The sequence below is a fragment of the Platichthys flesus genome, chromosome 17 (assembly GCF_949316205.1).
Source record: "Platichthys flesus chromosome 17, fPlaFle2.1, whole genome shotgun sequence".
Lineage (NCBI taxonomy): Eukaryota > Metazoa > Chordata > Actinopteri > Pleuronectiformes > Pleuronectidae > Platichthys > Platichthys flesus.
The window spans coordinates 13,338,321-13,905,841 of NC_084961.1; the positions used below are offsets into that span (position 1 = coordinate 13,338,321).

Consider the following 567,521-nt stretch of genomic DNA (forward strand, 5'->3'; position numbering starts at 1 on the left):
GATTGTAAACGATTCGCCCGCGTCCAGGATATTTGTCACGTCGAGGAGTTTTCCAGTGTCAGCGCCTTGTAGATATTGTTTAGAGAGGAAACGGATCTGTTAGGGCTCCGTCACACAGGGTAACAAAACTATTCCAACACGGGTTAGTTTGGGAAGAAATGCTAATAGAGTTGTGTGTTATAAGAACCACCGCCTACCCTCCAAAGCAGCACATAAAATCTTCTAGTTAATGTGAGCCACATGATGGTACAGTATGTTTTCTGCATGCTTGTGCGCCTGATATATACAATTCCATATGGGAATAATGCCTTTGAGTCTCGAAAATGCTGGAAACCTATATGATCAATGTCAGGTTGCTGAGCAGTCCGTCGGGGATTCGGCTGCCGTTGCAGTGATGCTAATCCGCACAGCAACAGAGTGGGGATCAGAACACACAATCAGAGAAGGAAGATAAAGAGGGAGGACGATCAATGAGCATGAATTAATTTGGGACTCTTCTCAGGCGTGCCAAAGTTCTCCAAACGTGGGGATTCATCTATCGTGCAGGGCGCGTTGCCGATGTAGTAGTTGTAGTCGAGTATTGTCACACTTTTAGAGCAGCATGGTAGTGTAATACAAACCACATTGTCTTCCTCTGTGTCACAGACTTATGCACACTGATGCCGGCGGTTTAGTATTATCACACGCGACCCCATGGCTGTGAGGGAGTAGCCTTGAAGAGTGAGCAGAAGAAGAGCACAATAGGAGAACTCATTTGAAGGGGACTCAGGAGCCCAAGAGCACATTAAGCTTGGCCGACGGCGTGAATGAAAGATCATGTCTCAGTCATCACGGTGTGTGCTGGTGCTGGGGGGGGGGGCACGTTCACTCACACTTGAATGTGGAAGTGGAATCGCCCCCCGCCGCCGCATGTGTGTTTGTGTGCGGGAGAAAGATCGAGTCAGTGGCTGAATAAAAAAAAGTGTATGAAAGGATGAAAGTTTAATCCAGGATGGAAAAAATAAGAGCGTAACTATTCCACACCGTCCCCCGACTGAGATTTCCTGGGTGCGTTTTCCATCCTTCATTCAATGGATTTCACAGCTTGCAACTTTACAAGACAAACTGTTTTCCTGCAGTTTTACTCCCTAGTTTTAACAGAATATTGATTCCTCAGGACAGAAGCATTATGTATTCAGCCCTGGAATCAAAACACACCTGCCGGAGTGTTTTCACTGTATCTTGCCTCCTTAACTTTTTACCTGGACAGCAACAAAAAGTTGTGCGGTCGAGACAGCTTTCCTAAGTTGAGGCGATATCGCACAGCAGACGAAATAGTGTATGCATCGCAGTGTCTCAGATCACGATCCCGCCTGTTTCGCCAGACAATCCCCTGTGTGAGCGTCTGCATCCTCGGCAACCCTCGGTCAGGGGGACACGGCCTCTATTTCCACAGAGGGCACTAACCTCCTCTTTTTTCAATTCTGCTCTCCGTCTCCGACCATACAGTCACAGATTTCAGCCCATTTCCTCAAGGTCGGACAGGAGGAACACCTGTAAGATTCACCCTTTGAAAGAAATAGGATTTTTACTTCTGTCCCCTTCTGTCCACCCCTATTTAGCCAAGGTCAAGGACATTTTTTCCAGGTACTCCCTTTTTCCCAGTTACTCCCCTTTTCCTATTGTTTCTGAAATGTCAGAGCGGGGGTCTCTGAATAAAACATCAACTGTGTCTCACCGCTGCTGAGCAAACTCTATAAAGGGAAATTCTCGTGACACGTCCGCTTGGAAAGTGTCTGACCCTCTCGGTGACTTTTGAAACATACTCAATCACAGTAAGGGTTTCAGCCCAGGGCAACAATGCAGCTGTAACATGCATTTTACAGCTCACACTGCTCTTTTCAGCTGCTCGGCACACTTTGAACTGTGACTCCTTCCTGAAAAATTGGGTGTACCTGACTCAACCGGACTAAAGACGTTAGCTCTGCCTACAAAGAAGTTAGCAGGAGAAAAGCAGGGGACTTTCTTAAGCTTTCATTTATCTGTTCCTTTTTTCATGCATTTAGGTTATTGACCTCAGAAAAATTTGAATATAAATGACAACGATTTACAAAAACAACAACTAAGAAACAGCCATATCAAACCCCAGAGAAATAAATTCAAATAAGGATGCTCAGAAAGAAAGAAAAACATTTCCACCCCCTCTTTTTTGCTTCCAGAATAATTGTTTTGGTTGCTGCATTTTTCAAGATATCTCGTATAGATAAAAAAAAATTTGACGGTCATATGGTGGAAGTTATGTCACCATAGCATCACTATGAAGTCTGAAAAATACGTCTTATAGTGTGATAACCTTTGCAACCAACCACGATTGGTGAAACAATATGGTTTACATTTGATGAACCAATCAACTGTCACTACAGTCATGATGATGTCATTATGAAATGCCATTATAACAATATAAAAATGTAAGCAATTCCTGATTGGGGTATTTAAAGCATTGAGCTTTAAATACCCCAATCGCCCCTCAGACACTTCTATGCTTGTTTGTCATTGGATGGTTCCAGTCAGTAATATCCTGTATGCCCACTAACAATATTAATAAATCAAAACATAAACAACCACTGCAGACATTCACAGCTTCATTGAGTTTGCCCCTCCTATGTCTAGACTGATGGGTACGGGAAATACTTTTTAGGGCAATCCACAAAATGTGGATACATTACCAGGGAAAAGGGAAAAAAAACTGTCCTGGTGACAGAGCACAGATGCATTCTGTGGGTCTCCAGTAAAATAAATAAGTCATCTAATAGGAAAAGCTATATATCAATAATGCAGAGTATTGAAAGATTACTTTTTACTGTGAATGCACATTGCATCTGAGTAAAAGTTAATGTGCTGTCAGAGGTAGAACTTTGCTGTTAGCCGCCAAAGGAGTAGGCACCTCTACAGTATTCCAATGTTCACTGATCGATTAGGCCGAGTTCACTGCCATTACATGTTTTTCCATCCGTCCCTCCCTCAACAGCTGCTGCTTAAACCAAAATTAGGTCTTAAAAGGCATCGGGCCACATGACGTGGAACGAGCTTAAACAATCATTTCCATTGGCAGAGTCTATTGAGCTTTAATCAAGATTTCTACTTTGTTCCGTCTTCTCTCACGGTTGCCTGGCCTGCAGATTTTACAGGTCGAGGAACCATTCAGAAAGCTTTAATTAGCTTTCTCAAGCTAATGAGTTCTCAGGCGTCATACAAATTGCTCTGTTAAACCCTGACTTTGAGCCAGTTCTCGCCAGCTTGGATTGTTTGGGTGTGAGCTCGACAGAATTTAAGGACTTTTAATCATGTTCAAATTCATTACCCCTCAAATGAGTAATGTTTCATTCTGCTCCTTTTGCACCTGACTCGCGGTTTATACCGGCCACGTTGCCCAGTGACAGACACCGCCGGCCTGTTTGGTGCAACTTCCATCATCATTACACTGGATGGATCCATCGCCGGCACATATTGAGGGAGGAAGTTGTAATAACAAGTCGAGGCTGATGGACTGAGCGCAGGAGAAGGAGGCGACACAGAGGAAAGGTTATTTCTGACTTGGGAGGTAAATTCAAGCAGCGGGTGCCTTTCGTGGAGACAGTGGGGCAGCGAGGAATCTCAGACGAAAGTATGAGCTTTGGTTTAAAGATGAAAAATGGCACCATCACCCCATTCCCTGCTCCACAGATCCAATTCAGCTTGGCCTAAATAAGGATGGGTATTGCCTAATCCGATAACTTGCCAGACCTGAAGTGTCTTCTCAAAACCAGTTTCCTGGTGGAACTGAATTTCAATCGTGTGAGGCGGTAAATGAGGAGATTTATGTGGCCGCGCGTGGGAAAAGGGAAAAATGGTCCGTGTGACAAGGCGGCAGCAGCAGCAGTCACTTTGTCCTTTTCACATTTACAAAGACGGCATTAGGGCTTTGGTCCTTTTCACACGGGGACGGACTCAAGTTGCTGGTGTCCAACTCTGCCGTAGGAGTCATTCTCATCATCATTGTCAACTTAAGACTCAATGTCATTGTACTTTATAAATATATTCATGTGAAATTGTACACCAAGATTATTGTACTACCCTTAAGCTTATGCCTGTTATGCATTTTTTGGGATTTTAATGTCTGGGTCATATCAAGCTTTTGAGGAGGTTAAAGAAGAGGAGACAGAAAGCATAACGTCCAGTTGTTATTTACCTCTCTCCATCTCTTTCTCCCTATTTCTCCACCCCCCCCCACCAGCCTCTGATGTGAGAGTGATAGAGCTTGGAGCACAGCCACTCGCTGTCAGGTCCCGGCTAATGGAATCAACATGGTTGACGGATAAACCCGGCGAAAATAAGTTGTCAGAGCTGCGGGTCCTTCATCAACCCCGCTGCCATATGTGGCACTGCCTTGACCCCTCCCGACGCAACATCAGGGGGGGGTTTTATCTTCGGCGCGCTGGAATTACATTTCAACTTTTTTATTTATTAATGTATACTTTTTGTTCTTGGTGACATAAAGAATTGGGTTATGGTTGCACTCAGGGTCAGAGAGATGTTCTATGGGACGGGTTTACGTGACATTTCTCCACTTGAGACTTGAGTTTAATTATAGATCCACACCTCCAGATTTGTTGGGAATTAAAAGTTTGGCGATTGAACTCATTTGCTTTCTTGCCACGAGTTAGAGGATACGTTTGTACGATAAAACTAGCCACAGCCAACAGTTATTACCCTTAGCATAGCGTAATGACTGAAAACAAGAGGAAAGAGCTAGCCTAAGTATGTCTAACATTGAGAATATCCACCTATTGCCTACCTTAATGTCTTACTAGTCTCTGTGTTATACTGTGTTTACTGACAATTAGTTTCCCTATTAATCAATAAATCTTGGGTCGATTTCATAAAAAAAAGTTAAGGATAAGGGGACGTCTTTAAATGTATCGTACTCTTTAATAAATTATTCGGAAATGTGGAAAACAGAAAAAACAGCAAATCATCCAAACTGTTGCCTTTTATTTTTTTGCGTCCATACACTGATCGATTAACAAACATTAAACATTTTTTACAGGTCTAGTGGTTTTACAGCAGCTTTTAGCTGGATTATTTCTTGGCCTAATTAAATAAGATTTATAAGATATAATATGTTGACGAGTGAATATTAAAAGTAGCTGCAGGCAGGTGGATTTAATTTACTCGAATTTGCTGTTTCCCCCTATTTCAAATCTATTTCCAAAAGAAGGGAATTAAGCTTCTTCTCTTCAAACTCTCTGTAAGAAAGCGAATACCTGAATTTCCCAAATGCTGAACTTTTCCTTAAACATTAGGACGCGCTGAGCCAAAAAGTTTCTAAATCCCAACTTTAAATACACAGTCTGACTTCAGAGAAAAAGATAGGGGATGTGTTTAAAAATAGAAAGAGAAGAAGCTGAGAGATTTAAGCCAATTCACACAAGGGCAAATTTACACGGAAAAAAAAAAAACACAGGTAAGATAAGCCGAGTCGGGCCGAGGTAAACCCGATTTCAAACATCAGAGCAAATACCGAGAGCATAAACAAAGACCTTGTGTTTGCCCGGTTTAATAATTCTCTAATAAGTCTTCAGTGTAGGATTCGTGTCTTTCACCGGGCAGCGCAACATTCTTCAGACCCCACCACGGCCAGAAGAGAAAGAGGGACGAGGAGATAATGAAGACATGTGAAGAGGAGCTTCTGAGATACAGAGACATGGCGACTTGCTGTGTCCTCTCTCCATAGAATGAAGCAAATGTAAAGACAACGCATCTCCCACAGCTGTCCCCTGGAGACGGTGTATGTTTCTTTTTTTTATGTAGCGGCTCAGACAAGAAAAAGTCCTTCTGGATAGATTTAAAATAAAGATCTCTCCCCCCCCTACATTTACAACACGATATGTTAGACTTTTTCCTCTCATGACGCAACCCTCACCCTGTAGCCAGAATCTATGAAGGCAGTTGTGCTCAGTGCCAGCCCGCTGCTCCGCTCTCTCACTCAGAATCGATGGATCTGGGCTAATCTGTCCAGCTCCAGCCTCCCTCCTCCAGCGTTCACTTTGAGGAAGGTCTACCAGTTTTATAAACAAGCGCCGATTTGATGAGCAAGAGATGCATGCGAATTGGGTAAAAAAGGAACTAGGTCAAGGATTTCACACATGCACCGCATCCCCGAGCGGCTGGCGTCACTCCCTCGGAGCTCCACCAGGAGCCACTGCAGATCCACCCGTGTGTAATAAAGACGGACAGACGGAAATTAGTGTGTGGGGGGGTAAAAGAGCTCCATGTATTAGATCAGCCACCCCACTGGCTTTGTATACCAACAGCTGTGCTCTATAACCCACTTGACAAGATTAAAAGTCCAAACATATAAACAAATAGACAATCTGCATCCTGGCTTGGAGAGGCTCAGTCATGGAGCCCCCCCCCCCTCACTCCGTCTTTCCTCCCCCCTCCCTCCCTCAGTCCTCTTCTCCTGCACCTTGTGAAATGCAGATGAGACGGCGAAGAGTGTTGGCACATAATTTAGGGCTGCTTATGCGATCACAAAATGTGACCCACTTCAACGTTGCACTGACTAAAAGACGCAAGATTCTAATAATATTTCAGGAGAACACTTCATGAATCCTCAATAGTAACCCGGGCAGGCAGACAGATACAATCCCTAAACCTCCCCGCGCTCGGCTTGTGCAGTTGTTTTCAGACAGAAAGAGGAAAAAAGGATGTTAGATGCAGAGAAATGGCTAATGACAGATCCAGCTGCTCAGCAGTACATCTCTTACTACACAGCCGATCCTCCTCGTCCTCTCGCTCGCTCGCTGGCGCTTTGTGTTTCTGTTTGGCTTGTTCTGACATGTTAATGGGACAGCTGATGGACTGGCAGCCTGATCCAGCTCGAGGGGCAGGGGTTGCCGGGTTTGTTTTAGTCTGACAGCGAGAGGGAAGGTCAGCCCGCTCATAGCTCACCTGCCTTCTCCCTCTCTTTTCTCTCTGTCTGCCTTTCTGCTCCCTTCCATCCCTCCAACCTGATTTCTGCCTTTGTCTCGTGTGCTTCCATCTCCCATATTGTGTTTTCAGGCTCATAAGTCTCAGCTCGTTCCCTCTCTCTTGTTTCGAGCCACTCTGGAACGTCCCCCCCCCCCCGATGATTGACCGACGGCTGCGAGGGAAATTGGTACAACAAATTAGTTGAACTTTGATGCAATACTGAAAGTTATACCCTGCAACAAAAGTAAGAGAAGCTCAAATAGCAGCTTCTGCAAGGGAGAGGAAAAAGCTGTAGGCAAGAAAAGCATTATGAAACTCACAGGACTAATCTCTAGAAGAGTTTCTACAGCCTGCAGACTGCCAGGAGGAAAAATGTTTTGAAAGTAAGTACACTGAAAGAAAATACAAACCAAACACAGAGAGAAGCAGACACACTGAATTTGCACCTGTACTGCTGAGTTTAAGTTGCTCTCCTGGAACTGGTTAAACCCTTAAAAATCCCAAATTGTTCCTCAGAATGACATATTTAGAAGTCAGAAGTCTTCATCAATAAAAAAAAGAATCTCTTCATGGCCTTTAACATGGTTTGGATGCAGTGCTGCACCTTAGCCTCATTAAGTAAATGCAGATCTATGAATACGCAAATTAGCCCAAGCCTGCCACCCGCCCACCCACCGAGCTGCTCGCCTGCAGCTCCCACCCCACACATCAAACACTGTGATTCTAGCTTCTGCATGCTATGGATCAGTGAGAATATAGCAGTAATTGAGGCACACATGTACGAATGTCAGATTTTATATAAAGATGGACGACATAACAGCTCCAATAAAGTGTGGCCAGACTCTCTCCATCGCCCCCCCAACGGCTGGCTGCAGTAGTACACCTACAATCATTTTTTTCTCCAAGTTGATTTCCCTTGTGTCACTTTAGGCAACTAACACTGATGTATGTTCAAGTGTATAAAAGTGTATAGTGTATAAAAAAGTGAACATGAAAACATGATGATGATGATGATGATGATTAACACCCGAGGCAAATATATTCTACAGTGTAACAATATGGAAAGCTGCATAGAAGTTGCAAGGTAGAAAAACTGGGATGGGATTTTTGTATATAATAAAAAACACCACGTGGACATGTTAACAAGGTTATACACTTGATTTTCATATATAATATATTACATTATCCTATTCAAACACATATATATAGTTGTGTGTACCACAAGCACACACGACATTAGGCCGCTGCAGACTGGGGATGATGGAGGTGGATAACTTAGTGAGTTTATTGTTTTGATTGGTAAGACACATTTTTAGCCCTGCAGTGATGTTAGAGTTCTTCTCTTCTTTTTAGATTTTGGAAAAAAGATGGATAATAAATTATATTACACTTCATGGAATTTGAAGAATTAAGAGACACTAAGATGGTTCAAAAGATGGGTAATAATTTGACAATCTTAGCATGATAATATTATTATTATTATTATTATTCATAGCTCTAAATGATGTGTCGGGGACTGAAAAAAAATCACGATCTAGATTATTCAATTGTAGTTTCATCAGGTGAGTTGGGCCTTAGTGGGGATATGTACTCTATGGGTGGCCTTTTAGTTTATCATAAGGTATTAAAAACTATTAAATGGTTTAAGAACAAAATTACTTATGTTGACCTGTCAGCAGTCTCCTTTTGGTCTTTGATTTACCAAGAAGCAGAAACCTTATGAAACATCATAGAAATATTATTATACATTAAATGACATTACACATAGGACATGGTTAATATCAGTCAGTTTTATGACTTGATTAGAAGTGATACGTCTTTCATGCTGATTGGTTCATTTACAAATTCGGGAGCATTTGTTTGGGTTTTTGTCACAGTTGTCAATCAAATGTGCACTCGGATATGACTGCAGCTGTTTTTTAAGAAGTAGAAATCATTAACTAATGATTAAGTTATTGGTTCAGACATGTATGTGTGTGTGTGTGTGTGTGTGTGTGGCCTAAAATAGTGAGTATTTTAGATAACCAGCAATAAAAGTCAGATTGTTATCCTGGGAATCACAAGATATTGCGTTTTCTGAACATTTTAAACAGGTCCATAAAAATGCAAAGAAGGGAAAGTGTTGCCGTAATGTAGCCATCAACCAGACCTGTAACGCAGCCAGTAAACTCCAAACAGATGAAGTTCAATCACATGAAAGAGGCAGAAAAAGTGAATTATAACAATAAACAGGTATAAGGAAGGAAGAGAGCAAAGGAAGGAGGTATGATGATAACAAAAAAGAGCACTGGAAAGAGAAAAAAGGAGACAAAGGAAATATAACTTAATTTCCTGAATTATCCATCTCCATTTATTTACTCTCCATCCTTCCCTTGAAAGCTACAGGGCCTTTCACACCCTTAATCAACCTCTCGCTCCCAAGCAGGGCCTGAAGCCATCTTCACTCGCCTACGTAATTGACTCCTCGTGTTCGAGAGCCAATAAAAGTTTATGACTATTAAAACATAACATCAAGGAACGCTGTCTTTTTACCAAACTATTACTGGGGGGAAGGCACGTTGTGAACCAATAATAAATTGCTTACTCTGGGGAGGCCTTATTACCAATTGTTGGTGGAATTAGCTGATTAGCGGTTGGATTTGACAGCCCTCAAAGGCTGTCAGTTGACAGAGGAGAGGATAGGGCATCCATTGGTGCTTGGAGCTGCCAACATAATTGGTCTTTAATTTTTGAAGTATGCGGCGCACACAGTGTGATGGCGGGCGGAGAAGTGACAGAGCTCTTGCATGAATCCCAAGGCTCCCGGTTGATTAGAAAAAAAAAAGCTAAAGGATAATTAACTGCTTGCTTAAGCCCCGACGACATGACTTACATATTAGATTCTTGGGAGAATCGTGCAATAAGTGAGATGTATGGTATTCAAGTTGACATTCCCGCACGTTTCTCAACCCTCAAGGACGTTCTACATTCTACAAAGTCGCATCCAGGTTGCACCTTGAGGTCAGGACATATAGAAACAGGCAAAGGGCGCTTTCTCCTCCTCTGTATAATTTAGTGTATTTTTAGGGTTTCGCTTGAAATTGGTATGGGAGACAGGGGTGTTGTTCAGTGATCCATCCTTCGGTGCCAACCTTGGTGGCCGCGGTGACAAATTTAGACATAGAGGGTTCTCCTCCACCAAATTAGATCAAGCCAATGGGCCATGAAAAACCTCTCTCCGTGTCCCTGAGAAGAAGGAAGCCAGAGCACTAAAGAAATTAACTTCCCGAGTAAGAAACTCGAGCAAGACGTCTGCAATCAACTATGTTGTAACAGTTTATAAACCTGTCAGGTTAAGAATGTGGAGCTACGTAAACATGAATAACTGATATCACATACATTATCCTGGGAGGTGATTTTATGTTAATATTCAAGTTAAATGTGTAGGAGCTCATTTCTGACCCTAACCCACATACTCGTACAGACAAAACTTATCAGATCTGTGTCCCGGACCACTTCCTCATTCACTCACTAACTTCTGTCTGTCTTTGACTCTATAGCGAGCTACAAGGTATTTAGCGCTTATTAATTATCATCAATTTTAGTATTATGGGATTTTTTGAGGGCAAGTATATACAGTATATAGCACATACATGTCATGCTCAGAGTCAGGACACTCAGTTAGAATAAAAGTGGGTAAATAAAGTACAGTTAATAAGGGGTGATTTGCCTAACCGGTGTTTTTTATTCTATTCATTTCTTTTTTCTTACGGCTGTTTTGCAAATGATGTTCGAGCAATAAATGAATATTTAATTATGTGGGTGCAGTGCATTGCATGGCGCAACGGGCGATGCAATGCACTACATATTACTATTCTATGGTGCTTATTATGTGTGCCGCCTAGTGGCTGGCACCTCTAGGCAACGCTTTGCAGGGCGTATAGTAAAATGCGCCTGCAAAGGGCGTATATTAATATGTAATGCTTTGCATGGCGCGTTGCATTTTCCAGATAGGACTTATAGTTTTTGAGTAACAAGTTTTTGTTTGGAGTAGAATTATGAAATGAGAAGTACGTTTCTAAACTGCTCTTACGGCCTCATTTTTTGGCTCTTAACAATAATATAGATATGTACTTGTTTGTCCAAGCCTTGTAATTCTTACAGTGTTTTCATTTCACGGGTAGGAGTTATAGATTTTGTATTAGAGCATTTTGTTCGGGACGTTCTCCTGAGGTCTGATGTCTTCCTCTCATTCCCGCACACCTGGCGTAATCAGGGACTCACACACGCAGAGGGAGGGGGGACAGTCAGATCTATTTATGGAATACTTCACGGGTGTTGATCAACACTGTAGGTGCTGCAGTCAGTAGAGCAGAGGGACAGTGACCAAGAGGTGGCCAGTTGAAGTCCCAGTGTGGGCGGGGCCTAAATTGTTTTTTTTATTTTCTTTCTCTTTCAGGGGGGAACTGTTGTACTGCAATGTGATTGGCTCTTGATCAGATTCCTGTATTAGTGTGTATGAAGTGATAGTGTTTTAGCAATCGCCCCAAAATCCTGTCACATGATCAGAGCCCTGACCTGATCAAGTCAGGACTATTACTGCATACACATTATAAGTGATAGCGCCACCTAGTGGTTCGTCTGAAAATGAAGTTTGTGCAATCAGTCCCAATTTTAACAACCTTCATTAGATTCCAGACCTGAACAGATATATAAGTGCGTATGCAGAGATAGTGATAGCGCCACCTAGTGGTTGGTGTGAAAATTAAGTTTTAGCAATCACCCCCAAAATCCTGTCACATGATCAGAGCCCTGTCCTGAAGAGGTCAATGAGTGTGTATGCAGTGTTAGCGATGGTGCCACCTACTGATCAAGTCTCTCTCTCTCTCTTAAACCACTCTCCAGCTCTCTCTCTCAATCTCTCTCTCTGGGTCTTACTATCTCTCTCTTAAAGCAGCCAGTCTGTCTCACGCTCTCTTTTTTATACTAGCCATTCTCTCTCTCTGGGTCTCTCCTTCTCTGGGTCTGTCTATCGCTCTCTATCGCTCTCTTATAGCAGCCAGTCTCTCTCTGTCTCTCTCTCTCCCTCTCCCTCTCTCTCTCTCAAATTGAGACAGTCTGTCTCTCTTCCCCAAAAAACTAAAAGTCTCTTTTCGACCCGGATGCAGAAGGCACCCATTTCGAAATTTCTCGGCAGGAGGAAATTTCTAGTTATATATTTTTATTTGCTCACATTTAATTGCTAAGAAATAATTTGCGTGCATGATTTACATTGAGTAGCTTTATTAAGTTTTCAATGTGAATATGTCACCTTTGGCTCTTGGAAATTGTGATGAATATGTTTCTCTATTAACTGAAATTTCATGCACCAATATTTCTGCCAATAGATCCCTTTCAACTATTTATTACACACTGAACGTAATAGGTTTGTCTCTTCAGCATGTAATTTGCTGTCTCATCCTCTGGCACCAGTTTGATATTACAGTGCATTTTAAGTTATATCTACTGATTGTTCCGTGACTGTAATGCCTGTGGAGACACACTTGGAATAACAGATGTATTATATATATTGAATATGTATGATGCACTTCAACTTGGACTGAAAACTCAGATGACTGTCAATTCTCTATCAGATATTTTGGTCATGCTAAGGAGACATGGTGATGTAAGGTAAGAAATACATGCCGGAAAGAGTGACTCAAGGAAGGAAGGGCCTCTAACAGGAGAGGAGACAGCAGACAGAAAATAATCGTAGGGTAGGAGACATTACTTTAACTTTTTAGGATTAAGATAAAAAAAGAAGTTGTTGCATTACTGAACCAGGGAATGGGAGGTCCCACTTACTGCTGCTCCGCTCTGGCAGATTTCAGTTGGCAGGAAGAAAGTGGTGAGTCATTCTTTTTCTAAATTCAGGGAGGGAGTGAGCCCGGGAATTAGTTTTGACAGAGGGATCGGGATCTGACTGAAGCTGCCTTTTTATCAGTTAGTTAAACGGGGTCAAAGCCGATCATTTTCAAAGCAGCTAATTTGGAGCAGTGGCAGCTCTGATTGAGAACGACTCAAATCCCATTTTCATCACTTGGTGTCATGAATGGAGCTGCATGCAGAATTAAGGTCGAGAGCAATACTTTGTATGTGAGGCAGCTGAATGTTAACATTAGTAACATGTTAAATTATATTAAATGTTGAAACTGTTTAACATTGGGGAGTTGGAAGCCATTACGTTTTTTAGTACCGATAAACATTTTAGTTGAAGTAATATTCATAGCTGCGAGTACAGTCAATAGCCTGAAATGACTGAAATAGCAAATACCCTGTCTTAGCTATGGATAAAGTGGACAATAGGATCTGCAGCCTGTGTAGTCCTCTGATATATCATCAGACAGGCATGACAGGTATTGGTCCCTGTGACAACACTGTCTTATCATTTTCACAGCCTACGCTTCAAAGCACCGGGAGAAGATCTTTCAGATTTTCATTTTTGCCTCAAAATGTACTGTGAGAATCAAACATTCTGTCAATAGTGGAAATATGAAAAGAAGAAATGTATAATTTCAAACACATGAGATGGTCTCTGTCTGAAACACTGGTTTTGCTGAATGGTAAAAAGACTTTTAGAAGATGGGAGATTAGGATTTGTGGTTTTTGCATTAGCTCAGTGTCTTTTAAAGGTTATGGTATTTTAAAGATGCAAATATATGTTAATATAAAAGATTGGTAAGTATTGGTGAGTTCATGGGCTTGCAACATCCTCGCAGTTTTTCTTCTGCTTCACAACATGTGGTCACCTAATTGGTGCATTTAAGCATCGCAGGATGAAAGTGTTCCCGATGATCAAGGCTCATCTGCCTAGAAAACCAGTTTTTATGATGGTAACATTTTGCCCTGAGGCAGGGTTAAATACTTCAAAAGGGGGTTTCTGGTTTTCGAAGTTTGCTAAATATTGTATGCTTCTTTGGAGAAAAATATTGCGGATGCAGAGTTCAGGGAAAAGTCAGTTGAGAACAGATAGAGAGAGGTAATAAGGACCTGGAACAGGATAGGAACAAGTTTGGACTTTTGCAGCCCTGGTGGCCATAAACCAGCAGAGGGGGCCTACCTGTGGGAGCCAAAGCCCTAAGGGCCATGTCTCTTCTTAACAGCAGTCGCAGTCGCGTTCAATTACCGTTAACTTCCAATCAATAAGATGACCTACAACACATGAGTGGAACTTGGCTGCCTTCGCTGATGCCTCCATTTTGGCGAAAAAGAAAATCCTCTTCCACTATAGATTTTTCCCTCGTCCTTAGGCTGTTCAATTGCATCGATAACTCCCAACAACAATACCAACAGAAGGAAATAATGCGAAGGAGCTCCTCTGTGAGTTCAGTCCTGCTGCTCTGTTGACGATGTGCCAGGCAGGCTGTAATTTTAGTTTTTTTGTTGTTCTCTCCTGTCCCTTTCACTGCCTTCCTGCAATTCTGTAGCCGTCAGAGCCTGGCAGCATGGCAGTTATTCTGCACTCCCCTCACTGCGTATCACAAGATGGAATCACTGCCTAAAGGTTGGCAGCCAGTGAGACATGGCCTGTATTCTAATGAGAGCACAGAGAGTGTGTGTGTGTGTGTGGGGGGGGGGTGATGGTGGCTATCTATACCCAAGCAGAGTTGGTGCCAAGCCCCCATGCCAATGTGAGGAGCTGTTTGTTGGGAGCAGTGGGAGGTCTCAGCGTAATCGCTTCAATTTGTATTCAGCAGACAGTTAAGTCACAGGAAATCCATTTTTAAGTTGGGTTGATGTAAAACGTTGGCGCACCTATTTTGATTCAAACAACCCGCTGCGAGAGTGTGAGGTGTGCTCGTTGTAAAATCTAGAGGTTATGCAGAAGAGCAGGATTAATAAAATCGAACACATAATCGAGTGCTGTAGAGGTCAGATATCACAATGGAGGGGGCTTCCCTGCCGTGCATTATGAGCATGCCTTGTTACTAATACCTCTATCCCTCGCCTCGGTGAAGTTAAAAGGAAACTCTATAACCGGCCCACTTTCATTCATCATCAATAATATCTCCTCTTTGGCCCTTCAGAGACGATTTTGCAATTGTTACGTCTCTAAAGTCAAAGGCTGTGCGGTGCAGAGCACGGACAAAAGGTTTGTTGGAGCAGTGCAGCTCGGAGGAGATGAGTGGTGAGGATATGGCTTGCTGCAAAGACAGAGGCAACGTAAGGTCTAACATGCAAAACAGGATCTGTCCGTCAGCTCACAGGTCGGAACTAAAGCTTGTTCCCCAGACAGGAACATCAGAGGCACGGGGAACTTCCAGGCACATTTGATGATGCAAGTCATGTGGAGAGACACTGGCAAATGCTGTTAACACTTACAACAATGAAACTGTTTCTGCCTGCCAAGCTATGGACTAGACAGATAGCTATTGATCAGGCTGTCTGTATTGTATCGTAGTTGATCGCACCACCAGCACTGGACTGGGCCCCCGTGTAATGAAGCAGCAAGCAAGCATGATAATCGTTTGGTAGAGATTCAGTCTCAGTAAGGTTATAACTAAGTGTTCTGTCGACACAGGACTTTATCGACGATGATGAGCTTTGTGTGGGAACAAATAGAATGCATGTTTCGTTGAAATTAGATCACTGAAAACTGAACAGGACAACATGTACTGTACAACATGCAAGTGTACTGGTTTTTAAAACATGATTTGTAATCAGGCTGCTGCTCTCACACATGCTAGTGGTGGGCGTGTCCCCTCCGTGTAGGGGTCTGTTTGGATTGGCCACATTTTGAATCAGGCTTATTGATCCTCAGGCCTCTTTAAAGTGAGACTGTCCTCAGTTTTTCTACAGATCTGCACTTTCTTTTTTATAAAATTTCTGCTGGTCGCATTTTACACATTCGAATCTGTTCCAACATCTCGGATTTTTGAAATCCTCCTGTTGTCTTTGCATGGAATCTGGAAGGAAGTAAGAATTGAACCACTGCTCCCCAACATATCACACCAGACCGTGGGGTACACCCGGAAGCATGTATCCTTCTAATCCGTAAAAGCCTTGTTAAACGCCAATAAGCAGTGGAGGACTACTGGGAGTCTACTTTTCACAGACAACCCAGACTACAATCAATGGTAGAAAACAGATTGAGGATTAGGTTGCAGGAATATCTGTCTATAGACATATATATATGTCACGTATCATTCCCAAAACAAATCACATTTGTTAAGAACATGGCTCTAGGATAGCGACCACCTTTTAAGGTAATCTGGTTTCATATGAACAAGGTTTTCCACTAGTGCATACAATGTCCAGCTGGATGAGAATAGCTGCCAGCTGGTGACGAGGGAGGGGGTTGGAGGGATGGGGGGGGGGGGGGGGGGGGGGGTCTCCTGAACCTGCTGCTTAAGGTAAGATAAATGTGTCCATCATAACATAATTTTGAGGCTTCATTCCTTTTTATTTAAAGTACAGATCGTAGTCAAATATAAACCATTTAGATTTACTTGCATTCTAGCTTTCAATTAACATTACACCACTCGTAAACTTTAATTTTATTGTAAATATTTACAGGAGTCGCTGTCAGGGCGGGCCCTAGCACATTTGGCGCTCTAGGCAAGCTTCACTCCTGGCGCCCCCCCCCACAAGAAAACTTATTACAAAATAATTTCTTTCTTCGTCGAAGTTGCTTGGACACACACACTCTAACCATAAGCCTCAATGTGCTAGCATGTTCTGACAACACCAAGGAGGTTCGTCCCTCAATTTTTGCCTCATTTTACCCTAATGTTAGATTAATTTTTTTTAAATTCATCTAATTAAAGTATATCTGTAGAATACAGCATGAATGCAGCAGCAGTAAAGACACAGAGCATTCAGTTCCACATCCAGACTGCATCTTATTCAAATTAAACACAATTTCAAGTACAAGCATTTCTTTGAGTGTAACTGCATTTTTAAGTGCATATAACATACATTCAATTATTATGGTGTCTCTTTCCTCCAAACATCTTAATATACATCATCACTCATAAAGAAATATAAACATTTACAATATAGACCTATTGAACATTAGCTTATAACTGGTCTTTATAAGGCACAATAACAATACATGAATTACAGAGTCTGTGTGTGTCGGAGCTGAACTACACACTGTAAAGTAAACAATATACTATCGCGACCCGCCTGCAAGACGACGTGCAGGTAAATTAAACACCTATACAGGCGAATGTAGCCCCGCCCACCTAGTGCGCGAGTGTCTCTCCTCACTGCCCAGCGGAGTTTTTAAGTTTTACCAGTCAACACGTCTCAATGACGCCCGTGGTGATCAAGCGAGGCTATAGGAGCTAACGTAGGAGACTCTCACCCACTACTACCCTGTAGAATACAGGATGGAAGCAGCAGCAGGAACGACACGGAGCATTCAGTTCCTCATCCAGACTGCATCTGACAGTACGGGGTGCAACTGGTCCCGTGCCAAACGTTCCACCTGAGTGCTGCTGTCATTTACTGATTTCTCTAATGAAACTACTTAAATTACTGTCAGAGTAATTAAATACAATATTTTTGGCCATACCACATAGAGAAGGGGGCGCCAAAAACTCTGCCTTTTTTATTTTATTTTATTTTTTGCTCTGCGCAGTTTTTGGCGCCCCCCTCTGAATGGCGCCCTAGGCAACCGCCTATGTCGCCTGTAGGAAAGACCGGCCCTGGTCGCTGTCTTCACTGATGTTTTATTTTTAGGACGGTATTCCTTCAGTGGTCATTGTTCGGGAGAGGCGGCGAGCTGTTAGCCAAGCTGCCGCTAACATTAGCACGAGCAGAATCCTACACCGAGGATTCCTCCACTCCAAAACAACTAAGAACGTTTCTTCTTCAGTGATTCTCGGACACTCTCGGGCAGATATAGAGCATCTGCTCGAAGGGGCTGTTAAATCAGCCCTTGTCCCTGAAGATTTAAGACCCAGATGTCTGATGGATAAGCTCCTTCAAGGTTATGAGGTCATAAAAAGTGATGGTTACTTGACTTAAAACACTAAGACGTTAGTTGGCTGGAAATATTTTATGTATGGCAATCAGGACAACAGCCGGGACTTATGGGCTTCTCTGATGCGGAGGTACTGTACTCAGTGTTGACAAAATTAAAACTGATCGGAATGATCCAGGAGCTGCGATAAATACCCCTTTGTGCACGAGAAATGCACTTTACACTGACAAAGTGTGGCTCATTTTCCAAGTCTCCAAGCCATCAGGAGTCAAATGAGACGTGAACGCTTTCTTAATGCAAACATTGCGGCGGTCCCACCTGCTCCAAGTCAGTGAAATATCCAAATGAAATGAAGGTATGTTATCAAGAGTAGGCAGTGATGCGGGGACGGTTCCTCCTGCCTCATGTCAGAGGTGATGAAATGAAACAACGGACATCAGCCGAGGGAATAGATGTGGGCAAGCTTGCATGGGACACACAGTGGAATTATGTGGCTGGCTGGCAGTGGCAAAGAAATGGAGACGTGTCTGTGAGCCCAACGATTGATCGGTATCCCCGGACTCAGTTGAACACAACCCTTCATTTATATGATAAACAGCCGAGTTAAGATCCTAGCACTTGTCTCTTGCTATCCTTCCATCCCCTTTAGTGCTTAGCTGTTGCATTATATGGAACCCCTCTATCGTGTATATCCCTCTTCCCCACAAAACGACTTGCAATCAGCACATTCAACATCTATAAGGGGCCAGTTTTGGGGTTCAGCATCTTCCCCAAGGACAGTTGTGCATGGGCTGAGATTCGAGCTGCTTTACTTTTGGTTGGAGGACAACGGCTCTACCCCCTCAGCCGCAGCCACCCCACACTCTTTCTCCTGGTTGATGCGTCTCCCTGTATCAAATAAGAGTCAGTTGGAAAGAGGAGAGGAACCATATTCAAAACATACCATCTAATTGGCGTCATGTAGCTCCAGCAGACACTTCAGCCTTGGGTTTCTCTGAGTTTTACTCATGTTAACATAAGCCATGGCCTGTGGGAACGCGAAAAGTGTATAACATTTTTGTGCAGATTGTTCGTATGAATTGTGTGTGTGTATGTGTGTATGTGTGTGTGGGGGGGAGTAATTAACGCGCTATGTAAATGACTATGTCTGGCTGCCGCACACAGTCTATAACCCACACAAGCACACAGAGCACCTCAGGCCATGTCCCGTCGTGTGTAATGTGACCATTGCAGCCCCCTGCACAGTCATGAATAAGATTATATTAAGTGGCATGGAGTCATTTACACAGAATGACTACACTAGACCGCTGTGAAGGTGAAACCGCTGACGCCATGCCAATTGCTATTGTGCGGCCAAAATATTTCTGAAGAACATCCACGTTCAAGTGTGGATGTACGACTGTGCTAGGGGTTTTTGTCTATTGGATGTGGTGAAAATAATTCAAATATATTCTATATTCCCTGCCCACTGCAAGCACATTTTTCTCTTGGTTTCTTTTCTGTGAACTTTAATGGGCTGGTGTATGTCTGCAACAAATTACAGACATTCTTGCACAGCTTTCAAAAGTGCGGAAATGTGTTCCGATCCTCTCACCCAGCACAGCTAATGAATCATGACAGAGAGACAGAGAGAGAGCAGAGAGAGAGAGAGAGAGAGAGAGAGAGAGAGAGAGAGAGAGAGCGAGAGGACAAGGTGGAACAGACAAGCTGAGAGAAAAAGTCACATGAAGCACGGTGAGTTCAAGCATTGTTTTGAGTCAGTGCAAGATGGAAAGGATATAGAGGCACAGAGGTGAACAAAAATGAGGACAAAGTCACAAATGTGCACACATCAATGTTGTAGGAGTTCCTAAACTGAAGTGTTGAAGAGTACATTGTGTATGCACTAAGGGGGAGGGGGAAAAAGACTGAAAAAGTTTTGTTGTAACACACTATGAGCAAAAGTGACAGGTAACATTTTGAAAATACAAAAAAAAACTCCATTTGGTGTGCCGACTATACCCCCTGCCACCTGCAGCACATCCCCCCGCCACCCCGCCCACGTGGCCCCGAGGCCCCCAGCCCTTGTGATTTACAAATGCACAGTTGCTTGATGTAGGCTGTTGAAATAATGAGGAGCCTTCTTCCTGCACGGCACCTTTGATATGTTAAAGCAGTCAAACTCACCAACTGGCAGCAGCATCTGAGCCGAATATGCTTTACCTCCTGGAAACTAAAAGGGAAAGTGACATCAACAGCGGCGGGGGGGATAGAGAGAGAGAGAAGGGGAAAGAAGGAGAGGATATCTTTCTTACCCACATGAATGGGGCACTAAAATCCCACTGTACCATTACTTTCTCATTCGGACCCCTCACGGATGATTGACAGCCCCACTAGCATGGAATTAGATAGATTTTAATAGCTGAACAACTCCCAAAGGGCAGCTGGGCAGAGGAACTCCCTCTGGTTGAGTGATTGGAGAGGTTAAGTCGAGATCGGGCTTGCTGACTCACCCAGTAGACCAATACTTGAGGACAAATCACGGACCTCTCTGCTCCTGTGAAACAGCGAGACAAAGCCTGACCCCTGCCTGAGCATTTCGATATTTCAACATGCGACAAAGGCAGCACACCTCTACCCAAGTTATAATTTACGATGTCTAATCTTGGATCTGACCACATGTGCTTTTCTTAAGAGGAGAAATGAAGCCAGAGGTGCTGCTGCAAGGGGGATGTAATGAGAATATTATCTCATGCTCTTAGCCAAGCAACGTGTTGCCTTTGGCTTAGTAAATTTAAGTTTTCAGACATAAATCTTGAAATCTTAAAACAAATTGTACAAAGTATAGAATGTCAGATGCAAACGTTTTGCCTTTCTACATCTGGAAAAGAACCTCCTGCAGCCGGACCCCAACTGGTGGTGGGAGATTATTACGTTATTTGTTGATAACTGGTGGTTGCAGAAGGATAATTCTCCCAAAAAGGCCTCACATGATTGTTATTTGCATGTCCTTGTTCATGTCTAAAATAATAAACACCATTATAGTTAAAGCATTCTTTCTGCAGCCGAAATCCACATCCACTGTCTTCCACCTCATCATTTTTGGTTGAGTGTGGTGAAAAATGTTGATAATGGCAGAGGGCTGTGGGTTTTATGGATTTATTTTTGTTCAAAACGTGATGACAGACATATTGGATCTTTTGTATTTTCAATACACAACACAATTTCAGTAAAACTATCGTTTATTATGATTTCCAGACTTACATTACCTTTTAGCTTGGGTTGTATAGATATTAGAAATATTACGTATATGACAATACTCCAAAAATGACATAGCATAAGCTTAAATACCAACGGAACATTGGAGAGCCATTTCCATTACAGAGTTCATAGGGTTTATAAGTATTATGTGATCAATGCAGATAGAATTTTTTATAATACAGGCATAAGTTGACTTTAAACAGTCCTCCATATCATGCAAGGACAGTGGCCTCTTTTCTAGAGCATTTACACAGCAGAGACACCATCGGCAGAGACACCATCGTTTACACAATTAAACTGGTAATAAGACGTTCTGAAGCAAATTTAATTCATAAAAGAAAAATGTGATGAAAGTCACAAACTGATGAATAAATGTGCCTGTGTATAAAGAGAGATTTCAACAAGCAATTTGGAAAAACATCTTCGCAATTGCTGCACTCATTAACATACTTAGGTTCTATATATATATTTTAGGAAATCTAAGGATGATGATTGCTCATTAGTGCAGTAAGTGCCGAGGGCTTGTTTATGCTGCACTCCCCATATTCAGCTTTAACACCAGGGTTCTTCATGTTTTGCTGCGGTGCCAATCATATCTGATTACTGTTATCCTCTGTGAGGCTTAGGTTCAATTAGATGCATTTAAATCGTGCCTCAAATATATGTTGCACAGCGCATTGACTAAATACGAGAAGTACTGTGTTTTTACCGAACATTTTCATACTTTAATACCAAATCTATATATAAATCAATGGAACAGAGGGGGGGACTATGCTGAGAGTTCTGTAACACGGTGGAGAGACTCTGGAGAGAGCGGTTGCAATGTTGAACAGTGCTGTGTGAAAACAAAAAGTTTCTGCCTCCATCTGGGGATCCCAGCAGGTGCAGTCTCTCAGTGGGCTGGAAACATTTAAGCTTTGTGGGAGAAGAATTAACTCAATAGCTACAGTATATACTCAAAAAAGATAAAATAAAAGTATAGCTTTGTCAACTCGCTCTTAACTTGTCATCCAAGTTAACGCTGGTTGTGTAAAGGTGTCATTTTTAACTTTATACAATAACATTTTGAGCATTGATATATTTTTTAACAGATACATTTGAACACAAATAAGCTTTTCAAAATCATTGTGAATCATCCAACCCTCCCACCACAAATGTCACAGAGCTCACACTTTGACTCTGTCATGCAAACATTTAAAAGAAACAAAGTTACACTTTTAATTTCTAAGCGAGGTATTGACAACGTAGCCTTGGAGAAACAATGGAGTACACATTCACTCTCACCCTCTCTTTATTTCCCTGCTCCGTCATTCTGTCTCGCTTTGTTTCTTTCTCCCTTTTTTCACCTTTGTTTTCTAATGCTTCGGCCAGGGGAACTGATGAGGAGAGGGAACAAATGATACGGGGGACAGCCGCCCATCTCTTGGCTGATACAGTATCGATCCGCGGCTCCCATCAGGGTGAAAAGTAAAGGCCTCCCTATGTGGATTCATTCAGTCCATACACACCAATCAGAAAAAAAACACACACGTCCACGTAAATCTGCTCGGGGATGAGCTGGCACTCTGACAAACGCACAATGCTCGCCTACTTCCTGTTCAATTATTTTTGGTGTACGTGTGACACATTCAGATGACTCCTCTCTGCTGTGATACCGGTTAATAGGGCAGATTATCCAGAATCAACATTATAGATGTAAACATCATCAATTCCACTTGTTGTACTTTCTGACCAGTCAAAACAATATCTCTGATTCTGTTTCGACTAAAACCCAAATATTTTTACTTAACATTTTGAATATTAAGATTCAAACTACTTTTGCCATTCACGTATAAAGGGTTTCTCATTATAGATATTAACAATTCAGTTGAATTATTACCGGCTTTAATTCAAGTCTCAGATATCTACAATTCAATTCTGACTAGTCATACTTCAAGGTCATGATGTCTGCAGCACCATTCTGACTGCTTCAAATTGAATTTGAAGGTATCTTGAACTGAGGCAAATTAAGGTAGCTCGAGCTTGAATTAGAAGCAGTCAGAATTCCACAGTAGACACCTGAAACTCATAAATGAGCAGATATCTCTTATACATGTAGAAAGACCATTATACAAGAAGAGAAGTATATTGTTTTTCGAACAAAATGCTGGAAAGATTCAAATGTAGCTTTATTTATTTTGAATCAAAATAATAGATTATAGAGCTTCTAGTAATAGAGCCAGTTTTAAGATACAGTATATGTTAGGTAAAAGATGACAAGAGGTGTGGGAGCGCTGTGGGCAAATTTGACAGTAGATAAATTAGACTGAATATGTGGCTATATCACAAAAAAACTCTATAAACATCCTCATCAGCAGCAGAGACAGATTACAGAGGTCGGTCTGTGAGGCAAACAATTGGTTTGTGTGTCTTTGTGTGTGTGATGTCTGCCATCTGAATCTATCCCAAAGATGAAAAAGACGAGGAGTGATGAGTTATTTCCAGCTCATTAAGTTGGCTGGTGTGTTTGTTTGTCTGCGGAGCGCAAGTGTGCGAGTCCCCAGCCCCGGTGGCTTGCTCCTCGCACGGTACAGTGGTTCTGTCAGCATACTGTGTTGTAACCAGCCTGTTGTGACACTTTAATTATGTCTACACGTTCTCATGCTTTCAGTCACTGCACCGACAGCATTGATTTTAAATGACATAATTCTGAAAGCAGGCAATTGCCCCAGTTCTAAACTCGGCCGATTAAATTTGACTCCGGCTGGTGTTGCACGTCGGCAGTAACGGGTGATGACGGCTGTTTTGTTTTTCCTGAGCGATTCAGTAACTCTGCAGGGTTTTCTCTTCTGACAATACTACACTTTTTCCCCTCTCGGTGACATTATACCTAAAGTGGGTCCAAATGTCAACCTGGTATTCTCCTACGAGCCGTGCTGCTCCCTGCATGTTCTTTCCCTGTCGCCGGTTGTTGTCCAAGTTCCGACAGCAGCAGTGTAAAGGTGCATTCTGCTGCTATCCAGGCCATCGCTGTTGGTGGTTTGTTCATTGATACACTGCTAGTGTGCAGTCACTGAGAAATGGTCCGGGTGCACAGGAAGAGAAATTAGCTGTTACAGATGATTTTATGGTTTAGAAAAACTTCACTGCCATTTTTCTTTTCTGTGAATGAAAGTGACTGGATAATTTATTTTATTACTCATAGGACAAATAGGGCGGCTGTGACTGAGGGGGAGAGTGGTCGTCCTCCAACCTGAAGGTCGGCAGTTCCATTCCCAGTCAGACCAATGTGTCCTTTGACAAGATGCTGAACCCTGAATGCCCCCCCCCCCATAGAATAACAAAGTGCTGCGAATAGATGCACTGTATGAATGTGTGTGTGAATGTAAAACTGAACTGTAAAGCGCTTATCAAGATTAGAAAAGCACTATACAAATACAAAGACATTTACCACTTAACCAAGTATAAGAGGTAAATGTGTTGTGTAATTTCTATGTGTTCACTTACCTCCGATTGCACATAGCTCTTCCTCCAATTTAAAAAGGGATTCTCAGAACTACATTACCGTAATTTGTCTCTCTCTGCTTCTCCCCTCTTAATGGTCATCTCTCCGTCCTGTTTTTTTTCTCTCGCAGTGGCTCCCTCCTATCTCGTCTCCATGCTCTGTTTCCCCCCGCTTCATATCCGTCCACTTCATGACAACTTAGTTGGGGAAAAAAAACGAACCACTCTCCTGCAGGGTCAAGCATCAGATTGGTGAGGTTTGTATTACTCAGTGGATAGCTGTACGAGAAACGACATTTTAGTGGCGACTTCGAGTGGACATATTGTAACAGAGAGTGGTGAAAGGCAGAGCGCTGTATGTTTTACAAACCACACAGCTCATTTCCTTATTGTTCAGTCCGAGCCACTGATCTATTCTGAAACTTGTTGTTAGACTGCTTCACGTTGGTAAAGTTGCACTTCAGGACATGCACATGCACCTTTCAGACATTGTTTAAACGCCTTCAAATAATTAATAGATCTTGATAAAAAAAAATAATCAGGCACATTCAGGGGAACTGATTTATGAGTGTGGGCTATTGGGTGAGGCTTGGCTGAATTTCAGGGTACTGCTGCACTCCACTGCCATTCTAACTGTAATAAGTAACTAAAATTAGATTTCCTTAGACTTTGACTTACGAGTAATTAATACGATTATTTACCAATTAAATGTTGAATTGAATTAAAGTCAAAATTAAAGGGAAACGATACATAACCCTCTTCTGACCCAAATACAATTCTGACTTCTAAAGTCTTGAATAACTGCACCCATGATGAAAAGCTAGACCAATAAATATGTTAAGCCAACACATTTCTATGTACAGAAAATATGGTACAGGGACGCCACACAGTGTTTGAGGTTCAGTTACAAAGCACCCACAACCTGCCAGATGTGGGTCTCGGGGGCCGGAAAACGTGTGATAATTGTAACCCTCAAGGTAAAGGCTGACACGGGGAATCATATAAGAGAGACTCTATGCAGCACGGTGAACCTGCGTTATAGCCGAACTATCCCATAAACACTTGGGGGGGAATATCTGAAAATAACCTATTTGGTCGTTTAGATATGAAGCATTTGAAGACAGGCAAGTCACTGGTGTGTGTGTGTGTGTGTGTGTGTGTGTGTGTGTGTGTGTGAGTATGATTCACATCGACAAAAAAAGGCATGTCAGTAAACGTAGCAGTGGATTGTGTCATTACTTTGGGTCCCACCATCCATTCATCTGTCAGCCTCCAGCTCCCATGTAAGATTCTCTCTCTCTGCCCCGGGTTCAGGTGGAATAATGGTGGAAAGGAGCACACATTCTGGTCATTCCATTACATACCCTGTACATGATTCTCCATGAATCGCAAACATAAATGCACAAACACAGACACAAAGACTCACACAAACACACACACACAATCTCACTCTCTCTCTCCTCTTCTTGTTGTAATGGAACTCTGTAAATAGGGCCATTCCGAGTTGAGCAAGCTTCAGGATGAATTACACTGTATAGGTTCCACAAGTCAAGGGAGCGGTGTAATGAATTTTTCCTCTTTTCATTTTTTTTGTCGTCCCTCTACAGTGTTATATATTCTGCCAACCAATGCATGAAGTGTATGAAGCGGCTGAGGTGTGGGAACAGAGGATTAGATAAAAAACAAAAAAGGAGGTCTATTGCTCCGAAGGCTAATAAACTCAGTGTTTCTGTTGGGCAGAGGAGAGATAACTTTGTCCTTGGTTTGCTCATAACCTCATCAGAATCGCTCAATGAATCACCGAGCGCCATAACTCAAGGCAGGGGCAGTTGGGATACAGTTAAAAAATACCCTCGGTGGTGGGGAGAGGTGGGGGTGCATCTCGGTAGAAATTGAGTTGCACATAAAACACAAGCATTAGTTCCTTTTGCATATAGTTGCTTCAGATCAATTAATGACGTATATACACTGTCCCAATTCAATGAGAAGAATGCGTGGAGAACAGATGAAAAGTTGAGCCATAGTTGCACCAATCTCTATGTGGGAGAGATTATTCTTTTCAAATTCAAGCTTGTATTCCCCCCCACAAATGTATTTCTATGAATATTAGAACCCAACAGAGTTAGGGACTGGAGCATAATATCAGCTGATGTGAGCAGGTATCGGTGTATATTTTTGGGGAGATGATACTTATTTACAGAATAAATAGCTTTTATTTTTTATGTGAAAATTCTTTTGTTGTGCTTGTGTTTTTTATTTTTCAATTTAGTCATAGTCTTTAATATTAACCTTAAAATTGTTGATTAATTTCTTTAATAACGACATCTTGGGAACTTTGTTATGTATAATGATCTGGGAATATCGGTACCAGGATTATTGCTATTGGCCCTAAAAGCCAACATCAGTCGGGCTGTAAATAATTACGCCAAATTTTAATAATGAAAAAAGAATAAGAAAGACAGGACAAAAACATATTTTTTTAACTTGAATTAGTGTTCAAACACACGCTGTACAAATATGAGGTGTGAAGAATTGCAGCTTTATCACACATGGCTTAAACATATATAGCAGAGCTGACAGTTTACAATTGAACCTCTGTCTTCTGTCATTCCTCAGTCCAATTAAAGGCCTGACTGTGTTTGTCTGAAAATGATCTGTGAGTCCTGTGTTTGGCGCACACACAAAACACACACAGAGACACAGGTAATGTTCCTTGTGAAGACTTTCCAGCTTAACTTGTCTCAGACAAACTCAGTAGGGGCTGAGCTCTAGTTGTGGAAGAGAACTGTGCGGCAAACAGACTTACATTGTGAATTAACAGGATTAAGTGTTTTAAGAGGCTTGTCAGGTAAACCTGGACCTGCCTGCCTAAAGACTGAGTCTGACTCTGAGCTTCTTTCAGACACTTTGAAGTCCTAAACTATCTCATCCATGACTGGCATATCAGAGAGCCAGCACATCACAGTTACACAGGTACAGCGCTGTGATTTGGCATGCACCAGTATCAGCACAGTGCAGCGGGCAGGAGTGAAGGTGTACACCAGCGTGCCTCAGATGAAACACATGTAAACTTGAGGTTTAGATACTCCCAGGATGTTTGACATATTGCCAGCTTTCAGGCGTGCAAAGCCAGAGCCAAAGAATATATTTAAGTATTTCAGTTATTAATTTCTTCCTCGTTTGTAGTTACTACAAGACTTAAAAGACAGAAAAAAATTCTACATCTGTGGCATACATAGTTTTGATAACCGGCTTCTGAGACATGAATTACATCACTGATATAAAGATGAAGATGAAACAACGTTATTCCAGTGAAGGAAATTAGACACATCGTGAAAATGTAGCTCCTGCTCTCAAAGAAAACATAAAAAACATTCACACCTTCATATTCTGACAGAAGGCTCATAGATTAGTTTTTCTTGTGTACAGAAAAAGATGTCTGCCTTGCATCCTTTACATTGGCATGGCTGTTTAGCAATACATCCACTAGATGTCAGCGCAGAGTGGATGGTTCCTGAAAACATGAAGGAGGTTAGGATAAAGTCAAGATAGATGCAAAAGCAGGAGTTTCTCCCCGTATGGGTCAAAGAAACCCATTCTTCAAAACGTTCCGCCATTGTTAAAATGTCGTCCTCCTGACCTTTAGTTCTCTCGCTTGAGCTCTACTGCCCCCTATATTTTTACGGTGGTACTGCTCCATTTTGTCAGTTTTTTGTCTGTTAGCTTCAAAAGGTGTTTGCAAATACAGACAAAATGAATGCATGAAGGCTCCCTCTGCATATTTATATAGTGTGTCCCTGTCTTGATTTTTAATAAATACCCTCTATTACCTACAAATCACACTTACACCAGTAACCAAAAATATGGACTGGTAAATATAGAATAAGGTAATCGAGAAAATCACTCTACTATGTCTGCCTTTGACTTTTAGACAAATGAACCCTGGGAGGTAAGAGACTGAGAGGTGGATTTTGGAGGCAAATGGAATCAACTGCTGCTAAATTAAATGTAAACTTCAGGGGTCCCATGGTCCATTATTCAGAGAACTGAACCTACTCTGCAGAGCTCTATAATGCTGAGTCATACCAAAATAGCTTACACGTCCCAGGGTGGTGATGTGTACACAAACGTTGTCTAACACCCTAATTAAAATGACTATTCCCTCTTGTGTCCTGCAATAAACCCAGTTAAGGACATGCGAATACCAGCGAGACCAAATCGCTTCGCTGAACAAACCTTATATCCAGACAGCATCACTTGGTGCTTTGCGGATCAGTTTGACCTGATCTGTCAAATTCTGTCCGACCATTACTCAGCAATCCAATTATTGCAAAGTCAACATAGTATTTTTATATGTGAAATTTAGGACTAATTAAAAAACATCAAGTTGGCCAGCCTTGTGAAGTCATAGTCGAAGTTTCAAGACAAATCTATGATTAACATATTTGACAAAAGCTAATAGAAAGGATAGTTTACAACAGTGGTTCTCAACCTTTTTTCAGTGACGTACCCCCTTCGAAGAAAAAATTCTGCCGAGTACCCCCTAACCAGCGCAAAGCATTTTTGGTTGAAAGAAAGATGTAATGTGATTTATTAAGCCTTGTAACTAGACACATTCAAATTTAAAACTCCATCAATGTCCATAACATTGCTCATTTGTAGTGGTCTCTCTTGAACTATTACGAAATAAAAAGATATAAAATAACTAAAGACTTTTATTATTATCTCAATATAAATAAAGATTTGTGCACCTCAAAATAATTATCAACTTAAAGTGACCTCTTTTGGGATCATAATAAAGATATGTTCTCAAACTGAACTCATGAACTTAATTATAGCTAAACACTTCTTCCCAAAAAATAAATCATTAACTTAGTTTTAAATAAAAGATTAGCTCAAAACATATTTTTTTAATATTCATCATCTTAAAATATCTTCTTTAAGGATCGAAAAGAATACTGACAGGTAGCTTGTTTCCGTTTGCTTTGGGGAGGCTTTTTGCATTGTGTCTTGAGATGACCTGAATTCAGAAAGTTTCCTCTTAAAAAACTCAGGTGGCTTACCGACATGACTTTCATGTTTTGTCTGGAGATACCGCTGAAGATGTGGTGGCTTAATGCCACTGCTGGCTAATCTCTCCCCACAGAAAAAACATAAAGTGTAAATAACCCAATCTATGTTATTGTTAATATTATTGAAGTGTCTTTCTGTTATTTTATTGTGACATATTTGCTCGCTTTAGGGTCATACAATTTCATTTCTGCTTTTGTATTACATGCTTTTATTTTGAAAGGGTACCGGTAGAGACGCGGACTTATTGTAATGAATCATTAACTTCACAACGGAAATCTTTTCCATTTTAGCGCCCCTCCTAGGAGGCACTAGCTCTCACGGTGTTGTTTAGGGAAGGCTCTCTGCTCTGGTTTCGCCTTCTTTGGTACTTGTCCCTCCGTGTTTCAGCAGCATTGCTGCTGCACTTCAACTCGACTCCACTGTTGAAGTTTTCAAGGCAGGTGATGACAGGTGATGACAGGTGGCGTGTGCCAGGTTGGGTCAAACCATCGTTATGGGGGAGACTCTGTTTTTTTAGGATAATTAAATTGAAAAGCCTACTGAATATAAAATTTAGTTCATGAACTTACACTTGTATTTTATTGAATATTTGTTAAATAACAATTTTTCAAGGATTTTTGAATGGATGCTAATTTTAAATATATTTAAAAAAAATCTCAAGTACCCCCTGGAGTACCTTCAAGTACCCCCAGGGGTACGCGTACCCCCATTTGAGAATCACTGGTTTACAACATAATGCCTTAAAAAAATTAACCAAATCTAGTTACAGGACCGAGAAAGATAGACTTTAGGGCTGAACTCAATCCAAAGTATTGTGAATCTTAATCAAATTAAGTTTTTGATTACAGCCATCTTGGTGACAGTATTAAGTATTAAAGCAAGTGAGATTGCCTCAGTTTCCCTCAAATATTTTTAACAATGACACATTTGCTCCAACTTCACTTCAGATAAGAAAATGTCAAGGTACCCAAATATGAAGGTATCCAAAAAGCAAAACCTCTTTAACCTCAGTCATGCTCATGCAAATACTGTGTGTGCATACAATTATGGTTTCATGCTGGTTTTCCCCCCATGATTCCATACTGTGGAGGTTTGATTTATAAGTTTAGTTGCAGAACAATTAGACGGAAGAAATAGACGCTTAAAAGATATTTTAATATATTTTACCCTTCCTGTTAGTGCACGTTTCTCAGTTTTAGATTCGGGATAAATAAGGGGCCATGTTAGTTAATGGATAGAACACATCCCACTTAGTTTTACTTCATGCTGAAATCATAATCGTGGGTCATACAGAGCAAAGATTGCTCACTGAATTACCACAGTTCCTCATTTTGAAGGACCTCCACACTGAACAGTTAGTTTTACATCCTGCGGAAATGGCTGCAGCCAGAGCGGGGAAGTCAGCAGGCCACGTTTTGCCATAATTGTCGGAAAAGACTGTTCACTGAATTGCCACAGTCCCTCATTTTGAAGGATTTCCACATTGAACACTGCAGCCGAAAATATCTTAAATGCTACTGTAAGCTTTGGAACAAGAAGTTAAAGTCTGCGGCAGACTTTGGTAGTTTCTATGGAAGCACATTATGCAAGGCTTAAGTATGACTAAAACTAGCCCTGCAAAATTCCTCTTAACTGATTTTGAATTCCGATCACCACTTTGCTTGCAACTGCACGCTATCACCGTCCCTTCCTCCCTTGCATGTTTGAAACTGAGCTGCTAATGAAAATGTTCAAACCTGGATGTGCACAGGTTATTTCCAACAAAAAAGTTTGAAATCCGTCACTCTGCCCAGCGACAAAGTAAACACACTTTTGCTGCTTCAACATAAAAGCCCTTCAGTAAGCGTTAATGGTTACTGACGTGGCATTAGAGCGGATTACAGCATGGGAGAGGGGGAGCAGGCCAATCAAAGAGCGATGGAGCTGAGGGCAACAAGGAAGCAGGAGCCACAAAACTACTTGAAGTTGAACATAGAGGGTCATTTAAAATACCATCTCTTTAAAAAGCCACATATGTTGAGTCAATTTACCGTGCTGCTAAAACTGCTTTGATGAGAGCAGGGACCATCCGAGTCTAGAACAGAAATAGGTTTGCTAAAGTGTGACAAGCTGCGCTGGTGGAAAACTGCAGTCCAATCCAAACAGGAACCCTGGCCCCTGGCGCCTCGCTGTCACTCCATCTCTAAATTGAAATCTAAATGTTCTGGTACAACGGCTATTTAAATGTAAAGGAAGTGAGCTGTTGGATCTGTGAAATGTTTCAACTTGAACAATAATAAATGTATGTGGTTCCAAATGACAGTGGGGTCATGTGTCAGAACTAAAGATGAAAATAACAATATAAATTTCTAATTGAAAGACATTTGGCAACTCTTGGTAAGGGTCAACTGTGAAACTGTCAGAAAAATTCAATTTGCATACTTTTTGCATAAGGTCCTGCCTTCTGCATGATCTTCTCAGGAGAATCCACACCTAAAGTAAATGGAATTCACATTCACATTCTCCTGTTGAGTGATACATGTATGAAAGGGAAACTATGCACCATGTTCAAAGAGTCAGGCCTTAGTTCTCATGAGAAACCGTCTGTACAGTATGAGGTCTATTAGAGTAAACCAGCTTTCTACCAGCAAAGCTGTGTGATCTTCTCTTGTGGTTTGACAGAAACTCAGCACAGAATCGCAAATGGGGGAAAACTGAGTTGTGGACTGAATCTGAAACCAGCATCAGTGAAGCTGCGGGAGATCGTCCTTCCGGCAGTCGAAGGAAAAAGGCTCCTGTATCGAACACACAGGCCGAAGCAAAGCAGCGTTTTCTCCTCCCGGTGACTTGATGCTGATTTACCCTTTAAAGGTTCAGTATGTAAAATTAGGGACACCTAGTGGTAAAGTTGCACGTTGCAGCTGAATACCTCTCACCTCACCCTCCCCATCCAGATATGAACGAGAACCTTTGGTACCTTCAGTTGTCATAAAAACTCAAAAAGATGTTTAATTTGTCCAGTCAGGACTACTGTAAAAATCATGGTGGCCTCTGTAGAGAGGACCCATTCCTCACTTACATAAACAGTATTTAAATATAAAGAGCCCATTCTATGGTTGAGAAAACAACAACTCGTAAAAGTTAGATGAAACACACTAGTGAAAACATCACTTGGATTCTATCATGTTCAATTATCTACCTCAATTATCTCATTATCTCCTCACCCCTGTGCCGTCGGAGGGGTGGGTGAAGTGTTTGAGTCCACAAAACACAGCTGGAGTGTCAGGTGTAAACAGTGTAGCAGCTATAACAACTATGCAGAGAACCTCAGAAAGAGAAGTTTATAGTCTCGGTTTCCTGCACTTCCCAAATTTAATTTAGATGCAATAAGTGAGCTAAATGAAAAACTATCATCACCAGGAGCAAAGAGTTCCAAGGTGGAGCTGCAGTCACGCTACAGGGCACAAAAGCAAAAAAAAAAAAAAAACTGCGGGAAAGGAAAGTTGCAGCTCAGCCACTGAGATTGTCTGAAGATTAAATTTGAATCAAAGAACATTATGAAATAATGATTTTTCCTCTAAATCTTCTTTAAAATCATTAAAGCCGCTCAAGCGCACGCAGATCCATCTACATAGTGAGAAGAATGATCAAGAATTTCAGCGAACAGGTAGAGCTGCTGCTTTCTGCTGCAGTTTCTACAAGCCACGCATTTTGCTATTAGGATTCAGAATAACGTCAAGAAAACAGAAACTAATATTACCTGCTTTTATATACAGAACTCGAACCGGACTGATTTTGGGCTGATGCTGATACTGATTTCATGGAGTAAAAAATTGCTGGTACATTGGCAATGATTCCAAAGATGTGAGACTTAATATTTTAAAGTTTAACAATACACTTTATCGTGATTTACTACAAATACAACTAAAACAAATGTATTGAACTTGAATTAAGACAAATTTTGTCAGTCTGTGAAAGGCTCATATCTGCAGATTTGTATCAGTCAGGCTCTAGAGCTGGACCAGCCGATGCTGTTGCCAGAGTTTTTATTGATTCACTGCCCAAGACGTCTCCTTGGGCTCCGTTACAAGGTAGAAGTTAAGTTGTCCGTAACACTTCAAATTGGCAGAGGTGTGGAATCATGCCGCCAGGCGTCTTTGACTTTCACCCTGAATTTCTTAACAACCCTTCAAAACTAGAGTCACACTGAATGTTCGGCCGATGATAGGATTTGTTGATCCAGTAAAGGTGGTCACCTCGCCCAGGCTTTTGGACCCTTATGCCTCTATTTCAAACAGCCTTCTGATCTTTGTAATTCGTATGGCCTGAGGAGTGGGTGAGATTTGAAACTAATCAACACAATGTGATTTCCCTCGGACCTGCTGTTTCAAAGGCACTGATCCTTTTGGAGCAGAAAACAAAATCAACTGAACAAAGAAAAAAAGGAAAAACGGTGTTCTTCAGAGTGTTGCCCCGGGCTTGACCTCGTGAAAACAGAGAGCGGGAGCTGAGTAAATGTGACAGACAGGGACAAAGAGCATATCAAATCACTTAGAACAAGGGAGTATTATTATTGGTATAGTCAGAAGTTACTAAGTCCGCTTCTCCAAAGACGAGTTATAGGCACACCCATTTACCTCTGAAGTAAAGCAGCTCCATGCTAGAAGAGAATTATCGGATGTCCTGACCTCAAATACAACTCAAACGACGGCTTTATTATGCCAGGCTCCCGACTGGGCAATCAAAGAGAATGAGAGTGCTTTTTATTTTCAAATGGTCAGACTTATTGCCGGCCTGTGATTTTATGTACTTCTGCAGCACAGTGTGATCATTTACAATTTTAAACACCTAAAAGTAGTTTATTCCCACATCCTATCTAACGATGTAGTGAGCCCTCTCTGCAGGCTGGATCTTGTCTAATTTCTGTTCAGCTGTATCACATGATCTCAAACTGCTCATCCGAGGTATGTAATCATGTTAAAGCTATAAAACCTGAAATTAGCCGTCTCAGCTGCGAGTGGAAAAACTAGTTTCACCCACGTTTCTATTCCAGTCTGATCAGTCGGCAAAGCTCTCATATTGCAGCCGCCTGGAGACCAGGTGTCAACAAAGGGCTCCTCTTAAAAGAAGGGATGATATACCTCTTGAGTGTATAGTATGTCCCTCTGTTCTTTGTATTGTGTCACTGTGGCAGGACTGCTTTACTTCTCTCTGTGTTTTGATGTCAGCTGATGACAGAATAACTGCCTTGTGAAAGATAGCTTTTATACGCCTCTCTGTGCCCCAGGGGGAGTCTCAATCGGCAGCATCACCGCGGCTCGGTCAGCCATCAAGAGCCGCGGATGACACTTCAGACACCCAAACTGAATTTCCCAGTATATACACCGAGATGACATTATTGATTACTTCGGATTTTATAACGTGTGTCACAGTTGAAGCGTGGTTTTTATGAGCCAGAGTCCGCGGCTGAATACAACGCGGTGAAGCAGACATTCAAAGACGTAACAGCCTGGTGAGACACTTATATTGCAATTCTTTTCCTTTTTTTGTAGTGATAAGCAAATACACTTTTACAAGATTAACCGTTTAGCTTCCATGCTGTATTGGATCTCACTTCATATTATAAATCTGTATTTCCCCCTGTGGTGGATCGCTAAGATCAAATTTGTCCCACCAGTTTCATAATGTCCCCCCCCCCACCCTCCCAGCAAATACTGCCACTGAAGATACAAATTCTGCGGGAAGCAGCAGATCTGGTTTGAGTTATACAGAGTGTAAAATAGATAAACGGGCGCTTAAGCTAACAGCAGTAAGTCAAACAGTATATTAATAATTACAACCGGATGGTTAATAAATAACTGTATTGGTATATTTCAAAAATATGCATTTTCTTTTTTTTAACTCCTTTTCAATAATTAAATAATTTCAACAACGCAAAGGGGAACAACTACCGCCCAACAAACAAACACACACCCGGGCTGGACAGCTGGGTTGTATCCTTGGGTTCGAGGTAGAACGGGAGGAAGACAAGCTAAAGGAAGAATACCTCTTGCCACCTTAAGGACAACATTATTAGTCACTGGGAGACAGGGGGGGGGGGGGGGGGGGGGTCATGCACTGCTGAGTGTTATTTTTCTCCCTCCTATCAGCGGCCTCATCTCTCTGTATCTCACTTCTAACCTGTCTCGCTCACTCTTCTCTGGGAACTCGTTATCTCCTAGCAGAGAGGTCTTTGGTCTAACATAGGCCACGGAAAGGATCACTGCTTCTAGGAGAGTGTGTGTGTGTGTGTGTGTGTGTGTGTGTGTGTGTGTGTGTGTGTCATATAAGTGTTTGAAAAGGAGAGGTGTGATGCCATAATAAAAGCATTAGTGGAGAAGTAAGGGTAGAAGGACTCCGATAGGATGAAATACAATGTCAAGAGAGCCAGAGCTGAACTGGAGGACTTTCTTTTTGAAACTCAAACTCCTTGCTGTTATATGTTATATCCTCCTTCGCTTTCCTCGCCATGTCCTTCTCTTTATTCGATCTTATCCATACTTCTCTTCTCCTTCCTAACTGCCCTTCTCTGGTTCTCTGACAAGCCTTCCTTCAGTCGATCATATTCTGCGTTTTTCTCATCTCCCGGTTCTGTCCGCACTGAACCGCAGCAGGAAAGCTAAATACACCAAGTGCCAGAGAAAGAACAAACAAGCAGGACATTATATTCCCATTAAAATCTTGGCTGCACTCATTGTTATTGACATGGCAGAGATCCTTGCTCCTGGAGGGCAAACAGGAGAACTTGTGCATGAATATGCGCATGCACACATTTTTCAGCACAGTGTTGGTTTCAGGTCTGCTCTGTTCCCGAATAACACACCCACCTACCTAGAAGGTCTGGCTTTGCTGGGCTCACTTGACAGGCCCCACAATCCCCTTGCGTTCCGATGAAAGTATATCAAAGCTCTGGTGCTCCCTTCGGATCACAGGGAGCCCGGCTGTGATACAGAGGCAGCTGTGTGTACATGTGCACACTGAGACAGTGCGATGTAAGTAAATACACCCAGCAGGCGCCAACACAAAATTGCTGCAAGGACAAAACAAACAAAAAAAATAAACACACACACACACACAGCCTAATTGCACATAAAGTACTTACAAGCACAAACACACAGCGCCTTCACAGCCAGCAGAATTCACCATGAAATGGAATGAGGGGCTGCTGTTCCACTCGATGGTCTCGCAGTGCGCGCAGGTGGCTTGTGTGCGCAAGTGGATGCGGAGTGTACTCGCATATTTGCATGTGGGGGGGGCCTTGCTTGGCGTGACAACAAAAACACAGAGTGATGGGAAAATAGATCATCATCCTCATTCGGCGGGGACGACGCTGGGCAAAAGAGATTGTGCTCTTCTAATAGGTGAGTTGAACCGCACCATTAAACGATAGATACTGTATCACTGTTCAATCTGGCCACGTAAAATAATTCAACTCTGGGTAAAACACACGAACCTCTGCAGAACACACACACACACATACCAACTGGTAAAAAGGGACTGTGACGCTCCCCTCACAGTCCCTTGAACCCGTCTCGTAGCAGCTGGGCCCCTAAACTACATTCAATCTGCTCTAAAGCATTATGGCTTAATTTAACAATAGCCAAACCAAACCACACGATGCCAATTTTGTTCTGACGCCTTTTTATTGTAAAAAGGGTCGTCTGCTGCCTGTGTCCCATTGTCACTTTTATAATCACAATCAACAGAGAATCAACATCTGTTGGTTGTAATGGAAGTCTCCATATTGTCCCTGTGAAGTTTGAAACACCGATGCTTTTAGAAGCTCAAGGATTAGTTATGTTCAACTAACTGGGCAAGTGGAGGGTTTGCTGTTGATAGTAACAATAATGCAGTTATTTTTCTTAATAATTAACGATCTGATGTGTCTTTGTCTTTATTTTAAGGTAGCTGTACAGGGGTGTAGGAGAATAATGGTAAACATGATTCTGAAAAACACTATTGATGTACAATTAATAATTAAATGAAAAGATGTGTGGCAGACAGTGGTTGTTTTTTTGTTGTTGTATGTTTAAACCCCTGAATTCTAAATCACAGCTATCAATGCTATCATTATCATTAGCAGAGCTAGGTGACAGCTTCACACATTTTCCAACTACTGGTTGAATCTACTCCCAGGGTGGACAGAGCATAGAGACGGCACTAAGAGATCCTTGATATATATTCAGTGAAAAGTTGAAGTTGTAAGAAATACATTATTTCAGAATACTTCATAGTGTTCGGTCCCACTTTTGCTCAATGACAGAATGCAGTGATCTGTCATGGACTCCACACGTTTGGGTAAAACTTGAGTTGACAACATGGCTTCTTGTCATGTCACAGTACGCCCATCAATCTCAGTTTTCAAGTGTCCGATAACGATCCAAAGGGTTGAAGGCAGGCGACTTCAGGAGGACAGTCAGGTCTCCTTGGTTTTCGAGTAGGTCTTGCAAAGCTTTTAGGTGCTTGTGGTCACTGCCCTGGTGTCGTGTGAATCTTTCTCCACAATGATGTAAAGCAGAGGGTGCAGTGTGTCTCTGACGAACGGAGTGGTACTTCTCTCTGGTCGCCGTGGAGTTGAGTCTGCGCAGGTGCCCATCCCCAGACTTTCTGTCAGGTTGATACACTGTCATTTCTTCTCTCTCCTGCTCAGCTCCTTACATGCACCCCTCTGTTACTGTCATGAATCTCTTTTCAACTTGGATTCCTCAGTAAATACGAACAATTTAAAAAGGCATCTACTAGGAAGTGCTGGTATTTCTTAACCCAGACTTGTGGTTGGCCTGGATTCCCATTCTGAGAAGTGGTTTAGAAACTGCGACTTGTCCAACAAGACCACTTTTGGTGGTTTTGCTGATTGGAGTTTAGGGTTCTTAATTTTCTATCTCTCAGATGACAAAGATTGATGTTTTGACTCAGGTCACTTTCGGTCTACCTTGATTTGCTTTGGAGTGTTTCATTGGACACTTTCACTTAGTTTTTCTAATGACCATAAGCATAAGCATTGATGTGCCTGAAACTTGAGCTGGTCAATGACCCAAACTTGCGGCTCTTAAATGTTTGTTTTTCATTTTACTTGACATGGCTTCTGGATGTAGCTTCAGCTCAATGCTTGTGGATCCTCAAACTAAAAAATATTCGAGATCTTCGATATGTCCTAAGAGCGCTGGACCCCACTGCACATGTAGGTTAATTAGGATTTTTTTAATTACTTTCTATTTATCTGTCAATAAACATGTTTATGATGTAGGCAAATATGAACGTATATCCTCAAATTGCACAGAAAGTGGTGCTATGTTGTTTCAGGAACTGTGATAAATGAAAGCAGATCTCACTCTTCTAATTGTATAAAAAAATAACTCTATGTAGATTTGTTTGTTGTACTGAAAGTGATTAAGAGATAATCGAAATATATAGAATCGTTAACATGACATATAGGATCGCTAGATTCCTGCCGATATGCACCCCTGTAGCTGTATGACGTGAATATGTGTGTCTGGCTGAACCTGATAGCATAAAATATTGACCGGCGGAGTCCCACACCAAGGCACCAGGGGAGGGTCCGGCCGGGCGGCGAGGGCTGACAGGCTTTCAGAGTGAAAAACACGTATATCGCAGCCGTTTCCCTGTCTCATTTAGACGGTCCTCAAAGGCCCCATCAGGGCTCCTTTTTATCTCTCTCTTATCGCACCATACAGGCTTTCAGACTCATTTGTGACAGCGATGCCACACACTCTCCTTCACTTTGCTCGTTTGTCTACACAGTCTATGTCTGCAGGGAGAAGTTGCAAGTCTACAGCTGTTTTTTTTTACTTTGAAACTACAAAATGGTAGTTGTATAAAAGAGGTCATAGGATTTTTCTTGCTACATACAGGATGAAGCTTTAAACACTGGCTTCTACTTTGAATAACTATCCTAAATTCCATTCATCAGGCCGTACTGTTGTCAGGAAAACCATTGAAAACAAAAATTTCGTTCGTCCGGACAACATTTGAAAAATGGTATTTAGGGTTTCGGTCGGTCACGTTGGCTAGTCTGCTATTTTTTTCACAGCTGTAATCGTGGAAAACAAGCAATCACCATGTGTGTCAGGTAGGGCTGAACGATTAATTGCATTTGCGATTTAATCGCAATCGATTTGATAAAACGCAATTTTCTAATCGCAGCGTGCGCGATTAAAACGTGCGAAAGAGAGTAGGGCAGTGGGCTGCTGTCCTCACCCGCAGCAAGAGTGCCGCGGGACCACAAAACTCCTCTGATCCAGAAGATAGCGAAGCAAGCCTGCATCGCCTACAGGGTTCTAAAGTCTTCGGCCGCCGTGGCGGACTCACAGAGCAAGCTCATGCCGCTGCTGACCGCGTTGCGGGCGGCGGACTTGAAAATCGCTACCCGGAAAAGGAAGCTATTCTCCGGGGCGGCAGGGCTCCAGAGCCCCCCGGTCACCTACATGCACATCTGCGAGACGGTGGTGTTCAGCATGGGGGGGTTCCTGTTGAGGCCCTGCGCCTCCATACCGCTGCACGACCACCCGGACATGAACAGGGATCTACGGAGCTGCTGATCCGCACGCTGCCCTTCCAGCACATCCAGCTGGCCCGCCGCATCCGCGGACACAGAGCTTAAACTGCTGCTGCTCCACTGACTATAACAACGCCGCATTCCTACAAATTAAATTCAATGTCGAAGTAATCCAAGTATTCAGAATACGTTACTCAAATTGGTTGGGCCTGTATTCTGTAACGGAATACGTTTTCAAAGTATCCTTCCCAACACTGGAAATGTTACTGACTTGGGAGCAGTAAGACACCTATAATTAAAAAAAAAATCTCAAGATGGTAAATTTTGCACACAGGTTATAAAAGGTGCATGCCTTGTGTTTATACTTACAATGACTTTGATTAAATAAATTAAATGCACACTGATTTGTTGTTCTTGTTTCAGTAATGAGCAGTTAAATACAAATGTTGGAAAGAATATTGTACAGTAAATGTATCTAATATTGTGGATAAAATAAAAAAATTGCATATTAAATCGCAATCGCAATATTTGTGAAAAAAAATCGCAATTAGATTGTTTTCCCAAATCGTTCAGCCCTAGTGTCAGGGACTGGACAACACGGGTCGGCTCGGGTTGAGCTAGGACAAAAACACATAAGGTCGGCTTGGTTCAAAGCTCGTTCTCTATTCGACACAGGTGAGCCAAGTCAATCCCACCTAACATCAGAGAGTTACATGATGAGAAAGGATTTAAAATAGAATCCTGAATTGGCTTTCTTCCTCAAAAACTGATTTGTCTTCTGGTCATTGTATTTGTGAATTACAAGATAATGACCTCACCGCTCTGCCTCCAAGCCAGACCGACATTTTTCACAGAATACAGTGACACTACAGCTTTTGTCCACAAAATCTTTTAAGAACTTTTAAAGCTTTAAACTGTGCTGTATGAGTTTAAATTAAAGCATGCAAGTGTTTTGTTGAGGTGAAACAAAAATTAGCACTGGACTGCTTCACGCTATCCGGATGAAACTTATTTGCAGGATTAAGCATCGTCCTCTCTCACACTCTATTTTTTCCCTGTGCTCCGCCTCTAACTCTTCCTCTAAATTCTGTCTTGACTTTTCTAATCAGGCCGTAGTCAGTCTCCGGAGAGTGTGGGGTATTTTATCACGCAACCACCACACGGGTTTCTCGGACGCAACAAGAAGAATGGGAGATAAAATGCATAATACATTCACGTGGCCATGTCGCTCCTTAAATCAATGACTTTTTACACTTTCTTCTTTATCTCTTAATGGCACTTGAAAACATCAAAAAACACACTTGATCTTAAATACACTGGAGCATAAAACACAGGGACAAGAGAGCGCCAAGAAAGTGAGAGAGCTTTATATCCCTGCACTCGACCTCTGTGCCTCCCATACTTTGACAAGACTTCAAAGCAGAGAAAGTGCCCATCTGCCTGGGTGTATCAGCGGCTTCTGGCCTCGTAGGTCCCCACAGAGAGATAACCATGCGTGGCTCTAAACACCCCCAGACAGACCCTTATCCCTCCGGCTTAATGTCCTTGCGGCTCACGGTAATGCAGAGAGATGGATGGCTCCGACCTATCCCTCCACGCCAGGGTCCCCGGCTGTGAGATTGCATGCCTGATACTATCCTCCATCTCTCCGTCTGTGACAACCAAACTCCGGCTCGCCCCCCCGACCCTCCGACCCGCACCCCCGCGCCAGCCCTCTCAGATCGATGCGGCTCACTGATGTGCCGTCCGTCAAATCCATGGGCTAAGCAATACACCACCTACCTACGAGGAGTGATGTGTGCGAGACAGTGCATGAAATGGAGGCAACAAACACACACACACACACACACATACACACACAGATGCACACACCTATATGTGCCCACCAGTTCCTGAAATGGATCACTCAATCTGGTGCCAAACGATGAGCATTTTTCCTGGCGGCTGTGCCATCTTTCTCCCCGGCGCTCCATCCCCCAGCTCTCCCTCTACTCACATTCTTGACATGTCGTGATCAAATGGGTGCTTTTAGAGTTCAGCAGTTGACCCGGACTCCGAGAGGCCGCCCTTCCATCACGCCCCCCCCCCCCCCCCCCCCACACTGCTCGTATCTGCCGACTTGCATTCTTTTATCGCTTCATCCCTCCATCACCCCTCCATCACCTTACATCCTTTTCTCCATCAACAAACCCGAACATTTCTCCTTCTCCAGGGACGGATAGTTTCCATATCATTCACCTTAATGTGAACAACCCCCCCTCACCCCCCACCACCACCACCACACCCTTCCCAAACCCAACCTCCCATGGTCCACAAGGTACGATAACCGACTGGCTGGGAGGGTAATGGTGAAATGGGAGCGTGGCCACAAGCATGAAATGAAAACATGGGAGATCCACAAAAATAAATCCATCTTGAACAGATGCCAAGTGGGAGCTGAGCGCCGACATTCCGCCACAGAATCCTCGATGTTGCAATTTCACAGAGCGAATTGGAAGTTACTATATTTTACGTGTGTGTTAATTTTAGTGATGAAACACTTCCATGCGACACACCGGCAATGGTAAAATGTAAACTCTAATGTACTGTTACAAAGTGAAACCTAATCATCCCCATTACCCCCTGGTGGCTGGCTGTAATACAGGTCATAATCTAAATAGTCAAAACACCCCGACACTCTTATTCTCATAGGGTTTCTGTTATTTTAACTAATTCTTATCTCGCCAATATTTGTTCAAGTGTTCATTTGTATATTTTATTTGATAAGTGACTGACAGCTGAGAATGTCTCATGATTGGTGGAGCTCGCATATCTGGGTCATATAGATTATTTAAACACCCACATTATAATGACAAAATAAAAAAATGTATAGAGTTTTGTTTCTAATTACACAACCTCTCCTTATACATACATGCACACACAGGCATGAATAACTTTTTTAACTTCCCCCTTATCACCAGTACTTTGTCAATCCAAAAAGAAAAACCACCACTGAAATTAATTTATATGTGCAAATTGTGGTTAAAGTTCACTCTTCCTCTGAATACAAATTCAAACCAAACGCATGCCATTAGTGATGGAAGTGGATGAAGTGCGTCAAAAACCGAGGCCATTTTTTCCTTTTGTTCCACAGATCATCCGCAGCAGTCGCACTGTGGAGTAACAGTATTGTAACTTCACTCTTTCGCCATAATTTTGCCTTTAGAGTTTGTTTGTGGACAACTAAAACTAACAGGAAGGCTGTTCTATTCATGCTGCGTACATTTACAATAAACAGCGTTTTACAAGATCCTGCCATTTATGACATGACACACGCGCAGCACCCCTCGTTTAAAGTCGACGCTGCATATGGCAGGGGAGCAGGCTGTGGTTATACAGGCCTCCAGTCGACTGTGGGTGTCCAAACTTATGTGCGAGGGGAACCGGTGCAGCGGTGTAGATGGAGGGGGGGCAGTGTGGGCAATAAAAGAGATATTTACTGTAAATCTTTGGCAGCTAGGGGAGCGATAAACATCACCAAACACAATCAGCTGCTGCTTTAGTGCTGCCTACGCGTCTGTTCTCCTCCTGAGGAGAAAGAGAGACAAGGAAGCAGAGGAGACTCGCTGCGTAGATTGTAGATTCATCGTAGATTGGATTTTACTAAATTGGTCAAATCTATTTCCGATAAACACAGATGTTAACTCCGGATGCTGAGGGCTCATTAACTTCAATTAGATTTGAACAAGAAGCCAATAATTTGATCAGATTATCATAATCCAATATTACGGATTTTTTTAGATTACTATAATTTCACTGAGTTGTCACAGACTATGAATATAATCATCTTTTTTTCCAGTAATCCGCTGACTAGCCAAACACATAGTTATCATGATAAAGACCAGACTACATTTCACATAAAACAACTAATTAATTTGATCTAAAAAGATAGATAGCTGAATTATCATTCCAGTCATGTTTTTTGTTAAGAACTGAAGCCCTCCTCTAATTCCAGTTTCTCAAAGTATGGTCTCTGCTGGTTCTCTTTGTCATATGTCATTGTAAACTGTTATCTTTGGAGCTTTAAAAATAAGCTAGACATCTGGAGAATATACTTTGGATATTATGATGGTGAAATAAACATTTTAAACAACCAAATTAAAATCAATAAATCAAAGAAATAAATGCCAGATTAGATGATAATGAAAATTTAGTTGCAGGCCTTACTCAAATGTTAAACACAACCAATAGAGCAAAATAGAGACATCTACCCGAGCCAAAAGTATAGCTCTTTGCTAGTGCGGGTCTTTTTATTATTTCATTTTCTGCTACAATTGTACTTCTCGAAAGCACTCTGTGAAATGTGCTGTACGAAATACACTTTACTTACTTTTAAAGTTAAAATTTACTTTAGACATTGTACTTATATTAGTTCAAATCAAATTGGAAGAATCAGAACACATGACAGCTATATTTATACGTGGCTGTATTGATTTACGTGATGCTAAGTACAAATCTAAGGTAGAAAATGAACTGCTGCTGTAGAAGTTTACATTGACGTCCAAGCAAATCAACACACTTGTTACCGGAACTTCCTCTGTCTTAATAGAAATAGCCATCTCTTCATCAGCCCTCACTAAGTTACCAAATAAAGCCTCATTAAACAGCACAACTAATCAAATCACAATTTGTCTCTGAGGGCTTAACAAGAGTGAGACAAAACTACTCCAAAAAAACTATTAACAGGGTTAAAAAAATGTAGAAACCTCAGAGCATGTGAGGGATCAGTCTCCCAGGAGGCAAAAAAAGTGCAATAGATGCCGCGTGTAAACTGATCATACAATATTTATAACACTGATTACAAGAAAGCGTTTTAAGCACAACAGGAAGCTGTGTCAATATTTAAAGTGTGTATACATAAGAAGATGTCTAATAGAGATGAAGGGAGCAGCAACGACATTTATAATGGAGGAGTCACTGTGAGTCTTGTTGTAATCATAGTCCATGACCAGCCGCCACCACGATCATGATCCACCATTACGATCGCTTCTCAACTATCAGTCAATTTTATTTATTATTTATTGTCCATTCTATCACATGCAAAGGACATAGACAGGATTGGAATGCTGTTTCTCTCTGATCTCCGGTGTAAACACATAAGTTAACAGAACATATATCTACGCACCATAATAAGTACTTTGTCAAGTTGTAACAATGTTCTGTTTTATTATTTGTAATTTGTCTATGCATTTCATTTCATCTGTGCTGAATTAAAATAAAAAAAAATTCTTAAATATAAATAATAAAGGGTACTGCAGGCAATACAAAACTCAGGATCCCTAACCAGACAGTTATATAACATCACAAGCACCTCGGCCACTTCAGCAGCAGGAAACTAGGCCCGGGAATGAGAAAGCAACAGAGCAGCGAGGGCTGAGTTTAGCTCACTTACCAGTATTTGAAGAGGTCCATCACATTTAATCATGGTACGATGTTGAATAGCATCATTGTGTTCTGCTCATTTCCAAGCAGCGCTGAGGTCCTCCTCCTCCACAGGTGTCCACTCTCTCCTCAGGGCCTCCTCCAGTTTCCTGTGAAGCCTTTCGCAAAATGAACAGATTCCATGATGAAGCACAGCAGCTGATATTACCCCAGATACTCTCTAAAATACTTCTTTTGAAAGATATCATTGCTTTATCCCCATGTGGTGCAGCAGCTTCCATTGTTGTCAGAGTTTGCCACGAGGTCTGGAGTCAGTGCACTACCGCCTTTCACCACACCTGAGTGGCGCTGTTTCCCCATTTTTTTTAAAACAAGTAAAACCACTGAACTGACAAATACATTAAATGTTTAAAATTATTAAATTAAAAAACGACCCAAGCAATTAGTAGTTTGTGCTGATAGTGAGTTTCATGTTGTTGTTTTTCTAAAGCACTAAAGCATTTTCTTTATTATTTAACATTTACTGAAGCTTGAGTTTGTCCCTTAATTTGTATCACCATATACCTGATTGTGGTGTCACCATTTTCAAGACATGTAAAAAACCCTAAACTGAAACCCTTCACACACAATACATGTTAAATAATTAAGAAAGGGCTTTTGTCTGTTAGCTTGGTGAAGAAATAACAAAAATAAAATATAACTTGTATGTTATATTGCAGTAGTTGTTGATAAATTATTACTCAAACATGTTAAAGTCAGGTTCTGAGTCTGTTATTGTTGTCTTGTGTATCTAACTCTGTGGGACATGATCATAAGCTAATATAATTTCTACCCCATAGTAGTCACTTTATTTTGTACTACTGGAGGTATGTGCCATGCAGGCTTATTAATGGTAAAACACCTAATTTACTGCAAACTGTGAGGATTGATGCCTTCTCACAGCGAGTATGCCACGACGTTTGCTTGACAAAACTTTAAAACCAATCAAACCAAATATAATTTCATTAAAACTCAAAAGAAATCAACAATTTGCAAAATTCTAAAAACTAATTATCACACCTAGGGTGGGGAGAGGGAGTTTTTTTGACCCAGGATGATTTTAACCATTTTAGACAGATTAGACACTAGACTAGGTATGTGATGAGCAGAAAACCCTAAATAGGAACAGCTACTGTATGGACCTGTGAAGGATGCATTGCGGAGGTCATGGCAGGCGGCGCTGGTTAGAGGGCAGAGACTGTAAGACTGATGAGAGCGTGCCATCTGTGCGGCTCTCGCAATTTCTCACCCCACTGATGAACGGCACCTCAACTCTACTCCTTCTCCCTTCTAGATTCGCACCTTCTCTTTGTCTACTGTCAACATGGCCTCCATTCATCTGCAACCAGCCATACGTCACACTCCATCTTGTTTCTCTGCAAGTTGCCTGCACGTGTAATTTCCCTGAACACTTGCGTGAACGTCACTTGATACTGAGGAAAATATCTTGAAGAAAATGAGTACTTGTAGGGTCTTCTAATTGACTAGGAGGGCACTAGCAACAAGTGGGCTACAATATGGAGGAGCTGCAGAAATCGCTTTTCAATTTTGCAGCACATAGAGAGAAAGTGGACACGAGGTGAGGGAGAGAGTGACCTCAGCACAGAATCAGTGGCGCACAATCACTGATAAACATCCCTTAAGGCAAAGAAGAGGTCAGCACCCAGGGATGGGCGCTGAGATTTTATCAGGAGAGCAAACCCGTCTTGGACAGAGCTGAGAATTCCCTGCACGGACGTCCATTTACCAGAAGCAGTGGAACGGTTAGAGAAATGTGGAAATGGGCTCAGGCAGACAGAGTGAGAGAGTAGAAGAGAGAGAGAAATGGTAGAAATCAAATGAAGGACATAGAGATTTCACACTTGTGTGTGAGTGCAGGCAGTCTTATGAGCCACCGGCTCTTAGAAAGAGGAATAACAGCTCGCAGAGGAGACTCCAAGATCCTCGACTGACCTAAACAATCCTCCACCAACATTTTGGGAGCGTGCACTGAAAATCTTTAAACCCTTTCCTTTCAGCTACCAGTGCCCTGTTCCTACCTGTGTTTAAATGAGAGCTGGAAAGTAGAGTATGAGCAGAAGGCATAGACTGTATATAAAGATGGACGACACATCTCATCCTTGTTCCACTGAACAAAAACAAAGCTTAATCATCAGTGACACAGATGCTGCTGTTGTCGTCATTTGGAGTCAGAGTCAATGCAGTAGTGATGGTGAGTTAGGGTTTATGACTGATACTGAAGGCAACCACCAGGGGTTAATCAAGATGCTTAGGCTTCACTTGTGGGGAGCTGTCATGCTGTCCATCTTTATATGCAATCTATGAGCTAAACCATAGGCTGAACACTTTATATAAGCTTCCTCGCTAATGAAACTAATTGTTGGGACTATGGCGACTATTTAGAAAACATGTCGGGACCACAGGAACCATGATTCATCAGCATGAGCTGCTTGTGCTTCTTACTCTGTTTCTGATTCTAGGAGGGGGGGGGGGGCATTGTTTACAGTGAGGACAACATTAAATAGGTTGAAAAAAGCTCTGCAATTTTGCCATCTTAACTTTAGCAGAAGAAATCATCCTATTAAGCCACAAGAGCGGTGTGACTAAAACACAACATTAACATTTTCAGCTACAAACAAACTCTCAAAAAAGCCAACAGGAGCTGCAGATACAAGCAAAAGCCTAATCCTCTGTAGGTTCATAAAAACTTCTTCACACTATCACATTTTTTTCACGTTGTCTTTTCAATCAGACAATTCACATTTGAAATGTTTATTGCTGCAGCTGAGGAGAAGAGTTTGGTGCACAGGCCCTGACTTCATCACTTCCCCAGATATTGAAAAAACAAAGGGAGACATGGGAAATCTTTGCAGCTAATATAATATTGTTTATTATAGAGGATTGTGGAGAATGAGGCTCGTCACATGATTAGAGCAGTGCAGCTCGAGCAGACCCGATTGTTGCTCTATTTCATCCATTGTCAATTTCGGGTTGATGACCTATTCCACAGTCAGCCACTAGGGGGGGGGAAATAAGTGTCTTTCTGGCTTTTGGAGAACTGTCATGTCTCCATCTTTACCCAGCCTAGAGTCTATAGTAGAGAGCTGTGAGTTGATGGTCTCTCTAAATGTGCTTACTTGAGATATAATTACTCACTAATGTGCCTTTGATTACTCAAAGATGCTCTGCAAAGCAAACAATTACAATTAAAAATAAAACAACAACATGTGGATAAACAGAGATCGGAAAGCTTCTCTTTTTAACGACAGCTCCTCAGGCAACAAAGCATATATGGATAGAAAGGAATAATAGTTTTGGGGCCACCCTGTTGATTTTGTGTGTGCGTGTATGTGTCAGTGTGTGTGTGTGTTTTTGGCATCAGAGTATGTTATGTTGGATCTCTGCCTGTGTGAACTTACAAAGCCTGAAGCACCCAAATATTGCCAGGCACTGTCAGCGGTGGTCATAGTGTCACATACATATGTTGCATGGGGAAGTTCAAATGAATGAAATGTGGTGTCGCAGAACAAATACAGTCTCTTTTCCTGCGACCCCTTTCTTACGTCTGCATTGTGAGGATCACGAAAGACATCGAAATAGAATATCTGTACTTGCTTCTCCTCTGCGCCGCACTAAAAAGACATGAAGCCCAGTCTCTAAACAAGACGTGTCGGTCTCTGAAGTACAGATCAGGAGTACAGCATCCAAGTGTGGCTGCTGATCACTGGATGCCTTCATGTAATGTGAGGTGTTCCTTTGCAGCCCCCCCCCCGCTGAGAAAATAAAACACTGTGCCATCGTTACAGGAGTTTTAGGGATGAAATAGTGTCCATTCACTCATCAAAACTGTTGAAATTTCTCACCCGGGCAAACGTTCCTCAATAAATCGCCCGACTCAAACAGGACATATAAAATTGTAACTTTTTTCAGAATGTTTTCAAGTGATCATAAATCCATCTGCGAACAGCTTTAAAATAATCCAGAGCTGTGGCCAGCGGCTGCGAGGCAGACATGATTCAGCGACCCCGCAAGCCGGCCTCCCCGCGCGTACATCTTCAAGGTTACCGCTGAGCCATTTGTTGCACGTTAGATAATTGACTCTTAGATGAGGGATAACCATGATTTATGGACACAGGGAATACATATTTCCTCCATATTTCAGCGGTGATTTATGGCCGCAAAGAGCCTCAGTGACGGCCATCTTATCTGATTGTACGTCATGCAAAGTAGTCGATCAAGTTATGTGCCATCAGTCACACCTCGTCCGGGGCTAAGATGACAGGAGGTGAGAGGCTGGGGCTTCTCTCTTCTGGATTTCTTTGGGCTACGTAAAGCTCTTTCGGGTAAGTGATTATATGCATAGCTGGGTAAACCATGGCCAACCTAAATTACACCCACTTCGACATGCTGGCCAGGTGGTGGGATTTATTCCCTTCACGACGGCTCGACCTACGGTATTGGAGTGAGATTCGTCTCACGCAGGGACGGCCCGCAAACATATTTGACCTATTTGCATGTGGCTTATTTTATTTTCCTGCTCTATAATGTGGCTTATTGGCAATTTGACATCTTCAAATTCGGTTCCTACGTGGTTCTCTTTATCATTAGTCATCAGGCAGAGGGGCTATTTCCCAGTGCTTACATCATTTCTTTTTGAGTGGCCAATTCATTCCCCGCCGCAGTAGGCTGAATATTGAGCCCTCTCCGTCTGACAAAACTCAATATTTAATCTGGTCATAAGTAACTGACGAGGAGAAAAACCTTAACTCCCTCTTGACCTTTTGAATGCAGAACCTTAATACCTGCTCAGACACCATATGCATGTGTGTGTGTGTGTGTGTCTCGGGCCAGTGTGTCTATGTGGAAACGTCGTGCCATCAATTATTAATTCTCCATATCTAATTCAGGATCCTGTCCTCTCATAGTCAGGGGAGTGCTCTCCTTGTGTTGGAAAAGAAATGGAACTGCAGGTATAATAGATGCCCCTGTCCTCGTGGAAGTGATTCCGCCCAGATTCCTGTCATCTCACATTTCGAAGTGGATATTGCACAGCCATGTTTAAAGGTCCCATATTGTAGAAAGTGATATTTGTATTTCTTTAAAATATTTTGCATCAAGTCTAAGTGCTATTTAGATCTGTTAAGTATCAAATGCTCAATCCAGAGAGAAATGCACTCAACCCATATTCAGAAATCAAGGTTGTCACAAAGGTTCAATCCATACAACATCATTCTGGAAAGAGCAATGCATTTACAAGACAAATACTAATAATATGAATTTATTTATAAGTTCAGAAATATATATGGAGCTGATAAAATTCCAGCCAATCAATAAACATGAATTGTATCTTCCTGATTTACAGTCCACCTCCTCCCGTGATAAGATTTAATAGCACCACCTCTGGCTGTACCTCCGTCCAATTATTTGTCATGTGAACCTTTGTGTTGCCTCTGGCTTCCCCTGCCTCTGTCCGTGCCCTCACACACTGGTTTATGTGTGCACTTCCCAGATGCAGCACTCCACAGCTCACGATTCCACAATATCTCCAAAGCAGACAAATCCATAATGGATGTCCTTGCTCCAACCCACATTCTCGCTGAAGTTCCTATGGCAAACAGCTCCCGTCTCGTTGGGTTCAAATCATTAGAATACATCTTTTAGGTTGCATTTAAATAGCAGGTCCATCTGCTCTAGGGGTGACTTCAGTGTGTGGTGAGTGATTAGAGGATTCACAGTGGGGGAGCTCACAGTGCTTACTATTCCCTTTACCATGACGGGATGTATAAAAGAAGAGCAATGTGATGAAAGCGGAGCCAGGGCTTTCCTTTTCTTCTGAGCAAATGGTGGTGGATAGATTACCCGATGTCCACATGAGGATCGTATGTTTCAGTTTGGGTTAACATCATGTTGCGTGGCTCTTGTCCAGTTCTTATACTTCCATGTGTTGGAATTCAGACCTGCCCTGAAAGGAAGGGAGCAATGAAGTGACATGAATGTGTTACATTAGCCTGGCAAGCTGACAGTCAGTAAGGGATGAAGTAGGATTACACAGAACCTGCCAAAGGGAAGCAACGCTCCCTAAGGATTTGGGGAATTCTTCTCCATTGTGGGAACATTTTACCCCCAATATTGCCTGTTCATTAATTTCACTGGATCTATTGATTTGACCTGTGTAGTTGAGATGGAAAAGAAGATGGAATGATGAGTTGATACTGATTGATGCTAGGAGGGTTTAGTATTATGCAATGCTACCGTGCCGTTTGCACACATCTTGCTATCCAATAGAGGAAAGGGAAATTGGCTCTTATTAGCCACTTGTTTTTCGTGCAGGTGGACTGCCACACTTTATTCTGTGCTTGTCTCGGATATGCACAGTAAGATATTGTATTCTAAGCTACTGCATCCTTTATGTTTATTTACAGAAACTGTAATTGTGTGTTCAAGGCAGGCACGTTTCTCTATTTGAAGACATTCTAATTGGAAAAGAGTATCATGCGAGGTCAGGTCAAATCTGCATCTCAACCAACGGTGGTCAGAGTTTCAGGTGTATTCTATTGGTAACCACTGATAGAGCCACAGGCTGCAAGACACACAAGGCTATATTTTTTCAAATATGCATTATCAGTACTCCCATAGACCTGTCAACAGACTGTGATGCCTTCAATTCCGTTTTGAAAAGATAGGGTGAAATACAATGAGTTAGACCATAACATCAATGTCAGTGTAATATGTGTATATATGTTTATTTAGCCCATTTTCTTAAAAGTCAAACCAATTATTTAAAGGAACAAGCAAAGGTCACATTCATGGATTATAAGAATAGGTTAATAAAATTCTCCCCAAAGTTGAGGTATGTTTTTCCTAAACTTAACTTATGATCCTCAAACTTTTTTTAATACTTTATATACAATTTTCAGATCCAAAACAAAGTGTTGACAAGACATAATAAAAATTCACAAACAAAAACAAACATAGGGTAAAAACACAATATAAAAATCAATAGTCACAAAAAAAAAGCTGCCAGCATCTTTGTTTTCTTAATCTTTTTTCAGCTGTAACCTCATATAAAAAAAATAATAATATATATTTATAAATAGAAGAGGTTTGAGTGACTGCAGCCACCACCATGTAAATTAGCCATTGTCCATGAAATAAAAGCTCAACAGAAGGTAAAAGTTCATTCCAGGTCACAATGCCCAAACTCCTGATCTCACCTTTTTGCTCTTCCTCTCTGGCACCTCATTGACAGGCTTCATATAAATGTTTTACTCTCTAAAGTAAATACTGCAGGGAGGAACGTCTCTGCTTGACAGTATCCACTCATTTTTTTTTATCTTGGCATATAACCTGTGTATACTGGATATATCAACATAAACAAGCAGAGACATGAGCAGTATAAACCTCATGCATACTGTATATATTTAGACCCACAAGGACCAACTTGAAGACGTGTGCTGAACAATCGTATGCTTACAAAATCCCATGTGCATCCTCTTGCTCACTCTGATTGACAGTATTCCAGTCCAAACCCCGGTAGTTATCATTTACTGGTTCATGCGTCGACGTTGTCAAGGTCCAGTGTTGCTGAAACAGGAAATGAGAGCTTATAAACCCCTCGACCAAAGTATTGGACAAGTTGGCACGTTGTCCTAATGGTAGCACTACATGAGAGGTTAGGGGAATTTCAAAGTTGTTGTTGATCTTCCAAAGGGGAACGTGAAGTGTGCAGCAAATGTATCAAATAAGTGATTACAACCAACTGTTACACCAATGTGATAAGAACAAAAATTAAATGACAAAAAAACATCTTTAGGAAGAAAGATTCAATGCAAACTTTGACTATCTAGATTGGTTCATGTCCTATCCACTAATATGGAGGAGGGTGTCATGTCTGCAGCCAGCCACCAGGTGGCGATCAAGACCCTTTGGCTTTACTGATGACAAAGGTCACAAATCAGCACAGCAAAGCTCCCATGTGTCTGTGTGTGTGTGTGTTTTTCTTATGTCGACTCCAAAAGCATTTACGGAAATGACACACTCAACTCAGGGCAGCAGTCATGACTTCGGGCGCCCAAACAAAAGAAGTCCTCGGCCATTTGACACGTTACACTGTTGACTGCACCGCCGCCTCACTCTCACTCGGCCTCCCATGACCATTATGAGGGGAGACTTGAAAACATCCATCTCGTTGTGTTCCGCTGGTGCTTTGTTCCCAAAGAGGACTTTTCAGTAAAATCACTTGTTAGTATATTCAGCCTGAATTGATTATATTACAACTGCTATATTAAATCTTACATCCATCATTGTTGCACTAGAATGTCTAAACAGCCTGTCGACTTGTTGGTAAAGTTCTTCAGGATCTGAAAGCTTAGTGCCATGTTGTGAGTGCCCTTGCGTTTATTTTTTAATAATTCATAATGTAGCTGTGGTAATTATCCCTGTTGAAAGGCTTATTTTCACCTGTATTATTACTTATTTTATCCATTGATGACATTTATAAAAAATAAAATCTGTGGACATGATATGCTTGTGGGAAGTTGTGTGCTTGGCTCAGTAATGTGTGTGGGAACAAGACTAACATGACTCATAACATGGCCAAGAATAGCAATGTGTTCAATTTCAGTGTTTATATTATCTTACAATACCATGTGGGTGCTGTGCTGAGGAAGAGCTGGGATATTTGACATTGTCCACGTGTCCATCTCCTGTGACTTTGTCTTCACAGTGATGAATGCAGATAAAAGTGCAGCCGCTCGGCCCAATGAAGAATAGAAAATAATATTTGAGGCCCCCAGGCAGCCTTCCATTGAATCCATCCTTTCTTTTGTTGTGACTGCAGCTTTTGTTTTCGTATAAATCATAGGTCAGTGAGTGTTTATTTTATCAGTATATAAGATAAGAATACAGAGGCAGGCCAAATGGTCAAGAAATCTAATACCTGGCCGGGATATTATTTTGTCTTATTTTTTGGAAACTAATACTGACTGGATATGAAACTGGCAAATATGATTTGAGAGCCATCTGCTGAAAACACACTTTTCAAATGTACCAGGCTTACATAAGGGATTTGCATCAGCCATGAAAATGCCATAGAGACACAGGGCACAGTAAATGCTCTTTGACCTGCTCCGCGTTTATGCCCGCTCAGCTCTCGTCTAACCATTATCATCCACATAACTGCAAGCAGCAAAAAAAGTATAAAGGTGAAAAAAGTCAGCCAACATTGTTAAAAAAATATATATTGGTATACTGCAAGTGTTTTTACATTATTGCTATAAGTGACATTAATTGCTTATGGTCATTTGCAGAGACACAAAGTTATTAAGGGTCGAGGGCAGGGAAGTCTACAGTGACTCAAGGATTGAAAGTTAGTTGTCGATTATCCAAATAATCCCGAAGTGTGAGGGGTCACAGAAACTTGCAATAGCGAGATAGAGAAACATGGATAGAGCGAGAGATTGAGCCGACAAGGAAGCGTCACTGAATGGATGTTGTTTGCTTTTCATTGCTGTGACAACAAAAACACACAAAATTTCCAACTCATCTCCAGCTCTTGCCCTTCTCAGCAATCATTACATCCATAATTGTTGTTTTTTTGGTGCAACAAAGAAAACATGCTGTTGGTCCTCCATTTTTGTTTTTCTTCCGAAGTCACATTTTATTATGCGATTGTTCCACTAGTGTGTAGCAACCCATAGACAAAGGGACGTGGGATTGCAGGTGGTGACAATGTGCAAGCACACACACACACACACTAACACAAAGCCTCCTAAACCTCATCAGTCAGTGAGATGCTACACAGACATGTTTACTGTCTGAGTGTTGTTTCTTTGAGACCTCGGTCTGAATGGATGCTCCACAAATGAGTTTCCTGATTGCAAATTGTGTCTCATGATCTAACATGTTTTCCTTCACAAGCTCACGCTTCCGGTAATAAACATAATAATCTAATTATGACAGAATAAACAGTGCTGCCATCATAACAGCTGTTTAAGTGACAAGCATAATAACTTCAAGTGCTTCATTCAGCTGCTGCTACGAATAAATGTTCCATTTTCTTTCATTACAAGGCAATTATCCAAAGATAGACTTACTAATCGGTACTTAAGTCACACTTAATTGTACCAAGTAGCATACATATCAATAGTGCTAATGTGTTTATATAAATCTTTTTTACTTTTGTCTCAGCTCTGTGTGTGTGTGTGTCCACGTGACCTTTCTCACTAATTCTATTTATTGATTTAGTAGTGAGTCTGAGAGCCACGTCCTGCACTGTAGCCCCGGACCACCCTGCCAGAAGCAACGCTACAGTGGAACTTAACTGTCGGTTCTATAGCAGGCGCCTGGTGCTTTCAACATTTTGCAGTTTACTGTGTTTGAGGCAGGAAAACGTTGCACTTTATCAAACTTTTGTCCTCCAGGATCTAGCTTCCAGACAGCTGGCTCTGTTAAAGCGATCTAAGATGGACACAGAAAAGTCTGGAATTGTGTAGATTTAGGGGGGGCAAGAAAGTCAGATGAATTGAAAAAAATATGGGGAATGTTTCCTTAGGTTAGATCAACTATTAAATGAACCTCCCTCTTCTCCAGAAATAGTAAAATACTGAATATGTGAGGTAAAATTGATCCCTCTCTCCTTTAAATACGTACCTCGCAAAAAAAAAAAGAAAATGCAGTGAGCTCCCTGAGTTTTGTTAAGCCTACCCGTGACCCACTTCTGTGTTCAGCCTGCTTTGAATATTTGGCAACACTGGACTCTATATATATATATATATATATAAAGTTGGTGACACATACTTTGAAACGTTTTTTCATTCAGCTGGCAGGAATTTGATGTCACACGAAAAAAAAAGCTTTTATCTTGTCACGGCAGAATTCTGCATGTGTCGATCATGCTTACCCGGGAAAGAGAATGAAGTGCAATCATATGAGAGAAAGACATTTACTGTGATACATGAACTGCAGGGTACCTGGAGCCGGTTGTTCTCTCAGTTCAGAAACTAAACCTCCACAGCTTCACAGGTTTGTTTCGTGAATGTCATTACTTTACTTCCAGACTCCTAGTGTCTTTAAAGCATTGAGAAGAACCCAGTTCCTCAAGCATAACCTTGTTTCCATCATTCCTCATTGCTTCTTGACGGCTCCTCATTCTTCCTGTCAGCCGTGTGCCACTGCCTCACCGGAGGCTTTCAGTAGAGGCAAGGCTTACTCAGGGTGATGAGACTGTTTTTCATACTGTGCCTACCTGTAAACAAAATGAAACATTTATGAGAGTTTTATGCGAGGCATCAGAAGGAGCCCTGTCTGTGGCTGGATGAGGGATATAATTTGCCTCTCCAACCTCCACCTGCTCTTGGCACTGGGCTAAAAGCAATGATGCCTTGTTAGCCCCCAGCGAGAAGTCAGCAGGCCTCCATGGCTGACAACACACCTCCTCTCTAATACCAACTACTGCGGGGCACATTCTTGAGTTGTGATCAAAGGAGACCCTATCTGCATCTCTTTCTTTTTTAAATACGATTCCTCCGTCTATGGCCACATTGATCTTATTTGATCATCCCATCTTTCCATTTATCTTTCCAACCGAGAAGGTTATGGCCAACACTCAAAAGGTATTTATCTCACAATGCCCGACGTGTTGGAAACAAAACACTAATGTTCGAGTGAAATGACCTGTCCAGCGGTCGTAAACCACATAATTTAGGTATTTAACTCTAACTAACTGATATCGCCTCAGTCAAAGAGGATGAGGACACGTTGAGCTCTTTTGGCACAGATCCTTCGAGTCCAACCAGCTCCTATCCACCCCCTCCTCTGTCGGGCCAAAGTTGATACAGAGCCATCAATTCCATTAAGCACTGGCCTGATACACAAAACTAAAGCTCCTCTTTAGAACAGGTCTCTGAACCCGATAAGAGTTGGCCAGGAAATAGACTGAGTTGTAATTCATGATATGTCACCGTCTCAAAGTTTCCCTGCCCACCTTCTCCCAATAGATAACTCCAAACAGTTCTGCTTTGTGACTTAATTACAGAATGTGGTAAGTCAGAGATAAAGTCATCTTTTACAGGAGGGGATTTAGTTTGTCCTAGACTGAAGCACAAAAATAGAAGGTCTGAGCAAATACCAAACGTCCCTATTGATTTCTGCAAACTGCCGCAATAAAAGAATACACGTGATTGTCAAGGTTTTTCCTCCACTGATTATATAAAGCATTTGTCTCACAGTGGCACACTGAGCCGATTCTCTGTCTTAAATACTGCTGTTAAATGAAGAGCATCGCGTCTAATACATTCGAGAAAGTCTGTATGTTCAGTTGCAGATGCCTTCCTGAAAGTACACCAGTGTTTGTATCGCAGCAAGTGTAGAACAGTGTGCAATGCTGGGAATGATTATGTTTCAGAAATCTGAATTTCTAAAATGACAAGAATATTCCCCATCTCAGTGTAAATTAGATCAAGTGTCTTCAGTCTTTCAAGTGCCGTTGAGCACTAGCACAACAATCAGGTAGAAAGTTAACCATGCTCATATATTGAAGCGCAATAGGTTGCTAACACTTGCTAATCAGCAGTTAATATAAATATACACAGAAATACAGTTGAGGCTTGTAGCAACACGCTTCAGCTTCCTTTCAGTGGTCTAGTAGTTGTGTTCAAGGTCACCTGACCCGCAGAAGTCCTGCTCTGCTCCTCTGTGGGTATTGAGGTCAGAGCAGGAAGGAGGTGGTGCGCCCAGGAGGCCAGGATACGGCTGAAGTACAGCATTCTGATGAGCACTGGATGGGCTGGGCATTAAATCAGTTCGATACTGTGTTACTGTAACGCCCGAAGAAACAAGAGCAAGAATGGCTCGGAAAGGGGGGGAATCTCCGTACAGCAGAACGATGGAGATCTGTAAGCAGGGGGCATTGATCACCTGGCTCGTTTTAACCCCTATATATACAGTCTATGGTTTTAACTACCACCACATGCTGCATCCAATGCTGTGTGAATCTCCACCCAATCATTTGTCATCGGTCAATGCGTCAGTGCATGTAGGAAATGTCACCATCCATTCTGTCTTAAATTGGCTTTTTTAGGGAAGTGCCAGAATATTTGTTCAGTGTGAATTATGTAAATGTAGGGCCCCATGTTATAGTCCACATTCCTGTAGAGGCTGGGCTATTTATTTTACAGATCTTTTACATACACAAAAAACTATAATACCATACAAGAGGAAAGGGAGAAACTGAAAAGGGCATAATCCAAAATCCTCATTTTACATTGGTTGATAAAGGAATAAAATCCACCCGGGTCAACTTTAGCTTGGAGTAACGCTGCTAAATCAAGAAAGTTATCTTACTAGAGCCGAGCAGAGAAAATAAAAGTCCTAACTACCCCAAATTACTCAGAATAACAGTTCTTCCTACTTTAAACTTAAACAAAATCGTAACTTTGCGATATCTTTGGATTTCCTGTTCACTTATCCTCTGAAGTGTTTTCTAAGCAGTCACAAACCTGCAATGAATGCAAGGGGAGTTTTATTTTTCATGCATATACACCATCGTGATATCCACTCGGTTCTTGAATATATTCGTCTGAAAGAAAAGGAATCTTTACAAGTAGCTGGTGGGAGGGGGGAAATGCAGTAACACCAGCAAATACAATGAACACTGCAAATAAATAAATGTCCTTTTTTGTTAAGGGAGTGCCGCAGTCCAAAGAAGTGATTATTCTCTACTTGAATACTCAGCGAGTCAAGAACCTTAGAGGGGAAATGCTTGTGTTTATGTGTTGTTATGTTTCAAGGTTTTCTGTCAGTAGATGCACTCCGAGGAGAGAGTGAGGGAGAGAGAGAGAGAGAGAGAGAGAGAGAGAGAGAGAGAGAGAGAGAGAGCGAGAGAGAGAGAGAGAGAGACAGAGAGACAGAGTGAGAGAGAGAGCAGGTTGGAGCTGGATGTGGAACACAGTGTTCCCAGCACACGGTACAGAAGCGCATTTGGTATTCTCGCTGTTGGAGCTTGTGTACAGATTGGTCTGTTGAATAGACAAAATGTGCTACTGCAGAATTTGAATTTAAAACGCTGTTCAGCTCTTAAAACCTATCCCACAACATAGAGCCATTGCCTCATTTATTTAATCTGAAATGCAAAAGGAGGAACCCCAGTTAGTTGTATGTTATTATTTCTGCAACATGATATTTATGCATGCGTTTTCCAGGAAAGCTCAGATGTTGCTGTGTTTTGCAAAGTAAAAACACAAAAACCAAGAGTCTGCTTCCAGTGGCTCATTATATAAGTAATTATGCCAGTAAACAGATTCACACCTGGCAAAGACACTGTGTGTCCATGTTCCCCAAATGTTGTCCCCCACCAGCTTCATCTTGCATTTGGAGTTGTGGGTCAGACACATTTTCCCAGGCCCCCGTTTGCAGATGGTGATTAAATCTTTAATTGTCAAGGGGAGGTGGGACTGTGGAGAAGTGCGAGGAAAAACTGGCAAACAGATTTTTAATTATGGCCCACTAAATTAAGATGCCCAGATTCGGTCCCCTACCTCGGGCTGATCTATTCCTCCTCTCCCTCTCCCTCACTCTAATGCCCCGTGGCTCTGATTGTATTACTCATTCAGAGAGATCATCAGTCATTTCCAGTCACCGTACAACATGGCCACATGTCATAATGGGCCAGGAACGACAGAGGGAGGGAGGAGGGGACAGCGAGAGAGAGACAGAGTGAGGGAGACTGGAAATGGCCACGAAAGAGCGAATATTAAATTCATACCCGAGGATTCCTCCTCTGTTTTATCCTGCAAATAATCCTGGTTAGGCGAGGAGAGCCTTCAAGGAATTACCGCAGCTGTGTTTAGCTGAAAAATTACATTACAAACAAGACCATGTAAAGTAGACTTGGGAGATTTGTTAAAACAATTGTAATTAAATGTTGAGCAAACATGCAGGTCTATGGCTCATTTATCACTAATGAAAGAAAAAAATAGTCCTTCTAATTCTCTGAACAATGTGCTATACTTGTTGAAACGTCTATGGCCGCAAAAGTAAGAACTCTGAGTTTGTGCCTCAATTTCCTGAGCAGGTATAGTCATTTTTCCTGTGTCCAAATCAGCCACTGCCATCTTGTGCTGCTGACATCATTTGGAGGCCGGAATTTGCTGAAACAATAGCCACTCCCACTCGTCAATCATGAGCGTTTTCAGTGGCAGACTCCTGTCATTGTCATGCTCATCGGAAAGGCTGAGGAGGTCCTTTGTCCCCATAGCCATTCGGCTTCATAACGCCACACAGAGGGAGAGTGGGGGGGAGAGATCTTCCCGGCATGAAATGACAATATTCGTGGTACCTATTGCACTTCTGTCCGTCCTGGGAGAGGGATCCCTCACATGTGGCTCTCTCTGAGGTTTCTACGTATTTTTACCTGTTAAAGGGTTTTTTCGTAGTTTTTCCTTACTCTTGTTGAGGGTTAAGGACAGAGGGTGTCACGCCCTGTCACGCCCTGTTAGAAGAATTGTAACCTCTGAATATGGGCTATACAGGTACACATTTGATTGGAAATTTGAGTGATTGATTGATTGATTGATATTCCTATATATTTATATATATATATATTTCTGCTGTTTTTATAATATAGATACAGTTTATATTTTGTTGTACTATCCACTCCAGCACAAAATCACTTTAAATACTGGACATTTGCTCCCCGTGCGCCGTACATGGCTGCTCACTGCTTTGTGTTGGATGGGTTAAAAGCAGAGGTTAAATTTCCCTACCTGCATGAGTGTGCCTGTGCATGTCTGTGCATGTGTTTGGGACTAATAAATGCATCTTAATCTTAATCTCTTCTTGTTGTAAATCGAAATTTATTTAACAGAGTATGTTCACATTGCCCTATTTTACATTATGTGAATGAAGTTGCATTCCTCATAAAAACGGCATTTGTGAACCTGGATGGCATCGTTATTGCTTAATCTATTTACAATAAACAGAACACTTGTTAACTCATGTTATGACTGGACCATGAAAAGTGGCGACAGCCACCAAGATGTGCAGACAAACAAAATCCACCATTCTGCTCTCAGCTGACAGAGAGGCGGAGAAATACGAGGGGAGTGAAATGTTGTTTTAAACAGACAGCGTGAAGACGGGCCGCCGCAGAGTTTGGGGCCATCAGAGTGGTCATTAAGCGGACTGTAATGGGCCATGATAGAGGCTCTTCTGCTCTGGCGCCGGGTCAGCGGACCTGCGGATCGCACCGCCATTATCGGCCGACGGATCGCACCATTATGCCCTTGATGGAGAGGAACTCTGGATGTGGCTGGAAGAGACAGAAAATGGTCTCGGTGCTATGTCTGCAAATCAAGCAGGTGCAGGGGAGAGAGGGCACGTCCATGTGCACGTGCAGAAACACACTTTTCCATGAATCATGTAGACATCCTCGTTATGGGGTTTTATATCTTCACATTTAAGTGAAATGTGAGGATCACACACCAAATAGAACTTAGTTAGAAAAGTTATTTTTCTTTATTGAAGTGTTGGCATCTGGCTCCGGCCCATCCTCTACAGTCCACCTTTGTGTGTGAATGCACTTCCCTTTCTTTCCTCCTCCTTATGATTATCATTCATATGGCAACACTAAAGGTCACGGACATCTGCATGCAGCCGGGAAAAAGTTGAACGTGAGAGATCGCGGGAGGGGAACGAAACAAAGATGGTGAGTGAGAGGATGACAGAACTGCATTCACCGCTACACAAGCTAATCACAGTAAATGTCAGCCCAGCCACTCACTTCTGCCATCCCTTCCTTATTTATTTCATATCCTGCCACACATTTGTCTGTCCGGATGACTTCCTGACAAAATGAAATGCCTCTTTTTTTCCATTCGTCTGCATGACTAATGAGGCAGCCTTCTTAAGAAGCCGAGGAATAAAAAAGAATAATAAAAAAAAAATCGGTGCAACAAGATTGACTCGGGGAAAGAAAATAAACCGTCAACCCTGAGCTGCGGCCGTCTTGTACTCCGGCGTGCTCCATCTGCTCATTATTTCGTGGCCCTAACCAGCATGTGTTAGGTTTTCTATTGAAATACCGTGTCCTAGGAAGGAGCATACACAGGTTTTCATGTTTTTTAAGAAATCAGATGAATACAGAGCACTTTCTTCAGTGACATTCAGACACAGATATTGTCTGTAGGCACAGCTTGAAAAAAAAAAAAGAACTCCATCCAAAAACTTCAACAAATCCCGCCCACCGAGTCCCTTGAACTTATCTCGTGTCCAAGTTTTTGATGGCCGACCATGTAGCCAGCAGACATTGCGGCACTCATTAATCTTAGAGTGACTTTCCTGGTGGGAGTTGGGGAATTGTAGCCTGTTATGTACATCTCACTGAGTGCTCAGTCCCGCTGCCAGCACTGGTCCGAGGCGGTGAAGAGGAGCAGGAGGAGGAGGCCGGTCTCGGTAGAGAGGAGGGATGTGGGCGGTGTCAACAACCCAAAGCGGCTGTAGAACCAAACTCGTGCAGCGCGGCGGACAGCCAGACAAACAGCGCTGAGAGTCACACTCGCTCGGCTGGTTTCCCGGACTCATTGGAAATAAATGAAGGGTAAGGGGGGGATGAGGATTTAATTTGAAAAGGTGGTTGATTTCAAAGTTGGAGATTACTAATTTCATCCACCCCTCCCTTGTGCAATCTGCTTCATCTGTTCTCCTTTTTGTCTCTGATTGGGTTTTCATAACGTGCACGTAAAATGTTGGATCTGTCGGCCAACCAATCAGAGCAGGCGGTGTGCGGCCGTGCTGCTAATCGTGGTCGTTTGGCCAACTCTTCAGCTGGAAGCCAACAGGAATGAAATTTCTGTGGCAAATTCTCAAAGCCATGAAAAAACACCTGCAACTTCATAGACAAGACAAGATAAAGATACAAAAAATATCCAGGGGCTACCATACTATGCAATAAACAGGGATCGTGAAAATGTATTTATTGAAAATATTTTCTGTATCCTTTGTAACCTGCAGCCAATATTTCAGGCTTGCCATTAATCTACATACAAAATGTCATTGAAAAAAGGTATATAACACTCGATATTATCAATCTGAACTCTGCATCTAATAATTAAATAAACTTGAAATTATTTTTTATAAACTGGCTGTATAGAAACCATAATTTGTCAGCGTTCGGTCCCAGTGATTGATTTGTGCTTCACCAGCAGAGACGTAGAGAGGTGAAACAGTCTTTCTCCGGCACAGTCCCACCATGCCCTTGTGCCGTGACCTTTAAGTCCCCTCCATCGATTACCTACCTGGTTTTTGAATTAATTCGCACTGACTGCTAAAAAAAAATAAAAAAATAAACAGGCTTCCACATACGAACACACTTTGCTGCGTTCACGTACTGTACGCATGCACAGCGATACACATTCTAAACACGAAATGATTAATGATCAGGCCTGGGTGAGCTCACTCCGCTCACGTGGACCCTTGTAAGGATGCAATGTCTGCAGAAAGAAAACGCTTGTGGGTTCTGCTTGCTGTGGAGTTACACATGGTAGAATAACCTGACTTTAACATTTTTTGACATCAGTGGGCAACAAATTACAGTTAAAAGATAATCTGACCGAACAAATCTTGGACTTAAGCACGTCCTAAATTTTGTATGTATTTGCAAAAATAATGCATTACCCAGAAAACACGTTCGGCTTATGCATGAGCTAGCAACATGTTCCACATGATCACAAATATTTTACTCAGCTAAAGTAGGAGTCTAAATATTGAGCAACTGAGCAAATGACTGTAGTATAGGAACCTCTTGTTATGAAGAATCCTCTTTGACAGCCACTCATGTTGTGAAATCACATGACCAGACGTCCTATGCGACGGAGTAACTTTGTCCAATTGGCTCTGGCTATTCTGCCTTCCTCACCTGTGTGTGACGGTTGGGTAACATCTTGCCGTAATCCAGTTGGGCAGCATGTGACGCTGGTGAGAGGTGAAGGTCGAGCCTCGCGGCAGCCATGACTTATAGAGGAGGGGTGAAAAAAAAGAAAGGACAGACACAGAAAGACACAACACATACACAGCAACTAGTCATTGTTTGGAGTGGGGTCACTGTTGAGTTTGATATGAGGGAAGAATTATTGTTGAATTAAGTTGAGGATTTTTTTTTGTTATTTTGGCCAAATTCAGGTAAGGGCATAGCAACATCAACCCCACAAAACTATATGATAAGAAATGCAAAATATATACTGTATGTATGTATTGGAGGGCACATAAATATTTTCTCATAAAAAACAATAAAAGGTAATATATTATGTAAATAAGTTCATCAGGGGGCTAATCCCCCATCTTGCTCTGAATGAAGGTGAAATAGAATCAATTCTTAAAATAAACAAAGATCTAACAATCAGCTTTTGGTGTCGGCCATTATCAGAGGCAAATTTATAAGGATGGGGCTGGCAGTAGCAGCAATGCAGCACCAACGCTGGTGGTATAGACACACACACACACACACACACACACACACACACACACACACACTCTCTTGCAGGCCGCAGAAGTTCACAGAGTTATCGGTCATGCACAGATGAGGTAGCCAGTGTGCTCCAGACGTAACACTCTCCAGAATGCAAACTTGGCTTCCATAGCTCCACCTCGCTTCATCATCTCTGTGAGGGCAAGTAGACTTCTTACATTTCAAACGTCTTGAGAGTGTATTGAATGTGAATCTACTCTCCACTCTATTCAGATCTTAAGTACCGCACCATAGATCGTATCCAGTACATGCAAGGAGCTAAGTTTAAAGACACAATGATCTGAGGTCAGCTATGACAAACCGAAAGTATATTTCAAGTCTCCACTTAAAGAGGAACTATCTTTTTGAATAACATCAATATTCAGCTCCATCATAGGTTGTCTAACAGTTATTAAACCGTTTTTCTCACAAGCAAAATATAGCCAGCTAATTAACTTCCCTGCTGGTGCGTTGCTTTGACCCCTGGCAGTGAGCGCGGCGTGTGTACTGTGCGCCATATTGCTCATGTAGCGCAATATGAACAGCGGCATTAAGAGTTAAGACCACTTACTGTAAAAGGCAAAACACAGATGTAGAGAAATCCACGGCCCATGGTCCGTAAGGGAACCCTCGGAGAGTCTCATCGAGGAAGCTATTAACTGAGCTTTGATGCTTGTCACCCTGCATTTGATCAATGACTGGATTTTAAAGCCTCTTTTAAAATGTCACATATACTAAATATCACATTATTCACCAGCTCGAGTCCAGGCCTTTACGGTTTTTCATGCCGTCTAGAGCGATGGCCCATTCCCCCTCTTGTGGAAAAATCTGCAGGCAAATGTCACCTGAATGGTAGTTTGTGTATTGAACATCCCAGACTTTAGTGCCTGTTTTAAATGTCCATTGCACACGCTGTATAAAAAGGGGTAAATATTACCTTTTGTCTTGAGGGTTTTATCTTGTCAACTATCAGTGGAGCCCATATGTTGTGTGTTGCAGTTTGAATATTTGAAAGATCATATAGTTGTCATACACAAACGTGTGCAGGGCTCTTACAAAACCACAAAAACACAACATGAACCCTTATTTGGTGCTGTTGTTTTATCCTCCTTATCCTGAAACTAGCACTTGGCTTGACACTAGAGGGCTCACATGCATTGCCATACAGCGGTGCTCCTCTTTGTTCAACCACTGGGGAGGTTGTTAGAAATCTCCCGCTCTCTCCCACAGATAACTGTCCAATGTATTATCGACCATGCTTTATTGTAGCAAAACATTCCCATTTTATAGCAGAGGACAAACAAAGATACTGAGTAGGTGGAGTATAACATAACATCTGATTTCATAAGCAGGATTGCGTCGCATCTCATGGCACCGGAGTGCAATTTGAGGACAGAGCCAAATCAGACGGAAGATTTTGTTGTATTTAAATTTTTGTCAGAAATTTTGAAGAATTTCAAAGGGTGGGGATGGAACTGGAGGAGAAATCTTAGCGGTGCAGATTTGTTTGTGTGTGCAGAAGTTGTAAAGTTTGTGGTTCCGTGTGCATGCTCCATCTCACCGGCGAGCAAATCCTGCGTGGCGGTGCCGACGCATGCACGGAGCCCGCGCTGGCTGAGCAGCTGGTCTCCCCTGTGGGAATCATTAGCAGTGAAGCTCATCCTTTTGTCACACACTCCAGTGTGTGTCCCTCACCTCTCAACCAAACCTCGGGGCCCGTCATGTACCCCCCCCCCCCGCCCCCCCACCACACTCACTATCCTCCGCACACCTGCCAGTACTTCCTTCTTCTTCTTCTTCTTCTTCTTCTTCTTCTTCTTCTTCTTCTTCTTCTTCTTCTTCTTGTTCTTCTTGTTCTTCTTCTTGTTCTTCTTCTTCTTCATCTTCCCTCCGACTTCAAGGCTCCACCGGCTGGTTGCTCCCATAGAAACTGAGCTAGATAAATAGAAAAAGAAGGGGAGAGAGAGAGAGCGAGTGAGACAGAGAGAGGGTGAATGAGCAAGATAAAGACAGGCCAGGGTAGAAAACAGGAACACAGCGTGAGGGAGAAGAGAGGCGGTGGGGAGAGAACAAGGTCTGTCAGGCTCTCCGCAACCTATTATCAGATTCCTGGAGGATGCTCCTATCCCCCCCTCCCCAAAGATACCTCTGCATGTACCGGCAGAGACGAAAGGAGAGTTCGCTCATGCTTTCTTCCTCTGCGCCGGTTTTTTCGCATGTTATTTTCTTAAAATCCCTCGCCTCCCCCCCGTGCGCCTGTCCTACTGGACCGCCTGCCTGTTCTCGCTGCCTCTCCGCAGCCGTGCCACAGGGAGAGCCAGTCATATGAAAGCCTCTCCTGCCCTAATCTCAGCGTGGCAGAGAGGCCGGAGCTGGCTTTGCGTCAGACCATTTGCCCCCCCCCCCTCCAAAATGAAAAAAATATCTGCTCATACTTACTGCTGACAGATTTCCAACACACACTCCACCACCAGCTCCAATGCTTGTCTCCTTTCTGGCTCGGGCTTGCGACCCTGCTCATCCAAGCGTGTACTCATTAAAATGTAATTCAAATTGTTTTTCTGGCCTCCCTTATGCATTAATGTAATAGATATTTAAAAATTGCATTGGGGCACAAAGAGGTGGGACTGAAGGGAGGATAGGGAGTACGCAGCTGGTCGGACTGTCGCTGAGGGAATCAGTCCCCTGCGTCATCGATATCAAGATGGAAAGCGACCTGCAATTAATCGTAGGGGGATTGATAAATGCCTCTTTTTCCTGTCAGGCCGCTGACTTAGAAATACCACTGCCATGGCCCGGAATTGAGGGAAATGAACTGGATTCCTAGTCGTGCCTGTCTCACTTGGGATGGTTTAGGATTCCTCCCATGAGGGCCGAGGCCATCCCTCACCGGATCCAGGCGGAGGCAAGAGCAGATTGGGAATGAACTCCCTTTATGGATTTTCGCTCCGAATAAAGTGGCTCATTGCCTCCGAATGGCCGTGACCCCGGCACAGTTAACCTGGCGATTTGTCATTTTCAAGGACGTCCACTGGGAGTTTGAGGAAATTGGCCAACTTGTCGCCATCCTTCACTGCCTGATCAGTAACGGAGTCGAAGATGATGGACACGATGGAGCATAACCTAAGCGTTATCCCTCTCTTTTTTCCTTTGTCCTATGCCTTGTTCTCTCCTCATTTTGTTTAGACATATTTACACACGACCCCAGCGTTGTCTGAAGTCTGCAGCCACAGCTTCTGCTTAAGAATCACTGCGTGTGTTCCTTTTCCAGCCCGTTAATCACAACTGCGGCTACTGCATGTGGGAGCAAAGTGACGTGGACCCTCCCTACTGGATAAATGAAAATACCATTGATTTCCTATGGAGGCACGGTGCCAGTGCACAGGGTGAATCAGGTGTTAATGAATATCAATGTTAATCTAATGAAGGAGCAGAAGAAAAGACGAGAGGAGAGGCAGGCTTACAATAGGCTGTATAGACAAACCTTTAAAAGTTACTTGAGAAGGTTAAATAATTTAAGACTTTTTATGTGCCTTGCCTTAAAATAAATGTATCAATATAAGGAAATGTCTTATATGGTATTTATATATTGTTAGATACTGTTTAATACAAAAGTTATGTATCTGCAATGGTATTTCTGTTAATAAATGTGTTGTATTGTCATTTGAGGGGTTGGTATAACATCAGTAACTGGATATAAACATAGTGTGGAAAAATAAGTTAGAGACTTATAGAAAATTGTGTGTTACATAAAAAACACACAAAATTCCCAGTAGCCATTTGTTGACAGAATAACAGTTCTTTAAAACTTTTCTATTCAAGGATGGTAGAATTGATCTACATTTGTGTTTGGTATTTGTGTATCTGTATTTGTGGTACTGAGTATTTTACTTTGTTAAGTCAAAATACTGAAAATCCAGGTTCTGTTTTCTCACTTAGATTGTGTACTGTCAACAAAAGCCGTTAAATATAAAAAGAGTAAGTGAGAAAGTAGGAATAAAAGGAGCCATTTCAGCATCTTTGACTTTAAAGCAACCTAATGATGCTTGTTTTTAGTCATTTCTGTGTTCTCATCAGGACCAAGATGTTTAGTAAAAGCAAGGGTTGTGAGAATGATGTCTCAGAGTGTAGACAAGGCATAGATGTCTACATTGACAGACTGTTAGCCGTGCTGTTAGCCACGTTCCCAGTGATAAAAATGCTGGCTCTTTCAACTCCTTCTCGTTTTCTCTACTGTCAGGGAGTTGAGCACCACATCTCTGCTGCTTGAGATGCTCCTGTCGGGACTGCAGAGGTAGTCCGAGTTGGAGGAGCCCAGTGTGACAAGAGAGGCCAACCGGACTGGATATATTTTACATCCAGAGAAAAAATTTCGGAACATGATTGTTATAACTTACTTTGCAGGGCATCAGAAACGACTGTGTTGCTTTGTCAGCTGCAGCCGCTGTAGAGTTTATGTTGTTTACACATCTCTGTGTTTTCTGCTGCTTTATTCTACAAGAGGTGGCAGCTATTTGATTTATGAAGGGTATTATTGCCACATAAAGTCTGTAGACAGCCACTGTGGTGCCCTGGTGTTACTATTATTTTGACCACCTCATTTGTATCAATGAAGGTTTAGGCCAAATAAGCATCTTTGTATCACACACAATACAGCAATACTGTATCGAGCTCAACTACACACCACACACACAAACAGACACACACTCACACAAACACACACATCCTCTACAATGTTGATTCAACTCTCTTAAATAAGTTTAATAAAAGCTGAACATAACCTTAATGAAGCAGGATTAACTGCAGGACTGTTACATTTGTCTACGTGTTCTTCATAAAATCTACTGAGCACATATTTATAATCATCAGTTGAATGCAATGGCTGCAAAATACCTGACTGGAATTTATTTGTCGGTTGGTACAGTACAAACCTGGGAGACCCAGCTTTAAAATACCAATTCATAAATAGATGTTGTTTAACTCATGAGTTGTATCATTATTGTCACAATATATTAGTTTTCCTCCCTTTCCCTTGTAATTCTTGTTAATGTAATTCTCAGTAAGTTTCATAGATTTTTATATTACTTGAGTAATTTTACTTCTCAAATTGGTTCTACACTGCCAGACGAGTCTAATTCCGGTTGTTGACTTCCGGATGGAGGGTCATGTAATAGAACCAATTATCATGACCGAGAAAAGACCCAATCAGCAAATGGTTGTAAGTGTCTATGCCATAGTTTCCAAACATCTCGGATTCCGCTCGTCAAGACTAAAATGCTGCCCCGGAGTTTTCCAGTTTGACTGTTATGGCTCCAACCCCTTGCAACCCTAAAAAGATAATCAATATAGATAATGGAGAAACAAGTTTTTTTTTAATAGTTTTTACTGATTTGAGTATAATTCCCCAGTCTTCTGTCAATCCCTGTATAGATATAATAGGTTTTTATTTCACTGTATTTTTTGTCTTTGTAATTCAACTTCCAAAGTCCTAATAATCACGTCAGCAACTTTTCCTTTACCCAGATACACAGGAGCTTTTTTTTTTACTTTATCACAGCCATTCCTGTTGGCCATTATTCCCCTCCAGTGGAGCGATTATCGGGCAGCAGGGTGAAGCCTGTCGTCTCAAACACACACCGGGTCAAAGCAGACTGTCCTCCCCTTGCTCTACTACCATTGTTAATTCTCTCCTATTTTACACCATTGATCTCCTGCCTCCCAGCCCAAACATCCAGGTCTTTGTGGAGCTGTTAAGCTGCTCCACCACTGGACTTTCTGGCCCCTTGTTGTGAACAGACTAACGATTCCCAACTCCTCATGAACTGCCAACTCGGTAGAAAAGAAATGAAGAAAAGGTGGGGGGGCTTGGTGCGACGAATGGCTCGATGTTAATGAATAACACTGATTTACAGATAAGGCACAGTTATGTATTTATCTGGTTCACTTTTTCTGTTATATAATAAGCATATTGCAGAGTGGAATCGATATCCCCCTCTGTGGCTTTTTCTATTGTGCGGGAACAAAGTCTAATCTACTTTCAAATAACTTCTTGCCTTGCACAGAACCCCAAACAAAAACACACACTGACAAATGACAATGTTTGTGAAGCAACACATTTTACAGAAGTGTAAATGTGTCACTTCTAATCTGAGAGCAAAATTTGCTTCCTGTGCCGAGGCAACAAAACATTTCTCCAGAGGTGTACTTGTCATCAAAAACACCACAGGGTTTGGCAAGCATGAATGGTACCAGCTCTGCTCGTCATACTTTTTATCCTTGACTTTTCACTCCGTCAAACACTAGATGTTCCTATTTTCAGCGTCAAACACAAAGCTTCAAGCTGATTGTATTCCATGCTTGTTGTATCCCATTTTTATTTAAATCACCCCGACGAATGACACAAGCTAACGAATATGTGAATAAAAATCAAACACTGGTGAACAAATGTCCCCTTTAACAGACAATAAAGGAGATAAGTGAGTCTTTGAGGAAGTCAGTAGCCCTGGAGAGTCATCCATCCTCCCCGCAGCACGTCCCTTCCCTACCTGCGTATTCAAGTCAGCGCTGCAGCGGCGACGGGGAAATCAGAGCAGCCCAGACATCGTTCTGCTTGGCGACGTCCTTCAGCTGCCTCCTGGGGGACGGCCAGGCACTTCCAGGTCGTCTGCCCTGGGATCCCCTCCTCCTCACTCGCATCCACAGCGCAGTGAAAGGGGAGGCGGCGGGGAGCCGTGCTTACTGCCTCATCTGGCCTCTCTCGGTCCGGATGTGCTAAGGGGTGCTCAGCGGTGATTATGGGTGGGCCGATCACATCATAGTCTGGGATGAGACTGCATAATAAGCCACTGTGTTAGTGGAAAAATTGACCAGGAGTGTAAACGGTGTATTACCTTACTGGCCTTATGTAGAAGGAAGTTCCTGCATCATTATGGAATACGTTACTTAGTATTTACTGTAAATTCATTAAGACAAAACTGTTGATGAGATAGAAAGTGTGCAATTTTCGTGCATATTCACAAAACATTAGCTCCACTACTTCAGCTTTTCATGTGAAATGCTAACAGCAGATTGCTAACACGTCAACACCAAAGGTCTGTTAATAAAGATGGAGGATATCACATCTTCCCCACACTGTAACCAAAACATCGACCCCTGGTGGCTGTCTACGATGTCAGTCATAATGTCATAAAGCCGACTTCCTCCATTTTAGTGGATGGGACATAATGAAAAACGCGTTTCTGTCACTTCTAGGTTATTCTTATCATATAAGTTTGGTTCTGGTTATTTTATGCTTTAAAACCTGTTGAAACATTATGATTGTTTACTGAAGCTGTCTTGCTATAGGTTGAGAGCAGGTATTGGCCAGACATTGAAACTTTATTTTAAAACCTTGGTCTGCACTTTGAAAATTGTGTCTCAGAATGTGATGGATGTAAAACGTGAAACATAGCAGAACTTGTGTCTGGGATATTTTGTGGTAACTTTTACACAGTTGGCAGAATCGGAGATGAATTGTTTATCTTTAGTTACAGTCTATGATTAACACTGCCTAATTCTACCACTCTAATGTTTAGCTGCTTTGCCACCTTTACCGTTTCATTTCAAGTCAGCATGCCAACATTTACTGATTTCAACATCAGCTGGAGTAAAAGTAAGAGATAACCAAAGTCACCCGAATGAACTATGAATGAATGCCTGTACACAAATTTACGATAATCATCCAATAGTTTATAAGAAACAATTCACTAATTCTATAAAGCCTGTCACCAAGTCAGTTGGATTCACCCTCTGGGGACCATACAAATCAATGGTAAGTGTTTCTTTAATCCATGAAATCACGGTATGACATTGTCTCAACAAATGAAATCATTCCATCACCGCCATATTAATTGACAATAACTTATACCCATCTTCCCCATTACGCATGCTGAAGGGTCTTTGGGCAAGATACTAAACCCCAAATTGCTCCTGACGGCTGAGCCGGCAGTGTATGAAGGATGTGTGATAGAGAAAGTGCTGCAAATAGATGCACTGGACGTGTGTGTGAACGGCAAAACTGCACTGTAAAGCACTTTGAGTGGTCATCAAGACTGGAACAGCGCTATATAAATACAGACCGTTTACCATTGGCCTGTCAGGATAGAAGATGTGTGCAGTTTATAATAGAGATCTATCTAACGAAACAGAATTAACCTCGTAAGCATCAAAGCCTCCACTGACATCTAACGTAATAAAATACACACACACACGCACAAACACACATCTCTGCTTCTAATAGAAGGATGCTGGTCAGAGTGAGGAGGGCAGACTCAGCGCTTCACAGATCCGAATTCCTTAAAGATTTTACTTTGACTCATAACCGATGGTAATTAGGTTGGAATTAATGTTTCTAAAAAGTCAGTTTAGACATCAGCCCAGATCGTGCGAGAGAAGAGAGACAAGAGACGAGAGGCCCGGCCTGGCAGCATTGATTAATGCTTCGGGTTTAACAAGTGAATCTGTTATCTTGAAAGGCTTCACAGGATTGTTGCTTCATGGAGATGAGGGTAGAGTAAAACTGCTGTTGCATCCTTATATATCAGCCGCAAATCCTTCACGCTGCCGAGGGACATTTATCAGCATCTCATTTATGAGGGAGCGTGACATTTTCTATGCTTTACCTTGGCTTCCTGATTTTTATCATTCAATAACACCGAGAGCACACGCACTGTATATATCACATCCAGAGCCATTTGTGCTGCAAATCTAAGTCTGCTGTGAACCGTTAAGCTGAAAAAAACATGAGACAGTTTGTTGTATGAAATATAAAATAAAACTGACTAACCCAAAATGTCTCTGAGGGCAACAATTCTATTCTGAACTATTCTAGACATCTCCCACAGCCCCTTTACCCAGATCCCTGTCCACATGCCTGCACTAGCCTAAGCCAAATTATCCGAGGTGTGTAACATAAGCCTCTGAAGAGTGCCTCATGTTTCATAAAGAGATAAAGGACACTAAAAATACCCATTGTGTGTGAAGATATTGTCGCGCATTAGGAGACGTAGCTACAGCCACTAAAGCCCACAGTCCTCTAATTCCGACCTAAGACGTGAAATTAAAAGGAAGCGGGATCCGGCAGACTAAACCAAAGATATGCTCCCTAGTGGCATCAGACAGACGGTTCAGACGGTGGTTAAAACAACTCCATATGGATGCATTATTAACCGTAATTTCCTGAAATGAAAGTGGTAACATGTTTCAGGTGGAATCTGAGGAGCCAGGACTCATATCTCTGTCACATTGTTTGCATTTGATCTGGTTAGTTTTAGTTTCACATTGCAATGTAAGGAGCAGCCTAAAGACCTCAACCTACTTGACTTTGAGTGATTTGTAGACGGGCGTGCATCTGTTAGCGGATTGTATTTGGTAACTTTTTACATTAAAATGTATGAACCAGTTCACATGGTGCCACTGAAATATCATAATGGTATTAATACCAGCAAAATGAGCCGCCAGAGGGGAAGTCGTTTCCACTTTTTTCTTCTTCTATTGCTGTCTCAACAATTCTGCAATTTGTTCATCTTTTGATCAGAACTATGGTTCATTTGATTTGGACAGAGACCACTGCTTTTGATCAGACTAGATTTCAGTTTGTTGTTTCAGACCACAGTCCAAGAGACCATTCACATCTGTTCTAACACTAAGCTGAAAAATGTGTGTCTGTACCAAACAAGGTGTAAGGACCATTTCCTTCAGGAAACTTAACATCGACATTGACCACTGCATTTTTTTCTCTCCTTCTACCCACAAACATTCAGACAATATCTTCCCCGAAGATTGAGCTCTTTTTAACGTTGATCCTTGACATGTCAGCTGTTAGACTCTCTATCACCTCTCATTACTCACAAAATCATCTCTCCAGAAAGTCTATCCAGGCAGAGGTACATTACAGCCAAATATAACTTTAACGTTTTGCACTGTTCCGAGTGGGATCATGTCTTACAGCTACAGAAGGAAAAATATGTCAACAAGTTTCCCGCTGTCTTGACGCATCTTAGATTCTGTTGCTAAACCGGAGTTGATCCTCGCAGGGAGGCCTGCCTGCCCCTCTGCACACACAAGGCTGCGGCACAGCGTGGTAAGCTCGTTTGCCTTTCTGTTTTTATCCATGCATGCAGAGTATCAGGAATACAGCTGAGAGCACACACACACATACAAACTAATTGAGGTGCCTGTTGTCGTACCGACTCTTGGGCCAGCAGCTATTGTATGCGCATAACCTTAACTTCCATATAGCTTGTTAGAGAGAATGTGTGAGTGAACGGGAGGCGGGCTGGGGAATGTTTTGGATTTGAGCGAGTAGTGCTTCTCTCTCTACCCATTTAATTCCCCTCACAATATCCAGCGCTCCTTCTGGTACTGGAAGAGATAAAAGAAAAATCTTTTAAACGTTTAGACGGACAGATTGAACGAGACAAGGGAAGGAGAACTTAAGGAAGACAACATCCTGGCTTTACTTGTATTTTACCAGATGAATCAAGGGCAGGGCGGCAAATCCAACCCAACATTAAAACTCTTAAAGTTCTCAAAAGTGACTTGATCATCAGATTAATCAGCAGTGAAGACTTTCATGACAAAGTTGGACAAAAAATGTTTTTCTAGCATCACTGTGGATATTGAATATATTAATATTTATTTCTGCTTTCCATTCTTCATCCTCTTCCTCAACTGTGTTCTCTTTCTCTCTTCATACTGTTATTGAAATTGATTTATGAATCAACACGGTTACGAAGCATCCAGGACATTTCCACATCCTTGTAATTATCTTTTCCATTTTTTGGGTATTTTATACACCCACCGATGCGAATAAAAAAAAAAGATAAGCAACATAAAGCCAGATAGTGAATCCCCCTGTCTGGTTCCCTTTTGTATTCATAGACATCTTGATAAGAATCCATTGACCTTTGACCTTTACTTGTGCTAGAGTGATTTTGCACATTGTTTTCTTTTCTAATTTGCTGCCTTTCCAATTATTATTTCTGCATCGGTTGTTATCAAAAGCCAATCTTTGTTTAAGCAATGGTTAATTATATTTAAAGCATGCCTCATGTCCTCAGCTAAGTAGCTAATGTATCCAAAACTGAACTGGTCTATATTTATTATAGTTGGCATCACTTCCTTTAACCTCTCCACTCTAGTATTTGATTAGTGAAATATGATCAATATGTATAATGATCTCTCAGTACAGTCCTTAGGTTCTGTTGGGTGGTTAGAGACTCCATCTAAGATTGTTATTATTAATTCCCTAAATATTAGTCAAATCAATTTCTTAAGTTCCATAATTTGTCTTGTGATATCACTTCTATGAGGGAGATATTCTTACGTGAAGATTTTTTCTTTTTAGTTTAAGTTTCCTAGAGAGTTTCCATTTTGCGTTATCTCCATAGTTCTGAGCTTTTCTTTTTGTCGCTGTGTGATAAAAGCAGTATTAATATTAAGTTTGCAGTTCATCCTGCAGGAGTTTAATTTATACTTCAAGCTCCTTTTATAAACTGTTCTTTGCCAATTCATAGGCTAATGATTTCACTACTCAGTCGAGCTTCTTCTCTTCATAAGGTGATCTCATTTATTTCCCCCTGTATCGTTTAGTTCAAAGCTGTGTTTTTTCTTTTCCTTTAAACTTCAATTCCTGTAAGGGGGAATTATTCATTCTCCATATGTTTCTTTTGCTCGAATTTAGCTTTGCCTTTGGGGTAACAGATGCATGATCACACACTGTCCTCGTTCCCATAATACACAGGCTAATAAATGAACACAAAGCAGTAATCCGATCTGCTGAAAGTGGAGAGTCTACTAGAGATATATGTATAATCGTTGGTTTGTGGATGCGGTGCTCTCCATACATCTGTTAGTGCTGTCTCCGGACATATTCTCCAGAGTACTGCTGCAGCCTTACAAGCTCCAGCAGCTGAGTCCACATTTGGACCCGAGGTCAAGTCCCTACCAATAATAATAATTCCTTTCCCCTTGTGTCCTATATTAGGCCCTTCATCTAGGGTGCAGAAAACATTCATCACATATAATTCCAATGTCTCTATGTTCCTCACCTCTAACATAACCCATCCTTTTTCATCCTGTATATGATTTTCTCTTTTCAGAAGGGAATATGAGCTCCCCCCCTTCTCGCTGATCTGTATACAGATGAAAGTACTTGTTCATTAACTTTGGGTTTTGGGTTGTTTTCCTATCAAATTGCTTTCTTGGATAAACACCATATCTGTGTTTTCTTTCATCCCCTTTTTCCCCCCTCCTAGTTCTGTTAATTTTAGACACAATATAGTATGTCTGAAGGTTTTCTTGTGCACAGGAGACACAAGCTACTACAAGGCAAACTAACAAAGTACAAGGTTTACTTCAGGCAAAGGTTGGCTGCAGCAATACCGCTGGATGTGACTGGGAGATCTGGTGAAGACTGGGCATAAAATCTGGAGTTTGAGTGCTGCCAATGGGTAACTGGTGGTTTGATGATGTGGAACAAGTGCGTAGGAGAGTCTGGTGGGAGCATAAACTGATACCATGCCAAGCACACTAACACAGGTCAGGACAGCTACTCTTGTCAGGACACTGCATGTACTTCCAATCATTGTGGAAAGGCAAACCACTCCCTAACCATGACCAATACCTTCCTAACCTTAACATAACCAAATAATTCAGATCTTACCACAAAAATTATGTTTGAGCTCAACTAGTCCCGATAAGGTAATTTCTATGCTAACAGGTCATAAAAGAGGTAACAAAAACACACGCAAACAAATACTACCTTAAAGTTTCGTCCATCAATTCTTCATCGTATGGTAAAGTGTAGTGAATAAAGCATTGAGCAACATGCATCCCCTCTTCCTGTTCACTCACAGCTTCCTTTATTATTACAATGTAGCTTGAGATTTAATTAAGCTTGTCGCTTTGACTTTAGAAATTCCAGCGTTCTGGAAAAGCAAAGGGCAACAGAATTGTCTCCTAATTTCGTTTTCTCTCCCCCCCCCCCCCCCCCCCCCCCCCCCCCCCTCTCTCTCAATCCCGGAGATAGAGACAGAGAGGGAGAGAGAAGCCAAAGTCGATTAGAGCGTTATCAGTCCCCGAACAGAGATGGTGAATTGGCAGAATATCTCCTAACTGCCAAAGTTAAAAAAACAGAGGCAGATTGTGAGCAGACGCACAAAGTAAATTTGTACACACAGATACAGGGAACCAAGAGTTTTTAAAACAAATCTGCGATTCGGAAGGCGTTTGTCATATTTATACTTTTAGTGACTTAAAATGCCATTTACGTGTGTCGACGAGAGGAACAGTTGCGGTGAAAGTAAGTTTGTTTACAATTCCTCAATATTCTCTAGATCCAATCAACGGGTGTCTAGACCAGTGGGGTTTTCTGCACTGTGCAAGGCCTCGCCCCCTCTCAACCTTGATGAGATCCCCAGGGTCTGCACACCAAATAGACTCTCATTTGATATTACATCACTTTCTTCTTATTGTGAAAGGTCGTAAATATTTGTTAATTTTTCAACTGAAGTCTCTCCTGAGGAACATGAAAATTAACAAATGCTCCCTTCCCTCTCTTGGGGGGTTATTAGTGCCACTTGTTCCTGTCATTCTTCCTCCTTTCTGGCCTCCGGATGCCTCCTCTGGGCCACCGCAGATTTTAGATCATCCCATCTTAGTTGAACACTTTCAGTATCGCTGGAGCGATGGAGCCGATATTTTCCTCCCTGAGTTGGTCCCTAATCGGCTTACACAGACCTCGCCTCATCCGTTTCACCTTGGCCATAAACTCATCGTTGAAACGTATTCTCTTCCCTGTTCACCGTACCTCTTTCTTATATCCGCGTAGCCTGTGGAGTTTTTTCTCTTTGTGTCATTGTTCATTAAGGCAGCTATAATTAGTCCTGCTTGATCCATGCTGTCCCTGAAGATGCGGCGGTGCCTGAGTGATAATAATCCCCTCTGATAAATACCGCAGCGAACAATGGAACAAAACAGCAAACCTGAAACATGGAGAAATCCAAGGAAGTTAACAAAACAGATGGAGAAGAGTGAGGGGCAAAGACTACACAGAAAGCAGACAAGGATAACTGAACTCATGCTGAGATAATGGAGGGAAACAAGACTAAGAGAGGAAGTAAAACTCGTGAGAGACAAGCAATAAAGCTTGAAAGTCAAACAGGAAACAATCTACTCCGAGTGCAAACAAATATATATATACCACAAGTTAAGATTTAGTTCAACACAAAGTTTCACAAATCTGAATCAAAAGTCTGCAGAGACATCAAAAGTCTTTCACCAGGTCCGACAGTCCTCTTTGCAAGTATTTTACAATAACGTTTACGACACACTTTGACTTCTTATCGCACTGTTTTATGTTTGCTTTCCACTTCCTCCTTCACATTTTTCCTTTCTCTTATTTCCTTGTTCTCTTCTACAATTATTTTCTCCCTCACTTCTTTTTCTTCCCGTTTTGTCTTTGTCCACTTTGACATTTCATCTTATTCTTCCTTCTCTTTCACCCGCATTTTATGTGCTTCTATTTCTCCATTCCACTTCCACATCTTCGTCTTCATTTCCACTTTATCTACGTCGCCATGTTTTGCCTCCACTTTCTTAACCTCCTTCGTTTCTTTGCTTTCAAATTCCATTTCCTTTCCTATAAAATCAGTTCTTTTTTACGCTACTACTTCCATTCAGCTCCTTTTTTCCACTTCTTCACAAACACAAGATACATTTCAGGCCGGGTGAAACACTTCTTACGCTCTGCTAGTGGTTGCCGCCTGGTAACAAATTATAAAGTTCTGGTTGGCACAAACAAAGCCTAGACTTCTGTTTGACAGGAAACAGATTATAACAGCCGGCGCAGCCTCTTGAACTATTTCCAACTCCTTCCGATCTTCTCCAGACCTTCGTCGTTTGTATTTCTATCAAACCAAAGTAGGTTTGGAGCCATCACCTCACGCTAACTGGGAAATGGATGGAAACGCATTACTGCCTGCTCGGCCTGCCCCTCCTGTCCAGCGTTTCATCTCTCAGTGTGATTAAATGGGAGACATTTACACCTGATTTGTCAATTCATCAAAACTCGTACCTTGTGGGATACAAGGGCTGTATTAATCACATTTTGGGCAAATGCATGTTGGTTTGCATAGAACTCAAACAGGCGCGCATTGCAGATTGGTCTTCTGTTGCAGGCGCCTCGGCAGAGACTCGTCGCATTAATTTATTGCCCCAGTCAAAAGGCGTGAAGTGAGGAAAAATGAGAGGGGAGTGACGGAGAGATTCTATGTGTCTATTGCAGATGACAAGTTACACGGTGAATACAGATGATTTTACCTCGAATATCAACAAGAGATCTATGAAAGTGTTTTTGCGATGCGAAATCAATTTGAGATACAATAAATTAGGTTGGAGATATGAAACCTGCTGATTTGTGACGTCTCCTCACAGCCCCGCCCACTTTAAAGAGATTGGCTAAGAGGGAATGGTGATCAGCTCAAGAAAAGCAGCACCGTGTTTGTTAGGAATGCTGTTTAAGGCTTGCAAGGGAAGAGGAGGTGGGCGGCTGCTGGCCATCGTGTTTTCCCCTCCTTTGTCATCTAATTTGTCTCATAATCACAAGGTCTTATAACAGTCGTTAGAAGGTAAATCCCCTTGGTTCAACCTGCCACAGAAAAGCACTGGCATTCAGAACTTGATAAATGGACACTCAACACTGGTTATTATGATGAATGGGAATTCACAGTGGTAACCGTGCCAGGTATGGAAGAAGAAAAAAAAAAAAAGAGTTAAAGAAATTCCCCTCAAAACTGCTGCCAATGGCAAATTGGAAACTGATGCCTACAGGGTAAGTCGACAGTCACAGTATTGGCTTTTATTGGATTGTTGCACTTGTTTGAAGTAAAGTCAGGGTGAACGGAGGCACTTTGAAAGAAAAAAACAAGATCCATTTAAAAAAAAAAAAAAAAGTTTGAGGAAGAAGTTTAAAACCTCTGAGGTCAGTCGGTGGGAAAGAAGAGTGAATAAACAGATCATACATTACCATGGTGAACGCAGGTTGGTGAGGGTCCACAGTTGTTTTACCGATGAGGCCAACCACAGCATCACAGCAACCGGATTATCATTAGAGAGGCACACCAGAGAGAGAGGAGGAGGAGGAGAGAGAGGTGTGAATCAGCAAACTACATTCTGATCAATGGGGTGTATCAAGCAGCCGAGGGAGAGGATGAGATAGAGGGAGCGGAGAGCGGTAGAGGCAGGAAAGAGGTACAGCATGGGCCGATTTAATCACAGCCATCGTGGCTGGATAAGAAGAGAGGAGCGGGAGAATATAAATAGTGAGCGAGAGACTAATGGAACTCATTTTTGGAGAGCATTTAACCTATTTCAGAGAGAATCCAGGGTAATCAATTACAAGCTCTTTTAGCCTCGGCCTCAACTTTAATTACTCTTCAAATGTGATTATTCTCTGACACGCTACCTTCGTCCTAGAAATAGATATAACATTAGCGACATTAAACTGTTGGCTCTTCTAGGCGACAGCTCACTGGAGAACCAGACACAGAAGAACTTTACCAGCATGACTGTGGATTCCTTTGGATATGAATGCATGCACGCAGGACTGCACTTTATTATTTCAACTGCCATGTGTAGGCTTTTTGTACATGTCAGCTATAAAGAACTAAGCTGCCATATCTGTTGTGTTTCTTTTCTTTTTATTCATGAATACTGACTCAAAAGACTACCAGGAACTTTGAAGAGGTATAGGTTCCATCAGGGACAGCAGCTGTAAGGATCTCCAGAGGAATCTTTCACAAAGTTAGTCCAACGTCAAGGCTCTCATTGGTTAACTGTACCTGGTTTCAATGAGCCTGACATCAGCAATCCTAGATACGGGGTATAAACATCCATGCATAAAAACTTTTTGCGTTTGAATAATTATTCTTTTGCTTTTTCATTGATTAGCTCATGGACAGTTTGGACAGACTTTGGTGATATGCAATTAGGACACAACTCAATCTGACAACCAAGAAATGAGAAATGAAACAAACTCATCTGCATTTAAATAAGAGTTGCTACGTGAAAGGATATTTTTGATGAATTATTATTTTAATAATATTTTTGGAAATTAACCAACGACTACTAGAAGATAAAAAATAATATCCATATTAGCATGTAGCTAAAAACTATCTGCAGTCAATTGAAGACAATTTCGAATCAAAGCATCGGTATTGTTGTCACTTCTGTGAAGCTTCAAAAGGCTTCTGAGAATCAAATTCAATTCCCTCAACTTCCCTCAACTGCACTGTGTTTTTTCAAGTTAGTAGATGCCAGCATGCGTCCAAACTAAACATGATAAAGACAATGGTACATTCCAACATCAGCATGTCACTCTTACGTTTTTTAGCCGTTTTAACAGGGTGGTGCTCTGTGACCTGATTGACACTGTGCAACTTACCAAAGCATTTCACTGATCTGAGCACCATGTCAGTAAAAACAGACCAAACACAAGAATAACAGTCGACAACACTAACCTGTGGGAGCTGTCACTGCCCAAAAATCCTCTTTCCTCAGCCACAGTGTCAGCAGTTGGTTAAAACCTTGGCCTACAGGTGTTCAGTCAATATGTGCTCAGAGTCCCTGGGACACAGAGGAGGTCTGTTAGAGTCACAGTGCCAGTCGAGCAGTATGCCTGTTTGTTTGACAGTGAAGCCAACACTAATCCACTGAATCACTCTCCAAGTGGATAGGGATAGAAATGGCTGGAGGGAGCCATTCAGAAAATAACTCTGCAACTCTGCACTCACATTTAGTTCCAGTGAGACTTAGTGTGATGAAGCTGTTAACCCAACATACACACCATCACACACACACACAAACACAGTCAGATACATTAAATGTCTGATGGATGAATAAGATCTATATATATTTATATATATCTGTCACAGTGGACAGTAGTTGACCGCCAATACGATTGCACACCGACAAAAAAATCAAGCAATGTTACTGTAATTGGGTGAGAAGGGAAAAAGCTGAATGGTACGCAGGAATCTTCTCGAGTACCAATTAGGAAATTGAAGAAAGGAGGGAAAAAAGGATTTGAGTGATGGGAACGTGTCTATTTCACGTGCCAATTCAAAAGGTTTCCCGAACATGTATTTCTAATATTTGTATACACAGTTGGTAACCCTGCATTTTTCCTTTTAACAGCTCATGTCAATCCACGTGTTTTTAGTCTGCGGGTATGATTTTATTCCAGCCCTATTTCAAATGCACCACACCGTAAAATTCTGCCATCAGATGCAGTAACAAGTAACAATGCAGCTAAAACAACAGAGTAGCCCAGGCAATAGGCTTTTATGGCACGACATTATCAATTAATGCAGCTTTGCAGATAGTTAAGCGCATTAGTCACTGTGTAAATATTACAGTGATTAACTTATGTTGAATTTCTATGAGAGATATCAAGTGGCCCCGCCTCTCCTCTCTGGTGGCGTGGCACAGGGCTCTGTTGGCAGAGTGCCAAGGGTTGGGGTTGTTGAGGTCTACCTCCCTCTCCTAAAATGTCCTAGATGTCACTCCTCAACGGACAGACTTCCTCCAAAAAGGTCTAGGATTGGTCCAATGCCCTCCTGTGGTACTGCGTGTGGCTCAAAGCAAGATGTTTCAAAAAGTGAATAGATAAGCAAATAAGTAAAGGCAGGCTCGCAGCTGTGGGGCCTGCTGGGGGGGTCATCACCGTAGAGATGTATGTTAGTTAGTATAACGATTATTATTATATTATACGGTATATAATAATAATAATTTTTTGTTGTTTTTTGAAATTATTTTTTTAGTAGTGATTACAACAGTATTATATCATATTTGTTGTGTTATTACATTTATAATGATTGTATATTTATTAAAACTAAAGCATTAACACCACATCTTTTCCTCTCTATCTGCTACACCCTCCCTATGCCTCAGACAATAACTTGTCCAAGACCACTCATGATGTCTGCACTCATTCAGACATCATGAGTCCATTGTTTTCTGTATATATAATCTCATTCTATACGTATTTCTGCATCTTATCTATCTTGTGCGTCACTCTTTTGGAAATCAAGTCTAAATCAGTTCTTTAATATCAACAACTTAACATAAGATAAGGCTTTTAAAATAAATAATAATACACTATACTTTAATTTTATATGTTTTAACGTGTCGTTGCAAATTAAGATGTCGAACATTTTGCCAGCAGCAAGGTGATGAATTTGGCGGACTTACCAGGGCAGCTCCTCATTGGTGGTTTAATACTGAGATCAACGACATAAACTTTTCACAGGAAAAGCTCTAAAACCCATTACAAATCTATCGTTTGCTTCATCAATCAACAACAGTGGAAGTTAGCGGCTGGCTGTTGAACACATTCGAACATTTCACAGCTTAAAAGACAGATGGTTTCCTCAGAAATTGTTGGACTGAAAAACTAACCGGAGCTGTGCTCAGCATGACACAAACATGACTGGACAAACTCAATTACATCTCTGTATCTGCTGGACGGGCACGCAACTTTGAATATTCAGCTTGATATGCTAGTGCTGTGCGCATAATTTCTACTTCTAACAAAGTGGTAAAAATTGTCAATATACGGGTTAGGGCAGAACTGATGGAAGTTTTCTCGATGAAACATAGCCACATCAGGGTGATTGAGTTATAGCTACGGGGGGGCAGGTTGGAGAATTGGTTCTTGGTTTAAATCCTGATTTTGGCCAGAGCCTTTCTGTCTTGAGTTTGTATGTCTAGCTGTTTATGCGTGTTATGCAAATTGGGGTTAAGTCAATTGAAGACACTAAATCGACCATGAGAGTGAATGGTTGTTTGTCTCTATATGTTGGCCCTGTGATAGACTGGCGACCTGTGCAGGATGTACCTCACCTCTCACCTGAAGTCGGCTATTTGCTCCAGTCCCCCTTAAAGGATAGGTGGATGAGTAACAGCTACTTTCAGCAGGTCGCGATAAACCCTCTAGAGCTGGTCATACACACATTTCTTGGGGAAATTGTGTTTACAAATGGTTTCCATCTATGAGCACAAGTCGTAGAACCCTGCATGGTTCTCTAGAGCCTTTCCATTTTTCAATGAGTGTGGCATGACCTTTTCTTTACCCTCTTTTTTTCAGTATGCCATCCCTCCAGCTTTGGGTTGGCTCTCTAACACTCCTCCTAAATCTGATTCGAGTGAACAACCGTAGCTGCCGACTAGCAGCTCTTCATTCGCATCCCAGTGGATGAGCACTCTGTGAGTCAGAGATGGCTCGACAGATGGATTATATCCCTGTTGTCAGTGCCTTGCTGCCGGCCATGAGGCGGAAGTGTTGATAAAGGCATGTCAAAACAGTTGTGGAGTGCTCAGACTATGAAGTCCACACTAGGGGGCCGAGATGATGTCGTCCACTGCGCTGTTTCGAGCATGACTTGGAGTATTGAGAGGAAAGAGGGGAGGAAAATCACACACATTTTCTGCAGGGAATGTTTCTTAATTGTGATTCTAAGAAAGCATAACGATGGCACTTTCTGCGGTGCCTTCGAAAAACATGCTGACTCACTGTTCCTTGGCGACCTTGCATCCAGTTTGAGTGTGTTTGCATGTGTGTGGGGGATGGTAATAAAGAAAGGTGGGGGCGACTATAGACGACGCGCAGCTTAAGTTTAATTGCTTGTGGTGGCAGTCAAAGTCAATATGCTGGTCAATGGCCCATGCATTCCGCAGGTTCATTTCCCCATAATTACTCTACAAGCGCCTGGCCAATGCATAAGTCTGTCATCATTAAAATAATAAGAATGGGTTGTGCACCGAGGAGTGCAGGAGGAATGGAGGAGCAAATACTACAATGAGTCAGTACGAGGGGAGGAGAGGTCCTGGCATGGCCGAGGCACAGCATTAAGTGGAGGACAGATCTGTGGTCTCTCCTATACATACATAATCCCACTCTCATACATGTTTATACAGGACATGCATGAGGAAACGTGGCCAGTGCGATATTTAAGCACACTTTTTTAAGTGAGCTATTGAAATGTAAATCAAATAAAAATGCTAAACAGAGGCAAGAAAGACATCACTAAGAAAATAGTTTGAATTGTAGAGAGGTTTTTACCACGACTGCCGGTTAATTCCAAGTGGCTGCATATTAAGTAAAAGAAAATGCATGCAGCAAAAACTTAAATGCACCAACTAACATCCAAGGCAATAATCACGAATGTAACTTAACATCTGACGGCGCCTACTGAATGACGAAGTCACGATGGACGTCTACGTGAACAACAATTCAGGGCACAGGCATCTGTGCCTCGGGCAAAGCAAACTTCTTTTTGGTGCAATTGCCGAAATTTGATCAGATCGGCCTTCTCCATTCGGCCGTCCTAATTGAATTCATATTTTTGGATCAAAAAATACCTGGATGGAAATCCAGTTATTGACAGAAACGTAATAAGCTTCACCAAAGCAGCAGCTCGGCTCATCATACTCCCCCCCCCAAACCTGCTGGACTGCAGCGTTACACAGAATTAATATTAGATGTGTGTGTGTTTGTGTGCTTGCAAGGTTGTGTGCATCCTCTGCGGCGCCGCCATGTGTTCTAGCATTGCTGAGTGTAATCCTCGGCCTTTACCAGCTGCCCACAGCTCCTTCAAAAATGTCTTCCTCAAATTAAAAAAAACAGGTGGACACAGTTTGATTAGCTTGTTAAAACACACCTGCTACAAACACACACACACACAAACACACAAACTTATTGGAGCCTCTGGGGCTCAGCTAATTATTGTGGAAGGAAATATTAGTTGCATTAAAGCTTTTCACATGTAAAAACAAACTGCAGTGATCAGCACCCTGATGCTCCTCTGTGAGGAAGATACTAAAAATACACAATATACAGTGGACTCTTCCAGCGCACAGTCATTGCCTCTTTCTTAGACAAATTATTGGTGCTCATCTTATCCAAAATGGCTTTTCTTTGGAAATATGACGGCCATATAACCCCACCGCAGTTCGGTTTTATCGCTCCTGTTTCCCGTTACAAGAGAAATTTGCTTCCAGAATACAAGCTGTCATTGCGTTAGTGTGGTTCCGCTGAGAATTAAAGGGGACCAGATAAAACACATTACACTGTCGGTAACAAAACTTTAAAAAAACCAACAAACTCCTCACAGGTTTTGTCTCAAAGCAATACAACTGATTTAAAAGTTGCTGTGAAAACAGTATTGCCGTTCTCTGCAAAACAACATGCATCAATGTAATATCACAAATTGGACTCAGAATCTCAGACTTTATTTTTTTCCTGGACATGTTTTATTGCTGTTGTTGTCGTGGGGGGAAGAGCCTCTCTATGATAAGCACTGCGCACGGCTTATTTGCCGTTGAATAAGCCGTTAGACTTTTATTTTTGTTACGCTCAATATCCTTTTATGAATTGAGGCCGTTTTTGTGTATTTATTGGACTGTGAAATTTAACTTACTCATTCGCTCCCATTTAACTTTATTTCATGGGCCTCCTCACATAGTGGCTGCCTTTAATGCTGTCCTAAACTGGTACTTAATAAACTATGCATTTAGAAACTGCACGCTGTTGCGTTCTAATGCGTCGTAATCGGAACTGCAGACGCTGATTCCTCAGAATTGTTGGCATTACAATGCATTAATTAAGCTTATAGACAGCCTCATTATCGGGCAAGTATCTCATCGGTTTATGGTTGTGCTGTGATGTTCCCACTGTCTGCTTTTAAAAAGGCACCGGAGACATCCTCTGCAAAAGCACTTAGTGGTATGCCAGCAGGTTAACAGCTTTTTGAAAGCCCATTGAGTCGTTGTGACGTCTGAACGTCCTCACACATGAAGCGTTACATCCCTGTTACAGCCTTTACTAAAGTGACCGGCATGTAAATGTTTCTCAGTGTATGTGTTTGTGTGTGTATAGGGGGCAGCTGAGTTTACAAGGTATTACGGAATGATTCTCCAGCATCACCAATGGGACAAGGGCAATCGAACTCTAGCACTTCATGTTTTAAAAGCAAATTTATGCATCAAACGTACCTCTGGTAGATAATAAGCCACCATAATAGATTTTTTTATGAAAATGCATTACGTTGGGGGTGAACTAGTGCACGTGCACCCTCTTCCCTTACCCTCATCTCACCCTTCAACAAATCCCCCTCTCCAGCAGCCACATGCCGGGTCCATAAAACTTATTCATATGAATATTTAATGCACAACTCATGTAATGCAAATCTACTTTGTTTTATTTTTCTCCCTGTCCCGTCCGTTCTTGTGCAAAGACCCGAGACTCACTGGCGAGGAAGCAAAGGCTTCCCTCACGTGCCGCCATTACCTCAAAGACCTGACTTCAGTGTCCCAGTGCAGACCAGACAAGGAGGCTGATTTCATGCATGGTTTAGCGTTCTCTGAATGGGTCTGGTGCTAATGGAGACCACATGTATTAATTATCATCTAAATGCTTTTTTTGGACGTGGGAAAAGGGACAAAGACAGTTGTAGTGTTTTCAGGAGCAACAGCTGCTCCAATACAGAAATGCATAATAGATTCAAGTGGTATGTGGGCCTTTATAAAGGAAAAGGGGAATGATCAACTTTTGATTGTTCGCGTCTGATGGCCAATACGGAAGAATCAGTATTTTGACAACATAAGCATTTTTTGCTTAAGCGGCCAAGAAAACTTGCAGCACTGCAGCTTAAACACAAGCAAATAGATTTAGATATGTAGATGCTGTGGATCCGATCTGTATTATTGTTTGTTTATTTAAAACGTAACTTTGTAATATATCAGAACCTGAGGTTTCACATGAAGAACACGTGGCAAAAAAATTGTCAAGAAAAGATGCAAATAAGATCATACAAATCAATTATCCAGTGTTGGAGTAAATTTGTCATACTGTCACTGAAAAAAATCAATGACTCTGACCAATCAATATGTGCTATTTAATAAAGGGGGTGTCTTTTTTCAAACCTTTTTTCTAACCATCGTCCACATACATCATTTCATTTTCCGGAACTGGGAATTTGCAGACTGCGAGCAGGTGAATGCAAATGACGGAGAGCTTGCATTTATATGCTGGTCATCTGTAACGGGCTTTGAAGCAGCAGATGGGCAGAAAGGTGGCCCCAGGTCGGCCCAGGCCCCCAACCCTCCCCTCTCCTTCTGTGCCAGTGTTGCGTTGCCAGGTTAAGAGTGCCAGAGTGCTAGCCCCTCTCTCCCGGGTGTTGAGGACTTGGCGAAGCAATCTGTGAAGCATTGGTAGCAGAGGTCAGCGTGTGCGGTTAGCGCCCAGCGGCAAGTCAGCGCTGTATCCAATCCTCTGCCTGTTTTGGCAGAAGAAATAGAAATGTGAAGGGGGAGGGGGGGGGGGGAGACGGGAGTGGCTAGAGACTGCAAGAGAGAAAGATACAATTTCTTTTTGAATGAATTAAAGAGATGCAACTCAAGAAAACCTGTTGAGGTGTATAAAGGGATAGTTCACCGAAAAATATAAATTCACTCAGTATCTACTCACCCCTATGCCGGTGGAGGGGTGGGTGAAGTGGTTGAGTCCACAAAACGTTTGGAGTCTCAGAGGTGAACAAATTCAAGAAAATTGAAGTAAATGGTGACCAATTCTTCAATCGTAAAAAAAGAACAACAGAAAAAGAAACAAAGTGCATCAGACTGCTCCTGTGGTCTCATCCAAGTGTCTGTAAGTGCTTTGTGGACTTATCCAAGTGTCTGTAAGTGCTTTGTGGAATCAAACACTTCAACCAAACCTCCATCAGCAAATTGGTGAGAAGATAACGAGCGATTTTTTGGTCAAAACGAGAATGCATGGACGCCAACACTCCCAGTTCAGCCTGGAAGACAAAACATTTATAAAATGACGATGGTGACATTTCTGTGATCATGCAACAAATCAATATGTTTCATAAATGCATTGATAAATTCATTGGAGGAAATCATCTCATCGACATCTCTCTCCTTTTCCTCTCTTTTTCCCATGACCACTAACTGACCTTGCAGGTCTTCAGTGAGCAATTACTGCTGGAGACATAATGTGAACGCCACTTGAGGCTTAAGTGCTGGTCAACGCTTTATAGGCACATTTACCTGAATATTAGTATGCATGATTCTGAAATCCTCTACCTCCACTATATCCACCACTCGTGGAAGAAAAAATCTGCAGGTTTCCTGGTATGCTGTATAATATCTGCAAGACAGTGTGTGTTTGTGTGTGTCGGGTGCGTGCGTGTTTGACATAAGGCGGTGGGGAGATGGTTGATATGTCAAGAGGCAGCACCATGTCTGAAATTGGATCTATGCTAGCTAGCTATTCACTTCACAACACTATGCAGCAATGCAATAAATGACATTTGAAAAACACACAAATCGTCCCTCGGCTCCCTCTGACCATTATGCTGAGCGCTGTTTGCAGCTTTACCAGATCTGTTTAGGTGCCGGCGGAGATTTAGCAACAACGTTTTTGAAGCGTTCTTCATCTGCCCTGACTTTACTGCAAAAAAAAAGAAAAGAAAAAGAGAAATCATATAAAAAACATTTATGCTCCATTCCAATTATTCGTAAAGCGAGTAAAAAAAAAAAGAAGAAGAAAGAATGCTTTTTGAAGTATTTGAAGTCATTAGTGTAATGATTTAATTATTTATGAGTGCCTAGGCATAACTTAGGATGGGAAAAGCTTTCAAGATATTATTGAAATGAAGTGCAAATGGTTTTTTCCTCCCCTTGCATGTTAGGCCTGGAAAATAGGTTTTCTGTCAGCGTTTTTTTTTTCCCCCCCCTCTAAGATGGGGACAGAATCTTAGCTTTGTGTACATCCTCCATTGTCCTATTCTTTGCCTTTTTCAATTTTGAGTTCTCGTCCCTGTCAAACCGAAAGCCTGTCAGCACATTTCCCTGCCACTTCAACTTACCCCTGCAGCTTATGTCTGTCTGCACATGCCACGTCTACGCAGTCGAGATTAAAGCAACACGGGACAAATTCAATAAACAGAGCAGGTTGGACAGATGTGAACCTCAGCACAGTGTCAGCAGAGGGGGGATTACATATATTGAAATGCAAAGAGAAGCAGCGATTATGTCCTCTTGATTCCCACTGTCTCAGAGGGAGCCTTATCACATGGACAAACACTTGTTGCCTCGTGCTCTTCTCTGATATCGTTCAGTTTTGCCCGGTTGCCAGGTACCTTTATTCACGGGACTATGGCGCATTTCCAGTGTTTTCCTTGGTGTTTTGCCCGTTCTCGAATGAGCGCGGGGCATAATCCTCAGCGTGTTCTGCTCTGGGCTCAATCATCTGGAATGACAGAATAAGAGAGGAGGCATAGCAAAGTGCCCTGCAGGGAAGAACACTTACAGTCGTGTAAACGCGTCTTCAACTTTTTTTTATCTACCAAGAGTTTAAATACATTTTACCTTCTTTTGTGTAATAGCGGCACAGCTTACTCCATAACGTGCATTGATTGCCTCAACATCCTCTATAAGTCATCACAGAGTGGCTGCTCATCGAGAATCCAGCAGGTGATGGAGCGATGGGGAGGTGCAGCTTGATTTGTGTGGAGGTCAACAGCGTGCACGGCGGATATGACAAACGGCTTAATTTCAACATTTCCCTCTCCTTGCTGTTGGAGCTCCTGATGGGAAAATGGGATCTTGAATATATTTGCATTTAAGTTAGACAAAAAAAAAGCACTTGCTGTAACACAGTTGTCCTGCAGCTTACACACACACACACACACACACACAGACACGTATGATGGTATTTTGCACATGTACTTATTACTTACCTACAGTTTTAAAAAGGGGAAATAAATACAGTGTAAAAATCCAAACCAGAAAAGACTGCCTATACAAACTTTAGTACAAAAACACTTATAGTCAGTGTTAGAGAACGTATTCATAACATTGTTATGCAGAAGACATTATAAAAAATTATAAAATTATATTGCACTGTGATGCATGATAGAAAATATATAGCAAGCTAATCAGTTGCGCAAGCTAATGTCATGGTATCATATGTAAGAGCAAACAAAGATAAAGTTAGATATATTCTTTATGAATAATCTATCTATCTCTCTCTCTCTCTTCTCTCTGTCTCTCCCTCCATCCATCCATCCATCTATATATCTATCAATCTATCTATCTATCTATCGATCTATCTATCTATCTATCTATCTATCTATCTATCTATCTATCTATCTATCTATCTATCTATCTATCTAAGTAAACATACACTCACACACAATATGTATATTAGTAACTGAACACTTCTGGGAATGGCCATGTACTGGGCAAATACTCTTGATTATAAGGGAGTGGAAAAGGTCAGGCCATTTGTCACCGGCATACCTGGTCATTACGGCAGCACCAGTGGAAGCTGTGACAAATGAACCTTTCTCACTTTAATGGACTTGGCATTCTGGTACTCTGAACGCACCCGGGAATAACCGAGCCACATTCAGTCACCGCAGCGCGCCGGATCACTGCTGACCTCTTCAGCCAAGAACCGAATGGAGTTAACAAACACCTGCTCCGAAGACAGGGTATGTGTCGGAGGAGGAGGACGTCGGTGGAAAAGGATGAATGGGAGAGCGAGCGATGTGATGTTATGCAACCTTCTAAGATACATTTTGTGAAAGTAGAGCATGGGAAGATCCTTTACTCCCATCTTCTGTTTCTGTGTGACTCCTTTTCTTGATTTACATTTTTTTGCCATTCGTACTCTGAGTACTGCTGTGTGGGCCTCTGGGAATAAGCATTGCAGATCCGCAGATCCCACCCTCACCTAGAAATATTTGAAAATAAAATTAGGCTACTGTTATTTTGTCTACTACTTAAGCTGTTTGCACAATGGGAGTATTATCAATGAGGGGAGAGAGCAAAGCGGCTCCTCCAGGGACCTTGCATTTTGCCATTGACAGCACACTTTGCTCTCTGGCCGGGCCCCAAACACAAGAGCGAGCCCCCAGTGGCAGTAATTACTGCACCACTCAACCGAAATGACAAATGAACAAATGTCACAATACCGCGGCCTGCTCGCTCCCTCAAACACACACACAAACACATTAAAATCCAGGAACCGTCTTTCCCTCTCTCATCCACACACTCAAATAATGAAAGTTTTACTGCGGGGGGACAATCAAACAGAGCAGGTGAAGGCTGTGACAGGTGTACACACCTCCTCTGAGGAGACAAACTAAGATATGGCATGAAAAGGAGAGGGCGGGACGGGGGAGCCTGCTGGATAGCCTGTCAGAAAGCAGGCAGCTATGTCTGTAGCATGGTCGTACGCCGAACGCTAATTACATTGATGAATGGCGTTGGCTGCGCGTCCCGCTACTAGCGATTTACGGCCTCTGTGACCCTAACGACCACCATGCATGAAGGACAAAGCATGCAGGGTGCAGATAATAAGAGGGAGAGGAGGAAGAGAGAAGCTCTTTCTCTGAAAAAAAGATTTGATGCTTGTTGACATTAGAGTCTGTATGATCACCACTTCATTGTGCCCATAGCGCTAATTGAATCTGCACCCCCCTGTGCATCGAACCCTCTTTACAGCTGTTAGGACCACCCTCATGACCTTTGTCTCGTCCAACCTCATGAAACATGACACATGGAACACACTTGCACAGCCTCATTTCCTGTGTGTGTGTGTGTGTGTGTGTGTGTGTGTGTGTCACATAGGCAGAATGAAGAAAGAGAGAATATAGAGAATACTGAAGATAAGCAAACGAATAACTGTGTGCGTGCTCGCGTATTTTTGGTGCGGCAGAGCAAGAGAGCAGGGCTGCCCCCCGTGATTGATTCTCCCTCTGTTTCCCATTGTACGCATCATCAAAGGGAGACGTGGGGATGTTGAATACAATTAGGAAGGCTCAGCCCTGACACTACTGTAATAAAACAGACCTGGGAGAAGGAATGAGGACGTCAACTCTGGCTGCTGCATCTGCACTTTCATCTATTGCCCTTTTCCCATCCTTTTCTGTTGATGCGATGGATGTGTGAACCAAGTGGGCTGGCTGACGGGTCGAACTTTTTGGGCCAGAGTCTTCTTGCATCGTGTCTATGCAACACCAGTGAAACACGGACGGTTGGAAATCCAATATCCCAAATGATTTGCTGGTTTCAAAGCTCTGTATGTAATGTGAGGCATGTGTGGAGTTTGCCTCGAAAGACCTGCCAGAGGTTTTCAGGTTGTTTTCTTTCTTTTAAACTGTGTTCAAGCTATAACAACTTTAATTATGTTAATATGAATCTATTAAATTATATTATATTAATTAATTATCGACGAACTATTCTTATTATTGAGAAGGTATTAAATATGCAATAATTCTGACAAATGACAAATGGCAGTGTAAACAATATACAAATTGACCGATTGATTGCAGAATGTCCAAGAAACCATATTCAGCAGCTGAGAAAACATACAGTTAATTTAACCAAGGCTGCATTACTTATAAGGCCCGAGCACCAAACAGAGTGGGAGACAGAGAGACATTGAGGCCCTATTGAAATTGTAAGGACTATTATTAGGGCCCGAGCACCTCCTGTGAGAGGCCCTATTTTATTTCGAAGGATTTGTATTTAACTTTTAGGGCTTTTTCATAAAATGTTCCCAGTGTAATTGGCAATTGATAGCGTTGACAATAATCAATATCACAAGATCACGTTCAAAACCAATGTGTGTATTCAAATAAAAACCTCAAATTATATTTATAGTAAAGACTTAAAATACCAGAGTGGAGCCTATGAAGACAACCAGCATATGCATTTTTTTTATAATTAAAGAGTATTTATTGAAAGATGATAATAAAGATACAAGTGCAACACAGAAACAATAAACAAGTCTGCAACCAGAGTACGACACCAAGGTAATAAAAATTATTTTTGTCTAAAGCTAAAATAATTTTTAGTTCAAGGCTACTGGAGTCAGGTGTTGACCAGTCGTCCTGTGATGAGCGTGGTTTGAGTTTTAGCAGGAGAGAATGAACCACACTGGGAACACATCGTTTTCTAGAAGTCCCCTATTACCTCGACTTAATAACCTGAACTGAACATTAAAAATGAACTACAGCTGTCCACAGTCTGTGATGACCAGCTTCTTTGTGGGCACGCCTCCCTTCGTGCCCAGCTCCCCCATCTGCTGCACCACGTCCATGCCGTCCCGCACCCAACCAAAAACCACATGTTTGTAGTCCAGGTGTTCGGCTTTCTTCAGCGTGATGAAGAACTGGGAGTTGTTGGTGTCGCGCCCATAGTTGGCCATTGACACGATTCCTGGGCCAGTATGCCGAACGTCGAAGTTCTCATCCTCAAACTTGCTGCCATAGATGGACTTGCCTCCTGTGCCGTCCCCTTTTGTGATGTCACCACCCTAAGAGACCAATGGGGTTCTTGTTAATGATGTACACGAAAGCAACTTCACAGATTCACTCCAAACTTGGTGGAAAGATGCAACAATGGACCCCATTTAATTGGAGTAAATTCAGATTAAAAGGCAGATCCAGGAATTTTTGTGATATTGGGCATTTTCGTTATTATCTCAGGGAATATATCTTGGATTAAGGTGTGAAAAAAATGTAGGTGGCGAAGATCAATGATTGTGTATGATTTTGTGCAGGCAATGAAAACTCCCATGCATGATTTTCACAGCACAACAAATTGAAAAGTAGGAAACGTCTCAAATCAGCATTATTTCACAAGCATCTAAAAGTTTAAGCATATTTGACAGAAACAGGTCCGAGGGTTAAACAATTATTTAAGAAATGTCAACCGTGATATCCAGGGCTGCAGGAAGAGTGCACTTATGGCCTTGGCCGAGGTGTAGGTGCCATTTCAGTAACTTAGTTAGTAAAATAATCACATAATTTTAACACAAGCATCAGCTATATTTACATCACATTCCATGATATAGGCGTAAGGCTGCTTCATGTGCTGGATGACCCAGGAGTTTTCTAACAAAAAGAAAAGAAAACCAGGGTGTTTCAGAATAAATTATTGTGACGCAAAGCCTGGGGAGTAATGACAGAAACACAAATGGAAAAATAATAGTTTTACAAGAACTATTGAACTACAATCAGATGAAACACTGATTTATTTTACCGTGTGTAAATTTGATATTCAAACCAAACTTTATGATGACAGTGCACATGAGATTTGAGGCATTGGCGAAAACAGATGAATGATCACAATACTGTTTGAAAAGATTTACACTGACAGACTCAGCTACTGTTGAGCTATAAGATCCGTAGTCCGGTCTATCATTACAGATGAGTCGCGTCAACACCAGTGAGCAAACACCACTCAGTGAGAGGAGAGCGTAGGTTTGTTAGCTCTAACCACATCATGCTCATCAAGAAATGCAGCTCTGCACAAGTTCAGTCATCTCCTCACCTGCATGAAGTCCGGTATGACCCTGTGGAAGACGGAGTTCCGCAGTCCGAAGCCTTTCGCCCCGGTACAGAGAACCTTGAAGTTCTCTGCCGTCTTGGGCACAATATGGGAGAAAAGCTCTATGGTGATGGTGCCCAGTGTTTGGTTGTTGGCTGACACTTTGAGGAACATCTGCGGGTTACTGTCTCTGGAGTGCTCTTGAATTCTAGACATATGTGGTGACAAGACAGACGAGTCATCGCCGGGACTCTGGCCTAGTCGGTTCTGACACTAGGCCAGAGCCCCGGCCTAGTGTCATTCTTTTTGAATGATTGAGCTATCTTAGCGGTTCTGAAAGTTGCCGACAGCTGCTCGACTTCACCAAAGCCATCTGGAAAAATGAGTATGTCATGATTACAGCTGAAAATGTATGTCGGCACAAAACAATTTAAAGAAACAGGCATTTTTGGCTAATTTCTACCATCAGAAACTTTTTGTAAGATCTGCATCTGTACAAAACCTATTGAATCTAGCTAATATACACCAGGCTGAAGAAAAGATTAGTGTCATAACTGCAGAAGCTGACATCATATCCGCAGCATGTGTACCTGAGTAGTCGGTAGCGGTCTATTTCAGCGAGTTAGCTGAGGCGGGTATAGGTTTGAGCTCCATTGCCTCCGTGATGTAGTGGTTTAAACAAACCCTCAGCATTCTCTCTCACCGCATCAGGATTCGGTAGAAATGTTTGGACGGATGGAAGAGGATTTTGAGGTCACCTTCTCCGCGCTCTTTCCACTGACTGAGGTCCCGGTCAAATCGGTCCAGCTTGGCACGCTCCTTAAACAGAATTTCCATGTCCTCCTCTCCAGACTTTGTCTCTACCTGAGAGACACAGTTACATTGTGAGCTGGGGTCTTCATTGAGCAAAAAAAAATGGAACAAATGTTGAAGCTCAGCATTTTAAACTACCTTTGGTACAGACAATATTGTTCCAAAATGAATGTCCATATTTTTTGACGAGTTCTTTGGTGCTGAGGGCACTGCATTCCCTAACACTGTCGCTGCAGTTTTTGCCCACGAGAAGCTGGAGTCTGTGAGAAAGACAAAACATTAAGTATGTAGTGATATTATCTCGTTGTGGCAATACCTTGGTAGATACATTTTAAAAATATGCAAAGTAGAAGCCAACCTGTAGATCCAAATGCAAAACCTTCAGTTTTTTTGGTAAATTCAGCAAATGAGAATTTGATGCCAACGCTGGAGAGGTCTGTGGTGGTAGTAAAAAGTTAACATTAATCAATCTCAAGTATCAAAAGTAAAAGTACGTAAAAAACAGCTACTGTGATCTTTATTCTGAGGTTATTATAAACAGATGAATGTGTAAGTAGCATTTAAACTGTTCTTTCTGAACACTTTTCAGAATAAACCAGAATAGAAACTATTGGGGAACTCATCGACATCTGAGTTTAAGAGAACAAAGAAGATTAATTATCCTATAAAAGTCGCTTGGTCTGAACGTGGCACAAGCCGGCTGCTACTTATATTTACACCAAACATGTAAGATTATCAAAGGTAGTTAGTTATATATGTTGGGAAAAGTGCTCTGTACCTTGACCAGTTGTAGAAGTCGCAGGAGCTTTTGCCTCAGTGTTGGACTCCGGCTCTGAGGTCTTCTTTGTTGTAGGGTCAATGGGAACGCTGTTGCTGCTGATTGTGTTGCTGGGAGCTTGACTACAAGTCTCCACTGGTTGCTCCGGGGTCAGCTCCTGTGGCGGAGACGTGTTGCCTGCAGGGTCTGAGCTGCTGGATGACGGAGCTGGGGTCTCCTCTTCTGGGGAAACTGCAGAGCTGCTGGGGGCTTCTGCTCCTGTGTTTAACTGGGCATCCTGGTAGGAGGGACAGGGATAACAAATCAGATTGATCAATTATTCAGTCATTAATTCATTATTAGATTGGACTAGTTACATACAGTATATTTATATGTATGTGTGTATAAGTATATGTAGATACTCTGTATAAAAAGGAATCTGATCATGCTGAAAGAAACTTGTTTCCTACTGTATTCAAATGAACTTGGTATTAACATGAACATGGCGTCAGTGTAACAAGTAGTCAATATGCTAGGTAATAACAAAGATGTCCAGCGACAACACAAAGTCATAGGTTTACTTTTCTGGCAGACAATGTTCCCAACTAGCTGCATCCAGGGTCCAGAGGAGCTAGGCATGCCTAGCCTTGTTTTCAACTTTCTTTAAGTTCTCTGTTTTAGGCTAATTTTTGCAAAAAAATAGTCAACACTTCCGAAATTCCTGAGCTTAACTTCCCATGGTAGGTTTCCAGAAAATTTCCAGAAAATGCTCCACCCCTTTGCAACACTAATCAGGATCGATACAGGTTCTAAAACAGTAGTTCTTTCAAACACAAAGTGAGAGCTTAATATGTGTGATAAAGGAGGGTCAGTGTTTGATTAACAGCTAACCTCTGTGCGGAGCAGAAACGTCACCACAACGAACTTTGATCAACAAACATGGAGACAAAAGAAGTTAAAGATTTGACTAGAGTCTATTTGAGTTTACGCAACGCAGCTGTGGATCCATAATAAACCTTAACTCCAGCATAGAGAGGCTGAGTGAATGTGGACTGGAATCTGTGGAGGAGAGTCATGGTGGGAGGGCCTGAGTGTACATGCTGTTGTAATAAACGATATATCTGTTTCCATCACGATATAACACCCAAGATTTATCATTGATTCCAAATACACATTCAAGTGAGTCTCCTGCTCTGCTGATATTCTTGCATGTGACTGCTACATTAACTCCTCCTCCCACATCCACCCCCACCTCCCAGTAACAACGTCCTCTCAGAGACTCTCCACTCAGGACCTGAGGCCAACCAGTGAAACTGTCTGGGTGATTCGAATAAGAATGGTCTTCTCTCATATATGTTACTTTTCTGTTAATGTTAGATAATAACAGATGTTTGCTTACTGTGTTTGGATCCAGTGTAATTTCCTGTGAATATTTGAAGAAGTCAGCTCTGGTCTCTGGCTCTGGTTGTGGCTGTAGAACATTCATTTGAGACACAATCTGTAAGATCTCAGCCCCTGTCTCACTCAGAATGTCCTGCAGTCGACCTCTGACCTGTGACACAGCTGCTGTCACGTCCTCAAAGTTCCTCAGAGGACAGATCCTGATGCTGGGTGAGTGTGTGGATTCACTGAGTGACAGTGAGGGGCAGTTGTGTAGAAACTGGTTGTGATCATCTGTGTCTGAGAGCTGCTTCAGTTCATGGTCTTTCCTCTTCAGCTCAGTGATCTCCTGCTCCAGTTTCTCCTGAAGCTCTCTGACTCGACTCACTTCAGTTTCCTGCTGGGATCTGATCTGCTGCTTCACATCAGAGCTTCTTCTCTCCAGCAGACGGGTCAGCTCTGTGAAGATCTCCTCACTGTCCTCCACTGCTTTATCAGCAGAGCTATTGACGGACTCCTCCTCCTGTTGAAGCAGCTTCACTTCTTTCTCTCTGTCTTGAACTCCCTGCTGGATTGTTTGTCTCCTCCGCCCGAGCTCTCCTGCCTCTCAGTCCTTTCTGCTGCAGTTGACACTGTGTCGTGGCCTTTATGTTCATCCACAGAGCAGAGGTAACAGATGCACTGCTGATCAGTGCGGCAGAATATCTTCATCACCTCGTCGTGACGAGAGAAGATGTTCTCCTGGAGCCTCTTCGAGGGCTCCACCAGCTTGTGCTTCTTCAATGGAGCTGACTGAAGATGAGGCTGGAGGTGTTTTTCACAATAAGAGGCTAAACAAACCAAACAGGACTTGAGAGCTTTCAGTCTTCTCCCAGTGCAGACACCACAGGTCACAGCTTCAGGTCCAGCATAGCAGTGATCAGCAGGAGCAGCTTGTAGTCCAGTCTTCTTCAGCTCCTCCAGTGATTCATCTATCATGGTGTTTTTCCCCAGGACAGGCCTCTGTGTGAAGGTCTGTCTACACTGAGGGCAGCTGTAGCTTCCGCTGTCCTCCTATTTGTCCCAGGGGATGTTAATACATCTCATACAGTAGCTGTGTCCACAGACAGTAGTCACCGGATCCTTCAATCGATCCAGACAGATTGAACAGGAGAATCTTTCTCTGTTCAGTTGATTTTCCTGCTGTGCCATTTCAGCTGGTGCCAGTGACGGTAGAATAGTTTCACTTTCTCTGAACAGAAACAGATCTCTGCTCCTCCCCCTCTCGTTCACTCCCTGCAGTGACTCATCTCCCACAGTTCACAGCTTGTTGCTCACTGGTTCTTAAGCCTGAAACATGCTTCTGCGTTTTCACGGGCCCGTAAGCGCAAGAGCCCTTCCGGGTCCCTTACGTGCTTATGTATCCCTCCTTACGTGCTGACGGGTGTCGACCCCCTTTTCTAAAATTTACGGCAAAGCTCCGCAAGCTCCCTCAGCCCGCAAGGCTGTGATTGGTCTGCTCTACATCCCTTCTGGAGCTGCATTTCCGGTTTCATGCCCCATAAAACCGGCAGAAATCACGGAAGATTTAGAAGAACGAATATGGACCATATAGAAGAGCACTTGGCAGAAGATATCCGATAGTATGATCACTTGTATAACCTGTCACTGACTGGCGGATTTGTCCGCCAGAAAAAGGCTACGAGGAGCCGCAGTGGCTATGTAAATAAACAATCGACGAAGAAGAAAGAAGGCGTCTCTAAGGTCGTCTCGACAAAAAGCATTACTCCGCCTAGTGTTCTGGCGCGGAATTGCTTTGTAAGACGCGCAACGGTTGGGGAAGCATGAATGAAAACGAGTCTTGCGCCACAGCGGCGTGAAAAGACGCAGACGCAGTCGCAGAAGCATGTTTCAGGCTTTACACTCACATTCTTGTGAAGGGAGGAGACACAGACATATCCTGACTGGGAGGAGCTGGTTATGTTTGAGGAAGAAGTTGTTGGTTTTTCAGGTGTGATGGTAATTCCTCTTGAGATTTGAAAATAATGAAATTGTCAGATTTGAGCTTCTTTTTTGGTCTTTATGATAATAAGCTCTGCAGAGTTTATGGAACAAGCACGGGTGCAAAAAAATAGAACAACTGGCCGCAAGTTCACAAAAGCCAGAACTTATACAAAGAGGCATTCATAAGACATAATATGAAAAAAAAAGAAGAAATGAAAGACATGAGATCATCCTCTGTTTTATCTGCTGTGTCCATCCGTCCGCGGTACCAGTTGGAAGAAAAACATCACAGAATAAGGGTTCCATCCTGTTAGGTAGACAGTATCACAGCAGTGAGGCACCTAGTCAGGGGATTTCCACTACCTTAGACACTGGTCAGGGGAATTTTCCTCCACACAGGATTTATTGCATTTCACAGCGGCCTGTTCTCACCCAGTGTTTAGAGGAGATTCAGTGAGAGGCAGGAGTGTCCATCTTTCCATCCCTCTCTTGCTCACATTCTCTCTTTCTGTCATTGCCTCTCCCTCTCTTTCTCTCTCTCTCTCTCTTTGTCTCTCTCCCTCTCTTTCTTTCTCTCTATACATCTCTCTCTCTCTCTATCCATCAAGTTTTTCAGTACATTTTCTTATTTTGACATTTTAGTTTTGGACATATCTCATGCATTACAATGGATGAGACAGGATTTGTGAGCTAAGCCTCTAGGTGACAAAAGATGCTTTGGCTTCACTTTTGGGGAGCAGATATGTTTGTATACAACCATGGCTACACACAGTGCAACACTTTCAATGTTGGGGCTGCAGAAACCTTAAGTGTTGCCCTGAAATAAGTTAAAAACACACTTTTACCCTCTACACCGACAGGATGAGGTTCAACCCGGAGATGAGACTTGACGGATACATTCTATCCATCTGCATAGGAGCTGGCTGGATGAGTTTTTGTTCTAGTTGCATTATTTAGGGCCACATTCCCTGGGCTGTACAAAACACCCAAAGATATATAGGCAACACCCACTTAGAGCACGAAAAGAGGCTGCAAATGTGGCGGATATCTGAGATGCTGATGCTACTGGGAGTGAAAATCATCCATAGAACCCTTAGCAAAAGTTCTCCTCAATACACAGGAGCACAGGCACATTAGACACAGTCTGAGATTCCACCAAAATAACAGATCCAGATGCTGTCTCTTCCCTTTTCAGAAGAAAATACTGCAGCGGAAAAAGAAACTGTATCTTCATTCACTGACCAAGCATGAGAAAGTTATTACTCCAAAATCTCAGAGATGTCTTTGCCCTGTCTCTAAACTGCTCATTTGGTCGTTGTTAAAGCATTAAAGATTAATCATCACAAGACAGCCAGGCCACATTAGCAAAGGGTAGGACATATCACATAACTATAATTAATGCATTGAATTATTAGCACAAATAGCCACAATCAAATCCTGAGCAACAGATTTGAACACATTTAAGTTTTCAGAAAACTATCATTGGCTTGAGAGGTGGCTTATACTGCAAAGGACTGGACTTTGTGCAGGCCGAGCACAGAGCCGGTTACATTATGAGTGTAATAGACAGAAGGAAATATGCATGATCATATGGGACTCAGCTTGTGACATGTGCAGCTGCTCTGTAGTTTCTTAGAAGCCCTTTTTTCAAAGCTCTATTGTTACCATCAAATATGTTCAAGCTGCTCTGCTGTAACAAGATAAATGATGACTTGTATCGTGATGAAGAGAACTAATGCAATTGCTATGTAGACAGTCAAACATGTTCAAGGTTCTCAAACTGCAAAAAAAAGTTAATAGGAAAAACATTTCTTTAAGATTGTACTAAAATCTACAGCTTAAGTTAACTGAATGGGAAACATTATCAGTGTTTGTATCCTTTAATATTTGATTGCAACACATTCAGTTTGACATGTCATGCAGTTCAGCTGCACGTTCCTCCATGCTTCTCCTCGAGGGGAGGTCTGTTGCCAGGCAACGGCCCAGAGTGTATGATTAAAACTTTGATTTCCAATCTATCACCTGAGAGACTGATGTGGCTCCTTCCCTCTGATGCTCTGCAGAGCAGCTGGGATGGCCTCATGCACAGCCGCTCCACACAAGCCAAATGAATCTGTGAAATGAAACATTTGATTCACATGGTGTCAGGCCACTTCATCTTAAACCAACCTGGCATCCAGCTACACCTTCAGAATGCCATTCTGGACTGCGGGCCAAGCTTGTGGCCAACGGACGGCTTTCAAATTCGCATTTATTTATTTTTTGAGGGAATTTGTTTCCTGCTGCTGCACCAGGTCCTTAAAGAACCTGCAGGAGACCGAATTTCGTCAGTGTGGGCTTTTGTCCATCTTGCCTCGACTGCAGATAAAAGTAAGGTTGTTAGTGTGCGAGACAGATAAAAGGATGTACAAAAACCTCATTCATGTCTGCTTGGTAGAATAACGACGGCCACACAGATGGAGGCGTTACACCCAGATTTCATCATGATGACTGATTCTAATCTGTCTGAGATGCTCTCAAGTTCTGGGTGGCAATTTGAAAACTGAATGGAGGAGGAGGAAATAGAGCTTGGGTGTGTGTGTGAGGGTATGTGTGTGTGAGAGACGGGAAGAGAGGGAGCCTTTCTAGGTTCCCAAATGATGAACAGTGTCAAGGCACCTTAACAGTTTGGCTCCAGGCATGTGTAGTGATACATGAATGACATATTTATCCCTGGCAAGGCACTTCTGTGGTATTGTTTGTGTGTGTGTGTGTGTGTGTGTGTGTGTGTTTGTGAGTGTGTGTGCAATTTATAGGTGTCCAATATCTATGTGTGTGCTAGCAATGTGAGATTCCACTGAATGCTCCCTCTGGCATCTGTGGCATCCCAATAGGTCTGAAATCTAATGTACAGGCCAAAGATGATTAGATGGTGGCACGGATGCCATGGCAGGGGTGGGGCGAAAAACTGAGATGAGATGTGGAGCTAAGAGGAGAAAAAAGACATGAGGGGTGGGGGGGGGTAGAGGAAGTCGTGAGGTTGAATGAAAGGAAGAAATATGAAAGATATTTTGTAGCTTCAGGCGATAGGAGGAAAAAAAATATAGAGGCCTGAGATCAGAATGAGGGAGGAGACACGAGGGGGCTCGACAATGGCCACCACATTTAAAGCGAAGATGGTGAGAAAAAGGAAAGTGGAGAAGAGATGTTCCCGCATGATGACAAAAACAAGCATCTGTCAGCTTGACAGGTGAACCACGGCTAAAAAGAAGCATTTTATGACCTCAAGTTCTTTACCCCGAGGTTGAATATAATGTACGTTGCTGTCTTGACCAGCACGTGGCAGCTCATGAACCAGCAAGCAGCTCAATCAAAGCAAAGTAATAACAAATATTGTTTTACCACAGTTTTCCCATTATAGCTGGCCTCTATGTGCCACGTTTTTAGCATAGTTCATCCAACTGGAGCTGCCACCCTGAAATTTTCTGGCATGCCTCACCCAGCACAGCTATAACATGAGCCGACATGGAAGTGTTTGGACAGCAGTGTACAGGAAACCTTCACACCCAGACCATAATCTCACTTTTGAACTCTCACACCTCTAAAAACAACAAAAGATCAATGCTGAGAAGTACTTTCCGACATCGGTAAGATACAATCATTATGGAGGAGGTTATTGTGGCGGAATCCTTAATTTTACCCCAGTTTGAAACCATTTTACAATACAAAACAAACTTGAACAACAGGAAATGCACTGAATGGAAATAAATCAAATATTACAGAAAACGCTGCTAGACTGTTCTCAAAATGTCACTCAAGATAACTACATGAAGCTACAGTGGCACTCTAAAATGAGATCCAGCAGTCTCCTTATGAAATCACATTCAAATTAACAAAAACTTGATTTTACATTTAAAGTTGATAAAATAAGAAAAGAAAAGATAAGTCCCACAATGGGGAAATCTGTAATATTACAGCAGCGAGAGTGTGCACACTCATAAACAAAGTCGCAGTCATAAAGAGTCCCGAAACATGCCAGATTTTTTCATTAAAATCCATGACTTATTCTCACAATTTTGAAGAAAGTAAAATCAATCTGCTTTCTGATCCAAATCTGCACAAAGACGTTCCTCCCTGTGTCATACTGCATCCTTCCTTCAAGTTTCATGGACAGCAGTCAATACGTCTTTGTGTAATCCTGTAATAACAACCACAATGAAAACATTGCATAACCTCCTCGCATGAAGGGGCGGAGGTTATAAAACTTTCATATTCCTTTTTTTTGCCTTGCAGTTACATCCCTTGTCAATAGGGGGTGCTGTAGTCCCTTAAGCATCCAGTTCTTTCTGCATCCTGGGAAAAAAACTGAAATTAAGCGAGAAAACTACAAACCGCATTGCAAGGATCAATATTTGTTCACTACAGAACAGATTAGTGAAGATAATATCAGCTACTTCAGGGAATTGACCTCTCAATATAAAGTATTCCCCTTTTTCATGCTCTACAGATATGACCTGGTTGCTCCCAACCTGCCAGACATATCCTATATATGGTCTTTAAAGATCTGAAAACATCAAAAGGTTCAAATGATTTCTTCAGTCACAAGAAAGTAACAAGGGGAAAACATATAAAAAGGCAGTACAAGTTTGTTGGTGAATTGTTCTATGCTGCTGTATCCTGACGTCTGGATGAACGGTCCATTTGATTTTTCCCAGGCAAAAATCCTGGTATAAACTATGAATCTCTCTGTTGGATGCCTTTCTACAGAAGAAGTGATGCACAGAACAGTCGGAGACAGAAGACAACACATAGGCCTCCGGGCAAGTCTGTGGTTTCCTCTCAGAAACTCTCTCTCCTCCAGAGAGCGGGACGGGGAAACGCTCTGCACCACAGGAAGCCGGAAGGCGGGAGGAGATAAGCGAAGAGAGGTGGTGGAAAAAAGCTGCGATCACATTTTTGATGATATGTTTTGACTGCTGTCCTCTGTGTGGGCCCTGTTCATGGGGTTATATGTGTAACAACACTCAGAAACAGCCTGCAGGCAAAGGTGAAAAGAAAACACATTCCCACATGTGACCTGTTGTTTTGTCACCCTCATTGGATTGAGAGTTGATATGTACGTCTTTTTTACACAAGGTATGAATGAACCAACTTCTTATCTGTGTTGTCGGCTGCATTCATAGAATCGATTGCATCCCGGCGGCACAGCTGGACTGCCCCCATTTAAAGGCTCATCCAAATACAACCTTCCACCCCCCTTACCAGCGGCCGGTTGGATCCATCCCGGTCCAGCATATCCCATGATTCATTGCATTTCAGTGACAAATTGTTTTTCACAGAGGTAATGGCGGCAAAAAGTGAGGTGAGAACGTCGGGAGGATTTATTTTTAAATCTGAGTACTCAACCGAGCAGCTAACGGTGCACATCAACCAAAGAACCCTTTTTTGTTTGTAGCTTGTTGCTAGGCGACAGCTGTACCGGCGGGACAAGCTGGTAACGCAATTAGAAGAGCAGGCTGTCTCATTTGGGGTTCGGCCGACGAGGCATACGCTGCCGTTGGAGGATGCAGGAGACATCGGCTGCGTAGAGCGGGGCCTCTGCTGAATTGAGACAAAGCTCTTGTGTTCACATTTCCGAGATGGTGCGTGTTGTCACTATAGAAACCCGAGCAGCCGCCCTCACAAAGCAGGATTACTGTGTTATCGGTGTGATTCTGCAGTATAAGACCCACAACTTTTTCAAATCAGAACAACAGGCTGAAGTAAAATAATTCTTGAACTCCCACTGCTTTGGAAGACAGAGTTGTGTCATATTTTCGTCCTTTGAAAGAAAACCTGGAAAATGATGAATCGTTGGTTAGGCCAGTGCGGGCTGTTCAAAAAGGAATCAAGACATTCTGCCTTGTCAGATGGATGAAGGATTTGATCTTGACTGACAGTATCTGACCGACAAGGTTTTTCTCACTTAGCAGCTACACATCGAGCTGTGCGACACACACGTCCGCTATTCTAACCAGATATATCAGTTTTGCTCGTTGGACATGGCCCTATTTTCAGTGAGCTGAGCTGGTCAGTTTGGACCTGAGTGATACTCACATTTTTTCAATCACAAGATTTTATGTCTGCATAACAAAATTATACACTTTTTGAGTGAATATCACTAATGAAATCAGGCTGTTGTAGCCAAAAACCTCCAGCAATCCAAAGCACAACATCTGAACATTGTCCGCGCATCATTCTATTAAGCTTGGCAAAGTGTTAACAAATTAAAACTAAGGGGAGGAGAAGAAGAGTAGGTGGTGGTATGCACCCCAGATTGCTGTACAGTGACACAGAGACTATTGATAAGCAGTTTTTACTGATTTATGGACTAAAACAAAACTTATCGTGACAAAACATCAGCGGTAAGACGTACAGTAACGTACGTATGCCGCTCTTGGTTGTGAACTTTGTTTTCTATCTTTTTTTAAACTGTGGAGTCTGTGACTTCATGGTCGGTATGCGATATAGTTGGTTTAGGTGAAAATTGTTGTAGGCATTTATAGGATGTATAGCATTAACAATTTATAACAAGTCGTGTATGTCACATGACATGATGGATGACTTTTGTTTGATTATAAATTTAGACCTTTGATTGTAGTTATTTTCGTTTTTATCATGATACAATGAGAAAGCTGCAGCATTTATTCAGTGTGACGCTTTAGTTTTTACACAAACCTGTTTTCCCCGTATTGTAGACATAAAGTTGACGGCTCTCCTGTCGGGCTGCTGACGGCATTGACAGGCAATGTCAACTTGCCGGAACACTAGCACTTTCATCTTTAGCTGCATAGGCTCCTACCATGATCACGCAGTTCTCAGCAGGCAGGCAGATCTCAGCAGATCCCTGACACTGGAGCTGAGAGGATCAGCCAATGGGAATGACTTGCACCCCGTCATGAGGTAATACCAAAAATAACTCCTCAGAGGAGGAGCAAATGGGGAAATTCCAACACTTTGCCAGCCAACCAGCGGTCTCCCTCACTCACTTACCGACATTTGCATTTTAAGAGTTGATTAGCACTGTTGTGTGGCAGCCAAAGCACATTATTCACAGCAGTACGAGGACTCCATTCGGATTCCAGCTGTAATATATTTCCCCTTCGTCCGCAGGGCACTCTGATCGCCGAGGTCAGAGGTTGAGCATGTGGGTGGTCATAAATATACATCTGCGTGCCTCATCTTTACATCTGGGGCCTTTAGTGAAAATGTGTTTCACGTAAGAGCAGCTTCAAGACTTTGATACATCAGATAAACTCCCTCTCACTGTAGCTGGCAGTAAAGTTAGCAGCCATGTTATCACCCTCTGAGAAATTACACTATGATTTTGTGCACCTGGAAATGTTCCTCCTCAAGCTTTGTAGTCATCTTTAGCTTAGTAGGCTGCAGTCATTGACAACTAACTTTAGCTACAATCACAGAAGGGTGTCATGTGGCCAGACTACAATACAATGAAAGCCTTGGAAAGGACAGTAGTTGCTCCTTGTGTTTCTTAGGTGCAGTGAGGTATATAGCGAGACTGATGCTTTGCAACAATTTAACATGGATAATAAAATACTGCTAGATAAACTTTATACCACTATAATTAAAATGGGACTTTTACAAGTGTATTCACTCTATAACGTAGACTTTAGACACTGATGAACGACATGACAGCTCAAAAGCTGAAGCCAGAACCTCTTGATCCCCCCCCTGGTCGCTGTTTGGAGTAAACCCCACCTCCTCCACAGACTAAAGATGGTTTCCCTTGTTTCACACTGATGTTTCCTCAAGTGTTTACCTCAAATAAGTTATTTGAGGTGAAACCTCATGATTGACATTCAGAAAGTGAAATCATTGCTGCTCTGAGGTGAATGTAATGAAACACTGAATGATTCGTAACCGACATGATATCCGTTATTGCTGTCAACATTTCCAGGGTAACATCAAGCTCCAAAGAATTACAGATGTCGGTATCAGACAGAAGGAATGTGGGAAGAGTTTTTCTTCTTCTTGACACCACAAGTAAAACATGTTTTTTTCTCAAAATGCTGTTTTACAGACTTGTGGCTTCTACAGAAACAAACAACATTCTTTCATAATCTTGTACCTGGGACCGTCAAAGTATTTTCGGCTGCTCATGGCTCATCGTCATCCGCTTATCCGGGGTCGGGTCGCGGGGGGAGCAGCTCAAGCAGGGGGCCCCAGACTTCCCTTTCCTGGGCCACATTGACCAGCTCTGACGGGGGGGATCCCGAGGCGTTCCCAGACCAGTGTTGAGATATAATCTCTCCACCTAGTCCTGGGTCTTCCCCGAGGTCTCCTCCCCACTGGATGTGCCTGAAAAACCTCCCAAGGGAGGCGCCCAGTGGGCATCCTTACCAGATGCCCGAACCACCTCAGCTGACTCCTTTCTAAGTAAAGGAGCAGCAGCTCTAATCCGAGTTCCTCACGGATGACTGAGCTTCTCACCCTATCCCTAAGAGAGACGCCAGCCACCCTTCTGAAAAACTCATCCCGGTCGCTTGTACCCGCGATCGCGTCCTTTTGGTCATCACCCAGCCCTCATGACCACAGGTGAGGATAGGAACGAAGATCGACCGGTAGATCAAGAGCTTTGCCTTGCGGCTCAGCTCTCTTTTCGTTACAACGGTGCGGTAAAGTGAACGCAATACCGCCCCCGCTGCTCCGATTCTCCGGCCAATCTTAAGCTCCATAGTACCCTCACTCGCGAACAAGACCCCGAGGTACTTGAACTCCTTCACTTGGGCTAAGGACTCATTTCCTACCCGGAGTAAGCAATCCATCGGTTTCCTGCTAAGAGTCATGGCCTCAGATTTAGCGGTGCTGATCCTCATCCCAGCCGCTTCACACTCGGCCGCCAGCCGATCCAGTGAGTGCTGAAGGTCACAAGCCGATGATCCAATGAGGACCACATCATCCGCAAAACGTAGTGACGAGATCCTCAGACCACCGAACTGCAACCCCTCCCCACCACGACTACGCCTCGATATCCTGTCCATGTATATCACAAACAGGATTGGTGACAAGGCGCAGCCCTGGCGGAGACCAGCACCCACTGAGAACGAAACTGACTGGCTGCCGAGGACCCGAACACAGCTCTCGCTTTGGGAGTACAGAGATTGGATGGCCCTGAGGAGAGACCCCCTTACCCCATACTCCCGCAGCACCTCCCACAGTTTCTCCAGGGGGACCCGGTCATACGCCTTCTACCAGATCCACAAAACACAAGTGGACCAGATGGGCATACTCCCAGGCCCCCTCCAGGATCCTTGCGAGAGTGAAGAGCTGGTCCGTAGTTTCCACGTCCGGGGCGAAAACCGCATTGTTCCTCTTCAATCTGAGGTTCGACGATCGGCCGAACCCTCCTTTCCAGCACCTTGGAGTAGACTTTACCAGGGAGGCTGAGAAGTGTGATAACCCGGTAATTGGTACACACTCTCTGGTCCCCCTTTTTGAACAGGGGAACCACCACCCCAGTTTGCCACTCCTTTGGCACTGTACCCGACTCCCACGCGATGTTGAATAGGCGTGTCAACCATGACAGCCCCTCAACACCCAGAGCCTTTAGCATTTCTGGCTGGATCTCATCAATCCCTGGGGCTTTGCCACTGCGGAGATGTTTGACTACCTCAGTGACCTCCACCAGGGAAATTGACGACGAAACACCATCAACCTCGAGCTCTGCCTCCAACATAGAGGGCGTGTTATTCAGATTCAGGAGTTCCTCAAAGTGTTCCTTCCAACGTCCGACGACCTCCTCAGTTGAGGTCAACAGAGTTCCATCCTTACTGTACACAGCTTGGATGGTTCCCCTTTTCCCCCTCCTGAGGTGCCGGATAGTCTTCCAGAAACACTTTGGTTCCGACCGAAAGTCCTTCTCCATGGCCTCTCCGAACTTCTCCCACACCCGCTGCTTAGCCTCCGACACGGCAGCAGCTGCAGCCCTTCGGGCCTGTCGGTACCCTGCAACCGAGTCCGGAGTCCTCCAGGATATCATATCCCGGAAGGCCTCCTTCTTCAATCGGACGGCTTCCCTGACCACCGGTGTCCACCACGGTGTCCGAGGGTTACCGCCCCTTGAGGAGCCTAAGACCCTGAGGCCACAGCTAGCCACCGCAGCTTCAGCAATGGAGGCTTTGAACACCGCCCACTCTGGCTCAATGCCCCCAACCTCCACAGGAATGCCAGAAAAACTCTGCCGGAGGTGTGAGTTGAAGATACCTAGGACGGGGGCCTCCTCCAGACGTTCCCAGTTCACCCGCACTACTCGTTTGGGCTTACCAGGTCTATCCGGAAATTTCCCCCATTCCCTGATCCAACTCACAAACAGATGGTGGTCGGTTGACAGTTCCGCCCCTCTCTTTACCCGAGTGTCCAAAACATGCGGCCTCAGATCAGATGACACAATCACAAAATCGATCATTGATCTTCGGCCTAGGGTACTCTGGTACCAGGTACACTTATGAGCACCCTTATGTTCGAACATGGTGTTTGTTATGGATGATCCATGACTAGCACAGAAGTCCAATGACAAACGACCGCTCGGGTTTAGATCTCCAGGTGTCTCCATCGTTGCCCACGTGGGCGTTGAAGTCACCCAGCAGAACTACGGAGTCCCCTACTGGAGCCCCATACAGGACTCCATTCAGGGTCTCCAAGAAGGCTGAGTACTCTGAGCTGCTGTTTGGTGCATACGCACAAACAACCGTCAGAGTTTTCCCCCCTACAACCCTTAGGCGCAGGGAGGCAACCCTCTCATCTACCGGGGTAAACTCCAACACCGCGGCGCTCAGCCGGGGATTTATGAGTATCCCCACACCTGCCCGGCGCCTCACGCCCTCGGCAACTCAGGAGAAGAATAGAGTCCAACCCTTATCCAGGAGTACGGTACCAGAGCTGAGACTGTGCGTGGAGGTAAGCCCCACCAGATCTAACTGATAGCGCTCCACCTCCCTCACAAGCTCCGGTTCCTTTCCCCACAGCGAGGTGACGTTCCACGTCCCCAGAGCCAGCTTCTGCCGCCCGGGACTGGTCCGTCGAGACCCCTGACCTTCGCTGCCACCCATGTGGCTGCGCACCCGACCCCAACGGGTCTTCCCACAGGTGGTGGGCCCATGGGATGAAGAGAGGGGGGGTGCCACGTAGTTTGTTCGGCTGATATTCAATAATTATGTTCAGAAAATGGATTGGACTTTTACTTCTGGGACAAAACTGTTGAGCTCTAGATCATAGGTCATCTTTTCCTATTCCCTCGAAGTTTTGTAGATAAAAAAATAAGCCATTATAAGGTAAGAGCAGCCTCACACTGGTCACAAAATAGCCGACACAAAACAACAAAGCTGGTGTTTGCTGCTGTGAGAGCGCAGCAAGCCTGGTGCAGAGAGAAAGAATGATGGAGGGGTTTTACGAACCTGTCTAGAAGGATCACTGAGGTTCGGATTTCACACTTGGTCAATCCCTGCATGCGGGGAAAAATCCCTGTGTCTTTAGGCCTTTGCTCAACATTTGTGCAACCACAGCTAGGCTGTTGAAAAATATTTACTAAGCAAGTGGTGGAAAAGTGTTGATCCATGTGCAGAAAGGCCGTCTCTCCTGCCCACCCCTTCTGCAGACCTGTTGCTTAATAACATTTAGGAATAATAATGATGAAATGTGCCTTTACTTTTGAGCACGACTCGGGCAGAGTGATGGGTTGTTCACTCACACTTGTTCAAGATTTGAGTGGATGTGCTGCTACTGCTTCATCCACTCCATGGCTGACCGCTGGCAGAGTATGATTGAAGTGGAATGACTGATAGTTTGATTTTACAAATACCTGAGGAGCTGAACAAAGCACCGTGGCCAGCGGACGTGGCACCCTGTGGGATTGGTGTTTATGTGGCTGGGCCCCCACAGAAGCAGCTGGCTCTGAGCTTTTTCATTATGGAGAGTGTAGTTGATTGCATTTTCTCCTGCACTCTCTGTAGTGTCTAAATGGAGCCACTATGCACTCATCGCCTCACCACCATCTCAAGAAGCCGCTAACGGTCTCTATAAGTTCAGTCAATTTTGGGCAAGATATCCCAGAAAATAAAGTTTTTCAAAATTTGGAACAATACGAGACCATCAACTATCTCTTTGACCAAACATGTTATTGCAAAATGCCTGAGTGATCTTCACAAAGGACTCAATTTGTCAGCTCCATTTATATACCTGTGCCGGAGCAGCAATGAAAGATACATAATCACAGTTTAAAGGCAGTGGGGAAATAAAGTGTGTGAAGCGGGATTGATGTGGCTATGTGGAAATAGTGAAAGGACATTAAACTGTCTGTTGAAGTTGCAATTCTCAACAGAGAACCAGCTAATCAAATGAATCACACTTGATGTTTCAGCCCCTTTTGATATCTTTAGATAACTAATTAAAAGTTAGTCGGAAAAAGTGCAGTTGAATAAGTATTTGTGTTGTCGTAGCTACCTAAAATGACATAAAACATTTAAGAGAAGATATGATGTGTACTTTGAATTGATATTTTGTTCCATGTCCCATCCGCTAACGTAGAGAAGGTGGACTATATGTTGGGAAATACTGCAGCCGGCCACCAGATTGCGCTTTGGGGGCACTTTGGGGCACCTTAATGTCATCCATCATTATATAGTCTCTGGCTTAGGCCTGATATCCTAGTCCTGGTGGAGATGTATGTATTTGTGAGCTCACTGTGTACACTGCTGATAAAAAAATGCATCAACGAAAATGAAGGACACATGCAGAACAAAAAGTTAATATTCAATAATATTACTTTAGAAGCCTCTGTATCTGCAAAAACAAATAATGCAGAGAATAAACAAAATCAATACCAATGCAGACTGACTGAGCTCAAAGAATGTATTTTTGATAACATACATTTATTCAGTCAATAATTACTTTAGCAACCAACTGCGAGGAATAAAAGTCATGGACAGAAAAAATTCAATCAATATTGTTCATGATTTGCTGAAGATATAGCAACTAAGGCCAATGAGAGGCTGCATGGGGTAAAATGGCTTTTATAAAACAGAAGCGAACATGTTATTGTGAATGCAAACTGCTTTTGTTTTGCCACCTTTTAAAACGCCCCCTGCTGCTCCTCCTTCATAACAATAACCAAAAATAGGTCGTAGCTACAGGGATTCCTGGCAAAATACACTGAATCAGCTGAATTAAATTAGAATAACCCCCTAATCTCCCTAAATAAGTATATATTTTATGGATTCCTCATTCATAATTTATCTTCTCTCCGACTCCAAAGCAGGGGGGTATAAGTCCCGTGCAATCCTCGATTAACAATGGGACTCATCTGATCTGGTTATTGACCCCACGCAAAGCTGATTACTTTCTCCACACACCTTTCCATTTCTGCTAAGTCATGCATTGCGTCAGATGATCAAGGTCACAGGATAAAACACTGACGAGGAACTATAGGATTTCAAGAGGCCGGGAGGACGAGTGTCGATGAGCTCAGGAAGAGAAACTTGCTGAAAATAAGTAAGTAGAAAGGTGACAGAAAGGGCAGGATGCTCTGCTGAATTTGGGACGTCTGGTAATTGGTACAATGTTAGTTCAGATTTTTTGCTTAAAAAATGTAAAAACTTTTCACAGTCAGTATTTTAAGCGGCTTGCAGAAGGAGCAGGAAGTTAAAAGGTCTTTCATGTATAAGTAGTGGACATGCACTCTAGTCTTTTTCCACTTCCTTTCCGATTTTCTTCATGTTCTTTTGAGATCTCGTATCCTATCATCAACCCATGCAGAGGTGTTGACAGGTGATTTTAATCTTGTTATAATGGGGGTTATGATATCCAGTGTGGTGTGACGTGTCAAAAAGTTAGATGACAATTCTGAGGCACTATGTTAATTTAAATTGCTCAAGCTTTAAGTAGTTTGGATTTTTTTAAGGGCAATGTGGAACAGGGACTCCAAATTAACACAGAGATGATCAGAGACAAATACCTCTTCTAAGGTGAAGGAATTAATGGTCATATCGAGGGTAAAGACTAGATCTAATGTGTGACCACGGTTATGAGTTGGACTGGTCACATGTTTAACTAAATTGAAAGACTCAGTATCGTTTAAGAATTCAGGCTTAATCCGGGGGCACCAGTGAACGCAGCATGTTAATGTTATGTGACACACAATGTTTAAATTCCTCTAGACTTCAATAAACGTCTTCATTTTTTCTTTTCTCCTTCATCTCCCCCTACAGGTGTCTCTTGGAACTTGACTGACGATTGCCAAGCCAAGTAAAGATTTTAAAAAACATTAAAAAAAAATGTTATGGCAAGCAGAGTGTCCTGTGTGTCTGGTAAACTCAAGAAAACTGAACTTTACATCTCCCATGTGACAAAGAAAGTCATGGAAATGCAGAATTGTTCTATAAACGTAATAACCTACACTATTCTTAGTCAAGGATACACATAGGCAGACACAAGTTGTCTACCCTCACAAAGTAACATTTTTACAAAACTGCCATAAATATCGGACACCTAAGATCACCGCTACTGAAATGACGGGGCAGAGTTTCTCTGTCACTATGGCAACGTAGCTGTCGAAACTGTCTTGTTAGCGCTGCTATTTTCCAATCCGGCGGTGAAGTGGGGCATGGCGGTTTGAAGTGGGGCCTCCGTGTGGAGTGCTTATTACCTGACTGAACAGACCCTCGCCATGTCAGGTATTTCAAAGGGAGCAGAGCCTTCTGGGTCGGGGGCATCGTGTGTCATCAATAAACCCATTCTAGTTTTGTGAGATGGCGGACAAATCCATATGAGCATGGACATTAAGTCTGCAGCTCTAGGTGTTGGCATCCTACTGGATAGTTAAGCCTAGAGCATGCATTACTTAATCATGTTGTGTCGTAATAACTTGCCACTGGAGTAATAAGCAAAAGAGATGAAGATGGTGCCTCTGTCTGGGCATCTGAACTAGATATGAGAGGCCCTAGGCACAGACACTTCAACGGTGGTCACCAAAGATCACTTCTTAATGCCAAACGTAAGTTCAGGTCTACAACCATGACATCTTCCCTCCAAAAAATGACACCTTGGTGGTTTTATTATAATGTTTATACATTTTTGTAATTTCTTTTGTAGGCTTAACACGAGCATTAATATACACATAATGCACATATATTTAGCTTCTCAGTTTAACAATATGTTCTGCAGAGGAGCTGCTACATGCAGCCCAATCTTTTTACATAGGCTTTACCTTGAATATAGCCATAAATATGATAATTTCCTTGTATAAAAGTAGTCCTGTGTACTCAAATAAATACCAGTACTATACCATATGAAGTTGTGCATCTTCTGCTCCTGCAAAAATATATATAAAAAAAAAAAAAAATTGTTTGTGACATAAATTCAACAGTTAAACATTAAAACTCAGATGAAAGATAATTTTCTTCTTTTACTCTGCAGTGAAACACAATGTTTATCCAGCTGTCACACAAACGTATGTATTACCAACACTGCCCTAATCCCTTTCAAAGTAAAAGCACACTGCTGATCTGCGGAGCAACCTCAGCCAGTGAGTCCACAGAGTTACAGCGATCGACGTGTTGGCGACCACAGCACTACAATGCACCATTGGTTGGTCCTTAATCTATAACCTGATCTTGGGTACTACTTAGAGAGAAGGGAGTATGTGCAGAATTAGACAGGATGGTCAAAAATTCCTCAACACCATCTTTTGTAGTGGCAAGAATATTAACAAAGACCAGTCTTCTTCTTAACTGAGCAACATACGCTGGGGTGGTTGTAACCAGACTGCATGCTCCGCCATTCATACTGATTCATATTATCCCATTTGCTGTAGTGGCGAGAGAATCGACCGTGAACGGTCTTCTTCTTATCAGAGGGATATACACTGGGGTAGTGGTTGTAACTAGCATGCCAGGTATATATGTCTCCATAGGCATTTGGAGCTATTTTCCATTCACAATCCCACTTGTGGTCAGGACCTTTACCGTTACCCATCTGCGTCTTAACCCCTGACCCATCAGGTCCTCTGATCTGGGTGGTGGTGCAGGGAGGTAGGTTGGTGAGGCGGGGCGGCCCCTAAACATGAGATGGACGATTTTGCTGGATGGGATAGGTGGTTCTGAAAGGCGGCTTATTCAGTGAGCCACTCACTGTATGATTGTCAGATGTAGGGATTTTTTTTCTGACATACCTCCATCATTTGAAAACATGACCTGACACTGCAATAAAATTAAACTATTCATCAGCCAGGTTTATCATGCATGTGAGATTATTAACATGCATGACATATTTAAATTAAATGATGTGCCTATACAAATCTTCTGCACCCCTCAACAAATAAACAATATCATACAGAGGATACTACTGTGGCAGTATCCTCTGGCAATGTGGTGCATGCTGATGAATTTATGCTCCAACACCTGTTGGGGTGTGAGCCGCATACTGGCCTCGAGCTGAAGCATGCCCTTCAGCCTGTTCACAAACATCCGTCTATCATTGCAGTTGACATCTTTGAATGAACCACTGAAGTCCCCCATCTAAAACATAAATTAAGGTAAGGGTTGTTTTTTTATTTACCTCATGTGTGAGTGAGCTCATGTGGAATGATCTAAAACAAGACAAACATGCAGGAGGTCATCCAGAGAAGTCAAAATAAACTTCCTGTTCTCCTTCGGCTCGACCCCTTTGACATTTAGTACTCTCCTGTTGTCTGTTAAGATAGTTTTCTTGTTAGCAGTAACATTCTGAGTCCATCAAACTTGGACAAAAACAGAGAAGGAATCCAATCTTTTAAAGCAAAGCAGAAATGTGAAAAATAGCCCATCGGGTGTTTTAAGTAGTTACTTAGAGTTTCCAGAAAGTGTCCTTGAAATCTCACAAGAAAAACACATTCATTTTAAATCCTTGGTCGAGCATGGTGTCAGGGGGCTGACCCCCAGTCTCCACTATTCACTTCATCTGAAAATACAACTAGGCTTAAAAATATGTCTCGGTGAAAGGCCACTGATTTATTTATATATCATGAACACATCCATGATTGCAAGATAATACAATTTCAAAAAGACAGGAATCCAAATGTTTAAAAGTCATTATTACAACCAATAAGTTCAACTTGACATGTATAATACAGTTGGAGTAAATAATGCCACATGTTACCTCTCACAGAAACATCAATCCAAACCCCTCTTGAATAGAGGTGTGAAATCTCTGAAGAACTGAAGTCCAAGTGATATATTGAGGGTTCAGTGTTGAGAAAGCAGTGGCATTTAGGCCAGTAACAGATAACTTAAGTTTTTGGCCACTTGGAGGCAGCGGAAACAAGCTGGTAACACAACTAAGACACATCAACTGGCCCTGACCGGCACCATTCACCAAATTAATTAATCAAAATGTTACAGAGCAACATTATCAGTCACATAAAGACATTGCTGAATCCATTTTAGCTCTGGTTTTTGTTTCAACCAACTCCCTGTGGAAACCTCTGGTACCTGAGCTGAAAGTTTTGATCTCGGTGTTTGACAGTACACAGTGATGGTATTCCAGCATTTTGACTGAAAACAGTGAGTCTTAGATTTGATGTTATGGGAGCAGTGAGAGAAAACCACACCAAGAAGGACACAAGATCAAAGACCTAAAGCTGAACCATGCTAAAAAGTTCTGTTTGCCCAGTTCACATGGTCATTTATTACATTTCCGGAATATGGTGATTGTTGCAAAGGAAAGTCTGTGACATCATATCACATTCAGGGTTAAATGAAAGTAAAAACAAATCTTCATCTAACTAAGCTTCTTCAATTCAAAGGTTCTTCACTGACATTAATTACACTCATAATTACACAAATGGGGAAAATGAATGAATTTGACAGTCACACAAGGGGAGAGCGCTGGCTCCAAGTTGAATAAATGGGAAAATTAAAGACTGAGAGTGACACAAGAGGATTGAAAAGAGATAAAGAGTTGATCTAAGTCTTCTTCCACACCCACATCTCGGGTATCTCTATCTAATTATGCCACTCAGCGATGACACTTCCAAATTCTTTATTGTCCTATTGTTATCTCGCTGTTGACTGCTATCATGGTGCTCGGATTTTCGTTTTACTCATTCATTGTTGTGGATAATGAGAAGGTTTCTCTACTTCTAAGTTATCTGCCTTTTTTTCTCTGCTCTCTTTATCAATTAAATCAGTGTATCATTTGTTGTAAAGAAGAGCAGAGGATATTATTGTTAATGGTTGCTATTTCGCCCACAAAAGGTTGCAACTTCAGCTGGCTCATATGTGTTTTATATTGATACATTTTATTAAATAAATACAAAAATCTCATATTGGAATCCTTCCTTCCTTCAAACTCATGTTAACCACATAAATCCCGGATTTCTCTACGATATTTATTTCTATTTGCTGCAGGTTAGAATTCCCACGGTGTATCAGCTGCAGTAAGCAAGCCAGCCCCCCTCGGCCAAATTCAAATGTCCTCTCATCAGTCAATCCCTTCATCCTTGGTCCAATGTCTTCTGGGACAGCACAGGGTGGATTGCCTGATATTAGCCAAGGCACAGGCCGGCACACTGGGGGGTGGATGTGTGATGTCTTTAGGCTTTGATGTCTCCTCGAAAATCCCAGCTTGACACAGTGAAACAAGTGGCAGCGGGAAAATTGAGTGGACTGACCGACGACAAGCAAATAAATAATTAAAGAAAGAAACCAAATAGGCCAACACATTGTGATAAGGTTTATTAATTGTCTAGTTTAGTGTTTTTGTGGCCATTTACAGTGTGGAATGGACTCACTGTGCAAAACCAGTTTCAACAAGAAGATACCTTCACATCTGATTGAACACTATCAGCCCACTAAAGCTGCAAAGACTCAATCTTTAATTTCTCCAAACCACACACACAGGCTCTGAGAGGAATTCAAGTAAACAGCTCATATGTTTTAAATTGAGTCGGGGACCTGCTGAGTCCCTAACGATCTTTGCAATGAGTAGCGGAGTCTTGCTTTTCAGTGCAGCGCCACTAGTCCGCCCCCCATCCCCCCCACCCCCCCCCCCCCCCCCCGATTAAAAAGTGCAACAAAAAAGAACACGTCTGCCGGACACCTGGGTAATTGTTAGCTGTCATCTCCAGCAACACGGCGGAGTGTAGAGCTGTCAGTGTGATGTGTGATGAAAGCGACGCAGCTAATTGTCGCCACGTTAGCAATCAAAGAAACTCTGAGGACCTATGAAAACATTTTCCTCCATTTATCTCCCATTCTTCTCCCTCAGATCTTCTCCCATTGCTGTTAAAAGGCCTGAGGGAAGTGTTTGTGTGGCACGGTAAAATCAGATGTTGATGATTTGATGACTGGCGTTCTAATGACTGCGTTCTGTATGTCAGTCAGAATGAAGTCGGGCTGAATTAGCATGTTATCTCATCGGCTCATGGGAGCGATGTCACAGGAGGCGCCCGCTGATCAGAGGACTGAAATTCACAGACGCGACGATGCACATAAAGAGAATTATCAGTGAGACGCAACTTTACAGGAAACCCAAGAGTGGATCCCCACCACAGCACTCCAGTCGATTTTTCGAATGAACTCACATGAGGATAAACCATTACGCAGTGCATTTGAGCAGAATCAGATTGTAACCCGATGAGGAGGCAATCATGGAAATGAAATCAACAGCTTTTTGTGATTCGCACTGCTCCCCCATAGCAAAACTGCTTTAGCCAAGATTAGTCAAATCTGCAGTAAGACATAGCAATACCCCATGTCAACCAATGGGGGCCCTATTTTTGTTTTGTGCTGCTTGGCACATGTTCACCATTTACCAAATGGGCCACAATAGATTCACATCCAGATTACACCTTCCATAGAGCACCACAAGTTTGGCAAAAAATTAAGAAACCTTTGATTGGGATATTTGGGCATCATTTGCTCTTTAACAAGTGGGTAACTTTAGACTTACCTCCATTTTGTTCAGTTAATCATTCATATTGATATGGGATACATAAACTGAGGTCATGTATTGTTTTTATAAATCCGGTTGGATTAATAATTGTGGGAATGCAGCACATGCAGTACATACACAGTGCGTACACAGTATACACACTATATACCAGAGGTGTGGACTCGAGTCACATGACTTGGACTCGAGTCAGACTCGAGTCATGAATTTGATGACTTTAGACTCGACTTGACAAAATGTAAAGAGACTTGCAACTCGACTTGGACTTCAAAATCAATGACTTGTGACTTCACTCAGACTTGAGCCGTTTGACTTGATAAGACTTGCTCCTTTCCCCAAAACACAAAGATTAAAAAGTATGTTATTAAGGAGCGCTATGTATCTGTCATCGTGTTTGTGTGCGTCTGTGTGTGCAGCGCTGCCGCTCCCAAAACGCGCACTATGCGCTGTGCGTCGGGCACCAAGTCCTGAGGGGGCACCAAAAAAAAAGCAACTGAAAAATGATCATAGTTATAATAATTATGTAGCCGAGCGTTTGGTTGTATCATAAGTCCGGCTTCAGCCGACAAAGGACACGAGAGCAGGTCATGCGCTCGGGACAGCACACCCGTTTATTCTCCGTTCATTTTACAACTTCACTCATCACAGCACCCACTTCGTTTAAAACCCCCTTTCAAAATAAGAGTCACTACCAACAACCCACTTAAAACCGGAAATACAAATCAACCCTCAACAATAACGTCATTAAATAAATTAGCTTACAATTATAATGCCGATATTATTTCAGTATAGAAATATTAGGTACCTTTTAGCCATGTGTATCACAAAAAAGGCAGAACAAGAGATATATTAAATTGCTCAAAAAAAGTTAAAGAAGATTGACTATTCTTGTTTGTACTTATTGATGATTATTTAATGTAATCATAGAGGAGTTATGCTTAGGGCACAAAAATGGCTCGCAGCGGCACTGGGTGGAATCATACTACGTCCACATCGTGCACAAATGACTGACAGACTTTTGGCCAATTTGGTCTTTTGCAAATGCAATTCAGCATAGGGCCCTGACATATAAAAAGCACAACCCTGTTCATTGTTATGTTCAAGTATTTGTTATGTTTCTCACATGTACACACACACACAGACAATATGAGGTAAGATAAATGAGATGAGATAAACACAGGACAGGACAGAAATGTTCATGTTCATGTATTTGTTATGTTTCTCACATGTACACACACACACAGACAATATGAGGTGAGATAAATGAGATGAGATAAACACAGGACAGGACAGAAACTGCTGTGGAACTAGTTAAAATGCAAAATACAATGTTAGCACTTTTGTACAAATAATTACAGTTGCACTTGTTTTTTCAAATGTGTTCATTCTGTAGGAGTGGTTTAAAATGTAGAATATTCTTGCAAAATATGAGTTAAATGTTAAAAATGACTGGTTAATAGTGGAATAGGGAAGTGCAATGTTGGCACAATTTTTTTCTGTAATTTCAATTGCACTTGTTTTAATAAATAAATAAATACAGATTTTAAAAGCATACATGATCTGTGTAAATATATAATTACTCAGTGATCAAAAGGACTCGAAAAGACTCGAAACTCAAACTGCAGGACTTGGACTTGACTTGAGACTTGTCAGTCTTGACTTTGGACTTGACTCGGGACTTGCCTGTCTTGACTTGGGACTTGACTCGGGACTTGAGGGCAAAGACTTGAGACTTACTTGGGACTTGCAAAAAAATGACTTGGTCCCACCTCTGCTATATACACTCACTCATTTGAACCACCAATTTAGAATTGAAATATCTTGCATGACATTAACTTCTCCACTGTGTTATGGCCCTGGGTGTGTATATGTGATACTGTTCTGTTCCTCCTCCTTGAGTGTGAGCAGTCTTCTTGGAGTGTGTGTGTGTGTGCCTGATTGATAGCAGATTGGACCTGCTGATTGGCGTGAGCCGCCTGATGGCTGCTCCAGGATTGGCCAGAGTGAAGAGAGGAGCCCACTTGAAGCACTGACTGACTGCAGTCTTCCTTTCCACCAATTCACCCACATCCAACTGGGACCAGTGTCTGGCTGAAGTATTGTTTTGTTGCTTAATATAGAATAATCCACCGTTAGTTTGTTGTAAATGTATGAAAGTAGAAAACTGTGTGTGGTAGACCTGTAGGAGGGAGAATCCATTTTCTTTTACACTTTTTTCTCCTGTGTTTCCTGGTTTAGGAGTTAGGTAAGCTTTTTTCTTTTTGTTAACATTTTTGGTTTGTAGGTAGGGAGATAGATTGTTTTTGTTTGGCGTAACAACTGATATGAACAACATGTTGTCAATCAAAAGAAGGTTTAGTGCAAGAATGACATTTACATGAAGGTAAAGACAACCTTTCATTATGTGGTGCACCAAGTGTTTCACGTATAAAGCTGTTTTAAGACCTTCTTAAAGTGTTGTCTGATTTGTTTGCATCTGATTTGTTTTCCTATTGATTCTGTGCAAGTGCCTGACAACAGGTGCAAATGGTCAATCTTGGAGCCCTGTCACTCAAATCTTCAAACAGGATGTACACTGAGAGGCCACAGCCTATGATCTCAACCTGGAGGACAATATCAACAGATGTCTTTTATCTTCTATGATTTACACCAAATGAACAACACTTGACTTCAATGAAAAATCACCACTTCATTGGCACTTGTAGGGGTTTGGAAATATATAATACATAGCCTGATTTATGGAACATTTAATTTCTTTCTATTTTCTAAAAACAAAAATAGTTGCATTCACATTCAAGCTACTGTACTAACTAGTCAAATTGGGCATCAGTAAAAAGCCATCTTGAAAATAAGAATTACGCTACAATGGTATTGACCCTTAAAAAACTGAGAATGTTAGCATTGTCCTCCTCATTGGAAGAAAGTTCCCAGTTTGAGATTGGGATATTGCCTTTTCTCCCTGTGTACTTCTCCCTGGCTTCCTCCCACAGTCCAAAGACATGCAGATGGGGTTCGGGTAACTGGAGACTCTAAATTGTCTGTTGGTGTGAATGTGAAAGTGAATGGTTGTTTGTCTCTGATGTTAGCTGAAACAGTGAAGAAACAAACAAACTGTGAATCAATAAATACGATTGAAAGTAGGTTTTATATTTTATTCCAAAACCTTCAAAATAAGTTTCAAGTTCAAGAAAGTAGAATAAGCTTAGACACAATGCAAAGCATCATATACAGACGGATAAAATACATTTTATATATTGCAGACAAGCCATGGTGGGTCTTACATATGTACAGTATGTATGTAAACTTTTATTTACAAACTTTTTTACATATACAAAAAGCCTTGTTTCTATTTTTCTTTGTATATATTTATATATATATATTTATATATATATATCGTTTTTCCATATACTCCCCACTAGCATTTGTACTACAATAATGAAAAAGAAAAACATTTACATATATGTCGATCCATTTTTTTTCTTTTTATATTACAAATGTATTTTCATAAAAATATATCTCTGTACAAAAAAGGTTTTAATTTCGTTAACATATTCTCTTTTTCTCAGAGACACTCCCTCGGTAGTGGCTCGCTGTAGTAACACACAGTCTGCTCACGTCCACGTTTGTCCAATTTCTTTACACGTATCCCTTTTGGTGTACAGCAAGAGAATGACACTCCATTACTGCCCGTTACTGTTTCATCGGTTTGTTGAGGCGTTTAAGGGCCATGTTGATCTTGCGTGGGCGCATTGGTCTCTCATGCCTTCCAGCCTCGCGTGGTGGAGACCTCCCGGACTGGCATGAAATAATATCATGAGAAAGAAAAAAAAAAAAAAGACGAAAAACTCGGGATCTTGCGATATCGTCGTTACCACGACAAACACACAGGAATGTAAAAGTCTCTGGTAATAAAAAACAGTGCTCTGTAAATATTTTTGCTATATTTTACACTATAGATAAATTGGACATTCTGTTTTTTATTTCCGAGGATGACACATACTGCCATTATTTTTTTTTCTCCATTACTGCACACAAACAGGGGAGCAGTTGACAGATATTGAACACGGTATAGATAGATAAATTCCGATGCACTCAGTGAAATGAAATACATTCAGTGGGTTTTTTCCAGCAATAACTCCGGCGACAAATCATACCAATCCTTTCCATTTATAGAACTAAATTCCTCTAAGCCCAGCAGCCTTTGAAAACACCCCCCCCGCCCCTCCTCGTGGTTAAGTCCACTAGACACACTGAAATGGGCAGAATAGTGATGGCAAATTACATTGAATGGGGCTGAAAAACACTGAGAAGCTCGGCTGTGATGCTGCCGTCGATAAGCAGGGACAATGACAAAAGAAAAAGGACGATTGTAATTGACAGTTGATGCGGAACATGTCAAACAGCGTGACTGATGTATTTCTCTGGTTTTCGGTAAGTCCAGCCTATGCAGAGAAATGAGAGCTGCAGCTGTAGAAAGAACCTGGAATATTTTGGACTCGCCCCCCCCCCGCCCCGACCGTGAGGAAATTCAGTGAACTCGATGGAAACTCCCAAAAAAGACCATAGCCGTGATGTGTTCCATTATAAAAGAAAGAGATGGCGAGCAGGAGAGAACTCCCGAGCTGCGTCGGGCTGATAACGGAACTGAACTTAGGATGAGCGGAGTTTCGCTCTTAAAATATGCAAAGAGAACCAGGAAGTAGCCAGGGCGGCATGCTATCAAGAAACACCGTCCCCCAGCTCTTACAGCGCGGCCCCATCCAGAACTCACTGATCTCCTTTTACACAGAACTGGACTTTCGCTGAGAACTTTCTGGATTAACCCAGATAGGTTCAAAATCGGCCCATTAGGTGAAAACCATCCACTGCAAAATCACCAGCAGGGATTTTTGAAAATAACTCTGTCCCTATTAAAATCATGCCTCACTATAGGAACTGAATCAATTCTTAATCTTGATTCTGTTATTTTGCCTAATTGTAATCTGGTTGATTTAGATGATTTTCTTTGGTTAAAACTTGTTTTTTTTGTTTTACAAACGTGACAAAATCACACGGTAAAACATGTATCAAATCAAATACATGAATCCCTGCCCCCCAAAAACATATTACTAATAAGCACGCTGCACGTGACGGAAAAGCTAAATAAGAAAAGGGGTGGGACAAAAAGGAATCGTTACTCTAAAATGAAGCTAATTTTTAGGACCGAAAACACGGGAGCAAAGAGCGCCAAGTTTCTTCAAGTCGATGAACAGTGTGTCAGAGTCTGGCTGCCAGAGCACGGAAAAGAACACAACTCTCCAATGTTCATATCAAATTGATGAATTCTTCAAAAAACTAACAAAAAGGAGCCACTGGTGCTGGTTCACTATATCATGGGGTTATACCAAGGCACTATAATGAATGTAAAGTGCTTATTGGAGACTGGAGGAGCTACAAGAACAAGAAGGTTTATGAATCCGACTTTTTAAAAACAATTTCTGTATTCTCTCAGCCTGAGCCCTTGTTTATAAAGAACAATCAGTTGCGTGAATTATGTTTTTTCCAATCCAGTGTTTCATCGGACAGAATCACTATTATCTAGGGAAGAGGCCACCATTGCATTTGTTTAATAATATTTAACGCAGTTTGTTGAAAAGTGTTGCATAACGTGTGTTGAACATTAACAGAGAAAGATCATCCAATAGTGGCCTAAGCTGACAGGGACTGGAATTTAAAGATTAATATTCATTCTGGATAAGCATGTGGAGCAATTTCAGATTTTAAAAAAAAAGAAAAAACAGGGCAACAGGCGCTTAAGCACTGAGAACCGAGCACCGGTGCCTTCAAGACGAATGAGTGCAACTGTTCCTCTCTCCTCCGTGAAATCTCCAGGGTAATTCAATCGTTTCCTTTCCCATCAATTCACGACCGGAGCGGGCAAGTGGCAATATTCTATCTGTAGTGTCGAGATAAGCGAGAGCTTTAAAAGTAATAAAAATGTAAAAGCAATTACCGACCCACGGCGGAACTGGTTGAAGGAACAATAGAGTGATTTGTTTCATTTGTTGAAATCATTTGAGAGAAATCCTGTACTGTGGGTGATTGTGAGGACTTAATTTTAAAAAAAAAGAACAGGTGCTCTGGAAGTTGATTTTGACTGGGAAAGACATTATATATCTATATATATATAGATATATGTATATATGCATACACATATATGGCAAATAGTACATGGTAAATGGAGCTGTCTGGGAAGTAGACCGCTATTTTGGGAGGCAGACATTGGGTAATTGAGGTGCTGTCCCGTCAGTGGTAATGGAAAGATGAATTCTGTTTTTCGATATGGGGTTCGACAATGAAGCACAGTTGAATTAAAGGAAATTGCATGTAATGTCTCAATTTGCTGCAGTGAAATTCGAGCACTATTCACCCCACTCAGCATCCACAGGATACACAGGTATGGGAAAGCGGTAAATAGCTGGGAGCAGCGTGTCTGAATCCAGTGGGCTTCCATCCTTCACACACACATACTCCCACACACACCTACACGCACACACACACATTATAAGGGTGTCATTCAACCAGCCACGGTAGAGTCCTGCCATTTTATTGGAATACAAGTGTGATCCCGCTCCCTCCTGTGTGGCTCTTTCAAAACACTATTTTCTTTACATCACTTCCCATTAGCCATTGATTTAAGGAGTGTTAGCATTAGAGGCGTATATATCATATAATCATTTCCAGCTAAATGCATGGGGGGTAATCAGTGTTGCAGCGGCCTCCCTGCTGCCACAGCTCTGTGGAAGCCCTCTGCATCATGTTCATGATGAGCACAGACAAAACAAAGACACATCACTCTTTTTTTCAAAGAGCTTGAGCTGTCAGGAGTTAACTCGGGAGAAAAAAAAAGAAGATCTGAATGTAATCCACGGGGAAAACATCACTGATTCCTTCATTCTTCACACTCAGACGCCTCCAGGAAAACAGGAGTAGGAAGATGACCGGCCGTCTGATCTTTTGTTTTCCCGAGGCCAAGTTGAGGCAGCTCGCTCGCTGCGTCTTGATCTCAGAGACACACAAGCGTGTACCGTGAAGCCGGAGGAACATGTGAAGGGCTGGATCCGGGAGTAAAAGGAAACGTCAACTCGACATCAGACATGGAAGTCTTACTTTTGGAAATGAAGCCAAAAAACAAAAGTCAGGTACGATGTGGTCCCAAGCCATGTGTTTATCCATTGAATTTCCTGCTGGGACCCAGCTGATGTCTTTTTCTCTCCTCAGAGCGACAGTGGGCCATTTTACCAGATGCCTGTGAAGCAAATCTGTCAACATACCTCTTGATGAACAATCACCACACACCGAGAGGAGGAGGAGGATGCCTGTTGAAGCAAAAGGCTGAAGGAGCCTTCAGGTTTTGATCTCTTGCAGAATCTTTACACTGTCCTTAGATTGGCTTTTCATTGACTGGTGTTCAGAGTATCCAGGTGGACATGATGGTGAAGCCACTAAAGCCACATCTTTGCATTTCTTAAAGTAAAGTGACAAATACAGGACGGGGAAAAGAGGAGAGGTTTTATCAGATGATCTGACTTGTCTGGTTGAATCTTTGGGGCAGCAGACAGGAAATATTTTGGGACAGACTGCAGCCACAAGTGTAGAAATACACACACACACACACACACACACTCTCTTCCTCTCATATACACATAAAATCTCCCTACAAATTCTCACTAAGTGCTTTTGTCAGCAGCCCTGGCTACCTTTTAACCCCCGCTCTGGACACAGCTGCCTCAGCAAACCGAATTTCATCCTTGCTTCCAAAAATAAAGAAAAAGGATGAGTCAGGCTTGAGAAGTAATGACAGAACGTGGTGCATCCTCAACATGGCATTTGAAACTCACTGAATTTTTTATTCATCCTCAGCCAGAGACCTGGAGCCTCCTTGGAAACCTCTCAAGAACCTCTGGGAGCAGACAGTTGTGTGTGTGTGTGTGAGGGGGGTTGGGGCAGGGTTCCCAAGTACTGATCACAGAAAGCAAACAGCGCATAAAATAAGAAAGCAAAAAGAAAGCCAATGGAAAACAGAGATGTATGAATCAAAACAGTCCGGACTGTCTCTTTCTGACTTGCACGGGCCAACGACCGCCTCACAGTTCACTTGCACAGAGATCTCTGTTAGCTACTGGTCAATTTCTTGAGTTAAAGTTGAACATTTAAATTCCCTTTGGGTTTAGGCGGAGGGCGGTGAGAAAAGTCGTCACAGCTTTGCTTCCAGCAGGGCCTCATGGCGGCTCGCAGTTTCAGGTGGAAGTGTTTTCCTTACAATACGGAAAAACGATCGAGGAAACCATGTCAAAGTTTCACAAAAAAAAAGAAGCATTTTGCTCTCGGCATTTGTTACAGTTGCTGTTGGCTTCACATGGTTTTTTCCTTTTTTTTTGTCTTCTTCCTACTTTCTGCGAGTCAGAGCCATCGCCACCAGAGATGGTTCTTGAATGAATTTAAGCGGATAAAGTAATCTTTGTCTTGCCCTCTGCTTGTGGAACGATGGATGTCTGTCCTCTGTTGACAGGCGGGCGAAGATGTGGTGCACCTCCCCTCCCCTAGGTGAATCAAGGATGAATGAAAAGATCTGACACAGGACGCGGGTGTAGGAGAAGACATGGTCACAGGGGAGGATGAAGGAAAAGAGTAATGTACGTGGAAAATAGACAAAAGGGGGGGAAAAATGATAAGCAAAACAGAAGTAAGCGAGACGATGAAGATGGAAGAAATCACACAGAGGGAAGATAAAAGCATTAATGTGATATTCTCAACCGTGTTAAAATAAATTATACATAATCCATCTTTTCCAATACAGTATAAACAAACTAAACAAGTCCTTTTTACAAGAGATATGGATCAAAGGGAACTGCAGCTCGAGAAATCCAATCAGATTTCGTTTCCTTATCTGCAGAAGATCGTTGAGGGATTGCATAAAAGTTTTAGTTCGTTTCTGACTAAACTAAACTAACTTCACCTACTGCCATGGATTTAAAGACGCCTGATTTTCTAAGTTGTCCCTTTCCCTAGAGATGAGTGATTTTTACCTCTGGAGGAAGCGGTTGCTATACAGCGGTGCACACTGTGCTGACTGTGAACTCTGTCTCACTGGCCAAGATGTCGGTGGGTTGGATGTTGCGGTCGTACATGGGGTTCTCGAACGTAGCTCGTCCATTAGTGTTCTCATGGCCCACGTAACCGTTGAAGGGGACTTTGGGTCTTCTTCTACAATGAAATCAATCGATAGAATCCACAGATGAGTTGTGTTCACGTCAGCGTAGGACAACAAAGCTGCTATATGTACAGTGGAGATACAAAACGTGTCACAATATGATGTAACACAACTGCAAGCGGTTTTAACCAGAGACTTTAAACAAAGATGGACATGTCTCTCTTTTTCCTCCCTTTGTAAAGAAATGTAGGGAAAATATCTTTGGAAATGTACATAAGCAACTATTGTATAAAAAAATGTATAAAAATAATATGTTTGACAAGATGCCATAAGTAACTACAAGTCAAGGTTACAAAGTCTATTTAAGTCATATGTTAAATATGATAGTTATGTACAATGTTTAAAGGTGACATCTCAGCTGTCAATCATGACGATGAACTGGTCATAATTTCAGCAATGATGAACTAAAACCGGAAAAAATCATAATGTGATAAGAACTACGCAAAACGACAGAAACCATTTAAAAAAAAAAAACTTTTTAGATTTGTCCATGTCCCATATGCTAACACGGAGGGGTCAGAGTTGATGAACCATTCTGTTGCCAACCACCAGGGGGTGACAGAGATGATTTTGAGTACCCATCTTTACATACAGTCTTTTGTTCACACAAGGGAAGCATTGACTGACTCACTCATTCATATTTCAATCTATTGTCCTAACTTCAACCAACTACTTTTATCTGCCTGTATAGGAGTCACAGATAATTATTTCTTCATTGAGATCAATATGTGCCTTATGCTAAACATCCATATCAGGTGAATGTATTTTGAAGGGCAAATGCGACGCTGTGATGCTTACCTGTGTTTGTAGAGGTACAGAGCAAAGCCTGCAATGATCATAGCTATAAAAGGCACTAGGATGGCTGCCGCCACTGAACTGCTGTTGGAGGCAAAGTTGTAGCCTGGGATTTCTCTGCTGGGATCTAAACTCTCTGCAAAAAAAAGAGATAAGACATCAAGTCTTTACTTCAGGAGAAAATGACTGCAGATATAGTACAGTATAAATACCCTATAAATAACACAGAAAAAGTGCAGAGAACTTGGCCTGATAACAGTGCAAGACAAATAGTAAAGTAAAAACTCCACTCGTTAAAGAGTTTTACCAATGTGTTTAAACATTTACTTCCCTGCTTTATTTTAATTTCCCTCCTGTCGAATTCCATTATCCGAACAATGACTCCTAATTACTGGCATCCAGAGCTAACAGCCATTAACTCATTTCAGATTCACTCTCCAATTCATGGAGGTATGCCTCGGCAGCAGCAGCAGCAGCAGCGACGGCGGAGGAGTGACAGTCCACCTGTTTGCCACAGAGTGCCAAAAAATGCTCCGATAAAGCAGGAGTGACAAACAAGACGGAATTCAATTAGTGTTTTTTTTTTTGCGGCGTTTGCCAATCACCCCCCCGCCGGATGAGCTCCAGCACACGGCACAGATGCACAAACACACTCACGGCTCGCGGTCGCACCAGCGCAGAGTTAAACCAAAACACAAAAAACATCGGCAAATTGAGGAGGGTGGTTTCCAAGACGCTCAGCCCTCCTACCACACTCATATCAGTTACCCTGGCACCGGTCCCGGTCCTGTGTTTTAATAAAGAGCTGTTGGCTCAATCAGTGTAAAGTGTGTGTGTGAGGGGGGGGTTCTGCACCTGCTGTTCAAGTACCTTTCTCATTACACTAGATTTTTACATCCACTTTCACGCAGCCTTCTTGCTGTATAAACCCATTAATCGATGTTTGCAGCGCATACCTTCATGCTCTATTCCAAGTTCCTGCTCGGATCGGATCTGTATTTGCAGTGACCAGTGTTAATTTTGGCAGCTATTGTTGATTTAGTCTTAGTCTTAGTCTTTTGATGAAAATGCATTTTAGTTTTAGTCACATTTAGTCATTTTTATCCTTCTTAGTTTTAGTCTAGTTTTAGTCGACTAAAACAAATTCCATTTTAGTCTAGTTTTAGTAACATTTAATAGCCACATTAAACTCCTTTTCTATAAAAACATATAGCTGCAGCCTAATAGCTCAAAAATATATATTTAATTTTAAATGTGAAAACAAAAAGGGAGAGCAGGTCAGACTGGATTCCATAGTCAAGAAGTTTCCATAGTCAAGAAGCAGTGAGTCACTGAGAGGCTTCTTCACATGCACTAGATCTGATCTCTGATCTTTTGTCCCTGAGCGAGTGCGCGGGGCGGGGGGCAGAGCTACGGACCGGTGCGCTGTCTGGGAGGACACACACACAGACACAGAGACTCACTCGCCCGCTCCTGATACTTCATGACGGCCTGATACGATGATGTTAAAACAATTATTGTGACTTAGTCAATCACCAACATTTTCGTCTCATCTCGTCTCGTCAACGAAAGTTAAAAACAGATTTAGTCATAGTTTTCGTCAACGAAATTAACACTGGCAGTGACGCTACCGCAACCGCAGCTTTGCCTTTTAAAAGCTGGTTTCGAAATCTGCCTCCATCACTCGCATCAGCAGAAGGAAGACAGCGCAATCAGGATTATCCATTTAACTTATTAGCTTGATTTGATAATTTGCTATAAATGTACCATACGAGTGAGGGAATCTGAACATGGAGGCTCTCAGCAGCATTTTAAGTACAACTTTAGACACCCGAATGAGACCCATAGTTCTCCATGTGTAAAGTCCACTGTGCCACAGGGACAGGCTGTGGAGACTGCTTGAAAAAAAATATACTTCTTAATGAAGCAAAACTGATGTGCTTGACAAACACATGAGCACGTGTTTCATTTTATGTATATCAAATTTCTCTGCACTGTAAAGTTGGATGAAGGCCAACTTGGGGTGGGTTTTCTCAAAAAAGTCTGAAACTGCTTGTGAGGTGGAAAAGTCGTGATGCCTAGTCAGTGGTGGATGAAGCATTATTCTTAATCAGGGGCCAGAAGTAATTTGCATGAATGTGTCACATCAAAAATACACGTTTCATCTCTTCATACATAGGCTACCATTGACCCATTTAGCTGGAGTGTAACAGTGGGTGGCAACAGTAAACCTGTGTTGTGACCTGGCAACAATCATTTAAGAATTGGTGCAAACATCCCATCTTATTGTTATTTTATGGTTATGCTTTATTTACATCCCATTTATGCAGCAAAGAAAAAGTGCATCAACACGTGCAGATATAATCTTAAACATGCGATATCTCTCCTCCATGTGTGCCTTGGTAAGTAACCTTGGGGAAAACAGGGCACACAGGAGCCCTAGCAGTGTGGATCCATTGAGTCAGGATGTAAAGATTTGCTGTTCACATACTGTAGCAATAAGAAGAGTAATCACAGCGAGGTGGATGACGTGGGTGGGATTTCAAAGTCATGAGCATAAAGCAGAATGTACGGACAGCTGCAGCTTAGCATAGTTCAACTTGCAGAAGGAAGCAGAGAAAGGACAAGAGCGGTTATTTACTTTGTCACAGCAGCGGGATGTGTGGTCACTTGATATGAAAAGCAGCACAAAGAGCTGTGCCGTGCGTGTGGGTGTCGTTTTGTGATTATTAATCCTGTTTGTGAGCTGTGTTTGCCTCTTTTACGCTGGATTCACATCCTCCAGACTTCTTCTCGCATTTGCAAGAGTAAATGAAACACAAATCCAACACCGAAAATCACATTCTGTGAAAGCATTTGCTGCTCTGCTCAAGGACTCAAGGACAAACAAAAGCACTGGCACAGTTACACCTAATTTGTTATTCGGGCTCTTTCTCTGCACACCAAAACTCTTTAAGGTAGGTTTACCTCACAGAGAAAAGAAATAGAAAATGGCTTTCGGGAAGATTTTACCTTTTTAAACCACCACTGTGTCAAAAAAAACTGGAAACTTGTGTAGTAAATTATTCTTTCAGTGGAGGGAGTATTCAGTAAAAGCAAATGTCAAAATTGTAAGCCCTTACTTAAGTTAAATTATAAAGTGTTATCAATACAATGGATTGTGGCCTTTTACTGCTATAGATGTCTCTGTCGATGTTAGAGGTAGAGCTCATCTTATTTACTGTTGGAAGGTTTAATATATAAGATGATAATGAGTCGGCATTACAAATCTCGGAAAGTGAACATGAGCTCAGACACACAGCATTGTCCAGCTCAAACAAAAGTTCTGTTAAAATGTTCACATAAAGAAACAACTCATTCTTCTCATCAACACATCTGGAGATACATTGTTTACACTGTCCTCTGTAAAGTATCTTCAGTTTTCCTAAACATATAGTGAAACGCACAATACTTATAATACCCTCAATACCCTCTTAGCTGTAGTGGAGTAGAAGCAGAGAGGTGTATAATTACCAATATAAGTACAGTGTTCAAGTAAATTAAGTTACTGTCCACCACTGGCGCAGCTGTGTGTGTTGTCTAGTTCATGCACTAAAAAGCCGAAACATGGCTCCGAATTGACTGAGGTTGGAGAGAGTTTCCTTTCTAGTGGAGGTGGAGTTTAAATGGAGAGTTCACTCACCCAACCTCTGGAGACCAAACTGGCCAAAGCTTTTGCCTCTGACAAATCCCTGGTACACAAAGGAGTTGGATGAGGGGATGTAGGACACCTGGGGAGAGAGAGAGAAATGGAAGACAGACGCGTCATGTGTCACTTCCAGGCTTTACAAAGCAGCGTATCATCCGAGTGTCAGAAGCCCGGCGCATGCAGAAAATGAAATATCATGTCAAAGGAGCTGAGAGGTGCTCTTATGGCTGACATTTAATACAACACCTTTTTCTGCTCAAGAGCACAAACATCAACACGCTCGCACTGACTGCACACACACACACACACACACACACACACACACACTACAAAAGAGGAATGCTCCACTTCGCACAAGAAGGGCATCCACGTAGAACACAAGCATAAAAAAAAAAAACACACACTCTCACACACACACAGTTGCATGTTCACACACACACACTGTGACCTGCTTTCTTAATTATATCTGGAGTGTGTGCTCACTGGAGGTGCTGGAGGTTAGGGCATAATACGGGGGAGAGGAATGGAGTGGAGGGCGGAGGGGGTGTGTGTGTGGGGGGGGGTCTGTCGAGTACTGATTACCAGGCAATGATTTAAGTGACATTTTAATTAAAGAGAAAACTCTTGGTGGGCCCTCCATCTCCCCAGAGTGACAAGGTGTATGTGTGCTTGTGCATATTTCACAAAATATTCACGTGTTTTTGTGTGTGTGTGTGTGTCTGTGTGTGTGATGTGACATCGCTGCAGCTACAAAAGAGAGATGCTGCATTGAGCCCGACCATGAACTTGCACTTACATGTCCGTCCAGGGCCCAGTTGTCTATTTTGAACTTGTTGACGAAGATCTCCACAGGGCCTCGGATCTGGTGGATCTGTAGCAGCAGCTGAGCCTCCTCCTTCTTGTATGTACCTGCAACATGCAAAATACATGACAGTGGTTAAGGAGCAACAGTCACAATGCCCGGGGATCAGTGGTGGTCCCACGTAACCCAATTAAAAACTTAAGGCCAAGGTACTTTTTGAAGAAGAACGTTGTGGAATGCTCTCCCCATTGATTTTGTGTCTGCAGTATCTATTGAAGCCTTTCAAAAACAACAGGAAACCCATTTATTCACACTGGCTTTTACTCACCGTGTACATTGTAGTGATTGATTCCATTTGAATTCAAATAACTACTCATTTCTCTTTAAATCTTTCATATCTGATCATATATTGATATATTTATCATATTAAAATAAATATAATATATTTTCAATTCTCAATGTGACTCTTTAATTTCTTTTTAAATGATTATTCTTGTATAGTCTTATGTTTATGCTTTTAAGATTTGTCGTGATGCCTTTATAATTTTATCTAAAGCACTTTGAAATGACTTGTTGAAATGTACCGTACAAATGAATGAGCGTCGACTTTGAATCCACTGTTTTTCACAGTTTTTGAATTGCTCATTTATTGTGCATCACTCCTTGCTGGCGTTATTCAATTCATGTGAAGCACGTTCTCGCTTGAACTTGGAGAGTTGTATGTGATGTAGCGACAGTTGGATGGAAAAGGTTGCGAAAATAACATAATGTACTGACTTTAATACAATTTTATACTTTGTTTATATTCATTGACAAGACTCAAAATACAACATATGTTAATTAGATTTATCTTTGACTATCAATCTATACTTTTTTTTCCTGGTCATGTCCCTACATCACTTGCTAAAATTTCTAATTATCTATCCTTACTGATCTGTTGGTCATGGTCACTGGAGAGGTAAACTCCAGGACGTCTCCTTCACAGATCCTGAACACTTTCTATGTGTTCCGTGTACATGGGAGGAAAGAAACAAGTCTATAGCACCTAATGATTTATGTCTCAAGTGTTGTGTGTGTATGTGTGTGTGTGAGAGAGCTACTCTATGTAAACGGCCATTTCCTCTCACATGCATGCTGAGAGCAAACACTGACCTAGCACAGTATTAAAGTGCTTCAACTGTCTCTTATTGTCTAGTTTTAACATTCATCATGCAGTAGAACTCTTTCCAACGCCTCCATAAGGAACTCGACGTATACAATTTTGTCAGAGATAGAACATCCAAGTCTGGGAAGTGGTTTACTGACTCTTTACTGACTTACAAGACAGGTCAATAACTGTCATCATTAACTGTCAGTTGACGAAACTCCACAGATAACAAGTTCTCTGAAAGTGAAGCAGATTGATGCCTACATATAAAGGGAGACTATGAAATTAACCTGAAGCAGTTCTATCTTGAAATCACTAATCAGTGAGTCAGGATCTGTAAAACCAAGAACAATTTTTCAAACAAAACTGTGCGTCTGCTGGGTAGAGGAGCATATTAAAGTGTTGGTTATGTACAGGCAGGGTCTACAGAAAACAAAAACATCTGCATTAAACTTTAACGGTGACCTCACCTAAACCTAAAGTCAACATCAGGATAAGCCAGAGTCATTTTTGAAAAAAGGGATGTGGACGGATGGAAGTTCCTCTCACTTCTTCTCAAGCTTTCAACCCATTGTCATCCTACAAACATTACTGTGTCTGGAGTAGAAACTTTTGTTAACAATTACAAATCAAAAGACTATAAACATCACAACGTCATGAATTGAGTGCACCAATGACTATTTACGGAAAGATAGTGTATATAGAACTGACTAAAATCAAGCTACAGTGCCAATATTCATGGTAATTTGGCAACAGTTCACCCAGCCACCCTGGCTGATGTGCTTTTAATGGGTTTTGGAAACTGGGACCAGTGTTTTGTTAAAATTAGGTGTGAACATTCAAACGTTGAATGTTAAACTGTACAATAAAGTAACGTGACTTTTTTTTATATGTGCACACTCGACAACAATCTATAAGCCTGAATCAGCAACATTACTTTCAGACGAGAGTGTGGCACTCAGTTTGTAGCCCGTAGAAAGTAAGTTTAAATACACCATAATGAAGATTGATAGCACCCAGGTACAGCGGAGTGAAGTGTCCAAGCCGTTACCGATGCAAATACTGTCTTAATGATCACAGCTGCAAAATGATTATGCCACGGGGGGGGGGGGGGAATAAAAAGTCTGCTGCTCTGTAACAGCGGCAATGATCAGCTCCATGCAGGGAGCACATTCACATTCTTTGTCCTCTCTTGAATGTGTCTGACAGAAGTTGGATAAAAGGCGATACAAGGGGGGGGCTCTCATGTGAGAAAGATGTCTAATACAAACAGAAAAGAGTCAAGCAGAGTGTGTGAATGTGTGAGAGGTGTTTTTTGAAGGGGTTGACTGTAACTTTGTGAAAAACCCACCTGCCAGTTTGAGTTCCACTCCGCTGTGGTCGATGAGTGTCCCGTTGACGCGGTTGCTAAAGGGCTCGAAGGCAGTTATGCTGAGCATGGCCGGCTGCTTCTTTCCAAGGTACTCGTAGGATCCCCTCCACAGAGAGTTCTTCGCAAATACCCCACCAGGGACTTAAAGAAGGGGGGGGCAAAGTGCAAGCATTTACATAAATTCTTAGATATATTCTAAAGACTATTTTCATTTCTCAAAATGACCCATGGCCATTGATCAAAAACGGACTTCCACTAAACTGTGAACCAGGGAGGGAGGTCTATTTAGCTGATTTGAATATATATTTAATATCAGAGAAGGTATTAATCAGTGACACAAAAAAAGCACTACATATAACAGAGATAATTTACAATCATTATATTCTGTAATAGAGATTAATACCAATTCAAGTTTAGTGATATTCAATTCTTATTGAAAAGAAAATTGCCATTAGAGCAAACATTTTAAAATGAAAAAGTACTCGTCTCACCTGGTAATTTAGAGGGTGGCTCCTGTACTGTCCCCACTGGGCTCTTACCACTTGGACGGTTATCAGCTGCAGGGGATAATAACACAACATTAACCACAGAGAATACTTCAACTATTTATCCTTTTAACAGGTGCAGTGTGTTTGAACTTTTGAAACACAACGGCAGCGGAAGGACTCAACCACCTAAAGAACTTTCCGTCTACCTCCACACCAAATAACCACTGTGATACCCTGAGTGAGGCGTACCTGGGACAGGTCATGCCCAGGTGTCCCTGCAGGACCACAGCTAAGTTGGAGACACAGTTTTGTAGCTTCAAGGGGAAGTGCTTTAATAATGCCTTACAAGTCACAGGGGGGGCCGCGGGTCTACATCGCTGAGTAAACGGTAACACCCACACGGACATACGGTGCTAAGAGGGCTTTACACACTACTGCACCAAGGACGGGGGACACTGATGGTAGTTTGAGCACAAACATCACCTTGAAAGAAAGTATACAGACACAAATGCACACACTCCTCCAGCCTTCCGCTTTATTAGCTGCCAGTCTGTTGAGCTGCCCTTCCATCACTGCACCCACAGGTGCTGTTAATGTCCCACGAGTGCTAAGGCCAGTTCTCTTTCTTGCCTTTCACTTAATGGCATAGACATCACCCAATACATTTCTCTTTAAGCCATTAGCATTCGTCTACCCGAGATAATTGTGTGTCGATGACTCCATTTTTTCCCTATATGTATTTAGGCCAATGCTTATGGGTGTCTTAATGGCAGGCTATTTGTCTGCTGGACCTTGTTAACACCGCTTCGCCATTTATAAGAGGTACTTCTGCTAACCTAATCAATGGGAGGCATTGGTCTAATCAGGTTTTGCCCCCTTGTTAATGTTTCAAGTCTTATATGTGTGTGTAGCTCTGAGTGTGCGTGTGTCTGTGTGTATGTGTCTTTGTGTCCATGCTGTGTGATTGTGTGATGGATGGGCCATTCTACCCTGGCATGTGTCTCAGAATAAGCAAGTGTTAACAGAGCTATTCATCAACATTAGCTGAACCCCCAATTTCCCAACCTGAGGCAGCACTGAATTGGGCACTAGTCAAGATCCCAGTGGTTTCATTAAAAGCAGCTAATAGAAACAGTTCTTTATAAACAAGAGGTGAAATGTTTTCGATTTTTAATAAATCCATGTGCTTCCCTGGGACACTTGGTGTGCACACTCCACCAGTCTCCACCATCACGTCATTTCCTTTTATTGTCTGTGCATTTAAGTCAAATCTCCTGGATTTTCTCCTGACTGTTATCTCAGACTTTCTGACAATTGGCATAAATTGGCTCCATGGCATAATTCCAACCTATATGTTAGTATTCACACTACTAATGTTAATAATATTCTTGAAATGACCAGCAGCGAATGCACAGAAACTGCATGTTTACACATATTTACATTCCAAGTATCAAATATTATCCCCCTGCTCCCCTGTAGATGGAACAGAACCACGTCTGTACCTGCACAAAGAGGTTGTTTCCCTGTCCAGCTCCCATCAGACCTGCAGGTCCTGTGCTCTGATCCTCCGGCCAAGTAAAAACCCGGCTGACATGTATAGATGAGCGTGTAGCCAAGAGATGGCAGTTCAATGGCCCTCACATCAGCCTGGGCCGGCAGCTCTGGTTGGCTGCAGTGGTGGGCTGAGAGAGAACGAGGGGGAGAAACGGATTAAAGAGACCAAAGAAGAAGAGAGCGAGATCTTAGAGAAACAGGTTAAAGTTTGGATGAGGAGATGAGCCGGGGAGAGGGATCAGAGGCGTACAAAACAAAAGGGAAAAAATGCAGTGGAGGAGACAAAGTGAAAAAGCGCTCCTAGTTGAAGATGTGGGGTCACGAACAAGTCATGGGATACGTAGGTGTCAGACTTTGAGTAATGCAAACTTCGGCTGAAGGCTTTGTCTCTGTCTCTGCTTTATGCACTGTATAGTCATTTTTGCAATAGGAGCATATTCCATTCTTACCAATGCACTCTGGTTGAAAACCACTCCAGGTGAGGTTGGGCAGACATGTGCGGGAAATGGAGCCCTGCAGTAAGTAGCCCTTCCTGCAGCTGAAGAACACAGTGCTGCTGATCTGTAAGAGGAAACACAGGAGGATGTGGACAATGGACAAATCTAGTGCAAGCTGATTCTGCGCACACACATCAGCTTAATGATAACGCCATTATCACATTGATTCAAAGGAAACATATAACCCCGACTTTTGGACCCGTGGTAATATTATATTGTATTGTTATATAATAATTTTTTTTAGCTGTAAATTAAATCATAGTATTGCTGGTTCTAAAAATAACATTTACTACCACATTAAGAAAAACATATATCTAGATTTATTGGTTGAACATGGCTCATGAAGCCACATAAAAAAAAAATTATGATTACTTAAAGTCAACCATTCCAGGTTTGTCTCCATGACATTTACGTTGTATATATAATGAGACAGTTTAACGCCCTCTGATGAAAGGAGAATTCAATCTATTGAGAAGTCAATTATTTTAACCCACAGTCAACATGGGCAAATGTAAAGTACAGTGATAAAAGAAAATACCACATATTCACACCTGGTAGCCTTGACTGTTGTTTTGATTTCCAAAGAGAGGAGCGCTAGGGTCTCCACAGGTTGTGTGCGTGGGATCTGAAACAGACACACACACACACATACTTCTTAAATAACTGCATCAACTACCAAAGCAAGTCCCATTTATTACACATTTCATCGGCGATATATATCACCCTGGAATTTTCACAGGTCTTGTGTGAAACACTGAGATTACAGGCCATAAATTACCAAGCACACACCCGGACAAACACAAACACACACACACACACACACACACACACACACACACACACAGGACCTATACAAGTGGACATATATATATATAAACACACATTCACATTCACATTTACAAGTCCTACAAAGTATTTTATTGGTGATCTGAACCAACGCTGAGTCCCTGCTCCGAGAGGCTTCTAACACAATGACAAGCTCTCAGGCCTTATCAGTACACACACCCACATAATCGTGACATAATTTCCCCCACAACAACAAATGCATTATATCCACCACCTCAAAGTTAACAGTAAATTCTCACTGGGTCTTATTTCCTTTGCAGCCTACATTGCGTTGGGAGGACGATCAAGGAAGCTTGAAATTCGTAATCGTGACAATAAAGCTGAACATATACACCAGGCTCATTATATGCAAGTTACCAAGGCCTGGGGGTCCGGATGAAATGTAACGTTTCTTATTTCTCAAGGGGTCTCACTCAGCCTTAGTGCGGTCCTCTTTGGGTCGAGAGCCCAAACAAGGAAATGTAAAGCTAATAAGAGGTTGTGCATAATTGATTAAATCTCGAACCCTTCCCACGTGTCGGGAGCTATAGTTTTCCATCAGTGTCTAAACAAATTTCTGATAAATGATGCATTCAGGCTGAGAACTTATCAGTGACCCCAGGGCTATAATAAATCAATGTTTAAACTAACTGTTATCGGGTCAAAGGTTTGCATATGTGCATATTTTACACCTTCCTCACTTTAACCCCTGAATACCACAATGGACCTAAGGGCTGAAATGGTGCCTTATATTTGATGTGCTTTGGTGATTTTGTCGACGCAGGGAGATTTCCTTCAGTGCTTCGACGGAAAGTGCTTCAAAAATTATATTACTCTTTAATATTATGTTACAGAGGGCCAAGATGGAAGTATGGAATTTAATACGGGTGCCAGTTTCACAACAGTGTGTTACAAGCACTTCTTCTATAGAATTCACAAATGGTAGCAGAGTAACGTTTAGTTTGGCAACTAGGACCTTGCAGATGAATCTGTGAGCTCTACGGAGTCTTTGCCCGCTCATGCAAATCATCAGTGAAACATGTTTAAATGCACAGGAGAGGGATTGGTCTCATATTGCAAATGGACTTTTGCGTGTTCCAGGGAAGTTTGGTGAAACTGGGCTCTCGTGAAACACCCCATCATGTCGACTTGGAAAAAAAAGATTTAGCTGAATCGGCATTCGTTCTAAAAGCAGTGTTCTGAGCTGTTTTAATTAATTAGACTGATAAATCATTAAATCTTGTTTGCTGGGGTTTAATGGTTTCTGCATGCGTTATTTACTTGATTGCAAAACGCTGGGGAGAACATAAGGAGTCAGAATTTAAGTAAGCTAATGGGTGGTGGTACTAATGGTGTTGTACACATACAAAACTTGTTCTGCTTATAGAGGCCATAAGCAATGGTGTCAGCAGCTGCCGTTATCCGTTTTGTATCTAATTGCTTTGGTTATTACAAAAAAGCATTCTTTCAAATTCAGTATCAGTACCATGAATGGAGGCACAGGCGAAGAGCTTACCTATGCAAGAGGGTTGTGTGCCACTCCATGTGCCGTCATACTGGCAGTATCTCCTGGTAGAGCCCACCAGGACAAGAGGCGGGTAGCAGGAGAAGGAGACAGAGGAGAGGTAGGTGAATCCTCGGTCCTCTCTCCTCCCCTGGGCTGGCATCCCTGGGTCTCCACAGAACACAGCTGCAAAGACACAGGAGAGAGAAACATACGTGAATCGAACATCATGCATCCATACTGCAGGCCTACATATTGTACCAAGCAATGACACTTACGGAAGCACTGAGGCTTCTCCCCGCTCCAGTTGCCGGTGCCCTGGCATGTTAACACGGTGGGCAGGGACAGCTGGTAACCCTGGTTGCAGGCGTAGCTGATGCTGGAGCCCCAGATGAAATCTGTACCCACCACCTGTCCGTTGGGGATGGTGGGGGGTGCACCGCAGACGATCGCTACAAAGAGACGCATTGCAGGAAAATGAAGTCATATGATTTTAACAACACTTTAAATAGAAAATAAAGCAAATTTGTTTATATATATATATATATATATAATTTATAAAGAATTACTTCACAACCAAGAACTCAGATTTCCCTTGCTTGCACCCCAGCCCATAGGGACAACCCACTTGTAAATCAGAAAACAAAAGGTTCACATATTGGCAAGTATCCTCTTATCAGAAAAATAAACCAAGGGGAAATAAAGAAATAAGAAAAAGGTAGCAAAACTAAAGAGAAATCGATTATCGACCACTGCAGCGCTGCAAATGTACAGTGCATTCATATTATTATATTAGGGTGTCATGGATTCCAATCCTTGTAAGTATAAGTGTAATGGAAAATTACTATTGTAACAATAACAATATCAGTACCATCCATTTGCAGATAAAACTCCACACATGTTTACCTTTGCATTGTGGTTTCGTGCCGTTCCAGGTGCGATCCTTGGTGCAGATGAGAGTGGAGGCCCTGTCGGCGTCCATGGTGAAACCAGGAGAGCACTGGAAACTGACCGTTTGGTTGAACGTGAAGTCGTTCCCCACTCTCACCCCGTTGGCTGGCACTCCGGGATCCCCGCAGTTGATAACTGCATAAATACAAAAATTAAAACAAATAACAGCAAGTGAGAATACATTCAATCGGCTAATACAATTGACTTGGAAAAGTTGAGCAGTTTGAAACCTTGTCATGTCTTGGCCACATTACCTGATGCTATAATTTTATTTCTACATTTCCCTCTGCTCGGTAAAGCAGGAAATCAATAGCAAACACACACTTAAGGCAAAGACAAACAAGTAAACACACTATTTTAAACGAAAACAGCACATTGAGCTTTAAAGTTAATGAACTGTTATATGTGCTTGACCCAAGCAGTTCACCTCACCAGCAAAACTTAATCTAAAAAGCAATGTAGTTGATGGGTCTTCACAGGCAATTAGCACCTCATTTATGACCCAACCACTTTGGGATGATACATTTCTACCCTATATGAGTTTAAAAATATTACTTAGTTTGCAGCTGACAGACTTGTTAATCACCACCACTCATGTGGTTAGGGTTAGGGTTACTTGTTTTATCTAAAAGCAGTGTCCTTGAGTGCTTTGATAGTCCACAGTTGAGAGCTTTAAGGCTGCATCGAGACAAAATCTTGTGATGGTTATCCCCCTGCAGCCCCCCCCCCCCCCCCCACTGGCTCCGCAATGTACCACATTTATCCTTGGTTATACTATTATACCCTGCAGGGAAAACAGTGTGACTGAGCAAAAGAAGGGAGAATTCCACTGAGTGACTCAGCAGCGTCGCCGCTCGGCTCTGCTGTAAGTCGTAAAGGAGAATCCGGGACAAACTTGCGCTGAGTTTCCTTGGGACAAACATAAAGGCATTATCACTGTAAATGCCTATGACCAGCATTTCAGAAAAGATTCCCAGGAGGTTGAGGAAACTGGGTCTATTGGAAGTATGATGTCTCCCCTTGACCGAGCAAGTACTTGTCCGTCCCACTGGGCTGGTAAGCTGCCATGTCTATCTACCCTGGAATAACACCTACAGGGCTGAGATGCACCGAGATGATAATATTATCATAGATTGTCAATGCCAAACAGTCCATCCCCTGCCCCTGATGGTGGAGATGCTAAATCAAACTTTTTAATTAACCATCCTCACAGTTTTTAGGGCTACATGTAGAAGTTTGAAAATGTATTAACTCTGGTATGGATAGACCTGCCGTCCACACTAAGTTTAGATCCGCTAGATCTGCAAAGTCTGGAAACACTGATGGTCCCATTTTCACTTTGTGTTTAAATTCGGACAGGAAGACCAGAATGTTTGGATACAATTGACGTAGACACAACTTCTTGCTGATTGTTTTTTTTGGTCAAGCATAGCCTTCACTGACTCGTAAGGCTCATATCACATGATCCTCTCCCGAAGGAAAGCAGCCGGCATCAGCCTCGGCCAACAGTGTAGACGCAACATGGATAATCAATTACAAGCGTCGCTGACCCTGTTAAATTCTGTATTTTACAATAATACAGCTGTTTACATGTGTAGGAGACAAGCCATTATTCAAGCAATCTCATTTAAAGCCTTGGACTTCATGCAACCATGTGGTCAAGTCATATCCATTTACAGGTGTGTTAGTATATGGAGGAGGATTTAAACTGATATGGAGCCAAAACATTTGAAAATATAAATGTAGTAGTATGGATGTAGCCCAAGTTACAGCTCAAATGGAGAGGAAACTCTATCCACGTCTGAATCCCTTTTTTAGCCTATAATTTGTTCCAGATTAGTAGAAATCATTGAACTAAATGTGCTCCTATTCACATGTCCCCGAAGGTGTTCCGCTGAAGTGTGTCAACACATATCCTTTCGCTCCCCATGGAGTCAGTGAGTTCCGAAATCCTTAATGGCGCCGCTCAGGGTTTTGATCCTCTCCATTGACGAGAAAAAGGTTCTCTATGTGACCTCTATTTGCTCGGGTCTCTTGGCTCCGCATAGCAAGCTGTGTGTCTTTTGTGAAACATGATGGCAAAGCGCTGTCAGTCAGGCCTGTGCCATTTGAGGGGATCATTCCGTGAACCAGTGTCCACTGATCCAGGGAAACCACATGAGTCATTCATTGTTATAAAAGTACCAGCTGTTACAAGTGATTAACATGCCCCAGGATAATCATTGTCCCCTTGCATTTCTGGTCCAACATTACATATCTTGCATAATATTATCTACTTAACTTGCATGTCCCTTCTCTCTAATCCTGGATATGTATTCTGATGGTGCTGCTATGACCAACCAAAGGGTTGCACTACACATGAAGATCAGATGCGATCAGATAGAAAACCTAGATGTGTATGAGCCAAGGAAACAGGAAAGCATCCTAAAACTGAGCATGAAGACCTATTTATATGTGCAAAAAAGACAAAAACTATGTCAAGATGCAGTTTTCTGTGAGAGCTGTTTATTACCTGAGCACTCAGGCATGTTCCCAGTCCAGGTGCCGTTCACGGTGCAGTGTCGGGAGAGCAGGCCGGTAGAGTAATACCCGTCCCTGCAAGCGTAAGTGATGGATCTGGAAAACACCAGGCCGTCGTGGATCAGGATCTGGGCGTTACGTGGAGTTCCCGGGTTTCCGCAGGAGATCACTGAAAAACGAAAAAAGACAGCAACAGAAAATGATGAGCAAATATTTATTTACAGAGTATTTTGCCTTTACTTTCCAAAAGAGATATGCCCATTTCAAAGGATGTAACTGTTACCTTTACATACTCTCATGTGTCTTTTACGTTGGCATGGTTGATTAGCAAAATATCCACTAGAGGAAAGTACAAAAGTCAAAAAGTAGCATCATGTTTCAACTCGCATCGTTTTAAGCAATTGTTGACATTTCTTCCTTGTGTGCTTTGGTCCTCTCTGTTGAACTATTAGCTACACAGCATAATGAGCCTCAAAGGGAAAGTTCATGATAGTAATGAGGGAATTTTCATTTCTGAATGAACTATCCCTTTAATGACCAGTACTGTGCTATATGTGTGTGTTGGAACTGTTCTCATTCATTTATTGTATCCATTCACTTATCTCTATGTTAAACGTTTCTTTCTGACAACCTCAATCCCTAAACCATCAAATTACATTTTTGCACCTAACACTGATATACTCAATTAAGCTGGTTAAACTCATGAATAACTTCTAATCGGAGAACCCTAAATGCATTAAACCACCAAAAGAAATCCTGTATTGTTCTTCTGAGTATATTTGACGAATCACAAAGGTTTAGTTTACTAAAAGGGCACTTTATCCCATGTTAAAAAGAATTTTGTATTGCTCTTAATATGCAATTTGGTATGACTTCCTCAAGCTAAGGGAAATATGAGTTGATATTGTACTATGTAACTTATATACTCAATGTCTCTACGTTCCTTCCGTGCCACCCTCTTCCCCATATCCCCCTGTGTGCCTACTTCACAAGTAACTCCACTTTGATGGACACATCCTCTGCTCAGAGAACATCCCAAAGTGTCTGTCCGTCCGCCAGTGATGGTTCTGTTCATTACAGTCTCCAGCTTGCCCTGGGCCCTCAGAGACCCTTGGGCATCGCCCCGCCGTAATGACCAGATGTGGCCTGGCCCCTTGAAGTCTGTGCCAACCGAGAACAGGTGGGCAACCTTGGCTGGAAGGCAGAGCGCATGCCACAGAGGGAAGGAGACAGAGCGAGGCCGGGGGACAGAGATGATGCAGGAGTGAGAGGAAGGAGTTCTATGCGTGTGCGTGCAGGGGGTACGATGGGAGCACGAGTGAAAACAGAGTGGGAGACGGGATGGAGCTTCTAGAAATAACACTGTATAAAATGAGGGACAGAAAAGGGGCCATGCGGTCAGGAGAAGATATAATATAATATCACTGGTAGATATAACTGGATGTGGGAAGTTTATTTCTTGTTTTTATCATTTTAGTGATTGCTAGGTGAGGAGTAAAACCCTGCTGTTCATGCAGTATAGCCTGACATTAAGTGAAAGGAAAATGGAATAAGAAATGTGACTCTGTGAGGAAAAAAAATAGATCCTAAAAACGTGACAGCTGCAGAAATACTGTAAAATAAAAACCCATGCATACTGACAGCAAATTAAATGATTATAATGTAAATCTATGCATAAAAACCCAATGCAGTGGGAGTGGTTAAACTTCTGAGCACTGTTATGCACCAGGAATTAATGACACACTTTTATGGTTTTCACAACTTATAATGATAATGTTATTCATTTTTATCTACATGCTGTTTTTTTCTAATCCCACAAAGTATCGTTGAACATTGTTAAAAACAACTAAAATGTATTGTGTTATTATTATAATTATTATTCATTTTACCTCTGCTAACCGAATACTAAGTGTGACATGGGGAAAGACATGCAGCAAATGGCTGGAACCAAACCAGCGGCCGCTGCAGGAAGAGACAAGCATACTCTTTTTGCCACGTTGATATATTGTAAATTGCAGAATTTCTCTGGTGTTAGCATCAGTGCATTGAAGCTTCATTTAATCTAGAGTAACTGTTAGCGTAGCTCACTACACATGCCAAGTAGCTTAACCAGATAAAAGAGGCACTTGTTTCCTCCAGCTCCAGACCGACCCAGGCCAGATGGGTTGTGTATCTTCTCCATAGTCTTGTGGCTCTGCTGCAGGACGTCCCGAATACTTCTAATGCACCCAGGGGGAAATCCTCCTCGAGGAAAATGAGCATCTGTTTTCCTACTAGCGCTTCCTTGGTATCCAGGACTCTCACTCTGTACCTAAAGGGTTTGCCTCCACAAGTGACAGATGAGACTTTGAAGCTGCACCTTAGAGATCAGATCCCTTTCCACCACAATTAGTGGATACTGCACCAATCAGCCTATTGATTTGGTCTCACCTCAAATGCTCCCAACATTTACACAACCCTGTCTGTGCAAATCACAGTGAATGCACTTAACTTACAACCAAGTTTGCACAAAAGGCTCTCACTTACATTATGTAAGGACCAAATAGCCAGGAACCATTACTCTCATTGCCACTTATTCCAAAAGCTACTACTGCAAAACATGATAGTTGAGAGACACCTCCAGCATCTCTGGCTGAGCGGACAAGGCCAAAATCCATAATTACTCTCCTTCCAAGCACTGCTGTAAATGCTGAGCGGTCATCCTGCTGTATAAAGAATGGCAACGACTTTTCTTTTTTTTCAACCCCCTCTCCACTCCTTACCATGACACTCAGGTTGGGTTCCCAGCCAGGTTCCATTGGCCAGACAGGTTCTCTCCGGGGAACCCTTCAGCATGTAGCCGGGCTCACAGCTGAAGCGCACGGCACTCCCCACCGTGAACTCTTCTCCCAGACGGATACCATGCACGGGAACACCTGGATCTCCACACAGCCCGCTGGACTCTCCTGAAACAGCACGAAGAACACGTGTTCATGAATGGGACAAATGCAGCAAGAAAAAAGGCGCATTCTTTTTGCCGGTATGAGAACAGCACAGGCACTCCTGAATGAGGGATGTTTACATATTAAACACAATGATAGAAGAGTAACCCAGACCCCCTCCGAAACAACTGCCTCCCAAAGTTATACCCCTCTACCTCGGTAAGGAGTGATTAGCTCAGCAAATACATCAAGTTTCATTATGCCTATTTGTTCTACCAGCAGAAAATAGGCAATATGATTCATCGACCCAACACATTTTGTGCTTTGGTACATAATTCCTTGTCCTGTATTGAAAAATTCAGAGTCTGTTTAGTGTGGCTGTGCACCGCTCTTACCAAGAAGCTGGTCAACATCACTTTAAGAGCGCTTAGCTGAGGAAAGTCGGGCAAATCTTTATAAAGATGTTGTGTTTATTGCCCGTTGAAAGAACACTAGCAATCCCCTGGATATATATGAGTGTCATGAATTGTGACATTAAACTGTCAGCATGCTGGTTTATTGTCACACGGCTCGTGGGACTGTGCGCACACTCCGGTTGGTGTGTCCCTGTCACATCTTCGTGAATGTGGTCGTATTTGTGCACTGGCGTGTCTGGACGACCCCAGGGCCTTTTGCATGGGGATAAGATATACTCGGAACCTTGAAGTGAATCGCTCTACGGGGAGAGGAAGTATGTGGACTGATGACTGCGATGTTATAGTGCTTCATAACCCAGCGGAGGTGTGCTCATCCCTGCTCCTCAGTCAAATAAGAAGAGATTAAAGCAGTTTTATGGGGGGGCACTGTTTTTGCCCTTGAGGTCTTTGGAGCAGACAGGCAGCTCCGTCTTTGGTCCACCTACTTTGCTCATTACCGGCTAACAGCTGCCACACAAACAGTTTATTCTCTTGGCCTGGCCTTACAAGATCTTTGGTGTGACCGGGAGGCGAGATTACAACTGACTTGAGTAAGTGTTAAAGGCAGACGGGGAGAGAGGATGACAAGCGGGGCTTTGCAGGACACCGCTCCAAATATTAACAACCCAAAGCTGTTTGTTCACAAAATAGGAGTTTGTTTACGGGTTATGTTCCCCTTTATTGATCCAAACCCTCAGTCAGTCAATCTGGGTGTAGTTTTCCATACCAGAGCAGTGTGGCGGCGAGCCGCTCCACTGGCCGTCCAGCTGGCACATTCGCGTTGTGTTGCCGATGATGGTGCGTTGGCCGATGCAGCTGTATCGGATGACTGAGCCGACTGTCCGACGGTCGCCGGAGATCTGGGCGTAAGGTGGCATGCTGGGGCGGTCACACAGCACCACTGTCCAATCAGAGAAGAGAGCCGGGAGGAAGTGAAGGTGAGGATGTGAAAAAGTTATGAAAAAACAAAGATTGTTTAAAGCATGCTGCTTTGTTTAAGCACAATTATACTGTATTAATGTTACATTGGATTTGTCGAAGTATTTTACAAAAACATTATTTTTAGACCTCATTACTGAATCAAACTTAGACAGAAAATGTTACAAATGGAAAACAATATTTCCTACTCTAATAGAATTTAACCCAGCAGGAGAGGTAGATTCATTCGATCCATCAATTAGTGACTTAAGGCTGATTCATGCTTCTGCGTCACAGAAACGCCGTAGGTTCACACGCAGCCTAAGCACGGAGCTTCAGAAGTTGAGGTACTCACACAGGCACTTGGGAAGGGAGCGGTCCCACGTTCCGTCCCCCTGACAGGAGATGGAGCTGGTACCCAGCAGGTAGTAGCCTGGGTTGCAGCGGTACGACACCGTGGTCTGGAAGCTGTAGCGATGCGGCCCGCTGGACAGTAACTGCCTGACGCTGTTCTCTACGTTGCCCGGCTCGGTGCAGTTCACAACTGAAGATAGGGGTGCAGGGTAATTGAAAAGAAAGAGAGAAAAAAAGGCTTGTGTCAGCGTTTTATGTTCAATTTAATGAATTATATGCATTTTCTTTTTGGGTTGAAGACTTGTTGTTCTGACCATTTTTTAAGCTTTGATGTAATGTAAATGTCTCACACACATATTCGAACATATCCAATTTATAAGCAGTTTTTCTCTTGCATTTACTCTTGTGTGTCCGTTAATTTCCTGATCTACTACTTCCACCTATTCAGCATCCATCCATCCACCCCAAATGAAGTAGGAGGCAGAGACTCCGGAAATAAACATTTGCTTCATTAGAGCCGGTCTCCTGCTGGCCGCAGTGGAGCAGAGATGGTGATGGATGGAGAGCTCAGAGGAGAAAAGGCACCATGTCAGTTTAGCACCAGATGGGGAGAGTTAGGGAAGATGAGGATGAGGGATGCGGGTGTGCGTTACAGAGTTAGAGGGGAAGAGACCCTGATGGTGCAGAATATATTCAAATTCATGACAGAATGTCAGGCGCTGGCTGCTACCGGCGCCAATCCGTCTCGAGACGCACAACCAAAAGCCTTACATTGGCTCCATTAAGTCAGAGCGCAATGAATTACAGTTACTGCTCAGTCTTTTTCTATATTGTGAAGAGCAACAAATAAATGGGCACGACGATGCCAAAACTGTAATGGCTTCTAAAACCGTGTCTGAGAGTGCCCACGCAGCCATTTTGCCCCAGTTTGCCTCGCCAGTCTTGCCCCCCCCCCCTCCCTTCTCGAGTGTGCCTTTGCCAATGCCAAAAGGAACCCATTGTATGCTAATGTGTCTAAAAGCTCTCTCGTTCAATGCTCCCAAGCAGGCCAGCACAGCTAAATCACCCCCCCAAATACCTATTATAATGTATTCCTTCCAGTAGAGAGCTGACCTGTGGTGCCATCATTTACAACTCACTGCATAATAACACTATAAAAGCGCATTTGAAGTCGTGGAGCCGCTTCGGCACGAGACTTTCCGAGCTCGGAGTTTCGCTTTGAATAAATGTGCTCGGGCGGCGCGGGCTCAAAAGGGATCCAACAGTCGTCTGAAACAACTGACCTTCTGGTAAAAAAAAAGATGTTGTGCGCCGCCCAGTGGGCAGCGAGAGAGGAAACGAGGGGATGAAAGGGAAAAGAGAAACAACAGTGAGAGGCGAAGAAGGTGCTGAGGGTAATTCATCTCTGCTCCGCTCAGAAGTGGGGACCCCGGTCGCCCTCTCCTCCTCTTGGTCTCCTGCCAAGTAACGGCCCTGTAAGCTGTGTATCTGAGGGTGTAGTTTTCCCTGTCCTGTGTCTCTTACCTTTTATCACTGGAAGACAAACCGACACACTCAAGTCCAAACAGGGTGTTGCTGTGGCTCTGGGACTCAAATTGCTAGTGATTAGAGAGGGATATGGGCCTGGACCCTGGCTGGTGGTACTCTCCTGCTTCCCTGCATTATTGATGGAGCCTACCGACTCTTGTAGTTAACATTTAGACGGCAGAAATCATTACCTTTCTCTGATTGACTCCTGCCCTGCCCTGCCCTCACCTCTCTTCCTGCCACCTGTATCAAACCACTCCTCGCTGTCCCTCTCAGAGAGGAGCCGACGGTTGAGCTTAGCTGAGGCGAAGGTGAGATGGATGAGGCAGGCGCCGTCAGAGTGCTTTGAGTGTTCTACTCTGGGGGAGCAGGAACGTGGCAGACAGGAGCGCACGATTCACCAAATATGTCTTGCATGCTGTAATTAAGGTGATAAATCTGATTGAGGATAAGACTTCTAAGCTACTTATGTCTCCACATCAACCGCGAGGATAATGTGGCATCAAAAAAGATTCCAACACCAACCCACACAGAGAGAGCACATCGAGTCTCAAACGAGAATTCATCCAAGAGTCAGCATCTGCATGGAAACGACGCCAATGCTAATACGAGGTTACTACTGGAGCGTGGAGGTTTAAGGGATATGTCTGGGAGAAAATCTCCCTGCTTATGCATGCAGCCGCCACTGAGGAAGGATTCCTGGGAGACTCGTGACCTCCTCATCCTCATGTCTGGAAAGAAAAAAAAGCCAAATCCTTTCTCTCCTCATTTAAAACAAAAATGATAAGTCAACCCTTCACTGGCTCTGCCACCGCCTTGTCACATTCGGGCCCGTCCTCGTGAGCGGCCCCCATTCTGTGCCTGTCATGAAGCTTTCAGTTGGTGGGGACAGCTGTGGATTTGTTGCTTGTCGCAAAATAACACTGCCGAATTAAAATGCCCTTGCTCTGCGTGTTCAAAGCGGAGCAGGGTACTTCTTATTCTGAGCAAAAGACAAGAATGCGAGTCTCCCAAGAATCCTGTGATTGTTTTTTGGCGCTGCTGCGTGGTTATTAATCAAGTGTGTTTCCTTGACAGACAGGTGAGCCTCAGAGGCAAAGAGGAAATAGCATCACATGTAAATATTATCTGGAACCTCCAAGGACAGCGAGGTTGAGACAGTGGTAATTAAAAAAAATCCACGTTTTTTTTTTCCATTTCAATTTCCCTCCTAATATGCTTCTTTCAAAACTCTTTCTCCCTCTGGGCGTCCGTGCGCTTCATCTCCGCGCTGCCCGTGATTGGGGTCGTTCATGGTCAAAGAAGGTTTGACCTTGTACGACACAATGGGTAATTTAATACCTGCCCAAAAATAAATGGGAGAGAATACAAAAAGGGAGCCGTACTCCCACAGGCAAGTCTATGGAAATGAGGCTTATTTAAGTCCCACACATCATGGCACTGAGAAGCAACAACTTAAGAGTTGCTCTGTTCTGTCTATATGTAGCTGACATAGCTGCAGTGTGATCCCAGGTGTCACGATCTATCATCTCCTGCCTCGCTCCACTCTATCCCAGTTGCCTGACTGTTGAATCCACCTCCTCACCCACAAACACCTGTTCCCTCATCTTCCCAGTCATATCCAGCGGCTTCTAACCAGATTGTCTGCTTACTTCCCGGCGTGTTTTCCCATGTTCCCCCCCGCCTGCATGTTCCTGTACCTGCCTGCCTGAGAGTCTGTCCATTTGTCTTTGAGTCTAGTCTACTTCAAGTAAAGTTCAGTCACTGAACCTGCCGACCAGAGTCCTCCTTGTTTGTGCTGCTGCCCTCAGCTGTGACAGAAGGAAGTTGTGGACCGAGCAGACCTTTATGTTTTCTGCAGAGGAACTTAATGAAGTGACTCGCCCATATGCGTGGTCTTCAACTCTTCTGCCAATAAGCCTCCGGCATATAGCGGGAAAAATGCAGTCCTGGCATTGGCACAGAATCGTGTGTTGTCTAAAGTCTTGGATGATGAAGAGTCCTTGCCGTTGCAGATTTTGTGGCCTCGGCAACCGCAGTGCTCGCTTCCTCCTGTTCCGGTACATCAACTCTGCCTGCATCCCAGTTGGCTGAAGAGTTATCTGATAAATGGATGTCTCTCTCGCTCTCCCTCCCACACAACCACACAACTTTGTTTTCTGAATTTGCTTCTTCGTTAATATAAAAAGGGCAAAGCAGCACTCCCCTCTGAGCATGGTGGAAATCCAACAATAAACTACAATGGCTTGATATTGACCCACTGGTAAACAGCATCTTTCATCTGTCCTGGCTTCTGTTAATCTGTAGCCACTAGGGTGCTCCAGAAATAAAATGTGCATAGACTGCTGTACTTGACACTTACTTTTACACCTGGGTAGGGTGTTACTCCACTGCCCGTTGCCCTGGCAGGCAGATTTTACCGCCCCCTGCAGAACATATCCAGTGTTGCAGACAAAGCGCACGGCGTCATTCAAGTTGAATTGGTTTCCTTGGGTCATGCCGAAGGTAGGGTTGCCAGGATGCCCGCATGTAATGGCTGAAAAATCCAAAGGAGAGATGAGAAAAATCACGTTAGTGCATTTGCCGAGCAGTTTGAGGGATTTAGAAGTTTAACGTTAAACACCTGGATAAACAACGCCCGGATTAGGTTAGTAACCATCACGGAAATGCTTAAACAATTAGTGCAGACACTGAAATTGATAGGTGATCCAAACCTGACAGGCATCAGGCTCCACTGTGGCTGAGCATGTCATTATCTTCACCCCTGTGATTTGATTAATTGTGATTAATATGATTTTTAGTCATATTAACGTCTTGTGAAATGAACGTTATCATAGAGGAAAACTGTATTATTTGAAATAATGACCAAATCTTTGAAAAAGTCATGGTAAAACACACTGGCTTCTATAGTTTAATTTATGCAGGAGCTTCGGAAAATAAAATCTTCAATAACCTGAAATTAAGTAGTGATCAGTGCCAGATGGTTCAAGTCTAATTACACTAAAGTGGTCGGCCACGGCGATCTTAAAGTAGCCCGATTAAAGCGTCCCTTGGTAATATCTGTACAAAACTGTGATGTGCAAAGCTATTTAAGTGGAAAAGTCATCCAGTTGTAAACTTTTTAAAACTAAACCAGTGCTCCAAATGGAAAAGATTGTCTGATTCCCATCTCTGTGAGTGCACTATACCACCCTGAGCTTTAGCGATAAGCTAGCTACCAGAGCATCATGGCTGGGCACTTACGGACGCAGACAGGAGTGCGTCCTGACCAGCGGTGATCCTGTTCACAGATTCGCACCGACACCCCGATGAGACGAAATCCTGGATTGCACTGGTACACAACGCTGCCTCGATAGTTGTAGTTCTCTCCATTGATCTGCCCGTTCACTATGGGCTCTGGGGAGCCACAATGCCCAGCTGTGGTCGAAGGAAGAAGGAAACAGTCAAGGTCGGACGAAGGCGTTTAAACATTTTGGGGCAGTCTACAACTTGAGATTAAAATTTTATTTTTCAGAGCTGTAGATCTTACCGAGACATTGGACCTGGGTTCCACTCCAAAGCCCGTTTGACATGCACTCTCGTACCCGGGAGCCCACCAAGGTATAACCTGTGTTGCAGGAGAAGATTGCTGTGGCTCCATACACCGTCAGTGTTCCGATCTTGTTGCCGTTTGGTGGAGTCCCAAGATCCCCGCAGGAGATGACTGAAATGGGAAAACATTATAATATGAATATTGCACAAATCCCATGTGGTCAAAATAAAATCTAAAATAATAATTTGTCTTGTCTGGGAAATTATTTTGTTTTGATTTCATTCATTCCATTTGGTTAGAAGATTCATGCCTGTTTAGTTATGTTTTCCCAATTTCACAGTGGAAATAAAAATAGTTGGATGCAATTAAATTTCGAGGCTGGTAAATTAATTTCTTGGCCTAGGTTTTTCTATCTTTTTGAGCAAACAAGGGAATTAATTCAAACAGCGTCAGGAAAATGAGCCGACATGATTTGCAGTTTTTCACTTACTGCCACAGACTGGACGTGGATCCGGGTAGTTCCAGGTGCTGTTGGCTTGGCAGCGAATTACCCTTTGACCCCTGTAGTAATATCCTGGGTCACATATGAGCATCATAATGGCGTCGTATTGGTTTTGAGTTCCATAGATCAGTCGCCATCTCCCATGCTCCACAGAGGAGTGGCCGATGTCGGGGCAAGTCACGGCTGAGGGTCAATGGTCAAACCAAGATTATTAATTAAAATCTACCTGATTTAATGCTTGGAACATTATGGTAGCAGTGAATATCTGGCTAGCTTGTCACAAACACACAATATTTTATTAATTTATTACTGGATAAGAGTGAAAAACTAGTTTCCATCTTAAACCTGATGGGAATATTTGGAAATGAGGACTAGTTATGATATTGTTATTGATACATAACCCAACAAACTGGTGGAAACACTCACGTATGCATCTGGGCGGGGCCTCAATGGGGCTCCACCTCCCAAATTCCTGACAGATCACTGAGGTGGTGACTGGCCCGGCGAGCAGGAACCCTGGGTTACACTGGTAGGTGGCTGTGGCCCCGAGAGAGAAGTCCTGGCCAACGATGCTGCCATTGACCGGAGGCACTGGCATTCCACAGGACATGACTGGAAGGAAAGAGAAACAACAATCAGGAAGGGACGGCGAGGAATGCCGTTAGTAGAACGAGAACACAGGTAAGTATATTCTAATAGCCATTATTTTATGCAGAGTGCCCGGCTCACAACAGGCTCCCAGTGCAAACAAGAGCCCAGGGCCAGCCTTGATGTGCGGTAAACATTAGCTTGTGCCATCTGCACTATAGTAAACAATGGAGTCCAGCGAGACCACGTGCAATTCATGTAGCGATTACACCTGCTGTGGATTTGACCAGACAATGAATGGCTGCGCTGCCACTCCAAGTTTTCACTCTCAGCTGATACTGTTGAGGAGGCTGGCTGGAAACTAAACTCTGGAAGCAGAGATTTTGTGTGTTTGGAATCAAAGCGTGAATAGATGTGTTTTTTTTTACCATAAGTTTGACTTCATATGAATCATGTTTACTTTCATAGAAATATACTTTCAAACCCTGAATCAATATTGTTGATGCTTGCGCAGCAGCGAGGAAATAGCCGTGACCCATAAGACTGAAATAAACAGTTCAGCTCAGGTAAATCACGCATCATTAATGTGACGCACTGTTGTCTTCAAACATTTTTGAGGAATTGGTGACGTGAGCTTCCTTACAGCACGCCTCAGGCTGAAGGACTGTTGATGAAGGCACACTCTCAGCTCTCTTGAATCCCGAGGAAATGGATTGCTGACACTTTATTTTTGCAATTAAATCAAATCAGAAACTTAATTAACTCTTCTACCAGTTGCTTTGCATTAGAAATATGAAGTTAAAGGAAGGAAAATACGTAATTGAGTTGATTATTCGCAACTGCCGACCTCTCAGCCCTTCTCATGACCTGCTGCTACCTACCTTGGCACAGCGGCACTGGAGCGTTCCACTGGTAAATCCCCTGTGGGGTGCGGGTGCACGTGGCACTGCTCTGGCCAATAAGCCGGAAGCCCTGGTCACAGGTGAAACGCAGTGTGCTGCCCAGCTTTGTGCCTGTCAGGCTGTGCATCGTGCCATTCAGGGGGTTGCTTGGAGGGCTGCAGTAGGCCGCTGTGGAAAAACAAATACAACAAATAGGTAGAGATATAAATAAACATATAATAATGGAATGCAACAGGCATAAAAACCAAGTAATGATGCAATATGTTGCTGAGGAGGTGAAGGATTAATGTGCCTTCAGTAGCACAGATTCCAACATCTCCTCTGCATCTGTCTTCTACGCCTAATGGGAGAGGAGGATATGTATCAATACAAGCCATACGAAACAATCTCTTTAAGGAACAAACTGCAGACGAGAGACAAGATAAATTGATTAAAGCAAAGCAATGCTCTGCAAAGCGAAACAGGAGTTTGTCAGCAGCTAGCGGAGGAGGATCATAAAAGTGATGGATACATAATAACGGCAGCAAAGTATCTGTTTTTGTTTGTTGGCTAAATTGGTGGCCGCAATAATCGTTCATCATCCGAAATGGCGGCAGCAACAGGTCCGTGGTTTGCAGAAAAAATGGAGAACGCTGGGGCTTAAATTGCTTTTCTGCACATCTGAACGATAACACAGCGTTACTACACACATTGTGAAAACATTTCAAAAAATATGTGGTTGTAAAGTATGCAGCATTGTTGGATGGGAAGTGGACCATGGGCACAAAAGATAACACGTTATCATTTACACTGAATTATTACGACCACATTACATTTCTATAAAAATGCAAATTCCGACTCCCACTGCTTATATCTACTCACGAGAAATCCCTCACTTTCAAGTAAGCGGGAATTTGAGCATCACGCAGACGATCAGATAAAACTCCCTCACACTTAAGTCATAACTGAGCGTTGACAATGGTCAGATATGCATTCTGTGTGGATGGGATGATGCCGCCTCACCGAGATCGCTCTGGCGAGTCAGGGAATTTGAGTCTTTTCTAGAGAGCTCACAGACGACTTAGTGGCACAGAAAGATTTGACATTGAGGTTCGCTAAGAAGCAGGTGACACACAGCAGGTGTACTTTTTGTGAAGTGCTGCATTCGAGTGTGTAAAGGTTGTCATCACTGCAATCATCAAGGGATGAATGTCCTCCTTGAAGCCTACACGAGTCAGGAATAGAACAAACCTGATGTTTAAATCAAATGATACTGAATTCGCTCCTCCTGTCAGTCACTGTGAATGGCGGCTCCCGGGGCAGCCTCGAGTTCAGCTCTTCACTTCTTTCTGAGTTTTAACTCAAATTGCGTCCCCTCGCTCTTTCCTTCTACCTGATGCCTGTCTCAGTGCAATCGGCCCTGCAGGCCCGAGGAACCAGATCACATGAGCAGGTGACTGCACTGGAATGGATAATAGAGAGGAAGAAAGGGGGGGAGAGTGGTGGATGAAGAGAAAGGATGAGACATAACCATCGAGAGATAATGGTCAGGAAAATAGCGGCAGATTGTTAAAAGTGAGAGAGACAAAAAGCAGAGGATGGAGAGAATGACAAGAAAACTGAGACGGGAGGTTGTGGTCGGAGATGGAAGAGTGGCCCGTGGAGAGAAAAGATGGATTGATGAAGATCACAGCTGAATACATTGAATCTGCCGGCGCCATCTGTTCCCTCCCCGCCCCCCCGTCGAAAGGCAACTCCACACTGACCACGTCAACTTCTCAGCCGTCACTTTGTCCGTCTGTCACACCGCCCGCCACGGAAAAATATTCATCACGGTTTGAAAAAAAGCAAGACAAAAAAAGGGCAAGGGAAACGACAAAACATCCTTTTGGTGAGAAACAGAGCGCCCCACGGAGAGGAGGAGGAGAGAGAGAGACGATTAGTCAATCTGGCTGAGCGGTGTTGATGCAGCACGGGGGGGGGGGGCTTTTAAATGTTTACACAGTCATAATTCATGGCGAGTTATGCAGGTGTCGCCTACCAACAGATCTTTCACGAGGAGCGGGACGAAACTGAAAAATAATAAGAAACGCCGCTCCGCTAATTCCCCAGGCCGGTGCTGCAGATGCTCGCCACCCCCGCTGGGTTGTCATGGTGATGGTTCATATTTCGAGCTGGTTCAGCTGCAGACGGAAACTCAAGGGTTCGACTTGTTGACTCAGTAAAGTATGAGACTGAACGTACAACATCGTCAAATTGAAACAAAGCCATATATTAGTTCTTCAAAGGTGAATCAACACTAAAGGTAGTGACGTTACTCTTTGCAAAAAGGAAATCCCACCTGAGTAGCGTATCCGGAAGCCTTTGTGACTGGTGGTGTGATCGAAGGACCAGTGCAGGTAGACCTTGTTACTGGAGCTGGTGATGCTGAGCGGACTGGAGTAGTTGCCGCTGAGGGTGATGAGGAGGTTGCTCTGCCGGGACGGGCCTGCAGAAATAATATGGAGAGAAAAAATTGAAAAATCCAACTGACAGAGTTTCATGAGTTTGTGCAAAAGAAAAAAAGGAACCAGTGTTTTGAAAATTATATTATATTCTATAACTACTACTTTTATTGGTTTGTTATGTTATTTAGCATGTATTTTTTACTTTTTTTATTTGTAAAGCACTTTGTAAATTTGAGAAGAACACATAAATAAACAACAACACAACAGCACATAAAAATGCTTTCTCCATTGTCCAGATTTAATAAAAAAAAAACACTTGATTATGACGTGAATCCAATTTTCGGACTTGGACAGTGGACTAGTGGCAGAAAGTGCGACTATGGGAAAAATCTGACGCTGGTCTCTGGTTCGAATCCACGGAGTGACAACAAGAGCAACATTCCTGGACAACACCTGGATCTGTTCCATATGTCAAAGTGCCTACCCCACCCCACTGTCTAGGTGCCACTGCGCAAGGCACCTTACTCCCCTAACACCTGCTCCCCGGGGCGCCGTGCATGGCTGCCCACTGCTCTGTGTGTCCTCCTGTGTACACCAGATGGGTCATTGCAGAAAACAAATTTCCCCCCTTGCATGTCGTGCATGTGTGCATGTGTGTGGGACTAATAAAGTGTATCTGTATCTCAAGGGTTACAGTGCAATCCTTCTTCTTCCTCTTCTTCTTCGATTTAAGGGAGATTTTGGCCTCGTAATTGGCTCGGCAGCCCCAAGGTTAGCATACACCGCTCCCCTTCCTCTCGGCACAAGATAAAAAGCACTAATCAGCAACAGCAGTGTATACGACCGCCATTTTCTTGGAGCAGCCTGGCAGAGTTGCTGACTGCGCCTCTAATCACATGCAAATGTACAAGACAGAGGGAGATGTTCCGTCGCCATGAAAGGGAGCTTGTGTGTGATTCTCCGTTAGCGGACGCCTTGTTAGCGATGGTAAATTCAGCTGTCGGGATCATTTTAGCACATAATTGTGTATATCTGTGTATAAGTGAGTCTTTGAACAGGGGATTATGGGGGAATGCCGCAGGGAGAGGAGGTCAATAGACTACTGACATCAGCAATGTCCCAAAAAATAAACGGATCAGGGTGCCAATTAAAATGTAGGGAAAGTTAAAAAGCCAAATTAAAGATGACCCCGCTCAGCTAAACTGCACAAGACTGCACATGACCAGTACATGCACACGTGGACTTCAGCCACTCACCGTCGAAGATCTCGAGCTCGTCAAACTGCCGGCTGGTCTGGAAGTGTTCTATGGTGAAGGTGATGTTGTAGCCTGGTTCCACTTTGACCACCCAGGAGCAGGACTCGAAGTGGGGGAACCCGTTGCCCGGGGACTGGCTCATGATGACTCCCGTGGAAGCTGTGAGCACCTCGTTCATGGGACACGTCACTGGTGAGAGAAACAAAAATAGAGTGAATAAAGTAAATTATAGCCCGTCTACTCCTGACATTATCTGACATTGGATGAGAGCTGATTTATATATGTCTGTATAACCAAATATATATGCAGCTTTTTTTTAAAGTGGGACATTTGTCCAGGGGAAAAGGGTTATATTGAGACAAACAACTATGCAAGTTCAGTTTCACACCTATTTGTGTAATACAGGCAATTTAGATTCTCCAGTTAATTTAAGCTGTGAGTCTCAGAACTATGGGAGGAAGATGAAAAACAAAAACAGAAAGGTTTGAACCAATAGACTTCTTGCTGTGAGCTGACAGTGCTCCTGCCAACCACTGCACCACTGTGCCACACCAAGTTAAAAATAATAATAATATAAATAACAATTTGAATTTCGGCAATAACGACTTGTTTGTATTTCTTTGCTGATAACTTCTAATGGCTGTTTCGTCTCTTTAGCGAATTGAATCTACCTTGAAACACAAATTGGATTGCTTTCATCCATACTGTTGTTGGAGGGCGACTCAATGAGACTAAAATCATAACTAAGCTAATTGTCATTCTGGTCCTGATGCTGGTCCAGGAAAGATAGATCCATGCTATGTCAGTCCAGAACAAAAAGATAATGTAACATCTATGTTACTGAATCGCCACAGGAAACGAGGGGACACAGTTACATCCTTTAAATCCTTTAAGGTTTCATAGTTGTTTCAGTTTACACACACTGCTGTGAAGCCAGTGTCTAAACCTTCCTGAGGGTTTTGCATTCAGAGCGAGAAGCGAGCTCCGACACGCGAGGAGACCGAGCCTGCTCGACCAAACAACACAAGCTTACTGTTGTTTGTGTTGCTCACTTAACGGGCAATGAGCACTGAAGAGACAGACCGTGAATAACGGTTTCCAGAGCAGCGAGAGATTCACATTTGTTCTTCCTATTCGATCACACAGTTAAATCAACACCTCTGAATTAAACATTTTACTGACCAGTAACTGTGACTGTCAGGAGGGTAGGATGGAATGCAGGACACAGTAGGAGGCAACAAATATGATTGAACGAGGAACGTTCTCCTGCCGAGCCGGAGAGATCCCGCCTCTTTTATATGTAGGCAAGGCATAAATCCCACAGCCCCTGATTTCGACATTTTGACATACGCAGAAAACCAGGAGAACCGAACTCCATCAAGGCTGAAGACATGATTGAAATAATCAATATCCACAAACTGTTCCTGTCTTCTATACAAAGTTTGTGGATATAGATTTGTTTTAAATCAATATATACATCTATTAAGTTAAAACAGCTGTATCCATATATAATACACACTCATCTATAATAGCTGTATATCTACATACTAGCACATAAAAAGACGGACGGATGAACTTTAACCTAAAGAGCACAGCCATGGAAATCTGAGTGGAGAGCTGCTTAAAGCTGCTCACTATGCCACCAGTGTATTTATATGACTATCGAAGTGCTGGAATTAATTGTCAGCCTACATAATGTTAACACGAATACTATTCAGTTTCCTTCTCGCAGTGGGACAGGAACTCATGCCTAGGTCTAAAACAGTGTGTGAATGGGGGTGGGGGTCCGGCTCTACAGGTCGATTCTATTGGATCGAGCGGCCACTTCAAAGTGACCAGATGCTCTCTGCATGCTCGTACATTATATTATGTGTGTGTGTTTGTGTGTTTGTCAACCAAAGGGTGGCAGACAAATTTCTAATGCAAGCAAATGTCCTTGTTGTGTGCTGCAATTTGAACAGCCGAGCCTGTTCTGCCTCAGGGCACGGGGAGCTCTTGGTACTTGCAGCTCCTACAGTGGAGAAATATTGAGTCGCATTCTGGCAGTGGCTCCTTTGTGGGACAAATGTGTGAGTGCACGTGGGTGTATTTTGTGCGTTCATGGATAAGATTGTGTGTTTGCGTTAGCAGACAGTGTGTAATACCTTCTTTCAGTGGGTTCATAGGGGGAAGACGTTATTGAATCCGCAGGAAAAAAGATTATGGCAGACAGCCTGGGTTAAACAGCCTTTGGTAAATAATTAGCATTTGTTTTACCTCGCCTGCTGCATCAAGGGGTGTGCGGGGGTTTGCTGCCTCGGGAAACCTCAGATGATGTCAGGTGAGATGTCACCGACAGTAAGGCATGTTAAAATTACTTCAAAAATATGTTCCTGTCAGCGCTGAACCAAACGTTACCACAAAAGGACAAAACAACCGCTTAATAACTACAAAGCAGTCATATTGTGTTTTCTATAAAAGCTAACAAACTACTGTGCTGACTCTAAACATACAAAATGGGAATTCGATTAAATTAAATCTATAGTAGGATTAACATCTTAGAACCTGTTTTTCCAACATGAACTCTGGAAAATGTTCCAAAAACCTGGCCCAGGCTTTTTCCGGTGTTTCCTGATTCAGACATTCACATCCTCACATTCACCCCCACTGGGAAATTTCAGGAAAACCTGAGAGAATTTCTGAAAGCAGGTAGAGATTCCAATTTCAGCAGCATGAACAACAGCACAGTATACAACATCCTCGCGTCGCATAGGATGTTTCTTACATCGAGCTTTGGAATAAAAGTGACAGTAATCTCCTTCGATCTGAGACTTACGGAAGACATTCAGCCAGTTTGCGAAATCACTCACAACCTCGGGCACCTCGGCGGATGTGAGGCAAAAGGTCTAAATCCATCACTGATAGTGAAACAGATTTTACCTGGAAGCAGCAAATGAAATCTAAGAGTGAAGTTCATTAAACGATCAATTCTCGGAGGACGAGATGCGTGTTGTCGATGACCTTTCACGGAGCTCCGGCGTGTCTTCAAAACTGCCTTCAGCTTGTCTCGGGGCCGATTATAAGAGACAGGCGGTAGGGCTCTTATCCATAGGCGAGCTACTTATTAAACTAATCCACTTTGAAAGGAAGCGTCGGTGTGTTTGGCTGTAAACAAAAGGGTACGAGGGGACGAATCCGACATCTGGAAAAAAGGCGCCTTGCAGCACACAAGGTGAGATGAGCAGTGATAGGGCTCAAAATGAAATTTCACTTCAAAAGGAAGAGGGGCGGAATAAACGGGGGCCGGAGGAACGGCAATCTGTGAGACGTCCTCTGTGTTTGGATAGAAATTTGTTGGTGATATGCAACAGCTTCCCGGTGGAAAACAAATGCATTGGAAGGCTTCCATGCAAACGAGCAGAGGCGCACGCACACGTCTGCAGCCATTCACATTTGTGCTCCCCAGCATACAAGTGTGCACGTGTGCCTGTACACATCCACAGGCTGTCCAGGGTGTTGCAGTATTGTCAATTTTACTGTGTGTTTAATTAGCATGAGCAAAGGAGCAATAACGAGCTGATTGCAGGGGGCGGGCCACGTCTAAAGCCTTAGCTCGGATAAGGAACTAACCACTCTAAGAAGTCAGGGATGACAATGGAGATTAAAAAAAAGGGGGCAGCTCTAATCCATTCTGTCGGACGTAAGGAAGAGGTGGGGGCAACAAAAAAAAAGAAAAACATGCAGAGAACAAATAAAAGAGAGCTAGTTGGAGAGGCGAGGGAGAAGAAGGAACCGAGTGGGGAAACGCATGTGATGGGTGATTATGCAGGTTTTAACCAGAAATCTGTCTGGGGGATAGACTCGGGGAACTTGGATCATCAGGACTCATTGTGTTTTATTAATGAATTCATGCAACACTTTCTACCGATGCCGCTGCTTTGTGCGCATGTGTGATGCCGGAGCTCCCAGCCAGTCCCAGCAGGCAGCAGATGTAGTTAAGGGCCCTGGGTCCAATACAATCGTGTTTAATCAAATGCTCTATATGAATCAACCGGTGGCTCCGATGGCAGGAAACACCACTGAGGCTAAATCCATTTGCCATTGTGACTTAATGAAATAGAGAAAACACGAGCTTATGTGTCTGTGTGCGAGTTTGTGTGTGGTGGTGGCTTTTATGTCTCTGCCTGCAGGTCGGTTTCTAGAGAAAAGTGGGGAAAGACGGAGACTGAGACAGATTTGGGTATTGATTGACACCCGTGCGTGCAAGTGTGCGAGAATACACCGCGCCTTGTTCCGAAGCGAGAGAGGGACCGGATGAAAGAGAATAAATATGTTACGTAAGAGCAGGAACCCGATGCGAGCGGGGAGGGAAGAAGCGGCGTGGGGAGCGAGGGAGGGAGCGAGGGAGGGAAGGGAGGGGAATGCAGAGGATGAGAGGCGGATGCTGGGGCTGAGGGTTGGGGAGGGGGCGGAGAGCGAACACTGCAGAGCCCAGCTCCGGTGCTGCCCTCTGGAAGGGGAGCGCAATGACAAACCGCCTCCGTGCAACCCACACACAAGGTTAACCGTCGTTTATGTCTAGACTGTATATGCATGGTTGTGCCACTGCGTGTGTGTGTGTGTGTGTGTAGGGGAGGGGGGGTTGTGCAATGGTTGTGCTTGTCAGAGCAAGAAGTGGCGATTTGATCGGTGCAGCTGCAGCCGCCATGTCCCCTGCATTTCAATGAGCTGTACACATCTTCATTCCACCCCCCCTGAAACCCCACCTAAGTCTCTTCCCGTCTCTTTTAACTCCTGTCCTGCTCTCTCTTACTCGCCATCCTTCTGGTCAATTAGCAGCCTCTCTTTCTGTCTCTCTCTCTCTCCATCAAGAATCCTTTATCTTTGACCCTCCTCTCTCTCCCTCTCCTCTGTCCGTTTACACTCTGTACCTTGACTTTCCTCTCCCTCACAACTTCCCCCAGCTTCTGTTGAGTGGAGTCTCCTCTCCACGAGGGTGCTCTGTGTCCCAGTGCGAGGAAGAGTGACAGGTTTGCTGGTAGGAGTTTTTTTCCGCTTGAGCTAGAACAGTTTGTGCCCAGTCTCCCAGCACAAGGGGAACCATTAACAGGGAAGATGAGCACTGGGCATTGGTGTAGATTTGCAAAGTGAATGAAGAAAGGGGAAATAACTAGTAAAAATACTTTATTACTGTACTTAAATATATATTTTTCACAAATTTCTGTGTTTTCTACTCCTTACATTTCAGAACAGTTAATGATGATGAAGCAGGGCAACAAAACATTTCCCATCCCTGTACTTATTAAAATGGTCATAATATATATATATTTTTTTGCATTATTTGAAGTAAGAGTCTCAAGTAAATAGATCTCTATAACTAAACTATATTAATGTGACATGAGTTTCAGTTTGCACGGATACAGTCAGTCAGATTTGACTTCAGTTCATTTAGTAGCCTGTACTTTTATACTTTTACTCCAGTAAAGAAGTTGAGTCATCTTTAACATGAGTATCTGAACTTCGACCTAAGTAAAGAATGTGTTCACTTTTTGCCACCTATGCAGAAAAAGCATTCGACTGTCAGTCGCTACCATTACAATGCATATTTCTAAAAATGCAAACAAATTCTCAGTGGAAACTTTCACTTGCTCATGTTCAGGTGCAAATATCTGCAGTTAAAGTCGAAGCAGTCAAAAGGCAAACATTTGCACACACACACACAGTTTTTTTTCTTCCTGACTTGAATTATGACACTGCCAGGCGCCGCTCTGCCTCTCACTGGGTGGCCCGGGTACTTTGTTCCACATGTTCATTATTGGCCTATTCATAGATCCTCTTCCCCTCTCATTGCCCTCCTTCTTTCGCCTAACTCCTTTTTATCTCTGCTCTTTTTTCATCTCACGCTGGGAGCATTTGCATATTTTTCCTATCTAGCACTCAGAATTATCAAACTTTGCCAACTCCTCCTCATCTGCCGCGAAAACCCACAAACAGAGTGAGGCACATAAAATGACGACGGCAAAGCGAAATGGAGGAGGAGAAAGGCGGGGGGGACGGGGGGGCGAGAAGCAGAAGGCATTTCGGAAACTTTGGAGCAGAAAGCAACGTAGAGACCCCTTTATGCACCCACTTTCTTGCCCAGAGGAGAATCATTGCACACAACATTCAGTGTTATGATGATGTGTTGGGAACACTGCACTCATTAAGTCCCCTGGGACGATGATATCTCGGCATGCGGAGAGCACCGCGGCAGCCACCCTCGGCCTCGTGGGAATGAAGTATCATCCACGGAGATAGGAAGTGCTACCAAACTGATTTGTGGCAGCTGCTTCATGACTACAGGCGGAAAAAAGTCCCCACGGGAGGCAGATCTAAAAAAGAAAAAAAGACTGCGACTCGAGTCTGTGATTAGATCAAAAATGATAGTGGCTACTTACAACCCTGCTGGAAATAAACCGATGAAAGGGATGTGTCACCTGGGCTGTGATGTATATGTGAAACATCATGACTTATTGATACCCTCTGATAAGATGATCTCAAGAGGCTTTTTCTGCAAACAAAAGGCATTTATCCACTTGGATGTGTCATAATGTGGCGCTTAGAGAAGAAAGTGTTACTGTTTTTTCAAGATCTAACTGTGCGACTCAATGTAGGAATCTTTTGTTGTATTTTTCATCCATCCATCCAACCAGGGGCCAATCCTAGCTGAGTGAAAGGTGCAGTACACCCTTGACAGGCTGCCAGCCCATTATTGGGTCATGCAAATGACATTTTACATACTGTTTTCATACTGGTGCAAATTCATCCCCACTGGAAATATTCTGCAACATGACATGACACAGATCCACACTATTACTGTGTCAGTTAGATTCTGCAGCACTATGATGTTGGGTTTAAAGGGGCGCCACTGGAGTTGGAAAGAAGACCAGGTCTCAACCAGGCCAAGAGGTTCAAAACCCAATTAACCCAGCAAACACAGCAAAAATAGTTTTCTCAATGTTTTAGTGTGTTTATGATCCAAAACTATCTGAAGTAATTCAAATTACATGATGTCTAAAGGTGAATAATGTTTACCATGTTGTATGAGCTAAAATCCACTTTTAAGTGAAGCCCAAGTGAATCAATAGTCACCTGAAGGCTGCTGAGGTCATGAAACCCGCCTCCTCCATATTGGTGGACGGCACATAGACTCAATTATAAACATAGACTGACTCATGCACACATATCAGCCGGATGTTGCAAATGCACAAGATGGCCGCGGTCATGTCTGGGATATTTGGGCTTCAGGATGTGGAGACGTGTCATCCATCTTTATATTCAGTCTATGGTGTGAACAGGGTCTCTTAGATACGTTGATCTCATCTTTTCAAGCCTCATCAGCTTCACTTACCATCACACGAGGGCGGAGGCCCCTCAAACTCCAAGTAGGTCCCCAACCGGCAGGTCAGGATGCTGTTTCCGTTTAACTGGTAGCCTGGAATACATCTGTAGCGCACTATGTCACCTGAAGGGGGAGATGGAGGAGAATGAGGTGCGTCAATGACAAGTCAGATGCGGTGGCAACAAGCCAACATTTCTTGAGAACTAATCATGATTCATTGTGTGTCGGTGAAAGAGAAAGTTAACGGTGGAGAAAAGTACCACAATAAATCCCCAGCGGGAGTCCAATAGATGAATCAGTATGTGTCATTGCCTTTGTGTCTCCGAATGATAATGAGTCAAGGATGCATGCAAATAAACAGATAAGGAAAATGAATCTCCATTGTCTTCTACAGGTGAGAATGAAAGCACTTGTCCCTGTAGCATTCTGATTATTTTGCCAGAACCATTCATTTATATACAGCTGCCTCGAGTCCGTGGGTGACGCAACCTTGGGTGTGCATTCAAACCCACTGACTTATGGGATGTGTAGTCGAGTTCGGAGCTGGAAGGAGAGGTGACAGCCGGATTAACTATTCAGAACTATGCAATTCCACAAGTCAGGATGGGACCGGCGTCTCTTACAACAAATTCAACTGAGCCTTGACAGCAGCGATTGCGTGTGTGTGTCTGTGTGTTGCGTGTAAACGGGTCTTTTTGTGACGGCATTCCCACCTACCAATTTTAAACTCTTTGCTGGCCATCAGGATCTCCGCGTTAGGGATGATAGGGGGAGGCAGGCAGTACTGCAGTCTGTACGCTTTAATGAGAGAATCAAAGACACGAGGCGAGTCAAACAAAGAATATCTATGAGATCTCTTGTAGAAACAGGGATCAACCAAGATCATTTACGTACCTTGATAGCCGATGCGGAATAGTCCCCCCTTCTCTGTGTTACTCCGGAAACGTATCAGCACCTGATTGGACGTGCTGCTGGGCGGGTCATTGGGCTCGCCGTCCGTAAACACCCCCAGTTTCCTGGCTGTCTCCTGTGGTCCATCCCTTGAGGAGGAAAAGTCACCGGTTAACTATAGCTTCAAAAAATAACGATACTCTGGAGACGCAGCGATGATAACCACAGGCGCTTTCTGTCAACCGCCTCCGCTTAAGTGCTCGCTGGGTCTCTAACCATATAGCACCTCGAGAACACATGACGCTTGTGAGAAAAACACAACATAACCACGTGCCAAACCGTTGTCAAGCAGCTTCCAGCGGCGGAGTATAACCGGGCTGCGTTCACTTCATCAAACCCAACCCAATTACATCGGGCTGCTTGGCTTGATTATGTTGAAATAAGGTAAAGAAATTACAGATAAGCTTGGAATGACAGATCTGGATTGTGCCGTTCCTGCTAACTGCTGTCTGAGGAGAGTGTCTCTGAAAGCTGCGGCCCAGGCTTGGCAGTCCCCTGGCGTGGGCACGGCCGATTAAGCCAGCTCCCGGATTCCTGCCACAACCATTCAGCTTAAAAACCATCTGTCTTTGGCTGTCAGACTGGGTATGGGCGATTACAAGCAGCTCTGGAAACGGCTGGCTAGGGAACGCTGGCTGACAGCGCTGTGGCCAAGCCGCCATTACGGGGCCCATTTCCTTGGCTCAGTAGTTCAGTGGATAGATACAAAGCGGTGGTAACTGGAAACTGGGGAACATCATAGTCGCCCATCTTGGCTCTGCGGGAGTTTGCTGAGAAATATCGACACAGTGGGGGGCCGTTTATAGAAGAGCAGCAATCGATAGAAAGTGGAGATTTTGGATCGGTTGGCATGTTGACTCAGGGACTTAAACTCTCCACGGACCAACAATCTTTCCAGTGATTTCTATAAGCAGCCCAATCTGCGAAACATAGATGTCACCCCGTGCCATGTGCACTCTTCATCCAAGTCAAGTTGCCAGGCTGGCTGGCACTCAGATCTCCGGTCTCACTGAGAGCTGGGACCTTTGGAGCGACTCCCTGTGAGAAGGGATCAACTGGGATTGGCAGCCATCATGCAAGCAAAATCTTGTCTTTGCTCGCGCATATGGGCGGCTCAGGCGTGCATTATTGAGCTGATGAGAGGAAGCTTGACTCCTCTATTCTCAGTTAGGCAAAAAAAACGATATGCACACCTCCCACACACATGTAAACATTTCTGTCAGATAAAAAACAACTATGTTGGCCTCTGCTCTCTCCCACACATGTATTCCATTCAAAGGAGATGGGGGGGGAGCTAACTGGACTCTGACTCTTTTCAAACTATTGAAGAGAGGCTGACATGCTGAAACTAGCTGCAGGTTTAAAAGGAATGAAAAGAATGAGTGGGCGACAAGGACATCAATGATGAGGCATTACGAGGGTGATAAGAAAAATGTATTCCAAAAAAATGAATGAACATGGGAATATTTCAAAGAGAAGTAAGAACATGAAGTACAAAGTTCAACATTTTGTCGAGATTTTGCCTGAAGAACAAGGTTTGACTGTTTTTAGGAAACTGGCCAAAGAAAAGCATGCACAGTAATGATGAGCTGCATATTAATGTCTGCTGTATACACCTGAAATGCGAATTCATAATGATGCCATCATGACGTCATTTATACCATGCAATGACAAACACCTACAATGTGAACCTATATCAATTTTTGAAGCTTTTTCAGCATCGGTAATGCAATAGGATGCAGGGATACCATGAAAAATGCATTTTAGAACTTTGCTCAATGTCATTTTCAGACTTCTTCATGACATAAGTTATGTTATGATATGGAATAATTTTTCTGAGAAATGTCAACTTCAATTTGTCTCTGTAACCTTCATCAGCAGCCACATTTAAGGAGAAATGAGTTTCACAGACAAGTGAAATGGAGGTACAAAATAACCACAGCATTTGATCAAATTAATTTCTGCATCTCCAGCCGTCTACAAACCCGTGGAATGGTATTTACTCACCAGACAGTGAGGAAGTCATGTGGCCCGTGAACCTGCAGCAGGGTGAAGTTGAGTTTGATGCCAAAGCCAGAAGACACGGTGATCAGCCACGAGCAGTCGGCTGAACTCGGATACTCCTCTGGGTACCCCGGGGAGAAGATGGTCCCGTTGTCAGACGTGATGTTCAGACCGCAGGGCACTGAGGGAGGGAGGGAGGCAGCGTAAATAAATCAGTAGGCCAGGAATACAGCAGGAACGTGATACACAACTCAGCTCCCATTGGAGGACAAGGGGGATTTTTTTATTCTCTCTTCGTCCACTTCCCCTTCTCGGTGTCCCATTCCCCCTCTTCTTCACTCTTCCTCTAGTGCCCAGGCGCTTGTCTGAGCGTAAGATTAGCCAGTAAAGCTTGTTAGGAATTGGGGACTTGGATAGAGTGTTTTGCTAAGATAAGGCCTCAACCCTTTCCCATTGGGGGGAGAGAGAGTGCAGAGAGTCGGGGGGTTAGTGTGCACTGGGCTTTTGAGTTGTTTGGGTGTGTCTGTGTGTGTGTGTTTGCATGCGTGTTATGCCTATGAAGAGTGGATATGAATGGGTAACAGGACAGGTAACAACTGCATGTCTATGTCAAATTTGACAACACTGGAACCTAACAAGCCCAGACAGTCCTGATATCCTGAGGTGCAAAAGACAGTCCTGCAATCCCACGCAAACACAATAAAACATGCACACACACAGACATACACACACGCACCAGCCTCAAATCTGCACAAATAGAAATCGCAACTGTACTTCTAACAGATTCCTGAAGAACTCAGGAGGTTCTCACCAACTCAACGATTTACCAAGGCTAACACTCCCGCTGGTGCCCTGAGAGAAAGCTCACATTCACAGCAGTGAGGCAGGGAAAATCAGCAAGGAGTGGTAAGTAATCGCGGGACTGCAGGCATCTCAAGCAGACCAGACGGGGCATTCAGCTTGACGGCATTCCCTTAAAACGCCCATGGGTAAGAGATCATCGACGAGAGAGTCAGCGTGTTTCATCCCCATGTTTCTCACTAGGTCAAATGCATGTTCATGTAATACAGTTGCCTGTTGTAGCCCCGGCACTTAATTTGATGTGGTATTTGGGACATGACCCTTCCCTCGTACATGGAGGAGGTGTTGCTCATGAGTGCTATGGTTTTACAGTGATAGACAATTATGGTTTAGAAAAAGCAGGGAATATGACATATTTTTCTGTGAAACCTTGGGACAACATGCGAATGGCCCTTGTCACATCAGAACTTTTGCTTTTGAAAAATTAATTGGGTTTTTAGTCCCCACTGATACATATGCAAATAAAATGTATCACCAAATTCCTGCATCTGTGCAAACAGTCATACAAGTTATATGATTGTGTAGAAGAGATTCACTCCATTTAGACCCAGGTATCTGCTTTGACTTCATCACTTGGCCAGTTTACTTAACTCAGGTTACCTTCTCCTGGTTAGCTAACAAATAGGCACATACATGACCAGTAAGTGTTAATGAATTTCCACACAAATGAAGTACACACAAATGAAGAGAGAGCAGAGCATGCAGGGATGCAAATACACAAACATAGTGGTTAGGATGTTTTCATTAAATACTGAATTAACGCTGGAAATTACATCAGCACAGCAGGGAGGGGCGGATTGGAATTGCATAGATGATAATAGAAATAAACTGCATATTAAAACTACAGATAACATACTGCAATGTGATTCATATTATATTGTCTTATATTATTTGCATATGTAAAAAGATATTTGCCCCTTGTGCACACGTAAAAACGCATAAAATCACACATATAGTGGCAGTAATACAGACAGGAAAATATTAGTGGGAGAATAAACTACCTCCTGTTGCCTCTGTCATGCTGCCTTCTCACTCTGCTGCCCCCCCCCCCTCTCACTCCCACTTATCTCCATTCTTGCCCATTCAAAGTTCCAGTGTCACAGCGTCACCTCCCTCTGTAATTTCGCCCTCCTTATTGAATAATCGACAGCCGGAGCGTGAGAATGTGGGTCAAGGACGAGGCAAAGAAGAAAGCGCACCCATTACTTTTCTTCCCAAATTGGGCCCTATTTTCTCCATCTTTTATTTGTCTCCACTCCTCTTTTGCAGAGTATCGATTTTCATTGTGGAGTTCCTCGCTTCATTAATGGGGGATGATAATTCACTTTAATTGCATTATTCATAATAGATAATCATTATCTCCGTGGCCGGAGTTTGCACTAATGGCGTAATAGCTCAATACGTCCTAAACAGGAAGTTACTACGTTATTAGTTCAGTTCGGCAATAATGAGGCTGTTTAGTTTGTATTCAGTGGTTAGTTTATTTAAATGATTTAGCACGGCTTCTTTACGACAAACCTCAGATCTCTTACCTTCGCAGCGAGGGAAAGGGTGATCCCAGTTTCTGGTGGTGCCATGCTCGCAGGTGAGGATGGAATGTCCCATTAGTTGATACCCAGGCAGACACTCAAAGGAGATAGACTGGCCCACATTGAAGCCGGCGCCCACCACCACCCCGTAGCGGAAAGGCTCCGGATCGAGACACTCCTGTAGCTCATACGCTGAGGGAGAGAGAGGAGCAATCAGATCAGTTATTTGAAATCACACAGCGATTTCCAATTAAGGCTATAGACAGTTGTATTACCCTCGCCAAGGAGGTTATGTTTTCACCCCTGTCTGTTGTTGTCAGTAGGATGACGCAGAAACCACTGAACTGATTACCATGAAACTTGGTGGAAGATTAGACGAAATACAATAAATTTGAATTAGTCATATAGCCCACACACACTCACACACACACACAGACACATACACACAAACAATGTTTCAGTGGAGATCCTTCGCCTCCTTTCACTTCCAACCAGCACCAGCGAGTAGGGGAATAAAACATTTGCTTTCTGCAGTGAAGCAAATCGCAGCATCGCTTCAAGTAGAGTTCAACTTGGGTGAACTTTGCATTCACTTGTGACTAATCAGGCTCTAACACACAAACAGATATGTAAACGTTAACATATTCATATTAATGTTGTGTTTTTTTCTATTGAGCATTTAAAAAAAATTCCACATTGCATTGACAATTAAAAAATAGTAAAATTTCCATATAGAAGATTGTAAGATATTTTGTGCCCACACAGAACAAACAAAGCAAAATGTCCCTGCACGAGCAAATCCCACAACCATCACTGATATTCCTCAACAGGTAAATGTTCTGCTTCTAGAGAACAGCAGCTGGACCTCCTCTATTTCTACTCTTCGTCTTTAATTCCCCTTCCCCATCTGTCTGTTGTTCTTCCTCCCTCTGCTCTGCCTCCCACTCACTCGTTTCGGCCCCTCCTCTTCCTCCACAGACAGGATTTTTCAGAGATAAAAAAAAGTTTTGACATGTGCTGGAGGATTGTGCTGCAATGATCACAGGCAGAGTGGGTCAATAATTCGTATATGTTTTTCTTCCTCTATAGATACAAAGGCAGAGCAGGCAGCAAGCCTTAGAGAGCGAGGATATAAATGTGACAACATAAATTGATTTCCCTTTGTCGGAGGTAAATCGTGCAAAAGTGGGAGTCTTATATAATGCAAATGTGGCGCCATATTTATATGCTAATATACACATTATATAATTGCACAATGCTGCCTTTCGATTTGTTGGCCCGTTTGTTGAATCGCAAAACACAAACTTTGTGCGCCTGTTGCATTCATGGACGAGGGCAATTTCCTCCACGCAGCAACGCTGATATGCACTGACGCCTTTTATTGGCACATAGTGAAGAAATCTTTCAGGGGATCAACAGTTTTATATACAGAGATTTATAGATCTGGGGAATTCACTGGCTGTGTGGGCTGATTACTTTGACATAGTCAATTCCGCAGGCTAATTCAGTAGTGTTATGGCTTTACATGACTACACCTCCCAGCGCAGTGTCATTAATAATACATAAGTGAACATGAAGGGGGAAAAAGTTAAAACTGCCAGGGATTATATATCATTATGCTTTTATCAAGTCATAAATCATCACTTTGACATTAGCGTGAATATATGATTTTAAGGGAAATAGCTCTGACCCTTACAGTTACATTCAATGAACCACATTTCATTAAAGAGCATTTAAAGGAGTCAAAAAGCTCAAATTGCACAGAAGAAATTACTAGTTTGAATATGCTTTGCAAAAGAAAATTGCTAATAAAACTGATACTGCCTCAGCTCTGCAATTAACAAAATTCAGTCTTGGTGATTATGATCATTATTATAAATATATAATTTTTTCGTCACAGACGATCCACAGGCGGATCATAATTTCCTGTTTCCATCTCCCCAATCTTTTAAAGGAGCTTCGGGGACGCTGAGTCATGTTGGGATTCTTACCCTGGTACTCGAACCTGAATCCCGGTTTGTTTTGCGAGTGGTCGCTGTGGTAATACACGGAGGTCTCGTGGGAGGTGGTGAGGAGGGAGGCGGGGATGTCCTGGCCGCTGAATCTGCCGATCACAGCGCTCGTATCGAGGGGCCCGTTGCGTATCTCAAGGAAATCGTGGTTGGCCTCGGTGGAGAAGTTGAGGAACTGAAGGTGGGCTCCTGGGAAAGAAAGGAAATTAAATTCATGCTTTCCTTGAAATATTACTTAGGTAACTTCATATTAGGTACATGAATTTTGCTGTATAGTTTTTTTACAACTACAAATGTCACAATTCAGGCTACAAGTAGTGTAATTAAATGTTCCTCTGTGTGTGACAAGCTCCTCCCGTGATTCTCACCGAATCCAACCGGCAGGTAGATTCTCCAGGTGCAGTCGCTGTTGCTAGGGTAGTTGCCAGGGAAACCAGGACTGAGAATCATGCCCTCCATCTCCTCGTGGATTCCGCCACATTGCGCTGGCGGAGGGGGCAAAGAAAAACATTTCATCAGCTTCTGCTGACAGTCATTCTCTAATGAGAAGCGTAGTCTCATGTCAGATGGTTCAGTCTTAGATGAAGTAAGTGTCAAATTTAAACACTAAAGTCTGAGAATAGAAAATATTGAAATAAATAAAACCACATCATATATTTTGTTTAGGTTGGGTTGCACTGCTTGAAAGTAAGGTGAGACTCCAGTAAATTCATTTTTATTGTAATAGTAAAAACCTTTTATTTAAAAAGGTAGTTAAAGAACATTGAAGCTCTTGCTCCTCTACTTGATCTATTAAGGCACAATACTGCATCTTGTGCCTTTCAGTTTGCATCACTGATGGATGAATTCAATTTTGACTTTTGGAGATACCAAGAGGCGATGGGATCAAGTAGGGTGGAAGGAGCGAGAGATCCTGACACCAAAATTTAAAAAAGATGAAAGGATGCTGAATTAGCTGACGTGAGGAAATGAGAAAGTCGGGGATGCTGCAAGAACCCAAATAAAAGGCAAACTCGGGAAGAAAGACTGAGAAACAAATGGGACAAACAGTTGCTGTAAGTCAGGGAGAAACCCACATAGAGGAGAGCAGAAGTGATGCACCATTGTCTCTTCTGTGAGAAATAAACGGGGGGGTTAAATGTTACCCTGTAGCAGCAGGAAAAAAAAAGAGCCTGAGGTAATCAGGAAACTGCTGATGCTTGTGAACGCGATGAATCCTCCCTCGACTCCAACCAATCACAGCCTGAGACTAACTAGGCAGCACTAGGTTGTTCCAATAAGCGGAACCCGTTTGTCAAGGTGCTCGCACGGGAAGGAGGAGAATGCTGAGGGAACCTAACGCGGCTACATTTGGCACACTGACACAAGTATAAAGACTGCGTATAAAGATGGACGACAGGATCTGTTCCGCAAAGTGAAGCTGATGTGTTTCATCACAACCTGGTGGCTGGCTGCAGTATTGGTCATAAATCCTCCTCCACGTTAGTTGGTGGGCCATGGACCAAATTATTAAGTCAAAATTCACATTTAGTTTTTATCATATCGAAATACTTACTATATTTATACATACTATATTTATGTTATGCTATAATAATCTGGTGAAACATGTGATTGGTCGGGTGTGTGCATTGGCAGGACCTTAATACTGTGGCTGAATGCTATTATGCAGATTCTGGCACAGCATTTTGAAGATGGCAGCCTTTGGGTCCAGAGATATTATATATGTCCGTTTTCATATACAGCCAGTGGTGTGAGCTATGAATCAGTAATTGGAAGTTAAAACATATCTTTGTCATATGTACTTTTCCAATGATGCTTTGGACATGAATGTCAAAAGTGCCAGTCTGTGCACTGGGACCTTGGCCTGTGATGCTCTGTATGATGACTGAAATGAAAAGCTTGTGTGCTCAGCAAGGTTAAGGATCCCAAAGGGAAAATGGCAGAAAAGAGAGAGGTGACGGGAAGAAGGAAGAGAGTATTTTCTTTACCGATGCAGAGGGGAGGAGGGTAGTTCCATCGCCTCACGGTTCCAGGCATACAGGTGATGTGCGAGTTCCCCTGGAATGAACATCCGCACACAAACACATGAGACAAAGAGTGCAACAAAGAACAGGCGGATTAATTAATTTGTTCTACCCACTCCCGCTCATCTGTTGCTCTCATTATTTGAACCTGATGGCTGCCTCCACAGGAATAAATACGTAGACCAAATGACTGCATCCATCTGAAGTGACGGAGAACAACAGAGAGGCTGCATCGCAGGCATATAAAGATGATCATTCAGAGGGAGGGAGAGATTACAGAGGGGTTCAATGGTTTCTGTTGCTCTGCCAAAAATAAGCAACAACAACAGGCATTCAAGGAAAGCTCTGGAGTTGACTTTCGACACAGTGAAGATTAAAAAAAGGACATTTTGTTTTTAAATACTCTAATAGAAAATATAAGTCTAACGCAGATGACCTTTAAAGTCATAAGGAGAGGCAAGTATGGGCAACGAGTTGAGACGAGGTAACACCCTGTGTTGAACTATTCTAATGTTCTATTTCTGATCGAATGCTGCTGCTGATAATGACCTCAGATACTGAGAAGGATGATGGTTTAATTTCCTCCTTATCTCATCTACCTATATCCTTGGAAAGACAGGTGTCAGATGTGGCAATTTATTCCTGTAGAATTTCTAGTGCCTGAGTGTGAAAAAGAGAAACCTTCATGAAAAAAAATGACTTTCTACACTCAAGAGTAGGCTTCAAACTTCCCTTTCGACAAAGCTTATAAATAGAGCCGGCTCAGGTCTAAGACCAGCTCTTAGTTATGCTGCTATAAGCCTAAATTGGCGGGGGGGCATGATACGTGGAGCTTCTTCTTCCTTCTCTCGCTCTTCATCACATTAATCATTCATCGGATATTTGGATAAACAATGCCTGCCCACATATACCACAATTACTGGCCATAGCTTTATCATTGCACATGTCTTTGCCACTCTGCCTTCCATTTAACCCCCTACCTTTATCTTTATCATTATCATAACATTCATTAAATTGTATTATCTCATTAAACATTGATAAACCTCTCCATTAATGTTTGACACTGTCTTTCCTCATGAATGTTTTAAACAGTGTTTTCCCGTTAAGTCTCTATATTTTGACTGCCCACCATATTCTAATTTGTCCCGCCACAGTTTCATTTTCAAACAAAACATGTTTTACACTTTTTGCAGCGTGGTGGCTCACGCTCCCGTAAACTACCGTATGCTCACGCTATGGTTCGTAATGCTTTAACCATCCACGCAGACAGTCAGACCTCATTGTTTTAGCTGCAGTTGTGGCATCAATGTGTTATTTTTCTCTCATGTGAGAACTTATCTTTCGCTCTTTAGTCTCTGTGCCTGTCACTCAGAATCTGAAACCATTGCACCCACATTACCAGTATAGATTTAATTCATTCATTCAGTTTTTGAGTCCTCATGTGAGACTCTCTTAAGTTTCTGCATTTGCTAAAAAAGTGTTTAACCTTATTGAGTGTGATTTTTGTTTTATACACATATGCAATACAAATAAAATGTGATTTAGGATTTGCTATGCACATTGAAAAGGCCACCTGAGATGGCTCAAAGTCAAATCATTGATGGAGATCAGGATTATAGGTTTTCTTTCCATTATCACAAATTTGACATGTGAGTTAAACCGAAATTTGAAATTAACCCCTCAAACCATATTTAATAAATAGGCTTCGAGCCTTATCTCCATCGTAATGTATTAAAACATGTCATCATAGCCTTTGGACAAATATCTGTACAAATTAGAAAAAGCAAAGAAAAACTGGCGAGTGCCACAAACCAAACCTGGTACTTCTGCACAAGGACATGCAGTGAGGGCTGATGGGAACACACAGTCCCGACAAGCTTTGTAATGCAGAGCAGAGAGGGGCCGAGAAAGTTTTTGTAAAGTGCTGCATCCAATGTGCTCCACAGATGTCACCATGGTGACAGTGGAGGCACTGGAGGACGTGCGGGATACAGTCAAACTTGGGATGCCGAGGCGAATTCCGAGTTCCTAACAAACCGGCTCCACGTCCCAGAAATTACAACCAACATATGGCAGCTACCTGTCTAGTTACCACATCCTGTCTTGGGAGGAATTTAGGAGGAACACTGTCACGCATCGTTACATCCAGGTAGGATGACAGACACGAATCTCGACACATCATCCCTTAATCTGTAAAACCGCACTTGACAATTTTCGCAAAAAAGAACACTGAGCTCAGCACATGCTCATCTCCTGTCTGGGGCCTATTAGAGCTGAGGTCAGGGTACTGCAAATGTTATTGCAAACATGTTTAAACTGATTTCATCACATTTACATAATCAGAGCGTAAAGTTCACTGAGGATTAACAATGAAAGGATAACTTCCAAATAAACTTCTCAGTAAGAAGATTTGAGTTATCTGCTAACGTGCACCGGTCCATCCAGTTCACCTGAGTTTCTTTGACATTTTGCTTTATTCGCTGCCGTAAAAAGACATGATCGCTGCTCGAGGAGATAACTGACACGTAGGAAATATGACAGGAGCCGCGGCGACAAAGGCCAGAGAGAGATAAACATCGCTGTGGTTTTTATGGTCACTTATGACTGAACCGTATCTGCAGGTGGCAGATGTTACCTGTAGAGTGTATCCAGGTTCACACTGGAAAGACACCACGTTGTTCATTTGGAGACGCTCCCCGACTTTGATGCTGTTCATAGGCACCACAGGCTCTGGGCAGTTGGTCAGGGACACAGCTGAGGGAGATAAAGAATACATGAAATAAATAGTAACAGACTTAATATATGACAAAGCACACTGCAAAATGTGGAGAGGGACACAAATCAGAATCGTCCTTCCCCTTCTCCCATCTTCAGGCTGTTCATGTTTTTTTATCAGGTGGTTAGGAACCGCTTTTTCACTTACTTTTGTATTCCAGCCTGAATCCGGCCGCAGACACACTGATATCAGAGAAAAAGTGCAGGTAGAGTTGGTTGGAGGTGCTGTTGAGAAGCGCTGGAACCGTGGTGCCTTGGGGAGAAGATTAATAGTTGAGTTTAGCGATAATATGCCACTGCATCATCCGGCCACAACTAAGTGTATAAACTAGAGGCAAATCGCTGAAAAGCTGGTTCTTTTAGCATTTACCGATATAAATGAGTGTGTGTGTGTGTGTGTGTGTGTGTCTTTGTGTGCTTGTGTGTGTGCATACAGAAAAGATGTATTCATGAATGACTGTGTATAGGTGCATTAGGATATTTGGGGGAGCAGATGCCAAACGGAAAATGGCATGACCTTCTCGGCTTGAACACAATTCAATTCCATTGTGTGGGTTTGTATTCAGCTGATAATAGCAGGCAACAAATATTCATCCCAAAAAAAACTGAAAAGAAAACACAATCCCACGGTAACAATCACATTATACAGATATGACCTGAAATTGGTCGTTAACTCAATCTTGTCATTTCTCTTTCATGCGTTTTCTTCGGGGGTTTGTCTCACATTTACTTCTGGTCTGTTTCCAAGACTAAACAAGAAAGCCGAATACCCTGTTGCCCTGTTAAGAATGGGACTAAGTCAGATACTGTGAACAAGATTCTCTTTTTTGCAGTTGGGGCATTGAAATCATTTGTACATGTGTATTGTGTTTTGATGATGGTGTTGAGATCAATAAGTACAATATGCCTGTAATTCAGGGGACAAATGTTTGAGGGAGGAAATCAGAAACTAAAAGAGACTTTTAATGTTGCTGCCACAATGACTTATGGGACAGCATTTTCTCCTTTCCTTTCGTAAAGGATGGTCCAAACTTTCCCTTTGCTAAAGGAGATAAGTTAGGGAGCACCGAAGCTCCTGTCCTTATCATTCAGAGAACCAGGAACAGCTGTTATCACTGCTGGAATATTTCCGGGTCATTTCACTCAGTTAGGAACCTTCCAAAGCAAAAATGACCAATTCGATTGCACCCCTAGTCTGATGGTGTAGTGACGCAGCATGGGATCATGGGAGTGACTTCACGGATGAGGCAACGTATTAAAATTGTATTAACATTAAACAGCAGGTGGCGTTATCCTGAATAATTGTGATTCAGCTATCACAAGGTAAAAAACATCAGACTGACTAAGAGTGTGTTTTTCAAATATAGTTTTTCCCTGTTTTTGATACAGACAAAGCCTGAAGAAAGCAAATATAAGGCAATTAAAAGGCGATCAAACTGAAACAAATGACAAATGTGGTATTTTTCTGAGCTTGAACATTGTTTGAAACATTTTGGATAATGTAAGAACATAAGTCAAGGTACAGTCAACTTTTATGAAGAACCATATCTTTAAACGCTCTGAATCTCATTCAGTACCGCCACGAGTGAGGCTCCCATTTTTTCACACCAGTTAACAAAATGCAGCGTGAGCTCCACGTCCTCGATGCTGCTCGGTGACAGCTGATTGGACTATGAAGTTGCTTTTTGGCAGGGAAGCGCTTTTTCTAAATCTGTTTCATGTCTAAGATTAAACACATGCAGGGAAATAAAACTCACACGAGCAGGCGCACAAACGCGGCAGTACCTGAGAAGCTGCCAAGCATGGTGTCAGTGTTGTCTCCTCCGTCAAACACCTCCAGTGAGTCCCAGTTCTGCTCGGTGACAAAGCTGATTACCTGGATCTGAGGACAGGGAGACACAGGGGGAACGAGGGGACGTAGGAGGAACACAATTAGTGACAAGTTGAGGCAGGGAAAGAAATGACAGAAAACATCAGAACTGGTAGAAGGATGGGATTTAGTGACACGGAGGAAAAAAATAAATTCAAGAGCGTGTATTTGTAGGAAAAACGAAAATTAGACTGAACGGTGGAAAATCAGTGAGTGGGAGAAGACGGTACTTGAAAAAAGGGGCCTTGTCTCGAAGCTAACAAAACTAACTCCTTGTTCAAATGATACAAAATCCCCATCACGACAAAAGATATTTATGCTTTCAAAACAACATCCCAAAGTCAACAATCTACAGCTGTCTTCTATAGATAGTAAAGTAAGTCATTTTGCATCATATGTCTTGCTTTCTTCGCTTTCATGAATGCACCCTGAAAAAGGCTGTGTTCATGTGTTGGGCACTGGGATTTGCAAATGAAGGAGCTTGGTCGAAAAATGTCCACAACAGTCATGTGGGGGTTGGCGCCCGGGTGAAGCATGTGGGAGGCAGGACATGAAATAGAAATTCCAATTTTGAGGCCACGTGTTTTTTTTCTTCATGGTATATGCACCGGCTTTGGCCTTTATCTCTAAAAGCTCATTGGCTTTCCAAGTTCTCATCTGCGTCAGAGCAGACACCTCTTGATCCTCTTCAGTGAATGTGTGAAAGCAGCTAACACTGTTAGAACAAGACTCGGGCTGGATGGAAACTTGTTTTTTGCTGTGTGACAAATTAAAGTGAAGGTGTGAAAGGAGGCTTCAATGTGTCATCTACTACATCTCCGTCCTCTGTATTTAGCTGCAGTTCATCAATTCTGGCATTGTATGCGTCCTCCTTCGTTCTTTCACTCTCTCCGAGCCCCCCCGTTCCGTTCCCTCTCACCAGCTAATCCATTCCTCCGCCCCTCTCCTCTACCTCTGACGGTAATAGATCTGATACGAGCCAATTAAAGGGGCGGTCGGGGGCCCTGGCGCATCCCGGGGAGACGAGGCAGATCACAGATTGATCTTTCATTAAGGGGGCCATGGCAAATGTGCCGGCGAGGCACCTCGCTCCTCTAAGTTCTCTTCTGGATCTGGACACTCTGATCTAATGTGTCTCCCCGCTCGTTGGTAGGAACAGCGCGGGAGACATAGAGCAAGCGAGGATGAAGGTGTGAGACGGATGAGGAGGAGGAGGAATAGTGGGGACGAGGAGGATTCATCCGCAAAGAGTATTGACAAAACTAAAAAAGCAGCAATCCCTCAACAAACACCTCGTATTTAAGGAACACATGCAGGGAATGTGTGTACCTGTGTGTGTAGTCACAAATCACCTCCAAGCCTTGACCTCCGTCTGGTGTACTACAATGTTTGAATTTACATCAAATCTCAGTTCTTATTGTTCTGCTGTTTCACCTCCTAGCTGTTGCGTTGTGTGTTGCGCAGGATGCTAAACACACCTACGGGCCACCTCGCATATTTGACCTGCAAGGACAGGCGGCTGAGGTGAGGGAGCTTATAGCTGAGGGACGCCACTGAGGTCATTAGCCACAGAGGCTGAAGCATAAGTCTAAAACCTTTTTTCCGTCAGGCAGATCCACAGGGACCCCGACCGGGCTCCTGGTGCAGCTCCATCACACACGCATCAAAGGATAGGAAAATGCAAACTGAATTAAGTTGCAGGTTCGAAAAGTAGAGTAATTCAAGAGGCAATTATGTACAAATTTATTTCAGGTTGGGCAATCGTAACTCTCTGGTATAGCTATCTGCCGAATTAAATTTGAGCCTCTGTAAAGTCTATAGGCCATCATTTAGCAGCTCCCCTGTACCCGGAGAACTGTAAATGCTGTATAATGTTGGCAGCTCCGTTAATTAGACCTGGGTAAGCTGAAAACAGAGCATCACACAGGAGCCTTTATCCAAGACCATGCAGAGCTGTAGTGGAGACGGGTTAAGGTAAATAATATTTGTTAATTTATTGAAGTGTCTGACCAGACGTTTTTTCAACCCATATCTATTAGAACTGGACCCAAACGCAGACATATGCCCGAAAATGGATTTAGGCAATCAAGACAGAGCAGAACCAAACAGACAACATACACAGGGACAACTGAAGACGGGTGAAACACATCGGGACAGGGACAGATGATAACAAGGGCAGGAAACAGGACACAAGACGTTTTTAAATAAAAGAGGTAAGCAGAACTTAAAAGTCCAAATGAACAAAACACATTCTACACACAAGGAGATTCTTAGATGCCTTGGAAAATTGGGCTTGGGGTTTGGATTTGTTAGAGGATTTAAACAATTAACACATTATCATTAACGCCGATGAATCACGTCTGTGAAATCAAAACAAGTGGATTAACACATTTCTGCACTACCAGATTATTGCAAAGTCATAAACCAGGGGGCACATTGAGGTCATGTAGAAAAAAGAAGAAGAAAAAACTCTGCGGAGCGAACCTGGATTCCTGATCCTTCGGGAACGGTGATCTTCCACACACAGTTCAGGCTGTTGAGGTACGGCTCAGGAAAACCAGGAGATAAGATCGTCCCAGTTCGGTGGGTTAGATTTCCTCCACACGGAACTGCAGGGGAAAAAACAGGAGAGAAGATGTGAGTCATGTGCACAGCGGCACAAAATTATCTCAGCTGCAGACTGCATGTACAAATACACAAATAGTGTAAAAGCACAGATCAGTTTGCACAAGGAATTGAACATTATTTAATCTCCAATCTTCAATCTTCAAACCTAGAGCAGACGTGACTGTGCGAGTACGATCTAAAAATAGAACAGACAAATGTAATGCTCCTTACCTGGAACAAAAACTAAAGCAAACTCAAATCATTAAATCCCGACCAGGATAGAAAAACACTTCCTGACTTGACACACCACGTCCGATCCACCTGTCCGTGCTACAAACGTGCAAATCACGCAGACATCTTCCCAGCTTGTTCTGCGCATTTACACATCTGGTGACCATGTAGGAGCATATGCCACAGCTGCGTGTCGAGTGTGTTCGGGAAAGTGTGTGTCTCTGTATGTAAATGTGGATCTTGCCATATGTATGTGTGTGTGTGTGTGTGTGTGTGTGTGTGTGTGTGTGTGTGTGCGTGCGTGCTTGTGTGTGTGTGTGTGTGTGTGTGTGTGCGTGTGACCCTCAGCAGTGCCTGCTACCTATGTGCCGCCTGGCTGAATCTGGTTGTGCGAGCGACAGGCGACGGCTGGCAGCTCACATCTGTCTCGGAATGAGATTTTCATACTCAACGAATCCGTTTGGAGAGACGGAGAGATGAGACATTGCAAGAATCAAAGTAAATATAACACAGCCTTGGGATTGTGTCCACGTGTGTGTGTTTGTGTGTTTGAGTATTCATGTCTTACCTATGCAGCTGGGTATGGAGCTGTTCCACTGCGCCAGGGCATTGGGAACAGTTAAACATTCGATGGCGCCCGATCCCTCCAGCATGTAACCTGGACTACACTCAAAGCGGATGGCGGCGCCGGCAGCGAAGTTGTTACCCATGCGGCGGCCATTCCGAGGCTCAGGGACTGAGCTGCACTGGGTGGCACTGGTCCGTGGCACAGCTTCAGGAGAAACGCAGAGATAGACAGGTTGATTTGAGGTGACAGCTTTTTGATCTCGGGTACCGTTTTTCTTTAATATAAATAGCTGTTTTTAAAAAGTTCTTTCTTAACAGTTAATTCTGCATAGGGTTTTCTATGAAAAGCATTCATTTATCACCGTATAAACACGAAACATGATATTCAGCTTCTCTTTGCCTTCTGCTTCAGCTTACTTACAATAAAATGCAAAAAACAAATGAATTAATTATTCATTGCCGTTGGAAATCCGCAACAAATGCCATCTCTGGTACAGGTCATTGTTTAAGGAAAATAACAATTCAAAAGAAAAGACCCTGAGGAGAATAAATGAACCAGGGAGTTCAAGCACAACCATATCAAAGGACTACCATTCTTACAGTGTTAATTCTCCAGCAAACATACACAACCATTACAGCTGAACAAGTGGATGAAGGCGAGTACGGAGAGGAGCTGGGGCTGTTAGAACAAAGGATCTCCAAAGAAACCAGGCAGCATAGGGTTTGTCTGTTTGTGTGTGTGCTTGTGTGTGTTAGACACTTACCCTGGTACACCAAGTGAAATCCTCTGGAGGTGGACTGGCCTTTGGCGGTGAAGCGGATCAGGATTTGATTGGAGGTTGCTAATGGCAAAGACTCGCCTGAGAAGGAGACAAAGTTATTTTTTTTTAACAAATTGTTGCCTTTAGTTTGTATTCGTGTGGACACAAATAAACGTGTTTATATAGATCATCATTGATGCTGTAAACTAACAGTTATTCTCCTGATCGGTCAAGTATGACGACATTTAATAATGATAATATCTCTATATAAAGCACTTCTCAAAACAAAGTTAACCCTAACCAGATATAAAAACAAAGAGGTCAAATAAAACATTTAAATAAATTGAAACACAGACATAGAAAAATAATTAAAAGAACAACTACACTTCGAGTGGGACAGAAATAAGGTAAAATGTACATGTGAAGGTCACTGATCATTTAGTGCCTCTGTGTACAGCATGGAAATTAAAAAATGCCACAGAGGAAATCTGCGTGTGATTGAGTGGCTTTTCAATTCGGCATGCTTACACAGCATGAAACATGAACACATCAAAATATTCAAACGCATGATGGATATTTGGATTAGTCTCATATATTCAGTCATACAGGACCATGTGCTTATCTTCTAACAATTTCCCCTAGCGACATTCTTACTGAAAGTGGAACCTGACCACAGTCAATCTGTAAAAAGTCCCGTTCCCGTTCCTGCTTTCCTCAGCTCTGCAATAGATTTGCTGTTAATTTATTTTCTATTTTCAAAGCTTGACTATTTTAAGTCTCTCCCTCAACCGCCCTAATAACCAATCATTACCGGAGAACCCGCTGTTGCTTTTAAAAATGGTGCGGCGGCGCTTCCGAGTGTTGCGGAGCCGCCTGCAGAGATAACGCCTCCTCTCCATTTGCGTGACACACACAGAATCAAATTCAAGGTTGGACGTGTGACACCTGCTGTGTAAGGCTCTCAGCAATCAAGCCTCTGATACACAGAGCGGAGCCGTAATAACACACCGTACAGGCGGGATTGAGGTCACCTGACCGGAGCTCTGCGGCCGTCAATCTGTCAAAATTACAGAGCGAGCGCGATCGAGTTTTGTTGCCGTAGCGTTTCAGCCGATAGACAGTCAACCACTCGGGAGCGAACGCTGCTTTGAACGGGATCCGAGGACTTATTAGCGCAGACGTGTCTTTCGTTAGCGTTTGTTCGATCTATGCTTGTGACGTTTGTTTTTCAGACTGAAATGTAAAGCATTCTGGGAGGTTTTTTGCTGCAAGACGCTAAATTTATGACAACTTACCGGGACGTTTCGTGGTTCAGTGCTTTTCATGACTGCTTTTTAGTTTACTACAGCACTATTCCTTAAAGGACATCCCTGACCATAGATAAAATACAGAATGGTGCTCGGGGCCTTCGCCAAGGCCCAACATTCCTCTTAGGAAACCACATTTAAAGTCACTGCATTCAAATCTATACTTGGATCTGGACCAAATTGCACACATCCATTAATATCAGTGCCTTAAACATGTCTGATTTCAATATAAATCCATGATTTATCCTCTGAGAGACCAATACAAAATTTGCAGAATTCGCTGTTGAAGGGGAAAAAAATATTTCCTAAATTAACTGGGTTCTTCCTGGACCCCCATGGTCACATCCTTCCACCAAGTTTCATGGAAATCTCCAAAACTGTTTTGATTACAAACAAATAAACAAACAAACCCTAAAACCACCCAAGGAACATATGAACGGGGGTGAAACCTGAGGCAAATACACATTCTCAGAAAGAGAATATGTTGTTACTGGGTCATTGTATCCAGCCAAACAGTGGTGTTAGTCTGTTGGGCCATTTTCTGTTGTTTTTTTATTGGGACTTGTGGAGTTTTTGTGTAACCCTGCAGCTCATGAATATGTGCATTTGTTAACAGTAGTGTCCTGAGATAGCAGCGACATCACGTGACGCGTCATCGCCAGATTGTGCAGAGTTCTGCTGTCGGAGCCCCGAGGCATGCTGGGTAGCTCATAAGAGGAAGTCCTTGCTGCATGCTGCCGTGGTGATAGTGTTTCATAATTTGCTCTGTAGCAGGTACAGTCGTCGACAGCGTGTAACTTCTCAACCCCTCTGACCACTCTCCAGCCCTGAACCACTTTGCTCTTAAATGATCCGGAGTATGAAAGGCTCACGAGGACGGATCGGAGAATTCGTCGTCGGAGTTCAGCTGCAGTTTTACACTGATTCACGTATGGCAGTCACGGGGAGCCGTGTGAGGTATTAACACTCAAGCTGTTAAACCACAGTTTTTAGACTTAAAAAAAAAGAAGCCCAGCAGGGATTTCAGGAAGTGAGTTTAACATTTTATGAATATACATGTTTTTTTGCATTTATTCAGCAGCATGCTCATGCTGAGACAAAAGTACAAAAAATCCAAATTAGCAAAAAAGTGTTCAAACATAAATATTGTCGAATGAAAGATGGAATCCGCGGTTACTTTAGATGGCGGAGTGAAAATTGCTGTGTTTCTTTTTAAACCACTTCAAAAATTTGCATTTAGATAAGTCTCCCTTGATTTCTTGATTCAGCCCCCCTCCCCCCCCCCCAAACACACACACACTACTTTTCTTTTCTAATTCCCACCTTTTATCGTGCATTTATTCTGCTCTTCCTTTTCCTTCTCACCATTTTCTGTTTGTCTTCGATAACTCACACTCATTTCCTTTTCTCCTCGACAGACACGGACGTACAGGAAACATACCGTTCAGTGGGATATGCTTTTCAAGGTCAGCGTTAACAACAAACCACATTACTGTGATTTAATGTGTCGAAGGGGCAGTATCCAGTTGGCCAGTGAAATGCTCATTACCTGGCGAAATGTTTAGCACATGTAATCACGGCTTGTGCAATATATTCAGACTGAGTGGGTGTTTTTCTTTATCAGCTCAGAGACGTGTGTAAATTGATTTGTGAGTTTCACTGCAATCTGCAGAGTAGGGGCAGGTGCCTCATCTATGCTAGTTACACCTATATGCACGTCTTCAGCCACTGTGTCTCTGTGGGCCGAGCGTGTCTCTCTCCCCATCGCCAACGTGCGCCCGCTCCACGCTGCCATGCCTGGTTAGGGAGCTCTGTGAACCTGCTGCCAGGATTCCACAGTTAACATGGCATCCTGTTTATTGATCTGTAAACTGGGTTTTTCTCAGGCTGCCCTGGACAAAAACCAAAGTAATCATTTTGCTTTTATCGAGCCTCGGGGCTGGGGCGGGCCGAGATGAAGAGCCGGCCCAAAAACTTGCACGCTCTTTAAACACTGGACCCCCCCCCCCCTTGCGCCACGTCTTTTGTGGCCCAAATCGGCGCAGTTGTGGCATTTATCACATCCATGCATCCGCGGTTTCACGACACAATTGGAACTGGACGTATTTGCTCTCCCTCACTCTCTCACTTTTTAACCTTGCTACTGCTACCCTTTTTACCCTCCTCCATCGCCTTACATTACTGCGCCATCGAGTTCTTTGCTCTGTCTGCATCGGTGCTGTAACCCGTCTGTACATCTATTCAGAGATGTTTGCCAGAGGGGAAGGGGGGGGGGGGGGGGATTTCTGAAGTTTGGATGTTGAAGTTTAACTTAAGGATTAAGGGAAAAAAATATCAGGATAAGACCCAGATAAAGTGTGAAATAAGATCAGAGAACATTTGGTGTTTGGACTAGGGCAGCGGTCGGCAACCTGCGGCTCTTCAGCCCCTCTGCAGTGGCTCCCTGTACAGTGCATGTTGCGCATATTTTTCACGAACGGTGAACTTAACGAATCAGTTCTTTCATATGATGAACGTGAGTGAACGTCACGTTTACGTTCATTTTTTAAATAATCATCGTATCAGGCCATCATGAAATACCAGGAGCGGGTGAATGTGTGTGTGTGTGTGTGTGTGTGTGTGTGTGTGTGCGCGCTCCTAGATAGACGACACACACACACAGAGCCTGGGCTCCGCCACCCGCCCTGAGCCCCGCTCACTCGCTCAGAGAGACACATTGAGAGTGACTGACCGGCTGCTTCTCAACAGTGGAAACAGTGAAAACAACGATATTTTAACTTCTATATATTTAGTTTCTATATATTTAGTTTATCTTCTATATATTGTATAACTATATATATATATATAACTTTATAACCTGTGTTATCAAATATGTTGTGCGGCTCCAGACAGATTTAATTTGAGGTAAGAGGGGGCGAAATGGCTCTTTCTATGGTAAAGGTTGCCTACCCCTGGACTAGGGGATACGTCAAGAGGGCATTTCAGGATTTGGTTGAGGTCAAACCATCGGGTTGGAAAAGAGATTAGTCAATGGATGGTGTTCCTGGGTCTTTATAGACACTCCTCATCAGTAGTGTGCCCTCGGGATGAGCAAGGGAAGCATGGCTTGGCCCGTTAATGCTAAAAAAAGTAAATAAGAAAATTAGGTTAGCAAAGTAGATCCATAATTCTTCTTCAAAACAGCGTTCTGTTTGTTGTCGCCTTTTGGCCGTCATCTCGTACTTAACTCCCCTCTTGTGGCCACAGAAAGCTATTGTTTCTGGAAGCTACGCTATCTACTCTCGTCTCGATGACTCATCTTTACTTGGTGAAGAGAAGCACTTTCTCTATCACACACACACACACTCACACAGTTCGGTTCAACTTATCCAAAGAAATCTCAACACAGAGAATCAGGGAGACTGGGATCGAACCACGGACGCAGAAACACAGTCTTGTTGCTGGAGAGTGTCAGCGTAATTTCATTTTTCATAATTTAAAGATTATTAGGTATATTTCCACTATAATGCACATTTGTTGTGTTCAATTGCACTTTAGCTCAACTTCTTTGGCTCTGATTTCCTCTTTGTAAAAGTCAGTGAACACATTTCCCACTGCTTTCCATGAATATGTCACTGGGAAACTGGGATTTTTCATCAAAACTAAACAATAACGGAGTTTTAACTGTGAATAATTCCTCACCAAAGGGTATAAATGATTTTATTCTTGTCGTTAATTTTAGGTATTGCAACCATTTTTTTTTTTTTGGGGCTTATTATTGTGCTGAAGAAGATTTATGCATCCGTTTTAGTGGTCCAGTGATGGATAAACAGCTGGAAGCAGACAACAGTCGAGAAAATGTTATTAATCTGGCACCGAAAACGTCAAGTTTGTGTAATTGACCGTTTTAATAACTGTGGTGATGTCACTGCCTCTTGATGAGAGGGAGGCAATCTGTGTGGGTGCATTTTGTCATGGGTGTGTAGCCCCGGGGTCGACTTGTGTGTGTTCAGGTGTACATCAATGCAAATCCTCTGGGGCCTGACTGCCGGGGTGTTGTCCCTGTGACTCTGTAACTTGTTGCCACTGCTGAATTGTTTTCTTACAGCTCACTGGAGGAGCTGCCTGGGTCAGCAATTTGCCTCAGAGTTTAACTGGTTCCTTACGAGGAGAATAAACAACATTTAATTCAGTCTCCTGCGGGCAAAATAACGGTTTAGAGGGGGATCCAATCCTCAAGATCAGTTGCTGATTTGCTGGTAATGAATATGAAGTAAAAAGGATTTACGAGTGTGTGATTATTAATGTGTATTTGTGGGTTTTTGGTTTTAGTACCTGTGTGCGCCCCAGACAGGGAGCTGAGGACACGGGAGTGCTGCGTCGCCCCGTCATAAACCTCCACGATGTCATTCAGAGCTGTCTGGAAGAAGGCGAACTGGCTGAAGACCACTGGAACAGACAGATAAGAGAAGGGAGGGAAAATAATTAAAATCACAGAGCGCGTCATGCTCCTGTCGAAATCTGAAATGTTTCCCAGAGAAAGATGTACTCTGAAGCGTCCACATTCAAAAGATTATATTATCGTCTCTCTTCAAGTGAATGTGGATAATGCCAGCAGTTGTGACAACACGACCAAATAGTGATATTACACAGGGAGATCAGCGGCTCTGTGTGGGTTCGATGGCTTGTCAGTAAGTGAAAGGCTCCGGCTATGACAGCCAATCCTGTTCTACAATGTGCAGCCGGAGCTCCACTATGGCGCTCTCATTCCTCTTAACCAACTCTCTCAGCGGCTGAAGCCTGGAAATATTCAGCCCTTTCACATCCCATCTATGTTCGGCTTAGTGGAGGTGGATATTTCAGGTTAAAGAGCTGGAGGAAGAGGGTTGAGGGAGGGGAGGAGGAGGGAAGAGGAGGGAAGCGAGGAGGGAGGACGATCGCTCTCCATTTACCGACCCTGACCTCTGTATTTAGAGGGAGCTTATCAGCTTAATGACAAGCAGCAGCAACAGGAGATTTTATTGGCTCTGCGTAACAATAGCGTGTTGCCTTGGGCCTGTGGGTCATTTTCCAGGAATATGCAATTGTGGAATTTAATTACTCCTATTACATCGCTCGCTCCGACTTCATCGAGTTGAAGTTTGTTGCCCAAAGGATCCAAGGACACAAATATGGGCGACCATCCATTGATAGAATGGCCGTTGTGAACGCTACATTCAAAAGACTGGGGTGAAGTGTGGCTCACTCGCCGGCTGCTGGTGCTGTTTGGTGTAATTTTACAATAATGGGATGAGAGCTTTACCTCAGAGGGCCCTTGTTCAGATAAATGAATACTAGAGAGCCAGAGGGAGAAGAGAGAAAGACAGGTTCACAGAAAAAAGACAAAGTAAAGCAAAGGGCTTGGTTTCCGCAAGTTTCAACAAGTTAAAGTTAAGATTTCCAAGACCTTTTTAAGACATAATTAATACAATTTAAAAACTATAAAAAGAATGACAGATATGAAGGTATATCAGAGTCCCAGAAGTACTCGGACTCCCCAATAACTTGGAAGGTGTTAAAACTAATTCTGGGTGAGCTGGACCCTTTCTCCTCCTTGTCATTATATCTCCATCTTTATAAAAATCAAGTGATGTGTATTGCTTTTATTATCTGTGTCCTATTGTCCTTATTATTTTATTCTGATTGTTCATCTGGTCCATAGTGTTAGTTGTTAAGCACTTTGTAACTTGTATTGAAAATAAACCGATATCCTGACATATCTTCACACATTTTCTCTATTTATTATGTTGTGTTGTGTCCTTATGAGGTAAAGACAGAACCCATTCTGTGAAAGACCGATAGTTTGAATACATACATTCTCCGAAGTTAAGGAGGACTACAGAGTCCGATCTGCTTGAGCCCTTAACACTCATACCAATGTATATGCAGTTTTTGAAACTAATGACATATATATACATTTTTACTTTTGCCTCTCATTGCTGTCCTGTCTCTTGTCTTAGCTAATGCTCTGTCGTATTGTTGTTGTTTGTGTGTGTTACTCTATAAACCCGTTAAGTAATTTGCGAATGCAATTATTTTAACGCCAATTGTTTAATGAGTTTTCAGTACAACTCAATAACAAAACAGCCAAAACCTAATTTTAAAGCGCGACCGTGTAAACATAATCAAGACCTACATTGGTGACTTTAACAGCAACTACATGAATATCAACATATTCAAGACTTCCTTAGGCCTTAAATTCAGGTAACAAAATCTCAAACATTTTTAGATTGTTAAGGTGCAAATTGTGGTGAAGGGAAGTGAAAAATTTATCTTTTTGCGTATTCGAGCTGTGTCCAGCTTCTAGGTTGTTTTTTCCTCTCTGCATAATTTACCGCTTCCAAAGTATCAAATCCCGTATTACAAGCAATCTGTGACCTTTCGGATGGAAATGCCAAAAAGTAGCAAAACTCCAGGCGCTGTCTTTCTGATGCCAATTATTTGTTGGTGAATGTGTGTGTGTGTCTCTCTCAGACGGACATATTGGATGCCAGGTGTGTAAGACAATGATTTAATAGGTCCACTACAGTAATGTGAAGGTGACTGTATGGCAATGAGACAGAGGGATGTGGGAAATATGTACCACTGTGCGATGTCACCACGTAAAAGAATGTGCAATAAAAAGCACTAAAATAGCAATTTAAGAGGATGGTGTGGGTGGGAGTTTTTCGCAGACTTGTTTTCTCCCACACATCTGTCACTGAGATTATTCATTTGTAGCCCACAAACAGCACCTTTATCGTTTCTATCATTATATTGAGAGGTGGAAATGTAGAGAAGTTAGCGAGGCACTTGAGCCGAATAAGGGTATTTAGTGCACTGTAATAGTTGGATCTTAATTAAAGACACATAATTACCTATACGTATAAACTCAAAGCCACAAACAAGCATGCACAATTAAAAAAACCTGCAAAGAAAAGGTGGAAAATCCGGTAACACAACGCTCTCCCCCGGCTTACCGTAATCCTTGGGCACGACCACAGAGTACAGGCAGGTCCGTGAGTTGCTGTAGTTGCCAGGGTAACCGGGAGACAGGACCACTCCCTCCAAACCTGAGTACTGTCCTCCGCACGGAGCTGGGGGAGACACACAGAGACGAGACATGAAGGGACGGGGCAAACACAGAAGGAGGGTTCTGAAGGCCAACAGTGTGAGATTCCATTTTCTTCCCCACGCCTCTTGTTTTCCACCTCCTCTGTTCCATCACTCCGAAATTACTTTTCCTGTCTGATTGGGCTTCGGGTGGAAGATGTCCCTGGTGTTTGCCACGGTGAAATTGCAATGTTTTCCAAGTGTCCCTCTGGGTTAGGCTGTATGGGGTCAGGCCCGATTCTCCTCTACTGCTTAAAGCCTCCTCAAAATGGTCTGTGCCAAACTTTCACATGTGCATGTTTTTTTATGTGTAAATGCATTTATCACTTCACCCTGTCAGAGGCAGATTGGGTCTTTTACCGGCGTGTGTGTTAATGTCGTTCAGGGAATGTCAGGGAAGGGCCAGGGATGACACAGGTTTTCCAGTGAGTGTGCGGAGCAGATATGCAAAATAAACAGAGCTGTCTATCCAACTGCGGATTAAATTAAAGCTGCAGCTTCGCACCTACTAACACGAGCAAAACCCCCAGATGCCTCCACACGTACCTGTAGGACATAGATCTGTGAGGAAACATGTGATACATCTATAGGCCCCCCCTGCTGTGTGGTGTGTACTCCCGCACCACTGTCTGTGTTTACCGATGCAGATGGGCTTGGGCTTGTTCCAGCTCGGCTTGCCGTCTCCTCCCATGATGCAAGTGAGGGTCGGGTCTCCCTCCAGCGTGTAGCCGCTGTCGCAGTGGTAGGTGACGGTGGAGCCCAGCTTGAGGTCGGCACCCGCCCGCGTGCCGTTGCGCACCACGCCGGGCTCGAAACACGACTCCCTGGGGTTCTCTGTGGAGAGGAGCAATGGGGCGGAAAATTCAGCGACAGAAAGGGAAACACAAGTTAATATGCAATGAGCTGTGTTTTTTGCATAAAGCTTGAATAGAAATATGTCTCAGGTTCCTCGCAATCTCTGTTTTCTCACTTCCATCCTCTCCTTTCCTTTTCCCCCCTTTCTTGACTCTGTCGCTCTCTTCTCACAGTAAATATATCACACTGACTGCCACTTTCCCCTCTAATCCTTGAGGCTGTCCCCTCGTCTGTGGCCGCTGGAGGTGCGTATGGCAGCAGAGACAGACAGGCAGCTGATTGAGAGTGGCACTGCTCCGGCCCAAGGTCTGCTGACTGCACACAACTGCTCCTCGCACAACACTTCACTGTGCAGTCAGCTGGAGAGGACAATGCACATACGCAAGCTTTCTCTCTCTCTCTCTCTCTCTGTAACCCCCCCCCCCCCCCCCATGCACACACACACTGTATCAAACCATATATCAATCACCCCTCTTGCGGTCGTAAGAAAGATGTCTCGCTCAATCCACCATCACCATGTTCTTAGGTGGGAAATGTGCATCTATTTGGCCCACTTCACACTTTCACAGCTAAAATAATCATAGGGAAAACGCCCAGAGCAATTGAATTCAATCTCAAACGCGGCCTCACAGCTAACTTCAACATTTGATGATTGAATACACATACACACACACACACACACACACACACACACACACACACACACACACACACACACACACACACACACACACACACACACACACACACACACACACACACACACACACTGGTTGAAGAAAGGTGAGTGTAATGTTGTCTTTTGTTTTCTTTTTATCTGGAAGAGAACATTTTAAAAGCCTAAACTATCTCAACATAAACTAGTCAAAAGCAAATACATTGAAAGGGATTTTTCTCTTATATGTTTCTTCATTCCGCCGTTTAGAAAAGGATTTAGTTTGTACCATCAACCACAAGCTCATGCTTTTATTTTGTGTCGCTACGCTTGCAACGATCAAATGTCCTTGGTGCTCTTACAGCAACGCACACACTCCCTGCTAAATCTTCTGTTTGCATAGTGATTATATCCCCGGCTTTGCCTTCTGAAAGTCCTAATCATTTATTCATGATGAACACGATGAAGCTTGACGCCTATAGCTTCTTAAGCTGAGTGCCGGAGACCCGCTGACCAGACAGGATGCTGCCCTTCATGGCTGAGCAACGTGCTGAGGCCGGCCATGTGGCCGCTCTGTCTGTCTGTCATCCAGGGAAAATGCTCCAGACAGGTTGGGCCCTTTCATCGGCCGATTTAAAACTGACCCTCTCCCAGCAGCCGCCCACCATTTCACCAGCGCACCTGGCTCGGGAAAGCGAAGCGAAATGGATGTAGCGGGTATTAGCTCGGAACTGAGCCTGGGCACAAGCTAGTTATGAGAAGGTTGGTTGCCACGATGACAATGGGTCATTTACCTAGAATGGCAATCAGAAGAGCACATATCTCTGCCAAGGTCCAAAAGTCTCCTTATTAAACCCTATATAAATCAATATTTATTAATTATTTCCGAGAAATCAATTAAAAAGTAAAAAATAACTTTGAATCTCGCAGGAGAAGTTGAAAAGGAGTAAGAAGGATTGAAAATACAAATCCTGGATCTGCCCCCTGATCCAGATCCACACAAAATATGAGTTTTTTCCTAATGCATATTCAACATTCTTCTACTAAGTTTCATATAAATCGGTTTTGGTAGATTTTGCGTAATCCTGCTAGCTTACAAACAAATGCTGATGAATACAAAACCTCCCTGATGGAGGTTGATAGAAAATACATCTCTTCAGCTCTGCGTGGTGAAATCTTTCCTCTGCAAATCTTCCACCTTTTTCTTCCATTTAATTTCTCATTTGCTCAGTGAGAGAAAGGGGGGTGGAAGACAGATGAGGAAGGAAATGGTGCATAGGAAGTAACTCTTTCATTTTGCCACAAGACAAGACAACCATTTTGCTCACGAGCAGACAACCAAACCGCGGAGGTAACAAGCCTTGCCCTGCGACATTTGCGAGAGAAAACAGACAAGAGACACAAACTCTTTGGGGAAAAAAAATCCTCAAAAGAGTTCTGCTGGTGTCAAGCCGCGGCACCGCTGAAGCTATTGGATTAGTAAGAGATCCCAGTGTGTGGGCGTCGATGTCTCTGCCGGGGCGTTAAAATGTGGCTCAGGCATGGAACCCTGGTTCCCTGCATGTTGCCCATTGAAGCCAGCCGCACAGAAACACAAACACATAACGACTGCTTAGTTAAGAGGCTGACGGCGCCTCGGGCAGATTGTGTGATGCGATTTTTCAGCGACGGGACGACCAAACGCCGGCTGTGCCAACTCGTCAACTCGCCGCTTCCCCCCTGACCAAACGCAAACCAAAACCCGCAGCCAAACCATGTTGTCTGTCTGAAGCCGAGGAGGTGACTTATGTATTATTTGGTTATGCTTCATTAGTGTGGAGAATTGAAAGCGGGGAGAGGCGAGGGCTTTTTTCTGAGCCACACACTGGGTCCATCTGCTCAACCAGCTTGGCCATACAGAATCACACACTGCAGCAAATAGTGCTGGGAGTGAGTTAAGGGGTAGACTCTGTAACGCGGGCCCCAACAAAAGACTGTGTGTTAATGAATCAGAGGGGCTGTAGCGCAGGAACAGGTAGCTTTTTGAAAAAAAAAATCTTTCAAATGGCTCGTGTAGATGAAAACCCGTCTGGACACCGGCCAAGAAAGAAAGAGCCTCGGGGTTGATCCGGAATTGGTTAAACGTCTGATACCTTAAACAGCTCTAATTGAGGCCGGGAGATTTAACAGTGTTCGCTCAAGCAGATCCCCTAACGAAGACCCTCCCGACTATTTTAGAGGGTTTTGCCTTGCTGTATATTTGTCAGGGAAAAGGCTTCTAACATACAGGCGCCGAGGCCTGAGCGGCTGGAACACATAAACGCAGATGTCTCATGTCGTAAGCTTGCATGTATCAAACCCCCCCCCAAAGAACATGCTGCGGTCAGCTAAGCTCAGACACGAGACAACAGAACGCTGTTTGCTCTAATTCATAGAAGAAGCCCTTCTGCGCCGCTGCGAAGCACTAATCAAAGCGCTTAGGCACACACGCTGGCAGCTTTTCATTTTCATAATTCTCTGCGTTAGTCGGCCACCAGAGGAGGGGCGGATCAATAGTGACGCCCGGGCAGGCCGTGGCACAAATGGCAGGGGGCGGCAGTCGGGACGCCGCGGTGCAGACACCCCCGTTCTTTTCTCTGAAGCAAATTTCACAACACTAATCTCGCTCGCCTTGGACCAGACACAGACAAAGTTGAAAAGGAAACAATCTGCAAGGTCGATAGGCAGCAGAGGGTAAATCCATGCTCAGGGAATAAAACCTCACACTCTTTTTAAAATTCACAATGGACAAAAAACGAGTGATTCAAAATGTAACACATGCACACGGACACACAAAATCCTATTTAGTTTTCTCCAATTTAAAGTACTCCCAGCCCCCCCAAAACGTAGCGGTACAAGCAAAAATAACCCACCTGTGTACTGCAGCACAAATCCATTGCTGCTTAAGGAGGCGTCGCTGCGGAAAGCCAAGAAGAGCGTGTTGGAGCTGCTCTCGATGCGCTCAGGAACATCCGTGCCATAGAAGCTACCCAGTAACGGGCTGAGGGAGTCCGGCCCGTCATAGATATGCAGGAAGTCGTAACTGGGCTCCAAGCTGAACCTAGAAACAGGCATCACATAGCATAATGTAAGAGAGTAGTAATAACCTTAAGTGTTTGGATTTGCAGGTCGGCAGCAATGATCCAAATGCTTTGGATCTTACTGGTTGAAGCTCAGAGCGATGACATAGTCCTCTGTGACGGTCACTGTCCAGTCGCACTCCCTCCCGTGTGGGTAAGGTTCAGGGTAGTCTGGAGACAGGATCAGCCCGCTTGGTCCGGTCAGATTTCCACCACACGGGGCTGTAGAATAAAAGCTGGTCATAATTCCTCGACTTAAATCCAACATCAAATTTGAAACCTTTTGAATATTAAAACCAAAAACGTATTTGACAAAAAATGTTGATTTAAAAGTTCTGATTTGCCTCAGTCTGCCTTGTTCAATTAATTCTTTACATGCATAATTTATCCTTTAATTGGATAGACCCAGGGATAAAGAACCAGGAAATGTTGTCATCATGTCGTCCCTCTTTATACACAGTCTAAAGTTAAAGTGCACAGGCAGCGGGGCTACATCTACAAATAATCTGATTGACAACCAACTGCTGATGAAAAACAACGTGAGAAGAAGAAACAATGAAACAACAGGAACAGCTGCGTTTGTGTTGGAAAACAGACTCAAACGAACGGCTGGAAATACAAAGTTTGCAAATACATGAGAGTAATTAACCCACATGATGATCTCCCGCCGCATGTCGTGTGGGGTCCCCGCAGGAAGTTGTAGCGACAGATGCTTAATTGAGACGGAGCCGATGCCTGTTGTCGACGGTTCCGCAAGTTCTCACACGCGGGTGTCAGAGAACTGAACTGCCCGAGCACCGGCACGAAAAAAGAAATGATGAAACTAATTCTGTTGAGCTCTAATTAAACAAGGCAGATAATTAAAAGGCCTCCGCTGCCACGGATAAATACGCTACCTTGTTTTCCGACAACAAGTGAGATTGCATATATCTATAAATAATATATAGGAGACTGACAAAGCGTCTGTCTGAGTGGTCTGTGTTATTAAGGAAACTGGATAATCAGATCTCTGTCTGCTGCAGTGATTGCGGGGAAACGTCGGGGGAACACAGCAATCGGGTTTGCCACTTTAGATTCACTTAAGGAGTCTGTTAAGTAATCGTGTTAGGAAATTAGCATTGTCTTTGGCAAAAGTCAGACCGGCGAGAGAGGTTAGATAGTTTTTGCTTCAATACTTTATATGAAAACTTTTACTTTTATACTTTTATACGGTTCGCGTACGTTCTCATACGTAATGAGTGAGCGCTATGCATCTTGTTATCTTGAAAGATTTATCTCTCTTCAGGCGTTTTGAAATATGGCAGCAGCGTATTGAGCAATTGAACTTCCCAACTTTAAAATGTCAAGACCAAAACAAAAGTCTGTGGATTAAACGAAACCGTGGAAAAGTCTGTGTGTGTGTGTGTGTGTGTGTGTGTGTGTGTGCAGCAGCAGACATCTGACAACATCCAGTTCTGATCACAGTCGAGAGGCATCACAAGCCCTGACTGGTGACTGCATGCTGTGGCGGTGCGAGTACCTGTGCATGTGGGAGGGTCCGGCTGCCAGAAGTAGCGGCCGTTAATCTCCGTGCATGTGATCCTGTTGGCCCCCTGCAGGATGTAGCCAGGATCACACTGGAACGCCACGTGGTCCCCGGGCTCCCTGCTGTCCCCGCTGCGGGTGCCGTTGGTGGGCATGCCCGGGTCATTGCAGGAGGTGGCGGTGGAGACTGAAGGAGGAAGACGGAGCCCAGTCAGCGGAAAGACATGGAAGTGATGCTCAGCCACAAGAAGATGAAGGCATATCGTTATCATAGTTCACAATATACACAATATGTTCACAATAGTTCACCCGGCGAGTGTTGACTTCTCTCTCTTCCCTACACGACGTTCCCTTTGCCTCCCTCCCTCCCATCCTCCCTCCCCCTCACCAGAGAACTGCAGAGCGAAGCCCTGCTTGCTGGTGAAGAAGTCGGTGGTGAACTGCAGGCTGACGGTGTTGAAGGTGCTGTGAGCGTCGGGCGGCAGCATCGAACCGCTCAGCTCCCTCAGCAGGACCCCTCCGTCCTGGGGCCCGTCCCAGATCCGGAGCACGTCGTGGACCTCCTCCGTGTGGAAGACCAGGAAGTGTAGACTGTTGGAAAGAGACAGGAGAGACGATTCAGACGCCATGACAGCTGTGGGACAACACTCCCTCTGAGTTTACACTTTAACCCGATCACGGCTGTCCCCTCACAATTTAGCCTTTATAGGGAGCAACCTCTGGCAAACAAAAGCTGTTTATTTCCCCGTAGAGAAAATAACAGTTGGCTCTGAATACCCCCTCCTATTAGCTTGTTAAAGTTGTTCAAACAAATCTTAGATCATTTTAATGGCAGCTAATTGTAACCAATACATAACAGGGTTTCCATGAACAGTTTTTATTGAAGAGGAAGATCTAGGCTCCATTTGTTCTGTCACATAAACGTTCGACTGGGGATTCAGACATTCTTTGCTGGGTTTAAAGACTAAAATTAGATATAACGACAACAACAAACAGAAGCAGAAGGTAAAAAAAAATTCGTAACAATAAAAAATATCCAGGCAATTTAGCAATACAATTCATGATTTCTAAAATATACACAGAAAGATAGTTCAAGCCAGGGGGGAGGAAATGAATATTACACGGAACTGCCGGGGATTTAGAAGAATCAATGCAAATAAAAGATGTGATTAAAGGAGACAATAAGAACAGAGGAAGTGCCGGGCGGAGTACAAAGGAGGGAAACAAACAGCATTTTAAGTGAATCACAGACCAGCTTTGAATGGATGCTCCGCAGTGTCAGTCAAACAGACATGTCTGCCACGGCATTTAATAGTTTCAGTCTAGACGTCAGGAAAACGATGCCGTCAAAGCAACTTCCCTTCACTTTTTGCCGAGACAGCTGTCAGCCAGCTGGTCGTCCACTGGATGGGAAATGCACTGCAGCTGTGTACATGTATGTGTGTTTGTGTGTGTGTATGTGTCCGCGTGTCAGCCTGAGTGCCGCGTGTCAGCCTGAGTGTCCGCGTGTCAGCCTGAGTGCAGTGGACTCCTAATGTATTGCTTGAAATCATATATGTGAGTTTGTTCATCGTCACTGAGGGTGACGTTGACATGGAATGATTTCTGAGCTTCTTTATTCTTTGCAAATACATATAAGACAAGATACAAAAAAAAAACAAACATGCAAGCTCATTCAAATTACATCTTTGATAGTTTTCTTCCCTCTGAAACGCAGATCAAGGCAAGTCTTGCGTGCTGTCAAACTAAAAGAATACAGTGGAATGCATTGAGATGAGTGCACGTTCAAAGTAAAGGAAGCACTTGAGTGTGTTGAGCTGTATCCGCCTGCTTCACACAGAAAGAAGGCATCAATCAGAACACGTGGGTTTTTTTTTCACGACACCAAAGACGACTGATGATTCAATGATTCTCCCGTGCATTTAGTGAGAAATCATATCAACACACAGGTATCCAAATATTATGGCTTCTGTGCTACCATGGTATGAGTAATCCTATCCACTCTAGTGAGTTTTAATGAAAATGTGATAGAATCAATTTAGCTAGTAACTCAAAACACTTTCCTGAAACTCTCCCTCTTGTGTCAATATTTGAATAAGATGCAAACAACCAGAGATGTTCTGAAGTTGCGGTTATAATATAATAGTATTATAATATACTAATACAACTATTTTAATCAAATAGACCTTAAGTTCATACTCTGAACTCTGTAAACCTCTGTATATTCTAGTATTGTGTCCGCCAGCTCCAGCTGAGCTTATATAAATCTGTCCAGTGTTAATTTAATCAAAAGTCCATTTCACATTCAATGAGTTGAATGGTAATCTCTTCCCCAGTCATCCAGAGGAAATCATGGCACTTTATGTGCTGTTAGTGTTCATCGCTCAACACACATACATACACAGAGCCTTGAGCCAGGGATGATGCAGAGAAGAAACAGCAACCTACTGATACGTCGGGTTTCAGCAGCGCGTTCCCACCATCTCTGCATAATTGGTGTCAGACTCTGATTTCCATACCGTCTGATGTGCGAGCTGCAGCCAGGGGCTACCCAACAATGTGCTGTGCATGTGGATACTGTACGTAACCTACTTGACAGGTCCTGTCGCTGCGCTCGTGAGAGAGGTGCACGGAAAAAACAAACAGATGCCGACAGGCGATCCAGCACATCCACACAAATGTGCACTGATAGGTGGAGTTAAGGGGTGTGATGCATTACACACTCGAACATGAGCATCCACGCCCTCATCCGCAAAGCGGCTGAGGGAGCAGAGACGTGCGTGCATGCAGTGCACACATTAACCTCCTTATCTCTGTGAGGCAGCGCATCACATGTTTCCAACATTCATCATACAAGCGATAGCGTAAATCATAATCCTATTCATTGTAATCGCCTCCCTGCATTCAGCTCTATTGCTTATATTCATGGCAGCAATGAAGACGCCTCGCAGTATACAGTTGTCATTGGAAGCTCAATAAAATCAGTAAAACTGCAAATGGAAAGCAACATATTACTAATAAATAGAGAATATTGGAGGAGATAGAAAACAGAGCAGGCATTATCTATTTAGATATCCTGTGTATGCTGGGCGACCCCACACTCGAATTGGAAGTCTCACAACTGATTTTTTCTCTGAGGTGCAGAGAATCAAACCCTGAAGTTTGTGGTCAATTAAAAGTTAGAGAAGAAACTAAATGTGTTTGTTTAGAGTGGTGGCAGCATTGAGAGTGGACAAAAAAATCCACTCTGTGCTTATTAATGCAAAATACAGGTAAGCTGGGCATCGTTCTAATCACACATCATTCAAATGGGTCAGGGGGCAGCACCTTTGAAAATTGGACTGGATAAAAAAATACGATTGCAGGATCTGACAAAAAATGGAATTATTGTAGTAATAACTTACCATAGAGCAGGTAATGCTGCAGTCCTACCAGTCAATAGATTTAATATATAATATTTCTTATAAGTATAACAACACGATTAAATTCCGATGATAGATGTGGAGGTGACCTCATAACGTCCGAGTTAGCTCCTGCACTTCCACCAAGCGAAGGTGATGCTCAAACCCCCCCGCCCTGTCATGTTAGTGCCTCAGGCAGTTAGATGCCTCCGGTGTGAAGCCCCCACCTCCCCACACCCCACGGATTTGCCAGCACGAATTAAACCAAAACAGCATGTCTCCTAATACACGTACAGGTGTGTACCATCCTGCAGAGAATATTAATCTGCATATGTGCAGCCGGCGGGCTCACATTTGTGTACGCATGCGGCATTGAGGGTATGAGTGAGCATAGAGGACAGGCCTGGGAATTTGCATGAACAATGTCGGAGTCGAGCTCCAATCACGTGCATGGTCGATGCAGGCACGCTGAAAGGTCTTGTGTTCTAATGCAACTTTCATGGCTGCCACGGCATCATGTTCTATTCACAGATTTGAGTGTGGAAAAGGATGATGGAAAAGGTGGGTGGAAAGAGGAAGGAGCGCACCAGGGAAAGGCAGAAGGTGAGGGAAGGAAACCAAAAAATGAGCCCAACATTCATGACCTCTCGGCCGCCCGAAGATGAGGATGATGGCAGGAGGATAAGAGGTTGATGGAGAGCAGAGGAAGCTCTGAAGCATGGGGGGATGTGTGATGAGCACTCGGATGGATGGGATGGACGTGGGCTGCATGTTGGGATAATTGGTTCCTTTTATACAACATCTTAATGGCGTATCTCTCCTTGTCACTTTGCAAGAGCGAAGGCCTTGGGAGGGAGGCAGCGGTAAGATGATAAGATTGAGAGCAGGAGGGATATGAAAAAAAAAATAAAAATTTCACATATAACTCATACAGGAGATGTTGGATGCACCCAATCCTCTGGGTGGAGATGGAGACCCCGCTGCCGTGGCTACCTCTAGATCTTGCTCGGAAGAGAGAGGGCAGCGTGTGTGTGCTAGAGTTCACAATTGTTTAAAAGCTTCACGGATTGTTGTCAAACTTCATTTCAGATTGAAAGAGGGAGAGCAGTGAACGCTTCCAGTGGGGAAAGTGGATTCAGGGCTAACTCCTGCACTTAAAGCAAACGCTTTAGGGGGTTGGGTGGGCCTTGGAAGGGGGGGACAAGCGATGAATTAAACAACAGGTCGTTTTGAATAGTGGAAGTGCTGCACGTCTCGATAAGGAAAAAGGAAATGTGGGTCTCGTGCTCGGTTAACGTTTTGCGGTATCATAGAAAGGCGTGTTTTGAAGTTTGCGGCTGAGGGCTCTCCTTTACACTTGTCCCTCTTTTAACGAGATTATACAGTTCAATCAAGTGTCAGAGGAACCGCTGCAAGGAGGCCGGGGAGGAGAGGGATGGAAGACATTACTCAGGCCTCTTTTGACTCTGCCTCAACTGTTCTGTATTCAGACAAGAGAAATAAAGAGAAATTGGGAGCAGCGAGACTCTCTGGCATGAATACAGAGCAGTGGAGCTGCGGCCACGCGTCCTGTGGGGAGCCTTCACACTAGGTGTGTGTGTGTGTGTGAGGATGATAAACAAGTTTGTATGCTGGGGTTCTTGTGGATTTTACATTACATTACATGTCATTTAGCTGACGCTTTTGTCCAAAGCGACTTACATTTTTTTTTTTTTGTACACTCGTCATTTATGAGGGGCCATTTAGGGGTTCAGTATCTTGCCAAAGACACTTATGCATGCAGATGTGAAAGAGTGGGATTCGAACCAGCAACCCTCTTGTTGCAGAACACCCGCTATATCCCAGAGGCCACGCTCTCCCCTGGATGTGTGTGTGTGTGTGTGTGTTTGGGATACGAGGGGATGAGGAAGGAGAGTGGGGTTCGCTTGCAGCCGTCTGCTCGTTCCCGTCTGATTGAGATCGCGTGTTTGAAGTCAATGTGACGCTGAGAGGCGACCTCATCAGTGTGTGCGGATGTGGCCTCTGCGGGACCGTCCCAGAGGGATCATTCATCAAGGCTGACTGAGACACACCCATACTACAGGGCCTTAAAACACACCGAGCACAGCAGACGGGGTTCCCGACGTGTGGCGGTGGGGGGGGGCTGCTTCAGTTTGACACCTGAATAAAGTTGTGCTCACGGCAGTTCTTTGGTCCGTTCAAGTGCTGAGAGGCACATGATGTAATGTTGTGTAAGCTGTGCTATCATACGGATAAAGACAGTTCCCAATTACTTTCTGGCGGCGAGAGGTGTGAAAGTGGGAAATGAATCAGAGAAAAAAAAAAAGCAGAGGTTAAGGAAATACACATTAATGCATTCGAACACACACACACACAAAATGGAATTCTCTTTGTACACATTTATGTGCATATGCATTTGAGACTGAGGGTGTATTTGAGATAGCGCATGACAAATGCACTAATGGGTGTTGAACTGAAATGGGAACGTGGTGTATGTTTCTCCATTTTTTAAATTGTATTTTAAGGCTGGGATTTTGTCATCTATTTGAACAATTCTCTCCTTATCTCCCATTGGGTTTTACAGATGGTATTCCCATTAAATTTGATGTCTTCAAAGAAAACACTTGTGCGCCTAAGAGGCAATTCCACCGACCAAGAAATGTATTAGGAACAATAACAGTACTGTATGTACTGTCTCCCTTTTTGTGCCAAACCAGCCTCAGTTCTTTGCGGCCCGGACAAAGTTGGAGACTTTCTATGTTGACATGACCGCCTCGCATCATTTCTGCAAACAATAAACCTGACAATCTCCTGTTCCACCACTATCCCATATCCTCCATTGCTTCATGCTACTGATGCCAAAACCCTGGGTACCTCATCAGAAGAGGCTAGGCATTTCCAGAGAAGGGTGACCAGAGTTGCCGCAGCCTTCCTGTCAGCTCCAGCCAGTCTGGCCATTCTCCTCTCATCAACACCTTTTCATCTGTAGAGCTGCCACAGTGAATGATTCTGTAATTCAGAAACACTCTTACCAGCTAATCTGGCACCAGCAATCAGGCCATGGTCAAAGTCCTTTTTATCCATTCTGATAATAGATGGGAACATTACCTGAATCTCTTGACTTACTCCGTATCCCCATAATTTCATTGATTGCTGTGCTGCCACATGATTGGCTGATTGGATCATTGCCTGCAGTGGTAAAGGTGTTCCTTGAATAAACAGCTTTATTGTGAAAAAACTGTGAGTTTTTGGTTGAACATTTAAATATAAGTGATATGTGTACTGGTTTAAGTGTGGACTGGATGTGTGGGGAGATTTGAAAAAACAACAAAGCAAATCAATGAATGAGGATTTATGCAGCTCCACTGTAATGTACTCGAGGAAAAGTTCCACAGTGCACCTGATAACGATTTGTCTCTTTGCTCTGCACACACTGCCTAGGTCCTATTAGTGCCTTGTGAACAGCAATCAGTCTAAACAGCACATGCATTATAAACCCTACTTTATCATCACATTCTAAAACCCTGCAGCTCTCGAATAAGCCTCTTGCTTAATGCTAAATACCAATTTTTAGATGAATAAATATGGCTTCATTGTGCAGTGTACCGTGTGCCCTAAATCCCTCATTCGATCTCTAAAGGAGTAACTACTCAGTGTTCCATTGGTGAAATGGATCATTGCCTCCATCATCATCCCTCTTCCTTTTATCTTGTTATTATCTCTTTATGTCTGCATTCCACTCTCTCCCTCCCACCCATATGCTACTGTCAATAACTCAAACAGCAAACCAGTCCAAAGGCATTTCAGTTGTCTTCTGTCGCACGGCACGAATCCTGGTCTCCGGCAGACCAAGCGTGGTTTGATTCGTGTGCTGCCTTCATCTGCAGCATCTGATATACAAGGAATCCCCGAGCTAATGCATTGCAAATTCCCCTCAATATTGAATTTGCGTGGGTAGGATCAAAGGCATATGGAGCGTACCTTGCCGAGGAAAGCCTGGGACCCAAATGCAGAGAAGGCACTAATGAACCTAAACTAACACTCTTGGGGGACCTGGGAATGTCAGATGCTCTCGAGACAACATCCACACTCAAGTGCATCCATGCAGATTAGCCAACATAAAAGTATAACGGATCAAGGACTATGTGGTGCAGTGAACCAAAACCTGTATACAGTGCAGTCGTAAAGTATTCTTATATGCATTGGGATGTGTTGGACCTACAAAGCACCTAAGACATCCAAATACTAAAGAGGGGCTGCATTTAAAGCATCACAGAGCATGACCAGCACTTCAACCAAAAGTCTGCTACATTCTTCACAACAGTTATCAAACACTTGTGTCGGAGAATGACGTCTGTAGACACCACACGTATGTTGTGAATCCATAATGTTCAATTACAAATGTGAAATTTAATCCAATTTATAAGAGGAGAGATTACAGCCCTCCCACTTAAACCATCTATTGTGTTCTCTGCCTCTTTCACACGTTTCTGCTTCGACACATGTACTCAAGGATTTAACTGCCGTCTCTGTGAGAGCACTGCGCCCGGAACACAATCCCTTCGAGTACACTTTACACGTCAATTCTGTCCCCTGGAAACCACAGGACGGAACGTACCAAGCAAACATTTGCAATCATTAATGGATGGACTGTTACTGGTTATTTGATGTATGGATTACAAAATAGGAATACACACAAGCATGCAGAGGTTATGCAAAGAGAGCAGGCGGGCAGATCGTTTCCCCTGAAATTCATGAAAAGTCAATAGCTTAAAAGCCGGACTTGATAAAACACATTATGGGGGATCAGCTGACTGCATCATGACATGAGCCCATCTTCTGTATAGGGTGAGACCAAACACGAATCAACATCCTGTCACAGCCCATAATAACACTCAACAAACTACAATACCCCCCCAAAGTCTTCAAAGCATCCATAGATTCCACAGGATACAGTTTGGATGATGGGCCGTTGTCTGTTTTGCTGTGATGCCACTGTAAATCTGGCTCTCATGAGCAACTCAAGCACCTCTACAAGTCCAACTCGATATATATGACGATAAATAAAGACAGTGCAAGAGCACAAACTCGAGAAGATTAAATTGGCTGAAAAAAAGGTATCAAACGACACCCTGAGCCAAAAACCATTGCAGGGTCTTGCTGGCTTACATTTCATCAAGTTCATGAAAGTAAAGGCTATAACGTCCATAAGCCAGAGTTTGCTTGGGGCACTCTGACTGTCTTTGGTGGAGTCTAAAAGCTGGATGCTCTAATGTGGCATTTCCCCTCACTCAATAGTAACTCAACCACTTGCCAACCGCAGCTGACCAAAGATTGATTACACAGCAGCCTGTGAAAGTGATGAATACCACTGCAAAAGGAGGGCAAAATTGGAGGTTTATTGAAAGGTGGTAGATTGAAAGAAAGGCTTGGGGGAAAAAAAAACAAAAAACAGTGTAATCAGGAACCTAGAAAGCATGGAAAAGGAAACAGAGGAGTGTTTCTCAAACCTAATGGTGCTCCCAGGGGCGGCCTCGATACTCCACATGCAGTGCAGGTTGTGCTCATAGGGAGCTGGATAGCCCGGAGACAGGATACGACCGGAAGGCTCATCCTTGATGGTGCCCCCGCACTCCGCTGGAAAAGAGAACAGACAGAAGAGATTTACTGAGGCGAACAAGCAGAATGAGGGAGAGCAAAATGAAAGCTCATCAATGTTTCTTAAAGTCCAATTAATAAGCAGATAGGGCGAGGATGTACCAAGAAGCGGCATACCGGGAACTGCATCGTGCCACTTCCAGTAAAGCGCTTCACATCACTTTCCACTCATCGTTATTAATTACTGACATAGAAGCCATACACTCATGATGAACATGATGTGTTCTTGTTTGCATCTGGAAAGAAGGGAGCGCAGCCAACTCAATACACTTTAATATATATATATATATCGTTTCTTGGCTTCGCGAAGGCAAAATCGTCATCTCAACGATGATCTCATCTCGTTGCCTTTGAAAACTGATGGACTTCTTGACTGAACAACACAACATCCAATATATCAAGTCAGGTTTGGACATTCCGGCGCCTACAGCGTGCAGGCGCGGGACAGATGCACGGTTGCCTGTAATGGGAGCTGATATTAGTATCTACTGGGCAATGTGAAAGGCGATATATCACAAGAGCACAGAGGAGGAGTTGTCATGAATCACCAGAGGACACCGAGCACGTTTGCCGGTGTCACTGTAGTACTAGTAGTAGTCAAGAGGATGGTTGGAGTCTCATGTCACAGTTAAACAAGCTACATCTAGGACCGTAGAGGTACAATCAGCTGCCAAAATATTTTGGCACAAACCGTTCAAAGAAGGGAGGGTTCCTTTCAGCCTGAGGTGATGAAATGCCATCAGAAATGATCTGATGCTGAAAAGCAATTGTCAGGCCCCCTTCAATTATCCACCTAGCGCCCTTATCCCAAAATGTGAATGGAGAGAAATGTGAGAAAAGTTTCCTCGACAAAATCGGGTTTGAAGTGTTTTTGTTCGCACGCCGAGGCCATCTCAGCCGACAGGAGGAGAGGGAGAGTGTTGCTTTTCTTGGCCCTGAGAGGAAAATAGCTCCTTCAACAAACGGGAGACGAAACGGAGGTCTAGGAATCATACTGATGATGATGGCGATTAAGACAGCGGTGAAATCCATCTGTGTGTCGAGTGAGCTCTGTACCCAAACACACACACACCCACACAGACAGACAGACTGGCAAAAGGGAAGTATAGGAACTAACTGAATTACCATAAAACACAGGCACGGACGTAAACATTTTGACACCTTTCACTTAACAAACGCCTGTCCTCATGTCTTTGCTCTCCCTTTTGTTTTTCCTTCCCTCTTTTTCCCCGTCTCTCTCCCTCAGCACCATCATTATACATCTAAACGGCGATAATCACCAGAGTTGGCCTCCGATCATTTTTGCTGTCAAAGCATAAACTCTTAAAACCTCACACTCACCCACGTACACACACACTCATTGCAAACAGATAAATGCTTTGTTCCAGACACTATTTTAAAGAGATTTGCTTTAACTATCTGAAAAGGAAGAAAAGGAGGACCACAATTTGTCGGTTCAAATTGGCCTCTGAATGATGTACAAAGGCCTTGAGTCTTAAGGTATTACTTTTTATAGGTTGTTATATATATATTTTTGTTAATTTTAGAGTTGTTCCATATTAAAACGGCAAATCAAGTTTTAGATTTGAAGCTCTAGCTGCTTAAGTGAAACAAGTTCTTTATACTGATGACACTTAGACCCAAGAGAATCATATGAAATATTGGTTTGACATACATTCGTGGAAATGTGAGGTAATTTAGAATAAACATTTAAAATCAGTTCTTTACACCGGACATGCAGGTTGACTTTAAGTGTAAATAAAACATAACCCTGCAAATACCTCAGTGTCCGGCCTGCTCAGGGATTCAACCTTGCAACTTCCCTCCTCTGTGACTTTCAGGCTGTGAACCCTCTCCGCTGTTTTCAACTCAAAGTCCGTCCTCCTCCCTCCCTCCCTCCCTCTCCCGGATGCCACACCATTTTTCATCTGTGTTCACTGGTCCCTGCTGCTGGAAAATAATCCCACCATTACAAATTCAAGCAGTCCCGAAAATCACTCTCTCTGCCGGGCTATCATCTGCAGAGAAAGGGGCACGGCGAGGACAAACGTGTTCGGAGATACGCAGAATGCCTGAATGTTGTTTATACCCAGACATGAAATTACCTGTCAGTCTGGGATGAAAGGGGAGCCGAGCAATATTATTCTAATCACCTTGGCTGATGTTACAGGGCAACCGTTCTGCCAGCTTTCCTTACCGAGCTCCTGACTGGTCTCTGAGAGTCTCTGTCAAATATGTCACCGAGCAGCAGAAGACGCAAAAAGATAAAAAATTGCTTTGGGTTTGCTACCATGACTCCACATGTACCGTGTTCCTGGTTTTAATCATTCTGGAAATAAAGCTCGGCAGGTTAACGGGGGATGAACTCCACAAATCAGATGGATGCACCGTTTCTTTAAGTTTTATGGATAAATGTTTGATTTAGAGTTAATTGCGGAAGACTGCTCAGCTCAGAGAGGTCAGGGTTAAGCACCTGCCCATGAGCGTGGGTGGGTTGTTCATATAAGAAATGTCAGTATAATAAAACTAAAAGGGGGGGTGGGGGGTTTTGCCTGCATGATACAATGTGAAGATGACGAGCTACGCAGCAAACAATCATTTCTGAGGAGATAGTGCACTGAATAAGGTGCTGGGAAAGCAACCAAATGAATATCCCCTAACCCTAACCCACAATCCTCACGGCTCCTTTAAACCTGCAGCGGCGTATATTCACATTGTTGCCGGAGAAGGAACTAGGTCAATTTTTCCTTCACAAAGGACAACGGGGTTTGGATAAGCGGTGATGTGGCAGACAGTAAAGCAACCGCTAACGAACTCTGTATGTAAAATTATACAACACTGCTATTTTACATAACCCTACAAGTGGATGGACTTTAACATAACACAATCCCGGGGAACGAATTTGCCTCAGGGGACGACGGCTGATAATGTTGCACTTCGGTATAGACAGTGGACTTGCAGGCCGAGCTGCCGTCTACAATTTGCCGTACACTGTTGAAGTACAACTATTTTCTTTTATCCTCAGTCAAAAGTTTGCCCTCACGAAACACAAACAGTGATTCTTTGTGCAGGTTGTTTTGGTTCAAGTCACATTTTTCCTGATCTCTAATAAAAGTTGTCTGCATGTCTGGTCAGAGAGTCCTTGTCTCGCCTCGCCTACAGATTCAGCATATTCTCATGCAGTTTAGGAAGTTACACTTTACAGAATTACATATCAATGATGTAGGTACACAGGATGGTGGAGAATAACATCATCATTACATTCCATAACATCCCATAATGCACCTGACATTAATACATTTAGACATGGACTACAACAAAAATAGTTCTGCAGCACTTTACTTGAGAATTTCCATTTTATGCTAATTCACACTTCTGCTTCCCTACATTTCTGTGACAGCTTCAGCAACTCATTAGTTTGACATAAAGGATTTTTTTAAGACAAAAGGCCCTACAGAGCTTGATGAGCTGTTACCATCAAACTACCGAAAGTATGGAAGCTCTTTGGGGACAAGCTGGCCAGCTGCCAGATTAAATTGCTCCCCACGTGTTGAGTTTATATATGTAGTTTATACATCTATAACAGATATAAACCTTTTGCATTTGGGTCATTAAATGCCTGTTTACCTTTCAAAATAACCTACCTCTACATCTAAAGGTTCGACACGGTCGCCCTGATCTCAAGAAGCCCCCCCCCCCCCCCCCCCCCCCCATCTGTAATGGACATTTGACAATGCAACACTGACATAACTAAGGAACTGTAATGCAAGGGCCAATCAGCAGCATCGAGAACAATATGAGCAAATAAGCCAACAGCAGGGTCACATTTTTCAAACATGAATCCCAGAGGATATACGTACACCTCCGTCCGGACTTTCTCTGGAGTTGGCCCCCTCCTCCAGAGAATCTTTGCTGTGTTCTCACATGGGCTCATTCGGACATTATCTGGATTTCTTTTAAGAGAATGTCTGCAGCCTCGTACTTGGACATTTGTGTTCTCCCGCCGTAGAATGGAAGGAGACTATCCAGAATTCAGTACAAGTCTGAAAGCAGCTTTAGAAGAGCATCAAACTCACCAAAGCAGACCGGGAGGGGGCTGTTCCATGCCCTCCTCTCCCCCCTCAGGCAGGTGAGCGCCTCGGGGCCTTTCAGAGTGTAGCCCGGGTCACAGCTGTAAGACACGGAGCTCCCTGCAAAATGACCTTTGTCCTCCCTCTTGTAGCCAAACTGGGGGACGCCTGGGTCCTCACACTTCACCAGCTCAAAACCTTGAGAAGAGAGTGGGACAAGTAACCAAACGAGTTTTAGGAGGCAATCGAACAAGAATGCGTTAATGGGATATTTATGTTGTAGAGGAAACCAGAAGACAACAATGTATTAGCACATTTAAGATTGGCTGTAAATATGAAATGTAAAGTAAAGTGGGTGCATTACTCACTAGTGAAGTGCAGCTCAAAGCCTTTACTGTTGTTATCTGCGTTGCTGATGAACTCCAGCCACATGGAGCTGGAGGTGGAGTTCAGGGTCGTGTCGAGCATCTCGCTGCCTGTGAACAGCCCCAGCAGACGAGCGTTGTTACTGCTGCCGTCAAAGACCTTTGAGAGAGAGAGAGAGAGAGAGAGAGAGATAGAGAGAGAGAGAGAGAGAGAGAGAGAGAGAGAGAGAGAGAGGGAGGAATTAAGATGATCATTTATGCACACATAGAAACGCTAACCAGGCTGTACACACACAAGCTGCTTCTCAATTCGGGGGCCGTATCCTTTGCACGCTGCATTTGAAGACCGATCCTAACATTCCATCCCACAGCAACGCAGGCTCCGATGGCTGGTTCCTACCTGGGTCAACCGATCCCAGGATTCACAGCGCTGCATTGCACAAACCGTTTTTCAAAGAGGTAACGGTGCCGGCAAATGACGAGACGTCCAGCGATTGAGTGTCACGCTTCAAATCAACAGAGCAGATAACGTGACGCATGTTTTGTAAAAATCAACGGGCATTAAAACGTGCCCGTCATGTTCAAATTCACTTCTGTTGCTAGGCAACAGCATTCAAGGTAAGACGAGCTTGTGACGCCTGTCATGGAAAGCATGATCATCCCAGACCGTCTTATCTCGGTTCAGCCTCCCAAGGACGCAGCCCCTGAATTGACATGCAGCTCCGGAGGGAGAGTATATCTCTCTCCCCCCCACTCACTTTGAGCATGTCATCCTCCTCCAGTCTGAAGTCCCGCGCCCGCAGCTGGATGCCTTTGCCGGGCTGCGTCTGGATGGAGTAGATGCACTCGTGATTGTTGCCATAGTAGCCGGGGTAGTTGGGTGAGAGCAGCACCCCTTGCATGCCCGTCACGGATGAGCCGCATTCCGCTAGAGAAAAGGAGAGGGAGCGTGGCAAGAGAGAGACAGAAGAAGAGAGAGGAGGAGAGAGGACGGGAAGAAGAGGAGATGGTGGTGGTGGTGGTGGTGTGGGAGAGAGCAGAGGACATGTCAATCGCTACATGTTTGAAACTCAGGGGGAACTTATTCATGCCGTCATGCAGAGGGAGACGGGGGAGGGGAGGGAGAGAGAGGGGATGTGGCTGCCGACTGCACCTGAATGTTGAGTGGCACATCATCCTAATCACACCGGCAATCTGAATATGATTAACAGGGGTGTCGGCTCTATTTGAAAATCACCTTTTTTTTCCAGAATCGAATCAGGGAGAGAGTGACAAAAAGCGAGGAGGATGGGATTCCATAGAAAACATATCAGAGAGAATTTAAATGACCACCAATGTGTGCAGAATGTGAGCTTCACGAGGTCGGCGGGGTAAGATGTGGTAAGGTCTGCTCGGGGGGCGGGGGTTGACTGTATAGAGAAGTATCAAGTTTCTGATGAGGCTGAACATAGTAGATGTATGAAAAGACAGAAATATGTCATGACTGTCTTCTTCTAAAGGTCTGGATTCATCTGAGGGGGAAAAGAAACTGAACGCTACAATCCTATAGAAAGAAAACGAGGCAGTCGAGTGAATGCTAATCATTTATTTTGCCGTTTTGTATTTCACACGAACGTAGCAACTTAAAAAAAAAAAATTTGGTGTGACTTGAAAATGTGTTTGAATTAAACTGTAAATACACGTTTCCGATGCGGCGTTGAAAGCTCGATGCCTACAAATGACTTCCTGAGTTTAAAAACTAAAAAGAAACTAAAATACCCGAATGAGGTAATTGGTAGTAGCTCAGTGCCGTTTCCCGTTTGCAATAACTGTAAGTGTCTTAATAAGCACGTCAATCATCATGATACTCTGTGCTTCACCTACCATTAGAAGCATTAGGATGAATATATATGGCTACACATCCATCGCAGCATCAACACACTGACCTAAATCTTTGCAGTTTGGCCAGTGATGTTTTTCAAAAGGCGCCCGCAACAAGCAGCGTCGATAATTAACATGTTTTCAACTGCTTAATGTCCTCCTCATTAGAGGTGCTGTTTTGTGTAATTTGGACAAAGTCAAAAGGGCTGATTCTGGGAAGCTATCCAATGATCAGACAAAAAAAAAAGTGGGCGTACGGAGGGATGGTAATGAGGAGGATTGAAAAAGGAAATGCCTCATCGTCCAAATGTTTTTATCTGCGTGTCTTAATGAGCGGGTGTTAGTGAGAGGGGCCGGTGTGGTGAAATTGTGATGGAGACTTCAGGGGGGGGGGAGTGAAAAAAGCCAAAATAAAGCATGTGACCACCTACCAACACACCTTGGCAGAGGGGAGCTCCACACCCGCCTCCTGCCCCCTAAGCACACCACCCTCGCCGGGCCCTCCAGACGGTACCCTGGGAAACAGGAGAAGATGAGGGCGTCGCCCACGCCGTACTGCAGGCCCTTCCTGGTGCTGTACGGCGGGATGCCAGGATCCTCACACGGCTCCAAGTCATACTCTGGCAGAAGGAAGAGAGTGTGAGTGCACATTGTTAGCACATTGATCATAATAAACTTTATTTGTGCAGCACAGTTACAAGGTGTTTTACAGGACGGAACAAAGGAAGAATTAAAAAAATAACTGTTTAAATGTCAGGCAATCATGAATCAAAAAAAGCCAAATGTAAGAAAGGCTGAAATGTAAGAAAAAAATTAAATAATCCAATAAAATAGGGGTTACAATAATGCCATTTAATTCAAAAATTGATTGACCAGATACAACTCAGTTTAAAGCACAAGATCCATAAATGCACATTAATAAAAACATGTTTTTTAAAGAATTTAAAAAAGGATAAGGGGTCAGCCTGTCAGATCTCCTCGGGCTCCCTGACAGAAACAAATATGGTCACCCTTTGTCCTTAGTCTAGAAATACTGGTGATTTTTCTTTGTCCCTGCTTTTATTACAGAGACGACATGCCACTTCCTATAGTGTGTAAATATGTAAATTTAACCAATTACTCCTTCTGTCGTGTTTTAAAAGGTTTCACATTTGATCTGGAGGGTAAACCATGTTTAAGTAAGTTGAATTGCATATAAAAACAATTTCAGTTATTTTTTTTAATCAGGAGATCAAATGTCATTTATTACAGTTATTACAGCACGATGTGCCTTGGGGGGGCCGTCGGAAGTAATGAAATCTTCACATCATCCAACCTTTCATCTGTTTTACTACAGGTTTTTTTTTCACTTGTCCTAAAAAGCTCAATATTTACGGGGGATAGGAAGCATTTTAAAGTGTTGATTTTCTGAATTCCCTTCGGGATTACTAAAGTATCCATCTTTCTATGTTATGTATTTTTACTTAGATGTTTATATCACGGCATCATTAGGTAAAGGACCATCTGTGCTTTATCCAAATTAATTCATGCAAAATTGATTAACTTGTCTTGATGTTAACGCTTTCATATTTCCATCTCAAGTTCACGTTATTACCAACAGACACAGATTGATGATTATTTTTCTCCTTGTCATTGGTTGCTCTCTCCTAAGCCTGCTTTGCTGTTTGTGTCAATAACCTATTGAAACAGACTCTTGTGATTAAAGGGGTCACAGAGTCTGATCTCCTCTCGATAATGTGCACTCTCAAATTGCATCTCAGTCTCTTCGTGTTCTGATCTGTCTAAACCCCCCGGCCTCATTCTCAGTCTCTTCTAAACACTTAGCGTGGCTCTGTGGCGCTGTGAAATGGCACCCCCCCGGCCTTTTGAGTCCTCGACTCCCTCTCACCAGAGAAGGTGATGTTGAATCCCTCGTAGGAGACAGAGAAGTCGGAGAGGAAGCGGATCTGGGCCGTGTAGTTTCCGAACAGGCCGGCGCTGAGGGGCGAGGGCAGCGTGGAGCCCGTCAGCCTCCACAGGGGCTGGGTGAAGCTGCCGTTCTCCGTCACCAGCAAATGGTCGTGAGGGCTCTCGAGGTGAAACGTGTGGAAGTGGAATTGGACGCCTGGAGGAGAGAGGAGGAAAGAGCCGATATCAGTGTGGAGCTACTGTTGATCTTCTTTAATATTTGTCCTTTGGAAAAGTAAATTGAACGTTGTTTGAGCATGTCTGTTAATGAAAGTATATGCGAATAAATACATTGCTGTTAAGCGGTTGCATATAAAACATTGCCTTGATTCCCCTTCTTCCTCACCAGACACATTACACCCACGCCGATTGAGCGTCTGCAAATGAGGCTGTGTAAATTCAATGCGAGCGCTCTATCAAAGGTGACGTGACCAGATAGTCGTCTCGCGGTGCCTTTGCCACAGGCCAGAAACTCAGCCCCACCAGCGCCGGGAGACAATCTTGTCCGACAAAATAAACAGGCTTCTTGGCGAGGGGAGATGACATTGTAACGGAAATTGAATTTGACTGCTGCGTGTGTTGACACGGAACTCCACCGCTAACCTTTGCCATGGGAGGTCTCGATTATCCACGTGCAGTTCAGGTTGTGCGGGTAGAAGTCTGGAAAGCCGGGCGACAGGATGGTGCCGACGTTGCCCTGGATGTAACCTCCGCACAAGGCTGGCGAGTGGAAGGAGAGAAACAAGAGAAAGGGAAGAGGGTTGGAATCAGAGCGGGAACAGAAGAAGGAGGTAAAATCCCAGGAAAAAGTTTGTCTGTGCATTTACAGTGTAGTAAAACACACTTTACTAGGGATGCCCTTCAAAAACAGCATAAAAAGGAGAGAGCGGCATCATCAATATCATGACAGAGTGGACAGAAATCAATATCGCCTTTAAACACAAAGGAATTTACAGATGAGGAAAAAGGGAATGATCAAAGGGTAAGCTCACTGCAGCAGATATAAAACATTGATGATGAAATGTGGAAGAAACTTTTAAAAGCCCAAAACAACGAGTTTTAGAAAGAGACGCTATCATCCTATATAGATTTTAATAATAAGGCGTCTACGTATATAAGGATTTCATCGTGATGCAACATAAAGCAAAGGGCTCCGAACCATTTCTCATCTTGAATCTGAAAAAAACATACAATGAATCCCATTTGTGCACACGAAGGGGATCTGGCAGGCGACTACTCATTTCTGGGTCAATATTATGGAACGTACCATCGCAGCTAGGCAGGGGGCGGCTCCACTGGAAATTGGGTTCGCACTCTAAAGGCTCGGCGTCGCTGAGCGTGTACCCGAACTCACAGCTGAAGGTCACCAAGGCGCCCACGTAGAAGTCGTTGCCGTGGCGCTGTCCGTTGACAGGTATGCCGGGATCCACGCAGTGATCCGACTGCAGCTGTAGGGCTGGAGAGGAGGGGGGGGTTAGAAAGCAGGAAGGGAATCAATACATGATCAATAAAAATATATAAGAAAAACACCATGTGCCTTCATTGTAATCAAGTTTTTATTCTGTTTTGAATGGTGAAGGTGAATGGATGTTAAAAGCAGTGGTGGGATACCTTTACTTCAGTCTTCAGGAGCTTTTCACTTTTAATCCACTACATATATCAGGAAATATCTCTTCTTTCTACTCTATGCATTTTGTTCCATGTTTTAATTTTTTTTAAATATTTTCAAAAGTAATGAATGACCAGAGGGGAATTCTTCCACTGATCCAATAAGATCACACAGGTGACATTAGACCCCACCTTCTGCGGCAGCAACAAACATAATGACTCAGTAATAAAGATGCATTAGGGAATAGGTTACACTCTAAATGTTCTTTTATTTTGAATACTTAAAGTCTATTTAAAAGAGAGTTCTTGGATACTTTTAATTCTAATCAGATAAGTTAATGTGGTACTTTTACTTGAGTACCTTTTTGTCTATTTATTTGTACGTTTACTTCAGTAAAATGCGTGTGTACTTGGTCAGTTTGCAATCCCATAGCAGCGCCAATAAATCATTAACACAAACCCTGTTTACCAACAGGAATTAACCAATGATAATGTTTCAGAGCTCCTTCCCACTCCACCATGCAGAGCTTCTAACCAAGTAGGACTCACAGTGAATTACTGGAGCTCTGCAGAGATTTTAAGAGCAAACTGTAACCAGTGGGCGCCACACTGGTGGAAATCAGGGGAGGATTTGTCTCAAGGGCTGAACTTGATGAGTGAGGATTGGTGTGTAGGTGTGTGTGTATGTGTGCCTGTGGGCATAAGGCAGTGTGTACATCTCATTTGGAACTTGGCGATGTGCGTCATATCTGAGAGAAGAATCTCCACCCATTTCCATTCTAATTAAATATGTTCTAATAAAAATGGCTTCATGTTGAAATTGAGAGCCTGCAAATTTACAGCCATGACTCAGAAGATTGACTAGTACGTTGAACAAGCATCACTGCTTCTCAGTCTCTGATTTAACTTGTGTGTCTGTGGAGGGCGGGTGAATGAGCTCTCCTTTCATGGCGTATCTCCTCTGGGTCTGAAGGTTTGACTTCACTTACTCTCATAGCGAATACGGAAGCCGATATCCGAGTGGCTCTTGTCAGTGGAGAAGAGGAGAAACACGAAGTTGGAGGTGCTGATGAGGAACTGGGGCACCTGGGTGCCTTGGTAACTGCCGATCATAGGCGACGAGGGGAATCGGCCGTCACGCACCTCCAGCACATCGTAGTTCACCTCCGTGCGGAACCTGAGGACAGATAACAGGGATTTTTATTGAGCGCGTTTGCTGCTTCTGGAAATCCACCAAATGGGAAAAATCAACTGAAATGATAAGAGTTTTTATGCACGTTCTATATTTTTGGAAAGCATCAATATTTACACGGTTGGAAAATGTGGGTTTGAGGAAAGTAGCAAAAACGATTCATGCCCCAGGACCTCAAAGTGGGTTAATCAACTTTTTGAGTAAATGGCCAAAACTAAGTGTAATTCAGGAATTGATGACATATGACAAAATACATACAAATATTTACAAATCCACCAATTTTGAAAACAACTGGATAGATCCCCAAATATTTGATGATTATATATATGAACCTGGTGTGAAATTAGCCTGAAACCTCATGAATCAAGAGAAAAGATGTTAAATATCAAAGTCAGCTCTGAAGAATTACTTAGCCTTTGTTTATTTATCTACATCAAAACTATATTGCTTGACGGAAACTTAAGCTTTTAAACAAACGTGTTAGCTTGTCAACATTGTCAAACCAGACGGTTAAAATTAAATCATTTCCAATTTGCACAAGTCTGAGCTGTGGGAAATCCTGAAGACATTTGGCACGCTTTGGTGAATGCGTCTGTGCGAGAGCGCCCACCTTGGCGTGTGCATGTGCCTCCGCTCGTGCGTCCGCTCGTGCGTCTCTGCCTTTGTCACAAGAGCCACTTCATCTTCAAAGCCATGAACACATTGCTCAGTTTCAGAAGCATGTCATCTAAATGAAGCGGTTTGTGATATTTTATTGATGTTACATAAAAATTAAAGAGCAACAAACAATTATGTTGTATTCATTTTGCATGGCGTGCGATCGCGGCGGGGACATGGATGAGACGGGCTCCCAAGGATGAGCTGGAACCAAACACTGATGCAGCGTTTGATCCAACGACTGTGTGCCGCCCTCTCTCTCTCTCTCTCTCTCTCTCTCTCTCTCTCTCTCTCTCTCTCTCTCTCTCTCTCTCTCTCTCTCTCTCTCTCTCTCTCTCTCTCTCTCTCTCTCTCTCTCTCTCTCTCTCTCTCCCTCTCTCTCCCTCTCTCTCCCTCCCTCCCTCCCTCCCTTCCTCCCTCTGTCCCTCCCTCCCTCTCTCAATCGGGACAGAGTGCCTCTCCCATCTCCTCGTTTCCCCTTGACAGACCGTCGCCATTTACATACTCGCAGGTCCTTGTTGGATTTATTTTTGTGTAGATGTAGCGGGTATCAAATGAAAAACTAATGGGCACTTACTAAATAAAACATAGTGTTTTCCAAATAGGAGATGTATGTTAATGTGCATTAGATCAAGTGCTTTTCCCGCAGCGAGGGAAGACAGATGGGAAGAGATTAAAGCGAGTCGAGATAAGTACGCGCACACGTGTTGAGGGAAGGGGAAGGTGAGAGAAATTCAAACTTGTTTCCAAGCGTGAAAATAAAAAGAAGAAGCGATGCTATCTGGGTGACTCACTTGTCGAAGATGATCTTAATGGGGTATCCCGGAGGAGCCTCGATGATCCATTCGCAGTTAAGGGCCTCCTTGTAGAGTTCTGGCCAGCCGGGTGAGAGGATGATCCCACTGGGAGCCTTCAGTTCTCCTCCGCACGGGGCTGAAGAAGAGAGAACCAAAAAAAAACAAAAAAAACAGCTGATGTATGACAAAGTCCATATATGATCCCATGCATCAGCTGGGGCTCATCCCATTTCTTTAACTGCCGGGGTCTATTTAATGTAAATTGGTGACAGCACTTCGAGGTTAACATTCCGTCGGAGACCGGGCCTGTTATTGCGCGAACGCCCTGCGCATACATAACGTGTCGGAACGACTGCAGGAAGTTCTCCCCCACCCCCCATGCTTTTGTCTTTCAAATCTGTCTTTTAACCCCTTCTCAGGAAGAAAAGAGGTGTCGCTGTCGCACCCATCAGGCGGGGAACGACAGAATATCCCTGAGCAGATACCGCTCCTGTGTCAGCTACACCTTCACGTGAGGGTTTTACTTTGTCTTTCCGCAGACGTGTAGTTTTATCTGAAGGTCTATTCGATTTCCACACCTTATTTTTGATTTCTACATTTCATCTTCGCCTTACAAGTTGGTCTAGATTTCATTGCTTTCTAGATGGTCTTCTTTTCTCTAGCTTTTTGAGTTCATGTAATAAAAAGTAGCAAACACATCGACATCACACTCATGTTTAGTATTTGTTTGGTAGAGTGGTTGTATTTTATTTAACTGTGTCAACAAAAATATTGTTTTCACTCAGGGTTGCCCAGACTCTCATACGACTGAAACTATGGCAACAGCAGTGTACATATATCAACATATACCTGTTTAATATTGGCTTCAAGATATGGAATAAAAAAATCCACTCATCTAGTTCATATTTACAATAACTCTGTTGGTAAATCGAAGGATTGTACTTCCCCTACATCAATGTGTGTCCCCAGCGTGAAACTTCACCTTTATGCCACTTAATTAAAAAAGGGTGAAGCCAATACGTTGCAGCGGTAACCCCTCCCTCACCTACCTTCACAGCGGGGGACAGCGTTGTCCCACACCACGTTGCCATCCTTGAGAATGCAGGAGACGGTTTGAGAACCGTGGGTCTTCACGAAGCCCTCCTCGCAAAGGAAGGAGATGGAGCTGCCCAGCTGAAGGCTCTCACCGAAACGCTTGCCGTTGACCGGGACACCGGGGTCTGGACACTCGTTGTGACGAAACGCTGTCGGAAACAACCCAGAGAGAATATGGGGTCAGTGTGAAGGTAGAAGCCAGAGAGAGTCTCTTTACTAATTCCAAAAGAAATTCAACTTCAACAGTGCCACTCTTTTGAAAAACGCTAGACGAACAGATCACGTGTGATTCCGCTGCCATTAATCCTTGTCACACATTACACTTTCACTGCCAAGATTCTAATTTCCATGGAGAATCTAAAATAATTACCCAAGTTTCCCAACCAAACTTTTTCCCTCCACTGTCAGCACTCGGTAATGCCGCCGCTTAACGAGAAGAAATGAGTCTCACTTAGTGAGTCACATTGATTCAACCTGCTGCAGTGATTCCAACGTGTGGGAAACCACAGCGTATGCAAATCGCCCGGCGCCAGATGACACAGCTGAATGATACGTGGAGCAGACGGACGGGGGGGGGGAATTGTTTTCAAGCGTCTGCAAAACTTTGCCTCTCGGGCTTCTTAATGAGTAGGTACGAGGGAGGAGAGGCCACGCAGTCACTATAGAAGACGCATAACCCCAGAACAAGGCATGTAAACAAATACATCACCTGCGCCACTATCTCTCTCACATAATTTCTCGCTCTTGTACACACACACACACACACACACACACACACACACACACACACACACACACACACACACACACACACACACACACACACACACACACACACACACACACACACACACACACACACACACACACACACACACACACACACACACACACACAGCGAGGTGACACGACGTGTGGGTGTTGATAAATCCCTCCTCTGCAGCCACTGGACCCAAACAGAGTGCCAGCAACACATCATCCATCACGATCATCCTATTTATTAACAGGCAAAAATTTCCCTCAATACAGTTTGGCATGTCCTTAATTAACATGAATGATGGAAGTTGTCTGCTCAGCCCTGCGACCCCCACAAACAAAAAACCTGCAGTGAGACGCCGCCAGGAACCAACCGTCATCTTTGATTAGCCGCTCTTGACATTCAGTCGCCTGCGCAGCGTTGGTTATTTATGTGTTCATCTAACTTGCTAATTATTGCATTAGCCGCCTCGTGTGGGCCGCGCCGTGGCTTTACACCGACACCTGGGCCTAGGTGATGCTGGGAAATGAGCCCGAGCCACCGACCCAGGAGCATTCTGGGTAAGCAGAAGCATGTTGTTAGTGGATTAACAAACTAAGAGCAGGAAACAGAAGCCATCTGGAGGAATGTAATTAGAATTAGATTGTATTAGTTTAAATGAATATACACATATGGATGGGTAAGTCTCCACGGCCACAATAACAATAATCATCATATTAAGGTATAACTCCCCCTCTGAGTGTTGGCTAAGATTAAACAAATGCCTTGAGAGTGGAGTGATGTGAGGCCGGGTTAAGACACCTTTCGCCGTTTTCAAATTCACCACTTACGTGTGGTCGCTGGTGGTGGGGGTGGGGAGTGTGTGTGTGTGGGGGGGGGGGGGGTACCCACCTTTGATTGGCGGTTGTTAACTTTGTTTGTTCACCGACACTATGTAAGCATTGTTTAGATAGATAGCATTATGAACTGAAACCAGTATTTGTTATGAACCGCAAAAAACAACATTAATGTATTAATCAAAGAGCAGTGGTATAATTTACTGCTCAAAAAACATCGACACAAGTGTGCTGTATCTCCTTAATACTACAACTATGGGAGATACGTACATAAATGTGAGCGGATCAGACAGTCTTGTGTGTGTACGCCGGAGCAGTGTGTAACTACAAAGATTAGTAACTGGGACATTTTGGGAATTTTGTAGACATCCCAGGATTAGTGAGATCAAATCTTTATTCCGTCAAATTAATTTGAAATGTTTTAATCTCCGTGAGACTCACCTTGTGGAAAAAAGGTTAAACAGCTTATTTATTTTTTATGACACACCAAGTAAAAACAAAAATTACATTACAAGATTTAAGTTTCAGTCCTTTGGTTCAAAGGATATTATGGTCTTGTTTTAGCAAGGTTTCATATTAACTTGAATTGATTTCTGGGGTTTTATAAGTCCATGTGCACCAGACACTTCTATGGGAACGACCATAAATACCATAACTACCTTACTAATAACTATTACTACTGATAATATGTTCCCAAGCAGGCAAATGCGAGAGTCTTCCAGTACTATAATGAGGTGGACCAAGGGTGAGAATATAGGGGCTATGAAAAACAAACTGTCTAAATAAAAATAACATTTTATTGCGTACATGAAATTGACTCACACCCTAATCTTAAAGACAAGTCATACGGAAACAAACCTCCCGACGGCACCATAACTATTTATGAATAGCTTTGTAGGGTTTATAAGGTTAGGGATGGACTGTTTGTTCGCAGATGCTTATTTTGGGAGGTGTAAAACAAATAAATTGCAAAGATTAGCCTTGTTGCACAATAGAGCACATGCGTTGAATACAATAACTCTGCTGCCAACCCCTCACAGTACAGTATATCCATGAAATGGGCTTACCAGCCACGCAGCCAGCATGTGCTGTGTATAGAGTATAAACCCCATCCGGCATTTCCTCAGAAGTCAGCACTTACCCAGAATAGAATTTAATGCGCGAGCCACAATGGACATTTCAGGTAAGGGTGCTGCATCTTTGTTGGGGTTCTATTAATAAGTCAAGTCTCTATCTAGTCAATAAAGAGCTTATTTTTGTCTTTTCTCTATATGACTATGCATGTGAGGGTAAGGACGGGTGGAAGCGTTTATGCACTCTGTGGGAAACAAGTGTAAACAAAACATCCAGTCCAGTTTGTCACAACCTTCGAGAAACTCCTTCACTGAAGTACTTACTCGTGAACGTGATGTTGAAGCCGCGGTCTGTGTAGGTGTGGTCAGTCAGGAACTCCAGACGAGCCACGTGGGCACTGGTTGTTATGGGAGGAGGGAGGACGTCACCGGAGAAGGTTCCCAGGATCGGAGACTCAGCCTGACAGGCAGGAAGAAGGGAGCTTGTTGAGATGGTACACATGATTATACAGGTTGCTTTGCCTACTGAGGACACAGTGACTGACTGACAGGCCAGTAGATGATGATGCACAGAGAGATGTTCGAAATAACTGAGGACAGCAGCTTATGACCCATCAGTACCTTTCCTCCATCCTTGATCGAGAGGAAGTCAAACTGTTTCTCCATGCTGAGATCGTTGAAGGCCAGATTGATCCGGCTCTCGGGGTTGGAGATGATCAGCCACACACAGTGCATGTTGTTTCCGTACTCCTGTGGGTAGTTGGGGGACAGCAGCACCCCGGATGGAGTGGTGAAGTTGAAGAAACAGGAAACTGTCGGAGTGATGGAGAGTTGAAGACATGATGAATGAGCATCGAGACAACATGATTTGAATATATCTACTTCATACACCACAGGCATCTAAGAGACCCGGAAGGAAGTCATATGGACACAATGTGTTATCTTGTAGAAATAGTACATCCAGGTGTACGATGACGTTAAACTCGCTAAGAGCACTTTACAAATGTAAAAAAATAAACAACTTCTGAATACCCCGATGCAGAAGCAAAGTGTTTAATGGAACCAAAAATGGTTAAAGGTTTAGGTGAAGGCAGAGTTTGGACTTCTCTGTGAATGGCCATGGTTAAAAGGGGGAAGTGATAAGTTTGGTATGTGCGACTGCAGTTGGGCCCTTCCTCTGCTTTTCGCCACCAATTTCTTCAGTCCCTCATGGCTCTACACGCATCTCTCTATCTCTCTGTATCTCTATCTGTCTATCTCTCTGTATCTCTATCTCTCTATCTCTCTCTCGCTTTTGCCTACACACTGACAAACACAGCATTGACATCGGACACACCTGTACACTTATACTTTGTAAAAACAGAAGCATTTGGTCTCCGCAAAAAAACAAGTGACAGCAATTATGTTTGGCATATAGAGCGGGGAAGTGAGATCTGATCACAAGATGTCACAGGACCGATGTCTGAACAGCACCTGAGGGGCTTTGAGGTCGTGGATTGGTCGGGTTAAACTGGTGTAAAATCCTCCTGTTGGCTTGAATCAAGGGGATACGAGTACGTATCTCTAATACCTAATGCACACAAACAACCTGGCAATGACAAAAAAACAACCCTGCCGCATTGTGTCTACGCGACTTCGACATATTGTTAAACTATAATCAAATAAACATTCTCTCCCTTTATTATGTAGCCAAACTGACTCTGGTGCCAGGAGCCACTGTCAGTCAGCTCAGTGATGTTTATCTAGATACTGCGGCTTTTTGTCCACCCCCTATTATCTCATCAATAATACAACAGAGGGTATAATCTGCATGGTCAGCTCTCTTTCACTTTTTTTTTTCCGCCATCATCCTCGCTCTCACGCTCGGTGTTTGTCTTTCATGGCTTTAATTAGCTAATAAGCCCCCCTATTGTTTCAGGATCCGCAGCCTCTGCTCTGCAAACTGTAGGGATAATCTGACCGCTTTATTATGCAGCCCCCCCCCCCCCACCCCCAGGCAATCATCCGCTTCAATTTATGCGCCGAGTGAGCAGCGTTGTCCCAGTGTGTGTGTGTGTGTCTGTGTGTGTGTGTGACTTACAAACACAGCTGGGTTTCTTCGCCGACCACTGGTTGTTCTTCTGACAGGTGATGTTCTTCTTGCCGACCAGCTCGAAGGCCGGAAGACACTCGAAGTACAGCCGGTCGCCGTGACAGAAACCCGCCCCCTCCCGTTTGCCGTACGCCGGGACGCCGGGATCCCCGCAGCTGCCCTGGTCGATCTCTGCGTGGTTAGAAAAACAGGCAGATTAGTTACCATGCAAGCCGTAATGATAATAAGCAATTTCAAGAAGGGAAACATTAGTGTGGGTTGTATAAATAAAGAGCCGTCCTTATTACCTGGTGTCATAGTCGAGATATAAATTTAAAGGTCACAACGTAATTTGCACAAACCAGCTCCCTAACCGCGCTCACTTTAACTCCTATATTAAACGAAATTGTAATGTCATGGCAAGTTATATTTAACACCATTAACATTCAGGTGGGGGCCTGTAGCACATGAGAGGAATATCTTCTCCTCTTTTGCCTAGAAATATAGATATATATCAAATAGAGGAGGAAGGGAGGGCTTCTCATCCGAAGGTTATTACTGCCTGTTGCCTCCAGCAGATATTGACAAGATGCAACTGCATAGATAAGAAGTGATCTGGAGATGCAGGATTGCACATTCGATGGAAATATATCAAAAAGGGCTATAGTCCGCTTTCAGGCAAATGTGAGTTCAGCTGTTTGACACGACATGTGTCCGTAGAGCGCTGAACCTATGTCCTAGGATGACACATCTTCTTCCATGAGTAGAGAAACAAAATAAAAGTTCTTCCCTTGCAGGAAGCATTGAAGGTCACACAAGAGGAAGAACAGAATGTGCTCGATGGGTAATCTGTGCCGAGCATGAAACGAAACACAGATTTGGGGAAATGTTGCTTCTTGTTTCCTGCAATACCAAGATGAATAACAATCTCCATTTAGAATCTGTATGTTGGCGAAGGGGACATAATTCGTTTGACCCTGATTAACATGACGTGATTAGCGTGGGCGTGGACTTTCAAATAAAGAAAAAACACCAAAATGGTCTTATTTAGCTCTTTTCTAGAAAACCTTCTAGGAATGTTACATTACAGAAGAGATAGACAGTAAATGGATATTTTTTGGGATATTATTATTCTGAGGTTTTCCGGTCTTATCGACCACTCTAAGGGATTTACAGTACAGCAGTACGTCGCATTCACCCACCCAAACCCACACCTTCATACAGCTGCGCTTTCTCGATCAAACACCGTTCATACACCGTCAGTGCAGCTGTCGGGGACACAAGATACACAAGAGGGGATCAAACACAAGAGGGGATCAAACCCTTCTGGTTAGTGGGCGACCCTCTCTGTCTCCTGAGTCGCAGCCGCCCTGTAGATCCAGTTCGGAACAGATCAATTGTTTCTTCCAACAGTTCAGCCTTCAGTTGATTTTCATCACCACCACAAAAAAACTGCTGGCTCATCTGATGAACATTAGGTCATCAGTGCAACAGTTCAATAAGATTATCAACACTATCTACTTGTTATAGGTGACTGTAGCATTAGAGCTTGTGTTTCTCTGGATCAGATGTGAGGGTTTTGAAATCGAAGTTGGGTATTGTGTAAAGAAGTCGTCTGAGAGTCTACGTGCTCACGTCCTTAACACTGAGTGAAGTTGAGTAATGTCTCCTCAGCTGTAGAGTGTCATCAGTCTGGTCCTCACCTCGGTTCCTCCGTGCTTTGCATAAGAGATACTGTTCCTGTCTGGAACCTTAGGCCGGATACATATAACTGAATGGATATTAGCAATTAACTACGAATGACTCAGTGTGCGGGGTCATTACAGGCTGACAGGAGAGACCAGCCTCTATACTTCACGGCGATAAAATCGACGGGACGTCTCAGCACGGAATATTATTTTTTATTTTTTTCCATTGGCGTACCTTTACCCCCCCACCCCGCTCATCTTTAAAAAAGTCTCCCTTATCTGCATCTCTCTATCTCTCCATCAAAGGTATCCCTCCCTTTACTGAGTGCTCTCACTTGCACTGGAAGCTGACGTACGCACTTTCAGTCAGAAACACACACACACACACGCACCTCCATGACCATCCTTCGCCCTTAACGCCGCACCCGCCCAATTTCGTTACTCCAAGATTTATGCTCGTCCCTCTCTTACACTCACTCTTCTATCTACTTTTCCGAGGAGGCAGTCTGCATGTGGGAATGCTGAGGCATCCTATCGAGGCTTCCAGATGGGGAAACACAGAGAGCGAATAAGATCATCCATCCAGGAAATGACGGCCGGGCCTAATACGATTTTAAATCGCACCAGGGGTGATGCTGGGTATAAATCCATACCCAGCCCTAATGATGATCATCATTTAGAACACATATTTAGAGCTCACTGCCGTTTGGATGTATGTCTATCCTTAGGCGGCCTCGGTCACAAGACAACTCATCGATCTTACATGTGGAAGTCACCTTTAAAGAGAGGGGCACACTCAGGGCAAGTTTTAAGCCGAGCCTGAGAGGACCATGAATGTGTAAGATCCAAAATATACCAGGTCTGGGAGGAGAAACCGGCTAAGAGCGCACACCCAATCATACAATCACTAGTTTGACGCTGCCACAGATTCACAGAAGCGTTTAGTGAAGTCCTTTGTGGACTGTGTTAATCTTGCTGTTATACACATGTTAGTGGATGTATCTGCGTCATCGCGGATGAGATGATCTCTCAGGTGAGACGCACACAGAGGCAGGACAGAGGGAACCTGCGCTAGATTGTCATGAATAAGGGAAGAGAGACGGAGCGGCACGATTTTTGCCCCTCCCCCCCCACCCCACCCCCCCCGTCGCCTTGACATTCCAGGGTAATCCGAGTGTTGTTGTGGCGCTCAAACTCGCATTACTGTCAACAACTGCGCTGCAATTGCCCGAGGCTTAGGCTCACACAGGGACTTTGATAGCCAAGTATATCTGTGTAACACACTATCGCACATAATACCTTGATGGACTTCATATACCTGCATTTTCTAATACCTAATTCTATCAGCACCGTTTGCGGGAATAGGATATATTGAGTAGTTTTTCAACATATTGTAACTTTATGGCCCAACATGCCTCATCATAAACTCTCTCTTCGTGCTGCACTCTATTGAATCTAAACCCAAAACTGCTGCTGAAGAAAAGAATGGAAGCACAGATTTCAATTTATCATTTAAGGAATGTGGCATCTTGCTCTGTTAAGAACTGAAAGTGTATTGTTGGGGTTTGTTAGCTTATTATGCTATTGTTATTGTCAAACTTAATTTTTGTGCTTTTTGCAAAAGTATGGATTAAACACCAGGATCAGCAAACCCACAACGAAACCCTCCCCTATGACGTTTGGCTCCTTGATGTTAGCGCCCCTCTTGCTGGTGCATGCATCTATACATGATACATCCCGTACATATAATTGTTTTCACATTACACACACTGACAGTGCTGGTAAAAAGCCCTACAGTGGTGCTTTAGCCCTGCACATGATTTCCATTGCGAGCATTAGAAGCTCATCTGAAAGATTGAGGCCACTGCAGAGCTTGTACAAAGATGCTGATGGGTAAATAGGAAGTATGTGTGTGCGTGTGTGTGTGTGTGTGTGTGTGTGTGTTTGTGTGTGTGTGTGAGTCCTGGCATGACGACGTTTGCAATTACACTTGATGATCAGCCCTGAAATACAAGTAATTGAGAATGCAAATTAGATTTCGGGTTTGCTCCAATCTGGGAGGTAAAGTGGTTCAAAGCGCCTCTTCCCCTTCATTAAGTAGAACTCATTGTTTTAATTACACTTCGGTGCAGCATGCTGCTCCACTTTCTCTGTTATTTTTACTGATGAAAAATAAGCATCTGTGGACAAGCAAGAAGACACACTGTGCCTCTGAGATCAAACCTCACAAACGCACGCAGAGACAAGAGAACACACGCGCACACACAGAGTCGCAGACTCCCACCGTCGCTCACTTCTGTTTGATCTCAGTTTCACACGTGCATGCCAACATATAAACAAATGTATTCACATTTGTTGAAGTGTAGACAACCACACACTCTCAGATTAGGCAACGGGGCAAATGCATCATCACTCTGCACTGACCTGCAGTGACAGCTGACTGTTTCTGAACAGTTTATTCTATGAAGTAACTGCTGCAATTTGTGCATAGTTAGTATTGAACTGTCAATTTGAGGTTTCATTTACCGACACTCGCTTCTCAGAGTCGGTCAGAATAAAAGAACAGGTCCCCTGCAGAGCTCCTTTGTGTTTGCATTGTCAAAGAGAAATCTCTAATCTCTATTCCTATGTTTTATTGAACAGCTTTGTAATCTAGCTGCCATGTGGCACACGTCAGGTAGCAGGGCTTAAGGCACCCTGCCTATCTCCTATGACACTTCTAAGGTCCTTTAAGTCGTTTACTAGACAGAAGCAGCATCTCTAATCCCTGTGTTTTAGAAAGCGAGCTGAGGATGATCAGAATGCAGGGTAGGGCAACAACATTACAGTCACCTGAAGCAAAATGTGTTGGAGCTCAGGATGTCAGGGAGTCGCAAGGCGGGAGGGGTACATGACCCAGAAAAGACATTTAATTCTACTCGAGGTCGTCTGTGAAGCGCCGAGACAATACGATCGTTTCCTAACTGACTGTTTCTGTGAAACTTTGAAATGATGAAGCACCTCGGGGTCGTCTGGAAAAAAGTTGCAAAGACAGAAACGTCACAAGGCTGCCACTTTTATATAACCTAACTTCTTTTAAAGCTATTTGAGAGTCAGCTGAGACGGGTACCTCAAACAAGTCAAGTTTTTACATGCAGCAGCCGAGGACGGCCAGGATGTGTGACTGGTCCTTACCTTCGAAGGAGACCTTGAAGCCGAGGGAGCCGCTGGTGTCGTCTGTTTTGAAGTTGAGCCACATCTGGTGACTGGTGCTGACCACCAGGTCCGGAGTGGTGGTACCAGACAGGCTTTGAAAAGAGACAAGAGGACAGCAGATCCCTTTAATGGTGCACATGAAAATACCAGATGATTGAGCTACATTTAAGTGTGTCAACTGTGAAACCAGGATAAGTTGTGCTTTAGAATAATCATTATAGTATTATAGTTATTATAATATAAGCACGGTTTGCCCTTACTGCTGAGATCAAGCGTCACTCTTTTTTGGACCAAGGTGACGTTTCTACTGCAGCATTAAAAAAACTTAAACCTAAACCTGAAGTTATAGTGACACCAGTGAACTTTTAAACATGTTAATGTGTTGTGGATTTAATTTTGAATAGATAAAACTGCCATACTTGCCCATAAATCTAACATCATGTTTTTTTTAATTTCTCAAAAATCTAAAACTGCATCCTCTTTGCTTTGTTTATGTTTGAGATGTCTGTACTTTGGTTGGAGTTCAACTCTGGCCGAGTCCAGACTTGAACCCCACTGAACTTCTTTAGAGACCTGAAGCTCATAGAAGCTTCCCATCATTCCGCAGAAGCCTGAGAGGCTGTACCTGGGAAACTGGGATAAACTTTCCAAATCCAGCTTTTTAAAGCTTCCAAAGACGCTACCCGAGTGGACTGAAAGCTAACTTCTACCAAGGGGGCTTGTACAAAATACTGAAATATGGGTCTGAATACCAAATTTTGCATTGGCAGTCCGTATTTTCTCTGCTACTATGAAAAAAAAGCAAATTCTTTAGAATTTTGGCATTCTCTTGGTACCGAACTATCGGTTCTTGTGCCATCCCCTAACTGTCATTATGGTTGACAAGGAGATACGACTATTTATCCATCAGCAATTCAATCCACAGCACAATAGAAGATGCAGGGGGGGGAAGAAGTCTGAGTATTTTCTGTAGCTACTGTAAATGCTCAACTATCTGACTTCCCCCATCAAAGATAAGTGCTCTAAAACTGTTGCAGCCACTTGCAGCCTGTGAAAACCCTTTAATGCTAAATGGTTGGTGCCAGGAAAGTGGGAAATGATGGCAGGATCAGTCAATGCCGCAAACGTAATTTAATCCTATCTGAAGAGTAATTCCACCCAACTCTAAATACTAAGTGCATAGCTGCAGCGTAAGTGATTAAGGGGTCTACTTTTAGTGGGCGAACATGGGAGTAGCAAGGACGTAGTGTTGGACAAGTCGGGTCGGTGTTTTTGTCCTTTTGTCAAATCTGTGGCATTCCGTCAACTCGTCTATTCACGTGTGGGAGGAAACAAATATATGTTTATGTAAAATCAAACCTGACCCTACAAGGAGATGATCACCTGACCAACCAACAAAATTATATTCACTAAATAACAGGACATATTCTTTCTCTGAGCTATTTTTGAATCGTTGGATACTATGTCACATTTTATCTGCAAGACATCGTTATAATGCACATCTGCCTCTTTAAGGTAATCGTCTTCCTTATTCAAATTAAAATGATGTTCTTTGCGCACGAGGACGTCATTTTCATGATGGAAGTAAAAAAAAAAGTTTGTGTGACCTCACACCAAATTCTCCTTTTCCATTATCAGGCTGTCTCTCAAGTGAGGGGAAAAGAGGGGACTTGATTGGTTGTGACTCACTGCCTATTAACCAGCATATTTATGACGGTGCTGATGCGGGGGGGGGGGGGGATAATGCGCCTCTGACCGTAGAGTTGCAAAAGAAATAATTCCCCTCACTCCGCGCGCGCTTGCCTGCACCGATGATTCACAAAAATATAGTCCTGAGTTAAGCTGTGCTGATAGCTGCAGTATATTCTCCGGCTCTAAAGTGTTGTGGTTTGTTTGTTTGAGCATGAGAGCACGTCCAATGACAGAGCCGCTCGCTCTTTGTGCCCCGTCATAAAGAAGTCCATAACGGCAGGGGTACTCCTTAATTGAATAAATTAGGTCATTTTCAGTTTGGGTGTGGAGGAAAATGTCAAAGTGAGAAAATGCTTCACACATCGACGAGACCCTCCCCCACACACCTTTCTCTAATTTATCTCCCCACCTCCTCCACTTCCATCCGGGAGAGAGGCAGCCGCGCATTAAAAATAGATCTATAAAAACTTTATTAACGTGGTAAATTCCAGGCACAATTAATAACAACATCCTGTGAACTGTTAAGGAGCATCTGCCATCGCAAACTCCATTAGGATGCATCAATATGCAGTTTGCAATGTTGTGCCACACGGCTGTGATCTTGTTTTTAACATTGAAAAAAGCGATGATTGACAATGCGGTGCAGGCATCTATTTTTCATGCACCACTGCATCGGGTGGTGATGAAATGAAAGAGAAACAGTACAACAGAGAGAGAAGGGCTGGAGGGTAAAGCAGGGGAACGATGGGGTGCTGCTGGGTGCAGGGAGAGCAGAGGAGGAGGGAGGAGGAGGAAGGAGGAGGAGATGGATGTGTGCCAAGAAGGAAGAAAGGTGAGGAGGAAAGAGAAAGAAAGAGACACAATATGATCACATGGAACTTGAGTCGCTGGCTGGAGAGGGAGGTGCGGGGTAAAAGCCGGAGGAAGTTGGAGAACAGACGGAGGTGGAAGGAGTCACTCACACGTGGAAGACGGTCTTCTGGTCTCCGATCACCTCGCCGTCTCCCACCGTCAGGGTGTCGTAGCCCCGCTCCAGGTCGAAGTCTTCAAATGTCAGCTTGATCACCTGGACAGCAGTGGAGACAACCATGAGCAGCAGACATCGCAACGCTCCCTACGCCAGGTGCAGAGGAGACACCCCCTCCCCCCGTCCGCGACTTTCCTTCCCTCCGTCCACGAGCCTGTCATCTCTCAATCTGCTCTGAGTAATCGGCTACGCTCATTACACGCTGTGCACGTGGTATCCAACACATCTGTGCTTTGCTTTTTTAATGTTCGCGTGAGGAAATACCTACACATTTTCATTAAATATGACTCCAATCAGAATCCAACGCACTTTCCGGTGTGTGTGTTATCTTTGCAGCATCTGACTTCCAGGCTGGCGATTATAAACTCCCCCCCGCTCTGAGTGACCCCTACTCTTTACTCATCAAATGAGCAAAGCATAGGCAGGTTGCAGACAAGTTTGTGGCCAATTTAGCCAGACGTATCACAGAGAGGTGTCAGGGGACTTCAGGTTGCCCGAAAGGTAAATAGATGCATCATAAAAGGTCAAAAGGAAAGTTTTTAAAGATTAACATTACATTTTAAGTTTCGGGAGAAAAAAAAAAGACACATATTTATTTCATTTTTTACGAGTGCGGGAGAGAAGGTGAAGCAAGCTAAGAAAATACTAAATTTGGGGGGTGAGTCCAATAAAGACAGACAAATAAATAAGATTTCATTATGATTAGCATATAATGTTGATAGGTAAAGACAAAAGTGCACTTGTAATACGGCAGACTAAAACATAAATATACTTTTTTTTTAAAGCAAAAGTAAAGGCAGGACCTGCTTTGTCTCCGTATTTTAAATTAGCTGCCACTGATTTCCGCCAGATTACAAATTTTTTCAGAGGGCTGAGAGAGCAAGGCCTAATGAAAAAGCTTATATAAATGCAAATTGCATTCTGTCCTATGTTAAACCCGGTGCCTAATGAAAATTGCCAAGGTGGAGAGGAGAGATGGATGGGGTGCGGGAAAAAAAGGGTCCGATCACTCGATAAATAGAGTTTCATAACCCAAAATCATCTCACATCCGCTATTCAACAGGTGGGGCAAAGGCACTGACAAAAAGGGAAAGCAATTACATACACATGCACATACATATATATATGTATGTGCATATATATATATATATATATATATATATATATATATGTATGTGCATATACACATTTTATAGTGTTTGCAACCTCTAAAATTGTCTGTGATATTAGGGTCGTTTGGGAACAAGAGACCCCAAGTGTCCCTGAAGCTGACAGGTAACGTCAAGGAAAACTAAAAATGGCTGCACCCGCTGCCATCGGGACTTTACGAAGCAGCAAGAACCCACATTAGTCATGATGTCAAGAGGTGGGATTCAGGTCTAGAAGAGCTGTGTCACGCTCCCGCCCGACTGCCCGTGTGCGTTCTGCCTCAGTCTCCTGCCCGACCTGGCGTCTCCTCGGGCCGGGACGGGCCGGCAGGAATAGAAGTCCATTACTTCTCTAAACAGAACGAACAGCCTCGCTCCATCTTCATCTGGACCAGACACGGAGCGAGAGACAGCACCAAAAGTACCGTTGTCCGTTTCAGCAGGATGCCTGCCGGCTATACCCAAGGGTGTCTGTGTGTGTGTGTGTGTGTGGAAAAGGAGGGGTTGGGCGGGGGGTGCGGCGCTATCGCACTGCCTCTAACCTCACACGGCCCCTCCATCACTACTGCGATGAGCGAGCAGATCTGTACAATCATTTAGTTTGACTTCACAGAAGCATCTTTTGGCAGGAAACAGCAGCTGGGTGGCCTTGAAAACACCTTCAAAGTCGATGGTCTGAACAGAGAAACTATGACACATCGCATGATATCCTCTGAGCATGCACTCCAAACCCTCTCCATTAGTCTAGTCGCCGTTTGTACTCTTCTCCTCTCTCCCTCTAACAGCTCTCTTTTGTCTCCTGTCGGCTCAGGTCCAGGGCTTTCCTTTCTTTCTTTGGCATTATCGCTCATGTTTGTCCCCAAGTGAGCTTTCGCCACATGGTGGGTTTAACAGGTCCCTGAACTGTCCTTTCGGAATATGCATGAAACAAGTCGACCGCTTTACTGTTTTTTGCAGTTCAACACATCTCTTCAGCTGTTTTCAATCAACCTACTCCGGAGATTGTCCAAACAAAAGGGTCTGGACATTCTCTGGAGTTTGGCTTTCAAACATGAACGACACAGCAGGAGATTCTCCACACAGACCCACTCACAAGTACACCCAAACCTCGGGAGCTTTCAGGTGAGGAGTGGTGCAGCCGGCAGAGGCCGGATGTAACGTTTTCTCGCCCACTCACTCCCTGTACTGGAGAAACTCGAGAACAGACACTCTCGGCCAGTCATTTGCGTCCCCAGATACTGCTGCTCCAGAGAATGTTATGAGACGACCCGATATTCAGCGCATGTCTGAAAGCTACTTTAATGTGATCAGCCGCTAAACCAAATAGCTGCACCGCTGCTTAAAATGAGTCTTACCTTAGATGGGTCTGCGGCTGCGATGACCCACGTGCAGTTGGCGTTGTTGTCGTACTGGACCGGGTAGTTGGGAGATGTAATGACACCGCCGGGTCCTCTCAGCTGACCTCCACACATTGGCGCTACAGGAGAGGACACAGAGAGTTTGGTTAATGTTTAAAGACACATTCCTCATTTAGAATCCACAGGACGAAGCTGCAGTGGTCAAACCCTGTGTTGCATTTCCTGTTAAATCCACAGGTCATGATGCTGTTTCGCTGCAGCTTGTGCAGAGTCATACCTCAGCTACATCAGCATCCTGTATATGTTGGCTTGGCTTATGTATATTTCACATTTTCTTGACCTACGTGGGTGTTCAACACTCAGAACTCAATCTTTACCAGGCGACATGAGCAGCATCCTGAAGAGCATCATAATGCGGCCATCTGCCGAATACAACTGTGAAACTAGTCAAAATGTATTTCACAATATCTTAACATATCATTTGAAAAATAAATTGAATAGAATAATATAAATTAGAGCAAAATTAAAACAAATATATAATATACATATATAAATGATATAGTTCTTTAAAAGAAAAGAGACAAACATATTGATTCAGGAATGATTTAAATAACTAGAATTAATGCACTGCGGTTGATTGAACATATGAAGGTCGCTGTTACCTTAGCTTTGACAACTGAAACACATTATCATGAGGTCAATGTAACATTAACCTTTGACCTCAAAGCACCACCATCTACTTTCCATGAATAGTCTTTTACAACACCGTAACACAACTCTTTTCTTTGTATGAATATGTATGTTTTTGTCTGCTTTTAAAATAAACTGTTGACATTGTCGACCACAAGTCACGTTGTATAGAATTACAACACTGAACAGAAAAGGACGAATGGGACCAAAAAAAGAACCAATTACATTTCGACAAATCTGGACAAAAGGGTGGTATGTATGCACTGTAGTGAGTTCCATTCCAGCTTAACTTTACTTATTACTGACTAAGCTGCAATCAAGCATCACGTCTGAAAACTGGGAAATGGTTGCTAATGACATTGTGGCTATTATCATATTTTAAAGCGAGAGCAATCTAAACACAATCACCTGCACAGCTCAATTTAAAGACCCGACTTGCCAATTTAATGTGGTAGAATTACAAAGAGATTTAATCAAAACCATAAATCATCCATCCATCCATCCATTATCTATAATGTTTAACTTTTCAGCATCAGGGTAAGCGGCAGGTTGAACCATAAATCACACACGTCTAAACGGCACTGCAATGAATATTGTCAGGCTATGAAATGCAAGTTATTAATTATGACAATAAAACTAACTAGAGGATATCAGATTCTGCTATTGTTAAAATGGGTCACGGTACACAAAATTCCACCGTTAATAAGATTGGGTACATCGCAGAACTTCATCATGATAGAAAAAACACGTTTAATATACGTAATAAGTATCACACTTTAATATTCTCATTGAAACTAGTGTGGGAGTCGTTTGGAAACCGAGCTTTTAAGGACAATGTGACTTTTCTTATCAGTGCCCGAGGGTGTCTGCATGGCAGAACTATTCAAAACCCCCTTCAAATTAAAACAGAATTCGTAATGAGCACTTTGAGGGGCATTAGTGTGTACTTGTGTACAAATGTGGGGGGGATAACCTGAAGTATTTGAAAGGGCCTGAACCAGCTCCCCTGATTTTAATGAGTTATGTCTGTAAAACAGGACCTTCGGGTGTTCGAGCCCCGCTCAGTGGCTCGGTGCTACACCCCCTCTCCCACCAAATCCCCCCTATTAAAGTGCACAGAGAACTTTGCTGAAATTAAGGGGAGAATAAAGTAATTAATATGAGTTGTGCTGACAGTGAGGGTGACCTTAATGAAAATAATACAGCACAGAGGAAGCCTAAAAAAGCAATCGCATCCACTCCTATTCCCTTTAATCATGGGGATCATTGGGGCCGACGTGTCCCACCCTGTGTGTTCAGCGACAGGCATAGAAGTGCAGCGAAATAACCGGCAATCCAAATCAGTGTCACCAGCAAGAAAGAATGAACAAAGGAGAAAAACAGTGGATTTTATATCAAGGGATTGGTTCTTTGCAGCAAGAGCTCAGGTCTTTTTTTCCAGTTCTAATGATAGTACATCATTGCGCCCTCTGAAAATTATACCATCACAAAGCATATCACACGATGTGTCTTGTGCTGTGTATTTAGGTAAAAGGGTGTTTTTTATTATCTGGTAGGACATGCACAACCACTGCATTTAAGCATTTGTGAACTATTCCCAAACAGCAGTTGACTAGCTTACTCATCTTTATTTTTGTTTTGAGAAGATGAATGGACACGTCATGAGAGTAGTTCTTCAAATATTTGCTGTGCACTACTATCTGCGTACTTAGAATGTTATCATTATGAGTTTTCTTCTAGGAGGTGCAGCACAGAACTCGTACAGAACTACGAAATTTGCACAAGCATTGCCCTCTGCCATTCCTGTGCGTACTATCTGCTGTAGATGCATTGCCAATGATGCAATGACAACTGCACCATGCTTAATCCACAGATGAATGACTGAAGTTACAAAAGTCACATAACATCGACGAGGTAAAAAGTACGTACAATCTGCTACGAAAAAAAGCACAAGCTAACTCTTATTTAGGATGCATCCCTTCAATTATTCCTGGATGAAGTCTGATCTTCATTTTGAGGCAGAACAGAAGTGACAAAGGTTAAATGACGGTGATGGAATGTGATATTTTTAAAGGGCAAATTGTGCTGACATTTTTGCAGATGTCATGTCAATCTCCACTGTTTCTTTAGATGAAAGTGAAAAGCAGCTGATGGTGATAGTGGGGCCTGCACTCCACCCCAAAAAAAACTGACAGTTTTTTGTGTCATTATTTTATATCAAAGAAGAGCAGAAGACAGATGTGCCAGAACCAGGCCCTCATCACCGTGTCTCATGTTAAAAAAACACCAAAGATCCTCATCTTTTATGACTGATAGTCTCTTAACTGAGATGAAGCACATTCAAAAAATCCTTCTGACATCTTCTTAGTGCTGTAATGTAATTTCGGTCAGTCTAAGGGAAAAAAGAGAGATTCTTGAATTTTGGACAACATGATGATTAGATTATTATCTCACAGAGACAATGGTGTTGAAAAGCATGAATGGGGAAACTGGGAGACAGGTCTTACTGAGGAAAAGGGTCAATGCAGTTGGAAAATCAGTGCAATGATTCTGAGGGTTCAATGTTAGTTTAAGTCAAACTTTACTGTGAATAACTGACAAACATAAATTAATATTTGCTCTTCTGCTCATGTACTTTCTGATGCTGCGACCAATTAATTGATGCCAATGTTGGTGCATGCAGAATTGTGTACCCTAATTATTTCAACCTTTAGGAGTTATCACTCAGCACTTTACGATTACTGGGCCATTCGAGAGTAATGACAAAGCATTTAGTGCTGTTGGATCAATGAAACAACAATCAACCACCAGCCACCAACTGCAATGACAGATTTTTTTTATTGCATCTTTGGTCAAAAAGTTCTGAGCCCAAAGCTCAGTAGAGCTGAGGAGAGCAACTTCTTTCACCTCAGCACGTTGCTCTCACACTGTCATCTCAAGCACTGTTATTAGAAACACATTGATTATAGCTGCTTTAAGGACGAATGACTAGAAAGAGGTTATTTTGTACGTCTCGTGTTATCTTTCCTTTAAGATACCTCACTCCGATGGTGGAGCGCAGTGTATTTAAAACCTAAGGATCTGCTATGTGTAATTTGACAACTCTTTCTGTCTGCATTGAGAGTGCTCAGATTAGTATTGACGTGCAGAGCTCTGTTGCATTGAAACTAAAAATAATTCCCACTTGAAAATGATGCTTAAATTTGTTTTAGAATGCATTAAATCCTTAAAAGAAAATATATATATTATTGTATATAGGATTTATAGCAATACACAAGATCCAATTAACCAACCCCCCCTTGGATTCGGGGAGGTGTGTGCACTGTGTGTCTGTGTGTGTGTTAGAGTGTGGATAGAAGAGACCATCAGGACCAGCTGGGTCAGATTGGGTTTGCAGAAAATCTTTAAATTATATTCTGGAGGGGTTTTGTCCGGTTGGCTGGGGTGTCTACTTTATTTTTTATGCTGAACATGCCTGAAATCAGGGAAATCATCTGAGTTGGGTTAGGTTGGAAAAAATGAATGACTCTGTTGGCTTTTGCAGCCCGAGTCAAACTCTATTTGTGTGTGTGTATGAGAGAGAGATGGAGGGGGTCACTAGTCCCCCTCCAGTGCAATTAGATTGCAAAGAGGTGCAAATAAATATATGTCAAAGTCTGATGTCCCATCGATTAAACAATTATATAACAAAAAAGTGAAAAATCTAATCCAGTCTTTTGAATTCACTTCACTGCGGCTGAGACCTGAAACTGAGGAGAGCATGAACATAAGGACCACCGCACAGGGAGCCTGACCACTTTCCCTGCCTGTCACAAAGTGCTCAGAAGGAAGACATGACTGATGGGCAGCGCCGCGCCACCGCGGCTAAACAGCAGGAAGCAAAAGAACACCATCCAAAGGTCAAAGTCGCGCCAGTCACCGGGAAATAACATAGAAGAAGCAAAACGCATCACCATCACAGTTCCTGAGCGTGGACATATAAATGGAGGTCATATTGAGAGTAACACCATTACACACACACACACACACACACATGCATGGATGGACAACCTACGGATCAGTCCTTACCTCTGCATATTGGCCGATCGTCGCTCCAGCCCACGTAGCTGTCCGTCACTCGGAGACAGCTGATGCTCTTCGAGCCCTGGAGTTCGTAACCCTCATCGCAGGAGAAATGCACCGTGGCTCCTCGCCTACAGAACAAACAACAACATTAGCACCAGAAACCTTTCATGCAAAAAAACAGCAGGACTTGATATGTGATGATGGATATGTAACAAGGCAAATGCAAAAAAAGTACATATTAGCTGACTTCCTGGCTGGGATTTCCAAAAGTGCTGCATTGTGGGAGATGGATGTTCCCCATTTGTCTCTGTTGCAGTTGACCACTGACAGAAGCAATGGCTCCGAGCGGAATGGAACTCTATAATCCCAGCGGTAATATCGCCGTCCCACAGAGGCAGCCTATTAACTGCAGCTGCTCACATTTTTGTTTTAGTATACATTTCTCTACCTGTTTTGGTTGCAGTGGCTTTATGGGGCCTGACGCCGGTTAATGTGCAGTTCCTGATTTTATCATAGTACCCAATAGTGTGGCCACATTTCCAGTGAGTGCTCCGAGCCCTCTGCATTAACATTAAATCTCACATCATTAACAACAGACCCGGAGATCACTTTGGAATAAAATTGGAATGTGCATTTTCAAAACTACATTTTAAATGAAGACATTGGAGAATTCCCCCAATTAATACTGAGACATCTAATCTCAGCCTTGTGTTGGAAAAAAACTGCTTATTATAATAATTCACCTATGTCAAAATCTTACTTCAAAATAAATAACCAGCAATTTACTACTAATTGCTGACGTTATTCATTTATAACACAAAAACACCCTGTCAAAGGACACTTTGTCATAAGCTGAATGACGGAATCAGAAAATCTTGTGTTGAAGGTTGAAGTTGCTTATTAGAGGAACCTTCACACAAGATACAACTGAAAGGACTGAGGCCAATGAATGCAACAAAATAGAGAACGAAATGACCTTGATATGTGTTTTCAAGGTAGTAACACTGCGTAGCTCATGGAAATAAACATTGGTCAAGTTATAAAACCTCAAAGACAAGTGATGTCCTAAAAAAAAAGGATACAACATATTTTCTATTATCCATAATACATCAATCTGCCTGTTCTTGTTCAATCACTGTTTTATCTATTTAGTTAGAGATGATACTTTGTTGAATTAAAGGCTACTCAAATCACTCTTCACTTCCTTTTACCTGAAGTCTGAGCCTTTTCTTTTCCCTCGATCCGGGATCCCCGGGTCTGGACACATGTTGTGTCCTTGAGCGACACCCATCTGTGACACTAATGGGAAAAAGACAGAGAAAAAAGCATTAGGGACAGATTGGGTAACAGTTTGAATTAGGGGGAAACTGACATGCATATTAAAATGCCTGGGCAAGTCCTGGCAAGAGGGAGTTAAGAATTCAGGGTCAGAGGTGTCCAAATCCACATTTGCTTGTTTAACGAAAGGGGGGAAAAAGCGGTTATTGCACCTGCCACATGGTACAACTATGTTTTACTTTGTCTCTAGATTGATCATTGGTGTTGAGCAACAAACCGATTCACTCATTCCCTTTAATAGTCAGGTTGGCCTTCACTCAAACCTTTTTGCTTCTCTGCAGAGGAAACCTTTTCACTTTGAGCAGATCATCTGTGTGTGCACGTTGTGTGACCTCCTATATATAAGGTGCATATTACGGTCTTAAAGATGAGTCCCTAATATAATAATGGGCCACTGACTTCCAGATTGCAGTGCACCCACAATGCACCAGACCACATCAAATCACTCAAAGCACACTCATGGGTGCTCAGTTGGGTGTAGGTGCATTTATGAAGGCACTGGCATAGACACTTGTTTTGTGCATTACCACACTCTGCATCAGGTATTAGTCAGGGTCCTCATTGTTCTGAATGTGTTTGTTGTTAACTTCCTGCCCTCCGGTCGCCAATATCACCTGGTGCCGTTTAATCATTACAAAGCAAATGTAAGGTTCAAAGGCTGATGAGCGGAATCAGTGCTAAGAGCTCCCTTAGTCTTTTCTTATTGTCAAACGTGTGCTTGATATTTGCAGTGCACTTGCACGAATCAACTCGTTTAGCACACACCTTGACCCGCTTAACATTTCTCATCCAGGACATTTTATCCCCGGGCACAGTCCTGGTGCTGCTCGGTTAAATCATGTCACCGGGTGCAAAATACTTAAAGGCAATGTGCCAGGAGGGGTCAAATAAACTCGGGCAAGCGGGATAGCCCATCTGACGGACTGGGAGGGGTCAAAGGTCTGCAGGGGCCAAATCAATGGGACACCTGCTCATTGGCCACGGTCCCAGTTTGATGCGAGAGAGTATTGGGTTCAAAAGCAGATGCTCGCTGCCGCTGTCAGGGTGAAGAAATGGAAGAGAGGAAGGACGGCAGAGGAATGAAGCTACTGTTGGTTAAAAGAAGGAGGAGGAGGCCAATGTTAACTTCCTGACTGTCAATGTCATGTTTACTCACATCTCTACAGACAATACTGTGGTTTATCATATTAACAAAACAGATTGAACCCTATATTTATAATGCAAACCTTGTCAATCAATCAATACTTAATCATAGCAGCAGGTTAAAGCAGTGACATGGTGATAACGCAGCTGCAAGGAGGCTGGTTGGCAGTCAGTAGATTATTTTAAAGTACTATCATTTATTAATTCATTTTTATTAATGTAATATACGGAACATGTAGCTTTAAACATTATAAAAATACAAATAAGCCCATTTTGATCGTATGAAAAGATGATCTAAGTAATGAACTTCATCATTTTGAACTCCAAACCTGTGCCTGTCTTTCCGTTAGGGGTCATGGGCAGTCACATAATATGTAAATGTTATACATAGGGGATCGTAAAGTGGAGGTTTAAAGAAAATAAAAAGCAGTAAAGGGACGCATATGAAAGGAAAGACGCGAGAGTGATTTTTTTCTCTGAGAAACACGGGGATTAAAAGCAGAAGATAAAGTGGGTGGAGGAGGTGGATGGAATGATTTAAAAAAGGCCTCGAGGCAGGATTACCATTAATGCACCTCTCTTTTTGTCTAACAGGTTGTTCTTAAACCCTCCGACATCCATCTCTGCACGCCGGCGCTCTCGTCAGGTGACTCGCTGCCGTCAAGCTATTAATGTCCCAGATGTTCAAATAACGCCAGAATCGGATAACAGCGAGTGGCGGAGTCAGACAGACGGCGAGAGAGAGAGAGAGAGAGAGAGAGAGAGAGAGAGAGAGAGAGAGAGAGAGAGAGCAAGGGCAAGGAAGACTGCCACGGTGAAGAGAGCCACCAATGCAATTACTCCTGTCCATTTACCATTAGAACAGCGTCTCCAGCACAGACAGTGCGTCCTTTGTGTTTGTACCTTTTACAGTCAGTATTCACCCTTTTGCTCTGGCCAAGGAGTGAAAGAAGAAGAAGAAAAAAATACAAACTAACAAGGAAGCTTGGGAGAGTGAGGAGATGAAAAGGACTCTGGCATCTTCTCTCATAGGAGGACACAGACGCTGTGGAGTCGACAGGCATATTCAACGTGTATTGAATTACTTGTACGAGGATTCTTTTCCACAGTTAAGTCACTTACCATCGGCCACAAGAGTCGCATCTGTTCGTTACTGACTGCACTGAAAAGGAACTGAATAAACCTCCTGGATTAACTTCTACTATCAAACTACATTTTTATGCAGTGCTCACCCTCCTTAAGGGAAATATCCAATTATAGCCGTATTGTCCTAATTCACCCCTTAGCTCTACCACTGGGTCTCACCCCTTCATTTTACGTGTTGCTGTGACAGGGTAGTGTTGTGTCATTTTTTTACGTGATGTAGGGGTAGTGGCCATCTAGCCCTTCAAAAAATAACCTTCAACCGTAGAGTATTCAGCCACCCCCCCCCCAAAAAAAAAAAATAATTTGAAGGGGTAAACAGAAATTCATGAATGCTTTACAAATCAATGATCCCACATGTAATGTGTTGCACATCGTCACGCATCATCCATGTACACTGCACATGTAACTTTTCCCTCAAATGGCAATGGGGGAGACTTTGTAGTTAACAACTTCACTATAATTGTTTAGAGTTTTTAGTGGCCTTAGTCAATCTGCTGAAGCTCCTGATGAAGATGCCGAACTAACAGTGCTTTAGTCCACAGTTGCAAGACAATTTCTAGAAGTTATTCTTGTGTTCTCTCCAATGATAACTCAGTGGCCTCTGTATTGGAAAAAAGGGAGCAATTATTTTCAGTCCGGTTTATTTGCAAAACACGGCAATTAAAGTATCCGACTTACACACTGATATCTTGTGGTGGTTGTCTTTGCTGGGCAGCATCTTTACACCTCGCGACTTCAGTTCAGTCATCTTCTTCACTGCGGAGGAAAAGAGCAAAGACACACATGAGCGACGGAAAGCACACGCATTCCTGAGATGAAACATACAATATATTGCTCTATACCTCCCTGCCCACACCTGCTTCACGGCAACTTATTATTGCACAAAAACACAATATCTGAATGCAACGTCCATCTGTAAAGGTCACATTTGTATGGTGATATGCACATTCCCATAGAGTATCATGTAACGAAGGGTGAAGGGAATAACATTAATATTTGATATAAGGAATTTTTTAAGGCTGGGTCTGCCAGGAACGATATGAGCTTTAAATTATTCTCCTGATAATTGCAGGAAAAAAACAAATAACCAAGTCATCATTGCAAAGTAAGCGGCTCCTCTAAATGCATATTTATTCATCAGTTTTAGCTGCACCGTCAGCTGGTTTTGTGCACACTCACCCTACTTAATTACGCCGACGCTCCCTGACAATGGAACTTTTACTTGTTTTGCTCAAATGTGTTTGATCCTTTGTTCAGTTTCAGCAGCATTTTGGGAAGAAAGTGCTTATTGTGGGTTTGAAAGAAAGATCACAATGACGGATCTTTCTCAGATCTGTGAGAATGATCTCAAAAAGAGGGAAGAAAAAAAGATATAATTGTGTTTGTATCGAGTCATCCAAGCTAATAAGTGCAACGTTTGATTGAGGCTGTTTTCTATTTAACGGACACAGAAGGACACAAAGCCAATGGAGATATTCAATCAGCAGTCATTTCATCACTGCAGCATGCGGCTGCTGTGGAATCACGTGAGATGTCATGATGAGAATGGCTGGTCGGGGGGATGGTACTGGAGATGGAGTCAGTGTTTAATCTTATTAAAGTATTAGTCTCCCATTCCTCTCTGATCTTCTAAACATATTTATCTAACACTGAACCTGTAATCCCATGGGCTCGCCGCGTTTTCTTTGCCATGTTGATCATGCCCCCCCCCCCCATCTCTCGCTTTCTGTATTTTTCTCTTACCATCATTGCCTCTGATATTCCCAGCAGCTGGCTGGAGGTGAGATCCTTGGAGATCACCTTTATTGTGTGGACGAACTAATCCTTTTTCCCAGCTCATCCATTCTAAAGGTTGACCCCGCTACCCCCCCAAACCCTCAGAGAGCAATGGGATGGGATAATGGATGTGCTTGAGAGAGAGAGAGAGGCTTCTGTGCATGTGCATGTGTGTGTAAATGCACATCAGCTGCGGCATACAAACCGTTTACCGGTTTTACAACAGTGGCTGATCTCTGTGTGTGTACGGTTGTGTGTGCAGAAGAGGAAAAAAAGTCTGTCAATCTTGAAATCACAACTATTTCGGCAAAATAATTTGATAATTCCACTTGCTGTCAGTACAGTTGCACACCCAGCAAAATGTTACTGCAAGAAATAACCTGATTAACTGCAGAAACGTTGATTTGCACCAGAAACTACATGAAAATGTCACAACATATTGGTGCTTCCTCTGTTCAGCTGTGTCTTGACAGTGAAGATAAAAAGCATAGAGGTCACTAACACTTTCCTCCCTTAGGAGCAAGATCGTGATCCACAAATTCTAAGGCCATCCGCCTCTAAGATCATGAGAAACATTTTGTACAAAGTTCACATCCTGGCCCGAGGGCAGCATGAGAGGAAAAGTTCAAGTCCAAAATGGCAAAGACCGTTTCCTCTGGAAAAATACAAATGTGCCTAATTTCCGGGCCGAGGGCTTGTTTTTTTTTATTTCTTGCATGTGGCTGGAAATCAGATTAGTGTGGTCATACCTTGGTACTGGGCGCTGAACCCTCTCAATTTGTGGTTGCCGTCGGAGGTGAAGTGCAGCCGGAGCCAGTTCTTGCTGCTGATGATGGGTGAGGGAAGGTTGGGGCCGGTGAACCTGCGGAAACAGAGACAGAAGAGAAGAGTGCCCTTTGCTATTAGCATATCCGCAAATGAGTGCCTTGAAGTGTAATAATGCGAAGGTAGCAGATTGCAAACGGCTGTAATAATTAGCATTCGCCGTTATCATAATATAAGCACTGATCAGCTCCTTTGTACGTGACGGCTTTTTCAGCCATTTCCAAAGTCATCTCAGTTTAGGTTCTTGAGGCAGCGAGTCCAGTAAAAAGCAATAAAGCACTTAATGGGTTATGTTTATTACATACCACCGTAAAAACTACTGTAATTGAAGTACACATCGTTTTCTTCTTGCTGCTATTTTACTAAACTAAACATACAGAAACGAATTTCTCCATCATTAGCTATTCGCTGTTTCCTCTGCCACTAGAAGGAAGCGGCTCTGCACCTGTGTTCGCGCCTCATTATGCAATCCATCAGATTTCCCATAAAGTCAAATCCAATGGAAAAACAATATTGTGGAGGCTGGCGGAACCTGCCAGTCTTCCCGGTGATTGTCTTGTTTGTTCATGATAATTTTACAAACATTTCAAAATGAATGTGGCCATCACTTAGGAGATGTTAACATGCTGCACCTTAAAGAACTATTAAAGGAAGAATCAAACTCTCAAGGGGAAATATCAACAAAAAAAAACAAAACAGAGCAGTGGTGGCATATGCACAAAAAGGACATTTAAAACCAATGTTGAATTATATTCTGCGTTATACTTTTCAAATTGTTAAAGCCAACATCATTCATATCCTGAGAAACACTAACACAAGCTCAAACACGCACACTCCAGTATATGCACCTATACCCTCTTGCCACAGCCGAACGAGTGCGAGCGGCAACTCCACTTCCCCAACAGCAAATTAAATTTCCCCAACTGTGTCCACCTCATCTCCCAAACCTACTTATCAGCCTCACTTTATAGAGCAGATTCATACTAAAGGTACACCTCCACCCAGCTCTTATCCATACGGCAGTAAACGGTAAAATACGCTTAGAAAGAGAAAAGAGTGCATACCTCCCCCAAGGCCCGACAGTCCCTTTAAATTCAATTGAGCTGCACTAAACTGCAGACACTTATACAGTATATGTCTTTGATATGCAAGACTTTTCTCCAAAATCTGCGACTTATTCCAAGGGAAGTCAACGGAAATGTTAGAGAGAGGGCAAATAAAAAAACATTCTGGATGCGCCCCAGGATTTAATATAAACTCCCCTGATCCAGACCACATCCTTCCACCAAGTTTTGTGGAAATCAGTTGTGTGGTTTTTGCTTAATCTTGTTTCCAAACAAACAAAACAACCGACAAATGGAAGGAAAGGGGTGAATACCTAACCGACTTGGCGGAGGTAATAACGCAAACGCAAAATAAAATGTTGACGAGTGTAGAAAAGTGATTACGTCGCTGATGAAACCCTGAGCACTTCCCTCAGCCCCCGTGGCTGCTTCCATCCCCGCACTTGTAAGTCAGCAGAGCCAATGACCTCAATCCTTGGCTAAGACCTGATTTCCATTGAGGCGAGCTTCACTAATCAAACAGTTATGTTCACATCTCAAAAAGGGTAGAGGTCAGGGTCTTGGGCCACGGACGGGGTCGACCCTATTTCCTAACTAGATGAACGAGCTCCGTTTAATACAATGTTTGGAGAGGGAAAATATGTGTGTGTGTAAAAAGCAGATGAAGGAAGGGTACGACACACACACTCAACGACAGCAACACAGTATCAAATCCATCAACTCCTCTGGCGTATATTATGGACACCTTCCAAATGACTGCTACACTATCCATTGGTTATAATCCAATCATATACACTGTGTCTCCTCACTGGCATTGTATTTCTGCTCTTCTTCATACTTGGTCATAATTAAAGGGTATTTATCTGATCAGATTATTTGTTTCCTCTTCCTTTCAGTGTGGCCCAGAGGCTGCATGGAATAATGCAAATTAAGCGGAAATGTTAAGTAATTTTTTACGACACTAGACTTGATTTATAATGACGAGTACAAGAGTGATAAAGTGATTCAGCATGCCTCTGGGGATGCTTTTTCACCTAACAGCAGGTGTGGGGGGGGGGGGGGGGGCTCATGTAGGGTCCGGCACATGTCACCTCCGGCTCTGAGTACTTAGCTGGGACATGCGACAGCTTAAAATCCTTGGTACCAAATCTCCTGTCAATGACTTGCCGCAGGCTATATGACCCCACCAACCAGCATATGTACACACAGAGGCCCCGAAACACCAGATCCACGTTTGTTTGTTTGTTTATCGTCGAGTGCCAACCAGCGTCAAGGTGCATTATTCTACTGGATAGTATTCACTGACGTACACTCACTCCCCCTTTTTACCATAGGGATAAATTGAAATAGCCCTTGGAATCAAAGAGCAATTTAAGATGGAATCAACTTTCATTAGCACGCAACAAAAAACAAGGACGGATTTAAGATTCTACAAACTGTGGCATTAGCCGAGGATCAAGAACGGATGGATATGCCATTAAGGATTAGTCAATTAATAAATATCGGATGAGGGATGAAAAGACCACCATAAATAACATTTTGACCCAATGTCACATCTGCCGTTTCCAATTTCAAAGCTCAATCCCAATCCTCCATCCTGGGCAGGCTGAGGATGGGATTGAGGTCCCCTGAAGGGTGGTGCTACTATAGTTCCTTTTCACCTTGCCATCCCTCTCTCTCGCTCTACCTTTCCCGCTGACCATATTAGATTTTATGCGGAATTGTCTTGAGAGTGCAGCGCTAAATCAGTTTCCATTTCCAGGCCCCCAAAGCTCCTCGGACTGAGACTTTTGATGATTGTCCAAGAAAAGAACTACGGGCAGGGCAAGGTGATGGAAGCGGCCGGTGCTGCACATGACTGACGGGGCCGAGCTGTAAACCGCACATGGTGGTTTTCTGAAAACGAGCTGGAATTTAATGCAACTCTTTTATTTGAATCCAAACTACGTGTTATCGATATAAGTGAAAGTCTGAAATGGTTATGCAAACCTCTGATTAGCAAGTATCTGAAATCAGATTTGCAAATCCCTGTCGCTTAGACCTGTCTGTTCACTGTTATATTAAGATCGAGGGGTCTTGGAAAGACGCAGGACCAGTCAGAATCCATCGTGCGCAAGCCTAGCACAGAGACACTCTCCATACTGATGTGATGTGACTCATTAAATTGTCAATGCCTTTCGGGATTTTGAACAAAGGTCGTCGTCATCAGGCAATTCAGCAACCTTTCCTTGGCGAAAGGGGCTTTTTCCTGCTTTATATTCATCGTTTCATGTCGTCTTCTTTCTGTTCGAGGGGCAAGGTGTCAACTGACTCCATGCACAATCAGTGGTGGGTAGAGTTTGCGGGTCAAAGGTGGGCGACTCTGCATTTGGATAAAGCGCATTAAATCAGATTAATTGCGATAGAGCACCTGATGACGAAACGTGTGTTGATGTGTGGGTGTTTGCGTATGGCTGCAGGAACGTCTGTGTGAGTTGGAGCTATACACAGGCCCATCAATCGGAGCTCTGCTCAGTATGCAGGTCCTGGTGATTACAGAAGACGGTGGGTCACCGTGACTTTACAGCCAAAAGTCTGGGCATTCTAATGAGGCTTTGTGATATATAGCACATGCCAGCCTGTCCAGATGTATATACAGACCACACAGCTAGTACATTTTCACTATACAAACGCACACTGTTTGCAGATATCAATAAATCCTCTCTCCCCACCCTCCCTGTCTTCTCACAAACACACACGCACGTGGCACATCTTTCCGAGGTAAAACTAATCAGTGTGGAAGACCCTTAAGTCGAGACTGGCATTATTACTGTGCCGGCAGTGGAGCTGTAACTGTGACCTTCAAGTGTGACTGAGAGCAGACCAACACGGGGGGGTTAAATGAACCACCAGAGTCCCCTGCTCCAAACAACACACATAGAGCCCATTCATTTTCTTCAAACAACAACCACCCAGGCAGTTAAAACCATCAACTTTACACTATAAGTCAAGGCCAGAGTATTAAGAGAGGCCTTCGGGGCGGTTATGCCTCCTGGGTCTGTGCTGCACCAGGAGGCGAAGCTCTTGAGTGCAAAAAAAAAAAGAAGAGAGGCACTGCAGAGGAGGCTGAAACCACAGCTGGCCAAGTCAGTAAAACTACAGACCCATCAGAGCCAGCATGCCTACTCTTCCTTTAAATTCCCTGGTCCAGCAGAGCTAAAATGTCTGTTCTTCTTCCTCTTTCAGCCCTCATGTTTTATTCATTCACAGACCTCTGGCCCCATCAGAAAGCCTTGTTAAATCTTCTGAAGGATTCCTTTCTTCCTCTTCCCACAACTCATTTCTGCCCTCACAGAACATATAATATGGACACTGATTGAAAGAAATTTCCCTTTGGGAAGAGCAACACGGCAGCCTTCATCTTGGCTCCCCCCTCCCGTATTATTTTTTTATTTTACAGTAGCCTGGCTAAAAGCTTCCTGCAAAACAATGAAAACAATGGGTACACACACCTCAAGCTTGGGGATAACTCTGTGGGGACAATGTGCCACACAACATCTTATCATTGATAACCAGCTGTCAAAGACAAATATCTCTTTTTCAAAGACAGGAAAATACAAGGGCAATGGGGTCTTTCGATGATGATGTGCTCTTCCAGTTTTAATACCCATGAAAATTAACAGTAACCTTATTGGCTACTCTGCCATGCGGTTTCATTTGCACCAAAGAGAAATGCAGAGTGGTCACACAAGAGCAAATCTCAAGCTGTATGAGGTCGAACAGATTTTTTTTTTTTTCTTTTCTTACAAGTACACGAGGTACTCATCAAACAATGTGTCACGTTCAGAGAGAACATCAGCATAGTTTTAGGCCACAGCAGCGATCTGTCACGCTGACGGTGAGAGAAGAGTCCTGTGAGGAACAGGTTCAAGTCAAGGCAGCAACACTTCTGCGTAGGGCTGATGAATAAAATAATGCATTTTTTTGTTTGGACCTTGATTGCAGAAATTATGGTCTACAGTGTGCATATGCAACTCTGAATATATCAAAGGCTGGTGACAAATTGTTTTCTGTCTTAATCTTAAGCACCCAATTATCAAACCAAATATTTCTGTTATAGGTCCTAGCTTTTGATTCACTTAGATCTTTTGTGCAGTCACAGTCTGCGGCCCTGTTCAGACCTGGTGACATCTGTCCTGAGAGATCCGATCACAACTGGACACTGCTAAGCTATCTGTTCACACTTATTTGGAAAAAAGCCTCCAGACCGTGTCTCTGTGACAAGTTGTGATCAGATCTCACTTTGCAGCTGTATATGCAAATAAACACGCGTGTCAGAGGATGATGTGTGTGTTGGTATGAGTGAGAGAGAAAGACAGAGAAAGAGAGTGAGCGGAGTCAGGGGGGACTGAATGAATGAAAGTGCACATCTAGGAAGAAAGAGTTTACCAATTTTAGAAAAGTATTAATCATCATGTGGTGATCAGTGTTATGTTTATGGTGGCTGCTACGAACAAATTGATGTATGGACCCTGGGAAATATAAAAGTAGGTTGACGCAATTGCATTCACACGGCAAAAAGAATGTGGCCACATGTGTCCTCGACAATAATGTCATTTGGGTGATTGGATTTCAGGACCTGATTTCACTTGTACCATTTCCTTGGATATTATTTCATGGCAATCCATTAAAATGTTAAATTCTGGAAAAAAACAAGTCACCCACCCCAGAAAAGAGAGCGACCCCATTACTTCATCCATCACAGTCCAATTGGAGAGAATCTGTCTGGAGAGTTAATCAGTTTCACGCACTATGACCCCGCAAATACAATACATCATATATCAGGAAGAGATATTTTGGTAGCAGCCTACAAAAGAAGGCGTGAGGGCGAGCAGACAAAACGGGGCGGAAACATAAAGTCAAGTGGCTGAAATGATGGAAGAATTTAGTGCCGCTTGTTCCACAGTTGATCGAGGCGTCAATGTGATTCATTGCTCTCGCTCAAAAAGTCAAGGTAGATGCAAGCAAAGTCAGAAAGAGCAGAGGAGAAGTGCTGCCGAATGGACTGCGGAACAATAGCTATGAGCAAACCCAAGGGGAATTGTTCACTGAAATTCAACATGAGGACCCTGCACCGGCACAGATCACTCGTTTGATTAAAATGAAGCCAGCGGCAAACGCAGGAGTACACAAGCTAGTGGCTGTTCTCTCCATTTCTCTCCTTCGGTTTAATCCCTTCTCAAACACAGCCGGCATTACACTTCACCTTCACTGCTGGAGACACAAACACACAACAGGTATACACAAAGCGCATCGCACTACCCCAAACAACATCCGCGCACTTCTCAATGGCTGTATTTGTCAGCGCAAGGTATTGGATCTGTGGTTAACAAGAGAAAAACAAATGAGTTTCCAAGGTCACTCTGGGTGGTTGTGATAATTGAGCCCTCCCTGTGGATCTTTCAAACACAACAATAAACAGGGGCCATAATATCCCCGGGCCCATTACAGGAACATCATCCCTCTCTTCTACGGGAGGCTCTAGGAGATATAGAGCGAGACCAAAAAGAATGAGGAGTCACAGAGTCATCTCAGTGTGACAGAGAAAAGTCAATACGAGAACTGAAAAGTTGCGGTAAAAAAAATAAAAATAAAGAACCCACGGTGAGTGTCACTTTTAAACAGGTCCAATGTTCAACTTTCCCCCCCTTTATCTAACACTCCATAATCAATGTGCGACCGGCTCCAGTAATACCAATCAGCCAGCGAGTTATAAACCAGTCACAGGTTTTAATGTAGTGTCAAAATCATTAAAACCGCTCACAGGTTTTAGTGTTGTGTGTTACAGAGTCAGAGTGGCAGTCAGGGTACTGGTAATAATACAATACAATGACAGAGAAACACTGCCAACTTCAATTGAAGCACTTTTTTGCCTCAACTAGCTGTTATCATCCATGCTGGTTCAAAGTGGTGCCATTTCCAGCTGTCTAAGATATGTATTTTTTTTTACGATACAATCACTGGAGTTTACCAGAGAGAGCTGTCACTTAAAGTCACGGAAAAAGATGGAATGACAATTCACAAGGAAAAAAAAAGAGTGAGATCTACATTTGTATTAGGCTCTCATTGTTTTCTTCATATACTGATTTCCTGTCTTTTCCAGATAGTTTGGACTTTCAGACCAACGGCAGGAAGCAACAAGGACGTGCATTTAACAAATTCCAACTCGGTAAACAGAGCACCTGAAGTTAATGATGCTAGCAGTAATAATAATAATGATAATCAGTGACAACAGAATTAATAAAGTGAACCAGTAATTAATTGTCTCCAATCAAAAGGAGAGACTGCTTCCTTCTGAATTGACGACACACTGGTGTCACGCACGTCTACAAAACAATCACAGCAAAGGCAGACCCAGCCCATATAGGTGAGGATGACAGTTACAAAGACTTGACCCTTATTTCAGACACTGGCATTTCAGAATGAGATGGTCACTACCATTTTGATATTGGTTCAATGAATATGACGCTACACCTTGCAGCCTTTTACCTTACCTTAGCTTAGCATGAAAATGGATCAATAACTTGCCTGGCTCTGTCCAAAGGTTAACAAAATTACCAGCACCTCTACAGCCTATCAGTTAACACATTAAATTTCATCAAGTGCGAAAATGACAAATTGTGCTCTCTGAGGCACATCAAATTATCTTTCTCTTTAAGTAACACAACAAACGTTTCGAAATCAGATCACCTGTCAGTTTAAGACGCACATTTTTGTGACGCTGGACAATCACTCTCTCTCCCCTTCGCTCCGTATCACACTCTGTCTTTCTAGCTCTTTGTCTTCCCTTGTGCTTTGTGTGTATGAGCTGTTTTTTTCAGAGCGAGTCTGGGATAAAGCATGACGCGAGGAGACAGGTACGACAACATTTTGGTCTGCTCATTGCTCTCTGATTCCACGGCCGAGACCCTCATCTGTGCTTTCATCACCACTGTCCAGAGAACCTCCAGCTGCTAAGGTTATCACCCAATCAGAAGCCAGACAGCAAACCAACCCTTAAGCCAAAACCGGCTTGACCTTCTCCATCCCTAAACTCCATCTCTGGACCTACAGTCCTCAAGGTTCCGGACTGCAGGTCTGCTCGCCCTCCCTCTGCACCAGCCTGATGGTTACAGGGTTGTTGGTTTATGCCCCATCTCTGTTCACAAAAACGTTTGACCACTACTTACATCATCCCCAGCCAGAATCTCTATGATTATCCCCTGTTGTTGGTTTGTTTTCATGTTATTCTCCTAACTCTGGCATCTCTCTTTGTGTTTGGTTTGCATGTCCATCCACAGCCCATGCAAACAAGCTTCAACTGAAACCATAGTTGATGGAAACACATCCTGGACAGATTGGAAAACTTTTTGGGATAATACATCAATTGTCTTATCTATTTACAGAATTCTGTGTCGTGCAGTGAAACTTCAATGACCTGGCATCACTTTGACATGTGCACCGAAGATAACTGTAGTTGGTTTGAGGAAATCTACTCATCATTTTTCTTTGTTATAAGTTTTGAGGTTTGTGTGGATATTAAATGCATGCATGATTTAACAGCAGCCCATTAGTAAGAGCAACTTACTGGCAATCATAAAACCAAATGGCACATAAACCTATGTTGCTATACAATCTGCTCTTGTGCACTTTTTATAATGAAGGCGCGGAAAAGTGCAGAGTCAGAGTTTCCCCCTTTAAAACAATAAGCCCCGAGGCGCCTGCATATTAAAGCGTAGTACAGTAAATAAAGGTCGGCATTATGTATAAAGCAAAGCTAATTAACAGCAAGTGGGAGAGATATACAAAGAAATGATGACCATTGAAGTCCTTCTTTGCTTATTTTGAAAGGCTGCCGGCTCAGGATTAAAAAGCATGAGAGTTCACATTCTTCTCATCATTTGATGGTTATCGATTTATTTTGCCTGTTTGCCTGGTCACAGCTTGAATCGGAAGAGCATGAGAAAACAGATAGGGCTGAATCAACGATAGACGTGCAAGTGCTCGGGGAAAGAAACAACTCGTATACCTCTTTTGAATTCAATTGCCTCTATCCAAACATTTATTCTCATTCCCCTACTCCAACATACAGCTGCTACTTTACCTCTCACACGTCCTCCAGTATTTCCCTTATCACTTACTGTTGCTACTTATCAGGGATTCTTGACTAAATTTCCAATGCACTGCTTTCGCTGGCATCTTTTCAGGTGAACTCCGAAAAGGCTCTTACAGAAATAAATAGGACTAAAACTTGATTTCGTGCCAGCGCTATGTTGTCGATAGTGGCAACTGGCAACGCGGACCCGTTGCCATTTCAGTCTTGTCGAGGCCTTTTTTTTGGTGCCTGCACCTGTTCCAAAATCCAAATGCCGCCCCCACCTTTTGCACCGAGTGGGGTGGAGCAGGGAACTTTTTTAGAAGAAAATAAAACATGTTACTGCCTGCTCAGATCTATCGTCATCACAGGCACAAGCAGCTATGGAGACATTTATGTGACATTTAACCACAGAAGATAAAAGGTGACCTCGCAAAAACCATGTTTAACAGTGCACGTTTTATTTTGAGGTATCAGGTGAATCCAGAAGAAACTTTGAAAGGTTTAAAAATGCAATTCACGTGTAATCGTATGTCAAGTAAATAGTTTGCAAATGGTAAATGTTTTGTTTTTCTAAAGCGCTTTACAAGTCTTGATGAGTGCTTCACAGTCCAGTTTCCATTCACCCCTTCATACAGCACAGCACTTTATCTATCACACATCACTCCCACACTGGTATGGGGCATTTTGTGGATTAGGACACTTTGGCACATGAGACAGAGGAGTCGGGAATCGAACCACTGACCTAAGTTGGGGAGAAAATGCACTCCAACTCCTGAGCCACAGCTGCTCACGAAGTGGATGTCCAGCATGTTTTTTCCGTATTTGAGGTGGTGTCCCTGAAACCATCATAGAGGTCGGAGATTAAATGTTCCTTTCATAGTTTACTCCAATTTGTATTCTACACTTTTTTTATTTATACAGGTCAAATAGTATGAGCTCTAAGAAACATTTATTATCCTCTTATTTAAAGTATTTTGTTATTTCATGTGCACCATGTGGACATGCATTGTAGTCTCTCCAGACATTTCAATTCAACTTAGAAAGGAACATTATTTGCTTTTCTATGACATATTTGAGGTTTTATATTTGTGGCTTGCAACCGTGCCCTTCTGAAGTCAGCATCCTCCTGGTTGTGAAGCCGTGTGTTTGGCTGCCTCTGGCGTGTGGCAATGAGCCACTGAAATGAGCTGGTAAAGAATCGTGGATGAACCAGGGTGGAAAATCTGGTGTCACAATAACCCTCCCCACCCCCCTTTCATCTCAGCCAGACCCCTCAGTCCCTTGTGGTATTACTCACTCAAAGCCCGGCTGTATTACAGGGCACATCTTTCTCCCTTGTGTTTTCTCTTTAGTGCACAACGTCAGTTTTTCATGATCTCTGAGATCACTGCAGCATCTCACTCAGGCTATGAGGATTGATGCGAGTTGTGAGAATTCCAGCGCAGAAGAATGTGGGCGGGAGGTGGGAGGAGGAGAGGGGGTACGAACAAGCAGGAGATGAGTAGCTTCCAGGGGACGTAGGAAATGAGTCATCCAGGCACCAAGAGCAGCGAGAAAGAAAAAATATATATAAAATTCACTCAGACCTCAGCTTTCAGTGGCTCTTCCTCCGTACAGGCTGTCCACCCTCCGCATTCTCTCACCCCAGGAGCTCTGTGCATTTGTTTCCGTTTAATTAGTGCGAGGGTCGCTGACAAAGCCATTCTTTTGTGCAACCATTCAAAAATGAATCCAAATACATGAACTGGAAAGATGCAGAAAGAAAAAGGATAGGGCTTTTATCCGACTGTTTTGTTAACTGGCCTTTTGTTCCACTGTTACTCTTGTTATTTTGGGGGGGGGGGGATTTGGATTTGTTCTCTGTCTTGTGCCATCACTCACTGTAATCCCTCACTTGGTCTTACTCCGCTGCTTCATCCTACTTCTGGGACAATATGCGATGCAAATGGATGCCATCGTCAATGCTCTCGTCTTTTTTTCTATCTCAAACAGGAGAATCAGAGCGAGGAGAGATGAGCCTGAGAATGAAACAGGCTGTTATGTCGTTTATTTATGGGCTACAAACGGTTTAGGGTAAGAATCATATTTCCTAATCAATATTTACATGGACAATGAGAAGACAGGTTGTCAAAGTTGGATTAAATGGCAAATGGACTGCGTTTGTGTAGCTTTTAGTGCTTTACTCTGCATGTTTCATTATGTATATTCATTTATATGGGAATCATTCTCACAATGCTGTTACAGACATCACAGGCAAATTAGGCGTGTGTGTCTTGCCCAGGGACACTTGGGACGGCAATGTGGACTGGAGGAGCAGGGGATTGAACCACTGACTCTCTGCCCATGAACAGATTGGACAGTTGAACTGACTCCAAACCATGAATCTAGATGGGTGGTCCTGCTGAGACAGCGATGGTGAAATCAAAATACTAAAACAACTATTGGTGACTGCGATGTGAGCTTTAATGACGCCACTGTTTAAGACAAGCATAGAAAACTGTTTGAGGTGTAGGGGACATGCTTGGAGGGGGAACCAATTGTCTTTCATTATATTCAACCTCTCCAGTAGAGCCTGAACTGATCCCAGAGACCCTGTTTGGTTCTGAGCGATCCAATCACAAGTGGGCAGCGCCAAGCTCAGGTGGGAACGCACACAACTGAGTCCTGAGAGCAGATCACTCAAACCACACTGGGAGGTGGTCTGGGACTGATGTGGCCACATACGTGTTGTGGCCGGCACCTAATGCTTTTGGTCCTCACCATCAGAAATGACAAATGTGTAAGATCCAATAACGCATGAGACAACAACAGGACGACAGATCACTCAGGACGGATGTTACTTCCTTCTTTTATAGATAACAATTCATTTAGCTTTTAAATGTATTCATCTCTATCAAGTGTTTGTGCTTTTTGAGGGGGGGAGATCGCAGGTAAATATTAAAGTCATCAATCAAGTTAAGTGGAAAGGGAAAGCTCCGTGATGAGGGGAGAAGAGTGAGGAGAGAAAAGCCTGGAGGTGGAGGAGAAGAGCTATCTCCTCCACATTACCCATGACCGTGACCGATTTGTTGCAAAACTACCATCCAATTAAAAGAGAACTCTCCATCTGCTTCCTCTTGAGTCAGCGCTGACCTTTCACCCTGCCCCACCTCACCTCCTCCGTGATATATGCACTGCTGCTGCTCATTGCAGGTGTTTGTTAGAGGATAGAAACTGCCGGAGCTCACATGAACACCATGCAAGGGAATATAATTGCTAGAACACATATTGTAGCATTTTCTCATTCATATTTTCAACCTTAACCGCTATTCAGGGTGAAATGAAAATACTGTGATTGCACTTCAACTGAAGATGGTGGTGCCATTTAAAAGCAGAAACATGTGGAAAATTCAATAAATGCAGTCTTTCACTGTCAGTCAAATTTTTCTAAAGCTAATTACATACTCAGAGATAAACTCAGAGCACTTAACTACATACTAGACACACAGTTTCCAAGAGGTAAACACAAAGAGATTATGAAAGCTGCAAGCACATTATCACGAGGCAACAAATGCATGCACACACACAAGTGGTGTTAGAGTCCTCTTCACATGCAGGATCTCTGCACACGTCATTAAGAAAACCTAATTATCCCATTGATCTTTCTTAATTTATGTACAGGGCAGGAAAGCAGATATTATGTGCAGAGCAGTGGGTCATTTAAAAAAAAAAGCCTTCATGTCTCCTGCCTGTAATCAGTTTTGTTCAAGACTAGTGTAAAGATACAAATAATGCACATATTGCAAGTGACTGCGTCCCTTTAGCTTTTTTCTCTCTGGGCTTGTTTTAAACTTTTATTAAGGCTTCTTTACACTGGTTTGATAGTCTGCTGGTGATGATGAAGATTATTGTTATGACGAAAAAGGATAATTACCGCCCGTGTATGTGTGATACGTGCCCTGTGCCTGTACTTAAATGCTGCGGATTCCCAATCTCAGAGGAAAACCAAATGCTCACTGCCTGTCACTGACTAGGCCACACTGTTCTTTGGGAAATAAAGAACAAATCTCGGGCCGTGGAGGACACTGCAGTGGTTGCAGTTTGAAAGAGAGACACATTTTCCGCATTCCTCACTTCCTCACCATTTGGATTAATGAAGCCTTAATAGCCCATGTCGTTAGGCTGGGTGGCCACTGACTACACTGCAAAACCCTGGAGATTCTGTCATATTAATGTACTGTGTAGGCCACCATATAGACATAAAGGTGCCACAGCCAAAACACAAGTGCTCTTCTGTTCTGTCCCAAAGGATCTGTCAATTCAGGGACGTCTGCCAATCTCTGTGGAGACTTTAAAGGCAATGAAACGGAGCTTCGCCCGCTCACCCTTCAAAACCATCTTCATCCATAAAGGCTGCTGATACAATGACACCCAGATGAGGTGTAAACATGCCTTCATTTCACAACAATTACCCTCTAGTTGTGAGTGGATGCACATAAATCATCCCTTTGACATGTACAGCACCGACACACAATGATCAGCTCATGTGTACACAAACACAGACACACACACTTGCAGTCATTCACAAAATAACACACAGCAATCCTGGGCGAAGGAGATGTATAAACACACTCAGACAAACACTCAGTGGAGGTTCTAACTATGTTAAATGAGTAGTATTAATCACCCTGCTCTGTCCCTGTGGTGATGCTGCTGATGAACACATTCATCAGCAGCATGTTTGCCAGTCAGGTGTGAGGATGCCAAGCAGAACAAGGGATGGGGGGGAACAGGGTGTGGTGGGAGGGACGAGAAATGATAAGACAGGAGATGGGGGATGCAGCTCTCCGGTGTGTGACCTGAATTCCTGTTGGTCAGTCCAACTATGACATGTTCAACACCAGAATTGATCCAAAAAGCAAACAACTCATTACACAATAACAATGCTAAAGTGTAATAAAGCTGAGTCTGCATGCAGGGGCTGCCTCCTTAGGCCCATCCAACGAGTGAATCCTTTCTTGCCCAACCGACCCCAAGATTAATTTCACGTCATTGAAACTGTTGCAAAGAGGGAATGGCGCTGGCAGGCGACACAACCACTCAGTATCTAGCTCTTAACTTAACTGAACAGCTACTGATGGATGGCGGCTGCGGCTTATTTCATGACCCAGTAAAAATAGACAGAAATGCCAAATTGAATCGCCGCCGCGTGTGAATCCTCACGTTAACTTGAAACATTCAAATGAGAGAAAAACACATTATTTACTCCGCCTTTCCTAAGTAATAAACTGGGGACTTATAACTGTGTCCAAGGTCAAGCACAACTTGTCATAAGAAAATCCGAACTGTGTCTCTTTCAAACTTTTGGTTAGTACCATACATTCGGTCCCCTATGGTTGTATTAATACATCGAGAGCCATGTTATTGGTCTGTGGTTGTTAAGATTCAACGCTCAAAACTCTATCAGTTTGTTCAAATTTAAACTGACTATATGGCAGAATCCTGGCACAGGACCAAAGAACCTTAACCCGTGGAAATATCAGGATGTTGAAAAGTGCAACAAGAGCAGCTGCTCAAATGTAGACGAGAGGTGCTTTGAGCAATCTGAGCAACCCACATCAACCTTCCCTTGCCCTCAGAAACCGTTGTGTTTGAACAATGCTCACACACCGCGCTGATGCCTGACCTCTTCTGCACAACGTTAAATATCCAGACTCTAGTGTGTTTCCTCCTCAAAGAAGGTGAGGCGGCATTTGGTGTGCACGCAGCAAATGGCAAATCGGAACTCACAAGCTAAATGGATAAGTGCGGCAGTCGACAGACCAAAGGCATCAACCTGTGCGTAGACATGCACACAATCAACAATGTTAGACACCTGCGTACATGCACAGGTGCAGCTGTGGGTGTTTGGTGACAGCTGTCTGCTCGCTGTGCACGCCGCCACTCGCCTTACGTTTCTCATCACTGTGTCTAGTGTTGGGGGTCGTCACACAGCGCTCCTCCGCCAAACAAACAAACGCTATTAGACCCCCCCCCGGTCGAAATAGCTCAGCTCAAAGCACACGGTAATTGATATTCATTCCAACTTCAAAATTCTAAATGGTAAAGCATCGGTAATGAGACTGACAGCGGTAGCATCACTTAATTGGGACGGGAGCAGCCTAATGGCATGACAATGGCGGCACCATTGGCACTGTTGTTAATTTCTCTCTCATTAATATTAGAGCCATAAGCGGGAAGCCCTTAAGAGAAATTAAATAGGTTGTGGGGGTGGGTGCGTGGATGGAGTGGCGCAGAGAGAAACCAAATCAATCTTCTGCCCATAATTCAGCAGATAAAAAAATAATTCACTCATTTTGAATTAGAAACACAAATATAATATATTACACCATTTAACTCGTAAACTGTGTATCCATCAGCGTTTACTGTGTGACTCACACAGAGAAAAGCTTGCTGTATAATGTACATGAGTGTCATTATCGCAATTTATTTTCACAGTATCAAGTCATTAGTATGTGGTAAATGAACCAGCCAACGTCTACAACACCTCTACTTGTCTCTTCGCCTGTCACTTGACACCAGAGAGTCAAGTGAAGCAAAGGCAAAGCAAGGTCAATAACTACTTGTGTTATTCTTCCCTCCAGCTCTTCTGAAACCAGCGGGGCAGCTATTGTAAAGCACTGATGAGCATTGCATGTGAAGGCACAGGTAGTGCATGGTGTCTCATGATAGGGCAGGAAGGCCTGACAAATAGTGATCACCATACACAGTAAAAATGCACTGCATATTTGGGTGATTATTATCATTCCATGTTATGTGTGTTAACGCAGTATTTCCCATTAATTACCAAAGCAGGTTTCCAACTAAAGACGAAAATCAGAGAAAATCCGGTCCGGACATTTTCTTGAGTTAAACCATTCAAATGGAACAAAGCAGGAGATTGTCAGACATGTCAAATAAAATCAAATAAAATAAAAGTTTATTGTCACAAACTTTGATTTGATTTGTTTTGGTTTATTGTCACAAACTTTGATTTGATTTGACATGTCTGACAATCTCATGCTGCATTCCATTTGAACGGCTTAACTCAAGAAAATGTCCGGACCGGATTTTCTTAGATTTTCTTCTTCAGTTGGAAAACCTGTTTTGGTAATTAATGGGAAACATTAATTACCAAAGCTGTTGTTGTTTTTCACAACAATAGGAAACATCTTGTTGTCTTTTCAAGTTGTCGTCTTTGTCGCCGTTCTCCCCTTGTATGGCCCATCTATCTCATCCATGAGCTATTTGCATTCTTTGAGTTTGGCACTTGTTACGTCATCAAGATACTCTCCTGCTGATACCCAGAAAGGGTCAGAACATGTCAGGGGTCGTTTTCACATGCAACCCGTCTGACAAAGGTCTAGACTGTGGCATTCTAACAAAACAATGTGTTCTACTGTTGATCTTTCTCACAGACAAACACATTGACAGTCTGTCACAGTCAGATCGACCATCGGCAGCGGCGGAAGTAATCCTACCTGCGTTGTTTTTGGCCCATTAAAACATTCAAACTGTTTTACCAACCTTGGCAAAGCAGCAAAATTCTAAACAGACATACCTCAGTCTAATAGCAGCCATGTCTATGTCCATCCACCGTGTTGGTGTACGCAGTAAAAGTATATATTAGTAATATAAATATCTATTTAGAAAATCTGACTTTAAATACACAGCAGTCTTGTGCATAAAGTGCCACACACTGCAAGAAAAACAACAACCATAGACAGATCCAGTAATTGCTACGGCTTGCACTTGAGCTGCTCTATATCACGACTGCATTACGGTTAAAAGTATCTCTCATACATTCGGTAGCTCCGGGCCATCAAGGCATCAAAGAGCGAGTATGCCTCAGCTCTGCCATGGTGAAAGTGATTACAGTCGCTGCGACTGAGACCTTGTGTTAGCTGTCAATCAGCATCAGTCTTTCCCTGACAGGCAGAGAGCCTGTGGAACCGCAGTCACACGTCATGTTGCACTGTATGTCGCTTTCCCGAGTCTGAGGGACAAGGCCCTGAGGTGTGGCCCAGCTGCTCGCTGCATTCCAGGAGTGAAATCGGTCAAAGTAACAGAGAATAATCATCAACAATTGCATTTTCCAGTCATTGGGATACGTGGTATATATGGAATTGCAGTGGTATTTTGTTTGATGAATATGTGTTGCTTTGCCTTTTCCTGTAGTTAGTACAAGAACTCCGGTTTTGAGTAAATGTGATGCACAAAAAGGTCACAGAGCCAAAGCCACCGACTTTGGCTTTTGAAAAAATCAATGCACTTAAGTAGAAGGTGTACAGATACATTATGTTTTCAGACTGACCAATACCATACAGCTTCACACGAAAGAGAATATAGGCATTTATGGTTTGAAAATGAAGCGTCGAAAGAGAGAATTCTTCTCTAAAGCCACGTTGATGACAATTACTTGCCACTCATTTCGACTATTCTTCAACTGTTTAACCCTCAAGTTTCCTTATTACAAATGTGTTGTTACACTGTGAGGACGCCAAACGAGGAACACAGGCTGTCTATGAACGATGTATACAGCCAAAATAAATATGCCAGTGCCGGCCCATTTGTTTGAACAGAGGTAATCAAAAGGTATTTCATCATTCTGAGCAAAACACCAGTCGCTGCGGCGTCTAAGAAAGACAAATGTTACATCTCTAAATGATATGACATCCTAGAAAGAATACCCAGAGCACATCATTAACCACCACTGACAGACACTGTATTCTAACAGCAGGACTTTAGTTTGAGTTCTCAGGTTAGAATTAAAATCAATGATATCCATTTGCCAATGCCAGACTGTTTCAGAGAAATATGATAATTTATCGTGTAGGAAATAAGAAGTGCAGTGCATTTCCCGTTGACTGGAGTGGAGAGAGAACGTGGAAACAACACTATATAAGACGCATACGTGTATATTGTATGTATAAAATAAGACACATGTATGCAGTGCTGCCTTCCCTCTACTTTCCCAATTTATTTGCCTCATAGAAAAAAAGTAAATCACGACAAACAATCCCAACGGACTCAATTAGCCACAGTTAAAGAAATGGCGTGACTTTAGAGTCATGCCTGTGAGCACCCAAACATCTCCCCACCAAGAAATACATCACATGTGTGGGTGTCGCTGTGTGTAGGTGCACGCATGTGTGTGTGTGTGACTTAATCTTCACACTTCCTGTGTCCTGGGATCTGCCAGGAAGCTCCCTGAGCAGCAGTGTGTGCTCGATAATTAGCCTCAAACTCAGCACTTCTGTGAACAGACGCCTGGGTTGGCAGAGAGAGTGTTGCCTCAGGGAAGGGTGACTGCTATGAGTGACTATCATCCACTCCCCCGTAACCAGTGGCAAGTTATAATAAAGTCTTCTCCCCCCCCCCCCTCCCCATCGTTCTTCCAAACAGAGCAGTGAGGATCAAGCACTACGGGGCCCACACCAGCAACAAGTGGCCAGGAGTTTAACCAGCTATTACAATGGTTCACACTTTATTGTGGAAATGAGCCACCAAGCCCAGGCTTTTAAACGCCAAGGCAGATGATTAAGTGAGCGAGCTGCCAGCTCCTCTTTATTTTCCATCCTACTTTGCCAAATGCAGATTTCGGGAACATTGCCCGCAAGAAGTAACATTAAAAAAAGAGAAATAAAAACTTTATTTGAGACAGATAGATGTACTTGAGTCGGGAACCCTTGGGGGTTTTGAAAAGAGATGTGAAAAAAATGGTAATGGTTGCTATTATGCCTTTGTTCTTTTTTGTTAAAAAGTTGCCTGTCACTATGCCTGTGTTCTCCAATTTCGAAAGTTGCCTTCAAGTGAACAATTTTCTATCTCTGTCTAATAAAAAAATAAATCAAACTAAGTAGATTAAAGCAAACCATAGTGCCATATAGCTTAGGTTGCAGTTTGCCACGTGCAGGCAGTGGTTGAGTGAGGTTATAAGAGGTCAGGAGCCCGGAAATATGATAAAGTAGAGCGCATGGGACAGCAGAGACAAACAAACATGATTTATGTGTTTGGAGCTTCAAAATAAATTACTGTTAAACTGTCATTTGGAAATATGATAAATGATCTGTATATATATCGAGCTCTTCTAGGCTTGATCACCACTCAAAGCTCTTTGCGGTACAGTTTGCAACTCACACTGTATTCACACGCTGTATACACATAGTATAGTGTGGTATACAAACAGTGCATCTATGTGCAGCACTTTCTCTATCGCACATCAATCACATACTGACCGGTCAGTATTTTGTCCAAGGACAGTATGTGGAATGGGGGAGACAGAGATCGAGCTGCCAACCTTCTGGATAGTGGACGACCCGCTCTACCTCCTGAGGCGACACCAAACATGTGATGGAAATGGAGTCGAAATCTGTTAAAAACGTTAGTTTATAATAAAGGGTAAAAGTAAGTTTAATATGTATTATCAGCCTTTTACTTGTTTTCTAAACATTTACATTGTTAAATCTTTAGTTTTAGTAGATACACTCATTATCATAATATTACATTATCAAAATCAAACTTTAAATCAGATCATGTCTTTAATCTTACTGCATAATTGAGTGCAATAGTTTGAATGAATCAAAACAAAGGTATACAAGCAAATAAGTTAACACTTCTGCAGCTAAATGATGCATTGTGGATAATTTAAATCTCCTGCGTGCTGTGACTATAGTGGAAGTTTTTCCTATTGATGACAGTTTATGATGCAGATAAATCCATATAATCAATATATTGTATATTTCAAGACAATAAAATTGACTTCAGTTAAGATATTTTAAATTTTTTACTCTTTAGTTCCTAAATCATCATAAACGCGTGTTTTTCCTTCTAAAATGTCAGATTTACCCAAAACGATCATTAATGTATCACCATCTCTAATCCAGTTTAACTCTGACATGGAACATCTATTGCTTGGCGCGGGGGAGTAATATACATCTCCTTTTTATTTTCCACATGGTATAGCCCACAAGGCCTCGGTAGAATTGTTAAATGTTAATAATTAATGGACTCTGCTTTGAATCTCCTCGTAGTAAACAATTGTTTGGTTTCACCCCGGCTTTACACGAGAGGGTTTACAAAATAAACTTTCAACATCGTTCTTGTAATCGTCCAATTTTCCTTCCTCGTTATTAAATGAGGGAGATCGATGGGATTTGGCTGCTGCAGGAAAATAAATCACGGAATGTCGCTGTGCAAACACCGCTTGACCTTGCTGTGACCTGAATAACCCCGGACACATAACTTTTTTTACTAATGCTCAGCAGACTCTCGGTTTCAGTCGCCCTGCTGTTCTGTGAACCCTCCATCCTCCGCATCTCTTGCTCAGCCTTCGCTCCACCACCCCCCCCAGCTCTCTCACATCGGGTGCCAGCGTTTGTTGTCCCACGTCTCTGCTCTGCTGCCGTTTCCCTCCTCTTCCCTTCGCACCTTTGATGTCGGGGCCACGGCTAAAGCCTGAGCTAATCTGCTGTGGGGCTTCCTGAGCCGCAACCGGGCCAAGGGTTTGAATCAAGAACATGGCACAGGGGCAGGAAGGAGGGAAACATGAGGAGTCACTGAAGCGAGAGAGGAACACAGCAAAATGTGTCACCTAGAAGGCCCCCCCTCTTTTAAATGTGTTGTTTATTTGAAATCAACTCTACTTCAATTTGGGGAAAAAAAAACATGTTTACGGTGTATTTTTCTGTGTTTTCAATTGTTTTCCCTCAGAAATCGATAATTGGAAATGAATTGTCGATGTCCTGAAATTACCTAGAGGAAGATGGATCACTGCAGCGGCTATGCTCTGTTTATTCCACATCAGCGGTAAAACTTCATCTCCCTTCAAGATTTATAATGTTTCAAAATAAACTCTGGCATTCATAGATCTGTCACAATTGCACATTTTTCTATAGAAGACAAAGGGGACAGTTACCAAGAAAACCTGACGGAGCACAATAGGCAAAACAGATATATTTATGAAGCACCTTTCACAGAAGTAGAGTCAGGGTGCAGTGCAGGGATATTAAAAAGAACATGGAGAGGAAATTTAAAGCAAAATCAATTAAAAATCAAAAAGCAGAGTTTAAGAGATTAAAAGATGTAAAGAAATGAAAAGTGTGAAATCTGTACAAAAGTAAACAGGTTGTTGAGGTGAAATAATACAAAAGAAGAATGAGAAAATAGAAGTATGGTTTAACCTTAGATTTAGTAAAATAGCTTGTGTGTATTTGTGTATAAAATAGTTTTCAGTCTGTATAACATTACATTACGTAACATATCATTGAGCTGACGCTTTTTTGGAAAGCAACTTACAATAAGAGCACTTATGTGAGTGTATAGTGATATAAAGAGTGAATGAAACCGATTTTAGAAGCTTTTAATAGACAGATCAACACAATGACAAGGCCTAGAGCGGGACAATGCAGCATGGGCTCTGTGGTGCGAGGCGTTACATGAAGGGTGGAGATAAAAAAAAAATATGCGGATGGTGTGGGCTGTGAAGTGCAGGCGAAGAAAGGTATAAGAGGAGGGCATGTCATTGTGTCAGTGAGCTGCATGTAAAAAGGAAGGATGGCAAAGAGGCACACAATGTATTAGCCGCGGTGTAACCTATAGACAAGCCTCCACCGCCATCCCCATGGCTTCCACACCGAGAGAAGGGACGGCAGAATAATCACCCGGCAATACCATTTATCTGCCTTGCCCCAATCGTGCTATTTATAGCACATTAAAGAGGTTAAATTCAATATGCCCCCACCTCCAATGCCAGATGTAAAAAGCACCCCTTCAAAGTAAAAGCTTCTAACAGGATCAGGTATTTTTGAGTAGAGGATACAAAGGGGAAAGAAAGATAGAACGAAAGGGAGTGAGAGAGAGTGAGAGAGCGAGAGAGAGAGAGAGAGAGAGAGAGAGAGAGAGAGAGAGAGAGAGAGAGAGAGAGAGAGAGAGAGAGAGAGAGAGAGAGAGAGAGAGAGAGAGAGAGAAAACAGCAGCTCTCTCAGTCAAAGGTTATCCAGAAACATATTTTTCACATAAAATACTGACTCTGCTTTATCAGGGAAGACGCACTTAGGTTTTAATTTACACTGCAAAGAGAATTCATAACCATACGAGGGGATCAAAACCTTTCTACATTACAGGAGCTAATTATGGATACAATAGACGTAATCCAAGAGAACCAACGCCACTGACCCAGTAATTTCACAAAAGCAGTTTTTTTTTAAAGCATAAGAATCAGACAATCGTATATTTTCCAGAGAAATCCTTGTCCTACATGCAATACATTAAGTATGCTTTGCCGCTAATAAGCCCACTTCATCATCGAGGTTTGCTTGTAAAAACAGAGAATTGGAACTCATGAAGGAATTTAGAAAGAGGACAAAACTAAGAAAATGAATGCAAAGAAATGGGAACAACAGCACATAATTACTGTGAAATAGAATACCTCTTGTGCACCAAAATTAGAAGATCTACACAGTTTTTTTTAACACAGGGAACCAGCTAAAGTAATGTGAGTTCTGTCATGTTCAACTTCGGAAATGAGCCAGAAACTGAGAAGTCTTGACAGTGTGCTGCATTTTGCACAATAAGAAGAGAAACAACGCTGTTCCTCATTGTTCCCAAGATTTGAAAAACAAGTACACAAACATTCATGGCTGTTTTTGTGCCATCGCCTGGAAGGTCAATGTGCGTCATTAAGTTGTTCAGAAAATGAGCAGTGTCTAGACTGACTAAACAAAGAAGCAGCAGAATAAATGAACACGTTCTCCCAGGTGTTGGGCTTCCGTCAGTGCCCATCGCAGCCGGAGACGTTAAAAACCCATGTCTACACTCTAAAAGTAACAATGCCTAAAATGACTTTATGGACTTTAACTACATCTCTTATTTACATGTAACTTTATAACAACTTGACTGATTTGATTACAAGTTAACTTGTGGGATTCATGTATTTATATATATATGAGTTTAACCTGATTTAATCAAATAGACATAATTATGATCTAGGCATAGGCATCATTCAACCCAGAAGTAAAAAATTGGATTATATCAATTCCCATTGCAAATCATAGACAGAGTCGGGTCTTGGCCGGGTTTTGACCAGTTGGAAAGGGACTTCAAAGCAAATAGATTCTGGTCAGTTAGATGTTCATGAAACCTCAATGTGTCTCCTGCAACTGCAAAATATGAGGGAGCCATTTGTGAGGAGGCATCCAGCTCCAGCATCGGACACCGAAGTGCAACTCAAACACACTCAATGCATGTTGCCAGCCATGCAGACCCACTGATCACACACAGCGCTCCATTATGCAGCATCCTGCAACCAGGGCGCGTCAGCAGCAGTAATTAACATGACAGAGCAGTGTGAGCAAACAGACAGGGGGCGAGGATCCCCACACTGGCCTGCGGACATGACTACCCTGTTCCCTCCACCACACTGACCAGGGAAATAATCAGATTTAATGCCCTGTTGCTGTTTATTTATGGCTACACAAAAGACGGCGACACCACAGCGTTTGTTCATGTATCCTTGTGTCGAGCAACAATACCGCCTCCGAACCTGGCCCTCCGTCAAAGAAACGGCTTCATCCCTGATCCATTTCATGTGTGCAAACAGCGCACTAATTAGCCATGCTAAGACAATTCGCACCATTTTTTTCCCGGTTCACTGGCCATAGCACCTTCCGTAATCCTCCGTTATCACACAGTTGGGGGGGGGGTAGTGAAGCTAATAACACCGTGATATTAGCAACACTGATCTGCGAGTGATAGAGGCAGGCGGCCCCGGCCGTTAATTCTGTCTGCATGAGCCCCAGACCAGACTAATCCCTATTTTTAATTATTTTTGTATTCTCCTCACCACCCGTCCTCCCCTTCTTGTCAATGTTCTCTAATCAGACCATCTAATTAAAAAACAGGAAGGGTGGCGAGCAGGAAGCGTCTGTGTCTCAGACAGGGGTGTGATGTCAGTAGCGCACACGTATATATATAGCACATGTTGCTAGAGGGCCGATGATAGCCTGTGTTATATGCTCGAGTGAACTGCATGTTTTATCATGTGTGTGAAATACACGTGTGTCCAATTACAGAATAGTCGCAGTGCTTTAGGCTAAATCCATACTTCTATGTTTTTGTTTACAAACAGCTTTTTCTAAGCAACATAATTTCTAGCCATACAAGCGATTAGGCTCTACATCTGTTTTAATCCCATCCATACCAACACACCTGAAGACATATATATTATGTGACCGCTCATGTACACTGGGCATGCGCGTTCCTTTTTGGTGGATAGTTGCTAAAATAATAGCTCATGTAAAGAAATGTAAATAGTTGTATAATTTTTAAATGCAGAAATTAAGTGCTGTTAGCAAACACAATAGGGTAAGTGATAGGGCTAGGGCTGCTTATTTTCCTCCAGCAGAGGGTCATGTGATACATGAGTAAAGAATCAGCAAAGGTTAGAGTATGATCCAGAACAACCAATCATCAAGCGGTTTGAAAACATCTCTGTTTAGGGCCGGTGCAGACTATAACACAGCCTGAGAGTTTTCAAAATAAAAAAGGTATTTTAGTATTTTTACATTGTATTTAATGCATTTTGATAGACCTGGATGCTATAACAACTTAATTTTCCTCCGAGAATCAATAAAGTAATCTATCCATCCATTTTGCATTTTGCATTTCACTTTTTACTTCACTTTTTCTATCTTTTATCTTTCATAAATTTGTATTCAGAAATGTTTATGTCAAAATAAATGCTACTTTGTATAAATATTGGAAAAAAGTGAGTAAATAAGAAGTAAACAGTGAGTAAAAATTGACTGGTTTTCTATTTTTTATTGTTTTTCCTATGTATGTTGTATTTATTGCGTTTTATGTTCATTGTATGCATCAATAACCAGAGCAAATTCCTTGTAGGTGTAAACCTACTTGGCAATAAAATAATTCTGATTCTGATTCTGATGTATCTATATATGTGTGTAGCAGAGTTCAAGCATGTTTAAAAACAAATGCAGCAGTTAGGATGTCGGTGTGCTCTGGTGAGCAGACTGGGTCCCGTCACAGCAGATGCGTTAAAGCTTTGTCGAGATAAAAGTTTTTCCTCTGTCTTTGCCTCTATCTCATTCTGTCAGTGGAGAATGTGGGATTAAGAAAGATTGCAGTGCTGAGAGATCAATATGATGCCGACACCTCTCTGGCGCTATCCAAAAATCTCCTACCGAGCAAGGACCCACTTACAGAGGGGGGGCGTCTAATGGATCACACAACCACTGTATAACTTCAGCTTTGACTTTAACCCCTCAAGAAAAGCCTGTTGTATTTCCATAAAGGATGATTGGATTTTTCAAAAACATAAGAAAAAGAATGAATTGAATCCATGAGTCTCTAACAAAGCAACAAAATCACCTGCGTAGAAATTCATAGAGGAAAAAAACCCTAACTAATTATGTAATAAAAATGCAATTAAATCATAATTCTCGATCCAACTTGCAATGCAATAAGAGCTGAACGCTTAATGTAATGACATTTTACCTATAACGTATTATTATGTTTTAGAGTTATTACAGGTTATTATGATTGTGACATTATTTCCATGAACATGTAATGAATTAACGTGTTTCTTAATTACTATTTTGCATTAATATATTTTGATTGTATGCTCCAAGATGATCATTCATGCTCACAAGTTATTATGTTGTTTGTACAGAACAACTTACTAATAACTGTACAAACTAGCTGACACAAGTTTAAACGATGACACTGACTGCACCTCTATCCAAAGTGCAGCTCGGGCTTTTTTTCACGGTAATCGACGCCATTGCCCGTCTCGCTCTCCCTCCACCTTGTTTATTGATGCGGTTGGGAAGGGTTTTTATGGAGGCAGGCCGCAGTCTCGTCTCTAATCTCCGGTCGAGCCACGTTCACCCGAGGTCATAAAGGTTCCTCTGTAAATATATTCAGGTCGGCGGAGTGTCACCTCATTCAAAAAAAAAGGCAACCTCAGTCTGATGAATAGGCAGAGGAGGGGCAGTGAACCAACACTCTTTGAAAATAAACAAACCCAATGACAGAAGCAAACACACAGACACACTATACATGTCCGGCTGCTCCAAAGAAGATTGAGATATATCACACATCAGACCAGCACACATGTCCCACCTTAATTTCCCCTGCTTTCTCTTTTGATCCCTCTTTTATTCTTGTAATACCGCAGCCCAATTGTGATCCGAAACTACAAGGCCATCACTGGGATGATCAGCGTTTAGAGGGGGAGCCCCGCTGTGCGAGTGATGTGTCCTCAAAGGTGAGAGTGAGACAGACGCTATCGCTTCTATCGCCTGCATCAAGTGTCTGTGCTCTCGAGGGGCCACGATGACTCAGCCTTCAGGACCAAGGGCACGTGTGTGATGGCTGATTTGTGTGCGGACCGACGTCACTGCGAATTCTCTTTAGTTTAAAAATAATCAGACTGTTTCATTCTGCCAGGGGTATCACTCCACTGGTATCAGCACAGCGGCGTTTGAGAGAACAAAAGCAGGCTGATTTGCATTGGAACGAAGGGGGTATCATCGGACGCCCTTGGGGGATGTTGTCACATTAAGTTACCAATCAAGACGGCGGGATTTTCAAAGTAAAGGGCATGAATCACGTCTGTGTCGTGGTTCATGCCCTTATTTTGAAGTTGCCGTATGAAAAAAAAGAGAGGAGGTTGCAGACGGAGAACAGGGAAGTGTTGTGGTTGAGCAGTGACCCAGATCAGACTGTGACATCCCTGTCCACCCAGGGGACACTCAGGGACAAGATGTTCTGCTGTTACTGCAGCGCGGCCAAACTGCCAGCAAGGATTCACCTTTAGAAGTCAGTTTGTCTTCTATTTGTCTCTATAAAATGCTGTTATCAAATGAAATGATTTATCTCCTTTCCATTTCAAATGGTAAAGCTTCGCTCCACATCTCAGTCGTAGGTGAAGCACATTCTAATGCAGAGTTCAGATTACACAACTTTGAAAGACGTGGGATCACTCAACAGTTGACACTACGCGACTTGGCTTTGTGGGAGCGAGAGTTTGTATCAACAGGTGCAACCCATGACCAGTCGCACAACTACTTTTGATACTGGAACACAACACTTTTTTGCCTACTACTGAATCAATTTTTTAAGTACCTCACACAAAGGCAACATGGACTTTGATAGGCTGTAGTACTGCAGATTATTTGTTTAGATATATTAAGCCTGCTTGGAATGTACAGTCAAGGTGATGTCCTGGCGACCTTCCATTGAAGAGTTCACAAATTGCCATCCAATACCGATTTGTCTCCTATCTTGCTATTGTTGCCAACTTCCGAAAGTCGTCTGCGAAAGAGAAATGGGGCTAAAACTGTGGGTCACTCCGACATAACACATCCCGAATAAACCACAAAGCCTCTGCTCTCTTTCCGTTAAAAGGTTTTAGTCGACGACAGGTGCCATTAGTCAGTATGGTAGCCTGCTTTAAAGGACCTGTTGGATTTTTCATTTCACTCCTAGAGAACCTCCTCAAGAGTGTGTGTGTGTGTGTGTGTGTGTGTGTGTGTGTGTGTGTGTGTGTGTGTGTGTGTTTGTGTGTGTGTGTGTGCGTGTGTGTGTGTGTGCGTGTGTGTGCGTGCGTACAACCACACAAACATCAGATAACACAAGCGGATGTAATGCAGTGACTTGGCATTAAAGAGCTGTGTGTACTTGTCCTCCTTGCCCTGCTTTTACAATCTAATTGCCGTATAGCAAGTGTCCTCTGCAACCGACCACCGAGTGCTTGTTCCTTCTCCTCCTAAGCCTCTCCCCCTCTCATCCCTCCCTTTTCCTATTAATCCATCTCAGCTAATTACTGTGATTGATTAATCGAGTGGTGTGACGTACCCTCGCGGTCATGTAAAGCTTAAAGGCATGACAATGTTGCAGGAAACAGGGGATGTTGCAAGGCGCTGAAACACAATTACCACGCGGCCATTATTTTTCTTTTGATCACGCCATTATAAATAAACCTCTGAAGCGAGCCCTTCTTCATTTGGTTAGCAGCACTTGAACCAGGAAATGAATCAAGGGATCAAAGTAAAACAGCGGGATGAAGCGTCAGCGGAACCGGGACAACAACCGGTTTCTTAAAAGTGACAGATGATGAAAGATGCCAGGAACAGGAGATTAATTGGGGTTTTGAGTGTGTTGACCCTTGAGACTTTCAGTTTGAACAGTTCCACGTGTCATACCCTTACATGATTAATCAAATAACATAAGACAAAAGACAGATGACACTGTTTTGCTAGTGGATAAACAGACCCTGTGATCCAATGTCCTAAAGGGCAGATATATGCGTATGGGGGATTATAGATACAGAGAAAACAGTGAAAATACTTGAATAAGAGGCTATTTCACAAATAACATTATTTTATACAGCCACAAATATGGGATTTGCAAATCTGATATGCAAGATGTCACAAGATGCCACTTTTAGCTTGAGAAACGGAGGTTCTCAGCAAAGCCGTTTGCAGAAACCGGGCGCCAACGTGCGGAGCTTCAAATGTGTCTCTGTGTACAAATCAAAAGCTATTAGTGAATCTGTGGGACTGTTAAAAAGCGACAGATTGGATCCCAGTGGTGCAGTGCTTAGTAAACACAACTAAAGAGACACCCAGTCAGCGCACACTGATCTGGCCCATTACCTCTAACCTCTGCGTGTTCTCTGGTCTCAGTGGGATCGCGGGGTAGGTGACACATGGCTAGACACAGTCACATCCCTATCCAGGCTGCCTGTCCCGGGGGAGCCGGTATATGGGTAACACTAAATATCGCAGAGTAAATTGCCCCGCCTTCTGTTTCTTACCACAACACAGAAAATCAGGGGCAATTAATGATAACTAATCATCAATACAAGGATGAATCTGTGGACTCATTTTGACAATATAACCCAAAAAGTGGCTACACCGAGGTTGATACGCCACGTGGGTAAGCTTTGACCCGTTTCTGCTAACCTTGCTCTCTGCACTCCAAATCCCCTTTTCGTCTGCCGCTCTCAGCTTGAGCAATGTGACAGAGCGAGTAACAAAGTGCAGAGTGCTGCGGTGAGCCAATCTGTGGCACAGCACCAGGTGTTGGAGATAATGTTCCGCCGGAGCATTGCTGGGCGGGTGGTGCAAAGTTCATCATGGCAGCAGTTTCTGATTGATGGCACGTTGCAGAATGAGTCTTCAACCGAGTGTTGTTGTTAATAAATCCTGACTCAGACAAACATACTTTGGGGGGGGGGGGGGGGGGGACGTGGCAGCGAGAGTGGCAGCGACAGCTATCGATCCGCCGGTCGGGCACAGGCCAATAAGGCAAGTTATGGTTTTGGATGAATAAAGCTGACAAAGCAGGAAAAGAAAGTGGAGAAGAATGAGGAGAAAATCTAAGAAGACAGCAGAGCTTATGTTATGAAGTGTCCGTCAAAATAAAGTTAAAATGACTAAACTTGATGTTTTATAGATGGGCATCCGATATTCAGGTGTAGTAAACAAATTCATTCCTCAGGTTGAGTCATTACTCATCCCAACATATAGGCTATAAACTGTAAATATGAATGTGTATATATATAAATATACACTGTTTATCTGTTTGGCAGGAAATCCAACACACTGTGAGACTAATAACACCATAAACGAATCAATGAAGCTATATATAAAACGAAAAATTAAATCATATATGGGCACAAATAAAAAATGTACAATGGTGCAAAAGCTCTACTGTAGGCTCCCATTGGAATGTTAATGTTAATTGTGTTTAACTCCCAAAAACATTGGCGATTTTTATTAAAAACAGATAGAAAACAAAACAAATACAAAACAACGATGGTTACTCCTCAGGTTCCGCTATAGCTCTGAAAGCTGCATCATGCTTAAGTCGTAGATGAGTCCGGAGAGTCGGGAGAAAAGGACGACAATCTCGATGCAGCGAGATACGACACGATCTGGGGGCCTCCTCTGTTATGTTGTCTTTGACGTGATGATCAGTGACGTGCGTCAGGGCTCCACCAACATCCCTCACATCAGCCGTGAAACATTTCCATCTCAAATCCAAAGTTTATCTCTCCCGTGAGCCCGCTGCATTGTTAAGATGGGAGAAGTACAGTTGTGAGCTTTCAGACATGCACATCATCCCCAGCGCAGCAGACAAGCAATGCTAGGGGAATACATGGGTCCTCTGTGACTTTTTCCTGACATGCTCTGCTCGAAAACCTTGGGGGTGCATCTCCGAAATCAGGGAAGACTTTTCGGAATTCAGCGCACGCTATTCATTCTCCGTAGTTTTGCTTTTTTTGGGGACGAATTGCATGTTGGTTTTATGATGAGAGCCCCACTTACAGTAAATGACTTTGGAATGTATAATGAAGGACTGTAGACTTTCATTAGACAATCAGATCAAACTACCCAATCAAAGGCTTTATGACGCCAATCGAGCTGGGAGGGGGAGAGAGAGGGCGAGAGACAGAGCCTCCGGAAGAGAAAGAGAGTTAGAAGGAGAGAATTGCCCGAGTCAGAGGCTCCTGGACGTGACCCGACTGGTGATGTTGCAGTGAATTACCGGTAAAGCTGCAGAGCGAAGCGCTTCCTTTCACTCCGCCGGTCTGAGTTGTGAGAATCAGGTCGCAGAATAAGAAATTAATAAAAGTATATAAAAAAAAAATGAATTCAGCATTCTGGCAGAGAATATGCGCTCACTCAACTATCACACAGTAACTGTTTGCAAACACATCAATGCTAAGTTTCCTCCACCAAGGCTCTGTATTCACAATAAACCGCTTTAGTGGCTGAACATACATTAAAGGATGTTTTCCAGCGGGTGGATGAGTGGATAACCGCCGACTGTTGTGCTGCCAGGAACACATTTGTCATAAGATGTGTTTCATAATGGGAAAGTGTGGAATTGGCAGCCAATGGCTCATCGTGGAGTCCCGCTGGGAGAGAGTATGGAATGAATGTGTCCCCCCCCATGGTGAACAGCTGTGATACATACATTTGCCCACAAATCTGGAAATGGGTCACCTAAGGCAAAGTTAATGTGATTTTTAAGCTGCAGTCAAACCTAAACTTGGATCTTATTTGGCAAAACTGCAAAAAGAAAAAACTAAATTCTAGACCAGTCTCTTTCAAAACACAAAAACAAAAGTTGAGGCATTTATCCGCACAAAAAAAGAAAAAATGAAACCTACTCAAAGTGCTGTTACTCCCATCGGAAGAGGGAGAAAACAGCCCCTGGACTTAAAAAGCTGCTCCGAAGACAATTGGCTCACTCTCAGGTGAGTCAACCTAACAGCCAATCAATATATATCCAGTGTTCTGTACTCTGCTCCAACAACTCTTTATCTCTCTCACACACAAACACACACACACACACACACACACACACACACACACACACACACACACACACACACCAACGCTCCATGGTTTTGGACAAGATGACACGTATCAGCGCAGCAGAGATAATCTATATGTTTGCCGAGTGTCAGTATCTCGGGTCCGGTGGGTGTACGGTTAAAAGAGAGAGGGGAGCGGATTGGAAACTACCTACAGAGATCACAGATCATTGGATTCTCAGATCTCCAGAACATGAAGAAATAAGTTGCATTTTACCCAGCGGGGCCTTCTGTTGTCTGCGATAGATGCATGGAGGAACAAAAAAAGATGAGGGAAAGGAAAACACTCGCAGGAAATAGAGTTTGTAAAATTTACTGGAACGAAAAGCCAAGACACAAGTTTTGTTTTTGGAAAACTTTCTGTAAAATGGTGAGCACTGAACTGTGACATGGGATTTCTTTCACAACGGAACGCAATTTTTTTTTAGTTTTCTTTTTTGTTTCAACCGAGGGAGTAATGCCAATATTCAGAGTGCTTTCAACTACAGACTCCGACACTTTATACTTTCTATTTGCAGTATCCAAGGTGCTGCGGGAGTTGCTTTCATCATCTCGAGGGAGTGCTGCTGGTGGATGAAAATGGATGACGGGGGCTGTGCAAAAACAATTCTGCGCCAAAGAAAATTACAAGTCAAATAGCTGTGAGTTCCACTTAGCAACGCAGGAGGAGAACCAGCATCTGGCAATTGGTGAGCGTCGGGCGTTATTTACATTGCCTCAAAGTGGATGGTGATGGGGAAGAAAATCAATGTGGATACAAACAGTGTAATCGCAGAGTAATATGTTCCCCTGGGCGAGCTGCGCCGAAGACGTCCTGTCAGGGTAATGCAGAGTGGAGGTGGAATCCAGTCGCTGTTTTCACCAGCTCATCCCACTGCCACATTCAATTCGCATGCACATCTCGGTTCCTGAAGTCGGCCTGCGAGGCTGTCTCTTTCCCCCGCTGCCTTCTCAGAATGCCAACGCTGCAAGGCCGCCAATCAAATCGCCGGCTGGCATGGTAAACAAGAGCCCAAGTGAGCGAGATCAGGTTCACTTATGCAAAGGGGGGACGCTGGTGATGGTGATTGATGGTGTTTATTCTGCTTAACTTTCCTCCGATCAAAGCACGGACCCAGACGCAGCAGGAGTGTACGTGAAGCCCACTCTCTCTTGAGCTGTTGTGGATCGATCAGCGAAGCGCGGCTTTGACCCTGACCCTTGGCCTCCCTTCTTCTACTGGAACAGTCAACCTGTCGGTCCAGTCACAATCAATACTACACCTAGAACTCCCCCACTGATTGATGTAAGAGTTACCAGTTGGATGGTGGGATGCTGGCAAAAAGCCAGGTGGAAGTCACATGCATTATCTGATAAAAACTGATTCCATGTACAATCAAGTTTAAGAAGATTTGAATGTAAAGTTAAAGTCACATTTAACAGCAAAGTGACAAGATGAAATCCTATCAAATCTATAACTTATCCCTGTACAGCCCATAAACTGTTCAAAAACATGGAGGACATGAATGCTCACAAAAAGTGAAGCAAAGGCTTTGGTGGCTAGCTGCAGCATGGGGAATAAATCCTGTCTCTTCCATGTTAATGGAAACAATTTTTACAATAAAAAATCTCAAAAGTGGTTTCTTTTAGATTTGAAGGTTCTTGTCACACCAATGTAAGTCCAAGTGAATTTTTTTCCAGAAAGCTTGGTTTTTAGTGGTTATTTGATTTAATAGAAATGGGGTTAATGATCACAATGGACAGCTTAGACTGACTTGTTATTGGTCGAATGCGTCGCCAGGACCTCGCTGCCAAGGTTCCATCCAATGATATCTACTTCGCAGTATGAGACTCCAAATGTGCAAGATGGTGGCGTTTGTATCCAGAACATTGTAGCTTCATTTGTGGATAGTGGGGAGATACAGCGATGCCTCCACCCTCTTCATATTCAATCTATGGTAAAACTGTGAGACCAGTCCAATTATACGGTGAGAGAAGGAGGGAGAGAATAATCCTCAAGCTCCACATTGGGGAGGGCTCACAGCCGTTCACAGAGAGGATGTGAGCTTTAGGTCAGCACCATCATAGCGCTCCACCTGACCTCTCTAATTATCCACCGGTCGGAGATCCGTAAACCCTCCACCCCATCTACACAATTCACCACTTTCATGTCCATCCTCTTTTCCAAAGGTCCTGCACTCCTCCCCGCTCCTCTCCTCCGGTGTCATGCCCTTTCTCACTCTTTGACCAGGTCGTCTCGTTCGTCCATCCCAACTGCCCAGGCTCGCTCCAAAATTAGAGATACACAGCTACTTAAACGCTTCAGAAATGAAGTGACTGAGTTGAAAAAGGGCTGGTGAGTTTTAATGTTTTGGGATGAGATGTTTTTGAATTCAAACTTCATGCTGGTAAAACTCAAGCCGGCCTGACTGGAAAGAAAGGAAACAATAGAGGCAAGCCAGCACGTCTGCACCGTGCCCTCTGTCCCCTGTGCTGCCTTTTCCTTGCAATGTGCGTGATCAACTGTGACTTGTGCTCCAGCGCTCTTGCCATTAGTCCGTCTCCAGTCCTTCAAGCCACTTCCCCTCCCCCCCTTTTTTTCCCACAATCTCTAAAAAAATCTGTGCAACCTCCCTGCAGATGCGCTGCCATAGGCGCACCCCCTGGCATCACACAACACAAAAAATGAAGGCGCCTTTTGAGATTCGGGCGTCCCGCAAGACAACAGAGAGCAAATCAAAGTGTGGGACAAGAAGCTGATGACATTGTAAAACATGCAAGAGTAGCATAGTCAAGCTGCCGTCTGCGAGAGTCCAACCTTCAGTCAGCCGTGCAGACATTCAAAGAGACTTCAACACCAGACTACAAAGCACAATTCTCAGTCAATCAATCAAGTTCTCCTGGGGAAGTGTCATCGTCTAACCGTGGAGTGGATGAGGGAAAGTGACACGAGTTTCCCTGAGTCACTGGGAGATGACTCCTCACCTATTCTTTCCTGTTTGCTGTATCAACAGTTCTCCATCCCTCTCCCTTCCACCCCCCCTCTCTCTCTATAGGTCTATGTGCATTTCAAGTGTTCAATAGCCCTGCCAGTGCTCTGGCTTGTCCCTTCCAGCCGACTGCCTGTGGCCGTAACTCCAAAGTCTCCTCCGTCCTCCCTTGTTGATCCAAACTGTCAATCTCCTGAAACTAAACCTGCAATGTATTCACTTTTTAATCCAAGACATAGGAAGTGCACTGGATTTGTACCTAATGTGTGTTAAATGAGTGGAAGAGTTGTGGCAAGACATTGTGTGGAAGAGTGCGTCTGTTTGTGCATGTTTTGATGAGTGCCAGGACAAATATATCAGTGTGGCTGAGAGTGTGAATACTTATTTCCTTTTGGGCCCATATGGGTTCCACAGTGTGCAAGAGAGAGTGTTTGTAAGTGTGTGTGTCTGTGTGATTGTGGGTAAAACGACACAGTGTGGCTGGCGGTGGTAATCGAGCTCACTAATTACTTCCCGAGCTGAGAGAGTTGTCAGAGAGAGGAGGAGCTGCCGCAGATGGTGAGAGACCCGCCAGGACATCCGAGCTCTTCATCATTAGAGGCGAGCATGTGTGTCTGTGTGAGACTGAATAATTGACAGAATGAGTGAACGACCAAGATTGAGTTTTCAAATTCAACGGAGAAAAACCACAGACAACATGATACAAAAAGCTTTGAACAGAATCTGATGACCCTGATGTTTGGATCTGTTCTTATTCCTCTTCTGTTCCCAACAGACAGCAACAGTCGAGAGGATGTCACCCTGCTTTCCACTTGACACACCCGGCTCCCACCACCATATTCCAACCACCTCATTCCTGCATGTGTAAAATTGCCTGTGGGCAGGTGAAACACCAGTGGACACCCCCTTCCCCTTCACGTCCCCAGCACAGTTCACACTCCAGACCGAATGCTGCCGGCTGAAAACTCACCACTGTGAGGAGCCGTCTGTGCCGCTGACCTCCAGCAGGTCATAATCGTCCTCCAGCTGAAAGTCGGAGAACACCAGGGCGATGGTGTCTCCCGGCTCCGCCAGCACCGTCCAGGTACAGTCGGCGTTGTTGTTGTATACGGTGGGATAATTGGGAGTGGTGATCACCCCACTCTGGCCTCGCAGCGTGCCCCCGCACCCATCATCCGCTGCAAGAGAACGGAGGAGAGAGCAAGGATTACTAAAAGAGGGAAAACAAATATAATCAAAGACCTGTGATGCAGAGGTAATGGAAGGTGAAGAGAAATATGGAAACAGCGAGGGTGGTTAAAGGCAAATAAACACAAATGCCTTTGTTGCAGCTCAAGTTTTACCCAAGAAAGTCTTTTGTCTCCGGTCTGGTCAACTCCTGTGTTAAAGATACCAAGAGGTGTTCATTTCAGCAAAGAAACCTAACACAATACAGCAAGCAACCCCATGAAAGCAGAATGCTTGGAGTTGCATTGCACACCTTTTAAACTTTACAAAAGACCCACAACACGATGCTCTTTCAATGCAACACGAGAGCCACGGATTGAAATAATGACGTGACATTATAGAACAACTAATTTTATTATGCAACATTTCATTGAATCCTGTATTTAAGAGAATTTTCCAGAGATGCTCCTGACTGATAACACTGACACGGACAAAATGATTCAGCAAGAATAGTCAAACCAAACTGTGTCACAGAGACTAAACTTAGAGGAAACTTTACAAAGGGAAGTTTTCCCATGAACCTTATTTTCTTTCTGGAAACAAATAAAATAAACTAAAGATTCCAGCTACAAATTATGTTAGTTTTTAGGGTTTTTGCTCAACTGCACATTTACAAGATCCGGAATTGGAAAATCTTACAGCTTATTGTTCCTATGTCTGAAATCTTCGCCGCGGACCACCCACAGGATTTTGAAAATGCTCCACGGTGCATTTACAGTCAGCATGGAGCAGGGAAGGATGCGTGACGCAACCCAATGCAACATGGTGGGGAGGTGATTAAGTTCTGATTAATTCATATTTTTTGTTAATCAAGGCAACTCTTCCCTCCTGGAGACCACTTTCAGCAGAACATTAAATAATGAAGCGTGCATTTAATGTTGTGCCAGGATGATTCTCCTGCCCAGTTTCTGATATGTTCATTATAGCTTCTTTTTTTTTTACAAAAAATCTGGTGGAAAAGCAGACTTGATCACTACAGAATGTGCTAGTAAACAGAAGGTACCCGTCCAAGTAAGTTTTGAATGACACCCCCTGAATGTGTGTGTGTGTGTGTGTGTGTGTGCCAGGGGTGATGTGGGATTCATTAGTGGCCAGCTAGTGGGGTGTTTCAAAGAGGGGAGGAGGAGCTCGGGGGGCGCCGGGGCCCTGTCTATCATCCGTCCTACCTGTCACCACGGCAGCCCCCCTGAGGGAGGCCAGGGGAGTGTACGGACGAGCGGGAACCTGTGAGGTGTGAACTCGAATATGAGGGAAACCACAGCAGAAGGGTGAGGAGACGGGGGGGGGGGGGGGGGGGGGGGGATGACAGGTGACAAGCAGGGATGGGGCAGGGGAAAGTGCAGAGGGAGGTTGGACAATGGAGAGAGAGGGAGATGGCGAGAGGGGTGACAGGTGATTGTTGCAGTGGGAGTGACAGGAAGTGGAAGGCAGAGAGAAGAAAGGAGGAGGAAGTGCATTGGTATTCTACACGGGACAGTTCCTTCACACTTGAAGGGAGGTATCTGACTCTCCTAACTCTACCCTTCACCTTGACTCACTCCTGCGTTCTCTGCATTTTGTGCCGGCCGATGCCAGATCCCTACCCCAAAGGAAAACTAACAATGGCTATAGCATTGATCATATGAAACCAAAAAGGACTATTGAACCCTTCATTATGTGAGGGTTCCTCCCTCAGTCTGTTGTCGATGCTGAACAGTGCATCGTTTTTTTGGATGTCATTGTTTTCCATTTAGCGCAAGGAGCCACACATTCCTTCGATTGTCATGGTATCCAAGCTATGCAAGCTAGAAAGGCATTAGCTGTAACATGCATGGAACAAATATTGTGTTCTTCACTCAGATGTATATATCAAGAACCTTCTTACTGTCAAACAGATCTATGTGTATTTCTGTGTCAGTGCAAGGGGCCACTTTGATTCCTTTGAGTGTCTTGGGAACCAAGTAACTGGGAAAACATGAGCAACGCATGTAACATATAAAATTCACATTCATGCATTGCTAAATAATTCAGTTACATATATTGAGAAGCTTCCCACTGATAAAGAGGACTTGGTGTATTCGTACACTGACACAGTGTATGGAGCCTATTCAAATTCTCTGATTGTCATGAGAAACAAGTTAGGGTCAATGCATGCTAGGCTATAAAATCTGATATATGTTTACTCTGCATTAAAGAAAATGCATGTTCTTCAGTCAGTTGCATATATTAAGACGCAATCTACAGTTGAAGAGTACACAGTTCATCTGCAGGCTGTCAGTGCAAGGAGCCCATTCCATTCCAGTGTCATGGGTACTAAGTTATGGGTAATGCTCGCAAGCAAAAAAAAATCATTCATGTTTGCTTTGCATTGTAAAAAAATTGCAGCTTCGTTCAGTCAGTTCTAGATAATTTAGATAGTTATTATCTATGGCCTGGCAGTGCTGGCACATGAGCCCTGTCCTCGGTCCAGAATCGTGAATGTGCCAAAATGTTCGCCAATGCTCCCAAAGAAGACAGCAGATCTGTTCTTTTATAAAGTGGGTTTAGGGACAATGACAATACATTTATGAATTATGAAAGAGCATGTTGATTTGTATATGATGCTGCCAGACCTCAATTGGCCGCAGGTACAACTGACAATTATAAAAAACTTATTGGCACGCAATCTGTGGTCTAATCTGTGGTTATTTTTTTTGTTTTTAGTATCACATAAAAACTACTGAACTGATTTCCAAGAAGATTTTGCGGATTGGTGGGTCGTGACCCAACAGATAACCCATTGATAAACCCCTGGGCCAGATCCAGGAATTTGTTTCACTTTCCTCAACGTTGTTTTTTTCAATATTTCCCTTGATTTCTCAGGGTACAATTCAAAAAACTTGATGAAAAACTGATATTATGAGTGTGTACAATTTGGTGCGAATCCAATTATATAACATCACGTGGTGTTATCACATCCTCAAGTGTATGAGCAATTTTCTTTCCAGACGGGAGCCGAAGTGGGCAAAGAAAGGGAGAATGAAAGAGCTTGCGTTTGGGCCGTGAAAGGCAAATACTCAGTGATTTACAGTTTTCGTGCATGGAATGTAGGAAATTGTGTTGAATGAGATGAAGAAATGCACCCATAATGATTTCACATTTGGCTGCAGAGTGCAGGCATGTGCACATGTCAGCATGCGATTGGGTGGGAGGGGAGTGTGCTGGCACATGTTGCCCAGCCATGTGTGCTCCTATGTGGGCTTCCTGACTCCCAGCCTTGTTGCAGATGGCGCGGTGTCTCAGCGCTCTGCTCACCAGGCACACTGACACAAACCATTGGCCACATGGACACACACAGACACACACACTCACAGAATGAGCAAATGGACATACACTGACATTCAAACGTGCACGTGTGTGCCGCTCGTGCTTTTAATAACGCACAAATTCCCTTTTCACATAAAGCGAAATCCTGTGAATGTGACACAATGATATCACCTTTGCCTACACAGGACTGTTTTCCTAAGCTATGTCATGTTGAGTCAGACAACACACACTTGCAGGTGCTGCTGCCGCAGGGGGGCTCGCTAACGGTGAGAAGAGGACAACTGGCACGGGCCCCCGACTGCGGGCGGACACATGCGGTCCTGTCGTGGCAAATAAGAGATCAGTGTAACCGTAGCAAACCTTGTTAGGTCACATGATGGCAACTGTAAATAAATGGGTGTGTACCCTATACAATGTTTTATTAATCGTGATTAAAAGACTTGAATGGGTTGACTGGTCTTCATTTTAAAATCAACATCAATGTTGCATTTACATTATAGATTTTTGTTATGGTTTCCAGAGGCGATGGATAAAATGTCATATTGACTTTCATGTTCCAGTTACAAGATCTTTATAACCCATTAGCACATAATCAGCTAAAGTATATACTTCATGTTGTATGTGGTTTTACATATACGTTAGCCATACATTGTCCTTCGCAGAATTATGTTTGATAATGTAATTCCTGCTACTTGTATGAAAAGGCAAGAAGTAATGTAACATTTGTTTGATAAGAAAATGATGCAGGCCAGTTCAAATGATGTGAAAATTTAAAAAAGTTAATTAATGTATTATTTTCCATATGAGGTGTCTAGTGACAAAACATTAGTTTTAATAGGTCACAAATAAAAGGTGGGACCTTTGCATAATCTATCTTGTTTGTATGTGTAACATCGAGGCAAAAGAAAAAATCCCTTTGAAAAACATTTATTTTGTCATTTTGAGTTTGATTGTAATGATTAAGATAATACTGTAAACGTATAAACCCCCCCCCCCATCTTGTTCAGGGCCCCCGAAATATACACAGCCGCTGATTCTGCTCTTAGTTTACCCAGACTTTACAGCTGATGGTAAAATAAATTCAACACAATTTTAACTGCTATTTGTGATATGTATCCATTTTAACACATCATTACAAACATGTTATGTAACATTTATCAGACTACGTTTAATCTACTGTGGGATATCTCTGAGCTGACTGACAATTCTGGGGCTTATAAATATGTTTCTTCCCATCCATTTACAGTGAGGGCAATTACAATGTTGACCTTGTGGACGAAACATATTCCAAGATTAAGCCTTGAATCTTGTAATAACAGGCAGTTTTCCAATGACTCTCTTTTCATACCTCTGCAGTAGGGGAGGGGGAAATCCCAGGCAGCAGTACCGGCTGAGGTGGCCAGGCAGGAGAGGGTGGTGTGACCTTCCAGCACGTAGCCCGGGCTGCAGCTGTAGCGGATTTTGTCCCCGATGTTGAACGTGGACCCCTGCTGGAGGCCGTTGAATAGCTGTCCAGGATTACCACACGTGTAGCTGGGCAAAGCTGTGAAGAGAGAAGGGGGAGGGAGGGGGAAGAGGGAAGGACAGTTAATGAGGCAATTTGTGGCTGGGTCTGTGGTACTGCGTCACATTAGTGCTGGCAAGAGCCGGAAAATGAGGGAAAAGTACAGAAAGCATCTGGTGACACATAACTACGCATACATTATTTTATTTATATCTCAACGAGGGCACTAATCAGTGTAATGCAGTGGTTCCCAAACTTTTTACAGTCTCGTACCCCTTCAGACATTCAATCTCCAGCTACGTACCCCCCCGACGCACGTATACAGCATATAACACTTGAAACTTTGAAATTGTCAGGGATTTCAGGACTCGGATGGAAGTTTAGATCAAACAGAGTTTATCTATCAATTGTCAGTTATCAATCAGTTGTTAACCATGATTGTCAGTTCCTAATCGATTGTCGGGAGAATTAACGATCGATTTTTGATTAATAGTTAATATTTTATATTAAAATGCACTATTTATAGGCTCTGTTAAGATGCAGTGAAAATATAGATCTTTATTACAAGGTGAACAACTCTTATGGCAGTAAAACGGGATCCGCTCACTGGTTACACTTGAAAATATGCGCTACTGTTCTCTTACGCCCCGATGAGAGTGCAGCTAGCCACTGTGAGCTGGCTGGATTTGACGGTTCTCGACCTCTCAGTCCGGTGGTTGTCACCCCTCACTCAGAGCCAGCTCTGTCTGGGTCCGAAGGGGCTAACTTTGGAGCTAGACCTCCTACTTGAAGAGAGCAGTGGACTCCTCAGGCGCTCATGGAGACGTATAGCTTTGCAGTATTGGCAGTGAACGCAACAGAATTAAGTCTATGACAAAATGTCATCTAGGAAATTCTTAAGGATCAATTAATCGATTGTCGATTAATTATGCCCATCCCTCGTTTTTACTAACAGTCACTGACCTACCTGTAACTTTTATTGGCAGTGTAATTATTTTGCTGAATATGGGTATACATGAGTATTTTTGGCACTGCGACTTGGCTATTTAGACTATTTAATATTGCATGATTATTTATAACTCAGTTTGATAATGTAAATGGCCTTTTTCACTTTGAAAACGCAAATAAAATCTTCTCCCCATGTACCCCCTGAACCACTTTACGTACCCCTGGGGGTACATGTACCCCAGTTTGGGAACCGAGGGTGTGATGCGTTGACTAGCCCCTTACTGTGATCTTAACCATCACAAAGATCCCCGTATATACCCTTATCCTAACCTCAGCCTAAACCTTATTCTAATCTTAATCCTAAAAGCAAATCTTAATCCTCAAACAGGCTTTGGAAAAAGTGAGGATCGGCGAAAAAGTCCTCACTCTGTAAGGTCAATGCAGAAAATGGTCCTCACAGATATACATGTACACACACACTGAAACACACCACTCACACACACACACCCACAAGCCATCTGCTCACCACGTACAGTTCAGACCATAACTATTGGGGCCCTTTTCGAAAGAAAGAGAGAAAGCCTTTTTAACGCCGGGTTCACACCGGACGCGGAAGCGACGCCGAAGCGAGGCGGTAGCGCTAATCCCTAAAGCGCCGGCGCTTGGCGGTTCACACCGGGCGCGGTAGCGAAGCAGAAGCGCCGCTGTTATCAGCCTACAGTAAAAACGGCATTTAATTTTTTTTTTCAAGCATATACTTACTTGTTGCTCCAAAATGAACTGCATCCGCGTCCCAACATGTGTCCTTTTTAGTGTTGTCTTTATACAACATGTTCCGAGGATCATACAACTCACTGTACTTCTCCACTTCAATTATTAATTTAATGTCATCCATGTTGAAGAACTTCGCTGTTTGCCCCGTTAAATGTCGGGTGTTGAGGGTGAATGAATATTTTCCGAAAATGTAGCCGCCCCCCCATCTCTCTTTTTACCTATATGAGATGTGTGGCTGTAGTAGATGGGCAGAGGGGGACATTTAATAATGTGGTCGGTAAAAGTGGTAAAATCATAACTCAAAGACAACAGACGGTGAATACAAAATGTGGGATGCATATTAGATAATTTATATCATGTAAAATATTTCATCAATATCGTTTAAAATCATTTTTCAGTGTGTTTCCTGTCGCGATACGCTCGCGTCAAGCGGAAAAAATAGACTCGACGCCGAAACGATCGCTTCACGGCGCTCGGCTGCCGCGGCACAACGCTACGCTTCAGCCTCCGGTGTGTTCAGCGCTGCGGTTTAACATGGGAGTGAATGGGAGCCAGAGGATTAGCGCTAAGACTTAATGAGCATTACCTCCTGAAGACTCCTCAAAAGAAAATGATTGGAAAAAGAGAATAGGAAGAGAAAAAGGAACATCTTCTGACCCAAAGCCATCTCAGGAACATGGCAGTGGGTCTTTTGTGACTTGTGTTTGTAGCCCGGCTGCCAAAGGAACTGGCAAACTGGCCTTTACTGATAGTTTCACTGCTGACAGAAGCAGCAGGAACCAGTCCGAGGTACAAGAGATAATTCTGTTCCCATATTCAGACAATTCATCAAAACCGATTGGAGGATGTTTCATGACACAGCAGGACAAGGACCCTACATGAAGAACCAAATCAACCGAGGAGCTTCTCAGGGAGAGGAGGTGGAGTAGTCCTTGACTGAACCGAGTGGGTCGCCTGATCTCAGTCCGACTGAACAGTGTCCCACTTGGTGAAGAACAGACTGAATGCAGAGCGATCTCACAACATGAGTCTAAAGGAGGCTACAGCGACGGAGTGAGAGAGCCTTAACAGAGAAGCTACAAAGTGGATGCTGATGTCTGTGGATCCGAGACTTCATGTGGTCGTTGACTGCCAAGAATTTTCCAAAGATTATTAAATAGGATGACTTTATTTGACTTCCTGTGCATTTGTTAAATTAGCTAAAGCGCTATGTGCTCAAAGGTCTCCAACACAGTTCTCATGGTATTGATGTACATCTTACTCAAATTAAAACTTCGACTTGGCACTTCCATGAAATATCCATTATTTTATTTCAGACGGCAAGTGCTGAAGCACAGGGCCTGAGGACCACAGAGTGTGTAACTGCCCGAAAAACGCATGGTCTCTATTATATCTTGCCCGACAATGACTTATTTCAAGAACAAACACAAATAAACTTTTATACGTTGTACATTTGTATATTTAAAGCCAACTGCAGTCACAAAAAAACCCTCAAGGATGCCATGTTGACCATTAGTGTTTGTCCTGAATTGTACTTGCATGCAAATAAGTTAGGTCAGTTCTGAGCGCACATTGTCTAATTGTGTGTTATTATGCAAATCAAGTTCAAAGTGCGTTCAGCCAATCTCTGGCTCCCCTTGTTCTCTTTCTTCTGCTGTTACGTTCCAGTAAATGACACATGATAGCCTCTGTTCTCATCAATGACATGCAGTAGTGTGGGTGACCACCCTAAATTAGCTAAAATAATATATAGGTGTGCATCTCAATCGCACATGCACCCTGGCATCCAGTTTAGTCGCCCACCAAACCCACTCGGTGAGGGGAGCTGGCCAGAGCTTGCTGGACTCTGGATGAAACTCGGCCTCTCCACGGGGCCCGGGCTTAGATCCAGAGAGGACCGAGTGGCTCCTGTACAGCAACACAGAGCACTGGCACCCTACCATCACACTCTTATACACACTCTATGTAATTATGGCCGATCAAATGAAATGTTTGCAGCTTCGCAATGCATTTTCACAAACTTTTTCCAATCCAAGGGAATCAGCTTATTTTTTTGACAAAGCTAAATAAAATGTTGACAAAAAAGAACCTAACCCTAGTCTAACACAACCTAAATAAAGTTAAACAAGAATAAATAAGCAATTTTGACACCATAATTCCATTGTCTTTTTCAGCAGTTATATCTCGACATGTCACTTAAAACCAGTAGCTTTAGAATCCAGGTTGCCTACAAAGCTAAGGCCTCCTTAGAGCAATGTCTAACAAGGACAGATCAGTCATTTTACCCAGAGCTTGAGCTGTAGAAGTAACTGGCTGGTAAATAAACAGACTGCCCACAGCCAGTGCCCAGTCCACCCATCATACAACAAACACAACCTCCAAGGACTCGACTTCAATCATCACAAAAGGTAAACTTAGCTACAGAACTGTGAGACAGCCGGAGCCTTAATGGCACTATCACAGTTTAGGCATGAACTTGCAACTGTCTCTGTTCGGCCATGCCCGGCAAAAAGGAGGTCGGCAAAGGACAATTGAAAGATGGTGTAGGTCTTATGTTGGAGATGATATCCTTGATTGACAGAATACAAACTCTTTTAAACCTGTCACCAAGAAAAAATATATTAATCAACTTCAAATCCATGTTTACAGGCATTTTCTTCAAATTCAGAAATCCAATATCAGCAGTGTTGGCTGGCAGCAAAACACATCAGCCAAATTCTTGTTGTCCTCCGCAACATTTCCTTTCCTTTTTTTTGTCTTTTAAGAGGCTGTAAAAAGGGTAAAATCAGCCTTGGTTCGCTTCGGGGCAGAAAAAGGCAGCTGCATGTTGCTCTCAAGCCACATCCCAAGCATTGATTTCACAGCAGGTGTTTTCCGTCACCTGCTGGAGGCGGAACACCTGCTCAGATGCAGAAGATTCTGCCCCAAATGACTCGCAGCTGAATTACCTTTTAAAATACCTGGTTAGTGCTAGTGTAGTCTCCCTCCCGCCTAATCCCGGAGTCAGGTGGCGGACTGACTTGTCACTTTCAGGCTCCACTGTGCCATAGCCTTTATTTTGACCCACCAAGGCCGCCTTATTACAGCTTCCCTTCCATCACCATCACATTAGCATATGCACAAGGCCTGATTTGCATTTTCTCCACCGGGACATCGGATTTAGTGCTGCAGGACAGCAGCAGGGGGCCCTGGTGTCACGCAGATAACTGCTCCCCCCCCTGCAGTCATGGCCATGTAAGCTGGATCGCTTGTGTCAAACAAGTTTGAGGAATATTCTAGAGAACGAAGGGGAAGGAGGGTCACGTTGAGTAACGAGCGGAGTGTAGGGATAGAGCACTTTGTCACAGTCAGACATTTTGACTTGTCAAACGCACATGTAACTAAAACTCATTAACACCGGCTGCATTCCACTGAGATGCGCCGGTGCCAGCGCCCTGATATCCTACATGCTGCCACACTGGCACAGATTGCTGGCATGGCACGGAGACATCATTAATGCTATTAGTTACACCTATGTGTTTCGCACTACAACAAGTCAAAATGTCCGCCGCGAGAGGATCTATTTCGGGTTGTGGTGGGATAAAAAAATATGAAGAAGATGGCAGCCGTGTGCGAAAGGCTGTGAGAGTTACAAGGGAAAAAAAGTGAGCGAGTCACAGAGAGATGAACAAGATGACGGATTTCATTGCATTGGAGCTGATTGCGGGCACATCACAGAGTGTCGGTGTGCGTGCATGTACTTGATATTTGTGTGCGTGTGCATGTGTGTGATATTCCCATTACACCCTCCATTTCAGGTTATTAGTTTGGGCAGTAAATTAAGTCTAATAGTGCCATTACTGGTGCAATCCCCAGAACAGGGCTATGCCTGGAGCACTGAAGTAGCAAAAATGTTTGTTTTTTTCACGTCACTTAGAATCTCCTGTACTTTCTGTATTCCCACAATGTGAATTCATGTGTCACCTGTGAACATCAAGAGTAAAAAAAAAATGACACTATTGGATAAAGAGCATCGATAGAGAAAAACATTCATCATTCATAAATTGTTCTCACGGAGTTGCACTCCAACCAAAAAAGGCATAATTTTCCTAGCAAACAAAAAATACAGTATATACAAAGGTAACATATCTTTTTTAAATACACTGAAGATTAAGAACCCTGCTGAGTTTCTAGGCAGCTAAAGTCAGGAAAAGCAAGGCTGCAGTGTATTAAAACAACCAGCCTTTCCCCTCTTTGTTTGTGCTTTAAACTAATTCATCACAACCTTTTTCCATTTATTCCTGCCGGCTAAATCCTAAACAGGGAGGGAGCGTGAGAAAGAAACACAAAAACCCACACAGAGCAGCTTGAGAGAAATAATGAGAAAACAATTTAAAAACCTTTTTCCGAGACGACTGCGCTTTGCTCTCATTTCATTTCCGCCACCTGCACACACTTTCACACGTCGGGATTGTTTCACAATTCCAGCAGATTCAGAGCCTCAATGTGGAAACTTAGCAGCAAAAAGCAGGTCCTGCTTTTTAAACAGAGGGTAGCCGTCCTTTCAGGGTCCCCCCCCCCCCCCCACCCACCCACCACCCACAACCGAAGCACTTAGGTGTTTGTCATGGCAGGTCCATAAGTCACCAGGATGGGAGAGTGTGTCACGGCCCGTCCCTGGAGCCCGGAAGCTTTGAGCTCTTCCACTGCTGAAACGGCAAAGGATGCCCCTCGTCCATCAATGCATCCCACTCCACAGTGCACACTAGCTAACAGTAGAGCGTATGCACAATAGTCACACACACACAAACGCACTGAGAGCAAGGAGCCCCGCCATCCATCACGCCATCCGTCCCTTACATCATCTGCTTGCATTCTTTCATTCCCTCCCTTTTCCTCCTCACCCCCCTCATCCCTGCATGGTGACCGGGGAAAACCAGGACAGAAGGAGTAGGTAGGAAGCTTGTCTCCTCTCGGATGACCTTTAACCCTTAAAAGACGGGTAGTCTCTCTTCCTGGGTGTCTTCGAGCCATGCTCCTCAATTTGTCATCCTCTCCTCCTGAGGCAAAGGGGACTGGCTACATACCTGATTATGCTGTAGAATCTATTCGTCACAAAACAGCTCTCGGACGGAAAAAAAAGAGCTAATGCTGCAAAATAAAAGAGATTGTGAATGTCTAGCATGAGTGAGAGGCTTTGTATCAGGAATTGCTTCCAATTTCATTAGATGTATGGACACAGAAGCTTGAAATGGTGCTTGGGGAGATTGAAGAAGGGTACAAGTCATATATTATTCCCATGTATTCAAGCCTCAACCTCACTGCTCAAACTGTGCATTATGTGCTGGCCCCTCGGGACCAGTCTGACTATTGTCAAAGACGAAGAGGTTCTCATTTGTTTTCAATAGCATTGTTATAAGGGCATAACTCCACCTTGGCCAACAGTCCCGCTTAATTCAATCAAGCCAAATTGCACTCGGTAAAGAATTAGGAATGATTCATCAACTAGTCCCTGGCAAAATGTAAAACATCCTATTGGGTGAAGTTTAAGAATGTTAAGTCAGGTTCTTCACTGACCCATATCGATCCTTCCATCAGGTTTCTTTCTAATCCAATCAGTTGTTCCTGCTTAGTCTTTCAACAAACAAACCAACAAATAACTGGATAACGATGAAAACATCAAGTTCACATAGGAACATTTTTTCTCTGTCATGTCTCCCATGATTGAAGTAGGAGGAAAGATCAAACACACAGGTATGTTCTCCAGATTGACCAGCCTAGCCTCCATGCTTTAAAAAAATTTGGCCCAAGTGCAGTGAAATAAAAAAGGCACCAAGTTTGTGGAATCGACTTGGCCTGACGATGGCCGACATACATTTTTTAAATGTCGAAACTCATCCGACCGGATGATGGTTATTTCAGGAATATCTGCTCGCTCCTCGCTGCCCCCTGTGCACTGCACGACAAACTCCGCACAACCCCGCTGAATTTCAATCAGACTCTAAAATGAGTCATCTCAGGAACGGGACAAAAACAAGGTTTGTGTCCGCCCACATTGAGACAGATCTGTTTATTGTGACTCTGAAGTTGCCAAGACCTTAGCTGAGTGAGGCACCTGCCTGAAGTAAGTGAGAAGTAATATTCTGAGTAAAAGAGCAAAAAAGTGACAAAGCCAACTGGGTACACAGGCCTATCTCAGTGCAGCTGACACAACTGCAATCACCCTGTCTGCCAGGAATGGAACCGCAGAAAAAGACACATGATTGACAGTGTAACCTGGCAGGAAAAGTAGTTACAGGTAAATGTGTCGAGAGAGCTTCCGTGGAAGTTTAGAATAAAATCCACGGACCAGACGAGGAACCAGCTCACATAACTGCATTCCCTCACATTACCAGCAACATGGTTTCTCCTTCAATCTGCATCATTTCTCAGGCAAAGTTCCGCCTTTGTTTAAAAAAAAATAAGCGATACATGGAGGGAGGATGTTTAAGTCTTGGAATAGTGATTAAGACTGACTCACACTTTAAAGTACGAGAGAGAGAGAGAGAGAGAGAGAGAGAGAGAGAGAGAGAGAAAGAGAGAGAAAACAGATGCATATAGACAGCTGGAAAGAAAGAAATAGTTGTATCTTTATCATCGCTAGAAAGGAGCTACATCCTGCAGCAGCTGGGCCTAGAAACAAGGACACAGAATGACCCTAGAATGACGCACAGTTTGTTGTGAAAAGCTGGAGTTTAGGACGCCCAGCCCGGTTTCGGGATGATTGAAAGTTGGCCTCAGAACATCTTACCTCACTGTTTTTCCCATCCTCCTTTCTCATTCCCTCCTCATTCTTCTATCCCTCTTCCTTTCCGCTCCGTCTTCCCGCTGTGTATTTGGAAGTGACATAGCAAAATCGATCCCAACACACAGGTACATTAGCTCAATAAGCCGTTTCTGCTTTGTCAAGCAGCGATTCAATCAATGCTTCCTGTTCCCCGCACATGGGCCGGACAAAGGCAGGCAACTCCCATCACTTTAGGTTAGAGAGGCTGAGGAATGCAAAAAGGAAGTCAGCTGAGTGCGTGTGCATGTGTGCGTGCGTGTGTGGGTGGGTGTATTATGTGCATTATAATCAGTGATGCCGGTAACGGGCTACTTAGTAACGCGTTACTCTAATCTGACCACTTTTTTCAGTAACGCGTAATCTAACGCGTTACTATTTCCAAACCAGTAATCATATTAAAGTTACTTGTCCAAGTCACCTTGCGGTACTATTTCGGTATTTATGGTTAATCAGCTGGGCATGTCCTGCGGCTGTGGGAGCAGTCGCCCCGTCACCCTCCTCACCACGCCGCCGGAGGCTTGGTGTGCAGCACTCCTCAACGTTTTTTTAGGGGGGGAGGTGCTCGTCTGCGGTGCGGGGTCTTTCCTTCTAGTATGCCGCGGGGTGGTGTCCGTCAGCGGTGCGGAAGGCGGGGACCGGTTGGAGGGGATCGGGTATGGCTGTCGTTGGCAGCAACTCTGGACGTGTGTCGGGCTCTTCTCGCGGATCACCTCAGCTACAGCGCCATGTGGGGGGGGGGGGGGGGGGGGGGCTCCGGCGGTGTCTAATAGAGTTAGTGTTGGCCCAACCGGTTGTCATTTTTATGTTGAGGCAGCGGGGGTGTTGTCGGCAGCTGCTGAATGTAACTAATAAAGTAACTTGTAATCTAACTTAGTTACTTTTAAAATTGAGTAACTTGTAATCTAACTTAGTTACTTTTAAAATCAAGTAACTTGTAAAGTAACTAAGTTACTTTTTCAAAGTAACTATGGCAACACTGATTATAGTACAGATCCATCCGGTTGGGGCCACCGTTACTGAGTTGTGTTTTCGGCAGCACTAAGTTCCTGCACTGCTCAATTTTCCAAACTCAGATTTGAGGCAATGGAGAGAGACACTTATCGCAGCCACCTTAGATTCAGATGAGGCTGAGGGAAAGCGAGTCACTGCCTGAATGGTTTGTGGCTCCAGATCCAACTTTGAAAAATCCCTGTCTGACTTAGAGCTCAGCTGCGTGTAAAGCGTCTCTAACTTGGCAACAGGCAAAGTTCTAGATTGAGAATAAGGGGCTTGTGTCTCTGAAGACACACACTCAAACTCTCACACACACACATACAAACAAACACAAAAAAATGCACACAAATAAAAGACGGGAATGAACTCCAGATATCTTCAATTCCCATGCACACAATGGCAGGTGCAGTAAAAATGGCCAGTTGCTGTGTGAGAGGCAGCGAGGTGTGAAGACAGAGCTCATACAGAATTGATGGCTGCCGACAATGACTGCAAACCAGAATAATGTGCCATTCAGTGGCCATTCACTATATATGAGACTAAACTAAGAGGGATCAGGGTGCATTGGGGACCTCGAGGAAAGCCAGAAGACAGATGAGAGGCAGGACTGGAGGAGCTGGGAGGGGAGATTGACACGTGTGTGTACGGCCTTCACTCTGTCAGGGTTGAAGCATCTAAATCCCCCCCCCCCCCGGCTCTCAGGGCTTATCTCTCCACTGACATTACTCTTGCAAACAAAAATCAAAGAAATCCAGAGGTCACGCCTGCAAGTTGAAGTGCGCAGAAGCACACGGACAAATTTGTCCACACTGAGGACCGTGTGAATACTCACTGCACTGGTTTACTTGAAAAGCTCTCAAGTTTCAAGCTTTACTAATTCAGTAGATTATGTCTTTACATTGCAAGAAGTTACAATTAATTCAATACAACAACAAATGAATACAAATCCATCAACTACTCAAAACAACATCATAGCCGGTATTCAACTATATTTTTTTGAGAATCAGGTGAATACAATGTTCTGCGGGAATTTAGCTACAGCTTAACTAATTTAGTTGAGTGCAGAAACCCATTTTTTTTTTATATTTAAATCTTGTAAATTGTATACAAATGTGTGTGATGTTAATCAGTGGTTGAATCCTATTGAGAAGTAGTAAAACATTTTGAAAACCGGGATTAGTGTACCCCGCGTTATTTTTGTTTTCTAAGATTTTTCTAATATACACATTATTAGAAAGCCAATATAACCACTCGATGGAGATGCTAGAGGAAAGGCCGGGATCATAAACAATAGTATCATCCATATTCTGGGGGGGGGGACGGGACACATAAACAAACACCAAATGACATGGTATTCGCAGAGGCAGTCGACCCTACATCACCATACTTTGGTCTCGCTATAGGAGCAACAAACCAGAAGCCAACTATTCTGCTATCTGTTTTTTGTTTTTTTTATTCCTCTCCACTCAGCCAATCCTCTCTCCCTTGCTCTGCAGGTTGCCTTGGAAACAGTAAAGGCCCACCAGAGAGGACTTAGTGGAAAGGGGAAGTGTTGATGCGTAAATATTCAGGTTTGTGGGGAATATGACAAAACAAACATATTTCCCGGTTACAGAGGGAGTACATCTGTGAATCGTTATCATGTGAACATATCCAGGTCATCTTCCACTTTGCACCCACGTGTTAATGGATTATATATGTTTACATGTAACATAAACACTGCTGACCCCTCCATGTCAGGTCAGCAAGTCAAATGCAACTTCAGACTGACGTCCCACTGAACATGTGCCCTTCAGTCCTCTTTCCTCTCCCATCCGTTGTTGTTATCTGACTTGTGCAGAGAATACAGAAGTGATGGCTTGATGAAGCAGAGGTGCACTGGAAAGATTGATCGATACTTTCACTTAACCTTGGCTTTTCCCCTTACCCTCTCACTTGCTCTCTTCAATTCAATTCAACAGGGCCTTTATTGGCAGGATGGAAAACGTTTCAAAATTCATTTCAGCAAAGTACACAATGACAAAAAAGAACAAAACAGGAACAATCAGACGACACCAAAATCAATACATGCATATATATTAATTATATATTAAGTGTGTGGTGTGTGTGTCTGTTTGTGTTTTCTGTGTGTGTAAAGGTCATTGACTGTCCCCTAGGTTGTGGTATGTTTACACACACATATGCCCAATCACCTTGTCATTGAAGTTTTGTCAATTTATAGATCTCATTGAAATCAATGACATTTTACCGAGCACAGAATTTGCATTATTTCAATTTGATTGTGAATGTTGTCTCTATCACATGCATAGACTATATATAAAGATGGACAATGCGTCTCCACTTTCTTCTCTCTGTCCAAAAATGGAGCCAAAAAACTGATTTGATCCAGACACACTGGCCTTGGAGTCAAAAGCTTATCCAGCAGTGATGCAGTAATGTGTGTTCCTGAGGTTGATATTGACATCTGGTAATTTCCTGCTGGTAATAATACTGTGTTGCATAAATATTAAATACACACAATTAAGTAACTCTACCAGAAGACAATGGTAGTGTTGTGTTGTTGCTATATTTTACAGATTCTCAAGTCATGTAAGTGCTTTATACAGCCTCAGGTAAACGTTGGCGGTTAAAAGAACTATTAAGTATTCGGTGTGAGATGCTAAAACCGCAGCTCAAAGTGCACATTGACTCAAAAGTCTTGTTTTCAAAAATACCCCAAACCATCAATATACAGTTGAACCATGTCGTCCATGTATCTCTCTGGAGTTCTAACAATTTCATGGCATGTCAGTCTCAAAGTTTCATATCTGATTGCTGAGTGATGCACAGCCACTGTAGCTTGGTAAATCTCATCAGCTAATTCAGATAGTGATAGTCAATTAGTGCTGAAATGAGCCCAACAGATGCTTCGATATTTTAGAGATGGTCTCTTACATTCGTCCTTGAGGAGGCTGTTCAATGATATTTGAGCTTCAGGGACATGTATTTTTCATGTAGCGAGACAGCTCAGCGATAAAATGAGCACTTAGTGTTGTGTTGTGTAAAAAAGCAAAAAAAAAAGCTTAAGTGGGTAGTGCTGGGGGCGTGGCTGAGGGTGGTGACGGTATAGTTATGACATCACAAAATCCTGGGAGTGTCAACAGCTCGTTTTACTGCTCAGTTTCTAGACTCAGGCTTGTGTGCATTTTACATGGACTGAGCGTTAAGATATTTCACAGATTGCATATATTTACTTTTACCTGGTGTACAATCAGAAAATAAATGGAAATACTTCTGCAATATGAGAATTTTGATACCATTGATTAATCAGTGAGTCATGTTTATGACTTGGTTGGATAAGATTAAGATGCATTTATTAGTCTTCAACACATGCACAGACATGCACATGCACACTCATGCAGGTAGGTAAAAATTAAACTTCTGCTTTTGACCCATCTGGTGCAGGACACACAGAGCAGTGAGCGACCATGTAAGGCGCTCTGGGAGCAGATGTTGGGGGAGTAAGGTGCATTGCTCAGGGGCACTAAACAGGGTAGGGAGACTCTTGGATTTTTGGACAGATCAATCCAGGTTGGTCTTTTGTTGTCTCTCCATGGAGTCGAACCTGAGACGAACCAGAGACCTTCTCTGCCCATAGTCCAAGTTTCTGCCACCAGACCACCGCCTCTCCTTAATATGACAAATCACATGTGTTACAACATAGTAGGGAAGATTAAATTAAATTGGATCCTGTAATTGTTTTATTCCAACAGGATTATGTGGAACAAGTTCAACATTATAGCTGGTATTGTAAAAAATGTAATGGCAAACACATGCATTTTTGCTAATATGAGCTTTGAAAAGCTCAGTTCTCTGTTCCAAAGATCGGGGCAACCCTTTATACGATCAATACAAATGCATTAATCATACATATCATGTTAAGAATACACTGTCTCATATTGTGATAGTGGTCTTTTTGGACAAAAAGGTAGGTAGAAGTATTATAGTCCTGCAGAGCGAGTATCCTGTGCCAGAATGAAGCCTCTTTACTCCATGCTGCTCTGCATTTGGCTCAACTCTAACTCACAGCACTGCCTTTGCTCTGCATGCTCCGCTTCACCACTTAAATCATCCTGTCATCTCCATTTCTTATGGTCACATTTTGTAAACCAAGGGCCTGATTTTCTGTGTAGCAGCTGGCAATACATAACAGCTTATTTCTCATGGAGCAGGAGTGTCAGTCGCCCGCGCTACCTACGAACTAGATGAGAGAGGAATCATGAAGTCCGTGAAGAACCTCTTAAGAAAGATTTGTTGGTCTTGCTATAGATTTCCAATCTGAGTGCGCTGCTCCACCTGTAATATGAGTGGTTCAACTGGTTTCACTTTTAAATTCCGTTGCGTTTCAAGAGAAGGAATGCTAAATTGCCCTGCAATCATCGACAACCTTTTGTAATTCTATAATAAGCTACATTTGGCCAATTATTGAACGGAAGTTGTGCGGTGAGTCATGCAATCACAAAATTGCAGTTTGTTTTGCTCTGTCTCAAAAGCAAATTTCTTCAATATTGACTCTTAATAAAAACTTTCCTCTGCACTACTTTACTTGATTTTGTCCAAACATAAGGACACTTTGCTTCAATTCACATTGTTTTCTGTTTCGTAAATATCTCGTCTTCCTTCTCTGTATTGTTCCTGTTCTGCCTTTACTCGAGTGAATACATTATTCAGACCCATCAATATCCTGTGAAAATGATCAGAGATGAAAATCAAGCACACATTCCATCGTGTACAGAAAGCTCCATGTTCATGCTGAAGCTGAATCAAGGGGCATTCGGAATAAAGCTCATGAATAAACCCCACGATCATCCTTTCGTCTCTCACATTGTTCAGAAGCTTATACCCAGTGTATGTAAAGCGGGAAGCCACGTTCAGCTCACAGGAAAGGGAGGGCCACTTTTTACTTACTTGGTCGCCACCACACATCCCCCATGCCTCCTTTACCTTTGACATCACTCCTCAGCTGGTTCCCAGTCCTGAAACATCATTACCCCAAACAGCAACTGTGGATTAGGGCCTCAAATAGAGCACGGAGCGGTGCCAAATGACACGTGAGAGCGAGACACAACACAAACAGGTGTGACTTGCCTTTATGCTTCAGCGATGGCGCGTTTTCACCGCAAGCTTCGGCGCAATGCTCGTCAGGCGCACAGAGAAAGCTCAGCGTCTGTGTGGCTCTATGTGAGAGCTACAGGTCTTGTTTGTTATTCTTCGACACCTCCCCGTTGTCTATCCTCTCTCAAGTAAATCGACCTGAAACTGCTCGGGCTGCTTTCCCTTCCGCTGGCGTCAAAACAATGGAAATGCAACGGAGTTCGGCAAATATTGACTCTCTATAAGTGAAGATGACCTAGAACAAACACAGCGGACCCATGTGATTGTGTGGAGGGAAGGATATTTTGCAGTGCTTGTGTGTAAACACTTGTGTGTGTAGGTGTGTTAGTGTTTGTGTGTAATTCTCTGCACATTTTCTCCTGGCTTATGAGTCTATGTGTATTTGCAAAGGTTCTGCACAGTGATTTATCACGGTATACACTGAATTATTCAAAATCCAATCCAGGAGATTCAGCAAACCCATATAGAGTCGGGAACCATGATTCCACACATTCAATATGTGTAAAAATAACAGTCATGGTCATTTAAGTAGCTGTGACTGCTAACAGATTTAAAAACATTATCCCAAAAAAAACGATGACAAGACTAAGTCAACAAATGCATCTACTATCACAACTTCCCTGAACCAATGCACAAGACCTTACATTTGACCTCCGACATTTAGGTGGCTAACAAGTGAGGACTCGACAGTCGATAAGGTCTGAAAGGGATGAGTGGAGGGAATTGGTAATGGCTGATCGATAAGTCTGGTCTGATGAATGGCGGTGCGCTGCAGCGGCCTAGTAAACGGAGGAATGATTAAATACAGCAGCCAAGAAGGAGCCGCTTGATTGATATCAATTAAAGTGATGAGAGAGAGAATGCACTGGTTACTGTTCATAACCGTCACTGGGTATCTCATCATGGATGGTAGTATTCGTGCAGGGCCACCGTAATGATGGTTCAGATACCGGGGCTGCTTCGTGATAAACGTGAGGATATTTATAACGATTGTGTGCCGTCTCTCCGAATAACGTTTATACACAACAGTTGGACATTTTCCCGATCGATAAGAAGAGTAAATAAGCCATTTAATAGCGCGCTGTAACAAACAATAAATGAGAAGTCTGATATTACATTGCCAGGATCTTATAGTGAATCTCGACAGATGCAGACCTCGCTCTGCCTCCCTCCTGCTCCACCTCCTTCAACCCATAATGACCGAGCTAAAACCGTTAAAAATCATAGTTTGAATACAACCACCCAAAAGCTGAGGGCTCGCTGAGGAGCTGACAGAAATGCCAATGTTAACCAAAGCATTTGGCTTTTGGCCATTCCACTGGGCATAAAAAAATAGCAATAAAGACCGTCAAATTCTTCTTCCTCCACAAACCTGTCTCTCAGCAACTAAGCCATTGGTCAGCAGGTCAGCACGTCAGCAGTCTGGGTCTAAATCGGCTTCATTGTTATTTTCATTGATGTTTTCGTCATGAAACCTTGCTGTAACCTGCTCCCCTCGTTTAGACCTGCAGCCATTGTCTGAAACAGGCCTTGAAAGATACACAGCTTCATACTGGCATTGAGTTGAGTACATAGGCCTACTTTTATTAGAGCAAATATAGAGTTGTACTCACACCAAAAAATCTCATGTAGCAGCCCCGTGACAGACACACACTATGTGAACAACAGACGCCTGTGAGACGTTGCAGATCCGCAGCGCGGCCGTGACAGCCTCCGCACTGTGTGGCACAGGTTTAAGAGTGCTAACAAACATAATGCATTTACCATGAAGCCTGCTGTCTCTGCCATGAGTGTTTCAGCCAATCAGAATGTATTTAATCGGTCACGTGCCTTTAAAAAGGAAAACATTGTGGATGAGCAGCACACATCTCATCCGGCTCTTAAGGCTGAAGCACACAGACATCGCACCCGCTCTTAAAAGCATCTACATGCATATGTTGTCTGATCTAATTTAGTTTACAGCTTTACACTCTTACTCCCCTCGTCCTTTTCCTCTCTATGCATCCGTGATAAGAGACTAAACATGACGTGAAAACATTACAATCCGAGCACATTGGGATTCCCTAGCGCCTGAGCTCCCCTCCAGGCCTGTGCAGCCACTCGATGACCTGAGTAGACACAAATTATCTCCATGTTTGCCTCACAGCTCTGCGGCACACACTCTGCGCCGCATCGACACTTGGTGTCGAAGGAAACAAATGCCAATTAGATAAACATGAAAAAAGGCAGAGGCGCTACAGTGTTCTACTTTGTGCTGCGCAGCTTTGTGTAGAGAAGATGATTCATCACCTCAGTCTTAAATGTGGATATTGAACTTACTGTACACACACACCGAAACACACACATCGACACACACACACCCATATGTATTCAGAAACACGTCTCTACCTCATCCCAGCTCAGAAACAATGACACCCTAATCCGAGGACAATATAGGCACTAATCCACACAAAAAAGGGATTGTACGGCGAAACAAACGTAGGAGCGAAAGGGGGGGGGGAGCAAGCACGCTAACAAGCAGAGGAGACTAATCCTGATGAGAGATACAGGCCGGGAGAGGAGGATCAAAATGACTGTTAGGGAGGCCAAGACAGAAAGGAGTGAGAGAGGAAGTGGGAGAATGGAAGTTTGGGTTAGAGAGAGAGGATCATCTACTTTCTGTCGTTGACTTTTTGCGGGACACGTATCTTGCAAACCATTCATCTAATCGGCTTCACCATTTTGATATGTTTGTTGTAAAGGACCCAGGAAGGTGCAGTGCAGAGTTTATACTGATTTGGAAAAGCAATACGTTCAATTCTAATACAAATTGAATAAGCAGGCAACCAGCTCTGTAGCCGTCATTGGGGTCGGGGCAGTTTGCCTTCAGTTTTGGACCAAACAGAACACGTCTTCTTCTACGTCCTTGATCAGCTACAGCAGTGGACAGCAATCAGATCATTCAGATGATTTAATTATTTGACTTAAGCACATTTGACCGAGACAAACCAACGATGGGTACACAACTTGGCCATGGGAAGAACATTTTGAGCGATCACTTTGTTTCTGCGATGTTTAAACTTGAGCTGAATGACACAGCTTTTATTTCTTGCTTAATCGACCTGTTTTTCATTTTAAGAATAAACATAGAATATAAAATCTTCAACACAGATAACCAGGTGGGATGAACACAATTTTTTCTAACCTCTCTCGACAAAATAAAGGGACATCGTATTGTAGAACTGTTTGAGGAGGACTCCCATTGCCCACAGACACTGCACTAGTTTAACTGACAGAGATTTTAATTGAGATGTTGATCAACTCACAGTGTCAAGTTATCAAAAAACAAAACCAACAATGAGCCTTTCTCTTTTCCACTATTAACATCCAAGGTGACTTTTCCGGACTTCTCTTTTTTCAATTTCATTGGCTTGTGCAGTGCCAATAGCCAAAACATCAAACTCCAGCCCAAGTAATTAAATTCCACTGTAACTTAAGCATGTCATTTAGATCCCTAACTCACTTAGTGCCGTTGAGGTTACTGGGCACTTTGTACACAGAATGAGATTGATCCCGACACCCTCCATTGAACAGGGGGCACATTTTCAAAAGGTGAACTCTAACCTTTACTTACAGCAAGCTGGCTGATGGGAGAGGGGTTATCTCAGGCGGGAATTAATTACACCAAAGTCTATCATCCAGAGGGCTGAGCAGATGACATTTACAGGAGGCCAACCAAGGTGCTTAATTACACACTTTCATAAAGTGGCGGAATTAGTGTGCCAGACTGGTGCCAGATATAAACAGCGGAGGAATAACAACACCAGCAACCTTTCGGGGGAGTCAAACAAAACAGAAAATGGGGCTGGAGTGTTGCGGGGGGTGACATTTCATGCAGTCAAAACCCAATAACAAAGTGCTCTGTCAGAGGAGCGGGAGCACTCCAGGTTCTCGGTGCTTTTTGAAGGAGATGAGCTCACGGACAATAAAAAATGCATGGTTGCGGAGAAGGGGTGAGGGCTGTGCGGTGCGTAGCGGCGCAGCAAATGTGCCATGTGAAGTTGCCTGTGTTCTTCTGACCTCCATTTCATGAGGCACCTCCAACGGAGAGGAGGAAGAACGGCTCCATCCATTGCCTCTCGGTTGTGAGATCCTGGTCTATCTCATAGACTTAAATCACTGTGCCTCTCTTTTGCTTTTTCCCTTCCAATTTGTATACTTTGGGCGTTAACTTTCTTATATACATAAACACCATGAACAAAATTAAAAGTAAAGGAAACACTAAGAACTAAAAAATGTAAAAATATATATTTTTAAAGTCAGAAACTGCATGTGTGCGAGCACACAATGTCCTGATGATTAAAACTGTTTCCTCTGCCCCCCAAAATATCTCATATGATTTTGCCACCTGACCTGTTGTGCTACTATAACATGTAAATTATGCAACTTTATTTTTCCTCTTAAAAAAACTGTTGGGACACTGACTTTACGAAATTACACGTCTCACTAAATGCTAGTGACCTGATACAACCCACAGACTCAGTCCCAGCAACTTTGAGAGCATTGCAGATCAGTTAGAGGAAGTCATACAAAAAAAAAGTTAGTTAAGCAGAGGATCATGAGGAGCCATTCAGTCGTGTTTCAGTTCGGTGAGTGGAGCTACACAGGCCGAGGTCCGGTCAAGTGACAGGCTTTGTTTCCTTTACCAAGGCAGCAGATAACACTGTTGTTCAGCAAAAATGTAAAAAAAAGTGTCCTTCAATAAGATACACTGCACAACGTTGTGTGTCACTCATTAATGTCATCTCATCTTACCTGCCTTTGAAAAAAAAAGAATTATGGATTAAATTGATCCACCAACCATTCAGAGTTTAGTCAAGAGGCAGCAACAAGAAACAGAGGAGAGAAACTACAAACTAGAGGAGCACTCCGAGGTTTAGGGCTAGGGTAAAAATTGTGAAGGTATACAGTGCAGAGGATATGGAGGTCACATTAATGTTACTCTCAGCCAGCCATCTTTAGTGGAGAGAGCAAATGCAAGGATTATTGCTGTCGGTCCGTCTGAATCTTCTGCTAGAGACAACACTCCCAGTACAGATGATACAATATAAAGGCTCCTCTCATACTGAGCCCAGGACATGACCAGTAGAGAACCAGCGAGAAGAACCAGCCCGGGAATGACTCAGTGCTCTGCAGTGAACAGCTCAGGTAGCTGCAGCAATGCCAGGTTAACACAAACGACTGAACTCCATCAGATTGGAGAGAGCGGCTCTGTTCAAACAAGTGGTGTTTGGAAACGCTAACTGGACTTACTGGAGTGAGTCTGTCTGTGTGTGTGCGACTGCAGTGCACAGTTACACGGGCATCATGCGAGTCACGCCTGTAACCATGGTAATTCTGCACGATGACGCTATCATGTCACTGAGACTGAAACTAGCAACAAAAACAAGTTGCCTAAATTAAATAACACATTTCTGTCCAACAACGTGTTGGTTTAAACCAAATACAAATGCAGCTGCCAAACTTAACCTTGCTATACTCTCTACCTTCTCCACCTCACTTCCTTCTATAGCTAACCACCTCTCCAACGGCTGATGTCTCTTTTTCCTCTGCCCCCCCCCCACACACTCGTCTCCATCTCTCTTTGTTTGGATGCAGCGAGGGTAGGCCCTGTCAGTGTGCATTCTGTCAGTGGGGAAACAGCAGGCAGCGCAGAGGGCCTTTCACAGAAGCCAAACAAAGACAGGCAATCCGAGAAACACCTCAATGTTCACTCTCCCTGGGTGCACACAGACAACCGTCCGCAGCCGGTATGTGCAGTATAGAAATGCACTAGAAAAACACACACACAAACAAACGCACAATACTGCCAACGCATCCCGCCCACTGGCCGAGCGCTCCCTTCAGTCTGGCTGTCACCGTGTGCCACTGTCACACGGCTCATGCCTCGGTCCCTTCCCCGACTTTGCCACCGACATGTGTTCAGCCCATTACAAGGTCCCACTCATATGCACTCTCATGAATGCACAACAAACTGTGCAGACACACACACACACACATACACAGCCATGCTTGCTGCAGTCACTCTGTCAAACATCCCCACATCACACTGTGTGAGGAAACATGGAGTCTTCAGTTTTCTTGAGCTGTAACTTTGTCACTTTAAATGTGACTATTTTTGTTTTCATGGTTTGATTTACACAAAAAGGCTGAGAGTCGACTCAGGCTTGAAAGAAAAAAATGAAAAGCTGCAGCATTGCTAATAATGATAATACTAATAATCATAATAATCATAATAATAACAATAACCAGAGCTTAACCCTGTCATATCTACTTCAAAGGACATCATTTCTAGCCCTGGACAAATTTTGGAACAAAGTCAAATTGGTGTTCGATTAACAGCAGCCAATGTGTGAATTCTTAAAAAATGTGACATGTCACCTCTTCCGACTAGGTTTCTAGAATATCCCATATATACCGAGAGGAATCAATGGCAAATAGAGCCAATCACACCGAACCAGACATCCTAGTCAGGGGTTTCTCCCGGTGAAACATTGTGTAATCGCCCCCTGTCCTCATTCAATCACGTAGTTGTTAAGACTGTTAAACAGCAAGTTGAGTTTTATCAACTGCAGAGAGATCGGAGGATATTCAACGATTATATTCCAAAACATATGCCCAGCTTTTCGTCCTTATCAAATCCTGTGTAACCTAAATCACAACGGGCACACACTACTAATGCAGCCGGTTTCTTCTCTATAATCAGTAGCACTGTTCATACCTTGTGTTTAAATTCATATCAGTGGTTAACTGGACAGGTGTCCCTGAGGCTCATTGAGATCTGGTAACTACATTCAAATGTGTCCCGGGCCACATCGGAGGACCGCCTACTCTACGTGTGAATTCCCACAAATTAAACTGCTTCTCAAATATCGGAAGCTGGCTGTCCATGGAGAATGAACATTTTGAAAAGTGTGCCATACACCTCGGATGACTTGGTTTCGTCTGGAAAACACAAAGAAAGAGATGCAATCTTTTTTTTTTTTTTATTTCTAATTAATTATTGTCAGACCAGGCACAGGAAACACGTTTTCAGACAAAAATGATTTCTGTGTTTGCGAACTGAAGAAGAGAAGTGAGATTGAACCCCTAGTGGTCGCTGGAGAAGCACACATGCTGACGCCAGGTAGGAGCAGGGCTTATGTTTACGGGATGACCACACATCGATTGACGTATACTGTATCAGCCCTAGTGAGGAGCAGAAATGTGGCCACTCATGCAGGCAGTAATGGAGAAGTGGTGTTTTAGATGGACACATGCACACACTTCTTGAGCTGTGTGGAGGCTGTGCAAACAAACTCACCCAGAGCCCCAGGTTCACCGGGATGGATGACCTTCCTGTTCATGCTCTGCTGAGCAGCAGATAGATCGTGCTATGTTGGAGGGGTGCACTCCTGTGACCACTTGTGCGACTCGGTGTGCTTGGCTGTGTGCAGTGCAAGTATGTCCATGTGAGTGTGTGTGTGTGTGTGTGAGTGCAACTCCCCAGTGTTGCTGTTCCATCCACCCTCTGGAGAGCAAAACAACAACTTGTCCTGACCACAGACTAGACCCTGTCTTACCGCCCACTCACCCAGAAAACAAATAGAGGGCAAGAAGGAAGGAGGGTAGAGACCCACAAAAAAAAAAAATTGTGCATCTCGCAGCACGGTAGCAGATCAGATGTGCCTGGCGGTGACTTACGGGGAGATGGGAACTGTCAGGAGCTCTCTTAGCTCATGTCAGTTCTGTAAAAAGAGAGAACACAATGAAGAAAATATGAAAAATAATCCCGAAAAGACTCAGATGTGGGATCTGGTATCAAATATTAACATTACGTGAAGGAGGGAAAGAAACAACTGCAAGCGTTTTCTAAACAACTAGATAACTCTCTTAACTCCAACCGCCGGCAGTCGTTTTAAGTTAAGAACAATCTGATGCATGATTACACTTGAAGTAAAGTGCAAGGAGCCGCTGTTGAACGTCACCTTTCTGACGAGTGCACAAATAATTCAGAGTGTTCAGTCAGAAGCATTTAACTGTGTCCACGGACAAAACAAGATACGTAGACGTAGAGAAATAGAACCAGAATTCTTTTTTTTTTCATACTGTATATAAATCCTGGAATATACAAAATTCAAAATCACAGATAAAGAGGTAGATGTGAATCATACTTAAAATGCAAATGCACTGTGGGAAAGTAGTTTAAAATATGAATTTTTTCTACAACATTGAGATGTGTGTTTGCAAAAGTGAGTGTGCATGATTTAGGGCGTGTGTGTGCGTGTGTGTGTGTGCGTGTGTGTGCGTGTACGTGTGGGTGTGTGTGTAGGGGAAGCTCCAAAATAGTCTTCATTAGGCTGCCGGAGAACTGCCGGTCAACAATCAGCCATTAATTAAGTGTCAGAAACACTTAACGTTCCAACACGCTGGCAGCCAGTTCTCATGGCAGACGCTCACAACATTTACAACCTGCTCACACGGACGAGCCAGACCCACCGACATTCTCCAAGAAAACAAGTAAACAAAGCCCGTGACTTCGCAGCCGCAACAGCCGGGCTTCCGTTTAACTTAAACTAGGTTCAGGCTTGTGAGGCACTTTCAAATGTGAAGCACTTGTTCTAGGCTTCTTCTTCGTCTAGCGCAGGGGTCTCCAATCTTTTTATCCTGAGGGCCACATATAGAAAAAAATACAAAGGTCTGGAACACTCACACCACCATGCCCCCCCTGCCCTGTAGCGGACTGTTGACAGACATTTCTTCAAAAATAGAGCAAAACTACAAAGTGCTATAAGTAAGTGCCATTTAAGTTTTTTTCTGAAGCGGGCCAAATTAAAATGGATGACGGGCCGCAGATGGCACGCGGGCCGTAGTTTGGACACCGCTGGTCTAGCGATATGTCACAGCGGCTTCCTCTGCAGCAGGAGATCCACGTGAACGTCCGAGATAACACCAAGGAGCCAATCGTTGCTCTGAGCCACTCTTCATTCGTGACGCGACCTCATTGGACCCGCCGTCTCCGTGACAAAATTAGAACGGCGCTCTGCTCAAGCGATGCCAGGTGTGTAATTAACACCCCCAACAACCGCCAGGTCTTTTTATGTTTTGTGTGTGTGTGCGTCTAAATATGGCTTCGGAAGGAAAGAAATCTGTCACGTCCTGTGCAATCAATTGCGGCAACTGCAGTGACATTTAAACGTTAGTAGCAAAGCCGCGGAGAAAATGAACGAGGGCGGCATCAGGGTTACAAAGCAAACATTGTTTTTGTTGGAGGGTTTAATTGAAATCTTGCAAAGCTACACTGTTGAATTAGTTCTCTAAAATTAAAAATATTAAAATGTTGAGGGAGTTGAGGAACATATTTCACAAGGCCGGGGTTTTGCTTTTCTATGAAGCAAAACGCATCAAGATGATCTGGACCTGGTTGGGGGGGTAGAATGCACACAGGTAAACACACACATCCACAGCTCTGTTTGCAGGAAGTTCAAGCCAGGACGTTTTGTGGAAAACGGTCTGGCAACAACACAGGCAAGTCAACGCTTGAAGGAGTGCAGGTAGAAGTAAACAAAAAAAAAGTAATCTTAACACGCCTGTAGCATCACAAACACTGGACTGTGGCCATGTCTGGAGGCTTCTAAATGCCCCTGATGTCTTACAGTGGGTTTCTGTTCAAGACGCTTACAAACTCGTACACACACTTCCCAGCTGCGACCCATATTGCCACTGCTTGCTGTGGCGCTATTAAATCACCAGCCAATGAGCAGAGGAGCTTAGTGAACACTATTTGCATCGGGAGTCGCTTTTATGATCGCGCTGAAAAGAAAATTGCCTCGTTGCCGTGTCCCTCTTGAACTCCCCGCATAATTAGAGGGTTGAGTCGTCGTGACAGCGCAACATGCTAATATGCCACGCTTATCTCACAATTGTAAATGAGTCTAAGTATGATTATCATTATCACTGTTTGTATTATATCCCAGCATCATTAGGACTCAATGGAATCATTGAGGAAAATGGGGAAAAAGACGGTTTGAAAATCTTGTGGCTGTGTGAGTGACAGTAAGAGGATGGGGGGGGGGGGGGGGGGATTAGCATGAAAACATAGAGGCATCAGGCACCTTGTTTTCAGAGCGGAGGAGAGGCTGCTGTGCATATGTGCATGCTTATGTTCACACACACACACACATCCGGATCAAAGAGCATTGAATCTGAGACATTTCAGGTGAAGTGACACTCGGTGGAAAGACACATGCCGTCCGAGAGGCTGTGTATGAAAGATCAGTTAATTCGTGGAGTGGAGCCAATCACAAAGTTCACCGCATGCAGATATGACACCTGCTGCTGCTGTGTCGTCCCTGTCAGGGGAATATTATTTCAAACTGATTCCATTGCATTAATATATATGAGTGTCTGAAGTGGCTACTTCTGTGCAATTTAAGTGTTTAAATCATCATGACACTTTATGTATTTCAATTACATATTCGATTCCAATGTAAAAGGTCCATTTTTTATGAAGTGTTTTCTATCAGGTTGTGTTAGTATGAATAAACCCTTATATGCCTGACTTGACTGATTTGATGCAATACATTGTGTTTAATGTTTATACTTGTGTGTTTGTTTCACTTCATTTAATATGTAGCTTCATATGTAATTGAAATACATAAAGTCCCACTTATTTTTTGAGTAGCAATGTACATAGGAATAACATAATCGTTAAGGGTCCCAATAAGTTATGACCGTGTGACGGTTTTCCCGGCAAAATACCTGGAGCCTGAAATGGAAGCAGCTGAATGTAACCGACCCATCATTCATTTTAATATCATCATCATCTGTGCTTTTACTACTGTGACATATCACGACGTGTGCTGAGGGACAGGCCTGCACGCCGATCTGCTGCCACCATGAAAACTAGCTTTCCATAACTTGCATGACCTGGTTTATTAGTCCAATTAAAACATAATTAAATATAATTGGTAGTTGAATATTTATTTATGTTTTATAAAAAAGCAACATTAAAAACAAGAGCAGAAACTTCCTCCAGTCCAAACCTCCATTTCGCAACCTTTCAAGGCTCATTTGATTCATCTATGTTAAATTAAGTGCATCTTCAGTTAAGTTCCATTGCAGCCGAACCTCTGCTCATTTCCGACATAACAGCAAACACATGACAATAGCCTGCAGCTGTTGTTCTACGGAAGCCCCATTCTCAAATTGAACTAATGGTGGCAACACACCCATGGGTACATGCATGTGTAGGAACAATATTCATATTCCACTGTATTTAATGAGCTTGCATACATTACAAACATATGAAATTAGAAATCTTCAACTGGCCTGGTACTATCTCTTAAATAGCATGATGCTTTGTTTACATCTTGTATGCATGTTCATTGATGTTTTAATTTGTACATCCATGATTATTTCCTGCTGGCGGCGACTGGGCACGTTTAATCTGTGGGTAGTCCGCATGGTTTGTAGCCAAATATAATCTCTACAAAAGCAGACAGCCTTGCTAATATTGCGAGGAAGCAATATGCTAAGCAAAATAGTCAATCTGTGTGAATTGCGTTTTGGCAAACAATTGCTTTTTGCGAATGGCTCCTAATCGCAGAGAATTCTACCAGAGCGAGCAGCAACAGGGAGGCATCACTTAGACGCTCAGTGGGTTACAGAACCCCTTCAGCACACAAACAGGGGCCATGATACACCCGCTTGGTTACAATGTGTGTAAGTCCCTGTGGAGGGAGATCAGCACAGATTTAAACCTGGTTTGTACTGATCGCTCGCCTTTGTCATTGCGCGTTCGCTTGGCCAACTCCTCGACTTAAGGGGAGAGGCCTCATTTTTCAATTAACCGGTGGACTCATTCATGCTTCACTGCTCCGTCATCGCCCTCATCAGCTCGGCCCCTGCCTCTCTCTTCTCTCTCTCTTTCTCGTGCACGATATGAAAGCGGGGCGGCGCGGTGGTCGATGGCGATTACATGAGACGCTGTTGTAGATCGGTACCGGTGGATGCAGTAGAAGGCGACGCTCCTGGGAGGTGGCTGACTAAACGGTGACCTGACTAATTCACCACATATTCATCGATTGACTGACTTTTCTTCCATTCTCTGTTCGAATGCTCCTCTTTGAAGCCCCCATCGACATTATACAGTTCTAGGAATACATAGAATACGACACATTTATAATTCATGTTGTCGTCAGAACTTACATTTACTGCTAATAAGGTAAAAACATGTACATCCTAACCCCCTATTTTAGACACCTGCAGTGACTTGAAAGTAAGGAGGCAGACTGCTCGAGTGTTGCTGCAGGGCTGGCTGTGTGTTTTTTTTCTTTCGGCTGACCCAGTTGGGAGGCACATTGACTATGCAACTAAGACACAGACGGAAGAGAAACTTGGCAACACATGACTTGATAATCATCGCGGTGATTTAATATTCAAGGGAGAGAGGCAGAGCAAGTGATAAAATTAGGGAGAAGGCAACAGAACATGGGGGGGGGGCGCTGAGGGTTGAGGTTCGAGGTGTACAGCAGGAACAGTGAGGGGGAGAGGAGGAATAAGGAAGGAGAGGGACAAAGATGGAGGGAGGGAACGCAGCAAGACATGAAGGGATAAGGCTTCTATTCCCAGCAGACAGATTTTTCAGAAGCTCGGCGCGTGTTTCTAATTCCCTTTGCCTCCGTTCGACTCCTTCTCTGTAGCTACAGATTAAACACACGAATAAAGAGTTTGCGAAAGAAGATGGCAAGGAGGAGGAGGAGAAGAATAAGACTGAAAAGAGGGAGTCGGGCGGTTACCATGGCTACGCGAGGGGAGAGATTCCAGAGTGGTCTCAGCCATTACGCAGTGTGTTGGGAAGATGGACTATGCAGCACTTAGGCTTATTGCAGTGTGGGCTGAAAAAGAACAGATATCTAATATAGACGAGATGGGGTTCGCACCAAAATGGTGGATGGTGAGCACAGGCCTAATAAAGAGAGGCTGGAGAATACAGAGGTTTAACCGAGAACCGATGTGCCGAGAGAAGCCGGGCAGTCAGACGGAAAAAATGTGTACTATTTGAGAAATTGTTTGGACATCCAATGGGTACAAATTCAGAGACAAGGCATGCATATATGTATCTGCACCGACACTTAGTTAAAGCTAGATTCATCCTCACCCAGCACAGCCTAGTGCAACCACTCTATTTCTACAAAGCCAAGATAAACAGCTGTTGTCTTTGGCCAAGCAGTGAGCTCACATGTAATGATCAGGCACAGCAGCTAAAGATAGGACAGTGGACGACTAATAAAGGGAACATTTCAAGCTTGTCCCTGAAAAGACCTACAATTAATGACAGATGGGTCCGTTAGGCGCAGAAGATAAACGTGTGGGCAACTTCTACAGCAACCACTGTGGACTACTTAATAAATAATTCATGATCATTATATTTTTTAAATAAAAAAAAAAGAATATTCATGAAAGTATGTGGATTCACACCAATTTGCAAAAAGTGATAAGTTCACATTTCCCAGTGGGGTGGTTCTGATATAACTAGGGAGTGTATCACCAGGTGATTGGATCCAATCGGTTGGGGTGGTGGGGGCGACACCTCTGCAGTAGTGCACTGGATGATTGTTGTGAGAACGTGCACGGTGCTTTCTCAGATTATCTACAGCGTTTATGGAGAATGACAGAATCCACAAACGAGCCCTGCACATGACCTTACAAGAAACATTGACAGACTCCAGAAGGCTGCAGCCAATGCCTGTGGTTCAGGAGGAAAGACCCCAACTGGGTCCCAAGATGTCAGGGACACACACCGTGGGTGGTACCCAGGTCTGATCTGCCTGTGGTGGGCCTTCCTTAGAGGAGCATCTCTTGTGATTACAAGGATGAAACACCCGTCGACATCGAGGTACACGACTGGAGAAATGTCAGTTGGTAAGATGCACACAGGAAGCCCTTTCTCTCATGGAAGACGGGGGAGGGCTGAGAGGGGCCGGCAGGAGTCGAAGGTTATTAGGTGGGATGGTTTTAGGTCATTTTGGTCTGAGGAGGTGGGCGTCTTAGCTCATCCATCCTATGAAGTGCCTACTGCCTATTTGTATGTATGATTTCCAAACCGAAGTTTGAATCAGAAGAAAATGTGATGCTTAGGCAGATGACGCAGCAGATTCATCGACCGTGACGCAACCAATTTGTGTTCTGCGTAATGCCAACTAAACACAGACAGCACTCTTTGTTCAACAAGACACTATTCTGAAGTTTGTTATCCTGGGAGGTAAACGTTACACGCCCCACTTGGCCGTTTCGTGTGGAGTAAAAGAAACAAACCTGACCACTGAGAGTATGTCCTGTAAATAGCATTAAAAAAAGGACGTTTTTGCAATAACAAAGATGCACTGATATAAATATAATTTGAAAAGCTTTTTTATTGTACAACTTGATCCATTAAGGACTATATAGCTACACTAAGGAGGAGTTATTGACGTGCAGCAAAAGGCTGTGCTCACTGTCAGACCATAAAAGCAAATTATTTACAGTAGAATTCAATTATGCATATGGACTTGAGGTTTCCATAGCACGTTTTATTGCTATAAAACAGGGCAACTTGCAGTTAGAAGCGATGGAAATAACTGGGCATGGCTGAGAAATCTGTGTATGAGTATCTTTGGCACAAATGGATTGAAACAAACTGCTAAAATGAAAAATATAACTATTGTGGAGACAGAGGAATGTAAATTGGCAAGAGCTCGTGCTACATGGACGACCATGAGAAATGACTTAGGGAGTAAATACAGGACAAAGTCTATCGGAATCAACACAGATATATTTTCAAATCACCACCCGAGGAACAACAGATATCAGTAACTTCCTGAGACGATACAAGCCTGATCTGTGATTATGTGCAATCTGTGGTTGTTGCTTGTTCTAGGACTTGTTCCCTGCTGATCATTGTTATCCTTGTTCTAACTGTGAACTAATCAAATCAAGCACAACAGTGGCTCTGTGCCAGTTGCTTCTGGTCAAACCAACTGTACACAAAGTAGTGCGCCCGCTCCTGTGACATCTGCCTGGTGACCCTCAGCTTCCAGGGAAGTTCAGTCGCAGAGTAAAAATATTTGGAACTTCAAATTATTCATGCCGCGGGCAGGTGTGAGTCCGTCCTTTCACACAGAGAAGAAGAAAAGATTTACAGTGAAAATGAATGGGGCAAATTTTTAATTAAATCTTTAAATAAGACTTATTATGCTCATATCGAAGTTCATGTTTTTAATTTGGGTTATGACTTAACATGTTAGCATGTCTCTACTCATTCTGCCCATAGCTTCAGCTCCTCTATTCAGCCTCTGTCAGAAATGCTTGGCTCTACCTCCTATCTCAAATTCTATTTCACTCAATCTATTATTTTCATTATTCTGTTTTATTCTTTTCTTTTCTTCTGCCTTCTTACTTTAGTTTTTTCCACTCTTTTATCAGCCATTTTAGAATCATATTCATTTAAATGTTTCCGTCTATTCATTTCTTTATTTATTCTGAATTAGTCGCAAATAGTTATTAATTGTTTTTTAAATGTCTGTCTTATTATCATATTTTCAATTTTATGTGAAGCACTTTGAAATGCCCTAACCTGCATTAAGGTGCTATATAAATACAGTTTATAGATTGAATGATTGCCTTTGCTGTGCAAGACTGGGTTAGCGTAGACTTTGCAAATGTGCGGCATTTTGATGTCACGTGATATCGCGATGCTCTGTTGTAGAAAGGAGGTGCAGATGTTTTATATACACACTAAATATGCTTCATCTCTTCTCTAAATGTTGCAGACATTAATCAATATTATATACAAATGTCACACACAATGACTACTGATATATTTCTAAAAAATAACTATTGGTTGGCATGGAAAATACCCAAAATGCTGCTCTTCCCATCCTGCTGATTTTTGGCTTTTTGTTATTCTAATCAGAAAGAAGATGTAACAGGTCTATTTCCAGTGTTGTGGGATTTCGGTGGAACAGAAAAGTCAAAGAAGCGACGTGTGCCATGAGGAAATTGTCGAAATGGTTCAAAGGACGCAGAGAATAGAATATAACAGAGCGTGATGAAGGGAAGCAGAAAATGGCCGGGGTTCTGCTCTATCTGGCGATTGTGGAAAAAGAGTGCTACGACTCATAAATGTGCATATCCTGTGTAAAATGAAAAGCTATCGATGGGAGCCCGTTCGGCTACACATGAACTGACACTGTGCTCTATATATTTTCCCTAATCCTCAGTGCAGTATCAACTGTCAGCACAGCAGGGGGCCCCTCGCTCTCCCCCTGAAACACAGGTCATTGCGGTTGGTCTCGTCGGTGTCATGTGAGGTGGGTGACAGGTAATCATGGCTTTGCACACGTTAACCATGGTGCTCAACATGCTTGATATCCCTCATCCTGTCTCCCCGGTAACAAAATCTGATTCCATTATTCCCTAAGCTCCCTTGATGTATGAGCATGTCAAAGAGTATATGAGTGCATGTTGAATTAACACTACGTAAAAAAAACTACTTGCAGCTCCCGACTGTATCAAGGTCAGAACGTGTACAAGCCAGTTTTGTGTCTAGCGATGAGCACTAAAGTACCCCCCCCCCCCCAGTGTCTTTCCTCCTGTATCTTCTGGTTTTCATCTCGTCACGCAGTGTGGTCTTAGGTGTCCCAAGTCGGCTGACGTTGCTCCATCGAGCCCCATCCCCACGTTCGTCATATCTCAAAAAGACTGACAGACCCCTGTCAGGTAATTAGCCTAATTAGTCACTCGCTTGTATTTCCTTCCCTCCCCACTCATCGGGCTCGCCTTTTCCCCCCTGCGTGGGCTTGAAGCGTGCCATCATTAATATCATCCCGCCACGGGTCATAAAGCATTCCACGTCACCGCGATAAAGGTTCCTGTCCTGGCCTGCGAAGGGAGAGACGATAACCTAGCTTTAAATGTAATCATCTCAGGATGCAATGAGTTCAGTGCATACCGCTACCTTTCCAGTGCAGTGTGAGTCACTCTAAACACCATTATTTCTCCTTCACTCTTTGTTTTCTCCGTTTATTTAAAAGTGGTTGCTCTTGTTCCTTTAAAACCAGCAACAGGAACGACTGAATGATCACATCATATCTGAAATTATTGCCATAAATTACTGACAGGAGGGCAATGAGTCACAAATCTGAGAAGGGGCTTTTGTGCCTCATCACACAAGTAATTTGACATTTGTGTTAATTTCATCACATCCATATTCATGCTGCAGGAAAGGAAATAATAAAACCATAATAACTTCTGAAACCAACATAGAAGTGGCGTTACCTTCGTAGACGGCTTTAAATCCCTGCCCGCTGACTGCGTAGTCAGACAGTAGCCACAGTGTGAGCTTGGCGCCCGTGCTCACAATGGGTGAAGGAAGCTGGAACCCCGTTAACCTGAGAACAAATGGACAGAAGGACAATAATGATCAGTCGGGACAGGAAAAAAAAGGTCCAATCAATAGCCGAGTTGGTCGCAAGGTCAGGTACGGAGCACGCTCGCTTCCGACAGGCCAGCTGTTCCCTCAGGCATTCAGGGAGAGCGCTTTGTGTAACAAGGCTCTGAATCATCCACAAATTATTAAAATGCCAGGACCTCAACAGGAGAGAAAAGCTCAACAGAGTTCTCTCCCTTTGTGAAGAAAGAGCAACTGCAATCATATATCCACAGAATGAATTACAAACACACTGGGGGAAGGAAGCGACAGATGAACAAACAACAAACATAAAAACTGTCAGACTCTGAGTCAACCGACATTTCTAATAAGCAACCAGTAGTTTTCAGATGTGGAATCAAATGGAAAAAGGAAATATTTGATATTTGCAGCTGGGATGTCGACTTTGCAACTTCAATACTGTTTTCTTTTCATTTCAAAATCTTATGTTACTATCAGTCTAACACAATAATGAGAAGCTACTTGTTAATAAAGGATTTTTCAGTCACACTTTAGCATTTCAGTTTTTCCCCTGTTAATATGGTTTGAGTACTATTAGCAACTCAACATTGGCTAGCCCCAGTTTACAGCTAACACTATCACCAATAACACTATATTATTTCCTAATTGCATATTTAGCTAATGTCCTCCGGAGTTTTCATTAAGATGACTTAAGTTTCAACGCTGTTAGATGAGACTTGGCCCTTTTGTTTGTATATGTAAGAAGACATGCATTACTAATTTTGTGAAAAAAGATGTTAGTGTCCCCTGGTGGTGAAAAATGTTAACGGTATGACGAGAGCTTGAATCATACGAGATACAATATGTGCAGTTTTCAGCTAAAAATAAATATTAATACTTTAAAATGTATTGCTAGCTTTTACTTGGCCAAACACGTTTGGGATGGGAATGTGTTTTTCAGAGGATATGTAATATATATATCAGGCATATTTCGGGGACTGCCCTTATCATTCTTATACAGTCACAGAGTCAAACAACAGTGAGGTTTTTCTGATTCATTGAGGTAAAACCAGACGCCCTCAGATTGGAGATACTTTAATAAAACACTGTAACAAGTTAAGAGCTTCCGAGGGAACATTAACAAGTGCACTAAAAGGAGGTTGGAAACAAGCTATATACTCTTGAGTAATGAGTTTTGTCTTATTAGCTTTTAACAGCAGGTTTCATGTGTTGCCAGATTCTTCCGTGCATAGATATATATGAATGAGTATCTTGATTTACAGATTCTAATAAAGGACAATACTGGTCACTTCAATGTTGGATCGTCCTTGAATTTACCCTTCCCAAGTGCCACTTCAATTTTCTGCTCCCACATATTTTCTCTCACTCCCCGTGAATAACTCTCTCTACAGTCAGCCTCGCCCCTCCCTTCCATCTCTCAGTGTTAAGAGGCCACAGTGTTTCACTTATTCACATTAAGTATCACATTGGAGGTGGGGGAGGGATACAAAAAAAGAGCCAAACACCAGTGGGTAAGATGAATTGGATGAAAAAGAGAAGAGGACTCTAATATATGCACGATTTCACTCCTCTCTGTCAGATTGTCACGGTGGGATATCAGCTAAACGATGGGACACATGTTCATGCAAATAGCCCCTTCGCTGACCGCAAATTGAGTTGGAAGGCAGCCATCTTGGTTGAGCAATGCACTGCGGGGAAGGCGGGGTTGATAGAGGGTGTGATGGAGTGGTCGAATAAAGGGGGGGGTGGGGGTTCTACAAACAGGAAGGGATCCTCTGCTCTTCCAATTCGTGATCATCTTGCAAAAAATAGATATGAGCCCCGAGTCAGTTGGATGAGAACAAAACGGATACCTCCAGACAACACAAAGGAACGGGCCTCACATGTGTGGGGAGATTAAATACTGTCATGTGATACAGACTGTGGCGGGCTCTGCTGCCGCCGTAGTGAAGAGAAAGGAAGAAAAAAAAAGGATGCAACTCAGGAATTGCCTGCTATCAAGAAAAAGATGCGAGATATGACTGTGGCTGAGCGACACCAAAGAGCGGAAATGCAGCGCAGGTGTCTCAAGTAAGTGGTAAACTGATGGAAGGGGTGGGGGGGTCGAGAGAGAGAGAGAGAGAGAGGAAAAATAGCACAGTTATGGGTAATCGTCAGGAAAGCTGAGTAATCTCAGACACATGGGCCCCTGAGGAGGAGAATTGTTGGAGGTGTGTATGCACGGCTGCATCCACACTGAAGAGCAAATGCTGTATGTGTGCGTTAGTGTTTGCATAAGAGCCATGTGTATGCGCGCATGTGTGTGTGTGTGTGTGTATAGAGAGAGCAAAGGTCTATTAAGAGGGCTTTCCACCTGACTGGCCTCAGCATCTTCTCAACGAAGACCCTCTGCTTCCAATTATCCAACCACTGCCCATGGGAACAAGAGAGGAGGTGAGACAGACAGGTGGGGAGGGAGGGCAGAGTATATCTGAAGAAAGATGGCTGCATGGGAACGAACTGGAGATATTGTAATGAGGAGAGATGGCAGCGGTGAAGAGCAGGTGAAGGGAGGGCGGGGTATTGAAAGCAGGGAGGTGAGGGAGACATGCAAGGACTTTAACCACCGGGGTTTTCTGAGCGAGGATGAGTCATGGTGAGAAACTCCTTCACTAGGCCTCAACGCTACTCAGGTATTCATGCTCATGATGTCACAGACACACACACACACACACACACACACTAATTTAATCTGAAAGTTTCTAGCATATTTATTAAGATTAAGATTAAGATGCATTTCTTAGTCCCAAACACATGCACAGACATGCAAAGGCACACTCATGCAGGTAGGGAAAGTTAACCTCTGCTTTTGACCCATCTGGTGCAGGACACACAGAGCAGTGAGTGACCATGTATGGCGCTCGGGGAGCAGATGTTGGGGGAGTAAGGTGCCTTGCTCAGGGGCACTAAACAGGGTAGGGAGACTCTTGGATTTCCCACCCCCTCAAATGTATTTTCCGCCGGTCATTTGTCCTTTAAACTCAGTCAGCGTGTGTACGTATGGCTGTTTGTGTGGGTGTGTGTGTGTGTGTGTGTGTACTTGGGCTGGAGGATAAGCACTGTGCTGATACAGCTGATTTTCACCCAGAAGGAATGATGAAGACAGGGGGGGAGGAGGAGATGAAAAAACTGAAAAACAGATACAGCAGCAAGATTTTGATGGCCGAGTAGAGGGGAGACATTAGCCCATAAATGATGGGTGCTAAGAGAGAGAGGGGGAGGGAGAGGGAGTTGAAGCGCCAAGCGAAGAACAATATGTGTAGGCTTCCGTGTATTGTTTAAGTGTGTGTGTGTGTGTGTGTGTGTGTATCTTTCTTTATGAGACCCAATGCAGCTATAACTTGTCAGCGGTCAAGGTAGGGGCCTGACGCTCATTTGCGCTCTAGCATATCTGTGCCTATATACAAACACTAACACACACAAAACAAACACACACATGCAAACACATTCAATCGCACACATGAATGGTTCCAGTACCAATATTTAATGATTTGGGCAAAATAAAAATAAAATAATATAAAAAAATGACTTAAACATAAAAATATCAAACTGTTTCTGGCTTGCTGTGTGTGTGTATGCGTGTTTGTGTGTGTTTGTCTGTGTGTGTGTGTGTTTGACTCATCACTGGCTCTCCCACCAGTATGAAAAGAAAAGGCTGACCGTGTAGCCTAGCTGAGGTTAAGATGGCACTCCATTCCCACACACATGATTTAATTCCGCCAGTTAATAGGAAGACATTCACAAGCAATTAGACCGTATCTCTATAAGCCTTCTTACCCGCCCTCTTCGGGTAAACTGTAATGCACCACATCACTTCTCTGGAGGCCGTGATCTCGCCTTGATAGAGTTTCATAGTTAGCCTTCAGCGTTCTCCATTTCAGTTAGAACTCGTGGGTATTAAATCCGAACGCCTGCAGACGTGTCACCAGCAATCAGAGGGTTTTAGTTCTTTTGCTCGAGTTCACGGGATCGCCACATCTGAATAGGTTCATCCTTGCAGAAGCGGATGATAAAATATGCCCCTTTTTTTTTTTTTCTACATGAATGGATTTTCTGTTTGTTTTGTATTCATCACATCGCATTGTCCGGCAGCTACACAGCTCCACCACCGCCGCCACCACAGGTGAAACTAGCTAGAGGGGGCAACAGTTTGTAACTCTCATACGCGGCCCTCCGCGGATCCCACACGCCATCAATAATTCAAAACAAGGCTGGCATCCTCCTGAATGGAGAGGGCTCACCACTCCGTCTTCCTCCCTGAAAAGAAGGGCGCTGTGGCAACGCGAGCGCTTGTTAATATTCCGACGTGCGCGACATCACAAGGTATTTGCGCATCGGGGGTTGAACAACGGGGGGGGGGGGGGGGGGTCGCTCTCTCTGCCACTGAATGCTGATGCAGAGATAATCAACCGCAGTCAGCGCCAACTGAGAGACAAACCGCAGTGGAGTCATTAACAAACCAGGGTCTCTGGAGGAGGAGAGTGTGGGGGAGGGGGGGAGACGGTGAGCGAGGGCAGCTGATATAAGGGGGAAGGAGCCGTCAGGATTGGACGGTGAGGGGAGTCGGAGAGGAGTTGGTGAAAAAAGGTGAACACGTCATGTGCAGAGTGATCGAAAAGCCATGAATGGATCAGCTAATCATACTTTATTTACACATTACTATTCATACAAATAAAATGAGACCCAAAGTGCTTCAAACAACCCTCTGAAGTACACAACAATACACACACACACACATGCACATGCACACAATGCGAGTACTTAATAGAGCACTGAGAAAAGATGACAGGACCAGCTGGGGGTCCCAGGCATACAACCTCCGTGGCTCTTTATATGTTACCCCCCACCAGTCAGCGTGTGCCGAAGAGGCCCCATGGACAGGCAACAAAAGCAACCCCGCCTGTCCCCCCCCCCCCACCCACCGAACATACCAACAAGAAGAGGCAGAGTTTAAAAAAAGACTGAAATACAAATACAATGTAATTCAATTAAACAAGTAAAGCAATTAAGAAAAGGAATTGGATAGAATAGAAATAAATAGAGAGATTTGTATAGTAGGAAAAACTAATTCAATCGTAAGAGATAATAGACGGAGGTGATTTAAAAAAAAAAGTAAAATATATTAATTGAAAGAGAATTTTAAACAAGAGGATCATTCACAGAGGCAGAGCAGTGATTTGAAGCATCACTCTGCAGACGGGTTCACGTCCAGGCGGGGGGGAATCCAGGGGCAGCGACACAGGCCCGATTAGTTGTCGCTGTGCAGAGAAAGTCGGGTCATCAGCAGTTGAACTAAAGGATTGTGTGCATATGAATGAGTGCAGGGGTTATAGAACACTGTTCCAGCAGGTTTGCTACAGATAAGCCCTCCGTACTCTTGAATTGCATCTATTACTTCAATCTAATTCCACCTAGGGGTTGGTATATGCAGTTATGTCTTTCACACACACACACACACACACACACAGATTTACTTCCCCTGGAGTCCCCGCTGGTCAGCAAGTGAGTGACTGATGTGACTGCTTTATCTCCAGGCTATCTGCACTCCATTAACAGTGCATTACATAGTCCTAATGCTATCTGCATCTGCCCACCAACAGGGACACCTGTGAGGCAATACAGTGGGCTGCACTACTATTGCATTACACACATCACCTTCAGCAGATAAAGGAAAATGGAAAAAAACATGTATAACGTTGCTTGTTTTGTAAAAACACGCACACAAATGCATGTGAGACGTGACACTAAGTAATATTGCAGACAGATATGTATTTAAGGAAACAATATATGCAATAGAAAGGATGATTACAAGCACCGGTGTGGAATACTTGACTAGATTATGGCTCAGTAGAGAGATGGATTAAAAGGAAAAGAAAAGGAATTGCAGTCTTTGTTCATTTGTTCCCTGTGTAGACCAATCAGTCAATTACACTTACAGCAAACAAATCAAGGCTGACAAATGAAACAAGGTGACGTTCATGCGTCCACTGTGTTTTACTCTGCGCCGCACAAATCGCTACGCAATAATCCTCGGGCAGAAAGGAATTAGCGGCGGGAAAAGAACAACAAATGATTCAATGTCGTGCCACTCTCGCCCTTAGGAGAGTGACAAAGCTAAGTGGTAGCCATGAGATGCTGCTGTTTACTCGCCAGTGTGTGTGTGTGTGTGTGTGTGAAGGTCTGTGTGAGTGTGTATATATATTTATATTGCATGGAAGGTTATAAATCTGCTATTGATTTGAACACCCTTAAGTCTTTTGTTTGATTCTATAATCTACAAAATCATACATTTAGAGTGCCGACAACAGACTGTATACAAAGATGGACGATGCATCTCGACTCACTGCCATTATCCAGAAATAAATCCAAACCATATGAATGCTCCCATTTTACTCCGATGATGTCTTTTGGAATTCAATATCTATCAGGGGGCGGAGCCGAAGTATATAGGCAGTGTCGACACACCAGCTCGACCAATCAAATTCGGTTTCATCCCGTTTTTATAGCATCAAATAACACAATTACTAAAATAGCAATTGGAAATACTTTTGTGTCATGTCGACATTTGGACGACATTCCAAATGTCGTCCTTGGTATGTACCCTCGGGTTTGAATGCACTTATTGTAAGGCGCTTTGGATAAAAGCGTCAGCTAAATTAAATGTAATGTAATGTAATGTAATGTAATGTAATGAAACCATCTTTAAGATTTGTTATTTTTTTTCAGATTTCAAACAGGCCCTTGTCCCATCCGCTAACATGGAGGAAGCAGGGTTTGTGACATGTACTGCAGCAGGCCACCAGGAGGCAATCTAGCCACTTTGGTCTCACTTTTCGGAAGGTGTCGTATCGTCCATCTTTAAATACAGTCTAGGAGAATGGTCACATTTACGTCACCGGAGTTGAACGGCACGCGAAGCCACCCTACCATTTGCCTGGCCACAGGAAGCAACTGTTACATTCGCCCCCTTGCCCACACAGATCGGAATTGAACGGGAGCCGGGGGTTCATCACCGAAACATTTGCATCCGTGTGACCCTCCTCGTCGGTTCAGACTCATCTATGTGAAGATAACTCCAGCGACGGTCACAGGGGCGACGCTTTGCCTAAAAGAAAACACAAAGCTCAACGGAGTCCAAATAACGCGTGGATGCGTCAGCGTTTCTCTCGGGTTTAACAGACAGAGCCGGCTAAGTGCAGCGGTGCAGAGCAAAAGGCACGATGGGAATGTGAGGGAAAACAAACACACACAAAGAACCCTTATGTACACAATCCTGGCTGCTCCTCTCAGAAATCTCCCAGATTAAAAAGATAGGATGCAGCCACTTAGCACGGCACACGGCTGATGAAACACTCTGGCTGTGCATCTGATCCCTGTTTGTTTCTCCTCCTGTCCGTGACTCATCGTCTGTCTCTGACCTCGTCTAGGGTGTCGTGTCCGCACACAAAACCTCGTGGACTCCTGTTTGTTTACTCTTGTTGTGCTGGGCTGTTTTTCATCAGCCTGCTGGACAGACTCTGCTTCATCCATTCATTCATCCAGCCTGATACTGCGCTCCCCTTTATTTTCCCCTCTACTACTGATCAATAATGGGTGACGCACCGATGCCGTTTCCTGTCCACATGGAGGCTGCAGAGACGGTTGCTGGGAGCAGTAAATGTTTTATCCAACATAAGAACAAACAAATCTTTTTACAAACCACACTTATTTCCGATGCCATTTTTTCTGTCGCAATTTTCCGCAAGTGAAATGAATATGATGATGACAGCTTGATGGGGATTGTACTGTGTGTTTGGGAAAAGCCCCCCTCTCCTGTTTCAACGCGATATCCCCCCCCTGGTGGCATGCCCATAAAGATATGGTTTTCTGACTTGCACAAAAAACTAGATCGGCCAACACACACACCTTTGAAATGAACTGTAAGACAGACATGCAGGTGCCAAGTTCACACTACACTACATCCTCCTCAACTCCAACCCCCACATGCATTATGACTTCTTCTGTCAGAACCTGACCCAAGCTGCACTGGCTCTGTGTTACCCTGTACATCACACTTGTGGTTACTGCTTGATTTCTCCAATTACAATCATGCCGTGTAAAAAAAATCTGGGGGGCACCTGACCACTATATATACCTTCACCCACCTTCAGGTCTGATTGGTTGAAAGTGGCTGGAGTTGCCACGGTCTGGAAGTTTAATCAGCGAACCACTCTATTTGCTCTTTGAAGAGTTCACACGTAACGATTGGCGACCACCAATCGGGCCCCGATTGTCGACTTGTTGCTGAGTCGCAAAAAAACACCGGCTACTGGCAAAACAGGCTGAAAATGGCGTGAACCCAGCTTGATGCTCTTGTCCTGCAATGGGTGTAAATCCCTTCACCCAGGCTAGAAACTCTATCACTAAGCAGTAGTGACGGCTACCAGCATCATATCCATTCTTATTCGTATTTTTCTTCCAACTACGTTTGATGACGCTCTGACTCTATATTCAAAAGGTGCTCTTGTCCCTCTTTATGTTTCCCTCCGCCTCTCTCTCTCCCTCCCTCCAGCTTTTCACTCTGATCCTCGGTTTCCTCTCCGCTCCGTGGAGGGATGCCACTAATAAACCCCCCAAAAACAAGGTTGGGTAGAATATCTGATTAGCCAGCGGGGCTAATAGGGACACGGTGACCGATGAGCGCCCAGTCGACGCTATTTACTTTCTACCCGTCGCTCTTCTGTCGTTCGTGTGGTAGGGATGATCAAAGAGCAAGCAGAGGGAAGGAGACAGCGAGTGGGGAAAGAGAGAGGAGGGTGAGGAGGAGGAGGAGGGGATGGCTGTGGTGTGTTTGTGTGACTGAAAGAAAATAAAAGCACTGGTTGTGATCTAGAGGTAGCTGCGGGCTCTCGCAAACGCTGATGTGCCCGGACGCCATTCGTCTTGTGTCTGTGTGTTGTTGACAGCCTCTCCTCACGTCCCCCCCTGCCCGTAGAACTCAATGTTTATGTCCTCTGTCCCTTCGTTGTGCAGCCGTCAACATCGCGGCACCGTAATTCATGTAATTTTGTACAGACCTGTACACACTCTTCACATTGCTTCGGATGGATCAGATCACCGAAACTTCCTCAAATCGAAACAAGCACAAATGCAACTGGCCCCAAAAAGCATTTGCCTATTTATACGCCATGTGTGTGTGTGTGTGAGTGAGTGCATGCACCTTTCATCCATTATCACATTTCACAAGGTGTTTGGATAACTAATTAGACTGTTATGCTCAGTGTCTCCCAGGGATGAACGGGAGAAAACAAAGGGAAATAATGAATTCAAAGAAGGAAAATAGAACCGCGGCAGCAGAGAGGGGGAAAAAAAGAAAAATGAAAAACAAGGAAATAAAATGCAAAATCAACAGAGGCTTGAAAAATATGCCAGGGATTTGCCTAAGCTGGGAAACAAAAGGCGTGACAGTGTTTCACAGTCCCAAAGATTACAGCTAAAGGGAATGTATTTCCCCTGTTTTTAGCAGTGGGGTTTTGGAAGGGGGGGGGGGTAAATACCCACGGTTCTATGCCCCCATATTGTTGCTTTGTTTCTTTTTTCTTTTCTTTAATTTCTTTCTGCAATGAGCATCAGCTAAAATGGAGGTTTTTCAAACATCACACCTCAAATGATTTCACACACGCAACACACACTAAACTCTTGTCTCCCGGAGTTTGCTCAAGACGAGGTGCTTTTAAAAAGCACAAAGAGAATTTCATAAAGGATCATAAAAGAGACTGACATCAGACTTTGACGAGTCCATTTCAAGATATTGAGGAACATCAAACATGGCAAGTGGCAAAAAAGACATAAAATACTAAAGTTGTATTTATTTATTTAAATCTATGCAATTTAACCTAATTTAAGTGAAAATGGTTATATCTCCAAAAACCTGAGTATCAGAGTCATTTCAAGAAACATATATCCTGAGACTATGACAATAATGGCAAAATAGTACAAAAATGAAGTCATAATTGAGAGGAAAGTCATAACATTAAGACAATAGAGTAATAATTAAAACACTTAGCCTAACATCCTCATTTTGAGTCAGGTTGATCTTCAAATATTTCCCCTGTGAAATGACACTTAACCCATCTCATGGTATTCAAACTTTGTGTGATAAATTCATTTACTTTTCTAACTATTTCAACTTTATTTTAGTAAATGTTCCAATTTTCCCTCAAAATATAATTTGACTTCCTTTATTTTGCAAATGTATTATCATAGATTTACATATTTTTCCTCATTATATTACATTTTGATTCTTAAATATTTGTTTTCCTCTTAATTGGCCCTAAAAGTCGGTGGCGGCATCGTACAGCTGAATAATCTATCGGTTTCTCACCATGGCTGGTGAACACACCCGCAGCTTAGTCAATAGTCTTATGCAGTTATTTGTCTCCCTGTTTGACTGTGACATATGAGACATTGGAGATACAAACAGGAGGTGGGCTGCAGGTCTGCAGCTTGTCATCCAATCAGGACGGACATTTCTCAGCAGGTAGTGTCGTCCTCAATGTCGGCAGTTTTGATTCCTCAAGGAACGACTGTCTAGGCTATATTGTAGATGTATCTAAAGTTGATTTGGATCATTTCTCACGGAGGCAAACACTTTTCAAAGCAGACAGACTTGAGTGTCTTCTCAATGGAACATATGATTAAAAACATGCACGAAGGCAAATGTCATAACATACAATCTTACATCATCAGTGACACAAAGATAAAGCATCACAGCAGAGTGTATCACTCTGTGTCTGTGTGCTGCGGGGACTCTGTGCAGAGCTCTAACCACTGTCATTTTTTAAACGTGTAAGACTGAAGGGTTGTTAATGCATTTTTGGAGAGAGTTTGAGAGCATCTATGTGTGTTCACCACTGCTTACATATGCATAAGAAACAGGATTATATATAAACAGCACAAGCCTCCGACTTTAGTTTAAAGCTACCGGAAATAAACCCCTAATTACTGCAGAAAGAAAATCTAAGAAACCGATTGTTGATTCATGCAGAGAGCAATGGTTAAAATACTTTCATGGAGACAGAGAGAGAATCCATACATGCAAAATAATCTGTATACATTTCCTCCACACAGGAAATTAATATGTGCATGTATTCTATGAAATCTTTAGCAAAACAGTCAGCTGGTTTGGCAAAACAGCCGTGGACCTGCAGGTGCTGACCTGATCCTTCAACCATCATCGCCCTCCAGTAATGTGACGTCAGCTCAAATCGGGCTGACCGCGCAGGGTTGGTGGAACACAGTTTATACTGGGGGTGAATCAGGCTGCAGCGGGAACACATTTAGAGCGATGGAAGTGCTGTTTCTCTTTAGTAGAAGAGAACAATGGAAATGGATCGTTTCCACCGATTTGTCTGATTTGTAGAATGTGAACAATAGCAGTTGATGTTTCATCCAATATACGATTTCACCAAGACAAAGCTGCTGCATTGTTTCCTAAGAGATGCAACAGACACAGTCCCCAACGACAAATAGGCCCTTTTTCACAGAAATTATTATTATTACATCAAATTAAAAAGAATCCTCCCCTACAGTTTGATCAATCTGAAATGACTGCAAATAAGAGAAGTGATAATGGCAGTGAAATGAGCTACGACACGAGCCCCTCCTGCTCTTCCCACGACTCCAACGCGCTGCACATGTTAAACCTGTCGCACATGCGCGCTCACGAGTCGCGCCGCGCCTCAGGAATTGTAATTGGAAAAATTGTGACTGACAAGATTTGCATAAGTTGTCAGGCAAATCAACACGATGAATTCCCTGCAGTAGGAAAACGCATCAGATCTGCCTCCCACCATCCCTGTGTTAGGTGCGTTTTATCAATTTGTTTCATGAAATTCTTGTATGAATCGCTATCAAAGGCAACACAAATACTCTGTGTGTTGGCGTTGTATGTGCTCATCAAGATTCAAAATAAACTACACACATGTATATGAAAACAATGTCAATTTGTGGGATTTGTACACGGGACTAACTCGAATAGATGGATTTTTCATAAAATATTTGTAGATTACACCATTTTAAATTAAGAAACTGTTTCTGATATGATCTCAATTTAATTTCCTCTGCTGCTGAGCTGTGCATAAATAATCAAAAAACCGGCAACAACTATTTTCCACCAACATATTCAACCTAATTTTGATTTTGTCCCATTTTTTTGAATACTTGCATTCACATTTTAGTAACTGGCGCTGCAGAAGGCAAAAGGAATAATGATATATATATATATATATATATATTTATATATTATATTCTTTTAACTGGCTAGACTGAGACCAGGGAGCACCATGGGGATAATTATAACCTTTGTTTCTGGTGATTATATTTTCACCCCCGGAGACTCAAAATGCTCAATAGGCCGGCCTTAACAAATAATGAGGCGCCTTCCCACGACGCAAAAGAATGTGAGTGAGTGGAGGAGCTCTGAGAATGACACATCTTCTTGAAACGGTGCAATGCGTATTTAATCGTTTATCTCGGCAGGAAAACATTTCATTTCATGCCGCTGGTGAAGTGTTTCCTGTTAAGAACATTGACAGGCCCCGGGACGAGAGACTGTCAATAGCAATGCACACAATGAGTGATACGCAGGATGCAGGGTATAAATTCACAGCCATCTAGTTGATTATTTCTCTAATCTGGGGTTGCAGGGCCCAATAATTCTGCCTCGGTACCAGGTGAGCAGATGCCATAAATCTCCACATCATCTCACTTTTTTTTTTTCCGGCGCAAGATGATGAAAAACAAACTATCACTCTTCCTCCTGTTTTTAGCAGTCTGTCGTTAAAGCTGGCGTTGATAAGTGGCAGTCTCTGCAATAACAGCCCAGATTCAGAGGACCCATAAATTCAACTGCGTGTATGTGTGTGTGTGTGTGTGTGTGTGTGTGTGTGTGTGTGTGTGTGTGTGTGTGCACGCTTGCATATGTCCGGGGGTGTGTATGAAAAAATAATCTACCTACATAGTTTACATGGATGTGTATGTGGAAGGTGTTGAATAAGATGCATAATCATGACTACTGCAAAGAAGTTAAACCACACAGCCTTGAAGCCATATTTATCACAACACACAAACACACACATACACACACACACTCAAAGCATCAAACACTCCTCCTCCTTCTCATGCAGATACACAATATACTCCTTGAATAGATCTTTCACAACATGTTGACATACAAGTATGTGGAGGTTGGGTTGAATGCACAAAGAGGAAAAGTGTATGTGTGTATGTGTGTATGTGTGTGTGTCTGTGTGTGTGTGTGTGTGTGTGTGTGTATGCAAACACATGTTGGAGAGCTGGAGTCATTTTGCAAAGTATGTGCGGCACAATTGATTGATGGCCGAGGCCTTCACAGAAGAATTACTGCCGTGGCGAGCGCTCTCCAGCAGGACGAGCCGTTGTACGTCAGCCACTCTCACCCTGACCTGTGGACATTGGCCCTCCTCAAGCTCGACTCATTGACTAACCTTGTGCCCGCTCACACATACAGCCGGAGAGGTGGAGGCACACTAACACAACACACGCTTTAAAGGATATGGGACTGAATTAACACAACACTCACTACTGTTTATATGTATTTACATTTTTTATATGTCTGCTATATGACTAGCATTAGCAAAAACATATATTTTTATGTATAAGCAGCTGGCATCATTGAAGAGAGATATGATAGCTGATCCACGAGATGATTTTAGTTACTAAAAACACGCATTTGTATCAAGAAAAACTGCAGTAAATGATGTGTGGCTTTTTATCTTTACAGCTGTATAAACAATAATTACCGTTCTTTACTATCTAGGAGTTGTTTTTTTTTTTCTTTGAAGCAGCAACCTTTTTATAATTGAAAGGCTTCTCTCATTCTGACAAACCCACACAGAACTATGGCACAATTAAGTGTTTACATCCTCTAGAGTCAAACAATCCTACACACCATTGCCAAGTTCTTATAGTGGGAATATTAAAGGAAGTAGTCCGGGAACCTAAATGATATATCTGTCCTAAAACAGGTAAATTAAGTGAAACAGAATGATGTCCCTTAAATCGCTTCTAAACCTAAATTCAAAGAGTTCCAAGACCCAGACTCCGCCCCTCCAGTTGGCGGAGGTCGGTTTAGTTGATTTTGCGTGACGACAAACAAACCAATTATCACCTGACCCTGTTCCCAGTTCCCCTCAGTTCCCAGGATCTTTCAGGCCCATAACTTCACCGTTGGGTTCGGTCACATCACTCTGGTTAATGTTGCTTGTGGATGCATCAGGCAGCTATTTTGAGCACAAAAAGCTCAAAATCCATTAGCACAGCACCCAACAACACACAAATTAGCTACCTTGGGAACATAGTGCAGCATTAAGGAGCTGAAAAGCAACAACAGAGCTTAAAGGAGAGTGAATATTGGACTGAAAGACTTGACTTGGGCACAAAGGTGATTCTGAATGAAAGCTTCATAGTTTATTAACTTCTAATTTCGGGTTTAAATTCGGAATAAGGCATTTCCTGCTGCTACGGGAACAACAACAACATTAGATGGAGTTTGTGAAATAGTGAGGGATTGTGGCTGTGAGTCGACCTTTGTGTTCGTTTCTTGTAATATCGAGACGTCAGATCAAACTCCATTGGTCGACATGTATCAAATAAAACCAAGATGTATAGGGGGAATTTGGCCTCTGATTGGTTTTCATAAAGTCCATTTGTACAGCTTTTGGCAGACAACCACAGCGCTGATGCATGCACAGTGTGACACCACTGTGAAGTGTGAATGATCAAATGATCAATTAGCAGGAAAAGACTGGTTTGTTTTCATGGTGTGTTTTAGAGAAACAGATTTGTGAAGCTCAAATCCCAAAGACTCCAATCAGAAGCAAAATAAAATAATCCTTTCATCCCTTCTCATTCAGACACCACGCTTTCAAATCTTTGCTCCAAAGCGAATACGTCTCCAAAAACCTCTGTGACAGTGAGAAATTACAGGGTTAACACTTGTCCAGCCCACTGCTGTTCACTCTGTGCTTAGAAGTGTGTTTGTCTGAAGGCAGAGTGTGTGTGTGTTTTTTTTTCTGAATTTGCGAGTGTGGTGTTCATTTTATCTCTATTCCAATAAAACTTCATTTTGTGGACACTAAATCAGTTCTCTGAGACGGGCTTTATAAACAGCCTGGCTCTCCCTTTGTAAGCACAGTCTAGCCGCACACACACACACAGATGCACATACACAAACAGAGGAAATTGTGTATCCATGACTTAAGCTGTTTGCAGATGAAGTCTGGACATTTTCCTGGAATTTGGAGGACGGGCTGCGTGTGAGCATATCGAGTCGGTTGTCAGGCAACGGAACGCAAATCTGGATGAAAACAAATATCTCCGGATGAAAAAGAGGGGTGCCATACATGTAGGAGAAACAGAAAAGACAAGAGCTAGTGACGTTAAGGGCCTGCCTCCTGCTGCTCTGGACATTTTCCTGCTGCGTTCTTCATACATAAAAGGCAATCCACAGAGAAAGTCTGAACCGACATTTCCTGGAGCTCATTTGTGAAAACTAGTTTTATATCCATTTTCCTGTAAAACCTACTCTAACCATTGATAGCCTAAAACCCATCCTCAAAACATGTCTTCACCGTTAAATCTTAGGACACAAGCCGTAATGAGGAATCTGTTGACTTTGTCAACAGATTCTGAACACACACAAGCTGGTACTGTGACACCCCAACCCTCACGGCCCCCGAGGCCTGACTGTAGTGTTACTGCCACTCCCAGGACCATGCACCAGTGCTCCTTATTTAGGTCCCAGCGAGTCCGCGGGCTAAAAATCTGTCTCTCCCGCGCCTCCTCCTCTCTCACACTCTCCTGCCCCTGCCAGACTGCCAGACCTCAAGTCCCCCCCCTCCATCACTCCATCACCGAGAGGGGAGGCATGTGGCGAGAGACGCCTTCGCACACCCCACTGGCTTTTTCTCTCACTCCGCTGACATGTACTGAGCGCTCCCCCCGGTCGGCAGCTACAAGGTGAAATGTGACTCAAAAGTGGGAAAAGGGGGCCTGCTTTTTACAAGTAAGAAATGTGCCCTCGGTGTGACAGTGAGTGAGCTGGTGAGGGTTCAGTGTTTTTCAGATTAAGGTCAAGTTGGCTGTTGCTTTAGTCATGGGAAGAACTCTGTGACCAGGGTGCTGACAACACCACAGGCTCTGTTTAACCCTGGACACGGGGGCTGCCGGGTTCTCGGGAGACGTTCCATCACAATTTATATGAAAAAAAGAAAAAGAAAGAATGACTGCAGATAAATGTCCACGCGACTTCTCGTTCTGCTGAATTCATTAAGTTTAATTAACCGTGGCAAACACAGCTCTGACGGGAGACGTGAGGATATTAGGATGAGGGGAATTAAAATGGAGATGAAGGAACGTTTTTTGGCCATGTGGTAATGCAGCTGCACCCTTTCGAAAACTGTCCGTCCAGCTGATGTATAGTAAGTGCTCCTTCATCACGGAATTGAGAGCCAGATGTTGTAAACTCTCACATCCATAAACTATGTTGTTGTAAAATAATTTCCCTGTCAATGAGAAATAAGGAATAACACAGATTTAATCAAATTATGATCCCAGTTGTGGGATGTTGCTCTTGTGTGGCTCTCACTGTTTCTTATGTTAACAAGGATTAGTTTGAGCTCCGGTTCGTTGCATCACATGACGGCTGTGTAACAAAAATATGGAGGTGATAAGACCATCTAGTTTGACAGTCGTGATAAGACGACAACACATATAAATACATCTGCGGAAACACAATAGTGAATTCAACTAGAAAATTCCTCCTTCCGAGAAATTTTGAAATGGGTGCCTTCTGCGACTGGGTCGAAAAGAGACTTTTTGTTTTTTGTGGAAGAGAGACAGACTGGCTGCTTTAAGAGAGAGAGACAGACCAAGAGAGAGAGAGAGAGAGAGAAAATGTACCAGTTTCAGAGAGAGACCCAGAGAGAAAGAGCGAGAGAGAGAGACTGGTTTAAGAAGGACTGAGACTTGATCAGTAGGCGGCGCTATCACTAACACTGCATACAGTCATAGGTCTCTTCAGGTCAGGGCTCTGATCATGTGACAGCATTTTGGGGTATATTGCTCATACTTCATTTTCAAACTCTCCACTAGGTGGCTCACTATTAGTGTGTATTCACACACTAATACAGGAATCTGATGTAGAGCCAATCACATTGTAGTTCATCAGTAACCCCCTGAAAGACAAAAAAAAAAAAAAAGTATAAATCTCACCCACACTGGGACTTGAACCAATAACCTCTGGGACATTGTCCATCTGCTCTACTGACTGCACCACCTACAGTATTGACCAACACCTGTGCAGTAGATTATTTGTAGATCTCACCTCTCCCCTTTCCCCATTTGGCCCCCCTCCCTCTGCGTGTGTGAGTCACTGATTACCGCAGGTGTGCGAGAATGAGAGGGAGACATCAGACCTCAGGAGAACGTCCCGGACAAAATGCTCTAATACAAAATCTATAACTCCTGTCCGTGGAGTGAAAACACCGTGAGAATCACAAGGCTTGGACGAACAAGTACATATCTATATTATTGTTTAGAGCCAAAAAATTAGGCCGTGTGAGCAGTTTAGAAGAGTAGTTCTCAGTTCATAATTCTCCTCCAAACAAAACCTTGTTACTCAAAAACTATAAGTCCTATCTGGAAAATGACCACATTGACTTAAGATATCATTGACAGTTGATTATTTAAATAATTCAACAGTTCCCCCCTGAAAGACAAAGAAAAAAACTCAATGTTTGTGTCTTACCCCACTGGGACTGGAACACGCCATGTTGAGTTACTGTCCCTCTGCTCCTCTGACTGCACTACCTGCTGTGTTGATTAACACCTGTGAAGTCTAAAAATAGATCTCACTGTCCCCTGTCCCCCCTCCCTCTGTGTGTGTGTGAGTCACTGATTATGACAGGTGTGTCGTGAGAGAGGGAGACATCAGACCTGAGGAGAACGTCCCAAACAAAATGCTCTAATTTAAAATCTATAACTCCTATCCGTGAAATGAAAACACTGTGAGAATCACAAGACTTGGACGAGCAAGTACATATCTGTATTATTGTTTATAGTCCAAAAATTAGGCCTGCACCACTAGGCACCCATAGCAAGTTGTTGGGGTTATCTTTGTTGCTCTGGGGTTGTCTTTGTCGAATTTGATGAATTTTTTCAAAGCATTTTTCCGAAGTTTGCTGCTGTGGTTTGTCTTATGTTCCCTTTGCGTTGGTGAACTCTTGAATACTTAATAGAACTGCTCCCTGGATGAATCATTCTGCTATTATACAGTTATTTTTGTCACTGGACAGAAATGTTAAACAAAAACATAACTTTTTGGTTTCAGAGTTATATGGCGTTGCTATTTCTTTTCACACACAAAAGCAGGGCGCTGTGTTTTATTGTCACTAAGGCCCTGCTCGTACATGGTTTTAAATGTTACTGGCATGATATGTGTTTCTACATGTGTCTCTAGTCATCCTGCATAGTTTCTGTTTATAGAGACCATATGCTGTAGTTTCTAACTAGTCTGAGTTTACAGATGTGAGTGGGAGTGTGTTGGGGCCACTGTAATACTCATACCCTACATTACTCTATGAGCCTCTGCTATGAAATATTCATTGCTTTAGTCATTTGAAGTCAGGACAAATAAATCAACGTATGGGTAACAGTGATTGTAAAAACGTTAAAATACTTCTGGTCATTAGAATATTGAAGCAGGACTGAGGATTGTGATAAGAGCTCAGAAGCATCCTCAGTGCACACCTGTACTTAGACCTGTCCACTTGTGATTAGATCACCAAAGACCCACATGTTTAACCAAGCCTGAACAGCTATGATGTTACCAGGACATGTACAGAGAGCAATACCAAAACTGTCATTGAAACTCTAGATATGTGCGAAAATATGAGATTGATGTAAACATTTTCATCTCTCTGACTTATTCAAGATTTCTCACTATTTAAAACCACTATTATGGCATTTTCTTAAATTATTTCTAAATAGAATACAAAGTCTAAAATACAGTATAAAGTCACACTCTGTGATATTCTAAATGAATATATACTAACTATTTATTACATCGACATTTGAACTACTTTAGTCTGCCGCAGAGATTTTTTCCTTGAGTTCACTTTTTCCCTACCACATTGTGTGCCAGTGTGAAGCTCCCGAACGCACCAAGGCCACAGAATGCACTTAACCACTTTCTCACAATACATCTCTGAATATTCATGAGTTTTTTTCTTTTTCTTTCAAACTAAACAAAACTTCCATCCGATTCGCTCTCCGCCTCTCAGGTGTCACTCGGGATCTGGAGTTTAATGAAGTGCTGCAGCAACAGACTGACTCATACATGCCTTTCCCAAGGAGTGAGCGTGACTCACAAAGAATCTGCAGCGGGAATACGCACACTCACAAACACACACACACGCGTCAGTGAGCATACACTGTAGTTGAACACATAAGCACACATCCTGTATGAAGCAGGACAGATTTGAGGGCTGGCGTTCACTAATATAACAACAATTTCCTCAGCTTTCCACTGACGGCACTGGACGAATTAACGGGTAGATAAACAAATCTAAAGGAAAGTGACTGCTTTGAAAAGAGAAATCAAAGGTGATCATTTGAATATGAAGTGAGGCAAAACATTCATTTTTGATGACGATTTGATGGAGATTAAAGGAGCAGTTCTCCGAGCACCAAACAAACTATGGCGTGGCACACATGAAAGGCTGATGAAATGCAGCGAATGCGGTGTGCAGGAGACAAAATGGAGAACGGGCTGAAGAGATAAGATATTAAAAAATAGGTGTGGAGGAAAAAAGAGAAGAGTGAGGGAGAAATCGGAGGGAGAGGAGCGAGAGAGATGGAGAGAAAATCACATTTGACACAGGCGGGAGATGAGAGCAAAAGGAGGCCTGGATTATCAGACGCGCATCTTTGTGTGTGTGTGTATGTGTGTGTGTGGAGTTTTTGAGTGAAAACACACATGCATGCTCTGACAGACTGCGGCCGACTGGAGAGAGCTGCCTCCTCCAAGCTTTTCCAAACTCACTCACAGATAGAGCTTGAAGTCTCACTTTTACAAAACGCCTCCCTTGAAAGTGAAGAGCGTCGGGTCAAAGACGACACAGGCAGAATCTAAAGGAGGGAATCCTTTTTCCCTGTGAAATCACGAAACCACTGCTGCTTCTCAATCCCTCAGATCTTGTCTCTCTATTCCCAACCACCATTCCCTTCTTCCTTTTTTTTTCCTTGTCTTCCCAGATTCTCTCCTCTCCTCAGACAGTGAGAGTGGAACACTTTCCCTCCGTCCCACCGATATACAGCCGAGCTCATAGGTCCAAACAGGGAAAAAGGCTGAGGAGAGCAGCACAGCACAAATCAATAGTGGGTTTTTCTTCTTCTTCTTTTTTTTTTCCCAAAGAATGGAAGGCGCAGCGAGGGGAAGGGAGTTGAGGGAGCGGGTTATCGAGAGGGAGAAACAGAGAGTCTCTGAACAGTGTCAGTAACAAAGGCCCTCACAAACATTTCAGTCATCTGTCTCCTCTGGGCTTCCATAACTTTACAGTATTTGCGAGGCTAAGCTCAAAGCAGAAGGCGACAGGAATTAAAAGCAGCTTTAGTGTGATGCCAACTGATCAGATGCGGAATATGTTACTAATTGATCCAGTGTGTGAGTGAGGGACCGCCAAGAGGTCTGATAGATGCGAGCAATAATGTCTCAAAATACAAAATGCATGAGGAATTTGCAGCTCTCTGGCTGTATCTTATTATTTCATGTAATATAAAAGAGAAGTCTGGCTTTTTTTGACAGCAAATTCAGGCCAAAAATATTTCTTTCCACGGTCTAAACTCATTGAGCAGGGAACTGCAAATCAGTGAGACAGTGTTTGAGGCCTACTCCACTTTAAATGTAGATTTTTCTATGCAGTTTGATCTTTCTGACACAAGCAAATTAGGTTCTAGTAAAAAAAAAACTGATATTTTGAAGAATTCTTCTCGTGGTTGAGGATGTTCCGAAACGTTTCGGTGTGGATGTGGAGACGGGGAAACTGTCCATTATTTGGAGATAAGCCCAGCAATTTAAATTTGCTTTGAGTCATGTGCAGGAGATGCAGACATGAAACTACAACAGGGCATTAGAAATGTTTAAATAAAATTATTTAACTCTTCTTTTATGATAATACATTAATGGGTAAATGGGGCTATCTGTAATCACACTGACACTGATCAATCATCTGCTCAACCCTAACAGGCAGCCTATTCGTTTTTGAGCAGCGTATATTTTTGGACAGGGGTAAAAACATGAGCTCCTTGACAGAATTATCAGATCAAATAAAGTTAAAGATTAAATTGAGTGAGAGCATCGTTGTTGTCATTCAATCACTTTATATATAAATTGTGAATTAATTCCATGGGATGAAAATGTTATATTTTGACAAGCCTAGTTTAACTGTACAGTTCCTCTGGCTCTATGTTGAGGGACAGACATCAAACGGCTGAATAGAGGTTACTGCCTCACACTTACAACGCAGAATTCGCCACTTCTGATTGGCCAGCATGTCTTCATGGTGGGCGGTCATGTCGCAACCTGTTGCATCGGCATATTCTTGACAACAAGATTTTATCTGCTGCTTAAATAAACATTCTTTGTTGGTGTAGACAGGATTTTGGTTTAAGATTGAAGGAGGAAAGCCCGTGTTCTGATAAACAAAAATGTGTGTGAGGGTTAGCACAAAGCAACACTTTCCCAGGCTGCTAAATTGCTGGTTTTTACAGCAGAAGAAAGACGCTGCTGATTCAGAAGATGTTGTTTTTTTGAGTCTTCACACACCCAAGTGCTCTTTATTTAATTTTGCTGGTGGCTCTGAGGAGCAAAAAAGTGCCCAGAATTCCACTGAGTAAATGCAGTCACAGTCTCCACAGAGGAAGTCTTGTATTAGTCACCAGAGGCTTTGCCCGAACTGCCAGTGATTATAGTCTCCATTATAATTTCACCTCTTCCAGTTTCCAGTCCGCTGCCTTTATCAATACCTCCGAGTCCAAATGGGTCTTTAAGGGATCATTTCCGTTTTAAAACAACTCTGGGTTTCATGTGAATGGTTTGGGCGATTGTAGTTATTGCTCACAATCGTGTTGTACCCACTGCAGTTATTGCTGAAATCAGGGGAAATGTGATGATGCAAGGGATGAGTGGTTGTATGAATAGATTTGTTGTAAACAAGAGTCCAAGCACTATGAAGCATCGGTCTTCAAATACAGAAGGAAGCGGCCCTTGATTCGAGACATAGCCTGTATGTTTGCAACTAATCTAGGTCACAGCTGAATGCAGATGTTAGTCAAGTAGATAAAATAGATTAAAAAAGACTAAACAGGTAATACAGCGTCTCTCTACCTTCTTTTCATTCTGGCTGCCCAACAATGTAATACATATACCATGTAATGTATTACAAGCATCCAACAGTAACTTTATGGTCAAGTGTCACTGTAACCAGAATAAATACACAGGCGCACATAAAGCACTGAGTCCAACCTTACCGTGTCCTCAGGTTCCCTGGGCTGGACGGCCCATCGTATACAGACAAGAGGTCAAAGTCCTCCTCCAGGGCGAAGCCTTGAAACACCAGCTGTATCCGGTTGTGCTCCGCCGCCACGATCACCCACGTACAGTTGGCGTAGTTAGGATAACCGTACGGGTAGCCGGGGCTCTCTATCGTCCCATTGGGACTGTTTAGTGTGTAGCTGCAGTTTTGAGCTGCGGAGAGAGAAAAGGGAAAAAGGTGGTTATTTATTAAAAGGGTTTAAGACCCATTAGAATAGCTTGCACTGTGGAGAAATTATGAGTTAAAAAAAACAAACACTCCTCCGGATCCTTGAATAGAAAGGACAGAAATAGGCACACAAATGCACAACACCATTCAAGCGCGGCAACATCCATTATCACCTACAGCATGCAGCAAAAGCCATTAATACAGCGGTGCTAAATGGCTCAATGACTGTCCCAGCTTTCGCTCCTTCCATCATCACACACTTGTTCACCCACCACATTAGTAATAGGTTCCCACATTAATACAAGAAAGAGCTGGAGGAGAGAAGGCGGAGGGCAGCAGGGGAGGAGACGCACACACACACACACACATACACACACTTGAATACCACAATTATTGTACTCATCTTGCATGTTTCCTTCGCAGGCGCTCAAACCGCCTTCAATCTAAAACTTTAATTGCGTGTGTTGCCACTCATCACTGTGGTGTGTTGTGTGGCAAGTGAGGCATCTTTTTGTGTGTATGTGTGAGTCTCCCAATGATGTGAGCACAGCCCCGACTTTAACTCAATGTTCATCAAAGGCATTTAGGTTTAATTCCTCACTAATGTGGACTGATGTGTGATTACACTTTATAAACTGTGCAGCTCCCCGTGATTTCAGTTGGGATTCTCAGTGCTGATTCACAAATTAATATCTGCAGGGATAGCAGCATGGGTAACTAATGAGACCCGCATGGTCATGGCTTTCTCCTCCGATCAAACAATTAAATGTGGAAGTTGATTTTGGTCCAATCCCATTTCACCCCTTGGCCCTTCCCGTTCGTTTTGCGTGATCACATGAAGGTGTAGGCTGTCCCAGCACCTGTTGGGACAGAGGGGTAGGGCTAAGGGGCTTTATAGCCATCAGACTCTTTGAACCAAGGGGCACCCAGAATGCCTTGCAAAATACCGGCAAGCTGGGAGGGAGATCCACAAATATAATATTTTAATAAGGACAATACAATATTTGTAATATATTCATTTAATATAATGTCTATGTATTATTGTAATTCTTTCACAACAACCGTTAAAAAAAGAGGATGAGCGCGCTAGCTTTAGCATGCTAGTGGTCCTTTTTTTTGCATGCTAATCCTGTATTTTCACATCATTTCTTCTGGTTAAGGCTTCCTGAAGTGCTGTCTCAATCTGTCGGGGAAAGATTTCAACCATTACGCCTTCTGACTCTGTTTCAAGGGCCAAGATAACCATCGAAAATAAGAGGTAGGGCTAGGGCCAAGGGATGCAATGGGATTGGGCATCGATCTCTTCAGTCTGTTGTTAGTCTGTCATACAAAGATGACAAGAATAGTCAGGACAGAATAATTAAATCTTAACAACCAGGACATGAGCTGTAACTTGTGACCTAAGACTGCAGGAATACACAGCACGCAGAGTTTATTCTCCTTTGAACACAAAGCCTTACGCAAGCCGAGTTAAGGTCACACAAAAGGAGCCTGAATAAATGAGCATCCGCGCGGAGGTACTAAATTAGATTGTCATGCAAGAATACATTCTATTTATACAAACGATCTGTATTTTCCCCTTTGTTTGCTCCCGCCACAAACCTGAATCATAATGCAGCCTGATTAAAATGTAATTAGGAGGATATAATTGGAGGACATCTGTTATCAGCATAAACCACATTATTCAACACAAACAATGCAGCGGTAGATATACATTTTTTGTTCCGTTCATTTGTATCCCCACCCACAACTGTGTAAATGTCTATAGCAAATCGATGCAATGGAAACGAGCTACACTACCTGAGGGCATTAAAAAAAAAACTGGAATCTTGAGTAAACACACTGCAGCTTTGCAACATGTAAAAGTGAAGCCGGCTTTGTTAAATCCCCTTCAGGGGAAATGTGAGTATCATTGAATAATTGAACGCTCGTGAAAAACCCACAGATTCTGTGCTACTTTGTGTGCGCGCTCTCTGATGGGATGAAACGAGTCCCAAAGATCAAAAATCCATGTCTGGATAAAACCAACAGTGATTTACAGGTAGAGGAAAAGTAATTTGCATTCATTTCAGTGTTATAACACAACTGATATAAAAGAAAAGTGATTTTCTTTTAAAAGAAAGTACAGAGAGAAAAATAAATGAAGGAGAAGCATTACAGTATGAACACTGATAATCCCTGCTTAGTCAGATGAGCAAACGCTGGATTTGTTTTTTCGCAGGAATAATCAAGCCTGTTGTTTGAGATTTCAGGGCCTAGGTGGCACATTTATGAATACTGAAATATCTTTTAAGAAAAACACGCAAAGCAGCCGCACACAAACCAACTAAATCCATAATTGTCTTTTTGTGTCTGGTCAGCGCAACAACTCTGTATCACAACATGTCTGTATTTTAGTTTTAAGTTTGTGGGGGCTGGGGGAAAGGGGAGATATCAGGAGGTAAAGATCCCCATTGTCTGGATGGCATCAGCATCAGCATCAGCAGCAGGAGGATAATAGCATCTCCAGTCCCAGTGCATCTATCATGCCACTATTGAATCCCCGGGGCCCGTCTCAGCAAAAAAACCTGGCAGGGGGCCTCTCGTCCGTCAATCTCCAACGCTTCATACGTGCATGACCTCTTCCGAAAGATGCTAATGTGCGCACCCTTGAACCCACGTACACTTCAACACACTTGAGCCAGTTGTTGCATTGTGAGTGCTTTTGTTTGGCGCTGAGATCTGTGCCGTGGAGTTTTTGAAACCAAACGAACAACATCGTGTATTAACAGTGTTATAGAGCGCCGAAAATAGCATCAACACAGTGTGTGCTCGCATTACTTCTCTTGTCCTCCCTCGTCTTTAACCACCAACCATGACGAGCACAAACAGACCGGAGCGAGCGCTATCGCCTTCGGATCTTGCATAAAAAGCCTTTAAATAGGCCCAACGAGAGAGCGTCCACACCCGCCATTACCAGCGGGTCAATACTAATATCCAAGTAAAACCTCCACCTCCAGCCCCCCCCCCCCCGCCTGATTTTAATACAAACAGCCCCGGTCAATAATCCCTCATCAGCTCCTTCATTACCAGGCCTATATCTGACGAATGCCAATCAATGGCTCACGATGGCAGAGCTTGATAGGGGACAGAGTGGACTGAGCACCGCTTGTGCATTGGTGATGAGTTGGGTGGGTGTGGGCCGCCGCTGCATTACTGAACAACACCAGGGTTCATGTGTTATAAAGGGGGACGGAACATATCGATGTACGACAGGTGATCAACCACGCGGAGGAACGGCTCCTGTGTTTTATGGGTACAATTAAGCGGAGCCAAAAAATGAATAAATGACAACGAATCTGAGAGTCTGCCAGAGCTCGGCCGAAATTATATTTTGAAGTGGCCGCACCTGTGCCAAGTGACCGACTCTGAAATCGATAATGACGCAAGCCAATCTAGGATGAAACACATTGCTCTTTCAGGGATTTTAATGTTGTTGTTTTTTTGGCACGTTTTATCCTCGCTAAAAAAAAACTAGACGCTAACAATCGAGTTGGACCGAAAAAAAAATAACAGACACATCAGAGTTCACTGGAGAACTCACATTTGCGGGCATTAGGGACTGATTAACAGCATTGTCAAGTTTTAACTTCCACATTACGCAGGGATAATGGGGATGTTAGCCAGATGTTTGTCTGCTGCGCCGAAGAGTCACGCTTATCCATATTCTCCTTGGATCTAAGCACCAGTAACTCACAACACAGTTTACCATCATATAAGATACAAGTGTGGTGGGGAGGCACACGCCGAGGCACATAAATCTCCACTCCTGAGCCTTTGATTAAGTAGATCCCGCACTCGGAGCCTTGAATTATTTAAGCCTCGCCCAGGGTGCATTATGAAATTAGCTGCTGGGAGCGGGTCACTTACTCTGAAGCCCCCCAGTTTAAACCTATAGGGAAGAGCCAATCCTGCCGATGACCGCAGTGACATACCATAAAGACCATTTAAACAGACTGCTGGCATTACTGTTTTAGTCCAGTTACACCACCGGCAAGGCAGAAGGTCATTCTCAAGTTGTGTGAGTTCCGGTGAACTAGTATGAGCGTGGTACAGGAACTGCTTCAATGGGTTAGATCAGCAAAACTGCAAAACCAGTTCCAGTGGCTTGTGTATTTTATCCCACAGCATGTTTATGGGGAGTATTTGCATTGCCTTGTATGGGAATGTTAAACTATGAGCCCGATAACTGTGGATGTTCAACAGATATGTTGTCCACTGCTTAGCCCCACTGTGCCAGCGGCAGCGTCCGCCTGGCAACTCCGGCGTGCATGCTGCCAAATGGGTGTCTGACCTTGCCGGGGCTGTGCACCAGGTGTGTGTGTGTGTGTGTGTGTGTGTGTGCAGGTGCTATTGTTTGCTTTGCCAGGGCAGTTGTTTAGTAGCGGTACCACGGAGCTGCTGCAGTGCGCCGTGACACTTTGATGAATCGATGGTCACTGTGCTGCGCTCAGGCAGGACAGCAGCCCCTTAGAGCGGAGGAGGGGGACAGGGAGAGAGCCAAAGAAGAAAGAGGGAGAGGTGGCGGCGACATAGACTGAGAGACACTGACTCTCCGGATGTTTGAGAAAAGACATGATGTGGGAAAAGATAATAGTAATAGAAGCAAAGGTGAGGTGAGGGACAAACTAGGGGGGGGGGGGGGAATGATCAAAAATAGCAGAGGAAAAAAGGGGAGAGTGGGAAAGTAAGTGCTTGTCAGAAGGTCAACGAGAGGAAGAGCAATAGCCAGTGGGAGTAAATGAGTTGGAAAGAAGGGGAAGGCTATATCGGCTAAATCGGAGTTGTTGTGTTCTTTTTGTAAACTATTTTTTGCATCTTGCTGCTTTTGTGTCGAGGTCACAGACAGCCAGTGTGATATTCATAGCAAGATCAAGCTTAATCTGCACCGTTAGCTAAAGCTAGAGGTCTACTGGGGGATCAGTGTGTGTGTGTGTGTGTCTGTGTGTGTTTGTGTGTGTGTGTGTTTGTGACTGTAAAGTGAGGTGAGTGTGAACACATATCTGTACACAGAGGTATTGGTTGTCTGCACATGTATGAGTGTAATCCCTGTACCCTGACTGAGCACGGTGTCACATATCCTCATGTAACTGCTCTGCCGAGATACAATTACACCGACTACAGTGACGCTCAACAGGAGGAAATGATATCTTAGGGAACATAATCCCAAAGTCCCTTTCTCATAATGCCGCAAAGACACAAACAATAGAGTCAGTGCCGAACTACAAATCTCCTATCCGGGCCCTGTCCCCCCTTTTTTTTGTGTCTATTCCCTTGTTGCTTTATTCATCCCCGCTTCTGTCTCGTCGCCTCATCTGCACTTCAAGTTTGCTTTTGGACAAAAGACCATTTTTGCAGGGAGCGTCCCGTATCGTAGTCAATAATAGAAACGCCTGAAGTCTAAAGCCGTGCATGAGGGGATACAGCTAAGAAGAAAGTTATTGTTTGAAGTTAAACAGAGGTCCCTCGGAACTTCGGCACAGCGAGCCTGTGACACGGCCACGAAATGTAAAGACGCGATTTGGAAACACTTAAGAAAATATTAGAAAAATGATCAAACGCAACAGAGAAATTATTGTTGCACTTGCTCGTCTTAACATGGGCAGTATATTTTAAGACCATTATAACACCTGGAAGTATCACTACTATTATCATCAGTCTGACAATCAATCAGTTTGCTCATTGTGGCAACTGCTGGCAATCCTGAGATATAGTATTATAAGTGCCTTGGCTTCAGATAATGCACGTTCTGATTGGGCGCTGTAAAAAATGAAATTGCACAGCTGATATATGGAGTTCAGCTCTTTTTCCTAATTCTCAGGGGGAACCATTAAGCCTTGATATATGTGGTCCATCAGGAGCCATATACAGAGCAGGAGCGTCCCATGGGAGCAAAACAGGGAGTAAATTCCAACCAAAGAAGTGAGTCCCCGAGGGTTTATTGAGTAACAAAGCTGTCCAATATCACATCCAACTTACCCCATGAGTAAACTTCAAACAACCAAATGTTTTGAGTGTGTGTGTGTGTGTGTGTGCGCGTCAGTAACTGCCTCCCTGCTGTGAAGATAAACCCTTCCGCCCCATAGATCCTCCCAGCACCACTATTTGTCTCTTGACGTGTCAGCGCGTATGTGCGCCTTGACCGCATCATATCCAAATTAACCTCTAGATGGCGGCCATTAAAATGGAAATAGGCGAGCTCAGCGATCCTGCTCGCCTCAATGCATTAGGCTAATGTCTGGGCCAGGACCACAACGTCTGCCATTACAGAAAAGCCAAATGCAGTGGAAGGCGCTGGTGATAGGCTTCCTCCCACTTACTTGCCCCCCTCCGCCGCCACACCGAGGTCGTTACCACTGGGATGAATGGTGAACGTTGTTTTCTTAAAGAGGCAGGAGAGCTTGTGCTTCCATATGCAAAACTGGGACGGTCTCCTGCATGAATGTGAGATTATCCGTGCAAACACGCAGAGAGTACTCAAGCAAACATACATGCATTTTTCCAGAATACAAAGTGGCTGCTTTCTATGAGGTGCTGTCCCAGTTGTGGCGCTCACATCTAAGACTGTGGCTGTTTTATTTATTTTTTCAAGATCTGTTGACGCCTATGGCAACACGTAGTTAATAAAAACGCATTTACAACAACCCGAACACACATTGTGACAACAACGTAGCTGGAGGGCGAAATGTGTGGGGTAAGGACATAAACAACACCCACGTGCAATGTTTAAAGCATCGATGAAAATGGCTGTATGCTGACACACAGTCAAGGCAAGGGCGCGGAAACGCACACTTGCGAGAGTGCATGCGCACACTGCTGCCTGGCGAAAGAGGCACAATGGAGCATGTGTCCTCTCAGACAGAGAGGAAGAGGAGGGGGAGGAGGGCAGGCAGTTCCTTCCAGCTGGGTCATATTTAACCAGTGGTATTACGATGCCAGCCAAAAGGACCTGCACCGTAGCCACCCACCCAGCAGAAGAAAAACCGGCCTCCCACACACTTTAACACAATTTCAACCCAATCCTCTCAAACTCAACACTACAACCGGTTCCGACACTGCTTCAACTGAGAAAAAAAAACTGTGTTGACTCTACATGTTCTTCTCCTCGGTCCTTTTCATCAGTAAGTGCAAATCGCCCTGTGGTGAGTCGGGGTTACTGCGAACAACGCAGGGGCCTCGTCCACCCGCGCACTGAGGTTTCCAACTGATCAATGGAACGTCACCCCCTGAGAGTCAAAGGCACGTTACAGTCGATGTTCCTCCCTTTCTGAAAGACCCTGTTGTTCGCAGGAGAGGTTATTCAGCTCTGATCAAGATCCGCCTCCCACACACAACACAGTGAGGTGGGATGCCTGAAGAAATGTGTGTGTGCGTGTTTGTGTGTGCGTGTGTATTTTTTATGTTTATGCGTGGGTGTGCACATTTGTATTGATGAGGAAAGGACGAGGTTTCTTTAAGTGAACGCGAGGAGGAGGAGATAAGTGCAGATCAAAGAGTCTCAGTCACTGATCTCGTCAAATAAGTTTGAATGTTGTTCCCATGACAACGGGCATACAGGAGAACTCATGAAGATTAATCGCTAACCTCAATTACTTATTATTGCTCGAGTCTGCCTTAACACTTAATCTCACGCATGCACACAACCCCCACACGGCCGTGCACTACACACACACACACACACACACACACACACACACACACACACACACACACACACACACACACACACACACACACACACACACACACATTTCCTCATCCTGTCACCCTGCTACTTACAGAAAAAAAAGCATAGTTATGTTTGACGCTAATGTGCGACATAGCGGAAGTCAATTATCACCTCATTTTCATTCCCTTCACATCTGACAGCCCGGCTCTCCGAGGTACCTTTGACTCAGCCTATGCTGGAGAGCCATTGCTTTTTTAGGTCTTGTCTTGCATTTGCACTTAAAAATACACTCTCTGGACTCAAGCATTCATTTTACCTACTAATCCAAATCTGTCCGTCGGCCTGCATGTGGCACGAACATGTTGAGAACGGTTCATCTAGTCATTTTCACACTTTTTTGTATTTTTTGGAATGTTTAATTTGCTGCAATTTTTGCATATGACAAGTTCAATATCAACAAAAATTGTATTAACAGACAAACAATGCTTTGCAATCAGTGGGGGCGGGACCTTACAGGCAGTCTGATAACTACAGCACTGTTAGGAAACTGGTAATCTGCAAGCCGAGGCCGGGAATTGAATAATTCATCGACCCATGATGAACGGGCACTTTAAACATGATGGACAGCTCAACATAGAAATAATCCCAACAATTAGCATAATTTAAATAAAAAAAAACTCAAAACTTCTCAGAAGAAGTCACATCCATTAACACTGTTACAGGCAATACAGATTAAGACAATATGAGGGAATCTGGAGAATTTGAATAAGCGGACTTTATTAAAGTAAGACCCCTCAACATACTGATCAGTGTGTGTGTGTGTGTGTGTGTGTTTGTGTGTGTGTGTGTGTTCATGGACATCTGATCCTCTATCAGCAGTGTGTATTTAACCCGAGAGGGAGCACTGATCCAGGGGTCAGGTCGTGATCATCCCAGCAGGATCGTTGTATCGGACGATCAATCAGCCTCATTCCAACTAACTGTAGACACACTTTGACCTTTCAACTCAGAACCTAACTGCTCCCCCAGGAACACTCAGTGTCAACTGAAGACCACATTTCAAATTAATGGGCTACATGCATCACTCTCAGGACATGGTCATTTATTTTAAATAACAATAATAACCACTGCTTCACATCATGTTTTTATGACATTGAATTTCCACACTGGCCAGTCGCCTTGGATTTGACAATCTTACATTAGTAATGTTCATTGAAGTAAACCAAAAAGAAAAATGGCTGAATGCGTCCCAGATCACCTCGTCATGTATCTGATCGATTGGATCTCAGGAAACATCTGGGTGCATTCAGACTTGCCAGGTTGTGATTTAATATCTCAAGAAAGATGTTAAAACCAGGATGTTTTGAGATTATCAAGCATTTGTAAATTAAACATCATTTTACATGAGCCCCTTTATCTCTCTCTCTCCTCCGACAGATACTGGGTCCGGTCCATTTCAGCAGTAATGACGTCAGATGCTTTCCGCTCACTTGCGCTTATTAGGAATTGATATTCTCCGTGGCAGCAACACACGTAACTTGAGCCAACACACATCTGGTGATTAGATCAACCTCTCTTAGCAGTGTCTACAACAAAGCAGTGTCACACCATGTTGATCGTAATAAACTGAAATTTACAAATGAGCCAGAATAGAAACTAAAAGTGGACCTGACAAGTATAGAAATAGAAGGCTCTCCCCCTCCCCCCTCGATCCACCCCTACATGATGACTCTACCTCTTTCCCAGAGATGGACCACTGACAGATTACCTATACGTTGAATAGAGAGGGACGTGGTTCAGGAAAAAGGTGGAGACAAGATACCTCTTGCCCAGGATGTAATCTTCCATCTCTGGGATCACTGATATCCGATAAGAACAGTGTAAATCAGGAAGCGGCAGAATCCCCTGCCTGAGCGTTGTGTCTATACAAGACGGATGGGGCATCTACATCCGTCTCTCAGGTCCCGGGGATTTACAGTAACCAGAGCAAATTCCCATGTCTGATAACAAAGAGGAGAATCTGATTCAAGATCGAGTCTTTGCTCTCATACCCTGGCTCGGGGGGGGATGTAAGCTCTGGATTTTTTGGTGGTATTATTTATCGTGACATTGGGTTATCCAGGGAAGATTGACAAAGCAAGTGTGTTCCTTTCCTGACATGTCTGGCCTAACAGCAGTTACAGGACGTGCACATCTAAGAGCTGACCAGTACAGCATCCTGGTCCATGGAAATAAGATATTAAGATATAAAATCACGTTTGCCTGAAGAATCGCGGACCCTGAGAAGGCACTTTGCTATAACCTTCCATCCAGTGTCTTTAAAGGAGCTGGAAAGGCTAATAGCAGATAGCTGCTGTTAAACAGAACGACTCGGAGGAGCGTGTTTTGAATGTGAAGCACCAGCGCTGCCAGAACAGAGCAACGGGGCTAGATTTATAGTCCCTGTATACGCAGACCAGCCAAAATATACATTTATTAATCTGATGCCGAGCCCAGGGACACGCTGGGAGTCATATTTGAAGGAAACAAGAGTATTTCTCATTTGTTTTCAGACAAGGTGTTGCGCTGCTTGTGTTCGATTTGAGCTGCTGACTTTAGTCCTTGGATATATAAATGCCTCGGTTTGGATGTGTACGCCTCCTATGTAATGAAAGCAATCCTGTTTTCTATAACGGTAATACCATCTAAATGTAATGCCGTTGTTAAGTCCAATGCATTCTCGCTCCCAACTCATCACACACAGAAACACCTTTGAATGTGCAGGGTACACTGCAGAAATATTAGACTTACAAACACTTGTGTGAAGGCACTGACGGTGCTTGGTTATAGCTCTGTCTCATTTCAAAGGCTGCATCCCTCTGAGGCTGCATTTGAAGGCCCATTGTGTCACAGCAGTGCGACTAGGCTCTCCTGTTCCCAAGGCTCCTTCCAACGCGGCTGACAAATGCTTCCATTACGTGAAAACAAAACTCCAACCTATCCAAGGATTTAACTTGCCTCAGTGATGAACTGTTCTTCCAATAGGTAATGGCGCCAGCAAGTGACAGGACGTCTGTTGCACTTCAACTTAACTGAAGAGCTAACGGTACACATAGCAAGGGACATTAAGACTTTCTCAGGTCTGTTGCTGGGCAGAAGCCGTAAGGGCTTGATGACCTGGGGAAGCCAATCACAGAAAACTGTTCAAGATCAGGCTTCACAGTCTATGCAATCCAGGAGGTGGTCTCCGTGGGCCAGGGAGAGTCTTTCGCAACTATGTTTAAGGAAAGTTTAAATTCGAAGACATTTTAAGACTATAAGGAATGAACTTTATGACCTGTGTCAAGTACCACAGACATAGAGGAATACCTAGAATCCAGAATTGAAGATACTGTAATAAAGGTTGATAGATGAAGTGTTAATGGAACATAATTAAGACCTAAATGTATGTAAGTAATACTTTAACATGTTTCAGATGTTTTTAGGCCTAGATTTCAGGTTATTGAATCAAAAACTTTTCAAGGCCGAGAGGAAACCTTGGTAAAACAGAAAAAGTCCACTGCGACTTCAAAACCACAAAGCGATCTCACCTTCTTATCACCAGTCTGTGGTCTGCTTCATGCATGTGTCAACTTTAAACCTGGAGCAGAGAACAATGGACATCATTCATACCCCCCCCCCCTCCTACACATTGAAAAATGATGCAATGTTACCCAATAAGTTAAAGAGGGAAGGACATCAAAGGTTTCAAAACAAAGCACAGTGATGCTGCTGGAGAGAGAGTGTTTGTGTGTTTACTAGAAGAAACAGCAAATCGCACTTTATGGAAAAAGAATTGGATGTTCCTCATCATCTCACTGCGTGCCTCTTTAATCAAGAAATTCTGCACACAGGCATCCAGCTAAGTTCACAAGGTCTAATGATTCAGTTTGTGTTATGAGCATGTGCGTATGTGAATTTGTGTGTGTGTGTCAGCGGTGTGGCTGTGATCAGTGTGACGAAGCACAGTGACAGAGCTCTGGCCATCTGGAGACAGATGACAGTGTGAATCTTCAGAGAGGAGGATGGAGGAGGAGGTGGTGGTGGTGGGATGGAGGGAGGGAGGGAGGGAGGAGAAGAGGAGAAGGTACGAGGGGAAGACAGAGAGAAGAGGAGCATGACGCATCAGCAGGTAGGAGGGGAAACATGGGGAGCTGACGAGGATGAAGCGGTCGTGTCATCTGAAAGCAGCGTACATTCTGGCATGCACGCACACACACAGACACACAGACACAGAAAGACACACACACACACCATCTCTCAGTTTGCCCCTTTTGAGGTAGCTAATGACCTGCTTGTCAACACTTTAGTCTAATCAGCCTGGAGTGAATGGGGATGGCAACTCACAGACTCATCCGAACACACCCATACATGTGCCCACGAGCTCACTTACATGCTGTTAGATGTGGAAATAGGAGTCTGCCTGATGTCTGATAAGAAAATGAGCTTCAAATAGGTCACTTACTAAAGAGAGGAAACTCGCCCGGCACTCAAAAGGCACAGAAACACAGGGCCCCGATTATCTCCCAGCTGGTGTGAGCTTATCACCGCTCTGCCTCAACAGTCGTCTTCCTCCTCTGCCTCTTATTACCTCTCCCAGTCAGTTCCTTCCCTGCTGCTCCACTGTGTTCTTCCTCCCTGTTCCTCTCTATATCCATCTTCATCTTGACCACCGCTCACTCCCCACGGCGCCCTCTGCTCTGTGCAGTTAGGCAAAAGCAGCATCTGGGGCGATTCACGCCGACCCCGAATCTAGCGCATTCCTCAGTTTTGAGCAAATACATAATGTCATCTGATTCTTAGTTCCCCGTTCCCTCCTTTATTGCTCAGCGGTGAATATAGAGAGCAGATGGGACACAGGAAGAAATGGAGCGTGCAGGTAGTTGAGAATTTGAGATTGAGAGTATCAGGCAGGTGGGAGCGGGAGAGGTGAAGGTAAAAAAAGACAGTAAGGCACAATTTGAGACCGAATCAAAACACAAATGAGGCACTTGGGACATATGGACTGATTTGTGTGACGGTTTGGTTATACTAGGGTGTCATAAGACATGTGAGCAGCTGTGTTCAGAGGACCACAGCGCTAACTCCAGTTTAGCTACCACACATCGTGGTTAGGGATCTAGTACAGATGTGGTGATTTGCGGAGGAGTTTAGGATCTTCCTGGATCGTAGGGTGAAGATCCGTCTGACAAATGTAAATAATAAGGACGTAAATCAGCTGAGGCACATTGGGAAGGTGGCTGATGAGGTTGTGGGCATTCCACATCCACAAAGCCAACTTGTTTTAGCCCCGATTTGGCCGACACTGCCGCTGTGTCAGCCGGCCCACATATCATGTGGAATAATGGCACTGGGGCAGCCCGCTCCTGTTGGCCAGATCTGGCAAGCTTGCCAAAAAAGGCCCACATTTGTTTTGGGGTATTTGGGCGACAGTTACTGTACAAGTGGGCCACATCCATTTCGCCTAGGCCAAAGAAAGCTAGAGGTGCTGTATCATTGCCTTAGGTGGCCCACATGATGTTGAGCTTTCAGCAACAGTAAGGTAAGGTCGTTCCCTGCACTGAGTTTGAAACTCTTCTTTCAGGCCAGGTATTTAAGGCAGTTTGTTAATAGAATTTGAAAAACATGTGGTCTCCATTTAATAAACCTAAACATGATATTTTGTATGCATCAGTTCTACCCTTTGCAAGATCTGACCAAGACTGTGGTGAAGTCAGGTTGCACTTTGGTGAGTGTGGTACAGGAGACATATTAAGATCATATCTGTATTTGTATTCTAGTATGCAGTATTTGTTTGTCTGCTGCACCTCACTGCAAGTAAAATTCCTCCGCCTGAGACGATAAACAACTGAACTCAAAAGACGTTATATTACTATAACAGTCTGTTAGAGCTGCTTGCCTCAAGAGCCAGTAGACACCTTCTGACGTCTTGTGTTTTTCAGAGACGAGACAATGGAAAGTGAAAAATGAAAAGCAACAATTTTGCTGCTTTTTAACTGCCTCTTTTTTCAATTTTTACTCTAAAATGTTTGATAAAAGGATCTGAAGTCTGTGAGTAATTGAAGGTTTAAATGAGGCCATCGAGCTCTCCACCGATGAGCAGCTGTTACTGAGGCTGTTGGCTGCGGGAGCTGTCCGTGGTGCTGAACATTGGCAAACGCAGCAGCGCCTGTCGCTGTCCAGGTTGCTGAAGGTGCCGTCGCACAGTGTTGCTACGGTCAGTTTCTCACACGAGGACACGAGATCATTCATTTTACAGTGGTCACAACTGTTTTTTATTTGTGTTATCAAACTCCCAAAACTGATTTGCTGACGTATTTCTCGCTGCGTCATTGACTAGAAAAACACAGACGCCTTGCACACACACACACACACACACACACACACACACACACACACACTCTTTCGATCTCTTCCTTCAGAAGCCTCACGACTGCAGGAACACAAGTACATGTCATGAAGTATAAAAAAAGAGAGAGAGAGATAAAAAGGAAAGCGGCATCGAGCCCTCCAGTCCTCAAAACATTTCTGCAAGTTTCATCATGAGCACAACACGGTGCCTTTATATAAAGGAGAGCGTGGCTGAGGGGAGAGGACCATGCACGAAGCGTGATGCCTTTAAACGGACACGCTGAGCGACTGTCTCATGCGCCGCTGACGAATGATCTAATGCAGTCGAGCCGAAACGCGCACGGATGAAAGACGTGGCATCCCCATGTGGGTAAGGAGAAGACGACCTCTCCATCCCCACCTTTCCCATACCCGGGCCTTTGCACGATCTACTCTGTGCGTTTAATAGAATAGAGGTTGATTAACGCTTATGAGCGACGACTCCTCTGGGACAGCTGGGTTTGATCCCATGGAGACGGCGAACTGCTCGCCTCAGATCTCTCTCTTACAAGCCTCTCACACATCTCTATCATTGTCTGCGCGGCCCTTGGGAACTATAATAAGGTTACGGGGGAGTCTAAAGAATCGTTTAAAGTGAGGCTGGTTGACAAATGACGACGGTATAATATATTAATAAAAAAAAAGGCGCACGGGCCTCATTTGACGCGTACCAAACACAGCCTGCAAAAAGGGAAACGCTTCGTTTCAGGCAACAGCGCAACATGTATCAGCCCGAGCTGGCCAGTCAACTGTCCGGCCTCGCTTCGGAGCGTGGAAGCGGAGGAACGCCACGAAACCCCACGGTCTCCCCCTTTCCTACCCCGCTCCGCCTCTCAGCATAGTGTGAGGCTCTGGTGCCGCTCAATGGGAGGATGGGGCAACTGCTGGTGGCAGCGGCAGCGAGGGACGCGCCGGACCACCTCAGCGCCACGGCGTGTGACACACTCAAGATATTTACTGGGACCGTTTAAAGTAAACGCTGATACTATAAGAGAGTCAGGCCGGCCATTGCTCTCAGTAGATATGCGCAATAAGTTAGAGTCGCCTCCAGAATTAGGCTCAGCCGGCAGGAGAGTGCGCAGCGATAAAACTTAATATTTAAAAAAAGGCTCCAATAAAGCGCAAATAGAGCAGGCAGCCTCCCACGGCCACAGCCGTAGTGGGATTTACTCCGCGAGAGTGAAAGTCAAGAGAGAAGTGCTGGTTTCATGTGGACAGAGCTGAGTGTGTGATAAACCCACATCTCACCCCAAAACCGTGTGGGTGGTTGACGACGCAAGTTTGATCAGCGGCGGGGGGGGGGGGGGGGGGCAGAGTGGGTGTTGCGCCGTGGGAGACACGAGAGGCTGTCGTTTTGTGGTGAAGAGTAACGCACCGGCTTGAATCCACGCACACGCAGCAAGCGGTGAGATCATGATACGGCCCACTGTGCTTTGGTGATGCTGATACAAAAAAATAAAACGTGGCTTTCCCCCCCCACTCACTCACTCGCTTGCTCGCTCACTGTTTGACTCTGCGTTCTCCAAACCAAAAATATGCGAGTGGGCGAGCGCGGAGCAATGCCTCGCTGTCAAATCCACACTGTGGCCGTGGCAGTATTCTTGGCTTTTGCTAAAAATAGTTCCCATTCCGCGGGTGTGGAGCCAAGACAGTGATAGAACGGTTGGCTCTCGGTGCCAAAGGACCTGCTCAGGATGACAAAAACCATTGCGGCGCTTCCCCTCTAAAAAAAGCCCAGGGCTCTAAATCACGACACACACACACACGAGTGGTGAAATTTTGGTTTTAAAGACAAAGAAAACAAAACCAAACAAGGATTCAAATCCTGGATCAGTAACTTGGAGTGATCTTTGAGTAACACGCCAGGATTACAAGTACATTCCCATAAAATCTGTTGAACGCTGCCTGAGATTTCCATTTGAAATTAATCAAGGACAGAAAGCCAAGAGTCAGTTAATTAGGCCTCTCACACACACACACTCACAACACACACACACGCAGGCTCAAGTGGCCCACACACACATATACACACTGAGAAAAAGAGGGGGACAAACACACACACACGACTCTAATTCCAAGGGGTTTAGGGAAAGTGGAGAATCTGAAGGAGTGTCTTATTTAATAGGGAAACTCAGAAGGCATATTTATTCTCTCTCTCACACACACACGCACAGCAGGACACGCTGCTGCTTCGCTGCATAACGTCGCCTCCTCTCACCTGAGAAGCCCCCTGCGTTTCGGAGGCAACGTTCACACATTCACAACGGCTCGGTTTAGCCCGGCTCGGCTCCACACAGCCGCCTTTGACGCACGGTCCTGTTATAACACGCACGAGCTGAGTCGAGCATGTTTAGACAGAAGCTCAGTCGCCAAAATAAACCACCTCTTTCTTTATTAATAACTTTGGGCGCTGGGACATCGAGGAGAGGGTGAACCACAATGCGCCTGTATAGGATGGACGTGTGTGTGTGCGTTCGGTTGTGTGTTGCTGATGCTGATTTGCATTCAGTCAGGGATCGGGGAGGGTGGGCGCAGGAGCGTGGGGGTAAACCTGCTGCATTTTTGCATCTCCTCAAGCGGCACAGTCGCGGGGACTTACCCTTCGCCGAGGCGGCCAGTAGCCCCATGTACAAGAACAGCAGCCGGCTCCAGCGGTGCGCCTGCACTCCCGCCTTCATCAGAGAAAAAATCCGTATTCCATCCCCGGTCCTGCATGCGCATTCCGCTCTCCTCCTCGCAAGTCCCGGTGCTCCTCCATCCCGATTTGCAGCGGCGGTCATGGCAGGATCTTTAGATTCTCCTCTCTGGTGTGGCGGGGGGCGCACGGTGGGTTTTTCTCAGATGGTCAGAAAGGGGAGAATCACTCGGTGTCGGCGCTGAGAAAAATCCCAATGCATGGAGGAGGCTCGGATCTCGCAGCTGGACCGAACCATGTCATGCGGGGACCGAGGGGTTCAGAGTCTCTGTCTGAAGAAGATAGATGTCACACCTAAAGGAGAGGAAGGGGAGAAAGGAGGGAGGGAGACCGAAAGGGGGGAGACGCGATTCAAGTGGTCACTGAGCTACCTCACATGCGTAAAAGAAGAGGAGAGGACGAAATCACGAAAATCCCTCGTCCGCTCCACATAGGCAACTGACAGAACCAGAGAGCAACTAGGAGATCCCTCCTTGCGTTTTATCCCACGGCTTCTATGTCCTTCTCCTTAATGTATCTCCACTTAGTAACAGCAGCATCTGGGGTGCCGATAATCCACGACCGGAGGTTCGTCGGAACGAAAGGCGGAATGAAGGAGACGCACAGGGGCGGCGGGGGAAGGTTTATCTGGATCCGAGATTTTAAAAAATCGCCTCAGAAGTTCTCCACCGACGCTGGGAGCGCGGTCAGTGGTGTTGTTTTGCGGAGGGAACGATGCGCTACTGCGTGTATTCCCGTTTTCGCAGCGCCTCGCCACCGCGTCGTCTCGGGTCTGCGCGACGCCAAGATTCAGACTGCAGCCCCGCTCCCTCTCTCGCTCGCTCGCGCTCTCTCTCCCTCCCTCTCTCACCCACTCACTCTATCCCTCCCTCCCGCTCCCTCTCTCTCTCCAGTCACATCATGCCCACATTTTATAAAGTCCTAAATATCAAACTTACACCACTCTCAAGTGATCAAGATAACCAGTGTGTGAGTTAGCGGGTCAATAACTGACCCATCAAGTTATATAAACTGTCATTTCTCTATTAAATCAACAGAAAATTCTAATAATAATAATCAGTGAGATGGGCTTTAATTTGATTCAACCATTTCTTTGTCGATTTGGACCAATCACGGGGCTGCCCGGCACTTTAACGCAGACGTCCACTTCCTGTTCACTACACGTGAAATTGATGCCTAACAGGCTGGAACCCCTCCCCAGTAAATCTGAATGTCATTTCCACTTCTGCATATGACCGGTATAATTAGTTTTAGGCAATGCGCCGTGCGTGGAAACGGTCGGGATAATGAAATGCGAGCCGCTCCCTGACCCCTACATGAAGGAAGATGGAGAGCATAAACAGTCTTCCATGGAACATTACATGAAACTATAGAGCGGCGCCCCTTCATTTGTTCAGGGACAATACCGGATGCTGCATGTTTTCAGGTTATACAATCAGCTTTTCTATGAACTCATATGGTGAACTAGAGGAAAATCTAATAGTATGACCTATTATTCTGATTTATGTGCATGTAGGCAACAGTCCATCATGTCTCCATGCAGTATGATCAGACCTTTATTAGCAACATTCATTAATTCACTGTGCATTCAAATATGTAAACATAACAGCAGGAATCACCGTAGAGATCATGACCTCTGACCAGCTGACTTAGCATTCTGGATTTTAAACGTCAGGATCACGGATACTGTTTTATTTAAGAGTAGTGGGGTTAAAAAAAACAAATGCACGCAGCACAACGACTGACTTTATGTAAGGACATCACAGAGGAAAAAATGAGGAAATCTGTGTTACCCCAAGTCAATCTCAAGAAAACAACTCCAGTACTGATCCATCCGCACGCTTTGCACGACATGTGTGTGATCACGTCTACCCATCCGGAGCAGAGCGAGCGGGGCACAGGTCAGAGACCACCGAGGACAACGTGGATTAAAGACCCTACACCACCGGAGGGCACACCAAGTCACCGGTGAGACAGAGTCAGGCACACAGACATCTGGTCAGCCCCATTATACACAGTGAAACACAAAGGCTGTAGTGCATCTTAATGGAGAGCCATATTAATCACCTTGTCCTGATTCTTGTATTGATACTTTTTACATTGGTCCTTTGCAGGTTCATTCGGTCTTTATTCATCAAATCATTTCCTTCTCAGTATAATCCTCTCATCTTCCCCTACTAGTCAAGTGTAGCCTACTTAGTAAATGTAATTAAAGAAGTTAATGTCATGATGTTTATGATGTTAAATTCTCCTCTGTTTTCATTGTGTTCTCTGCAATCCTAATTGTGGATGGTTTAATGAGGGTCAGTCAATTGATATTGCATGTCAAAAATGATGGATTCCTTATTGTTTAATTATTATCAATGAACATTGATAAGGTTAATGTATTATTAACTATACTATACATTATTTTAAAGGTCAGTTATGAACTATTCTTAAGAAAAAGTGCTGGGTTGCCAGGTTTGGGGAAGTTCTTGTTGGGTTGTGTTTATACTTGTGTGTTTGGTTTAGACAGGCAGTTAAAGGTTACGGCAACCCATTAATAAAGCTTCCTCTCTTTCTAATTATCCATAATGTCTGTAATTACAATGGGGACTATAAGATAACTAATCTATATTGACTAATGGGTATTTACTTTAACTGGTTAGCAGTCTATGGGATGGGGGGTCATCCTTTATTGTCTACACAAGCAGCCCTGGAGTGTAATTGTATTGTGGATCAATGGGTGAATTGGGGAGAGGATGTTTGAGTAGTTAGGCCTGTTTCTAACCTGGATACCATCATCGCAGTGTGGATCAGGTGAGCTGCTGTGCAGTCATTGACCCACTAATGTTAATGTGCACCATCTGCTCGGCTGCCACCAGGAGCTTCGGTGACATCTCCGTTATTATAAGCGTCCCGGGCCTCACCGGACGGCGTGTTCCGCATCACGGTTCGACGGTCAACAGACTGGCTACTGAAGAATAGCCTCATTAATAAGTCATGGTTTGAAGTGGGTGCTGCCCCACACGTACAGCGCGGCGAGCCATGGACCAAGTGGTTCATCCTTTTTTCACAAAATGTTAAGCTCAGTGTTAAGTCTCTCTCTCGAATTTGGCATTTATGTTGAAATGTTAAAAAAGAATATCTAGGTCCACACCAAAGTTTAGTGAAGGTGGCCAACAAATTAGATGTTTTTTATTGACATGCTTGAATAAACAATAGTGTAAGGAAGTGAACCGTGTTGTGATTGAGATGTTTGTGTGATTGTCTGCTGCTTGTGCTTGGACAAGCCACACCCCCTGATGCCTGTCTCTACCACACAGAGCACCCCCCCCCCCTTCCCTGTTCCTATCTCTCGGGCCTGAGAAATCCCCAAGTTGCAGAGGCTGCGGGGATACTGAGGCCCGTGATGGAAGCAGAGATGAAACTAAATGAGGGAGAGGCAGAGAGGAAAATGAACTTGGAGAGCACAATGACTTTGGTGGATAACTTTTATTTTTGCTGTTATTTCAGGGGAAACGTGTGTAAGGAGAATTAAGGGTCGTTCAATTACAACTTTGTGACAACCCCACTTCCACTCGGTCAAGAGTAGCAGCTCCAAAGCAGGGGGAATCTTCTGACCCGCTGGACGACTTCCCTTCTCCCATCTACCCAACAGATCCCTCAGCATCAGATGCTCCCCATCAGAGGAGGATGGACAATTTGCCCCATGAGGCCTCCTCCATCTGAACAGGAGGTACACAACACAACTCTCCTACCAACCAGCTGCTTGCTAAAGGGTATAAATCAGCCATGTGACTCTGTCCAGCTTTGCTCTTCACATGCTTCTCCTATGTCTGACTGAATAGTCTCTGGTGCCACATACACAGAAGCTCATGCAAATGTAACTGTACAAAATGTATTACACACATTAGTAATTAAAGGCAGGCGAGCGGCAGCAGAACCTTTCCCAGGATGAAACGCTGCCTCTTAGAACTTGTCTGAGTCCAGCTCACAAAGTTTTACATTTTTCCCCTCAACCTTTTTTTTTTTTTTACAACTCATTTAATGAAGCTCTTCTGTTTCTGCCACAAAGAACCCAGCTTTGCCACTTCCATTTCCTTTCCTTAGCTTTACACCCACTTCCTGATCTGAAGTCGTGTTTTGCCCTGGCCCAATCACAATCCCAGACACTAACGCACACATGCCAACCTTGCATGGCTCTGTGTAGGTGCTAAAACACTGTGACTCGGCATGAGTGTTGAAGAGAGGTACACGGTGAGCCTTCCATATACCGGTTGCGGCTGCATAACAGAGCAGTGGACACAGATCTGAATTAAGTCAACAACTCAAGTGCACAGTGTTAATTTTTGGTGTGGAGCATGTTGTACTGTTTTGGATGCATGCCTTCTCTTTTTATTGCTGCTAAACAAATCTACCTACGGGTACAAATAAAAAAAGCTAACCTGACCGATACCTTTGCTCCAGCGCTCTAACACTCCCTCTATCTGTATATATTACCGTTTGAAATCCTTTTTCTGCTTCAGTCGGGTGCATGACAGTCTCTCAAAGCTGCTCGGCTCTGCTCATGCATGTGCATATGTGATACATACTGCTGGTGCTCCCCCCAGCGCTTTGCAGTCAGTGCTGATATGACACAATTCACCCTCCGATAACAAAGTCCTGTTGATTCAATAGCACTTTGCTGAACCCCTGAAGTGAGTGACTACTCCTGCAAATACCAATGCAGCGGAAGGGGAGCACATTTCGATTAAGGTCGCCCTCTGCATCCCACTTGACGTGACACGGCCCAGACAAGACGGTGCACATGTGAAATGGGCACAGCCCGGATCCTCTCCTCCCTTGCTGTGCAGTTGCAGGTACAGATGGCGTGGGTGTAAATGCCAGGACCTAGGCTCGCGTTGCCAAAGCAGGCATGAGGGGAGCAGCTGCCCTTCAGGAGAGAGCCAGACCTTGCACCTTTCGGCAGATAGATCCCAAACAACAGAGCCGATGGTAAGTTTATACCACGGCATCTTTATCCAGTGCAAGTGTGTTGAGGGGAGTGGTCATCATGTTTCATGGTGGGAGCGCATAAAGAATTCATCATGATCATCACTTGTTGAGCGTATTTATTTAGAAATGCTTGCTAAGCTGAAGTAGGCAGCACACCCCCCCCCCCCCCGCCCTTTACTGCGTGTAGCTATTTTAAACATCAATATATTACTGTCAAATCAGTTAGGATATCATGGAACATTCACCAGACGTAAACAAGGCTGCACTTGACTGCTGGTCTGTCCCACTGTCCCTGTCTGTGACGTCAATGAATTTGTCCCTTTTATTGAGATCAACACTGACACATGTCTGGCAAAGTCTTTGGTCTTATAATGAGAGAAATAAAGACGTGACATTTAAAAAACATAGACAATGTATGTAGGCATTTTCAACAAGAGATCCAACACCCGTGTTTTATAGATGAAGGGTATTCTGTGTCATTACATCTTTTAATTATGATAATTGATTTTTCCAACACAAACATGACTAAACAAGCAGAAACCACATAATAAAAATATTCAACATTTGCTCTCAGACTTGTCAAATTCATCCAATTTGCCTGGACGTACTTGTCAGAGTTTGTAATTGTGTACAGTCACTCTGTCAAATTGTGCTTTCGGGTTTGCCAGGTCACATTTGCATTTCTGAGTGGACCGACAGCTAAACTGAATTGCCTCCTGGGAGAAGTGTGGATGTTTGCAGTATTATTTTAGCCACTGTGACAAATTTGCAAGTGTATCTGGAAAATAAACTGAACTTTCATTGAATTCATGCAAATTACTCAGAGTGGAAATTACATAGCTACTGATGCTGCTGAATAAACAGTGTACAAGCCTGTGTATGATCAAAGTAAAAACTTTTTTTTTATTGTAATGCTTGTCACTAAAATATCAGCATCGCACGCAGAGTAGTAGCAACTGTAAAAACTGTAACAAAAAAGCAGGTGGAGTGTTCAAATTATTTTACACAACCAATAAATCCTAAGTGCCCACTTTTGATTCAGTCTTGTTGGCTTTCATTTTCTCCATTGACGTTTCAAAAAATCCCCACCAAAACAGTCTTAATCCTGGAACCAGGCCACCCGGCCTCGAGATGATTCATGACCATAAATCACTTCATTAAGAGGAAAAAGAAAGTGGAAAACGAAAAAGTATGCAAAGGTACTGTACATAATCATTTTATGAGTGAAGGAGCTACACATCACATGAACCAGTGCAAGTGAAGGCTTGTTCTTGAATTTAACCTTGTAGTGTTATTCACCAATTTCTTTTCCTCATCTCTAGACAAAAGAGAGGAAATGGTGGTCTAAGGTAAACGTATCATAACACTAGATGAACAGATTGCAGCAGACATGACTTTTGCGGTTGTGGTAAACATTCAGAGACATCATTACACCTGGAGATTGTGAGTAGTGGAATAGTTCTCCTCGACATTGCGAATAAAACGTGTTTTCCTTAAAATGCAGTTCATATACGTGCTTGTGGCTTCTACAGGAGCAGGTAACATTGATTTACAATCTTGTTTCTTATGGTTACAATATTGTGACTGATAATCAAAATCACTAGAACCACACTGTTGAGCTCTTTTCCTTTTGTGCCTCTAATCTTTTACTTATTTTTTGTCTTTTCACAGCCAGGTTTCCTCTCACTCATAAATCCTCCAGAGTGACTCCTCCGCACCATTTGACTAACTTCTGACCTGCTCCTATGATCCACCTGCCAGTAAGGTCTGTCCACCCGCCCCAACCTCAGTGAAATATATAGAGATTTAACTGATACATACCTTTCGCTGTGCACTGTTGTCCCTCTCAGTGCCTCGATAAAAATCCCACAGGAAAAGACTCTATGTTCACAGTATAATTACATAGTCCATTTCTAGCCTCCTCAGTGTCATTGCCTCCAGTGCAGTGAAATTATTTTCTTAGTTAATCTATGATGTGAACAATATTTATGTCAAAAAAAACAGTGGTTGGATTGGAACGAAGCCCCAACTCCAATGATGTGAGTGGCCCTGAGGCCCGTCCTCGATCATGAGGTCCAACTGTGCCTGTGAAAAACCTGTGAACTAGCCCCTCTGCTGCTGCCTCGTGACAAACGGTTCATGTCACACAGTATAAAAAAGACCATCATGCTCTTCACCAGGTGCAAATGTGACTGAGGAGTTTCAACAATCTGACCCACTACCAGATGACACTGAAACTCCCTTTGTCTCTGTTTTCAGCGTGTAGCAACAGGGTTCAATAATTTCTCTCAATATTTTGAGAAACACGCACATGGTTTTTTTTTTATGTCGAGGGATAAACACTTTTTTACACATCAAAATCCGCAAGATCAGAATATATATATACAATATTACAAGAAATGCTCTACAAATTGATTTGGTATGTATTTTACCTGGTTACCTCTTTGTCTTTTAGGGTGCACATTCGTTATGGTATAAAAAGCTGAAGCACTTGTTACGATTTTACTTCAGGAAATGGCAGGTTTTTATTTGAAACTTTGATCCTCGGTGGGAAAGTTGATCCACAAGTCTTAACACTAAGCTAACGGACACCTGGCCCTACGATAAATGTGGTCTGTACAGACAGAAGAGTGGTGGCGACCTCTTCATCCAACACACAGCCTCTTACAGCAAAACGGTTGAGGTCTACCTTATGGGATCAATTACTGACCAGGTGAAGTCTGGTCAGTAACTGGTTTCCCAGCATCACATCTGCGAACACAAAGCTAACATGCTAATTTGGAGGAGCTTTGGAGGTTTACCCCTGAAAGTGTTTTTTGCTAAATATTTTTATTGAGACAACAATTATAAGGAGGTACTTATAACTGTTTATTCAGGGTAATTTCCTGGTGTTGTTTAAACTCCATCAATTCCATTGAGACTTTGCAGAAATTGCTCCCCTGATTGTTCTTTATTCCACATCTCCACACATCCCATAATGTTTTCCACTCCCTCCATCCCTTCCCTCTCTGCCTTGACTACCTATGACCTACATGTATTTAAATTTGGGTGGCACTTCCTTTTACCATATGCTGCTCTGACAGTGACAGCGAGGCCCGCTGCACTCCGAGGCTCGTCCCCTTGGCCTCGGCACTTCCAATCCAACAGGATAATTACTGAAGCCGCGATGCACATTCCCCCTGGGTGAGAGTGGCAATGTGGGGGTCTCTCAGTGTCAGCTGAGAAATGAGATGCAAGGAGAGCGAGCCTGACAGAGAGAGAGGGGCTATAACATTTGCGCCATGATGGAAAGAAACTTATTTTTGGCAACAAAACAGCTGATGCAGAGATGCAAGAACATGTGTGTGAAAAAGTTATGAATTATTTTATGCATTGACGCCATTTGAGCTTGCTCTCTCTCTGTCTTTCCTTCTTTCTCACACACACACACACGCACACACACACTCACACTCACACACACACAAACAGCTCTGACACGCATGCGTCTGGCTGTTATTTCTCCGTCGCTGATCATAAACGCTATATTCAGAATTTCAACGTTTTACAGACACTGCCAAAGGATCTAAGGAGCTTTTATAAATAATCAATCTTAAGAGTATAGATGAGGATTGTGTGGTGAATGAAAACTATAAACACTGAGGCTGCTCCAGTACAATCAAGGTCTCACACATACTGTGGATATACAAAGTCTACCCACCCTTGTTAAAATGCAAGGTTTTCCTATAACGTGAACAATTCAGTTGAAAAACAAACTGAAATCTTTCAAAAAATAAAAAACTTACAATAACCTTGTTGTATAAGTGTGCACACCCTTAACCTAATACTTTGTTGAAGCACCTGTTGATTTTATTACAGCACTCAGTCTTTTGGGGTAGGAGTCTTTTAGCATGGCACATCTTGACTTGACAATTTTTGCCCACTCTTCAGTGGGCAAAAATTCAACTTTCAGATTGTGAGGGCATCTCCTGTGCACAGCCCTCTTCAGATCACCCCACAGCTGATCAATTGGAATCAGATCTGGGGTCTGGCTGGGCCATTCCAAAACATGAATCTTATTCTGGTGAAGCCATGCTTCAGTTGATTTGGATGTATGCTTTAGGTTGTTGTCATGCTGACCTTGACTAAGGACCCTGTTCCAGCTGAAGTAAAATAGCCCCAAAGCACGATTCTGCCACAAAAGTGCCCAACAGTTCAACCTTGGTTTCACCAGACCATGACACATTTTCCCTCATGCTTTTTGGAGACTTCATGTATGTTTTTGCAAATTTAGCCGGGCTGGGATGTTTTTCTTGGTAAGAAAAGGCTTCTGTCTTGCCACCCTACTCCAGAGCCCACACATACGACGAAGACGGAAGATGTTGTCACATGTAGTACACAGCCAGTCCTTGCCAGAAATTCCTGCAGCTCCTTTAATGTTGCAGTAGGCCTCTTGGTAGCCTCCTGACCACTTTTCTTCTTGTCTTTTCATCAATTTTGGAGGGATGTCCAGTTCTTGGTATTGTCACTGTTGTGCCATATTTTCTCCACTTTATGATGGCTGTCTTCATTGTGTTCCATGGTATATCTAATACCTTGGAAAAGATTTTGTACCCTTCCCCTTACCGATACCTTTCAACAATGAGATCCCTCTAATGCTTTGGAAGCTCTATGCAGACCATGGCTCTTGCTGTAAGTTGCAACTAAGAGAATATTAGGAAAATTCTACCAAAACAGCTGAACTTTATTTGGGTTTAATCAGAGTCACTGTAAATGATGGCAGTTGTGTACTGACTACTATTTGACATGAGTTTGAATTTGATAATTGGTTAATTTTGAACAAAGCCACATCCCCAGTTATAAGAGAGTGTGCACACATATGCAATCACATTATTTGAATTTTTAAGTTACATTTTTCCCCCTAAAAGGTTTCAGTTTGTTTTTTCAATTTAATTGTTCACGTTATAGGTCACAGTAAAGGTGGAAAAAGTTCAGGCAGGATTTATCTTTGTCTCATTTGTTTTCATCACAAAAACCTTGCATTTTAACAGGGGGGTGTAGACTTTGTATATCCACAGTATGTCTGAATCCTGAGTGTCTCAGCCGGCCCAACAATTATTCAGCATTGATTGAAACCTCAGCTGCCCCAGTACTGATATCCACAACATCAGATACTCCCTCTCAGAGAGAGCAATTAGGTGAAGCTCTTTCATAGTGATGGGGAGTTGGCATATCTTGGGTGCCATGGCTTCCAAAGTAGAAAAAATAATAAAATAAATAGAGAAACTAATTGACAATTAAGAATTCCTTCAACCCCCCCCCCCCCCCCCCCCCACGAAGTGAGCGAGCCAAGTGGTTTGGTTGAGCAGCCTGATCGATGGGCTGCTCCAATAGTGGGGTTGTCCGACTCAAGGCCCATTCGGAGGGTACGCTCTTCAGTGTGTGTCAGTGTGTGTAAGTGTGTGTGTGAGTGAGCGGCAGAGACACGGGCTAAAGTTTGTTCCCCCCCCACGTCCCTCGCTCTTCATCCAGCTAATACGCCTGTCTCTGAGCCGTTGCCAGGCTACACAGGTCTGTTGTTATTCTCTGGAAGGTGGCCTTTCTCTTTCTTTCATTCTACATAAGGGAGAGTGTGGCCTAGGGGATAGAGCGGGGGTGTTTTGCAACAAGAAGGTTGCCGGTTCGAATCCCACTCTTTCCCATATGCATGCCTTCAGTATGCATTCAGTATGCATTCAGTATCTTGCCAAGTGTCCTTGGCAAGATACTGAACCCCTAAAATGGCCCCTCATAAATGCTGAGTGTTCTAAAAAATGAAAGTCGCTTTGGACAAGAGCGTCAGCTAAATGACATGTAATGTAATGTGTGTGTGTGTGTTTCTGGATATTATATTATAACATTCAAGAGCGTTTATTTGATATCAAGACAGAGAAATGGTAAAAAAAAAAAAGTGACAGGACGGTGAAACAAAGATCAAGAAATGTGATTAAAGTTTGACACATCGATAAAATCACTTGTGCTTGGTCACCACAAACTCTTGCATTTTTCCTTCAGACCACTTTAAGGATTATTTTGTCTTGTGCATTGGTGTTATAACTCACCCGTTGATTGGGGGGATGCATCTGTTTGTGTGTTACTGCGAGTCTTTCAATAGCAGCGTGTCCATTTGATCGTGGACGTTATTGATTCTTCCTAGGTGAACTCATTTGGCCGAGGCGAAAATAGGCCTAGAAAGGTTGTAACTAGGCAACACAATAAGGCTCTACATGTCGTGGCAAGACCTGTAAAGGGAAAATACTTAAAAGCCCCCCCCAACCCATGCGACGAATATGGTATGACTGTCCCTCCGGTGGCTGTTTGCACGGGGGAGGAAATCGAACCTCGAGCCAGGACAGAGAGAGATCTCCATAGATTGGTTTTGAGGCGGCCATGTGAGCCATATCCTCTGTCATGGGTTCGATCAATGCGTTTGTTCGTAATCAGGAAATCAGTTCTTGGCCTCTCGCTTCTCCAGCCCCCGCGTTAACCCTTCAGTCCCCGGGTGGAGATTCCTCTGACCTTTTGGAGCTTCACAGAAAATATAAATGGAGAGAGAAAGAGAGAGAGAGGGTGAAAAAAGAGATAGGTGAAACAGTTAACGATGTAAGAAGAAGAATTTCTGATATAACAATTATGCGTGTTTAATTTATTGAATAAACAAAGTCCTGGGAATCCAGACGAAGGGAACACGATGACTACCTGTTGCTTATGGTTCTTTGTAAACCAAATTATTATGTTATGCTGATATATATATATATTTATTTTAATAGTGGCACTGACCCCATCCACATACATAATTGAATATTTGCTAATTTAGGCCTTAAATAAATTTTTTTTTACCTATTCTGGGTGAAGGCAAACTAGGATTTACCAAACTTTTAGATGTTAACTGTAAATACATAAAGGGTTTAATGATAGGCTGTAAGAAAAGACTATGTCAAACAGGGATTGGACCTATTCTCTCTTTTTGTGTAAGGAAATATAAGCTATAATCATACTTGCGCTGGCTGCCTGTCGGCTGTGGCGTCAGTAAAGTGGCACTGAGTAACAGCTAACTGTGATTACTCAGCTGGTTTCCTGTGTGTGGTGGCTGAAACTAAACCGATCCAAGGAACGATTTCAGAGCTGCAGAGTTTGCCACCAACAAAGTAACAATATCAATTAAGTTTCTGATCAAATGTAGCAAAAATCCTACCCTGATTTTGAGACAATTGTGAATTAATGGAACATTCCCTTATTGTTGTCCAAATGTTACAAGTTGGTTTAATGAGAAATAATGCTAGTGGGGCCAATTTCCCAGCCAGATACCGTTAAAACACAGAAGGAGGAGGGGTTGTGTAAAGATAATGGAAAAGAGCTCTAGTTAAATTGCATCAGTGAATAACAATGAAGACCACTGTGACACTATTCTCATTTGGCCACACAAACTTTACTCAGTGGATGTTTTAATCATTTGAGTCTATTTGCTGTGTTGGTTTTCAGTGCACTTTGTCACATTTTGCACGTGTGTAACCACTTGTCAGTCAGAACCCAAAACTGACAGTACCTTTTAATACACTTTACGTGCCAGTGCCAAAAAGCTGGCACCGGCATGGCTCCATAAAATGTCTCGCCCAAAATTTGGAACATGGGAGAATGGTGGTTATTTTCTGCCACCGAGTAAAAGCAGCAGCAGCAGCGAGAAGCTTTCCAAAAACTGTGAAATTCTCAATAAAATGACTTTAAAAGGAAATCAATTGCTTCCTGTCAGCTCTGATTTCCTTCTGACAACATCCCGCCCCCTTCTTCTTCTTTTGAGTGTTACTGGACGCTGGCAAACAATTAATTAGTTCATTTGATTAGATCACATTGGTGTGCAGTGTAGAATAACGACACGCTAAAGTCCTGCAGCGGGTCGGGGTACCTGCGGGCGATGCTTGTGCAGTATGTCTACACAATGTCTACATCAGCTTGAAATAAACCTAGCTAGAGGCAAGGATTATTGTGGAAACCTACAACACCACCTTTGACCCCATCACACAACGCTGGGATAACTGTCAGTATCGACACTGAACTGGCTTGTCCATCACAATGGATCACAAGACAAAAATAGCAGGGGGTGAATATGGTCTCAGGCCTTAACCGCTCGTAAAAAAGTCGATGAGGAAACACATTTTCACAGAACCTGCCGTAGCAAAAGTGCAAAAGACACTATCCAGGAATGCAACTCAACCACAGGAGGACACAGAGGCTGCAATCCATGTATTGTAGCATGTGTGTTTAATCACGGGACCTATGTTAACAGGTTTTGTCTGACTGATCAATTCCGGTGGCTCTTATAACCTTAAGGAACTGGCTTTTTTCTGGCTAGTCACAGATACCGAATCACAGCAGAGATACATTCAGTTGAACTGTGAAATGGCTCCACAGAAGACCTAGCACCTTTGAATACAGACTGTTCCGCTATAAAACCGTAAACCCAAAGTCTCCTGACAACTTTATAGGACTTTTCCGCACCATTGGCAGTTCTGTGATATTGCAGTGAAGGTGTTTTGTTACCTTTTCCAATGGAAACCCTCCAAAGCAATTTGTCCTGATTGTTTCCCTGAAAAATATTGCCGCATTTTTTAACTTCACTTCCATTGTATTTTTCTGAAATACTGCACACGGACAGTTCACTGCACCCATCTCTTTTCATATTCACTTGGTTTGCCAAGGCAATGCTGCCCAACCTGGTGAGAGTGTTTATCCACGAAGAAATACCTCCGACCTGCTGCTCATTGACACTTTCTTGGCATTCACACTGGTTCAACATTGATTCCTCCTTTCACATCCTCAGGCATATTCTTAATCTGTCTTTTTCTCCCCCCGCCCTCCACCTTTCTTTCTCTCTCTCTCTCTCTCTCTCCATCCTTCAATCATTTATCTAATCTCCTTCTCTCCCTCCGGCGCTTTGGAGCCGCGGCACGCCGAGCCAACTGTCCTCCAGGATTCAGATGTCGTTTTCCTTTCCAACAGGTGAGGCTGCTAACACTCTCATTTCCCCCATGTCCCCGAAGTTCGGAGCCAGCTCTAATCTGCGCCCCTGAATCTACGCCCAACTGTAATTTACGTGGGAGTCTGTGGAGGCACGCAGCAGCTGCAACTCGGCTCTCCATTGATTCTCGCTTTATTTCATGAAACCGCCACCTTGCTACATAAAATCTTCCTCAGGAGGGATTAAACATGCTTCTGCACGGATGATGCGAAATAGAAGTCACATTAGGCGACATATGGATATGTGCATGTGGGCTTAAGTGTTTTTTTTTCTGCGTCTATGCATAGGAGAGTGAATGTGTGTGCCGACGAGCCCCCCCCTGCTCTGTAATTGAATAAAGGGTAAAAAAGGCTTTTATTTGTCCGGGTGTCACTCCTGATGGATGCTCCTCATAAGACGAGCACAATCAGGCATCATTCCTCATCCTTCCTCCCACTCCTCACCCCTTCCGCTCCATCATATTTTATTCGCTCTAGCCCAACACTTGCTTCCCCCCCACACCCCCCTCCCCCCTTTTCTCTTTGTTGGCACTGGTAGCTCATGGTGTCACAGTGAATTTCATGCTGCCACATGTTGGGTCTGTTCTGTCCTAATTGAGGAGGAGGCCGGCTGTCTTAAGGAATAAGTCGTACGGCCATCATAAGGCAAAGCAAACTGGCAGAGAGATAGAAACGACAGCTTTTCACAAGCGCTCTGCCATCATACACACGTCATTTCCATACGTTCTGCATGGGGCGGAAGAGCCAGGAGGTTTTTTTGAGGCCGCATTACTATTTCAGTGGTTTCCAGTGCTTTGGATTTGGATACAGTTGGTGAATTATTTTTTCCTCCATTCTTTGCATGTCTCGTTTTGGATGTGAGCCACGGTGGGTGCTGTTGCCACAAGCTCAACGGATCTCTCACACCAAGTGCGCAGCTTCACACATTGTTAAAATTACATCTGTTCCAGTGGAGGGGGGGGGGGGGGGGGGGGCTGGAAAAGTAGCAGGCTAGTGCCCCTTGTGGCTATTGTTGGAATGTTGCACTAATCGAGACAACTCATTTGTAACAACAAATACATTTTGAAGGAAAAAGTCATTACCGGAATTCATTTTGTATGAAAATAATGAAAGTATGTTGTGACTTAATTTAAATCATATTATCAGTAAAATGTTTGTATCCAATGTATTCTTCCACCAGAGTGTCCAATCTACAGTATTTATCTTCTTCACAGATATAGTTAGGAACTTGCAGCTCCTGGTTAAGGTTAGTTAAAGATGGTGGTCTGGTTTTAAACAGTGACTTCAGACACAATGCATTTATTTAATTTTATTAAAATATCTATTTGTTACTGAAACATTGCCAAAGCTCTGGCTGTGGATACACTCCAGTCTCCAGTGGTGGAGACACCCAGTGGGAACAACCGCTGAGGGTTTGGCAGATGTGAAGTCGGTCTGTCTGTCAATACACAGATTTTGTCACTGCGGTAGTATCACAACTGTAGCAAGGTGCAGTCACAGGGCTGCAGCTGGGATTTAAAGGAAGGCTGTGTTTCCAAATGGCCTTAGTCCGAGGAAGTGTGACACCTGTGGGGGTTTGGAAGTAGAGAAGTGAGTTTAAAGGTTTGCTCATGTGATTCCCATGTTCCAGATTTGCTTTAATGACATTGTTTTTGATGAATGGATACTAAAAACATAAGTTGAAGAAATCACATATGTACAAAGTTTTCCATATCTCTCACAATATAATGCATACTGAAGGTGAAGGTGGGTGGGCTCACCCATAGATCTCGGTGTTTGCATCCCCTATCATTCTGTGAGGAGTTGCTTCATTTGAATAACCATCTGGTGGCACTATGTTTCCAGTTGGTGGCCATTAAACCAGTACAGAGGGGCAGATCAAGTGATTTAATGAGTTCCTTCAAAAGGAGAATATCCCGTGTTCCCCGGAGAAGACATCAAATAGGATGATGGGGCCCCACCTGTTAAATGCCCTTAAACAAATTTTTCGATTAGACCATGAGCAAAATCAGCAAATCTGTTTTTTTTTTTTTTAACTAGGTGTGTGAAGATAAAACATAAAAAAAACAAGCGGAAACATAAATCAATGGTGTTGAGTGATATCCACGGCCAGAAAAATCATCATGCCTTGAGCTAAATTTGGAGGTGGCCGGGATCACAGACTAAGATGCTCATCACTAGCCTGTAACATTTAATATTTATAGATTCAACACTTTTCTCTGGCTTGTTAGTTGTGACAGAGGAGGTGAAGAATTATCACAGCCATCACCCACTTTGCCGCAGTTTCTCACGTTGTTGAATTGCCAGCTTATCAGCTTTCAACGGGACAAAGATGACACCCTCAATAATGTGGCTGAGCACCAAAATCCGAGTGCATATCTCTGAGTCGGTTGATTTTCTGGGGAGCGCCGTGTGTACGTGCGGGCGGCGGCGGCGGCCTCCGCCTTCAGAGCCACCGCACGCCAACAGTTCTTTAAATCATGACTCCTTTCAGAAAAGTGCGACCTCGCCACAGTCATCTGTATTCACGGCATGTAATTACTGATCCACGGAGGGCTGTGTCTTTATTTTAAGTGCCGTCTGTGTGCGCGACAGTGTCTGTAAGTGTCTGCTTGTGATGCATCATACATCTGATAGGTGTAAGAAGTTGGAAAGGAGCTCAGACGCTGGCCTCATTCACCTTGTGTGGTGAGCAGCCGTCGCCAGAGGGGCCCCGTTTATCAGATAGCTTCAAACAGACAGTCAAATGGCTGCTCAAAGGACGCCAGGCGGCTCACGCTGTCTCTTCCTTTCCTTTGCCTCTCTTGTAATAGGCGGGTAGAAATATGCCTTGTTGTGGCGAAATGAGTAAAGATTTGACTGAGTCGATGAAACCCCCTGCGATTAATATTTAACAAAGCTCTTTAAACTTACATGGCACCGTTGGCTCGTTGCATCAGAAGTGAGGGGGAAACGCACAACACAGAAATAAACGAGCGGGGGGGAAATGAGGAAGGAAAAGAGCCTGATCCTCAAGGAGAGGCTTTAAACTCTGTGGCCCCGGCGCAGTCAGAGTTTCTGGCCTCCGAGTCACTCGTGCACACTAGCCATAATGATGTCTCACGGTGATTACCATATTAAGATTCTATTAATGGTGATACAAAAGTCCTCTGTGGGCCATGTGGTCCCTTGAATATCATCACTTAGCAGGGGAGACGGTGACAGTAGATCCCCCTCGTGTCTTGACATACTAAATGAGAGGACATCCACCCCGTGGTGCACGGAGGCGCACGGAACAGAGTGAGACCTAGCGCATGAAATAGGAACGCCCCAACCCACCTTTTTTTGTGCAAGAGGAGGAGATGACGCTGCAGGAAGAGAGTGTGAGCGGTCGGTGAGAGGGAAGAAAAAGAAAAGGCAGAGGAGAGGAGGAGGAGAAGGGGATGGGATGCTTCATATTTAATTCCAAAGCGTTCACTGTGTTTATCTGATGCTCTCATTTAGGTTATCTTAAGCAGGGTAGAACTGCTGTCTGAATCTTTCAAAAAGTTGGGCTCAGGCACCAAAGATTCCATTGTCAAACTTTTCATTGGATTCCTTCCTCATTTTCTTCATATCTCATCTTCATTGATAATCTGCTGGAAGCTCAAGGCCTCAATTGAGACCGGATCTCAAAATGTGGAGGTCCCGGATCTTTATACCACAGCAAAGCGGACCAATAACTGCTATTTGTGAATTTGGTGAGATTTGTGAGCAAAGCACTGGTAAGTCTCTCATCTCACATGATCTGATAAGCCGGGGACAGCTGCTGTAATTTAGAGCAGGGCTAACATGTTGAATCATCAGAACCGAATCCTTAAAGCTGCATCAGTAGTATATCGAAATGTACTTAAGTGTACGGAGAGTGTGTTGAGTGATGTTTTTTTTCCAGGTAGACAAAGATTGCTTCTTTCTCTTCTGGCATAAATATGTAAAATTGTGTAAAAAAAAACTTTTACTTGGTTATGTATACTTTTACAACTCTTGAAGCTACCATGATCCGAATGAGTAAGTATCTTTACAAGATCGTGAGCTTTTTAATGAATTAAACTTGCAGACTCCTCCCCCCCCTTTCAGCTGAGCTCCGAAGCCGTCTCCGTAGCCCCTCCCTGCACTGCTGAGCATACTGGGGCGCCTGAGTAGGATAGTAACTAAAGCAACCGGAAGAAAAACAACGCGTCATTTCACAACTACACTTTCAGCAACACAGCTTACGCAATATTATGACGCTCACCACCAGTAACAGTTATAATTGAAACATGCTAAAATCACATACGCAGTAAACCACTGCAGCAACAGTTAAGATGTGCACAAACTCGGGCCAAACACACAAACTGCTGAATGGTCATTTATCGCATTGTTGGACACTCCCCCTGGCTCTGATTGGTGGTTTAGAATCAAAAGTGTATTTTTGAAAAGACTACACCTTTAATGATTAAAACTGGATTTACTGTTGTTAAGTTAAGGCCTAATGTCTTATTTTACATTAACTAACTACATATCGTCACTACAGGGGCTGAACACGTGGGGGCCACAATAACTCTGAATGGCCAAGTGTGACTGGTCCGCTCCAGCTAGTTGTGTTCATGTCAACAAGTTACTGACGCCAGTGGAGACTGTTCAGCCAACACGTGACCGAGTGACTGAGAAAAAGCAAGTTCAGCAAGTCCACGGAGCAGTCTCCTGTATTCGTTAATGCGACTAAGTGGACGGCCCCACCGTTATTGTGTCGTAAATGGAATAATGTAAACATGTTTACTGTAGGGGAATTTGATTAAAGCAGGACACAGCTTGATAATACACACTCCGTCTGGGGTTGCGGTAGCGTGATCAATCTGAGGCTATAAATAAATCCATAAATCAAAACCTGGGCTGGAGCCGTCAGCAGCGGAGCTCCAGTTAACCCCTCGTAAGAACTCCAGATTGTGTTTACTTTCAAATTTCGTTCAAACTAATGGATTTAGATTCTATTTGAAGAAGCTAACTCAAAATTAAGCTGCTGTTTGTTTGAATGGTTGGGAAGTGTTTGTCTACTCTACACACACAGCTGCTGCACAGCACCTGATCATGTGTGGTGGAATGTCATCACTTTGGAAAGCTTTCATTCCACTGTCAAGACAATATGTAATCTAAATATAAAAGGGCAAAGTGTCTTGATCGTCATCTGGAGGGTACATGCCGTGTTGGTCATGAATCTGGCATCCTCAATGTTAGTGGATTGGACATGGACCCAACTGAATAATCTAAGTAGACATAAAAAATTATAATTATAAGAGGGTTTTATGAGTTCTCCATCACACTGATGTGTATGTTCAATTGTTTCTTTAAGGTACGTTTGGTTATGTCATGATTATATTATAATTTATTGAATTACATTGCTTATAGCAATTTGACACTGTTCTTCTGTTTGCATTTTGCATTTCACTTTACTTTTCTACACTACACTTTACTTATCTCAAATCTGTTGTATTTTTACTTTTTATTTTATATATAGTTTTTATTGTTTTTCTTGTGTGTGTTGTATTTATTGTGATTTTATGTTCATTGTATGCGCCAATAACCAGAGCAAATTCCAGGTAGATGTAACCCTGCTTGGCAATAAATACCTTCTGATTCTGATTCTGATTAACAGATGAGACAGCATGAATCCATCCCTCCATCATTACACTACGCAGAATTTGGGTTCAAACGTTCAAGATGGTAGTGTTCTTTACTGAGGTATTTAGGCTTCATTTCTGGAAAGTGGGAAGAAGTGGAGACGTGTCAACCATCATCATATTCAAGTCACATAAGCATGTTCACATTTGTTATGCATCTTTGCAAACCTCTGGGAATAATAATGGACAGGACGAACATTGTCAAAGTTAGAATGGACGACCTGTTCGAGGGGCAGTCGCTGCTTTGCTCAACCGATGCTTGTGCCCACTGTTGCTTAAGCAATCTTTACAACAGCAAATGTAAAAGACTTTCCTTATCTTAACCATAAGTGAATCACATAAAGTACCAATCACTTGTCCAAAAAAGAAGCACCTGTTGGATTAGTGCTCAAAGATGAAGGAATTGGAAAGAGGCCAGGAGGCAAAATGTCCAATTTATTATGTTTTCATCGAAGATTGGTTCGGAAGCGTTACTCGCAGCGGACGGACGATTCATGAGAAAAAGGAACTCCGTGATTCAATTCAGTTTTCTATCATCAAGCTCCTTTCAGCCGCACCAAAGGCAGAGAACCAGAAGAAAGAAAAAGTCTTTGAAATGAAACAGTGCAAGCTCTTTCAATCCCTCCTAAATTCCTCACTGCTTTCCATCAACGGGTTGTTTCGTGGCACTCTATTTCCCCCCCCCCCCCCCCCTGTATTTCAAATGCCATTTTTCCTTCAGCCACCTTTTGTGCGCCTCCATCGAGCGTGTGGGATTGAGGCCGAGCGCGGTAGCCGTTGATAACCGGAACCCGGCAGCAAGCGGCGGGGGCGACTACGGGTGTCAAAGTGTCGCAGCCTGATCTGTGTTCGACACAAGGCGGGGCGAGAGGTGAGCACTGCAGCATGTTCTGGTTCAGCAGTGTCATTTTGGGGAACACAAGGAGGAAGAAAGAAAATACAAGGAGGGACACAGTTTTTTTTACACGTATTAGATCCTTTTCAGCCTCACTGTCGTCATGCTCTTTTTTCTTTTCTTCTGCTGCTCGCCTCATGTCACCTCCCTTGTAATCTCCCTCACAACTTTTCCCACATTGTCTCCTTCCTGTTGTTTAGTCCAACGCCATGTGCGTGTTAGTGTCTCTGCATCTGGGCTTTTGAGTCTGTACTTTTCCTCAAATAACATGCCAAAGGATCAGTATATCATTGAGTTAAACAATAAGTAATGTGCCTATGTAAATCTATAGCTTGGTTCAACTTTGTATACTAGAAGTCAATATTCATGTGTGCTCTCAGAAAGTTTTGAAACCCCTTCACTTTTCCATATTGTGTTTAGTTGCAGACTTCTGCTATAAAAGAACAACTAAACTTTAGATTGATATATGTAGTCACACCCTCCATTTAGTAGTTAGTTAAAGCACCTTTGGCATCATTAGAGCCACTGGTCTCACGATGTAACACAACAAACGGACTGAGTGGTTGTCCGGAGAAAGTCCGAAAACAATTATGCAGACATTTGAAAAAGTTTCCCTTTCACCCATGAACAATGCAACAACAACATTAGTCTCTGGAGCATTCATGTGAGAGGGGGGGCACATCTGAAAGTTCCCCAACTCCGCCCACGAAATCTGCCAAGCAACTCGACTCCAGCTCCGAGCCTGTTGCCTGCTCGGCTCCACATAGGCTAACAGGCTAACAGGCTTATCCCCGTGAACACTCCTTGAGTCAGTTGAGAGGTTTCACTCACACATCGGATGAATAATACGGTTTGATCTTCGATTTGTTTTTCTAACAGAGAAGCTAGAGACGTCTGCGCTCCCGTTTCTGTGGTGAGTCAAGTTTAGTATTGTATTTATGTGTTAGTGATGAGCAGGTACCTTTACATACGGCTTGTCAGTTTAGCTCTGCTAGCCTGCAGGCGATGCTAACGGGACCGTACAGAGTTATTGACCCGACATGAACCGACATGATCCGGTCCACCCAGCGGGGAAAAATGTTAGAGTTGATGGAGTTGAGGTTGAGTGTGTTTGGAGAATTAGCTCCACCACGTAAGATATCTAACGGTGTGTAAAGTTGTTTCACTCACCAACCCATTTGATTTGACTACGTTACACAGATTATTATTCTGCAGAGACAGATCTACTGTGATCAACTGAAACGTGAGTATTTAAAGTCACATCTGCATTTTAATAGCAGCGTTTTAAAATGGCATTACGTCTCCTAAAGCTCTTTATTCAGAGTATTGATGTTGACGTTGATGTGAAGCTATGTGTCTGTCTAATCTTTTTACCCTGTTGCAATCATTAGGGCCCGAGCACCGAAATCGGTGTGAGGCCCTATGGTTTTTGTAAGGATTTTTATTATTATTATTATTATTATTTCCCTTTGGGGGGCTTTTCAGGGTCTAGACATGCTCAAAAAGTTGAGAAACTTTGCAGGAAATTCAAGGTCTGCGGATATTTTAGTATTCTGGAGAAATTTGACTTGGGCGTGGCAAAATGGCTCAACAGCGCCCCCTGGAACCAGCCCCTAGGTTTCCCCTTCTTCGATCTTCACCAAAATCGGGACATAGGTGTATCGTGACCAGTCATGAAAAAAAGTCTCAAGGAGCATTATGAAAAAAGCAACAGGAAGTCCGCCATTTTGAATTTTGTATCTGGCAAAACAACTGACTAGCGCCCCCTAATGGGCAGCCCCTACACTACGATTGGCCGACATGTACAAAAATCGTTTTGGGCATGTGTCTTTTTATAACAAACAAATAAGTCTCTTGGATAGATATGCTAGACCAAACAGGAAGCCAGCCATTTTGAATTTAGTGGCCATTTTAGCCATATTCCACATTTTTTCTTTGATGTACTTGTCGTAGAGCTTTCATCTGATCAACTTCAAATTCAGATGAGTGTCATCGAAACAAGATTAAGAAAAAAAGTGACTAAGGGATTTTTTTTCCCATCACGCCGTGTGACCGTAGCGTGGCGTCAAAGTTTGATTAAACGCCATCAAAACACGAGCATCTGTATCTCGAACGTACATGGTCCAATCGAGTCCAAACTAGACATGTAAGACAAGAGTCCCGGCCTGATGACATCTACACAGAAGTCATGATTTGAAATCACAGCGCCCCCTGGTGGCTACAGGAAGTGACATGTTTTATATTTTGATGAACTGCTCCTGGCTGCTTTACAATATACAGCTCAAATTACCTCAGTCAAGTCATTGGATCCAGGTCAGAATTGTGACATTTCCTCAAACCATGTAAACATTGATGTTTGGCGAAGGATCATCCTTCGCCAGACGAGGCAATGTTTTCATAAGTCCACTCTGCATTGTCCTATTACTACCACACTTCTGTCACATGATAATAGTACAAGCCTGAACAGCTCTGTGTGTCAATATTTCCTCAGTGTAATAGCGCCACCTACTGATTCGCCAGGAAACAGGAAGTACTTTGTTAATCCACTCTGCATTATCCAACCGGCTCCAAACTACTGACCTATAATCACAATACTGATCTGAACAGCTCCACATATAAACATTAAGTCAGGGTCATAGCGCCACCTACTAATAAAATTACGTTGTGGTTTTTGTCCAATTGTCCAATTGACACAAAATTGCTCACGCTATATCAGAGCGGCTACTTGAACAGATCTATATATCTGTGTGTAATAATAGTGATGGCGCCACCTACTGGCAAACCTACGGCCGCAGCGCGCAAAATGGATGCAACGCGGAGACATGCGCTTAGTCATCGATCGCTCTCTCCACCGACCGCAACAGGCTTCAACGTGCGGGTGCTCGGGCCCGCCAGTGCTACAACGTAGCCCTAGTTTACTTTAATGCTGTATTATAGGCAACATCTTTGTGTCGCGCCGGTGACATGACGTCATACAAAATTGCCCCACCAGAAATGTCAGGCTAAAATCACAGCTTTTTAGTTTTGTTAACGTTTAACAAACTACCTCATCTGTTTGTTCATTCTAATATATAACGTGAGAACTCATAAGTGTTGCTGATCTCATCTTTTTCACTGCCCCAGGTTGATTGTTGATGTAAATACAGTCGGCTAACCCTAACCCAACAAATTTCAATTCCTGTTTGTTTGTTCTCTGTCTTCAGACGAAAATCTCAACCACTGTATTTTGAGTCGAGTGCAGTTGAGTTAATTAGATGAGTTAATTCCACACATTCTTCCATCAGTGACAGAAACCTCCCCTTGTACAAATGATATTTGGGAATCACTGGCTGAGATTATAAAAGGATGAGAGGATGCGGATATAGAAAGTTGAGAGATTTTATTCGCGGTGCCGGCTTTTGTTGGAGAGAGGTGGGTTTTTGGCAAGAGAGCTTGTTTAAAAACACAGTGTTTGTCTATGAGGAAGTAAGAACCAAAAAAATGGAAGGAATAATTTTTTCTTTTCCTCATTGACCGTCAAACTGACAGCACAAAAGGCGGATCACTGCCAGGCCAATATTTCCCTGTCATCCAAGCAGCATCCGAATGCTATCCTCGCCTTGATATTTTCTTATTTGAATTCCATCGCTTGGAAGAGAGCGACGACACAAAGACACACACACAGTGCGGCGAGCACACGGAGTGACGTGGACACATGCAGACACGGTGACGTGGACGCTTGCAAACACACACACACACACACATTCACAGATATGCATATTTATGAGATCTCTGCCTCTCCTTTCTCACTCACACAAAAATGCACATATACCCACACTCGCACACCAGCCGTCCTCTTAGGCAAGTACTTGCGGTTAATCACTCCTACAGAAACGTGCACGGAGGCGTGCGCAGCCCCCACACTACAGTGGGATCAGTGAGGACAATCAATCAGTAATACAGCAGCTTCTGACAGCTCCCACGTTTCTTCCATTTGCCCTCTAGTGTCTTAAATATTTAGACTGTTTGACATCAAATGCATACATGAATGCAAATGTGGCAGATCTCAGTCCCTTTATCACACACACACATGCACTATAAAAAAAAAACTGCGTGGAAAAACAGCAGGTTGCAGTCAGAAGCAACTCGCCTCAGAAACCAAAGATGGGAGCGGAGGCCCTATCTAGTTTGCAGCCTGGGTATTGAACAGTCAAGCAGGATTTCGAACTTCTTGATTTGCGATAGGTAGGAGAGCTTGGACGCTGTGCAGGCTGTGAGAGTGATCTTCTGATTGTTACTTCAGGAAAATTGTCTCTCTAGTCTTTGACACTCAAGAGGGGGGAGAGGCAGTGTAAAGCATGCTTTTATGGCAGTGTCTTATTCTCCTAGAAAGTGAAACTGGCAATAAAGCAGTGTGAACACAGCCCTCTGAAATGTCTCGTCTGTCAAGTAACTCATCTCGACAAAAGTCAGTACCACATCCACCTCGGTTCACTTTGTAGTGGCTGTGTTTCCAGGCTCCAAAAGAAACGCCACCATCTGCTGATTGATGGGAAGTTTATTCCTTGTGGCATTTTAAATATTCCAAGCCTGGCAAAGTGGCTTATTTCAAAATGGCATCAAGTCCACATATTCCGACCTTGTCCCTCTGCAGACCAGACTTACAGGGCCGGAGAATCGTTGAAACATTTCCAAGAAAATGGGCATGATAAACGAGCTGATACAAATGAGGCTAAACAGAGAACTAACAAATGTAAGATTGCTGGCTTGGAGGAGGGCGCGGAAGAAAGTGCTTCTGAATGATATTTAGGGAGGTGGCCGAGAGCCAGCCCTTTTTGTATTTAAGTTGCCGCTTGAAAATCAATTTGCTATTTGCCAAATCATTTATGCACTCAGTACCTTCTGTGTTTCCATCGCGCTCCTGTGGTTATTAAACGTGTCTGTTATTTGCAGTGCAATATTTTAATCTCCCCCATCATTCAGGCCCGAGTATAAACATTCTGCAACTCATGAATCCATTGATGCCTTTCAGATGGTAGCGAGCGAGGCGCCGGGGTTGTGGGGCCTCAGCATCCACTCCCTTTTTGGCACAACCGCTGTGTTTGAAAGTGGCGTTTGTGTCACAAATCGCTTCTTTCATCTCTGTAGGGTTTGCGCGGTTCGTCTGAACGCGCCCTCGTGACACGCTGTGTAATCACACCTGTAGGAAATGGTAGCCGCAAATGCAAAAAATATCACCTTGACTCCAGAGATCTCAGGGAACTCCAGAGAGCGAGCACTTTTATTTGGGTGTCAGGGAGACGCAGAGTTTAAATCAGGCAGCGGGGAGTCATCCTGGTAAAACATTGAGTAGTGCACTTTGGGAAACTGGTGCCTTTAAAAGAGACGTGCCCGGGATAGACGTGCTACATCACATTACACTCCTCCTTGCTCCCCGCCTTGATGAAAGTGTTTGTTTGAGCCTCGAGCCCTGTCATTGTTTGCGCTACCCAGGGTTTAGCACTGAGCTGCGTATACAAGTCCACGGCAAACACTGGAGCCTGTGCCTACCAGAGCCTGCCTCCTCCTGTTGCAATTCCTTCTTTTAAATTCCCGTCCAAAAGATTTGTGTGCAAATATCAACCTGTTGGAAATGGCTCTGCTTTAACGCCGAACCCCCATGCGTGGCATCCGGAACGTGTACTTGTGTCAGGATTTCTTTGAAATGTGTGCAGCACTTGCCAAATTTAGTGATTCAAAAACCTTGTGAAAGGGAGAATGTGAAAAGAAGAAGATAACCATTTACCTCCTTACACAACATACTATGTGCAATTATCACATTAAGCAGCAAACAGTGGCGGTGGACAAAGTTTTCAACCTCCGAACTCCGGCATTCAGATCGCTGTGGGTTTGTAAATATCAAGTCAATTACAATCTATTAGGCACTTATTACTCCCTGTAGGTGATGTAGACACAAATATCAGACCCTCCAGCAAGGCTAGCTTTCAACTGAGTTTACAATGATGCTTCATTTGAAAAGTATCTATTTACAAAAACTCGGTTGTTATTGTATAAAAAGACAAATGTAAAAAAAGGGACTCACTGTAATTTTTCCAACTGTAATTTTTCCATGGATGAAGAGAATCGTGAAGCTTTTATCCTTTTTTCTTTCCCAGGTGTTTGTCTTCAGACTTTTGTTTTGCCGTGGCTGCTCGCCACTGAAAGTTTAGCGCGGCCAACTCAGGAGCCTGCAGGCAGTGACACCAGCTCTGTACCAGGTGTAAAACCGGGCCCAGCAGGTAGAGCCATGGGGATACAGAAAACAAGCGCGCCCCTGCCATGGTTTCATGCTGCTTTAAACCATATCATGACACTTTAATGTGTTGTTTCTCACAAAAACACCTTTTTTCCACAGAGGAAACATTCAAATATATAAGACGAGACCATATGGTGATTAATAGACTTGTTTCCAAGAAGCTTTTCATTAAATGCATTTTAACAGTTCTTGAAATTGTTGTGGCCACACCTTGGGGAGAGAAAAAAAACTTAATTTTCTAAGCTTTTCTTGTCCTTGAAAAAAGGAACAACTTTTTAATATATTCAATGATGTTTGGTCAAAGCTAGAGAGCTAACAGTAAAAAAGAAATGGCATAAATGTTAAGCAGGAACTGTGGAGTAATGCTTGACTTAAAACTGGCCCCTCTGTGTTAATGTGGCCCCTCTATGACCCCTGGTTTAGAAAAATCCTAGATCCACCACTGCTCCCATTCTACTCTCAGAGACTCTAGGAACCCCCACGTCAGCCTGCATTTAAAGAGCATGGTGCTTTATTGGGATATTACGATGCTATGAGCTCTGGTCATTAAATCATTTGTACATCAGGAGAAGGATTTTGAATTTGACTCTGGCTTTTTAAAGAGGAGCCAGTGCCGAGGAGCTATTGTGGGAAAAGTACGATCCTCCTCTGCACGTTGCTGTCAGCGCCCGTGCTGCGGAATTTCGGATCAACTGGAGGCTTTGCACAGACATCCTGATATAAAGGAATTACAGCAGTCTAGTCTAGTCTAGAAGGAACAAGGGCAAGGACTCGTTTTTCAGCATTCCCTTTCGAGGGAGGATGTTTCTGATGTTTGCTGGTCCTGTGACAATGCGGCTTTCTTTCTGAAACTGTAAAAGGGACCTGCAGTAATTGAGCTGCGTTAGAGTCCTGCTGTATAATGAATGATTTAACCGATTTTTAATCTTATAATCGTCGGAGCACACAAACTGGACAATTTGGTGAGAGCGTAAGAACACACATTTGGCGTTGGATTCCAAGGCCTTGGAATGTCACAGAAACCCGTATTTGATGGCGGTTGGTTCACAACGTCATTTCAGAAGAAAAACAAACATGGAGGACAACTGACATAGTGTGTATTCTGTTTTGTGGCGAAAAATGTAAAATTCGAATTACCTATGGACAGTGTCTAACCTAATTAGATTACAAGTTACTTTATTAGTTACATTCAGCAGCAGGTTCAGTTACTGGCATCACTGCCTATGGATGTAGTTCTGGCTAAGAAGGTGGAATTGGCTTTATACATTTTGCAGCCGAAATGTGTGGTTGTCTTTAGTCTCAGCTGAACAAGTACGCAACATCCAGTTGCCGACACGTTCTGGTCAGTTATATTCAATTTACATTTACATGTCTATTGTTGGTTTCTGTCAGTGATGATTATCAAAATTATCAAACATGTTACAATTCCAGTTCGGGAGGCTCAATCTGTAGCATTAAAGATTATTTTGTAAACCTCACACTTCAGGATTATTTGGGCAGATAATTGACAACGACCCCCCCCCCCCCCCCCCCCGCGTTTGTTGTAAGGAGCAAATTGGCTCCAAAATCGATGCTGTGTGGAGCAGCCTTTAGATAGTGTGGGTAGAAGAAGACGTCCAAGAGACTTGCTTTCCTTACGAGGCATATAGGACAAGTCCTGGTCAAATATACTGTTTACCTCCTAGTGTCCTTACAGTAGAACCTTAGGGGAAATAATGCCGTACATACCTGTTTATATAATGTCTGAGGTGCTTTGCGTGAAATATACACAAAAACTTCAGCCTCTTCTGATTCAGAGGAGCAACAGCGTTGAGGATCATACGCAGCAAGATCATCCACCGTGTGTGAGTAGAGTTGCGACGGCAGTGGAGTAAATAACAGCGGAATTATATTCTTATATTGGTCCCATCATTAGATATACACAGATTGTGGGATTTTTTGTGGTCCTTTATTACCAATTCTGATGTAAGTGAAACTGCTCACACAGTGGAGGGTTTGGGGGAAATCTTATGAAATGTTCGATATCGCTGCCTTATGTCAGAACAAGATGGAGGGCGGTGATTAAAAAACGAGCAGGGTTCATTTACATGTGGAGAGAAGCCAATTGAGTCTAATAGTGAATTAAATACAGAACTGGGGCTGTTGCTGTCAACATTTACATGACCGTTGGAATCACCCACTGTAATTACTTTATCTGCGCTAAGCACTGACTCCGATAACAAGTCTGGAAATTCAGATAAATATTCTGAGTGAGGGGGAAAAGGAGGATGATTTACAGTGAGCAGCAGAATTGGTTTTTTGAGTTGGAAGGCTTTTTCAATGAGCTATGACTAAATGTGGGTCTGGGGCTGATTAATAAGCTGGAAAATGGCTGTGACCCCTCCTGCGCTTCAAGGAATGTGAGAGTTAATATAAGTAGCAGGTGCTGATTCATTAACACTATACTGACATGTTCCCCCCCGCTACAAACAGGCTCCAATAGCCGTAGCCATTTAGATGAGAATGATCTAATATTTAATAGTGCATGTTTAAATGCACTGATTGTTTTCATTCTCATTAGATTTTAATGCATGATGCCTCTTCTGAGAGCATTTTTAATTTAATTGAGAATAAAATCTGCTCCGTTACTCATAGAGTTTTTTTCTCATTCATGTTATGGCAGCTTGCACAGGCACCTCAGGAATTTGGGATTGTTCAGACGGAAATTAACTGATACAGAAGAACAGAGGAACAATCTTGTTAATTTAGGAAAAATACCTGTATTATAATTTTTTCTGAAAATAGAAAAAATCTCTTTGAATAAAACAAGTGGAAATTATTTTCCCATTTTAACAGAAAATAAATATTGTCAATTCAGAAAACAAGAGCAAATGTTTTTTTTATCTGGAAAACATAGCTAATCTTGAAAATAGAAAATAATATTATGATAAATATATTTTAATGAAACAAGTTTTTATCATAAGTTTTTTTGTTAATTTCAATCAAACAGAGCTGAATCATTTTAAGTAAAAACTGAAAGTAATCTCGCCAATTTAGATAAGCAGCAGAATTAGTTTTCTCATGCTTCTGCCGATTCACTTTTGATTTATTTGATTTAGGTGGTGTGGGGACGGGTGGGTGGCTGCTTTAATAGAAGCCCAGAGAAGTGCATTAGACTGAAACTCCATCCCCTGATCTGAACTCTGGCCTGCCATGACTTTGCCTGTCTAATAAACTTGCTCAGACATGAGAGCTGTCTCTCCTTATCAGACCTGCTCTTCCCCCGGAGAGTCCGCCAATTATCTACCATGGCCACATTGTTTGCTGGACACCAACTGCACACGCAGTGATGTGGATGACCTCAAACTAATCATGGTCAAACATGGTCACGTTCAAAAGTTTTTCTTTTTACTAATACACTAACCAGAAATGACACAATACATTTACTACAACTTGCAAGAATCAAAGTTTAATGATGTAACGGAATTAAAACTAATTGAAACACAGGAGAGAGTTTCAAATTGCATCACATGCTTTAGTCCAGAGGTACATATGCAAACGAAATATGTCGGAGTGAGAGCGTCCTGAGTTTGCGCGGACGCACATTTTCCTCACTGAATATCGGAGATCAAAGCTCTTTTCAAATGTCCTTTAGTCTTTTTAACTGCTTTACTGTTTGACATTAGTCTTGAACGTGCTCGGCCGGATTCTTTAACGTGTGCCCATCAGTCTGCTAGGCACTTCTAGCAAAAGATTGTACGCACTGAAAAACTTTAAGAACAGGCAATCAGGGTGAGGAGTGGGATTCCTGTTTCAAACACATTTTTTAAGTTGATATTTTTAGGTAAAGGAAAGATGCCTAGTGTTGTTTTGAAGGTGCATTTGGGAAACAAGGCCCAAGCCTGTTAAAAGACAAATAAATAAGTAAACTTTATTATACACAATATTGTTAAGTCTCTTACGTCGAACTGGTGAATATATTTATCTGAAGTTCAAAAGAGATTAGAGACAGGATTAACATCAAAGTCTATATGAGTGTGAAATAAATTATGTCCCATTTCATATTCACTTAATTGTCTTTGTTTCTCTGTTCTCCAGGCCGGAGGTAACTAACCTAAACAAAACTAGATGAGACGACAACCGCTATGATGTAGCTGGACAGTAAATAAACCCCTTCCCTTCTGTTTATTGTCCTTGTTAGTAGCCAGTAATAAACATTGCCTTGCACAGCCACAGTTCACTTTCCTGGGTAACCTGCTGCTCTTCTGGGGCCGAGCCACAGCGAGTTTGTCAAGTGCAAGCAAAGGACACATCCCAGTCAGTGTTTTAATTCATTAGCAAGCATCTGTATGCTGTGCACACTCGAGTAAGGCCCTAAATACAAAATGCATACTGTATGCACTTTCCAAATGAATTGAGCGATGCGTAGTAAAAACAAAATCTCATTGTGCTGTGGTGATAGTGAAATGGCGATTATTCAGCGGTGCAGTGTCATTTTCGCCAGCGGACCGTCTCATACATAATGCATCCAAATCATTGCATTTTCCTCCATTCTGCGATACAATACATATTTCATCAAGTCAGTGAAATATTAAGCACTCTTATGATTTGATATTCTCTTCCAAGGGGGATTTCGGTCTATATATTTCCCTCACATCACTCAAGTGTCCTCCGGAAGCAAACTTCCAGGGGATGTCTTCTTTCAGCGTGTTTGTTTACTGGAGAGACGTTTGATTGGTTAATGCAGGAGTAATGATCAATGAGGCAACCAATCAATTCTAGAGATTATCAAGGCTCAGGGGCCATTGATCCATGAGAGGGTTCAGCGCTGAATGGCAGATTGGGCTCATTCCAACTCATTTGATTGAAATTAGAGAAGCTAGAAAACTGGGAGGCCATTTCAGATGTCAGCCATTATTAGGGTGAAGGAGGCTGATGAGACGTTGGAGGGGAAGTGGTGTGCGGGACATCAAGTCAAAAAATATAGACGCAAAATAATGTTTTTTATGTTGTTCAACAACCTTACATCATTTTAAATGCACCGTCTCAGGGGTGCCATCAAACTTTATAGAAAAAATCTACACTGTTTGCAGCAAATATTTTTTTTTTCGATTATTGTTTTTTGAAACCCCGCCTCCACTGTCGGGATGCATCAAATAGATAATCCTCAAAGATTGTTTCCTTAATTTCCAGGTAGTTTTTTTTCACACTGACCAGCTCATTACCCTGTAGGTTTGGTTGTGATTGGTTATTTGAGCACACAGAAACGGGGACAGACGTCATGAGACTGACTCGTGATTGGTCGACGGTACCTCGCTAATATCGCTCACGACTGAGCAGACACTGGCTTCAAATGATATCATTGTTTTACCATTTCTAGACACTCGGAAGCAGACACATGTCGTCCATCTTCAACTCCAGTCTCAGGTTTATATTTTGACCCCTATGTTAGGCACCAACATCAGGAGTTCTAAATTCCCCCCAAAAGGTGCCAAGATTAAGCATCCTGTTATATTTAAAAATAATTCTGCTCAGGCATGTAAGTGACTTGCCAAATCAAACTTAAAAAATGTTGCTCTTTAATTAGTGACACCCTTAGGGCAATTACTATAATGTGCTATAACAGCAGCACTCAGAGCTGATACATCATCCCTGTAAGCTTCATTAAATCCGGCCCTGTGATGCCTGTGATGTCACCTGAGATACGAGGGGCTGAGGGTCCTTTAACACAGCCGCTCACTTCATTGTGCGGCGGACAATGATCTATTGTGATGTTCAATCTGTTCTTTTGCATAGCCTTTGTCACACATGCATCATTACCGCCTGTCACGGAGAGGGAGTTATGTCATCTAAAAACCAGAAGCTGCTTTTTCTTAATATGGCTTCTGGACGGCAAAGTTTGATTTTGGAGGATAAAGGGGGGACTAAGTTACAAGAGGCCATTAGTAACCATCGGGACCAATGCCCTGACACTTTCTGATTGACCTCATTGTGCCAATTAGGCTGGCGACCAATCTCCATAATAAAATCTGTACTTTCTGAATAAGCGCCTGACAAATTGTCTTCCGTCTTGGCAGCATCCATTTCATTACAGTGACACTGGTATTTGAATACCAACAAGGGCTGCTGTTGTCTCACAACCTGTGGTGCCAGCGTGGCAGCTGTTCAAATTGATAATATTGGCCCAGGTGCAGCTGAAGCGAGGAGAAACAACGAATGTGACTGAGGCGGCGCAAAACACTGAACTGCTCTTTATGTAATGACAGGAATAACAAGTTATGGATCAGGGAAATGGGGCTTTCTGCACATTTTTGTATAAAGTAAAATACAAAGTCACAGGTACAAACTATAAAAAACACTGCCTGCGCAACCTTGTGAATAAAACTTTAGACTATTATGCTCACAAGCTCTTAATATGAAGCACAATTTAAAGACTTTGAGCATAATTATATATAATTGGAGCAATTTATGGAACTTGCTGGGTAGCAACCACTTTCTTATCTGACTGTTCTGCTCCAAAAACATGATTTACTACCTTCTTATCGTGACTTTCAGCAATAAAGGTGGTCTGATCATTCACTTAAATACAAATAGGAATATCACTCTATTAAACAGTGTAAATCTAATCACAAATTACAGCTGACCTGTAACTTTTTTCTTCTTAATTATTACTAATATTTATTGCTAAATAACAATATAAATACATTCATAGGGAATTCCTTCCATAAAGATGGTTTCTGGGATTTCTACAACTCTCAGAGATCCTCAGATCGATCAAAACCGACAGTAAAAAAACATTTTTTTTTATATTGACCCTTCAGTCTGGAGGATCAAGATAAGTTCCTGTATGGATGAGGATATGTTTTCAACCATATATTTCTTTATTTATCCAAAGGTCTAGTGCTGATCCCAGTTGCACCAAACACAGTGGAGCCCCCGGGAGAACCAATTACATTGTGGTGCAGGTCAGATTAATTAATCGCATTTTTAATTCTCTCAAATATATGGGTTTATACAATTAAGGTAGTAATAAGTGTACTTCCTTTTTGTTTTCTGTTAGGAAAGCAGCATACAGTTGTTTGATAAATTATTTAATTTGGATTATTTAATGCCAATGCTCTTGTTGAATTGCTTATGCAAGACTGTGATAAAATGCCTAGATTAGGACACTGCACTGAAATGTGGTTTTTGAATAAATTGCATATTCTGACTCTCTTATCGTGGGCCTCTGTATTTCTGTCACTCCCGCACCTAGTTGACTTGTGATGTAATTGCAGTTCTCTCTCTTGAGAGATCAATTTGCTGAAACACTCACAGCTGGTAAGTGTCTAACAAGCTCTAAGCCAATGCTCCATTTTGTTTCGGAATACTTGTTGCATAACAGCTCTGTGTCTATACGCTAAATAATAAGTCTTGGATTGAATTACGTGGATTAACACTGTTTTTTTTTTTTTTTTTAAATGGCGACAGCTGGAGCCTTTGATCAGCACGGTTGAGTGGAGACAAAGTGACTGATCTGAATGATGGAGACATGGTACATGGACAAGTTGCTGATGGGATGGTGGAGGCTGGCAGGACTGTTTCAGAGCCTCCAAAGCACGAGTAATCAATAATGAAATGGTGGAGTTTTGTATTTTAATGCCTCATATGATGCGTTGATACGTAAAATAATACATTTAAAAAAGCTGTGAATATTTCGGACTGAAATTAAAAATGTACAGTCCGCTAGTTCCACTATAATCTACTATTTTAGCATTCATGGTGTCCAATGAGTGTATGTAAAGATGGATGACATGTCTATATCGCCACCTGGTGGATGGCTGCAGTATAGGTAATTAATCTCACCTCCTCTATGTTAGGGGATGGAACATGGGCAAAAAAGGTCTAAGGAAATGTTAAATTATTCATTCTCAAAGAACACATTCTGTATCGGCTTGTTTTCTCATATCTGAAATCGTCAAAGATAAGATGTCCATTTTTTTATGGCTGCTCTGTATCAAATTGTTGCTGTCAAGGGGATACCTTGTATGGAAACATAACATTTTTCTCATTTTAGGTAGTTCTTTTCGCACTGACAGAGGTTGAATTTTTCGATACTCAAAAAACATCATGTGTCAGTGATACTACTGCGGCTCCATCCACCCTAATCGCTACTTCACAATCTAAATGTGAAAAAAGGCAGCTTTCATATCCATGATGTTTTGGCTTCATGGGAGCAAGTGGAGACGGGTCGGCCATCATTAGATTCAGTCCATGACAGTAACCATCAGACCCGTTTGAATTACCAAGGCAAACAGTAGAAAGTGGCTTTGGTTGCGCTGATTGGCACCAAGTGCTTTGAAAGTTAGCACGAAAAAAAACTCACACTATTTGTCACGGTCAAATCAATTCATGAATATAACTCAACTTTCATAAATTGTAACATTAGAATCTCTGAGTACAAAATGACAAGGACACTGTTTATGACAACAATTGTCCTTGCACATAGTGAGGAAGCAGAAGATTAATGTCCCTGTTTGACCTGCAGCGAGTCCGATGACTCATTGAGAGACAAATTAAGAACCAAAATAAAAGTATGCGTGACTACGTAAAAGAAACAAGAGCGACAGAAATCAGAATGAAAGCCTAACATTGTCACTGCAGTTAGCGACCTTAGCTTGTAGCTGACAGTATGTGTGTCTTCCATTAATATTATATATATATCCAGCAGCAGCTTCTGACCATAACCGTGTTTCCATTACTCACTGATGGTTTGCAGTGGCTCCCCTCAGAAAAGAATGCAAACCAACAAAAAGAACGAAAAAGTCACAGGAGGGACTCATCCGGCCTCTCCGCCCCCATCAGTGTATATATATGCATATACTGTATGTATGTGCGCATGTATGTACCATGTGAGTATATCTCTAAGTGTGACCCTGAGGCCTCATAAAAGAACTTCTTTATCCATCACCGGCCATCACCGCGTCCTATACCTCCCAAACAAGAGGGCAGGGGGGAGGGGGGGAGGCCGGGGGAGTTCAGGACATGGCGGGATTCAAAGCATTCAATTAAGACGTGAACTGCTGGGTTCATTAAGCACGAGCACGATAATGACCGTCCATCAGGAGAGAGTGCCGTCACGGCCCGAGCAGGCATGCACTCACACAACACACTCCCTTATTATGTAAAAACTCATCCCTGCCTGATATAGGGAGAATGTAAACGAAGCTGGTCCAAACAGAGGGGAGACTTATACAGAATTGATATCTGATCGCTCTACTCTCGACTCTCAAACGGCTAAAGTACCTGTTGCTGCCGTTCCTTCATCTGCCTCAACAGCGTCAGGCGGGTGCCGCCGTGAGATAAGAGGGTGGTTTTGAAAAAAGGCTTTGCTTCTTTGCAGGTGTCCGTGAATGGCTCTTTAATGCTAATCTTTAATATTTGAGTTTTGAGGAGCTTGTAAAGCCAAGTGTTGGAGGACGAGAATGAAAAGCACCAAAGATGAATGTGCACATCCCGGCTCCGATCACCTTTGTGGGCAAATACCGGAGGACACGCGATGTGGAACATGAAACGCTGTGTGAAATGTAACGTGAAATACCTTGCCTAAGACGCCCTATGCTGTCAGATTAAAACTGACATTACAACAGGTATAATTGTAAGGGGAGAAAAAAAGCACGATATGAAATGATAAAAATGTGTGTGCGTGTGCTGTGTGAGGAGCGGAGTACATGTCTTTCCTTCCTTTTTTTCCTCCGAGCCGTGTCGACACCTCAGCACCTAGGGGCGCACACGCATGCATGTGAGAGAGTGCAGGGCGGTGATGAGCCGTCTGCCCTCTCACAATGTAGTCATGCAATCCTTCAGCTGCTTCGCTTCTGGCAGGAAACGGAGCATATGTGCGCGTATGGTGCACGGAGGTAAGCTGAGCGGTATGCTGACAGCGAGCAGGAAACAGCGGCGTGTGTGTGCACGGCGCAGGTAGTTTGAGACCGACTGCAGGCTCCATCTTCACGACAATCAAATCAGCTGTTTGTAAGTGGCCTTGCCCTTAAAAAATTGTGAATGTTCACAAGATACAAGATACATATATCCCAAACACATGCACAGTCACACTACATGCAGGACACACAGAGCAGTGGGCAGCCATGCAGGGGGCCCGGGGAGCAGATGTTGGGGGAGTAAGGTGCCTTGCTCAGGGGCACTGAGACAGTGGGGGTAGGGAGAGTGCTCTTTGGACTATTCGAACCGATCCAGGGTTTGTCAATCCAGGTTTGTTTTTGTTGTCACTCCGAGGAGTCGAACCAGAGACCTTCCGGTCTGATGTCCAGAACTTTCTGCCCAATGTCCAATGTTTCTGCCACTAGTCCACCACCTCTCCCACAATGCTTATTGTCCAGCGGCACACAGTGAATACTTCTTCTTGCAAAATGTATCGGCACGTAAAGCTCCTCCGACTTAAAACACCACATGCTGTAGGTCTTACACCCCCCACACACACCGTAGACTGTGTGACGCACACGGTTCAGCTGTGTTAAGGAAAGGATTGTGGTTTGGGATGAAAATAGCTTTTATCTGATCTCAGAATTCATGCATCTAAAAAAAATAAAACACGCTTGTGCATACAGTATGATCCTCGTGCACAGAGCGGTGTCAGCGAGCGGGGGGGCACACTACAGTCACTTCAGTGCTCGCAATTTCAGCAGGGAAGGCTGCCAGTCATTATTTTCTCAAATTACGACATTTCCCCGGAAAATATATTCTCATTTCTATCCCGCTGCCGAGAAGCGGGTCAGAGGGTCAGAGATAGGCCGGGAACTGGAGTGTGCTAAGTGACCGATCGAATCTGTCACTTGCCCCGACACCAAAGTCTCAAAATACAACCTAACGAGTGTGTTGACTGGTGTTGAGCAGCTGCGAGCGCGTCGGGAAGGGGGGGGGGCGAGTTTGCAGTTGTCTCAGCTCCTTCCTCGCAGAACCACGGTTGTGCACGTGGAGAAAATACGCTCACTGGCTTGTAGCTTGTAGCGTCGTATGGGGTGTGGTTTTGACGTCCAGGAATTCTGAAACTAACTGTGTGAGAGATTTTTGAATGAGATACCGCGGACCGGACGGATGATGGTTGCATTGTCAGTACAGTGCAAAAGTGCCTCTGCAGTGCATCATCCAGCCCTTTGTGTTTGTACGCGTGTGTTTCTGTTTGTTCTTGTGTTTGTATTTTGTGTGCGAGGTTGTCCGTATCAAATCGATGTGTGGAGTCAGTGGGAGAGAAATTCCATGTTTTAAAAAATTCATCGGTTGAGTGCGAGTGAAATAAATTGACCATAGACGGAGCATTTCTCTTCCATTACTCCCCTCAGACTAAGTACGGGATCATGTGGCTTTTAACAAACACAAGAATCCTGCACCCCTGCTCAGTGACTTCCTTTTCAATAACCAAGACAAAGACTCGGGGGTCAAACAGGTTTCAGCCTTCAGCTCAGTCTCTGTGTTCACTGGAAGCTGAGTTGATGCAGCCCTGTGACCCGGCCTGGATAAATCCACTTTGATGCTTAAACATTTTGACCTTTACCTTAACTTTCTCTTAAACTAGATTCAAATAACAACGACGCACACACTGTCAGCATCGGTGCAAAGTGCATTTAAAGCCGATGACTCGGCAGGTCGTGATTCACACACAGTGACAACGTTTAGTGCCAAACCGAGACGTACTGTGCCCTTTATGCGGGGAGATGGAAATTAAGGGTGAGGAAGTCAGGGCTCTGGTGGTTGAAGCGCACCTTACTCAAATGTGGAAGACCAGAGTTGTCGCCCCCCCCCCGTCACTGGCCTGGGATTTATGTTTGCTTTGTTTCTTTTAACCCTACCCACGGTGCTTCTTTCAACTAAACAAAAGCTGCAATGGACAGAGACTGTAGGAAACGTTGGCAAAATCGGTGGTTTTGTGGAATCAGGCAAGTATTTGGTAACACGTCTGCCGTTACACCCCAGCTCGTTCACTCCGCTCTGCTTCGGCTAATCGGCTCGTTGTTCCCTCACTGCAAGCTAAACACTTATCAAAATCACGATTCTTTTTGCTGTCCTGGCTCCTAGATGGTGGAATGAGCTCCCCATCGACATCCGGACATCTGAAAGTCTACACATCTTCCGCCGAAAACTAAAAACACACCTCTTCCGACTTTACCTTGAATGAATGAAAAAAAAAAAAAAAAAAAAAAACATCTAACAACTCTTTGAAACTAACACTTCTAGTAGCACTTAACTGGCACTTAATTATAGCACTTTGTAGTTTTGTTTTATTTTGAAGAAATTGTACTTTCTTGATTCTTGTTGTTCTTGGTCTGTACCCTCGGGGTTGATGCACTTATTGTAAGTCGCTTTGGATAAAAGCGTCAGCTAAATGAAATGTAATATAATGTATATTCTGTATCGGCTTGTTTTCTCATATCTGAAATCGTCAAAGATAAGATGTCCATTTTTTTTATGGCTGCTCTGTATCAAATTGTTGCTGTCAAGGGGATACCTTGTATGGAAACATAATTTTTCCATGAGCTGAAAATAGGAAAAAAAACTCCCTTGCTTTTATTGTTGTGACAATGTACAAACCTCATCATCTAGTCTCACAGGGTTTTTAAATGCTGCCTTAATGTTGCCTACAATGTATAAGATGTCCACCCTGAACGGAACACTTAGTCCTTCAGGTTATTTGAAACATTCAAAAATGTCCGTATTTAAATATACTGTACATGTTTTTCAGTGGTTGTTTTTTTCCACCCTGTTGGATTATGCAGATTTGAATTTCAAACACTACTTCAGATGATTTCGGAGATCACTCAGCCTTCAGCTGGGAAAAGGCTTTTGATTTGAACTTTGATTGGAATGACAGGTTGCACATTCCCAGCTCTCAGAGGCAAATTGTGGCTAATTCCTGCTTTTTACTTGATTATTGATTCAAATATGTCTCCGCGTGTCATCTTCAAAAAAAGTTAGTTCACGCTGTTATTTCCTTCTGACATATTTGTCCTTTTAACACAACGGAACCACGGCAATCGATAAACAGATTACCGCCTCCTCGCTTGTGAACTTTTTGCGTAATAGATTGGATTAATTATCATGTCCTGAGTTGAAAAAATATAGACAAAAAATCGGCAAATCGGTAGCTACCTTGTGTTGTGCACGAAGTCTGTGGCATTTGCATTTTAATTGGCAGGCAGAGCTAATGATAAAAGACTATACTGCTAAATGTGACTGGGAACCCAGGCAGAGCAATTAGTATTCTCTAAATGTCACGTCTTTGTATCTGGATGCATAATACACAAAATGTATTAGTCGCTCTGTGGTTGCACAGAGGGACCATTACATAGTGTAGGCACACCTTGGGTACCAGTGCTCCACCACAATTCCCTCAATCGCAGCGTGACCGAATATCACTTTAAGCAAAAACCAACAATCCCAAAATGTGTTTGTTTCCGCAGACGACACAATCACATGGGGAGTTAGAGGAGTGCATTAGATCTGTCTTTTCTTTCCTGACTCAGCGAGTTCCGATTCATATTCACCTTAAACAGAACATGAATACAGATAATCAGGAAGCGCAGTACAAGGGCAGCATATCCTAAAAGCCTCTATAAAAGGCTTCTAGATCCGTTCAAATTATTCCATTTAAAAAAAAAAACTCCTTCATTATTAATGGAAGAGTAAACTAGTTTAAAGACTCTATTCGGGCCCTTGTTGCTTTTGCTTAAGATTTTTCCCATTGAGCTATTGATGTGAGATTAGTTTTTAATGGCAAATTTGAATGGATTGGGAAAAGGAATGAATCATTTTAAAATGTAACTGTCATAATTACAAACAGGAGCTCAGATGATTGACAGATGAGCGCTCGGCCCTCGTACACAGGGAAATCCTTAATGATGAGTGGAAGGATACGCATCAAAGAAGAAAGGGGGGGAGGGGATATGAAAACAAAGTACCTCAGAGCCGGGCTGGAGAATATGGTTGCTGTTCATTCGAGAAAAAAATTGTGATCCTCAATCTTACCTTCCAATTGGCGCTGTGGGTCTATAATTAGCTTGTGTACTTCAATTGTAACATTCGGGAGCGGAGGTAAACAAGATCAGAATGTCACGGTTTTAAATAACACTCCCAGTCATCCCAAAGGTAATTACACAGAGGTCAATGAGCAGTGGGTGACCTAAAAAAAATAAATGGGCATCCACAATCAATAAGTCACGCCTTCACACATTGACGCATACACGCTTGCACACTTGTAGGCGTCGTGGTCCCTGCCAGGGCTGATCTGGACACTCCACCACTCCTCTCCAACCGAACACAAGGAGCAAATTACATTTTAATGGCCCCTCTCTCTTATTAGTGCCGCCGAAGAACAGAATGAAGCTTTCAACCTTCCCCGTCCCTGTGTCGCTTTGCCTGATGTGATGAAGGCTTCCTGTCGATGTACTCGCAGCTTTTTGCCCATTTACACGTGTATTATACATTAGGCCTCATAACTGAATTATGATTTAATCAGTACTTGTACGACAGCTATCACAGTAGATGATTCTAACATAGGATTGTGTGTATATATTTAACATCGTGTAAGATATATATATATATGTACATACAGAAAAATATGGCATGAGATACATATGTAAATGTACATATGCATATGTACCTTTATAAACTGAAACTTATCGTGTGAGATATGTATATATACACAAAACACAGCATGACTGCCTTTGTAACTGTTGGTAGGGTTAGGCTCATATTATTATATTATATTTGAATGCATAAAAAAAGATGTAAATTACATCACACACGAGACATTATATGTGTTAAAGCCGAGGCACTACCAGCACAAATACATGTTTTCATTGTTACAAGACGGAGGAAGTGATTTAGCCAGTTCAGATACTGTGTACGTAATAAAACTGTCCTCTTGGTACAAGAGCCTTTCTTATAAACAGTTAAATTAGACCACACAGCACCACGTGTATTAATTAGTGCAAATAAACAGCCAAGAGGACTCGTGTTATTGTGAAAGCCTCAAGTTCTGCACAAATTACTGTCTGCCAAAAACGGAACTAGCTAATGCATCAAAATCAATTACATTAAAACAAAAATAGCCAGTTATGACTCTTACTGCTTATAATTAGCGTTTGATGGGCACAAGCTAGGCACGTCGTCGCTAAGGAAACACACTGACACGTGCAGGAGCTCTGATACTTTTCGAAGGACACAACTCCACCACAGGTCGGTAAAGGGAGGAGTGCGTTGTGGAGTTTATGGATGCAGTTTGCAAAGTTAGACGTGTGCAGGATTTAATCGTGTGGAGCGCACAGTTTTTACCGTAGGCTACATTAGCTAAGCTGTACAGAAAACCCACGGGTTAAACCACACGCCAAGAAGTATATCTAGTTATCATTAGACGCAAAATACAGGAACGTCACTGAAAAGGAAAGACAATTATTGATCCATGTCACTGCTCATCATGTTTACTTGTCTTAGAAATTGAATATGTAATTTTTTCCACCATCTTTGATTCAAAGTTTTACTTAACCCCAGACACCATGAACTAACTCAAACGCAAGGTTCAAGTTCTCTGCAAAGTTTCCACATTTCCCACACATACATTTGTGAGAGATTCATTTATTATTTGTGTGACATTTCAACATGTCTACATCGCAAAAGCAGCTCGCTTGACATTTTCTGTTCAGCATTTCATATTAATGCCCACACAATCTCAGCTGGAGAGCATGAGCCTCGGGTGGCCGACACCTTTGAGCAAACGCACATGTACAACCCTTCGTTCATTTTCAGCACGGGTTCTTGTTTGGTCCAACTATACAGAAATCGATATGAATAAATAAAACTCTTTGCCTTTTGGCAATAACAGGTAAACACAAGTCTTGAATAAGTACTAAAAGAACACAGGAACCAAAGAAACAACTGGAATGGCACACAGTAGGGTGCATACCTCTGCCAAGGGCATTACCTTACAATGTTTAAGACAGGGATTACAACATTTCTGTATCCACACAAAGATTTAAAAGGTTCTTTTATTGGCCGAGGCCACCAAGATTTGTGGATAAATATTCCAGTCTTTTCAACCAAAACAACCAACCAAGGTTGGTGGAGGAAATCATGGAGGACAGATAAAAACGGAACTATTAACCTTATAAACCGTGCTTGTATATGTTAGCTTAATAAATGTACTGTTCTACTGAACTGAAGAATAGAGGGAATCAGTACAAACATTGCAGAGGTTGGAACATAGATGCATTCACGTTGTCTCTGATTGAAGTGCATTCGAACAGGGATGTGGCCACTTACTGGCACATGTACTTTAGAGTATTTGCATGATTATGCATTAATAAACATATAAACACACTGAAGTGCACTTGAACGGTGATGCATTTGCCAACCCATGCACATACCAAAGAACATTTTACCACAGATGCGTTCGCTGACGTAAAATGTATTTGCTTATTAATGTAAATGATCTCTGAAAGTGATGCATTCACGGACGTTAATACTGAATAACCAGCAACAGGTTGAATTATTTCTGAAACACACTTTGATATGTAAATACTAATGTATCTACCTAGCCTAGTGAATTACTGGTGAACGTTTTGTGTTGCTTTTAAACTGTAAAAATGGCTGATGTTCTTCCTTAAGTTAATTTGAAGAAATATGTGTTATGTGTTTCTCCTCACAGGGATAATGCACTCACTGATGTTAGGAGTGCTTTCAAAACTCACACACACTTTATACTCTCTTGCCACCTGTTCTTCAAAGACATTGCTAAGCTGTTTAGTCCTCACTATGACTTCTATTTACTCATTAGGGTGTAAATAAATCCTACACCTAGTTGTTTTGACCTATAATGATTTTTTTTTTTTTTTTAAGTCAGAGTCCTAATGTCTGTATGTGGTCACTGCTCATATCCAAGCCTGAGTCAAGGTAGGCCTACTTGAGTAGGACAACATTGTTCTATTGATAACTAGATTTATGATGATTTTTTGAAGTTATGTAAAATCATCTATCAATGAGAATGTATCACTGATTGGTGATAAAACAAGATAATAATAATAATAAATGACTTGTGTAAATGATCAATGGAACCCATTGAACCAATGACATTGATTGTCAAACCTCTCACCTCTGACCTCAATAGATGCTGCAGCCTAAATAGTTATTCATTATTACGGCAGCTGCATATTCCTTGTAGCCATAGTGTTTGCTAATGAGCCTTATTTGACTGTGTAGTATTTCGTTGTGTCACTTGTTTACCGTTTGCTGGTCATGTATTCTCTGCGTCAAATTTATGTTACCCTCCCCTTTGACAGCAAGCCTCATATGCAGCTTTATACCGATGATGATTGATTTACAACGAGACAAATATCAAAGAGGACAGAGACAGCAGAGAAGGAAAAGGAAGGGAGGACGTACACTAAGAAGGACAGAGCACTGGATCACGAGTCCACCCTCCAATTTTGCCTTCACTCGCTGCCCCATCAGCTGCTCCCGTGCATCTTTCATGTCTAGTGTTCTAACGACAGGGAGTAACACTTATTACGAGAGGAGGAGTATTATAACCCCCTCTGTCACCAGCAATCAGTGGAAAGATGAGGGCTCTAATCAGAGAGCTGCTTGACTGCAGACAAGCCTCTCCTCGGAGTGATTCAAAATGTTTCTGATGCTGAGACGGCTGGGTAGGTTCGGCACATGTCGATGGGGAAGTTTACCTCGCTGAGCTGGAGTGAACGGTATCGACTGTGAGGGTCCTCAAAGTTTTTAGTTCAGTCGGAGAAGGGATTAAATGGTTCAGTAAATTGTTCTAGACAAAATCAACCAAACCATAACCAACAGTCACACCACCCATTTTGGTCAGCGACATCTGTTTATAAGTAACCATATTTGGAAGAGCGAGGGGGGTGCTGACTTAAAGCTCGGGGCCACTGCATGACCACAAACACCTTCGCCCTGCACCCAGGGGACAGGCCTAGCAAACACACTCTCCACACAGGAATGAATAATTTGCTTTAATGTCTATTTTACTCTTAATGGAAATATGATTTACAAAATAAACCTCATGCTGTGAAAGGGGGTCATTTTGTTGATAGAAACTGACGACAACCAGTGGATTCGCCCTCTGTTGGTCATTTGGGAGAATGTTTACGTCCATTTATGCATTAGGTCGGTCATGGTCATGGATACTACTTGCAAAGGGTCAAAACCAATGCAAACAGCTTTTATTGAGCATTAATTTGGCTTGATGCAAATACTCTGGGCTCAATAAGTTAAAAAAAAAACATTAAGCTACAAAAACACTTATCTAAGATTAGTAGGTGATGAAAATGTCCTAATAAGATACACATAAGTTCCATTGTCTCATCTTTCTAAATCGAATAGCTTTTTCACTAAAAGTCCTCAAAAACAACACATGCTTTGGCAGTAGACTTTTTTTGAGAGTTCACTTTTGGGACTTTTGGTTAAAAAACTTCTCCACAGCTGTCTGCCCAACCCGAAACAACTGAAGTGTCTCTGTATCTTCCGTTTCACTTGGAGCAACCTCAAGGCAAGGAATCAGCTCTGCCAAATCCTCAACTTAAGCACCACATAAAGATCTCTGATCAAAATGGAGAATCCCAGTGAGAAGGCAAGCCGGCATCTGTGAATGATTTCATTGTGAATCAAAAAGGCTTCGCAAAAAGACATTGAATCCTCTGATGACAACAGAAGCGGGATAAACCATTCTAAACTTCCATTTGTCTTCCCCGGCTCTTTCTTCTATGCATTTATAGAAATAAAGCAGACGTACAGTGAGAGAGAAAATGGTCGGCTTATCAGTGTCAACTGAAACTGTCTCCACAACTGTCAGACGCTGTGTTTTGCTTCAGGGCACTGGAGGAGTTTGTTGTATCTGGATTTGTTTTAATGCTGTAATCAGGGAAGGTTCATGGCAGAAACGGTCACATGAGCAGTTCCTCAGATATCAGAGGAGCAGATGGGGAAATTTTGCCTCATTTAGATAATTACTTCATTTCATGGCCATCCATCCCAAACTACACACTGATCAAATCTATTTCCTAAGATCCAATTTGTGTGTGTGCGTGTGTGTGTGTGTTTACAGGGGTAAATAAAAACAAACACATTGCCTGAAGTTCTTATCTCGGAAATTTGGAAGAGACTTTTATTATTCATTAAGGAAATCATCTTTTCAGTCGGTATAAGAGACTAAATCGAATATTATTGTAGCTTTCACAGGCTGGGAATGAAACAGCCATGTGCTATTTGTCTTCAGTTTGAGAGGGCACCATCTGTGTTCATTCCCGGGTCAAATGACTCGGCAGTAGTCACGGATATTTATCGCCTCCAGCTCCAATCGGCCATGATGGAAACATGGAGCCTGGGTGGACACGCTAACTCTCATCCCTTTCCTGGTAAAGGGCTTTGACACCGGTCATGGCTCCTCCGCCTGTACCTTCTACAACTGTTCACCATCTCTGACACAAATTCCCTCCAACTCCATTGAAGTAACGTTCAAAAAGGATTTAGCGTAGTTAAGTTTAAAGAGACGTGTTAATAATATTTTAAAGAAGTAAATGAAAGTAAATCAGAAAGTCACTGGCCTATAAGTTGCTTTCTACTGTTCTTTCACCCTGTTTTCTGTCACATTTGTGACATCGAACTTGACCAGAGAAAGGAAGAAGAAAGGAAGAACTCCTCCTCAATGGAAATGGAGTCTAACCCACGCCTACTGAATTCAAATTAAAATGTAATATGCACAGGAGGCAGGGTGGTGTTGAGGTTTGCACTATCACCTAGCAGGAAGAAGGTTCTTAGTTGGAATTTGGTTATTTGGAGACTTCTATCGAATCAAAGTTGGTGTGAATGTAAGAGTGAATGGTTGTTTAATGTATGTTGCATATTGACCGGGCAATATACTTGCACCCTGTCCAGGTTGTGCAATGGCTCTTGCCAAATCTCAGCTGTGATTGGCATCAGTCCTCCAAAAACCCCAACAGGATAAGCAATGGATGGATATATTAGAGTAAAAAGACAATATGGCACTGAGATAGGTCCTCTCTGAAAACATTTTGTATCGCATTATATTACTGCACCTGACAACCACGAAAGATCCTTTGAAAAAGTCGACTTCATGAAATACCAACTTGATAAATGTAAAAAAAAAAAATTGTTAAGTTCCATATGTAGCATCAAAACTGTAGCCTACTATTATTTTTTTACAGACAGAAACTGCCGATTGGTTTTGATTTACAGCTCAGACAATATTTGAGAGTAATTCAGAGACTGAGCAGGTGGTGTGAGACGTTGATCAGCCAGATGTTTACAGATGTCATTGCAAATACTCTCTACAGGGTATGTCCCCTCAGAACATGGCAGCTGAAGTTACACTGAAGTCATAGTTCATCTAAAATTTATAAACCTAAACCACCTAATTCTGAGCAAAAACGAGTTCTTAAGGATATGTTATGTCATGTGTGAGCTTTCTCAGCTGTTGCTAGGGCGATCACACCAGTGCGTCAACTGGTATCCATATGACGACAGAAGAAAAAAATAAATCGATGGCGGTCCGATGATGATGAACAGAAATAAGAAAATGGCAAAGTGTGTTGTTCAGTTTTCCTCAATAACCACATGAAATCCTTTACTAGCTTGTCCTGATTAACTGAAAAAACTGCAATTAGCACCAGTGGGCCACACAACACTAAACATCCCCGAGACACAGAGAAGTGCGATGTTTGGTGTCTTGTTCCTCACTCAGTCGATTCATCGGATCAATACAATAATAAAACCATTCCATGCTTTTATTACTGGAATAACCTAGTGAGCCTGGCGAGGAGGGTGGGGGTGTTTACCCTGCTCCCGTTCCCCTGTAAATCGGTCTTCCAGGCTACTGATTACAAATATGTATTCGGACACTGCATGTTAACCCCGAAAAACCTCCCTTCACACACACACACAGACTCACCGCAAACGTACACACACACACACACACTAATCGATGGGGGCCGGCTCTCCAGTTGTTTAACCCGGCTGCTTCTCCCTCTTGCGCGTGGAGCAGGTGACACATCACATTAATAAATAAATAAGCAGGGGGGGAGTGAAGCACTCATCACAGCGCCAATGATGGTCCAATTATCTCATGGCAAACAACGCTCTGCCATCATCATCCACGATCGAAGGAATCAATAGGGCTCGGAGCGGTGATGGAACAAGGGAGGGGGGGGGGGGCATTGGGGGAAAACAGAGGTGAGGCGGAGAGAAGAGCGAGGAAAGAAAAGTAACACGGACACATACGCACCTGGTGATGTAACGGACCCTCTGGTGGCCATGTTGGAAGTCAAAATGCTTGTTTGCTATTCATACAAATTGATTAGTGAATCTATAGCATCCTCTAATTCCACGGAATGAAGCACAATATTAATTCATGTGCTAATTTGACTAAATACTGACTCTTCACTACTGATTCAACTGGTTCATTTGACTTTTCTGGTCAAGTCAGATTCCAATTTAGCTGCCGATGAAAGTGGGAAGTGCTTGTAAAAATTGAATAATCTCAGTATGTGCCATGAGTTGGGATTGTTTTTCAAATATTTTTTTCCAGGATAAACAACAATAACAGACAGCAGCAGAAACCACTTTCTGTAATTCTGTGAATCTGGTAGATTGTTTTTCTTTGTCCGCCTTTGAAAATGGGAAAAAGTAATTTGATTTTTGATGGTGGGTAATATTTAATAAAGTCAAAGGAGGGATATTATGATTTCTGTTATTTTCTCCTATATAAAGACTGTTGTGATGTTGGATTCCCTCGATAAAAATTGCCAAAGCTGGCGAACTAGCCCTGTGCTCAGAAACTATTCCAAACATCTCTCAGTTTTTATAAGTTGTTATAAGTCAGTATTCAGGGGAAAATAATATCAAACATTTTATCAGAGTAATAAGCTGGATGTGATGAGTTGGAGTACAGTGTTGATGTGACCTTTTCGTCTATAGATAAACAACACCCTATAACGACAGAGTTTCTGGTATGAATAATGTATTTCCTCCGATAGTGGTAGGTCTATACACTGAAATAAATGCTGGGACTCTATGGTGTGAAGCCATGCATCTTATTGTCCTAAATAACAATAAAAAAACTCAGAGACTATCAAATGAATGGATTCAGATAATAAAAACTCTGGAGTGCTTTTACTTTGAAACAAGTACAGGAAGTGTTGCATATAAATGTTTCTGAGACATTCAACAGATGGACAGTGAAACTGTGTTGAAATGCCATTTCCACAGTTTATTTTTTTTGTGAACTGCATGTGGTACTGGGAGGAAATAGGCGAGAGGGAACTTGGAAGAACCAGCACCACCTCTACAGACAGTTGTCAGGAAGTATCTCGTGTGGATGAAGTCCCCCGGTTGATATTATATCAAAAATGTAGAAGGCAGAACATTTGCTTTAGGGCCAAGACATATTCAGTGTTTCAGTGTGAAACCGATCTTCAGCCCGCGACTTTTCACTTGTAATATTACGCAGCTCACCCTACACCCACACTGCAGTGAGACTTATCATTCTGTTAGAAATACAACTATTGTTTCCACAAAGTAAGAGGAAGTCCAGGATGACGCCCACTGCGGTTGCTGTGTGACAACTGTAAAGCTTCTATACACACATCACCACAACTGCACAATACATAGGGTATGGAGGGAAAGATTAACAAAGAGCAGAGGCGTGACAGGGAGAAACGGAGCAGACAGGAGAAGGAGGGGAGTTTGAAAGATTGCGGCTCAAAAATAAAGACAGACGCTGGTCGAGGCGGAAAGTCAGACTTACTGAGAAAGGAGAAAAGGGAATATCTTAACATTGCGCTCACGACAAACCATACTCCTTTGTAGGTATTCAGTGCTTGCTGCTGCCGGCAGACTTCAATCTAGTTTTGATGATGGTGGAGGGACAGTTTTACAGGTTTCTGTTTGTATAAATGGTTTCAGGTTGGGAACAACAGTGTGTAACAGGCACATTTTTTCATTGGGGCCACTGGGTGATTTTCTCCGTTATTCATCACTGGAGAACTTGGCTGTGATGAAGCTGAATTGGTATAATGTCCCCTTTCACTGTTGCTGCCACTATATTTCCATGAACTCATAACGTGTCTTGTTTCCAGCCAGCTTGAAGGAAGCAGTTAATAGTCATTAGGGAAAGTGTTCAACGCACCAGAGTGCATATTTCAGTCAAATTGGCAGTGGGTTCCAATACATGTTCATGGTCGCAAGCTGCCAAGATTATTATTACTCTTTGCAATGTAGCACAGGAAATGAAATCAGAGTATATTCAAGTTGAGTATAAGGCTCCTGTTCTTTCTCTATTCTTTCTGTGGCTCTAAAGGTAGAGACGGTCGTCCTCTGACTTGAGGTTGGTGATTCGACCCCTGACTCCTCTAGGACACATGCTGAAGTGTCCTTGGGCAAGACAGTGAACCATAAATTGCCCTAGATGGCTCTGAATGGTGCTCGATAGAGAAAGCTCTGTGTATGCACTAAAAATAATTAATTGATAAGTCTAGCACGATGTAGACACAGTCAATTAACAGCTTTATGCAGGATAAAACAGGCGGAAACTTTTACACAGTCCCTTACTGACAAAAGCATAATACAAAGCCCATCAAAGTGGGGGGGTTCAACTTCTATGACCTAGCAGTTGACAGCCAGCCTTTATTGTTAATTTGATATTGGTAAAAGCGTAAATTAAAGCTGCAGACTCAGTACTTGAATGTGCCTTCTCAAAGTCAGGCTGATGAGCCGTGAGGACTTGTCATTGTAATGAGCGAGCCTCATTATGAACCAAATCACCCCGTTCTCTTAGGAATTCAGCATGAAGAGCACTCTTTTAGGTAATTAATCCACCACACAGTTTAGAAATGCTGCCACCGCTGTCGGTACACACACATTAATGCACAGGGCTCCATTTGCTCATCACCTCAGCGTAGGGTCAAGAACATGTTAAATGAGACATGTTCTGCCGCTCCCTTGATGTTTTAACATTTAAAAGACCTAAGCTACTGGAATTCCATATCATTTGTTACAAATGAGGTCCTGCACATATTGAAGAATGAGACAGAACGGACTGAAGAAAGTTTGTGCAGGAGGACAGCCTTGACAAAGACATGGGACATGGAGCATCATTCATTGTATTTCAAAATAAACACGTGTACCCCCCAGAAGAATGCAAAATATAAAAGCACTGTCAAGCAGGAGAGATGTCACTTTCCAAAGATCCACTTTAACTTCTCCCATGTGCCGCCAAATCAGGGTATCATTCGAGCTGTCTTGTTTTGTTTACTCCTGCATGCTTGCCAGTTCCAATGACAAACAAGTGGCATGCTGGAAAAAGAAGCTCTTGGGGAAAAAAAATCTGTGCTCTGGGAAAGCTGTCACCCAGAGTGCCGATGTAAGAGTCAAGCAGGACAGAGGGGATTGTTACATGTTATGGTAACAGATGCATTTACTCCACACATCAATGTTTAATCTGCGAGAGCTATGGCCACTTCGACTCCACTTTAGATTGAATTATTAACACAGCAGGGCTGCCGACAGCTCAGCTTCCTGTCAGAGGTGGGGAAGAAAAAAAAAGGATTTTAAAGTCACAGCCCAGAAGTTACCTGATCTTATGCAAACAGTGTGAGCGCGTAAATGGACGCACACCAGAGTGTGTTTAGATGAGGCTGATGACTGTGCTTGATGTGGTGGCATCTCAACACCTGCGCTACCATCTGTGCCACTGCACCACCTGTGACCGCTGTGCCTTCTGGCACACGGCAAGTGTCGCACGGAAAGTGTGATGAACACATCTCTCTCCCGTCCTGTGGGAGGAAGAGGCAAAGACCTTTTCATCTGGTTTGATTTAAAACACGGGCAAAAATCAAGAAAAAAAATGTTATATTATTTTCAAAACTTAAAGGATTAGATGAGAAGCTAAATAACTCCAGACATAAGACATGTACTAGATACTAAGATTAGCTCATTTAAAAGGTCCCAGCTTTGCATGAAGGTAAAATAATCCAATTTACAGCAGTTCTACAAATCCCTAATTAGCACATGATATTGAAGGGTTAAATCATAAATTATCATATCATGTGCTGGACTACTGTCAGCAGGTCATTTTTAAATTCTTACCTTTTTTTTATGGATTAAAGAAATTACATAAAAATAATAATAGAGTTGCTAGCATATGGATCCCAGGACGAGACCAATGCAGTAGCAAACCAAATGCTTGTTGATTAAACGTGGTATCTCTTGAGTTTTGATGGTAAAATCTTTATGGATGTTTTAAAAGTCAACATTGCAGGTAGGATTTCTCCCAGTGCTGCTGATCGTAAATCTGAGTGTGACAGAGAGTGGTTTCCTCCTGTTCTGGAAGATGCCATTCATTCTTTAAAAACAAACTGCGGATCCCACAACTTAGCTGGTCCCATCTACGATTAGATGCACACCTGCACACACACACACACACACACATTATCTATCTGCCCACACAGCACTCTCTCTCTCTCTCAGAGGATGACAGAGCCCTAGACAAAGAAAGGAGAAAAAAAAGACGCAGGAAAAGAAAAAAGAGAAAATGAAAGCAAGGCGAGAAACTGAGAGGAAGCTTATTCTGCTGGTATACATTTATTTAATGATATTTTCTCTGAAAGTGGTAGAGAGAGAGAGAGAGAAAAGCGTAATTAGACAAACACAGCACACACACAAACACCGTCACAAACACACAATGACAACATAGGCATCTCAAGCAGTGCCACCTTTACTGTCACTGCCAGCCGCACCGTTCCATCAGCACGGCGTGGTGTCCTCCATGCACGCCTTGAGGAACATGGAGGGACATGGCTGCAGCGTTTAGAGCACCGCTCGCATCCACAATAGCAACAAGAGCCACCAGAGAGGGCTGCCACCCCCCGAGGGCCACTATGCACCTCCTAAGTGGATCACTCTGCGTTGTCACAACGTTTTCAGGAAGCTCAGTGGGACGGGGCCGTGTATTCCTTTCATCACCAGCCAACCTAAATGAGCTTTGTCAGGCTCGCTAATGCACGCTGGTGGCTCTGCAACTTGCGCTGAGCGTCTGCACACGTTTGTGTGCATGTGTATCATTCCTGTGCTGTGTATCTGCCCTGGGTGAGGAGGACAGGGGAGAAGAAAGGCTGTAAATATTCACCTTCTCACACAGTACTTACATATTAGGCCAACGCCAGGTTTGCCCCCCCCCCCACACTGTTTGTTTTGCAGAGCGGTTCACACTGTGGTCAGAGCTGGTCAAGGGCAGAGTTGGACACTAACTCAGCAGGTCAGTGGCACTAATCGCTTCTGGCCATTGGTTAAATGTCCCTTGCACACCAAGCAGGGACATTATAATGATGAGGGTGTAAGATGGAGAGAGACGATGGCAGTAGGGAGGAACAAGGCAGCCAGGGGGTTAAAGCTGGGGGGAGGAGGCTGAAGAGGCACCAGGGATAGCTGGGAGTTGAAGAAGAGGGGGATGAAGATAGTTTACGAGGTCGAGGGTCACAAGTTCTCCTCCTGCAAAAAGCCATTGTTCTTTTAAGGTACATTAGCCTCTCCGTGTATAAAAGCATCGGCTTATTGTGCGTAATGTCGACGACTGTGACGAAGACTAGTGAGGAAGCAGAAAAGGGTTAGGATGGGGCTGATAACGAGGCAGACCGAAAATACTCAGGGTAATTATAAAGATGGCTCCCATTGCTTTCACTTCCAGCCGCCGCTGCTCCGGCCTCTGAGGTTTCCTGAAGTTGACACAAATCTCTCCGACTGAGTGCTTTAGTCTCCGCAAAGCTTCGCATTAAGCCACTTTATTTTTTCTTCCTCCCTTATTCTAATCTGCGGCCTCATTACAATATGAAAGTGCCCAATGTGGATATTTGCTGTGATGTCAGTTTCTTCGGCCGCGGAGGAGTCGGAAGAGGGAAGTTACAACAACAACCCAGGGATACAGCGATTGGGTCTAATGTTAAGGCTTTGAAGTCTTGTACCTGAATCTGAGATGGCCAATATAAAACCCCAACACATCATTTTAATACATACATGTCTGTAATATTTGTTGTTAGATCCTCAATGATGTATTTTGTATTTAGATTTTACGTTGCAATCATTTTTAATAATCACTTTTGTGTAATGATATATTATTTTCCTTCTGTAAAAAAGGAAAGCCGTCCTCTCTTATTCCGTTTCTCCGACTCACACAGCTACGCACATTCACACACACTATCCCTCGCTCTTTTTTTCTCTCTCTCCCGCTGATATCCATCTCTGCAGGCTCTCTCCTGGTGGGTGATTAGACGTTAATCCCCTCCCGGTGTCTGGGTGTGATCGTTCCCACCGCGACGCACCCTCGACCCGTCGGCGTAGACTTGGATCCTTCACGTGAACTTACACGCGATCCCAGCACACGCACACAAGGACGCGCAAACACACACGCACGCACGCACGCAGCGTACCGCTCCTCCTCTCGGCCGCCTTCTTCACACACCGCTCCTTCCTATCCTCCAAATCTTCTCATTTCCACTCCTTCTCCCTCTCTCCACTTCTATTATGATAGCCTCTCCCTTCTTTGAGATTCTGTTCCCCGCTCTGACCCTAAAACTCACAGCTGAAATCCCAATTTAAGACCTCAGAAACCGTATTAAAATCTCTTGAATGTAGTTATTAGAGATCTTATTTCTCCCCACTCAGTGACAGGGTTCTTTGGGCTGCATACTTCCAACAGTACAAAACAGGATTAGTCCACAATGTGGATTTTATCTGCGTTACTGGTGTTGCAGCACAGTGTGGGTTTTGTCTGCTCTATTAAATACAAATGGACTTTCTAGCTGTAAAGTGTCCACTGCATTAAGACTGCAAAGCATCGTTTTACTTCTTCCTCATATGATCAGTCTATATTATATGGTTCTTTATTTGAGCCACAAATACGGTGCAGCCCGTGCCAGTGATCCACAATAAGAACATAAAGCATTTTTGGACAATCCCCTGCATGGCTCGGCCAATTTTTCAACCTCTCAGCATCTGTGGAGAGTTGTCTGCATTAAGTACATTAGGTTTACAGCAGTCATCCTCGTCAGACTTCAGTGAAATTTTGGGGTCTCAAGAAACGGTTGTGGGAAAGCCAGTTGTTGATATCTTTTCCATAAGGTCAAGCCAGGGAAGCAATACTTGACCACTGCTTTAAACTTGTACCAACTTGAACGACAAGTGAAAGTGAGCAGCCTTCTGTCATCTTGGGGCGGCTGTGGCTGAGGGGTAGAGCGGTCATCCTCCAGCCAGAAGGTCTGCAGTTTAATCCGAGTTCTCCTTCCGCATGCCGAGGTGTCCTTGGGCGCTGAACCTGAATTGCCCTTAATAGACAGGAAAAGATGTGCTGCTAACAGATGCACAGTTTGTATGTGAATGGGTGAATGGCCATCTGTAAAGTATTGTACTGTAAAGCACCTTGAGTGGTCATCAAAACTAAGAACAATCTACCATCTTGTAACTTACTGCCATCTTGTGGCTGCACTATGCCACTGTTGCTGGATGCTAGCTTCCTTACCTGGATAAGTGGCTGTGAACCAGGGGCGTAGGACCCAAATTTATTTTTGATGGGCATGCAAAAAATTTACTAGGTCCTCTTTTACTTCAAAACGGGGCTTTAAAATATTATTGTAAATGTGCAGATGCATGCAAAATACCCTTTTGCAAATTAACAAATAACTCCTTCAAAAGACTTTTCATCCTATATTTACTGTTATATTTCGTTCTTAGTGGATCTTCCCTGTTTGATTATAGTCATGATGATCATCGACATTTCAAAGTCTCTCACTTTCCAACCTGCAAACCCCCTGCACCCCCTCCACCCTGGAGCACTGCAACAGAGATCGACAGCAGGAGGATGAGTGTAGGAACAAAACACAGGCAGCCAGTCACACACTTTAAACCCAGTACAGATCTAAATAAAGAGTGAGTATCTTTGTGTACATTGAGTTTAACTTTCCCAAACAGGACACCTGGCATGTTCACTGAAGGCATGTAGAAACTAGGCTGAATGCTGGCATGTTTTCCTGATGAGGATCTTCAGGTGTTTTATTTATTTACACATACTTAGCGAGTTACTGAGTCTGTGTGTGTGTTGAGTCCATATGTGTCCTTTCCTGTGCATGACAACACACATGCAGCCAGCGAGGAACTGCCTGTGCTTCTGTGTGTGTGTGTGTGTGTGTGTGTGAGAAGACGAGGAGAAAGATAAGGAGGCCTTGACTGCAAATTCCTGCAATGTCATTCTAATTCAAACCCCGGATTTTTACGTTCATCTGGACATTTGAGAAGTAGAAGTCATATGCAAACACACTTACAATTTCTCATGCCATATTAAAGAAAGGTCTTATACATACATTCCCTACACAGCACTTTCCTCAATGCTTCACCAGCTCATTTCATGACAAAAAAACTGATGTGTTACAATGTGCCATTAAACAGCTGCAGCTCCTCAGCTTCGGATCAGCAGACTGTGTCCGACTTTTCACACGCAAACGCACCAGAAGATGAAAACCAGCGGGAATAGAACAACAATAGGCAGGTACAGAGTCACAATGTACTGTCACACAGCTCCCGTCAGTCTATAACTAGGCCGCCGCACTGAGCCCGCCTCACACACAGCCAGCCGGTGGGTAATTTTAGCAGACAAAAGCGCTGAGCGTGTGCCGTGTTCATGCGCCCTGACACAAACGAGCGGCCTCGACACAATACCTTTTCGATCACAGTGTGTCGGTGTTTGCGTTAGCTACGCCTCCTCAATCAAGGCGTCTTTGTCTGTCTCCTTGGCAGAGCGGTCATCAGTGTTACAACTTGAGACGATTTCATAGATGAGCTTGGTACCATGCGAGGGACTTGTCTGTGTAGTTAAACTTCCAAAGTACACAGCAAGCGAGGCAGCTAAAGATCAGAAAATGTGTTGACATCCTCTTTGACATAAATGCATCCATTGTCACAAATGGAAACTTCAATTACATTTAGTACTTAGCTCCATCTGATTTGACACTGCACTTCCTTGGGCCATAATGCAAGTGTCAAGCCGATAACGGCTTGACACTTGCCGTTATCGGCAAGTGTCAAGAACCATAAGAATGGTTCTCGACATATGCGGTGCAAACATTAAAAAAAACCTCATATGTATGTATGTACATACACACATGAACACACACATACAGGCTTGGCAGATCCTTGGCTTCTGACTAACTGCTTGCACACCTCTGCAGGAGCCGGTGCCTTGAGCCGAATTAACCAACACATAGTGAGCACTTACACAACTCTGCCCCAGCGGGGGCCACACTGAAGGTGTCCTTTTGCTAACAACACTGAATGGACACACACATACAAGTGTACACACACACACACACACACACACACACACACACACACACACACACACACACACACACACACACACACACACACACACACACACACACACACACACACACACACACACACACACACACACACACACACACACACACACCATTCCTGAACACTCGCACCCAGACGTGCGCCTGTGTGCACACTAGTGGAGTAATTACAGACATTTTAATCACTGAACTCTACTCCTGTGGGGCACAGCAGACATAGCAGGGAGCGGGCGGAAGGGGAGGCCCTTGACTGATTTCAACCTTGGCTTAATGATCGCTGTTTGAGCCTGAACGCTTTGCTGCAGCTTCACCGGCAGATGCCCCACTCTTTCCAGGGAGCCGTGAGAGAATCAAGGATGGTATGTCATGTGCAAGGATATGCTTTTCATGTGCAGGAATGGATTTAAATTAATTGAACGCATTGTTGTCTTATTCCGGGGAATAAATAGAGACACTCAGGGACGTGATATTGTCCTGGGTATTTAGATGGATGGATTCAGAAAGCGGCAATCATTGCTGGGGTTTCAGAAGCTTGAGAGTTAGCGGAAAGCCTTAGCGAGATTGAATTTACAAAAAATGAACAAATGCTTCATTTCATTCTAGTCTATTCTGGTATTTTATAAATAGCAATTGTGCTTTTTGAATTGTTAACCTCCTAATCAAAAAAAGGGAAATAGCTTAATTCAGCTTAAGCCTAAACCAAACCTCCAGCCATAACTTGTTCTGCTTTTGGGTATCAATGCACAAATACAAATCAAGAGGCGAATATTGCAGGAAAACTAATGAGGCCCTTAATGACTTTGTCTAATAACATTCAAATATACACCACACAGACGCTCATACTTCACTGCTTCCCCACACACAGCTCTAACTTTTCCAAACTCCCTTATCTAAGCTGACATACCGATACTTTGGAAAAACAAGGGCCGGCTTCGTTTCACCTGCATTTTGTTCCACGTTGGCGGAGGAAGAGGAGAAGTACACAAAGCCATGGAGTGTGTTTTAGATTGCTGGGCCAGAGTACCCTGAGAGGACGAGGCCTCTCCTTGACCCCCCCTGTGCCTCGCTGTTCAGTAGATTAGCTCGAGCACAACAGAGGCCAGTGCTATCGCCGGCTGGCAGCCTCCCCGTCCCCACTGGCCACACAAGATATCGCTCGCACGCACACACGCACGCAAAGTCACACAAATGCACACGGGACACACAAACCTCTGCGCTACTTGCTGCCACGCACAAGCACGCACATCTTTGGCCCCCTGTCCCTGTCACTGTGCCTGAAGGCTCATTAGTGACACTGAGGCCACTTCAATAGGAGCAGCACTTTCAGAGCTCAACCCCCCCCCACACACACACACACACACAAACTAACTCAGACACGGTTTGCTGCTTCTATACGAGAACACACGTCTTTATGTCCGTACAGCATGTACATGCCTTTGAGTTAACATACGGAGATGAAAGCGTCTGTGTCTCTCTGACCCCCCCATCACAGAGTCCATGGGACTGCGGTGGCGCGGCACGTCTCTGAACTCGCACCAACCAGCAGGACTTGGCACTGCGAGAAAAACCGATGTCAGGATCAACAATTCACTACCTAATTACTTCAATGTCAATTACAGCGCTTCTCTGCTTTGAAGTTTCGCAATGGAACATCAAAGGTTTTTTTTTTTTTTTTTTTTCCACCTCAGGATTTCAAAGCAGCGAGATGCCACAGACTAATGTAACAAAAAAAAATGGTGTGTGTGTGTGTGTGGGGGGGGGGGGGGGTCGACGTGAACTGAGGGTAGACGTTGCGGTTACATGATTTTGATGCAAGGACAGAGAGCGAGGGAACATGAGAGAGACAGAGGGAGCGTGTGTCATGTTTCTTTCATAAGTTATTCGCGGGACTCTTGTACGTGACGTTTGAGGCATTTGTCATGTTCGCACTCTGCTTTTGGACATAACCCGCTCAACAACAGTAACATGTGAGGTGAATGCCCTGATTCTAAAAAGAAGATACTAAAAACACGGGGTGAATTTAGTGGCTGTGAATAATCCAGCTCTGGTCAAACATTGCACGTCGTCTGTAGTTGCCATTTTCTTTAAGTCTTAAGTCTTCCCTTTCTCTAATGACGTCTAGAAGATGACTTTGAAAAGCACATTCTCAGCCTCACAATTTAGAATCATTATGGATAAAACCTCTTCACGGAGCTGTGCATATTACTGTGAATTGGAATAAAAGGTCATTACTGGAGCACTACTAGAGGCTTTACATCAGAGTATTCGACTTAAAACATTTCTTCTTTGTTAATTTGACAAACTATATGTCAAAGTGAGATAATTTCTCCGTTGAGAGTTAGAGTTAGAAGTTCAGCGTCTGGTGCATACGATTATGATAGCGTGCAGTGTGGCAGGCCTCCACAGTGCAGCGGGATTTGATAACGACTGGGAAATGAGACGTATCACACGAGCATCTGATGACAGAGGTCGCTCTCCTTGCAACCTGAATTTCAATGGAAAATATTCCGTTCCTGTGTCCGCGGAGGGCCCCCGGAAATAATTGCACATCCCTGACATCTGTGCGCTCGTGACATTTCACATCTTCCTTTGCAGGGGCTCATCTGCCAGGGCCTCATGAAAAATGCTGGCTTAATGTGCGCTTAAATGCTGCTGGTGTCTCACGATATAACATTCAAAAATGAAGAGGCACAACCTTGCTCAATAGGCACACAATGTGCCGCACGAGCAAAACCACGGAGACAATTACAACAAAAAAACAAGAAAACAGCAGCAGGCTCATAGACCAGTTTTTTTCGGTGGGGTTATTAACATGAAGCCATTTGAACATCAGGGCGAAACACATATTTATTCACATGGACAGGGGTTAGAAATCGGAGGACTGTCTGGTAGGAGGCGACCTGAAAACAACGGGACTTTCAAACATGAATGAGATATATGGCTCCATTATTACAGCAGCAGGGATCCATTCAAAATTCTGCGTGAAATCCATTAAATATCAATAAGCCTTCAAAAGCCGCTCAAGTAACCGTGTGTCATTTTGTGTGCCCCGCCGCTCCCCTGCTCGCTGGTTCATGTTCCCCAAATCGTTTCACTACTGCAAACCGTTCAATTTTTGGAACGCCCTTTATAGCGTTTTCTGGTGCAGAACTTGAAATAAAAACGTTATAAAAACAATATAAATCTGAGCTGAAACACCACTCGATGAGCTTTAAATCCCCCAGCACTGCATTGTTAAAAAAAATTGCTCAATTTGCACCACATGTATGGATCATGCATGGATTTACATGTGCGTATTGAATTGATTCAGAGGCGTTCATTCAACACGACGTCCCCAGTGAGCCCGTCTCCTCCTTCCCACTGTCTAGAATCCACCAATCACACCACTGTTTACTTCCTCGTCGGGTCGGTGACAGTGAGTGTAACTGCTTGCATGTGTGCGTGCATGGTGGAGTAAAACAGCAAGTGGGTAGGGGGGGCCGATTGGTGGCTGTGTATGATGACTCCGTCTCCCTGCACCTCTCTGCATTAGCATTGCTAATGTGAATGAGTGGTTTAGGAGTGGTGCCATGAGGAATACCAAGTCAATCTGGCCACAGCTGAATGTGTAGGGATTGTCTCTCGTTGGATGTAGACGGATTCGCGCTCTCCCTCTCCCTCTCCCTCTCTCTCTCTCACACACACACACACACACACACACGCACACGCACACACACACGCACACGCACACGCACACACACACACACTACCCTGAATGTCAATGAAGAACTGCCAACTACTGTGGTACTCCTTCATCAGGGGTCACTCAGAGAGAGGGAGCTAGCAGCAGGGAGTGTGTGATGGAGTGTGTGTGATTCCGTACCGAGTGTTGCAGGGTGTGCGTATGCATGCCCGGTCACGCACACATACTGTATGTGTTTTTGTATGTCTGCGTTTTTGTGCGTGCCTGACAGCAATGTGTGCTGCTGCTGTTTTTGGAATGACGCTCTGGTGGTGTGTTGCATCCTTTACAAGGAAGGGTACAGAGGAGACTCCCTGGAAGCCATCAGTGCTGCACCGACATCCCCCTCCTGCCCTTGAGCAGGAAGCCTTTGTGTTCCCTCAGTTCTTGCTGTCCCACCTGGGCATTGCACCGCGACACGGTCCCAGAAAGCCCAGATTGTCACCCCTCTGTCCCGACAGCACCTGAGTTTTTCAGCATCCATCACCCCTGACCCCCGCATCTTCCCACAACGCAGCACGGCAAGATGAATGAGCCTATGTCGTGGCACTCCACAGGGTGGCTGACGATCCCACGAGCAGCCGCACTTAGGCTAAGCAACTTCTGGACCGCCATGGCCCGGAACTTCTAAAGTGATATATGAGATCTAAATACTGTGTGCTCTGCATATCGCCACACAGGCACAAACTTTGCATAGTGTAGATGTCACGCTGGGTGACTTTCATGAACTGAAAAAAAATGAGTGGGAAAAGGTGACTTTTGAGAAAAAAGTAGCTTATATCAGTAGTTGTGCACTCCCTATAGAGTAAAGCACTTTGACAAGTAGAAAATGTACAAGCAAACATTTAAAAACAGCCTTGCATGAAGGATTCCCCACAGGGGATTGAGTCCTACACTCTTCAGTATGTTCTGCAGATGCACACTGTCTAAATTGCAGAGCGGACATGTTCCAACATCCTTTCAAAATCAAAGGGAGGCATGGGCCATGTTCAGACGCATGATTATGGTAATGTCGCGGATAAAACACACCGTTCCCCAAGGGCAAGACAGACATGGAGGAAGAGAGAGGCAGAGAGACATAGAGAAAATGTATGTGACTGAGACGCCGGGAAGAAGAGAACATCTGAACCGTAATCTCTCCTGTCTGCAAATGTTCAGAATGTTCTATCTGAGACGTGAAGGAGGCTTTAAGTTAACCTATTGTACTCCACACCTACACAATGTACTGCAGTAAGCATGATATCTCCCTGACTACTTGAATCTGTACTTTTCAGCACAGGAGTCGTATCTATACGCCCAGTTGCACCGCATATATCTTCCCATTTACATGTTCTGCCTCCATATACGTTGACCTTCTCTCACCATGTGGAGTGTAAGTACAGGTGATGGCTCGATACGACGGCGAGGCTGTCAGGAGGAGTCAGGGAGGTGACCAGTCTGCATGCATTATTTAACAGAGAGGGGCAAGGGAGGCGGACAGCGGGTCAGGACCTGCAGGAGGAAGACCTGGTGCTCCCCGAGGCCTCGGCACGGTGCCAGCAGTCGCCCTCCTCTGGCCAGAATCAGAAACGTGGGAGTTCATCTCATATTCATATTTTTAAGTCTGAAACAAAACTTTTGATTTGAAACTTAAATGTGGTGTGCTCTCACACACCACATTTTAGTTTTCAGGATCCAAATCAGCCTGAATGCGAAGTTATATTAGAGAGGATGTTATTTTAAATTTAGAAAAATATCATTAAAAAGTAAAAACGTGGATCTTCCAAAAATGTCTCCTACATTCAAATTGGTATTGCTTTTAATGCTACATGAATTATTTACTCTCACATGAATATGCGAGTAGATGGAGGTTGGATAGATTTCTCCCCCGACTTATCAGAAACCAAAGCATTTTAGGCATTTCTACAGATTTTATGGGTGGTCATCCAGAAATCGTTGGCCCATAGGTACAGATGTAACTCATTTTAATGAAGTCTCCACTTTCACTGAACGTTCAGATGGTGGTTGACTTTAGCTGTGTGAGGCTCCAACCCTGACTCCTACATATAACTCTTAACATGCAGCTAATTTGTAAACATATGGCAAACAGATATGATAATGTTGCTTGTTTAATTTAGGGAGCAAGAGCATTGACATATACATGTCAGTAAATTGTTTACTCACAACATATGGAAATATACACTCGTATAGCAAATTTATTATGATTTTAAGTAAAAATATTGTTTCTAATATTTACCCCAAACACTAGAATAGTGTTAAATCATTGGACACTAAAATGAACCATGTTACACTGTTTCATTATCTCCCCGACAGCAATAACAATATATCACAATAAAACAGCATTGTGTTGAAGTCGAGCTGTAATTCGAGCAATATGTGAGAATTCCTTTGCACAAACCCTCCTGTTTACGCCGGCAAGCACATGCCAAGTGTACCTGAGTGGTCATGTGATGTGTTCTCATGTGTGTTAGTATGGAGTTACCATAGTAATCAAAGAGTTGTTTGAAAGTGTAGTGGTGCGGATGTCGCCCAAAAATGCATATCCTCTACAATGTTGGCAGTTGATTTCTGTCCTCATATGATTGTTCATATTACTTTCTATAAAAACGTATTAATTAAAAAACCTTTTAAAATAAACTGCATTTATGTTTTAAATGCAATCATACAGTCTGTGTATTTAATATATTCCTCATTTTAATAATGTAGATGGAGGAGATGCCGAAATCGTGCCCCTATAAACTGATGAGTTACATGCATGAGTCATCAAAGTGAATATGCTGCGGGACTCCACGGCATCTGCACTTGTTGAAATCACCAAATGGGCTTTAAATTGAATACATGAGGTCTGCATATTGCTTCCGCGTGAAGCCCACCATGTATCAAGTCAGGAAATGAGCACTATGCTGAAATTCCAGCTCCGAAGTTTCCAACACAACTATTGCTCAAATGGGAGCGAAAGCAGAATCCGTGGGCCCACCAATGATAGAAGATGAAGCAGCCGAGTGAGGCAGGAGTGCTCGTGCTGGCAGTGGACTGGCAGAAACCCGATGGAGGATAAGAACGAGAGAGGGTAGAATCAGAAATGAGGAGTAGGAGGAAGAGCAGAGGTGGCAGGAGGGCAAGAGCGGACGAGCCAGGAGGAAGCGTGTAAGAGAGGAAAAGTAATGGGTGAGACGAAAAAGCAGGCGGTAGAGACACAGGTTCGGTTGGAGGGAGGGTTGGAGGGCCTCGGGGGTTGTTAGTTTTAATTGGGCTTCAGGCTCCGGGACACGCAGCGACAACATCAAAGGTCAGATATACATCAAGCACTGCTGGGAAATGTCGGCCCACGTGGGGAAGGGCCGCAGGGCAGAGGGAGGAAGGAGAGACAGAGAGGCCGGGAAAGGCCATCGGTAGCAGATAAATTTGACCGGCGAACAAAACAACTTTTCTCTTCACTTTAAGAGATGTTCTGCAGCGGGAGCGAGACGGGCAATGTGACTGGTGAGATTCCAGATTTGTGCCATCGCCGAACAAAAACCCATTGATAGAATAAAGGCATCGGTGAGCTAATGTCACTAACGAGTATCAAAATGCCTGTGCAATGGGTTAGGATCATCACATCTGGCCCGTCTCTACGATGGCCATGCTTTCCCCCCCATTTTCAAGTGCTGTGGTCCAGGACAACTATAAACCTTCCGACTTGGTGAGATGACCCTGCATACAAACTAGTTATAATCATTAACAGCAAATGTTGCTTTTTGGGGGGGGGGGGTTTATGGGATTTGTTGGCAAAATGGATGATCTAGAAATAAAGCAATATTCTTTTAACTCTGGAAAAAAATATATATTTGAGGGTTTAGATGGCAAAAAACATTTCCCCATAATTCCACCAGCATGTGAACTAGTGGCAGAAACTTGGACTATGGGCAGAGAAGGTCTCTGGTTCGTCTCAGGTTCGACTCCACGGAGAAACAACAAAAAGACGAACCTGGATTGATCTGCCCGAAAATGCAAGAGGATTCTCCCTACCCTGTCCAGTGCCCCTGAGCAAGGCACCTTACTCCCCCAACATCTGCTCCCCGTGCGCCGTACATGGTCACTCACTGCTCTGTGTGTCCTGCACCAGATGGGTTAAAAGCAGAGGTTAAATTTCCTACATTGCATGAGTGTGCCTGTGCATGTCTGTGCATGTGTTTGGGACTAATAAATGTATCTAATCTTAATCTTAAAACAGGGACAGGCCTTATAATCCTCCTGACATGTAGTATTTAAAACAATTCTGATGCTATTTAAGAGGCCACCCATGACGTCGGAAAACCAAGCAAACTAAGCAAGGCACTGGAATGGTGATTGACTCTGTCATAGTTGTATTGATTGAAGGGGTGACAGGTTAGCTGCTGTCAGGGAGATAGATAAACAGTGTTAATTAACAGTGGTTTTCTCAATTACTCTCGTGTCAAACCAAGTAGATGTGAGAGCATGTGTGTTGGAGGGACAGGTGTGTGTGTGTGTGTTACTTATTTTGTGGGGACCTACATTTGTGGTCCTGACGGAGACAAAAAGAAAGTCTGCATAATTTATTTTGAAGGGGATGAAATATTTCAAGGTCAGTGTCAGTGGATAACCTACGATTAGGTTTGAGTTAGTCAATGTAATGTCTTTTGAAGTCAGAGACATGCGTGTGTGTGTGTGTGTGTGTGTGTGTCTGTGTGTATGTGTCTGTGTTGTACACTGACAGGATAACTTCAGGATTAACCCAAACTGACACCTTCTGATAGACTCGGTGTCAGCCTCATCCTCTGCTTCATTACTCCCACTGACATACACATAGAAATGCACAAACGCAAACACACCCAGGCGCTTGCTCCCTGCTGATGTCGACCGCGTTGCTTTGGGGATTGGCAGAGCGAGCGCAGCAGAAAGAGGTGCAGGGGTTGTGAGAAACACACAGCCGAGGCTGATCCTGCCTTTTATCCGCTGCGATGAAATCAATCATTGCTCCCGCACGGGCCTGTGATTTATGATTAGTGAAGGATTTGGATTGTGTATATGATAGAAGTGCATGTTCTACACAATCCCACGGTGCATTTGGTGACAGTGACATACTGCGTAGTCAGTGGTGTAAACGTGACTTTGATGGGCTCTAGTGTAAATAGTTGTTTTTCCTGGGTCCCTCACTACATCATAAGAACTTTCTTTGTCAGGTAGAAATCCAAAGGTGTGTCTCTAGGGTAACACAGAGCGTCACAACCACAGTGGCCACGCAGGTTATGTCTAGAAATAAGCTTTGAAAGCATTTACCTCACAAGTTCTCTTGTGATGGATATTCCTATTTGCCATGTAAAAGAAACTTTGTCACTCTGTTCCACCAAATATTGACATTTCTAGTCAATTAAAGGAAGCCTTTATGTTTGTAAGGGAACAGATGTATCTTCAGTTTTTTCATATAAGAAATATAGAAGTAAAACCTTGCAGCAAACAGTCATTGAAATTAGCACTTCCTTCAAATGTTAATTGCATTTTTGCATTTAACTGTAGATATATTTTGCATATCTTATGGGCAAAGCTTATCAGTTTTGGCAGCACTACTATGGCCGAACAGATAAGAGTCCTGCCAAACGTTTATTAGGGATGGGCTTTTCAGCGACCTATTTAAGCAGATCATTAATTCTGAATTATTACGTTATTATAATGTCATTATGCAGCCCGGCCTGGCTGTATCCAGTCAAAACACGGCATGAACTTTGTGTCTTGGATGCATAACATGAGAATATGAGTATGTGTCTTAGTGTTTGGGATGCTGATGCATTATTAGGACCGTACAAATTCATTGTTGGTAAGATTATAACCTAAATTTGGTATTGAAGTCAGCAGCAGGCGTATGCAATCGTTCCTGCTATACTTTTTTTCGGATCTGGGTAGTGCTCAGCAAAGAATAGACACCATTTTCTAATGTAAGTATGACCTCCCTGATGTATTAAACAGGCCAAGTGTCTAGCCCTGAGAGGCCGACCTCAATTTTGCCTTGACAAGTCCCGGTGCTGTGATGGTATATACAGCACCAGTAGGAAAAGAAGCTTATGTCTAGGCAGGATTTCTGTCATTCTCTGCATCTAAATAAGAGATACTGCAGTAACACAATTAATTATTGGTTACATTTTAATTTACCAACAAAAGCAAACACATACAGGAGATAGTGTACAAGCCTAAAATGTTTGTATGTGGTTTAGTGACTCATGAACATTAATATTCACATTCAACTTACTCACAGACCATGACATTTTCAGTCCTAGCATTGCTGGAACAAAGTACTGCATTCAACAAAGCAAACCAGAACATAGGAGAAAACTGGCACAGCATTATTACTGTTTATAGTTAATTACACATGTCAGTGGACAAAAGCGACATGTGGAGTTCTCCAAGGCTCCATGGTGGGGACTTTTGTGTTAAACATCTACATGCTTCCACTCGCTCAGATTGCGGTTAATTAAAAAAACATATAACTACTATAACAACACAAGATCACCACGGGACAATGATTATATACAAGCCCTGAGCATTGAATTGAACCACCAGAGTAATTAAAGGTGAAAATTCAAACACCGGGCCAGAAATATTGATGTAGTCTTGGACTTTTAACGGTCACATTAAGACCAAATTATCACCATATTATCAAAAAAAGGAAATGTGTGATGCACTTTCTGGGTCTTTGTAAGAAGTCAAGCAACAGTGGTGCAAAATAGCTGCAATTGTCTGAAAGTCACCTTTCAAACATAAAGGATTAATGGAATTATGACTCAGCAGGATTTGGAAGACGTCTATTCTATCGTGTTGACTAATGTCATGGTTTAAAGGTGTCGATCAGACAATTGCAGCTATTTTGCACCACTGTTGCTTGAGTTCTTACAAAGACCCAGAAAGTGCATCACACATTTCCTTTTCATGTCTTTTGAAATGCTGATATTGGTTTATAAAGCGCTGAATGGTTTAAGCAAGAAGCTGTGCTCAGTTGCTCAAGGTCTACTGCGACTCACTATTCTTTTAAACCAAGGCTAAAGACTCCTCCGTCCGCCACAGCCTTTTATTAAGACAAATTAGTCATTTCTTGAAACTGCTTCTCTTACAGTTGAATGTTTTTTTTTTTTATATATATATTCAAGTCTTTTTAAAGTTCTATCCAAATGCTTTTTTTACATTGCCTTATGTTGCTTTTATATTTGGTCTTGATGCCTTTATATTTTTTGTAGAGCACTTTCAATATCCTCGTTGGTAAACTGTGCTGTACAAATAAATAAATAATCTCTTATGCCCCTAATAAAGGATGCATTATGAGGATGGGAGAAGCTAAAGTGGGCAACACATAGAGAGACAGATGTGGGATCTGCCGGCCGCGTTAACTCCTGAGCAGCCTGTGCAGCATCCCTGCAGATCAACAGCAGCATTCTGCGCTAAGTGCGTGTAAATGCCTGCAGGAATCATGACTGAAGGTGCCCAAGGTTATATACTCGCCAATGAGATTTCTTAATGAGCTGCTAATTTCAGGTCATTAAGTACATCAGCCATCAACACACCATAAACAAACAGACCACGGACATGAAGAGGAGTGACTTAATCGTTAAGAGGTAACATCAACAGTATAACTGCTGACACAACAGCTGCAGTAATTTGTTCAGCTTTTATTAAGAGGGTGTAAATAATTAATATTGAAGCTCCACTCTCTCACAACGCCCGGTGCAGTTTCCTAGGTGCCGGAAAGCAGTCACGATTTCTTGACCTGGAAGTGATAAAGACAGGACGGCAGTCAGAGTGCACCATGGAGGGCATGGAACCATCCATTTATACTGAAGTGTGTGTCTGCTGTCGCGTTGGATGTCACCTGTTTCTCTCCTCGGGCTGTATAGTGACACTGGAGCGAAAGAGCAAATCAATTTAGTAGCAACCCGTTGTAACAAGGCCATAGAGGTATAAGGGTTACTTTCATGTCCTTAATTTCTTTAAATGGAAATGTAATTGAAACATCCTCGGCTCAAGGATTTGTACTGTACAATAAGCCCATTCGTAGGCCATTGACTTGTAATATCGCTTTTATTAAAAACAATAACCGGCTCACAACAAGTGATCTGTCTGGATGGACAAACCTGTATATTTGTGAAATGTCAGAGCACAAGTCATGCATGCATTCCAGTGAAATGTGGGTGTTTATGGATGCCATGGGTTGATGGAGTGCACTCGGTGAAAGCAACAGTACCGAGTCTCCTATAAAAAGATTTAAAGGAGTTGAGCTTTTGATGGGGGGCAGACTGGACACCTTCCACTGATGGAGGATCATCTCATAAACTTGGCAGGGGCGACTTCAAGGAATTTAAGACCTTCAAGACCTTCAGCAACCAACCAGCTGGATCTGAACGTTCAGAATACTGTGTGTAATGCAAATGTTGCAAAAGCCAAAATGACACTGGCAGCGTCCCATTTGAACGCTGCCAGTGTCTAGCGAGCCAGACTCATTAACACACGATGACTTAATCCAGCAATGATAATTCATGTACTAATTAATTGCATAAGCAGTGTAGATACAGACCACCCATGAAGAGCCAACGCCATATTGGCATCAGTTTCAATAATTTGAATTAATAACATAGTCTTTTTATTTACATATGACATGTCACATGGGCCCTTATTGTCATGATGACGTAGACGAGGAGGAACGTGAAATGCCTACGATCATCTAATTAGAATTCCACTTAATTTTACCACAAAAACCTTTAAAACAGTCGTAGTGTTTTATTGACTCAACAGTTTAGAAGCTCACTGACTCCTTCACTCATAGTGTCATAATACTGTTGGTCACCTGAGTACAGAGTGTTTCACACACAGAGGCCTCATGGTTCTGCTCAGGTAACAAACACGATTAGTTGTGTTCCAGCTAGCAACAAGGCTGCAAAAAGCAACGGGGAAAAAAGAAAATGTGTTGTTGAAAAACCAAATATCCCAACCACACGAGGGGAGAAGTCCTGAACACTGATGTTACAACTCTGTGGGCAACTGTACAAATAAAGACGCACAAATTGCACACTATCTTATACCTGACAGTCACCTCATCCATAGATGGTTTTATGACATCAATTATTACACCTATTCAGTCACATCGAAGGAAAGAGGCAGTCAAATCCTACACAGGCTGCGTCTCCACAGGAGCTCAACTGAACCTGAAAGTCAGTTAGTTTCTGACTGACTTTAAGATTGATGGATGAACACTGTCCTGAAGCCACTGATGTGTCTCTGAAGTGTTCCCTTGCAAATGTGTTTCTCTTCTTTTGGAGGGATTTTCAGTTTGTGGAGCTGTAGACTCAGCTTTGTGCAATAAATAGTTCAGTTGTGTTCAACCAAGCTGACACTCGAGAACAAGTTCCTGTATTTTTAATGGTTACAGTCATGTTTTTGTGGGTTTGATGTGTTATTGAGTTGACATGTTCTACAGTACGTCAGATAGAGACACTTGACTAAAAAAACAATTAAAAACTTTCATATATCGTGTCACAATGTGTCATCAGCTTGAAAATAACCTCCTAAAATAACTGGAGCAGAAACAAAAAAAGTTGCCACAAAAAATGTAACTCAAAGATTTTTCTCTGCAAACGTTCAGAGACGGTGGCTTTTATACAAAAGGCAGATTTTCGATAAGCTCATAAAACACGATGCAGTGTTTAAATTTAAACTACCCAACAACATAAAGAGAAGTTAAACACCTACTGCACTAAAATGCATTTTACAGCTTACTGCCTCATTAATCTGAGACTGAAAGCTGTAATGCTTTTAAAAAGTGTAAAAACTATATTGTCTGAGTTAAATAGAAGATTCCAGTTGCTTTTAACCACCACTGCTACTGGAGGAAGTGGGCATGAAAGTCACTGTGTACTGGCAGAGGAGACGACCTTAGCCACACGAGGATGGGTTCAACAAACGAGGCGATATTCAAGGTAGAGAAGATACTGAGAAAAAATCTTGATCCTTAGATAACCTACTTTTAGATAATTTGGTTATGTCTTCTGTCACCGTACCAGACTGACACAGACATTCGCAGGAGCTGATATCCGTCATGTCAACAACATTCATAGAACCCCCTTTCTCTTTAGAAACTTGTTTTCAAGTTATCACACAACGTTAATCATTTAAACTTAGCATCGGTCCGCTCTATCGTGGACACACAACAGCTTCAGTGCAGATTAACCAGGTAGGATGCGCACATTGTTTTCTGACATCACTCTGCACCATAGACTGTTTATAAAAGGCTGTGCTCACAACATCCAGCATACACACAATAGAAGGTTGATAGTATATTGCAGAACTGGTTGAGGAGGACTCAATAAGGACAAGGAATAATCCCGAAGTAGCCCCAGAGCATTACCTGCTTGCAAAGTGTCTCTCAACTTCCAATAATTACTCAAAATGTTATTTGACTAAAGTCTCATCTCTGGAAAGGTAGTAATAGACAGCAATGATTTGCTTTAACCAATTCTAGCATCTTCCCCTTTTATATGAATTCATAAACCAGACCTCTGCACTATACGCATATGGAAATTTGATAGAGACATAATGAACTGCTTGTCTATACATGAGCAGACACTGACATGTTTACATACGTAGCGTTCACACACGCAAACCCATTCAGCTCCGCTCACAACCTTGGCTCGGTTCACTGCTTTATGGGAAAGACGCTCATTCAGCAGCTCCCACTGCACATGGCCTGTGTTGCTGTAGAGACGGAGTGGCAGCGGGCAGAAAAGGATGATCATAGCTCCTACACAGCCTTTCTTCCTCACAGGTTCTTTTAAGGTCGGATTTGGGGAAGATTTAGAAGGATTGCCGAGTGGGCACTGAGAGATCTGGCTGTTCTCTGGGTTTGTTTGAGAAATGCTCTTTTCTGGGGACTGGCACAGGTTTGTTTTGGTTCACTCGCAGGACACATTGTGCAAAAGAAGCGGTCAGCTTTAGTGTCAGAGAATGTGGACAAGTTAGTTTGCCTCACCAACTGGCTAAAGAACGATTAGCTAAGAGGACCTTTAGAGGCATTAGATTGTGTCATGGTGTGGTTAATGGTTGTTTGACAAAAAATATAAAAAATGTAAACCATCCTATAAAAACAATGGCTAAGAAGCTCAAATAATTTCTGTTTTCACAAAAATATACAGAGAAAATCGTTAATGTGATTAATCATGATTAATCCATAGAAACCTGTGATTAATTTGATTAAAAATTTCACAGCCCTACTAAAAAGCTTTAAAAGTGATGAAATGAGTAACATTGGTAACAAATTGTTTTAGCTGCCAAAAGAAAAAAAGATCAAGAAGCTTAAACACTGTCACAACACTGTGAAGTGTCTCAACGTGATAGAATAGTGGTCTGACCTAAAGTGTTTGTGTTTCAACCGAATTAAATCAACTTCTCAAATATAAATTCTTTTCTTTTCCTGTTGTTTCTTCCATGGTTCCACAGCGCTGATCCTCTTTTCCCATTTTGTCCATCACTCTTCATCGAGCACGTGTCGGTGGAAGGTCAATTGATCGGGTTTGGGACTGCTGGAAATGTTTCAAGTGATTGTTCATGACACACACGCACACAGTGAGAGTGCACACACACAGAAAATGGGCCCTTCACTTTATCAAGGGCAGAAGATAAACAACTCGGGATAGGGTGAGAGGCAAGGTGGGGATGTTAAATGTGCTGCTCTAAATGTCTTCACACGCCGCCTGTTAACTGATGCTGAATAAGGGCATCTGTCCTTCTCAGGAAGATCCCGGGCTGTGTGTGTGTATGTGTGTGTGTGTGTGTTTCTGTGTGTGTTTCTGTGTGTGTGAGCTGCTACCAACGTACTGAATGACTGGTGAAAACCTGCTGTGTTTGCAGTCCCTTTCTTTGCAGCACAATTGGCCAATTAATCAAGAGGTCAATTGCACAGTTTATTTCAGCAATTGAGAATGTATGATCTGAGTTGGAATAACAATGAAGCCACATTTTATCAAATGGACAAAGATGTAAGGCTTGATATGATATCATGTGACAAACCACAGTGCTGCAATTGATTATATTAGTTTAAATCAGACACAGAGACTGTACTATACTATGCCCTATCAATATGGGTATTAGAGTTGAACCGCTGTGAAAACATACCGATCACATTATCAGTATTATCGCTGTATTGTTGCTGAAAATGTTCCAAAACGTCTGATACACAAAAGGAAGTAATCTCAATAAGTTGTACTCTTGAAAAGATATTAACCATTTATAAAAAGTAATAATGTTAGAGTTAAATAATGATGATGCCACTCATGACAATCCTCTGTTATGTCATTTATGGCTTAACTGCTATAAGATTCCTTCTTCGAGCACAAGAGATCTCACACGAATCCATGCACACAACTTGTACAGTAAGAGCTGATGTGAAGTCAGCCAACTTGCGTGAAATGGCTTATTAATAGAATGAATAACACATGGGCAGGATTAAGGATTCCTATTTAGTTTCTGTCTGTTCTTCATATTTACGTTTTGCTCAGAGGTAGAAAGCTGAGTCTTAAAATCTAAAAAGACAACAAATGCAGAATAAAAGTGGAAACAGTGGTTGAGGTTATTTAAATTCTAAGGGTTGGGGAGCAATGATGAATGTGGAGATCCTTGCAGTCGCCTGCACTCTAACCTTTATTCAAAATAAGTACTGGTATTAGTCCTTGCCATGGCAGCAGGCGTAAAAACAAAAGTGCAGTAGTTCTTGTACGGCACCAGGTATAAATGGCGAGGCTGCAAGTAGTCATTATTTTGATTGATATATGTTTTTTTGGTTGGTTAATTTGTTTGTAAGCAAGATTACGCAATTGCCGAATTACCCCGGAACTTGTTGGAAGACGGTGATAAGGGTCAGGAAAGAAACCCAATCACTGTTGGTGCAGTTCCTGATCATGTGACCGATTCCAGACTTTTCTCATCACTTTCTTCGATATTGTCACATAGGGCATTTTTTGATTGGACATTTTCACCGATATCCTAGGGAATAACTCAGGGATCTTGATGGAAGCATACAGTATATAGGGGACTGATATCTATGAGTGTGTGAAATTTGGTGCAGCTTGATTGAATTTAAGGGGAATATAGGTCCTTGGGGGAAGTATACGGTCTACTGAGTGCCATTCTAGTTATCTTTTTTTCTTTTCTTTTTCCTATTGGATCAATCACTATGTCTATGAAGTCTATTAAGATTCATGAGTCAGCAGGAAAATGCAGAAAATACTGAACCACTCAGGACCAAATCCTGGGTAAGGGGGTGTAAATACAATTAAGATGGCTGATCCAGTATTATTTGGTTTTTATAAATGTTATTAACTTTGCGAAATGTTCATACATGCATTTCCTTGTGGAGGAGGAATAATAAAAGAAGATATTATTTTGAGAATTCAATTTGTGATGTCACACCCCCACATTTGCACAATGAACTTTCTCTATTTTAAATAATTGGCATGACCAGCTGGCTAACCTGATGTCCACCGAGGAATAACCTTTTCACTTCCTATTTGTTCAAAATTGCTGTTTAATGCTACAGAGAATAGTAAATAAAAGAGTTACAGTGAAATTGAGTGCCAGATAGTTACTGGTATGGCAGTGGTTCGATAATAATCCAAGCAGTCAAAGCGGACACTCACTGGTTTGGTGTGAGCAGGAACAGAGAGTTCAGAGATTGTGTTTGTTTTCTGAAAGTCGTGTTTCATTTTAACAGGAACATGCGTGTAGTGGAGCAGAGACGGCAGGAGAGGCAGGTGGAGCCACAGGGGCTCAGGTAACATCCTAGTGATAATAGTGCTAATGATTTGTGTTGGAGACTCTCTGCATCTTCATTAGGCTTCGTGTTAGGAGCTGCAAAAAAACAGAGGAGGCAGCAGGGTGTGCCAGCGGTGTGCATGTTGGAAGACAAGGCCAGCTGGGTCTTTGCTGGGCTTGTTTTGAAGTTACACTGTATGTGTATGGGTTATAGAGGTTTATGTTGAATAAAATAATAATAATCAGCAAACGCAGATGAACCCACCAGCTATTCTTTAGTGGGTGCTGTTGTATAGCTTTCCATTTTGAAACTTAACCTTAACATTGAGACTATTGTGTAATAGACTGTGAAATGCAGAAGCTATGTCTTCTACATAATGTTGAAATTCAACTTTTCATGACAGGGCCATAAGATTGTGAAATCGAGCACCAACAGAAATATTTGTTGTAGTGGCGACTGCATCATTAGTAGCCACAGTTGTAGTTCCTCTAGGGAGGCAGGGGGACTAGAGAGGAGACATGGGGAAGTTATAGTGGGGAAAAAGTAACAGAGAAGGTCAGAGGCAGAATGAGAGGAGAGGATATCTAAGGATGCAGGGGGAGGAAGGGTTGGGGATGCACAAGGACAGAGCAGGGGCTGTGTGTGTGTGTGTGTACTTTCTCTGCTGTACATTTAAGAAGTGTCTAGCTTCAAGGTGCCCTCTGCCACACACATACAGAGATAGAGAGAGAACGGCTATAGATGGATGGTTTCATGGCCTTTGCTGTACACTTAGCTGCAGGTTGGGGCAAGTTTTTTTTTTTTTTTTTACAGAAAGAAGGCTGCCCTGCTTCAGAGGGGAAACAGGGTCATCTTAAAACAAAACTTACTAAGGCTTACTAAGTATCATTTGAGTACATTAAGTACTCACATACTTACAAACACAAACTTGATATCTATGATTTCTTATTTAGTGGCAGGAAAAAGTTGAAATAATGTGGCTGATAACCAGAGTTGGTTGAAAGTTCTTTGAGAATACATTTATAACTTTAGGGTGTTAATAGCATTAGTTATTCAATCTTCTAAATGTATATTGTAAACATGTGCAAAATGTACAAGTACAAAATGCAATCCAACAGGGGATCCTGGTAAATTGTATTTACAGTTTTATGAAGTCCCAGTGACCTTTGGGCACTGAAATCGTATCAAATCTTGTTTAATATTTATTCTAAGTCAAGAAATTCCCTAAAGACAGACTTGAGATATCATGTTCAAGAGGCCACACACATGTTTTGTGAAACCACCATGTTTGATCCCCGAAATCTGAATCAGTTAATTCAAGAGTATATTCCATGTGGACGTTCCTGGTAACTCCCATTCGTAAAAACATAAAGTCACTGTGACCTTTGACCTGTGACCTGAGACCACCAAAATCAAACCAGATATATCATTACATATTTTCAGTGAATTCACAAGCAAGACACTGCAGCACCGGTTCTTCTTTCCCTCTTTCTACAATCTGTATTCTGAATACACTGCTCGAGTCCTGTTGAATACCAGTTCCATTAAGCAATATTATTATACAAACATTAAATCGCGTGGCAAGATGTTTTTCAAGACGAGTTTAGCTCAGTGAAACTCATCATCCCCGTCTGCAGATCTAAAAGCACTTTTTACTCACTTTCCAGACACTGCCCCATTTGTTATTTAAAGTCCTTCATTGTTGCGACGAGTTTTGTTTTTGTGTTCTTGTACTAAATTCAACTTTAACTGTAAAACAAAGCAACGAGTGTTCTGCATTGCTCAGGCGTTGCCAAGGCTGAGTATTCTCCTGAGAGCCGACATTTCTCACATTCCGCATTTCTCTCTCTCTTTATCTGTCCTCATATCACTCCTTTTCTTGCTCCTAACCAACAAAGGGGTTTTCAAAGCCTCATCATGCAGGCGGCCTCACCTCCTTTCTACCTCCTCATCCTTCCGGGGTCTGTAGATAAAAATCCAAAGGGTCAGAGCTTTATGTCTCCACATTGCTTACTCTAAAAGATTTTGGTGGTTTCTTTTTTTTTTTCTATATTAATGATGTATTTGATATGATTTCATATATGCATAGAAGTGCAAATATATAAACACATTTTCAGATATTTATCTTATATCTCCTATATTCCTGTCAGGACTTGCATATTGTCTTGGCTTTCCGAATGCTCCTTTTTGCGCTATGTGCTAAAAAGGCAACATGCCCTGCTGTGCTCAACAGATTATTACAAACCTGGTAAACTGTAGACATAACAAACCCTTCGTTCGTCTGGCTGGTCTATCCAGAAATCATTAATAAAAGCCCTTGTTTTCTCATTTTCCTTTCTCTTGTACTTCTCCTCTTTCTCTTTGGCTACTTATCCTTCGAGAGTCGTGAAGGGAGCAGGAGTCAATCCCAGTTTGAACTGCGTGCACGCAAAATGTTGAACTTTCTTTCAATGTGTCAAGAGCTCAAGAGCGAGTCAAACAAACACAAAGTAAACTTCATTACTGATCAGTTTTTTTTTTGTTACCGTTTGAAGTGAGCAGAGGTCAACTGGGGAGTGTGGAGGGACGACATGGCGTGTGAACCAAAAATACTACACAGGATAACCCACAATACAACCAAGTGTGCAAGGTGAACACAGCTTAACGAGACATTTTGTTTTTCAGTCCCATTTGCATTATCTAACCGCTTTTAAATCTACCTCTAAAAGCAGAGGGAGAAGAAAAGAGGAAGAGGAGATGAGGACTTAAAGGGATAGCTCACCTAAAAATTTAAATTCACTAATCACTCTCGCGATGGAGGGGTGGGTGAAGTGTTTGAGTCAGCATAACACTTTTGGAGTTTCAGGGGTAAACAGTGTTGCAGCCAAATCCAATACGATTGAAATAACTGGGGACTCCTTCCTCAAATGAATAACAATAATGCTTCTATACTGCTCCTGTGGTGTCATCCAAGTGTCTCTACGCCCCGAAGTTCACGTTCAACACGTAATTTCATCATTTACACCATGTTTTTAACCTAAATGCCCACTGTTAGCAGTCATTTAGAGTAAAACAAATTGTGAATGACGACATTTCGAGTCAAATTTGAAGGTCGCGGCATACAGACAATTCAATTGTATTGGATTTGCCTGCCGCAGAAACTCCACAAGTGCTTTGTGGACTCAAAACACTTCACCAACCCCTCCATCGGCATATTAGTGAGTAGATGATGAGTGAATTTATTATTTTTCTGTGAACTCTCCCTTTAAGACAACAGCAAAAACATGTTACATAAGGAATTCAAATACCAGATAGAGGTGAAGTATACAACTTTGCACTGTAAATGTAAATATCCACAGCTCAAAGGTGGTGAGAAATGTCCAACACCACAAGTGTAGAAGTCAAAAGGAAAAGTCCATTTAACAGTCTGTGCAAATGGTAAACTGACCGTTTCCTTTACTATTGCTGCTTCAAAATCAAATGGCGTCTGGATTAAAACCAAACCAGTTTGTAGAGATGCTGGAGGGGAGGCAGGGGAATGCCGTTTGCCTTTTCATTATCCAGATAGAAAGATACAGTATGAAGAAGAAAGACAAAACAGGGACTGAGATGTAAAAAGATCAGAAGGAGACATTAGGATGAGCTCTCAATATCCGTCAGCTTATGGTTTACACAGGCTTCTCTGATGCCTCAGCGAGCTCAGTCGGGCATAGCTTAGCGATGTGCTTGCCCTTAAACATGTGAAAATCGCCTCCCTTCAAGCGTGCAAATCAGCATCTTTAGAACGCACATGCGGGCAGACATGGACACATGCACACACACACATTTCACAGACATATCAGCATTAAAGAGATGCACATTTACAAAGTTGTCAACATTACAATCCATGCATGTACGCAGACACACACACACACACACACTTTGAAAGTCACATTGTGATGCCTGTAACTGCCATTCATGCAGATTGAAAGCGAGCCCTCCGCTGATCAGAATTTGATATGTAACTGAAGGGAGCAATGTCATTCAAGCTGTGCAAGAGCACCTGTCAGCGCACACAGCTGCCACCGGCTGCCAACGCTGGGAAAACCAATTGACTTTCATCCTGCCTGAGGATGTTATTTACTCCGCATGTGTGTGTGTACATCCCCGGCATGTCTGTGCTTGTGTTCAGCGAATGGCCTCATACGGAGTGAGAGATGAAGACAATCCTCCAAAGCAAAGGCATAAGTCCGGTGCAATTATGCATGTTTGGGTTTGACTAACATCCTCACGCTCGTGCACAGACACACAAACACACCAGGTGTCGCCTGTTTCCAGACAGAGATGACATTTGCTCGCACCCTGACCTCTACGTTTTGTCCCGCGTGGAACAGATGTTGCGCACGTGACACAGCACACTCGTGCACGTTCCCCACAGCAAGCCCTACGCAGCAGATACGCTGTTTACTTGCGTGTTAAGACCCTCTTTGATATTCCCTGCATGACTGCTGGCTGGGGTTAGCAAGCGGATCACATCTATTACCTTGCTAATTCTACAGCTTGGCCTTTGCTAATAAGATGCATTTTCTCCGGGAGAGCGGGTGGGAGAGAGAGGAGGAGGAGAAAAAAGGAGGAGAGAGGGAGACGAGGCGAGAAAATAAGACGGGATGAGCAATCAAAACATGTTGGCAATGACTTAATGAGTGAACCTCCAATGTAATATCGGCCTCAGATAGTAATTGAGTTAACAAAAGTGCTCTTCACTGCACAGACTCCTGTCTGATGACAAATTTAATGTTTCCACTAATTTGAACAATCCTCCACTGATACATTAGCCCCCCCCCCCCCCTTCCTGCATGTAACAAACCCAATTTTATCACAGGAACAAGTTTTACTGTTCACAATTATTAATTTGCGCTTTGCAATTTTAAAAGTGATTGATTAAACTTGGTTTCTGCTCTCTTGAAAAGAATCAATGAATGCTGTTCTGAATTGAGTGCAGCAGTTCTAAACTAGGGCAGAAAACCAGAACTTCTGATTAAATTGAATGAAAATCTAACGCTTCTCTTAACAAAAATTAGATTAATCTCAAATTTGACATGAACACGAGCAGCAAACATGTATGGAAATCCAGATCCAAACCTCCAGATCACCACCAGCTTTTTTTGTTTTGGAGCCTTTCATCTGAGTTTTACATCTCAGAAGTAAAACTAGAACAACAGGACACATGAAGATCAGTTTTGTCACAACATAGCAGATTTAAATGACCAAGTGAGACGCACTCGTGCTATGATATGTAAGCTCTTCTTTAAACTAGGTACCTGCATCCATCCGACACCTCCATTTTCACATCATTTATTCTGAACACGGTCTCAATGCCAAGTGCACTAACAGCACCTCAAATGTTATTTGACTCAGATAATTCCTTCAGTTCCTCCTGAGGGGAAACCCAAGTGTTCCCAGGCCAGCTGCGAGATGTAGTCCCTCCAGCCCCCCGGTGTAACCTTGGGTTTCCTCCCAGTTATTTTAAAAGGATAAAGAGCAGGAATCATCCTTCTACCTCCTCAACGGATTTCTCTCAATGTCAAGTGTCATCACCTCCACCAAAACAGCAACAGTGACCCTCATTTCAGCTGCTTTACTAAGCTGCTTGACAGCTGGATAAGGGTTGGTGCTCTCCTGTTTGAAAAGGTTACCAGAGGTCAGTCTCTCCATTCTGGTTTTCTTCACATGTTAAAACACCTTACCCCTTTCCATTGTAATACATATTTTATAGATATCGGAATAAATGAATGAGAGCCACTCCGGTTGCTCACTGCACTGTAGGTCATAATATAAATAAATGCCTCCTCCGTGTAAGTCATGGGACATGAGCCTAACACATGTTAAATAAATGTTCATGGTTTCTGTCATTTAAGGTAATTCTTATCATACTGATGTATAGTGCACATTTTTTCATGAGTGACAGCTGAGATTGACTCGCAACTGGTCGAGCGTGTGGATCAGTGGGACCTTGATACTGCAGCTACATCCACTGACTTCTGCTGCTCCGACTCCAAAAGACCCCATTGGTGCATGAAATAGTTCTTTTAAACATAAGGGGAGACGATAGGAGAGACGCAGCGTCGGCCTTTAAACATATCTTTGGACTGGACAAAAACACATTCCCATGACAGCTTGAGACGATCTATTAGACGATAAGAAGCTGAAACATTTTCATTGCAGGACTAAATCCACAATTTTCTTTCAGTCTCCTTGTGGGACCTTTGCAAACAGTAAGAACGTCCCTATGAGTTTTCCACATTAGCTGGAAAAATCAACCTCCAGTTATTTCATTGGGAAACAGGCATCACTAAATCCACCAATCCAAGGACAGTGCAGCCATCCCTGCAACACGACAGCCCAACGACACCCGAAGTCTTTATCTGGTCCGATCAGTTACTTCGGTATCTCTCAAAATGTTAATATATTAAACAGGAGTACGACATAAATATGTATGTTTAAGTGACAGTGACACTATTTGGCAGGCATGCTTCCTGGTGGGGGCTGCGATGGCTGTAATAGTATCTTCTTTGTTCTTCATACGCGTATCACGTTACTGATGCTTGGATGCATATGCACACATCAAACCAGTGCTCCGTTTCCTCATTATAGAGTGTCCTTTAGTGGAGAGCGTACTCCAGCCTCCCATCAGCTTCACATTACAGTCGATTACTGTCTAATTGACTGTTGGTTACCACAGATATCGCACCCCATTGTTTGCTGGTACCTAGCAGAGTGGTCTTCACCGAGGTCAACTCGTCCTCCGTGATCCATCACAACATGAATGGCCGGAAAGACAGCTTTGTGGTCCGTGGCTTTCTTTTTTTTTTCATTTTGAAAAGACTTTCTCGGTGGAGTGTGTCGCGACTGATTCCCCCCCCCCCCCCCCCCCCCCCAACGTATAGTAAAAAACAAATTGGAGAGCCAAACATCTTTACAGTCAAAGCAGGGACAATGACTCAATAACTCCTGGATGGTGAAAGGTAAGAGTTACCAGGCAAGCAGGGCTGCTGAAATGGAACGCTTGAAAGGTTTTTTATTTTTGTCTCAACAGGATATGAAGAGAGAATGAGGGTCTGAAGGAGGAATAGAACCTCAAAGGAAGGAGAAGGTTTCACGACGTCCAAATGAGCACACGGCATGTCTGTTAAGGTGGATTCGATGGATCCCCGACAGCTTACACATGAGCACTGCAGACTGGACAACATGCCTCAGAGGAATGTGTGGAGGAGCAAGGGAATGCGGATGTCGGCTCTATTGTAATTCCGAGCCTCAACACCCGCTCAGTTTGTAAGCATGATCCATTCTGTATGATGAAATCCTTGGAGTGGAAAAAAAAAAAATGTGGTAGCAAATGAAAATTTCATGGACCAGTGCTTCCACAGCTGCCCGGGTAAGCTCTTCCATTTCATGTTCCCACCCCCTTGGTGTCATTTTTATTTATTTTTGTCAACCTCTTCCACCCTCTTTCATTCTGCCTCTACACACACCACACACACACAGACACACTCAATGCTCCTTTACAATCTCCAACAAAATGAATGAAACATCAGTCCCTTCAACCGTTACTGTCAACAAAGGTTTTTGACTCCGTATTGTACTGTACATTCCTCCAGCGCGCAAGAGTTTAGAAAAAGGGACTCGTTCTAAATAAATGATACAAAATGTTTGTTAATAAGTCAATACAAATGTTGTTTAAAGTCATAGATTGACATTACACTGGAAGGCAGAGAGGACACATGAATAAATAAAAGCTACTCAAGTCTGGACAATCCCAGAGAAGAAAACTGAAGAAAGCAGGTGACAGAAGGAATGGACAAGGTAGGAATTATTCTGAGGATTGAAAGGAAAAGTTTAGCATGGTTGTTTTAAGGGTAACTGTATGTAAATGCTGTCGGCTGCTTTCTTCCACCTCTACTCTAAATAGTGGGATCGCTTATTGTGTCCAACACAGGATAACTGTATTCTTACACAAGCACAGAGCAGCCATTAATCAAACCTTACTGACAGACAGAAAACATTTTTACTTTCAATTCCACTGGAAACAAACAGTTGTTTTCTGTCGTGTCTTTTCACAGCAATACAAAGGGCTGAAGTAAAAGAGGAAAAAAGGGATTAGGAAACAAAAAACGCTCATTGAAGTTGGGGTAAAGATTATGATTAAAGTCAATAAATCACAAATGCTCCCCCTGACCTTCTGTCCCATTCAGCACGTTTCCTATTAATTACCCAGACTGTTTACTTCATTTTGGTCGTTTCAAACTATTTAATTTTGCACAGCAAATGTATGATTTGTTTAAAACCTATATCGAAATGTAAACAAACAATATAACCATTCAATTTCAATTGTATTGCGCCAAATCACCACATACATTCTCTCAAGGCACTATATATAGTAAGGTCCATAACCACCCACATATTTCATTGGCATGATTTTATATAATACATCCATTTCTTTTTACTTGCGTTTTCTGGTTGTATCGCTTCAACTTTTGACTGCACTGCCCCCCATGGTTTCAGGTGGTACTACTCCGTTTCGTCTGTGTATATAAGCTCTTAGAAGCATGCACAAATATGGTCAAAAATAGATTAGAGACAGATGGCTCTAATCGTTTCCATATACATGTTTAAAGTTAAACATAATGGAGCCTTTAAAGCTTAATGTCAATGTTTAATTACTAGGGTTGGCTACTAAAGTCAATGCTTTTAAGGGTACCGACGGAATTAAGTCGGTGTTACCGGGTACCGATTCACGTTTAATCAATCTGTGCCAAATTTGGGCACCTCTAAGCGCATCTGGGTGACAGAGTATGTATACGTGTGTGGGAGTATACGTTCACTAAAGAGAGAGAGAGAGAGCACGACCATGTGACTCGTCCCTGGAACGTGATCAAGCCAAGCTCATTTCTGATCAGTGCACACAGTCAGAACAATGGTGATTCAATGGCGCAGACACCCAGGGGACACCGTGCACTGCGCCAGGGCACAGATCCAGGGACCGTGACGGTGCGCACAGCCCCGCTGCAGCAGCACCAAGGCAGAAACCCGGGGGGCCATGCAGAGCTCCACTAAGTTCGCTTACAGTGTTCATTTGGATCTTTCACACATGTTTGAATCGTTAAAATGTTATTTTCTTACTGTTTTAATCGGCTCTGTCAATTTACTGCTCCTGTAAGTGTCTCTAGCATTCATGCTGCGCCCGGCCAACCGCATTAAACCAAAGCGAAGCTAAGTAACCAATCCAACTTGTAGGGGGAGCTCAGCCGCTAGAAAAGCCTCCTCAACTGTTGCTGAGCTATAAGGTGCGGAGAGGGGGAGCAGTAAAAAAATATCATCTTAAAAACATTTTTAGATCTCAGTCAGAAAATGACAAAAGAAGGTCTACAGCCATTTAAAAGGCGATGAGTTTAATTCTTTCAGGACAATACTTCTAAATTCGCTTTTTTGAGGGATAAAGAAGATTTGTAGAGGGGTGAAAGGTTTTGGAAAATGGTAGCTGGTCTATATGATAGAGCGGACCAGAGACTTGACGACCAATGGAAATCCAATGTTTGGGCCTCAGTGTATGCATGAGTACATGTGGATATACCACACATTAAATCTCAGTAGATGGAAATATGAATGCAGCCAGATTAAAAAGGCTTAGCAACTTTACACAGTCTGAAATGGTCTTTACCGGCAGCTGTAGAGGACAGAGGAGGCTGAGCACATAAACAGGACTAAGAAGAGAAGACAAAGGAGACATGTCAAAAGATTAAACCAAAGCATCAAGGCTTCTGCTTAATCCCATCATGACCTCGCAAAAGCAGAATGACACCTACAAAAATGATGTGTTAGAATTAAAGGCTTTATTTAAACATCTTCATATTTTACTGAAGTATATGTTTGTCAATAAGTACATATAATGCACGGGCAGACAGTGAGGGAATCAGAATCCTGCTGTATCTTAAATCATTCCCTTCCACAGCATAATCCGGTTAACTGCAGCGGAGTCATGCTTTTGTCCTTGACTTATCAAGGGAGGCTGACTGATTCCAAGCAATCATTGGCCGCTATTGATCACATTGATCTGACGCTCACCTCACTTACGTCCCCTGACCTCTACGCAGTTTTACTCTGAGGTTCCTGTCTGCTTCTATAACTGCCTCTCTGCAAGAGGCGCCGCTAGTCACCCACAGCCGGGAAGCGCTCGCAGCCATCCTGACTGCAGCAGGAAGCAACGGGAGGCATGCAGTGTCACTTTGTCGGCCCTCGTCTTTCATGTCTCTGTTCTTCTGTTTAAAGGGCTGGAAAAAAAAAGGCTAATAGGCAGGAAAAAAGGACGACATGGTAAGGGGAACACTGACTGCACAAGCGACGGCAGGCTAACAAAAGAAGACAAGACACGACAAGGAGAGGAGAGGAGAACAGTAAAAGAGAAACTGAGAGAGTAAGACGGTCTGCAAGAACAAATCAATTCAGATCTCCTCGTTGTGTCCTTTAAAGCCAGTTAAATCTCCATGGTGAGGCGAGCACGGGATATCACTGAGACAGACACAGTGGTCAGCTCAGCTTGAAAATAACCGGCAAGACAGTCCTGACAAAACCAGTGAAACAAAAACCCAGATACTCAGTGTGGAGCAAATGTAACGCTAATATAAGGCTATGGGGGAGAAGTGAAATGCATGTTATAAGTTTCTTGCTTTCCTCCAGTAACAACATCCTCCATTAGCTATTCAATTCAATTTCATTTGTACCGCGCCAATAGCAACATACATTACATCTCGAGGCAATAAACACAGCAAGGTCGAAACCTTACAATATTATAGAGAAACTCAACAGTCCAAACATTGAGCAAACACTTGGCAGCAGTGGGAAAAAAAAAGATATCCCCTTAAACAGGTCGAGCCCTCCAACAGAACCAGAGCAAGGCCATCTGCCTCTTCTGGTTGGTCAAAAATACATTAAGTGCCTCCATACTGCTCCTGTGCGGCGTCATTTACAACATGTTTTAGCCTAAATGTCTGAAACGCTCAATTTTGAACGTCAGTGCTTACGGACACTTGGCTGAGTAGATAATGAGGGAATTTAAATTTTTCGGTGAACTATGACATTAATCTCTGACGGATTGGTTGTTACAATGAAACTAATAACAGTGATACTTATTGATGTAATGGTGTTATTAATGCTATCAGCAGAACCAGTCAATTGTATTACTAATGGTGAGGACTAAATGCAGTAAGTGAACTAACACTGAGTGAGCTATGACACATCTGTGGTTATCTCCAGTGGAGGTGCAGGTGGCTGTAAAAACAGTGTAAGAGACAAGCAATTAGACACTTGCATTACTTAACAATAAATTATGCAAAAACCTGTTACTGTTTTTAATTCATATAAGTAATAGTGTCACTATTAACTCATTATATTTGCATTGCTTAAGTATTACAATGTCATGCATTAGATTCATAGCCCTGGAGCAAACCACTGTGCAGCAAAGAGAGGAAGGGTTCAATCTTTTTAAGCTTAAGAATGCTTCAGTTTGTGTTCACTGTACCATATTACTATTTTTAAATTGTGTAAGCACTATCATTGCCTGTGTTTGCAATGATATTGGGAAATCGCCCCTCATAATTAGGGAAAACAAGAGACTTGAATCGGTTATGTAATGGAATATTTAATACATTTCACAGCAGAACAATTATCAATTCTGGTTGTTTAATTCTTACTCAGGGGGTTAGGGTCTGAAAGATTCGAGCAAGCGCCCTGAACAATGAAATCACATTGCATTTAACACAAATTAGACCCCTCCTCACAGAGATGCAGAATGTTCATCCAATCAACTTTCTGCTTTGTTGTAATCAGGCTTACATTTGGTCACCTTCAATCAGAATAAGGACCCCGTTTGAAAGTTACACAATGCAATGGCATCTTGAGTCTGAAAACCGGCTTCTCTTAGAGTCCTAAAAGACTCTAGGTGTGAAAACCTTTTGTCTCAGCAGAGGCACAGAGGAATCTCCAACGAACACACATTTGAGCAGGTCACATCTCAGGATTACAAAGTCTAAACCACACAGGAACGCATCTCAGAATAATATTCTCCATCTACACTTGGCATTCCTTCATTAAACATATCTAAATATAAAATCTGCCATCACAGTATGGAAACAGAAAACCTGTCAGGTTCTGGTCGGGTTTTGGTTGATTTTCACCTGATAAAATGATGGTCTGATCCATTCTCTATAGTTTACACACCCTCCTTAGAAAAAACAAGCGAGACCTATTAGCTGCAGTAATGGTTGGTCAGAGCAGCATTAACCTACCAAAGGGCTTTTCAAAGCCCCACTCACCCGTCAATAGTGCTGCTATTAGCAGTTCCTGTTTAACAAGTACAGACAATTGTAGAGACAATCATCACTGGAGTACGGTAAGAAGTCAAATCTAAAAATATGATTTACAGGAAAATTATGTCAATATATTGTTGGGGGCGTTTTCAATAATGTCCACAAAGAGTTTTTTTCCATGATGAACACTCGTATGAGGATTTTCTGGACAACTATGAGTCACACTGAATCTAAAAACATGTGAAGTGGGTTTGAGGTCAGTTGGACGATGGCAAATTGTCCACAGCTGCCGTCCTTTGTGAGGGAGAACAGAGCAAATCCTTTCTTCAAAGTCTACGATTGAGAAGTTCCCTGCATCTTTACATTAAGGACATTTTGATTAGATGTTTTTGTGGCAAATAATGAGCGACACAGGGACCGAAAGGTTTAGCTACAGTGTGTGACGGCCCTCTGTGAAACCGCTTAAAGGGGAGAAATAGCTCGGGAAATTTGGATAGATGGAGGGAAGCAGTTCACTTCTACAAAGGCACCCAACCACTGTATCATTACAACATGAAAAGCGAGGGCCTTGTTAAAGGGTCCCGACTGCGGCATGCCACACCAGTCGTCTGTGCCATTTAATCCCCCCTGCTGGGCTAGTAAGTTCCCCTTTAATTAGAATGCAAATACCACTAACACGATTAACATACCAAGACTTAAATGATCCCAAGAAATTGACCAGAGGTTCACAAATGTCACATATGAGGGGGAAGTGGATGTGTGTGGCTGTCTCTTTATAGTCAACAATCTGCCTCTATTGTGCACTCATGGGAGATTAAAGTGAGGGCAACAAAGATGGAGACCAAGAAAGACACAACAACGGGAGGAGAAAGGAAGAAATTTGAGCATCACTCATGATTAGAGGCAATAAAACCAATAGTCGGCCAAATATAGCCCGCAGGACGGTTACACTCATTATTTGGTGTGTACGTCTGCACACATATGAGTGTTTGTACGAGTGGTTAGTCTTAACACTATTGATTTTCCTTACTGAGGATAAAGGCTCGTCAGGCTGCTGAAATGTGACGGGATGTCATATCGGGATGTCTCCGGGCAGATGGAGGGAGCCGAGGGGGGGCGGGCGTGCGAAGCGCCGATGGGAGGAGAGAAAGTTTTAAGTGACGCTTTAAGACCCATTACGGAGTGTTTGCCAGAGGAAATATGGGCAGCGCGAGTAGAAGCAGATTGTCGATGAAGTGGAGTGGAGGCGGCGGGTAGCACACCGACTCCGGGCTCACTGCGAGGGCTCATGGAGGAACAATTGCAATCGAAATCGCTGAAACGGAGTGTGCGTGGTGCCACAAGGTTACTTTCAGCTTCATGAAACTTTAAAGGGAGGCATCAATGTTTAAAAATTTGTTTTTTCGCAGCGAGCGATTGCCCCCAAACAAATGCGAGGCTCTTTCAGCCAAATGTTGCGCCAATCAGAGCTAATGTCGTTAGGCTGCCAGATTGTTTCCCCCTCATAACCCTTTTGTCTGCTTGACACTTTCCCTCAGATTGATGTGCGTGTTGCGAGGTAATATCTTTTAATCGCGGGTTGGATATATAACCCGGCAAATTCTTTATTTTTTTTTATTTTTTTTATTTGATATCCTTGTCATGATTGATGGATACCATCAAAATTAAAGGCTCAACTTTGAGGTCAGGAAGAGTGATTCGCTGTCAGCGGTTCTTTAATAGTGAAAGGAGAGCGGGCGAGTCGTTTCTCTTTGGGGACAGTGAGAGAAAGGAGATGAGGAGGAGGACGACGAGTGCGGGGAGAGGAGGAGGTGTAAAGAGAGGGGTGGTGTTGCTGTAAAGGGAGAAGCGTGGAGAAGAGCGTCTTATGAGGTTATTAGGTTTTAATCAATATGGTGTATGGCCAGAAGAGAATTGGAAAACAAACCTAATCTAAGAAGCAATACGTCTCTCATTCATCTCCCAGGCTGTCGCCCCAAGGGGATCTGCCAGGTGCCCCTCGCCACCCCCCCCCCCCCCCCTAACCCATACACATCACAGCATATGTCAGCTTCCTGTACATAACAACCAACGACACGAGGCAAAGCAGCTGATCTGAGCACCACTTGATGTGAACTCGTGGTTTGCCTGGATTCTTTTTAAATCTACATAAAGTGCTTATGGAGTTCAAGGAGGGCTACATTTATTCAGGCGTCTGCACAGGTTGTTAGGCAGACGCATCAAACCGACACGCCAGAGGTGATTCACCCTTTACGTCATATCACCAAGTATTTGAAAAGGTACATCTCTCACAAACGATCTGTGGAGACATGCTAATCCTCAGCATTTAACAAGCTCAAGCTATTTTTCCTAAATCTTTTTAAATCGTCGACTTCTTGCTGCCTGACCGAGAGTCTTGTTTGCATTTATGCCTCAATCATAGGAAAGCTGTCAGGGTGACACAGAGCTTGAGGAGCCTGTGCGTTGGTGTCGCATATGCTGTTTGTGAATGATGTCATCCCTCCAGCTTCATTATAATCTGTCCTTGAGTCAACAGATGATTTGAGGCTGTCCATTAGTCAGTTAGCCACAGAAACGAACGCCAGCCTTGAAACATTTAAATCTTTGGGAAACAAGGATGGAGTCCTATTAGAATGACACCCGGTTCATACTTTACCCTACAGTCTTCCTAAATTGAATCCAACCTAATTGCAAACACTCATAGATATCAGTTCCCTTAACAGGCCAGATTTTTTCGATTAAGATCCATAAATTATTCCCTGGTAAATTGTTTAAAATGTCAAATCAATTATAACAATGTTATGGAAATGAAAAAAAAAAATCTGAATCCAGCACTTTGTTTGAAATCTGCTCCAACATTTCACCTAACAACGGACGGGTGAAAAAATAACCTCCTCGGCTGAGGTAATGAATCTTTATCAGAACCGAAGAAAACACAAACATTATTGATTATTATCGATTGGTTTGTGGACTTCTCATGTTGGTGAGTTAGTGGCATGTGAAAGCTTGAATGGAGAAAATCAATGAGTTCACCAGTCCACATTGGTAATTTCGTTTTTTATTGTGATTTCATTTTGGTATTACGACCCGCAAATTGAACATCCACGTCATTCAGACAAGACATTGTCCGTGTCGAAGTCCACAGGCTTCATCTTCTTTTTAGTCTTCTATTGTTTCATTTTGTCTCAACTTCCTGCTATTGATCCGAGAGTCTGAACAATCCCAGATAAATAAAATTAAACTGGAAAAGAAACAAGCCGTGTTTTGGTTTTTGAGCCAGACGGGGACCACTTCTTTCGCCTTTCACACCTGTTTGGTTTCGCAAACCAATTTATAGAAGTTGTGGACGCCATGTGTCACGGTTCACGATCATCAATGATTTATGATTAATATTCTAAACTATGTCATTGGGTCTGCTGATTCACCGGCATGACATTTTCACCTTCCTCTTTCTAAATATTGCATAACGGCTAGTGATAAGGCCCTTCACACTCTGTGGAGCCAGGTGAGAAGCTGGGCTGATAAGTACAGTACGACCCCAGGTACATCCCCTCTGGAAATGTAGTGGGCATGACCAGCTGGGAAACACCCCGGAGCAGATCCAGGGCACACTTGGGGGACTACATCTCCCTCCTGGTCAGAGAGCACTTTCCCTTTCCCCCAGTAGTCGGTAATTGCTTTGGAAATGATGTCTGGGCTGCTCGGCTCACCTATAATGACCGATAATAAATATTCAACATGGATAATCAGGTGGAAGAACAAATCGCTCACTACAGATTGCAGAGTCTATGATTCAGAGTTTTGACACTCATGTACACATTTGTAGCCGAATACCAATAACAAGCAGCTTTGCGGAGCTGTGTTAGCAGACAGGTCAGTTTGAACTGCAGGGTGTGATTTATCCATATGATATGTAGTCAAGCTGCTGAAGTTATTATAGAGATTTTAGTTGATAACAGTTATATTTGGTTATTATAGACAAGGTCTTCAATGATCTGGGGGGGGGGGGGGGGGGGGTAATGTTGTGTTCAAGGACGCCAGTAAGTTGGTTATTACATCTCTTACATTCCTGCACACACACACACACACAAACACACTCCAGTTGATAGAATCGCTCATGCATAAAGGCAGCGGACGATGCTGCATGTACATTAAATCAGTTTTGCTCCTGCCATCTTTTCCTCTACAGGCCTGTAGATCACTCCACATGTATTTCTGCACGGCATGAAATGGCATCGTGTTGTACATGACATCGGGGGGATTTGTCGAATGCATAATGCACAGCTGGCTGCAGGAAAGCTGCTGTCTAGTGTGTGCTTGTGTGTATTAATGTAGGTACGTGTGCTCAAACATTTGTTTTTCTTGGTCAGGTGGGCTAAACACACAAGCTGTTTGGTATCAACATCCTGCTTTAAATAAATGCTGTCGCGCTCATTCACACCTGGCTGGTATAATAAGTGCCTTGCCTGAAGGCACCTCAGTGGGGGTTGTTTAGTGTGGATAACTTTAACCCCTGCTGTTTTCCCTCCTCAACACCAGTGTGTTACATCAGCGTGTTATTGTGCACAGACGCGTTGCAACAGTGCCCTTTCCCTTACACACTGCCACCACAGCGCCCTTTGGTCTCTCCACGTCGCAACAGAGCCCAAGAGAGTGATGCCGCAACAGAGCATGCCTAAATATTTCAGCAGAGCAGATGGCCAGGACTTTTTCTGTACTCATGGCGAAACAAAGGAAAATCCAGACCATGGGGTTCTAAGCTCCCTGCAACTTTCGACAAACTGTAACGATGTAGCTGACATTTGGACGAGATTGCAGATATATATTCGATACTTCAAGCCTCTGTTTAGCATTCAATCTCACAGGATGACAGCCACTCGTTACGGGGGAACAATTTGGACGACGTGGCATCGAGCAGTCTGAAATGAAAATGGGGGCTTGTGCTCTGATTTTATTTGAAAGCTGTTCTGGGTGACTTAATTGTAACCTGTTCCTCCCAGGACATGCTGCTGGGTGTAAGAATTGAAATCTTAGAAATCCTTAAAATTGTTGTAACAATGGGTCCATGATTTCAGACAAAAGTGGACAAAAGCAGAAGTTTTACCAGGGAACTGACATTTTTTTTGTTACGAGATTATCCGCTGCAGGCATGAATCCACTTCAGCAAAGCTTTCAATGTAGCTCAATTAGTCAGTGCACTTTTATGAACTGCAAATGTTTACAGCTGACTCATTTTTAAAGCAAGAACCTTGATTATACTATGTGATGGCCATCAGTGGATAGAAAACTAAAACGACAAATAGTCAGCATCCACACAAGTTTATTATCCATGAAGAAATCATGGATCATTTTTCATCTCTGTATAGCTATCAAGTTCTAGTATTATAGCTCATTTAGCTTAATGCTAGATGAATGCTTCTTTAATTTATAAGGTTAAGGAAAACAACTTTAGTATGAATACTGATGTGTTAAAACTTTTTTGTTTTTGGAGCATAAATACCCCCAAATCCAATTAAAAGCAGGACGGAGTCTCGAACATGATCTATCCTGTAACCCTGAAACAACTCTGCCGTTTGAAGTGTTCATGGAAATACTGGTAGCATACCACTATAGGAATTAAGGGTTGGGGTTAGGGTTAGGGTTAGGGTAGGGTTAGGGTTAGGGTTAGAGTAGTTTTGCTTCTGCCTTTAACACGTACCATTGCTAAACTGTGACGGGATGCCCCCTATTCCAGAGAGCTTCTATAGCAAATGGTCAGCTGTGTGATCATCTTCTATTGCCGTCAACCAAAATACCGCTATCCCATGCAAATGTGTAGTGAGCCAAGCCAGGCCACAGTGAGTGATGAGACCACTGAGACCACAGCCCACTGGCCTTGCAGCACTAGTTAACGGTAATGCAAGGTCATTTTTAACACACTCAGATCAATTAAGTGTAAAAAGAAGTACATATTACAAAAGGTGGTTCCATTTGTCTGTATTGTTTGTGTCTTTCTGCACCTGATCCTCTTCTGTATGTGAGGCGTACACATCTATTAGTAATTTGCAGCATTTATTCAACGACGTCTTGATGCCCAGCCAATTGAACCGAAAATGAAATGTCCATTACATAAACACATGACCTCTCTTACTCATCTCAAAGCACTGAATGATGAGTACGTAGAGAGGCAATTAGTGTATTATAGAGCTAAAGCATTGAGCTGAAAGCCCACTCAGTGTTTCAGGAGGAAAACAGGGGGACAAAATAAGTGGCCCTGAACCTAGCTGTGGTCGAGATCAAGCACGCACAATATGAGGAAAATCTAAGTTGTGCGAGAACATTGTGCAAAAGTGTGATCACCATATGAAATTGTAATAATTATTGACGTATAAATGTACATTTGCTTTGAAGTCTCCAGCCATCGTGCTAGCTAGCCTGAGTCTCCAACAATTACAGAGGGCAGCTGACCACCAGCTGGGGCTTCATCTGATTGGCCCCAAAGGTGTGACTGCACGGCCCCTGCACCCCGGTTCTCTCATCAAGGTGTCGCCCTCATAATATTATATTCATCTTTTCTGTACAGTACTTTGCATCTGGCTCTTTGTTCATGCTCGTTTTATCTTGTTATTACTTTTTTTAAAAGAATAAACATTGGAACCAGATCAGAATAACTAAAAATGGTTTCTAGAGCACTTACAATGTTTACAGCGGCAAACCAACCATATGATATAAACTTATTATTTCTGCTGGAACAAGTGTAAAGTAAAGTAAACTAATTAAATACTATACTCCCGACATGAAATGTGAGCTGAGGGAAGTTGAAATAAAGAACACACGGGTGGTAAAAGGTCAAAGCTGCTAAAATGTGGGCGATGCTGTCTCAGTGTGTTTCTACAGAGTCAACAATCTGACACATCTGAAATAATGAAGCTAAATCAGTCTACAAACAGAAAGATTTCATTTCACCTTTTAAAATAACAAGTGCACTGTTGTTATTGTTGTGATATTGTTTACTGTGTGAAATATATCACAGTGGACGGGGTAGTAATTAAAATATCCTTTTACTGTTTAAGAACAGTTGTGTGAAAAAGGACTGACTTTTTACTGGTTACACTTATAAGCTATGGCCTGGTTTGAAGAATTGTTTCATGATTAAAATCGATCTTCATTTAAGTGAACAGATATCGATTCATAAAAAGGAGGAATCAATCTTTGAATATATGCCTTTTCCCATGAGTGACTCCCTTTTACACAGGAACAGCGACAACATGTTAGCGAGTCGCTTCTCTGATCTCATCTCTGTCTGAAGACGGAGTGAACAGAATTCACACACACACACACACACACAATCACAAACAAACAATCACACAATCACATACACACACACACACACACACACACACACACACACACACACACACACACACACACACACACACACACACACACACACACACACACACACACACACACACACACACACACACACACACACACACACACACACACACACACACACACACACACACACACACACACACACACACACACACACACACACAGAGTGGAGGGAAGACACTTAAACAGGGGAATCTGACACAGTAAATGATGACCGGACATTTAGAGGGATAGTTCATACTAAATATCAACCCACCACTCTGCCAATGGAGGAGTGTTTGAGTCACAAAACACTTTTGGAGTTTCAGGGGTAAACAGCCTCGCAGCCAAATCAATTATATTTGAAGTCCATGGTGACAGATTAGTCAAACGTTACATCAACAGAAAAAAACATATAGTGCCTCCATACTGCTGCTGTGGCATCATTCATCTGTCCATAAGCCCCGACATTCAAATTCGACTCAAAACGACATCAGTTACACCATGTTTTTAGCCTAAATGTACGAAGTTATCCTCCTCCAGAGACACGTTTGTGCGTGGATAACCCCTGAAACTCCAAATGTCAGAACATCCTCCGTCAGGAGCAGATAATGAGTGTGCTTTCATTTTTGGGTGAACTATCCCTTTAGTGTGTGACTGTCCTGATCCCCAAAAAATGGTGGTTGTAAGTTCCGTCTCTGCGTCGATGCCGAGTCCTCCACTTAAACGTCGCGATGCATCAACACATTTCAACCACCTCTATTTCACAACCATGTTGTCAACATAAGAAGTGGGGAATTTATAATTTAATATTATTAACTTCTGGCGTTCCGGATTCAATCTGAAGGAGGACGGCATTTTAATGGCATATTGTAAAATGCTGCATTGGCTTTACTGGACAAATTGACTGATGATTCTGTGCAAAACAGGACAAAAGAAAACTTGGAGCAAAATTTTACCACTTTGTGTATGATGCCAAAATTTATAATGCATCTTCCTCATTGGCAGAGACAGATCTATAATACATTAGCATTAGGCAGGGGGTCAATGAATCATAAATAAGACTTTGAAGATCAGAATCACCAAGAGGGATCTGTCTGTTTGCCGCCATCTCTTCCCCTCTCTCTTTATCTCACTCAAAACAAGCCCACACAAAAACATATCTATCTCCCGCTTTTAAGAGATGTACTGGATAGCACTGGGAGAGGATGAAGGAGGACGAGAAGCAGCACCCGTCTCAGTGGCAGGATAGAAAGGGATACAGGCAGAGAGAGATGCTAATAGAGCAAAAATAGAGACAGAAAGAGAGATGAGGAGGAGGAGTTAATAAAACTGCATTAACCTTACTGTAATGCCGCTAAACACCCGAATGGGCACCTCTTTACCTTGACACATTTATGTTCTAATTATCTGCATCATTGAGGTTGATTGATTGGGCTAATATGATACGCATGGTACCAATTTAGCAAAGAAACCAATCTGGGACAGCTTTTGTTGGCACTCAAATCCTCCTTCACCACGTTAGAACCTCTGTTTATGTCTTGCGCGTTCAAAGTCAGTTTGACTCGAGCCAACTTGTGCTGTTTACGAGTGCCGGTGACTGAACATCATCAATCACGTCTACATCTTGGAAGCGCTTGTTCTTTTTTAAGGATGAACAATGATAGGATTTGTAGCAGTAATTAATGGCGACGAGACCATTTATTAGAGGAGAAAAGACTTTAGCGGTGTTCACTCAAGTGTCAAGTGATCTCCCGTTCGCTGCGTTCATCTGGGCCGCTGATTAACAATGGGTGACAGGAATCGAATGGCAGACGTTTGGGATTACCTGGGAGAATGCCAGTTTCCATCTCTGTAAGAGTATTTGGAAAATTCAGGAACTATCAAGGACAACAAGACAAACATTGCATAATAACGCAAATCAAGGATCAGCTACTATGTGTAATACTGTATACATGTGGAAGTAAATACATGATGATTTCTCCAGGAAAATCAAGGCCCAAGAGAGAGGACTGTATAGCGGTCTGACCTGGGTTACACGTGTTCAAAACCTAAACCAAACTAATGGGGGAATTCAATGACAACCGTCTAAATGGATGTAGCGTCTTGACTATAGGCTGCAGGTGAATGCGCATTTTGTATTTCCACCACATCCCCAGTCGCCCTCTACAAACTCTCTCCGGAAACTCATCACATTGCAGCACATTACGGGAAGGTTGCATCCAGCATACTGCACGCCTAAACAGCCAATCATTAGCATTAGACGTACCGTATACCTGGGATCACGCCAAAGTCACCTTGGCCAGAAGAAATTACAGGAAGTATGTTTAAATTCATGAACGCGAATGGGTAAATGAGCACGTACGTGCACACGAACATGCCTGGAAAGACACATCTGAGTGAGCACCAGTCACCTGTAGTGAATGAACCACTTTGCAGGCGATCAACACCGCCATAAAACACAGGGAGCATGTGTACTGCCACACCCAACCTTTACAACAATGCAAAGGGCAAACGGGTCACAGATTACCTCCAGAGACCAATGATACGTGTTACAGCAACGGAACAAGCCTTTGTGACTTCTTCACCGGACACAGTAGCTTGGGGAGACTTCATCGCCCCCTGCTCAGCCCAGATTGATGACAAACATGAAAAGATATATCTGCAGTGATTCTGTTGGCAGTAAAAAAAAAAAAAAAAAAAAACAGTTGCGAAAATAACGGAAAACGCTTGTACAGCGGGTTTTTTCGGCGGCTGGAGAGAGAGACATTGAGTGAAGCAGACATGTGGTCATGCACGGAGGAGGGCCAATCTTGAGAGACCTCGCGACTGGAGAGTAAATCATTCACGGAGGCAGACACACATACTCAAACGTGTTCAGGGAAAAGGGTCGAGAAGGGGAATCTGAGAGGGCAGGGAGGAAGAAGAGTGTAAAGAGTTTCAAGCATATTGTGACGTTAAATAGCATAAAACTCCTAAATAAATGTTTGTAGGAATACATGGACATGTGTAAAAACTTGTATGTGCTGGTCTAAAGATGACATATGGTAGTTTTGAGTTCCAATGTTACCTCTTTGAACCTAAATGTATCATATCTTAAATTGTCTAGAAAAGTGGAGCGATCAAAACTGACAGGTATATCAGGGAGCTTGATTCAAAGAGTCGGGCTTCAAAAAATGAAAATAATAAAGCAGCTTACCAAAAGGCTTTACACTCTGCTATGCAGACAAAAAAAACAAGAATATCTCTGTCAGCAAATCTGTCAAGCTGTTACATTTTAATACTTTATGCGAATCCAAAAATCCCCACAGAAACAAAGTCTTATTTGTATTCATTTAGTCCATAAGGGTCGACTGATTAATAGAACAATATTGTGTTGGAAGTTGTGAATCCAGATTTCTCTTCTTCCGACTCCCTGGCTTCGGGGGTACTTGTTTCCTTATTTTTTAACTCCCGAAAAGTAAGAAGTCCCCCTGGAAAGTTCTATTCACATTTCCCTCCAGGAGTCTCCAGATAAAAACATCAAGCACACCTACATGAAAAATGTGCTTGTATCAGAATTTGCTGATATTGGCTACTGCCTTGTTGATGATAGACATGTGCCCTATCCCATGAGAGAGCAAGGTGGGTGTTGTTACTTCTTAGCCGATGTCAATTAGTTGTGAATTTAAAGGTGTGAAATGTCTAAAAAGAATCCTTGGGCAAGTGGTGTCATAGGTTTCCTGGAAAGAAAAAGATGAATATAATCAAACATATGTTTACGCTTCTAAGTGTCCATACGTTGATTTGTTAATGACCGCTAACACAATATCAACATTGAAAACCACATGATTTATAATTTCCACACATTGATCAAATCTTTACTCCCAGCACAACTGCACAGAATCCATTCCTCTCTCTCTCCGACACACACAGATGCAAAGTGCCATCGAACACCATCTGTCTTTACATTCAGACTGGGTAAGAAAACATCATCTGGTCTTGGCAAACACAAATTCAACATGTTTTTTATGCGCAAATGCAGTGGCAAAGTGAGATCGACCTCACAAGTGGTACAAGAACGTGAAAGAATGATGGAAATGCGACGTTGAAGCTGTTTGTGAATTAATTGGCCTGTTGGGTCTTATTTGGATTCAACAGCTCACATTTGCTTTTGGTCACTGAGAGTGAGCTGCTGAGAGGGACGGCCGGGAGACGACGTGAGAGAGACAGAAGCCTCTGGTAACTGATTATAACGGTCGACGCAAGCAGCCCTCCAACAGCTGAATTTGTATTTATCCGTGCGTGTGATTCGGTGCGAGGCGCAGCACGCCCGGTGAACAGGTGGGAGGAACAAACAGGTGTGGCACATCTGAAGCAGTGGAAAGCGAGTTGTTGATGTTGCTGTGCTGAGAATAGACACCCTCAGAACCACGTCTGTTTCTGAAGCACAGCTACTCAGCTGGCAACAAAAGCAAAATATTTTGAGCAAAACTTTTCTGACATTATGACCGTTGTGTCAGAAAAGCTTCTCCTTCAGGTCATTAAACCCATGCAGTGGTGTGAAGGCAGTAGGACTTGTGTTAATGAATCTGCATCCTGCACACTTCACATCGACCACTTCAAATTCCCCTTTTTTGAATTATCCATAATCCTGTGCGTCATAAAATGGATATCCAACTTTTGCATGCATCTTGTAGCTGTTGATGTGGTCCAGCAGTTCATTGCAAACACTGCTATCAAGGAGCCTCAGTATTTTTGATCCAATTAATGGAAAAAACATAATATAAGGACAATATAATAATATATTACGATTTGATATGTGAGTTGAGACTTGACATTGTCCTGATCCTCAACATCCAAACAGCTTCTTACTGCCCAGCCACCTCCTTTTTGTCAGTCTATTCTACGTGTATCACGCAGCTTTTTCACCGCGAGACATTTGTTTTCTTTGTGTTTGTTTTTTATTTTTCGACTGCAGCGAGTTCGAAGTGTCATCACAAACCCCCTCAGCTGCTTGCGGGGAATACAGCGCGCGACCATCTGCTGTGCTCACACATCCATTTCTCCTGGATTTCTACGGCCATTATATCAGGCGGCCAGGCCGAGAAAGTCTGCAGACTAAAAATCTGTGAATAATTCCATAATCTTAGTAACATTACACAGCAGCCAGTCAAACATCTGGTGAAGAAGTGAAACCCGTCACCGTGGATGTTTCAGGTAATTAGCATGGCATGGGCAGTAAAGCTGAAGGAACAATGAAGCCGCACAGGAAATATCCATACTCGGGTCAAGCTACTCTTAAAGGCTGTGAAAACGCAGCTAAGCTCCAGCAGGCGTTGTGGAAGCAGCACGAGCTGTTCAAGTTCAGAAAAGTGAATAATGAATGAGATGATGGTTTTCTGCCTTTTCATCTGTACTAGTTATCTTTACTGATTTGATTCACTGTGCTGCTCGGAGGCTGCTGGCGGCCACAGGTAATGTTGGAGGTGGATGGTTTTCCTACATGTGGTCAATGCATTGACATTGTGAATACATCGCTAGACCTTCAGTATCGATATGAAAACGTTGCCCATTTAATTAGTTTCCTCTTGCATGACCTACACTTTACTGATTACCTCATCTTCAAGTGCTTATAAAAATGTAGATATGAATTTCATATTAATGAAAATGCAAATGTTTTATTTTTTTATGATTCTAAGATTCAGACCTGCTCACATAGTAGTCCGTCGACTGCATTCACACGCACCAGCAACTGTCCATTGCTTTGCTTGGTGCCATCTTCTCACCCTCCCAGTCAGGGGGTGAGTCTTTGACCTCATGAAACACAGATTCCTTCCTTCTTTTCTTTTCGAGTACAGACCAGAAGCATAGTCCTGCTTGTAAAGTACAGTTCAAGGAGAGCTAATTTAGATGTAGTCTCTCCAAGCCCAGGAACACCTCCTTATTAATGCACTTATCTAATAAGCCAATCAGGAGTTAGCAAGTTGATGCATGCTGATGGAGAGGTCAGAGGAGCATGGTCAGACTGTTGGAAGCTCACACAAACGTTACAGGAACTCAGACAGCCAAACTTTACAAACTGTAGGGAGCAGGGACGCATTTCAGATTGCACGACTCATCAAATCTGGTCATGTTCAGCTCCTGTCAACAGCAGTGGATAGAGTAAAAAGTGTAACCGGATGAGATGTCAAAGCTTCTTCAATCACCACAACTGATAGTGATTGTTCCAAGTTTGATGGTGCTTTTTGGGCCAGTGATCTGTTTACCACACATTCACACTGGGAACTGAAGATAATCTGCAAACAGACCAGACTGTACAACCTGTCTAATTGAACACCCTTTTTTTTAAGTCTTTATGTCTTGCATGACAGTCATCAGATGTTACATCAAACATAAATAGAAGCACTAGATCATAAACAACTTTGTAAAGGGGCAATCAATTATTCCTAAAAGCTATTTAAAATATTTAAAATAATGATTAAAGAATAGTTAGTTTCGTGCGAGACTTAGAAGTATCAGTGCCTGTGTTATTTATGCATTGCAGCTTTTGAAGAAACGTCTCGTCACTTCAAATTTGATGCCAAACAGAAACCCAGGCAGGCGGGGGAAAGGAAGAGAACTTTGAAATGCACAGTGGATAACAGCTGAGCAGAAACACAAGAGCTGAACAGCAAATCTAAACAAATTGCTTAGAGACCTGTTAAAAGTCACAAAAAATAACTTCATATTTGTTTTCAAAAAACGGTCTGAGGAGCTTTTTTTGTAAGGTTACAAATGTGAATAATTTGTATTCATTGCTTTGTTTGTTTAAATCGGGAGGATTAATTCAATGGACAGAAATGTAGGGCAGGCACATATAAGCATCCCGCATCTGCCTATGCCTGTGTCTATGTGTAATATGAACAAAGTTGAATGACTGAATACAAATATGCTAATACCACTACTAGTAGGATATATTTCTGGTTATCCAGTGTGCTGTAGTACATCACATTCATCCAACCCAGTGCTGAGCGTCTCGTCTTAACAGCCCAACAAAAAAATGTGTAATGTGAATATTTGATACGATTAAATGCAGTTCACTGTAGAATCACAAAGCTGTGGCAGGGGGCAGATGCCAACAAGAATGAGAACAAACACGATGATGAGACATGGCACACTGCTTAATTAAAGACCGTTTGCCTTTAATTTGCAAACTGTGCAGCGTTGTGACCTTGTGTGACATCAGTCTACAGCAGTGGTTCAGAACCTTATTGGCGGTACTGAACCCTGCAAGCTTCATCAGTGCATTCACCGAACCCTTCGTAATTGGAAAAATGAAATATTATTTCTTCAAAACATAGGTGTATATTTTATTAGTGCACAAAATGAACCATGCATCAGTTGCACACTGTGTTAGAAGAGCAAAACCAACAAAACATGAATTTCACACAAAAACATAACTCGATGACTCTTAACTGCAAATCAATGTGACTTTTGCTGTTGCCTTTCAGATACAAGTTCAGAAATGCGCGGCTCACCTTGGCAAGGGCCACTCTCACATAATTTTCACAACAAAGTCTGTTCCTTTACTTCATTTTCCTGTCTACCATCCTCGAAAAGGATTGCTCGCAAAGATACATTGTGAGAAACGGTGTGAGTATCTCAAGGGCTTTCTTATCAATAATAGGGATTGGTACGATTTGGTGAGACCAAAACGTTGAGAGCGTTGTTGATCTGAAGAGTTGCTGTTGAAGCTGGCTCTGCTGAAGTTCAATGATTTTGTTGAGGTACTCATCGTGGACATCTGCTGTCACAACACTAAACGTGGACGCTGTCTCATCCCTGCTGGATATGAGTCTCTGGTGGGGAAGTATCCGTCGAGAGACTTTGCGAGCTCATCTAAGTGCATGGCAATTGCTTGCTTCAGCTCCCCAGGTACAGAAATGTCTCCAATTCCAGACACGTCTTCGATCTTACTTACACCAGCGTCGTTTCCATAAAGGTAGCCTTTTTTTAAAAGCCTTCAGGCAGCCCTGTCTCCTTGGGTTTAGGATCAGGTAGAACACTGGAGAGAGACTCGTCCTCAGTGAGCTCAGTTCTTGAAACATCAGGTTTATATCTTCGGAAGACATCATCCGAAGTAACCCTCAGCTCTCCTCCCAGAGATCGCTGTTGAACTCCTGGTTGGTTGCAAGACTTTGGCAGACCTCGTGATAAGAAGTTTTGAGACTTTCCAGCTCTTCCTGGAGAACGTTCTTCTTCCTTTTCTCCTTCTGGATCTCGGTGTTGAAATTTTCCTGGTTGGTTGTATGACTTTGGGAGACCTCGTGATGAGACGTTTGGAGCTTTTCCAGCTCTTCTTCGAGAACGTTCTTCTTCCACTTCTCCTCCTTGAGCTCGGTGTTGAAATTCTCCTGGTTTGTTGTGAGATTGGCAGACCTCGTGATGAGAAGTTTTGCACTTCTCCAGCTCTTCGTCAGTGTTCTTGTTCTCCTCCTGGAGATCGCTGTTGAACATATTGTGATAAGAAGCTGTGAGCTTCGCTAGCCATTCTTGAAAAATGTTCTTCTTCATCTTTTCCTCCTGGTTTTTTGCATGACTTTGGAAGACCTCGTGATAAGAAACTTTGAGATTCTCCAGCTCTTCTTGGAGAGAGTTCTTCCTGCCCTTCTCCTCCTGGAGCTCGGTGTTGAAATTCTCCTGGTTGTTTGAATGTCTTTGACAGACCTTGTGATGAGAAGTTTTAACCTTCTCCAGCTCTTCTTGGAGAACCTGCTTCTTCCTCTTCTCCTCCTCGAGCTTGGTGTTAAACTTCTCCTGTTTTTTTGCAAGACTTTGACAGACCTCGTGATAAGAAGCTTTGAGATTCTCCAGCTCCTCTAGGAGAACGTTCCTCTTCCTCTTCTCCTCCTCGAGCTTGTTGTTTAACTTCTCCTGGTTGTTTGAATGACTTTGACAGACCTTGTGATGAGAAGTTTTGAGATTCTCCAGCTCTTCTTGGAGAACGTTCTTCTTCCTCTTCTCCTCCTCAAACTCTGTGTTTAGCTTCTCCTGGTTGTTTGCATGACTTTGACAGACCTCATGATAAGAAGCTTTGAGGTTCTCCAGCTCTTCTTGGAGAGAGTTCTTCATCCTCTTCTCCTCCTCGAGCTCTGTATTTAACTTCTCCTGGTTGGTTGTATGAATCTGGCAGACCTTGTGATGAGAAGTTTTGAGCTTCTCCAGCTCTTCTCGGAGAACGTTCATCTTCCTCTTCTCCTTCTCGAGCTCAGTGTTTAACTTCTCCTGGTTGGTTGTATGACCTTGGCAGACCTCGTGATGAGAAGTTTTGAGCTTCTCCAGCTCTTCTTGGAGAGAGTTTTTCATCCTCTTCTCCTCCTCGAGCTCGGTATTTAACTTCTCCTGGTTGTTTGCATGACTTTGACAGACCTTGTGATAAGAAGCTTTGAGATTCTCCAGCTCTTCTTGGAGAGAGTTCTTCATCTTCTTCTCCTCCTCGAGCTCAGTATTTAACTTCTCCTGGTTGGTTGTATGACTTTGACAGACCTTGTGATGAGAAGTTTTGAGATTCTCCAAATCTTCATGGAGAGAGTTCTTCACCCTCTTCTCCTCCTCTAGCTCGGTATTTAACTTCTCCTGGTTGGTCGTATGACCTTGGCAGACTTTGTGATGAGAAGTTTTGAGCTTCTCCAGCTCTTCTTGGAGAACGTTCTTCTTCCTCTTCTCCTCCTCGAGCTCGGTGTTTAACTTCTGCTGGTTGTTTACATGACTTTGACAGACCTCCTGATGGGAAGCTTTGAGATTCTCCAGCTCTTCTTGAAGAGAGTTCTTTATCCTCTTCTCCTCCTGGAGCTCGGTGTTGAAATTCTCTTTGTTGGTTGTATGACTTTGGCAGACCTCGTGATGAGAATTTTTGAGATTCTCCAGCTCTCCTTGGAGAGAGTTCTTCATCCTATTCTCATCCTGGAACTTGGTCTTGAAATTCTCCTGGTTTGTTGTGTAACTTTGGTAGAAATCATCAATGGATGATATGAGGTTCTCCAATTCTATTTTGAGATTATTTTTTTTATCCTTCTCCAACTGAACCTCATTGTTCAACTTCTCCTGGTTGATGATGTATGCCACCTTCAGCTCCTCGTAATCTTTCTGAAGATCTTTGATGTTCTTGCTCTTGATAGTGGTTTTAACCTGAGAGGCGATCTTTGTGGCGCTGAGTGCTTCTGCATTGCTGTACCTTTGTAACTGTGCCAGCTCTTGCTTTGTTTCCTTTCCTTTGTTAATGAACATTTCCTTCAGCTTTTTCTGTCGGAACAGCTCTTGTTTGTGCTCCTCCAACTCTTGGCCCAGTTGGATCCTCAAGTAGTACTCTGTTCTAAGGTAGGCATTCTCCTTCGCCAGCAGATCTATGAGGTAGCTTATTTGTTGAGTCATACACATAGAGTTTTGCAGAATTGTTGCTGGGTCTTGACTATTGCCCACGTTTTGGGGGGGAAATCCTTCCATCACTGGTTTAATCTACTAGTTGAAATAGAAAGTTAGAAATATTCTGGACAGATTGCTGTCAGTATAACCTCCCCCTTGATCACAGTGGAGTGTCACTTTATGAAATAAATATCAAATTATCCCCTTACTCATATTGTTGCTATAAAGGACTTATCAATGGAACCTTTAAGGCAAAGGAGCATGAGCCTTCGATATATAGAACATTGAACGTGTCTTTAATCTTTAACATTAAACGTGTCTTTGATCTTAAACAGTACTTTTATTTGTATCTGTATTTTTGGGGCTTTCTATAACCTTTACTTATTTATTTTTATAGGACAGAGGCTTAGCTGTGCTCTTTATTTTTACATGTTTACTTTCAATAGTAATATTTCATCACAAAATGCAAAAATCTAGATTAATGATCGTGGATTCCACCAGTCCCCTAAATGTATTATTATTCTAATCAAGATCCATGAATTATTCTCTTTGAAATCAGTTTAAATGTAAAATAAATCTTTTGTCTCTTTTAAAATTGTGAATCCACAATTTCTGCTGGTTGGTAAAGTCTTAAATATGCAAAAATATTACATACAAAGTCTTAATTATGTTTAGCTATCTCTGAATTATTATATAATTTTTTACTCCCCACTATCAACATTGCCATTTGCACCACAAATCAGCATAGGATGGGCTCACAGGTTTTTGTTTTGTTGAAAGAGCAGGAAAATGAGTCGGTTCGGGCCTTAACCTAAACCTAAATCTAACCCTAACCTTAAAACCAATTCTTAACCTTCAAACAGTCCTTTGAATGCAAACGTTTATCATAATAATGAATCTGACCTGGGACAAACAAGATCTCTTTTTTCAAATAATCTGTTTTCTTTATTCTTTTCAAAATAACTCATTGACAGAAAAACTGTCATGATATGAATTTCTTTAATTTATCATCTTGAGTGGCAGGGCTTCACTCACCATCTCCTGGGGTTGTTAAAGATAATATTTACTCTTGTGTAACTATATAGGACACAATTTTGAAAAATAATTAGAAACATAAGAGTCACACAACTAGTTTTCTTTTTTGAAATTATATAGAATGATTCTTGACCAGTGTTATATTTGTAAACAACGCACGTACACATTTGATAGTCCCATAAAGAAACAAATAAACACCTGAGACATTATTGATTGTAATACTTTAAAAGTATGACATTTAAATCTGTCTCTTTTTCTCTTCCTTTTTTATTCTACTATATTACATTTAAGCTATTTTCTTTGTACTGTCGATACTTTTCCAAAAAAAATTTCAGTGTATATTATGTAAATATTATTTTACATTAAATTTATTATGCAGAGACACTATTATGTCTTATTTCTTATTTGTAAATTGTACATTTTTTATCTAAAAAGTGGACTATCCTCAATTATCAAATAAATTTAGGCCTAGTTGGGTAAAAACAGCAGCATTCGCCTCAATTGTGGTTGATGTGAAGTTATATGGAAATAATTATACATAATAATTATACTGTACAATATACAGCTCTGTATATTGTAAAGCAGCCAGGAGCAGTTCATCAAAGTATAAACATGTCACTTCCTGTAGACAGCAGGAGGCGCTGTGATTTTAAGTCATGATTTCTGTGTAGATGTAATCAGCTGGGACTCTTGTCTTACATGTCTAGTTTGGACTCGATTGGACCCTGTATGTCCGAGATACAGAACCTTGTGTTTTGATGGAGTGTCAAACTTTGACGCAACGGTGTGACGAAAATCTATTTTGGGGTTATTTTGTATCTCCGTCTTGTTGTGATGACACACATCTCAATTTGAAGTTGATCTGATGAAAGCCCTGGGACAAGTACGTCAAAGTAGAAATGCGGAAAATGGCCACTAAAGCCAAAATGGCGGGCTTCCTGTTGGGTCTAGCTGCAGGGTATGCATTTTGTCTTTTTTTTTCTCTCTTAAAACAAAATATTTTAATTAAATATTTTACAATTTGCATTTAATAAGATGAAGTCACAAGCTGCTTGTGTGACTTATTTTAAGCTTCTGGAAGTCATAAATCCTATGAATGCATAGCTGGTTGCATCTCTTTAAACCTCTTTTGTGTTTTATGGTCCTCCATGGGGCTAACAAAGATTTGCGGTATTGAAATGGAGGGAAATCTGACCATTTACATCAGAAACAGCTTTATTTATGTATACATTCACACAGTTAACTCACTTAATCCTTTTACACAAAGCCAAAGAAAGCAAGAGCCTGATTTCTGCATTCACTTGTGTTTTGTCCAGAGCTCCCTGCCGAGCTCCAGCTGATGTAACAAAGTAATTATGAAACTCTGAAGATCAAGGGCTGTGAGCGCACATGGAGACCACTCTGAGCTGACAAAAAGCATTTGTGCTCGAGGAATAGGCTCTCCATCGCCCCCCCGCTGCCTCTTAGTTTCATGCTGATCATTCTGCTTCAAAAGACTGGGACATTTCCTAATTGGCTACCTGTTCACTACACTGAACGAAAATATCTTAATCCATTTGGACTCGGATGACAGCAGACTGCTAAGAATGAATGGTTAAGGTCCATCCGTCCATTAGCTACAGCATTTATCCTTCAAGTGTCGCTGGGGGGCGGGAGCCAATCCCAGCTGACATTGGGCGAGAGGCGGGGAACACCCTGGACAGGTCGCCAGTCTATCACAGCGACTGACATATGGTAAGAGTAAGGAAAGCCAAAATCCAATGTGGTCATGATTATAACTGACGGCAATGGGATAATGGTAATTATATACTTAAAAAGTCAAAGAAACAATCATTCTTCATATACAGCTAAAGCATACTCTTACCATATGTCAGATGGGGAAGAAAAGTACATCCTTTTCTTCCCCATCATGCTTTGGCTGTATCAGGGAGCGCTGAGCTGCTTCTGTAGAACCTGTTGAAAAACTTACAACCCTGGTATTAAGATCTAGTCAAGTCAACTTCCAACAATACATTGAGGAATCTCTGATTCTGGCTTTGTTAAAAAATATAAAAATGACAGAATTTAAGAAAGGCGTTGCCTGACTGCACTTTCCATGCCACTACACAGTCGCCACCAGAGCCTAGAAGCCTAGATGTAAATGTGGTGTTGAGTGTCAAATTGGTTAGATGATGCTACCAAGCAATCAGCCACTGCTCTTATTTTTAATGGGCACTCTAATGGTATAATACCACAAATCACAAATTTGCCTCAAAAGCCAAGGATCTGTACAGCCGACAGAAAAGGTTGAAAGACGAGATAATAAGGAGTTTTGAAGGAAAATATAAAATCCCCAAGCATACACAGTATTATCTCTCAAATACTTCCAACAACCTGATCTTATAAGAGAAAGATATCGACAGTGTTTGTTTTTACTTCACCACAAGAGGGACAGCCACTGCCAGGAGCAGAGTTCCCATCCGCCATTATTCCATCCTGTCGAAGAAGGATTTGATGATCAGAGGTCAAGGTTGCTGTGACCACACAAATAAATCCGGTCATTAACTCAAGATAGGATCAAATGAATGAGGAAATTTGAAACAACTGTGTTTTACTCTAATATCGAAAATGGCGGCTGTAATGTATAATGTGGCAAAGCTAATGATTAATTACAACTATCTAGAAATTGCATGTTGTATTTGGCTCTACACTGTTACCTAGCTGTCTGATCCACAACTGCACCACACATGTTGAAATAACTATTGACTGATTATTAGGCAGATCAGCACACATTCACTGAGGAGATGAACCCTCTGAGAAAAGAGATTGTCTTTGAAAAAAAGAACACGACGTCGAATGAAAAATCAATAGAAAATAAAAAAAATCCTCCCAGATGTTTCAGCGTTTTCAATGGGATCCCTTCATTATTATCTCTCTAATCAGAAACTACAAACAGAAAGTAATTTGAAGCTAAATGGCAAATCACTCATTCGCCATCTTCCTCCTGATTGCAAGGTGAGTCAGCTACTGTCTGCCCGCGGATGATAAGATATTGATCAACGTAATATCTCTGTCACTCGGACTATTGGGCCCGTGATGGAAGTTCGAACAGATAACAGGAAGGGATTATTACGACGGGTGATAACATTTTATTAACAATTAATCTTTGCCTGCGTTGCTCTTAGCTGGAGAACGTTCCAATGAGAGACGCAGGAGGTACAGAGCGGTAAATGTTTAAAAGGAAGACAGAGAGATGGAAATTCTGTTTGTTGGAACTTATAGGCAGCCATTGGTGTTTAACATCCATGACAGCAACAGGGACACGGGCGCTGGGAGTGTTTTGTCTCTCTGCCAGTGTCCTCCCTCCATTCGGCTTGTTAAAGGCAGCCACATGTAAGCGCCCCACCGGCCTGTTAGGGGAGGATAATGAAGTAATCCATAGTCATTACTCAAGCATCACCCTCGGTGTGCACAGGCCGCCATGGACCACTTAGCTGGGGGGTTGTTGGTGTGTCTGTGTGTGTGTGTGTTTGAGAGCGTGAAGGAAGGCATCCAGTGACCGCATTAGTAGCAAAATGGGTCGCAGGAGGTTGGCGTGGGACACAGGGACAGTGTCCATGGGGTGTGTAGGGAAAAGGGCGAGGGGACAGGGAGCCAGGCAGGTTGTAATCGTGGCTGTTGTGTTGTACTTTAATCACTAGGGAGGGATAATTTGAGCAGTTATTGATCCCCGTGCCTCGGCAAGGGAGGAGGATTTGTCTCGGCTGTTATGACCTGATGGCCCACGGGGGAGGAGGGGGGAAGAAGAAGGGGGAATTCAGGCGGACAATAGGTGGAGGTGGCGGCAGGCAGGGCGAAGGAGGCTTTATGTCGCCATAAAGCTCCATATTATCATCCTGACCAGCCGTCCGGGGCCCGAATGTGTAAATAAGCATGGAAGCACGTGCTACATTCCTAAGGATGCTGATTTAAGACTATTTGTTCTGTCCGCCTATTTATTTTTGCATGGCGGCACGATTTATAAGAGTCAAGCAGGGCAAGGCAGCAGGGCTGATACAACACCTAACACAACAGCATGACTCACAGCCGGACCCAAAGCCAATTCCCAGGTATTAGAGTGCTTTAAGTTTTATGATCCCCCTATCACCAAACCTAATATAATTACCCTGCAAGGGCGCTCTGTCTTTCAGCTACGGAGGGCGAAATGGCATGCTCGAAGAAAGGGGTTAGATGCAAGTGGGTGACAGCGGTGAGCGGATGAGTGGCAATGAAGAGGGGCTATATAAAGAGAAGAGATACACATCATGTGCAGGGCTTCTTTTTTTTTTTATGCATACCGAAGCCCATCGCCAACACACAGACATGTATTACACACCCGAGCCTCTCGGATGGTTTTAAGTGGTAGTCCGCCGTTGTATGGGCAGTGACCTTAGCCGTGTTGTTATTAATTGCCTCATTATTTTAATTAAGAAGTAACACCCAGTGTGAAGTGGAATTGACAGATCAGCCTAAGAGTCTTGTGTAGTTAATAGAGTCCATTCTGAAGGTCAATCCTTAGTGCATCTGTAAGGATCATCATGTGTGTGTGTGTGTTTGTGTGTATGGTTTCCCCTCTCTGCTATTTTATCATCCTGCATGTTGTTGTATGAGACTAGTATGATTAGCTCCTGTCACACTGACCCATAAGTCATCCCCCTCGTGACGCCTCAATCTCGGCTCGCTCCGCTGAAATGCGAAATGTGTCACTGTGGCCACAAGTGATATACGCCGCCATTATGAATAAAATAACCATCGTTAGGATGTCCAATACTGCATTATCTCGGTCCCAGCCCCTCGCACTTGCAATGTAGGACTCCATCCCCGCAGCCGCAAGGTCAAGACGGGATTTCCGAGTTTATGTTTTGCCCTGTGTTCATCCTCCAGAGGTCATGCAGCAGTTGCGGCAATTATTATATTACTCATTCCCCCTGGCTGGAAATTGGAGTGTCCCTCACCTCTCCATCATCTTGTGTTCTTCACGGCTTCCGAGCTTGTTCCGGCCACGTTTGTCTACCTTGCAGCTTGAGGCTGACATGTGAGGGACACATAAAAAATGCATCCTGAGGTAGAGCCACCGAGAGAGAGACGGGAGCAGGATGTCTGGGAGAGTGACGGAACGAGATGGAGAGAGAAGGTTAACACGGCGGCTTAAGGATTCACCGATTGAGAAAGTCTGAGGAAAAGCGTGTATGACCCATGAAGGATGTTGTGTCCGAACACGCAGCAGAAGTGAATGCTGGGTTCAGCCGCGTAAACAGTTAATGGCCGGACGGCATTCTTCTTTTAAAAAGGTTAATTATATCTTATCTGCTCACGAGGAAGCTGTGTCAGGGAAAGAGACATTAATAAGGCATGACAAGGCAGAGGAGCAGGTAGGGCAGCAGTCTGGGGATTGACAGGATAGACAGACACTGCGATCCACTCGAGCTATACCAGCCAGCTAACAGGAGTGGATAAAACGTCTAAATCGGTCTTAGGGTGAAGAGAAGGAGAGAAAGAGAGATGGAGAGAGGGAAGTTGACGAGAGTTGAGATTGCTATCAGTCATACAAATGCAGCTCTCGCTTACCTGTATGCAAATACTATTACAAAATTAAAGAAGATCTGCATTGTGATCACGAAGACAATCTCCCGTAACAAAGACATATTTGTCTTTGAAATATCTAACTCGATTCCAAGTACCTTCTCTGAAAAGACAGCCATCTGATAACGCACCATCCCTTTGGGGAAAATGTAGCGAGGAAGTGAAATCCAAGAAAAGATCGCTGAAAATAATCTCTTAGAAAATCAAAGCAAAGCAGGAACAAAGGAGTCGGCGCTCCAACCCTGAGTTAACGCAGGGATGAACTTCATGTGCATTTTGTACGTATAAGAAGTCTTCTTTCAATGTTAATGCAGCATCCGAGCACTTAAGGACCTCGATTTGGATGCGTACATTCCAACAAAACCAGCAACTGAGCAAGACCTGGTTCTGTCAGTGTCGCAGAGTCAAGTCTTATATCAAAGAATAACAAGATCTGTGCTATCTGCTCCATGGTGAGGCTTTGTTTAACTCCAGACAGAGAGTGAAAGTGATGGGTGTGAGACAACGGCAGCGAGTCTGCTCTCCGCGGAGACACTAATCCTCGTGATGGCATTATCATCCGCACATCAGCCCACTATAGAGCAGGCAGGCACGAGTGGAGGAAGTGCCGCTCAGTGTGACAGCTGGGGTCTTTATGCTTGGGAGGGAGGAACAGCTCATTACTGGAGATGTTTTTCACTGTTTTGATGGGTAAACAGAAAAACTGCTCTCCAAAGCCGGCGCTGACAGCCACCGCATTGCCTCCCACTTAATCTGGATGCGCATGAATGAGGAAAAGGATAATATCATCAGCATACTGTCATATCTTTTTTTTTTTTTTTTTATAAAAGGGAAGAGAAAATATCAGCTGTCGCTTTTTTCAATCGGTGATTTGTGTATCAATGGGCAGCTGTCAATGGGGGGGTACTTTGAAGCGGCAGTTGGGAGATAAGGATTATTATTAGACTGCGCGGAGGTGAATGGAGACGCAGGTAAGGGGAGGCCGACGCCGCCTCGCGCTCCCCGTGTGCTCTCCGCTTTAAGGACGGGAATGAGAAATCAGTGGGTGTAAAAGTCAATTGCCTCCAACAAAACTTGCGGCGGATGATTGCGATCTAACTGTGGTGCAGTGATTGTGTTTTATTGTCCAAGTGCTTCGGTCGTAATAAGTCCCCGTGTCATCAGCTGGCAACTCACCCATGTAGCCCCTTGCAGATGGTCCCGGCAAATTCATTGCTCATCAATCCATCACGAGCATTTTTTATTTGGCTTTTTATTTGCAGAAGCATTCAGGGGAGGGGGAGGTATTGTGTCGTAGCTTCTCCCACCCAACGTTCGATGAGAGGGAAGGACACCCTCTAACTCTATGAAGACTTTTGCACAGAGCAATTCAGTATCAATCAACTTTTAAAATTAAATGAGTAGAAAGAAACTAAATCTGCCATTTTTTAGCTCCATTACTAAGACAGAAGTTGCTCAATGAACCCAAACAGGAATGCATTCATGAAACTACAATAAAAATGTAATTTGAATGGGAGATTTTACAACAAAAGCCTGCATGAAAACCACAGTGTTTGATTTTTGAAAAGACATTTTCAAATGTTGCTTTTTGCTCCGTTAACTCTCAGTGTGAGTTTGACTTCTGTTGATTGTACTATCTACAGAGTACAGTCAATATGCTTCACCTTAAAAAATTATAATTTGGGATGATTCATTATGTTTTTCTTACCTGCCTGCTTATTTTAAATCTGAAAAGTCGCCTGAAACTACGCTTAGAAAAATGAATCACTGGACCCTGTCGTCTCTGACTGGGCCTCCATCACAGCAGAGTTAAGGGATAAGCCAGCGCGCAGGAAAGTCCCGGCTGCCCTTTCATAAGGGGCGACCCTCAGAGGCTTGATTAGGCTCATCCTCATCGGCCGAAAACAATGAAGCAGATTTGGGTTTGCAGACACACACATGCCTGGAGGCCAGACATCCCTCATTAAAAAGTAAAGCCTGTGTGGAGTTTTTCTGAGACGTTGTGTGTTTATCGCTAAATTACTGCTACATAAAAACAAAGGCAAAAGAGGTTAGGTGAACTTTTGAACACATTGGTATCTTGAAAGTCTAAGCAGACGCGACTGTAGGCGCAGGTGTGTGTGTGTGTGCGTGTGTGCGTTCTCTAAACACACATTGTGTTTTTGTCACTTGGCAACCGAGCTTTGGTTGGATCAGACTCGACAATGTGCACTGTGTTCTTGGCTGAAAGACAGAGACCCCATTTGCCGGACACAAATTAGGAGCATTGTCAGGTGCTCCTAATTCAACGCAGCTCCTCTTCTTTTAATAAGCGTGGCTTTTTACAAAACTGTTAATAGATGGGTAGTCCTCCATAGGGGAGTTGGTCCTATTGTGGGTAAGAATGAGTAATGCCGCTAAAAGTAAGTTCCACTCAGTGGGTGCACGTGAACTTTAACTCACACACTGTAGTGTCGACTCATGAAACTGTAACTCATTTAGAAAAGCCAGTTGCCAGCAAATGTGAATGGCCTCATACGGATACAATCAATTTACTTCCTGGCAAAGAAGAGATATGCAACAAAGAAGCAGAAATCAGCCAATGAAAAAAGCTGCAGTGTCTTTCTGTTGAGTAATCAAATAACTAACTAAAGGCAGCGATAATGTATATGTATAATGTATAACGTCTGCTCCACAAATGTAACAAATCCAGACAATGCACAAATGGGAGCTGTGACCCAACTTAGAAAAGAGTTAACCACAGCAGATTTCTGCAGATCTCAAGTGAGTTGTTGCAAAAATAAATCTTGGAGACAGCACATCAGGAAGAAATAACCCACATTCATTTGCAAGGCAAATTTCTTTCCCTCTAGAGAAGTCGCCTAATGTACAGCACGGAAACGTGATGCTTTTTTTTTGTTCCAAGTGAAAAACGACACACCTAAAGGCTGCTGCAGGCGTCAGACGGAGTGCAGCTCCAAATGGTGGATGGCTTTAAATTTGTGTCCAAAATTGTTCCAGTTGATGAATGTTTTTTTTGTATTTACCGGCACACACGCCTGTCGTCTGTCATTTTCTCGCTGTATTGACTTCAGACATCACTTCTATCATTTGGCTTTTCTCATTTATATCATATTAAGTAGGAGATAAAGTCATGTCATGTTCATTTATTCTCTTTACCCTTACATATCACAAGTTTCCTACACAATGACGAGACAGATGGCGCAATAGCGAGAATGGAAGCCGCCCCCGTTTGGCTCCATTTTAAAATCACTGACATCAGGGTCATTGCAGTTATCTCTTGCTTTGGGGCAGGTCAGTAGAAAACCATATAATCAGAGCTTGGCTGTGTGGCTGGTGGAGATGAAGCATTTGTAGGAAATACTCTGTGTGTAGTTACTGACTTTTGGCTAGATGAATCCAATCAGTGTACAACCCCGTCATGAAGACTGTCTTTTTCCAATCTTATGGCCGTAATCCCCCGGAAACAAGTACCTGGCAAGGTAGTACTCTTTCCTTTTCCTGTTTTGCCATACATGTCACCAGCACATTAACACAAGCACATGTTTCTTGTTACAGTGACAGGTGTGACATATTGGGTACGGATTACATGAAAAAGGCAGAGCGATGCCGCTGGAACATGGGTCCATTCACTGTGCTTCATGGGCTGCTGGTGTTATTTCTGACATGATGGATGGCTTCCTGCACATGCTCCTTCCCCTTTGTGAAACGTGTTGCTGCAGTTTTAATATAACACTTGATGTCGGTTTGATCTCGTTTCGCCACCTCTAAAAGGCGGCTGGGGGCGGTGGCAGTTATAGATGATATATTTTTACATGGAACTCTTGTGGTGTTGTTTTGATGCATATTTTAAAATATATTTTATTGGGTTTATTTTAACATTTGTGTCCTCGTTTTACGTAACATAGAACTTTATACAATTGTTTACGATTCCTACCTTATGAGCAGTCTGCCTGGTGTGGTATGAAATCTAAAGTCGATTCACTGTTTAATACCGTGTGGTTAATTAGATGGTTTAAAACGCAGCATGGGTCTATTCTACTGCAAGCCTTCCTGCCAAACAACATTTTCATGTGCTCCTACTGTGCCCCCCCCCCTCCCCACCCCTGTTGTTTGGACAGATGTGTACTGTAGAAACCAATATTAATTTGGATGCAATTCAGCGTGTCAAAAACATTTAATTAAATTAATTCACTGTTATTATCTCTGCACTGACATGCATTAAGGCTGTCTTAATGCTTATGCATGCGGGTGAATGCACAGGGGTTTAACAATCTGTGGTGAGGCTGGGGGGGGTTTCCCTTCAGAAGCGCACATGACAGCGAGTCACACAAAGCGTCAGCCCGGGCTGCCTCCCTGTTATTTCTCACTTTGGTGTGGAGAGATAGGCTGACGCAGCAAAAAAAAAACCTTGCCTCGCTCCCCACAGGCAGCACATGTCAACCATCTTCCGGGGCCTTGTAAGCAGCGAAAAAAGGTTTTAATGGTACTGTGTTTTGGGATTTGCACATGTCGTCGGTCTTGTTCGATAGACGGAGGGTGTCGGGGGGGGAAAGGGAGAGGAGAGACCTCTTTGCATATCACTTACGCTGAAAGGAGTCATGGCATCCGCCGAGAGAATCGCTGCCTCGGCCCTCTTATCCATCCCTGCCGACACACACACGAGACGCAAACTCACATCGTCAGCTCCTCACCCGGAGATGTTTACCGCGTGCATCTAAGTTAGAGATAGGCCTGGGTGCGGGCTGAATGAACGGCCGGGCGCCTATTCTGCACTACACATCTTCATTTAGCCAGAGTGAGGATCTCCTGAGATTGGGATGTGATTCAGTGTTGTGTGCTTGCTTCTCCGCTTCCGCTACCTGTGTGCCAAACTTTGACTCTGAGGGTTTTTTCCCAGCAAGACATTTCATTGGAAGCACATTTACAACTGCTTGTTTACCACAGTCATTCACTAAAGTGAGATTGATTTAAAATGTCAAGATTAAATTGTGAAGAATAAAATGGAAAGGCATCCACATATGTTTATATTCCCCTAAAAGCATCCGCTAATGTCTGTCCCTCCTGCCCTGCTGACACTTTTGTCATTACAGCTGAATGATAACATTTCTACAAACTACCTACTGGAAAAACAGCTGTTTATGCTATGTGGTGCATTTGTAATGAAGCTTGCCTTTAACATTCTTTAATCATTTAACACTGTGGTTCTCATGCAGGCTTTTGTTGTAAAATCTCCCATTCAAATAATATTTTTATTGTAGTTTCATGAATGCATTCCTGTTGGAATTTTTTTAAGCAATTTCTGTATTAGTAATGGAGCTAAATAATTGCAGAATTCTTGTTTTTCTACACATTTCATTTTAAAAGTAAAAAATTTTAATTAATTCTGAATTACTCTGTGCAAATATCTCTCTATGTATCTCCGCCTCCTCCGTTGTTCTTTCTCAGATTCTGTTCACTCCAGCAAAGCTGAGTCAGAGCCTCAGCATATTGCCCCTGCATTTATTTAAATTCCCGAAACTTGGAAGAGGTAGACAGACCACCCAACAGTATTTGACCCCAGAGTTCTTACCATCAAGCACTCCAGCGTCTTGGCCCCAGTGGATATTTATTGCTAAGCATATTCACACCAGGAGCGTTCTCTGTTGGCCTCTTCACAGAATGTCTGTGGGTCACATTGTAAACATAACACAAGTTAATCAACTCAGCACGATCACGACTGAATTATGTTGCAACTCTCAGAGGACATGTCCACACCGGTCTGTCTTCCAAGGTTGATTTTTAGGTTCAATACCGTTTAAGGAGCAGAAACTTCCGCTCTGTTGAAAGACTAAAATCATTAAGTACTGTCAATAATTGAAAATGATCAATTTCTCATCCCTGACGAATCCAATGATCGTCAAGTTTTTGTCAGGCACGAACAAAACTAATGTTTGTTAGCTGCATTTGTGCTAACAGGACGAATGTTGATACTGCAGATGTTTAAAGGAGATCTATGATGACTGCTTTGGGGTTCATCCATTTTAATTTGGGGCATTCAAATTCGACACGAAATGGCATAATTTACACAATGATTTTTAGCCCAAATGTCATCTGATATTGAGTCACGCACAACGTATACATTTACAAAAACATATACAACCCACTAAAGGACTGGGAAAGACTGACAAGGTCTCTTTTAATAGCTTTTCAATGTGTTCATTGTCACTCCAAGGACAATCCTAAATGTAATCCCATCATCGACACAATGTAATTCTTTACATATAATTTACTGTAATTGCATCTCCTTCCACAACATACATAATTGAGGGCCTGACCTTACTACAGTGACAAACTGTTGAGTCCTCATAATAAACCTGCACTAGGCAAAAGTGCAAAGAAAACCAAGATATCAACTACCATCTTGGGGCAATGGTCATGTATTATGTGAATTCAGTATGTTTACTACACAAATATAACCTTCACACTTTATTCCCTTTTTGCAGTGTTATTACTGACATTATCATTAAGGCTGTGTCCGAAACACCCACTCACTAACGCCTCCTTCACTATATATTGTAGAAAACTATATAGTGAGCCCATCTGCATTGTCGCAGGATTTTAACGCACAACGTCGTCAGTTGGTAGAAATTACCACAATACATTATTGTGTTTATTTTAATGAAGTGTTAATACTTTTAGTTGAAAACAAGTTTAATGTTATATTTAAAAGTAGAAATTGACGTGTTTGTCTCAGTTTGTGCTGTGATACTTACATATTTACATTTTGAGGACAGGACGGGCTGTTACTGCTGCCCTCTCGCTTGACGCATCTCCACTGCAAGTGCAATGCATGATGGTCGGTATTGCTTGGTTAGTGACCATCGGTTGGACACTATTTTTCATGTAGTTAGGGAAAAAATAAGTGCACTATAAAATGCTTCGTCAGAGTCATGTGTTTGACGTTTTGGTACGACTGTGTCCTCGTCTCGAGCTTTCACACGTCATTTTTTCTCTGCACCTCTCCTGTTCTCTTGTCAGCGAATATTTGGACAATCATTGTCCCCAGAGCATTGGTCCTATTGTTTTTCGCTGACCCCCTGACCCTGGCAAAACCATCAAACCAGTAAACATTGGTCTGTCCCTATACCTCAGAGGGAGCTTGCATACTTAATGCTCCAGCGCCAAGCCTCCCGCGAAAATCAGAGACTCTTACTCAACTTAATGTCATAATCCCTTCCACTTCATCAGAGCTGCAGAGCTACCACCATGACGGTTCGGCTCACTTACCCCGTGGAGGGAACACTCAACTATCCAGTCTCATCAAGTCTATTTATCAGAATGATCTCTTTAAAAGGCAGCGCTCCCCATCCCGTCGCCCTACTTAAAGCCACGTCGCGTTAGCGCCCATAGATCGTCTCCCTCGTTCGTGTCGTCACATCTCTGTGCTTATTCTCTCATTACAGCGAGCGGGGCATCAACTCTGTCTTCGCTGGGATTAAAGTAACTGGATACTTTGTCAACACGTATGAACGTCTCCATTGGAAAAACTTTATGGTTAAAATGATTTAGCATTTTTCAATCCATCTCTGATACATCTGTCAAAACAGTTCCTTAAAAGCACTCATGCTGATGTAATGATGGTGTATAGTTGTACTAAATGTTCCTCAGTCCTGACTTGTGTTGTACTGTGACTTGCAATTCGTTTGCCGCCCCTGTGACTCCGTTGTCCCTCGACAAAACCCTTTTGGCTCTCCTGTTCCGTCAGCCTCACACATTCCTAAATGTAATCCCACAATCCGGTTTCACTCAATCCCCCTAATTACTCTCCCAGAGGATGCTAGTCCTCGGATGAACCATGGTTTTCTTCTTGTGCTTGAAGAAACATGCTTTTCCACATGGGAAAGAAATCCACAGCATTTCTGAAGACTCAGTAAAGTGTCCACCAGTGATCCTTCAAAATCCTCCGTTGAAAAGAAAGCTCTGTCCCATATAAATACTCTCTTTCACGGTTGCTGAATTTCAGCCTTACTCATTGTAGAATATTGATTCCTAGATAAATGAATCTAGGGCAATGCATTTGTTATTCTATTTGCTTTCTATCAAAAGAAATAAGGGAATGAAAAATGTATACTGTAAGTTTTTGACATTACTGCTCATCATACTGATATTTTTCACTTTCAATTGACATGCATTAATGATATGTTTACCATTTGTATGCATACAAATTATTTTCAAAAAGACTGGTTCGATCTGTTGATATGCGTCTGATCTCCCACTTTTTTATAACCAGATAAAATTTCAAAATCCAAATTCAAAGAAACAAGTCAAATGTATGTTAGACACTCGTATAGTGCAATACAGGGGTAATGCATTTTTTTCCTCATCAATTCTTTGTTCCACACGGTATGGAAGAACTCCAGTGCGACCGGATTTGCACTTGAATGGCTTGAATTACTAAACTCCTTCCCATTAGGCAGATTTGTAGCATTTGAACTGAACAGGGAACTGCTAAATCTCCCCTCAGCAGAATCCATGCGTCTAAATTACAGCTGCTGCTGTTCTCGTCCAGTCAGGTACCAGTACTGTACCGTAGCATCCCAGTGGATCCAGAATCTGTTATGACTATAAATTATTCACTTCAAAAAATGTGATGGAACTTAGCAGATGACCGAATAGTTTGTCAGACCATCCCAACGGCACATGAACATGAAAACCTTCAATGACATCCTCTGAATGGAGCAACTTTTATACAAATCCTAGCCTCACCTTGAGCCATGGTGTACGACATTCAAAACAGACAATGAATTCAACAGAGAACATTTAAACACTCTGAGGCTTTAAGATTATTTTAATGTGAAACAAAAAGGTTTTTTTACAATATTTGGGTAATAAATGGATCTGAGGGCAGAGATCTCACACTCACTCTAACACACCCATCGACCACAATCCTCACTTCACCTTTCCACGCACTGTTTCTTAACCCCCCCCCCCCTCCCCCTCCCCCTCACTGCCTATGTGAAGCACTTTGTACCACCGAACCTTATAATTTGATTGCTGCTGTTTTCTGCAGACGACTATCCCTGCTGCTCCAGCTGCCCCGGGGTGCCAAAGCCATCATCAGAAATTCAAATGACTCTATCCCATGATGCACCACAGTGAGCTGCTCTGTTGGCGTGACCAACTTTCAGCTCCCTTTTCATTTCAAATACATTTTTCGACTCCTTTTTTCACACACACATGATGGCACACATGCACAGATTAGGGCTGGGCAATTTAGGGAAAAAAAAAGTATAACCAGAAAATAACATTTGTGTTTATTAACTATTTTCGTTTTATGCGAAACAATTATTTGCACTTGCTGGTACAGTCATTCTGTGCCACTCTACTTTACTTATAACATTTCATACAAACCACTACAGTGGAAAGGTGTATATAATGTACATACTGAGCATTTTTTTTATTTTATTTAAACTTTTTTTTCATTCCATTTTTATATTTCTGTATTCCCTCTACCAACTCATTCTGACGTGCTTGCTGTGGTAACGACTGGATTTTTCCTGCTGTGTGGATCAATAAAGTTGTTTCTTATCCGAACTTAAATCAGCGCCACTGCTGTGATGCACATAACTCCGCAGGTCAACAATTGACTCATGCTCCTCTGGTGTTTTCTAATCATCACACTTAGAACTGATCTCTATAAAAAGCTGCTGAATTCATATTTATGTTCCTTGATAAACGGGGCATTGTTTCTTCTGCAACAATGAAGTGAAAACACCGTGTTGCGACAGAATCAGTGGGAAGAACTTCTGTTTGCAGGACTGTGTGTGTGGTCGACTCCGTTACTCGTCAAACAAAAACTAATAATCACATGGGATATTCACCATCTAGTCCCATGATCTAAAATAGTAATCAATTGATGTCCGATGATGAGTCCGGATCATTCCACTCACTTTAACCCTGATGTCCTGACTTTGTGCATGCTTCATGTTAAATCTCGTGTTGTGTTGCAGGGTTTAAAAAAGTGCTTCACAAACTCTAGAGTGAATCAAACAAGATCAGAGACAACGTCAGTCCTGTATGTGTCCCTATAACTTGTGTTTATTGTTATAGTTTAAAGTAAGTGCAGGTCAGAGGAGGAGTGAGGAGGAAGCAGACTCCGACAGAGACTCAGGAGGGCCAGACCTTTAGTGTGCATCTGTCCTGGTCCTAAAGCAGCGGTTATAGTAGTCAGCAGAGTGCACTTCCGCATTGGGATCCATCTGAGGCTAAAGGAAATGCCCACAGCTCTAGTGCTCACCACTGTGCAGCAGACGTAGAGGGAGGGAGGGAGGGAGGGAAGAGGCAAAGTCTATAACTTCAACTTCTTTTACCTTCTCTGTTCAGTACACTGCTCTCTTCATGACAAACAGACGTCCTTATATGGATAAACAGAGGTGTGGCAGTATGGTAATTTCAGAAAGTGGACAATTGCTGTCTATTTAGGATTTTTCAGATTCACAAGCATAAGCAAGACGGTGAGAACAAAACCGGCTGGAGCGCACGTGTCGTGAATCCGGCTGCGATTTCTGCGACTGCCTTTCACCATCATGTATCGAATGCCATGACTGCAAATGAACATTCAAGGGTAGTCAAAGTACTACAGTACAAACACTGAAGTATACAAATAGGCAGACACAAGTATTCTATCCTCCCAAAGTAGAAATGTTACAAAACTGCCATAGAAATCCACCACTAGAGATCATAGCTACTGATCGGTGGCGGTTTGTAGTGGTGCCTCCATGTCGAGTGCTTATTACCTCGCCAATTTCAGACACGTCAGAAGGAGCAAAGCCTTCTGGGTCTGGGCCATTGTGTGTCATCAATGAAACCTCTACTTTCGCATGATAGCGGACAACTCCATATTAGCATGGACATTAAGTCTGCAGCCGATGGTTTGTGGTGCGGTTGACACTTTCAAGCCTGGAAAATTACTCCACACATCCGCTGATGTAAACATGTTGTTGTCATGTTTTCATTCATCGTGTTGCAAAGTCAATACTAAGGTGAGATTGTTGTTTGCAAACCACTCAAGAAGAAACAAGATTTCATGATTACAGGTATTGAGAAAAAGTATATATTCAGATCCATTCTAAATCAGAGTTACATGTGCATTTAGGTTTTCCTTTATATGAGAAAAGGATAATGTCTCCCTTTAACTATTTATTTGATTTATTTCTAAACTCAAGTATATCAACTCTAGAAGGATTTATGTAGAAGCAGAACTTTTGTTCTTTCTTAACACTTAAGCATACTTTGCAATCTATGAGCTATAAACCCCAAAACTCAAATAGTTGCACATTAAGATCACTGTGGTGGAAATTCTCGGTGGGAGAAACTAAATAAGAATTCACAGATCAAATTGTCTTTTGTGAATTTACTGAAGCAGGATATACAACAGAGAATCTAACAAAAAATAACAGAAGAATAAATGTAAGAATATAATCGAGAATCTATCAGCATATATAGTCACAACACCACAATGTGATGCCCAAGTCTGACAAAGAGGAGTTCACTCCTTCGGCTATTCATGATATTCTAGTCATGACCCATTGGTGAATATGTCCACAATGGGTACAGGTAGCTGCAGCTGCTGGAGCCAGGGTGAGTCTGGGTGTTAAAGAGGCATGTGTCAGATCAGGCTCACAACCCCAAAGTGTACAGTAATGTTTCCGACCAAGAGCATGAAATTTGATTGTGTAAATTTGGTTGCTACAAGATTAACCAGGTTGAAGATTCCAGAAAGCTGTCATGGGAACATGTTCCCCTCTCCGAGCTTCGACTACATTTTTTTCAATACTAAAGCACTAACATGAATTATGCAAATAAGCAGCAGAGAGATAATAGAATAAAAATCTATTATGAGCGTGTGGATGTGCCTTGGGAAGATTGACAGATTTTGGCTTGTAACTCTGTCTGGGAAAGGCACTTTAGACTTTCTTCTAATTCCACTCAACCTAAGACAATGCCATTACCCTTGTAAAGCAATGGCAGACAAAGTGCAAAGAATTATTTATCGCCCAACCAAAGCTTACCTGTGTCTATTTGATCAATCAGAGTTGCAGAAACAAAAAGGTTTTCTCAACTGTGTTTTTCTTTTGGAATTATCATCAAAACAGAGAAACCACAGTCATTGTATCATGATGTTATTCAAATTTGTTACATAAGCTGAATACACCACTTCCTAGTATCAACACAATTTAAGTTATTGCCATTAAGGTTGATTATATCAAATTTTCTTTGCTTTTAGCAAAAACAGTTAATTTGAAAAACTTTTTCTTTTCAAAACAAAAAGCCAACAAGATAGGTGATGATGCATCCTGGTAATTTTCCAATTATTTTGTATGTATGCGTTTACAGATTTGCTTCCTCCTGTTTAACTTTAATCTGTAGAGCGATGGTCTGTCATTCTTCACAGACGATTCTTTATAGGGCGAAGGAGGAGCATTCCGGCTGTGTCCAAATCCGTGTCGAAACCCGACCCACGGCCGGTGCAGGAGGACAAAAGGGGCTGAGCTGGCTTGGGGGGGTGCTCCGGCACTCTTGTTTTAAATGTAGTCTATCTAACCTGTCGTTAATTATACATAAGACCAAATGCCACTTCGACCTACAATAATAAAAGGTTTATAAGATGGTACAATTTTGAATCATTTAACATTTCACTAATACTGGGAGGGCTTCCCCGGTTTTGTTTATCCTGTACTATCCTGAATGGAGAAGCCATGAAAGTCCATACAATCGAAAAAGGATGTTTGTGCAGTGTAGCAGGAAAATATATCAACATTTACTATGGTTGAAATTATTTATATCTGTTAAACATTGAATGTAGATTGACAGCGGGATATCAAAGTACTACCCGGAAGTTTTGAGCTTTTATATTGATCCCTGTACGTGAACAAATAACTCAAAACAAACGGACCATTTGTTCTAATTAGAAACTAAAAACGTGCTTTGATCTTTAGATATTGTGGACTTTGAATGAACTGATAGTCAGCATCCTGACAGCACCACTCAACATCAAATGGACATCATGAGGACAGTGAGCTACGTACTTCTTTTGAAAGACTTTGGTGATTCTGACAAGAACAAACAAAACGAGAAACTCTGGAACTAAATATATCTTCTTATTATTCTCCCTGCACGGAGGAGATCCACCTGAACAGCCCACACTAAACATTTGTTTGGTTTCACCCAGTGTTCCCAATGAACAAAAACACATTAATCAAAGGCAGCCGATGCTTTGCCCGAGTCTTTTATTTGTCGGTCTGCTCTCACATTTTTTTCAATCACACACTTTTGCTGTGGGGAAGTTCATGGGTCACAAATGTGGAGCATCTCATTCATGCGGTCATTCGGCCTCATTCATGCTATAAGAGCCCATGCTGGAGCCTTTCATTGCTGTTTGGATGAGCTCTTAAGAACGGGAGCAAGGCTTCTCTACAGTAACACCATCACGTACACTGGAGATGCACGAGCTGGAAGCTGATGGAAGCTATCTCTACCGCACAAATGGAGTGGCAGTGAATTATTAAAAGGAAAAGAGATTTTGTGGAAATAGGGGAGTAATAAAAACACACCTTTCTCTACCTTTCACAACAGGAACTACAGTGTGTGTGAGGTATGTGGCCAGAATACTTGGCGGCTTTAACAGCCAATATCCTGCAGGGATAGACAGGTTCACTGTGAAATAAAAGGGTTGTTAAACTACCCAGAAAATTCTTACCCACTGGGCAAGAGAAGCATTATGTCCCATGGAACAGAAATGCATCTGTGTTCACAAAGAAAGGGGAAATGGGGGAAAAATGGAAAAGGGAGTGAAGTGGAAAATACATGGCAAAGAGATTTGTCCCCAAAGCCAGCGCATTACAGAATAAAATAACTGTACCTGGTAATTTTCTTATTAGTTCAGAGTGAAACACTAAAAACCACCCAGACCCTGCGCAGGTTATAAGCTTGGAATAATGATGCAAAACGTTTGTATCATGCAGCTTGAAATCAAACTCTGAAACCAGCATATGGCTGAAGAAGATCCAGAGCATTTGGCAAAAATGCATGAATCAAAAAATAAGAATTTAAAGTCTGAGATTAGAAATACATTGTCATGCTGTATTTCTGACCATTAATGATGAGAGGTAAAAGCCTAAATCCACCGGGTATTAAGTGGCGGGTTTCCAAGGGCAGTATGGGTTTTCAAAAAGGTAGTGGTGCACACACTGTTCTGACCTGATGGAGAAATTTCCAGGTTCATTTCAAACCATCAGGGGGTTTGTGGCTCAGTATGTTGCCCAAGGCCACTTCGACATGTCGACCGGAGAAGCTGGGGATCAAACCAGTGACCTTCCAGGTAGTGGATAACCAACTCTACCTCCTTAGCAACAGCTGACCCCCTCAGCGACCACTTGCAAGGTTGTTGTATGTTGTGAAACCACAGTGGAGTCTGTGTCCAACTTTTTTGGCATAGGGACACTGTGGTGGCCTTACGTCACAACTATAAATCATTTTAATTGAACTTTTCGGGTTTCAGCAATTGTACAACACCGAGAACAAGATGAGAGAAACCCTGCTTAATCACTCATTGGCATTGTTAATGGTCTAATGGCAACTCTCGTAAAAAGTCTTCGAAGTAGGAAGCCAGCATCATTCATGACCGGTGACATTTTTACAAGGGTTGAGGAAAAGAGGAATGAGGATACAAAGGAAAAACACAGACTAGAGAAAGTGGCTGAAAGACACCGGTCTAGCTTTGGTGTGTTTGAGGTAGTAATCACAAACCAGAGGACATTTTTAATCATGTCTCTAAAGACTGAGGAAACCCAAAGATTCAACAAGACTGATGTGCCGGTATATAGAATATTGATGCAGACACTGAAACGCTGCAGGCTCACTCAATAAGATGCTGTTTACTGAGCACTGGCTGTAATCAAAATATCCCAGCCACTGTTATAACATCCTCCATGTTTTCAATTGACTCCCCATTAACAGCACAAGCTCAATATTTATCAGTTCAGTCTATCGTTTTTCTCCATAGCAAATATTGGCAAAATGCCCCGCAATCAATGGAAGAGCACACGACACCGAAAGTGGCACGTGGATTACTATTAAGTCATTGCATGTGGCCTGAGTGTGTGATAGGTAATGTTTCCATTTGGCTTGTTCGAATGATTTTCTGATTTGGTGGGAAATATAGACGGAAAAAAAATGTCAGACTTCTCCCGATGTCTCCCCCGAGGAACCGGGCGAGTGACAGAGCACGTCGTCGGATGACTGTGACACGCTGTGGGTTAGTACAAGGGTAGAGGGACACAAATTGAGACATGATGAGAATTATCACCCTAATCTTACCAGATATAGGAGGGGGACCCTGAACTCACAGATGGGCAATGAGAGGTTGACATTTAAAAACTGTCTTGAGGGAGGACCCATTGCCGCTCGCAGTGGGGAGCCTTGTAGACATCCTTGGCTGTTTTAATGATCCGTATTCATCTTTACCTGCTCAGCCACAAAGACTGACTCTCTCAATCTCTCTCTCTCTCTCTCTCTCTCTCTCTCTCTCTTTCTCTCTCTCTGATACACACACGTTCCTGCACATTTTACCTCAGTTTGAGTTCAGTCATATATAATCATCTTTCAGCGCTTTACGTAGCATGGCACATCAATTATATAGGACATGTTACATGTGAGTTGCAGGTTGTTTTCTCCACTCTTCCATTGTGCTACTCTCAGGCTGTCTCGGTTTGTCGTTTTTTTTCTCCCTCGCACATATTTTGTCTTCACATGAGTGGGAGACGAGTTGTACTTCACTGCCTTCGAGAGCAGGAAGATAAGTGGAGATGTGCAACTCTTTATTTCCACTTCAAGATATTCTTTTTCCGCTTGATCGGTCTTTCATCAAACAGCATGCGGCGCCGACAATCAGGCAACAGGAAGTGGAATGAGATGCACTGGACGGAAGATGAAGCACAGACAAGGGATGACGAGGGAGGGGGAGGTGAAGCCTGACTGCTGATGATCTTTGATGAAGCTTCTCATGGGACACAAAAGGATGACTCAAACTGAAAACGCTGAATGTGGATCCACATGATGAATCCAAGAGGATAAGAAAGGAGAAGGGACGAGAGAGAGAAAAACGAAAACTCGTTACCACCTGCCTGCCATCACTTACCTTTCATTTGGTTCCCAGAACGAGCCATATCAGAAAAACCTCCATGTGGAAAAACACTACCTTTCTCTGTCTTTTCTTCCTTCCTGTCTATTAATGTCTTCTACTTTGCCTTTTTCTTGGAACTGTGTGAAAAATAAAATGGTGCAACAAGCTTAAAGCCTTATTTTCAGGTGATCTACTTTGATACCGCAGTGTGTGACCAACTTTCTGTGTCAACAGTGCGGGGAGAAATATTAAAATGCAGAAAGTTGGGGGAGTGGGCACGGCGGCTTATTATGACTTCCACAGGGGGATGTTCAAAAGAGCCGTGCTCTGACACCCAATGGTTTGATGCTTTCTGTTTTAATCTAGCCTAAAGATATATGTTTATCAAAGTGAATTTCCAGTGTCTGTTTTCAGGGCTTTGCTGAAGCTTTCAAATCTCCCAGAATTCAAAGGAGCAGGGCAGAATATAAATTGATGAGCACATCGCCGGCGCAAACTCACCGAGTTGGAGCAGACACGGTGCAACAGCAAATCACTACAGTAATGACAGCAATGACTGTTGGTCTGTGTGTTGATGTGAGGGCCAATGTGGACAAACTCAGAATGAGAAAGCTGAGATAACAACGTTGGTGGATAATGCAGGTTGTCTGAGCAGTGGCTGAAGATTAAACAAAGGCAGAATGCAGTTTTTACTTAAAAAAAGAAAAAAGAATATGTGAGTTATTTTGCAAAGATATTCTTGGGTGAAATACTGTAAAAACTTTCCATGTGTTTCACAGTTTGTCCAGTCTGAAAGCTTCACACCGTGTCTTCTTTGGGCAGACGAGAAGCAACACAACCAACTTAAAGAAGTACTAAAGTGTAACTAAATCCACAACTCTGACCACCGGAAATTCGGGCCGGGGACTGGGGGGGTGAGGGAGGCGGGGCTGGATGGGAGTCAGTATAAAGCATCATACTAACTACATATTAACCATGATTATTAACCATGATTATTAGCATGAGTGAGCGTGCATGGATCGTCCCGTGGCTGCAGCACACTAGCACCGACATCGGCAGCAACACAGCAACTCCGTCTCACACCAGGCTTGGTCACACTGTGTCTCACATCTCTATGAGCACTCCTGTAACTTTCAGCACAGAAAATTAAAGAATTGCAGTGAAGAAGGAAATGAGCTCAATACCCCCGCAGTAGACATCCCATGGTATTGCGGTTTGATGTTGGGAGATGTCAAAGCTACTGCTGTGCTACCGGAATAAGAACAGACCACAGATTGTCTGTAAACAGCATTTCCCCAGTCTGATAAGAGAGCTGGAAAGCTAAGTTTGGTGATCATTTAAGGATTTTTAAAGTTCAGGAAAACCTCAGGATCCCTTAGGAAGTTGTGGAGGACATGACTGTGCAGAACTGTACATCTGCAGCACTTTGCTCAGTCTGCTGTTAATGAGGCCTCTGCTACTACTGGGACTCAACTCAGGATAACAACAGCAGCAAGTCAGACGGTTCTTTGACCTTTAAGGTATCAGGGACAGTGACTTTATATCTTGATATTAGCATCCAAGACCATTTTTGAGTCCTTAGTTTGTTGGTTGTTGTTTTTTTTGGAGAAATTATTCAAATATGTCTCCGCTCATCTGTTGAGATTCCTCCTGAAGAAATAAACAATGTTAACTTTCAAAAAGTTTTATTTCAAGTCTCGGCCCACATAATTAGCCGACTCTTCTCACCAGTGATACCACAGTATACAGTACACGCTATTTGCAGAGCTCCCGGGTGGTTCCCAGCCTTGTTTGGTTAATTATCATTTCTTGATTTTGTACTTTTTATGATCTATAATGAGATTCATGTCTTTGTCTGTTGAATTTGAAGTTCAGAAGAGAAGATGAACGTTAGGGTGAGAGTGTGAAAGTAGTGTGAAGAAAACCTTAAGGATTTCTCCTTGGCTGGATTCTAATCTACACGGAAGAGGAAAGAACTAAGGTGAAATTGATTAATCTTTATAGTGTTTCATGGTTTCATCTTTACTTTGTTTAAAGACTGACATGTGTTGTTGTTGAGCCTTTTTTATTTATTTTTTTAAACCTTGCTTTGAATTTACAAGAGCGAACAACACTTCTGAAATATTAATATAACCCTTCATGTTTAAGAATGTCATTTCCCATGCAGCTGAAATGGTTCTGCCATCGCTAAAGCCCAGCTGACCGTGGTTTCTGTGTGTTTTTTTTTAACCTTACTTTAACTCACAGCAAAACATGTCACAGAGAACATGTTGTCGGTGGCACATCAATAACGTTATTAATAATTTACTGCTCGTGGCAGACGGATGCAATAGTAAGTCAGTCTACCAGCAGGAAAAAGTGTATTACAGGGGATTTTAAAGAGGAGGGAATTACAAACCACAGAGTATATTAGATTATAATTAGAAAATTATTCAGTGAGCGCATACCTCCGACAACACCAACGCCCCATCTCGCTATGTGGAAGAGAGTAAAAAGAAAGTCCTGCATTTTCCTGTTTATCTTGATCTTCTGTGAAACGTTTTTTATTCATTCATTATATAAATAAACCACCCCAACGTACCGCTGAGACAGAGCTTGTGTGAGGTGTATGTTTGCGACCATGAATGCAGGTCCAGAGGACGTTTGGGATAAAAACATTGTGTGAATGACGCCGTATGGAGTCATTTGTTTATCAGTTTTTTGTTTATGTTCCAAGGAGTTGTTTCCAGTTACTTTAATTGTAGTGGATCTGGCTGCAACGCTATTTACCCCTGAAACGCTCTTAAAAATTGTTGTGTGGACTCAAAGACTTTGTCAACCCCTCCATCAGTGGTGAGAAGATAATGAGTGTATTTGGGGTTAAAGAAGGGTTGGTGAATGAGGCCCAATGTTAATGCCCTTGCAGATACACCCCCTGCTACCGCCATGAATTAGAAATTATCCTGCGGGAAATGCTGAAGAGAAAATGAAACAAAAATTCCCAGATGTGCCCATTTATTCCGATTTAATGGGTTCTTTCCTGACCCATACCTCACCTCCTCACCACCTCACCACCTAGTTTCATGCTTAACTGCCTAGCAGTCCTGCTAAATAACAGACAGATGAACAGAACAACACATAACCTCCTTGGCAAATGTAAAAATGGAGAAGAAATGACCCATTTCTTAGTACATTCTTACATTCGACTGGATAGTGGTTTAACATTTTTAGAAGATTTAACAACCTGATTAAACATTTAAAGAATGCAGTCTGTTGATGCCAGAAGCCTACCTCAACAATATTCGCAATGAAAAACCATATAATTTTTTTTGTTGAAGCAGCATAGAGAGGTGCTGGTTGAACTGTAGGATAATTTTTTTAAGCAGGAATTTGATGCCCTTTGATGGATAATAAGGATTGTTACCCCAAAAAAATACATTTTGTTTTTCAATGTAGGTTTTGTATGGGGCAGTCAGCAGGCCAGCATAAGGGGAAGCTCCTGCTCAGGCTTCAACTTAGTATTATTTAAATGTGTATTATTAATGCAGCAATTATTTTTCCATTACTCAATGAATTATTTAGCCCGTTTAGCTCACATTTAAGACAAACTCATGCAAATGTTTCGTCATGTTATAACCATCGGAGAAATCAACATTTTTAGCCGTGAGTGTGCTGCTAATTCAGTTTTTCATACATGATTTCATTGCAAATTCTGTTAAAACAATGTAGACAATGTAGTTAAGTGCCACTAACATTATAGAGGATGTGCTGGAGTGAAGTGGTGTGGGAACCTCTTAGCGTGTTGCTCCAGCCACTTGATCCCCAACTCCGCAGACTAGACACATCGCTGAAGGAGCTGCCATGGCAACAGGGAACCACCTCTTTCTGGTGAAGCCCTCGGGACCAGATGACGCAGGGGCACGGCTTTGAAAGAGAAGAGGGACCATGACACGGGAAATTTTAATGAGAAAGTTGGAATTGCCACATTTGCTTGACAGCGAAGTAATGAAAGAGAATAAAGCTAAATAATGTCGCACTTGTGCACACACACTCAGGGGAGGCAGAGCAGGGTAAAGTGACGGAGAAAGAAAATAGACGGAGCCTGCTGGAAAAGGCCGTGAAGAAGAAAGAGGAGCAAGATTGAAGAGCAGACAGCAGGAGTCGGAGGGAGAAATGGCTGCCCCTGCGTTAGTGTCTGCTCCTCAAGAGGAATGATAACGAAGCAAGATGCTATCTAATTATATCTCGCTTACAAAATCGATTGGAGCCAAAAACTGCAGCAAGAGCAACAGGCGAGAAATCTATTCCCGGCATTGTGCGGAGCGTAAAGAAATCACACGGCAAAATTGAAATCATCAATGACCGTCAGTGAGAGCGGATGGCGGCGCGGCTACCGTCAGCTCAGTGGTGATCAGAGGCTTATCCACACATCTGCTCGACACCAATCTTGTGCAAAAAAAAAAAGAAAAGAAGCTGGAAGCACTCCCAGTACCTCAGACTGTGAGAGTTTGAGGGTAGCAGCAAAACAAAACCACAGCTAATCCATTATCTCACGCCAAGTTCTGCAGCAGTTTACTTTCTCTGGAAGTCTGAAGAACAAAAAAATAAGTTAGCAGATTTTTCGATACATGAACGACAAGAATCACTGCACTGCGGTTGTATGCCTCCGCAAACAGATGCAGTTACTGTGTATATATATTTCTACAAACTCTTTTTCCAGATTCATATAAAGGTCACTTTGATAGCTAATACATAAACACTTTATCCAAGTGACAACTGATCAGAAGTCAAAGACACTCCCTCAAGCTGTCTTGAGATATCACGTTCAAGAGGCCACTCTGACCTTTGACCACTGAAAGTCATCAGTGACCAAGTGAATTCTGCCAGATGTAATGAAATCCCCAATAGGTCACATTCACAGTAACAAGAGGTCACTTGGACCTTTGACCGATATGGCACTAATATCTGATCAGTTTGAGTCCAAGTTAATGTTTGTACAAAGTTAAAGACATTCACTCAAGCTGATCTTAATCTATCACATTCAAGAAAAACATACACATACTTTGTGAGGCCACCGTGACCATTGACCTTTTAGCTACCAAGCCTAAATCCGAGCTCAAGTGAATGTTTGTGGCAAACGTGAAAGGATTGCGCTCAAAGGCGTTCCAGAGACATCACCTTCACAAGGCAACAAATTGTTTTTTTTTGAAGGATATATATACCATGACATCTGACCACCAAATCTGTTCATCCTTGAGCTCAAGTGAATATTTGTACCTAATTTGCTTGACACAAAGTGGACGGACAGACAGAAAACACAAAAACATAAATATATACGTTTAAGGCTGAGAAAAAACTTCTCTCGTTCACTAAGCTTCTCTGCCCAGACGTCCTTTTAAAGAAATGTAGAACCAATCGATGCCAGTCAACCTTGTCTACCCGCCAGGTCTACGGGAAGATATTTATACACACAATGCTGGCCTGGGGATGCATCAGATCAGGAGAATCCTCAAGATGCTCTGTTCAGGTCAATAAAGTCGGCTCCATGTGCAAAACATGTATCAGATATGAAAAGCAGTATGTCCGCTAAGCTTTGCCAAGAGACCAGTGTGAGCAGCCACAGCTGCCTTGTAAAAGTGTCTTTTAGAGCTATGGGAACATGAACCCCTGTGTCCCACAGTGCATAAGTATATGAAATGAAAGGTTGAGCCAAGTTGTGGATGGATTGCATATGTCAACTCTTCAAGAGCCAGTAATGAGCGTTTTACACTCAACTGGATGTAAAAAGTTGTGTTAAAATGGTCCAATTTGATAATTGGATACATGGGACGTTGCTTTTTCTGCAACGATGAAGTTAAACTCCTGCACGTGTGTGTGTGTGTGTGTGTGTGTGTGCTCATCTCTGTCGCCCTTCACACATTTATTTAGTTAGCGATCTATGATGTTGGATCCTGAATACGGATTGCTGCGGTTACTTTAACCCTGATGTCCTGGCTGTACCGTCTCGAGTTGTTTGTAGCAGGTGAACTGCGTTCCCACAAAATGTATTCTTTTTTTCCTCCAATGTGTTTAAATACGCGTGTTAAACTCTAGAGCGAATTAAACAAACACAAAGTAAACTTCAAGTCCTGCATGTTTCCTAATAACTTCGGATTAGTGATGGTGTTTATTGTTAAAGAGAAAAGTGAGCATAGGGTCAGAAGGGGAGTGAAGAGGAAGTGTGGCACGTTACATGGTACCCGGGCCCGCCGCTGCAAAATCGAAATAGCAGAAACCTGCAGAGTGCACGCATTGGGGACAGTGTGTACCGAATTAACCGACATGAGCAGGATTAAGTTTTCTAGAGGTTATAAATGTCCGTTTCGATACAACATTTGCGGTTCATCGCCCGGCCCAACAACTAACCATGAATGTGTTGCGGTCACACATGGTATTCATGCTTAGACCACATTAAGCACCCGTGTGCCATGAGGTTAACGTGCTAACCAAATAAGGGCAACTTCCACTTCCAAATAAAAGCAATGTTCCCTAAACAACTTAACATATGCATCAGCTATAATATAATTAGAATCATCATCAGGCTTAACATTAATATTTCATATTGACATCTTTGTTTTGTTTTAGATGCCCTTTTCAACAAAGAGAATAATGCATCATGGGTAACAGTCATGCAGTCAAAAATGCTTGATGTTGTAAATGTACGAAGGATGGATTGAATAAATAGCCTGTAAACTTCCTCTGGATGACATGATATAGAAGTCACAGAGAAGCAACACACAGCGGTCAAATCCTCCTCTCATTTGATCCCGTTGCTGTCTAACCTGAAATGCCCAATAGGGTGAAAATAAAACTTTTTCTTTTGTCTCTTAGTTGGGGAAAGAGTCTCGCCCTGATGCTTTATAGTGTCGGTATATTCTAATACCTGGTGCTAAAAATAGATACCTAAATTCAGAAGCATCAGAAACAGACGCAGCTCAAGAGACACATTAGTCGTTGTTATAGAAGGCCATAAAATAAGAACTGACGTTGGCTCCTCGGTTTCCAGAGGCTGTGGAGTCGTCAGACTGCGTTGGAGGATGCATTTGTTTCACCGAGAGACCTTCTGTCTGCCCACTGAAATGGCATCGAGCGGTAATTAGGGCCACATTAACAAGTTAGTATTCATAGTGGGGGCGGCGGCGGCGGTGAGCTAAAGGGCAGCGAAAGACAAGGAAGATAAGTGTGGATCGAGGAAAACGCGAGGAAACTCACTCCATTTGAGCGATGAAAGGGGGGGGGGGTGAAGGGTAAGAGACGGGGCGAGCTGGGGAGAGATGGAGGGAGCAGAGGAGCCGCCGCTGATAGACTGCCGATGATGAAAAGCCGCGTTCGTTGTGCGAGTGTGGACCCGTTAATGAAAGGGAAACAGCAGCATGCGTTCCCGTCGTTAGCCCTCATTAGCCCCCTCTCTGGGGGGTCTGTTGTGAGCGCACCGAGGAGGCGGCTGGATGGAGGGAGACGCAGCACAGACGGAGAGATGAAGGCGTGGAAGCATAGGAAAACAATTGAGGAGGGTGGGGGCTGGAGGCTGTTTGAGCTTTGTAGTTGTGAATGCATGTATGTTCGGATAATCTGAATGTTGTCTCGCATGCATGTTACGTGTGTAGCTGCTTTGATTTCAGATGTCTCCCAATGCTAATATTGCCTGGATGTGTTTGTGTGTGTTGTCCTGGTATTGCTGATGTTGTGGGGACCTAAATCTGTTCACACACTCACAATATGGGGGCTAGTCCCATAACTAATTACATTTTAAGATGAAGACATGTTTTAGGTAAAGCCTAGCAGTAACTATGGTTAGAGTAAGTCTCATCAATGTACGTGGATGTAATGTCCTCTGAAGTCATGGAAGGAACTGTGTCTTTGAGAGTGTGTTAAAGTATGAGAGAGTGTGTGATTTTGTTTGTGTACGTGTGAGAGGGTGTTAGAAAGTGTGAGTATGGAAAGTTAGTATGTGTGAGTGAGAGTATGAGACAGTGCGAGTGTTTGTGGGAGTATTAGTGTGTGTTTGTGTGTGAGAGTATGATAGTGTGTATGTGTATGTGTGTGTGAGAGTATGAGTGAGAGAGTGAGTGACAGAGAATAGGTGACTATGCGTGAGCGTGTACACACCACTTTCCCAGCCAAGTGAATGAAGAACAAAAATCTCACAGTGCATTGTTTTGTGTTGTAGTACATATATTCCACAAGCACACTTAAATCATACATTATATATATAGTACTATATGTATGAGACATCCTGGTACAGTAGCGTGACTAATTATCTACTGAAACCCTGTATTAGGTGCATGATTACCGAGCTCCTCTATAGCTAATTACATATCCTGCTCTGGCCTGACCTCTGCCAGCATGATACATTGCTCTAATTCTCCATCTCCCATTCCTCCAACCCCCCTTCCTTTTTCATCTTTTTAAAAAGTTCACTCCAACTCCCTTTGAAAATGTGACCTTTTTATACCTTATCTTAACTACCCATAAAATATGCCCATAAAACATAGAAAGGAACGCTTTAAGCCCTGAAGTCAAAATCAGCATAACCCCCTATCCCAGTTAATTAAATGAACTGCGTAATACGCACAATGTTTTCTTACCTGCTGTCTCATACGTTTACTTAAACCAAGATCAATTGTACTATGCGATGTTTGAGGGCAGGCAGTGATAGAAAGGGTATTAACGGGATATATCAAATTTGCACGAAATAAGCGGCTTTGTTCTTACAACTCTCATAAAACTTCAAGTCAACGCACGCAATCGATTCAAATCCAATTTCTTATTTGTTAGACGAGGGGAACTAAGTGTGAGTCACTGATGTATTACAGACCACAAAAGTGTATTAGTATTCCAGCAGGGTGAGTAAAGCATCCATCCACCAAGGATGGGTGTCCAAGGAGTAAATGAAGCGCACTCTTTTGTTCACCCTTTTCAACAAGGTTCAACTGCTCATTCCCAGCCCACGTTCAGACATATTGATGTCATTGTTTCTTTTTTTTTAACCAACAAAAGTGTTACCAAAAAACTTCATGGATTTCACAGGTTTGCCCAAGGTGTGGTGTGGCTGAGGAGGTAGAAAGCTTAATATTGTTGAAATAACAGAAGCATCAACACTATTAAAAGGCTGTCATGCCTTGCCTACTTTCTAAAATGCTGAAATAGTAGAGAGGGCTTGGTATTTCTATTTTAGGAAACTGCCTGAGATTCCACCATGGAAACGTAAAGGGTTATCTGCAGCTTTCAAAAAGTTAAATTAAATTAAAAACCTTTGTGACCTTTTGGAAACAATCAGTTATCAGTTCCACGTTGGTCTGGTTCAGAGCTCTATTTCAGATTAATAATATCTGTGTCGTTTTGCATATAGCCTAAATATTTCTCTTTAAATAAGACACTTTTTTAGTGATTTAACAAACTTTGAAGAAGATTCTAAAGGGGCAGAGCTAATTTGATTTGCCATGATTGATGCCGGCCCTTAACACACCCACCGACCCTGAACTCACCCTACAAACTGAGGAGCTGTGACACACTCTTGGCTGCTAATGAAATTGGTAGCCATTTAGTTTATGTGATCAGCCATTTCTGTCGTCTACCTCCTAAGCTGAAAACGGATAAAAAAGAAGGTGGCTCGTCTTTTATTTACCAGTCCTCCTTCCAGTCATTCTGCCAATCTCTCTCTTCCATAAAGCTCCATTCCCTTCACGGGCTTAGTGGCTTTGGCTGGAGCGATTTTATCACGTAAAAGGGGGAAGAGATCTTCCTCTTCTAGTTTTCACAGGTCTCAGGTTTAACAAGGTTGGAAGTGAGGGAGAGAAGTATAGTGGGTCTCAGACAGACAGGCAGTGGCAGAGGAAAGGTAAATGAGATGGAGATCCTGAGGAGTAGGGGGTAAAAGAGAGGGGGGGGGGGGGTCAGACCGGAACCTGTGTGGGATACAGCTACTTGGGGGAATGTAAATAGCATGTGCAGTGGTGTACGTGAAGGAGGTTATGGAAAAGAGACAGGGAGAAAAAAAGAGAATGAGAGAACAATGGGAAATCCCTGCAGGTCCGTCAAGCCACCAGGGAGCATCGCCTGGAGGAGAGAGAAGAAAAAAGAGGGTGATTGATGTTCACTTTAATCCTTAACTCGCCACATGTCACCGAATTTTTTAACACCTCAAACACAGAATAGGAGCGACAGAGTACCAGGCACACATTGAAAGTGGACACTGGGGATCACACGGGAAGGAGGAGGCAAAGAGAGAGAGATTTAATTCCACAGGCTGGATGACACACAAAGAGAAATTGAAGGAGACAAGAGATACTTCAGACTGTTTGGCAGTTGATGCATCGCAAGGCAGCTGAAAAACTGCACAGGCTGAGGGAAAAACAAAAAGTAACGTCGAGGAGGTGGAAGATATGACATCGAGGACCAAAAAAGAACAGCAAACTACTGTTTACGGTGCCGCTAAAGACCAGTTCAGCCCGTTGTGCGGAGTAATTACTCGGCTGCCAATGCAGTTGGAGCAACTCCATTGCGTTTAATTAAGAACATCAGAGAGCAAATAGGAGGAGTTTCATGCTGTTGATAAACCCACAGAGGAAAACAAAAGGAGTGGGACTTCATCTAAAATAATGAGCAATTAAAGTGACATCCCAGGTCAAAAATGTGGGTCTACCCAAATCAGAGGTGGGAAAACTAAAAGCAAGTCAGTGTTTCATAAGCTTTTGAGGTTAGATGTTGTGAAGGCCAAACGGCATCCACGCACATGTACGACAACAACAAGCAGTCACCTTCTGCTTAAGTAAACAGGGCACTATGGCTAATGGTAGCCTTGTGTTGCCCATTAATGTTTTACCTTAACTTTTACCTATACACTTCCCCTTATGGCTCCAGTATGAATTTTTCATACAGTGTGATGTCCTCTCTCCAATGCCTCTCGTTCGTATAAACTGTATATATATATAGAGTGAAGAGAACTCTTTCACTAAAAGCTGAAACAGTCAGAAATGTTTACCTGTAAACTTGCCGAGAGTCTATACTGACTGAGTGAGAATAAGGGCAAAGGTGAATATAGTGGGTTCGGCAAGTGGGATGTTGATTATACATGTTCCACATTATGGTAAGTTTGAAAAATCCATCTTGAAGGATTCTTGCATTTCTGTGCGACTGAATGTGTTTCTTTACGTTACAATGGGAACACCACCCTCAACACCACTTCTGCCCTCCCACTCTTTCAGTGGTGACCCTTGTTGCCGCTGCTTTTTGTCTAATTAAATAGGAGAGAAGCTGCCAAGCAACAGTGGAGAGGCTGCAGACTGACTGTGCTTTCAAGGTACACACACAGACACACACACCTAACAGATTGACGCCCTCAGACAAATCTGTTTCCAGGAGATGTTGCCCCTGATAAATCTCTTCAGCCGACCTGTCTGAGTACCCTATATGCACTGTATCTCCTATGGAGAAGACTGATAAGATTTGAATTCCATCACGGTTTCCTTCTTGCCTCAGGCAGCGTGGCCATGACGAATTCTGCTCTGTTTTATCTTGTTAGCAAGTTAACTCTATCTGCAACCAGCGCTAAACACGTCAGACAGCTACTGTACAGTACAGTAGCAACAGTAGATCGGGGGCATGCAAAGAGGATGCTGAAGTTAGATGCATCAAAACTACATTAGCTGTTTTTTTTTCTGCATATGTATATAAACTAATGAGGGTCAATCGATATTTATCGTAAACCAGATATCCATCCATGCATTACCCATACCGCTTTTCCTTTGAGGAAATGGTGGTGGTGGTGATAAAGAGATAAACCAAGACTAATGCTACCATTTAAACCTACAGAACAATGAATCTGAGGAATCATAATACAACTGTAGAGATGATTATAGATTACAAAGTTGATGTTTATAGCATAAATTTCACATTCTGTTCCATTCAGGAACACTGTGCAAACCTGAGCACTGAAACTGTCATTTTGTTTTGCACGTCTCTGCATGTGTATATCTACTACTAGTATCGGCAAAAAGACAACATGCTGTACAACCCTATTCTTGTTCCACATACTGAGGATCATGGTTCAATAATAAAAATGTCTGTGAGCTACATTTACCGAGATGATATAAAAGAGAGAGAATGCCAACAGCGACAGTGACATGACGTACAACACTGTTTGTCATTGGTGTTAGAGTGACAGCCCTTCTCTCACAAACTCTTTAACAATGACTGGCAGCGATGTGCGGAGATCAACAATAAAAACATTTATATAGGCCTTCCATCAAGTTGATTAGTTACTGTTGATATGATGCACCACCGACACAGTTGTTGGATTAACCTGTGACTCTGACGCCAGGTAAAAGAAATACTGTTCCAGGCTAATTATGTTTGCTAATCACCCTCCTATGTCATCGTCTATCTCAATATTTCACTTAACTCATTGTTTCATGTCAAAATCGATCGACCCCAGTCAACAATTGATGATGATTTATGGAACAGCATCCATGTCAGCTGATAATTAGAACTGAGAAGCTGTTACAAAGAAATGCCAAAAATTGATATTGTGTTTGTGGTGATTCATATTCAGATTTTCCACCAGGGATCCATTACAAGTTTGATTTTCTCACTTACTGCAAATTTCTTCAGTCTCCGAATTGAATAGATCCTCATCTAAAGCACTTGGCTAATAAATCATTATCTCAACCCACTTTCGTTAAAGTCTCCATCACTGCAATGAACACTGACTTAAAAAGGAAATCAAGCATCGTTTGAGCTGTAAAAGGGTAGATTCTTTTTATTTTTGATTAATTTAAACGAGCAATACAAGAATAAAGAGGAAAATCAAAAGGCAGGGACACAAATATATCAGACAAGGAAATCGTAATTTAAGTTAAAAAAAGGGAGACGTGTCATATGACTTTAGTGGCTGGTGAATCTGGAGATACGGATGATTATAATAATGCGCAGAGCGCCCGCCAGTGAGGGGAAGTAGTGACATCTGATTAAAGACTGGCCTGGATTCGAGCTGAATTATTTAGACGAACATGCTGACGGAGGGAGGGGGGCGAGAGACTGAGACACAGAGGAAAAGAGAGAGGGTGAGAGAGAAAGAAAAAAGGGGGGAAATAGTTCAGCGAAGAATCCTCCGTGTCACTTCACAGCCACCCGAAGGACAACAACCGTATAACAGCTCCGAGTCAATGTCTCGAAGTGTGTGTGTGGTCTTTCACACATGTTGGACCATTCTTGATTCTATTTATCCCCTGCTTGTTAAACGAAGCGAGCAGGATTCCTTGACACTGATAATTTGGAATCAAGTAGAGGAATGGTCTCACTTGCTCTGCACTGGTCCTTCATGTCAACAGTGCCGATGTCTCACAGATTAAAAGGGTTTCTCCAGACAGCCGTTTTTTCCACACTCTGACTGTTTTGGGGGGGACAAACTAATCCCTTTAAATCTTATCGAGGATGTGTGAGAAACCCAAACATATGTGCAGGAGATTAGTGTGGAGTTTTTTTGGGCCTTTTTCTCGATTTTCTCACTTCAGATAACAGCAGCTGTCGGACACACACATACTCGCACAAAATCAATTTCCACATTCACCATTGTTTTCTTTGAAACTTTGAAGGGTGATAACAAAATCCTTATCAATCCTCGGCATTGAACCGGGGCCCCCTGGGAGCGAAATGCTTTCCCATGCACAAACACGCACTCACACGTTTACTGCAGCACACCATGCCACTTAGCGTAGCGCCTCATCCAGCCCACTTCCCAAGCTTTGCCTGGTGAGACTGACGCGGTTGTGGTTGCTTTCTCAGTCTCAGTGTGTCATCCCTCATTACCTCCCAATGCCAATAAAAAGAAAGAATCCAATCTTCTGAAGCCTTTTGAAGTATAGAAATGGAAAAACTGAGCTTTGGTACAGAGAGACAAAAGAGGAGCCAAAGAATGAGGAGTGAGGGAAGAGCAGCAGACAGTCAGACGAGTGGAGGAAGACAGAGAAGAGGAGATGAAGCTGGGGCAGAGATGTATGGCGTGCGCAGCGGACTGTTTGAAAATGACACAAAAAGGAGGGAGCGGAGAAGTAGATTATGGGTGTTCTGATTTGATTTCTATGGCGGATATAATGATGGTTAGTTTTCTATTCATCTTCCTGGCTCAGTGGGAGCACAGTAGGCAAATCAGGTTTTAGGATCTGGCCAGTGGGCAATAAGGAGGGCTATTAAAGCATCATTACCATCTCCTGCCATTACGGGGCTGTTGCTCCGGAGGAATTACCTTAGTAATGAGACCGACCTGAAACCGACTGCTTGTGGCAATCCTGACGTACATTATGTTGGAACACTGTGACACATAAAAAATGTCAGGGACACACGCAGCTAAAATTGATAGAGCTTGCTGTTCATTTCCCCACTTATTCATGACAACATATCGGTGCGAGCGCTCGTCCATGCCAGTGTCGGCTAATTGTTGAGAAAGTGCATCCGAGGCTAATAAATCTTTTCGACAGGTACTTGTTCTCTGTGTGAATCATAAGGACGCCACTTGTCTATAATATAATTTGCGTCCTTTCCCCAGTCGTGTGTGCCATGAGCAGTTATTAGCCTGTATAACTATCTCTGAGACACAAACACTTTCTGAGGACAGCAAAAGCTTTTCGCAGTTGTTCCTCCCAGGGACGTGCACAGACATTTTGAGGGGCAGGGGCTCGGGTGAGAGAAAGGGCACTTCACATAATTTTTTGTAAAAAAAAACTAAATCTAATGTTGTAAAACTAAAAGTTTAATATTGTAGAACATCTCTGACTTACTTAAAAATGTATTGTATTGCCCTCACTGCCACTGTTAAATAATCAACAGTTCACACAGAGACAATGGTCTTCTTTGGTATTCACTAGGTTTATCACATGAGCAGCAACAAAGGAAAAAACGATGCATCTCGATGTATTTCCATGTTACTGGATTTAAGTGCACATGGCAGCTTTTTCATCAGTTAAAATAAGTGGATAAAATCTGTCAAACATGAACTTTTTTTATTTAGGAAGTGCTTTCAAAAGTTTATAGACTTTTACTGTTATAACAAGTGTACTGCAATTTACACAATAGCGTTTTCAATTCATAATCAGACTACAGCAGTACGTGTATGAGAGTGGGCAGTGCTCTCCACACTGATTTGTCTTTTATTCAGTTTAGACCGGTGTGCTGCACCTGAGGCTTAAAAGGACAAACTCTGATTAGTGCCTTTACTGCATCAAGGCGGTATAATGTACGTGTAATGGCCACAATCATTTTAATTAATTCCTCAAGCTCTTCAATTACTTCCTGAATGAGGTTTTTATTGTTAGCTGTAAATTAGAGTGTGGATGCTGGATCCGAGTCTGGTTCAGGTTCTGACATTTTCTTCTAAATTACGTTCAGGTCGGGTTGTCAGTGTTTTCCTTTATCGGGACTGATTCTAATATTATAATTTTGATAATTTCCCTCCACTCGTTGCTGCATTGTATAACTGTGTGCAGTACTTGCTTGTGACATCGACCATAAACCTTTTACCATCCATGCAGACCTCATAGAGTCAGCTGCAGCTGTGCATATACTTAGATGTTTTATGCGACTTGTCGGTCACTCTGTAGCCTGTAAAGTTGTCACTCTGAATAATTTGCGCATAAGAGCAAAGTTTAACAGAATACCTGACGGGGTGTGGTCAGGCTTGGCTCCTTTTCTCTGGCTTAATCAGCTTTGGACAGAAAAGAGCAGCCCAAGTTGCACTAATCTACTGTTATAACACTGTAATTTGATGCATTTCAGATTTCTTTGTTTTCAAAAATGTATCCAAAATCTGAATCAGCAAGGAAATTCCTTGGCACGTCAGGCTGGCAAGGGATAGCAGTTATGCTGATTAATGTTGTTCTAACGATGCAAAGTTTGCAAAGTGGAGAAATATATCAAAGTGTCCACGTATACCACTCAAATCAACCCAGCATGATGCAGTCCTTCTGTGATTGTGTGTAAACCGAGTACGCTCCAGACAATAATTGTCAAGTTGAGATATGAAGCTTAAATATATGATTTTGAAGTAAAAGCACTTTTTTACTTCCGTACAGACTTGTCACCATTGAAATCAATTGCTTTTTGATCACATCTGTGGCACGTAAGACAAGAGTGAGCCCAGAGGGTGACGAGTGTTTGATATTGGGTGGAAGATCACTTTAATCACATGACAGACACTGTACCGTTATCATCTTGGTATGACATGACACATTCACTTCAGAGGCACAGGGTTAGATATGCAAGCAGTTCTGCAAATTCAAATGGTGTGTTTTTAACCATCAAAATAGCTTCTGGAACCTGCGCTCCTGTAACAATCAACTTAACATATAAAAGTGCACGCACACACACACACACACACACACAAACACACTTGCAGTACCTTTCCAAGGGCAGAGCCCATTCCAGCTTTACGATGGACCTAAAGACAAGCTGTAAGCAGGGAGGGCTTTGGCCAAAAATACTTTATAGTATCATAAACACAGTTATTCGCCATCTCCCCAACATAAATACGTGTTGGAGAGTAACCAAGAGGACAGTTTGAAGTCATGTGTGCTCTCGGAGGATGAAGACGATATTCCCGTGAGCAAATCAAGGACAAGCTGGATGGTACAGTAGAGAGCTGGAGCAGTGGCAATTAAATTAGTCTCAAAATAGTCCCATTACCCTTAAAAATTGAATCTGCTGTTCATTTGACTTTAGGTTTTAAATATCATTGTCTCTGTTTTGTTTAAGCCCTTTCTTAATGGCACTACATCTGTTCTTCATTGTCTCTGTGCCACCTCGGGGGTGAGTAATCTCAATATTCTTTCACTGCCATATGAAGAACAATGGCCAATGAACAGCAGGAGAGCCGTGATGTATACACTGTGTGTGCTGTTTATACCCCTAACGGGCAATGCTAACTTTTTTATATTGGTTGTAATGTATTATGATATCACCATCTAGCCATTTACACCATATGATGACCAATGGCTGCTTGATCTAATAAGCTTTAGATCGTTTCTCTGTTCTTGGTTGCATAAGGATGAATAGTGCCTGAGTGGACGACCTGTATGGTTTAGCTCGTTCAGTAAAGGCCAGTGCTGTTTTTCAAATTAAAGATGCTCCCTGTGATAATGGCCGTTGAGCAGAATTTAGAGTCTCAGGTAAAAGACTGAGAGTTAAAGTAAAGGGCAGTGTCTACAGTGGAAGTAGACCCCGGTCTGTGGTGCAGAGCATCAGTCTGAATATGAGCTACGCCGTTCAAAAGGGGAACAAAGTAAATAATCAGAATCACATCACAAAAAGAATAACCATCACAATTTCTCCTAGTTTCAACACCAACTAGGATGGACAATATAGTGACCTCTTTCTACAGTTTTATATTTTCACAGTTCAAGTCTTTGATATACATTAAATCTGCCTTGGGACCAATTTAAGTCTGAGTGCAGAAAAAAGGAAAAGGGGGAAGCAGCGCCTAATGAAGGAATCTACAGTCTGACCTGGATTTGGCTTCTTTTACATAAGCTCTGCTCATTTTCTCTTCGTCACCGGCTCTGTCTGTCTGCTCCGCTCTCTCTTCATGAGATTCACCAACACTCGGAGATTTCTATACACAGACTTGGGAGAAAGGGATTGGGGTGTGAGAGCAGAGCGGTGGGAGGTTCCACCGCTGCTCAGACGCAGACTGAGATCACCCGTGTGTCAGTGTGAGACCAGCCATTTAGTCTGAGAGGCGTCAGGCATGATAATCCCAAAGGACGACGGAGATGTGTGAACGTGTGTGTGCATGTGTGTGTGCATATGTGTGAAGGAGGGGTGGATAGAAAAAGGGTGTGCGCCATCTAGTCGGCAGACAGGTTTATGCAATTACGAGTGTAGGCATATGCCGTGTGTGGGGAAAATTATAAACGCATGCGAGACTTGCAGGTCAAAGCCTGAATAAAATTGTGTGTGCGTGTGTGTTTGCATGCATGAATGAGAATGCACCGAGCGTCTAACGGCACGTCGCAGCGCGGTGTGTGATCTGTGCAAGATGCTGCTTCCCGCCGAGCCAGGCGAGGCAGAGAGAGTGAGAAACCTCACAACATCAGCTTAATCCACCAACACTTTCCCCAACTTTTTCGGGGGAAATAATATTTTAAGTTTCTAAGCCTCTCGCTCCGCAACGCACTAGCGGTATGGATCTGGAGAGGGAAATTGGATTTCTGTAGTGCTTATGAATTCAAGTGAACATGACCGGCTTATGCATCTCCGAAGGCCCTCAAGAGTGTGGCTGACGGATGCTGTCTATAGTGAAAATAAATAGAAATGGAAAGTCACCTGGTGTGTCCGTGTTGGGAGATGTACCTGTGAATATCTCATCTCCCGCTCTTCATCTCTCTCTCGCGTGCCCCACGAGTGAGGAGCGGTTGCGTCGTACTGCACAAACATGGGAGAGCGCCGGTGGTGCACATTGTTTGCTCTCTCACTCCCCGTGCCTCGCAGCCATGCAGATAGCGAGTCCCCCGTGATGGCGGGAGCAGCAGAAGGTTGTTGGTGACATAAACACTGATCACCAGCCCGGCCTCCCTCTCGCTTTAAGCTCCTAGTTTCCTTTACTCTTCCCTCTGTTTTACCTCCGGCCTCTCTCGGCTGCTGTCGTGTCGTCACAGAGCAGATTGTTTGGATTGCATCTGATGACTCTCAGCGTGCCAACGTGACATTGGTGCTGTGAACGAATTAAAAAAAACACGAGGCTCTGTTGTGAGGTCGCAAAACAAGTTATTAAAGTGAAGTCAATCTCTTCCCCCATTTTCAAAAAAAGTCAAAGGTCTGTGTCCTCTGAGGGACGTCGCTGGCTTTATTTTTATGGAAATGAAAAGATTTTCTTTAAAGCATTTATTCATCAGGCACCTCCCACAGATCTGATAAAAACGAATCAGGCATTTTGCAAGCAAACCTGCGTGCAAACACCCGATCTACCTCACTCTGCAGTTTCACGTAAGATTTGCTTGGATGAGAAAGATCCAGCACAAGGTGAGACTGTAAGGAGGATCTGCTTAGGGAAAGTGGGAACAGTGCCATCTAGTGAGATCTATGCATTGGCATGGTGTCTGAAAAGGATCTCGGCTCATTTCTGCCGTTGGCTCTATCTGCTTCAAAAGGGATCACTGAACATTGAAATAAATAGATACCTCACAGCACTTCCTCACACTTAGATCCTTCGCAGATACTCGTGCAGCAGACAAAGAGGAGAGAGGCACTCACCGCCGTAAAGAGGTACTAAACGTAGCCTAGCAACATTTGTCCTGGAGCCAATAATCCCAGTGAGACCAGATCCGGACATAATGTCGACAATGGAAGTTTCTTAGTAATCTGATTGCCCTGCTGACCCAGACGACTCCACTCCTACCCTGTTCCTGCCTCGGCAAGCCCATAGGGGTAGTACATCCTTTAGCTCTCTTTCCTAATCTCATATACCCATGGTTATTTCGTCTTGACCCCCGACCTCTGATTGATTGCTCAAACTATCAGGCTGCCCCTTTTGATAGAAGGTGTTCTCATCAATAAACCTGACAGGCAGCCAATCGGCTTGGAGGGGGGTGGGGGTGAAAAAGGCACAGCTGAACCTGACACCAACCGATAAATTATTTCAGCAACCGAAAACAATCATTAGAACATGGTTGGCTCTTGAATCGGTGAGAAAGGAGACAGGCGAGCGGTGAAGTGGTCATCCACAGGGCAAACGATGTTCTTCTCAGGGAGCGGGTGTTGAGGAGTGAGGGGAGGGACGAGAGGAGAGAGCGAGGAGGGTGTGCAGGGTCAAGGATGGATATTAGTAGCGTGCCAGCCTGGGTGTGGATAATGGCTAGTGAGAGGTCAAGAACCATTTAACTTGCACTCCCATTTGCCTAATTTAAGACCTCCATTTAGATTTTGTCTTTTGGGGCTACTTAAGATCATTCTCCAGTAATTGTAATGGGCCGCATCAAATGGAAAACCTATTAAAATCTTTGGGAAAGGATACCTCCCAAATACAGATGTGTATGTTCTATTGAGTAGCACCCACAAAGGGATAAGACACTTTTTTAACTGGACATTATCTGCTGAAATAGATGGGACATGACTGATAAGATTTTTTGGAGTCAGCTAGATTAACAGTCATGATTACTTGAGACTATAGTATAACTGAAAGGATCCCATCTCTTTATCTGTCATGACTCCAGTATTAGAAACGCAATTTGCAAAAGCCTCAAATGTGACTTTTAGATAAGAAGTCTATCTGGAGAAATATCAAATAAAACACGACCCTTCCAGGGATTTCCCCATATGCGAAGTTTTTTTTACTCTGAATAGGTTTGCTTGGCGACACACAAGGTTAAACAATTCCAATGGACCTAATCCTTTTGCATTCGGAGAAAATATCGTATATCAAGGCTTAAAGGTTCCCGCTCCTACACTGTGGAGTGCATCCCGTTATGTTTGATTCTCAGTAGGAGGGAAGTGGTTCAGTGTCAACTCACTTCAACACTCGTAGAGACTGAAGGCCTTGGTTTTCACATAAAGTGCAATGCGTAGACAGTGCTGAGGATTACTGACAGGAAGAGATAAAAACAAGTGTATTATTCGCTGTGTGTGTGCGTGTGTGTGTGTGTGTGCGCACGTACCTGATACAACCGAACTGGCCTCCACTCACTAATGTCCAATTCAAGCTGGCAGCAGCGATATGAGTAATGCCCACTATCGCAGAGAAGCAGGGAGTGGAACAACTGGACTTGTCGAATAAGAGCCACTTGACAACTTCTCAAAGAAGATCAATTATGGTCAGTGTCTGGATCAAAGCGCCGACACAAGTGTGGCCATGTGGCCCGCTGCATTCAAAGCCGTGCCTACCCACGCATGTTAAAGTGCTCTAATAGGCTCAGTCCTGGTTGTTTTATGTCCTCAACAACCACCACTGATTGCATGGCAAATCACTTAAATGGCATGATGTGCGCATTATACTGGTGAAGCTACTTAACCCACTGAAAAAACACAATTACACCTGGGCTCAGCCGGACGTGGCAGGAAACGAGGAAGGGAACGTCCTGTGATAACACAATGTACAGTGGGTGGAAAAAATTAAGGGGGAAGACATTCTAAGGTGCAGTTCTCTGTAGTACAATGAGCACCTCCCTCCCCCCAACAAGCTATCCTCTTGCCCTAGGTTGATGAGGCTGGCACCATAGTGTGACAGCATTATAGGCAGGAGATGTGATTACCAGATCTTAATCGGCTGTAATTCACCCGTCATCTCTGTCCTTAATATGGGGCTGCTGTGCTCCAGTGAACCCAGACACAGAATGACACCGGCTCCTCCGCCCGCTGACAGCGTTAGATCCAGCTCATGGACATTGATGTATCTTAATTATGGAGACAATGGAGTGGGGAGCGAAAAACAAGCTAATGGGGAAAATAGTCGCCGGCCAGGTTAATTTGGGGTTCATCGAATTACAGGGTGTGAATTAGCGCAATGTTGTAAATTACAGCAGACCGGTAATGAGGAAATGGGAACTCTGAGAAAAAGGGGAAGCTTTCTGCAGCAACGGCAGAATATACTTCCTCCCAGGTAATTAAATAAAAAAAAAGCACAACCCACAAATTAGGGAGCCCTTTCTTTTCTGAGAAGGGAGGCTATTCTGTGGGCTGTAAAAAAAGGGAATGACCTGCCTGTGGCCTGGTGGGGAAGAGAGGGAAAAGGACAGAGCTCGGCTGTGTAAACCTGTGAACACGCAGAGAGCCAGATGTAAAGGAAAAGGGGAAGGGGGGGGAAAGCGGTCACACACCAACAAAACAGCCGGTAAATGGAGGACAACAGTAGGGCAGATTTTATTGGAAGGAATCTGAAACGAGTTAACGCCGGTATAGGGCGAAGGGAAAGTGATAACGTTACGCTAAAGAAGGCAGGGAGAAGTGTGAGGGCCGGGGGAGGGGGAGCAGGGGTGAGACAAATTCCACTGCACCCCATTTCTCTCCGACGTCGCTCAGCCCATCTCTCGGGCCCATCCATCTTGGATGACAACAGCGCTCCTGATTTGCATACCGAAAAACGCTTTTCGATACGCGCCTACCAAGTCGTTGCGAGAGATTAAAAAATATTGACAGCTATTGACCAAAGCCAAAGGCGTGGGCAACATTCCATCTGGAGTAAGGCATCAACAATTTTATATTTCTATTTGCTCTTTTTCTTCCTTCTTATAAGGGCGCGTTCTGACTGGAATATCTGATGCAGCTGGGGGGGCGGGGGGTGGATGCGCAGCAGTGACTTGCTGTAGAAGTGGCTGCCTCCTGGGTGGGAGGTCATGTTGTTATTGCTTGTTTGTGCACATCTCCCAATGACTTAGACTTTAATTAAGATAATCATAAAAGTGGCACCCCGCGCGGCTCGACGGTGGGGTTCTGTGTAGATTAAGGCACAGAGTGATCGGTTGTTCTGCTTGCAGATAAAGGACCCGGTGATTACAGTGATAAATACATGACATTAAAGAGGGGACGGAATAGAGTGAGCCAGAATTAAAGGACCGTGGAACAATTGGCGAGATGTTGAGGAGAGTCATCAGTTCAGAGCTCGTGCGGAGCGGCGAGGGAAATGAATGCCATCAATTGAGCAAGGCAGACGCCATAAGGGAAGTCAGTTGTTAAAAATCATAAAATAAACACACACTCACCCCAACATTTGGAACAAATTGGGAAATCTCCTTTGCCTTTGTTATTAGGGAAAATATTCAGGACAATAATAGGTTTAAAGAGGTGTTTGTATGAATAGCAATGGCACGGAGCAGTTTAATTCATTTCCATCATGTCCTTTTCCGTGGCTGCAAAGTCGCTTCAAGCTGCACCCTGAGGGCAAAGATCTTATTTAGAGGTAGAGAATCTCCTCGGCACTACCACAGAACAATCTCCGGTCACCGGGTAATTAAGTTTCCCGTGTCCCGGCTATTTGTTGTTGTTGTTCCTCAATGAGAGCACTCTGCACCCCTCGTGTGTCCTATACTGTAATTAATGGACAATGGGAAGATGAGGAGGCGGAGGATAAAGTGCAGGAAGAAGGTAAAGTGGAAACTCGTCCCGTCTGATGACCTGTCGGTTTACCTTAAGAAGCGCTCTCTTCCTCCCTCTGCCTCCGTTGCCCTCTCTCTGTCTCTCCATCGCTCTCTCTCCCTCCGTCTTTGCATTCCTCTCCTGACTTGCTGCTCTCCCTTTTTTTTTTCCAGTGGGCTGTTTGACAAGCTGCCAGTTCTAATGCCCTCAATGCAATGTCCCTTGTCAGCTCCCATAAACTCTTATATCTATCAGAGTTTCCTCTTCACAAAAAAAAGAAGCTTCCATTATCAAAGTGATTAAAGATGATCTTTAATTTCGGGGACAGCCAAGGGTACAATGAGTTTAGACAAAGAGCCAATGGCAAAGTTCCACATCTGCATATCTTTATTAGGTTCTTCTCTCTTAACCTGCGCCTGTGCTTTTACTCTCGTCTTCTGTATCACTGTATCTCTTTCTCCCTGCGTCTCCCTGCGTCTCCTCCTCCACATAAATGAAGTGTTAACTGTTGCTACAGTGGTGTGCACAGATCACTTGATCACCTTGACAGCCACATGTAAATGCTGTTAGATTCTGCCGCATGTCTTTCAAAATGTCCAGTGCGTTTACTTCTGATTACCTTACATTAACAGATGTAATTATAGACTCAGAGATCCAATGTAAGTCATCAATAGTCACGATGCTAATTAAAAACAGCAAATTAGATTAAAAACCATCTGATTAGATTGCCCTCACTTCAGCTCTTGCATTCAAATGAGAATAGAAAAGATGCAATGTCCTCATCCCTGAAAGCTCCAACCAAGGTGAGACAAAACAGCAGAGGAAATAAATGTGATGTAGTGCAATGAATAAAAAGTCGTGGCCATGGCGCAATACCTTAAGAGCATAACGCCGCTGTGCATCAAAAACACACACACTGTGGAACTTACTAATTTAATCACCTAAGTCGTGCGGGGGATTTTGGAATGGCTGAGGAGGAAGTAAGTCTCTGTGCCAGCGGAGGCCAGCGGCGGGTCGGACGCCCCCTCTCACTCACTTCCTCACATCCTTGGGCAGATTCATTGCCGGGCCTTTCCCAAGCACCGCCTCAATTACATCTCCAAAGAGTACGGGGGAAGGATGGAAAGGAGACATACAGATACAGGGAGTGCATGTAGGTATTACAAGAGAGCAGGTGTCAGATCGAAGAGAGAGAGAAATGGGTTCTGGTAAGAGTTCTGTGCAGGAGAGCTACATGCGCCAGGACAAGCTTTAATTGGATCTATTACAGGTTTGCCATAAAGGGTTCAGAGGATTGTCCGTCAATCACCGCCATAGCAACGATTAATGCAAACCCCAAAAAGTGATGAGTGCTAATATTCAATGCCAACACATAAAGAAGGGAGAGGGTTGACACAAACAAGAAGTGGCAAGGTACAGCCCGAGTGAGACGCCAGGCAAACACTAATTACATTTTTCAGTTGGCCCTTCAGATGGCACACGGATCAGGTGGATAAATGCATGCGGGGAGAGAAGATGGGGGAGAGAAGATGGAGGACAGGGAGTTGTTATTTACTGTCAGGGTGTGCTGGAGAGATGAGGGGAAGGGACGGAACGGGAACGGGGACGTGACGCATTCTCCTAAAGAGCAGCACTGAACGTCAGCCCGATAATGTGATGAGGCACAAAGGCCTCCGAGCGCATATCAAACAGATGATTTCAGCCTGAGGGATGTTGTCTCGGCATTATCGACTCTAGCGAGACTGAATGATAATGCCGGCGGCTGAAGAGGAGTTCAGGTCGAGAAGAAGTGCACGGACAAATCTGCGGCCGCGTGTTTAATGCATACCAAAGTGTAGGGTCTGCAACGCGTTCCACTTTCTCCATCCACGCTCACCCGGCTCGCAGCACTCCGTCGCACTCTGCGTTATCTCACCTGTTTGACCGAGTGCCAACTTCAGGTGGTTCACAAAATTTGATGGGCGCCGTCCGGTTCTGCATCGGTGCTCTCTGAAGTCCTGCGACTCTACGGCTTTGACTTCCTGTTCAACTCTAATATAAACACAGTTATTTCTTCCTAACAGATATTCTGAAATGTAACACGTCAGCCCACCTTCAATGTTGGGGGGAGGGGAATGATGAATCCAGATTTCTTAGGTGATGACAAATTGGGGGGGGACATAAATTATACTCAATCTGATCCAGAGATATTAATCTGTGTCATCGGTGCACCTGTAAACCTCTTAACGTATTAAAATGGCAAACAATTAGTGTAATTTGCATCTTCATCAGGTCTTAAATATTTTAAAATGGCTACCACACGCTTATACTGTGTACTGACAGGTGGGCTAGTTTTACATGAGGTTAGCCATCCAACATACTCAGGGCCGGTACTGAGATGATCAGATGGTTATCACCATGCAGCACAGCACTCACCATAAGCCTCCTGGTATAAACAGAGTGTGTAAACAAGGTGCTCAAGTTGATTGCACCAGACTGCAGAGTGCCACACTGTGTCCCCTTAGGGGCCTGCTATAAATGTGGCTTTGTTAAATTTAAATATTTCCAATCTGATAAATTTGTTGCCAAAAACACACTTAAGAGGATATTTGGTAAAAGGAACCTTTTCCTCTGTGTATTAGGGACCGTCATTCATACGCAAACAGCAAATTAAGTCACTAAACCTAAAAAGCATTTCAAAGTGCAGGTTTTCAAAAGTTGTGTAAAAAGGAGCTTTTGGGTAATTAAGACATTGCAGCTCACTTTGAAAATGCCCTGCTGCTTTGTTTTGTGAGCATAAAACTGAAAAAACAGCACTGTCTGCTATAAAACAGTTTATCTATGTTTGGTTAGCACCACAAGGTGAATTGTACACTCTGTCGCCACCTACTGGCACAGCATGCTCGTGTGCCAAGTCTTTTTTGTGTTCTCATATGGATGGTAAAACTTGGTAAAATGAGGATTGTGGGGATAGAGATTTTTTTTTTTTTTATATATATGGAGAGGAGAACACATGTTCGAAGAAACATCAGCCATAGTGTAGAGAAGGCATTGTGTGGTTAGGTCTGCTTTGTGGATTTTGTCGGTATGCAGGAGTTACCTGCATGTGCTGTCTGCCAAATTAGATTCTTTTAAGTTGTAGCTTCTCACACGAAAACTCACCTGCCAAGTCTCAGATTGTTATTGGTTGATATTTGCCTTGTCTGTTACCTATAAGGCTAACGTTAGTGATGGGAATTTTCTCAACACAGTGAAATTACAAGATCTCAAAAAAGAAAGAGGATAAAATGCCCAAATTTACGATTCACGCTGTCCAAAAGAGTTTGTTTTTACATTCAAATCTGACCGGCTTGTTTCTTTAGAGATGCCCAACTACAAACTGACTAACCACGACTTTAACGAGCCGCAGCAGTGAACCATGTTGCAGTGTTTATGGACTCTCTTTGCTGTAGTTTCAAACCCCACCCAGGAGACATGTTATGAAGCTAATGGGTTCCGTTTGTGCCCCGAGGCTGCTCATTGCTCATGTCTGGGTAAGTGGACTTCCATGTCTCCCGTCAATGTTCCTGCTCGGTGAAACATAAGAGCAGCAAAGTGATTTGGCAGACAAAGTCCACGGCAGAGTGACAGGGCTGCGAGGAGAATGACGCGTGTTTGAGAGTGGAGAACCGGTGGCAGTGCGAGTGGGACAGGGGAACGTAAAGGAGAGGAGAAGAGGAGGAGCGGGACAGCAAAGAAAATGGAAATTGAGGACCTCTTGAGGAGGGGAAGAGAGTCATCACGCTGAGAATGAGAGGGTCTCGGCACAGGAAGAAGTATAAAGAGAGAGAGAGAGGGAGGGAGGAAGAATGGCCGTATAACTCTGCAGCCTGTCACAAAGCTGCTCTGGCATTCTCACCGTAACAATAGCAGCAGATTGAGTTGGACGGGATTCACAGGCCTGAATAGTAGCCAGACAGACAAAGCTATTGAGTGGCTCGCCTGCGTTATCTGGCCTGCTGCTGAATACCCCCCCACAGAGGTGAGCAGGCTCAGGTTACAGCTCTCACCGACGGGCTTGAGTCAATCACCCTTTCCCCCTCTGCAGAGCGGCAACCTCGGGCACGGCCACCGCGATCGGGCCACCGCGATCGGGCCCCTGCGATCCGGCCACGTTAGAGCAGGAGAGGCTAACTGACACAGATCGCCTCGAGAAACTGGCAGTTAAAGTTTTACGTGAAACATTTATAGGAATTCCCTTCGGCGGTGTCGCTCGTGCCGTCATTACACATCACCCACAGGTCGACGCAGCGACAATAGCTGCAGTTTAATCTATTGTCGGCCCCTTTTTTTTTGTTATGTCTATACACTGATTTGTCCTCTGCATTGTCATTGACCCACGCATTTTTCTAATTATCCGATTCACAAAGGACATCATAACAGCCAACCGCAGTACATGATCCCCATTATTTTTCCACGAGATGTCATGTTTATAATTGGAAGTATTATCTCATTGATCACAGCTGCTATTGTTACCATCATAATTACCACTACAGTGTCATTTAGATGGTAATTTGGGCATTTCTTCGGGAACGTGGAGTTATTCATCATATTCATAGTGTGCTTTGGGATTGCTCATTGTTCCTGAAGATTAACAGGGCTTTATGAGATTTCATTCACGGGACTTATTGTTCTTGTATGGTGATCTTAGGTGTCAGTACTGTAGTGGAACATTTTGGTATAAAGGATTTACACCGGGTTGACCTTTTGTCCAAGGCTCCTCTCGTTTCTGGCCCTGCCTTTACCTTCCGAGTGACTCTTGTCATGAAGAAGGTTTTATAAATATATGGATGCCCACTTCTCGAGGCCGTGATGCAATTTCAGAAATAGGATTTTTTTGTAAGGATGGCAGAGCTGGTCAGTTGGGTTGCAATTGGACCTAAAGCCTTAGCCCATGGTTGCTTCTTTATATCTTACATCTTAGATTTATGTATTTCTGCCACAGCTTGTGTCACTTCGGTGTGGAGATCTCTGATGGAAGTGGATACAAAGAAAACAAATTGTTTCTTTCTATACAGCAGCTGGTTTTATTTGAACACTGGAATAAAGAAAATACCTTTAAAAACTAGAATGTGCACTTGATCCTTCCTAACGCGGGAGATTGCTGCTACAAAGATCATTGTTAGTACGTATACTTGGTTAAGGAGGTTGCGTCCTGACTGGTACATTGAATTGTTGTTTAGCCATTGTAATGGCCGGGAAGTACAAGGAGTCAAAGGGTAAATAGTGACACACCGAAGGAATACAATAGAGCAGGCTACATGGATACAACAGCAAAACTCCAGCTAACTCTCTAACCCTCTAGCCCTGTAAACCTCCATAGCCACTTAATGAGCACCAAGGACGCCAGTAACATAGGTTCATGCTATTAAATGAAACTGCTATGACCGTTTTTCAAAAGCACTCCAACGATAAAGAAAACGATGAACCATAATGTCCTATTGAATAGAAGAACCAGCATTTGTGTGTTACATGATCATCTGTAAAGAAATTGCAAGCATGGACACGCACATGTTCTAAAAATAACAATCCTCTCATCTGGTCACCGTTTGCAAGGTTACATGTAACTTCACCACTCGATGTCATTCAATTCTACACACTGAACCTTTAAAAGTGTCAAGTGCTCAATAATCTGTAATTCTCTGTTCAAAGCTCTGACAAGTAGACTGTCATTGTCTTCTATAAATGTCTTTAATGCAAGACTGCGTCCCTCCATTGCTCACCTTCGCCCCTCTTGTCTCTTCTATACCCTCAACTCATCCTGTCAGGAGCACATTGTTTCTCTCGCAGACTCACACACACATGCGCAGACCCACACACACACACAAAGCTATTTTATATATGTTTTGCGACCATGCACATCGTATTTGGGGCATTTTGAAAACAATTGCACGGAACTCATCAAGAGGAACAGATGTCATTATCAACACAGATAAAGAATCATTACTTTGACAGCTTTACAAACTGCTCTGTCCCCCAGAGTGTGGAAGACAAATGACGGGATGTTGTCCCGTGATGATCTGAGCCGGGATTTTTGTGCAAGCGCAAGCACATATAGCGGAGGCTTGTAACGATGCAGTCGTTATTTTCAGAATGTTGCCCATAACCAGCATTAGCGATACCCTTCATGGAGTAGGAAGTACGTCCTTGGCAGCGATACCCACCGGGGGAAGAGGGAAAGAGCAAGAATGAGAGAGAGAGGCAGGAACTGAAGAAGATGGAGAGAGAGAGGGTGAAGGTTTAATATCAGAGTTTGCAACAGCATAGGAAGCCACTGGATATATTCAACAAGAAGATGAAACTAAAAAGCATGATGGTACATAAAATCAATTAAAAAAAAAACAATAAACACAACACTGGGACTGAACAAGCTTGCAATGAGAAATTATACAAGCCTTCATTTGTGGTGCAGCACACAGTTACTCAACATTAATGAACCGTAATGGGGTTAGATTTGAGTAAGGAGATTACCTGCTTAACTTTACTGTTGATTTGCGTCGGCAAATATATAAAATAACATCCCGCTACGCACAATTGCATTTTCCTTGTAATTAGGGAGAATATGAAAGTGGATTTTCTTAGATACTGTTATGCAATGAGGGTCAGAGAACTAGACTTCCAAAAATACATTATTAATAAAACCTTAACCAACCAGAATAATTTAACATAAAATAAGTCAGTGCTTAGTACAGCAACATACCCCAACTCCAAACTCATCAGTCATTGTTAAGAGTGTATAATGATTATCATGTCAGCTAATAGGTTATATTTAGCAGTAAACACAGAAAACAGCTGAGGCAACATCATCTCTACTGACGCAATATTGGCACGACAACTTTCAGTTATCCCCAATGTTATGAAGCTTGATCCTGAGGCGAACAAAACTCTGTGGGTGCATGGCAATCCATCCATTATTTTCAATAAAAACATTGCTAGAAAAAGCCGGTGGATCACCAAAGTGATTTGAATTCTTGATCTAGGGACCATGAGCATCTCTACAAAATCCCATCAATAAATCCAGAGGATCTTTCAGTCTGGACCAACCAAACCATATCAACATCCACATTGTTAGCGTGGGAGTTAACTGTTGGAACCTGCAAATACAAAACAGCTTTTTCTTAAAGTCTGTTAAACCACAGTTTTGCTCTGGGTGCAAAGTAGAAAAAAATCCATTACATGAGGTAAATTGAGTTTAACCAGGGCTACGTTGTAGCACTGACGGGCCTAAGCACATGCATTTTGAAGCCTGTTAGTGGAGAGAGGGATCAATGACCAAGTGCACGTCTCTGCGTTGCCTGCGTTTTGCAGCAAGGATAAACGCTTCACTTCCTATGTCCGTCATGCGATGTCGATTCTTGCCTGCTAATTGCTCATTACGGTCAAGCTATCAATTGCAAATCAAACTGAGAACATTTTGTGTTAATTGAATGATAGTTGTAAAAAAAGCTTATTTCCTGTTGCCAGTAAGTGGCGTCATCAGTATTATTACAAACAGACTTATAGATCTGTTCAAGTAGGTGCTCTGATGTAGTGGGAGTCATTTAGGGTCAATTTGACAATGTTACAACAATTTAATTTTAACACCGATCAATAGCTGGCGCTATGACCCTGCACTAATATTAATATTTGTAGCTGTTCAGGTCAGGAATCTGATCATAGGTCAGTAGTTCGGGGCCGGTTGGATAATCCAGAGTGGATTTACAAAGTACTTCCTGGTTCATGGCGAATCAGTAGGTGGAGCTATGACCCTAAGGAAGTATTTACACAGAGGGCTATTCAGGCTTGGACAGAAGTTTGGTGATGACAGGACAATGCACAGTGGAGTTATGACAACATCGTCTCCTTTGGCGAAGGTTGAATCTTCGCCGCACTTCAATGTTTACATGGTTTGAGGAAATGTCACAATTGTTTCAAATTACTCCAGAATTTAAAAACTTTGTAGGCTTTTGAATTTCCTGCAAACTTTGGTGAGAATTCAAGCATGTCTAGGCCCTGAAAAAGCACCAAAAGGGAAACAAAAATCTGCATTTGTCTAGAGACGCTGCTCCATATTAAAATTATTTCTGCAGATTTACCAGCTGCACATTCATGCCGTCATTCTTCTGTTCTACAACATCCCAAACTCTTCCACTAAATTCACATCTTGTGACTGCAGAGCTCACTGAAATTCACTGAACTCATTGACATGTTTGTGAGACTTTTTTCCTTCACAATGTGTTATTGTGAAGGAAACAGCCATTAGAAGCTGGTAAATCGAGGCCATGAAGTGATGAATATGGTCGGCAACAATACTGTGGCATTCGAACCATGATTGATTGGTAATAAGGGTCCAAAGTCGTTCAAGAAATCCTTGGTAATACCATCACACCCCCACCAGCAGCCTGGACTATGGACAAAAGGAAGGTTCACTCCATGGATTTATGCTGTTGAAGCCAAATTCTGACTCAACCATCTGCAGCCTCAGCAGATTCTTCAGACCAGGCTACATTTTTCTAGTCCTCAACTGTCCAGTTTTGGCGAACCAGTGCCTGCTGCATCCTCAGATTTATGTTCTTGACAAGAGTTCATCCTAACGTGGTCTTCTCCTGGAGTAGATCATCCGCATCAAGATTTGACTGTTCTTCTTTCAGACATTGTTCCACTCCCCCCAGCTGTAAGCGATGGTTACCTGGTTCACCGATTCCCCTTTGACCTCAAGTAGCAAAAGAATGGTTCCATCTACAGAACTGCTGCATGGTAGTTTTTTTTTGTTTTGAGTAAACTACGGAGACTATTGCACGTGAAAAATAACAAAGTTACGAATGCACTAAATCAAAAATAAACGGTGCAAAATATATCTTGCCTTATGTAAGATATATATCTCATTAAAGTCTACAGACATTGAGAAAAGAGTCAGTGAAATCATACAGTTTATAATTAATGGGAAATAGCTGATTAGGTTAATTAATAAATATATAGTTATAATTTCTTTAATTAAAATGTTTGTGTATCTGCGTTGTTCACTTAGCCATGCAACATTCAGGCTTAGAGACACCTGGGTGACACCACACGAACAGTATTGAGGCATTTTATGTTTTTTCTTTTTAAGAACTGCCGTATACTAACCAGAAGTGGCTTAGCTAGTGGAAATCAGCATTTCTGACGGTCCCTGAATGCAACACGTTGAAGGTTTTTACAGACATTAAGGAAAAAAAAATTGCATAAATGAGACTGTTTTTTAATCATTCAGGCATGTTAGGCCTATTTCTGTGTTTTTTTTTAAGGCTAAAAGTTGTATTGGATTCGGCTGCTACAGCATTTACCCCTGAAACTCCAAAACCGTTTTGGGGACTGTTAAAGGTAGGATGTATATGAGCGCTTGAGCTCGGTGGAAAAAACTCTCAGGAGGACTTGGAGATGAAGGCGTAAGATGGGAATTTTTATTGTCCCATATATAAGGCCGACAAGGCAGAATTAACAAGGTAAATGTAGAAGCTTATACCACAAATTCCTTATGGCTGTAACAAATACCCGGCAACATATTTACAAAACAATTGCTCCATGAAGGCATAGCCAACTAATAATATAACAGCATAAACAACATAAATTTCCCCGCGGGTTCACTTCGGCTAACCCGGAAGTTGAGCGCCTATTTTACTTTACTTTCCACACAAACAAAGACGCAACGCTGAACCATGGTAAGACCAACGCTGTGTAATATGGAATTATTGTGAGATGTTAAACTAAATAAACGGAACATTTATAACACAAGACATTGTATGGCATGGTGATTTTAACAGAAAACAGACGGGTACAAAGGTATTTAAACTGTAGCGGTGTAATGGTTGAAGGAAGCTTTTGCACTATGCACGGAAGTTTGGATGAAAAATGGACGGGTTCACAAACATAAACACGGTATACGGACCCGGACAACAGACATGCAACACACACAGTTAACATACGTAATGTTAACAAGTGTAAACGGGGCAGTTTATTACAGCCGTGACGGTCGCCGTGCCCACCGTCACAGGGACTCAAACACTTCACCCACCCCTCCATTGGCATAGTAGTGAGTAGATTATGAGTGAATTTTCATTTTAAGATGAACTTTCCCTTTAAGTTTGTACTGGTGAACAACCTGGTGCAACCGGCTCCAGTGCTGTTGACACTAATCACCCACCAACCACACAGCTACAGTTAATGGTTGGCAATTTAACCAACTGTTCATCGTCTCGTTTTAAATCAGATATGTAGACAATCAATACTTTCTAAATCACTGCATCACAACCGTTCCAGCAGCACTGTACAAGGCCAGCATGGCAAACTCTATTGGATAACGTGCCCCCATTCTATTGTGTGAATCTTGACACGAATATAAAGCTATATTGTGATGCGAAATCTGTGCTTCCCCTCCTCCGCTTACCCAACACCCACTCATCTTGCCCTGACATGGTGTAATAAAGTTCTGATTAAGCGGTATGGTTAGAATTTCATTACTGAGAAATCATTGCAGGCCAAGGGAGGATGGAGGTTTCCACAAATGCATTTCCTGGCAACTCAATCATCCCCACCCCTGTGTTTCTAGAACTGGGTTCAGTTGTTTCTGTGGTTCCAGATCTGTGTTAAACTGGTTAATTCTTGATGCAAGAACATTGGACAATGTGTTCATGTTCATAATGGCAAAATTGCCGTCATAATGCTTTCGTCCATGTACTGTATATATGACCAGAAAGATACTGGATGAGTCTTACGGGATTCAGGGGGAGTTCTGGACCATTTGTTTTAGCCAGTTGATATTTTAGATGGACTGATCCAATTGGGTATGAAACTGAAAGTCTTTGGTGCATACAGTGACATTTGTGTCTTGTTGGTATTGTTTAACATACAACTTATTCACCTTGTTTAGATGAAAAATATAGTTACAGATCTGTCGTGCAAAGAACACATAAGTGCAAAACAAAAGAACCCACAAGTTTCAAATTATATATTTGCATTCAGAGTTTTTCGATGTTGCCATTTTTCCTCTGGTTTTATGTTCCCGCCTCACCAGATGTACAAATATGCAAAAACAGTAATAAAGAAGGGAAAGGACACCAAAATACACCGGTACATATGGTTTTCACTTCATCCACCATCTGTGGGCTACACAGCTTGGACAATTTCCAGGCAGGTGGGTCTGATTTGCTGATGTGACCTATTAAAGGGATTGTTCACCTAGAAATGAAAATTCACTAAATATCTACTCACCACTATGCAGATGGAGGGGTGGGGGGAGTGTTTGAGTCTACAGAAACACTTGTGGAGTTTCAGGGGTTAACAGAGTAGAAGCCAAATCCAATTCAATAGAAGAAATGTGTGACCTCTTTTCAGACGTGAAAAAAGAACTGAAAAAAAAACACAACATGCTTCCATACCGCTCGTGCTCAAATGTTTAAAGCATCTATGTTCACGATAATATATTTGTGAGACCTAATAACCACATCATGCATCCACAACAGCCCATGGTGCAAGTGTATTACTCATTATTTCCAAATAGTATAGTAAGTATAATTTCACTAACTAAATTAGACTTATTACTGTTCTGTTACTGCAGCCCAGCACTTACTTTACAGTAGTCAATTTTAATTTATATATGTGATACAAATATAATCCTTATTGCAGTGGTGTAGAAATTCCGAATTACATTTTGTTTCAGTCCAGCTAGCTGATATGATTTGAGATGGCTACTGAACCACAATGAGAATTGCATGCATGACAAATTAAACAATTTGGCCTTTTTATTAGGATGATACCATCAGTGTGAATAACAGGGATGTCCTGGTTTGCCCTGGCGTTCAGGAGAAAATACAAATTTATTTTAGGACCATATTGTCTGAGGATCCCGAGCAGTTACTGACTCCTATAGTCGACCAAACTAGAACCACTAGTTGGTTCTCTATTGCATTACCCTTACTGGATTTCATATATAATCTAATTTTTTCAGAAATTATCTGCTTTATATGGGGTTTATAAACTATAAAGTAACTAGCTGAGTTTAAAAAGTATTTCCTGCCAATAACATGATTGATTTAAGATGAAAACTTAAACCGTCATAGAGCATGATCTACAAATGCACGTATTCTATATATTATTAAAAATGTATGTGTAAGTGCTCTTGTGTTATGAGAGATGACTGCAAGCACATACACAAGTTATGTTTCAAAGCAATTATTTAACATGAAAGATAATAAGCTATTTCAATTTAACGAGAAATTACATCTCAGAGTATTTTTGTATCGTTTATGACAGACAGGAGGCATTTTTATATTATGCTAATGTATTTGTATTCCTATTTTCATCCATCCATCCATTATCTATACTGATTATCCTTTGAGGGTGGTAGGGGGCCTGGAGCTAATCCCAGCTGACATTGGGCGAGAGGCCGGGAACATACTTCCCATAACAGGTAATGTAACTTTGCATAGGACATGCTTATAATATCAGTTAATACAGGAATGAATGAATCTCATAATTAAAACTAGATATAAGAAATAATAGAAATTCTGACGACAAATTTAAAGAAAACAAAATTAGGGGTATTGCTAAGCTGACTAGTTGGCCAGTTGAACTTTAAAGTTAGAACGTAATAATGCCACAGATTAAATTGTGAGAGGCATTCAGTGGGTTAAGGCTGATATTTTATTGCACATCAGGTCAGAGTCTATTCCCTGTTATTCCATTATAGTTGCTGCCCTTTCTCAATAGTTCAGCGGTGACAGCAGTTAGTTACACTTTGCCAACATCGCCTAACTCTTTTTGCAGTAACAATAAAAACCTTTTGAAAGAAATAGGGCCACAAAAAGTGAAAATTCCACCACATGTTGCCTTCGTGACTGAACAGTGGCACACTTAAGTAGAGTCTTTCAAATGTTGCAGTTGCCATTTCTAACTTGAAGGAAAATTAAGTTACATTTTCCATTCACATTAGGGTGTGTGAAAATAAACAGCTTTTCGATTGAACCCACAGACTCCCCTAAAATTCGAGCAGCACATTGTGTAAGGGCCAAAGTCTGGACAGGTAAATCTCCAGCAAAAGTCAATCCTGCACGAATTGGCAACAAAAATCTCGACATGGTTCAAATTTCCCCGTCCTTGTGACAAAAAAAAGAAAAAAAAAGTAGAAGACTTTGCAACTCATGCGTATCATTAGCTTAACTGTAGCAGGGGGGGGGGGGGGGGTATTGTCTGAGCAGTACTGTTTGCTAATCTTACCAAGTTTGTTTTTGCAGCCAAGCAAACGAACTGCTTCGTACAAGCTGAAATGGTGAGCCAGACCTTGCTTGTCCTCTTCAGTACTACAACCAAACACACACACACACACACACTGACACATACACACACAGACAGACACACACACACAACCATCAGCCTCTTCGGGGCTAAACAATGAAGAACGGAGGCACATCGCGTAGGTGATTAATTATCAATGTCACCAGATGGGACAATGAGCAAAAAAGAAAAGTCACATTTTCTTTTTTTGCCCCTAAATGTGTTTCAGAGTGGGGATTCGATTGGTGTAATGACAGCCATATGTTGATGGATGACCAGAGGCCAGTATTAATCAGAAACACAGATAGGGGATGCTACCAGGACATAGGGCTGGATGTGTGCGTACGTGTGTCTGTCTATAACTCCACAGTATTTTTTTATGAGTAGAGGAAATAGCTTATGTATCTGAGTCATTTGATTGTGTGTAGACCCTTTAGAAAATAATGTTGGACTCTTTACCAAACCATTTTTAATCCATTCCCCAAAGCAGTAGCAAATCTATTACTTCACATCTGAGTTTTATAGTTGAATAAAAAATTTACTTTTTTTCAGTTTCCACTATGATGCCAATCTAGTTCACAGTCAATTTGAAGAGCACTTAAAGGAGATGCCTTATTCTTCTTTTTTATTATCACATAATAACTTGAAAATGTTTACAGGCTCCAACGTTCAGAACTTTCCTATCGCTGCAACTCTTCCTTTCAGCCTCTGTCTGAAACGCTTGATTATTCACGTATGACTGCATTCCTGTACATGTAACTAATACTTTTGTCAAGTTTGACGATGATACTACTGTGATTGGCCTCATCAGCAACAACGATGAGTCGGCCTACAGAGAAGAGGTCAAGCACCTGGCGGTGTGGGCAGCGACAAAAACCTGGCTCTCAACACCAAGAAGACCAAAGAGCTCATCGTGGACTTCAGGAAGAAAGGCGGCACACACACCCCCATCCATATCAACGGGACGGAGGTCCAGTATGTCACCAGCTTCAAGTTTCTGGGTGTCCACATCTCTGAGGACCTCTCTTGGACCCTCAACACCTCAACCCTGGTCAAGAAAGCTCGCTAGCATCTCTTCTTCCTGAGGAGACTGAGGACAGCTCACCAGTCTCCTCAGATTGTGGTGAATTTCTACCGCTGCACCATCAAGAGCATCCTCACCAACTGCATCTCAGTGTGGTATGGCAGCTGCTCTGTTGCGGACCAGAAGTCACTGCAGAGGGTGGTGAAAACTGCCCAAAGCATCACCAGTTCCTCACTCCCCACCATTGCAGCTGTCCAGAGGAAGAGATGTCTGCGGAGAGCGCGCAGCATTGTCAAGGACAGCTCTCACCCCAGCCACAGACTGTTTGCCCTCCTCCCTTCTGGGAGGCGCTACAGGGTCCTCTGTTCCCGGACTAGCAGGTTCAGGAACAGCTTCATCCCTGCGGCTGTCGCCCTGCTGAGCTCTGCACCCCAGTGATAGCAGCAGCCCCCCCCAGCCACACACCCACCTCCAACCACTGAACATTTGAACACTTGCACTACACTGTTACTTTTTTTACTACTGTATTATCCTGCTTATAGTATATTCATATTTATATATCTATCTTGCTTAAAGTTATTATATCATACAATACCTGTTAATACTGTACTACTTCATATATATTACTTACTGCTCATAGTTCTTATATCATACAATACCTGTTAATACTGTATTATTCCATATATATTTGCTACTGTACATATCTTATTTATTTACATTTCAAATACGCACAATACTCTGCACTTTAACTCATTTTTTTGCACTTCTGGTTAGACGCTAAACTGCATTTCGTTGTATAAGAACTTGTACTGTGCAATGACAATAAAGTTGAATCTAATCTAATAAGGCTGATTGGCCAGGTAGCTCTCTATGTTGTGATTCGTTACCTCCTCCAGCAAGTGCTCTCACTTTACCTGGCTTTGTAAGGAGACATGCCTTGTGTCATGTGACATCACGATTCCCAGCTGGACTACAGGCAAGGTGTTTCCCTGTTTTCTATTGGGGACCTTTGCAGACCTTTACATTCACTAAAAACGAATACACACTAGAGGAGAGCAAAAAAGAAAAGGCACAATAAATCTCCTATAAACCCAGAGGACACTGGAAACTAATACAATGGGTGACATTTTGACATTTATAGCACATGCTCTTAGTCATTTGCTCTAATTGCCAAATGTTCAGTGAAAATGTCTAGAGCCAAGAAAATGTGTTTTTTTATGAATGGGTTGGCCATTTCTGTCTCTGACTAGCTGTGTCTGAAAAGCCCGAAACCGAGGGGATACAGGCTCCTTGCCTCAGGGATGGTAGGTGCACACTTGGGGCCACTTACACAGCCTGGTCAGGCGAAGAGAGTGGTTCAAGTCATTTTATCCCTCATTACATGAGTACACATGACTGCAACCGGGGGCCACAACATTTCTCTTTTAAAGCCAGTTTGAAAAACTGGGCCAAAATCTTTAACACAATAACTGCAGGAGATAAGCAGAAGAAGCCCAAGTTTTACTTTATGTGTATATTGTACACTGGGTTAAGAGGTTGGTTGACCTCCACAGACTTGTACATACATTGCCATAATGCTACTTTAAAACTGGTGAGCACATCGCAGTTGACCTTGCCTGCAGTTTTTATATTTTTATATTTCATGTAAGTGCTGCATTTTAAAAACTCAGGCTGTAGAGTTTAAGTTGGTTGAAGGGCATAATATGACATTCAGTTGTAGGCAACCAGTCTTCAAATGAAGACAGCAGCCATGGTAATAAATAAAAGTGGATCATATTTATTCAATCCCGGCTCCTCAAACTTTCTTCAAAGTGTAAAAAAATAACGTAGTAGTTGTTACATATAGCAGTAAACTAGTTTTTCCTTTACAATAAAAAACAGCCATGATCAGAGGAGAAGGTCCATGTCGATATTTGACATTAAACACTGGAGCACCGCCGGTTCACTGTTTGCTGACATCTGCACCGTTTCCCACCAAAAGAGAAGCTTAATGTTTGAGGGTGAGAATCTGTTGTGATCCAAAAATAACACAGACGACGTGTTATGCATATGAGGTAGAAAATGAAATTCAGCCCGGTGGCAGGAAGAGTGACCTCCTCACCTATTGATTCCAATCTGTCTGAATGGCAGATCATCCGCGTGTGAGAAGCACATTAATTTTGAAAAGTGTTAAGGCAGCTTCCTTTGACAAAGTTCGGGAACCGCTCCCACATACTGAGATTCTGCATTTTACACAAGGCTATTTTAGGAATGCCCATCTTGTGCAACAATGTGTTGTTCATTGCATTGTGGAGATGGAACAACTAACTAACAAACTCACTCTGTAAAGACTCGCGCTACAAGGAGACAGGAGGCTGGTACTCGCAGCGGGACCTGTCTTTTTTTCTGGCCGTTTTGCAAAAGCAAACATTTACCATTGTGTGTGTAAAACATATTCTGACAGCAGCTCCACTCATCCCTGAGATATTTGTTACTTTTAAGTGAACCACTTACCCGGCTGGAGTTCAGATTCAGGTCGAACTGCAGAGCGCAAAACTGGTTGGAACAACTACGGAGGAAAGACGGTGAATGAAAATGTTCAGTTGTCATATCTTGCCAACTCTGTGCACACCTGAATCATCCACACTACAGCCATCACCATCACCGTACCATTATCCCCATCTCTTTACCACTATCACCATCCCTGGAACATTATCTCCATCAGTGTACCATTATCACCATTACTATACAATTATTTCCATTTATTTATCATCATCGCTTTCCTTTGGTTTGCAGGTATCTGTCTGATTCATGGATTTATTCATGATCTTGCACCCCCGCCACCTAAATAATGTTTGTCACTCTGCATATACAACGCTGGGGATTCCAAGGCATGTGTCAGATTCTATTACAGCCTCTGGACAAACAGTATTCTCAGTCCAAGCAGCTAATAAAAGGGGAAACTTAATTGGATCCGATATCAGAGAATGCTGAAATTTGAGTACTTTTAAAACAACAGTTTGTTTTATCTATATCATGCCTATTTTGTGTTGTTTTATAAGTGATGCACTGTTTGTAAATGTGCCCAGTTGTTTTTAGTTAACTGTTGTATTGCAATTTTGGGCTTTTTATATCATCCTGGCCAGGGACCACAGTGGGACAGGGCAATGTGGCCATAAAGAAGTTTCAAGGCTCCTCAGTCAGTTTTCAACTCTTAAATAATGATAAACTTTATATATATTATTATTAACACCAAGCAACATATGCATGTTAACTACATCAGCCAACTCAACCCTTTGTGTCAATCATGGTTCCTAATAAATTAATAACCGACTTTCTTCTGTGCTGAAACTATGAGGATTTATTGGTGTTTCTCCCGTGAAGAGTGATGTATTACATGTCACAAGCTTCCGTGTGAACACAGTCTTGGAGTCAGTGGCTTTGCTCCAGAACAGTCTCATAGCTGTGCAGAGCTGTGGCCATTTTGTGCAAATGGGAAAAGGAAAAACTATGACTTATTGTTCCAGTGACATCTCTCTCAGAAGCACCATGTGAATGAATTCTAGACAAATAAAGCCCAATGGGCTCGCTGTGTTCCTACTGTGTACTCTGCCTAACATTACTCATGTGACTCATCGCTAAAGCACCTCTACAATGTTCCTTATAACTGAGGCATTCACACTATTTCTGCAGAAAAATTGCTTTAAAAAAGAAAAGGCAGTGGATTAACTTTTCTTTCATTATTTCACAATATAATATAATCGTGGCAAGTTCGATTGAATTGATGCATTGCTGGCAAAAAATAAACTGATCGTAAGCGCATAACTCGCCGAAGGAATGTGCGTAGCAGTGAAAGCACTCATTGTTGCGGTGTTTATTTGGATTTAAGTCAAGCAGCTGGAAGAATAGATGAATGTCTGAGAGAAGGACAAGTGTGCCGTGCTGGATTTCTGTCTGACAGCCGCAACAATGCCAGCGTCTGTTTGTTCTCTTGTCACTTACTGTAGCTGACAAGTTGTTCTGAAATACAACACTAACGACGCAAGACTGCTGCTCACAGTCTGCTGCGCTCGCTTCAAAGCCGTTTCACAGCCTTGACATCAATGTCATCACACACACACACACACAGAGACATGCACACAGACACACATTACTTTATACACAGAAATACGTGTAGAGAACATTTGTGACGTTTATAAGATAAAAACTGTTTATATTCAAAACTGACTTCCATATTTTCTATTGTGCATGATCACATTCAGTGTGATGGATTTGATTCATCATCACCTACAGTTAAACCAGCAAAATACGGTGAGGATTGAAAGAACTAAGGCTGTTCTGATCAGGATTATTGGAGCCAATGAGTTGAAGCTTTTATATATTCAAAAAATAAATTACATCCCCCATACTGCCAATATTCAATTCACACTGGGGAAGGAAATGCCATTGTTAGTTTGAGGTGAATGTTTTGAAGATAACCATGGAACAGATATATTTTTTCAACAGTTTATTCCTTTATACTAAGTATTTTATGTGTCACATGATCCGAATACTTTTATCAAGAGAGAGGTGAACCAGGTAAGACAGGCCCTGAATTTAAAATACATTCATTGCCACTATTGTGCAGTAGTAGCCTAAGTTGGGGGCATTTCCTTCAGTTTGTCTCAAGTCAACAGACACCTCTAATCAGGGTTCTCCATAACCCAAAGCTTATCATAATGCATGTCTGTTTTTCTGTCATTTGTTTTCTATTTGACAAACATACACCCACAGTGAGGGGGTCCTGAGTGCTGCCATAATGCGAGTGACCTACATGTGGCACTGTGGCCTAAACGTATCCTGAAAAGACACTGACAGACGACTAACGCGGCTGCTGTTGCTCTGCTAACATGCTGCTCCACCCTGCAGGAAGTGCAGACGTTGTGTCAGAGCCGTTGGATCTTTCAGTCTGGACTGACAGACCAACAGCTATGCCGCTGCGTGACATGTCAACCAGTGCACAGCTACATTTAAAAGCATCATCATGTGTTAGATAAAGGGTCGGTGGTGGTGGATAGGAAATTCTGTAATAAACAGGGAATAGAGAGGGGAGAAAGAACAATTAACAATGTGATGTCTGGAAGAGCTGTAAAAAAAAAAAAAAACACTTTGTTCTATCTATATTATTTATGTTATTGGGATTCTTAGCAAGTTTTATTTTCCTTTAACTTCAGCCGCGGCTCAAACTCTCTCCCCAAGCTAATGAAATAAAAGCCATTTCTATTTGTCTACATAATTTTATTTGGACAGAAAAGTCAGAAAACGTCAGTTGTTGTTTTTTTCACTTCTCAGCCATGATGTTGTTGTTGTTTTTGCACGGTTTCTGAGGACACACATGGTGAATCATTAATTGAAAATGTCGTTATATCCGTGCAGAGCGACCGTGCGGAATAAGATCTGAGCGAGACAAAAACGGGCTGGATTTATTTGTGCCTGCAGCATTAAAAGTAAATGAGGGAGTAAAATAATAATAATAATAATGATGATGATAGCGCCAGAGCCCTGGGAGCCATGTATTGTCTGTGGAGTGAATACAGAGTCACAGATGTGGACAGGAAGGATTCAACTTCCAGGAAAAAGAGCAAAAGCCTGCCACCGAGACGGATCTGGTCCATTGACTCTTTCACAATAATTTCACTCGCCATCATTGATTTAATGAATATAATGATATGAGAAATTTGCAACCAGAGTGGGTACACAGTGAAATATAAATACATTGAAAATGATATATGTATCGTCAACAAAGTTTATCTCAGGGTACTTAGCAGGACTAAATCAGTGACCTAACTACATCCCCTTAGATGTTGCTGGAACTGCCGGGTTGGCCATCGGCAAGAACACAATATACTTACTGATCCGATACCACGTCTTTAAAGTAGCCCATATTAGTTTCCTTTTCTGGTAAATTACATATTTTCCACCTCTTCAAAACAGCATTTTCGCTGCCACTGGCAAAGAAGACGTGATTTCTAGTAGTGTAGCAATAGCCAGAGCTGGTTAAAAGATTACAGATTTGTCAATATTTCACACTGGAAAGTCCCACAACACTTTTAAGTTCAAGCGAAAAGAAGTTTTTCAGTTATGACTGTGAAACTAGGTAATAAAATAAGTTTTGTGTTATTCATTCTCTATGGATATTGTTTTTTTACAAAGGGTTTAACCTGAGTCAGGTCTCACACCACAGATAGCAATCGTCCAGGTACCAGAAGAGTTATCAGGAATACCTAAAAATGACAGAACACCGATTTAACAAACCAGATCGATGTCCACAATGAAGACAGCGAATCAAATGCAGATTCATGGGTAATTATTTGCCAAAGGGAAAACAGCAGCTTTGAACTTGATGCGATTAATGTTACAACAAACACGCTAATGTGATGCATATCTATGAAATACACAACATTTAAAAGATCCACATACAAATGTAGTGTATTTGTCTGGCCTGGCATCCGGCACAAGCCAATAAACATGTTGATTCTACGACTACAGCCTACTCATCCTCCCCTGCTCAATATCAAACAACCGTTTGGGACAGGGAGGAGGAACATGGGATGCTCCCAAAACCAGCAGAGGGATGGATAACCAGTCCACAGGTCCAAAGGATATAAAGCAAATGGGATTAAACAAGCAAGACCATCAAGGCAAATTCTACTCCAACAGGACTCATCTCTGATTCATTTCTTCACAGTTACTACTCTCAGAGGAACAAACATGAGGACTTTAATTATCACTTGAGCGTGAGCCGTCTTTTCACAGCACGGCCACTCGCTGAAATTACACACACCGACACTTCATCGTCGCTCTTCTGCCCTTTCCTCAGTCCTCAGAGGTGTTCCACAAAACAGATGCATGTGTGTGAGTGTGAGTGCGTGTGTGTGTGTGTGTGTGTGTGTGTATGTGTGTGTTTGTCTCTATACCAGCTTTCATACATGCAATGAACTGTGTGCATTTTTCGCAAATTTACGAGAGAAGCCGTAGGTGTTGGGGGGGATGGGGGATATTACCGTTCTAACATGAGACAGATATAAAACTGGAAGAATCCAAATGTCTCAGGATGAAAGAGGGATGAAGACGCAGCCAGAGATGTCAACTTTTAAAGACGACAAGATTCAGGAGCTTTTGATTATGAGCGGCAGCCCCGCTGTTGATGTACAGTGGAATTATTGCATTTTTTCCCATCTCCTGCATGTTCTCCCGAGGCGCCACCCCTCGTTGGAATGCTCTGGACATTTTCCTGTTGAGGCGAAGGCATCTCACTCAGACAACCTCCTGCTGCTTTCTTCATTCTGGAGTTCATGTCTGAAAACAGCTTATGTGTCTGTCACAGATCAGTTGTTACAACACATGTTTTCCTCTTTTTATCAAGTCTGAAACTAAAGGTCAACTTGTCTTAAAAACATGTGTCACTTTTAGGCTTTAGGAAAGTTGAAATGTGGAAGTGGCATCTGAGCCAACTTCTACCATGCAACTTTACCGCCACCTGGTAAGGATAGTCAACCGGCTTTATGTAAGACAATAAATAGCAGATACTTAATTAGACTAGATTGACTAGATTTGTTTCTCTCACAGTTTCCCTCACAGCATGCAAATACGTTTGGTGTTAGAAATTTAGCAATTTTCTTGTTTGTCTATTTGCTTAGTCTGTTATTAAAAGTATTATTGTTTTATAATTACGCGGTCAGTTAAGAAGTATTTAATGGTACAATGCAGATATCTGCAGATTTAAAATGTACTACTTTCATAGGAAGTATCTTCTCTTGTAGAAAGAAGAAGAACTCCCCGCATGTTGCCCAGTCTCATTGTGGAGCTAGAAGATTCATCCTCTGGGGATGATGACTGCACCAGACTTTGTCAATTCATAATGTAGAAAGGCTTGAACTTTAGATACACAATAACACGTTGTCTATCATGAAAGGATACAACATAGAAAAGGAAGAGAAAAAGTAAACAAGGGTCGTTATTATTTCTGCTTCAAACTGCTTATTGATCATATCCAGTTAGTTACTTGTTCCCTGATCAAAATCTGTAAATATTGGGTATGTCCTAATATCCAATACTATTTAAATGATAGCAATATAAATGGTTTGTATATATGAGCTTTTCTAATCTTGATGAGCACTCAAAGCGCTTTACAGTTCAGTTTGCCATTCTCACACACACACACTTACATCTATACAGTGTTGTTTTTGTTTCTTACTATGTTGTTTTGCTTTTTCTTTTGCTCTTGTTGCATTGTACTTGCGCTGCTGCTGTAAACCCTCAAATTTCCCCACTGTGGGACTATTAAAGGATTCAGCATCTTGCCCAAGGACACAATTTAGGCATGCAGATGGGGAAGACTGGGGATCGAACTGCCATCCGCTTTAACCCTGAGCCACATCCGCCCCAAGATGTGGATTAAATAATGCATCAACAATAAAATAACATGAATGTGGACGAATTATTCACTTACAACCTGTCTTGATTCTCACTTTCAGTGCCCAAATAATATTTCATATTCCCATACACTATGGTGTACTGTAGAGTATAAACCAATGAACAATACGGACACCTCCACGGCTTTTTTAAGCAGGTCGTCTCGTCTGCTCTGAGATTAGCCGGTGTTTCTTCCACTGTGGTGTTCTATATTAATCAAGTTTATGCTTTGTTGTCGGAATAAGAATGAAAGGAGGCTATGCTAGGATAAAATTTCCCATCACATGTTATGTGCACATATGCTTCTGAATAAATCTTACAGTTTACATGTTTTATCGCAAACGCAAATGAAACAATCTCACAGTCAACCACCATGTAGATTTCTATGGATGAGTCAAATTCAGTGGAACAACAAAGTCATTCATCCCATAACAAACCTTGTCTGTGTCATGTGTGTTTCCATGTATTGCATGGCATGTTATCCAGTGCTTGGTGAGTTGGAACCATTAACCACCAGACCTCAAAGACATGCCTCTGGTTTGGCCAAAATCTCATCATCTCATCTCATTTTCGTCCGCTTATCCGGGGTCGGGTCGCGGGGGGAGCAGCTCAAGCAGGGGGCCCCAGACTTCCCTTTCCCGGGCCACATTGACCAACTCTGACGGGGGGATCCCGAGGCGTTCCCAGGCCAGTGTTGAGATATAATCTCTCCACCTAGTCCTGGGTCTTCCCCGAGGTCTCCTCCCCACTGGACGTGCCTGAAACACCTCCCAAGGAAGGCGCCCAGTAGGCATCCTTACCAGATGGCCAAAATGTTCCAGATAAAGCTCCTATAAGCTCTACGTCATAATTATTCAACTTGTGTCACCAACTTGTTGCTTAGGACAGAATACATTTGAAAAGATACAACTGGAATGGTTTTTGTTTTACTCATAATCATTCCAGTTAATATACATGGATCAACCACGAAAGTAAAACCATTTACCTGTCTTCTTGTGGTTGATCATTGTGTTATCACTGTGAAAGACAACAGGTCTGTTACAGCAAAAGGAGATGCAAAAAACTGGAAACACTTGTGCAGAGGTGGTATGAGTAATGGTTGTATACCTGACTGGGGTCAATATGGCATTTCCACACCGAGCATAGCCATCATTAGCCAGAGCGTCTGTTTACTCACGCACACACGCGCGCACACACACACGCGCGCACACGCACACACACAGCTGGGGAAATGGGGAATATAGATTTAGCCAAGAGGAAAACCTTGCTGCTGCGAACAAGAATGCATGTGTATCTAGAGTAGAACCATAAATATGCAGGGGCAGTATATTGCACCAAGTGTGGTGCACGTGGTGCATGCAAGCATGATTGTGGTTATGTTTACACATCAGCACAGGCGTTGTCCTGCCTAGGATGTGCTCACACATGCAGTAAGATGAATGAAGCTGAGGGGTCTGAGTTGAGCTGTGACAGTGGCAGCTGTCAGCGCTGTGGTGTGTGTGATGTATGAGCTCATCCGTCACACTGAGCCCCCTCTCTGCACGGGGGGTAGGAGTAGTGATCCAACATCATTTCCAATTTTTCCCTCAGTCAATTCTTATCTCGAAGTCGATGCGTGTTTATTCTTTCATGTGGAGTTTTATTTCCATTCTTTTTTTCCTTGTTTATGTTTGCACGGATGCGTGAGATCGGGTAAATAACAGTTGTTACTTCTTCAGCGTTTTCTGTATATGTGAGCGTTAAGATGCAAATGTTTGCCACACAAGTGAGAAAAACATGGGCATGCAATCACGATTAAAAGTGGAAAACACATTACTTCATATCCATCCAATCATTAAACCCGAAGAAATCTTTGACTGTATTTTTGCAGATGTTGACACTAAGTACATTTAGAGTTCAGTAAATAGAGTTCCTCAGCTCATTCAACCGAGTCAGACAAATGTTGAAACAGTACCTGCACACACACACTCTACAAACACACAACAAACACACACTCTTCAAACATAATACATTTCTAAACACAAACACACATTCCTTGGCCCGTGAGAATCCTTCAGGGACTCCAGAGACTGAATACCTGGGGACCCGCTGCGTGGTGCCAAAACACTGACATGCCGCCAGTTGCTTTGGCTACACCGGATTCAGAAACAACAGAGGGGGAGACGCAGCTGCAGAGCTGAGACACTATGGCACGCATATGCTGTGTATTTGCATCTGTGTAAAGAGCGAGGGGGCGAGAGGAGGCCCGTGTGTTTGTGCAGAAAGAATGAGATGAAGCCCAGGGGAGACAATAAAGGAAAGAAATGCTGACAAAAAGAGCTCAAAACGTCTCAAAATAACAGATATATTCCTTGCAGGCCAAAGTTGCTGATGCCCTGTTTACTTTATGCCATTCCGCACTATACCCTTATGTCACAATTAGTAGGTGGTTAAAATAGATCTGCACAGTGGATGCAAAAATTAAACAAGTTTCTCACATCAGTGCTGCTCAGTGCCGGCACAGTCGGTGATGATACTCTCACGTCCCCTGCAAAATACCCAAGGTGTCCGATTTTCTGTGGAGGAAATATTAAAAGCCGTGGGTGCTGCGTGTCTTTGAGATAAAGTGCAACAGTAGGAGATGTGTTCGCTCATGTCCCTTTACTATCTCCCCCCAGGGCCCACTGTAGCACATTGAGCATCACTGAAATCCCTTTATGGTTGTCCATTCTGTGCTCATGAATTACACCCAAAATAATTTCCACCTTTGTTCGCGAACGGCGTTGCCAAAAGCCCTGCGTCAAACAAGCGTATTAATATGACAAGCAGTTCACCACTTGGATTAAGGTTTCCGGATACGAGCCGTGGACACGAGTCATGCTGTAAAGTAGGGATATGAGCGTTTGTATGTATACGACGTGCCAAGAACGCATGCAGGGCCAATCACAAGGCCCAGCTACAGCACATAAGCATGCTTTATATTGCAAGTTTTATGCCTCACCATGTTTACATCAATCATGTTTGAGGGGAACGTGCCCTTCAACAACAGAACAGTGCGTTGTGTACGTCCTTAGAGCGAAGGGAGCTGAAGACGCAGCCCCTGCTTCGGGTTTCCTCCAGTGAACTATACCTCCGGAAATGCTACAGCTGCGACGCCAAGAAAGTCCATGAGTACAAAGTAACAAACAAATGGGCATATCAATCATTTGCATTCAATCTCTTCCTCTCGTTGTGAAAATGTGCTCGGGTGGTTTTTCTTTGTCCTCTGCTGAAGGTTTTTGTGTCATCCTTTGGGGTTTCTCCATGCCTAGTGATAGAGCACTTTGTTTTTGGGTTGCCTTTAGAGGGCTATGGAAAGATACCACCCACACCGGCTGTGAGTCATGCTGCATAACACATGTTTGCATAACTCAAAATAATTGCATAGCATCTATCTCCAAAAATCTAGTTACCGTATGCCCTGCTCTCCCTTTCCCCCCTCCTCTCACAGTGAAAGACACAAGCAAGAAAACCAATAAAGCGAAGGACTCTCAGATGGAAACAGCAGAGCCGCACGTCATGAAAGGATATTAACAGCACCAGCTGACTTTCTATGAGGCAACAAACCTTATTATGCACAACAACCAACCTGCCACTTATATAGAGAGAAGAGACTTGTGACGAAAGGTCACTATCCATAGAAGCCTGTGGGATCGGCAGGATGTTGAAGGATGCCCCCTAATTAACTGAATCCTTCTCGAAGAAATGCTATTTGTTGGTGAAAGTGCAGCTTCCCTTTCTTGACGTCTTTTCTTCCAGCCGGCTTAATGGCGAGCAGCAGTGTGGTCACCTTGATCCTCTCGGACCTGTCTCTTCATTATCGAGGCTTATTGGGACGTTGCCAACAGCAACATAAGCCACACTGTTGCATTGCAGGGAAATGGGACAACAGTGGACTGGCACAAGCAAAATGGGTTGTGGCAAGTGCTGCCGCTGTCAAGTGTGGGTGTGAATTTGTTCTCGTCTTTTGAACGAGACGTGTTTGTTGAAGGCCGAGTCATAGAGTGCACCAAGATCCCAAAGGCCATGTGGTGTGTTTTACTGCCGGTCCAGTGTGGCTGGATTCATTATTTTCCTGATCCTCCAGGCTTGTCTCTGTCCTTATCACTGTCTTGTGCGAGGCTGATGGTCTCTGAGGCAGCGAGAATCTGTGTTAATGCATCACTAGCACTTGTCAGGCCTGTTGGAATAGATTTTGAAGAGGATGTGAGAAGACGCAAAGCTGGAGGAAATGAAGAACCTAAGGCACACAGTGTGGCCTTATTGACAGACTGAACTAACCCTTCATAAAGTCTCTAACTCTCACTCTCGCAATCTCTCTCCCAGTGTTGCTGTAAATGTAAGATGAATAACAGAAATCTCAGTCTTAACCTAGTTAACCTAGCTGGGGGAGTTGTTTGGCTGCAGAAGCCCAAATGCTGAAGCCTGGGGCACATTTAACTGCCACTGTTCCTTAAATATTCCTCTTAATTCAGTCAGAAAACAAAAGGCTAAGGGTGCTACCCGGGTGTGGTGAGCAATGTCCCTCCGGTGCTGGTTCAGTTTGGCGATCCAAAAAGTTTAGACAAGTGGAGGGAATGTGAGGCACTCAAGTAGATGGTAAATTAAAAAGGCTTTAACATTTCTGTTAAATTCTATCAACAGTTAAAATCTTTCCTGTGACTTGTCTGCACTAATCATATAGTTAGTTCAGACAAGGTATAATGAAGCCCATGGCTATTTTGAGTTTGCCTTGAAGAACGACTTAGTTTCCTCTTAGTTATTAGATATTTTGATGAGTTTGTTTTCCTGATTGTTAACATGTAGTGAATTACAAGGAGAAACATTCTCTGACATTACAGCTAAATACTGTCTCCAAAGGAGCAACAGTGATGTTCACAACAGCCAAGTCACAATTAACTCAATAACGTGTCCCTGAAAACAAATCTATCATGGGAAATAATTTAAGTTCCATGGCGAGGTTAAGAGAGACTGAAGAGCAAAGACGTGAGTCAGCATCAGTGCTCTAGCCCCTCTGCTACTGATTCACTGTCTGCAGGTACCGCTGAGAGTGAGGTGTTGTCTCATGACAGTACGTTTAGGATAATTTGCCAATTTTCTGCTCCCTAGTAAATTCTCCAGATTATGTCTGAATGAGCAGATATGAGAATTTGTTTTCCCCATAAAGAAATAAATTGCTTAAATACATCTATAATGTTCTTTTATACAAAACACCCAGACCCCTCAGGTCATGTGGGACTGGTTTCCTCAGTATTTCCAGAACCAGCTCGGAGTTTCAAAGCCCTACAGCCGTGGAAAAAGTTTCCTGATTTACTGAGGTCAAACACTCTGTTCGTATAAATCAGGCCCTAAAACACTATTGTTTCCTGGGAATTACTGATATGTACCAAACAACTTATTTTTCATCTAATTTGTTTCTATATGGATTTTTATTGATTATTTCAATGGAATTTGAATGTCTTCTGGGATTTGATTTTAATAGTTTTATTTAATTATTCAACGCTTCTGAATTGCCTTGTTTTATGATCTTAATGTCTTGTTTTTTATGTCTTCAACGTCTTATTTTAATGTATTTCCATGCCTTTGCAAAGCGCGTTCAATGGCCTTGTGTCTGAATGGGGCTACATAAATAAACGTGCCTTGCCTTGGAATGGCCCCGGCATTAAATCTGCATATAGCCATAAAAATCTGAATTATTAACCCTCATGCAGCGTTCCTTCAAAAAACTGAAAGTTCTACTTGATTTTCAGCTCAAAAGTCACGAATGACACATTATCGCATTATCAGGTAAAATAAGCCTTGAAACACAGTAACCTGGGTTATCAGTCTGAATTGTCACACTAAATTAAGTAATAATAAAGTTAGCGCCTATAAACTGTGCAGCTTCTCGATCATGTGGAGAAAGTTTCACAAAAGAGGATGACATGAGATGACCTTTGAAAATCCCAACGCAGTCATTTGATTGGCTATGGATCCCCATCCCCACTTTATGTTTGCATTAGGAGATTACTAACCATCATTTGAGATTTGTTTTTCTTTGTTAGTTGGGTTGCTCGGCAAAAGATTGCCACTTAGAGGTGTATAATCTAAAAGTCTGAAAGATTTTTCTTTTTACTTTCTCAAGTCGTTTTTTTCTTTACTGCTCTTGAGATATCTCAAGATTCGGCACATTCTTCTCCATCGCCCTCAGCTGTTTCTTTCTCTAGCGTTTCTCATCTTTCACCAAGGCCCTTTGTTTTCTCGCCCTCCTCTTTTTAACCATTTTTTATTGTTTTCACCAAGCCTCATCCTCTCCTCATTTCTCTCCCTTCCATCGTTCAGTGGCTTTGTTCCCTCTCCTCGTTTCCCATCTCACTTCTCAATTTGAATCAATTCAGTTCTTTTCCTGCGCCCCATTTCCACTCCCTTCAAATCCCTATACATTCATATCCTCGGCCTCTGTCTTTCCTTCTTCAGTCGGTCCCATCCACCTCTTCAAAGTCTAAATTTCCATTTATAGTCAACATATTTTTTCAAGCTATTCTTTAGTCTTTACTTTTGAGCATTAGTGCGCTCCTCAACAGTTCTCTGGGGTCTAATGCCACCAGATAAAATAGCTTATTGTATTTTTGGAAGCTCAAGCTCTAACCTGCATGTTGCCTTTTGATGCTGACACATGGAAATATTAGAAGATATTTCCGTTACACTAAAATAGCAACAGGATGAGTTGATCAAAAGACTGTCTTCGAGTATCAACTTTGCAAAGACACCTTTTACTTAAACCAACCTCATCTCTTAAAATAAGAGCTTTGTGGAACTGTGAGAAAAATGAATCTAATATCCAACAGTGATTTGATTTACATTAAATTTAGTCAAGAAGAAAGAAAAGATTCAACCCTAACTCAAGCACAGCAGAGGGGAGTCACAACACAGTTTGAACCTTAGTGATATGATGATGGAGCTTGTTCTACAACAGGCTGTGGTGCTGATGTCAGCAACCAACAAAAAAAAGTTTAACATGGCTCGTCTTCGCTGGAGCACACTGTGTTTTAATCTGCTTAGAGACACCAGTGGTTTAAATGATAAACATGTAACTCCATGCTCCATGTTACTTCTGGCACCAATTACTTCAGTGCATAGTTTGTATTGTCTACGATTTGTTTTTAAGTTGTTCATATGAGGCCCATTTACCCAGACGACATAAAAAGATAGATGAAGCCAAATCATCTGATTTGGTGGCCGGCTGCAGTTTAGGTAATAAACCCCGCCTTCCAACATGGAATGGAAATGGAAATAAAATGAAGATTGTCATTCTAGGTAGCTCCTAATGTCCTCAGCTCTCCAAAGCTTTTCAGGTCACTGATGTGGTTTTCCAGCTGGTATATTTACTGCTTCAGTTTTATCAGCTTTGTTTGCTGAATGGTTTCAGCTGTTATCAGTTGAATAGGCTCTAAAAGCAACCATATGCCCAACACCAGCCCATAAACTAGTGATACAGCTCCTTCTCTCTTTGGTCTGTGTCCCTTACTTTCATTCTTCATGCATGTTTTTTTATGTTATGTTATGTTAAAAATACATGACAATAAATGGCATGTATAGTAAATTGTGAGATGTCAACCGGACACACTAATCTCTTTCTACCTTGTTTTTAAATACGGAGTAGGAATCAATCATTAAATGTGGAATTAGTGTGCTTTGTTCTTTAAACATGAAACTGAGTTGCGTTTTTAATTTTTCAGCTGCAACAATTTGTTTATTGACCAATTTGCTCATGTGTTTGGTGAACCACAACCCTGTTTTAATTACTTATAAAGTCAAATTACAAAGTTTAAGACCCACTCATCACAAACACTGCACGAGTGCTTCAGGGGAGATCGTCTTATGCCTGATGCATCACATCATCATATGCAGCTGCCTAATGAAGGAAGCACACGCACACACACACACACACGCACACGCACACGCACACGCACACGCACACACACACACACACACACACACACACACACACACACACACACACACACACACACACACACACACACACACACACACAGTGACTTTGTTGGCAAATGTTATCCAAGGTCTAAACAGTATTTACAAACGGAATCATGTGATGAATGATTTCTCCTCTATTGTCCCTGACTTTCTTACAATTTGTCAACCTTGGGAGCCGCACGACACAGTGAGACATTTAATGTAACATCATTTGCTTTCGTTCACTGAAAGGCACAGGGACAGAAAAACTGTTTCAGAGCATTTCAACTATTCAACAGCAATGACCGCAATGTTGATTCGATTTTAAATGGGGGGATGAGACACGACACAGGACTCTCACATATTACCTGTGAAGTTGCACTTACATGTTCACAGGAAAACGATGCTGGAGAAGTGCAGAGGCCAAGGTGTTTCAGTAGGCCTGGACAATATGACTTCAAATCAATATCCCGATTATTTCAAACTTTAACCTTGATTACAATGAATTAACAATTATTTTATAGCCCTCCCCCAAACCAGGTCGTGATCTGACATGCGCGGAATTAAGTCGGTTAATTGGGGATCCCTAACATACATGTATTACATTTTTTTACGATTGCATAAACACTAAATTCAAAAGTTTTACACAATTATCCAACCTTACACTCAAGGAGCAGAACAAGGGCCCAGATCTGCACCACACTAAGCACAATGTTAGCTTCACACTTTTTGCAAAACAATACACACAGTGATCTGCAAAACACTAAACACACTTGTATACATTAAACACAGAAGGATATCATGATGTCACTTCCTTGCAATTCCAAAGCACTGACTGTCAAATGACCACCCCTATGGGCCAATTGGTAAAACACAGCCATCAGGTGCACAAACACATGACTGCTTAATTGAAGACACACCAATCAGGTTTAAGCACTATAAAAATGCAGCAAGTGAGTTCACCTGGCTTCAACCAAAATGGAAGGAGTCAGAAGAGGAAGAAGACTGAGGGTGAGAGGGGGAATTCAAGGAGGAGGAGGAGGAGGAGGAGAAGGAGGAAGAGGAAGAGGAAGAGGAAGAGGAAGAGGGGGAGGCGGAGGCCATGTCAGAGGTAGAGGTAGAGGCCGAGGAGGAGGAAGAGGAAGAGGAAGTGGAAGAGGAAGACCTGAAGCAGGGAGAGAACAGGTTCAAAGAATAAGACGACAAAATTTATCTAATGATATTCGAGCAACACTAGTGGACCATGTGGTGAACCATGGATTGACACGGAAGGAGGCTTGACTAAGAGTTCAGCCAAATCTCAGCAGATATGCGGTGGCATCAGTCATTAGGACAGTTCGACAAGAAAACAGGTAAACAAAATCTGTCTTCAGTTACTGTTATCAGCTGCTTATTGTATGCACCATATCAGCACTTTTGATACCCCATCCTGTGATATTTTACAGTAGGTTACATGTGTTTTGTTCTAAATAGGATTGAGGGTCGAGAACGACAAGGAGGAAGGGGGCCCATATTTACACAAGATCAAGAGAGAGAGATAATAAACATGGTTTTGGCAAATAATGCTATAACGCTCAGAGAAATTCAAGCCAACATTATCGATGACCAGGCCATTTTCAATAATGTTGATCAGGTCTCTCAGTCAACAGTGGCACGCATCCTGAAAAGACATAAGGTTGAAATGAAACAACTATATCGAGTGCCTTTTGAACGGAACTCAGAGAGGGTCAAACAGCTGCGGCATGAGTATGTGGAGGTATGTATTGTTCACTTTAGCCCTGTGATTTACTTTTTACAGGTAAATGTACTGTATTCCAGACCTATGCTGAACTACACAATCTTGTCTTTCACTGTATTTCAGAGAGTTTTACAGATGGATGCTGAAGCAATCCCACATGAATTCATTTACATTGATGAGGGAGGATTCAACCTGTCAAAGACAAGAAGGAGAGGCAGAAATATAATTGGCCACAGGGCTATCATCAATGTCCCAGGGGCAACGTGGGGGTAACATCACCCTTTGTGCTGCCATTACTCAGAATGGGGTCCTCCTCCGTCATGCCAACATGGGTCCTTACAATACACCTCACATCCTCACATTTTTGGACCGTTTGCACAACATCGTAACAGCACTCAACCACATGCACCACATTCAATACATTGTCATCTGGGACATTGTGTCATTCCACCGCGCTGCTCAGGTCCATGTTGATTTATTTGGATCTATGGAAAAAATAAATTATAATTTCATCAGTCAGCAACATTGGTCTTGTGTAGTGTTTGGTGAATGTATTATCTATTTGCACTTTATCTGTGTACTTCACTTACAGTACTCTAATCACTGAGAAGTATAATTGCTAAAAGTGTTTTAGGTTATCAACAGCAGTGTGTAACTGGCTCAAACATAATTAAGTCATATGAAGCGTGTGTCTTTCATATGGTAAAAAAATATGGTTTTGATAAATAAGTCTATAGTTTTTACAAGAGTGTTTAGTTTTGCAAAGGATCTGAGGTGTTGTGCTGATTGTGTTTAGTGTTTGAAACACCGGGCCCTGTTTTGAAAATCGTGCTTAAGCAATCGAAAAAAACTGTAAATTATCCGAGCAGTTAACCGTGACAGCGACCGCTCTTTTTTTTTCTCCCTTTCAGAAAATCCTGATTGAACGATCAGATAAGAAACGACATGATTCATACGGTTGCGCCGAATATTTCCATGGTTACAGCAAAGCTCCACCAATCAGAGACGTAGTGTGGTGCTTCTCCTTGGTATGGCAAATAACACACGTTTTTAAAATCCAGTTGATATCATTCGGACTCGTGGCTTCAACAGGAGAATATTACATTTCACAATCTCGGTTCAGATTATGTGACTCACACACACACACTGTAAAGCTGTGTACTGATGAATACACTGACTTTATTCTTACCATACTGATGTTGTGCATTGGAAGAGTCCAGCTCAGTGACATTGGATCTTTGAAACCATCTACATGGATGAGACATGATGACTCATACAGGTGACTGGCTCTCACTCTAATGCATAAAGGAGAGACTTAGAGGAGATGGTGCTTGTTTGAGTAAAAGGCACTTGTTGGTTGTTCAGCCCTGTGGCAAAAAAGAAATCTCGCAATCAACCTAATCACACCTACACTGCTTCGCTTGCCTGGGCTCCCAGTAGAATTGCCAAAAATAGATTTCTGGTAGCCCCCCCCCCCCCCCCCCCCCCCCCCCCCCCCGCACACACACACTCATACACACACAAACTCGCATTAACTAAATGGTTCTCCAACCTCGCTCCTGTGAAAGTGCAGTGCAGATGTTAGTGATTAGCCCTGTAATGATGATAACCTGAGTCTGTTTCTGTGTCTCTATCGCTCTACCTAACCCTCCATCTCTTGTGCACACACACGCACACACAAACACTCTCTCACTCTCTCTCTCTCTCTCTCTCTGCAGGTCTAGCCAACCTTTTATGTCGTTGCTAGGTCACGTCATGTGTTGGAGGCCCTCCAGCCATGGGGTTCAGCTTGAATTAGCCTCGTTCCCGACCAGTGGATGGGCTATTTGAACATGTTGCCAGGTACTTAAGTGCTTGTGTGACATTGGGGTTTGTGGTGATGTCAGAGGAGGATGTGAAAGGTTGCTGTTGGTCAATGGCAAAGGGGGGGTTTTATGCCCCTCTTCATCGGTTCTCTTTCTTTTGCTTCTTTGTATCCACTGGTCTTTATATACAGACAAATCTCAACTTAGTCCTTAGAACTGGTGTTCAGAGAAGTTCTGCTGTAAAACCCATTCTTCACATGATAACACAGACAAAGTGTGTTCCTCAACAAAATGATCCAGAAGTTTGATATCTCAGTTTGGTTGAGTGAGCATTCAGAGGATTGTAGCTGATTTAGAGATTAAACCATTACTGGAGCCTTGTGAGCTTGAAGCTTCTGTAGAAAAAAAAAAAAATCACATACACACATTAGCAGACTGGTTTTGATCGGAGTGGACGAGCAAATCTGAAGGCTCACGTTAGGTGCTACATGTGTGGTAAACACAAACACTGGCCTCATCCAGAGGCAGCTGTGTCTTTCATCAGATTTCAAGGGGGGTCTTTGGAAATGAATCTAGTTTTCATTCAGCTTATTGAATCCAAATCCCTGGTCAAGCCTTAATCAATCTAATTAGAAGTTTCGCCTCTCTATATTTTCAAGTGATTTCAACTACAAATAACAAGATTCAATTTTGATCCTGGATCTAGAAACAGGAGGAAATTGCTGATTTTGTCGAACTATAAAATACACAGAGTTCCACAACAGTTGAGTGAAAGTGTATTTTTGTGCAGAAGCAGGTTTTATTTTTTCCACAATGAATCTGGCTTCTGGAGGGTAGCATCAGGAGCACCCACAGACTCTCATGAAGCCACGTTCCCTCAGCCAAAGTGTTTTTTGTCTTCCATGTTGAGTGTTTTGAGAGTAATGGAGGACACTCATAACATATCAAATACTTGAGCCCAAATCGAAACAAGCCGATATTCAGAGAAGAACGAATAACTTCAAGAGAGGCTGGATGTTATAGTTAGAGAAGTGCTTGACATTATGGACCTAATTTATATCAAGACTACAATTAGCACACAGCGGTTGTATGCCCATAACAATCATTGTGACATTTGACGAATGAAATGTTATCACGTTGTCTTTGAGAGATCACATTCAGTAGGCGAAGAATATGTTTTTGAAGGCAACGTCACCTTGAACTTTGACCTTTGATGATGCAGATCTAATCAGTGAGTCCAAGTGAACGTGTGACCTTGACCTTTGGCCAACGAATTCTACTCAGGTGATCTTTGAGTTAAAGTGACGGTTTCAGACATTTTCCCTCAAGCTGATCTTAAGATATGAGGTTGATAAACATTGTGTGAGGCCACTGTGACCTCGACCTATGACCTTACGCCGGGGCATAGGCATAATAAAAATGTTCATATTAACGCTGTTAAGTTTAAAGACTGATTTCTGCTCCTGAGTGACGTTTGTATTAAAACTCTTTGATATGAACGGAGGTAGCGTTAGGATTCAAAATTTTAGCTGTTGTGTGTGTCTGACTGAGACTCTTTGGAATAAAGACAGGAGTGGGGGCATGAACAGTTGGGCTAGACAAATTCAAAATTATTAATAATAACATTTTCCGTCCAAGTGTTTAATCTTGAAATTAGAATGTGTGAGCGTCACAATTTAGTTTCGTTGTTTTGGTTAAGTTGTTTTGAATGTCTGTACAAACAGAACATTTCAGCCGATATATCAGAAACGCAACAATCTTTTCTCCAATTGTCAACATCACTGGCCTACATAGCATCGGCTGTGTCAAGGCTGGTCAAGAGAGGAACATTTTGCCTAGCAACTATCAGAGGAGGCGGGACTGCTCCGTGTCACTTCCTGGATTCCAGTGCCAAGAGGCGCTTTGAGGAGGGACCTACTGTTAGAAAAGATACAGGCGCGGGCTGTTTAACGTGTTCTAATGCGACTCATGACTCTCCGGGGCTGCTAGACTCCCGGGCAGTGTGTTGGATGCCCATAGTTTTGCTGATTGATACCATTCGTTGCTTTCTAAATAAATATTATTTTGAAAAAACCGTGTTCGGTTCATCTTCTCATATTTAGGACAACCACGTAACGACAGTAGATCAAATTACGTGTTACTACTCCTCGCTGCGCATAATCCATATGGAACCTCAGTAACATTGCTACTGATATAAATGATATTGCAGTACTTAATATGGTTTTTAGTTCTCAGACCTAGTGTAAGTACCCACTACTATGTTATTTAGCCCTTCTCTTGCTTCACTGCACCTTATTCATGCACATAGTCATCCCGCTGTCAGGTAATCCATCATTTGTAGAAACATGTATGTCTGTCTCAACAACTTAACACGGATTAAGAGCATTGCAAAGGAGTGATGATGTCTTTGAATACGTGCAGAGTAAATTAGACATGTTCCATTTGGTTTCAGTGCCATTTTGATTACCCTGTCACTCCATTCTTTTTTTCGCTCACACACACAAAGCACCCCTCACGTCACCGTGCATGACTGGCAGACCCCATGCCAGCTCCCCGGGGCACCGTGGTCCTTTTATTAGAAATGTATTCTATCAGTACTTTTAATGTAAAAAACGCAATAAAGTCATTTCACGCCATGTTGAGCAACTTTGCCACATTATTGTTAGTTCTCTGTGGCTTTCCACGGTAGGACAAGAAGACCCACATCTACACTCAGACCCACACATACACAAATATCCTCCGCATGTACCTCCTCTGTGACAGGTAGAGAACTAGAAATGAACAGATGAATAGCTCAGTAAATCTCTGTGTACACGAGAGTTGCAGTTAGAATCAGCAGTGAGAGAAATTGAGCCTTGTAAAAGGTCTACCGATGGATCTGAGTGGAACGTCACAGTACACAGATGACTGCACATTGTGAGTTTCAGTCCGTCTGTGGTGTTTACACAAAACCACAAAAACATCACAATCACATTGATGGGAAATACAGACGCGTGACAAAAAGGAGAAACCTGAATAAATGAGGAGACAAATGCAACGAGTGCAGAGCCTTAGACACGGGTGCGTTTCACGGAACAATTCCGCGATTAAGATCCAACCGTGCAGTGGCATGAACGGAATTGCTCAGACTAGACCGATTCAAGATGGACAGGGGAATTTATATAAGTTACTTTGAAAGAGGATTCTTTGTTGAGGTCCTGATGGCAACAGCCTCAGTCACAAAGAGTCAGCTGGCCGGTGTTTCAATCAGATTTCTTATGCCTCATTTTGGTGCCTGAGCTTTATACTGCCCTGCTAACAGGCAACATAAACATCACTACTTGCGCGTAGTTAACATTACACAACTCCGGTGTCAACACACTCGGTAAATAGATATTGCAGCACATTATGTTAGCTGGCTGATAAAATAAAAATCAACAAATCAAAAATATAGGAGTTGTGACCTCTGCATTCAAAGGACATATACCTATCTATCAGCACACAGAACGTAGTGTTCAAAAGCTCCCATTTGATGAATGTGAATGTTGTGCATTGGTGCGACAGGTGAGGGAGAACAGGAGAGCAGCTTTTCCTCAGGTGACTGGGAATGTCAACTCAGGACATGATCAGACTGTGTCAGCAAGAAGAGTCCATCAATAGTTATATAGAGAGTGATGCTATAGTGGAGCTGCAGTGCATCAAACATTCATTACAGAGATGAATGCACATTGGAGAGTTCAGTTCTGCAAGAGCCACGAGCACCCGGTTTACAAAGATGTGGAAACAAAAGATATGTTCAGATGAGTTATTCTTCATCATTCAATACAAGTAGATTACTTGAATGTGTAGTTTACACCAAGAGAAATATACAGGCCTGATGGATTAACTCCATTTCACTTTGCTACATTCAAGGTCAAAATCATTGGTAGAATAATAGAATATTTTCACAGTATTAAAGTCACTTGATGAAGTTGTGATTCACTTTTATTGAAGCAACAAATGAAAGGAGTCATTTGTTGCAGCTGCAGCTGATTTATGAAGCTTAATATTGCAGCATAAAGTCTATGGACAGCCACTGTGGTGCCATGGTGTGACTATTCTTTTGTCCAGCTTATTTGTATCAATAAATGTTTAGCTAGACAGAACTACACACACACACACACAGACGCATGCATCTTCAACTCTGATCACAGTTAAATCAACAACTCTCTAAAACAATATTAATAAAATCGGAAGATTATATTCTTCATGATGAGGGATCTACTGCAAGGCTGTTGTATTATTCTGCATTGGTTTTTGCTAAATTGCCTAAAAAACTCATAATATAGACTCAGAGGGTATTTTTAATTATTAGTTGTATTTGCAAGTTTACTAGAATCTATCATTTGCTTTTTGTGCAGTTCACATATGGACACAGTGTATACATTGCAATACCAACATATAAAGATAACATTTTTATCGGGTTTATCATATCGTACTTCTGTCACGCTATAACGTGTTTTACACCTCCTCCTCCCAACTAAAAAAGTAAGATCTTTACTCAGAGTACATTTTCACATGTGTAAATGTACTTCTACTTGAGGATAATTTCTATGAAGTACAAGCTTCCAATTCTCCAGGTGGATGATGACCCACCACAGGGCACAAGGGCTCCCTGAATGGTTTGAAAATGGCTTATATGGTCTGTACAGTCAATATATCTTAAAATAATTGAACAGAGTATTTCATCAGTCACATGTCTTGAAATCACACATCTCATCCACCTCGAATGGGACTGGCACGCAAATGATTCATCCGGTTCTAAATGACGTAAAGTGATTTACGTGATCCTTCTCCTGATCCACACCAAAATGTACTGCTTTCTTCCACTAGTTTTTCTGTATAATCTTGTTTACATAGAGAGATGTATACAAACAAACTAAAACAGGGGTGAAAAGATTTCCCAAATCTATTTGATTACGATTCACGTGGTCTCGATCTGATTCAATTTTCGATTCAATATTAGATTCCAATTTTGCTTTGATCATTTAAATGAAGATCAATTTTAATCAAAGAATCAATTTTCACCCATCGTGCTGCGATCACATACAGCTTCAGGTGTGATAATCCCTTCCTGACTTGGCATTGAGTTAACATTCAACAAGAACAACACAATTTCTGCTTGCAAACTTTGCACAGCAGGTGCTCGAGAGAGAGAGAAGAAAAGACAGTGGTGAAAGCTGATGAGTTATGCAATCAGACCAGTTAGGGGAATGCTCATTACTGTGTGTTTTTGGTTTGTCTGTTTGTCGGTTTAGCTCGTCCCATTCTTTCTCTCCCATTTATCTCTCGGTGGCAAACTGTGTTGTGTCATCTGAGGGCTGCTCAGCTTTCCGTGATATTGCACTCCTCCTCCGTTAGATATGCACACCCCAGCTAGCTGCTTCAAAATGTTCGACACAGTCGCCAGGACTGACAAGGCAACTTATAAATGGATTGCCGAGGCGCCACTCCTCTCAGTCCCCCATTCATCTGGCTGCTTTGTCAGAAGCCATTTTCTCGTGTGACTCGACGGGCACTGAAGGAAAGACAAAAAAAAGTCAATAGAAATGTGAACCTCATGATGTAATGTGTTTACAGAGAATGTTCAATGCCTCGAGAGCTAATGATTTATTTGTGCTTGGCACTTTCTCTTTGGCTCATAAATCTACGTCTGTTAAAGAAGAGGAACTCTTTGACCACTCTGCCACTAATCTGGAATAACGGCTGCCGTTCCTTATTAGAACCAAACCTTCAGACTCTTTCAAAACAAGGTTCTACTTTTGTCTCTGCACTCTCATGGTCGAGAATGACTGAAACAACTGGCTCTGCAACCAGCTGCTATGCTGCTCTGCTAAGTCACTTTAGTATTTTCATGCCCAGTGAACAGGATAAAGGTCGATGATGAGAAGAGACACAAAAACATGGGAGATCATGCAGATGAGGCAGGGCAAACGAAGGTGAATTTGAAATTGCCGAGGGAAGACAAGTAAAGATGATGAATAATCAATAAATCAAATAAATCAAGATTAATATATCAGTGTTTTGATAACTTCATTGTTTTGGTATTTTTTTGAGCAAAACTGCCAAGTTAGCTGCTTCAAGCTTCTCAAATGTGGTGAAACCATTTTAATTTCTTAAGATTGTTAGTTAGATATATCAAACCATTTCAAAGAGTAAAAGAGTGATCTCAGGAAAATAATTGTCACGTTGATCAAAAACTATATGTTGCAGCCTAAAATATAAAAGGACCAGATCTGTTTTTGTGATTCCAACAGTGATCCACTAGAATACAGAGAGTGCATACCTCCACCAAGGCCACTTAAACATTCACTAGATCTAGATTTGTATTTGGATCTGCACAGAATTTCCCTCATAAATTTCAGTTCCCTGAACTGGCCTAATTTTTTTCATCGAATTCTATTAATTATTCTCTGAGAAATCAGCAGCAATGTTGAAAAACAATCTTGCAATGTTTAAAAACTGATCCGCCCCCTGATCTGGATCCTCATTCAAATTTACTGGGGGTTTTCTTTGAGTTTAGGCACGCAAAATATCATGAAGTACTTTTGTGTAATCCTGAAAAACTAACAAACACAGACAAAAACATTACGTTCTTGCTGGAGCTGAAAATGCTCATGAATAAAATAATCAAACTCTTCAACATCTCTAACCTGTAAAGATTCAGTTCAATGCACCGAGTTTCCTCACCAGCTGGTTAGTGCTTCAGTCACACTGTTCAGACAGACTAGGAGTAAAGAGGGGGTTCACCCAGTGCTAACCTTGTGGTCACATCTGATAAACGACCTAAATCTGTAGCACTACTAAGTGACCAGAAGCAGAGTAAAGAGCCCCTATGAAATGAGTCTGGCGGTTTGAATTCAAAGATATGGGCTGAGTCCTCACTGACACCTGAAGGCATCATCTGTCATTAATTTAATCGTGTTGCACAAGAGTAAGCCCCCGAAAGTCTGCACATATCAAACTGACTATTGTCCTGATTTGTGTTTGAAACATCCTGGACACGATCCAAACAGCTCACAATGAACATTTAGTTTTAATGTGGTGGAGTGGAATCATGACGGCTGGACTGACTTGTTTTGGCAAATCTTAGTGAGTCATAAGCTCTGGATGTGGAGAGTCATGAAACAGGATTAAAAAACTTTGTCAATTAATGCAATAATAATCAGCTTAGACAAACTGCTGCACTTAGTTTTGGCATCAGTCACATTTAAATGTAGCCAAATCTGATTAAATGCCACTGTATTAGTTTGAGTACAAGAGTCTCATTTTATCATACTTTCCATTTATTTATATAACAGTCAGGAACTGATCAGGATATTTACCTCGAGTGCATCTGAAGCACACGTGGGGGCTTGGCCCATTCATCGCTATCTGCCATCTCGCACTTGAACAAGCTGGAGACATCAAAACCAGAAGAGAAACTACAACTCCTGTGAAAATAAAATGATGATCCCGTTGCCAAATCCACCCTGATGACACTGCCATTAATCCATCAACCTCTCTGCCAAAGAGGTTGTGTTTTCAATGCTGATTGTTTGTTGCAATATTAAAAAACTACTGAAATTATTTCCATTGATTTTTTTTTAGGGAGGGGGTGTGAGTTGACCCAAGGAAGAACCAATTAAAGTTTGAAGCAAATCCGGATAAAAAGGTGAATCTGGCAAGTTGTTTTCCACATTCTCTGACATGGAGACATCAGAGGTATGCGCCTGCTGAAAGCCCTTCTACTTAGATTTTTTATTATTATTTAGGTTTGTCTGGTTTTGCTCAAAGAATGTATTTGCACCAGAAATGGGTCAATTCTCTTTAGGGGGGCACAATGGCAGTTGTCGAAGCCTTTCGGTTGATCTATGCACGACTTGGTAGTTCTCTCCATCGGGTGAGTTGTCAGGAATCTTTCGGTTGGCGTTTGGATAAATGAAACTAGTAAACATGACAAAGCTGATATATACAGTATATTCCATCTCAACTAGTCCTCAGTGTATGAATAAGAGAATAGTTGAGCTTGAGTACATTCTCACTGACCCTGGGTTAATGACCCAATGCTTCATACTGCTCTTTACAATAGCAGCGATACAATAGTGCTGTCTTTCTCCTTGTTAAAAGACTGCATCACTACAGTAACAGCAATGGACGAGTAAACAAACTGCTCTGCGTGATCGTCTGCGCCTTCACTTATTTACACATTTCAAAAATAAAAAAAAAATCGACCCATACGTTCTTGATCATACGCAAACCGTGTCGGTGTGCAGGGATGTGTTTGAGTCTGTGCGAGTGTTCTGCTGCAGTGCTGGGATTGTCCTGACCTAGAAAAGCAGTGAGATAGAGAGCCGAGGCGCTTTGTGCGGTGACAGAAGGAGGGGGAATCCAAGTGCCGGCGCTCAGCTTCACTGAGCCAGGCCGCCGTCTCACCCCACAGTGGGGCCGTGGAACATCGCTGCTTCGGGACGGGGATGGGCTTCAATCCAAAGTTCACCCTTGTCCTCTGAGAATTGAAAAAACAAAAAAATGTATTTTAGGACTAGCATCACACTGGTCTGCTGCATCAGAGAAGCTGGCTGCTCCTCGGCAGCCGATCAAGCGTGATCACGCTCGCCTTTCAACTCGCCCAGTTGCAATTAGTGTTGGGTGATCTTCTCCGTAGTCACATCAGCCTATGAATGAGGGGGAGTGCACCTTTTGTGCTGAGCAAAAACTTTAACCCTTGCAGGGGGAGGTGTATAGAAATGGCTCTTTATGCAGCTCGCTCGCTCTCTCGCTCACCCTCTCTCTCACCATGTTCTGTCTATGATCTCCTTCACTTAGTTTTGGTATCAGCGGGGCGCCTTCACACAACAGACAGCACAGTGGGAGTCACGTTGGTGTGTGTATATCTAGTCACAGGCATTGGTTAAATGCAGCAGATGCAGACATCAAACTAAAGCGGCACTAATCATATTTAATTTAACATCACAATAACCTCAAATAGGAATTTTAAACAATAATGGGAAAACAGGACTTGACACCAGGCGATCGACTAAAGGGATGTCAGGATTAACCGATTTGACCATAACCGCGGTTTCATAACGTTTCATACGCTTCCGGCAATTCATAGCCGGAAGAATTGAAAACGGCATCCAACTATCAGGTCCTGCCTCTTGCAAGTCTCTCGCAAATCACGTTTTGTGTATGCGATGCACTTGTGTGTGTGCGAGCCACTGACACGTTAGATGAGAGGAGTAAACTGACGCAACAGCCTTATTTCCACTAACGCTGGACAAAAAAAATAAAAACTCAGCGCAAGAGGAGAAATCCTTGTTTACCTTCGGTTTCTGACCATGAGCCTTTCACAGACAGTGTAAGGCATAAATGTGCCGATATGAAAACGTTCCACGTTGCAAGAGTTTATTTTCCATTCTAAAGTTTCATAAGTTTGGATATATTTGTTTCTTATTTATGTATTTATGAAAAAGTTTAAAAAAAAATTAAGCATCAATTTCATTTCTGTGTCATAACGTTATATGGGGAATCATAATACATTTTTTAAATTCGGATACCAACGTATATATATCAGAATTGTTTTTACTCCCAAATGTTGGTAGCGGCCTCCAAAAAAAATCAATGGGTCTCAACTACTGATTGGTCTATCGTGTACTTCCAGAGTTGTGTTGTACTGATATATTGTTTCTCATTGACAGACAAAGCTTGAAACCCTCCTCTTTAGAAGTGTATAGTTGGTATCTTAAGAATAATATCAGAGCCTTTCACTTGCTGGGAAACACAGTAAAGAGATAAGGGAGGTGATGAGTTAACATGGGAGCACATCTGTGATGTATCATGGCAACAGAGGCAGATGGAGCTGAGGGGTGACACTGGAAGGCCATTCGCAGCTGCGCAGGAGATTAGTCAGTCGCCCTCTCAGAATACACGCCAGCACACATTATCCCAGAACATCGATCACAGCAAGAAGCAGCCATATTGTCTTTGCGATGAAAAGATCCTTTACTCTTTACAAAGACTCAAATTAACTTTCTTTAATTACAGCCAAGAGCCGCCCGCCGTGCATGACGGAGACGAGTGGCTTGTCCCTCAAGCATCCTGCAGGCACATTATTCACTGACTGATGATGACCCCAGACTCACAGTCAGTCGGAGTAAGGGGGACACACAGGGCTCAGGTGGATTTTTTTGTATGAAGGAGCTTCCAATCAGAATCGAACCGAAACGGCACCTCTGACTCTTCCACTCATGATAAAGTCCAAATCGCTTTACGAGTTTTCACCTTCTTTAGACTGATAGCAAACCTGGATGAGATTCCTTGTTGCTTTTTGGAGCTGTTGACAGAAAAACGGCATGTTGTTAAAACTGCCTTTCGTTTTGACGTTTATGCACAAATGGGAGAACATGACATAAAAAAAAAAACGTATTCTTCTGGCGACTGTCAAGTTACAAAGCAGCCCAGCTTTAGCTTCTCCGATCCCTCTGGGCAAATAAGACTTTTGTTCTTCAGAGATCAAACAGCCGGGCTAAACTGCAGCTCTGTCCAACCAACTAATCTCCTCTCTTTCCGCAAAGGGGATGACAGTTGGCGTTCTGGTTGTGTTTGGTTTGCGGCAAGTGTGAAGACTTACTGCGCCGCCATAATCGCTTATGCACCCTGGAGTTAAGCCACCAGTGACGAGCCGGATGCAGCGAGAATAACCCAAACGTAAGGGGAATCTAAGAGATTTAATAACCTTTGATATGTCTCACCGTTGACATCTCTCACTCTTCAAACATGCGCTGTGTTGCATGCGCTCCGCAGCGACGTGCATGTCATGTTTCTCCACGGGGAAAAAAAAAGTTTGCAGAGGTTTTAATTGACTCGCCCTATAAATATAGCAGACGCATGCGAGTTACGTACTTTGAAAGAGGTGCTAACACTCATTAGGTCCATGGACAGTTCTCTCCTGTGGCGTTCGACGTTACACATTCATATGACACTCCTATAAAAAAGAAGTCGCCCAGGCTACGGAGGTTACCTCGCAGGAAACATCTCATGTGGACACTTTTATTTTAATGGCGGGAGAACATGTGACCCCTTTATGTCTGTGTGGAAGGAATATGATATACAACTCACAAAAAACAATTCCTGCTTTAATTACAAACTGATCGCCCCTACTTCGTTTTTCACACTGTGAGCCAACCGGTCAGATTTCTTAATCACTTTGGTTCATGGAGGGATTTTTGGTTTATGGCACAGAGCAGCAGGAGAGCTGTGTTCTCTCAACACAAACAGAGCTAAATCTTACAGATTAGCTGTTAATATCAGACGGTGGAATGATCTGAGATTTACTTCCGACTTAATGGATGATTTTATTGCTGCAAAATAAGAAGCGAATGTGCATGACGCAAGGATAAGTTTGTGGCAGGAAGAACCATTATGGGGGTTAAGAGTTGCTCAACGTTTTGGGAAATTCAAAATTTGCTTTCTTGCCAGTAGTTGGATATCTGAAAAATGGATACCACTCTTGCATCTTTACGCTAAGGCCAAAAGCAATTTTGGTTCAGCTGAGTATAAATGTTATCCTTTTCTCCCTTCTTTGTTTTTACAATCTCTAAAGCTCCCTAATTATTGCTTTTACGGTGCGTTATGTGCAGGACCGCTTCTTTGCCGAGTACAGTGACTTCCTCGCGTCTCCACTGGCGATTTCATGGTGTCAAACTACTCCCTTGAGAATCATTAGCAATAATGCATTAAGCCAACTGAATTATGTGGAACAGATTCATTACCGTGTGTCAATATGGAATTGATACTGGCCATTTGAGCGTCTGTCTCTGAACCCATCACTCGCTGCACACATACAAGCACCGCACCAGCTGCTGTGTGGCCCCGCCTCCGAACACCCGTGTAGGAAATGAAGATGGATACAACCACAAGCCCAGCAGTCCACCTGATGCAGCGGGCATTAGTTATGCAGCATGCAATAATTAACGTAAGTATATTAAACAGGACTTTTCATAGCTCGGAGCCAGCAGACAGTCTCCTCTTGCGGAGCGTCGTGCTGCATTGGCAATGAGCAAAGCGGCAGGATGTCGCTGCAACGTGAAGAGAAGACTAGAAGCTGAGAAGGTGGAGCTGAAAGAGAAGTGTGTGCAAAAACTGAATGTGAGAACTAATGCAGGGAGCATTACAGGGAAATATGAAGTATCCGTGTGCTGGATGAATGTGAGGTTGACGACCCCTAAGTTGGAGTTTGAATTACGCTAATGGGACGCAACTAGAAAAAAAACTGGAGGTGACTTTGAAATATGTAGTCATTAACACCTAACCATGAATATTTATTTTGCGCAAATTAACAAGATGAAAGCACAATGCATGCGGAGAACAACAACCTCAGCAAAAACATACCAAAAAAAAAAAAAAAAACATAGCCACAGCGAGAGTACACAGGAGGTCGAGAGCAGGAGATGTTCCTCGGCCCACGAGAGGAACCAGGGCGGGCAAACAAACAGCCGCCCTCCACGCATGTCAGCAAACAGACAAAAACACCAGAACAGACTTTAACCCGGACATGGACACTCTCTGCGTCATGTCACAACAAGAGATCCTCCAGGAGGAGCCACAAGGTGAAGAGAGCCGGACAGGAAAACACACGTCCATGTTAAACTGCAAGGTGAAGGCCAGCAGTTCGACATAGGAGGTTAAGACAGGACCAGCGTTGGGAAATCACATATCTGCATATCTTTTTAAAACAGCAGCAGACTGAAGGCAGTGAAATGCGTCACAAGAACCAGCAGGAGAAAGTGGCTGGGTCTGAAATCACTCATCCCTTTTCACTATGTAGGGATTCTATGGAGAGGACTCTATTGTGAGCTAATAGGCAAAAGGAAGAAACGCTTTTGTACATGCTGAGCATTTTCTCTGCACTGGTTATTAAATCATTGTCACAGACCATGTTTCAATTTAACTTTTTTGCAGCAGTTTTTGCTGTGATGGTCTTATTATATATTCTACCGCCACAACTTTTTCTCATACCAGTTAAAACAAAAAACTAACTACGCCATTGGGAGTATTTGGGACGTACTCTTAAAGAGACAGCATGAGTGAAATGCCTAAAAAAATAAACCTGTCTGACCTTATCCTCACGATAATTCAGATATCTCTAAATAGACTGGGCGGAGAGAGAAGGCTGAGAGATGGTGACCTCTCTACTCTCTGACTTGGCCAATGTCCTTTTAGTCAACGTCACGAGAGCAACACATGATGGTGTCTATTGGTTGTTAGTGACCATCGGTTGTGCACTGCTTTCTACGATGCACTGCGGGAAACAATGAGTCAACCATAGGATATAAGAAAAAAATCCCTTAAGATTAAAAAAGTGACTGGTGAGGGATTTTGAAAACATTCAGCATCTAATTAGCAGTAAGTGCTAAAGAGGAGGCAGAGCCTTTAAAACTTAAATATACATTTTATTTAGAGTGATAGGTCAACATTTATCCAATAATAAAGGCCCCTACCTTTCTATAACATGAAACTGATTAAACCAACCAACAATATTTCACTCAGTTGCCAGTTTATTAGGAACAGCCAAGTTCATTAAAGGTTTCAATAGAGTGAGTGTTTCCTGGGGTGTTTGTTATTTACCACCCATGAATTTGATATGAAAGCTCAGGGCAGAATAATAAAAACACAGCTTAAAATAAAAGAAACAGCTGTCAGTGTTTTTCTTCATCATGCATAAACAGAGAGAGAGCCAAAAACCCCATCAGGTCGACAGTCGGTTTTACTGAAACCATACAACAGCAATATATATTCATGGGATTAGTTAATGGGATTAGTTAATGGGATTAGTTAATGGAATGAATGGATCAATGGAAACATGAACCAGCAAGATGGGTAAACATGGCCTCTCCTTACCTTCAGGAAGTCTTCTCTCTTAATAGTAATTTCCTTTGGTCCTCAAGAAGCAATGGTGTTTTTTCCTTGAAAAACAAATAACATATTCCAAGTTGTGAATATTCCCATGTGGAATCGACTGCCGTCTGTGAGCAACTTCCTCTTTCCTTCTTCCAACAATATTTTGAAGGACGATCAGTGGAGAATTTGTCACGTCTTCTCATCTGATCAAAGTTGCTACAGCAGGAACTCTGAATTAATATTCATTGTCGGCCTTGTTTGTCTCTGCACGTCTCTGCCATGCTGTCTGATGAATGTGCTTACTTCACTGATATGACCAGGTGGCTCAAACCCCCTGCACTGAGGTCAGGTAAACCCTGTGTGGCCACGCCCACTTTAAAGCAGAACGTAATTGGTTAATTCACCTGTCACTTCCTACACAAACTGTGGGGAGGGGCTTCAAGGCTGTGTTCAAGACAGACGAAATGTTTGTGTATACTTCATCAGCATCGTTTATTTGTGCTGATGCACATGCTCCTTATTCAATACACAGAATCCTCTTGGTGCCATGTTGTTTTTTTTTAAGAACTGGTTCAATAAAAATCCCCAAAAACTTCTGCCGGTGATGTGTTGAACACTGTTGAGATATGCATCGGTTGCTACTATGGCAGTTCGTGAGGCCATTCTGTATGGTGGCCTAGAGAGCTCAACACTCTGCAAATTGAGAAATACTTGCAAAAGTCACAACACATGCAAATAAAGAAGCACGGTGCAAAAAGCTGAAGAAAACAGGGAAATGTTTCCAGGGGACCCAAAAAAGTGATGAACCTGGCTGTAGTTCGATGCTTCCTGAAGTTATGAAAGTCTGCTTCTCATCGATGGTGATGGAAGTTAACTAATTGTCAAATAGATGAAGATTAAGATGCAAAGATTAAGATACATTTATTAGTCCCAAACACATGCACTGGCACACTCATGTAGGTAGGGAAATTTAACCTCTGCTTTTGACCCATATGGTGCAGGACACACAGAGCAGTGAGCGACCATGTACGGCGCTCGGGGAGCAGATGTTGGAGGAGTAAGGTGCCTTGCTCAGGGGCACTAGACAGGGTAGGGAGACTCTTGGATTTTTGGACAAATCAATTCAGGGTCGTCTTTCGTTGTCTCTCCGTGGAGTCGAACCAGAGACCCTCTCTGCCAATAGTCCAAGTTTCTGCCACTAGACCACCACCTCCGTCTAGGATTGCAGAGACTATTTAAAACGCATGAAAGAGTTTGTGGAAATCAATGTATGCAAAAACCCATAAAATGAATTAATATATATAAAATAACAGCTCATTGTGTTCAGTCACTTGTGATTTAAATACAGATAAGATAAACATTTCTTCTAACATTTTATAGCCATCGCAGCTGCCAAATCTGTAGAGAACTTTATCATCTGTTGTGGGCACATTTTTTCTTTGATTTGACACAGTTTATATACACGTCACCTGCGATCAACACCCATAAAATAAAAATCTGATTGGTTTTTCCCTAGTTTTTGGAATGCATTTACAGCAAAAGTCATTTCTAAAGCAAACCTGATCATAATGAGGCCTTGGTTTCCATTATGAATTTCCACAAAATTTCGAAAAAAGTTAATTGAAAATGATTCAATATATATATCATAACAGAGCTGATATGTTTGGGCATCTTTGACGGTCTCACGCTAATTAATGGTGTACACTTCAACAGCACCACACGCTCCTCCAAAATGGTCGTGACGCTGAATGTTCACCTCTTTATAACAGCTTCAACAAAAAGGGAAGCAGGGGTCATTGCAGGATCGTTGCTCAGATGGATGTATCTGATATAATGAAACCTGAGTGTTTAAAAAAAGAAGGTAGCTCCACCTGGACCAACAGGGAATTTAAAATGCTGCTAACACTTGCAGGTATCAAAGAGTGAGTACTGTTTTGACACATAAGCATATTTTGCTATAGTCTATACTTTTCTACTTTCGCTGAAAGACCCTGCACTTCTGGCTGATTGGACCTCGGTGCAGGTTGAAGGTTGGGTGAAACTACGCGAGCATGTCTGAGCTTTATGTAAAACACCCCTGAACCATGCTGTGAGGCTTTAAAGTCAATTTTTTTTAAATGCAAACTTGTTTGAAATGTGTTTTTTCAATGTTATGTTATGTTATATGATCTGTTTTGTTAATAGAACATCTTGCACGGCAGCATATAACAGAGAGACGGATCGGCTAAAACATCGGGAAGCAGCTCACAGTCACTGCGTCTTCCTGCCTCTCAGCCCGGGACAATTTATGACCAGCCAACCCTGGGCAACAGAGGGGGGCACTCAGAGGTAAAGCGTCAGCACTGGCTAACAGCTGCGCACATATTTATCCAGCAGTGGCAATTTATAGGGAGGGAGGCCTGTCACCAGATGTGACCCCATGGGACGTGGCCTCAGCTGGGGAAGACAGAGAGGAGGATGGAGGTTGATGCAGAGATGGGAGAAGTCCCACTGTATGCAAGAGGGTAGGATTAGAGGTGAAATGTCTGAAATGGGAGTACTATGCACAGGCGTCTATCTCTCAATTGCACATGCCAACACACAAATGCACACAGCACAGCACAATCCCAGCACACTGGGGCCATCTCACTGCAGGGTCAGCCTGTGTGCGAAAAGACCGCAGCAGAGAAGAAAAAGCAATAAAAGATCCAGATAATGAATCCACGCAATGGAATGATAAACGGCCGCAATGAAATCAGAACTGGTTTAACGACAGCGTAATGAAGATGGGTGAAATTGAGGGTGTGAGGGGTAAAGTTAGAAAACATGAAAGTCAAAGCAGGAACAAAAGGGCCAAATGTAATGACGGAGCCGGTAGGGAAAATCCATACAAGACGGAGTGAGGGAGAAATGGAATGTTAGTCCTCTCTGCTGCAATAAGCCTCCAGCCGAGAGGGTAAGAGGCAGAGAGGCCAGTATTCCTGACAGAGCCTTATCTCATCTTCAGCCTGGAATAAAACCCATTTTCCAGCCCTGAGACAATAAAGCACAAGGTTACTGAACCTCGCACCCGTGACGCCCCTATTTAGAGAGAGGCCTCGGCCCAACATAAAAATGCATAACACCATCACGGCGCCGAGAGGCAGGGCATGACAACAGGGCTGAGCTTCCCTTGCTGGTGTATGTGTGTGTGGTTGTGTGTGTGTGTGCTTTCAACATGCTCCCAAGTCATTACATGTAAAAAAAAAAAACATATATTGAAAGAAATGACAATGCGGGCGCAACCAGTGCATTGGAGAGTGAGGCCGAGGGCTCCTGATGAAGGGTCCTGGTGACGAGTTGGAACTTTATGATAATTCAACCGAAAAACATTGAAGCGTAACTTCACCATGGGTGAAGGGTCTCTCCCTGGAATTTCAAAAGATGTCACAACACAGTGCTGGGATGAGCTTGCTACTGCTAGATTATCCATGTTGTCTAGATCTACGACTCCAGTGGCAGCACACTGCACGCCGCCATTGGTGGTCATTTTGAGCCGCTGTCACAGATGACCCCCCCCCCCCCCCCCCCCCCGACATAGGCCTCTGTCTTAGCCAGTGGTTGAAACGGTGTGTGGGAGACAAGATAGGGACAGGACGGGATGGGGGACGTCTCTGGAAAATAAACAGTGTGGTGGTGTATTGGGGGGGCTGAACACCTTTGATTAGAGGATGTTAACTTATTGTAACAAATGTAAATATCATATCATTAAGATATCCTAAACAATTGACTCAACACAAGCATTGGCCCAGGTAGGACTGAGATGGTTTCAAACACTAGATGGCGTAATGAGCCATGTTAACACCATGAATCTAGATTGGATGTTTAAATTCAGCTTCAATGCGACACAGAGCAGATCGTCTCTGTTAGGTAAAGAGTCTGAGGTTGAACTTCAGTTCTGTCATCCTTCCTGCCGCATTATTATTATTTAGTCATGAATTAACACACGAGTTAGGAGTTAGTTGAATTGCCTAGGTTATAACCTTGAAGAGCAGGAGACGAGTGTTGGGTGAGGACCTGGGAATGTGCACGCATGCATTTCAGAAATTGAATGCGCCCCAGTTCCGCTGCGTGCATGTTTGTCCGTCTTTCCGTCGGATTTTTCTTCTGGCGCGGTGACGCGATTGTGACAAGTGGCCCCTCATCACCGCTAAGTGGATTGAGCTGTGTGATGGGCATATCGGGCGCCCTCGGGGGAGAAATGCCTCGCGACTCATATAATGTGATTCTCCTCCGTCGTAACGGGTGACAAGTGTTTCCTGTCTGTCCACCCACCATCCCGCCATCCATCCGAGAGCTTCGCCCGGGGGGGGGGACATGGTAACACGTATCATAAGAAGATGGAGAGATCGACAGGAGAGGGGCGGGGAGGGGGGAAAAAGACAAGACGTCTCGGCGCATCTCTTTGAGCCAGGAGAAGTTTCTTGTCTTGTTCGCTCACAAAGAGGAGGCAGAAAACAGAAATGTCTGCAGGGACAGGGAAACGAAGGGAGAAGCAAACACAGGGTGTCTTAGGCTAACATTCGCCTACAGCTTATGCTGGATGGAACTTTTTGTTTATCACACACACACACCCACACGCACCCACACACACACACCCGCACACACACACGCACGCACACACAGCTCAAATGTGATGTGAATAAGAAATAGCACACCACCATGTAGAACGCAAGCCTGCTCTCGTTTTTCCCTGACGCACTAATTAGGTCAATTAATTCAATGCATGTTTGGCATCATGTAGCAGTTGGTGCAGTTTGCAGAGCATTAACGGCAATGTCAGGATAATTGTGAGTTTGTTTCGAATTCGGGGGCCCAGACGCAAGCGCTTGGCTCAGATGCCAGGGGGCCAGCTCGGTCTCCTGAACGGCCCCACCTCTCTTCCTCATCAGAGGGGGACATGCAAAATCACTGGCCGAGCACCAGCCACCACCCATTTAAGAGGGCAGCCTCTCCGGCTCACTCATTTAAATGAAATAGTGGTACTGAGCCAGGCTCTGGCATTCACACACTCTTTTAATTGCTTGAAACACTATTAAGTGAGGAAAAAGAGCTATTTGTCTTGAAAGTGCTGTTATCTAATCTCTCTTGAACTATTTCGCATGGAAACACATCTCTAGGAAAGCTGAGATAATTAGCACCTCTTAGAGCATACCGGGGTAGTGCACATCTTTCAAAAAGGCTTCTGGGGATGAGGTGATCACTTGAGGGTTTTTTTTTGGGGAGTCAGAACTTGGCACTCCCTCTTACAGATAGT

At 43.0% G+C, this 567,521-nt stretch overlaps 2 protein-coding genes and 1 pseudogene across 3 annotated transcripts; all 3 read right to left on the bottom strand.

Moving 5' to 3' along the window:
• Nucleotides 1-95,066: 95,066 nt before the first annotated feature.
• LOC133972959 (E3 SUMO-protein ligase RanBP2-like) lies at nt 95,067-96,900 on the bottom strand. 2 transcript variants are annotated; one of them, XM_062410590.1, is made up of 3 exons: nt 96,679-96,764; nt 96,181-96,239; nt 95,067-95,659 (listed from the first exon to the last, which is right to left on the bottom strand). In XM_062410590.1, exons 2-3 carry the CDS (start codon nt 96,214-96,216, stop codon nt 95,354-95,356), a joined length of 342 nt encoding a protein of 113 aa, XP_062266574.1. In that variant the 5' UTR covers nt 96,217-96,239; nt 96,679-96,764; the 3' UTR covers nt 95,067-95,353. The 2 variants fall into 2 exon arrangements, with proteins under 2 accessions (XP_062266574.1, XP_062266573.1); XM_062410589.1 differs by lacking the exon at nt 96,181-96,239 and having other exon boundaries at nt 96,679-96,900.
• Nucleotides 96,901-97,372: 472 nt separating this feature from the next.
• On the bottom strand, nt 97,373-100,816 carry LOC133972957 (E3 ubiquitin/ISG15 ligase TRIM25-like; annotated as a pseudogene).
• A 23,954-nt stretch (nt 100,817-124,770) lies between these two features.
• csmd2 (CUB and Sushi multiple domains 2) lies at nt 124,771-363,594 on the bottom strand. The gene is made up of 72 exons (XM_062410449.1): nt 363,257-363,594; nt 346,309-346,525; nt 323,529-323,641; nt 291,362-291,556; nt 286,472-286,679; nt 250,848-250,960; nt 249,001-249,078; nt 245,907-245,994; nt 244,699-244,823; nt 239,938-240,059; nt 237,370-237,473; nt 234,695-234,807; nt 229,842-230,024; nt 228,383-228,573; nt 228,086-228,221; nt 225,050-225,244; nt 223,998-224,136; nt 222,344-222,531; nt 221,014-221,202; nt 220,350-220,466; nt 219,688-219,903; nt 218,231-218,419; nt 216,698-216,867; nt 215,943-216,099; nt 215,581-215,772; nt 211,357-211,483; nt 202,834-203,036; nt 202,441-202,632; nt 201,005-201,143; nt 200,715-200,902; nt 196,953-197,147; nt 196,181-196,297; nt 193,518-193,631; nt 187,900-187,995; nt 187,137-187,340; nt 186,215-186,339; nt 183,646-183,742; nt 182,009-182,113; nt 181,721-181,839; nt 179,050-179,119; nt 177,430-177,546; nt 177,041-177,250; nt 175,053-175,241; nt 172,663-172,840; nt 170,599-170,744; nt 170,422-170,502; nt 169,714-169,827; nt 162,345-162,533; nt 160,983-161,129; nt 158,642-158,830; nt 157,599-157,784; nt 157,161-157,355; nt 156,668-156,841; nt 156,382-156,555; nt 155,501-155,674; nt 151,613-151,801; nt 151,067-151,240; nt 149,726-149,908; nt 146,956-147,132; nt 144,399-144,578; nt 143,771-143,944; nt 143,505-143,678; nt 141,715-141,788; nt 141,116-141,227; nt 140,615-140,794; nt 139,116-139,181; nt 138,604-138,765; nt 136,100-136,212; nt 135,298-135,385; nt 131,619-131,751; nt 130,636-130,813; nt 124,771-130,178 (listed from the first exon to the last, which is right to left on the bottom strand). Exons 1-71 carry the CDS (start codon nt 363,435-363,437, stop codon nt 130,654-130,656), a joined length of 10,812 nt encoding a protein of 3,603 aa, XP_062266433.1. The 5' UTR covers nt 363,438-363,594; the 3' UTR covers nt 124,771-130,178; nt 130,636-130,653.
• Between the last annotated feature and the right edge of the window lie 203,927 nt (nt 363,595-567,521).

Excerpts from the sequence above, each read along its gene's own strand:
- LOC133972959 (XM_062410589.1), bottom strand. The coding sequence starts at position 96,891 with ATGTCTAGAATTCAAGAGCACTCCAGAGACAGTAACCCGCAGATGTTC. Across the intron at positions 95,660-96,678 it reads TCATACCGGACTTCATGCAG|GGTGGTGACATCACAAAAGG; the intron begins GTGAGGAGATGA and ends TTGGTCTCTTAG.
- csmd2 (XM_062410449.1), bottom strand. The coding sequence starts at position 363,437 with ATGACCGCCGCTGCAAATCGGGATGGAGGAGCACCGGGACTTGCGAGG. Across the intron at positions 346,526-363,256 it reads ACTGGCCGCCTCGGCGAAGG|CTCAAAACTGCAGCTACACA; the intron begins GTAAGTCCCCGC and ends CTCTCTCCGCAG. Across the intron at positions 225,245-228,085 it reads CTTCAACATCACGTTCACGA|CGTTTCGTCACAACGAGTGT; the intron begins GTAAGTACTTCA and ends TGTTTCCGACAG.